Below are 422,651 nucleotides of genomic sequence, written 5' to 3'. Positions count from 1 at the left end.
TCAGCCTTTTTTCTTGGGAAAGAAAAGTGGCCAGCCCAGGTTCCTGATGTCAGTTTGTCGGGTTCCCTTGGGACTGTCAGGGCAGCACAGGTTTGAGGTGGGGGCACCTTGGGTCTGGGACACATCCTCGATTTTTGGATTTTTGGAGGTGTCCGGCCACACAAGGGCCACAGGCCCCTGGAGACAAAGATCAGCCTTTTTCCTGGGGAAGAAAAGTGGCCAGCCCAGGTTCCTGATGTCAGTTTGTAGGGTTCCCTTGGGACTGTCAGGGCAGCACAGGTTTGACGTGGGGGCAGCTTGGGTCTGTACTCATACTCGATCGTTTGGATTTTTGGAGGTGTCCGGTCACTCAGGGCCACAGGCCCCTGGACACAATCACCGTCCTTTTCCCTGGGAAAGAAAAGTGGCCAGCCCAGGTTCCTGATGTCAGTTTGTAGGGTTCCCTTGGGACTGTCAGGGCAGCACAGGTTTGAGGTGGGGGCAGCTTGGGTCTGGGACACATCCTCGATCGTTTGGATTTTTGGAGGTGTCCGGCCACTCAGGGCCACAGGCCCCTGGAGACAAAGATCGGTCCTTTTTCCCTGGGAAAGAAAAGTGGCCAGCCCAGGTTCCTGATGTCAGTTTGTAGGGTTCCCTTGGGACTGTCAGGGCAGCACAGGTTTGAGGTGGGGGCAGCTTGGGTCTGGGACACATCCTCGATCGTTTGGATTTTTGGAGGTGTCCGGCCACTCAGGGCCACAGGCCCCTGGAGACAAAGATCAGCCTTTTTCCCTGGGAAAGAAAAGTGGCCAGCCCAGGTTCCTGATGTCAGTTTGTAGGGTTCCCTTGGGACTGTCAGGGCAGCACAGGTTTGAGGTGGGGGCAGCTTGGGTCTGGGACACATCCTCGATCGTTTGGATTTTTGGAGGTGTCCGGCCACTCAGGGCCACAGGCCCCTGGAGACAAAGATCAGCCTTTTTCCCTGGGAAAGAAAAGTGGCCAGCCCAGGTTCCTGATGTCAGTTTGTAGGGTTCCCCTGGGACTGTCAGGGCAGCACAGGTTTGAGGTGGGGGCAGCTTGGGTCTGGGACACATCCTCGATCGTTTGGATTTTTGGAGGTGTCCGGCTACTCAGGGCCACAGGCCCCTGGAGACAAAGGTCAGCCTTTTTCCCTGGGAAAGAAAAGTGGCCAGCCCAGGTTCCTGATGTCAGTTTGTAGGGTTCCCTTGGGACTGTCAGGGCAGCACAGGTTTGAGGTGGGGGCAGCTTGGGTCTGGGACACATCCTCGATCGTTTGGATTTTTGGAGGTGTCCGGCCACTCAGGGCCACAGGCCCCTGGAGACAAACACGGTCCTTTTCCCTGGGAAAGAAAAGTGGCCAGCCCAGGTTCCTGATGTCAGTTTGTAGGGTTCCCTTGGGACTGTCAGGGCAGCACAGGTTTGAGGTGGGGGCAGCTTGGGTCTGGGACACATCCTCGATCGTTTGGATTTTTGGAGGTGTCCGGCCACTCAGGGCCACAGGCCCCTGGAGACAAAGATCAGCCTTTTTCCCTGGGAAAGAAAAGTGGCCAGCCCAGGTTCCTGATGTCAGTTTGTAGGGTTCCCTTGGGACTGTCAGGGCAGCACAGGTTTGAGGTGGGGGCAGCTTGGGTCTGGGACACATCCTCGATCGTTTGGATTTTTGGAGGTGTCCGGCCACTCAGGGCCACAGGCCCCTGGAGACAAAGATCAGCCTTTTCCCTGGGAAAGAAAAGTGGCCAGCCCAGGTTCCTGATGTCAGTTTGTAGGGTTCCCTTGGGACTGTCAGGGCAGCACAGGTTTGAGGTGGGGGCAGCTTGGGTCTGGGACACATCCTCGATCCTTTGGATTTTTGGAGGTGTCCGGCCACTCAGGGCCACAGGCCCCTGGAGACATACAACGGTCCTTTTTCCCTGGGAAAGAAAAGTGGCCAGCCCAGGTTCCTGATGTCAGTTTGTAGGGTTCCCTTGGGACTGTCAGGGCAGCACAGGTTTGAGGTGGGGGCAGCTTGGGTCTGGGACACATCCTCGATCGTTTGGATTTTTGGAGGTGTCCGGCCACTCAGGGCCACAGGCCCCTGGAGAAAAAATCAGCCTTTTTCCCTGGGAAAGAAAAGTGGCCAGCCCAGGTTCCTGATGTCAGTTTGTAGGGTTCCCTTGGGACTGTCAGGGCAGCACAGGTTTGAGGTGGGGGCAGCTTGGGTCTGGGACACATCCTCGATCGTTTGGATTTTTGGAGGTGTCCGGCCACTCAGGGCCACAGGCCCCTGGAGACAAAGATCAGTCCTTTTTCCTTGGGAAAGAAAAGTGGCCAGCCCAGGTTCCTGATGTCAGTTTGTAGGGTTCCCTTGGGACTGTCAGGGCAGCACAGGTTTGAGGTGGGGGCAGCTTGGGTCTGGGGCACATCCTCGATCGTTTGGATTTTTGGAGGTGTCCGGCCACTCAGGGCCACAGGCCACTGGAGACAAAGATCAGCCTTTTCCCTGGGAAAGAAAAGTGGCCAGCCCAGGTTCCTGATGTCAGTTTGTAGGGTTCCCTTGGGACTGTCAGGGCAGCACAGGTTTGAGGTGGGGGCAGCTTGGGTCTGGGACACATCCTCGATCGTTTGGATTTTTGGAGGTGTCCGGCCACTCAGGGCCACAGGCCCTGGAGACAAAGATCAGCCTTTTTCCCTGGGAAAGAAAAGTGGCCAGCCCAGGTTCCTGATGTCAGTTTGTAGGGTTCCCTTGGGACTGTCAGGGCAGCACAGGTTTGAGGTGGGGGCAGCTTGGGTCTGGGACACATCCTCGATCGTTTGGATTTTTGGAGGTGTCCGGCCAGTCAAGGGCCACAGGCCTCTGGAGACAAAGGTCAGCCTTTTTCCTGGGAAAGAAAAGTGGCCAGCCCAGGTTCCTGATGTCAGTTTGTAGGGTTCCCTTGGGACTGTCAGGGCAGCACAGGTTTGAGGTGGGGGCAGCTTGGGTCTGGGACACATCCTCGATCGTTTGGATTTTTGGAGGTGTCCGGCCACTCAGGGCCACAGGCCCCTGGAGACAAGATCAGCCTTTTTCCCTGGGAAAGAAAAGTGGTCAGCCCAGGTTCCTGATGTCAGTTTGTAGGGTTCCCTTGGGACTGTCAGGGCAGCACAGGTTTGAGGTGGGGGCAGCTTGGGTCTGGGACACATCCTCGATCGTTTGGATTTTTGGAGGTGTCCTGGCACTCAGGGCCACAGGCCCCTGGAGACAAACATCAGCCTTTTTCCCTGGGAAAGAAAAGTGGCCAGCCCAGTTTCCTGATGTCAGTTTGTAGGGTTCCCTTGGGACTGTCAGGGCAGCACAGGTTTGAGGTGGGGGCAGCTTGGGTCTGGGACACATCCTCGATCGTTTGGATTTTTGGAGGTGTCCGGCCACTCAGGGCCACAGGCCCCTGGAGACAAGATCAGCCTTTTTCCTTGGGAAAGAAAAGTGGCCAGCCCAGTTTCCTGATGTCAGTTTGTAGGGTTCCCTTGGGACTGTCAGGGCAGCACAGGTTTGAGGTGGGGGCAGCTTGGGTCTGGGACACATCCTCGATCGTTTGGATTTTCGGAGGTGTCCGGCCACTCAGGGCCACAGGCCCCTGGAGACAAAGGCCACCTTTTTCCCTGGGAAAGAAAAGTGGCCAGCCCAGGTTCCTGATGTCAGTTTGTAGGGTTCCCTTGGGACTGTCAGGGCAGCACAGGTTTGAGGTGGGGGCAGCTTGGGTCTGGGAGACATCCTCGATCGTTTGGATTTTTGGAGGTGCCCGGCCACTCAGGGCCACAGGCCCCTGGAGACAAAGATCAGCCTTTTTCCTGGGAAAGAAAAGTGGCCAGCCCAGGTTCCTGATGTCAGTTTGTAGGGTTCCCTTGGGACTGTCAGGGCAGCACAGGTTTGAGGTGGGGGCAGCTTGGGTCTGTGACACATCCTCGATCGTTTGGATTTTTGGAGGTGTCCGGCCACTCAGGGCCACAGGCCCCTGGAGACAAAGATCAGTCCTTTTTCCCTGGGAAAGAAAAGTGGCCAGCCCAGGTTCCTGATGTCAGTTTGTAGGGTTCCCTTGGGACTGTCAGGGCAGCACAGGTTTGAGGTGGGGGCAGCTTGGGTCTGGGACACATCCTCGATCGTTTGGATTTTTGGAGGTGTCCGGCCACTCAGGGCCACAGGCCCCTGGACACAAAGACCGGTCCTTTTCCCTGGGAAAGAAAAGTGGCCAGCCCAGGTTCCTGATGTCAGTTTGTAGGGTTCCCTTGGGACTGTCAGGGCAGCACAGGTTTGAGGTGGGGGCAGCTTGGGTCTGGGACACATCCTCGATCGTTTGGATTTTTGGAGGTGTCCGGCCACTCAGGGCCACAGGCCTCTGGAGACAAAGTCAGCCTTTTTCCCTGGGAAAGAAAAGTGGCCAGCCCAGGTTCCTGATGTCAGTTTGTAGGGTTCCCTTGGGACTGTCAGGGCAGCACAGGTTTGAGGTGGGGGCAGCTTGGGTCTGGGACACATCCTCGATCGTTTGGATTTTTGGAGGTGTCCGGCCACTCAGGGCCACAGGCCCCTGGAGAAAAGATCAGCCTTTTTCCCTGGGAAAGAAAGTGGCCAGCCCAGGTTCCTGATGTCAGTTTGTAGGGTTCCCTTGGGACTGTCAGGGCAGCACAGGTTTGAGGTGGGGGCAGCTTGGGTCTGGGACACATCCTCGATCGTTTGGATTTTTGGAGGTGTCCGGCCACTCAGGGCCACAGCCCCTGGAGACAAAGATCAGTCCTTTTTCCTTGGGAAGGAAAAGTGGCCAGCCCAGGTTCCTGATGTCAGTTTGTAGGGTTCCCTTGGGACTGTCAGGGCAGCACAGGTTTGAGGTGGGGGCAGCTTGGGTCTGGGACACATCCTCGATCGTTTGGATTTTTGGAGGTGTCCGGCCACTCAGGGCCACAGGCCCCTGGAGACAAAGATCCCTTTTTCCTGGGAAAGAAAAGTGGCCAGCCCAGGTTCCTGATGTCAGTTTGTAGGGTTCCCTTGGGACTGTCAGGGCAGCACAGGTTTGAGGTGGGGGCAGCTTGGGTCTGGGACACATCCTCGATCGTTTGGATTTTTGGAGGTGTCCGGCCACTCAGGGCCACAGGCCCCTGGAGACAAAGATCAGCCTTTTTCCCTGGGAAAGAAAAGTGGCCAGCCCAGGTTCCTGATGTCAGTTTGTAGGGTTCCCTTGGGACTGTCAGGGCAGCACAGGTTTGAGGTGGGGGCAGCTTGGGTCTGGGACACATCCTCGATCGTTTGGATTTTTGGAGGTGTCCGGCCACTCAGGGCCACAGGCCCCTGGAGACAAAGATCAGCCTTTTTCCCTGGGAAAGAAAAGTGGCCAGCCCAGGTTCCTGATGTCAGTTTGTAGGGTTCCCTTGGGACTGTCAGGGCAGCACAGGTTTGAGGTGGGGGCAGCTTGGGTCTGGGACACATCCTCGATTGTTTGGATTTTTGGAGGTGTCCGGCCACTCAGGGCCACAGGCCCCTGGAGACAAAGTCAGCCTTTTTCCGTGGTAAAGAAAAGTGGCCAGCCCAGGTTCCTGATGTCAGTTTGTAGGGTTCCCTTGGGACTGTCAGGGCAGCACAGGTTTGAGGTGGGGGCAGCTTGGGTCTGGGACACATCCTCGATCGTTTGGATTTTTGGAGGTGTCCGGCCACTCAGGGCCACAGGCCCCTGGAGACAAAGATCAGTCCTTTTTCCTTGGGAAGGAAAAGTGGCCAGCCCAGGTTCCTGATGTCAGTTTGTAGGGTTCCCTTGGGACTGTCAGGGCAGCACAGTTTTGAGGTGGGGGCAGCTTGGGTCTGCGACACATCCTCGATCGTTTGGATTTTTGGAGGTGTCCGGCCAGCCAAGGGCTACAGGCCCCTGGATACAAAGATCAGCCTTTTTTCCTGGGAAAGAAAAGTGGCCAGCCCAGGTTCCTGATGTCAGTTTGTAGGGTTCCCTTGGGACTGTCAGGGCAGCACAGGTTTGAGGTGGGGGCAGCTTGGGTCTGGGACACATCCTCGATTGTTTGGATTTTTGGAGGTGTCCTGCCACTCAGGGCCACAGGCCCCTGGATACAAAGATCAGCCTTTTTCCCTGGGAAAGAAAAGTGGCCAGCCCAGGTTCCTGATGTCAGTTTGTAGGGTTCCCTTGGGACTGTCAGGGCAGCACAGGTTTGAGGTGGGGGCAGCTTGGGTCTGGGACACATCCTCGATCGTTTGGATTTTTGGAGGTGTCCGGCCACTCAGGGCCACAGGCCCCTGGAGACATACAACGGTCCTTTTTCCCTGGGAAGGAAAAGTGGCCAGCCCAGGTTCCTGATGTCAGTTTGTAGGGTTCCCTTGGGACTGTCAGGGCAGCACAGGTTTGAGGTGGGGGCAGCTTGGGTCTGGGACACATCCTCGATCGTTTGGATTTTTGGAGGTGTCCGGCCACTCAGGGCCACAGGCCCCGGGAGACATACAACGGTCCTTTTTCCTTGGGAAGGAAAAGTGGCCAGCCCAGGTTCCTGATGTCAGTTTGTAGGGTTCCCTTGGGACTGTCAGGGCAGCACAGGTTTGAGGTGGGGGCAGCTTGGGTCTGGGACACATCCTCGATCGTTTGGATTTTTGGAGGTGTCCGGCCAGTCAAGGGCTACAGGCCCCTGGATACAAAGATCAGCCTTTTTCCCTGGGAAAGAAAAGTGGCCAGCCCAGGTTCCTGATGTCAGTTTGTAGGGTTCCCTTGGGACTGTCAGGGCAGCACAGGTTGAGGTGGGGGCAGCTTGGGTCTGGGAGACATCCTCGATCGTTTGGATTTTTGGAGGTGTCCGGCCACTCAGGGCCACAGGCCCCTGGAGACAAATGTCAACCTTTTTCCCTGGGAAAGAAAAGTGGCCAGCCCAGGTTCCTGATGTCAGTTTGTAGGGTTCCCTTGGGACTGTTAGGGCAGCACAGGTTTGAGGTGGGGGGCAGCTTGGGTCTGGGAGACATCCTCGATTGTTTGGATTTTTGGAGGTGTCCGGCCACTCAAGGGCCACAGGCCCCTGGAGACAAAGATCAGCATTTGCCTTGGGAAAGAAAAGTGGCCAGCCCAGGTTCCTGATGTCAGTTTGTAGGGTTCCCTTGGGACTGTCAGGGCAGCACAGGTTTGAGGTGGGGGCAGCTTGGGTCTGGGACACATCCTCGATCGTTTGGATTTTTGGAGGTGTCCGGCACTCAGGGCCACAGGCCCCTGGAGACAAAGATCAGGCCTTTTTCCCTGGGAAAGAAAAGTGGCCAGCCCAGGTTCCTGATGTCAGTTTGTTGGGTTCCCTTGGGACTGTCAGGGCAGCACAGGTGTGAGGTGGGGGCAGCTTGGGTCTGGGACACATCCTCGATCGTTTGGATTTTTGGAGGTGTCCGGCCACTCAGGGCCACAGGCCCCTAGACACAAACACCGGTCCTTTTCCCTGGGAAAGAAAAGTGGCCAGCCCAGGTTCCTGATGTCAGTTTGTAGGGTTCCCTTGGGACTGTCAGGGCAGCACAGGTTTGAGGTGGGGGCAGCTTGGGTCTGCAACACATCCTCGATCGTTTGGATTTTTGGAGGTGTCCGGCCACTCAGGGCCACAGGCCCCTAGACACAAACACCAGTCCTTTTCCCTGGGAAAGAAAAGTGGCCAGCCCAGGTTCCTGATGTCAGTTTGTAGGGTTCCCTTGGGACTGTCAGGGCAGCACAGGTTTGAGGTGGGGGCAGCTTGGGTCTGGGAGACATCCTCGATTGTTTGGATTTTTGGAGGTGTCCGGCCACTTAGGGCCACAGGCCCCTGGAGACATACAACGGTCCTTTTTCCTTGGGAAGGAAAAGTGGCCAGCCCAGGTTCCTGATGTCAGTTTGTAGGGTTCCCTTGGGACTGTCAGGGCAGCACAGGTTTGAGGTGGGGGCAGCTTGGGTCTGGGACACATCCTCGATCGTTTGGATTTTTGGAGGTGTCCGGCCACTCAGGGCCACAGGCCCCTGGAGACAAATGTCAGCCTTTTTCCCTGGGAAAGAAAAGTGGCCAGCCCAGGTTCCTGATGCCAGTTTGTAGTGTTTCCTTGGGACTGTTAGGGCAGCACAGGTTTGAGGTGGGGGCAGCTTGGGTCTGGGACACATCCTCGATCGTTTGGATTTTTTGAGGTGTCCGGCCACTCAGGGCCACAGGCCCCTAGAGACAAAGATCAGCCTTTTTCCCTGGGAAAGAAAAGTGGCCAGCCCAGGTTCCTGATGTCAGTTTGTAGGGTTCCCTTGGGACTGTCAGGGCAGCACAGGTTTGAGGTGGGGGCAGCTTGGGTCTGGGAGACATCCTCGATCGTTTGGATTTTTGGAGGTGTCCGGCCACTCAAGGGCCACAGGCCCCTAGACACAAACACCGGTCTTTTTCCCTGGGAAAGAAAAGTGGCCAGCCCAGGTTCCTGATGTCAGTTTGTAGGGTTCCCTTGGGACTGTCAGGGCAGCACAGGTTTGAGCTGGGGGCAGCTTGGGTCTGGGACACATCCTCGATTGTTTGGATTTTTGGAGGTGTCCGGCCACTCAAGGGCTACAGGCCCCTGGATACAAAGATCAGCCTTTTTCCCTGGGAAAGAAAAGTGGCCAGCCCAGGTTCCTGATGTCAGTTTGTAGGGTTCCCTTGGGACTGTCAGGGCAGCACAGGTTTGAGGTGGGGGCAGCTTGGGTCTGGGAGACATCCTCGATCGTTTGGATTTTTGGAGGTGTCCGGCCACTCAGGGCCACAGGCCCCTAGACACAAACACCGGTCCTTTTCCCTGGGAAAGAAAAGTGGCCAGCCCAGGTTCCTGATGTCAGTTTGTAGGGTTCCCTTGGGACTGTCAGGGCAGCACAGGTTTGAGGTGGGGGCAGCTTGGGTCTGGGAGACATCCTCGATCGTTTGGATTTTTGGAGGTGTCCGGCCACTCAGGGGCCACAGGCCCCTGGAGAAAAAGATCAGCCTTTTTCCCTGGGAAAGAAAAGTGGCCAGCCCAGGTTCCTGATGTCAGTTTGTAGGGTTCCCTTGGGACTGTCAGGGCAGCACAGGTTTGAGGTGGGGGCAGCTTGGGTCTGGGACACATCCTCGATCGTTTGGATTTTTGGAGGTGTCCGGCCACTCAGGGCCACAGGCCCCTGGAGACAAAGATCAGTCCTTTTTCCTTGGGAAAGAAAAGTGGCCAGCCCAAGTTCCTGATGTCAGTTTGTAGGGTTCCCTTGGGACTGTCAGGGCAGCGCAGGTTTGAGGTGGGGGCAGCTTGGGTCTGGGACACATCCTCGATCGTTTGGATTTTTGGAGGTGTCCGGCCACTCAGGGCCACAGGCCCCTGGACACAAACACCGGTCCTTTTCCCTGGGAAAGAAAAGTGGCCAGCCCAGGTTCCTGATGTCAGTTTGTAGGCTTCCCTTGGGACTGTCAGGGCAGCACAGGTTTGAGGTGGGGGCAGCTTGGGTCTGGGACACATCCTCGATCGTTTGGATTTTTGGAGGTGTCCGGCCACTCAGGGCCACAGGCCCCTGGAGACAAAGATCAGCCTTTTTCCCTGGGAAAGAAAAGTGGCCAGCCCAGGTTCCTGATGTCAGTTTGTAGGGTTCCCTTGGGACTGTCAGGGCAGCACAGGTTTGAGGTGGGGGCAGCTTGGGTCTGGGACACATCCTCGATCGTTTGGATTTTTGGAGGTGTCCGGCCAGTCAAGGCCACAGGCCCCTGGATACAAAGATCAGCCTTTTTCCCTGGGAAAGAAAAGTGGCCAGCCCAGGTTCCTGATGTCAGTTTGTAGGGTTCCCTTGGGACTGTCAGGGCAGCCCAGGTTTGAGGTGGGGGCAGCTTGGGTCTGGGACACATCCTCGATCATTTGGATTTTTGGAGGTGTCCGGCCACTCAGAGGCCACAGGCCCCTGGAGACAAATGTCAGCCTTTTTCCCTGGGAAAGAAAAGTGGCCAGTCCAGGTTCCTGATGTCAGTTTGTAGGGTTCCCTTGGGACTGTCAGGGCAGCACAGATTTGAGGTGGGGGCAGCTTGGGTCTGGGACACATCCTCGATCATTTGGAATTTTGGAGGTGTCCGGCCACTCAGGGCCACAGGCCCCGGGAGACAAAGATCAGCCTTTTTCCCTGGGAGAGAAAAGTGGCCAGCCCAGGTTCCTGATGTCAGTTTGTAGGGTTCCCTTGGGACTGTCAGGGCAGCACAGGTTTGAGGTGGGGGCAGCTTGGGTCTGCGACACATCCTCGATCGTTTGGATTTTTGGAGGTGTCCGGCCACTCAAGGGCTACAGGCCCCTGGATACAAAGATCAGCCTTTTTCCCTGGGAAAGAAAAGTGGCCAGCCCAGGTTCCTGATGTCAGTTTGTAGGGTTCCCTTGGGACTGTCAGGGCAGCACAGGTTTGAGGTGGGGGCAGCTTGGGTCTGGGACACATCCTCGATCGTTTGGATTTTTGGAGGTGTCCTGCCACTCAAGGGCCACAGTCCCCTGGATACAAAGATCAACGTTTTTCCCTGGGAAAGAAAAGTGGCCAGCCCAGGTTCCTGATGTCAGTTTGTAGGGTTCCCTTGGGACTGTCAGGGCAGCACAGGTTTGAGGTGGGGGCAGCTTGGGTCTGGGACACATCCTCGATCGTTTGGATTTTTGGAGGTGTCCGGCCACTCAGGGCCACAGGCCCCGGGAGACATACAACGGTCCTTTTTCCCTGGGAAGGAAAAGTGGCCAGCCCAGGTTCCTGATGTCAGTTTGTAGGGTTCCCTTGGGACTGTCAGGGCAGCACAGGTTTGAGGTGGGGGCAGCTTGGGTCTGGGAGACATCCTCGATCGTTTGGATTTTTGGAGGTGTCCGGCCAGTCAAGGGCTACAGGCCCCTGGATACAAAGATCAGCCTTTTTCCCTGGGAAAGAAAAGTGGCCAGCCCAGGTTCCTGATGTCAGTTTGTAGGGTTCCCTTGGGACTGTCAGGGCAGCACAGGTTTGAGGTGGGGGCAGCTTGGGTCTGGGAGACATCCTCGATCGTTTGGATTTTTGGAGGTGTCCGGCCACTCAAGGGCCACAGGCCCCTGGAGACAAAGATCAGCCTTTTTCCCTGGGAAAGAAAAGTGGCCAGCCCAGGTTCCTGATGTCAGTTTGTAGGGTTCCCTTGGGACTGTCAGGGCAGCACAGGTTTGAGGTGGGGGCAGCTTGGGTCTGGGACACATCCTCGATCGTTTGGATTTTTGGAGGTGTCCGGCCACTCAGGGCCACAGGCCCCTGGAGACAAATGTCAGCCTTTTTCCCTGGGAAAGAAAAGTGGCCAGCCCAGGTTCCTGATGTCTGTTTGTTGGGTTCCCTTGGGACTGTCAGGGCAGCACAGGTTTGAGGTGGGGGCAGCTTGGGTCTGGGACACATCCTCGAACGTTTGGATTTTTTGAGGTGTCCGGCCACTCAGGGCCTCAGGCCCCTAGACACAAAATCAGCCTTTTTCCCTGGGAAAGAAAAGTGGCCAGCCCAGGTTCCTGATGTCAGTTTGTAGGGTTCCCTTGGGACTGTCAGGGCAGCACAGGTTTGAGGTGGGGGCAGCTTGGGTCTGCAACACATCCTCGATCGTTTGGATTTTTGGAGGTGTCCGGACACTCAAGGCCACAGGCCCCTAGACACAAACACCAGTCCTTTTCCCTGGGAAAGAAAAGTGGCCAGCCCAGGTTCCTGATGTCAGTTTGTAGGGTTCCCTTGGGACTGTCAGGGCAGCACAGGTTTGAGGTGGGGGCAGCTTGGGTCTGGGAGACATCCTCGATTGTTTGGATTTTTGGAGGTGTCCGGCCACTCAGGGCCACAGGCCCCTGGAGACATACAACGGTCCTTTTTCCTTGGGAAGGAAAAGTGGCCAGCCCAGGTTCCTGATGTCAGTTTGTAGGGTTCCCTTGGGACTGTCAGGGCAGCACAGGTTTGAGGTGGGGGCAGCTTGGGTCTGGGACACATCCTCGATCGTTTGGATTTTTGGAGGTGTCCGGCCACTCAGGGCCACAGGCCCCTAGACACAAACACCAGTCCTTTTCCCTGGGAAAGAAAAGTGGCCAGCCCAGGTTGCTGATGTCAGTTTGTAGGGTTCCCTTGGGACTGTCAGGGCAGCACAGGTTTGAGGTGGGGGCAGCTTGGGTCTGGGACACATCCTCGATCGTTTGGATTTTTGGAGGTGTCCGGCCAGTCAAGGGCTACAGGCCCCTGGATACAAAGATCAGCCTTTTTCCCTGGGAAAGAAAAGTGGCCAGCCCAGGTTCCTGATGTCAGTTTGTAGGGTTCCCTTGGGACTGTCAGGGCAGCACAGGTTTGAGGTGGGGGCAGCTTGGGTCTGGGAGACATCCTCGATCGTTTGGATTTTTGGAGGTGTCCGGCCACTTCAGGGCTACAGGCCCCTGGATACAAAGATCAGCCTTTTTCCCTGGGAAAGAAAAGTGGCCAGCCCAGGTTCCTGATGTCAGTTTGTAGGGTTCCCTTGGGACTGTCAGGGCAGCACAGGTTTGAGGTGGGGGCAGCTTGGGTCTGGGACACATCCTCGATCGTTTGGATTTTTGGAGGTGTCCGGCCACTCAGGGCCACAGGCCCCTGGAGACAAATGTCAGGATTTTTCCCTGGGAAAGAAAAGTGGCCAGCCCAGGTTCCTGATGTCTGTTTGTAGGGTTCCCTTGGGACTGTCAGGGCAGCACAGGTTTGAGGTGGGGGCAGCTTGGGTCTGGGACACATCCTCGATCGTTTGGATTTTTGGAGGTGTCCGGCCACTCAGGGCCACAGGCCCCTGGATAAAAAATCAGCCTTTTTCCTTGGGAAAGAAAAGTGGCCAGCCCAGGTTCCTGATGTCAGTTTGTAGGGTTCCCTTGGGACTGTCAGGGCAGCACAGGTTTGAGGTGGGGGCAGCTTGGGTCTGGGACACATCCTCGATCCTTTGGATTTTTGGAGGTGTCCGGCCACTCAGGGCCACAGGCCCCTAGACACAAACACCGGTCCTTTTCCCTGGGAAACAAAAGTGGCCAGCCCAGGTTCCTGATGTCAGTTTGTAGGGTTCCCTTGGAACTGTCAGGGCAGCACAGGTTTGAGGTGGGGGCAGCTTGGGTCTGGGAGACATCCTCGATCGTTTGGATTTTTGGAGGTGTCCTGACACTCAAGGGCCACAGTCCCCTGGATACAAAGATCAACGTTTTTCCCTGGGAAAGAAAAGTGGCCAGCCCAGGTTCCTGATGTCAGTTTGTAGGGTTCCCTTGGGACTGTCAGGGCAGCACAGGTTTGAGGTGGGGGCAGCTTGGGTCTGGGAGACATCCTCGATCGTTTGGATTTTTGGAGGTGTCCGGCCACTCAGGGCCACAGGCCCCTGGAGACAAATGTCAGCCTTTTTCCCTGGGAAAGAAAAGTGGCCAGCCCAGGTTCCTGATGTCAGTTTGTAGGGTTCCCTTGGGACTGTCAGGGCAGCACAGGTTTGAGGTGGGGGCAGCTTGGGTCTGGGACACATCCTCGATCGTTTGGATTTTTGGAGGTGTCCGGCCACTCAGGGCCACAGGCCCCTAGACACAACCACCGTTCCTTTTCCCTGGGAAAGAAAAGTGGCCAGCCCAGGTTCCTGATGTCAGTTTGTAGGGTTCCCTTGGGACTGTCAGGGCAGCACAGGTTTGAGGTGGGGGCAGCTTGGGTCTGGGACACATCCTCGATCCTTTGGATTTTTGGAGGTGTCCGGCCAGTCAAGGGCTACAGGCCCCTGGAGACAAAGATCAGCCTTTTTCCCTGGGAAAGAAAAGTGGCCAGCCCAGGTTCCTGATGTCAGTTTGTAGGGTTCCCTTGGGACTGTCAGGGCAGCACAGGTTTGAGGTGGGGGCAGCTTGGGTCTGGGACACATCCTCGATCGTTTGGATTTTTGGAGGTGTCCGGCCACTCAGGGCCACAGGCCCCTAGACACAAACACCGGTCCTTTTCCCTGGGAAAGAAAAGTGGCCAGCCTAGGTTCCTGATGTCAGTTTGTAGGGTTCCCTTGGGACTGTCAGGGCAGCACAGGTTTGAGGTGGGGGCAGCTTGGGTCTGGGAGACATCCTCGATCGTTTGGATTTTTGGAGGTGTCCGGCCACTCAGGGGCCACAGGCCCCTGGAGACAAAGATCAGCCTTTTTCCCTGGGAAAGAAAAGTGGCCAGCCCAGGTTCCTGATGTCAGTTTGTAGGGTACCCTTGGGACTGTCAGGGCAGCACAGGTTTGAGGTGGGGGCAGCTTGGGTCTGGGACACATCCTCGATCGTTTGGATTTTTGGAGGTGTCCGGCCACTCAGGGCCACAGGCCCCTGGAGACATACAACGGTCCTTTTTCCTTGGGAAAGAAAAGTGGCCAGCCCAGGTTCCTGATGTCAGTTTGTAGGGTTCCCTTGGGACTGTCAGGGCAGCACAGGTTTGAGGTGGGGGCAGCTTGGGTCTGGGACACATCCTCGATCGTTTGGATTTTTGGAGGTGTCCGGCCACTCAGGGCCACAGGCCCCTGGAGACAAACACCGGTCCTTTTTCCCTGGGAAAGAAAAGTGGCCAGCCCAGGTTCCTGATGTCAGTTTGTAGGCTTCCCTTGGGACTGTCAGGGCAGCACAGGTTTGAGGTGGGGGCAGCTTGGGTCTGGGACACATCCTCGATCGTTTGGATTTTTGGAGGTGTCCGGCCACTCAGGGCCACAGGCCTCTGGAGACAAAGGTCAGCCTTTTTCCCTGGGAAAGAAAAGTGGCCAGCCCAGGTTCCTGATGTCAGTTTGTAGGGTTCCCTTGGGACTGTCAGGGCAGCACAGGTTTGAGGTGGGGGCAGCTTGGGTCTGGGACACATCCTCGATCGTTTGGATTTTTGGAGGTGTCCGGCCAGTCAGGGCCACAGGCCCCTGAGACAAAGATCAGCCTTTTTCCCTGGGAAAGAAAAGTGGCCAGCCCAGGTTCCTGATGTCAGTTTGTAGGGTTCCCTTGGGACTGTCAGGGCAGCACAGGTTTGAGGTGGGGGCAGCTTGGGTCTGGGACACATCCTCGATCGTTTGGATTTTTGGAGGTGTCCTGCCACTCAGGGCCACAGGCCCCTGGAGACAAAGATCAACCTTTTTCCCTGGGAAAGAAAAGTGGCCAGCCCAGGTTCCTGATGTCAGTTTGTAGGGTTCCCTTGGGACTGTCAGGGCAGCACAGGTTTGAGGTGGGGGCAGCTTGGGTCTGGGACACATCCTCGATCGTTTGGATTTTTGGAGGTGTCCGGCCACTCAGGGCCACAGGCCCCTGGAGACATACAACGGTCCTTTTTCCCTGGGAAGGAAAAGTGGCCAGCCCAGGTTCCTGATGTCAGTTTGTAGGGTTCCCTTGGGACTGTCAGGGCAGCACAGGTTTGAGGTGGGGGCAGCTTGGGTCTGGGACACATCCTCGATCGTTTGGATTTTTGGAGGTGTCCGGCCACTCAGGGCCACAGGCCCCTGGAGACATACAACGGTCCTTTTTCCTTGGGAAGGAAAAGTGGCCAGCCCAGGTTCCTGATGTCAGTTTGTAGGGTTCCCTTGGGACTGTCAGGGCAGCACAGGTTTGAGGTGGGGGCAGCTTGGGTCTGGGAGACATCCTCGATCGTTTGGATTTTTGGAGGTGTCCGGCCACTCAGGGCCCTAGGCCCCTGGATACAAAGATCAGCCTTTTTCCCTGGGAAAGAAAAGTGGCCAGCCCAGGTTCCTGATGTCAGTTTGTAGGGTTCCCTTGGGACTGTCAGGGCAGCACAGGTTTGAGGTGGGGGCAGCTTGGGTCTGGGAGACATCCTCGATCGTTTGGATTTTTGGAGGTGTCCGGCCACTCAAGGGCTACAGGCCCCTGGAGACAAAGATCAGCCTTTTTCCCTGGGAAAGAAAAGTGGCCAGCCCAGGTTCCTGATGTCAGTTTGTAGGGTTCCCTTGGGACTGTCAGGGCAGCACAGGTTTGAGGTGGGGGCAGCTTGGGTCTGGGACACATCCTCGATCGTTTGGATTTTTGGAGGTGTCCGGCCACTCAGGGCCACAGGCCCCTGGAGACAAATGTCAGCCTTTTTCCCTGGGAAAGAAAAGTGGCCAGCCCAGGTTCCTGATGTCAGTTTGTAGGGTTCCCTTGGGACTGTCAGGGCAGCACAGGTTTGAGGTGGGGGCAGCTTGGGTCTGGGACACATCCTCGAACGTTTGGATTTTTGGAGGTGTCCGGCCACTCAGGGCCATAGGCCCCTGGAGACAAAATCAGCCTTTTTCCCTGGGAAAGAAAAGTGGCCAGCCCAGGTTCCTGATGTCAGTTTGTAGGGTTCCCTTGGGACTGTCAGGGCAGCACAGGTTTGAGGTGGGGGCAGCTTGGGTCTGCAACACATCCTCGATCGTTTGGATTTTTGGAGGTGTCCGGACACTCAGGGCCACAGGCCCCTAGAGACAAAGATCAGCCTTTTTCCCTGGGAAAGAAAAGTGGCCAGCCCAGGTTCCTGATGTCAGTTTGTAGGGTTCCCTTGGGACTGTCAGGGCAGCACAGGTTTGAGGTGGGGGCAGCTTGGGTCTGGGAGACATCCTCGATCGTTTGGATTTTTGGAGGTGTCCGGCCACTCAGGGCCACAGGCCCCTGGAGACATACAACGGTCCTTTTTCCTTGGGAAGGAAAAGTGGCCAGCCCAGGTTCCTGATGTCAGTTTGTAGGGTTCCCTTGGGACTGTCAGGGCAGCACAGGTTTGAGGTGGGGGCAGCTTGGGTCTGGGACACATCCTCGATCGTTTGGATTTTTGGAGGTGTCCGGCCACTCAGGGCCACAGGCCCCTGGAGACAAAGATCAGCCTTTTTCCTTGGGAAGGAAAAGTGGCCAGCCCAGGTTCCTGATGTCAGTTTGTAGGGTTCCCTTGGGACTGTCAGGGCAGCACAGGTTTGAGGTGGGGGCAGCTTGGGTCTGGGACACATCCTCGATCGTTTGGATTTTTGGAGGTGTCCGGCCACTCAGGGCTCTTGGCCTCTGTAGAAGACGATCAGCCTTTTTCCCTGGGAAAGAAAAGTGGCCAGCCCAGGTTCCTGATGTCAGTTTGTAGGGTTCCCTTGGGACTGTCAGGGCAGCACAGGTTTGAGGTGGGGGCAGCTTGGGTCTGGGAGACATCCTCGATCGTTTGGATTTTTGGAGGTGTCCGGCCACTCAGGGCTACAGGCCCCTGGATACAAAGATCAGCCTTTTTCCCTGGGAAAGAAAAGTGGCCAGCCCAGGTTCCTGATGTCAGTTTGTAGGGTTCCCTTGGGACTGTCAGGGCAGCACAGGTTTGAGGTGGGGGCAGCTTGGGTCTGGGACACATCCTCGATCGTTTGGATTTTTGGAGGTGTCCGGCCACTCAGGGCCACAGGCCCCTGGAGACAAATGTCAGGATTTTTCCCTGGGAAAGAAAAGTGGCCAGCCCAGGTTCCTGATGTCTGTTTGTAGGGTTCCCTTGGGACTGTCAGGGCAGCACAGGTTTGAGGTGGGGGCAGCTTGGGTCTGGGACACATCCTCGATCGTTTGGATTTTTGGAGGTGTCCGGCCACTCAGGGCCACAGGCCCCTAGACACAAACACCGGTCCTTTTCCCTGGGAAAGAAAAGTGGCCAGCCCAGGTTCCTGATGTCAGTTTGTAGGGTTCCCTTGGGACTGTCAGGGCAGCACAGGTTTGAGGTGGGGGCAGCTTGGGTCTGGGACACATCCTCGATCGTTTGGATTTTTGGAGGTGTCCGGCCACTCAGGGCCACAGGCCCCTGGAGACATACAACGGTCCTTTTCCCTGGGAAAGAAAAGTGGCCAGCCCAGGTTCCTGATGTCAGTTTGTAGGGTTCCCTTGGGACTGTCAGGGCAGCACAGGTTTGAGGTGGGGGCAGCTTGGGTCTGGGACACATCCTCGATCGTTTGGATTTTTGGAGGTGTCCGGCCAGTCAAGGGCCACAGGCCCCTGGATACAAAGATCAGCCTTTTTCCCTGGGAAAGAAAAGTGGCCAGCCCAGGTTCCTGATGTCAGTTTGTAGGGTTCCCTTGGGACTGTCAGGGCAGCACAGGTTTGAGGTGGGGGCAGCTTGGGTCTGGGAGACATCCTCGATCGTTTGGATTTTTGGAGGTGTCCGGCCACTCAGGGCCACAGGCCCCTGGAGACAAATGTCAGCCTTTTTCCCTGGGAAAGAAAAGTGGCCAGCCCAGGTTCCTGATGTCAGTTTGTAGGGTTCCCTTGGGACTGTCAGGGCAGCACAGGTTTGAGGTGGGGGCAGCTTGGGTCTGGGACACATCCTCGATCGTTTGGATTTTTGGAGGTGTCCGGCCACTCAGGGCCACAGGCCCCTGGAGAAAAAATCAGCCTTTTTCCCTGGGAAAGAAAAGTGGCCAGCCCAGGTTCCTGATGTCAGTTTGTAGGGTTCCCTTGGGACTGTCAGGGCAGCACAGGTTTGAGGTGGGGGCAGCTTGGGTCTGGGACACATCCTCGATCGTTTGGATTTTTGGAGGTGTCCGGCCACTCAGGGCCACAGGCCCCTGGAGACAAATGTCAGCCTTTTTCCCTGGGAAAGAAAAGTGGCCAGCCCAGGTTCCTGATGTCAGTTTGTAGGGTTCCCTTGGGACTGTCAGGGCAGCACAGGTTTGAGGTGGGGGCAGCTTGGGTCTGGGACACATCCTCGATCGTTTGGATTTTTGGAGGTGTCCGGCCACTCAGGGCCACAGGCCCCTGGAGACAAAGATCAGCCTTTTTCCCTGGGAAAGAAAAGTGGCCAGCCCAGGTTCCTGATGTCAGTTTGTAGGGTTCCCTTGGGACTGTCAGGGCAGCACAGGTTTGAGGTGGGGGCAGCTTGGGTCTGGGACACATCCTCGATCGTTTGGATTTTTGGAGGTGTCCGGCCACTCAGGGCCACAGGCCCCTAGACACAAACACCGGTCCTTTTTCCCTGGGAAAGAAAAGTGGCCAGCCCAGGTTCCTGATGTCAGTTTGTAGGGTTCCCTTGGGACTGTCAGGGCAGCACAGGTTTGAGGTGGGGGCAGCTTGGGTCTGGGACACATCCTCGATTGTTTGGATTTTTGGAGGTTTCAGGCCACTCAGGGCCACAGGCCCCGGGAGACATACAACGGTCCTTTTTCCTTGGGAAGGAAAAGTGGCCAGCCCAGGTTCCTGATGTCAGTTTGTAGGGTTCCCTTGGGACTGTCAGGGCAGCACAGGTTTGAGGTGGGGGCAGCTTGGGTCTGGGAGACATCCTCGATCGTTTGGATTTTTGGAGGTGTCCGGCCAGTCAAGGGCTACAGGCCCCTGGATACAAAGATCAGCCTTTTTCCCTGGGAAAGAAAAGTGGCCAGCCCAGGTTCCTGATGTCAGTTTGTAGGGTTCCCTTGGGACTGTCAGGGCAGCACAGGTTTGAGGTGGGGGCAGCTTGGGTCTGGGACACATCCTCGATCGTTTGGATTTTTGGAGGTGTCTGGCCACTCAGGGCCATAGGCCCCTGGAGACAAAGAACAGCCTTTTTCCCTGGGAAAGAAAAGTGGCCAGCCCAGGTTCCTGATGTCAGTTTGTAGGGTTCCCTTGGGACTGTCAGGGCAGCACAGGTTTGAGGTGGGGGCAGCTTGGGTCTGCGACACATCCTCGATCGTTTGGATTTTTGGAGGTGTCTATCCAGTGATCTCTGTGTTAGACCTTTTCCCTATTACCTCCTCAGCTGCTGGGTTACAAAGCAACAAGGCAGCATCTATTACACTGCTGAACTCAGATATCACTTTCTCTGTCATCTCCATTCATAATTACATATAGTTACATATGACATGCAGATTTATTTTCAGCTCTACTTGGCTTGCCTTTAATCCAACTTTGCAGCTCCCCTCTGGACTCTGTAAATACAGCAGCAGGATGAAGCCACCTTTTGTCCCTTTGGGACAGGAAGACATGCCAAACATCAATGTGGATGTGTTCCTGAAGACCAAACTGCTTTCTGTAAGTCTGCTCACAGACTGCATAATCCATCTGTTTTCTGTAAAATGTAGTTATTTTCAGCAAAGTCCACAAAGTGCAGTAGCTGCTGTTTATGTTGCTATTTCTGATGAGGCTCAATATTGTCTATTTTTTATTTTATCTCAATGCTGCCTTTAATTGCTTCTTTCCAGCAGATTTATGTATTATCCCTCCCGGCTGTTCACACACAGACTTCCCCTTACTTGGCAATCTTCCAGTCATTCCTTACTACAGAGGTACTAAAACAGCAGAGCAGTTGATGAGATTTAAAATAAAACTACATTATGTTGTACTACATGGCCTACAGATGACTGACCAATTAGGCAACAGAGCATCTGAGACTCATCGGAAGTTTTCTTCCTTCTCTTGATTTTTCATTTTATACTTTTGGGCAGGTACAAAAAAAAGGTGGTAGAAGCTTAACAAATGTATCTTGAAATGCTATCTAATGCCTTTATTTATCACTACTCCAGGGAAGAGTATGTTGGAATTAATGATTCTCTCAAATAACAAACGAAAATTGTTCTCACAGGAATCAGCTTCATAACCCTGACACTTGAGACACGTGGGGAAACAGAGACATTTCCTGGAGATCTACTGGGGTCATTAACACAGCCAGGCTGACTCAGCAGTACATCGACATGTGCCCAACTGCAAAGATACAAGGAAGCTTAATGGTTTTAATGTGGTGCTCAACATAAATACACACCTATATCCTAAATAAGTACATTCCTAATTTAAGGCTCCAGTGTCTTGCTGTTCAATGCACCCAGACCCCACTGCTCTGTCATTGCCAGTAGTTGCTGGTGTCCAGTTACACATGGAAACCAGCAATGTGGGGCTGTGTCCCACAGAAGAGCTGCTGTGATTGTGCTCTTCACCCTACCTCACCTGGGCACAGGTGAAGCCCTCAGGCTTCTGGCAGGCTGCCACTGTAAACCCAGCACAGCTGGCTTGAGTGGAGAGTAAGGCCTTTCAAACACTGATTAGTAAAGCAGGTGATTGAAAAAAAAGGTGTTTGTTTAGCTTATGGAGATTGTGGAAAAGAAAACAGCTCCAGAAATCCAAAGCTGGAAGTGCTACAGCAGTCGGGTACATGGGATTCCTCTGAACAAGCTTCCCTTCCTCCACCTTTAGCTGCAAGGATGAAAGTCTTTCTCAGACAAGTGCTCGACAAGCAGCTGAAATCCAGCTCAACAGAAAGCCATTCAAAAGGGTCAAGAGCAAGGATTCATGCAGTAAACTAAATACCTGGAGATGGAAAAATCTTTCTCCGTTTTTCCTCCCATGTGTTTTGGAATTACTATGCTAGGAAATTATTAAATCACACAAGTTTCAGTATTGGATGTTTTGCTTGGATGGCATGGAAAATTGCTGAGGGATATAGCTAAGGAAAATAACCCTCCAAAGTCAGTGACAAAAGATCAGCTAGATGAGCAGGACTACAACTTATATGGACTTCTGAAAATAGTACTGGTATGGGAGGATATTCTTCAAATTAACCCAAGTGAGCATTAAGAAGAGATATGTGTGTAAGAAGCAGAGAAATCTTTGTTCAATATTTTCTGCTGTCATTCAGCACAGAGGTTCCCAGTGATATTTTGGTTTAACTGGGAAGACTGACACCTAATAAGAGGGACAAATCAGAGCTGCTAAAGCACTTCTGTATCTAGAAGGCCATTTTGAATTTTTGAGACAAAGGCTACATTTGCAGTGCCAAAAATGCCATTTCAGGGCATGCCAGAGTTGTTCTGTCTTAAGAAGGTAGGTGCCTTCATAAGAGGCCCCTCACAAGCTTGTTTTCTCACCTGCACTTTGCTTAATGTTGCAATTCAGTTTTAGGTCATTGGAGAAAAATTAATCCATCACTGAATAATTGCAACTATGTCATTTAGGAAAAAACACCTTATCTCCATATGGTGATACAGTATGTACTGATGAATATTTTCTACCTGTCTTAGTCACACCTGCATAGGGAGCATGAGGAGAAGAGGTGGCAGTGGCAGTTTGGCTGCAGCAAAGTGGACTCTGCATTGTCACTGACTGTGCCTGCCTTGCATTCTGAGCACGTACAGGGAGGATCCCAAAGGCACCCACAAACCCTGCTAGCTCCTATCCATGCTGTGTGACTGTGTGGAGCTTTGGGAACAAAATTAAATGCCAGAAATGTCAGCAGCCTATAACAACAATATACAATGAAGCAGATAAAATGACTCACAGGTCTTCTCTGCAGTGCTGTTAGCAGCTTATATATTTTCAGGGCAGAAAATAATCGGTAATTGTCTGAGTCTCCATCAAAATCCTGCCTTTTAAGAGTTCTTAGCTTTCCCTAAAAGTCAAATTTTAAGTAGTAAGTCTTTGGGCATTCAGTCCTGGTCACCCTACTTGCATTATTCTAGGAGAAAAAATACTGAGAAAGAAACTGATGTCTTTCCTCACAAAGCTTTCTCCATAAGCAGGTGAACACAATTGGGTTTCAACCTTTGCTTTATTACATTACCTATTTATATCAAACTGCTGGATTTTTTGGCTGCCTCTCTGCCCAGTCTTCACTCAAAGAGGGAAGGAACATCGTGTCATCATCATCTAAGAGGATCAGTGGGCTGACATGTAAACAGGTTGGCCAATCCAGGCACAAGGACATGGTGAAAATAGAGCCATAAAGTTAAGACTTTGAAGACTGAGGTTGGGAGCACTGGTATGCAGTAACCCAGCACTGGATCCATGTAACTTACCCTGGATGTTATTGGGAGCCAAGAGCAGACTGCATCACCACCCTTTGCAGTTGCTTCACACAAGGCAATCCCTGCAGGAATTTTTCTTCAAAGGCACTCACTCAAGAAACATTACATGCAAACAAACAGCACAGAAATTCTAAGAGAAATTTGGGGCTCAAATTGTAGGGCAAGCAGGTCAGGTTTTACTACCTACATAATTAAAACTCAATTAGAACTGGCAAAATCAATACACCAGTGAGGGCATACTGAAGAAAAACTCTTCCCTAAGCTGTCTTCCCCATAGGTAGAGACTGGGTGAATTTAAAGGATGAAAGAGCAAGGAAGAAATTGGGAAAGACATTGGAAATGTTCAGTGATAACTGATTTAATACCTTGTCTAAATGTAGGGAGAGATTAAAAGTCAGGAATAAAGAAACCAGACTTTACCAGTTTGCAAAATACATAATGTCAGTAAGAAATTTTGTGAAGTAAAATCAAAGGAAGACAAACTGTAATTCTTCCCAAGTGCCCTAACATGTTAGATCTGAAATGATGAACTCTTTTGGGCAGTGGCTCCCGCTCTAGGGCTGTCAGCACCTGACATACCCATTCCTACCTCTCATCTTTCTACACTGGAGGGCTAATGCCCACATAGATAGTGGCACATGTGCATGGCCTTGGTGGCACACTCCATACTCTTGCTGCCCTCACTGGCCCTGGCAGGCTGTGAGACACCCCAGGACTGGCCAAAGGTTTGTTCAAGCGACAGAAATTCAGCAGCTCTTCAGTGCTGGCCGGGGGTAGAGCTCAGCGCTGGCCAGTGACCGCTGTCATTAACAGAGAGCAGATTTACAGTTAATGTGGAGGAAAAAGGAGTCATCTTGGATGGAGATGCCAAGGAGGCCCACTGTTTTCCACAAAATATCCATAACTAGAGCTGGAAGCCCATTTTCTAGAAGGTTCTGCCTCACCAACAGCAAAGTCACAGTTCATCTAAACTTTTTATAGTGGAGGCAGGGCTGCACAGTCACTACTTAGTAAACCGTGCCTGGCATTCAGGGATCTTCCTGATTTGGCAGCCTGTTTATTCTAGGGCACCTCCCTGCTTGCTTTCAACAAAACCCTACCAATCCTTCAATTCTAGCCCCAGTGGGGTTTTGCTTCATATTTTCCCAGTTTGGAAATTTGCAATAAATTTATTTGGAAGCAAACAAACCAACCAACCTACCAAAATGAAACAAAAATTGTAGAACTCCCTCTTAAAGCCAAACCTCTTTTCAGAAGCAAGGAGAGCAGCAGGCAGAATTATGGGGTCCTTCATTCCAACAGCCCCTGCTTTGCCTGCTGTTATGTACTTGGATGAGCATCCTTTACCTCCCCTTCCTCATTCATTCCCCAGGAGGGCAAGGACTGCACTGTAAGCCAGGAAGTCCTTGAGAGAACACAAAGGGTTGAAATGCCTGACCAGCCATAAACAAACAGCTATGTGAGAAATATCCTTAAGACTCTGAAACTGATTCACATGCCAGAAAGCAAGCAAACTATTAATATTCCTAGCAGAGATCCAGAATCTACTGCACTGCTCCATTCTCTGTCACCTCCTACTGTGCTCTTTGCGCTATTTTGATTTCTCTATATGCAACAATTGAGTGCAGAGATGGAAGCACTCTCAATTCCCATTTGTTGAAGAACTTTCAGCAAAAAGGCAGCAAACCAAAGTTATCTGAATTAAAAAATATGTCAGCCTAACTCTCCTTTTTTTCAGAGTTTTTGTAATAAATAGCACTTTTGAATCTCTGTGTTACAGTATCAAACAAAATTAAACTCTACTGCAAAAAAAAAAAAATCAGAAGCCAAGTTCTTCCCTTCACATACAAGTAAGATCCTAGCTGAAGGTCAAGACATTCACAAGTTTTCTACCATCACACAAATACCACAAGAAAGTTTTCAAAAAGGTTTGTATATTTTTTTGCCTTACTCCTGTTTCACCTGTCCCATGTTCATGCATACATCCAGTTATTGATATTCCTGATAATACCAAATACTATGGCAAGGTTACTTTTTAAGCAACATCTGGAATTATTTTATCATCACAAATAAATTCTTTTGCAAAAATAAATGCTGGTTTACATTCCTCTCTCAGGATCTAACAGAATCTACTCAAGAATAACATAGAAATGTCATACCTTCTTTTATTCCCAGAAAACAAAACCCAGCAGCTGCAAAATTATGTCCACAGTGGTACAAACTCAACAGAGTAGGTCTTGTGTTTTAACAGATATTATGGGGGAAGAGTATCAATGAAGCTGTGATTAAAAAAATGTGGGAAATAAATGCAACAACTCTTCATTAACAATAAGCACCTTTTATTGAACTGTCTTACCACTCAACACTCATTCCAGTCAATCTCTTCAAGTGCTGAACTATAGTCCAGTTTAGCGTTTAAATAAAAGATAATGCAATTTGACTTGTACAAAAAGTGTTATACCTGGGTGGCACAGACTTAAAGTTCTATTTTAAAAAGCCATAGACACAAATAATCACTACCTGTGATTTGAAAATTAAGTCCTATGTATTTCAAAGTAAAAATTAACACATAACTTCCATCTGATGTTATGCTTGTAAAAATGCCTACAAAATATTTGTTCAGAAGGCAGACTGGTTGGAAAGTATTTTCTATTTCACCATTTAACAAATGACATCACAAAAACTACTAGGCAGCAAAATATTTCAGGTGAATTTCACACATTAGAAGAACCCCTGACATCATCATGTCCCAATGATATCAGTAGGGCCCATACAGCTCAGCACAGAAAAAAAAAAAATCTGTGTAGTACAGTCTAAAATTCAGCTACATGTCATTTGTTTCAAGATTTAATTCAATGCTCAGGAAATTTAAAAATCAAATACACCTAGGAGTCTAGTCATCAGATACTGGTTATTCCGCTTCTTTCTCCTTGCTGCTTTTAGAATTTTGTCTGTGTTCTGAAGGGCATATGCTGCTTCCCAGTGTTTAAGATCTCTCCAAAATTGATTAGCAAACTTTTTGAGAAACTGGCAAATTGCCTTCTATAAAGAATACTTAAATTTTTTTTTGCCATTTTCTTCTGACCTTATTAAATTTCTACCCAAGCCAATAAAGTTAACCAGAGATATTTTACTGCAAGAACACCAGCTTATATGCCAACATGAATATGCAGGCAAAATAATTTATCAAAAATTAGCATACGAGTGCAAATTAAACTCCTTCTGAAAGTCCTGGACTCTACAGAGTTTAAGTTTTTCAACAGTATCCAAGAAGAAATAAAACTCCATCTCAGGAAACAGTAAGAAGAGCTACTGAACTAAATCCTTCACTATACATGCAAAATGGCATTTCCTGGAAAAGCAAAAATCATGGGGCTATTTTCCTTTAAATTTCCTTTTCCTGTAGGATGAAAAATTATTCCAAGAGATAAAAACCATCATCACTATTATAAAATAGTGGTGTCTCCTCATGTCAGTTAGACTTAAGTTTGTTATCAGCAAAAATCAATATGAAAGCTGACACAAGCAATTCAGTTTGTAGCAGAAATTCTTTTATATCCATGCACCATCTTTTTCCCCCTGCAAAGGAAACCCAGTGTGGGAAATGATCCTTTAAAACAAGGTCATTAAAACCAAACAAAATAATAACTAGAGTTAAGAAAACCTAAGCAAAGGCAGACATACATTACTGAGGCAGTGAATGGGATTGTTACACAACATGAGGAGTTAGACCTCTGTATAGATTCCACATGGCTGAGATCCACATGGCTGGGTTTCTGCTCTGCTTTTTCTCAAAATACAAATAGGGATTTATTTTTTATTCCCTAAGCAGAAATAGGGATTTCTTTTTTATTTCCCTTCCCTGCCTGTGTTTTTAAAGGCATCCAAGATATCCAGGATGCATTGAATATTTCATAAGGCAAATACAACTAAACATTTGCTCAAAAACTCGAGTTAATTCTGTGAAGTAATTCAGACTACAAATGGAATAGCTTACATCAGAAAGGCAGCACAGTTCACCCTTAAATCAAATATTTTTGCTTGGATTCAAGCTCCAGATTTCTTACTACACATAACACAACCAGATCCTGCAGTGACATTTTTCCTCCATTTGCCTTAACTTAGTCAAGAAACTCTCAGTGTCCATCCTTGCTATCACAGCAAACACCGAGTTGTGACACAGTTGCTTACAAGTGAAGGCAGATTTCACCCTAAAAGGAGTGTTATTTAAACCAATAAGAAACTAAACCAGCTATAATCAAAATTTTGATCTTCCTTCACTGTGGTACTTAACATATGAACACTAACAACTATATAATTCACTAAATAAATGTATCAACTGTCTTGAGACATCAAATTATATAATTAATAAATATTCTAACAGAGTAAGATAATTAATCATGGTATAAACCCAATTAGTAAAATGATATATTAATATTAATAGGCTATTTATAATTCTTTATGTGCATAAATGATACAAACTGAAAAATTAAAAAGCAATTAAAGGTATTCAATTGCTCTTGAAGTTTTATGTCCCTCCAAAAGAATTGTTTTGTGGGGGGGGAGACTGAAATCAATGCCATCAGTAACAATGGGAACAGAGTCTCACCTTAAATCTAATTCACAACTCAACCCTGTCTGTACGCCAGAAATAGTATTTTTTTCCATAATACTATGTCCAATAAGTGTAGTGTTTTTAGTGATTTATTTTTCTACAAGTGAACTTTCTGGAGACACAGTAAAACAAGAAAGGCTCAGTTTCTCTTATCTCCTTGACAATTGGATGCACCTTGTGGCAAGTGAGCTCAAGGTAACACATCCCTTGAAAAAGGAATGGGTGGGGTATGAATGTGGTATCTGTGAAGGGGACAAGCTAGACAGCCCCGAACACCAAAGTCTTTCTTTAATTCATAAGGCAATGTGGCACTAGTTCAAAAGAAGTAACAATCTCTTCCTAGCCACACACTGTCACCTGTGATGTTCCAATATTGACACAGGTCCCTTGGCCTCTCCAAACAGGAGTACCTTGCTTGTTTTCAAGACAGACAGCAAGTTCTCGCTGTCATGTCTTCAGGCTGAAGCAGAATTGTGATTTTGTTCTACAGTGACCCCTACAAAAGAACAAAAAGTGAAAGCCCAAATTCTATCTGGAAGACTCAAAAATGGTTTTGGGCTTTTCTTCATTTGCAGGAATTATTCACACCTGCTAAGCCAACACAGATCCATGTGAACCATTGTGGAGTTCTTTAACAGTCACATTGCTTAGTAAAGCACAGCATCTGCTCAATCCATTATCACATCTGAAATAAATGCTAAAGAAAAATCTTCTACAATCTGTTTGTGCACTACCAAATCAACTCACCATTTCTCAAATGGAAGCTGTTTTTTCAAATAACCACCTAAATGAATAAGCTGAGAAAGAGCAGACAATTAAAAACAGATGATGACCATTTCTGCAAAAGAATCTTTAAGAGCACATACATTTAAGTCCTGATTTTGTTACCCAAACCTTTTGGGTCACTGTCAATGAACATTTCTTGCACACCATAAGATACCCTTAGAGATCTTTACTGACAAGACTGTGAAGGCAAAAGTATTTAGTTACCCAAACATAAAAACCACAATTTGTGGATGCACCATTTGGGCAAAGTCATCTTAGGAAAGGGAACACACACAGGATATTACCATTACTGCATGACACCCTTGATATTTTACAACTTCCACAGAACAGTTCATTCCTTAAGCCCCAGAAATGCCACAGAACAGTCACTTAAAAATATTTTTACAGCTGGAAATCAGCATTTTTTCTGAATTTAACATATCTGTAGGTAAACAGAATTAGCAACATTTCCTCTGAACAAAGCAGCACATTCTGTTCTCCCTGCCCCCTCCCCAAAACAGAGGCAAAAATGCCGTTCCTTTTCTCATCACAGCTCCCAGGCCAAGGACGCTGCCGCTCTGGGGAGTGCCAACTCCTCCAGGCATGTGACGCGGTTACACAACTGAGTGGGGCATCCTGACCCAATGCTGAGAGATTTTACTCCACATGCATTTTTCTCATGTAGACTAAGAGGAAATGTAAAGTATTGTGCTGACTTAAGGCTACGTAATTTTAATGACAACAAAACCAGTAACACAGCAGAAAAAAGGGAAACGGATATCGCCCAAGATTTTTTGTAAGAGATCGGTTGAGATGAGGCATTCAGGATGAACCAACACTGAACAAAAGAAATTCTAAAAATCCTTTAAAGCTGTCGGACTTTCCTATCAGTGTTTTTAATGTTGACATCCAGTGTCTCTACTTTCTTTGTGAGCCGATCCAACATATCATCCTGCTCTTCTATTTCAGTCTGCAGGCCAAGAGCAAGGCTTTTCAGGCGACTTAGCCCAGAAGACATCTCATCTGTCAGGGCAGAGAGGGACCATAAGGAATCAAAGTGCTACAACACAGGCTATCTAAATGGACACTGTCAGGATTCCTTCTTCTCCAAAATCCTGGGTTAGAAAACATTAGATACAATTCCTCAAGTGTGAGAATTCCTCTGGAATAGAGGAAGCATTGGTATGTTCACAGTTGTACTGTTACTACCAGAAATGGTCACTTCCTCCTTTTTTACATTTTACATTTGGTGTTAAGCAAATGCTTAACACCAAACTGGATCTTTACCAAATTACATACCCTCTAATGTAGTTTTTACCTTTTTTTTTTAAGGTATGTCATAGAAAATTTGGTACATATTTTCTCTGCTCAGCATACACAGCTCACTACCTCAATTGTTTTTCTTTAAATTTCAAGCAGAGATAATACCAGTGCACTGAAGATTTAAACAGTTATTTATCATAGATTAAAAACTCCCATTTCTAGATTTTCCAATTGACCAAAAGGTGACAATTTCATTGCATGATTGATTGATATAAATGCTTCTTGAAGTTAATAAGTTTTCCACAGCTTGTGAACAGAAAAAACGGGCTTCCACTAGCTCTAATGACTCACCATTTCTTTTTGATTTATTCCTTTCTGATTTTTTTCCCAACCTCTTATTTCTAGGCCAGCTACACAGTGACACATGTAAGCAAACAGGCACTTTGTCTATATGCTACAGAACAAAGAAAGGCAAACTCACCTGAATGGTTTTGAGAAGTAATAAAAGAAATGCAGTAAATCCACAAGTTAAATATTTGGTGCCTTTCAATTCTTAGCAATTTTTAGCAAAACATGTATTTCAAAAGCTGTGCATTGCTTTAAATTATTTGGGTCTAAACTAATGTACCATACAGATAGTTTTGAAATGCAAATACAAGCAAATTATTTTTAAAGTTATCATCAAATTTTACACGTTAACTAAACAAAATAGTGTTGGCTATATATCACTTAATTATTTTATCTGGCTTAGGAATCAGAAATTCCCAATTGTATCACATCAATCAGCTTCAGTTTCCTCACTCACCTAAGTTGGTATCAATTTTCTGGTGGTAAGCTCGCAGTTGTTGGTTCTTTGGATAGGCATCCTTTTGTACTGAAGAAACTAAATCTGCTTTGTTGAAGTCAATGTCTGTTAAAAGTATAGAGTACAGAATATTATATAATGAAAAAGCATGTGAGAAGAGGTTTTGAAGTTTTAGAAAGGCTGTTAAAAATTAGTTTGCACACAGCTGCCAGGTAATCTCATAACCAGAGTACAAGGACTAGTCCAAGACCATTGTCTACAGCCAGCTCTCAAGATGAACACTTAAGCTACAATTATTCTCTCTTGGGCTGCCACTTGCAGTTCTGGCAGGGAGCTGGGAGAGAAAAGCAAACCGAGTGAGTCCCCAGCGCGCATCCAGGCGGGACCAAGGGCTGGGACGGTGACCGGCAGCCGCAGGCAGCGGCCGCAGCCGCTCTGCCCTCTGCTGGACAGAGCTCGGCACTGCATGCAGCGGGATGGGCCCCGAGCCCCCAAAAGCCTTCGTTGCGTTACTCACACAACAACATCACCGGTATCCTGCTGCTGTCCCACTCCTACCGTGCTAAATAACCCCGGCTCACTTTATAAAGAAATAGTTATTTAGTATGGAAAAGCCCTCATAGAAGTTAACAGATTGAGAGTCAGAGGAATGAGGCCAAACTCCATGCACCACCTTCTGAGAATCAAGAAATGACTTCAGTATGAAGAGTTAGAATCCATGTCTGAAATAACAAGGACAATGTATCTGAAAACTATGACAAACAATGGTTAAAAGGAGAACCTCTGAACGTGTAACATTTTGGCAAACTTAGGGAAACCATGTCTGCACACTGTGTGCACTCCCTGCAAAATATAAGCACTGGGCGCTTTTAGTCTCTAGCAGGTATAACATCTACACTATGGCTATAAAGACATTAATGGGAACAATTCCCTAGAATTCAAAGCACGAAGGCCGGGATACAATCTCCAGATGTTAGGCAGCAAGGTAAGTCAGCAGCTGGGCAGGCTGAAGGGTCTCTGCCTTCATCACTGCAAGTTTGCCCCACACAGATGACAGGCATTCAGCGTAAATGAAAGTTAACAAACCTGAATCATCTAGCTTCCTTAAATTTGGATGGCTTTCCTGGTATTTTGACTCTTGTTCTTTACTAGACATCATTGCTTCTTTTAACCTAGTAAAAAAAAATAAAAAGAAAACCTCAGCAACAACCTCAGCTGAGGTTGTTGACCTCAGCATTAAAGAAAAAAAGGTAACTAGACCACCTCAGGAGTTTACAGGAGTTTCAAAGAACCAACAGATGTTTTCTTTTCTGGTGACACTTCAGAGATGCTATGGGAGACAAGTCCCAAATAAAAAGTTCATGTTACTTACCTGCTGTTACCATAATATTCAGGGGCTCCATTCTGCTCTGGTTTGCTCTCTGGTGGTTTGGCTTTGAAGTAGTTTACCAAGCCCCCCCAAACACTCTTGATGCTGTTTATGTGCCTTTGACTCGTTTTCAAGTCCTGGTCCATTTTATCCACCATCTGCTCCGTGCGCCTCAGAGCCTCTCCCTGACGGACGAGCTCCTAAGGGGCATTGACAGAAAAACAGATCATACAGCCAGGATGAACTGAGACATCAAACAATTAACACTGAAGGAGCCACTCTGAAGAAAAATAACAGCATTTCTTCATCTGTGCAGATTATTTCTGAGGGCAAACAGCTTTTTCCCTTGCTCCCCCTTCCTCCAGGGCATTTCAATCAACAGTTGCACATCAGCCACTGCATTAACCAGCTGTAAAATCCTCATCCCTGTGACATGCCGGGCTCCTGGCACCTACCACAATCAACATCCAATTTTCTGTACTAGTCTTTTGTCAAGCTGACATTTTCATCTATGGCTGGCCACCAGATGGGTGATGTGGTGGAAATGCACAGGTCTACGGCAGAGGAATGAGCAAGCAGGGCAATTTCTAGTTATGAATGGCACTTTCATTGGGAAGGGATTCTATTTTCACCTTACTGGGATGTTTCTGATAATTTAGAAATAGAATAACCAAAGGAAACAAACAGAATAAACAAACAGAATTTCCTCAGACTTCAGGAATATTTTAGTTAATTTTAGCAGTGCAGGATTTAGAAATTTTTATATATTGAAGTACGTTATTTTCTAATTCAGCAGCACAAGCACTATTCCAAAGTAATCCAAAGATTAATGCTGGCAGGAAAGTTGCCTGCAGCTACCACCAGTGCAAAACAAAGAACTTGTGTTCGCATTCTTGCTAAAGTCTGGGAAATTTCAGTTGAATATTCTTTTTATTCCCCTCTCAATAAAGCACAAACACACAGACTTCAAGTTTTACCACAGGTCCTGTGTCAAGCCTGAATTCTTGATTCCTCACTTGTGATTTCCTGGACAAACAAATCACGAGTCTGAAAGTTCACGGAAGTCCCACCAAAAACTCTCTGAGCATAAGGACTGGCTGCAGCTTGGGGATGCTCTGGGGTTAATTCAGACAACCACATCACCCAAGGAACACCCCATTACAGCAGGTGACACAATGGACAAGACCTGAGCCCGAGCACAAAGTGCTGAAACAGAGCCTGAGGAATGAAGGAAATGATTAATCAGGGTGAACCGAAGCACATCACAAACAACTAACAGGGAAGGCCCTTCGTCTAGCCAAGGGGACTGCTAAAAACCTTATAGTCAGCTAAAAATTAATAAGAACTGCTGAAAGCAGCTGAAAACACGGCCCAGTCCCAGCCTCAATACTATTCAGACACACAAGCTGTAACTGGGATTTTCCCTCAAAACCCAAACGCCACCACCCCGAAAATACAGGGACGGGCTGGCTGAAAAACCCCGAGTAAAGAGGGACTTTTCAGGAAACTCTCCGGGGGACAAGAACCCTTCTCCCCTCCCGGAGCTGAGCGAGGCGGGAGCGTCGGGCCCTGCGGCCGCTCCTCCCCAGCTGCCCCGGGGCGAAGGCTCCGCTCCGGCCCCGACCCACCTCGGAGGCGGCCACGCCGATGCGCTCGGACTCGTAGAGAAGCGACAGGGAGCGGGTGGTGCTGTCGGCGGTGGCGGCGGAGCGGCGCAGCACCTCCTGCTGCAGGTACCGCTGCCGGTCCGCGCCGTCCGCCCCGCCGGGGCCCGCCGGCGCCACATCCTCCTCCTCGTCCTCCGCGAACGGGTTGTAGCTCCTCGGGAGCGCCGACATGGCACCGCCGACCGCGAGAATGTCCGCGGGGAGTCCTCGCCCCTCACTGAACCCCCCGAACCCCCTCCTCGGGCCGCGGCCGCTCCGCTGCTTCCGCCCACGGCACCGAGCGCCGGGCGGAAGCGCTGGGCGCAGCCACCGACCGGCTTCCCCCCCGCGGGCGGGGTGAGCGCGCCGCAGCGCCACTGGTAGACAGGGGGCTGCTGGGCGGAACCACTGCGGCGGGGGGAGCGGAAAATATGCGGAGGAATGGCTGCGCAGGGAGGGGCACGGGCAGGGAGGGCGGTACACCGGGCGGAAGTGAAGCCGCGCTGGGCGCTGCCATCTTTGTGGCGTGATTGGTGCTCCGTGCTCCCGCAGGAGGCGCCGATCTCGCGGGCGGGGGCGGGCCGGGCCGGCCGGCGCCGTTCCCGCACAACATGGCGGCCGCGGCGGTGGCGGCGGCAGCGGCGGCTGCGGCCACGGCGGCCACGGCGGCGGCGGCCGGGACGGCGGCCGGCGCGGCCGGGACCGCCGCGGCTCCCTCCGCGGGCCTTGCGGGGCGCGGGAGCAGCGCGGGCACCACGCGCGGCTTCTACTTCAACACGGTGCTGTCGCTGGCGCGGTCGCTGGCGGTGCAGAACCCGGCGCCTCTGGAGAAGGTGAGGGGCGTTTGCGGCGAGCGGCCGTCAGGCGTGGGGCGGTGCGTGTGTGCAGGCTGCGGGGTTGTCACGCGTGGAAGCCGCGTATGGCGGGGGGGCCGTGCGGCGGGAGGAGCGGCCGCTGTGTGCACAGGACTCGCGAGCAGCCCGCTCGGCGCCGTCCGTGGCCCCTTGTGTCCGTGCCGTGTGAGGGGTGTCCGCCCGCCCCCTTGGCACTACCACGCGTGGGAGGCGGGCTGGGGGCAGCGAGCGCGCCCCCGGGCCGGGAGATGCCCCGGGGGGCGCGGGGCTGTCAGTGGGCCCTGAGGGGCTTCTGTCAGCCCAGCTTTGTCCGTCCCTGCGTTCGGGGCAGCTGGGCCTCAGGGATGCTCGTGTGGGCCAGCTTGACCCAAAAATTCAGATCAGCAGCGCACCCTCGGGGCAAGGAACTGGATCTTGCTGCGTGTCCCCCAAATCTGTAGAATACAGTCTTGTGGGAATAATTAGTCTCGACCTAATTAGGGCTGGTTGCTTTCCTCCACGAATCTGGTTAAATCCAGGCGACACAGTCAGTGCCGGGTGAGATGAAGCTGTGCTGAAGGGAGAACCGCGGGGATCCGTGTGTGGGCAGTGCCCCCGAGGGGCTGCCCCGCTCCCCGGGCAGGTGCTGGTGCTGCTGCCCGCAGCAGGGATGGACAGCCTGGTGTGCTGGGACTGGGCACCAAGTGACAGCACGTCCAAATTACTTCAGGCGGTAATCGTGACTAAATAGCTGAAAAAAGCACCGCTCTGTGCTGATGAAAACTATAGTGCTTGTTCCGGGCCAGCTGTTGCAGCCTTCTTTTCTTACGTCTTGTTCTGGAAATGTTCCGCTGGTGTGGCAGCCAACGGTGAATAATTTTTCTGTGCCCTGCTGTTGGTTCACAATTATCTAGGGGTTTTATTTTTTTTTTTTCCAATTTGGCAGAATACAGCAGTTCAATGATAGTAGCAGCTCATATCTAGCCAGAGTTGCTCGCTCATGTTGTTGTAAATGTAACCTGATGTGGAACACGTGTATCAGCAGTCATCTTCCAAAGTTCATATTTCCTCTGCTGTATTTTATAATGAGCAAGAGGATTATCTGTGGTGTACTACAGGTCTTGAAATTAGGAGGTCTTGCAGTTGAAGGACCAGAACCTTGAATTCCACTGAGCATCCAGTCAATTTTTCTAATTCTCTAGGAAGGTTGTTTCTTGCTTTAGAAATTTCAAGGTGGGATGTTCAGAGAGGTATCTAAATAGGAAGTGACTTCACATTCAAACACAAGTGAGTCGAACATAGTTATTTATTAAGAAGGCCCTTTCTAGACAGTATTTATTAACATCAAGGAAATTTATAAAAAGACAACATGCTTGCTGCATTTTCCCGTTCGTTAACAATTCTGTAGAAGAACAAAGTATTTGCGAGGTTTGATGTAGTCTTTAAATGTGTGTTTGTTAAGTATGGAGTAAAGTAATAGGTGAATAGTGGGAAAATATTAATTCTGTAAACTTAATCTGTTATGTTGAAAGGATTTGAGCAGGAGTCGTACACAGGTTGGCAACAGTTAATTGTTCAGTGCTGTATATGTTGGAGGCATTGGTGCAGCTGTAATCAAAGCTCCATCCACCTGTTTTTTGTTTACAGGAATTGAGTAAATACAATAAAAGTGTCTGCTGCACATTTCCTGCACACCTAAAAGAGAAGTAGTGGAACGAAGGCTTTATCATACTTCAGCACTTTGATCAAGTGTTGAAGAATACCTTTAAATTGACTTATGTTGTAGTAAAAATGTTTGACATCTACTTGAGATTTTTCTGCCTTTTTCTGGTTTCTGTCATTCCTCACTCTTTCCTCGCCCTTGCATGTTCTCAGTGAGATGGATGACTGAAGGAGGATAATGTTGCCAAATGTGTTCCAGAAGGTGGAGAGACCACTGTGCACTTCAAACAAGCTTCAATTTGGTTTCCAATCTTGTTCCACTGTTCTTTCCCTCTGCTGTTTCTCAGGTACAAAAGCTGCTCTGTATGTGTCCAGTGGATTTCCATGGGATTTTCCAGTTGGATGAACGTCGCAGGGATGCTGTTATTGCTTTAGGAATCTTCCTAATTGAATCTGACCTTCAGGTATTTTTTTTCCCACTTAGGCTACCTATTTACCTTCAAAGATCTTGGACTAATTTAAGTTTAGTTGTTCAATGAATGAAAAGTTGGTATTTGCTTTTCATAAAAGTAGATAAAAAGATCAGAGATAAGGGATGGATGCTGTCAGGGGAGCAAGGAAATACTGATAAGTGTGATGGGCAGTAGCCATGGCCAAACTACTGCTGTGTTTTCTGGTCATCATGGCTTAAGCAGAGAAAAGAAAGAATATTCAGCAGGATTTACTCTAACCAGGTGTGTCATTGCATGTTCTTCCCCACATGGTCCTGACTGACAGGGATGCTCTGATGCACTCCTGAAGGCCAGGTTTGCAATAGGCCCTTTCATGCCAGGATAAACAGACAGACAGGGCACACAGGCTGCATTGTACACAAGCATCCCTTCTGTGTCTGCCAGCAGGGCCAGCACAAGCTGGTTCTCTTCCCTTTGACTGCTGGGCCTGGTATTGTTCTGCGTTGAGGAGGGGAAGCATGGAGTCCCAGGTCCAGTGCTGTTAGGCCTCACTTTAAATTCTTTCATATTACTAAGGTTTGCATCAGGCCTCAATTGCCTCCTATTTAGTACCCATGTGCTGTGGTACAGCTTGCATGGATATTATTGACCTAGTTATTTTTTCTTTTTGTGTTTGTTTGGGGATTTTTTTATAAGGCAGCTGTACTGTGCTTTGATTTGCAGGTGAGGGAGCTGAAGTGTTACTTAGATGTGTTAAGTGGCTTGTGTAAGGCCCTGGGATGCATCACATGTACTGAATTGGCACTGGCACTCTGAATTTCTAGCTGTCTTAAATTTATTTTGGGAGCTTGCTGTCAATTAATAAAGTGTTTGGGGTTAGGTACTGTTCTGGAGCTTTCTTCTCCAGCTTTTAGAGAGAACGAACTGTTGCCTGGAGTGAAAGGCTTGGATTCAAGGTGCTGAATTGGGTTACTTTCATTTGCTTGTTTTGAAATCAGTTTTGCAATAGTTAAGAAGCCTGTGGCGTATTCATGAGAAGCAAGTTCTGTGTGTACTAATGTCATTTTACAGTATCTCTAAAGTATCTTGAGATTATATGGTTCAGCTTTTTTCCTCTGTTTTAAATAGAATATTTTCTTCTTCAGCACAAGGATAATGTGGTTCCTTACCTTCTGCGACTCCTGAAGGGCCTTCCCAAGGTCCAGTGGATAGAAGAAAGCAATGCACGGAAAGGCAGAGGTGGTGTTTGGATTTTTTGATCTTTGTCATGGAATGCCAGCCAGGAGATAGAAATAGCAAAGGTTGTTCAGGACGTGGTTCAAGGGGAGGGGAGAAGTCCTGCTATGTTCTTACTTAGCTTCTGGCTTGACAGCCTTTAATATTGATTTTCTTTAGAAGCCAGAGAAAGTTGAATAGATCTCTGTTTTTCTGCTTTGCTGCTTTTGATGAATTGCACTTTCCAAATAGTTCTATGTTCAATATATTTTGTTACTAAACTGCAGAAGATTGTGTAGTCGCTAGAATAGGAGAGTGGAACATGAGATTTGTTGCTCTACTTTTAGCTTTGATGCTTAGTTGCTGTTTAAATCACTTCATTTTTTGCTCCCTTAGTGTAAGAATACTTTTATACAGTATTATATAATTGGGGTTTATTTCTGATAAGTTGAAAGCCTGGGAAGGTTTTTAATTCTGATCTTTCTTTAAACATTTATGCTGAAATTATGATGGTTAGAATGCTTCTGAATTTTGTATGTAATAATACTTTGTCTACAGTCTGCCTCAGAACTTTATGACATGGGAGTCACTTGTGTCTTCTTGCTTTGTTATAGTTTGCTCTTTCTTTGTTGGTTCTCTCTATCAAGGCTTAAGTGGCTGATTTTCTCTCCATTACTTTGCAGGTTTGCTTCCAGTGGCAGAAAACTTCAGCTTCTGCTTAGTGACGTTGTTATCTGACGTGGCTTACAGGGATGCATCTTTCCGAGAGCAGGTGGAGTTCAAGTTTGTGCTGTTGTATTACCCAGTTCTCCAAGGCTGCAGTCCTGGCAAATGTCTGGAGAAGAGCACAGCTGCTCCCTGTCAGCAAGGGGCTGATTGCTTTAGCGTGTGCACTGATGCATTAATTTGCTTGTGTTAATAGTCAAGTACCTAGAGGATATTCATAGGTCTGCAGTTACTTTTGGGTGTCAGTTGCTGAGCCCAGAGTTTTAAAATTCCAGTTTTGATACTGAGGTTGGGAGTGCTGCAGTTTCATTGTGTAGTACTTGCAGCTCACTGCAGACTTTACAGGAGAAGCTCTGTAACCTGAGTGCAATGTAATCTTTTAGTCCCACAACATTAAGAAATCTTCACAGAGGTGCTTGCATTAATGTTTACAATTTTCAGTAGTTATAATGATCTGGTGTAAGATAATGATATCTCTTTACCAAAAGATATTTTTGTATGTCTGTCTTGATGACTTTAGATTTTGGATGCAGTCCTACAAGTAATGCAGTTCCTGTTGGGAATGTGCCAGACACCACAAATGCATGATAAAGGTAGTGATAAAATTGTGACTGTACTTGTAACTCCTGTCCTCTGAACTTCTCTTGTGTTTGTTTGGTGGTTATCAGGATCAATCCTGAAAAGTGAGTTTTGTCTTTCAGCTTCCCTTAGCACTTCTCTGTTCTGTTTGTTGTTGACTGGAAAATACGGAAGCAGAATTGTAGTAATTTTTGATGCTTTCATAGTTTTTTCCTCTGCTTGTACAGATCAGTTGTTGTAAAGCAGTTTAGGCTGAAACAGTTTAGTGAAGTGGTAGCAAAACCATGAGGAGGAAGTTCTAAGTTACTATTAATTGTTATTACATCTGTTTTTCGTTTCCAGAATATTTATGCAAGTATGCAGTGCCCTGCCTGATAGGAATTTCTCGAGCCTTTGGTCGCTACAGCAATTCAGAGGAGGCTCTCCTTTCAAAGCTTTTTCCTAAAATTCCCCCACATTCCCTGAGAGTTCCAGAAGAGCTTGAAGGAATTCGCCGTCGATCCTTTAATGACTTCAGATCAATTCTACCAAGTTCTCTGCTCACTGTTTGCCAGGAGGGAACACTGAAGAGAAAGGCTAGCAGTGTATCCAGCATCACCCAGGTTTGTATGACTTGCTCTGTGTTAGAGTCAGCGCTGAGATGATTTCTTGGTCTCAGTGGAGTTAAGACTTAAGCCTGGATATGCAGAGAGTCTCTTAACACTTTGTTTGAGCAGATACAAATGTCTTTATTGTGGTTCCACAGCTGAGTTTCAAAATAGTTTTGTAGTTTCTGAATTACAGAACAAGCAGTGGCAGTTAAAGTAGCAACTGTACTAGTAAGTCTTTACATGGAGCATTTGGCAAATCCCATTCCTTGTGTTGTTATCATTAAAAGGCATTGTAATGTATAGCTGTAAAATTGGGAAGCTGCACTTCATGGCTGAAGCTTTCACGAGAGGATACAGGAACTCTTCCTGGTTTCACGAGGGGCTGTAGATGTTCATTGTCTTGGGGGAAGACTGGATTCAGATGGTGGTTTGAAACTACAGATTGTTACTGGCATAGTTTCATACAGTAGAGGACTCATCATTCTGATCTCTTCGCTTTAGTCAAATGCACTGAACTGGCATTTTTTAACTTCCTATTTTTGCCTGGAATCGAGCTGTTAGACCCAGCAATATGTAGTTCCTGTTAGTTTTGCTTGAAGCTGTGTTTCATTTTAAAGTGTACAGTCTATTCCCTGACAGGTTTTTAAATGTTTTATAAATATTTTCTAAAATACAGCTTTTGTGCAATGTTTCAGGTTAGTCCTGAACGTGGACTTCCAGCTCCCAGCTCTCCTGGAGGATCTGCTGCAGTTCATTACTTTGAAGGTAGATAATCTTAAGTCTGTGATTTGGGGTTTTGTTGATATTTATAGAAAATTTAAACCAAAAAAACTTATGACCCCTTCCTCTGCCTTTTAGAATTCTTACAGGAATTCAGTGGCACATGCTGGCCAGGATTTTTTAAAAAATTGTGGTTTAAAGACGGTAGGAAGTAATTATTAACAGCAGTAATTTCAAGGCTCAGTTATTTTTCACTTGTTTCTTGATTCCCTTCCTGCTAGGCAGTGCCTAGTGCTGAAGAGCTTAATTCAACTAGGCCAGAAAGATTTCAGGAGATTAGGCTGAGTAACTCTGAGGAACAAGAGTTAATATTGTCCTTCAGTAGACAGCTACATTGTTGATCTAGGGTCTGGAATTTTGAAGCTTGTGGCACATTGTATAAATCCAAAACAGCTGCTCTATTTGGATGTGTGTGATGTGGGTCATTGTGGAAGACCGGTAATTTGCTGAAGCAAGAAATACTAAATGAGACACTGAAGTGGAGTGTTCACTAATGTGCATTAGTTACTGTATCATAAAAGGTCAAAACCTGAGAAAGTTTCATGAATTAACATGCAAGCTCTTAACTGCTGAGCTGTGGTAGAGCTCCATCTGTGAGTTCTAAGTCAAAGGAGGGCTTAAAAATAATCTCCCCTTCATGAATCATGTGGAGGACTAGCTCTGCATCTGAGCTGTTTTGGTGTCTCTGGTTTTGTCTGGCCCTTTCAGGTTTTTAACAGTTTGGGCTTTCTCTCTTTCTGGGCCATTCTCCTCTCTCAAGCCCTGGCTTAAATTAATTTTTTCCACATTGCTTTTATTTTTTCTTCATGTTGCTATTTCTAGAGGCATCTCTTCCTCAGTCATATAATGGGATTACAGGGTAATTCTTAAATTGCCAAGTAGGAACAGAGCTGTTTATCTTCTGTCTACTGTGTTGAATCAATGTATTCTTCAATGTTGTGGTCTTCATGGTTTGAGTTAAAAAAAATAAATAAAACCCAATGGTTGTAGGTTAGAGAGATACTATTGTAGTAGAACAGAAATAATCTTAAATCTGTAGATGGACAACTTTGTAAAATCTTTTGGATTATTTTAATTGTCTCTCTGGTAGAGTTTTGATTATTCCAGTCAGGATTTTATTTTCAGTACTAACTTCTACCAAATATTTCAGCTCCAGTCAGTCCTTGTATTACTTCTGTTGATATAGTTTGTGATGGTCTTGCCTTCTGAAGAAGATGAGTAGTGACCTTGGTTTTATTCTGGCCAAGGCTAACAGCTTAAAAAAAAAGAACTGAGGACATTTTTTTTTGGTGTAAATAAATAGTCTTACTTGAAAGCCTGTTAATCACAAGAATATTACTCTAGCACAGCCAGCTGAGTACTTCAGAAAGGCATGAGATGCAATTTCTCAAGAGGAAACAGAGCCAAGAGCAGTTTGCTGAGCAAGTTGTTCGCTTAATAGAGTACTTGAATCTGAAAAACAATTTGATTCTCTTTGCTTTCAAAATGCTCTGGTGAATTGGTGCCTGTTCTAAAATGAACACCGTGCCATGTGTTCATTTCATCTAATACAGAGGAAAACCTTGCAGGACAGTTTTGACTTAACCTTTTCTTTGCATCTCTGTGCTTCTGATTTAAGGGGCATTTACAAATGTTTTCAGGTAGATGCACATCAGTAGTGTGGAAAGGTTTGTCAGAAGTATCTCTGACATGGACACAAGTTACTGTAATGAATTCTCTGTTGTGATCGTAAACTCCTAATGACAATTGTATCATAGTTTTCTATCTTAATTTACTAATAGATGAGCTGAAATGCACCTCTGGAAAGTTAAAGACTGTGTTAGAAAGAACTCTTTTGCAGTGGCTAAATGCTTCCATTAAAGACAGTTAATATCCTTTCTCTCCTCAAACTTGTATTTCCATTATTTTTCTCTGATCAGGTTCATATCTTCCTGATGGGAGTGCACTGGATCCTGATTATTACTTCTCCACAATCAGTTCCAGCTTTTCAGTTTCTCCTCTCTTCAATGGTATTAACAACAAAGAGTTTAACATCCCACTGGAAATGCTCCGACAGCTGTTGAACATGGTACATGATGGCAATCAAGATTGCAGTGACACTGTGTTCTAGATATTTGCTAGAAATAGATGCAGTTTAAACTTAGAACTTCCAGAATTGCAAGTAAAATGACAGCCTTTGTCTCTCAAGCTTTGTGTAATTTTATTTTTATGGCATTTAATGTCATGCTTCAGTAGCATTCTGGAAAGCTCTCATAATAACCATGCAGAATTTGGAAAATTAAGTACATTTATGACAACTGCTTCCTGCTTGAGTCTGGCAGACCACTTGTTCTGGTGTAACCTGAATACTGCTAGTTGCTGAAATGAAGATTGGGTTTTGCTGTGAGAGTGAGACTTCCTGAAGGATTTGCTGGGAATTCACACAAGTGACAGAAGCTGCAGGCCCTTTTTGCTTCTGGCATCAGCTATTCTGGAACAGCAGAGAGGCTCAGATGTTCTTGTTACAGCCTTAATTTCATCTGAGGCTTCATAGTGAAGTGACTTGTGTTTTCTGTGCATAAGCAAAATTTTATTAGATGATACTCCGCTCCTATCTCGAGTCATTAACAAGAAACATCCTGTTTTAGTTTGGTTTTTTTCTCTCCATAGGTAAAGCAGATAGTTGAGGATTCTCTTCTGAAGAACTTAGATGCAGTTATAGCTGAAGTTGCAGAGGTATGGTTTTACCTTCCTTCTTTATTGACTTTAATGCTTCATTTTTTGCCTTATTACTTGCAAAATCAGTATTTTACTTATGTAAGGTATGCCTTCTCTTTGCAAAATGATACTAATTTCCTTTTTGAACAGTTCTTTCAGTAGTTTAAATCTAGCCTTGGACTGTGTAAAAATGGTGAAGAGGGGTGATATTTTTCACTAACATAGGAGGAAATAGTTATTTTCCTACTAGCTCTGTTGTCCTAATAAATTACAGCATTGGTTGCCCAAAACTGGTTCACTGTAGACTAAGGACTTCCTTGCATATTGTAGTGACATTGTCTTTTTTCACATATATGAAATGCATTGGTTGTTTTCAGTTTGTGGCTTGGAAACCACTGCTGCTCTTTCAGGTGCCTTTTCGATGAGTTTCAGTGTTGCAGCTCATGGACTCTCAGAGGTGGCAGATTTGATTCTTTAGGTCTGTGAGTCCTCGTTTCAGAACAAGAATTTGTTTCTTCTTCTCCCCTCCCCTGGGTGCAGTTCTGTCACAGCCTTCACCACATTTTATGGAGTTTGCCTCATTTCCTCAGGGCATAAAGCTGTGGTGAAAGGGGTGTGTGCTGAAATGTGTGCAGAAATGACTCTGCTTTGCTCTCAGCCTCCTGTCGAGCACTGCCATGTTCGAAATGGAGGCCTGAGTGGAGAAAACTTCAGCCTCTCTTTCTGCCATCTCAGTAAAGTCAGAGCTTTGAGTCTCCCCCTTTTTTTTCTTTTTTGTTTTTACTCCCATTGTTAGAGAAACAGATGTGCTCCTCAAATCAAACAGTGTCTGGATTTTGTTTAATGCATTGAATGGCTGTACTTTTATTAAAAGTAGAGGGGGGAAAAGCTGTGAGGTTACTTCTTGTACCTGTTTTATATGCTTGTTTACTTTGTGGAGGTGGAGTGAGATTACTTCTTTGTATAATGGAAAGTACTTCCTTTTGAATCTGGCAGATTGCTTCTTGTGTCTTTCAGACGGGTTCTAGTACAGATCTCTATTACAAAACCTTCAGTGACCCTCTTTACCTTGCTCAGTTTAAAATGCTGAGAGACACACTATACTATATGAAAGGTATAGTATTTATTTATTTTTATTTATCCTTCATTATGTTTAGGATCACAAGCATCATCTGCTTTCTATTAAGTGTTTGAACATTGGGGTTGCATTTCCTAGGAACTCTACTTATGCTATTAAATTCGTATTTTGAAATATTTCCATATTAAAAAGGCACCATGAAAGTAGAAAAACATATTTTGGCCCCCATTAAAAGGATTAATAGATGACATTTGAATTGTCTGTTCACTGGTGGACTTTGTTATAATATTTATTTTTTAGACAGGAGATAAAATTGATTAAATAATATAATGTAGCAATGACTTTTATATATGCTGTTTTTCTGATACACTGACTTCCCTCCTTCCGGTATAATGTTGTTTCCTTTTCTTTCTTTAGATCTTCCCAACTCATTTGTGAAGGAAATCCATGATTTTGTGCTGGAGCAATTCAACAGCAGCCAGTCAGAACTTCAGAAAATCCTCCACGATGTGGATCGACTGCACAACGAACTGAGCCCTTTAAAACTGCGTTGTCAGGCCAATGCTGCCTGTGTGGATCTCATGGTGTGGGCTGTGAAAGATGAACAAAGTAAAAAAAATGCTCTTTGATCTCTGCAGTGTCTGTTTGTTCTGTTCTAAGTTGTAGAAATCCTTATGGAGTAGATGGTGCTCAGAGAAATATTAAATTTCAGTGGAATACTTTTTACTTTTAGAATACAAGGGTAAAACTTCCATCAAAAGATTGTCAGATTAGTTGGCTGGTTAGTTAGACATCTCTTTATAGAAATGGAAACAGAAACTTCCTATTACTTATCTCCAGGGGATGCTATAAACGCTGAATTGCATGCAGCTATTTATTTTCTAGTTTCTGTTTTATTTATTGCTCTTTATGTCTTAAGTATTTCTCAGTTCTTTTATAGAAAATGTTTTTTCTTCATTGCTAGCAGACTGGGAAGCTCTTTCTTATTTTTCCTCTATTTTGTTTCTTGTTGTATAAATCTTACATCTGCTGAATATGTGGAGGATTTTTTTCCTTTGGACATTGCAATATTTAATTTCTGTTTAATATGAAGTATGCTCAAAATCAGCTTTAAGTACTGTCATTCTTTTAGTAACAATGTTTGACAGAGCTGTTTGGTGCAGGTGCTAAGTTTCTAAAACTGTTTTTGCAGAAGCAGCACTAAATCTTATACTACAAGATTGAAACTTATAAATTCTCTTCATTATTTTAGAAATTCCAGTAAGCATTGGGTTGTGTTTGGCCTAATAACAAATTGGAAATATTTTTTTCTGTTTGATTTTTTAAGGTGCAGAAAACCTGTGCATCAAGTTATCAGAGAAGCTGCAGTCCAAAACCTCAAGCAAAATCATAATTGCTCACTTGCCACTGCTAATTTGCTGTTTGCAGGTCAGTCTTTACAGTATTTGTCATTAATTACTGCAATTACTCACTGTATCAGTGAATGAGAATTTGCGGAATTTTACAAGTTACTAGAACGTTTTATCTGCACTTTTTATTACTTTCCATCACTGTGTTCTATATTTGGATTTCAGAGGTCTGGTGTGAAAACTAGGAACTGCTTTTAGAATTTTCTTAGCTTAGCTACTTCTTGAAGAATAATATTCATGAGGGGTTTTTAACCAGAATTTAATTTCTGAACTATTTAGCTTCTTAGTCCATTACACAAATAATTAAAATATTGGGACTAGTAGACCACTGAGGTTTTAGACTAAGCCTTGGTTATTCTATTTTTGTCTTCTTGTTGGGCACTTATCCAGTCTTACAAATGTGGTGTTTTCCACCACATAAGTTGTAAGTTATCAGGTTCATCTAAATGTTGGAACTTGTACATTAACTTTATTTTTGGAGAGTGCAGTTCATTTCATGTAGCTCCTGTGAAAACACTCGGGAAGAGTGGTATGTGACACACTCTAGAATAACCTAAAAGAGTTAGAGGCTTAAAATGTCTAAATCTTATGCTAAAAATTGAGTCTCTCAAACTGTGTAAGATTTGCTTTGTTTTCTGTTTGTTTGTATTAAGCTGAAGTTGCAAGCTTGCAGCTGACATAAAAATAGTACTGTTTTATTCTAAAGCTATGTTTTGTTGGTTTTGTCTTGGTTTTTTTTTGTTTTTTTTTCTTTCCCTTTTTAGGGTCTGGGTCGTTTGTGTGAGAGGTTCCCTGTTGTGGTTCATTCTGTCAATCCATCATTGAGAGACTTTCTTGTGATACCTTCCCCAGTGCTTGTGAAACTTTACAAATATCACAGCCAGTACCACACAGGTAAAGGAAAAAAGCCTATGCTCTAGAATGATTGTTTTCCAACTTTTGTGGCTTTTTCATACTTTTTGGTATTTTGTGGTGATGCAGCTATAGGTGGAAATGGAGATGGGATTGTGTAATTTTTTTTGGAGATGGGGAGGAGGGAAACAAATGAAATTCTGGTAGAAGTGTATCTAAGGGTGAGGATCAGAACTGCTGTGTCTCTTCTGACACTGAGCACTTCTGTCTTGAGTGAGACTCTGCAGCCAGAGCCAGTGCATAATTATCCTCATAGTGAGGGAAAAGAATCACATACCCAGTTGGAACCTCCCTTGTTTCGAGTTGAGGCTGTTGTGTCTAATTCTCCTACAAAGGCTGCTTGTCTGCCCTGTAGCCTACTTTGCAGCTTGGGAGGCAGCCACTGGCTCTGTCCAAAGCTGCTTCTTCTCCAGAGTGAACGAGGTCACGTTCCTCACACTCCCTGTGCACATCCTCTGCTCCAGCCACGTGACTCTCTTGGCGTTTGGCAGGTTTTTGTTGTTGTTTTTAGATTTTAATATTGAGTTATAATTTCCAGAAGAAAAATGTTCCATTTGAATCGCTTGCTGATGCAAAAGCAGTATTCTAATGCTAGAGTAAAGCAGTAAAGTAGTAAGTGGCTAAATTTAGGAATAATAATTAGGGAATAGTCAAATGCAATAATGGCTTGTACAGCTCATGAAGTGGTGTTGATTTCTGTACTCCTGTGTTCTTAGTAGGTGGGAATGACATTAAGATTAGTGTCACCAACGAGCATTCAGAGTCCACTCTGAATGTAATGTCTGGCAAGAAAGGTCAGCCATCCATGTATGAGCAGCTGCGTGACATTGCCATAGACAACATCTGCAGGTAAGAGGAGGCTGGTACCGTGCTGGACATGTGCTATTTCCCTGGCACTATGCTGAACATGTGCTGTTTCCCTGGCAGAAGAGTACTGTGCCCATTTAGAAGGTTCTGCTCTGTGCTGCCATTAAGTTTTTGTGCCTTGTTTGGTCATGACTTCGTTTTCTTTCAGGCATCTCTTGGTTCTGTTTATGTCCTAACTGTAAAGTAATAATTCAGTCTTACTGTTTTGCTTTCCATGTCTGCTAGTCACCATTTTCAGTGGGTGTTTTTGTAGATATTCAGTAGGGGTTTTTTTGTTTTTAGCTTAGGTTGTCACATTGACTGAGCCTCATGTAATGGAAGGCTTGTCACACACTTGTGTGGGCAGTGATTATTCTTCCCTTTTAGATAGCTGCAGAGAGCTAGAGGGAAGACATAGTTGGTGACTAGAGACAAGGAATTAGAGTTTCAAAGGAGTGGATTCTGAATTTACCTTATTGCATATTCACATCATTATTGTTTCTGGAGAAAGCAGAAGTAGAAACTCAGCTCATTATTTAAAATGTATCTTCAGTGTTCCTTGGCAGTCAGTTCTTACTCTTCAGTATAAACCTGCTTCCCTTATATATAGATGGCATGAATTTACAGTAGTTAAAAGTGATATGTTTTTTTGATGCATTATGTTTTTTCTGTCCATTGTTACTCCAGGTGCTTGAAAGCTGGCTTAACTATAGATTCGGTGATTGTTGAGGCCTTTCTTGCCAGCTTATCCAACCGTTTGTACATCTCTCAGGAGAATGATAAGTAAGTTGTCAGTCAGTCATAAAACCATTTTTTCCTTCACTCAGTGAATCTGAGACTTATTCTAAGATATAAGTACTGGCAGCATTATTTTAGAATTAAATGTCTCTGAGATTAATGGGCTTGTCCATGGGATCAAGATCTTCCCATGCCAAGTCTTTGCAGAGCTGAGCCTGTTTTCATATTGAGAGATATGGATTCAGTTTTAGGTGATTGAATCAGCAAATCTTTAGTGAATATTAGTCAATTTTCAGTCCTCAGCTGAGTGATGCTTTCTCTTCAAGCTTCAGCTGTCCTTTTTGCCTAGACACATTTGTCACTTGTGGCATTTTGCTCTGCATTTAAGAGCCTCACTAACCAAGAAGTCTCATGGGGGAGGTTCTGTAGTAGCTGGTCTGTCTTAGTATTTTGCCCATCATTTTTGACTCTTTTCACTATTGTGTTAGAACAGTTTGTTCATGGGTTAGTGTGGACTACTTCAATAATAAGTTCGGGAGAGGTTATTTTTTATTTTGAAAATCAGCTTGTGCAAGTATATCCTCTGTTGTTGGGGATGCATAGTATTAAAGCTGCTGGTGATGTTTAAATTTAGTATAGGAACTGTTACTTAACTTAAATGTAACTGAGGTCTTCATAACTTGTTGAACAGTTCCATTTATCACGTTGGGATTTTTGTTTGTTTTCCTAACAGAGAAGCTCATTTGATTCCTGACCACACAATTCGTGCTCTAGGGCACATTGCAGTGGCACTGAGGGACACCCCAAAAATAATGGAACCCATCCTGCAGATCTTACAGCAGAAGTTTTGCCAGCCACCTTCTCATCTTGACGTACTCATCATTGATCAGCTTGGCTGTTTGGTCATCACTGGAAATGTAAGGAAAGAATTGGGCAAGAGAATTCCAGTTCCTTTCCTTTAGTTAAATGGAAATGTATTTTAGAAAGTGCATTTGCAGAAGGCTTTTAAGGCTTCTCTTTTCTGCACTACAGGTAGATGCTTGTACAGTCTTTGTGATATCAGACAACAAAAGCTGTGATAATGTGTAAAGTGCTGTCCCTGTAAAGAAGATGAATCCCCATAGAAAATAAGTCTTTTTTTAAAAAAGACTATAAAGCCCACCAAACTCAATATTTTCAAAAGTTACTAAGCTTTTAAACATGGCCTATCTCAAATAAGTAGAGAGTAGTTTCTTTTTGTATCAGCAATTTTGTATCAGCAACTTTCAAAGTCTTGTAGGTACATACATTTAAAAGTATAGAAGATTTTTTTCTTCAGTCATACAAAGATTAACTGACTTTTTCCAAATGTTATTTGTGCATCTGAACAAGCAATTAATTGCCAGAACTCAGAAGACTGAAAAAATTGTTTCCATCAGGAAGGCAGAATTAAAGAAAATAAATTTGCTAAAATTTGATTAATTTAAAACATTTACAAAAGCACTTGTACTGTTTGCTTCATGGAAGCTGAAACCATTGCTCAGGCTGTGGCTGCACACCTATCTGAAGAACTTGGTAATACTTAGAGTATTTTACAGGGCTGATCTTTAGAGAGATTGTATTCAGTAAGCTTTACTTAGGGATTTGGTTTTGGTTTTTTGCAGCAATACATTTACGGTGAGGTGTGGAATCTATTTCAGCAAATCAGTGTTAAAGCAAGCTCAGTTGTTTACTCTGCCACAAAAGACTATAAGGACCATGGATACAGGTAACACTTAAGTGTGTCCCTTAAATGTGTGAAAACTATATCAAATACCCTTTGTGCTGCTTTGGGGTTTTTCACTTTTTCCCACTATCAAGTTTTATTACAAAGTTGTAAATTATACTGTTCTTTGATGTTAAAAAGAAATACGTTAATTTAGAAATAATAGCCCTTCAAAATGCAGAGATTCCTGAAAGTGCTTTTCACTACAGGTGGCATTGATAACTTTAACCTCTGTAAGGAGTCAGTGTTTGTGAAAGATAATTGACATTGATGACTTATGTTATCTGTAATTACAGTAATTAATTACTAAATTACAGTAAATAATTACTGAATCTCTTAGCCCAGAAAAGCTGAGAGTGTGGTTTGTTTTGTTTTTAACGTGCTTGTTAGGAATTAAATGCAAACCATTAACAATTTAATTCTTTGTATGTAAGTTATGCATTGTTGTCCCCACTAAAAGTAAAGATTATCACTGACTTTGTTGGTAGTTGGGGTAGGCTGGGTACCTTTCAATGCAGAATGGGAGTAGCTGAGAGGACTGTTCTGTCAGTATGTTTTAACAATGCAATCTCAACTTCAACAACTGATATGAGTTGTGATTCTTCTGCTCAAGAGCTTTCCCAAAACAGAAACTGCCCTTGGCTGTTTTATTGTCTGCTACAGGAAAGTACTTAAAGTACTTTCCTTGTGGCCATGACAGCATCCTAAATGGAACATCCTCCAAAGGCACAACTTAAAAATAGTTTTTCACTTAAATACCAATTGCATTTCAATTGTCAGTAAAGTGATGTGCTGCTCATAAAAACAGCAAGAAAAAAACTGGGTGGAAATACGTCAGTAGCCTTATTACAAGAGTTACTGTCAGTATTATGAAGAAAACACTGACAATATAAAACCTGAGGAATTACTTGTTCATAACTTGTTCTTTCTCCTCAGGCACTGCTCCTTAGCAGTCATTAATGCCCTGGCCAACATCGCTGCCAACATCCAGGTGGAACACCTTGTGGATGAGCTGCTGATGAACTTGCTGGAGCTGTTTGTTCAGCTTGGGCTGGAAGGAAAGAGAGCTAGTGAGAGAGCAAGTGAAAAAGGACCAGCTCTGAAGGTCAGATATGCACTGGTTTTTAATTGTGTGCAGCTGTGCTTTATGTGGGTGGCACTGCTGAACACACAGGGAAAACCCTTGCTGTGCTAAGCCTGAGAGTGCATTCTGGTGGTGGAGTGTGAGTGCAGGTGTGGGATGCCTGACTGATCATGTGGAGGGTCCCAGATAAAACAGGGAATAGCTGCAGTTTCAGCTGAGACTGCCTGGAGTGTCAGAGGCAGAGCTGCAAAGGGAAGCATGGGATGCTCTGGAATCAGTATGGGAGACAAACTGCTGCACTGACTGAAAGCTTTGCAATTCTGCAAATGGAGAAACGACAGAATTCAGATGGATTAAGCTAGGAGGCAGTGTTTCTTTAGTGTGAAGATCCTGAGAGCAGTTCTCACTAGAACATTCTACTCAATGCAGAGTACAAGTTATGAAAGGTATTCTGAAGACTTCATTTTCAAGAAGAGATAAAGAGGGTAAAACACTGCACATGCTGTGCTCCCCAGACAAAAGCAAGCTTTTCTTCGTTAGTTTGCCTATGTCTCTTCTTCTCAACATGCTAAAATTTGCTTGATAACCATTAAAGTGATCGGTGATTTTTTTAGTTCTATTTTCAACCATTCAAAAGTGATTTCTGTGAGAAGAAGAAAAAAATCTTCATTTTCTTTTGCTATTGCTGATAGTTGACACAGATGTTCTCTGAGTATGCCCAGGAATGGAAGTCATTCCATCTTCTTCACTCTCAGTGCCATGTATTATCATAAAGAGGCTGATATTTCATTTTTTTTGACAAAAAGTGCTATTAGAAAAATGGGTTTTCTACAGAAACTGTATATTTCTGCTGGGTTCTGGCTATTGCAGTTAATTTGTATCTCTATGACTCTGAAGCAGTGAGTCACATGCAGTGGATTGTCCTGAATTTAACAAAAAAAACATGGTGACTTTCTCCAGTTGTCCCTACCCCTTAGAACATCTTCTGTGCTATTATTTTATTCCCTTCAAAAATATTTTAAAACCCATCTTTTGTTTGCTTTATACTGACTCTCCAGGAAAGATAACTGAAATTTGGTTTTGTTGGGTTGTACCATTATTGTTTCATCTGAAGACTATTTGGCTTTGTTTCTCTATTGCTCTCTTCTTTCCTTCTTTGTTTTTCTTTTTAAAATTGCTTCCTTTTGGTTTATTCCACTTCATGCAAAGCTATACCATGTTAGCATATCATCCCTGACTCATCTGTATAGGACCAGCAGTCTCTCTCTTGTAAGGAGGGAACTGGAGCATTCCCTCTTTCCCAAATCTAGTGTGGAGGGATATGGGAGGTTGGGAAGGACTTCAGAGAGTTGTCTCAGTGTGGTATCTATGCCACCACTGTTTGCCTGATCAGAAAAGGTGAGAAATGATGTGCTGTGCTCAGTAAATGTTTTCAATTCTTTAATACTTTACTTGGCCAAGAGCAAACACACTAGTATAGCTGCAATTTAAAAAGTCCTAAGAAGTCAAAGGAAATGTGTGTTTTCCTTATTCTTATATTTCAGTGGAAAAGGCTGCTCCTCCTGCTTAAATAAATTCTTTAAAAACCTGTCTTTTTACAGGCTTGTTATTTTTGGCTTCATTTTGATAGTAAAATGAAACTTCTGGTAAACATTTGATACTTGTTTGTGGCCACCCATTTAATGGGATCATTTTTCTAGCAGTTATTAAATATCTACAGACTGTGTGCTGACAGGGGAAAAAATCCCTTCAATAGTCCAAGAGGAAAACCTGAAAAGCTTTGTTAAAAAGATTCCAGGGTGTGTTCAGTACTGTGGATTTCATGGGTGCTCTCCTGACCACCTTGTGCACATCTCTTTGCAAGATACAGAGTTGTAATTGCAATGTTTGATGCTTGAAATATGTCTTTTAGCAAATTCTTTAGAAATGCTTTTGTGGATGTTTTGAACATTGCCTTTTTCTTCTCAGGCCTCCAGTAGTGCAGGGAACCTGGGTGTGCTTATTCCTGTCATTGCTGTGGTGAGTATCCAATGGATCAGTTGTTGCAAACAATAATTTTTCTCACATTTATCAAATACTGATGCTATTTCAAGCAAAATGATTTGATTACCTGGTAGTGCAGAGTTTACTATACAGGAGAAATGTAGTGCTACTGTAAAATAATACATCTAGCTCTAAGGGGGGGAAACATTCATTTAATAATGACAAATCTCTTGAAAATAAAGAATCTTTTGTGATTTAGGGTTAGATTGTATCAAGCCATGAATTCAGGAGATCCTTAAGCTTAATAATACTGCAGGGAATATTACTTTGGTATTTGGCATGCAGTGTAATAAACAGCACATAGCTATGGCCTGAGGAGAAGTGAAAAACAAGAATTAGTAGAAAGAGTGAGAAATACATATTAGTTTGGCAGCACAGTGAATTCTGCTTCTTAAAAGGAAAAAAAAAAATTGATAAAGAAGGGGGTAAGTGTCCCTTGTCTTCTGGAATGAGAATTGACTGTCAGGCTGAAAGCATTTTAGGAAATGTGCAAGGACACTGATGTCCATGCCAGACTAATTTATTCTGAAGCATATCTGTGTTCACTCTTGGATGTAATCTTTGTCCAGGGAAAAACCATTTCTTTTAACAAAGTACAAGTGCTAATTCAGGAAAAGATTGTAGATCTAGATTTCCAAAGGAAAATTTGATACGTCCAAGGCTTGTTATCAGGTCAGTAGGACTATTTGCCTAACTGCTGTAGCTTTAACAAAAAAAAAGTCACATCTAAAAGATCCATTGACAAACTTCCTGAAGGACAAAAGGCATCATGCTGCTTGTTTCCCTCCTGAAGCTGAATTATTCTGTGGAACTTTTCCTGCACAGCTGCTGGGACAAAAGGGAAAAATGTATCCCATGCTTGCAGGAGGGATGCCTGCTTGTAACTTGTTCATACTGCACATCCATTAACAGGCAGGAAAAAAGCATTCATTTCATACTCTTCTCCCACAAAGCTCTTCACTCAAGTTAGTCAAAGAGATGAGTCTAAAATTAGCACTAGTTAAAGATCAGAGGACTGTTCTTTTCTTCCTGTATCTCTTCCACTGGTTTCATACATCAGCCCTCCCCAAATTCAGCAGTGATCACAAGGGCCAGTTCCTAACTTTAAAGGAATGTATTTATAAATGTCTCGGATCACTGTTATTCAATAGTTGCTCAGGTTTTGCATGAGCCAGCTAGTCCTGCATTGAGATGTTCTAGTGGGTGGCATTTTTCAGCTGTCAGTGATGCTGATTTGAGTGAAAGCATCATTCCTTGTATATTGAGAGAAGATTAGTGCTTATTAGAGACTTAATGTGTAAGTTACGGAAGTACTTTCCTGTTTGAAATTTTTATTGATGATAATTTGTTCTGAATAGCTGGGGATAACTGCATTTTTCTTAACCAATGTGACCTTTAAATGCAGTCAAATAGTGCCAGAATCTGAAGCAAGAGTTAATGGTTACATTATGGTTGTTGAAGCAAATATTTGACTTTCTTGCACAATGTATGAAGATCATGAGTTTTGAGCAGTAGCTGATTTGTTTTTCTGCTTGACCTCTTTGCCTTGAGTAATTGTCTTTACTTAAGTCCCCAAAAACCCGTATTGCAGATGCTCCAGCTCATTCAATCATTGATAGACTAATTAAACCTAGGGCATGAATATTTAAGCTTTTGCATATGCTTTTCTTTTTTGTATATGCTTTCCTTTTTGCATACAGATAAAACAATAAAATGTGTATATGAATGTTAATTTCTGTTGTGCATTTCCAGTACTGAAAATTGTCTATCATGTGATGGACTTAAAGGACAGGAATAGGGGAAAACATCTGAGTTTCCTATTCAGTGTCAGCTTTTCATCATTCATCATCAGCTAATACCAGTATTTCACTGGCTGACAGGTTGAAAAGCTTTGTGTATGGAGCATATAACTGGAGTGAATGCAAAATTACAAATTTGTGCATACAAATCAGTATGTGAAAGCAAAATTAAATCAACAAGTTAAACTAAATATTGGAAAAACACCTTTTTAAGAAAATTTGTAATTCTTAAAATAACAGTTTAAAGGTTACTTGTGTGTTTTTTGCTAACATAAGACAAACTTATAATGTATACAGATAGATTGATACAGTATTTGATAAAATACTCTCACTGGATTATGAGGCACATTTTTTTAAAGGGTATGATGTAAAGTAAGGTATGCAGAGGTATGTTCATTGTCTTTAATAATTTGAATGTATGGTGTAGCTCTGTTCCTTGTACCAGGTAGAACAGTGATATTCTACAGAGTGTGGGTAAGTCTTCTCATTTGCAAATGTGACACATTTGAACAGAATTAGTGTTGTTACCAGAACGATTCAGAAAGTTTGCAATGACTTGAAAGGTTTTGTCCATTAAATCAAGCATGGAGACTGCACTGGAATATTAGAGTGATTGCTATAAATGGCTTTTTTTCTAGAGAGGATTAGGTGATACTGAGGGAGTGAAAATAGCATTTTGCTGACTGCTCTCCCTCTAAAGGGTATTCTGAGGATATTTATATCATTTACCAGGCGGGCCTAATTCTGACACCTCTTGTACCAATGAAGATCAGAGGAAGTATTGAAGCAATACCAGTTAGATCAGGGAAAAGTAGTGGGTCCTTTAGTATTTCATTCCTCCAGGACATTTCTGTCTCCTCATACTTGGTACACTGGTCCATGAGGCTCATTGTGTGCTTCAGTCTGAATGTTAATACACATTCAGTGTATTCACTGAACATTAAATGATACAAACAAAAGAAAGAATGGAGACATTTGATCTGTTTCAAATTAGATTGTGTAAAATGCCCAGGAGAGACTTAGGTGTCTGTGGTTGGTCAGGTATTCAGGATTTACGTAGTCCTATTTATAAACAGACATCCTAGCACAAATTTAGAGCTAGATTTCAAGACTCCAGATAGTCTAAACACTTTATTGATTACATTTTATACACTGTTGCAAAATACCAAGTGTAAGGTACTTTGTGATTTTTTATTTTGCTAGTAATACACTTGTTTCAGTATATGGCACTAATTGCAGACAAATTATCTGCTGCTGTGAGTCCATTCATAAGAAACTACCTGTAGATAATATGTTTTCTTTTTATACCTGTGACTTTTTTATTGGCTAATACGACAATAAATTTTCATTTATGATACTGGTCTTTTAACATAGCATTATACAACCCTTGTGTAACAGAGTGTTGGAGGGTCTTCTCTGCTTTTAAGATGTGGCTGGGTTGGCAACTCTGCCCATGAAGAGAAGGCAGGTGGTGCGGTGCTCGTAGATCAGGAACAGAAACGGGCGGTCCACGACAAAGCGGATCTGAGTGGAGAGAGGCATGAACCCCACAGTGGTTATTGCTGCAGCCTCTGTGCCCTCCTCATTCACTGTGATTGTGCCTTGGTGATCAAACTGTTCAGACAAACAAAACAGGAAAACAAATGAGAGAAATTGAGGCTCTCCTAAGTACACAAATGATGTGCTCACAGCCTTCCCTGCTCCATGTCCCACACCCTTGCTGGTCACCCTACACAGCACCAAAAACTGCTGGGGCTTGTTCTGTGGAGAAGCCTGTTCTTGACTGACCACAACACTCTTTGTGCCTTTGCATCTGATTAAACATGTGCTTCATTATGTGAATAAAGACAAACCCACAACCCTCCCTCCTATGTCCTTCAGAAAAGATGAAGAAAAAATATTGTTTTAGCTTACAGTGTAATATTATTACTGAGCTGCCATGTTATTGGGTGATAGAGTTTAATCAGAGAGGAGGTGAAATGAGGAGTAAATACCCTGTTAATGGTGACCTTCTCATCTGATATACCAGAGTAGTCGCCTTTTCCATTGAACAGTTCTTCTATTCCCATGGATCTCAGATAATCAATCAAGTTATAAGCCTTCTCCAGCTTAAATTTAGGCAGAACCACTTCTCTTGTTCTAGTAAAAATAAACACGAAAAGGAAAAACCATTGAGCATATATTTATGTGCATGACTCCTTTGCTCTACAGACCTGTTGTGGTTTGGATTTTTTTGCTGTTTTCAGCAAGCAGGACACAGATATACGGGACTGTACTTTTGCTTTCAAAACTTGAGCATCATGACTTTCAAAACTGTGTTTAACAAATTAATTTCCCTGCAAAAACTGTTTGTCAATTTGATATTTCCTTTATAATGATTTGCATTATTTATGTGTATAAGATATGTGACTTTGCTTGTTAGTTCAGTGCACACTTGTTACAAGTGTCAAGCTGTCAGATTTTCTGAAGTACTAAACTGGAGATTTGTCACTTACTATGTACAACAGAAATAGGTTGAATTCCTGGATAGCGCATCAAATAATCTCCTTTTATCAAGTCTGAAGACAGATACACCTAAGCTGTCATCTTTCTCAAAGGAGGCTTTATTATTTTTCCTCTCCCATGATTGTGATGTCCTTTGATTATGGAATGTGTTCCTTTACACACGGCTCTGTTGAAATGCTCAGTGCTGAACAGAACATAGGCTGATGTGACCAAGATTATTGGTTAGAATAATGTTATTTTCACAGTCCTGTTTTTCCTTCTCATTGTAAACTTTATCAGTAAGAACATTTTCTTTAAATCTATATCATTAACTACTCAATAGGAAGACTTTTGAAACTTCATTACAATTTTCTACCTCAATCATTCCTTGATTTCTTGATGGTATTTAAATTCTGAGAGATCACTGGTCCTGATTTTTAATTCAATAAATCCATTTTTTGGAGGTTTTGTTTAGTATTTTTTATCAAATTATTTTGTCCTCTGCATGCTTTACTTACCCTCATCAGTCCAATCAAGAAAATACATTAAGACTTTAGCAAGATGTGCTTTTCAGCAGATACCTGTTTGTCATGCTCTTCTGCCACTTTTCTACCACTTGAGGTGTGATCTGCTTTTCGAGGGCTTTCATGCCAGCCAGTTTGTGTGGGAGCACCACGAGCATGCTGATGTTGCCCACGAAGGGCAGCTGGATGATGCTGCAGTCCAACTCAGGGTCAGCAGCAGCCAGGAAGGTGCCCTTGGTCTGCATCATCGGCACCTTCACCGTCTGCTTCTCGTTCAGCCGGAAACTTCGCTTCGTGGTCATTTCCACTGGAAACTTATTCTCCCAAGTTCCTGTTCATACAAGGCAGAAGACAGATAAAACCCCTAGGTGGCTGTTTAATGAAATGTTCCCAGAATTGATTTACACCAAGCTTTAAGTCAGGTGGATTGGGATTTACTGTAGGAGATTGTTGATTTCAGTGAAGCCTGAATTAGAAGACAAGTTTTAAAGTGACTTCAGAATTCCTGGCTTTCTAACTTAACATTTGTCTGATTTGAGTGTTCTGAATTACAAAAGCAGGTGAATACAAACCAGAAATAAGAATCTGGTTGGTGTGTATTATTTTTCCTTGTGAGGAACCTCGAAATTTAAACAGATGCAAAGAATTTTTTAGGGTTTGCCTCTAGCAGAACAGCTGACCCAGCTGAGTTTTCTGAGAGATGTGATGCTTGAATCCAGTTCTGAAGGCACCCTTTTGAAGAACATTAGTGGTGTATAAAGCTAAGCAAGGGTTGTATTAGTTTTGCCTAAGGTTTTAAAAGATGCTATGCTGAAGGCATTATGTTGCCTTAGTCCATTCAGAATGGTTCATTTTCTGTCTTAACCAGAAGAATTGGGGTGTTGACTGCTTAATTCTATGGTCCAGTTTGATGGGATAACAGGCTCCTGTAGATGTGGTGAAATCTGACAAGTGTATGCCCAAATAATGCAGTCCAACACATTTTGCAGCCCAGAATGCTTTGCCATCAGGGTTTGAAGCCTTTTATGTGGACATAGTCTGGATACCAGAAATACTGGCTGTTTGAAAGAAGGTTTTTTAAATGCAGTGTTCTATTGGTCTTTTTATGGCTCTGGAATAAACATCATTTCTTAAGGGGCAGACAAAGCTGGAAGATTATAGTGGAACTAGGGTTACCAGTATTTCCTGTAAAAAAAAAACTCAGGAATTTAGATCATCATTGGCAAGCAAGTATGTGAGCAATGTGACTGTGACTGTGTGGAGAACCTACAATATAACCTTAATTGGTTCCTTAGTCTGACTTTGCCAGATTTACTGTGAATAAGAAAAGAAAAGCCTTAAGTCCATCTTTCATTCTAATAGTTCCTGCACATGTCAGGCTGATGGGGACCAGTTTGAGAAGTGATCAGACTGTGGTTATTAGTGTGAAAGGTATGGGGTATAAAATGGATTATGCTATTCCCAAACAAATAGTCTCATTTCCAAGGAAAACCCAGTGTCTGGCTGTTTTCCAGGGAGCAGAATTCAGAAGTGAAGGACTCCAGCTGGCCAGTGACACAGGGCTGCTGTGGGCCAGGGGAGCTTCAGCAGCTCTGCCATCCACTGAGGGCTGGGAGACATAATCAGCTCTTCCTAGTGAAAGAGAGGAGCTGGGCAACATTTTTCTTGGATTCAGTTTTGCAAATGTGTTTGTCTTGGGGTAGAATACTGATCCCCAGCAGGAGCTGTGTGGCCAGCTGAAACCAGCTGGTACTTTATGACTTTTGTGACTTCCTGTTTTGAATCTTCCTCCAAGATATTTTTTGGATCTGTCTGTGGTGGCAGATGTTGGTGGCAATGTTGGCATCTATGGTGGCAGTGACTCCATTGAGTGACTCCTCTTTTGCATTTGTGACTGGCATCTCAGAAAAAAATCAGGACATTTTGGACCTGTCAACATTTGTCAGTTACCAAAACTACCATGGCTAAAATAACCAGGTTCTACTTGATAGGAAGCTCATAAATGATTACTCAGAGCTGTGCAGATTGGGGGGTAGGCTGGACATCTGTACAGGATAAAATGTGCTTCTTACCAACATAAATAGTTTCCAATCATTTCCTCATGGTCTTTAATATAAAAGGAGGTTGAAACCTCACAGTGTTTGTCAAGTATTCTACTATTCAGTCTCACTTGTACTGAGCATCTCTATATCTGAAAATGCTTATAGGTTTCTTAGTTTTGAGGGCTTTACAGAGCTTTTCTGCAGTGGTACAAACAGTGCAGATGGAAAGATGTGGACAAAATTACAAAATTTGGCATGTTAGAAGGAGTAGTGGGGAAACTAAGAAACCTAGGAGTAGAACTTGCTTTTACAAAGTTCACTTCCACTCAAAGTAAAATTCCCAGGAGACTGTCACTGTAAGACAAAAGAATGAGAGCAGTAGAGAATTGATCTTTGTTTTGAGGGTTGGAAATCACAGCCTTCAGCAGATGGCACCAAGGTAATTTGGACTGAGAGGACTTCATGGGCAGGAGAAAAACCCTGAAGTCTTTTTGATCTTGATGACTCAAGAGTTCCAATACCACAGCTGTCTATTTTTGTGGTGTTTTTGTTATTTTGAGATGGCACAAGTATTTAATAATTTCAGAGTGAAACAAAAGGGTATTTAAAATTTCACCAAATTATGAAAAAAAAGTATCTGTTTCACTTTGTATAGTCCTTTTCTTAGGATGGTTTAACAGGCAGTAAAACCCCGTATTTAGTATGATTTGATCATCAGGGATGTAGTGAAGGATACAAGTGAATGCCTGTTGGATGGTACATGAGAATAGGAGATTATCTGGATTTTATGCTAATTATTGATTCGGATTCTTTTTGGGGTAAGTGGCATTATTCAAGGAAGTGATTCCTTGCAAGTGAGTGGGAAAAGGTACATTTATAGGAATGTTGCTTCTATAACCTGCTGAGATAGCAGATCCTTTGTTTCCTAGAAGCAGGGGCATAACTGGGGAAAAATAAACTCCTTTATGAATTATGGAAGGGAGTGTGTTGTACTTGAAAACACTATTACCCTTTTGGGCTAATCTGTCTTTCATTACCAATGTTTTAAGTCACCTTAATCTGATTTTCATCTTAAACAGTAACAGATTTCCTTTTATCCTCAGTTCTTCTTTCATTTGCACCTCCCACCTCTTGCTCATTTAATATAATTTTAAAAGTTTGTTGAAAAACTAACAAACTTTCAACCTGAGGCAGATAATTTATCTTGAAAATCTCACCACAGGCTCTTAGTTTAAATGTAAAGACATTGAAAATTAGGGTTTATGATAAGAATATATTGTAGAGTCTTTACTTCAAGCCTCTTTAACTGTTCAGCCTTTACTAATACATGAAGCAGGCCATATCACCAGACCATTCATGCTGAATTAACTGAAATAGTCCGTGTAGTGAATGTGTTTGGTTTTAGTTGTAGAAGAGCAGTGTTTTGGTTATTCTCTTAGGTCCCCTGTATGCACTTGTTGACAAGGATTATGCTCTGATCGTATTAAATGATTGCTTCCTTCAAGCTAAAATTCTTTGCAGTCATTTATATGAGTTCTGAATACTTCAGAGATGTTTAGTGCTTTAACTGAATCAACCTGTAGCATTTCAGTGACACCATGACTGAATGTGACTAATGGCTTGCATACGCATCTATACCTCCCCATCTGATACTTCTACAAAGCTTATGCTTTCTGGGGCTATTCTGCATTCATATGTTGTTTTTCTGTCTCACAGTGAGTCATTAAGCTTTTGGAAGTAGTAAGCATTTGCTCTACATATACAATACCTTCAGAGCATCGTTGTGCTACAGAAACAGGCAAAAAATGGGCTAATAATACAGATTCCTAATGAGGGAATCAGTAGGTTTTTTGTAGTATACATTAGACTTAAGTTCTGTCTGAGATTTCTAATGGCATATGACAGTGCACTGCAAACTGAGAAAATCCATCACTAAGATTGAAATAATAGACTCTTACCTTTAAAGTAAAGACAATTAAGAATCATCATCAGTGTTGTAGGGTTTATATTGACAAGAGCTTCCTTTATTAATCCCTTGGTCAGCTTCAAGATGCGTTCGTTGGTTTTGGATATGAAGCTGGGATCTGAGAAATCAGCTTGCTGGGCATCAGCAAAGTAGTATGTTTTCATGTTGGTTTTGAAATCATTGAGAACAGAAAAGTCTTTATGGATGTAGAGGTCATTGACAGACCTCAGTGTGTAGCCAAAGTTGCGCCTGAAGAGCCGATGGGTGAGTTTGCGGAAGAGGTTGTGAACAGTCATGAGCTCATATTTGCTGCTGGCATTAATGAAGTCTTGAAAGCCAAGAACAGATAACACTTCCTGCTGGGTTTGATCCTTCAGACCCAGGGAAATCATAGCCATAGCAGTGGAAATACCAACAGGAGCCATGATAATATTGTCTGAGGAGCTGGCCTTGTCTGCCACGCTGCGGTAAAGGTTGAAGCCAAAGTTTGCATTGAGGATATTGAGGCGCTGGATTCTGGTTTTGCCTTGGAATAGTTCAAGAATATTTCCTTGTTGAACTTCAGAAACCATGTGTGGGGCAGCATCAATAACATCACTGTAGTCATCTTCACTCAGTAACTTGTCGAGGTCTAGGTAGTCCTCTTCCTCCTCCTCTTCAGGAATCAAGTCATTAGTGATGGTGTTTTCTCTGTGGAACTCTAGTGGTAGGTTTGGCACGTAAGTCCCGTTTTCGTGTGACTGTGTACCTTTAAGGCTTTCAAAATGCTCAGTGACGTCCTTGACTCCACAAAATGTGGAGGTTATGATGAGAGCAAGGGCAAGCAATTGAAATAGGAACTTCATTCTGACAGGTGAAAGCCTGGAAGACAGCATAACACAGTTGAGAGAGTCAAGGGTAATTGAATTTTAGTTATCTATTCACTAATTTTAGGTTCATGCTGATTTCTGTCGCAGCAGCAGATCTATAGTTACCCTGTTTGACAGCACTGTATTTTAGTGGAACAGATGTCAATTAGATGGGTAAGTCTGTTTTACTGGTAATTGGTTTTGCTTACACAATGCCTCCAGCCTGCCAAAGAATTGGTTGACCTCCTCCCATACAAATAGTCATTACTGGCATATTTCAACAGTTAGAAACTCATTACCCAGAATACATAGGACTCTTTATTTTAAACTGTTACACTTAAACTGTGCACTAACTGTATGAGTAATGTGTGCTGAAAATACAGTGTAAAGTTTGAAGATTTGAGCTTGGTAGGAAGAACAAGGACTCCTGATCCAATCCCCTGCAGAAACATACCAGAAGGCTGAGATGTAGTGAAAATTTTGAAAAACAAACATCCTGTAGCTACAACAAAAATTGAAGTTTTGTGGGAGTATTTTGGAAAAGCAAGGCAGCAATTTGGTGAATAAAGGCAATCTAGGCATGTAGAAAGGATTGTATTTGCACTGAGTACCATTAGTGGGACTGCAGTGCAGGGAGGGTTGGGCATAAATGTCTGTCCTGGCCTGTTCATGGCCTTACTCGGGCGTGTTACTCAATGTCTGTGCACCCTTTCTGCAGCTCTCTGTCCTCATCTGCCACTTTTGTAATGGATTGGCTTGATTCTGCTTTTGGCTTAGTTATGTTTTGTTTCACTTTTGTGCAGCACTGCAGAACTCGAAGTGTTCTCTATTTTCTTTGAGATGTGAAGTCTCTGTGGGCTCCCTTCAGAACTTTGTTTCTCTAGGCTTACTGTGATCCCAGTTCTAGATTTGTAAAGCTCACCTCTTTTGTTTGAGAATACATTTAAGTGGAACCTGCATTTTCTGAGGGAAACTTAATCAGTCTCTTCATCTACTGAATATTGGACTGTTGCATTTTAAATTTATTTTTAACATCAAGAATTTTCTTCAGTATATATTTGAAGAGAATCCATCAGACTTATTCAGCTGTAAAACCCTCCACCAAGAAGTAGGTCTGAGAGACTTCACCATAATATTGGGTGCAGTAATTAAAGTGATCTTAAAAATATATGAAAAAGTGCAGTTGCCTCTTGCGAGACTCAGAGATCAAAATGTAGGTGTTCAATAGACCTGTCAGCTGAAACTGAATGGGTGTCTGAATGCCAGGCCTGGGGTTTTGCTCAGACTTAACTATAAAGTTATTTCACAAATTTATAAAGTTAATCTCAATTGATACACTTTCTTGAGTAAAAAGACAGTTATTTACAATATAATACAGGACAAAATCCTGAATACAGTTAAACCAAAAATCTTTCTAAGGTGTTGATTAAAATGCTTTTTAAATTAGGAAAGAGAGTTGTTGTGTAAAGTATAAAGGTTCACATACCTGTACCTGTTCACTGACCTGTATATCAGTGAATAAAACCTTGAAGGAAAATACTTTCAAACATGTTGTAACAGGATTGAAATAACTGAGCTGACAGATTAGTTGTAGAAACTCTCCCCCAGACTCATTTGCTTTAAATCCTAAAACCATTTAAGGTGATCCTCCCATATATAATAATACACTGTTTTGCAGAAAGTATCCAAATAAGATGCTTGTGAATTTGTTTTACACTGTGACTGAGCATCTTGAGTCAGTCTTTTTCTTATTGTTTCTCCATAAATTCATTTGTTTTTCCCCGCCCCCAGAAGTCAGGCCCTTAGGGCTGAGATACTCTGTCCAGTAACCATTGATAAACATTTTCTGCTCTTGGCACAGCAGAATTTGCTGTCTGTATTCCCGACTTTACATTCTTGCCTTCACCAAACTTCAGTTATTGCTCAGCTGCATTTACACAGGCAAAACATCCCCCTTCTCTGCAATATATATGTCTTTGGTGAGATCTACCCAAAATAACAGAAGAGGTAAATGAAGCTTACCTTTGAGCCACGGTACGGGAAGGATGTGTTGAAAAGCTCAAGTAAAGGGAACAGCAGGGTTTAAATCTGAACTTTGACGCTGATTTTTTGTGTGTCTCCCAAAGTAAACATTCTCTAAACCAAACACTGCTAAACTTACTTCGTCAGCCAAAATCCCTCCCTTGCCTAGTGATCTCTGCTGAATTCTCTGTTGTTTGTTGAACTACTTTTATAGCTTTGCAGGTAGTTGTTCCCTTTTGAGGAAGGTCCTTGAGCAAAAATCATTGTGTATGTAAAGTTTCAAAGTCAAGCACACACATAAACTTGACTGTTAATGACAGGAAAAGCCATGCAGCTACTGTTATGTGCTGAAATGGGGGACAGGGAGAGCATCTTAGTGCAAATGTGTTTGAGGCCTCTGTGGTTGTGGTGGGCTTCTTCAACTGGTGTTGTATTGGTGCAAAGATTTCCATTGCACAAACAGCTTTTTACCATAGTGCTGTTCACCAGCTTAAACTCAGACTGATTTTGTTATAGAGAGATTTTTTCATGCTTTTCCTTTTTAAATGACTAATCTCCCTCATGATTTACAAATGCATCCAAAGTTGGCTTTATGTAAGGTTTCGCTGTAGTACGGCTGGCTCTCATATCTTAAGAGAATTATTGTGGTTAGAGAAAACTTCTTCAAGCTAGATTAGAATGTAGCATTTTGTTAATAAAGTTTACAGTAGTAATATACAGTCATATTGAATAAAGCCTGCGGTTTAATGGACAATTTCTTTTAATTTTTATACACTGCCTGTGCTTTAACTCTTTTTACGATAACACACTATGATCTTTGTTATACAAATTTGTCTAAAATTGTATATCATGTTGGCTGAGAGGATATACTGCTTCTCTGATGGCAGCAGCTGTTTGTGCAGAAAGTATCACAGAATTCTAATAAATGTGTTGAAAATAATGCTTTTTTACTTGCTTGTTTAGATAGCAAATTCTTCAGAATTGATGTCATTCTGTGCGTGGGTGCAAACAATGAAAGATCCCCAATTGGTGCCTCAATGTATTTCCACAAAGCTGATAAACAATAGCAACCAGAAGAGGTTTTGTCTAATATTTATTTAGTTTGGAGTTCCTTTACACTGAAGCAAAGCTGCATGGCATTGTCTTCAGCACAGTTTAAAGGACCATGTGGTCTCTTCCTCCCTGCAGTGGATAGTATACTAATATTATGTATTCTCCTCAGAGGTTACTGTATCAGCATGGTGTTATTCCTGTGTAAAACAAAGGAAGTTCTTTCTTTAGGCATCTCAAAGTTAGCATTTCAGCTCTCCACAAAGAACTTAATTCTTACAATATACCAATAGAAGTATAATGCTACTTTTCATAGGTGACAAAGACATTACCTTTATAAATCATAGTAAAGAAGGTACATGAATTGATTCCTTAGTGCAGAATTAATTTATTCTAACTCCCACCATTTTCTAATGTTGAATTTTATTTCTTTGGTAGCTCACTAGACGCTTGCCACCCATCAAGGAGGCCAAGCCCAGGCTGCAGAAGCTGTTCCGTGATTTCTGGCTGTATTCGGTGCTGATGGGATTTGCTGTGGAAGGATCAGGTACTCTGCATTCTAAGGGGACAACATTGCTGCTCACATTTAAACTTTTGATGAATCTAAATACAACTCTGTGCAAACCATTCCCAGTAGCTGGAAGAAAAATTATAGCCATAAAGACACTTCATTGCAAACAGCTTACGTGACAGTTCTCTGGTGGAATTTCTTTAAATCTTTGTAGTTCTGCTATCAGATTCAGCATGGTACAACTTGTGTTTAGTTTTACTCCTAATAGCCTTAGTTATGAGTTTTGATAGCCAGATTCCTGAAATGGAAGATAAGACACATGGGGTACAATGGTAATTAAGTAGGAACTTCACCTAAGTATACTTGTTAAGTTTGGAACATGAGTTCTGTGCTTAAGAGCATGAAAAATCTACCCTAGAAGTAGTGCAAGGCTTGGTAATGCAAGTGAAACTTGATTTTTGTGAAACTTGATTTTTTTTTTTAATCCCTCAGTCCACTTTCCTCTTTCTACTTCTGTTCCAGGCCTTTGGCCAGAAGAATGGTACGAAGGTGTGTGTGAAATTGCCACCAAGTCTCCATTACTCACATTTCCCAGCAAAGAGCCACTCCGATCTGTTCTGCAGTACAATTCTGCCATGAAGAATGACACCGTGACTTCTGTAGGAATTGATTTCTTCTATTACCTCCTTCCATAGTGTCTACCAGTATTAAATGTCATGGTACCTGTGATATGTTGAAATAGCACACCCCTTCAACCTGCCTCCTATTATTGAAAAGCAGCTATTTTGCACTATTTTTCTGACATCAGGGTGCATAAATGATTTGGGGTCAGTTTTATGGAGTGCTAATGCAAATGTTTGGGGGGGTTGCTACACCGCCTGATTAGGTGTAGAAACCAAATCTTTGTGCAGATGGAAGCTTCTTAGTGCTTTTTCATCCATTTTGAACCTGACAAAACTTACACTGATTAAAAAAAGAAAATCAACAAAGTTTGAATGGAAACAAGACATTCAGGCTTTCAAAAAATGTTAAGTTTGCTCTGGCTTGATACTGGTAATCTTCTCTCTCCCAAGAATTTGTAGGATAGATTTTACAGGACAGATTTTGCCCAAGGGCTCTTTTTGGCGTATGCAGTCTCTTTGGCTCCCAAATAATACAGAAATCTGCATTGTGCCTAGATGCATAGTTCTGTGACACCAAAGACTGGCACAAGCACATAAAGTTTCAGAAGCTGGACAGTGCTGATGTTGGTTGCACTTGCATGCATTTAGTGTAGGAATTATATTTCTTCATTGGTATAACTGCATGGGAATTACCAATTATTTCTGCCAGAAGCTTGATTCCAGATTTAGTTCTATTCTGTATTTGAAGCATTGTGACTTGCTGAGTCAGGCCAGGTTGGTCTAAGTCTGTAGGCAGAAACATCCTGACATATTGTTTGTGAAGGTTAACATGTTAACACATAGGTAAAAGAATGTTTGAGGAAACAAACTAATACAGGACTCCCACTTCAGATAACTTAATGTATTCATCTCTAGGCTGAATTAAATGAATTACGGAGCACCATAATCAATCTCTTGGATCCTCCTCCAGAAGTGTCAGCGTTGATCAATAAGTTGGATTTTGCCATGTCTACCTATCTTCTTTCTGTTTACCGCCTAGAGTATATGAGGTTTGTGTTTATCTATATTTAGTTTTTTCACTTAAAAAAAAAAAGAACAGAAAAAAAACTAAAACAAAACAATCAGTAAGTTCCTGAAACAAATAAAATCTGAAATAAACAAAACCTGAAACAAATAAACAAAACCCCAAACATGCCAACTTAAAAAACTCTCCTTCCCTAGAGTGCTGCGTTCAACTGACCAAGATCGCTTCCAAGTCATGTTTTGCTATTTTGAAGATAAAGCAATTCAGAAAGACAAATCTGGTAAGATTTACCTGTCTAGGCTTCCTCTCAACTTAAGGTATGAGGAAATTATCTCCAGGCCTGCAAAGCAGAAACAAATCAAGCAGCTATATAACAAAATGAGTCATGTTCACCAGATTGCTGCTGCTTTATTCTTGCCAGTAACACTGGTTTTGTTTTGAAACAAGTTCAATATTGGCTGAGTAAACATAAACAACTTCTAGCTGTTAAGCTTGGTTTATAAAACAAATGTAATTTTGACAATGAAACCTGTCACTTCTCTCCATTTCTCAGGCATGATGCAGTGTGTGATAGCTGTTGCTGATAAGGTGTTTGAAGCTTTCCTGTCAATGATGGCTGATAAAGTAGGTTGCCTGGAAATGAAAATTCTGAATTTGTATAAATGTTCTCATTTCAGTTTGTGAAAGTGAGTTTGTCTGTTCCTTTAGGAGCTTCATACTTCTCTTTGGCATGTTTTTTAGCCTAAGACTAAGGAGAATGAAGAAGAGCTGGAGAGACATGCTCAATTCTTGCTGGTGAATTTCAACCACATTCACAAGAGGATCAGAAGAGTTGCAGACAAATACTTATCTGGACTGGTAGACAAGTGAGTATAGATTTCATGTTTCTCTTTTCACAATGACTGTTTTAGTGGTTGCTTAGGCACTTAGTGACATTGGTCAAGTGGATTTCTTGGCTGCTACTCCTGCTGAAACGTCTCCTTGAAAAATTACACTCAATGGTATTTTTAGCCTGAGCTCAGAAACCCCTGGTTAAAATGTGTGTCTGCTTAGTATTCCCATGGGTGGAGCAAAGCAACGTGCCCATGATAGATATGCAGTCTCAACTCCTGTGCAATAGCTCTCCTCAGCTTTTGGCTCTGAATAAAGCCACGCTGTTGTGAGCCATGGCAGGCTTTGTGACTTCTGCGGAGTGTGAGCTTACCTAGGGATGTATAAAGCTGGCTCTTTGAGCAGCTCCCTTGATAAAATAGAGGGCTTCCTCAGCTCTCCATGGTTATTGTATTTCTGAATTCTGTCTTGCTCTAGATTTCCTCACTTACTGTGGAGTGGAACTGTGCTGAAGACTATGCTAGATATTCTGCAGACATTGTCTCTGTCTCTTAGTGCAGTAAGTGCTTTTCTTTCCTAGAACTTTTTTTTTTTTGCTTTGTTCTGCATTTATTTTATACTTAATTGAGTTTGTAATTTGGTTTTCCTTTTACTAAGACTGGTAAAATCTTAATTTTAAATTCTGTGAAGCAAGAATTATCTTTGCAAGCCTATTTCATAAGTAGTAAAACTAGTGCTAAAAAGTTATTGTCTCGTGTGGTTTGCAATTGTTGAAATGTCTCATTTGAAATAAAATTTCGGTGGTGTTTTTCTGGTTTGTAGTTTGTTTGGTCTTCCATGAATTATGGTTTTCAGATTGTATTCTCTCCAGTCTGTGTATGTGTATCCATATTTCTTGAATCTGTTGCATACTAGAATTTTTGAAGATGGAAATGCTTTATAGAATTTTATTTTAATACTAAGTGTTGAGGAAAGTGCTTTGGATTTTTGAAATTATTTATTCTAAAAACCAAACTGGAATACAAACAGTTTCTTTTAGAGATGTTCAAATTGAGAGCAAATGTCTGCAAAAAAGGTTTGGTAAACAGGCTTCTTGTTTGCTATCTGCAGTGTTAATGTCAGGTGATGATGAATTTTGTCTTACTGAGAGTTGGTAATTGTTGCTGTTTAGGACATTCACAAGGACCAACCATACTATGACATTCCTGATGCTCCCTACAGGATAACAGTCCCTGACACGCATGAAGCCAGAGAGGTGGGTGGCCCTCCTTGATTTATCAAAGAATGAAATAATGCCTTGTTTCATAGCTTGGAGATAAATTAGTGAGCTACTCTGAATGGTCATTTTTTTTAAAGTACTTCCCTAGGTAAGATTTTTCTAATACAATATGATACAGTATTTATGTTTTTCTGAATTTAACTATTTAACTTGACTTAAAGTGTGACAGTTCTTTTCTATTCAAGGGCACATTCAACTGTTACAAAAAATTTTAACTGTGTCATGTTGCTACAACTGTCTTGCTCCCTATGTTACTTATTACACCCTTAAGACCAGTTCCTCTTGTTAATGTCCTGTATTTTACTGATTGCTTTTTATTCTAGAGTATAGTCAAGGACTTTGCTGCACGCTGTGGGATGATTCTGCAAGAGGCAATGAAATGGGCTCCCTCTGTTACGAAATCTCATCTACAGGTAATGGTCCTGCTTCTGTGAAAATTTGATTTTTGCACATCTTGGACACTGCAAATCTACCTGAGGTTTGTATTTCCTTCCCTAAAAAAAGAGCCTCAAGAGATTCTATCCTTGTGTGAAACGACAACTAATTACTTTCCCTTCTTCCATGTAGTCCAAAACACTTCATCTCATAAGGGTTTTTTTGTCAGAAGTGATTCTTTTAAGAGAAGATGACAGCCTTCAAGCATTTATCTTGATAACTTTATTCATTTTGAATACAGAAGGAGTCTTACTCTTTGTGTATTTAGGAGGACATTCAGAAAATCTTATTGCCAGGGGAACAATTCCCAGAAGGGATGAGTAGAGACAGTCTTTTGTCACAATTGTGTGTAATTAAATTTCCCATAGAGTGCAGTGATGCAGCACTTGCTTATGAGCTGTCTTGTTTTGAAGATAATGAAGTATTTTGGAGTTTGGTTTGGTTTTTTTTTCAGGAGTACTTAAACAAACACCAGAACTGGGTATCAGGGTTGTCCCAGCACACTGGACTGGCCATGGCTACGGAAAGTGTTTTGCACTTTGCAGGCTACAACAGGCAGAACACCACTCTGGGCGTGAGTATTGTTTGTTCCTTTGTGCACCTGCAGAGAGACCTTGACAAATTAGAGGGCTGAGGAGAGACCTTGTTGCTGCCTACAACTTCCTCACAAGGGGCAGCAGAGGGGCAGGCACTGAGCTCTCTGGTGACCAGTGACAGGAGGCAATGTCATGAAGCTGTGTCAGGGGAGGTTTAAGGCTGGATATTAGGGAAAGATCTTTCATTCAGAGGGTGGGTGGACATGGGCACAGGTTTCCCAGGGAAGTGGTCACAGCACCAAGCCTGATAGAGTTCAAGAGGTGTTTGGATAATGCTCCCAATAGTGTGGTGTGATTGTTGGGTTTGTCCTGTGCAGGGCCAGGAGTTGGACTCAGTGATCCCTGTCGGTCCCTTCCTACTCAGGATATTCTATGATCCTGTATCCATGGAGGAAATACACATACTCCTTATTTGATTTTGATCAGTCCTGATGCTGTTGTATGTAACAGTCCTGATACCACTACGATTATAAGCATAAGGAAATTTAAAACATAAGTGAAGGAATAAAAAGATAAAGACACAAATGGTTTGATATGAACAGTATAAACACCTTGTTATGGTCTGGCCATAGGCAACCCAGCTAACCGAAAGACCAACTTGTGTGAAGAAGGACTACTCCAACTTCATGGCTTCTCTTAACTTGCGCAATCGTTATGCAGGAGAAGTAAGTACAGGATTTCTTATGAATGTGGGGTGTCCAGAAGCTCTGGCATCACTTCTCAGGGGATGATGTCCTTCCAGCCTATACTGGTGGATGGGTCTATGTTACATGAAACATAGTTTATAAATCCCTTCAGGATAAAGGGTATAATTTTCCTAGTTTATTAAACAGATCATTTTAGTGTTAGTCTTGCAGATAAAGCTAAAGATTTGGTAAAGTAGTAACAAAAGACACCTCTGATTGTGGAGCTCCGTAATCAGCATGTGACCAATAATTAACTGGATTCCTAAAAGTACCCCCTAAATTTTACAGGTTTCTGGAATGATTCAGTTCTCAAATGCCACAGGACGAACATCTGACCTGAATAAACTTATGGTCAAAGACCTGAATGCTGCTCTTGAATCAAGCAATACTGAATCCTACACCCAGGCCATGTTTAAGATGACTGCACTGCTAATAAGCAGCAAAGGTAATGAAAACCAAATGGAGTTCTGCTTTGTGATGGTGAATGCCAAGAATAATAACCTACAAAACCTATCCATATACCAACCCAGTATGCATCAACTTGCAGCAAAACTGTGTTTTGAATTTTTTCAATTAAGCTTAAATTGGGGGAAAGCCTCCTTAAACCAAAAGCTATTTTATTAGGAATTGATTATTACCTATGTTGCACACAAATTTCATGCTGATGTGGAAAGCAGTTGTTCTGTTGGAGAAATCTGAGTGAATGTTTGTTTTCAGACTGTGATCCCCAGCTCCTTCATCATCTGTGTTGGGGACCCCTGCGAATGTTCAATGAACATGGCATGGAAACAGCAATTGCTTGCTGGGAGTGGCTGCTTGCTGCCAAGAATGGAATAGAAGTGCCGGTAGGAAGCAATTTAACTACTCATTCTCTGCCCCTGCCAGGGGCAAGAGAGAAGATTTTGGGAGATTCACAGATATTGTGAATCTGTGTCAAGGATGTTTAAATACACTGTTAATCACTTGAGCCTGCCAGGAAGTCTCTGTTCTTGTATTGTTGGAAGTCTGAGCACCCCCAGGAGGTGGACTGTGGGAAGCAGACCTTTCTCAACAGCATGAATGTTACAGCAAAAGAAACCTGTTAGAATCCCAGGCATAGAATTTATTTTGCTGATGAGATGCCTGAGCTGTTCATTAATTGATTCTGTACTATCACAAACTATAGAATGCTGTTTTGAAACAAAGAGAAATCAGTGTCCCTGCTCATTAATCAGCCTCTGGTATCTAGTATTGCACCATTACATAAAAACATAGGCTTGCAAATGTCCTAATCCTGTAACAAGCTAAACCAGTTGTATTTTGTGAGATGGGGATCAATGTAATAGTAATAAAGCAACTCAGCATGGTTCATGCAGCTGAGAAAGCTGCCTCTGGTAATTGCTTTGCTTAGGGAGCACCAAGTGTTTCACTTGCTGAGATAATCATCCATCTGAATTTACTTAGCTGAGTTTATTTGCAGGTTTCAGTGGTTAACTTCTTAAGCATCAGTTTCATTCTTTTCCATTGGGCATTTGGGGAAATGTCTTTGTATCTGGTTGAGGAGAACAGAGAAGCACCCTTGGTTGCTCAGCCCCCTTACTACACAGGTTGCTGCTCCTGAGAGCAGGATCAGCAAAACTGAATTATGTGCCATCTCTATGTTGTGCTTGATCAGCCAGAGTGCGTTCAGTGTGCTCAGGGGCCAAACCGTGTCCTGCAGGTCACAGGAACCTGGCGTGTGCTTGTCCCTGCTGGGCTCGTGTGGGAGGCAGCAACCTTTAGTGGAGAAGGAGGATGGATGGTGTGGGCTGAACCAAGAGTTCAGTCTCCTCCACAGAATACAGTGCCTGGCTGCTGCTGCCTTAATTCTTACTGTTACTAGCTGAGATTCTGGGGGAGTCTCTCTTCCTTTTGTAATGTAGTATGTGAAAGAAGCATTTTCTTTCAGGTGGGATGTATAGACTTGTCTCTGCCTCTCCGTCAGCACTGCAGTGAATTTTAATTGATGTAGCAGGTTCTTGTGTGTGCTGTGGGGAAAGGTTATGTTTTCCATACAAGAAGATGCTCTTGAAACAGGAGGCACTGTCACCTTCCTTTTTGCAGTTCATGCGGGAAATGGCAGGAGCCTGGCAAATGACAGTGGAGCAGAAAGTTGGGCTGTTTTCTGCAGAGCAGAAAGAAGCAGATCCATTAGCAGCCTCAGAGGAGAGCCAGCCAAGGCCCTGTCCACCAGAGGTGACCCCACATTATATCTGGATAGAGGTGTGTATTTTCTCTGAATGTCCCACCTGTGGCAGTCTGTATTTCCTGTTGCTGTGATTTGGGAAAGGACTGGAGTCATGTGCTCACAGCCAGGAGAGACATTCTGTTTAGATGAGCATAATCATTGAGGGGGAGAAAGGTGTTTGAAACAGAGAAGTGTAGGGGTGGGGCTTGAAATTCAGAAAGATCGAAGGAGGCATGGTATGTCTGTCTCTTTTTCTCAGTTTTTGGTGCAGAGGTTTGAAATAGCCAAATACTGCAGTTCTGACCAAATCGAGATCTTCTCCAGCCTGCTCCAGCGGTCCCTGTCCCTGAACATTGGGGGGGCAAAAGGCAGCTTGAACCGGCATGTGGCAGCCATTGGGCCCCGATTTAAGTGAGTGTTTTTGGGTTTTTCCTTCTGGAATCACATAAATAAGAAATAAGGTTATAGGGAGATGGAAGAAAACAACTAAACACTACATGTTTAACTTGGCTTCAAATGCTGAGAATCGCTTTAAGAGCCCGCAGTGATGCAGTCTAAGCTCTGTTTTCAAAGCAGAAGTTGATCACTTCAGCTTGAAAGCAATTTTTTGGTGTTTCAGGAAATTTCATGGGATGATTTCATATAGTGAATAGCCCACATCATGGATCTAATAATGAATCTAGTCTTTGATTCATCAGTTATTTTCACCTTTTGTGACTTGAAGGCTTTCACTTTCTGTCGTTCAGCAGTCACAGCTTTAAAACAGACTGGTGATAATGTGAACAGGTTGCTAAGAGTTCTGAAACAGACACTTCTCAGGCTACACTTACAGCTGTAGTTGTGGTTTGCATGGTGGTGTATTGGTCACCATATTGGGAATGCCAACATTTCCATTCTCGATTTTGCTTATTAGGTTGCTGACCCTGGGTTTGTCTTTGCTGCATGCTGATGTGGTTCCAAATGCAACTATCCGAAATGTTTTGAGAGAAAAGATTTATTCAACTGCCTTTGATTATTTCAGGTACTCTTTAATTTGAAACAACTCACTGAAAATGTGTTTGTGTTTTTCCTGCACCTTCAGTGATACTTCAAAGCAGCAGCTGTTTTTATCTTCTAATGATTTTTCTTCCTTTCCTTTTTTACCCACTTTAAAAGAAACTTGTCTTGTGCTTAAGTATGTTTCATAAATTATCTCAAAGAGGCTTAGATATTAGTTTCAGATTTTATGTGTGATTTAAAAAGCAGGAATGTTTCTGTTCTTTCCCCTTTTTTTCTTATTTTGAAGTTTATTCAATGCTCAAAATTGTATCTAGATTTATAAGGTTTAAAGAACTGCTGTTATAGTATGTGTAGCTGAAATACAGTTTCATTGTTTTCAAAATACAGACACACTGAATCTGATTACTTCAACATTTGACACAGGCACTAAAGAAAATTTAATTGATAGGAATTTCTATATGTGAGGAGGTCACTCAGTCCTAATATTAACTTTCAGATGAATCCAGGATGCTGACAGACTGCTGCCTTAATTTTCAGTTATAATTGGAAGTTTGTGCTCTTCAGTCAGACATAATAAAGCCATGAGGATAAAATGTAGTGATGTAGTGGTCTCATCCTTGTAGATTTCAGTCAGATTAAAAAGTATGACTTGATTAGGCTGGTGAGGGTTTTTGACTGCTGGGAGTCTTTCCCCCCACCCCCCTTAATGCATTCAGCATCACATTATTTGTGTGATTTCTTCAAGTTGTCCTTCAAAGTTCCCTACACAAGGGGAAAAGAGGCTCCGTGAGGATATCAGCATATTGATCAAGTTTTGGACAGCAATGTTCTCAGACAAGAAGTACCTGACTGCCAGCCAACTTGTGCCACCTGGTGAGTTCCTTTAAGTGCTGTTTTAAAAGTGCCTGGTTTCTTTGGATTCTACATCAGATCTGTTCTGTGTTCTTAGATAATCAAGACACCAGGAGCAACCTGGATATCAATGTTGGATCTCGGCAACAGGCTACACAAGGATGGATAAATACTTATCCTTTGTCCAGTGGCATGTCAACCATATCTAAAAAATCAGGTATTTTTTTGATTGTAACCAGCTCATTACAGCCAATTTTACAGCATAGTTTATGTTCAGATATTTAAAGTCAATGTTTACCTTAAACATCAGGCTCATATTCTGGCAGTGTATTTAATTACCAGCGCCAAACTTTGAAAAACAAAGGCAGAAAAAGTCTCACTGGTAACAAGCAGGACAGTACTGAAATCACCTGAGTTTTTTGATAGAATGTTCAATTCTGCTGTGCAGAAGAAATAAGACTGGAAGAGGTCAAGTTGTATTGAAATCCTGTAAGGAAATTTTTTGCTTAACGGAACCATGCCCCTAGTGCTTTTTGAGGACAGCAGAGTGGCATTAGATCATGGACTGTGTTTTTGTACAATTTTAAAGCTACATGCTCTTTCTTTTTAGTAGACTCTTATGTTCCTAAAGTGAATGCACTGCTGGCTACAATAATACCTCTCTAGCCTCCATATATTCAAAGAACATCTGCACAATGAGTGGCTGTAGTGCTGACTTCCTGCCGCCACTCTGATCTACGTTACAGGTGTCCTGTGGTTATTCAGTTCTGTGTTCATGTTTCCAGCTGTGGACAGCTTGAAAGTACAGTTTCACCTACTGAACAAAAGCCACTGAAATCTTTCTAATCCTTTCTCCAGGAATGTCCAAGAAGACAAACAGGGGGACACAGCTGCACAAATACTACATGAAGCGCAGGACATTACTGCTCTCATTGCTGGTGAGTCATCAGAAGGATGGACAAACTGCATGAATTTCTAAGACCCTCTTATTGTTGCAGGATATAGAAATTAAAGTATGAGATTGGTAGTGTTTTGCTTCTTCCAGAAACCCCTTTATGTTTCCTGTTTGCTTCAGGCTACTGAGATTGAACGCTTGATCACATGGTACAATCCACTGTCTTCCCCTGAGCTAGAGTTGGATCAAACTGGAGAGAGCAGTGTAGCAAACTGGAGGTCTAAATACATCAGTCTTAGTGAGAAGCAGTGGAAGGATAATGTGAATCTGGCTTGGAGCATTTCTCCTTATCTTGCTGTGCAGCTGCCTACCAGGTGAGATATTTCAAAAGAAACAACTGATGCAATTACTGCTGCCTTAGAAGTTGAGTATTTACAGTAAGTGCTGATAGCACTTGCTGCTGGTTGCAGCCTCTTGCATACTGTCACAACTGTTTGAGACCTTTGAAAGGAACTAGATTACTTAATAGACTCATTTGGCTCAGTCACTAATGAAGTCCACCTGCCTTTCCTACCATCTGCTCTTTGCCAGCGCTTAGACAGTGTTTGATTCAGAAGAAATCAGGTTTGTTCTTTAATAGCATTCAGCCCATTAGCAAGTATAGCATTTAAGCAGTGCTAAAAGTATCTTGGAATGCAGTGTTTTTGCTAGATATTGGCTTGCACTTTACTATTACAGGAGAATTAGCATAGTTGGCTCCAGAAGGGAAAGGAAATTCTTTCCCCCTTACGACAGTAATAATTTTTGCCAAGTAAGAGTTCTGTACAGTGCTTGCTGTAGAATCCCAGACAGAGTATTTCAGCCAAGAATCCACTAGTGGAAGCAGGCTGAAATACAACTGGTTTATACAAAAGCACTGGATGAGGACCAGTTGTTTCAGAATCCCCTTTCCACAGCATATTGGAGTATGTTATTTCATAGTTGGACTATTTGTTTATTGAGCATATAGTTTTCTGTCTTCTGCTATTCTCAGCTTCACATAAATAGAAGAAGCCATCAACATTTTCTAATAATGTTATGTGTTCCTGTTTATACTTAGGTTTAAGAACACTGAAGCTATTGGAACAGAAGTGACCCGTCTGGTCCGGTTGGACCCAGGAGCTGTTAGTGATGTTCCTGAGGCAATAAAGGTACTTGTGGATACTTTTACTGTTACAGGGCCCTAGGAGGCCCATTTCACTCAGATATATTGGAAAATACAGTCTTAACTTAGCACAGTGTATGTTCTAGTGCTACCCATATCTCTGGTAGGAGAGAATGACAGGACAGGTGTGGAAATAGGATGCTGGGAGGAGAATCACAGCAGTAGGAGGAGGTAGCCAGTTAGCTAATGGTACACTTTGCTTCTGGTTTTTCTCACTGTACACAAAATCGCTCAAAACTCATCACTTGCAGTACAACCACCATTTCTGTACCTTTGGTGAGAAGATCAGTGGACCAAGCCATAATGAGTGCTGCTGCTGAAGTTATTTCAAGCATAACCTTTTCTGTGTATCCAGAGGCCAAGTCTGGAAGTGAGGAAGGCTCAGCATACTGATCTGCAGTAGAGCACTTCAGTCCTGTGAGGGACAGTCTTGTCAGAGCTTTGTTCTGTACATCACCTGTAAAATAGATGGCAGGAAAATGGAACCTTTTTTGACCCTTTAAAAATGACTCATCCTTTCTTCTTTCTCCTGGATTGTGCTTTTAGTAACTTGATTTGGTGTTCGGGGAGGTGAGGTGATTCCAACAGCTAGGTTTCCATGGAAAAAATGCATTAGATAAAACAGCATTGTGTTGTAAAAAAAGAATGTTCCATATTTCACTTGCCCTACTGGAGGGAGCTAGATGACAGCATTACTGTCTGATGTGCAGTACCCACACACCAGTGAGTGCTACAAACCCCTAATGTATCTGACCTGCTTTTTCAGTACCTGGTTACCTGGCACACGATTGATGCTGATGCACCTGAGCTCAGCCACGTTCTGTGCTGGGCACCCACAGATCCACCAACTGGCCTGTCCTACTTCTCCAGCATGTATCCACCTCATCCTCTGACAGCCCAGTACGGAGTTAAAGTCCTGCGATCTTTCCCTCCGGTAAGAAGGGTTCCAAGAAAGCCTCAACACTCCAGGGGAAGTTATGGCCCTGGTCACTGTGGCCACAAGTTTCATTTGAATGCCATGGAGAGGCATGTGCTAAATGAGCATAGCACACTGCAGAATGTGCACAGAGTGGGATAGAAACTTGAAGTTGATTGTGCCATGTAATCCTGGCTCATGTATTTGCAGCTTCATTGTAAATGACACTAAGCTGAATTCTTCAGACTGCCCTTCTCAAATCATCTCTTTTGCCTCTTCTTTCAATGACAAAGTTGTTTCTTCTAAGGCAGCAGAAAGCTAGTTTTTAGCACTTGTCAGACTTCTATTAGGACTGTGAAGTACATGATTATTAATTATATGTTTGAAGGGAATGACTAAACAGAATAGTATTTAGATTTGAGAGAGTTTCTTACATAGTTTGAATTGAAGAAGCAGTGAGATTTTGTTTATCATGTAACTGAAAGGAGCTTTTCTCTGTATGTGACTCATCTTCCCTTCTGACTACTAGAACAAAACAGTAAAACCCTGCCATCCCTTCTCTTTCAGGATGCCATTTTATTCTACATTCCACAGATTGTTCAGGCACTGCGTTATGACAAGGTGAGATTATGAATCAGCTGCATGTGAAGAAAACAGATTTTTAATACAGCTTTTAGATTTAAAGCAGTAAATAAACCAAAAATTAAGCATAATCTAATGCTGCTTATTATTATCCTGTATTTAATACATAGAAGAAAAATTACTGTCTCTAGAGGCTGGCTGGTTTTGGATACACCTCTTTTATGAGTACATAAACTTGAGAAAGGCTATTTAGCTTATCTGTCAGGAAAGAGATTTTGTTATGGGAAACCCCAGGTGAGGACTCTGTTTGAATAGAGCTTTTGGAGGTCTGCATGAAACAACCAGTAATGAAGTTAAATCATTACCCTTAATCATTTTTCTGTAGAGTTAACCAGAGAAGACATCCAGGGGTGTCTTGTGCTCTATCACATGCATGAAATCAGATCTCAGCCTTATCTTGCAGAAGCCAAAGTAAAGCTTGACAACCAAGTTCAGAGTTCATTAATGTGAGATCATTTTACCTGCCAGTGAGGCAGTGAACTCTGGTCAGCGCTTTATTTTCTGGTGAACATATTCCCATCCCACAGTGTAGGTGTCTGAGTTATTCTCTGAGATCTCTGTAATGCAGAGCACAAACATCAGACATCTGTCTGTTAATATCAGTCAAACACCTCTAGGATCACCTATAGACTACAAAAGTAGTTGCAGGTAGAGGAAAGGGAATGTGGCTGCTGGAAGGAGTATGATTTTCTTGGACACTTCAAATTCGTGTCTTCTTACTTTCCAGATTTTCAGTGGAACTGTGCCAGCACATGCAGTTCTTGCCACCAAACTGTACAGTCCCTGTGACACTGTGTAGATTTCTGGTATTACAGAAGCACGTAGTGATGCCAGGCAAGAGCAGTGTCCATGTTACACTGTGCTTTGTACACAGAGTAGATGATCCTCTGAGCTCAAAGAGATTTGAAATCCAAAAAGAACAGATGGAAAATGGCCTAGAGGTGGGGAAAGGCTGATTAGAGTAACAGAATAGGTCAGTAACAAAGCTGAAAACAGTTTAAGATCAGTTTGCTACCTTTTAAAATACACTGTCATTCATGTCTTTTTAGCAAAGTGAGAGGGTGCAGAGGTCTTCTTTCCATCCATTTAACACTTTCTGGGTTAGAAGGATAGCTGTTAGAAGCAGTAATATTGAATCTGAGAGTTGTAGAACTTTGATCCTTACTGGTCTGCATATGGTTGCAGATGGGTTACGTTAGGGAATACATCCTGTGGGCAGCTTCCAAATCTCAGCTCTTGGCTCACCAATTCATCTGGAACATGAAAACTAATATCTACCTGGATGAAGAAGGACATCAAAAAGATCGTGAGTACTTTAAAACCTGACTTGACTCCTTTCCTTTTCCCAGTCCAGACTAAATCTTCTTCCTGCTTGTCAGGAAGAATCCTTTTAGCTGGGAAAATCTTTTTTATTTATAGAAGTAGAGCCCATTCTGCATCAGTGCCTGATAGAGTCTATCAAGAGAGACAAGGGTGCTGGTTCCTTCAGTACCTTTTTCTGAATATTATCCAAAGATGCTTATTTCCATCACCCATATCATTGTACTTTCTGAATAAGCTTCTGACACAGATGCTTCCTTTTTTCACATGCAGCTGACATTGGGGAACTTCTGGAGCAGTTAGTGGAGGAGATAACTGGCTCATTGTCTGGCCCAGCCAAGGAGTTCTACCAACGGGAGTTTGATTTCTTTAATAAAATCACCAATGTTTCAGCCATTATCAAGTAAGAATTGTACTTCAGAAATTGTGCTCTGTTTGTGTGAATTTGAAATAAATTTGAGGCTAGTGTGTAGAGTACTATATAATATGCAGATAATTAAAAGGTAATTCATCTTTCTAGGCCATTCCCTAAAGGAGATGAAAGAAAAAAAGCTTGTTTGAGTGCTCTGTCTGAGGTGAAAGTGCAGCCTGGTAAGATGGGATTTAGTCGTATAAAATTCTGGGCTTTTGCATTCAACATGATTATTTATTTTCTGCAAGCAAATCTTGAAATCTCTATGAGTGGCAGCTTATAGAGATTTCAATTTTGGTGCTGGTGGCTGTTCTTGTGTGGTTGTTCCTGTCTTGAAAAAAATTCAAATATTTTTGCCCATCCAATAATTTCCATATAGTGCATCAAAACTTAACCAAAAGCAAATTAGATAATGCATATAGTGGATCAAAGTAGAAGTGTGTGTCTGAAGAGGAAGGATAAATAAATTTTTTGCTTTCTACCACCTTCTTTTTTAAAAAGTTGTGGTGTTTTTGATAAGTTTTTTTATCTCAAGAATGAAGCATGTCCAGTTCCTTTAATTCTCCCCTTTCTCCCATCAGGCATTCCCTTGAAATGTCATTATCTGAGGGTCCTCTCAAATCTTGAACATACATTTTCCCAGCCTGAATCTTCTCTTTAAAATGGAGTTTGATGAAAGCTTTTCCTGACCTCTAGCAGGTCTCCGACCTTGGACCACGTGTTGGTGGCTGAGGGCACTGTCCACTGGGGCTGCTGCCGCAGCTAATTTGGGACTGTTGTAGGAGATGTCCTCTCTGTACCTTTCTGTGGTACAGGTTCAGCAGTATTAGCTCAAAACTGTATTTTATTCATTTCTGGGAATCTCTCACTAATGCAAAGGATACCACATCCTTCATGGCTCACAGACTGTAATCTCCAGTTTCTTTCTAACATTAATTCAAAACTATGTACTGAAGTTGTAGACACTGACATCAGTTACTGTCCAGCTTGCATTGTCTCACTAGCCAGTGGATTTGTTCTCAGCTGTCTGCTGTTTTGCAGGCTGTTACTTGCCCAGCAATCCTGAAGCAATCGTTCTGGATATTGATTACAAATCAGGAACTCCTATGCAGAGGTACCGTGCTCTTGTTATATGTGTGTATATATATATATATATATATATATATATATATGCTTGTTAAGTTAATTAATGACATTCAAGTATTTTTCTATAAATTTTTGTTTGGCTAATTGCACTCATCATCATCTTTGTTTCTACTGTAATTTAGTGCAGCAAAAGCACCCTATCTGGCCAAATTCAAAGTGAAACGATGCGGAGTCAGTGAGCTTGAAAAAGAAGGTGAGTAACTGTAACGTAATCATTGGTACTACTAATTAATAGTCAGCAATTCCTTAAAAAGCTGCCTGCTTTTAGTGACCTGTACCACTGCAGGAAAATTATTTCCATGTTGAGCTTTATCTGCCATGGTTCAGCTGAGAAATTAAACTGGATCAAAGGAAGAGAGAAGAAAATGCTGAAACTTAAATCTTTTTTAAAGTCCCAAGAAGCAAGCCACACAGGGCTCTTGAAGAAACGATAACAGTTCCTTTAGACTAAAATAAAAATCACTGGCCTTTTCTGGGTTTTTAGACAGTAGTAAAATCCAGGTTTTGGCAGTTTTCTCTCACAAGACCTTTTGTGGGAGTCTCCAGCTGACTAGTTCAACGCAATGCGAGCATTTATCAGGTAAATCACAAACACTGGTTCGAGATGTTCTAATTCCAGTAGACAAAGGGATAATTAGTAAGGTCCAGTAGACCTTATGACAATTACCAGGCAGAAATATCTGTAGTGCACCTGCAGTGGGATGCTGTGGGTTTGAGGGCAGAGGGCTTGTCATGACAGAAAGTTGCTAATTAAAGTCCGTGTCTGGGTTTTGCTTGGTTCTCTTGTTGCAGGTCTGCGTTGTCGCTCTGACTCCATCGATGAAAGTGAAGAACAGGATAAGGACAGTCAGAAAGTCTGCTGGCAGGCAGCAATCTTTAAAGTGGGCGATGACTGCAGACAGGTACGCAGCTGTCGGGCTTTGCACTTAGAGGAGACAGATTTGTAGGTGATAATGCATAAGAAGGAAATAATTTTAGTATAGAAATACTTTTCATTGGAACTTTGGTAATCTCCACTGGTTGTGGACTGAGAGAGAGAACTGTGTTGTACCCCTAGAGAAATTCTGGTTTGGAAATAAAGGCCATTCTGTCAAGACAGGTTTACCAAGCCTTAAAATTTTTTTTTTACAGAGTTTATTTTTCAGTTGAGCTATTGGTAATATAGCTTTAGTTCCTAAGGTGGGATCTTGTACATTCAACTTTGTTTGATTAAAAGGGAATGCTGGTTATTATCCCTGGAGTTAAAAAGCCATTTTATCAAAGGGTGATAGGCAATTCATTCTTAGGTCAGCAGTTAAATCATCAGTGTTGCTTGCTGTCCACTCACACAGCATTTATCAGTTCCCTTTTGGATTTCCCCCATAGTGCATGCACAAGTACACATCTGCACACCTGCTTAAGTTAATGTGCACTTCAGAGTTCTTCAGAGCATGTTTATAATGAAGTTTATGACCTGTAACCCCTGTAATGTTTGTGCAATTTTTTTCTTGTCTGACAGGACATGTTAGCTTTACAAATCATCGATCTCTTCAAGAACATATTTCAGCTGGTAGGCCTGGATCTTTTTGTGTTTCCATATAGAGTGGTGGCCACAGCTCCTGGGGTAAGTGGGCAATTAACTGTAGTACTGTAGAAAATTCAAAAATACTTTCTTCCAGCACACATAAAAATTCCATTTTACAAGGAAGTACTGCCCACATCATTTATGCCAAATATTTGGAGTACCAGCAATAGAAAGAGTCTTTCCTCCCCTGCTTCCTGCTTTTCTAAAGCTTTTGGCTCTGAAATTTTGCTGCTTGCAAATGTTTGTTGTTTGATTTCTGGGACTATGCTGTGCAAAGCAGTGGAAAGTCACAGAGTTGGTCTTAGTTGCATGGAAATTCTAAAGGAGGGGATAAACATTTTTTTAAATTAATAAACTAGAAATTCTGTTTTGGTGATCTATAGGCTTCCCCACATTTCCCAGAGAATCTGTATGACTGCCAAGAGCCATGAACAAAATATATTTGGTAGCATGCTCTACAAACCCCTTCCTTTTCTTCGCCTCCAGTGTGGTGTTATTGAGTGCATTCCTGACTGCACGTCCCGTGACCAGCTGGGCAGGCAGACAGACTTTGGGATGTATGATTATTTTACAAGGCAATATGGAGATGAGTCTACCCTTGCATTCCAGAAGGTAAAATACCAGTGGGCAAGCATAGCAGAATAACAACTGAGAAGCATTCTACCTATAAGAAATAATGACAAATAATTGTATAATGACTACTATAATGCTGTATCTAGTTCCTGATGCTGATAATCCATTTTTAGCTATTAGTGAGTTAGCTAAAGAAGTAATTGCAGCTATAGATGTATGGAGAATGTTATTGGACATTGCTTCAAACTAATCATGAATGGAAAAAAAGAAAAAAAGCTTTGTTTGTCTGTCTCATCTCCTGATGGAGAGTTACTAAATTCTCTAAGTTGTTCTGATTTGTTTTAACTTGTTGTTTGTACAGGCCCGCTATAATTTCATCCGCAGTATGGCTGCCTATAGTCTGCTCCTGTTCCTGCTCCAGATTAAAGACAGGCACAATGGCAACATCATGCTGGACAAACAGGGACACATCATTCATATTGGTCAGTCATATGCACCTCTGAATGTCACTTATTACCTTTATTTTCTGCTCTTAAGTATTGCTGATAACAGACAATAAGCCATTTCCCCTTTGAGGTCCATCTGTATACTGGTTTCACTGTTTGTAAACATACATGGAAGGTTTTCATGCCTTCCTGCCAAGTGTTGTGTGTTTGTGTTGGCTGCTTCTGTGTAAATTTAGCTCTGCAAAGTTTAGTCAGGTTCAGGAAAGTATACACACACATATGTATAGATGACACATGTTTAAGTACTCATGCGTGGATACATGTGTGTATGTGCTTAATTATAGAAATGTGTATTTGGATTCCTTTCATCACTGCAAGGGTATGAATTAAACTTGACAAGTAAATTTATATAGTTGTATAAGGCTGTAACCTCTGCTTTAGCTTTGCTTTTCTGGAACTGCACAAGTATTTCAGCAGTTTATTTGATATCACCATTCTTATATCTATTCTCATGTTATGATGATGATGCTTTTGTTGATATTCTTACACTTCACCAAAGCTTTCTTCCAACTGGAATTAAAATGTTTACATTAATACATGCAATTCACATCTCTTGCTTCTATCAGCTTTAATAGCACACAATTAACCAACAAAGCTTATGAGGCACTTTATCTTTTGTGCACAGATTTTGGATTCATGTTTGAAAGCTCACCTGGTGGAAACCTGGGCTGGGAGCCTGACATTAAACTGACTGATGAGATGGTGATGATAATGGGAGGGAAAATGGAGGCAACGCCATTCAAATGGTTTATGGAGATGTGTGTCAGAGGCTATCTGGCAGTCAGGTAAGGTGTTCTTAGCTGCTCAAAGTGGAAGTTCTTGCATGCCTAAAGCCAGATGAGAAGATAAATAACAAATGTTGATTTGTAGGGAGTCTGAGGCTGTTGACTATCCTGATAGTCTTGCAAACTTTGAAACAATGTAAAAATCCTGCTATTTACAGCTTATCTTTGTGATATTTTTTCTGTCCTTATGTTATATTTTGAAATTTTATATTTTCAATTTATGAATGTGATGTTTCACACATTTCCTCACACAATTTAGTGCACTGTTAATACAATAAGAAACTACTGTCTTGGATCATTTTGGTTCTTTGAGGGGACACAGTCTGGACAAAGTTCTTGTGGCAAAGCAAATATGTCACTCAAGTAGCAGAGTAATAGCCTGGTAGATAATAAATGTTCTGAGCAAGAGGACAGGAAGGAGAAGGAAAGCTGGGCTGATGTAGCAAAGAATTACTCAGAGTAATTAAGCTTAAAAGATAGTATGTTCCTGTGTGCTGTTGCTGGTTTCAGCCTTTTGTACTGTTTTGGTGCACTGCTTCACCTTTCTGATGCCAAAGAAATGTTATTTGCTAAAGCATTACTTTGCATAATCCTTCTTGAGACTTCATCCTGTGGCATTCTGAGTATCTGACAGTCCAGCATAAAGGAGTGACATTTAATTAAAGTGACAGGTTGCAAGCAATGGTCTAGCTTCACCAGCAAATGTAAGAGGATTATCTGTGTTGATTTAATTACAGAAAAAGGTGGGAGCCAGCTCATTGAACTCCTTAGCTTGTCTGCTTTACCTGCTAAGGCTGCAGGAGTTTGAATGCTCTGACATTTTTGTCCTCTTTTTCTCTAGGCCTTACATGGATGCTGTGGTCTCACTGGTTACACTGATGTTGGATACAGGGCTGCCCTGTTTCCGAGGGCAGACAATCAAGCTGTTGAAGTAAGTCAGCAATATGTGTGAACTGGAAAATGTTTTTTATTAAAATGTTACGGCATTTGTACCAAGTGGTTTCACAAGAAGTAGGTACTTGAAGCAAGTGAAATCACACCTGGCTGAGCTTGTGCAAAGACACATTTGTACCACATTCTAAGGAAATTTCACTGATTTTCTCTTATTTGATTGTGATTTTCTGCATATAGACACAGGTTCAGCCCCAACATGACTGAAAGGGAGGCTGCAACTTTCATCATCAAGATCATCCAGAACTGTTTCCTCAGCAACAGGTTTGGCTTTTATGCATGTTTTCTCACTATGGTTAAAGGAAGGCCATCAGGCTTTGAGCAGAGCTGAAAAGTAGAGTTTTATCAGTCAGATACCAAAAATTTTTGAGTCACTGATAGTGCAGGATAGCAGCTTTGTTTTTGAATGTGCTGCATCTCCTCAGCTTTGTGCTGGGAAGGAAGACTTAAGTCCAGGATGGTCAAACAGCAAGGCTGGTTAGGCTAAAGAATAAATGTAATAGTTAAACATCTTAAGTGCGTATTTTATTATGCTAGATAATACAGACTTTGTGGGATATATTGGAGAGTCTAATAGAAACTCTTGTGTAGTTCCATATGGGGTCAGCTTGAGACCAGTGCCACTCACTGGCTCAGATACAGCCCTGCTGGAATGGATGTTCCAGTGCTTGCTAGTGCACCTGCTCAGAATCTTAGATTAATATTGGGGGGTGAAGGCAGTGACACTGGTGTGTGAATGGCCAGAACCAGCTTAGTTCTGACAAGCTTGAGCTTTTCTACCTGTGGCATGGTTGATCTGTGACCTGAATAAGCTCTACACATGCATAATTGAGTTATCTGTAACAAGCTGAGATTTGTTTGCTCAGTCACTCATCAGAGATGCTGCTGTTAATGCTGTTATTTCCCCTGCACTTTTATTTTCGTTATTAGCATTCTCCTTAATTAAGATTACTTTTATTTCCACATAATCCTGTCTCCATGCAGCCCTGATGATCTTGCTTCATTCATTATGCATTTCCTTCTCCTAAAACAAACTGCAAATGCTATGTGATGTGCTTGTGGCTTATCCAAACACAGGATCCAAGCTGCTGATGCTGTTGCCACACTGGGAAGTGTGGAAATACTTTTTAAAACTAGTTTAAACAAGAGCAGGATGTTTTGTGCTGTCCATAACAGTAACTGGGCCTTCACAATGTCTTCAAAGAATGGAAGGCTAGTTTTGATTAGCAGCTGATTTCCTTCACCCATGTTTTGTCTCTGTGGGATCCTGATGAATGTTTATTGACAATGGGCGCAGTGTTTTTTTAAACTTTTCCTTACCTCTGGTTTGCTTTTCTTCTCTAGGAGTAGAACATATGACATGATCCAGTACTACCAGAATGACATCCCCTACTAGACACTAGAGATCCACTGCCGAAGTGAAACGTGCAACCCCGTGCCCTCACTCCAAACTTGTGACACCTCGCTATCTTCCACCCTCTGTGTATGTGTGTGTACATGTTGGGTGCATGTTTCCTGACCATTGCAACAATCAGTTCTGATTCATTCCTCTCTCTATACCAGGTTATACATATTACTGTTTTTCCCTGGATTTTTGGAGTCGGGTTGCAATCACAGTAAAAATTGTATTACAGTTGTGAATGTGTGAAGGTAGTAAAGCTTGAGGAGTTCGATAATTTTTCATGCAATACAAGGATTTTATAATATCTTTAAAAAGTAAATGAAACCCTTTCATGCACAATCGCACAAAATGCCATGGAAGGGAAGGGTATGGATTTCTCTTTGGAAACAGAAATGTTAACTTGTTCCAATTTTACTGTAGAAAAAGCTTGATAATCATCCAAGGTGGTGATGTCTGTGTAGCTGTGTTCATATTTTGCACTGTACATGGTCCCTGCTACATGGTCAGTATTTCATATGTACATGAAGAATGTATTTTTTCCTTTTGTGTGTTTTAAAAAGAGACTCTACTGCAGATATATTTAATCTATAAAATGTAATAAAAGACTTTAGACTTTGTGTCTGTTGCAAATGTTTTGCCTTGTGCTGTTTTTAGTATATATACATCACTCTGCACACTTGTGTACTGTTCATTATATTACGCCCTTTTTTTCTAATAGAGAAATCTAATTTCTTCTTCAGCTGCTTGTCCCATCTCAAGTGACATTTTTTATTCATAAAGTAAATGTTTAATGCAAGAGCTGGAATGTAGGACCAAGGTAAAGCTCCCCAGTGTTGCTAAGGGCCTGTATCCTGGGCTGGGACATAGGTCTTTTGGGGTTTTTTTCCCTATGTACATGCTTGTCCTTCTACGTGGGCTCTTCAACACAGGGCGGTTCCCTCTTTAGGGGATTTTTTCCTCTCTTTAGGGGGACTTTTCCCTTTTGGGTGCTTTTCCCGAGTGTCCGGGTCGTGCCCTCAGGGAAGGAAGGGGGTGCCAGGCCCGGGCAGGGCCCCGGGGCGCCCCCTGGCGGCCCCCGCCGCTGCGGCGAGCGCGAGCACCGGCGCGAGGCGGGGGCCCGGCCTCAGCCCTGAGGGACACCCAGCCCTGAGGGGCGAGGGCGACACGGGGTATGGCCCCGAGGGCTGAGGGGGACACAGCCCCCAGGGGTGAAGGATGGAGGCGTCGTGAGGGACAAGGAGCCCTGAGGGCTGAAGGCGACGCGACACACGGTCCCGAAGCACAAAGGGTGAGCGGGCCTCGGGTCAGCGCTCCGAGGGCGGCTCAGCGCTGAGGGGCGGGGGTATCGTGAAGGGGGTCCAGCCCTGGGACGGGGCCCTGAGGTGGGGCTCCGTGGTGTGAGGAGTGCCCAGCTCCATTGCCGTGAGGGTCACGCTTCTGGGACCGCAGAGAAGCATGGTTAGAGGCTGTAGCTGCCCAGGCCGAGGGGTTCCTGAGAAGCTGGGCTGTTGTGGCAGGTCAGGGTGGTCTTTATCTGAGGGGATGGTAGGTCGATGATATGGCTGTGCCCACGCCTTCCCCTTGGGAGTGTGCATTTCTGAGCTCCTCCAAGTCAGCTTTGAGTCTCCCGGCATGTCCCTGGGGCAGCAGGAGCTGCTATGGGGGACCGCCTCAGCCCGAAGCCATGGTGACTGAGGAGGTCCCTGCATAGAAGGGAGCGTCACTGACCTCACAGCTCAGGGAGCCTCAGAGGGGGCAGCCAGGGCAGCGTGTTTTGGCTCTGCCTTCCCGGGTGGGTCTTGTGCGTGGTGCAGTGGAGGGCCTGTCCCTTTCCCATTCTGGGCTACATTTGAAATTTACACCTGCTTTTGCCATAGGTGTTAAAGTGGGTCTTGTCTCTTGCCTCTTGCCTGTGCAGTGGGTGGCTCACAGCAAAGTGGGCTCTGAGCCCCTTCTCTCATTATGGGGAGGTGCCACTGGCTTTCTGAAAAGGTTTGGAGGCTCATCAGGGAGAAGTAGCATGCAAGAACTGCTTTAATTATTGATCTAATTCAGATTTATTATATAACCAACTGGGACATGGAGTAATTTTGGTGCTCTGTGCCTGCGGCTACTTGAACCTATTTAGGCTCCATAGGAAAGGAGCTGATTGACACTACAAATGTGGTAAACTTCCTCACACCTTTCCTCTAACGAGGAGCAGGTGGAGTGAGGAGATGTGAAGGCTTCTTCTCAGGGGAGGTGGTGAGGAGTTCCAATATTTTGTTAATTCAAGTCAGTGCTTATGTGCACGTACTTTTCTGCACCTCAAAATAAATGTACCATGTTAAAAATATCTAGGGCTAGAAGTGAGTAATTAGCTGGCGAATAATAATATTAGAAATAATAAATGGAGCTCTGGTAATCAGAAAGTGACTCCTAGTTGCAAATCTCAAACCACACAGCAATTTGTGTGTATTCTAGCATAGAATGCCCAGAATTTGCTGGAATACAATTAAGACCATCCAGGGTTTTGTATCAGGAAGTGAATAAATTTCAGTGTTCTTCACAGTGCTTGCTTCAGTCAGGCTGTCTGGAGAGCTGATGTGGTCTTAGTTTCTTCTCTCAAGTTTGTTCAGAGAAATGAAAGCAGCTGAAGTCAATTGAGTGTAGTTACTGTAAGAACAAGCTTGTTTACCATATGGTCCTAAAAACTCAAATGGCTGCATTTGAGATATCAAGGATGCATCACTTTGTACTGCTATGAATCTTGCAGAATGTTGTGTGTGTGTGTTAAACCTCCACATTAGCAGAAATTATAGGCTCCTGTGATTTCTGTTCTCACTGCAGTGTCAGGTGCACACCTGACATCCGCAGATTTTGTTTTCTCAAGTTGACTGTGCTGTCTTCCCTTCCCCTCCCCTCAGGGTTCCTTCCTGCAGCACAGACATGGGAGAAAACTCCCCTGTAATTGAGTGTCCACTGAGATACAGAGGGGATTCAGATGTTTACATTTAATCATGCAAGGCAGTACCCTGAAGATTCCTCCTAAATGGGTTGTTGCATCTTCCTCCAGGGGAGACTGAGGAGGTGAAAATACTGAGATGCCCCACAATACTGCAGGTCCTTCCGAGATACTGAATCAGTGCAGTTGGAGACACCACAGATTTACCTCACCTTCATCCTCCCACCAGGGAAGGATATGTCCTTGACACATGGAGGCTGGCAGGACTTTCAGAAGTTACTCAGGTAATTAAAACAGATAGAATCAAGACCTACATGAAGGTATTGTGAAGGATTTTGTCTCTGAATTTTATGCCAGAATATGTCCTAATACCTGTGCAGCCTTGGGAGAAAAAACACATCAAAAAAAAAAAAAGGGGAAAAAACTGCTCATTAAAAAAATATTTAAAATCTAGGGAAAGATGCTCCTGTGGTTTCTTCACTCTCAGAAATTCCCAGTCATGGTGAGAGACAGACTTCCTGGGCAATACCCACTGCAGTTCTTTCTGCATTGGCCATGCATATAAAGAGCCTTTAAGAAAGGAACAAAATTTATAGTGATTCATTTGCATCTGATGGACCCGGGGTTCAGAGCTACTGGTAACTTGATCAGCACTATTCAAATGCTAATCTCATTATGTGTGTTAGAGACTGAAGCTCAGCAATCCACCTCCTAGCATAACGTGCCTGTGTGATGTTCTGGCTGGTACACAGGGTCACGGTACCCCCTGCAGGCGCCCAGCACATGCTGCATAACATCAGGGCTGATGTGGGCAGGGAATGGGGAGTCAACATAAGAAGAGGAGCTCTTTTTGAAAAAATGCTGGAGAGGGGGAAAGGGATTGTGGGCAACAGAATGGTTTGGATGAGACTTTTTTTTTTTTTTTTCCTTTGTGTCATAAATATGTCTATCCTTTTCCTTTGGTTCCATATGAATGAATGCTATCCAAAAAAAAAAAAAAAAAAAAAGGCAGCAAACAAAGAATTTGTCCTGAATGTACATACAGCTTCAAGCATGACTGATTCTTTGACTTCTTGAAAAATATTTTGCCTGTGCTGTTTGGTGTTAAGACCTGGCAGTTTTGTTAGTTCCATGCAGCAAGGACTAAAATCTGCTGAAATCACAGTGTTCACAAGGGATCCTTTCTAGATAAAGGCTCTCTGATAGAACTTTGTTATTGACATGGGCAAAGGATGCACTGAATCTCTGCCTCACACTGTTACCTACAGTTTGTGGGTTTGTTTGTTTGAGTTTTTTGGTGCCTCATCTGTTTCCATAAGGATTCTGCATTTGGAAGGCCACAGGGGTTATACTCCCAAAGAGTAAGGTGACATGGTGTAATTATTAGATAAGCTACTTAGATGGCAGGAGCAGATGAGCTCTGGTAACATGCAGCCCAGGCACCAGCTGGTTTAGTAACTACCACAGCCTCCCCAGAAGAAGTGGGTTTCTGCTGGGCCCTTGCCACTGCAGCAGCCCTGTGTCTAAAGCTTTTTAGTTATAGGTGATGGCTTTGTGTTTATTTCTGGTACAGTATCAGTAGCCTAATAGCAGTGACAGTGTTGCTGTGAGTCATGTTACTCTAACACAGACCTCTCCAGGGTCAGCAGAGCCACGGGGAGCCTCAGTGCTTACTGTGGCAGTGAGAAACGTTCCAGGTGGCTCTGCTGCCTGGCAGGGGAGAGTAGAACAGGAGGATGGCACAGTGCCACAGATAAGTAATCACAGTAATCACACAGGCAAACAATGAAGGCTGGCAGTTCCCTGAAGGGAGAGGTTACCTACCTGACTGTATTCAGGTATCTCTTCCCAAGGAAAGCATGGCAGCCAAAAGGGGAAGGGAATTGGAAGTTATCATAATAAGTGCCCACACAAAGACTGCTACATACCCTGATGCTCCACATACACCTTTTGGAATTAAAAACCCTTCACAGGCAGGTAACAGGCAGAGCTAGGACTGTGTCTTGGTCTGTTCTTAAGCAAGTAGTCCCAGCTTTGCAGTGACATGCCTGACAAAATAAATTGTGCTCTGCTGTTAGAGAGGAGAAAATGTCTGAATTGTAGCAAATCTAGGAGACAATTCTAGCTGTATGTATTGATTAGGAGTGAACACGTGGACTGGTAACTTCTATCCAGATGTAAGAAGGGAAGAGTCATGGAATTCCATTCTTTTAGAGGTATAGGAGCAATATCTCACAGAAGAATCTGACTCTGGATAACAAAAATAAGAGGTAATGTCATATATTGCTCTCATGTAGTTCTCTTCCCCAGTGCAAGTTACATTTTGACTGCCACATCTCAAAAATTTTAAGATGCTTGCTGTTAGCACACAGGTGAAGGCTGTACGTGTGCATCCTGGCATGCACACCTGCAAACCATTCCCTTGCTGAGAACTTCACAGGACCCTGAAGCACAAACCAAACAGCTTTGCAGTACCTGACCTCACTGCACAGAGGATCCTGTACATACTGCAAAGTTATTTCTTGAGCAGGACAATGCCTTGCCTGTGTGGTAGCTGATTGGACATGAGTGAATGATCTAATAAAGATACTTATGGGTGTTGTGCTTAAAAGAACTTTATTGAAAGAACTGTATTAACCTAGGTAAGTAGAAAATCGCATTATGTTCTGGCATTGGGAGTCAGAAATTTCAGTCTTGGTGCCATGCTTGGCTGCCTGTACCAGCTTGAGCAGAAAGGGGTAATCCTGACCCTTCAGGATTTTTGGAGTTGTGAGGATAATGGAGTAACTAATGAATTTTGTCTGGTACTATTGGTTGTAAGGTAATTGAACCTTCTAGAATACCTGATATCTTACCACCTAGACAGAAACTGTTTCTGTGCAGTTTTCAGAGGCCTGCTGACTCCCAAAGGGATTCCTGGCTCCCCAGATCTTGGACTAGTCAGATTTCCTGTTTTCCTTCAGAGACAGGAGTTACCCATCACTTAGATGAGGTGGGCTGGGTGGAAGTGAAGAGTAAGCTGCCTTCCATGCCTGCAAAGGAAGAATCCCAGCAGTACCAGTTGCAAGGGGCATATGCTACTTTTTCTGCCTTAGATCCCAGATGAGAAGAACTGGGCAAGAGCTTTGTGAGGTGTAGGAGTTGACCTGAAAATCAATTATCTCTGCAGCTCTGGTGGGTGGCAATGCTTTGCAAACCTTTAGAGCTCAGGCAGTCAGACCCAGATGCTGAAGTCAGGGCCCGGCTCTAGCGAGGGCCTCTGAAAGACACGTGAAGCTGAATGGCGCTGACTGCTGTCCGTCCTTAGCCGAGATCCCCCTCATGGTCCCGGCCTCGTTCCCTGCAGGCTCGCAGGTCTGCGGGCTGGGCGGCAGAGGGCACTCCAAAACAAGCCACCTGGGGCACAGGCCAGAGCAACCGAGCAGGCACAAATCTGCCGTTCCTGTAAAGCTGGCAAGTCTGGCAGGGAAAACCTTGCCGTGACCTTTACTTGTGACATATCTGTCACGGCACGCACTGGGTGCTAGAGCTAGCGAGTACCTGAATATCAGATATGAAATTGCTCAAGAGCCTCGCTGTTTGTATTCCAGCATGCTCTGCTGGGGAGGTTTTTGACCTTCCAAGGGACAAAAAGGAAATGTGTTCTGCTGGCTCTGCATTGTTGTGTCAGGTGAAGCCTTTAAATATATGGGTGTCCTCTGGTATAGCAAGTGTGCAGAAATCCATACTGCATTTACCAAAAACCCAGAGGTTTATTGTGGTAGTTCTCCTTGTTGTTATCACACTGTATTGGATGAGCAGCAGCTGTAATCAGCTCCAGAGGCTGCTACATTTCTGTGTTGCTGTGCATGCACGTTTTTGGAAAGCTTCTTTGGAGTGAAAGTTACTCTATATGCAGGCTCTGATGTAAGTTATCTGTTATTTTTAGGTTTGTGTACTTACTAAAAATTAAAACCTGCCACACATAACAGCAGCTGAGAATTATCTCTTACCTTTGAGAAACTTGCCTTGGGCTTCACCTTCATGGTAGACCTAGTGGGTAAATGGCACAATGAAGTCTTCAAGCTTCACAGAATAAGTGGAACACAGGTGACAGGATGGGGGAAGAAAACAGATCCAAGAAAAGAAAACACTTTGGTGCAGCTATAAAGAGTTCATTGGTTTTGGATAATTCCTGTGGTGATTTTGAGTTTCAGGCAAGTAGTAGTTAAAACTCTTCCCTATGCTGTGTGTGACCAAGGTGGAATGGGGTGTGTAGAATCCTCTGCCATGAAGATAGCCCTGATCTGTGCTGTTAACAGGCTTAAATTCAGTGTCTCAGGATAGATCTCAAAAGAAACCAGGGTTTTGAAAAGTGCTTTCTCCCTCTCACCCCACATGTAAACTGGGATTTGAATGACAATGTTTTTAACATCAAGCCTGGCCTTCAGACTGCAGCTCTAGACAATAAAGAAAGAAGCAAATCCAGCTGTAGCTATGGTTGTGTCACAGATCAGAGCTCAGAGGGACACATAAATATACAGTAATTTCAAGCTCATTAGCTTGCAGACAGAAATACTAGATCAGAGGGAAGGATTAAGCTCTAGGTAAGAAGACAAACATGCCAAGGAAGCACTTTAGCTGGATCCATGATGAAACCTCAGATAGATCTCAGGAACCTGAAAACCCACTTCATTTCCAGGACAGTGCTGGAATTGGCATTTTTTTCTTGCCTCTCTGCTGACACTGTGATCCTTCTTCCAATTTGAACAGAGTTTTCTTTCCTTTGAGATGCAGCTCTTATCAGCTTGTGGGACAAGTGAGTCAGTGCAGTGCCTGAGGCTATGGGAACTCAGGGGCTGATGGTGTCTCTGTTCCCACTCATCAGCTGAGCCTGGAAAACCAATCATGTTTGTGTTCCTGCTTTGTCTTAGCTGAAAGGTAAATCTCCTAAGCTTAAATTTCACTGAATTAAAATGAGACTAGGTTTAAGAGCAGGTACATCAGTTCCTAGCTTCACCAAGGAGAAGGAACTCATGTTGTCAGAACTCTCACACAGAATATATGGTGGGTCAAATCCTTTTAGAAATGTTTGAAGGGAGACCTAAGGCACTTGATTTCTTGTAAAAGATGTTCTGTGACGTTGGGAGCTGCTTCAGCTGCACTGTTCTTGAGCTTGCCCCCAGTACGACATAAATTTGGAACCCAAAAAATTAGCTGCCCTTTCTTGAGACCTGGGGATGTGTGCCTGTGCAAGAGAGTTCTCAAAGTACAAACTGAAATTGGAGCCCTTTTTCCTCTTGTATCTATTACTATGATTTTTGAGCATTATTACAATGTAGGTAAAAGGGACATTTCAAGAGCTGCAACTTCTATACTGAAAATGACTTTTGAATATAAAACATATTCACAACTGAGTTTGCTGCTGACTGCTGTCCCTCAAAGTTATATGGCTTGCCCTTTCCCCAGCAGATTGTCTTCTAGTTGTGTAGAAGTGATGCAAAGTTTGCCCTTCACTTTATTTGGGAGCCTTTGCAAAAAGCTCTCCTCGAGGTGCGAATGGCTTTTACTGAAATGGTGGAGCTGTTCTGCCTTTGAAGAAGGTGGTGCACTTTGGAAGACATTTACCGGACCTGCAATTGCACTACTCTCTGTGGGGATGTTTGTGAAGTGGAGGTGGGTACCGTGTGTGTGTCCATACAAGCTGTCACCACTAGATGACACCATGACTCTGGCAACAAGGTCCAGATGAACCCTACCGCCAAGGCCATTTTTTCCTGTTTTGGAGTGTTTGTAACAAACCCAGATCACGGGCTGGATTTGCGAACCTTTCTGTGAACTGGAGTCAACTTTTCCCTGCAAGCTGAGGTTTGAGCAGAATGAGCTCAGTTCCAGATGACAGAGTGGAATTTATGATTTCGGGTGGAAACCATCTGACCATTTGACTTGCAAGCAGGCTGATCTTGGCCATGGTTATGCTTGGTGGACCTGTGTGTATTTGAAACAAAATCCCAGAGCAAGGTTTGGACAAAACCAGATGGGGTTTGCCCAGCCCTGTGCAGAACTGCTCGAAGAAGGTTTCACATGACTTCACTGCTTACCCCAAGTGGAGCTAGGCATGAACTGCAGAACAGTATCCAGACCTGGTCAGCAGTAGCCCCACTTCTCTTTTAACCCATTTTCTCTGTGGCTGGTAGGTAACTAAAGAGCTGCCAAGGAGCTGGCCAGCACACATTGCCATGCTGCTGCCATACCTGGCTTAACAGTCACCACAGTGGTAATGGTGGCTCAGCCACTATTTGGGCAGCCTTCTTTCCAGGAGCATGTGGCTTTCTGATCATCTGACTCTTACCCACTAGCAGACGGGACCTGTTTCTCCCTGGGTCATCTTTCTGGGCTCTCACCCTAAATTGCACAGGGTCTAGCAGGTCATGGAGCTGCAGCTGGTCATGGAGCTGTGGCTCTTGCTTGCTGCCTCATTCTCTATTTTGGCAGAGGAAATGCTTTTTTTTTTATTCCACAGCCTGAAAAAACTTCATTCTGCTGTAATTACTTTCTATGTGCACCCACTCAGGTTATCCTTCTGATGCTCTTTTTTATCCTTTTCCATGAGACTCAGAGTATGTTCACATGAAGCATGTTAATAAACCAACCTTCTTGTCTTATACTCTTGCAAAGAGCATTTCTGTATACTGAAATTTGGCAACTATCATGTAATTATGTGGTTCCAAGGATAGATTGAGGGAATTGATAATCTAAGAGATGTTTGTACAATGCTTTGTCTCCTTCTTTGAAATTCATGTCTTTCCACTACCACTTCAGGAGAATCCTCACATGCAAACTTGTTAAATACCATATAGGAAGGAGTCAGCAAGACTCAGGGCATTTACCTAATGAGCACATTGTGTGCAAGCTACCCCTAAATCCCAGTTGTCATTGTGTCTCTCACTAGTCCTGGCCTAGAGGTGTCCCAGCAGTTTGAGAGATGGGTGGTCTTGTTATAACTGTGGCTCCCAATAGTGCTTGCCAATTTGGATTCTGTTTTAGTAAACTTGTGGTGCATAGACGTTTCCTTATTCGCTTCATAAAATTATTTTCTCACAGAATGCTCACATAGCTAGCTCAAACAAACTAGATGTGTTAATAAGGTTGTCTTATGCTAATTTATTATGTGTGTAGAAAACATTTTCAAAATACCATTTGTTAAAGCTTCATTATTATTGTAAGGTTAAGCATCACAGAAAATTCTACTCCAAATGTTTTGGTTTACTGTTTGTTTTTTATAGACAGAATAGTGGAGTGTTTACCTTGAATCATCCCAAACCTTTGCTGTGATTGGGATATATTTTTTATGGTTATCGGTTTTTATGGAAGGCGGGAATTAATATTTTTGGTGCTTGATGATACTGTCTTTTGATATATTCAGTGATACAGTCAGAGAATTCTAAAGGTTTTGCCAAGCCTTAGCATTTCATCTGAAGGACTCTCAGGCCCCTAGCATTGCTTGTGTTTGTTGGGCCTGCTGGGATGCCAGTAGGGAAGGATTTTCATTCTCTCTTCTACAGCTGGGAAAACAGAGGCCTAAAAAGACTTAAGTCAATGATGCAGACTCCTACATGCCCAGCTGTAGCCCAAGAGCTGCTGTTCCCCATCTTGAAGGGTTTCAAAGCTGAAGAGCATAAGCAAGGTACTGAAGCTTTTCCTAAACTTTAATCAAAAGGTTGTGTGGTCATTCAGTGGGGCCCCAACCAGAGTAGTCAGTAGGTAATGGCCATGTCAGTTGGACAAACTTTCCTGCTTCTTTATGGGATGAGAGTGTAACCACAGAGAATGAAGAAGTAGGCACAGCTTGAAGTACTGCCTGTAGAAAAGGAGCTCCAGCAAAAGCTGTCACTCTCCCATTTGGTTTTTCTTTCTGTCTCTCATTCTTTCATCTCCCTGTCTGGCCATTTGTGCTGCCTGCCTGTTTGTTTGTTGGCTGAGTGCTTGCTGAATTATTTACCAACCTGACTGAATTAAGCAGCAGCAAAAGCAGGCGAGTGAATCCCACCTGAGACTCTTTCAGCAAGAAGGGAGGGTTGAGAAGTGGGGTGTGCATATATGGGTGTTGATACATAGTGCTTAATTAAATGTACCAGGAAAAACCTTGTGGGAGGAGAAGCTCCTCTATTGCCCTGAGACAGGGCTGAAGGGAGCTGAGCACATGGCTGAGACACCAGCTCAGGTGGCAGTGTTCCCCATCTCCGAGCTGGGTGGGTGTCCTGCCTCTGGGAGTTGCCTTCAGCCCTTGCCAGTGTCATTTCATTGTGCTGGGATGTGGCAGGGCTGTCAAGCATTCATTCCCCTTCACTGCATCAGTTGCGTTGTTTGTGATGGTTGTTGTGCTGTGTGGGGTTAATTGGGTTAATGAACGCATTGTGCATTATTAGACGCTGAACTGACAATTATGCTAATTATTGTGTCTTCCAAAGTGCCATGTTACTGAGGATGTTTAAAAGGACAGAGATTCTTATACTATACACCCTAAATCAGACCTGAGTACCTGGACTCACTTTACCAAATGGAGGTGTTCCGTGTGTTTGATGTCAGGAAATGCGTCCTGGTTGGCATATCCCTTGTAGCAAGATTGTGCAAGCTTAACACACAATCCTTAGCTCATGGAATTCCTTGCCTGACTACATGTCTCAGCTATTTAGTCTTACAGATGGGGAAAATGGGATATAGATCCTTCTGTGACATACCAGATCTGGGTACTGTCTCACTAAAGCATACATGCTCCGGTGTGGTTGCTTGCTCCAAGCCAGTGCTCCTTACCCCATAGTGAACACAGCCTTTTGACTCTGAAACGTGCTCTCATGACAGTTCATCAGACCACAGCAGTTGGTTCAGATGCCAGAGATCTTTCCATAACTCTGTTCTTCCTATCAAATTCTGTTTGTGCTGAAAAGCAGCAGTCTTCCTAGTTTGCAGAGGTGAAGAAGCAGATTGCGATTTGTAGATATGCTGGTTTGGGCTGCTCTCTAGGTTGCATCGCTTTGTCATGCAACTGTTACTGTCATGCCTCTGTACTAAGGCCATCCTGACTATTCCTACCGTGCAGTTGTCCCAGTAAAAACAACTCAAGGATGTGTTTGTGCCCTAAAACTAGCTATGGAACATTATTGCTGGATACTGAGCAATTGCAAATTATAAAGCAGTATTGAGCTTGAATAGAGTTATCTTCCCTGCTTCCATGGGCTCACATGTAATGTTCACCAGAATTACTGCTGGCTTCAGTGGGAGCAGATCTAAGGCTGAGAATGGGGTAATGCCCCAGTGTGTTCCAAGTCATCTTTAACACTGATCCGAAAGGTGTCTATTTAAAGCAGTACAGTACCAGTATGTGGGCTGCACAACCTTTCCAAAGTCTGGTTAGTATCTGGTGGCTCACCTGTGCAGGACACCATGGTTGCAATGCCTCTGGTTACTCCTTAGGTATAGCCATACTTATTTAGAGTAATTATGAACTGGAAATTAATGTAGACTGAAGAATTTATGACATCTGAGGCTTAAACAAGAGCTTTTAAATCTATAGACTTCTCTCTTTCAAGAAAGCGTTCATCTCTCCCAGTTTAGCAGGAAAAGTCATCTGTCCATGAAGTGCCTTGTGAAGCTGGGAGTACTTCTGTGCATGTACAGTACAGAGCACCTTTGACTAAAGCCAGCTGATTGAAAACTGGTCCCCATCAGCTCTTTTTTCCTCATATGGAAGTACATGCTTGGGTATGTTAGGAGAGATTTAGCCCCTCCAAGCAGCCTGCTTGCATTTACATCTCCTGGACTTCTGACTTCGTAAAGTACCACTTCCCTTCCAGAATGTGGCATTTCAGCAGAGGCAACCAATGCAGACTAGTCCTTATTGTCTATAGCACTAGTTTACCACATGAGGTAGAATAATATCTCCAGAAGCTGGATAAAAGAGGGAGCTGAAAATGGCAATGAGAAGAGCACGGCACGATCAAAAGCACATGCCTCATGAATTTATCATGAACTAATTCTGTGGGACCTGCTACATAAATCAACTGATAACTCACCATGTAAAAGATCATATACAACAATTCAGCACTTCCCTCCTATTTCTGCTATAACCCTCTTTCTGAAATTCACTGTACGATTGGTGTGAGTGTGCTCACACATTCTGCTCTGTTGCAGAGATGTGTGTGTGGCACATCAAGGTAATGGATTTTTCTTGAATACCCTAGCAAGTACTGTCATGTTTTGCATCAACGAAAAGTGATTTCATGTGGCATAAAGCAAGGAGTTTAAAAGAGCTGATGACCCTTTTTGGCCTAGTTCCAGATGGGAGTCGTGTCTGGGTTACTGCCCAGCCTTTTCCAGTAAGTTAATTCCCACTCTTCAAATTGTAATGGCTGCATTGAGTTGTGCTCCTCTTCATAATGATTACTTATAGAAAAGAAAAAGTGCTTTTTCACTGAACTCCAGCATTCCTCCTCATGCCTTGCCAGAATTTTGTGCAGGTGCCTACACTTTATACTTGCTGTGAAAACTGAGGCATCATATCCAAAACTGCTGCTGGCATGAGCATACATGTTGCGTTCTAAGACTGCAGCAACATTTGAATCCACCAATTCTATACTATTTACATGTCTACAATTGATTTAATGTATTTCTTTAATAAGCAAGCTTAACTGTCTTGATTCATCAGCAGACATCATCTAGCTAGATTTCAGCATAGCACTTTGTAAGGTATTGCATAGGAATATTGTACTCAGAAAAAGCAGGAATTAGCACATGGCTTGTGCACTAGAAAAGAGGCTAATGACAGGAGGCTGCACAGGAAGGAAAGTCCTAAGAGTGGAATTATTCCAGTAAAAGGTTGATGTATTTGCAAATGTTAGTTCTACTACTGAAGTACAGATTCACCAGACAATATTAGGATTCTACAGAAGCATCTGTACATACAAGCGTATCAGAGGAGCTGGGGGCCCCTTTTCCTTTGCCTTTATACCCACTGAACAGCACTTGCCTGCTCTAGTCTCTGCAAGAGGAAATGACCCTTTCTGGTGCTGCCATCCCCTGCTGTGTTTCAGAGAGATTTACTGCTCTCTGCTCACTGACTGTACTCAGGAGCTGGTATGAAAGCAAATACCTACGGGATGCGTATGTCAGCAAAACTTGTTCTTCCTGATTACTCTGGTTAGGCCAAGGATGGCCCTTCTGTTAAAGGAAGGTTTGTAAGTCTGGATCTGCTTATTCAGATGAGGTCAGAATTGTCCCCTAAGTGTACTCCTGTCCACATGTCTGAGCATGGAAGGAGAAGGGGATAGCCCTACCCAGCATGTCAAAGGAGGGACAAAGTTCCTGACTGATGCCAATGTGGAATGGAAAGCTTCTTTCTGTGACATGTGTGATTGCTGTATGAGAGCATCAGTCAGCCTGCCTCAGACTCAAAATAATTGGTGCAGCTGCCACTGCTGTACAATGGTGAAGTGAGCAATTTCCCTGTTTGGCAGACTTGGCAGGGAGGTGATAGAAGAGACGCACCTGGGGAAGCAGGTACTTGGGCTGAATGACTGATGGAGTCCTAGATAATACAAGAGGGAGAGATTTAGAGACTACAAGGAAGAAAATACTATGTGGGACTGGAAGAGAGGAAGGAATGTATCCAGAATAAAATGAAAACAAGGGGTGGAATATTGTTGGAGGATAGAGAAAGGGACTTACCTTGGCAGCAATCTGGAGAGCATGGGTTTTTTTCTCTTTGTCTGTCTCAACCTCTACCCCTTCTCATCCTTCCCACACAGATATCTTAACCATCTTTCACCGTGGCAAGTCTGTCCAGCACACATTCTGTACTGCTCAGCTCATGGTGACTGGTCAATCTGTGCTGGCTGTTTTTGTTGAGATGCTCTTCTCCCTTTTCCTATTTTCCTGTGTGGGGATTTGAAACCAAGAATGAACCTTTCACATCTGTCTCAGTGACATGTCTCCCCATGTTAATGGGGAGAAGTGAAGGCAGCCATCCATGCTGAGCATTTTGGAGCATTTCCTGTCCCACTTACAGATGTTTGCTAAAGAGGTGTTTTGGTTTAACTGTAGCTTATTGGATTATGTGATTATGGCATTTGAATTCTTTATTAGATCTTTTCTGTCTTGGTCCCTGGGGTTGAGTGGGACTTGTTTTCTGGCCTTTGATGTGTTTGAAAAAGTCAGGCTATTTGTATCACTGCTTCTTTGCTTTGATTCTTTGACTCCTTCTCTGGGGAGCGTTCTGATGTGCAGAGCTCAGCTTTGTGTGTCTGCTGCATGGGATGTCTTTGTGGTTTATTTTTGTACTGGGCACAAATCACCCCTCCTGCTTCCTTCTTTGCACATCATCATGAAAGCAGGTTATTGCTGACCAGTTCATTTGGAAAACTTGTGCTTGCTGACAGCTGTACAGAAAATTCAGTATTTTAATGAGAGACATACTACCTTTGCTTGGAGGGATGGATGGCATTGCAGCAATTGTCCATTTTCCCCTCAGGCCCTTTCTCCTGGAAAAAGAAATCTTATCGTTATAATTCATTTATCAAAAGAATATTCTTCACATTCTGCTGTATTTGCTTTCTTGATGATTTTAGCTGAGGTGCTAAAGAGGACTCCTCTGAACCCCATAGTGGGAAGTGAGTAGTTTCTACTCTGGTTCTTTGCCACAAAGCAGCACCCTGTGAGCAGAATTTCAGAGAAGAGAAATTTGCTTAGCTGGCAAGAAAAGGTCAGGCCCAGCTGGGTAAACCCTGCCAAGAAGGGTCAGTGTGGTGAACCAACTTAGGCTTCATTTGTCACCTGTCAGTGCTGAGCACAAGACACTTAATAGCATGGCAATGGAAAGGACAAAGGGGATTTCTGAGGGGAAAAGTGAGGTAAGCCATAATTAACTTGAATACTGAAGGAAAAACTCCATCTTGGAGCTGCTGAGTTTCTCTTGTGAGCTTAAATGTTTTCACACACACTTCTAACACACAGCACAGCCCCTCCTGTATGCTCTAACACCTGTCCATGGCCGTGTTCTCCACAGTGTGTCATGTCAGGAAATGGGACCAAATGAAAGGAAGACTGAGTCTTTGTGACTGGTCTTCTGCCCATTGCCTGGGCACAGGCACCGAGTGCAGTACTAAGATGTGCAGTACAATGCAGAGTTCAGGCTCAGGCTGATTAATGTCCCCATGCAGCATGGGTAAAAACAGAGCTTATTGACCCCAAGGAGAACAGTTTCGTTAATTGTCCCTCCAGCAACAAGAAACAAGGGGTTTCCCCACACTCTTTCTTTCCCTGTATGATGAGCTATTGCCTGTACCTGTAGTACCTGGTTTATCTATCACCTCTCCTGCATTAAATGTTACTACCATATTCTTGCTTTTCCCAACAGAAAACAGGCATGTTTTCTTTGTTCCTGAGTAGTTTTCAGACAGTGTTATGTCCCTGTAGATGTACCCTCATGTACCCCACAGCACCGGCTGCTTCAATGTTGAAGCATAAGCTGATTGGAAACAAGCTATTTGGTGGCCTCTCTTTCTCGGCAGGCATAGCTTGGAAATATCTTTGCAAGGCCTGCCAGTGCGCAGGCAGTGATTTGGTTCCCACATCCTGCTCATCCTATGTGAGAACTGCTCTTGTTTGGCATGGCAACAACTGGCAGAGCAGGCTTGGAACACTGAGCCTGTGTTCTCCTTCACCCCCAGAGCTGGAGTGTAAGTGGACCTGAACTATTTTTAAAGGAAACCATTCAAGTGTCATTAACAACAAAGTCATAATGGTAGCCTCAGACACAGCTGGAAAACATCTGCAAACACTTGGAACAGGTAACAGTTTGATGAGGGCAAAGTTGTATCAGACTGCACACGGCTTGTGAGGATTAAAAGCCTTGGCTAGTGGGGTCAGCATGACCTCTGGTTTGGCTTGGAAGCTCCTTTTTTCAGGAAATATTGGTAAAACATGGCAGCTCCTTGCTTCTGGAGAGTGTCAGGATGTAGGATATCAAACAAAAAGATAATTTACCTGACAAATGTAGTTCTACTCCATGTAAATTTCTTGAATATGCTCATTTTTCAAAAGTTGAATTTCTGTACCATTTTGAAGGGTAGGGAATGAGTATTTTGTTTTGTTGTAGGTTGTCTTTTAAACAGCTGCCTGCATTTGGTAAACTGCAGTTACTGTGGTTAAACGACTAATGTTTTACATTCCCTAACACTGAAAATAGTTGTGGTGCAGATTTTGCTGGGATTAGTTTTGTTGTTCTGTTTCTGTAAAAATCTTAGGCAAATGGCTTTTTGCTTATGTAGACAATCATGGAAAGCATGAAGCTTCGTTATTCACAGAAATTATGACAAGAGCACAGCAATGACAAAAAGAGCCAAATAAATATTCCTGATGTTTCTTTAGCTGCATTTGCTTGGAGCAGTGTGTGTATGGCCAGGATGCCATGATTTTTGTGTTTCTGCTATTTTGCCTTGAGGTCTGTATAGTGATAAACTCTAAGTGAGGACCACATTGTGTTGTGAATATTGCAAAACTCCAGGGTTGTATTTTGTATCCTCTCCACCTGCCACCTTTGTCTCATCAATTTCTGTTTTTAAATACTTTTATTCGAGATGCCAGGTGAACAAGATTTGGAAATTTGTCTGATTGTTGTGGGGCCAGTAAACAGAACTGCAGTTGTCCCATACGTGATGCTACTATTTTTGATGTAAGGAACACCACAGATAACCCTTGTTTTTGTCTTCTGCTTTTCTCACCTGAAGTAGGCACACTCTGAGCATGGAGCACCTCCTAAATATATAAAAAAACCCCAAACTCAGCCATTCCAGTAAAAGATAATACCTCACCAACTGATGTTACTCCCTACACTGCTCACTGGAAGAACTCCAGGCTAAGCTGAGTGTCTGTTTAAGCAGTTTCAGTTATTGACCACAGCAAAATTGTTTGCTTTGGAGAAAATTAGGGAGTGCTCACAAGAAGTGTTCCTTTTGCAGACTGGTGGAAACACAGGCCCAGTAAAGACAGAAGAGATGGGAGGAGTAAGTAGCAGGGGTGGGAGGTAAGTGCTGCTTCTGGGTGATGATGGCCGTTGTGTGCTGCGCTGTACCACTGCAGTGTTAGCAGAAAACTGTCTGCATGTAGACACATCTTGTGTTATTGCTAATAAAAGAAAGTTTCAGCAGATCTTAGATTACTTCTTTACCTTCATAAAGAAGCATGGTTGGGTAGATACCACTTTTATAGAACTTTTAAGGTACCTGCCCAGGGTTGTGGGAAATCAGTGACTGTGACAGTCCTAGAAACAAAGCATAGGAGTCCTGGCTCTTTAGCTGTCTTCACTAACCATTAGATGATACTTCCTCCAGATGTTTCAATAAGGGGTGCTATAAAAAGTTCTTTGCATTGCTGTTGCAATTCCTTATTTCCAAAGGGCTGCCTGCCTTTATGTTTTTAATATCATTGCTTTGAAGCACCATAGCTAGAAGTGACAGTGCCAGAAATAATAATAACAATAATAATCTGCATAGCACAACGGGCATTTTACCAGCATGTAGGAAGACAAAGGTCTCTGTGTGTTTTATATTAGCACAGTGAAAAAGTCTTATTGAGTCTATCTGGAATGCATAGGTGGGAACCTTAACCCCTCATATGCTGAGAAGAAAATTATATGCAGACCTGAGAGCTGAAGAAAATTAATAAAAGGGCACGAGCTTCATTCCTTTGGCAGTGGGAGGTCTTTCTGGACCATATGCCTTGACAGCTTTGTTCAACTTTATGTATTTAATATCTATGTGACACCAGTGTAGTTAATTTACAAGTATTTTTTTCCATTTTCTTCAGTTGTATACAATTGTTCTTTAATATAGACCAGAAAAGACAGAAAAAAGGCAAAAACCCCAATCTTTTTTTTTTCCTCTGCCAATTCAGTTCTTATTTCTACCATGGCCCATGTTCAAAACCCAAACAATAAAACATACAGCTGTGACATGGGGGAATTGTCCAAAAAGGATGATGTCTGAAGGTTTATGATTAGGTTTTATATTCCCTCTGTCTACAGAGCAGCACTTCCTGAATGTTTCTGTGGTGGGAAAAGCATCCCAGCCATTTCCCCTTGTGGATGATGGTGTAATTAGAGCTGTAAAGAAAGAACCCATGACACTAAAAGGCTATAAGTGCTGCAGATTTAGGACAACAGGTTTCTATGGAAACTGAAGTGAAAATAGGACCTTAAATGGGTGAATAACAATAATACAGAGTTCTCAGTTTGGATCAATCTGTAAGTTGCAGGAAAATACAGCCTGCCTTTCTGGCAGTTATTTGCATAATCTTTTCCATGGTGCTTTCAATGAAACATTGCCCCTCCAACTCTTAATTTCTGTAGAGAAACATTCTTTCCTTAAAAAAGAAAGATGAGGATTTCCCAATTGATGGTATGCACCCATTTATAGATGTTATCGAAATAATTTGAGCTTAATATAGGCAAATAAGCAACATAAGTGATGGAATCTATTCTCATCACTGGTATTACTCATTTGAGTCCTTGGTAGTAGCTGAAATTTTTCCTGCACCAGATGGAATATGAAGTCTTCTTATATTCTTGATGTGGAAAGATGAGGCAATGCCAATGGTACCTTTGCACATGATGTATCTGTCAAGTTGCCGATTCTTGATAACCAGTTGTCTGTGAAATTCTGCTGGAGTGTTTTTCAGTCTAAGACTGGGTTTCATGTTTGCAGTGGGAGATCCTTTCCCTCAGCTCTTCAGTTTCTGAGGAAATTTGGAACAGTCTCTTACTGGCAGGAAGTCTTTCCAGGATTTTTGGTAGAATATACTGTCTTGCATTTGCTGTGCCATGCTTTAAGCAACATCTGAAAATGTCACAGCTAGAAATGGCCCAGGAAAGAACAAAAAGGGACTTGGCATTCTTTGCAGTGTTATTTTTTTCTTGTTGAGCATTTAACCGTAGTGGAAGAAATGAAACTTCAGTGAGGGAAAGATTGAACTGCTAGTGACAGAAATACCCATATGATCCTGTTTGTTTCTGTAGAAACAGCCATGCAAACTTTGTATAATAAATATACAAACTTGGGAATATTTGGGTTGTAGATTATAGCTTTCTCTGCAATGAATCTGTATAGGCTAAATATATAGAAATATATATGTAGCATTATTACTAAAATGAGAGGCAGCCAAACTGGGGCACATCTGTGCAGTAACTGACCTAAGAGCTTATCATCCCCATGGCACTCTGAGTGGTTCGTGGTGCTCTACAGCCTGAAACACGAATTAATTTTGCAAGCTGTGGATAAAAGTCACATAAGCTGCAGTTTAACTCTTTGCAAACTGTCCCAGAAGAAAAGTCAGCCTCATAATGGCTGGGTCTCTTTTCCTGCCCTTATTGATACCAAAACACTATTCCAAATGGGAACCACTTCAAGCAGTATATTGCCAGTCATTGACCCTGAGTCAAGATCCTGGTTTGTGGGAGTGTCATCTACAGCAATACCAATGATTTCTGGTTTGAAACTTGTGTTCTACCGTTTGAGTTTTAATTAAGTAATACAGGCTTCCCTGTCTCTCCAGCTTTATGTTGCCATAAATGAGCGAGAATCTGTTTCTCTGTGCATGTGTCCAGAATGTCTCACTGCATGTCAAGCCAGACAGATCCATGATTCTGGCTGCTCTGCTTGTGCAGGCTCACGGCATCATCCAGATGCTGACACACTGGCTCCAGACAGGCTCCCCACAGAATAAATCGTGTTAAATTCTTGATCTGATTGGCAGCCCTGGGAATTCAACTCAAGTCCCTGGGGAGAGGCAAAAGAGCATTTCTTTTCTCTGTGGCTATTGTAATGAAAATGAATAAATCCTTCTCCCTCCCCCCATCCTCAGGTTGTCACTAGCCTGGATTAATTTTGTGTATGTTTTTCATATTCCTTCCCTAGCTGCTTCTTAAGGAGGGGATGGCCTAATTTTCTGCTCAAGTTTAAAGCAAAACTGAGCAGCCTGGTAGGTGTTAAACTAGGAAGGGAAGATAAGTGACCTGACTGCAGCCGTTGCAGCCTGCTGGCTCTGTGGCTGTCTGGTGCCCCAGTAAAGACAGAGGCTCATCAGGGCCCATGGGGGCAAGGCTGGTCGTACTCTCCACTTCCTTTAGCAAATCCATCTCATCGTCATTCTCTTCTTAAGATATTACTTGGTGATTTGCCCATGGATTTACCCATCCTTTTAGGCAAATATAAGTTATCTGCAGCTGGGCTGGGGCCCGGTGTGTCCCCCGTGTCTGCCCCCGTTTTCCGTGTGATACCAAGCAGGGGGTGTTGGCTCCGGCACAGCCCGGTGAAGGCAGCGAGCCCCGCGCCGCATCGCGGGTTAGGTCAGGCACAAATGAATTGGAGGGGAGCGGCAGCTGGGACCCCGCGCAGGGGCTGGGCTGCAGCTCTCGGCAATTCCCGAGTGCCTTGGGGATGCTGTGCTGTAGACCGGGAGCCAGCCCGCAGTGTCAGAGCAGAGACCGCGGGGAGCTGCCCGAACACGCCGATCTCAGGAAACCCATCCAGCCTTTGTTTCAGCAGAGCATTTAAGCATAGTTAAGCTTCACGTTTACTGCAGTGCTTGCAGGGGGAAAATGGAAAAAAAATATAACTTTGTGCTGTATTTTTATTCGCTGAAACTTTCTGTTCTGTCTCTTCCCTTTTGAAGGCAAAACATTTTAAAAAATTTCTTTTTGGGGGAAAGAAATTTTATCGCTTTGAAAATTCTTCGTTTAAATATTTGATTTATTATTAGTGAAATAAAGTTTTTAATGGCAATTAAAAACTTCCCCAAATTTTTCTTTATAAAAGGAACCAGTATTTCTCGGTTTTATTTATATGTTTAAAATTACTTACGTGTTAGTGTCTTGCTGAATCAGAACTTAAGAAGATAAATCTTAGCTGCAATACTCATTTGAACTTATGTAGGACTTTAAAGTATAACAGTTATATGCTCTCTCTTTTATCTCATAATTATAGGTCTTTTAAAAGTGTATGTAATTATTATATAGAGCAGTGTTTTTACCTTTAAATGTCATGCATTTGCATAAAAATTTACATATATTAATGCTAATCAGGGACATAGGAAGAGAAACAGAATTTTGCTAAACTTCTTGCTTTGAATTAGGACACCAGTGTCAGAGGTTGGGCTGAAAAATACAGATGTTGATACCAGCCGTGTTCCTTAAATCCTTGCACAATGGTAAAATTATGTAATGTCTCTGTTGGTCGTCATTCTGTCAGGCAGTTTGGGAGTGCTGACACCTGGGTTGCTGTTGCTGCGCAGTACTGTTAACACCTTGTTGAGCTGAATGAGAAATTTGCACTTCTTTTTAAGACAATTGATTTAATGATTTATAATCTGCGGTCTGGAGGCTCCCAGAGGTTCTTCTGAAAGCGCCAAAAGGAAAGTGAGCCTGTTGACAGTGTGTTTAGATTTGCTATAAAAAGCCTAGGACAGCCAATGGGAAATTTTTTGCATTTGCAACCTGGAAAAGGTTGATAACTGTTGATTTAGAGTGTCAGCAGTCTCAGCAGCCAGAGCTGGTCCTGGTTAAGATCTGGACATTTCCTCTCCAGCCTTCACATGGGGTTCTGGGTCTGTTCTCAGGCATTCTGTGTTCACAAAAGCATTATAAAAGTAAAAATGTTCAGGGAGAAGTGATTATTCCTAGAAACATGAGGCAGTTTACATGAAAAAAAGATTATTTAAGTTGGAGAGGGGGGCAATAATGGAGAATTATTTCAATTGCAGAGAATTTTTTAAAAATTCCAGAAGCATGTGAAATGAGGACTAGCATGATGATGGTAAGGAACCCTCCTCTCTGCATTTTACCATAGAAGAGGAAGGAGGTTGTGGATTATAAATGTTAATTATAAACCTATGTTTGATAGGTAACATTTTTAAAACAGCTAGAGAAAATATTCTACAGTCACATGTTGCAGAACATCTTGACAAAATTTAGCACTTGGCAAGGAATTCGCCAGGATCCAAAGAAGTAAAGGGAAATTTCTAAGGCAGGATAAACAAGGTGGGCATCAAATTCCCTGTGTAAGTCAATTGAATGTTGAAGCTGCATTTGTGATCTTGATACCTGCTCATTGTCTTTAAATGCTGAGAACATCAAGAGCTGGATAAAAAAGGATGAAATGAAATATAATTATAAAGCTACAAGAACCATGTATGTCAAGGCATAAACCTCTGACTTGTGCCTGCTAGGAAGGAGCTTCCCTCTGCATAGACTGGTCTGTAATTTGCCCATTGTGAAGCTCCACACATCTACATCTTTGCAAGGGATCATTTAGCAAAAAGGAAAACAAAGAAAGAAACAAAAATCCAGTTTATGAGGCACTGAAATCCCGGAGTGAATGAAATACTGATCTGCTGAACAGAATTTCACTCGTTCAGAAGCGTGGCAAAGGCATCGCTGTGCATGCAGGTGGAGCTGTGCTGTGCTGTCTGTGGCACTCCCACCTGGCATTCCGACTTGGATTTGGAATGGGAAGGAAAGCTGAGAGTACTTGAAGGGGAAATTATTTTTCTGAACGTGTTAGAATATTGATGTTAATTTTTCATGTTTTGTGATAAATACTTGAGTATCTGGAAGTTTTTCTTCTCCAATAGTTAGTGAAACAGATCTGCACTGATGCACAGCAGCCTTTCCCAGTACCTAAATATTTTAGAGAAGGATTTCTTTCAAAGCACAAGCCTCTTGCATACAAGCTAAATAAACATATTCTCATTTAGGAAGCAATTTATGATGAGTAAGGGCTGAAAAGGCAACCATTACAATGGAGGCACTGCAGCCAAGTAGTAACAGCATTTAGGTACAGCATTGGTATCTGTGGATAAATGACAAGAGCGTTGTTCGGTCCATTTGTGTGACATGAGAATGGCAAAAACACAGCTGACTGTAGGAGAGGAAACAGTGCTGTTTTCTTTGAGATCTGCCTTTGTGCTATTTTAAGATGGTGTCAGTTTTGAATAGTGATAGTGGCAAGCTTGCTGTGGCTTATAAACCTTTAACTCAGCAGAGGTCCAGAATGAAAAAGGAGCCCACCTACCTGCATAAAAGTCATCCCTCTGCATCTTGCCTGCAGTTTGAATGCTAGAAAAGCAGGGCTTTTTTTAGCCAAATTAATATGTAATGACTGAGCTATATCCAGTTGTGAGACATCTGAGGCAATTTTAGCGTCAGTCTTTGGGATTATGATTTACACCATGTATTCCTTTTTACTGTGGCACAGAATAGCTTTAAAGTATGCTCTGGTTGAACACGTGTTGCTGCCAACCAGTATCTTTGTACTGGTATGGGCACAATCAGAAGCCATAGGCATCTAAAGTAGAACTTAGTGTCTTTATTAGAATGCACTTTTTTTCTTTATGGCTTTGATTTACAATTTTTTCTCTCTTGAGTCACAGTGAAAAGACTAGAATTTTCAATAATTTGTTTTTTAGAAAAAGGCAAGAAAGTGTTATGTTTCAAAATCTATAGTCATTTTGAAAAAGAAGTTTTGGTACAGATGAAGGTATGTACCTTCAAGGAACATTTCAGAAAGTAAATAACATTACTAGAGAGGGGCACAAAAGGTAGATGAACGCATTTCACAATTTCCATTCGTGTGCATGATTCCGCAGCCGTGGGTACCAGTGTGTTCCAGGACAGCTCTGATTGTCCAGCTAGAGAGAAGTGAGTGTATCATCATGCCCATACCTCAGATGAGACAGGCAGAATCAGGCCCAATGAACGCTGAGAGGCAGAACAAAGCCAGTGGTATTGCAAGGACAGGATCTTGCTCTTGATGCTTCTGTTGATACATACAGCTGGTTTGTGCAATATACTGCAGAGGATCTGTACATGTTATATTGCTATAGAGCACAGTGCATGCCTTGGCTTAATTGTTGTTACTGCTCAGTGTTAAATCATTATACTCATTTGCTAGATGCAGAGCAGTTGTTACAGATTACATTGATGGCATCTGAACAGATTACTAGGACCTGCAGTTTGCTGCAGGGCAGCAACCCATGTGAGAGAGAATAAGTGTCAAATTCTGCTCCCCAGTATACCATTGTAAACATCAATAATCCAATTGATTTTATCAAAGTAACTCTGGATTTAAACTGGTGTAATTAAGGCCATCTGACCTCATTGTTTTGTTATGTTTGTTAATACACACAGTACTTTACAGTAGAAGTCTTTGTAGTGGGCAGGACAGGAGTCTATAAAAGAGATTCCAATACATTGCTAAGATTTTTGAAGGAGTCCAAATAACTAACACGAGCCTTTCCTTCACTTTACTTATCCCATGTTTAAGTGTCTGAACATCTCAGCCATAGCGTGTAAAGTGAAAATGATGTTATAATGCAGTTTTATCCAACAACTGAAAGATAATGCCCCCATTTCTGACTGAGCTGTAAACGTGATGCAGGATTGCAGAGACAGAATGATGCACAAGATATATAACACTGATTATGCAAGATGAATAGGCTGTAGTGAATACAAATAACATTAGTGGTTACTCATGGATTCTGTAGTTGATCTTACTACCACCAAAACCTATAACAAATCTTCCCCCAGCTCTAGGGGAGGAGATCTGTTTTCTGGGAGAGCACAGCCAGCTTGTGTGTGCTGCAGAGAGAATAGTGCATCGTAATGCAGATTACATTGGTTTGCTGCAGCGTCAGGGAATCTCCCGGTGGTGTGTGCTCTGTAATAGAAATGTCACTCAGCCTGCCTGCTTTAATAAATAAGTGAGGTTATTTTAATACTACTCTTGTTAAATTTGCAGCTGCTAAAGCAGCTCTGAGTGGCAGGGGTATGCCAACTTCACCTGCAGCCAGTCTGAATAGCTGCAGGATTTTCATGCTTGTTCATTCAAGGAGGAATGGCAATTTTCTTCTCACACCTTCCACCTGACTTTGCAGTTCTCTTGCATAGCAAATGTTGCAGGGAGGCTCATGGTAAGGGTGTGGAACAGATGGATGTCTCCTTGCAAGGGGAAGCAACCTTTGCCCCGTTGTCCTCCAGCTCTGCTAAATGCTTTGCCTCCCTGAGTGGAAGGAGCCAGGAATGAGTGCCACTGCCTCACTGGCAGTGTGGGTGGCTCTGTGGGAAGCTGGGGACCACAGAGGAACAAGTAAAGACCCTGTTAAACCTGTGTCCAGGGTCTTGTGACCTGTGCAGAAGCACTTTTACACATGGGTTTTGTGCCTCTGGCTGCATCCTGCTTTGGGACTGTTTGCACTGTGGTAGGCCAGGTTGGCCAACAGCTATTGAGTATTGATTCCCTAATGAATGTGCCAGAATTTAATTGGATGGCTACTGGGCCCTGTATCTGACCCCTTCAGGAGACAGTCTTTCTTTGAGCCTTGTGATCTTTTGGTCTTTAAATTTCAGGATTGTATAAGTTGCTGTTTCTTCCTGGGAACTTGGTCCTCCCATAGGTCATTTCTTCCTGGGAACTTGGTCCTCCCATAGGTCACCAGCTATCAAAACAACAGTCACAGACCTGATAATTGATGCTTAATGTTCCCTGGTGCTTCATACAGGAGAGGACTTGCCTCCTTTTCCATTTGCTAGAGGCACTCAATGTCAAAACACTGGACTGGTTGGAGAAAACAGTGCACAGTATGATCTTACCCTTGTGTGGTGTCTTGGCAAAACCCTGAGCTAGAACACAAATGTGCCTTTCCCAGGCACATTTCATCTGTTGTATTGCCTTAACTCCTCAACTGTATGCCTTGTTCCCTGCCTGTCTGGTGAAATGTTAAGATTTCAGAGCCAAAGACAGTAACAGGATAGTGTGACATCTAATCAGGTAGGTAAGGCTTTATTCTTTGGAGTTTTTAGGTCAGGTGCAAATGGGATCAGTGTTTGGTGCCCTCTCTGGTTTGTTTTAAAATACCATATCCTGTGAGTCCATATCTCTTGCAGTGCCAAATGTTGCAGCAAGCAGTTCTCTAGCGTGTCTGCAGGTGTTGTCATACAAATGATGAACAGGTCTCACAGAGGAGCACTGCAGAAAGGATGCCTTAATTCTTGAGATGTAGAGAAATGTGGTAACTGCTTAGAATGCAAAATGTTCTTATTTCGTTGCTTGTCTCCTTCTGTTCCACCCACCTGTTGTGCCTGTCATTAACTAAGAATACAATCACTTCAGAGCAGTGTTTTTTTAGAAAGTAGACATAAATGTTCATAGAATTTCTGGCATAACAGACAGCATATTACTACTTTTATTGACAATACTAGCTAAAAGAAGCAACAGAAGTTTTTATTCTCTCATCTCTGCCTTATCTATGAATCTGGGCTGTGCTCTGCTTAAAAATTATGAGCAGATAGTTTATAGGGTCTGTCCTCTCTGGCCTGAGTCCACTCTCACAGTGAGAGTGATGGAGTCTTGTGGTACCTTAGACTGAAGGATCTGTTATTAATGCAGTTAAAGCACCAGTCAGAGTCAGAGATGACCATGTGGCTGAGTTTGCCTCACAGACTTGGTCTGAAAACTAATTGTGTTTACACTCTGGTTCTGGAAGACAGCAATGTGGAGCCCAATGCTATTGATTTTAACTGAATAGAAGGAGCCCCCCCAAGGAAATGTTAAGGCTTTAACATCATAGAGAGGAAAGTTGTTGTGCAATGGCAGTGATGAGGGTACCAAGGTTTACTTAGCTTGCAGGTCTGAGGAGTTTCTGTTACCAGCTCCTCCTTTCATGAAAAGAGAATCCCATTCATCTTTCTCATTCTCAGTTCTACACTCTGTAGGAATTTAACCCACAGCATTCACAGTAAGTAGGGTTTTGGAAGCAGACTCGTTTGCTTCCTTGACTGACCTATTGTTTTACCCTGACTAGCAGCTGTGTACTAGGACTGCTAACCTTCAGTGCATTAGTTTCTCTCCCGATTTTCTGCTCTCAAGAGCTAGGCTCTGTAATAGGCCAGGGAGGTTAGAATATCTGTGTGAGCATTAAATGGATTTATGCAGCTTTGACACAGACAGAATCACTGCTGCTCAGCTCTGTCATTGTTACTATGATAACTTCATTATTAGATTTCCGGTTGCTACTGTGTTGTTGTTGTAGGCACTGTATAAACATACAAAAAACCAATGATGGCCTCTGCCCTGAAGCTCTTGCAGTCTTGCGTACATGAGACAGCAGAATGTTGCAATGAATGAATATTGTTGAAGAATTAAAAGTATAAAGCAAGAGTTGGGTTTTAGCCTCAGGTCCTCATAGCTCTCAGGTGCTGTTCTTGTGATTATGTTCAGGGTTACCTTCTCCAGGATGCAGTGCGGCAGAGCTGCTTGTGTATCATTTATACAAGTGTATATATGTTGGTTTGTGTTTAAACAATGTAAAACATAGTTTTAGTGCAGAGCTTGAATAAGAAGCCCAAGACAGCTGGTGGGGCACTGCCCTGTGCCAGATAGACCTTGAATGGCTGCTGACAAAAGCCATTGATGGACAGTTGATGGTTTTCATTGCCCTGGCCCAGTTTCATTACATAATCTAGTGTGAATTATCACAATATCATCCCCATGATATTGCTGGCTTTCCCTGGTTACTCTGACCAACATAGTTTAGTTCATAGAGATGCTGGGAAAAGGACACTCTTGCAGATGCTTCCAAGAGTTATAGACATACAGAAGTATTCACACTGAACTGGTCAACTGCTACTCTGAAAACTGATTTTGGTTCTGGGAGGTTACTAATTAAGCAGGAACTCCAGAAACATGGTGTACAGATTAGTCACACTGGGCAGATAATAAACTCAACAAAAACCACTCGAAGTCAGTAGTTGTGGCAAGTTGTTGGCAAATATTCCAGATAAGTAAGGTATTCCAGGAAGTATTGCAAGTATTCTGGTGTGTATTGTGTTTGCATAAATCATCAGATAAGGCTATGTTACACTGTTAAAACGATGATTGGAAATACCTGTTTCTGGTTATTTGTTGGTTTTTTTTGTTTGTTTTTTTGGTGTTTTTTGGGAGGGTTTTTTTTGGGTTTTTTGTGGGGTTTTTTTGGGGGGGTTTTTTTTGGGGTTTTTTTTGTTTTTTGTTTTTGTTTTTTTTTTGTTTTGGTTTTGGGGTTTTTTTTTTGTTTTGTTTTTTTGGGGTTTTTTTTTGTTGATTTTGGCTTGAAGGGCTTGAAATTGTAATGATTTAACTAAGTGTGGCTAGGCAATATGACTTTTAGTTGGTACGGCTGCAGGGCTAAGAAGTGATAGCACAACGGCAGGTACAGTTATAATGGTTATTAATAGGATGTATTCCAAGCCAGGCAGGAGGAGGTGAGGATCCTGCCTGAGCTCAAGAAGAGCCAGGAAGAATTGCCCTGCAGGGAGGCAGGATTTTGCCATCAGCTGCTTCCAATGAGCAGCTGCTCAGCTTCTGCTTCTGGGCTCTGACTTCCTGCAGCTGATAGGTGGTGCTTTGCTTCTGTGTGAAACTGCAGCCCCTGTGAGGTCCTTCCACGCATTTCGCATGCAGCTGTCTGACTAAAAAGAGGGGAGGGATGGCATAGCAGTGTTGCAAAGGGGGAAAAAGGAAGGGGAACGTGGCTCTGCATATCACTGTGCTTTAGGCAGTGCTGCAAGAGTTGACTGTCCCATGTTCCCTAAAGGAATAGGGAAATCTGCATAGAATGCCTTTGAGACAAGGTCTGCTTGGCTGAGGAGGCTTGGTATCTTGGTATAACAAAGAAGTTGCAGCTCTCCAGCACAGACTGAGCCCCAGGCAAAGCTCCAGACAGGAGCTGTCCTGTTCCTGTTTGACGTGGTGTGACTTGCTTTTGGAGATATGGGGAACCACAAGCTTCTTGGGCACTTGCTTCCTTCATGATACCTGATGTGTTCTGCATGACACCAATGAACAGGGTTAATAATTTCCATGTAAATCAGTACCTCAAGGCATTAAAATCTGGTAAGAAGTGTTAGTACCAGTACCAAGCTCTGATGCTTGTGTTAGTACCAGTGCTGGAGTCTCACATGTCATGGTTTTATAGACTGGCTTCTCTTATTTTCATGACTTCTTAAAAAATCAGTTTTTCTTCCCTTTCTTGGTTTGTTTCATTGCTGATGAGAGCATGGTCTCTTGAAATGCATCATCCTACACTGCATCCAGTGGTTTTGGCTGTTCTTGATTTCAACAGACTTTGCAGAAGACATTCTTTGTATTGCTGAAGTTTGCAGGATCTGACTTGTCTTCATCCATATGTAACTGGTAACTCTTTGATAAATAAAGTTCTACCCAAGTAAGCATGTAGAATCCCATCATGTTTGGAGTATGTGTTCCTGCTCCCTGGTTTTGAGATATCAGCAAGAAACAGGGGTTTATTGGTACTTTATTTAACAGACAAAGGAAACAAGCCATAGCACCCATCTCTGATTTAACTTAGCCATAAAAGTCAGTGTTTGTAGGTTTTGCATTTGTTGTGTGGAGTTGGAAACAATTACAAAAGTAGTTTTCTCCAACATTAGAGATCTTTTCTGACACACCAGCCTTTTTGTCTTTACAGACTTTTTTTGTGGTCTTGCTGCTTTCATGTTATTTTCATAAGCCCTCTTTGCTGACCCTAAACTTTTTTATATATTCAGTTCTTGAAGTACTAGTTATTATTTCCCATTCTGTTTTGGCTTCTCTGCTGTTGTCTTCTTATTGATGGTCTCACAGATTTCTATCCGCTGGCTTTTTATGAGCCTTCTCTCTTTTTGAAGCTCCTTCAGAAATGATGCATTATATATTGTGAGATTTTATGTAATGAGGAATCTTTGCCTGCCCAGAGGTTTCTATCTCCATGGGACAAATTTGTGGCTGGGGTTTGCAGGAATGTAATGGATAAGGAGATAGTCAAGAATCCTGGATGTTTGTGCTGCAGTTGCAGGCTTTGGTGGGGAAGACATGAAAGGTGAGTACCGTGGCAAAGGAGTGTGTGTGTGAAAACAGGCATTAAGCCTTTTCTTGTCTTGAGTTGCATGTAATAATATTTTTAGTTGAAATCAGTGCAGTAGCAAGTGAATTTATACACGGCATGGGAAAGATGGCAGAACTGGCACCATAATTTTGATAGTAATGGGCTCAAAAAAACCAGCACTGAGCCAAACAACCCCTAATGGCTGTGTCAGGTGAGCCATTGGTGCAGGAGCGACCATGCTTCTCAGAAAAGCTAATTGGTCCAGGCAGGATGCCATCCTAACACAGCTGTATTGCTTCTAGCTCCTCACTAGTGCTGAGCAAGCTTAGCTGGAATTATCTGCCTGGCTCATTGTGGCAGAGATTCATCCTCCTCGCTTCCCACTGCTTTGGTTATTTCTCCTTTCAGGAAGAGATGAAATGAGTGTGGCTTTGGGCCAGCACAGGTTGCTGGGACATCCATACTGCTCTGCATTGCTGACCACCCCTCTTTGTGAGCCTGGTGACAATGATGGTCCTTAGCAGAACCTTGGGACTGCAGCACGTCTTTGGGAACACTGCTGCTAATACTGAGCATGTACCTCATCAGTTTGCTAGGAAGCTGAGACTTGGGCTCTGAAAACTTGGGTGGGGTTTAAGAAACACCCTAGCAACTAAATGGTTAACCAATAAGGCAAAGCATAGAAATAGGATGGAGGAGTGTAATTATCATGGGATAAGCAAATGATTAGAGTGTTATGATGCTCTAAGTATAGCCCTAAAGTCAGGTGCTTAATTATTAATATTATTATTCATGGATGGGTCTTTATGATGTGGGAAATGAATATTTCTGGCACTGGAAGGAGATGTAAGACACCAGTTTAATATGCCAAGCAGAGCTTATGAAAGAGTGGAGTGCTTCATATAAATTAAATCTGCCCGTTAGCCACGTGTTTTCCACTGGGGAGGGATTCTTCATCTCCTTGCCTCCTAAAGCTGCTCATAAAACATGAATTTTTTTAAAAAAATATCCTTTTAATATTTTTGTAAGTAAATCAAAATGTTCAAAATGGAGCAGAAATGTGAGAGAAGACCTGAGTGGCAGCTTTGGGCTCAGGGGAGGCAGGGCTGAGAGCCTGGTCTTGGTGATGACTCCAGGACTGTTTTTCAGGTAGCACTGGCTGTATTCTCCTTTCACTTAGGTACCTTTGACCTCACAAATCTATGGCACATGTGTGGTTAGGAGCAAATGTTGGAACAGACACTAAACAACACTGACACAGCTTTTGTGCTGACATAAGCATCAGCTGCAGCATCCCCAAGGCCAGGTACACTAATATTTTGTTTTGGGACTGTTGTCTAATTGGATGTTTTGGTGTCTTTATGTTTCATTCCTGTGCTGAACTCCTTCATAGCACAGGCTTGTTTGTCTGAAACTCAGCTGTTCATGACGGTGATTTGGCTGCTAGCTCTGCGGACCACTTTGGAGGCCACCGTGTAAAGGTCTGGATTGGTATAGATTGTTATTTGTACAATAGAATAGACTGGATTCAAATGGGCATCTCAAACACATCCAGAAAAAACAGCAAATGAGATTACTGTAGTCAAATAAAGGGAAAATGTTGCTTAGCTTGGCCTGCAGTTACTGAGGGCCAGTGTCAACCTTTGCAAACCCTAGGTTCAGGCATTAGCTGTTATTAGAGCAAGGAGATGTGTCAGTAGGCAAATAGTACAGAATTTAGCGGAGAGAGAAAAAGTGGTATATAAAGTGTTGTAGGGAATGGAGGCTGCGTGCATGCTGAGCATGCTGCCACCATTCTAAATGGCTACTTCCCTGTCGGCATCTGGCTTTTTGGCAGTGTGGCTGTTGAAACTGTATTCATCTTTCACTCCAGTTCTAAAATGATGGACTCTTGCAAAGTGCCCCTGTGTGTGGTAGAGCACAAAAAGAGTGGGAAAGATACTGTCTTCTTCTTTCCTCCTCTCTCTTTTTTTTTTTTTTTTTTTTTTTAATTTTCTTTTTTTTTCTTTATTACAATCCTGCCTTTTTGATCTTGAGGACTGCAATGGATTGCTATGGCAACTGGCCAACCAGGCCTGCATACTAAAGGAAAACACCTCCATGAGGGCTCACAGGGGAAGGAGATAAAAGTATAAATGATGCAAACACACAGAAGAAACTCCAAACAACAGCAGTAGTACCATGTGGATGTGTTATACTGTGGGAATAAAGCACAGTATTGCTGGGCAGCCTCAGAGCCAGAGCATTTTGTCATGCACCAGCAGGATAAAAAACTCTCATTCTTCTGCTCCCCCATCTCTGCAGCCCTCAGCAGAAGCAGATATCCAGCAGACACGTGTGTCTGTAAATACGGGTGGACTGCTAATTTGCAGGGACATGGGGAGATGGCTATGTGAAATTGGGGATGCAAATGTTCAATTATTGCAGCTTGACAGTGATAAATGGAGAAGGGAAGAGGGGCTGCATGGCTGCATTCATCCTCTGGGTGCTTGTGTTCTGGTTGGTCTGAGCTGCATCCCTGTGCTGGTGGCTGGGGAGTGCTGGGCAGAAGAGGGGAGCATAACAGAAGAAAAATACCTGTCTGGCATGGGGCAGGGCCAGCTGGCAATAGGATAAGTCTTTTCTGTTCAGTAAAACAGAGTAGAGATGTTGATTCCTAAATACCTGGCAGAGGAGGCAAGGAGGTGGGGAGGATGTATAAATTTTCCCCAGCATACTTGGCTTTATCTCTACCTTCATCTCTCCTATACTGGATATCCCTCCAGTCTCCCAGCCACAAGCCCATATGGCATTTCCCCCTCCTCACAACTGGACAGAGCAGGCCTTTTTGCCAGAGAAGGAGGAGGGGAGTGTATGGGGGGAGATTGGTGCTGCTGTTAGGGCCAGATGGCCCTGAAGGCTTACTCTACACTGTCCTCTGCCACAGACCCTTTCAGCTCCTTTATCTCTGCTTTTCTGCTCCCAGCAAATGGGCAATATCTGGTTTATCGAGGACCACTTGAACCTGCCATTAAAAACTCATGGGTACTTTTGTCTCACTGGTCTGTGGGATGAACTGGGTGAGCCCAGATGTGCCATGTACAGAGGAGTCTCATAGGGGTGTGTATCTAGCTGTAGTCCCAGGCTGAGGCCTCTTGGAGCTTGGCACAGAGAGTAGGACAGCCAGTGCCCTCTGAAGAACACCAGGACCCTTTCCCAATTTGCCTGTCTTTACTATCTGTGCTTTGTCTTACTATCTGTGCAGGATTGCATTGGTGCACAAGCAATGAGAATTTTACCCTTCACCCAGAAGAGACACCAGTGTGTTAAACCAACACATTCTTATAGGCAGGGCAAAGTGCTCAATCACCAGGCAGCATCTTAAAATCAGGTGCAGAGACACAAACGTGATAAAGGAGCAAGTTTCCATGGAGTGGAACAGGTGGATGCTGGAGAAGGAGGCAGACCTGCTCTGCAATGAAACACAGCTATCTGTATAAATTAATGAACCCTGCTGGTCCTCCCACCATCATGTAACCAGGGACTCTTTCACATGGGTATGAGAACACTTTGAATATTTGCAGAAGTGCATCAGAGGAGTGGCACGTAGGGTCTAAAGCAGGTGATGGGGTCAGCCTCCTGTCTGTTTCAGAGGTGGTATTGGTAACACTGTCATAGCAGGAAACATGTCAAACACACAGATTAGTAACAACTACATAAAATTTATAACTAGAGTTTCTAACAGTTTCTAACGTGTATTGAGGAGGGCAGACCTGTAACAAGTGTTCTGAATTAACCTTACTGCTGCATACAAGCCCCTTTCAGTGTGATAGCTATGTAAAACACTAGATTAGTCTCTGAACCTCTGCAGAGGCTGGGGAATGTTGATCCCAAGGCTTGAGTCTGAGGAACTCTGCAGGAGTGAGTCTTTGATTGCCAACATCATGTTCCCATGAAATTCTGCATCCTTCCAGAAGTGGGCTTCAACTCTGTGGCCTTTCTACAAAATATTTTCAGTTGACTTTTCTTTGCTAGTTTCAATGTGTTATTCCATTAGTGAGGCTGTACCAGGCTCCCTGTGGTTGGTATTTAAACATGCTGGAAATTCTTATGCTTTCATTTTTGACCAAAGACCCTAGGCTGGCTGGCACAAAGGGATAAGGTTTGCTGACTTTGGTGTAGGAGGCCCTGAGTTCAGCTTCTCATCCCTTTCTCAGCACTTTTCTCTTTTTAAAGAAAACAATAAAAAGAAGAGAGATGTGATCAGAAAGCACTTAACAAGTACAAAAATACTGGGAATGGGATGCTTGCTGCAAAAAATGGGATGAACTTAGAACAGGCTGAGCCTTGAAATGGGCCAAGTTAAATAAACAGCAAGTCCTGATAACTTGGCCCTTTTTTTCCAAGGTTCATACACCCACATATGGGATCTCAAAAGGGTGAGCCAATGTAACCCTAATTGTATCTTATTTATCTTGGCTGTTTAAACAGCTCACCATGCTGTAACTTGGCCCCTTCCACAGTGATTGCATCTTTATACAGTTGACCTTTTCTTCCCCCTCCAGTTTTCTGTATGTGCTACAAGTTTTCATGTCAGATATAATTATCTGAACCCCCGTAGGCTGTGGGGATAAGGTTTCAGCCATTTTTGGCAATGGGGTTCTTTCCCAGGGCTGCAGATGGGTTAGGTGAACCAGATGTACTCAGATAAGTTTGTTGCAATTTCTTTCTGGTTTTTGAGTTGCGCTTCAAAGGATGGCCTCTGCGCTTAGGGGTTAGTTGCCTTATAGATTGTAACTTATATTTTTGCCTTTGTGATGAGGGTACTTTTCATTTCAATTGAAACCTAGCTTAAACTATCATGTTCTTGTAGATTCCTTTCTAGAACTTGGGAGGTGATAGTTGCATGTGTTTGCTGGTATGTACTTGAACTGAGGATGAAAAAGAAAACCTGAAAATATTTTGGAAATCAGATGCAGCTCTGCTGCTGCTGCACTGTATTACCTGCCACAAGCTCTGTGTAAGGGTCTGCCCTGTAACGGGACCTAGTTTACTTGAGAGATAAAGATCCTGCCTGGGTGTCAGAACTGTGTGTACCAGCTGTGTGTGCACAGCCAGGCTTCTGCCTTTCCCTGGGCCCCCACTGCCACCCAGCCACTCCTGCAGCTGCATCTTAGTCTGATTCTTACAGATTACTTGTGGGCTGGAAAGTAGGCATATTTGTGAGCTGGTTAATTAATTCTGTTTAACATTATTATTTATACTGAGAGACTACAAAGAGCTGTCAGAGGTCATGCTGCCCCATTCACTAGGTTCTAGAAAAGCACATGGGCAGCACTTTGATTTGGTTTCTATCTCACTAGACCAGTGTAGGGAAGAAGGGCATATTGTGACCCTGATTTTGCAGAGGGAGAATGGGGGAGATGGAAAGTAAGCAATTTGGCCAAGGCTGTGCAGTGACTCTGGCTGAGCCAGGAAGTATTACCAGCTTTTGCCTACCCCTGTGCAGGCCATCCTTGGCTCTCATTGAAGCTTTCACTTTTAAAATTTTTCTTAGAGTTTCCATGCTGAGTTACAACCTCTTTTCTCCACCCATGTCCCCACCTTTCCTGTCTCTCTCTCACCCTATCTCCTTAGAGTCACAAAACTGATATTTGCTAGGAACAGCATCATTTTGGAAAGAGTACAAAATACATTTCAAGTGATAGCTCTGTTCAACTGCACCATTTATAAGGGGTGGAAGGGAAGTGGAAAGAGCTCACTGGCCTCTTTTTGTCAGTGAGTTGGTGGGGTTGTTTCTCCTCTCTGTAGATGCCACACAGGAGCACCTCCTGACTTCTGTTAGAGCCTTGTTCCCTGACAGGGCCACAGGCCATGTGCTGAACTCAGCTGAGCCCCAGCTGCTCTGACTAAAGGCCGTCAGAGCCCCATAGTGCTCATACCCCTCAGGAATTGGCTGCAATTTTTTTTTAATTTCATGTTTTTGTCTGTTTGGGAGGTGACCAGTGGCACTTAATGTGGGTCAAGCCTGGCAAACTGATCTCCATGGCAACCCTTAATGAATGCCATTGGCTCAGTGGTTCCATCCCTGCATCTCATTAAATTTCAATGACTTTCATGGGGCTCGGACATGTAATTAATATCAAACACATGGTATTCAGCAGGATAAGGTTTAACAGCAGGCAGCTTGTGCAGGAGCAGGAGAGTGATGTGGGGGGAGAGCGTTTGGGTTCTGTCCCCAAACATGACAGGAACAGACAGCCCGTGAAAAAGAACTGAAAGGCAGAGCCTGGCAGTTGCTGCTCCTGGCCTGGCAGAGGCACTGATGGGCTCTTTAGCCTGTCTGCTGTGGTGGAACTGGGAGGCAGCTCTGTGATCAGAGCTCATGCCAGCTCTCACGTTCGAGAGTGGCTCTCAGTTGCTTTGTGACCAGTGGCCATGTTGCTGAAGGCAACGTAGAACCACTATAGAAAATGGGGTCATATGTGCTGCCTAAAGGAAACTCCTCAAAGGCCAGGGAGATCAGAGGAATCAGCACAAGGCAAGAAGACAACTGCAGTTGCATTTTCTCTTCACTGTGTACTGGTACAACCTCTGTGGCACATCACAAACTCTCCCTATCCCCAGCACAGCAGCATTACTGAATAGCTTCCAAAGCCATCACAAGGAGTCACCACGGACTGAGAAGAATCTTGTGCTTATCGTTAGGGTTGGGTCAATCATATGACACTCTTAAAAAACAAATGAGAAATTTGAAATGGAGATGCAGCAGTAGGAGCAGCAACCACAGTGTTTGCACAGAGACCACCTGAGCTTTGCCCCATCCAACTGCACAGGAGGGCCAGGGGAGGCTTGTTCTCAAGTGGAAGGGACAGATGGTGAAATACAGGGGGGAGTGGTAAAGAGTGTTTTGTTGTTTGCCAAAATGAATTTGAATTTCTTCAGGTTTGCCTGCCTCTAGTGTAGATCTCAGTCATTTCAGTTGTATTAAAATCTTCCAGCATCTTATCTCACATGGGTTAATGTTACCAGACATGAAATGAAACAAAAAGGTGGGGGGAATGGAGGAAATAACTTCTGCTAATTACTAATATGCAAAGGGAGTAACAAGATGAAGAAATAATGTGCTATCAGATACAATCCTGGGGTTTTAAAAACAAATTATTTCATCTTCAACTGCATTGCTGCTATTCCCCAAGGAATAATATACAATTCCCACAAGGATATGAGGGTATAATTCAGTGGCAGCTCTGGTGAAGTTATATTCAGTTTAATGAACATCAGTGGGAAGCTAAGATTGAATTATTGCCCAAGTGCTCTGTCAGATTGCCTTGTGTTGTTATGCAAGATATAAAGAAAATTATTATTGACAATACTAAGGAGATTAATTTTGTCTGAGTGAAGGAGGCAAATAAGGTGTATTGAATCTGTGACGTAGTGGGAGAAGGTTAATCATGACTGTAATGTGGGATGGGGAGATCGATCATGCGTGGATCACAGAGATGGATATTTAATGTGTATGTAACATGGCAGTGGAAGTTTTACCGGCCAGGATGCATGGAAGGGACAGAGTTGGATGCAGTAACTTACGGTGTGACAAATAAATAACAATGTGGGAAGGATGGTATTCAAAGATCCTTGTGCTCAATGGGAGGCGCAGCAGGGGGGTAAGAGTGCATGGGATTTCTGGCAGTGTTTGTGTAAATTCAAGGCATCTTCCTGTGTGTCCCAAGCCAGGAGAGCCTTTGCCAGACTGCAAATGGCAGTCGGCGATTTAGGCGGGCGCCGCTCGCCCTCTCTGGCCGTGGGGTGGCAGCATCTTGATGTGCAAAACGAGCATCTGCAGCGCCCTCGCTCCTGGAGGCTCAAAGGTACCCGCGGAGAGCTGGGAGTTCGGACTCACCGCCCATCGCAGCAAGAAACACAGTGCCCACGTTCCCGGTTACAGCGCGGTTCTGGCCTCAAGTTGTGCCAGGGGAGCTTTCGATTGCATATCAGGAAAAATTTCTTTGCTGAAAGGGTTGTCAAACACTGGAACAGGCTTCCCAGGGCAGTGGTGGAATCACCATCCCCAGATATCTCTTAAATCTTAAAAGATTTGAAGATTTGGACTAGGGGACATGGTTTAGTGGTGGACTTGGCAGTGCTCTGCTAATGGTTGGACTTAAAGATCTTTTCCAACCTAAATGATTCTGTGCATCTGTGGTGCTGCAAGCGAAATGTAGCAGAAATGAAAACTAAACCGGATGCTCCAGTCATACACTCTGGGGGGTTTGCTCACAGCTTGCTGGGAATACAGCTTGGGGACAGACCCATCCCTTGGTATTTTCATGGACAATCTGGTCTTGAATCAGAAAAGAGAGATATATGAACAATGCTAAGTAGTTATGTGCAAAACTATGCAGAATTGAAAAAAACAGTTTTTGCTAAAACAAGATTTAAGTATCTTTGAGATCTCAATATCTGTCAAATTTAGTTGACATTGGCCAACGACTTATAAATGTCGGGTATGATATCGTAATAAATATTAATAAATCACACAATTATTAATTGGGAGACATGGACAAAAATGTACTTAAACATACAGCAAGATTGTGTAAGATTTGTTTTCTCAGGAAACCAGCTGATAAATAATGGATAGTTTGGAAAGAAGTGACTGAACATTCTCAAACTTCCAAGAAATATTTGCTTAAAGCTAGACATTAGAAATATTTAAAAAAAAAATCAAATATCTTTCTTATCTTGCCCTTCCTCCACAGGAAATTCATGATTTATTCTTCAGGATTCCAGGTCACACAATTCTAATAAAGATTTCATTATACTCACTCAGAAGGCAGCAGTCATTGATTTCAAGAATTATTTGATTCATGAAACTTTCCATATTGAAAAATGTAACTTCTAATTTTGACTACCATTAGGGTAAAGAGTTGTTTGCATCTGGAGCACTGGACAAGGCCCCTCTTCAGTATGGATTAGTGTTGGCACCTATTAAAAGGAAATGAATATATTGAAATGTAGTGCAAACTATTATAAGCAGAGCAGCTGGCAGTCTTGTTTCAGCAAATTCCATTAGCCTGCAAAATGGAAGGAGATCCATCCAAAAATCTCTTTCACATTTTTTCTTGTTATCCACAAAAAAAACTTCAAAAGCAGATTAAATACAGTTTCCTTGGACCTGTCCACCACCTTTCACTTTCATATTTTCTTAGAAAAAAATCCTACAACAAAATATGGAGATGATTGTTTAATTTGCTCAACCTGTCACTCACTGTGTTTGATGAGCATGCCCACAGTGCAGCAGTTGCAGTCAGCATGTTTCCATTACAGACAGGACAAGTGCCCAGGCCACACCATCTACAGCTTCTCCGGTGCTGGCATTCTGAGCAACATGGGACATTTGACTGGTTTCCATCTGCTGAGGTGACAGGACTGATAGGCAGAGAAATACATAAATAAACAAAACCAAATTCTTTAATGGCCAAAACAAAAGATATTCTCATAAATCATAGAATACTTTGAGTTAGAGGAAACCACTGAAGGTGATTTGTCCAGTTTTCTCCTCAAATTCCTCGTCAGATATATTTGAATTGTGATATCCTAGGCCTCTCTGTCACATTTCTAAACAGTTTTTTCCCTCAACATTTACCAAAATCCCATGGGTAGCTTTCTTCTTTTCTCCTAAATGCAGTTCTGCTTAGAGAGTCTCACATTCTTGACATTTCTCTTTATTGCATATAATAAGATATAGTCTTCAAATGCAAAATATGAATCTACATTCAGAATCATCATCACAGGTCAGGTCTGTGTTAAGATGGAGCCGAAGTTCACATTGTATGTCAGTAATTTAAAACACTGTAATATATATCATCCCAGAAGTGTGCTCTAACATACCAAGGAATTCAGAATTGAGATGAAACTTTAAAGGAACACAGATAAAGAAAGAAACAGAAAACCATCCCAAAATACCTAACTCTACCTTGTAGAGATACAGATTTGTTCCTATCACAGAGATCTGATCCAAGCTTCCAGCAGACAATTGGTGTAGAGCCCTGAGTTGAGTGTCTCTATTGCCTTGGGCATGGCACTTTCCTTGTTTGCCATTCAGGGGCTCAAACGCTTGGCAACGGAGGGAAGTTGTGGTCATTGAAACAACTCAGGAGGTCTGGTTCCCACTTTCTGCTTGCAGCTCTCTGCCAGGGACTCCAGCTGAGCTGCTGGTAGTGTGGAATGAAAAGCTGTAAGCTCAGGGTTTCCCAAGGCTCTTGCTCAGTAACTGTTTTGGCATATGAAGCCTTGTCACAGAAATACAGTTCCAGCCTTGTGTCTGGAAAGATGGTAAGGTCCTTTTGCTACATGTGGATCTCTCTCTCTCTCTCTCATATTATCCAGTCAGCGTGTTTGGAGGCTCCATGTATTAAATAGATTTATGTGTTTAATAATTACTAGTTTCAAAGACTTACAGTGCCCTGATGCTGTTTCTGTGACTCTGCCTCCCCAGGAGGTTAAGAAAGTGAAAATCCTTCATCTAGGAAAAGGAAAAAAAATTAGAAACTTTAAATCTTCCATCATTTGGAAAATAGGTTGAGAAAATAGGTGAAGAAAATAAAAACACATTCTCTGGATGTTGTGGATTAGGTGAAAGCATGCAGATTTCTTGAGGTTGCACATTACACATGTGTTTAGGGAAGATGTAAAGATCTGGATATGTTTATCTCCTTCCCCTTTACTTTAAAAAAAACTTTAGACAAGTCAGGGGGCATAACCAGAGGAAGCTTCAGAGCTGCTCTGCCACTGTGCGGTGACAATTTGATAGAAAGAAGCAGCCTTCATTTATCAAGAAAAAAGGACTGGGATTTACCAATAAGAAGATACAGCTACTTCTAATACAGCCTCACTTTTTTGTTATCTTCACAGCTGACTCTTGCTCTGTGCTCATATAATTTCCAAAGCTGGCTCATGCGAGAGCAAGTCCCACTGTGTGAACTGGCCATTTTAATCTTCTTTTCATGTAGACTGAATTATAGTCACTATAAAAGCTAAAAGGAACACAAAGGGGAACTTAAGAACTGAAATGCTTGTGTGCGAAATTTATTAACGTATTCCTATCTGGGTTTGGTGCAAAACCAATGCAGTTTTATTAGATAACAATACTAGAGGCATGAGGAACTTGGAATGCAACTTACAGAAATTAGATTTGAATGACTCATTTTCAAATGAGAGATTTGGAAAGGAAAAGAGAACCATTCTGGATTACATATTTATTATAGTGAAAGTATTAATGAATTTCATGTTAATCCTGATTACCTACAAAAATTGGAGCTTCACAACAGAACTTGAGGAGAAGTAACATGAAACTGGAAAGTGTGTGATGCTTCTGGGGAAAATGTATATTGTGAAAGCTGAGAATCATACAGCAAGGAATTATGTTTCCAGAGTTTTCTTAGGTCCTAGGCATTTCCAGGGTCCCAGAAGGATGAACAGATGTGTAGAGAACACCTAAGTTCCTGCCATAGAACAAGCGCTAAAATCACAGGTGTAATGGGGTTGTGTGGAAAACCTGAGTAAAGTAGAAGGGCAAATCCCCCTTCTGATAAAGGGAGGTCTTCATTGTACAGAACATATCAAAGTGCTCTTTAATTTGAAACCAACACTAGTGAGTGTAGAGGACAAGAAGTGCCTGGTGAAATAGTAGAGCTCTGAGAGGTAAGCAAGCTTCCTGACATCTGATTGTTGAACTCTGGATATCTACATACCCCAGCTCTACAGCCTCCATCGAATCACCAGAAGTCTCTGTCTTCTTCTGAGCCCTGACCTGAACAGTTCCAGTGGCCTTCGTAGGAGGGCCCGAACTATCTGACCTGGTTTGAACACTGAAGATTTACTACCAAGCTTGTACTGACTTAAGGAGCCCATGGAAAAGAAGTTTATCTTCAAATTTGGCAGCACAGAGAGGTAGATAATATTTGAATGAAGTTGCCAAAATGCCCTCAGGGCCTTAGCAAATTGCAGCTTTTGCAGCACTAAGCTGCATTTTTTACTTGTGATCTAATTTTAAAAATCCTTGTGGAAAAATCCTAGTGGCCTTTGTATGTATGAAAAATTTGTATGTGGCCTTGCAACCTTAGGTTGCTAATTCAGATCTGATCAGCATGGTAAGGCAGGCTCCCAAATTTTGGTTAATGAAAAACTGTCTAAAGGACAGGATAACAAACAGCCTCCAAAGCAGGCCCTTTATGTGGAGGGCTGTTCCTAAACTTGGAGTAAACTGTACTCTCAAAGTTTGCTTTCCTACTGCAGTAGTAGCCACCGTGTCTTTCCCTCAGACAACCAACTCAAAGCAAGCTGACAGTACTGTACTGCTAGTACCTGACCTAGTCTGTGTAATTCCTGAGTGACAAGCCTAATTCCTCAGTGACAAGCCTTCCCACTCCACCAGCCTCTTGTGTGTAACTGCAGGGCTGTGCAGGACTGCAGAGTCCCCTTCTCCCCTCCATCATCTTATGCAAGTGTCAATGCCCTGTTCACATATGAGCTGAACCCCTTCTTGCATGTGTTACATTTTAGCAACTTTAGGGAGTAAAACATCACACTGCAGAGGGATGGTCTGGTCTGAAATGGCCATTTGCTAAGCTATGTATGCAATTCCAAGAACAAAAACAGGAAAGGGACATATGGGGAAGAGAGGGATTTCTGTTATTGGGAGGGATGGTATGCATACATGAGGCAGTGAAGATGGATGTGTGCACTAACATGCTTGAAGGTCTTCATTGTTTCTGTTTGAGTATTTTTATTTATTATGCTGGAGCTAAGCAGTTGCTTTCTCCTGCTGCTGTTAGCTCTATTTTTTGTGCATGCTCATGACAGTAAACATGCTTGTCCATGTAGATAGTACATAGGTATGTTTATGTGTGTACAGCTTTTAGGGGACAAATGAGGACAAAGGACTTCTCAGTATTCTACATAGTGCTTGCTGCAGTTGTCTTGTATTGAGGTTTTTTTTTTTTCCTCTAAAAAATTTTTTTCTCTAAAAAAAAAAAAAAAAGTTTGATTATTTTTTTCCACTGTGATTAGTGCTTATTGGCCAAAGATGTCTCAGCCCTCTGTAATCTGTCCTGTTCATAGCAGATGTGTTTGGGAGAGTGGAGTGGCAGATGCACCATTGCCTTACCATCATTGCAGCCAGAGTGCTGCAGTCTGTGTCCCTGCCCTGGCTCCCAAATAAGTAGTGGACAGATTGATTTTGATTTCCAAAAGCACTCTGTTCCTTAAAATGCTGGGGCAGAGGAGAGGAGATGCTTACTGGCATAGCATTACTTAGGAAAAGCAGATTTTTGAGTCATCTCCTCTGTTTGTATTTTGACTTCAGTCTGGAGGTGCTGTATCTGTTTCAGGCTATTGGTTCCTTGGTAAGCCAAGAGTGGCTTGGATTAGCCCTTGCAGTGACCATCTCCCAGTCGAGTGCTATTGTCCTGTACCTTCAGAACAGAAGCAGGAGTCATGCTTCCTCAGATATGGCTGGAAGATGACCAGGATTATCTGTCTCTCTGGCTCAGCTGTGTGTGATGTGTACAGGACCCAATCTCAATAAGATCCAGATCAAAATTTGGCTCTGTTGAAATCAGTGGGAGTGCTTTATTTGAGTTCATTTCTTAAACTCTCTGCCAAATGCTGAAGATTTATAGTAGTCTTTCAGAATATTCTTAATGCATTTGCAACACACTTCTAATAGGACTACTGTTCTATTATTGACTATGGTCAGTACAATTATTCTACTTTTAAGATAACAAAATGTTATGATTTAATACTTTTAAATTTTGAATACCTTTTAATTGATTAAATTAAAATGGGAGAGTCACAATATTGGCATTATGTCTAATGCTAGGTATGCTTAAAAGCATGTGGCTGCATTTAAACATTTCTACAGATGAAACAGAACTTAATTCTTTCAAATAGGGATGTGTAAGGAATATAACAAACAATAACATCCCCTTGTAAGAATGGAGCTCTGTAGTATGTTTTGCAGCAGGCTGTGCTCATTGAGAACCAAGACAGTTGCTGTTTATGCAGAAAGTTCAGTCATGGAAAGGCACATTGAATAGCAAAGGAGAGGAACAGTGATAAACTCTTGTGCCTCTTAGGTGATGCTGAATGAGTTTCTGCATCCTCTGCTGCTGATCTGAGCGCCTGGGATCTGTGGCACTTGCCATTTACAGCACCATCTTGTGTGGTGACCTGGGTGACTCCATGCTGGAAAAGAGAACTCAGAGGATTTTAAAGGTCTTCCTTGGCTTCCCTTACCTTTCTTTGATAGCTTTGCCTAGAAAAATGTAGGTATACCTGAGGAGGATTAGCTGCTGTGTATCTGTCTCCTCTAAAGGGAGAATTGCATGCCAGCTGTTAACTGAATTCTTCTGTCAGGCAGTTGTGACAGTGTTAAAAGTAGGTCATTTGAATGCATTGCTGATAACAGTAATGGATTCACATATCAGTCGCTGCTCCATACACATGTAACCCCTGGCCAATGTCACCTCTACAGTGGTTCACTCCCAGGCACTGGAATGTGCCATTTTGCTAATGCACATATGCAGAGTTTGCATTTCAAACTAAGGAAGGCTGAGCGCTTAGAAAATGCCAACAATAACTGTTCTCCGAAAAAAGTGTCTTGGATCTGGGCTCTACATGGCTGGGTTATATGAAGTGGCAGCAGGATGAAAATTTGCTTTAAAAGTTTCAAGCTGCTGAGAGGATGTTTTATTAAAATCAAACAAACAAACAAAAATCCACTCCACAAACAAAATAACCCTGTAGCTCTTTCTGGAGTGCACCAGAGGATGCACGTTCAGTAAAGTCTGTGAGCTGCTCAGTCTCTCCAGCGCCCTTTCTGCTTCCCCGCTGCTGCAGCGTGCGCTGCTGAACCGGGCTGTGCGGCTCACACAGAGCCAGCCCCACGCTCCGTGCGCGCACTGCCTCGGCTGCTCCGTGCCCAGCGGCTGCAGGCTCTGGAATCAACAGCTCTGCATCGCTTTGCATGAAGAGTTGCTTCTTCCTACTTTCAGGATAGCTTGAAACTAAATTCTGAAAATCGAAATCTTACATACTGTATGTACTTAATTCTGCTGTCCCCCAAACAGCTTAAAGCTATGGCAACAACCAAAAGCAGCCAGGAGCCGTGGGTTACATTTGCATGTCTTGCTGTAGCTGTTGTTAAGCCCCTGGAAACAGCAGTAAAGCCTCTGCTGTCCCCAGACCAGCTCCTCAACAAGCAGTACCGAGTTAGGGAGCAGGTGCAGTCAGGCTTGCAGATCAGAAAGGCAGTGGCAGGGTCTGGGCTAGAGAATGAGCATCACCGTTTGAACAGAACAAGACTTGTGAGCAGATAGGAACGGAGACATTTCTTGCCACTGTAACCAGCCTCTGGTGAAGCAGTTTTAGTTCCCATGGAGAAGGCAACTGTCTTGTGAAGCAAAATCCATAATCTCTACCTGATGTCATCTAAGACAGCCACAAGAATTTTGTACTTGCTATCCAAAATGACATTAACTATGGAGACATTGGGGAAACAGTTTGCTTTTAAACTGGAAGATGCAAAACAAAGCAAAAGCAAGTCTAATCTCAGAACCCACTTGTTCACATAAAAGACCAGGGCTGGGGTACATGTACTTTGAAATGCAGTTTAGGAAAATGAAAAACCTACCAAAATATAGAGACACAAAACAGTGAGTTAACTATTCAATAATTGACTGTACCAAGAAAGGAAGAGAGGCTTACTCAGACTGTAGAGTATCTCTTTCAGTAGCAGTACTGGACAGTACAAAATCTTGATAGGTAAAAATAGCTTGGTTAAGATCACACACAGCCTTTGCCTTCTTCCCTAGATCTGCTACGATCAAGAATCATATGTGTCTTTTTGCTACTTAAAAATACTGTATTGTTGGATTTGTTTTTCCTGTCTAAAGATTCAGGAATTGCTGATGAGACCAAAACCTGCAGCTTTAGAGAGAATGTATCTGAAGAGTCAGCAGTGATACTCTACCGCAGGCTGTTTCTGTGCATGCCTGTGGTAGGAGGTTCACTTTTCCAGCACAGCATAATGCAGCAAGTTGATGGAAAGCTGAGTGTGATGCAGGCTTGGCTAATTGGAGCACTCCTGGGAGGATGTGAATTGCAGTTTCCATAATGAGTAGACAGAAAAGATAGTTTACATCCCCTAATGTAACAGCATCAGGAGAAGATTAATAGCAAAACCAGAGCAGTGGTGTCTATCAAACACTTCATTATTAAAGGAACTGGGTTTCATTAATGGTATTGTGCTGGTGATGGGTGCTGTGGGTCAGTGGGCAAAATCCCTTCCCTGTGTCTCCCCTAACTTTCTTATCACCAAAGCCTAAGATTATATTGGACACAGGAACACAGGGATTTTTCTGTTTGGCGATGCAATTAAATTGTGTTACACCTTCCAAACGACACTGGAAATGGAGTCATCTGAATGCACAATTGTCCATGGATCTTTTAATTCTGCTGCTGCTTTATAAAAGGTCATATCAGGAATGTTAATGAAGAGTCATTAATTTGAGGTTGAGGAGGTGGACTGGATTTATGTAATTTTTATTTCATGTTTTGAGCACACTATATACTGGCACACTATATACTTCTCCGTGACATTAAACTGTACCTCAGCCTAGAAACTTGGGCAGCACAAATTTGGAAAGCAGTCACCTGTGCTGGCAATTATTGACCTGGAATGGGATGGCAGGGAGTGTTACAAATCAGCATGTACACACCAGACTTGATTGGGAGGGGGAGACTTTTGCTCTGAGAGGTACTGTAGGGTTAGAAACCAAAAGAGGTCACTTTGCTGTCATTTCAGATATTTATTAGAATACAAGTTATGGTGTTGTTTACAACCGGAGAGGGAAAAGACCTTTAAGTCTCACTGCTCTAGGTGAAATATATGCCTTTTTGCTGCTGGTTTTGAGGAAAATCACAATCAGCAACTTTTTATGATCTGTGCTGGCAAAAAGGCTGTGCGTTTTTCAGATGCCCTGTTTGGGGGAGGTGCATTTTTCAGACAAATACTGTTTGGGTTAACACTAGATAAATCTCTAACCCCAGAGCATGTTTGCTAAAACCTTATCCCAGACTGGTGAAGTGAATGTTTTACTGCAACGTCAGATCAGTTTTGTATGTTAATCTGAATCTCCTTCCCTTTCGTATGTTAATCCTTCCCCTTTGCTGAACATATTTGTGTGTCTGTTAGCACAGGCCCCTCAGCTCTCACAAGACATGTTGCTGATTGCCCAGACTCAAGACCCTCAGTGGTGCCAGAAGAAAGTCTACCAGTTCCAGTGTTCGGTATGGTGATAGCTCCAATAAATTTGGAGGCCCCAGTTTGCTCTCTCCTATCCTGGTGTAGAGGCTTGGCATGCTCCAGCCTTGGCTTGGAATGATGCAGAAGGCGAATCTGAAGTGCACTTGTTATTTCTGAACAAATCCCTGTAGTCAATATCCTGTGTTTACCCAGAGAATGCAATGGCAGTTCGATGTTCCGACTGGTAACTGAGAGGGGAAACTTTTAAAGTCAAAATTACAAAAAGCCCTGAGTCTGCCATAAACAAATAAAAGTGCAGTCATCTGAAGAACTTTTCTCTGCAGTTACCATGATTTCACACCTGTGGAGCAAAGAAATTGAGAGTCTGGGGGTCCTCTGGGCATGCAGACCTCCTTTCTAGTAGCATGTGTGCATTCAAAGGTGGTCACTTAACCACTTGCTTGGCCTGCTCTTCTGAGCTCATTTGCTTCTTACTGTGATTGCCCAGGTCATCTTGGAGTGCTTGTAAACAGAGCATGTTTCTTCTCTCTCTCTCTCTCTCTTTTTTTTTTTTTTTTTTTTTTTTTAATGGAGTTAACCACAGCTCAATATTTGTATCATTCAAGCTCAATTAAAAGCTCACACAAAAAGTTCATGAATAGTCTGCTTCTAATGGAGAGGCATACTTTCATAACAGCGGCTTTTCAAAGCTACTTTTAACAACAAGACAGAAGGATTTACGATGTAAATGTTTTAGTCATTAGAAAATTGGAATTGTTTCTTTGGAGAAAACAAACAAGCTCTGGGCTCTTCCTAAGAGCAGTACGAACTCAGCGGCTGGCAGCGAGTTAGCCCCCCTGCAGTATGAATTAATGATAAAACTGCTTTCGTTCAGAAGGGAATTTTATTGGGCAGGATGCCGGGTACCAACACAATGAGGTCTCCAGGCACCCCTCCCTCTAGGGGTCTTCAATTACACTTCGTAATGAGCACTGTTTCATTAGTGAGGAAAGCAAAAGTCTGCACTAATTAAAATTAAATTAGGACACACTCAAGTTGTGTCACACAGTGTGCTGAGATATTAATAAAAGGGAAGCTGCCTTGAACAAGCATGGACCAAAGGGTCAAGTGATAACAATTAAAATATTGGATATGATGTCAATGCTGAATTTTAGCACTCCAGTTTTGGCTTTGTGTATGGAAAGATGATGTCTGGATTGGTTTCTGTAAGTTGGAAGATGCATTGCATCTACATCTGTCAACATAATGTCTGACAGAACATTTTCCTAAAGCTTGCATACTTGCCAGAGTATTTCACAAGAACGCATGCATATGCACATGTGCCTGCAATCTGGTGTTCATGCATGCTGTTGAGCTGACGTGTGAAAATAAGATGTACATTCCACGTGAAAAGCTGCATAGACTCCTGCTGACATGCAAAAGGTGTCTGCTTGAGCACTCGTGTAGCAAAGCAGAGCATCTGCACTGTTACATATGTATACCATGAGATGAGCATACATTTTCTATGTATCTATCTCACATGAAGGTGGTTTCTTCTAAGTGGAATAACTGAGCTCCAATCCCAGTCCTTGGCTCCCTTCCTGGGAGCACTAATAGTTCATTTACCTTTATGTGTGATGCTCTTGACAGGGATCCTCAGAGATTTTGTAGATGAGCTTCCCTTAGGTTTAGAGCATTGCTGAGCTTTCTTGCTTGTACACTTTTTAAAATCTGCAGTTTTTACTCCTTTTGCTGTGCTCTGCCTTGGCGCCTTGTGCTGCTGCTCCTTGTCCCCAGTGTGTGGTGTGCTGAAGGAGTGCAGCACAGGCACCCACATGGATCTTGCTCAGAGCCAGCGCAGGTCTGGCAGAGTACAGCCACCCCAGATCCAGATCTCCAGCTGCATCCGTCTAAGCCTGTAGCTAATTGTTCAGACTAGTTGTTGTAAGCATTTTAGAGGAAAACTTACTGCCCAATTTAACTGTGTTCAATTAAGTTGGTTCCAAAGGCATTTGCCAAAATATTAAAATATATTTGACCTTCAGAATTGATTAAATTGGCATGATGGTTCAGCAAGGCAAATTACAGTGAACATCTGTACATTTTGTGTTTAAAAGTACACACGTGGAGCTTGCTGAGCTGGTGAATGGATATGGATTATTCAGCACATACAGATTCTAATCTAGAAAATAATTGTTCTTCTTAGTGAATATATTCTTGTACATGAGTAAAATTGTGGCCAAGGCACCTCACACAGTGTGAATCTGTTTGCCTTGTCGTAATTATTGATGCTTGCAATGGTACAGTAATAGATTTGCATGAGACTTCTTGGGTTGAAAAGTGAAACAGAAATAGCATCCTGGTGTTTCCTAAGGTAATACCTGTCCTTGGAGATTGAGGCACCTGACCACCAGCCCACCCAAATGTCCATGTCTGTATAGCTATATATCAATGGAGTAGGCCTCATCACTGGAACATCTGTCTTTTTGTGCTTTAAGTGCTCTTTCCTAAGTGCCAAGAGAGTTGGTTCCTTTAAACTTGCTGCTTGCTTATATACTTGCTGGGTGTTTCGCTTTCTGAGTGTTTCCCATTGTGGCAACTACAAAGAAAGCTCTCCATCCTGTGAGACTGTCCCTGTGCATTCAAGGTAAAACTTGCAAACTATTCAAGGCCCAGCTCTGAAAGCTGACTACTTACATTTCCTTAATATGAATTTACAAGAGAGATCATGAAGCCTGTAAATATGTGTTGCAATAAAAACACCCCTAATGTGTTACTGAATGCTCTGCCATAACCACTCCACATGGGCTGTTAAGTCACTGAGAGGGCAGCAACCTGTGTTGTAATAATTTCTTAATGTCTGCCTTAATAAGGGCCCTGACTTCTCTAGGTCATTTATTTACAATTCTATAGATGCTCTACCTTTTTAGTACAGTCAAAACTTGCACTGGTGTATGTTATTGAGGTTTTGTTTCTTTTCTTGTTGTATTTGATTATAATGACATGCATTTATACTGCATTTCCCACCCAGGAGACGGAGTTACAGCTCAGATAAAAATGTGTGTGACTTCACCAACCAACACAAAAGTGAAGCAGAGCATCTGATGAATACTGCCCACATAACAGTACTAAGAGTTTTAAGAGATGTTTTAATCCTATGCCCTGCACAGAAGATCTCAGCAAACAGTCAGGGACTGTTGAAATTGAATGTTAGGTCCACTAAGCAGAGGCTTGGTCATCTAGGGAAAGATGGAAAGAGGAAAAGAAATCAAATCACCAAAAAGCATCCCTTAGCACTTCCAGCTTTTCTAGATGCCTTCTACCCTATGAGACATCATTCTGATTAGCTTTGAGGCAGGATAGTCAGTGGCTAATGGATTTGCTCAGTGCTTCAAATTATTATATAGCTCTTCTTAAAATCTGTATATGCTCAGACTCAAGTACCAGCTCCAGTGCTACTCTGCTGAGTCCTGGGATGCAGACAACATCCTGGGGGGAGAGTGCTCTCTTCCAGAATACGTTTCCAGTCAGTGCTATTCCTTGTCTTTTCAATCTGCACTCGGGAAAGGTACAAGCAGGCTCACTGGGGATGAGTGAGCAGGCACTACACCAACATGCACACACTGCACTATTATGCTACCATGTAGGCATTTTCTTGCTAGTTCCTCTTGCTTTTCTCTTAAGTTGCTGGAGATTGCAAAGGAACACACTTCTGTGTTTGCTTATATTGAATCACTGGATGATATAGATCTTTGTTACCTAGCCTGCCTGGTCCCATTCAGGAGCAGAAACGTTTCTTTTTGTTGTACAGAGGTACTTGCTTTTGCCTGCTGCAGTCCTTTCTTAGTGGAGAATGGAGAGCGAGTGAGTGTGGGTGTGCATGTGTGTGAGCAAGCTTTACAATTCCCCTCATAGACACCCCTTTGGCAACCTCTTTTATGAAATTTTTATTAGTATGTTCAGCAATGTGCATGTCCTCAGGAATAACAAACAGCACAGAGAGAATATATAGCCGCTCAGATGGTCCAGGGGCTTCAGAAGGGAGGTGAACAATGCTACTTTAAATATTGCAGGATGGTTTACAACCCTGAGGGAGGAGGTGTGGGGGAGGAGGGGGGAAGAGCAGATGGGCACAGTGTCCATTTAAGGTGGTCTGGCACAGTTGGTCAGCAACAATGTGATTTATATTTGGAGGCTTATTCCAGCCCCTGTTTTTGAGTTTGCATATGTGTCTGCCTCTGAAAACATTACCATGGATTTCAGGGGGTTTGGCAGCTAAGCCGTGCCAGTCAGTATGTTTAAAAGACTGACAGAACGTTTCAGTGACCATTTTCTTCAGACCAGATGGGTGTCTGACATGGCTGATGTGCCTTGTGTTAGGGGGCTTACACGGCAGATACTGCTGCCTGCCTCAGCTGCAGTAAGCCAGTCTCAAGTCACAAGAAGATGTCATGAGGATCTGCTGAGCTCAAAATCTCTGTCAGAACCCAAAAAACATTCAGAAACATTACTGGCCATTATCCCAGACACCAGACTGGCTCCAGGCTGTGCAACATGGGGAATGAAAAAACTGTGTTATTTGGGGCTTTTGGCTCCAGGAACTTTGAAACTGCACGAGATCCTTGAATTGATGGAAAGTCCTGGTGTTAGAGTAATCCTTACCATACCCATAGTCATATGCCTCATACTGCAGGGCTCTTAGTATGTGCAGTTTTCCCTCTGGGCAGTGGGAGCTGAGGGTGCTCTTTCATCAGGATTTGAGCTGGGAAGGTTATGTGGATTCTGGCAGACTTGGCTATAAAAGAAATCACCGGACTGTGCTGCTTTTATATTCCCATAATATTTGTGTGCTTCTTGCTCCTTTTTGAGTGCAGGAGCTCTGAGTCTTGTGAGCACTGAGTTGTTTCCTTGGGAGAAAAGGCACCTGGTATCTACAGCAGTGTAGCTATCTGTCTACAATTAGGGCCTAGTTCATCTGCTAAATTTCTTTGAATAGGATTGTTTTTATGTTTGCCAGTTCTCCTCCCCAAGTGACCCATTAAATCATGTTAATCCCTCCACTCCAGTCTGTTCTTCTACTGAAATCCATGTCTTCCTGTAATTTGTTTCTCATAATCAGCCCATACACCTGTGAGGAGGAAAACATTGAGGCTGGTGGTCAGCAAATGGAGTTTATAGACTAGCAACAGGGAGGTGTTCATGCCTTCATTTTCACTCATGATGTGATCCCCTGAGAGACATATGGCTTTTACCCCAGTTTCCCCATCTGAACATTTGTTTATTGCATTGCAAGGTTTAATGCAGTAAGGCCATCAAGACAGCTGATATAGAAAGGCTAAGGAAGAGCATTTATACTCACATGAACTTTGATAGTGCCAACAAAATTAGCCTCACTCCCTTGGTTTGCTACCAACAGTAGTATCAGACTCCATCATAAACTAAAGCTGTCTGTGTAAGAATTCTGGTTTATCTGTTTGCACTGGAATTATTCTGTTAATCATCATGCCAGCATGGTGCAATATCCTCTAAGAGCATTACAGGTGAAATGTTTTTTTCTCTTCAGGGTCTTCAGGCTTGTGTTTTGTGTATGGAGAGACAGGCAATGATCTTTTAGTGGCATATGGAAGGAACAGGATTTGTATTTCCTTGAGTGAAAGATGATAACACGTTATCATGTATTTAGCTCGTCATGATGCCACAGGAACAATATGAAAGAAACAGGGCATCATGCTGAACAGGGCCTGAAGTCTTTGGGGCAGGAACCATCACTCTTTAAATGTCTCCAGCATGGTAAGTGATGTGTCCCTAAGATTATTAAGCATTCCAGCAGAAAAATGTAATTATTGTCACCAAGGCCTGTGTGATGAGATTTGCAGAGAAAAATCTGATTTTTTTTAGGGTTATACATGCAAAATATCCAACAGTTGGCTGTCTGCTGCTGGGAAACCCATTTTGGTCCTTATGCATTGACTTGCTTCAGTTTTTCAGGGTCCTGAGGCCCATGATAATAAGGGCTTTACAAAAACCCTACTAATTTTTCTGATGTGTGGAGCACACAGACACAATTAATCCAATGGAGCTTAGGGATACAGCCAGGCATGTACAGTATCCATCCACTAGAGTAGTCAAAATGGGTGTGACCTAACAGGAGGCTGGAAAACCGCCTGACACACTTGGCAAGTGATGTAATTCTCCATTCTCAGGAGGAAATTCTTTATTGAACCCCTCTAGCAATGAACTTTTGGCCTGAAGCTGGAGTTAGGATTGCACAAGCTCAATAAATGTGTAATTATAAATACCAGAGACACATCAAGCCTCACACCACCCCCCTACAAGCAGGACCTGTTTTAGAAGTTGGGAAGGAGCAAAAATCCAGCCAGTAAACCCATAGCAGGAGCCAGCTGCTCTGATGGAGAGCAGCCTCTGCTCAGGGTGTGGGCCCTGCAGGAGATGGCTCCTGCCCAAGAAAGTGTCATCGGTCATCTTGGGCATTGTGGCAGCCAATCAAGCCAGCAAATCCATCAAACATTCAGCCTCCTCCTCAGGTCTTGCTGCTTTGAATTGGCTGCTTGACAAGTGTGTGGTAATTCTGCTTTTACCTGAAGTCATTGCCTAATTTAGAGTTTGTTTGCAGCTTTGCCATTTCAGAGCCAGAGATGGATGGGAAGCCCACGGCTATTGGGCTTCCTCTGATGTGGGAGATGGTATCATGCAGAAGGGGAGAATCTCAGCTTTCATAAAACTTCAGTCTCCAATCATGGTTTTTTTCTTCGTCTCTTCTTAATTTAGGATGACTGCAATGTAATGCAGAGATAGAGGATCCACTTTGATGGTAGAAATATACCTGCAGCAGCTTGAAGCTCAGCGCTGGTAGACCCTACCTTGCTCCTCTCACTCCAAAGGAAGGATGCAGAGCTCATGGTCCAATGGCACTTCCACACCTGTAAAACAGTGCTTTGAGTGGCAGTGGAAAGCAATGGCAAGGTCACTTAAAAGGTGATTTCAGGGCAAACTGTGCTTATGGTATTCCAGGCTAACTGTGTATGTGCCCACCAGGTCAAGCATGAACACCCCAATTTTCAGTCTTATGACATCTGTGCTGAATGGGGTGAATGGATGAAAATTGTTTGTCTTAATTTCAACTATGACAGTGTGGAGTGGTACAGGAAGAGTCATTGCTCTTCTTCCAAAGTTGGAGTTGTTGGTTTTGTGGGGTTACCCCAAACCATGTTAACTGTAGCTCTGCCTGCATATAAGGTTTTTTTTTTTAACCTCTCCTGGTTTGCATGATAGCTTGCTAAGCTTTTTATGTATAGGGTGGATCCAGCACTGAAATAAGCAAATGAAAAGGCTGCTGAAGGAAGGGTTAGGAGGGGAACCCAGAGATGGCATATTCAGTTCTTTCTGAAGGCCAGGAAGACCTGTCCAGCCTGCTCACTGCAATTATTGGATACTAGAAGTACTCAGCACCATTCTGAAAAGTCTGATTTACATCTAACTGCAAATATAAGAATTGACTGTCATTAAACAAAATCAGGCAGGAGCAAAATATTGTTAATCTTAGACTGGAGAGTGGAAAAACCAATCTTTGTCCTAAAGCATTCAGAGTAGTTATCCCTAAACTGTGATGTACTGTGCAGCAAGGCTGTGTTTGGAAAGCATTATGATAAAGTGTGTTGGGGGGTGTATGAGTGTGTTTGTACACACTCATTTTAGGTTTAGGGTTAGCAAATGGAAATTTTTCATTTCTACCTGAATATGAATTTATCCTCCTGCTTTAACTCACCTACCACCTGTTTAAAAACTACACAAGTCATGAGGGTTATGAAGCACTGCTAGCAATGACTGTTAACCAGGGCACCTGAGTGATGATCTAGGTGTGAACAGCTTTGTCATGCTTCTGTGAGTTTTCTCACTGTTCTTTAAAGCTCCAAAGGGCATTAGAGGAGGTGTAGAATAGTCAGAATGTTCCTCTGCAGGACACAGCAGATCATAGCATGGCTACAATAGTTCTTGCTCTCACAACAGCATGGTTCCCTCTCAGAGGTTTATCTACTTAGTGTTCCTCAGGTGTATCTATTAAACAAGAGTGACCAAATGCCTTGTCACTGCACTTGTGCAGTTTGCTGAGTTTGTTAATCCTATACAGCAAAGGCAATTCAAACATTCTTGTGACCATTTCAACCACATTGTTTTATAACACTTGTAACATTATTTTCCTTCAGATTCTGCAAGGTCATTCCCTTTTGCTCATCTTTTCTCTTTTTCTCTTTTTTTTTTTTTTTTTGTCCCCTCTTTCAAGACTGCTGGTTTTATAACCTGCTGGTTCCTTTTGTTTTGCCTATGGATTTCAAATTGGTTTCACACTTTCTGCAATTGTGAATCCTGAAATTAGGCTAAGATTTTTATATGTGCTAAATTAATTGCATTAGCTCACCAAAACTTTGTTTTAGCTGTAATCATAGTACAGTATTATAATATAAAGGTAGGCTATAATTTATTATGGTGTATTATTGCAGTTAGTAAACAACACTGTCTGGTCTAATTACTTTATCAATACAACTGTTTCAAGGATCTACACACGTTTGTACTAGAAAACTAGATTTCAAGTTTTTATAATTCATCCATTATATATTTCCTGAAGGTGGAATATAACACCGTATGTACCAGTATTGGGGAAATCCCTGTTCCCTTTGTATTATCCACTGGATTGAGGCTTATCATGCTTGGAGAAAGATCTAACCTCCTAGAACTACAGCTGTGGAGGCTTATCTTTATGGGTAGGAACCCATGCCAATCCCCACAACTGAAGGCAGATATCTACTCTCTCCAGCTTCTAATGAATGTTTCTTGGTTTTCATTCTTGATTCACTATCCAATTGACTAATTTTATGCTTTCAGAGGAAGGGAGTGATAGAGAAAGCAAGCAAGAAATGCTTAAGAGAAATTTGTTTCTTTGTCAGCAAAGAGATGAGAGAAAAAAATTCCTGGATATGAAGTCTCGGTCCCAAGCTGCTAGCTGCTCCCTGACAGTCAGTGTTTATTATTTATTTTCCAGAGGTAGGGAGGTATGATGGACTAGAATCAGTCATACTTCCATTTCCCTAATCTATGGGAGTGTTCTATCCTGCCTTCTCTCTCCAGAACCCAAGGAATCCTAAACGGGATGTCTGGAGGGGAATTTGGAGACTTCTTTACAAATATTGTCCCCTAGGGTCTATGAAGGGGCTCTTCTCTTTCTTGCCTGTTCCTGTTTCAGTTCAGGATGACACATTGTCTATATCAACATCAATCTTCACCTCTTCATAAGGGGCTTCAAACCCACTGTTCTTTCCTTAATCCCTGTTGGCATGATAGTATCAGATACAGGTTTGGGTATTTGCCTATGGATGCAGATATATATTTATTTATTCCTGATGAAATGCTTGCAAAGAACCAGATGTGAATGTGAGAAGAGATGGTGAGTCACAAAGGACAGGAGTGAACAATGAGATGGAAGGTGCTGATGTTGGAGCTGTGGATGCCCTGGTCCAAAGGCAGAGTGCTGCATCCACTGAAGAGCTCCTGCTGGAAGGTCCTGTTGGTCCAGGGAGGTGCTGTGGCCGAGTGGCTGCTAAAGGGAGCTACTATCCATTTGTGCAGAGGCACCAGAGCTGAGGGTTGGGATCCACTGGATCCATGAGTTAGCATGAGTTAGTGGTCTGTCCTGCAAATCTGCTAAGATAGTTGTAGTAATAATAATGATGATGGTGGTACCTGGCAGAGTTCAAAGTTTGAGAATTTCAGGGAGATGTGCTATGAATCTCTTATTCTTGCTATATATTGTGTCTGTGTTGACATGAAGGTGTGGATATGTCTAGAGAGCAAATCCAGGCATAAACAATAGAGCCATACTTTTCCCCACTCCAAAGTGGAACACAACAAGAATGGAAACAAAATGAAGGAGTTTTCTAGCCTGCAAGTGGACTGTGATTGACTTCAACTCTTTGAGTGCAGGAGTAGTGGTGGGCCGGTATGAGTAGCGTGAGCTGAAACCAGCTCTTCCCAGGCTCATTCACAGGAATCTTCTCATGACTCTCCTTTCAGCCACCCTCCCTTCCCACAGGTTCCGTGTGTTTCGCAGTCAGAACCTGTCACGTCAGTGGGAATTGGCAATCCTAGAAATGCTCTGCAATAAAGGGAACAGCTGGCAGGGGGCGCAGGAGAGCCGCTGGTAGCACACCCATCCTCAGCCGGGAGGAACTTCGCTGCCGTGCTAGAACAGTCCTTCAATTTATAGAATGTACAACCAAATGCATTTTAAACAGATATTAATGTGTTTTACGGCTTCCTGGGTGATTGACCGTATCTCCTAGAATTTCACCTAGTGAGTTGCACTTACCTTTAATTATTTGAGGCTATGTTCTTGTGTAGTGCTGCTCTCTCTGTAGGAAGCCACACAGTGTAATGGGTTAACTCAGTTATTCACTCCCTAGACTAATTCAACTGCCTCGGGGATGAAATACAAAAGTTAGTTAACCAATAAGACTTCACAGGAGAGTTTGAGAGGGACACAAAATGCTGAGATTTTGTATCAGTTGTCCTAGTGAAATCTGAAATAATTCTGTCAGCTGTCAATGGAATTGTTTGGTTTATACCCATGCACAAAATCTATCCTTTAAAATGTCTCCAGCAGAAACTACATCAAAATATTAGCAATAATTTGGCCAGAAAATGGAAACTAAGTAAATTTCTTCTGGGAATGCAGGTCACAGATGTATTTAAACCAGCTGCATACTGGCTTAAATGCATCACATATCACATATACATGTCTGTGTTGTACTCACAGGATAGAGGGTAGTATGCATGTAAGCTGTATTACTACACTGGAAAGCATTATGGAACACAAAACCAGAAGGACAAAGCCTTCCTATCTCTTCCCAACATCATGTGAGACTGGCATGTACTCACCCAATAGGCATTTGCCTTTGCTGGTCAGGCTGGTTTTACCACAAAAGGTTATGGTACCAGCAATTTGATTATGGTGCAAGTGAAGGATTTCTTAAGGGTTTATGTTTCCTGTGGTAAAATTCTATGATTCCAATTGAGGAATCACTCTGCTATTACTAGAATCATCTACAGAAAATACATTGAAATATTAAAAATTTGGCAACACTTGTTTTTTCATATTCTGTAGGAGAAGTTCATCAATTTGTTGCCTAGGGGCTTGCTGAAGAGCAGTGCTCAGTGTCTCCATTTCTCTGGAAGTTAATTCTTCATTCTGCCCAGTGCCTTTTCTCTTTCAAACAATAGTAGCTGAGACAGCACCATCCACCTTATTCTTCTCTTGCCTTCAGTGTGCTAATATCTACCCCTTGCTTCAATAATTACCATGTTGATAGCACTTTGTAGATTTGTCTTCATGTGAATATTTATTCTGTTGCAAAGCACTCTGCATAGCAATAAAGGATTCATTGCTTTCATGAAGCTGTAAGGTACCTCTTCAGCAATGTGCTAAAAGGACAATGCTGATCTGAAAACAAAGCTGCCTCATTCAAACATTGAAGCTGGACAAATACAGACCAATGTATGCAAAAGCAAATGTAAAACCCATTGGATAAATCTGCTCTCAATAAAACTTTAATCTGGTGAAGTGAAGGCTGAGAGAAATTCTATAAATACACAGAACAGGAGAAAAAGGAGAGGTAAATGCCAGGGAGGACAACTGCTTAGACTAAAGGCAATATTGGCACATGACCAGATGGACATCATCAAGCCAGTAGTAAATTTAGCTGGTAATTAGAAGGTTCCTAACCTCAGAAGGGAGAGATTCGGGGGCAGAATTTGCTGTTGGGGCTTTTTCCCCTATTTCTTGCTGTGAGGCACAAGTCAGTAAGCTGGCATGAGGGGTTGTATTATCTGATGTACTGGCCGTGTTTGCACATGTCCCTCCTCCTGTACCTCTACAGCTCTCAATGAGCAAGAAGGGGCAAGGGAGAGAAAACAGCCTGGAAGTACACATCAGCATCTATGTAGTGGGAATTAATCTGGAATATTATCATCCTTCCCATCCTTGGGCTGTGGGAGAAGAAATAGCCAAGAGCTCTCTTTTTTTGTCACTATGACACAATCAATCAGTCTCAGAACAGGGATTCCTGTTGTAAAGGCCTGAAGATCTGAGGTAGCAGGAAAATTCACCCTGGAGAGTCTGTCCCTCTACAAAGGATTGTGGAGAGGTCCTTCCTCATGCTGAAGAAGATAGGCTTGGGCCAGAAAGTCAGATTGAAACAGCTCCAGGTCCTCTGAACATGAGATCTGTAGTATGAGCCTATCTCCAGTGACATCTCATTGAATCTGAATCATTTCTCCAGCTGCTAATGTATAACAGGCAGATGTGTATTCTCACACCTACTGCTCACCTGTGATTCTGTTTTTCTCTTTAGTAATTGTGCAAGTCACCTGATAATTCAGCTAAAAGCCCTTACGAGACATTACATAATGTCCTCAGAGAAACACTGTCTGCTGTAACATTGGAGAGATTATTATGTAAGATTTTCTCTTTTTTTCTCAGTTGTTTGGTTTGGGGTGAGGAGTCAGGCTGGATTTCCACTTGGCTGAATCTAAAAGATTTCAGGTTTACACTGGGTTGTTCCCCTGTTTTATTCATCTCTGGAGACTGTACTGGAGCTGGCCTTAGCATCACAAGTGAAATGAGTTTGGCAGGGCTCTCTGGATCCAGGGAGCACACCTGGCTGTGAACTGAGGTGCAATTCAGCTCAAGTGGTAACACTTACTCAAGAAAGCCCCCAGCTCTAATGTGATGATTTAATTAGCATCACTGGACCAGATCCATGGGATAAAACCTTCCCCCAATACTCCCTCTGGACTGCAGAGCTTTCTATTTGCACAAGCATTGCTGAAGGGATCATGCATTGCTTGCAAATGTGGGCAGGAGAGCTGTGGGCAGGCCTCTGTTGAGGAGGATGAGTACAAAGAGTTAGATCCTAGCTCCCACTGAAACCTCTTCCCTGTGTGGCTGTTGAAGGCTTAAGCAGAAGGACTGGCTCATTCACTCCCTCCTTTTTGCTCAAGTCCCTGTGGCCCTGCCTGCTCTAATGAACGCCTGTGGGTGACATTGAGCTCCCATGAAGGTCTGAAGGAAGGTTAGAAGTCAACACCCAGCACAGTGTGATTCACCCAGGTGTCCCTCAGCATCCTGCTTCTATCAGCATCTTGGAAAGTCTCCATCCTCAGCTGTAGGGTGGAGGGGAGCAAGCAGACCTCTGCTGGCAGTTTCCCCCAGCTGAAGGATAACCAGCCATTCCCAGCACCACCTCACTGAGCGAGCGCTGCAGAAGCTGATCTCCAGCCGTGCTGTGCATTCCTGCACCAGCCTCCCATCCTGCCTGTGTCCTGCCTGGCATCCAGCACAGTTCATCATCTGCCCAAGCAGAGAGCCCAGGAGCTCCTCAGGGCTGTGGTTTAGGCAGCACTTTGTAAAAGGAGTGGGTGGGAGAGCAGGATGAGAGCCTTGAGGTGATATCATGGGCAGAGGACCTGTGCAGGGGCTCTGTTCCCTGAGCACCCCCTGCCCCAGAAGCAGAAGGGGAAACTGCACCAAAGCTCAGGTCAATTGATCTTATCAAGAACTGTTTTCCTTCCTGTCCAGAAGTTCTGAATGGAAATACATTTTCTGAAATACTGCTTTTGGCTGCATATTTCAAAGCAGCATGAAAAATTTCATTTCAGCTAAAAGCATTCTCTTTGAATTGAGGTTTTGAGAGAACTTTTTCTTCTTGAAAACTGAGATTAAAGAAAGTCATCAGCTGCAGAATTTCAGTTAGGAAATCTATCCAAAAGTGCAAAATACTAGTTTTTTTAAAACTGCCCTATTGAGGGAGAGAAAAAACCCCAAAGATTTGTAACAGCTATGTTTTTCAAAGGGAATTTTTTTTCCATTCAGAAAAATATCAAACAGCTCCATCAAAATTGTGTTTCCTTCTGCTTGTTCACATCTCCTTTTTTTTTTATTTTATTTTTCCCCCTTACTTGGGACATCAACAACTGAGAATCCAGAAAGCTTTTTTCCCCCAATGGTTTGCAAACCTTCTTGATGAACAAGCTTCAGGTTTGTCATGAAACCTGAATCCAAGGAAGGTTTCCAGGCTTCAGCTTTCAGTCTGATCTTGCACATGGCTCTGGCTCAGAGGTTTGCTTTAGTATTGCAGCAGGGATGGGAAATCCACTTGTGCAGAGGAAAAAAAGATGGAAAGTGTATGGGCTGCAATGTGGAAAATCCAGCTGCAGGGCAGCCTCTCTGTCCCTGCTCCTCAAGCCCAGGCTGGTGCTATGCTGCAGTTCTCACCAGCTTTGGCAGCTGAACTGGATTGCTGTGGACCACCTTAAATGTTTTCCATGCCAGCTGAGCACAGAAAGCTGCTCAAATGGGTCTCTGCTGTGTAGTGCGCACTCTCTCTTAGCAATGCCCTCATGGTGACTCAGTCCCATTCCCCGCTTCTTTTAACCCACAGCAGGTCAAGAGTTTAACAAAGTGACTGGGGCTGGGAGCCAAGTCCCCAGAGTTGCAATCTGCAGCCAGCATGCCAGCATCTGGAAAGCGTTTGTGACCAATAAAAAATGAATGTGCAGACTCCGCCAAAGCAGCAATCATTTGGCATCTCAAGCCCAGATCTTTACAAGATGATTCTTCTGAGGCTTGGAAAGGCTTGCCTTAGTGTTTTCTAATAAAAACAGTTCTGGGCTGGGCCAATAGTCGGGTGAATAGTGCTATGCGTCGCCACATGGGAGACAGCCAGCCGGGAATGGGAAGGCATTGCTGGAGTCAAACCTCGGAGGCTGGGGCTGGCTGCCTCATGGCGGTGATGCTGGCACTCGGGCTGGGGCCAGGGCACTGCCAGTGCTCCAGCAGCTGCACTGAGAGCACACCCTGACCCTGGGCTGTTTAACCTGCTGCGGGCACACAGACAAGTGGTGGGTACAGAGAACCCTACTGTTAGGGCACAAAGCTCCTGGTCAGTTTGACAAAAGCTGCCTTAGACCAACCCCGTGGATAAAGCCATTTCCAGTATTCAGCAGTCACTTTTCCAGCTGGTGTAGATTAAACATGCCAGGCTGTCTCCACAGGGTACATTTGCCACGTTTTTGTCAGTTCCTGACTGCAGAGATTAGCAGCTGTCAGGAGCTGCTCCCAGGCCTTCTCAAATACAGGTAACAGCACAGGTCTATGGCCAACCTTGAAGAGGCTGAAGAGAAGAGGTTTAGTGTATATAGGGTCTTGGTACTTTGGAGTGGTACAAGCCTGATAGGGGGCATTCAAAATGGGAAAAAACAGCATAATGTGAATGCTGCCATCAATAGCCCTTGCCAGCAGCCAGCTCATACTGCTGTTGTTGACTGCATCCAAGAGACCTTCTCATTGCTTCCAAGCTCTGTCCCTCAGGATGTGTTGAACTTGGCACGCTGCTCCTCCTTGCAATCCTCAGTGGGATGGGTTTGTCCATATGCATGTTCCTTCCCTCAGCTGGATTCCTTCCTTTCTGTTGCCTTCTCCCTCCTCTCTGGAGTGACCATGACTGGCAGTCCCTCCCATACAAGCCTCTAGGGCTGTTTGGACTCCAACCACCACATGCCCTGAATTCCACTGTGAGGAAAAACCAAAAATGAGTGGAAGTTTAGTAATTATCTTGCAAGTTGCCAGAATACTTTTGCTGGAGCTAGATGGATTTGTCCCTCTGGTGTCATCCTTTCTACCATAGTATCATTACAGTGCTATGGCTAAAGCAGTGCAGCTGGCGTGCAAGAAACCCCCACCTAAGCCCCTCTCTTAATTCTGAAGATAGTGAAAATAAAGACACATTTGGTTGTTCCTGTGATTCTGAGCATGATTTGCAGAGGCACTGCCACCACAGAAGAGGAAGCTGGCATCTAAACTGCAGGATTCAAGCACAGATACATTCCAGATGCTCCATCATCTTGAATTTGATCTAGTCTTTGAGGGCATCAAATCTGATGATCCTGAGGAAGCTAGGAGGTTGAGGAATCGTGTAAGTGAAGGAATTTTCTTTTATTCATTTACACTTCAAACTGCAGATATTTCAAGTGGGTCCTCTGGAACTACCAGGGCTGTGCATAATAGTGCCATTTTACGAAGTTTGGGTTTGACTCAGCACTGTTTGATCTCACCTCAGTCCTGCTTACAGTAGAAAAATGACCCAGTTAGCCAGTGTCAGATGCTGTATGTGCTTTTCCATATATTCACAAAGGATAGGTTAGGGTGGCTGACCCAGGGTAGGTAACAACAGAAAAACTTGAAGATATGTCACTGATCTGGGTCAACCTAAAGTTTTGCTACAATCCCCCCTTGTTTTGCCAGTCTTGGTAGGATTAACAAAACAAAACCTACCCTCCGCCCACACAACACCTTTTGCTTTGAATTTGTGTCACACATGCAAAATTCCTCCAAAGAATCTACTTTATTTCCCTTGGTTTAGAAACTTTAAATTGGTCAAAGTTGGCTTTAAAAGCTGAGTGACTCTTGGCCAAAATCATCCTGATTCAAATTTCAGAACAAAGAGAAATCCAGAGACATATTTAGTTTTGCTTTGGGACATTTCTTGGAATCCTGAAGTTATTGTCACTCCTGTAGTCAGTTTAAAATTAGTGCTTGTGAGATGGCTGATTCATATTAGCCATTTTCTTTAGAAGTGCCAGTTCTTTTTCCTTTTGTTACTTTTAATGATTTTTTTGGTTGTTGTTGGTTTTTCTTTGTTTGTTTGTTTTTGTTTTTTTTTTTTTTTGTGACAGATGCCCTATTAGCCTTAGTAAGAGATTATTTAGAGTGTGCAAAATACTATGTAGCACTTTTTGTGCATCCCTGAATGCTGCTCCTGTTCCCTCTAGATGGAGATGGCCTGGTCTCTTTGCTCCTGTCATCCACGCAGCAGTTTCTTCATAGGATTAAAAATGTCCTCCTTCCTACAGACGCTTAGATATGCTGGACAGGGGTTGTGTTAACCCCAGCAGTGCTGCCACATCGATGGGGCCTGTTGAGCCTCTCAAAAGCTACTTTGTTACTGCCCTGGGACAGCACCCCTGGGAAGTAATGGGGTGCTAGGCAGGCAGATCCATAACAAAAGGGTAAGGAGTTACAGGGCCGTGGCATGTCCTAGGCAGTGCAGCTAGCACTGGCTTGGATGTTGCATCTGTGGGATGGCAGCTGGAAGGCTGGAGCAGATGACAGTCCAGCCAGCAGTGGGATGCAGGATAGCTGTATGGGAATGCTGAAGATGCGTCTCAGGAGGTGGGTACTGGGCATGCTGGTGAGCAACAAGCAGGTACTGTGTGCACCATCACAAGGTGACAATGACATGTGAATGAGGTGACTCTTCTTGGGATCCTGGAGCTAGAAATATTTCACCATTTCGATTTCTGTTGGCTTATGATCATTAACCCTTTTGCACACAGCTGTCCAAGTGATCACAAAATACTTCCTTAAACATATTCCAGTAAAGGCTGCTGCATTATATCTAAGCATTCTCCATGGTTGTTGCACTGTTTTTCTCTGTCCTGTCTCTCTGACAGTGAAGGGTTAAATCCCCCCTTTTTTCCGTGCCTGCTGATGAACTCTATATATGCAGCTAGGACCTGCTTTCACGCATATGTCCCTTTCCATAATCCAATCTTCTCCACTGGAGGCTCTTCTGCAGGCAGCTCTGCTGCCATGGGATAAGAGGCAGTAGGTTGATTTACATAATCACATATGCAAATAAGCTAAATCATGGCCCTTTCATTCAGCTTTGGTTTTAAGGGGACTCTTTCCATGGGTTGAGAGCAAAGAGGTTTGAAATGATGGTTTTCTTCTCTGGAGCTCTTGTGATACAGAGCACTCCCTCAGAACAGTTCTGCTGTTGCCAGTCCTATACAGCTCAATGGGTGTAAGTGATTAATAGTGCAAGCCCACCTGATAGCCCATCCCATGCAAATGCACCCCTACCCTCCAGGCCTACATCATCTGTTCCCTCTACTGGAAGTGTGGACTGCATCCTTATGCAGGAAATGAAAGAAACTCCATCTCCAAGGAACAAAGGGAATTCATCTTTTCATCTGGTGGAACACTTAAAAGATGTTAAGAGCAGCAACAGCCTCACACCTGTGGCATACCAGATGAGACACGTGAGGAGGTCATTTCAATGTGTGCCCTTAGAAAGGCTACAGAGAATAAATCAGAGCACGGCATTGTCTGTCAGCACTTGGAGTAAGGACTCCAAACATTCATGCTTCTACTTGATTCAGTTTTCCTGGGTCCTGGCATGCTGGCCAGCCTGGTGTGGGCTTCTGGAGAGCTCCAGGAAGTGGTGTGAGCCATCCATGACAAACTCACTGATCAGTTCAGTGATCCTATTTCCAGCAGTGTCCCTTGTAGGGGTCCAAAGAGAATGAGGCAAATGAGGTACCTGGTAGGGGAGCACCTGTTCTGGACTTGTGAGGCTCAGACAGGTACCAGCAACATCACAGATTTGAGCCTGGCTGATGGAGTGCTCTAAAGATCTAACAGTCGAGAGATGAAATGTTTAATCAAATTTCTTTAATCTTTAAAAAAAAACACCTAAAATTAGAGAGCTATTAATCTCTCTTGCAACAGTAAGAGTAGAGGTAAATTGAATGTGTTAATTAAACATTGAATAAAAAATGATGACGTTTTGTCAATTTTAAGTGCTTTGCCTTTGGAATTCTACTGACTTTAAGAGAATGTGTATCTTGCTGTGCTGTTCTGCCTGAGTGATCAACTCCTACTTGGACATACATGGAACTTTCCAATTTGTTTTTAAGCTTTAGATGAGAGAAAATATGGTCAGGTGCTCTAGCCAAATGCCACAGATTAAGGGAAAAGATCAAACCCAAGAGATACAGTAGCTGGGTGCTGTTGATTCTTGTCCATTTCAAATTCTGATGGTAGGAAGCTTAACAGTGGACATTCAGAGGTAGGTATGGTTGTGTCTTTGGCTTTAGGCAATCTCCTCAGTGAGGGAAAATTATTTTTTATTTAAGTCTGTGAAGCAGCTTCATGATCCTGGAGTTCAGAGCTGCAGACTCCAGGCTGTTCTAGGGATGCAGTGAGCCATGTCATACCCTGCTACCCAGAAGCTGGCAAAGCTCTGTAAACAGCTACTGGCACATCCACTATGCCAAGGGCAGGCAGAGGGAATGACAAAGATGCCAAATGGATTGCTTTGGTGGTGTTAGGAGGTTCCCTTTGACATCTAGTTAAGTCACCTCTGCAGTCTCTTTACCCCTGGAGCAACACAAAGTTGCCATAGATAGGATCGGAGTTGGCTCATTAGAGGTGTGTAAGCTGTCCCTGCCCTGCTCTGCCTGCTGTGCACACTCTGTTGTACCCAGCAGGCCTCTCAGTTCTCCTAAACCAGTGTCTACTGCCAAGTACCAATAGCATCACCTACACTAGCAGGACATCTCAGAAGAGCAAAGATAATTGTGGTTCTTCTAAGAATTAGCTAGCACTGAAGAGAAATACAGCTTCTCTGCATTTTTGAGAACTGTTGACACAGATAATGTCCATCTCTTGCAATTATAATGCTCACAGAGTAGTTGTGCAGAAGCTGAACACAGTGTTTCTGCTAGGAAACAGTGCTACTGTTAGAACCTGATCTGAGTTCATCCTCTGATGCCCAAGAGCTTGGTCCTTACTGCTGAGATGAGTTGTATTTGCAGAGCATTTTGCAGCACCAGTGCATACTGGGTAGAACTAATTAAGTCAGGCAGTGCTTTGCTCGAATTGGTGTATCACAGACAAGAAACTATTACAGTTTCTTCTTGACTCAGTGTGGATAAACTCAGGTGGTAGCTGGCACCTGAGGCAGGAAGAGTAGGGGATTAAGGGAGGACCCAGTGGCTTTTTTTCTTGAAAGGTGAGCTTTTGAAAGTTAAACTGAGTTTGCATGTCAGACAGAAACTGGGTGTGCCTGACACTGTGGTCTCATGGAGAGTCTGGGTCTGGAAGGCAGGGGCTGCAGCAGCTTTTGAAAGTGCTCATCCATGTAATTTGATTCTGTTTTGCTTCTACAGCCAGTAAAGAAGTATGTCTTTGCCATTTCTTGATCCTGATACTGACAATAGACCTGACCTGGACTGCAGGTGTTACCCAGCATCCAGTTTGTTAGTTCTGACTGAATCTCCTTTGGGTGGATGGGAGGAACACTGACCAGTTCTGCTTTTACATGCACAAGTATTTGCCATAGCAGAGAACCTTGCAAGTGTGTGTGTATTTATAGGGAGGCAGATGTAAACCACATTTGTCCCGTGTTTCTGGCAAAGAGAGAGCGTGAAATATTTGTGACCCGAGTCATTGGCTTTCCTGCCATTTGTATAAAAATTTCCAGATGTGATTGTTGATGCCTCACCTGGGACCAATTAAAGAAAGAAGGGATATCCAGAACCAACTGTGTTCATGTGGATACTTGACTTGTTTGTGTGTGCGTATGCGCATCTCTGTTGCATTGTGTGTATTTTAAAGTAAAGCAGAATTTCAGTTCAAAGAACTTGTGTTCTCTCCTAGGACCTTCCTTCTGTCTGTTATCCTTTCCTCTTCAGATTTTCTCTGTCCCACAAACCAGCATCAATTTGTATTTCTTAGGTACTTTCTCTCCTCATCCTCACAGAACCCTTTCTGTTCTACCTCCCACTAACTGCTTGTGGCTCACTCTGGTCACTGTGCTCTTCCATTCAGGCACAGCAAGTTCCCTGGAGGAGATTCCTGAATTCTATAAACGTCCAAGAAGCCAGTGTGAAATCTCCAGTTACACAACAGCAACTAACCAAAACAGGCTCCAGCACAGCATTTGGACCACTCACCTCCAAGTGAGCTTTATTCTCTGGTCTGTCTCTCCTGCCCTCACTTTTCTCACCTATTACTTCAGTCTGTCAGTCTGCTGGGTCCATATTAATAGACTGTGCCTGGAGATTAAACTCCTGGCTCTCCTCCCTTCCAGGCTGTGTCCACAAAAACTGCCTCCCGATCACCTGTTTGGTCTTCATTTTCTTCACTCTATTAATGACTGGAAACTTCTATGTATCTTATTTATTTTCTATTGAATTTCTCCGTATGTTTTTGTCCCACCCGGGAGTCCTGACTGAATGTATTTACCAGGCTGCCTCTCTGCCTTAGTCATACTCTGCTGGAAAGCAAGTCTGAAGCCATCCAATGTTCTTCCCTTCTTTTATTGTTGTTTTTGCAAGGAGAGTTCAAACAAACAAATACACCCTACCTACCTACCCCCAATATCTGGTGCTTTAGGAGCCTTAAACTCATGGCCTGAATGAGTACGTGGAAAGAAAGACAGGATGGTAGTCCAGCTAACTTGCAAAAACTAGGCACAGACCCAAAGGAACAGACTTTTTCTAATTTGAAGTATCCAAGCACAAAGTTTGTACTTCTATGCTTACCAGTCATCTCCTTTAGCCATGATCAAAAATCCATTTCTGTACTTCCCTCCATACCTGTTGGTGTCACCCACTTTGCTAGGTGGGCACAAGGCCTTCCCTGTGCAAGCATTTATTCTAAAAGGGAAAGAATGCAGAGTCCTGTCTGCAGCAGGATTCTTTGGACAAAAGGTCTGGAACGAGTTCTATGTAACTTCAAACCCAGTGTGGCAAGTATCAGGTCCAAAGTGAACTTTCTTCTGTCTCAATTTTTAGCACTAACCAAGTGGATTTGGATATGTTTATGTTTCTTTTCAACACAGAGGATAATTAACATACAATTGCCAATGCTAGTGTATGTCATTTGTTCATTAACAAATATTTCCAGGATAGTTATGTTTTAGCTCTAGACTTTCAGCTAGGATTTTATTCCTCCAGCAACAGATTTTCATAGCTAGACTGAAATTGATAGTCTTAGTAGATGACATATTAAAACAGGACTACAGCTCAAGAGTAGATTTATGTTTTCTGTGTTTGTTGGGAAGAGAGATACGCACATTCTATAGTCTTTCTAAAACAGTTATTTTTGTTTCCATGGACTATAGCAAAGGGAAATTATTTGGTGTATTGCTGTGCCCTGAAAAAGCCTCTAACAGTTAAAACTGTTCTGCTTCATTTTTTAAAATAGAAAAGGGACAAACACGTTCAGAAAACAAGGACATGACTATCACTTGCTCCGTGAAGCTTTCAGATGTCTGTATGTATTTGAAGTGGCGCTGTTTTGTTGCGAAGGTCTGGCTGGCATGGGTGTAAACCTCTCAGACTTTGCCCATTGGTGTACGCTGGCACCACCAGCCCTTGACAACCTTCTGCACTGTGGAAAGGTGCATTTTAATTCCATTGTGATACTTTGTCAGGTGCTGCAGCTGCCTAGTTTTGAGCCTTTCACTCTCCTTTTGTGGTGCAAGCAAGTAAGAAAATTAATGCAGTGATAGAATATTCCCCTATCTGCTCTTTCTCCTGCAGACATTCTGGCTATCCAGGGCTTTATGCCACACTACACCACGGAGTGAGCTACACAAAGCTAGTTCAGAGAGGAAGGATAAAGATAAACTGAAGCAGTAAGTTTAGCAATGCATCAGCCAGGTTAGCTCAGCTTCCTGCAGGTGCCAAAATTTCCCTGAGTTGGCTCTTTGATACTTGGCCTCTTTGTCTTTAACCCTAGGAAGACCAGAGTGGTGGTTTTCACCCTTCCATGTGCTATGAGACTCTCAAAGGAGAGGGTGGGACAACAGTGCCCAAAGGGCAAATGTGGAAGGAATGAGGCTGGGTTGCTGGGAGCCAGGGGGATGGGACACTGATGGCTCTGGGAGAATGCTGTGATGGCCTCAGGGCAGTGAAGGAAGACTGGGGCTAGAGAGAAGCTGTGTAAAACTGATCAAATGGAAGATAGAAGTGCATGAAGAAGATTCATGACTATATTAGAGCAGGGGAGTGGAGTGCTAATATACTGGTGGCATGATCAGGTATCTGGCAGCGTTTCTTTGCTGTGAGGCCAAGCTGAATATTCTGCTGCATAAATGATTCCTCGCTTTGTGGGGGAATTTCTGCCAAGTCCCTTCCTCTTCTGGCTCCCAGGTCTGGGTGTCTTGCTCAAGTCTTGGGGCTTCCAACCAGTTTCCTGGCCACTGCAGACAAAGGTGGTGCCAATACTTCTAAAAACAGCCTCTACTCTCTCCTCCTCCTCTTCGCTTTGGTGAATTCCTGCCTCCTCCCTTTCAAGCAATGCTTATTCAGCTTTCTGTGCTAGACTCTCACCCACTCTGCAGCATTCTGAGTCCTGACCTGAGGAGTGGAGTAGATAATGCAGGAGGGACAATTTTAGGAAATATTCAGCCTTCCCTGCTATTATGAGACAGGTCTGGCTGCTTTGAGCTGCTTTCTACCTTCAGCAGTTACTTGATTGTCCCAGCAATGCTTAAATGCATTATTATAAAGCTTTGTGTTTTGTTTTGTTTTTTTTTTTCCTCCTATCTGAAGGAACACTTGTATTGTTGAGGATCTGGCCCAGTTCTTGTATACTTTAATCAACACTCAACAGCGCTTTAAACTATGAGGGCTGGGGGGGCAAAGCCTCCTCCAGGTCCACGAGGGTAGTTATGGAGGCTCTAAGGAAAAGGGAACCTCAGTTGTGGCTGCAATCAGGGAATGCTTGTGCCCCACTACAGCAGGGTCGGGGCTGCCTTTCCCCACACGTGAGCAGATCCACTCCACCAGTGCAGCGAAGGTCCAGGCTGGTGGTGCGAGGGCGCTCACCTCACCCTCCCGGGGGCCGCTGGGGCTGTGGGGTGGTGCCTGCCCGACCGGAGGGGGTGATGGCCGGCAGGGATGGGGCCGTGGGCTGGCCTGAGCTCTTCAAGCAAGGAAGCGCCCTGTGCGTCGGGGGGAGATCTGTGGGTGAGGAGCAGAGGAAGGGGCTGCCTAAGGCAAGTGTCCGTCCGTGTTGTCTTGTGTGTCAGACTTGATTAGATTTGGCTGGGGCAAGGCCTCCACGCTGCGAGGGGTGGGGTCTGGCCGGAGGGGCAGAGCCAGATCCTCCTTTTATGTGCTGCTGAAAAGTGTTCTTTGTTGTGGGGTTGGCTGTCTTTGTCCCTTTCTGGAAGCAGTGCCCCTTTCTCCGGGCTTCAGCCCCGGAGAGAGGTGAGCAGCCCAGTCCTTTTGTGTCAAATCTGAGCTATGCCTTGTGCCAGTGCTTGGGTGTTGCACTGCCCCCCCTCCCCCAGGGATCGAGAGAAGCATTTTTCCTGCTCGTTTGGAGTTGTTTATTTGAACTGCATTCGGCAAGGATCCAGCAAGGTGTTAAGCTACTTTAAATCGGGACTTCCCCCCCACGTCCCTCCCCTGTTTCTTCAGCCCTTTGTGAAAGGTTTAGAAGAACAACTGGAAACAGAAACTCAAATAAAATCTGCTCTTCCAGGCCTTTCTGCAGACATGTCCCCCACAGACTGAATGATCTGCACTCAGCAATTTCCCATAGGGAAATTAAGGCTTTATTATTATAGTATTAATTTTGAGGAACATAACAGACTGGGAGTAAGCAGCCCTTAGTTGACTTTATGAACCCCTGATGTCAGGGTCTGATAATTGTCCACCCCCTACAAACTGCATACTCAAATCTTCCTGTATTGGAGAGCTGCAAGATGTATACCCCACAAACCAGAGAGCTCAGTGGGTGTGAAGGCAAAAGGTGGGTGTTCCAGAGAGCAATTTTCAGACCATGGATCCCAGGTCTGTATCTCTGCCATGGGACAGACCTGGACTGAACGTGCAGCTGTGTCCCAGGACAGTGCACTGGCAGTGCTGCATCGCTTCCCCGTCCTGAAGGCTTCACTTGTCCAGCTGTCTGTTTGCCACCTTCTTGCCCATTGCATCTGCAACATATTGATCCCTATGCGATGCTCTTCAAAGGATTCTCATGCATCATTTTAGCTTGTCCAAGGCCAGGTGACAGGACAATGAAACAATTTTCAGATTACAGCTGGGTTTATATTTACTGTGTTCATTTACTGTTTTGATTAAAATAAGAGTACATTAGCTAGAGTGTTGGCTATATTTCTCTTAATATGACCCATCCCTGTGTTGCCTTTGGCAATATGAGAATGATGACTGATCTACAGATGCCTCCTCTGCAGACTAATGCTGTCATTGCCCTAGGCATGCATAAAGGTTTGGCACTGCAGGGGTTAAATAGCTCGAGAAGGGTGGAGGATTCTTCAGCCAAACCCAAACTGATTGCACCTGGTTTGCTCAACCTGTGTGTAAATGACACCGTGGTCTTCCCACCCCCACCCCAGCAAATGCCACAGGGGCTGCCAAGGTCTACGTGCAGGTAGGGCTGTGCGAGCAGGTGTGGGGCCTGCAGCGCTGGGAGGCTCCTGGCCCTGCCGCAGGAGCAGCCCGGCCGTGCCAGTCACACGCACGCGGCAGCCTTGGAAACTGCAATCAACCTCAGCCACTTGAAATTTGTAGCCTCCTGTTAAACATACATGTCAGCTACTGACAGACCTTAGCACGGTGTGTCCTCTAGAGTGGGGAAAGTGCAGATTGTGGTAAGCATTTGTCTGGCGACTTGCTCAGTCCATGGGAGCTCTGACTGCTCTGCCTTTGTGCTCTGAGTGTGGCTCTGAGTTCCCAAGGCTGGGCAAGGCCCACTCCTGTCTTTGCTCAGCTGTGCCTCTGGGACAGTGCTGGCCGAATGTACAGAGAATTGAAAGCAAGGTGATTGCTCACACACGTGAACATTGCTTAGCTGTCCTCAGGGAAGTAATGAAGGGTTTAGGTCCCTATACTTGGGATTTGGAATTTAGTCTTTGGGAATTTAAAGGAATTTAGAGTCTTAGGGAATTGCTAATGAGGAAATTAATTTCTTATAGGTAACTAGTCTGGAAGTGTGTTCAGGGAAATTATGCTGCTTTAAGTGTGAGTGCCCTGTGCAGCAGTGAAAATGATTACTATCGTGCAGTAGAGGGGCTGAAATTATTCACATTTATTCTCTCTTCCCCCACCCTGACTCCAGGTGGAGCCAGTCCTTCCTTTTCCAGTTCATGCTTATAAAGACAATTGTCACTGGGTCATCCTGCTCTGCAGAGCCCATACTTTTTTACGTGTCAACCAAGATATCATTTATTTCTTACTCTGGTCCACTGTTTAGACCAAGCATATATCTCTGTGTGTAAACAAGACTGTTCCGCTGAATGTAAAGTTCTGCTCACCTCTAGTGGAGGGAGTTTGGCCCAGAGCTCCCAAAGGCTGACCTGCATATGGGCTTTCTTTGGCATTGTATAAAGACTCTGAGGTGAGTGGTAAGGGCTGGGGAGATTCCATGTTGTGGCCCAGCTGGCGTGTGCAGCCACAAATAATAATTAATTGGTTCTTTAAGAAGTCTTGCAAACTCTTTTTTTTTTTGTCTGTCTTAAGCTCCTTTTAATTAACTTCAGTCATGTCCCAACACATCATCTTGGCTGAATCATAGACCTCACTGTGCCAGTTTTTTGCATTCCTGAAATACACAGGCCGCCAGTGTTGCGAATGCAGCTTGGAGGCAGCGGCTCAGAGGAAGTCGGGCAGCTCTCCTGGAACTCTGAAATTTTCAGGAACTGTTGTGACATCGAGAGACAAAGCAGACCAGCCTCTGCTTCAAACTCCTGTGCTGCCCAATTCCCAACAGTGCTGCTGGCTTGCACTTTACCCGCTGACTCAAGGAGCAGGCACCTGTGTACAAGCAGCTTTGTTCCTTCAGAAAGCCCCTTATTCGGGTTACAGTGCTTGGGGCATAGAGCCTTTTTTCCCCATTCAAGAGCTTGTTTCTTTGTCACACTTCTTATTGCAAAGGGTCAGCTTTCAAGATTGTAGGGCATGTTAACAAGATACTCAGGCATACTTAGTCACCAAACAAAGTCTGTGTGGCAGCAGGACAAACTTTTGTGTCTCTTCACTGGAAAGCTTCGGGCCTGGTCCAAGGACCACTTCCTTCTTTCGAGAAATTTGGGGTTCAGGAATGTCTATTGTGTTATAACCTGTCTGTGCTCTCACCAGTGCTGGTAGAAATAATGCCATGTTTCCACTGACTCAAAGCTGTACCAGTAGCTTTTGTCCCTTGATCTGTTTGAAGCTGGGGGCTTCTGCATTTGATAACTCAGACTCAATCTTAGCACTCTGTTTAACAGTATGTTTAATTAACTGAAAATAAGGGAGGTCTTATTGTGGTCTCTTGGTACATGTTTAACGAGTGTCGTTTTGATCATGGAGTTGTCCAACTAGGGCAAAAAAAAAAGAGTGTTAACATTCAGTGGTTAACAGCAACTTTTAAAGAAAGGGGGTGCAGCATTGCAGTGGTGAGGATCTTTATCCATTTGAATAACGTATACTACTGTATTCTTCATTCCAAAGCATTTCTTGAACCAAGTTTGGAAGCAGTCTCCAAATAAAATTATCATATTTTAAAAAAGGGGAATTTATTCAGGATACTTCTGTGATCTGTGCTGAGGAATAAAGAATTACAATTTACCTTCTGCCCTAATGAGATAGGAGACAAGGCATTATGATAGCAGCTTCAGGTGGTGTGCCCCAGGCTGCAGGTGAGGAGCCATGAGTTGCCAGAAAACTTTTCCAGCAATTCTTCTATTTCCATAGGAGCTCCAGGAATGACTGCTCAAAGATTGTTGCTGTGTTGCACGCTGGACTGTTTTGGTGGCAAATTTTTTAAAGGTGTAAGGGAATACACATATGATAGCTGAGAAAAAGCAAAGAGGAAAAAGTGCCTCAGTCTTCTGGGAAAAGCATAGGAAAGCCACAAAAGATAATTTCCAGCAAGCATCAGGTTGGAGCATGGGAGCAACATCTGGATTGCTGAGGGCTGTACAGAAGCACTAAAGACACAGGCACATTGCAAATGGGTAAAAAGAAGGAGCAGCATTCAATAATGAGCAAGAAAGTAAAACAAAACTGAAAATGCTGAAGAATGCCTCATCAGTTCGGTGGAACTCAAGCTAATTTCCTCTGCATCTGGTGCATGATGTGTCACTGTGTGTACAAACTCTGACCCGGCTGCACCAGCTTTAAGGTGATGTAGAAGTTGCTTCTGTTGAAAAGAAAACTTGTTAGAAGTCAAATAGCAAAACACACTGACAGCAAAAAAGAGAGAGAGAACTCAGTGAGCTGTTAGGGGGGTCACTCAATTTTGTTGCCAGTTCAGGAATTGAGTCTGCTGAGACACAAAGGATTTGGGTCTTTTCAGTTGCAGCCTTAAGGAAAGACCAGGTATGCTACAGTGGGTAAGTTCAGGAATATATTTCCTCTGACGTACTTTCAAACTAACAACTTGTTTTTGTGACGTTAGTCACTGCTTCCCAGGGAGAACATTGCCATGGATCTGGATGCTACCAGAACTGAGGGAATGTTCCCTCCAGGCACACAGAAAATTGCAACCCTAGAATGGGTTGGACCCCAAAAGAGATGCATTTTAGAAAGCTGCCATACCAAAAGCACATGACTTTAACAAGAGGGTTATAAAAAACTCCTGTCATGGATGTTACAATAGTATTTTTCCTGAAATTCTTCCTCTCGTGAATAGTAAACACTGGTTTCTAAAGCACTTACTGGGCACCTGTCCCACAAGAAGTGCTGGAACAGCAAAATGGAAGTGTTGTCAGAGAGAGAGGGCTGGACTTGGCCTTGAGCCACTGACAGCCTGTTTAATTCACTCGGTGAGGTGCAGGAGGAGAAAAGGAAAACTGAGTCACTGGTTGTTAGAAATTATGAAAACAACTACAAGGACCTGCTCACAAAGATCCATTGATAGGTAATGTGCCTTTTCTCTGTGAAGGGGCAAGGGTACAGATCATCACCAAGTGTCATTTGTTTGGATTTTTTTGGGTTTTTTTTAAATATATTCACATATTTTCAGCTATGATTTTCTTCGAACTAAAACCACTTAACCCTAGGAAAACTATGAATCAAGTGTTGTTTATCCTGAGGATCTGGTATTGGGTATCAACATGTGTTGATAACCAAAAATATGTTCATTTTTGGAAGTGAAGGAGTTAAAAACTCTCTTTCATACTAGGTGAAGAAGTGAAGAACCCATGCCACTCACTGATCCAGGAAGATAAAAAGATCCTTGTACTAAAGTTTGGGATTGCATAATGCAAGAAGTAACCAGTGGTAGGGGGAAAAAAGAAAGCAGATCGCTCTCAGAACAGTGTGTGCTGACCAGCCAGCAGCTGCCTTTGGAGAGCTGACTGGGCAGCTACAGGCTTGCTGACTTCTTCCAGCATGGCTCTTCCATAGAATAGTTACTGGCTCTGCTTCCTTGGGTTCCCCATGGCCTCCACAGGGATCCCCTATGTGTACATGATGTGACTCACAGTACAGAAAAGGCTGCAAAGCTCTGCTTCCCTGTGTTTTTCTGTCTGCTTCCACCTGGGACGGGTTCTCAGATATTCTGCATGGTTGTGTACCAGGCAGTTTCAGCCTATGTTTTCATTTCCAAGAGACTTCAAAAGAGGAAGATACTCCCATTAATGTTTTGCATGATAACAAGTTAGGCAAGCATCACTTTTGGATGCAGTTGATGGAAGACTGGTTACTGCCACTGCCAAGTGGGAGTCTAAGTTGAGACTATTAAATGATGTCTGTTGTATTAAATGCTTTGTTATATTTCCGGCTTGGAAAATTATGCATGTGTCAGACAGAGCTTTCTGTTCTGGCATTAAAGCAATCTTGGCACCTGGTGGAAACTGTTTACTTTAAAAGCTTAATTTTAAATATAGTTTTGGAACACACTTGGAAATGTCTGCAAATCAACAGTACCAGACAGGAGACTAAAGCACCGCTTCCTTAATTCTTGTGTCCTTTGAAATACCTTAATCTGCTTTGCTTTGTGTGAGCTGCTTCTGGTTTGTGCGTGATTTATTCACACATTGTTTCTTCCTGAATTGGACAGTAGTAGGTGAAAGACAGGTAGGAGCCAACAGCACAAAAGAACATAATGCACAGCACCATTTAAAGTCTTTTTAGTATTATTTAACCCTTTTTTGTGATATATGACTGATGCAAGGAGAACATGTTCCACCTTGCCGAGCAGTCAACAGAGACAGCCTGTGTTAGGATCCTGAAGGGCACTCTCCAGTCTGCTGCAAAGCCAGTGGACATGCCAACATGCAGTGCCATTAATTTCCAGCTAGCAGAAAAGCTCCTTAGAGTGCCAAGCATGACGCCAGAATACAACACACTTCATTCATCAAAGCCATAAGTAAAAAATTCTGTGTTTTTGGTTTTAGAAGTAACTTTTGTACATTTATGACTTTTTCCACATTAAATATCATTTATGGTTTGGAAATTGTTCAGGCAAGAGGCATGTGGTTTCTGCTCCTGAATATCAGCAGCAGTTTTGCTAGGTTCAGTCTCTCTATTTTTTGTTGGCATTTTTTTGGCTTTTCGTTTATCTTTTGGGTGGACCTTTTTGGAGCAAACTGCCTCAAGGAGAACCCATATCCTTCTTTCTAAATGAAGACTAAGTGATCTGTGTAAGCTGAAGATTACTTTGGTATAGAGAATTTGGGTTCAGAGCCATACTTTTTCAAAGTATCTGGTGAAGAAATTCTTTTTCTGGGATGTTCCCTCATCAGAGCAGTTGCTGGAACAAATTGAGAAGAAGGAATTTTACACCTGCACTTTGAGACATAAGTTGATAGGTTTTTCCACAGGCAATGTGAGAAGTTATGGAGTAGCTGTTAAATTTTCAGTTAATTCTATTTGCGCTGAATGAATGGTAAAGGGCTAACTCAAGATCTTGGTTTGTGATCTAAGAAATTTGTAAATTACAAATTGTACAGAGCTTTCAAGACCCTCCTTTTTCAAGCCTTTCTATGCATAACTGCCACATTTCAAGGTAGAGTGGATGAAATTACATAAATATGTTCTCTGTGTGCATCAAAGCAGAGGTGACTGCATGGATTGGATGTGCTTGTGTTCCTGCAACAATTTGGATTCTAGTGCTAATTCTTTCTTTAGCTGGCCAGGAAGGACAGAATTTAGAAACAAATGCTGGTTTTTGCCTTTCTGTAGTCAAAGCTCTGTCCAAAAGAACAACGTGTAAATGCTCTGTGGGGGTCCAGTTCTGCTCCTTGCTGAGTCCAGTTACTCCACTGAGTCATGGCAAACAAATGCTGTGGGGTGTCTGGATGCAGTGACACATACTACAGTGCACAAACTCCCAGAGCTGCTGCAAGCTATAAATCGATGCCTTTGTGATTCTGGGGTTTATAAGGATCTAAAAATTGCCCTGCTGGGCCACACCACTGGGCTGCTTCCATCCAGCCACAGGTTTTGTCTCTAGAAGGGGTGGCAGAAGATGCTATTTAGAGGCAGCTTTCAAACCTGGCCCCTGTCTGGGCTACACTCACACTTCTCAGGTGCTGACTCGTGTCTGTCAAGAGAAGCTCCTGTTGTCCTCTTCACAGAATCTCTGCTCTGGAGCTTTGTGTTCCAATTGCCCCTGAGGATTAGAGACCACCTTTGTGCCATCACATGGGATAGCAGTCAGAGGGAGTCCCTGCTGTCTTTCCTGAGGTGTACTACCAAGAAAAAGGGCCCTGAATAGAGGTCTTATTTTATTTCCCTGCTCCCGCCTGAACGAGGAATGAATAAAGACAGACCCTATGATACATTAGGGGAGTTTTCTTCATTCTTTGGCCCTTTGCATCGTGGCCCAGTGACTTCTAGTACCGAGTGCCTCTGTGTCTATTCTGGTGCAGTGATCTCTGAGGCTGAAGTTTGTGAAAACTCCCTCTAGCCCATGTAAAGTTGTCTGAAGTATACAGCAAATGATGCCTAGAACCTCTGGAATAGAAGCCTGCTTGGAGGGAAAGAATGTTGCAGCTATATTTAAAAAAATTGCTTCCTCTTTAGCGTTTGCCTGTATTCTTCCATTACCTGACCATGGGTATCCATCTGTCTGGTTTGGGCAAAGAGCAGCGCTAAATTTCAAGGAGAGAAAACAAATTTTTTAACAAATTCTTCGGTTTGTTTTCCTCACTTGCCTGAACTTTTTGCATGCGCCTACTTTGTATGCCAGCTGCTTCTGCAAGTCTAATATGCCTCTGTTTCTAAACCTAGCTTCTCCTTCCTGGTGCCCTGGGCTAGGGGCTTGGAGCATTTCTCTCTGGCCTCCCATAGCAGAACAGCCTGTAACAGCGGGGTTTCATTCCTGTCCTCCCAGGTCAGGACCACAAGCCTACGCATGGTGGTGCAAGCTCTCCTAGCTCAGTCTCCAGCTTGATTTGTGATGGTTTCCCAATAATGGGAAGAGATTATGAAATCAAAGAAAGGTGCACAGATGGAGAAAGATATCTCAAGGCTGCCAGGGCAGCTGTTTGAGATCTCTGAATCAGATGGAGACAGAACTCCACCACCCTCAGCTTCCCCACCCTCAACCAGGACATCTCTCTTGTGCAAAGCAAAACCAGCCCCACCCCAGCCATGCCATTTTAGCTAATGGCCTAGTTAATAAATGGCAAATTCCAAGGGTAATCCTGTCAAAGCTTTCCTGACATCCTCAATTGATAATATTAACCACAAAGTGCTCCCCTGTTCATCTGATTAATACCAGAAGAATTCTACATGATTAGATTATTACTGAAGAGAAATGTAGGAAAGATAAATATTCCAGGGGAAAAATGAGGCTTTAGACAAGGGGGGAGTCCAGAGCATCCATAGTTTGTAAAGCTTTTCACCTTGTGGGGAGAGAGAGGTTTGTGATTATCTTCTGCTCCCCAACAATCTTTGCAAAGGATGCATGTCCCAGCCCTGCTTTGCCTGTAGCTCATTCGTATCATGTTGAGGTGAGCAGTGTAAGCCAGGCAAGTGCCTACATCTTTGAAGGGCTGCAGACTTTAAATGTAAAGACATAATGGCAGAGACCCACATAACTGTTCCCTTGAAAAGTCTGGCAAGGTCAAATTAGTGCAATTTTGGGCTCTTGGCACAGAACTGAGAGTGGAGGGAGGAGCAGAAGGGTTTTTTTTCCATCTTGTTCCACCATAGTCCTTCCCCAGAAAAGCTGGCAGAGTAGTTTGGAGGCTGGGTAAGAAATACAGTATTTTGGGAAAGATGCTGGGCTGCTGCCCTCTTACCCTTTCCCACTCTGTCCAGAACTCTGGTTCATAGTTATCTTCTGTTGAGATGTGAGTTAGTCATACTTCTACATGCCTGCAGATTCAGACAGGCATCACAAGATTCCTTACACATGGGCTTTTAAGTATTTATCATCCTATAGGCTTCTAGAAATGGTGGGGGGAGGGAGCGTCTTTTTAAGTGGATGTCAAAATTGTGATACAGAAAATGAGTAGAGTAATTCTTCATCCCTCTTTTCTGATGCTGCCTTTGATAGCTCGGCTGCCTGCATCCTTGCTTCTTTGTTACTGGGAAGTACAACAAGGTTTGATCATAGATATGATCAGAACAGGAGCAGATACTTGGACATACCTGAGTGGTTGTTTGCTGTGTGTTTCCCTGACAGCTCTCTAAAACTGGAATCTGCTTTGCTGATCAGAGCAGGCATTAATGGGAAAAAGACATGGGGAGGAGATAAAAGACAAAAAGGTTTTTGGAGTTGGATATGATTAGCTGATGTGTATAAATAGTTGATGGAGGGAATAAAGAGGACAGAGACAAACTCTTAGTGATTTCTGCTATAAGGGTGTTTGAACATAGGACCTGGTTGCCGGAGAGGCTGTGGAGTCTCCATCCTCAGAGATAATCCAAAGTCCAACTGGACTGTTCTCAACACGCTGTAGTTGAGTCTGTCATGAGCAAGGGGGATGGACTAGATGGTCTCCAGAACTGCTTCCAGTCTCAGCAATTCTGTGGTCCTGTAAGCACACTTGCAAAATACATGTCAGAGGGTAGTTGGGATAAGCTGACTTGGGAAGTGAAGCTAGCTTTGGAAGTTCTCACCGATCCCTGGAAATACCATAGTTGAAAGCAGCTTTCCATATTTTGGGGTTTTTTTCCAGGCCATGTGAAACATAGCCTGCAGACTAATTGATACTCTCATCGGGGGAGAGGGGTGAACTGTAGTACTGCAGCAAAGTCTCTGGAGAGAAGAAATTTTTAAGCCGCCTCAGTTATTTCAGACAATTTTGCATGTAGCTACACTTCAGCCCCTGCCCTAAAATATGGGGCTGTGCCATTCTCTCTCACATAACAAGCTTGGCATTTGCCTGAAGATATGAGAAGAGCATCTAGGAGGTTTAGAAGGGGAGAACTGAGAGAGCCCGAGGCTCTTAAACAAGAAGAACGAAGGAGAAATGTGATAACATCATGAAGTAAAGGGCTGGAGAGACAATACAGATAATACAAGGAGAATGGGTATCATTTGTTCTCCATGTCCAGGGCATATAGGACAAAATGTTGAGATTTTTAACTACAGCAAGGCTTTTGGAAAAGAAAACCGTTACAGCAGTAAAAAATAATAAGGAATAAAGTGTAAAGATGACTGTGGGGGTCTATGAAGGAAATATTTAAAACACAGTATAAAAATTTCAGTCAAGGATGGCAGACTGAGCTGACCTGCCTTGGGGCAAGCAGATGGATAGACCAGAAAGTCTCTCTGTCCTCAGCTTCTGTGACTCTCTAAACAGTGGGAGTTCATATGTAGCAGAGAGCTTGCCTGCAGGAAGAGGTTAGTTGTAATGTCCCCCACTCTAGTTTCTAAGTCTTAAAATGCAAGAGAAATTCATTTACCTTGTGGTTTTATGACCCTTTGACTGTCTTAGAAGGTAAGATGCACCATCTTCTGTGGCTTTTCACATCTGATGATGTCACCAAGTTCAGAGTTAGTCCTGGGTCCAGCCCTGCCCTTTGGAGGGAAGCTCAGTACCAGTATTGGCCTTTTTGTTGTTATTCTATTCATGGTTGTTCTTCTCCCTTGTCAATAGCCTGTCTAAAAGACCCGTGCCCTGCAATCATATAACTTCCTGCCAACATCAACATGTGTAAAAATGTCATTGCATTCTACAGTGACTCCTAACATGGAGCAATTCCTTAGGAGAGGGGGTGTGGTGGAAAGGCAGGCAATCTCCCTGGAGTGAGAGAGGCAACCGCTGCTTGTTAACTGATCTTGTGGAAGGAGGGGAAATAAGCTGATAAAAATAATAAAAAGTCATAATGCAGAATAATTTGGGCATCAATTCCTGTATAGGAAACCTTTCTAATCCACTGAAAGACTTTAAATCCTGATCCAACACATCCATAGGGAATTCCCCACCAAATATGTCTTATTCCCTTCCTACTTGCACCCTCCCACACCCTGTCCCAGACACAGATAACATTTTTAGGCATGCTCTGAGTAAGCAAGAGGGAACAGATCCCACTGGTAAAGCAGGCAGCTGGGGAGATGAAGTTTCTTGCTTTAAAACATCTTCTCCAGAACCTTTCTGGCTTCAAAATCAGCTTTGGGAATTCACTAGCAGCTGAAGAGGGATTTTTAGGCTTTCACTGAGTTCTAAGTTGTGAAACCACAATCCCTGAGGAAAAGAAGTTTGCAAGTCTCCCTCAGCCTCCAGGTCGTAGCACCTTTTCAGCCCATCTCATTTGCTCCTTCAGAAGAAGGCACTGGCCTCAGCAGTCTCCTTTCTGCAGCCTGTGCTTTAGAGGCGCCTTCTCAAGTGTGGGTGAGCCTCACACTGCCCTGGAGAGCCAAACCCTGTAACGTGCTGAGAGAGCAGACTCTCTGCTCCTGGCATTTCTTTATATTCCAGCCCACAGCCATTCCCTTTCTGAGAAACCTAACCACTCTGTGTCCTTTGTTCCCTCCCTCTCAGCTCCCTGGACACATCTACTGCCATGAGATGTCTCAGCCAAGGATTTGGAGCCAAGATATGGAGGAAATGCTTTAACCAGATGTGTGCCCATGCCTGTGACACTGTACTTTCAGATGCTGGTATTTAAAAAGATTGCCATCTCCCCTGCCTCCCAGCAGCAAGGTGAGCAATGGGTGGGACAGCAGCCTATCCAGAAAAACACCTCTTTTTCAAATGGAAGCAGAGGAGGTTATAATTCCACTGCAAAAATTTGCTCCAGGCTGAAAACTTGGCAAACAAAAGCTTAGCTTAGGAGTGATTTAAAAGGAAACAACAAAAAAGCATTAAATAAATCTGGGCAGTCATTTTGGGTGGAGATGAGGGTCCAGAGCTTAAAGATCATTCTTTAGTGGGGGAGGTGAAGGAACAGCTCAAGACAGAGTTGCATTTGGCTCTCAGCCCTACTATAACTAAGCCTTTCAAAGCCAGGAGAATAAACTTAATACAAGTCCAGTCTCTAACCCTTTTGTCAGAGGAAAGCGAGGCCCCCTGTACTCTTTAAGACAGGGTGGAAGCAGATATGATGGCATTAGCTGAATTCTTCCTATTGCCACTTTCTAAATATGGATTTCCCTGTACTTGAAATTGTAAAAGCACGTGAAGTCATTAAGACTCAGTTTGCTCAAGAGGCAAAGAGGGGCGACCCTTACCTTCAGCATTATGACTTCTCTGTGCCATACCACGCCTGCTGGTCAGCATCCATGCCCTGCTTTTGCCTTCAGCATTGCACAAAGCCACTCCACAACAAGCTGGAGACCTGAACAAGAGGATGATTGCCCCTCACAGCTCTTATATGGGGCTTGTTCACAGTCCTAGGCTGACAAAGCTAAGGGAGAGGAAGAGGTGGCTAGCTGCATAGCAGCAGAGACCAGGATACCTCTAGAGGGAAGGCTTTTTCAGACCATTATTTAATGTCTGAAAGGAGGGGAAAGAAGCTGATAAAAACATGCACGGCAAACATGGTTGGCAGCACATTGGGCACAGGCCTTGAGAGACAAAGACAAGGCCCAGCCAGTTCCCCTGCCTTTTGTCACCTCCAGACCCCTGGGCCCCTGCAGCCTGTATGCCCATGTGTAATTGCATTGCAGACTCCCTTTGTAGTGCTGTGACTGGGAGATTTTCCTGATGGTCTGGAGCCTCCATACATCATGTTAGGGAGAAAAGTGTAATTGTGGCATTCTAGACAAACTCCTCAATCTACAGAAAAGGACTTCACAGTGGAGTGGGTTAAACACTGGAACAGGTAGTTCAGCAAGTGTATGAAAGCTCTATCTTTGCACATTTTCAGAACCCAATTGGATAAGGACTAGAGCTACCTGACATAGCTTTGCTAACTCTCCTTTTTGCTATGCACACTTCTAAAACAGCCATCCCCTTGGCTGCCTGATGAAGTGCTTTGGCTGTAACAGTTACCAAAGAACAACAGGCTAAATGAACGATCAAAGGCTCCCTCCCACTGCATGGTTTCACTCCCATGTTTGATTCCATCAGCTTAAAGTGACACAGGCAGTCATGGTTTAGATGGGATGCTACTTAATTTTGCTCAGAAGAGGCCTTCTTTGAAGGGCAGCACAACTTAAACATCTCTGGTTTTGTAACAGGCTTTATAGTTTGCTTGCAAATATTTTTGTATGTGCTCACAGATCATCCCTTCAAGCATCTCAAGGCTGTCTGAAGAACTTAGTGCTTCCCAGTCTTGTTTTGCTTCATATAAAAGAAATGCACTTTAATTCTGTCCTTTCTCCAGGCTTAATGAGACAGGGAGAACCAGCCACTACAGAAAGTTTTAGAAATAAGTCTTTTTGTTCAGAAGGCTTGGAGAAACTTTGTGCTTTGCTTTGTACTTGCAATATTAAGAGATCTCTTACCTTTACTGCTATACTGTATGATTTGAGGTCAGGTTGTCAAAGCATCACCTTTCTGAATATCTCAGAAGAGTAAACTCACTGAGATGTCAAGGAGGGCTGTTCAAGATGCTGATGCTTTCATGTATTGCCTTTTCTAGGGAAGACTGAAGCCATAGAGCATGGAATCCAACCCTTCTTCTAGCTACCCAAGGGCAGGAAAAACACCTACAGCTGCTATGGAGCACTGGAACTTCCAGATGTATATGTTTTCAGGGCACAAGCCACCTCAGGAAAGCTGCTTTTCAAAAGGTATGTAATCTCTTGTTTAGATTAGAAAAACTGAAAAGGGAAAAAAAGAAAAACATTTAGCTTTGGCATCAAAACAAAGCAAGTCTTTCTTTTCCCTAAGCTTCTTTAATTGTGCTTCATGCAAAAGAAAATGACACTGTAAAAATGAATGGGGATGAAGGTAAAGACAAGGTACTGGCATTGGAGATAAGGTTAAATCAGAGCCCAGCAGAAAGAATATGGCAGTGGAAGAAGTATAACAAGTTCATTTTATGTGCCACTGTGTCATGCTTCCCTTTGTTGCTCAAGAATGTTGCTTCACTGGTTCCTAGGGGTGTGAAAGGGCCATGCTGCTGGGATGATGTGACCCACAGACTGCAGGAGCTACTACTGGGCTACCTTTTTATGTGGAAATTGTTGTTTTACTTGTATTACCGTTTTGCTGTGGCCCAGGAACCAGTCTGGGCTTTGTAGTCAGAGGTCTTGTGTAGTATGCCAGCTGGTGGAACAGTACTGTACAGGGCAAAAGTGCAGTGAGAGCAGGTGGGCACTCCAGCTGATCAAGGGAAGTCAGTTTGCCTCTGTAGAAAGCATTCATAGTGGTCAGAAGGTTTGAAGGAACCTGTCTTGTAAGGAGCTCAGAAGTATAAGCTAAATGGTCTTTAAAATAATGTAGATCCCTCTGACCTTTGCTTTCAAATTGAGGAAGCAGGACAAGATGCTCACAGACTGTATTGTGTGTACACATATACAGCAAAGGACAGGAGGAACCTCACACCCCTTGTCAGGAGGGGGAGTTTGTGACAAGCCCTGGCAGATACACACCTTCCCACTGGGAGCGAAGCTGTGCAGCCCAGCTAGGGCATAGCTTACACCAAGGGCTGGCATCTCTCCCTCCTGCCAGTGTTTGTACACATCCTAAACTGCTACTGCATGGTCTGGTGTGAGTCCTGAGACTGGAAGAGGCAGCTGGTAGGTCTGCAGTGCACTGTTGGAGAGCTTCAAGCCTGCTTGCTTTCCTTCCCCTCCTCCAGTTCCCACTGCACCCCCAGTCCTGCAACAAAGACTCCCACTGAAAAGCGAAGTAGCTATAGTGAAAGATTCCCGAGTTGCTGCCCACATCAGCTGTGCTGTTCCTGCAGGCTGTGGCTTGTGTGATGGCAGCAAGGATTCAATTCCATGATTTTTGAATCCTTCCTCTTATGGCACTAAGTCCTTTGTGTGGACCCTCTTTAACCATTTAGGTTTTTAGGCCATGAACTGATCAATGTAAATTTATTAAAGAAATGGAGCTGGAACTCTGCTTCCCTTCTATTTTTCTGTGTTTCCTCTACCTAGAGGTACCAGTACCCAGCTGGTTGTTAGCTCAACCCTACACAGAAAAAAATAAATTAAAAAAGAAAAAGTGCTCACCCTCCTCCATCATTTGTTCTGCCCTTCATGATCACAAAGCCTGTTCTGAAGCACCTCTGTGTGAGCTCCAGGTAAGTCCACTGTAACTTCCCCTTCTACCCCTTCCAGCATAAAAGACACTTTATAAGCCTTTGCTCTACAGGACCACACTTCACATGTGAAGGAGTCAGAAAAGGCAAGGTAAGACTCCTGTAACAGCTGTAACTCAGATGTTTTTTCACACGTATTAATTTTAGTTAATATAGATGGTGTTAACATTAATGCCTTAACCCTTGAGGAAGCTAGCTAATTTCCAGGTCGATATGGCCAGGGAGCTGGCTAATTTCCAGTGTTTTGGGGAGAGAGCCAAGAAGTGCAATGCCAGGGTGTTTCTGGCTGCTGGTGTTCCTGAGTGGACCACATCCGGGTCTGCACTTCATCCTGGGTTTCCAGCACTGCCTGCCACCCCACCACCCTCTGTGTGCGCCACAGGCTTGAGTGTCTTTAACAGCAGGGCTGCCATTACCAAGCTGCAGCTGCGTGTTCTGATACTGTCACCCAAAATGCCCAGAAGGGAACAAACTGGCAGCTTATTAACTGAGCTGTAGAAGGCTGGCAGCTTACAAACAACAGCCACCGTGGTCTAGGAGTTCATGTGAGTAAGATGTAGCAAAACAGTGACACCATCACCCATACATGCTGTTACTGAAACATGGGTCTAACCAGGAAAAGGCTGTGGCAAGCAGGCAGGAGAGGAAAAGGGAGGGGGGATTTCAAACTCTGCAGCCCAGAGAAAGAAAACCTTGCGTTCGTGTTTACGTCAGTAGCCTGTCTGTGTGCTGACCCCAGGCTCACCTGAGCCTTGGCAAAGCTCCCCTTTGTTCTGTGTTGGCGTTCAGAATCCAGAGGTATCCACCACTTCGTGACCCATTCCACCCAGACAGCCTGCCCATGATTGCTTCATAAAGCAAGACCAGGAATCAAAAACAGGGCATGTTTCCTGAGCAGAGATGGAAAACAGCTGTGCTGGAAAAAAGGAGGGGTTTTCTGGCTGAGCAGTGGAAAATACAGATCAAGGCCTGGTTGTGCAATCTCTGGCTGGCCTTTGGCTGCTATTGTGGCAAGGGGACCAGCTGGACTTGGCAGGAGGCTGCTGCCCAGTGGTGGGGGTAGCAAGAGCCTCTGGTGACAAGGCTAGAAACCCAGAGCTTAGTTCTGCATGTTTTACAGATTCTTGGGGGGCTGAGAACTGACATCTGGTGATGCTGCTCTCACCACTGTCCTGCAGTCAGATCTGTCTGGCCAGTCCCAGATGGTGCTTGAATGGCCAGGCCTGTTACTGCAAAGGCACAGAGCTCTGTAGGGCTGCAGAACAGCAGCATCATCTACCCAGGTGTGAAGCTCAGTTCTGCCTAGTGCTCATAAAGTGCTCCCTGTGCAGTCAGAGCCAGGGGATGTGGTTATGTTGTCTGGCCAGGTTCCTGTTTCTGAATCCCCAGGGCCTGACTGGGGACTGTGAAGGGAGACTGACCAAAAGATCTTAGAGCTAGAATCTGCTGTGCCACTGCTGTCCTCTGAAATTAAGGAAAAGCTATGTCTTGATTTTACTAGTCTAAAATGCTGCTTGCTTCAAGCATGGCTTCGGGAAGAGTTCTTGATTTTTATCAAGTTCAAAATCTCTAATGAAAAGTAAAGGAACCAGCTGAGTCTGGATCCAGAGACAAGGGGTGCAGGATTCTGTCTGGTTTTTTTGGTTTTTTTTTTTTTTTTTAATCTAATTATTGTGTACAAGAAGGAGAGAATGGGCAAGAACAGAGAGGGAGAATTAGGTCTTTGCTTCAGAGCCAAATTATCCAAAAAATTATCCTCTTCTGCTGAGAAAGCCCTGCAACAACATCTCTCCTCACTAAAAAGAAAGGGGCAAAATGATGAGAAGGCAGAAGCAAGGGAAGTAGGCAGGACCATGAATCACCTCTGGGCTGATACATGCCAGCTACATTGGTCTGTCTTCTTAGCACCTGGAACAGCAGAAGACAGTATGATGGATGTTCTTTGCTGTGTTGGAGCTATGGATGATGCACTGTAACCGCAGGGAGATCGTGCTTTCTTACAACTGGCTCAACTACTGAGCTGAAACATATGGATCCAAACCTTGCTCTGCAGCAGCTTCCAACAGTGTTCATCACTAAGACAGCACAACTGCAGGGCAGAAAAGCAAACCCAAAACTGATCACTGCTACAGAGCCATGAAGGAAAGGAAGGAAGGAAGGAAGATGTGATATGGTGACCTGTAGCAGGGAGGAAACTGCAGAATTTAGGCAAGAGCAGTGCCCAGAGGAGATGCAGAGGGAAGCAATTTTGTTCCAAATAGCAAATTTTGGAGTATTTATGGTTCTGAGTTGGGAGCTGAATGTGATAAACACATCCTATGGAAGGGGTGAGAGACTTAAAGCTCTGCTGAGAGCAGCCAACCTCTCCTGTGGGAGATCCAGTTTGATTCTTCAGGTGCAGCTTATGGGGGCTGCAGGAGCTGCCTCCCACAGCACAAGAAAAGAAGACGACAAAGAACAATGTACTTTGCTATGGCAGTGCACCTGCTTTAACTATTACTGGTTTAAGCCAGGTCACACTAAACTTGGTACACAGCAGGCTGTGCACAAGTGCACACAAAATCAATTTGCTAAAACCTGGACAACTTTGTAAGACATCCAGACAAACAAAACTCAGACACAATATTAATAGTTAGTAACTGCTTCAGCAGTCTTAGGCCTTTTGAAAATGTAGTATTATTGCAGATGAAATCTTTAGTGGTTCAGTTTATCTTCAATAAGAAACAGGATGAAGGCACATTTTAGAAATAATTTGCAAAGTGAGATGTTAGTCTTTCAGCCTTCACTAACCTGAAATTATTCTTTACTGAAAAAATTTCCTTCCTTTTTAACTTCTTAATGCGGTACCAGTCATGATGATTCATTTGAAACAAACATTCTCCATCTTTATCTACTCAGCAGAGTCCAAATGGGACCTCAACAGCGGCTGAAACAACATCTCATAAAAAAAAAATTTGTTCCCATGGAAAAGTTCCAATTTTGATGAAATATTTCCTGCAAGAAAGCAAAAACCAAACCTATCGTTCAAAGGTTTGACCCAAATTCTGCTCTTCAAGAGGGAAAAGGGTAGTGGAGAGGAAGCGAGCGAGTGTGGGTTTGGGAGAAAAGAAATCCTACCAATAAATGGGGATAATGAAAGCAGAGGGAAGAAAGTACAAATTCCCAGGCATTCCAGACATATCTGGTATCCTTTACATCCTGCACTCTGCACTTCAGTTGTACATATTTCAGTGTTCCACTGCAAAGGCAGCTGCATTTCAGTTGGGAGTTACTGTATGAAGAGTTTTGTATAGTTGTTACAAGATCTTATGAGATGAAAAGAGCTGACCACGGCAAAGAAAGTAAAATAGAACATGCAATCTTTTAACTATGCTAGAAACCACTTATGCCACAGAGAAATGGGTGCCAGGAAGCAAAAACTTCCAGAAGAAATTAGAAATAAAAGGGAAAAACCAGAAAAAATTACTGGTAGCTGGGAAAAGACTGCAGGCTCATTACCACATCCGAGATGTTGAAAAACAGCCTCTGGTTTTCTGTAGCTCTTCATCTGTTTTTCTGTTCATTTTTGTCCTTCTCTTTAACCTTGCTGGGTAAAACACATCTCCAAGGACAAATAAAAATTATTTTCTTGCCAGTGCTGCTGACTTTGCAACCTGTCAGAAAACGGACTAAACTTGAAGCTCCTTCAGTCAGTCACTTTAAAATATGGTCAGCATTGTGTTTAAAGAAAAAAATGAACTATATGAATTCAACACTAGGGTTACTGTACTGCATATTACAGCATTCTACTGGGCTCTGGGAGAAACAGCACAACTGAGCTGATGAATAGTGTTACAAAGGAAGTGCTACAAAATATTAGGCTTGGCTCTTGCAGTGTAGTGAAGATGCTTTATTTGTTTCAATTAAACAGGTATTTTATTAAAGAATTATTAGATCAAAAAAAAAAATTGGCCTGGGAACCCAAAAAAATACTATTTAGAACCCAGGTTCAGAAAATGTGAATTAATTTTGCTAGGGTCACATTTAACCTTGCCAAGGAAAAATTACTGAATTGTAACATTGGAGGGGTTGTAATCTGCAGTGGGTGCTTCTGTCATCAATTACATTAATCTTCCATGGAAGCATTTACCCCTTTTACCTGCACCATAGGTGGGTGGAAAACTATGATTTCTTTAGGAAACTTTCCTGCCTCAGCTTCCTTGCTGCTCCTCATAGTTACACTTAGAGCCCAAATAGTCTGGAGGGATTTATGGATTGGCAGGTCCACCTACCATCTATTATCTCTGGCAAACGCTGCTTTCAGACTGCGGTTAGGACAAAACAGGGGTAACTTTTCAAAATCAGCCTCATCTTGCTCAGGGTCACAACAAAAAAAGTGAAATTATCATTGGTCCATTATCCATTGCCTGCACTGTTTCTCTGTGCCTGCCTGGCCCACACAATTAATCCTTTCTTATATTCTAACAAGTGTCAGATTTTGGCTTATGAGCCAAGTGTAGAGGTGCATAAAATGCAAGGTTGAGTGCCTTTTTTAGGCTGTGTATGTGTGGGGGGGTCTCTTTGTGAAGTAACTGGTTCAGATCCGTGGGCAAGAATAAATGAAGAGAAAACATGGAGAGAGTCAGTTATAGGAACAAGGTGAACTCTAGAGCAAGAGACGTAATTTTTCAATCAAGCTTTTAATGAAAAGATCATAAAATAACAGTTCTCATCACTGTACATTAAGACTGCAAATTTCTGAATGCTGAGATCATATTATAATTTCTGTATCTTTTTATATGACACTTGAGTTGAAGCCACAACTATTGTGGCTCTGACCTGAATTCAAGCTCTTGAAGGAAATGAACAGAACATTGCAGCAGGAATGCTGGCCTTTCCCTTGACCTTCCCTCCTTTCCCCCTCCCCAGGAAACATCCAGGGCTTCCAGACTGACTGATAGTTAAGGCTTAAAATTAAAAAAAACCCAAACAACAAAAAACAAAAACCAAAAGGGGTGATGCAACATCCCTTTTTCAGTTGTATCGAAAATATTAAAATAAAATGGGGAAAAATATCCAGCCAGCCAGAACAAGATCCTCTCCTCATAGAAAAGTTATCCCCAGCCAGTCAAAAGTCCCGTGGAAGGTCAGAGGAACAGCTGTACTCAGAGTGCTTCAATTGGTAACTTGTGACAGAGGAAGTTTAAACCAGCCCCACTCCTCAGGGAAAGCAGCACTATGAAGTGGGTCCCTAACTGCCAACAATGCCACATCAAGTGTGGTGGTTCAGACCTGCCCCACCACATGCCACAGGGGCTGCTCTGTTCCAAAAACACGGATCTCCTGATCCCTGTGTTCAACACTGGCCTTCAAAATGCTCAGGAAAATTAGGGAAGTAAGGAAAGAACATGGTGGCAATAGGAGACAATGGAACAAAAATACATTTCTCTCTCTAAACTTATGTTTCAGGATCTTTGAGCTGTTAGTTAAAACAAGGAAAGCAGAATAAACAGCAGTTTTGATGTGGCAGAAAGATGAACAAGGGCTGAAACAAAGGAGTCTTCCTGACTTGGAGGACCAGCTAGGAACCTTACAGCAGAGCTGGAAATGCCTCACAAGGGTTCACAAATCTTTTCCTTTTGCAAGGAAAGCAACAAATTTAGTGAGTCTAACAGGAAGTAATCAAAGGTGAAATTTCTTACCCTATCCTGAAAAAATGCAAAATACGAGGAATGGAAAGGGGCTGAGAAACAGCTTTTCCTTTTGCCTGCTTGTCTCCTGCACCAAAATCAGGATCATAAAGTACCATGGGACTTAAAACACTGCAAAAGGCTACTTTCAGCTACTGAAAGCAACCCCTAAATTTTCTTTTTCAAGAATATGGCCAGTTCTGGAGTGCAAGAATAAGCTTATAAAAATAAAGGATTTTACAGTAAATGGAGACTTTACTGATGTTGAGCAAATAATTACTTAAATAAAAACTAAGAAAAAATGCCCAAAGTCTCTTTAATTATTCCAGAATCACAGCTCTGAGTTAATTTAGATTTTAAATTCTTGTTTAAACAAATGTTTATCCAATCGTGCCATGTCAATGATGAGCGTTTCTGGTGTCTGGGGACAGCTCAATGTTTGCTACCTAGAGCCTCTTAAACCCAGTTAAAATGTAGGGCAGTTTTGTCTCTTCGTTTTTTTTTTATTTGCTTTTTCCTTAACTCCAGTACTGCTGATTTGAAAGGTTTCAGAATTTGGCAAATATCAAGAAATCAGCAAACATCCTTTCTTCATGCTAATTTGTAAGGCTGCAGTAGGTGCTGACTCCGCCAATACTGGAACAAGAGGCTTTGTAAAGCACAGCTTCTCCCAGGGGCTCAAGCCCCCTGTGCTGTGGCGAACCTGACGCTTCAGTATTGTTTGCAAGGCCCACCATGAGATGGCACAGAGGCTGTGGGCTTTGGCACGGAGCTTCCTCTGCCTGTCCCAGGCCTCGACTCCTCACTTCTGAGATCCTTATTGCTACCACAGTAAACAGTGAGGGATGAGAGACACTTTAAAAAGGAGCTACATCCTGTCCTTCAGGCAGGACAACAGACTTGTCTCAGTCACAAGCTGCAATCAGAAGCACACAGCTATTCCTCGAGTGACTTTTACCTTCTCTGGATTTTGCCAGCAGTCACCTCTGATTTAATTTTGTTTCACTAAGTGTACTGGATGTTTCTCTGGTCAAGACCCATATTCCTGCTTTTCAGAACTGAAGCAACATGGTAAAATACTGCTAACCCAGACTTTGAATCTGCACTGCTTGAAAACAATGCTTTCCACACACAAGAGAGAGAGGAAAACAAAAACAAAAACCAAAACAGGAATCTTAAAAGAGTGACACTGTAAATTGAAACATTTAAATACAGCAAAACATAAATTCCTCTTCTATGCAAAGCTACAAAAGTCCAGTCTTTGTATTGTCTTCACAGGTTATGGTTTATGGCTATGCTGAGTCTCTGAGATTCCTTTTTTCTTTTTTTTTTTTTCTTTTTTTTTTAATATATTTTTTTCATTTTTTGAAATCCTGTAGAGAAGACCCTGCGGACACATCTTTGTGTTTGCAACTTTCTGAATTACATTGCAAAACTGTGCATACAGAATCTGAGAAATAAATACATTCATTACTGCACATACATATTGATACAAAAACAACACTGTCAAATAGTGTTTGCACCATCTTTGTTAGATATTAAGACCAGGCAAAATTAATATTTCATTTTCCATCAGCCCCCCCTCAAATGTTTGAGGTGGCTTTGGTGTAGAAGGTAAAAGCTACAAAGGGTCAAGACTAATGATGGGGAGCTTTCTTAAACCTTTTTATTTTTGGCTTCAGTTTTAGCAAACCATCCTCATTGGTCATCTTTAAACTGTTCTACCATGCAGATCGGCTTAGGTTTCCACCTAGGCAGCCTTAGGAGTTTTGGTTGGGCTCTGTGCAGGACTGTAAGGTCTGGAGTGAATCAATCCAGCGGTTCCATTACGGGGGCCCAGAAGACCCGGAGAGCCCAGCCCGGCTCCCAGCCCAGCCCAGGCCGGCCCCGGCCCGGCTCGCACAGGACGAGGCCGCTCGGTGCCCCCGAGGGCAGGGCCGGCAGCGGGCCGTGCTCTGCCGCCACAGCGGCCGCAAAGCCTCACAGAAGCTGCGTGTCAATAGCTCTTTGGTGTCTTCTGTGATCTTTGTGGCTCCTGCTAACAGCCCCAAGTGCACAGAGCTGGGCCTTTGGGGATTTTTTGCCAGGAATTTGGTTTTGGAAGTTTTGCAGTAAAGCACTGGAAAACAGCCCGGCTCCCCGTGGCTAAAGTTAAGGAGATGTGCTGGGTACAGCAGCTCCCAACATCTTCTAACATCCTTTCTTATCTCTAGAGCTTCTTGCATCTCCCTTTACCCTCTTGGTTCCCTCAGACTCCTCTGAGGAAGAGGGAGGCTGGAATGCCTCTACAATAGTGCCTGGGTCTCACTCCCAGCAACATCTCTCATGGATTGAAGAAAAAAAAAATTCTACATGCCATATTTCTAATTGCCCACCCTCTCCCCACCCGCCCGGAGCAGTGCTGGAATGCAGGCTGGGACACAGATTCCCCCTCCCAAGCTGGGGAACACTGTGTAGCCTTCAGAGACAAACCAATGGAAAAAGCAAAGATTAATTTTGACTGGCCCCTAGATCTGTTGAGGTCTGAAACTGTAAAAGTTTATGTAAACAATGAGATAAATATATTAGTACTTTTCTGAGCCAAGTGAGGTTCCATACTCATTCAAATGTGCTTTGGTTTAAAAAATAGTTTTGTGAATTTGGGTATGAGCTTCTTATTCTTTTATACAACTTTTGCTATCTTCTTTTTTCCTGTTATTCCGAAAACATTCTGGAACTAAGTGACTAAAGCATATACTTAAGCTGCCTGGCCTCTTTTTTATCTTTTTTTTTTTTTTTTTTTTTTTTTTTTTTGTTTCCTTTTAAATTGTATTTTTTCCTCTTGAGGCTCTTTGTGTATTTAAAAAAAATCAAAATAAAATTTAAAAAAAAACCAAAAACGCAGCTCCCTCCCCCCCCCCCAACTCTTAAAATCTTAAATATGAAACTAGTGTTTTGCTTTCTCATTAAAATACAGAAAAATGTTGATACAATACTATGTCGTACAAATGCAGTTGAGTGTTTAGGCCCCAAGCAGGCCTGAAACAGTCCCTGAAGTTTTGAGTATTATTAGTAATTCATTATTACTGTCACAATTTGGAAAACGTTGTTTATACTCAGTCTATGGAACACAACTTTACACAGCTATCTGCAAAAAGAACATAATTTCCTTTTGTACAATACTCTTGCTGTACACAGACTTTATGTCGTACTGTTTAAGTGCTGGGGAGGGGATTAAAAAAAAAAAAAAAAAAAAAAAAAAAAGATGCTCCAAAAAGCAGTTTTAAAAAATAGCACTGGGTCCTGAAAGTTCAACGTAATTATCAAGGCTTAATAAAAAAATGAAGACGGGGCCTGGGGCAGGGGGAGAAGCTACATCACCACACAGACGTAAAAATGGAATTAAGAGAGGGGGAGCAGGGGTTTGCCTGCTGAGGAGCTCCGTGCCGGTGCTGCCTCGGGCTGTTCCCGGGCTCGGCTCCCTCGGTCCCAGCGAGAGCCGCTGTCCCAGGGTGACTTCTGGCAGCTCCAGCCTGCCGTCCCCAGCGCCACTGCAGGGGCAGAGCCGCATCCAAACCCCGCGGCACGGACAGGGCCCGTGCCGGCCCTACCGCTGCTTTGGAGATGGGCCCTCGGCCGGGCGGCTCCAAGGGGAGCCAGAGCGGGGTCAGCTCCGCCGTGGGTGGCTGGAGGGGAGGTAAAGGCGGGTGAAAGTGCCGAGGAACTCATCTTGCACAGCTGTCCCTGGGCTCTGCTCAGATTCCCTCTGAGAGCAAGGTAGATGGCACGGCCTTCCCTGTCCTTCCCAAAGACTATCTATTCTGGGGACATTCTCGGGGGGGAGGGGGGGGGGGGGTGCTGACAAAGAATCTAATTCAATATATAATAAAAAATGTGGAAGTGCTAAAGACGCTAAAAGCCCACTTAACCCCCGAAAAGAAAACAGCGCGTCTCAGCACAATTCGACAAAACCAAAAGTCCATGCACCCCTCCCGCGCTCCAGGGCTCGCAGGCGTCCGGGAGCAAGCGGACAATGGCACTGGGAGAAGCACACGGGAGCGGCTGGAGAGGGGCGAGTGTTCCCTGTAATGTGACACCAGGCCAAGGCTCAGCGCCTTCGGGTTGTCTATTGCTTGGAGCCTGGATTCCAGTTTCCTCAGTTCAGTCAATTGACCCAAAAACTTCTCATGGACTAGTCTACCTTAAAAAAAAAACCCAAAAACCGAAACAAAACAAAACAAACAAACAAAAAAAACCAAACAAGCAAAAAAAAAAAAAAAAAAAAAAAAAAAACCCCAATAGAAAATGAAGCTTATATTTGTTTTAGTCAAACATGCTCACTTTTTTCTTCTTTTTTTTCTTTTTTGGTCAAAACTTTAAAAAAATTGTTTGTTTTGTTTTGTTTTTTTTTTTTTTAAAAAAAAAAAGACAAAACGTGAGGTTTGGTAAAACTTACGCATAGAAACTATACTGGTTTGAGTGAAAAAAAAAAAAACACCAAAAACCAACAAATGAAAAAATGCAAGTGTAAACCTTAGTCATTTCAGAAGGGATGATTCTACTGGCTGTGAATTTTTACCACCACAGTCACGGGAGGCTTGAAATAAGCCATAGCTTTCCACAAGGTCACGCCAACAAAGTCAAGGGGGCCAAGAATCGGTGGGCAAAGTTCTCTGTCTTCTCTCCTAAACCAATAGCAGCTGTTGGCTGTGATGTCTTAGGCAGATGTTGCAAGAACATTTTGTTTCTTTTTCTTTTCATTTTTTCTTTTTTTTTTTTTTTTTTGTGTGCGTGTGTTAAATTGTCTAAAAGGGAGGATATGAAACACTTTGGTTTGCTTTCTCCTCCTCTCCCCCACCTTATTGCACTCTGGATTCTAGTAAATTATAGGCTGCTATGCCCTCACCCTCTGTCCTGCCAGGTGTTTACAGACTGACCCAGATGTGCTGGGGGAGTGGAAGATGAGGGGGACATTTTCCCCTCCCCATAGTATCCAGACTCAATAAACAAAGCTGGAAAGGGCCCAAAAAGCTCAGAGAAGTTTTCTGCTTTTATCTAAAAGTGACTACAGACAGCCAAGAGACTGCAAATTGAGCCAGTCCAAGCAGCCAGCACAGCCTCTAGCTCAGTGTATTTTTTGCTTTGTCTTTGGCCAAGCTTTGCTTTAACATTTCTCTAGTTGACTTTTGATGGAAGGACGGGGTGGTAAAAATCCCTTAACTTTAATTTAGCTTCTACTTTTATACATTTAATTACTTACAATTTAAAAAAAATGCCTAATCTTTCACTAACCATCTTATTGTTCTCATGAATTCAAGAGGTAGCAAAGGTAACAAGTCTGTCCACACAGACTTGCTCTTTAGTGAGGGAGGAAAGCTAAAAACATACACACACACAAAAAATAAAATTAAAAAATAATAAAAAAGTACCTATGGAACTTGTAGCAAGTCCAGCCTACATCAAACCCCCTCCCCACCCACCCACCCTAGAATTAACCTCAGACCTTCCAGTTCAAACATTCACATAAACGTTACAATGGTTCTTCCTTTAATAAAACAAGTACCTCTAAGCAAAGAATATTCATACGAAACTACTAGAAAAGTAAAGACGACCCCCTGCTCACTGAAAGAAATTCCCAGGGCATCCAGTCCCTGTTCAGTCATGGGTAAGGCAAAAGAGGTTTGCGTGTTTTATGGGAGAAGGTGGCACGTGGTTATGTGTGCCAAGGACAAAGATCAAAACCAAAATGGGGAGGGATGGTAAGGGAGGCTTTGCCATTTGTTTAAGTGAAGTACTGGGACTGGTGCAGCCCTGAGAGCTGCTCCCCACGCCATCGCCAGCCCAGGGGGACAGGGTTGGGCTCCACCACTGCTGTGGCTTTCCCACAGTCTCTGGAGGGGCTGCCAACCCTGTGAGGTGGTCCACAGACACAGCTTCTGCACTTGAGAATGCTGTTATTTCACAGCTACTTAGGCCACTGAAAAGGTGTGGGGTTTTTTTTATTTTTTGGTGTTTTTTTTTTTTTTTAATGGCAAGAAATACCCCTACTGAGTTTGGTTTTAAAGGAGGTGAGTACAGTGACAGGAACACAGAAAGAGGCAGGGAGGGGGAGCCAGCAGAGGCTGAAAGTTCCCCAAGGTCCCCCTACCTGCTCCAAATAAGCAATATGGCAATGAAGTCGATGTGTGCAAAAAAGAAGAGGCATTTCTTGCCGGGCCATCAAAATTTGAAGGGAGACTGGGACTAAATGCATCAGCTTGGCTGTGGACCTTTCTTTTTTTAAAAAAAGGAAAAAAAACTTTTTTTTTTTAATGTTAAAGCTACATTTGTTTAGGCCTCTCATGACTGAACAGAGTATGGGGAGTTGCCCCCTTTTTTTTTTTTTTTTTCTTTTTTTTTAAGCAGCAAGTCTACAGAAAGGTAAATCACTGCGGATGGGCTTGAAGCTCATTCTGGAGTCTTTGGCTTATGTGGGAGAGGTATGCATTCGCAGGTGGCTGATCAGATTGCGCTGCTGGGTGAATTTCCCACCACACAGTTGACATTCATAAGGTTTTTCTCCTGAGTGGACACGCATATGCTCTGTTAGTCGGTACTGCCGGGTAAAGCGCATCCCACATTCCTCGCAAGCAAAGGGCTTGAGCCCCAAGTGGCTGCGCATGTGCCGTGTCATGGTGCCACGCTGTGTGAACATCTTGCCGCAGATGTTGCAAGGGAAGGGCCGCGTCAGCCAGTGAGTCTTCTCGTGCTGCCGCAGCGTGGCTGGATCCTTGTAGCTCTTCTCACACACTGAGCACTTGAAGGGCCGGGACTCCGCAGCATAGGACTGATTGGGGTTGGACAAATCCTCAGCTTCATCTTTGCTGCCATATGTGCCTTCCTCCTTGATGTAAAGGTCTTCCTCGGTGTGCGTTTCCACATGGGCATTGAGCTGCTCAGAGCTCGGGAAGCCTTTGCCACACGGGATACAGACATACAGGTTGTCACCATAGGCCACTGGCTCAAACCCCTCCTGCCGATAGACATAGTTGGCACTGGTATGGCCGCCACTCTCACTCTCACTCTGGCCACTGTCATCACTGTTCTCCTTACCATTTTCTACCTCCTCCTTACATGGGTAGGGCAGGTCTGCCCCGTAGGCCCCAGCCAGACTCCTCTCCACAGACTTGGACAAGGGCCCCAGCAGGATACCATTGGGCAGCCCTTCACCCTCGTCCCTGTCTTTGCCCCCTTCCTTTCGGTCAAAGGCGTTGTCTTTCTTGATCCACTCCTTCTTGCGGGACGAGTGCCGGAGGCCCTTGCGCTGGCTGCTCTCTGTCAGTGAGTGGTGGCACTCCTCGCTCAGATCCATCTCCATGGGGTCGCTGCTGTCTGCCATGCTGTGAGGGGCTCCGACGCCAGACTCGTCGAACGATGAGGCACTGTTGGCTGCAGGGGCTGAGGCAGATTGGGGAGAGCCGTGCTGGCTTTCGCTGTGCTGCGTGTCATCGTGGGAGGCTGCGACAGGGAGCGAGGGGCTTTTTTTGGACAGGTCAAGGCCTAGCTCCTGGTCACCGGTGCTCCCATTCGCACTGCTGCTCCCACCACCGTTCTTGCTGGTTCCCCTGCTTAAGGAGTGACAGTTCTCTTGGTTAGAGCTGCTGATGAAGACCTCGTCATCAGAGAGCTTTCCCTTAGACAGCTCCTTTGAGTGCGAGCCCTTCAACCCCTCATTTGACCCTGAATAGCGAGCTTGGATGACTGAAGCAGTGGAAAGTCTCTGACTCCTGGCAGATCTCCCAACACCAAGGCCACCAGCCTTGCCAGCAAAGGACTTGCTGTTCCGCTTCAGTTTCTTTCTGCAGAGAGCTGCCAGGTCGTGCAGTTGGAGGTAGCTTGCTGCGGTGAGGAGAGCATTAAAGTTCTGTTCACCAGGCTGGTCAGTCGTTAAGAGCTTGCCAGTATAAATAAAGTCCAAGATCTGCCGGAACACGGTGGGGTTCACCATGTCCGTGTCTAAGTTTATCAGGTTGTCATGCAGGACAAGGGATTTGAAATACATGCTGCTGGCTGCCAGGATGTTCTTATGGGCACGAAACAGGGCATTTTCTACCACAATGATCACATCACAGAGGAAACCTTTGGCTCGTTGCTGGTTCAGCTGCAGTAGCAGTTGTTTGGCATGATTTGGCAGTTCCATCTCCACCTTCTCTTCCTCTCACCTTCACTTTACCACCTGAAAAACAGAAGGATGAGAGGTGTAAAGCTTGCTGTTTCCACTAGAACAGCTTACATTTAATAGACTGGTTTAACACAGTGCAGGCTATGTAAGGCTTGACACTGACTAGGGAGATCTGAGTACATTGAGCCCTGCAAGCTGTGATCCTGCTGGGAATACAGAGAGAAATATTTCTCATGCTAAAACTTGATTCAGGTCTCTAAAAAATCAGATTTGTAATTATCTTTTTACAAAAGCAATTGCTGTTGGCTGGAATCATTATTCAAAAGATACCAGCATGAAAACAATAGTAAGGTACAGGGGAAAGCTCTTCTCTCCTGACACAGACTTGAAGGGAGGATAAGAAGCTAGAAAAAGAGGAAGAAAAGAGAAGCATCTACTTCACTGTCATTTGCATATCTGAGCATGTAAAATAATTAGCATAAGCTGCAGCTTTCCTGCTTTAATGTGTAGTTTGTTTCTTGGCTGTTACATGTTGAAGTCTTATAACACCCAGCTGCTCTGGAGTTGAGAAAATGACATGTAGCAACTAAATCCATTGAAGATGGAATTACCCACACTGAGGTGTGAATGGGAAGCCTCCTTAAGAGTATGAAAAGCTGCTTTAAAAACCACTCCCCTGGCTATGTCCATATCCCAATCCATTAACACGCAGGGTTAGAATCAACCCTCAACTAGCTGAAATTCAGGATGCTGAGCTAGCTAAATGTCACCAAATGTCTTCATAAATCTGAAACATTTTTCTTAATTTTGTTCTGTCTTAAATTTTGAAAGAATTTTGTTTAAAAGAGTAAAGTCAAGTAACATATCTCAAGTCACAGTTTCTCTATCCTGAAATACTGTAAAGAGAGGAAAATTGTGGTTACCTGTATATAGTTAATGCATTTCACAAACAGTAGTCATGATGTATTTTAGTTTAGATGTTTATATTGGCCTTCCCAGTAGTATAGACTGTAGAAAACACTCAGTTTGAGATATGTCAGAAGTAACTGCAGTTGCACGTTTGGTAGATATTACAATCCATAAAGCCCAGAATTCAATCTGGGACTGCATTTGGGAATCCAAGATCAATTTTATTTTTTCTTCCTTGTTTTCTTGGTTTTTTTTGTGTGCGTGTGTTTGCTTGTTTGAAAGTGCCAACTACTACTTGCATTTATCCGTTGAAGTTGATTTAAAATAGTTTCTGAGGTTCAAAAGGAGGAATTAAATACCAAATTAACAATAACCACTATTTAGCTCTCTACTTCCTTTCTTCCTTTCCCAGTTCATCATGTTATTAAAACGTTTCTCTTACTGAAGGAGAAGCAAGCCATAAATACAGAGAAATTAAGAGCTTAAGTTCTCCCTTAAAATAATTATCAGTTAATTTTTTAATTGTTTGTGAGTTCTGCTACCACACTCTGTCCCCTCAGAGTTTAAATGATGAAGCATTAGACTGCATTATGTTCCCTCTGTGCCAAGTATAGGTACACAACAAAAAGAAATAAGGAGTGATGCAGTTAGTATAAAAAATTGCTTTCCTCTAACCTGATTCTTACTATGTGATGATAAATAGAAAGATTGCATTTGGCAGAAAGGTGGTAAATTTATATAATCCATTTCTGCACAACAGAGAAGTTCTGCTTTATGAAAAAAAAAACTACCAAAAAGTAAACAAATGAAATATTTCCTCCAGCATTGTTGCTTGACTACCCTGGTACTTCTCCCAACAGATCTGCCAAGCAGGTGCCTCCCTTCTTCCACAGGACACAGCTCTTCACTTGTTTGGCTGGTCAGCCTGCTGCTTGCTTATGCTTTTGGTGGAATTGCTTGGTGGCTCTTAAGTGCAGCAGCACCTAACTTAGCATCCACAGAGATCCCTCTGGCTCATCACCCTGACCCACAGCTAAAAAGGTTGCTCTGCTTTCCTGTTTGAGTTTGTTTCAGCAATGGATGGCAACCCAAGAAGACGGATTCACCGTGGTGCCTTTGTGCACATGGATGTTGTTCCCAGAGCTTGATGGCTTTAGAAAGGGTGGCAGCCAAGAGGAGGAAGTACAGGCTTGCCATGGTGCTAGTTCCTCCTGTAGTGTTTCTGTAATAGAAACTCACTCTGCAGAATCAGAAAATATGACAGGACAGGGGCTACCTCCATTGAGCAGTGCTCAGAACTTAAAAACCAACTTCTGATATAATTAGTAACATCAGAGTTGCAGGATGGAGGATGCAGCATGTCTGGTTCTAGTGCATTGCTTCCAGAATTGCTGATTAAGGGGAAGAAGCAGCAGCACAGAGGCACAAAATACCCACTTTTATCTAGCTAGGCCAGTAAGAGCCCTTAGTTCTGGGTCACTGAGATACATCTATAGGGGAGGACAAAAACGTGGCTTGCAACTTAACAGAATCTTGCTATATAAATGCATCCTGCTCAAGATAGCAAGAAACAGCCTAGTACTACAATTTCACTACAGACATCATGGTGCTTTTCCATGCATGTAACACACAAAATCCCTGGCTATGATTTTTAAGTGTTCCATAAATGACAAATATGGGAAAGGAAGGGAAACAGTACAGCAAATATTTTCTGCCTAAACGAAGTAGTAGTAATAATAATATGATGCTACTGAAGTTAAAGCGGGCTTATTTCCCATTGATGTAGCACTTAAAGCAGAGGTCTAGAAATCACTATGTTTGAGTTGTCTAAGCCTCAAGGCTTACAACAGCTATTAATGCAGAATATTTTTAGCATTTTACTTTTTTTTTTTTTTTTTTTTTTTTACTTTTTTTTCTTTCTGCCTTAAATGATAATGAAACCAGCCTGCAGAGAAAGCCCTGGAAACAGAGTTAGAATTCTAATTCTGCTACTGACCTTCATGAAAAAGATAATGTTATTATTACTGAGTATGTTCTGCAGCATAAAGACTAGCATAGTACAAGTTGTTTGAATACCTCTATTTATTTCACATGTCAGATTTTACAGAACTGTTCATGTTCAGTAGGACATCTGTAAAAGGTAGGCTAATACCTTCAGTGGATTTCAAAAGCAGTGGTCAGGTGTAAGCAGTATAACCCTGCCTATCAAATTTGAATTTGTTAGCTGAAATCTAACATGGATTTAACAACCCCAAATAAATGAATGTAATGAATCAAGGCAGCAAAACCTTCAACCAAGCTTAGAGCATTGTGTTTAAAATGTTGTCAGAATTGCCCACCAAGGGCTTTTACCAGGACAGGAGTATGGCTTAGAGAACACTCCTTTGGCTGATGCCCCTTTTCTGACAAAAGCCTTATAGCAACCTGCCTTGTGTATCTTGTGCAGTCCTCAACAAAAAATAAATCTAGTCCAGATATTTCATAGAGGCTACTTAAAAACCCTTCTTTGACCATGATGCATTTCAGAGGTGGAGGAGGAAAGGTGTGTTGGAAAAGTTGTTAGCAAAAGAGAAGCAGGCATTATTCCTTAACTCATAGCATTCCTAGAATCTCACTTCTAGCTGAAAGCATGGGACCAAGGACAACTGTGAGTTTAAAAGTTACCTGCCCAAAAAAATGGCAGGTGCAGCCTTAGAAAGCCCTTGCTATCCATTAGTTTGCAGAGAGAGTCTCTTAACAAACCATAACATTTGAAGAACAACACCACAACCCCCCAAAGTCCTAAAAAAATCACAGTGGGTTTATACTTCTTGTATTTCAGTATCATTTTTAATAACCCTTCCTTTTCTGTTTTCTGAAAAAAAAAAAAAGAACCCAGAAAAAAAATATATTCCCAGTTCAGAGGAGCCCTGGTTCAGAAAAGGCTCAAGTGCATGTCTAGCAAAAAACCCAACTCCCCAGACCTCAAGAATACATAAATGTCTCACTGGGGCCACAGTCTTTAAACATTGAATGTGGTGTGCAAAATTTCACCCCTTTGCATTTAAAAGAGGATTACAAAGGCTCTGGACAAATAGCAGCAGTGATGGTCTTTTCCCAGATTCAGCTTGGTTTCCTCACATTGAAGACACACTTTTTTCAGAGCAGTGAACCTGCTCAAATACTCCCATGCTAGAAGGGAATGAAATGAGGCTTAGGCTCTCCACTACCTCCACCGTATCCATGACACTGAGACACAGCACATGCAAAGACATGAGAAGTACAGGGCACAAATCACAGAATACAGTAATGCTGCAAGCAGATGCCACACATCAAACAAAGCTTTGCAAGCTAAGAGCTGACAGCATCTTAATACGCAATATTGCCCCAGGAGCTGGGTAACTGCGAGCTGCTGTGCCCAGCCTGGGGCACACTGTGACCCCGTGGGCAGCAAGGCTGTGCACAACACACAGGCTGCTCCTGGAGCTGTGCTGCTCTCACTACACAGCAGGAAAAACTTCATTTGCTCTCAATTTGCACAGATTCTGGACACCACAGAAAATGAAATTCCTAAACAGAGAAGAGAAATCCCTTCACCCCTTCCAACAGTATAAAATCTACATATTCAATATAGGTTTGATTCTCTTTAATATCACTAAATCTCTGCCTAAAAGTAATTGCTGAATGAATGCTAAATGTATTATCTTAGCAACCTCTGGCAGGAGATGCTATTTGATTTCATCTCTGAGTTATAGATTGCAGCACATGAATATTGTTTACCTTTTAAGAAGCAACACCAGTGAAGCAAAGAATCAATCATAAACAGATCTAAGGAATCACTCATTTCACGTAGAGGATTTGTGGCTGGATGAGAAGGCTAGACACCAAGCACCTGAACAGTGAGTTAACAGTACTGCAGATAAAAACCAACAAACAGATTAGATGTGATGTATCAAATTAGATGCTGTTAAAACGTCAGCCTACTGTGCAATGTTATAATAGACCCAGGAAAAGACAGTGGCCTGCTTACTTATTTCTCCACCTCCCAAGCAGTTGAGCTGCACTGAGCAGACACTGCAGCAGTGAGCATGGAGAAGAACAAGACAAAATGAAATCCACTCTTTCCTACATTGATCTCTCCCACAAATTTATGACATTAAAAATGCTGTGTCCAGCTGCTGCTGGAACTGAGTGAAACTGAAACAGATGACTTCTGCATCCTTCAGTTTCAGATGAACCAACTTTTTTTGGAGCACTTAACGACCCCACTGGGAAGACAACTTTCCTGTTCCCCACTGGCTCATCTAATCATCCTTTCCCCACATCCCAACAGAATCAGGACCCTCAGAGGTGTCAGTGTAGTGGGTGGTTAACAGCCACTAACCTGCCCCAAGGAGTTGCACTTGGCAGGTCATTAGCCCATGACTTTTAAAGGTATTCACATTCTAGAACGCAGAAGCATGGGGGAAGTGCTGGAACTGTTAGTCCAAATGGTTCCCTATCTCCAGCCCCTGCGTGCAGTCAGATAGCAGAATTCAGAAGCTGAGGCACAAACATGCATTTTCATCACTAGCAGTGGAGCAGCAAAAGCTCTGTGAAGAAGGCTCAAGCAGAAAACAGGATGCAGCACCCTTGTTTTTCTCACACAAATATTTAGCACTTTACAATAGCCAAGACCAACATGTGAAGCTACTCAGGCAGAGGTCTGCAGAGATGGGGGAGGGAGAGAAAACATGCAGGACAGATCAGGATGTACAGCTGATTTTGCAGGTGTGGGCATGGAAAAGAGAAGGAAAATGGAGGATGGAGGGACATTTTGCAGAGGAGACCACATCAGCAAACTGAAAGTGGCCCTTGTTTAATTTGTTACATTCCAATTAGTGCCAGGCAGAACTGCCCTCCCAGCTCCCTGAGGCAGGTCTTGCAGGACTCCTGCAGAAACGGCACAGCTTTGCTTAAAGACATGAGCACCTGTCTGGTACCTCTGTGCGGCAACATTTAGATATTTGGGACGTGGGCAATACCTGCTCAACTGCTACCAGCTCCTGGCCCAAAAAGGAGAGGAGGAAAAAAAAAAAAAGAGTAAGATGATTTCCCAGTCCCTTCTCTCATATTCTAGAACAACAAGGACAGCCTGACATGGCTAGGCCCTTCTCTACGGCATGGCAAACTTCCCAGGGAAGGGGAATCTTCATGGGTGAAAAGGGTAGGGGCTCTGTGCATGAAAGCACTAAAATCAGGAGAGCAAAGTTGACTTCCAGTCAGTGCAAGGCTGCAGCAAAGCAGGAACACCTTGCTATACAAGCTGAAACTGTGAGCAGTAGAATGCAGATTTAACCACTTGGTTGCCGCTTACCATGCCAGGTACATTGGGCTAAAGGCACCTCCATCCAGTGCTGCCCGACGTGCCAGGTACATCCCATGATGTTCCATTGAAATCACAACAGGCCATCAATAGAACGTGGCTGCACGGATGCAGAATGGAGAACCAGCAGGGACGCTGTTAAATGCAATTAAAATACTGCAATCAAAATTGAAACGTACATTTTAAAACAGCCACCTGCCTTAAATATGTAACTGCTAGAACAACCTCCCCTCCACCCATATCCCCACAGCTGTTGAACTGTGACGGAAGCAGAACAGAAGTACTCTGCAAGTTTCTTACTGATGCTCTCTGGCCACTTACGTTCATGACTCCCAATAGCACTGAGCTTCAAGGGGATCAGTTCACATGTATCCAAAACCAGCAGATCCCAGGATGTCTGCACCAGCTTCCTTCTGCCCAGAAATTCAGGCAGTGAAATATCATCACCATGTAGAAATGCCTCTATGACAAGAACAGCCCGGTGCCAGAGCTTTATGGTCTCCTTCCTGACACAGTACAGGCAGCAGAAGAAACACTTCAAACCTGATCCGCTCTGTTGTCCCCACTTCCCTGTCCCACTTCCCAAGCCTTTGAAAATATCTTCTAGAGATGTTATGGCATTGGACCAGGCTGGATAGTTTGGTGCAAGGTGGGAGAAGATGACACTGTATACCCTCACCCTCTCCTATTTATAATGATGCTTCACTGATAATTTAATCTCCATTCTTGGAGACTGGAGATCAAGTTGATTCATGGTGAACTGCAGCTTGTATGAGTGTCGCAAAACTGAAGATCTATAATTCCACCCTCCCCTGCCCAAAGGAAAAAGCAATATCATTTCCATGTCAGGGAAAGGCACATATCACAGCTACCCTAGGTTTGACAAGCTGGTTGTATCCTCTGTAGTGCATATCCTTCCCATGTAGTTCCTCTAACCAGCTCCAGCGGGATTATCATGGAGCAGTCTCAGGGCAGATGCTAAGAACAGGTTCCTTTCTACAAGTGGTGATGCTGCCCCAGTGAAAACAAACAAACAAAGCCCAAACCCACCAAAAACCAGTACAGAAATAAGCCTACAGCCTGGCAGGAATTTAACATGGGTTTTTAGACCCTCATGGTGAAGTGAAACATGTGCACAGCTCTTATCACATTGATGGCTGCATGTCTCCAGCTGTGTTTCTGGAGACAGAAATCATACATTTAAAAAGCAAGAATACTATTGATTATCAGCCTTAAAAGATAAAAGGCCAAATGAAAAAGACCTGTAATACTTAATGTTGAAAGAGAGAGAGCATAAAGGAGGACACAGGCCTGAGAAATGAAATGGGTTGTCATGAAAAGGACAGAGTATAAGAAGATAGTTCATTCTTCCTGAACATCTGCTGGGCTTAGGCCCGGGACAGTGTTCCCATCATTCCCACCTGCATACAACTCTGGAACCAAACTCCTTTCACAATGAAATAATACATCTTTTGTATTCAGATGACCCTGTTTTGACTGCAGTAGGCTGAAGATTTTTAAATCTTGTCAATGCAATGAAGAAGTGAAATGTAAGCAACTGTTTGCCTACTGACCTGGGCTGTGCTCAGCCAAGAGCATTTGCTGAAGTAGTCTGAACAGACCACTGCCAGCATGGACAGGCCAACCCACAGTTAACTACCACACTTAAAGCATCATGGGCCAGAGCCCCAGGAACTTGGAGCTCCCCCCTCTCCAGAAGATCACACTCTGCACAGCATTAGAGCAACCTGAACTCTGGCTGCATCTCCCAGCATCACAACTCTGCAAAACCCTCAGCAATACCAGCATTTCTCAGTTTAACACAGGCTGAATGCTGCATAAGGGTATTTCTTGAACAGCAGCTCAAACATGAGGTTTTTCCCACCCAGATTACATCAAATTTGCTTCTTGCTGCTGTGAAGCAAGAGCTCTTCTCCACAGTTGTATTTCCCCTCTAGGGCAGAGTTTAGCAGAGAACTGCTTCAACCAAAGGTGTTTCCTACTGTTAGAACATCTCACTGCAGTCAGAAATGAAGCTTCCTGCCAACTCCTAAACAGAGTGCTTGTATATTATACATTTGTTGCCACTGCTGACACATAGGAGACTAAGACTACCCAAACCTCTACTGGGAGGAGAAGGGGAGCAGCATGGACCTTGCAGATCTTGTCAACCAGAGTCTGGCATTAAAAATTCCTGCTTATCTGCAGAGCACAGTTAATCTCAGGAGCAGAGCAGTGGCATAAAACAAAGCTTCAGAAGCTTGTGACCACTTCGTGACCAGCAGTAGACTCTGGGCTCTTCTCATCCTACAACTGAGCAAATTCAGTTTTAGTTGTACCTGTGTTGCAAGTAGTAAAGGCAGCTCCAATGTCCAATGCATTTAATTCATTTATTTACTCCCTGTTGCATGAAAATAACAACAACTTATTGAACGAAGTAGCTCAAAGGCCCCTTTGGTAAGCAAAATTTCTGTTTCCCAGCCACCTCTCAGCCTGTAAAGAATTCTCTCTTTACAATGCAAGAATTTAGGACATGGCTAAAGGATCGTTGCTACCTCCCAGTTAATCCTAGAGAGTGTCAGTCTTGGGTCCTGTCCTTCAGTAAGGTAGGCCACTTGGCAGGGGGTGCATGGGGTGGCAACCTCATGCTGAGCATCTCTCTGAGGGCAGGAGCACACCTGGCACAGTGGAGAAGGAGGAATATCATGACCCTCTTCAAACCAAGACTGTCCTACAGGACACACCCAGCTGCAGCACTGCTTTAGGGCTCTGAGTCACCACAGGTACAAGCTGATAGCAGGTTGTGAAATGCAGTAATACTGGGGCAAATGCATGACCCTTTCAACTGTCCCTGCAAATGAGGAGGGATCTCCAGGACAGGGATGAGGCAGGCAGCTGGAACTAGTGACTGTGACTCAGACTCCTTGGTTACATGGTTTGTTAGAGCAAACAAAGCCTCAGAGTACTAGGAAAAATGGGAACAGGTTTGATAAAAATCCTTCCAATCTGCCTGTTTATTTTCATTTCTTGTGTGGACTCAGCAAACGTTTCTGCAGAGTGAAGTAGTTTGCACAGGAGCATCTGCATACATGATACTGCTAATATCATGAGCTTGCAATAGTTAACAGCAAGTTTCCATGCTGAGAGGTCTAGTAACTGTCTTAAACCAAAATGTCATCTCTCTCACCAGAAGCCAGAGCAGTGGTGAGCACAATGTGCACAAAACAAGCATTGCTGTCTTGTTTTTTCCAATAAGAAAAAAAATCTCATTCCCTTTACCCATATCTATAGATCCAGCAACAGTTCTTAATATGAATGATACCTTAAATATAGCACTTTTAGCACTTATCCACATTTTTTTCTTTGTTTTTCCCCCAAAACTGATCATACACAGCTCTGTACTTAGCAAAGAAGTCCTTGGTTTTAAGTTTCACTTTAGTGAAGTTTTTCAAGCAAATCACTCTAAAAATTGGTCCCAGCAGTATTAAGACTGTACTGCCTACCAAACATCCCTCCAAGTCAGATGCTTAACCCATCACCCTGAATCCTTTGTCTTTGATTTTTTGCAGCCACCAAGAAGTCTCAGCACATCTGAGCCTGGCAAATGAGAGGAGGCCAGAAAGCCACTATTGGTTGTAAAAGTAGAAGGCCTAACAGACTCAAAGTTCTGCAAACTGCCTGGATTGCATACAAATCTCTCCAAGCTGAAGATGACCTAATGGGAAAGCAGAGTTTATTCACTTTCAGAATTCTTTTGCTGCTTTTCCTCAACCCCTACTTCTTATTTTGACTGTTCTGTTCTTCTGCCTTCTTCACTTGAGACTTCCAGCATTATTTAAACTCAGCTCACAGACTGCAGGGAGGTCACTCTACGTATGTTTCCAAAATCCACCTCTTCCCAGCAAGGCTCCCATCATGCTGGCTTTGTCCTGCAGCCCTGCACAGCAGTGCTCCAGGGCTGCAGATACCTCGGGCACACTTGGCCAGCCCTCCCTGACAGACAGCTTCTCAGCCTGGGGGATTACAGCCCCAGGCACGTTATGAAAGGCAGTCCAGCAAGGTCATGGGGTGTTGAAAACTTTGCTAGAGTCCAAAGCACAGGATCTTCCTCCTTTCCTTCCCTACACGCTATTCTTGTCAAGGTCAAGGATTTCCTGGCAGTCCTCAAAGTACACAAATTATAGGCTTTTGTTATGAATTAAGACTTAAGACTTCGCTTAATTTTAAGAAAGTAGAAGGGGTGGAGCAGGGCAGGGGGAAAGGTACTTTTGCCTAAGATTTGGTTTTGAAAGGGGGATTGACAGCCTAGGTATGTGCTTTACCCTCTAATCTGAAAGCTCCTAAGGACAGGACCCTTAAAAGTATTTTATGCTGAACCATATACAGAGCAAGAGAACCGGCAGCTCCCTGCATCCGTTCCAGTCTGCTCAGCTTCTCCTAAATCAACACTGCCAGAAGGCAAGACAGCACTATAACAAATTAGCACTGCTCACAATTTGTTGAAGTTGCTGTTGCATTGTTTGTTTATTTAAAACACGCGCAAGCACACACACACACAAACCTCCCAAGCCTGCTCTCTGCTGCCATCCCCCAAACTCCAGATTTGTAGTCTCAGAGAGACGAGCAAAGGCTGTGGATTAAACCCATGCAGAGCAACAGCCACTGTGCTGGGATTCTGCTTGGGTTTTGCTCTTTCACTACAAGCAAAACCAAAGAATGCCCACCTTATTCCAGCCTGGACCATGCTGTAGAAATCCATATTTCAGCACCTGACTAGGGAAGTGTTGTTAAGAAAAAGAAAGAGCCACAGGCTTGAAAGGACCCAGCGCTAATAAAACTCTTAGTACTAATGCTATTTATGAACATCCAAGGGATAATCTGCACCCCTTATCAGCCCACAAGATTATAAGATCTTTAAAATAGGAAACATGTCTTACTTCATAAAGCACTGTATAAATTTACAAAGCACAATATTAGTGGTAATAAATAATTGTCAAAGTTGAGCAGAGAGGTGGTTGTAAAACCTGAAGCACCATCACTGTTCCCATTTCATTCTGAGCTCTGTGTAGTAGCACTGTACATTCTTAGGCAAGAATGTACAGTGCTACTTGTATAGCACAGTGCATGCTTGTGCTGACTTGGTCTCTTATGCACCAATCTGGTTTTATTTTAAGGGATGATTTGTGAAATGTGCTATGCTTTTACTCACAGTGGAGAAAGCAATGTTTGATCATGAGGTGATCACAATGAGGGTGATTTTAAAGAGCTCTAGCAGATTCTTATCCTTCCACCAAACAGTTTAGTTTGCCAGCCTGTGTCAGTGTGCCAGCATGATTCCTCTACACAGCATTTCTATCTGTAGGCAATTAGCACACACAGAGCACTCTACTATCAGAGCAATTGCTCACCAGTTCCATCATGTAGCCTATAGAGACAGCTTCCCTTTTATTTCTCTTGGTTTATATGACAATAAGCTCTGGGCTGCTGCAGGCATACTTCTAGAGGACAGTAAAGTCAGCATCATCCACTCAAATGCTTACATGCTTCCATTCAGGTTTTTTTTTTTTTTTTCATTTTAGAGAAGTTTTTTTTCTGTCTTATGAATGCTCTAAATGTTTTCATTTCTGGCTGCTGACCGATAACTGCATCATCCAAAGCATCCCTGCTCATTTGGGTCCAGCATGGCTTTGGTTTCTGGACAGGTGAATGCCACAGATACCACAGCTATCTCTACCAGTTTAACAACAATTAAGGAAATTAAGAGATTTTTTTATTCAAATTGAGACCTTTGCATTGACTTCTGCTGGTGCCAAAATATCATAATTTTATTCTTCAGATAACCCATGATTTATCCAATGTTTAAATACTCGAGTTTAAGTATTTCAAAAGCTACTCGCTTTATATTTGTCACCTAAGGAAATTACTAAGCAATTTGTGCATTTTTTTCCCTGCCAGGAAAAAAAAAAGCCTCAAAGAGCAGAGCCAAATGCATCATCCTCCTTCTTTCAGCATAATTAAAACCATCTCATTGGTAATTATTGTGCTCAAGGTGGGTGTGGGGGAGTGAAAATCTGTAACAGATTCTATTTTTAGAAGATAACCTTGAGAAAAACAGGAGGTACCAGAGAAACAGGCATGAGGGGTGAAGTTATGACAGTACTGAAACTAGCAGGAGACACAGGTGTACCAGGTGTCTGTGCCAGAGAGCTCTGAGAACACAAATGTGGCCACACCTCCTGCAAGATTTAGGCTTGGCTGGCAGGTTTCAGAGGCACTCAGAATTCACAGAGACAATTCACATATTTAAATGTTTGAGCAAGAGTTTAAAAAAACACAAAACCAAAACCAAACCCACACTAAAAGCTTATTTTAAAACTTTGCTGGATCACTTCCCATGGAGTTCTCTCCTCTCGGCAAGGAAAGCGGTTAAAGGAAAGAGAAAACCAACGAAAAAGCCAAGCAGAACCAAACCCTAAAAACAGCCAGAGAGGCTGGAACTTCCCTTACACAGATGGAACAACACAGCAGTTTTACACCTACATAAATAGGATCTGAATCTGGCCCAAGGAGTAATATACGTACAAACTTCTGCTCACAGCCACGACAAACATCAATACCACACCTTAGAGTGGAAGGAAAAAGTAAAATTCTTCCATCCTTGCCACTTCCAGCAGAGCCCAGTGATATAACAGCATCAAGAGATGCCCAGAGGATGCAGAAAGTACTCTTAGTGAGGATACATTTGGATTAAAGCCTCTCTTGGCAGTGTGCATTCCCGAACACCTGTATCTAGAATCCAGCTGTTTTCAGCCCCTGGCTGCACATTATTCAGCCACATGCAGTTCTGTCACAGAGAAGGGCTGAATAAATTGTGGCATTGTTACACCACAGTGCAGGTGCTCGGAAACACACACATCCTGAGGCTCGTGCCTCCCCAGCCATAGGGATGTTCTGATGCCAGCCAACTTTCCCTGACCCACCAAGTCAGTCCACCTTGGCTTAATCTATTCCCTTCTCCAGGCATTTTCTTGGCAGGCACTTCACTCAAAGAACATGTTTTAACAGCAGGAAAACCACCTCAAAATCCCAAACCAAACAAGTCAACACCTCTGAAGAACCTGAATAAACCACATCGTTCTTATCAAAAGGTATCCTCCATCACAGAAGCTAACATGGCTTTCACACACCTACCTTCTCTGGAACCTCATGTAAGAAGCCTGACAGTAATGCCAAATCCCCAGGCCCTTCCAGGAGCAGTCACTGCACACCCAGACCTACTCCAGACAATCAAAATCTTGTAACAGGGTATGCAATGTGAAAGTTTAATCTTGTGTAGGCAAGAAATGGCAGGGACTTGCCTACTGAAAAATTAGGAGGTATATAGTAATTAATCAATTTGATTTAAGAGAGCCAGCTGCCTGTGTGAATGCTGGCCCTGGCAGAGACAATCCCAACCCTACGCATTTGCTTACATATAGGCAAGGTGCTTTGGCACAGCTACTGAATCCTTTGAAAAAGTTGTTTTTGACATGTTGGAAAAGGTCTTGGATTTGTCAGCTGCTGTCTCAGCAGGAGGCAACTGAGACAACACACCCAAGAACTGCAGCAGACACCACTTAAAAATTTGTCTTCATTATGTTCTAATTTTTACACAACTTTCTAGCATTAGCAATAGCCAGATGAAATTTTTCATGTTTCTAAAAACAGAGGAGAGGTCAGGAAAACACCATTACACATAATTTGTTCTTTCTCTAGTGATAGTCAGAGTCCAGAGTCCTGGCCCAGGGTTTCCACTTATATTTTTCCTATGATTCTTAAGCCAACAAACCAAATAGAGTTAGTTGTCAGGTTTAGTGGGTTTCAAAACAAAATGTGTATTAGAAGGGGGATTTTTTTTATTATCATATTATTTAAAGGATTTAGTGAGGAATCTGAAAATCTGTGGAAGAGTTTGTTGGAGGGGGATTAGAAAGAGAAGAGCCTTATAAAAACAACCCAATCACAGGTTTTGTTCCTCTTCTCCACATAAAATCAGAGAATCACTTAGGCTGGAGAAGACCCCTAAAATCAAGTCCCCCTCTAAACTGTGTCCCCATGTGCCCCATCTACACATCCTTTCGATAATCTCCAGGGATAGCAATTCCACCATTTCCTTGAGCAGCCTGTTCCAATGCTTGATAACCCTTTCCTTGAAGTTTTCCCTCATATCCAACCTAAATCTCTCTGGCGCAACTTGAGGCCATTTGCTCTTGCCCTATTGCTTTTACTTGGGAGAAGAGACCAACCCCCACCTGCCTACAACATCCTTTCAACCTTGTTGAACCTCTCCCAAGTGGCCTCGGTCTGTGGATCCAGCCTGTCCAGATCCCTCTGCAGAGCCTTCCTGCCCTCCACCAGATCAACACTCCCACCCAGCCTAGTGTAACCTGTGAGCTCACTGAAAATGCCCTCAATTCTCTTGCCCAGATTTCTGATAAGGACATGCACACTAAAGCCTGCCTTCCATTAGGGAAACAAATCCAAAAGACCTGGAAAACACTGCACTGAGACACGTGGTGGGGAGGTTCTGGGAAGCAAAGCAGCAGCTGAAGTTATATGGAAATAACAACAACATTCACAGAAGTTCCCCTTGGATACATGTCAGCATGTGGGAATGAAGGATTAAGATTGAGTATTTGCATTTCCCAGTCAGATGCCAAGATAGCAAAGCTGGCAGGCTGAGGTGTTGTGGCATTCCTTGAAGGGAGTCTCCAGTCATGAACACTGTGTGTACAGAGCTCTTCTGCTTGCAAGTGTCTCTCTCTCTCTCTAACAGTGAGTATTTTGAATTTTTTAAAATGTGCTCTAGGTTAATGCTTATAAAAGTAAAGTATTAACAGCTCCAGCATAGCACAGGCAGCTGGGCAAGCTCTGCTGACAGACCCTTGCCAACACAACCCCAAATTAATCCTGTGCTGTGCTCCCAACCCACACACAGCAAGCAGGTAGTACCATGGTGCCAACTGCTTCGGTCAGCACGTAAGAGCAAAGTGCCACATTATTAACTCTTCTAAAGGCCACAGCAGAGCATTTTGATCCCTGCATACAACAGACACCTGAATAATTAAAGTGCAGGGCTGAATCCTCTGGCAGACATGGCTTTTAAAATAAGATGCAGCACTTCTGCATCATGGCCCTCTACAACAGATCTCAGTATTTTTATGCTGCTTTTTTAAAGGCCAGCATTAACATTGCCAATGATACATTACTTACCAGGTGGAAAACAATTCCAAACCAAACCACAGAAAAATAGAGCCATCATTACAGATGATGAGGCATCATGATCTGTTTTAGGGCATCCAAGTCAGAGCCACCACCTAAAAGGTCAGGTCTTGCCTTCTTTCTGCATCAAGCCTGGTCTGGCTCGGCCTTACAAACCCCATGGTCTTCAGGGCAGCACAATAGAGCAGGCATCAAAGGCCAAGGATCAGGAACAGTCTTGAACAAAGCTGGCTGTAAAGCCAAATCCTACGTGGCAGAGATCACAGAAGTAACTGAGGATTGTGCTTCAACCCCCAAAACATCCTCTGGTATCCAGGAAGGCTGCTGGCAATAGGTGAAAGATGGTTGTGAGACAGAGAACAATGAAGAAAAGGTTCTTGGAATTGTTGTTGACACTGTGTGGTGCATGCACAGTGAGAAAGCAGAGCAGAGCAGCACTGGGACCAGGAAGAGCTTCAAGGGAATATTCCTGTGGGCCTTTGGGCCTGAAATTCTCCAACACCCCAGCTTCCATGGTCAAAAGTGAAATCAATACCTAGCTACACAAGATGCTTCCACTTTGTAATGACCTTCATTTCTAGGTAATTAATTGTTGTTGACTTCCTCCTTTGGAACTTTGTAACAGCGCAGCAAGGATGAAAGTCTGGACATTCTCCCCAAAGTCCCCCAAATGCATCAGAAACTGAAATCTACTGCAGGGCTGCAGTATGTTGTCTCAGCAGATTCAGTCGGTAACAAGGTCTTCTGAAACAAAGTGTAATCAGCGTTTCTGCCTGGACTTGCCAAAAGACCTTAATGCAAATAGAACTGCAGGAAAATTAGGGTGGACTCTAGTGGCTGCCTCCCCCTCAGGGTTTCGGTTTTTCTGTTGTTTTTTTTTTTTTTTTTTCCTTCAATCCTGATGAAATTCATTACAGTTGCATTTAAACTGAGGTTGTGATTTAAATTTTCCAAAGCAGGCAGGACAGGTTTGAAAGCCTGATATATCAGACTGTGTGTGCTTCCTGAGAACCAAAGTAGTTGCAGAACCTTCCCCAAGGGGTGCCTAGTTGGTCCCCTCACCCCCTTTGACATGTTTGCTGTCACACAAGCCAGTGGATTCCTGGCAAGTTGAGCAGGCTTGCTCCTTACAGCCAAGCAGCTTCACATTCAAACATGCCACTACATTCCTTGAAGGTATTTACAGTTTACTTTTTAGTGCTACTTTAAGTTCAAAGGGGCTAGTAAAGCCCCATTAAGCCATTTACATCAAACTGGTTAGTTAATTATCCTGTTGCAGGCTTTAAATTAGCAATTTATAACCCCTTCCCTGGAGATGCCAGTATTTGGAAACAACTCAGCCAGGACATTTTGCAGGGTGCAGTTAAGGAACAAAAAACAACACTAAACCAAAGCATACTCCCCCCAAAAAAAAAAATCCCAAAACAACCCAGAATAAGTATCTTCAGTTTTTGATTGCACAGATATTAACTTTGGGAGAATCCAGTAGGAACAGAGGTGACGGAGAGCCCACTTTTACCAGCTAGCAGGGACAGTGAGGCTGTGTCTACCTTAGGCGAAATGTGATTTGCAGAGGCCCAAAGCCAGCCTGAGAGGCACCACAGCTAGAGGGGGATGAGTCTTTCCTTACAACAAGATATTCTGCTTCTCAGAAGCATAATCAAAGGTATTTTTACATTCATATGTACAAAAATGTGTCTGCCCACAAGGAAGGAAAACTATTTGAGGGTTTGGATCTAGTCAAACTGAACACCAGCATACAGCTGCAGTCCTCTTTCAGGTTAGGATTAAAAAGATATATATTTATACCCCCTTGTCATAAGGGTCAATGACCCCATGGGCCAAGTGAGGCTGGAGCTGAGGGGTCTCCATTCCCAGGATCTCCTCCCCTGCCAACAACCTTTAGTTTCTGAGAACGAGAGTCTGTCATCCACTCAGGGACTGGTTATTCCAGACCACCACACTCAGAGTGCAAAGCTGTTACAGAAGAGAATTACCACCTTCCCCCCAAAATACCTGACTGCCCAAACTAACCAGGCCTAGAGCAGAACCCTCCTCCTTATTTCCACCAGCCATTACTTCAGTTCTGCAAACAATTGATATACTGGATGTTTACTTGAAAATCTTATTTTAAATAAAGATGGGAGGGAAAGACTGCCCAGTTGCTACTATTTCCACACAACAATCTATCAAATGTAGGAGAAACCTTGGCCCCAAACCTGGGAGCTGTCCCAAACCAACAAGCACTTAACACCTCACCAAGAACAGGAATCCATGGAAAGAAGGGCCATGTGGAACAGACTAAGGCAAACTAGGAGATTTCACATTAACATAAAAAAAAGGCACATCAAATTTGAGAGAAGAATTCCATTCCACTTGAAATATGACAGATGGAATCAAGTCATGTGACACACCCTGCAATTTCTTTTTCCTTCATATTAATAATCCCCTTTTCAAAAGCAAAAAAAATTATCCTCTGCCAAACAAGTGTCTGATAAACTTCAAAAAGAGATAAAAATCTAAGCATTTTAATTCTTTATGCTATGCAACCATGAGATTTAGTTTGTATTTACTTGCTGCTTCTTATGGAGAGTAACTGTTTCACAGTAATTTTTGGGATGGGGGCAGATGGGAAGAAGAGAGGGAAATACAGATTTCAAACCAAAGTGACAAAATATTTTTGCACAAAATTTGTAAGATGGTATGAGTTTTATGTGATTTACTGTTCTAAACTGCATGACAGAGGCCTTATAATAAAAATACTGGTAAACACAACACAAAATCTAAATTATCTAAAGGACTGAAAAACCCAACCCCACACATAGATGACATTCTCCAAATTCTCTGCCCTTTCTTGGGAGCAGTTACACCCAAACCATCACTCAGACCAGAGGCTGTTCTCTCCTGCAAACACCAGCCTGGCCTTTGAAACAGCCCGGTGCTAACAGGCTACAGGGCTGTCTAATATTAGCAAATTATAAAATAATGTGCAAGTGGGGAGAAAGAAGAAAGCAAAGCCCTCCTGAGGATAAAATGAGAGTCTTCCCTGCTCCTCCAAAACCTTCTATTTCCAAGGCATGCAGTACCCAGCCTGTGCCTAGAACAGGTGTGTCTCCTTAAATACCTCACATGTCACACTTGTGTCTCATGGACACAGTCCTGCGGGATTATATTAGTACCAGTGCATACCAGCTGGAGCTACCCCCGCCGGTGTCCTGTGACTCCTCGCACGGGGGGAGCTGCTCTCGCCGCAGGCATGGCCCCTTTGCCACATGATCCCGGAGACAGACAGACATACAGCGACCCTGCCACTGCTGCTTCCGAGCACTTGTGCTCCAGGGGCCGACCCAGCGCAGGGACAAGCAAGAGACCTCCTCCAGAGCAGGAAGGGGGCACTGCCGGGAGACAGTGAGCGCAGGCTCCGAGTATCCTTTTCTTTCCCTCCCCTGCGCTTTTTACCAACAAATTCTCAACCAATTTATGCCAAATAGACACGCTGAAGACTTCCTTTAAATAAAAAAAGATGCGCGGCTAACAGAGGAAAGTCCACTCAGCCATTCCCAAGCAGAAAATGCTGACAGGGCACAATGCAGGTATGGCTAAAGCAGGATGAAGGAAGAACAAAGGAGAGCGAGCCTCATACATCTTCAAGTCAGTGCAGAAAGACACCCCTTGGCAATTTCAACCTAATTCATCACTAACCTTGGAGCATGCTAGCTGCTGGCCTAAGCAGCTGAAAGAGATAGTAAGAAAATTTTTATGGCAGCAAACACATTAATGGCGTTTTTTGTGTCATGAGTGGCACAGATAATACAAAGGGAAGAGCTACTTGGTTTTACCTATAGCTTTGCATCACAATTCAAAGGAATTCTTCAGCATGAAGAACTGCCCCAATGCCATCCATCATGAAAGGGATTTTGTAGTACTGACAGGGAGCCAGAGCACCAACAGATGCGAGAAGCTGCTGAGCAGCACACATGGGCTAAGAGGTGAAGCCCTGTAGGGCCCTTCTCAGTCCTCTTTAGCAGCATTAAGTGCTTTCATTTTCCAGAGAACAATTCTTGCAAGAGCTTTTAGGAGAGAGAGTATGTAAGTAAAAATGAATGGACCAATCTTGGTGAAAAGCCTAATTTAGAAGGAATCTATCACATCCATTAATTATTACACTGTTTGATTCCAGTTTCCAGTACACATCAGGTTTATCTGCTCATCCCTACAGTAACTGGCTCCAGGCATTACAATCAGCTGTTGGGGATGAAGGCATTGCCAAGCTAAACGTTCTTCTCAAGTACTTTTTCAGTCCACCTCTGCTTTATAACCCCTCAAGGAACTGGGTGAAACAGAGGGTTCAATGAACTCAGCTCATCAGTCCAGTGCAAGTTGGAAGCAAAGCGAAATTCTCACATACTTCACATCCCATTCATCTCACTGGCCATTTCTGTTCAAATAAATCTAGAATAAGGATGTTCTATGATGTTTCATTCTCAAACACACAAGCAGGACCTCAAAGCCCCCCAAATCCATCTACCCCTACAAACACCTTCTTGTTACTGGCATGTCTCAGTTTCAAGAGGCCTCAAGTTCATAGCCATAAAATTCAGCATTAACTGCCAGGTGAACTCTTACTACTTAGCCAATTATTTATTATGCTGAGTCCTCCACTACCAGGCAAACATCAGTTGCAAATGCCACCCCATGTTCTCAGACACAGGGACTTGAAATGCTGAACAGTCTTTCATAACCAAAATTTAGCATCTTTATGTTTTCTTTATTCTTTGCCAGCCACAGTGTTAGGGCTTCCTGGCCAGTTAGCAGCCAGCCTGGTAAGAGCTCTGAACTTCACACATTTGTCAGGAAATCTTAGAACACAGACTGTCCTGTACTTCTCAAGCAACTTGAAACCAAGTTGACAGAGCAGGTCTGGGTCCTCAAACAGACAAATGGAGGTCCAGCTGGATTTCATAACTGTGCCACATAGAAAATGTGCACTTCCAGGAACCTTGAGACTTGGTGACACACCTAATGCAGAAAGGATTACTTAAGAAGTCATATTTAAAAATCCCCACATTTAGTACAGGAGTGCAATCATTCATTTCATTTTTCCACAAGCAAAAATTTTTCAGACTTTGGGAAAACCAGGCCTTCTTAAGAGCTACCCCTCTGCATACCCAGGGCTGTGTGTTCCCATAGGGAAAGTCTGAATTTCTAGGTGAGACCAAAACAAAACAACTCCTTAAAGTGGGAGTAGCTGAGTACAGAGCTGTCCACGTGCCTCTGTACAGGCCTCCATCCAAATTATCAACTCCTACTCCTGTCAGTACTTGCTAGCCTTTAATCCAACTGAGGTTCTTCACCAACCTCCAGCTATTTCATGACGTGCCTGTCTTGGGGCATAAAATCCTAGAGAGTGTCCCCATAAATCAAGCACATTTGTTATATAATTGAAAAAGTTTTAAAGGAGAAAACAGAAAAAATCTTGCTGCTATTAAGAAGAAAATTAATGATCTAGAGCACAGTAGTGATTAGCCAGATAGCTACTCTTTTTTATTGAGCAACCAGACTCATAATTAAGGTATTTTTTCTTAAAATAATATATAAATAAACTACTGGAAAGTTTTACACAACTTTAACTGCTGGAATTTCAGAGTTCAAATAAATTACAAGCTATTTCACTGTTGGACTCTCTGTCTCTAAGGCCATAATTAATGTTCAAATTTGCAGTGAAAAAACACGTGACCAGGAATAAAATAGGAAAAACCTCTTTAGGGCTCTCTTGCAGTTTGTATCAACAATACAGAATAGAGGAAAATAGGAGGCCAGGTGCACTTATGTTCAGAGATATCTTCAGCCTTACATATTTTGAGAAGTATTTAAAACATAAGAAATTCAAAATTCAGTTGCCCCCATTTGCAGGGAGGGTAATGGAAATGAGAGAGAGGAAGGGGAGGGGAAAAAAAAAAAAAAAAAGAGATCAACTGTTGCATTAGAGACTTCATATATGAACACACAGAGTTTCCTTTATCTGTGTATCAAACCATTGCAAATACAGGAAAAGCCAGGGCAATGCCAGCAGCTAAATGTGCTTTTACTTATTTATTTATTCAGAGAGCATTCAGTGGTAGAGGAGACTGGATTTAAATAAAAGTAATTGAAAGCTACCAACTTTCCTCTTGTTTTACATTTACACTCTAGGTCATGAAGGATGATCAGTGGCTGGTAACTACTAAACCATATTGATTTGCCACAAAATATAATCTGCTCTCAATTTGGTCTTATTTTCTGCTTACCAGAGCTGCACTATCTCCAACTAAAACATTTATTTCATTTCCTAGTTATTTATCCAGCTAACATTTCTCTTCTTTTTATAATTTTAATAAACAGACAATGATTTTCATTAGACATTTTCTCATTTGAATAATAATGCCTGAAAATTCAAAAAGTCATGATCCATTGAGAATTTTTTACTTCATTCTTGTATCTACCATATTAAGCACTTAAGTCCAAACATGTTTAATATTTAAAACAAACTCTTTCCTAAAGAAAAGTAAGCTGTAGCTGATGATTTAAAACTGAATTCACATTGCCTTGTCCTTCAAAATCTAGAGCTACCAGATGTTGGCCTCCAATTAGATCTAGTTCTTATCCACCAGCTTAGAAAAGGAGAACAAGCATCCTGAATTTCTTAAGGTTTCCTTCTTTTCTCAACTGAAATATTTTACTGATTAAATTAAAAAAAAATCTGCAAAAAACAGCCTGAAGGTTGCTTTGCAAAGGCAGCTTCATCAGTCAGAATAAACGCTTGCTCCTCATGTACAGGGACAGACTTCCTGCAATTGAGCATTCTGTCTTTCCTTAAACCTTTGGCAGAACACAAACAGTGCCTAAAGACAGATCTAAGCTCATTTAGATCTATGAAAATTCCTTAAGGCAGCCATTGTAATTTAAAGTTCCTCTTCCTAGTTACTAAAAAGATTGTTCAATTCAGAAGCTTTTAGTTGTTACATCTACAGTGCATTTGACTTTTGTGCAATATCCCACAAACTGCCATCAAAGACCACTAAAACCAACAAAAGCAAGAGGTGATGCATCCATTTCCTACCATACACATTCTGCTTCACTTTTCTTGGCCTATGTACTGAGAGGCTGTGATTGCTTCTGTCCACATTTTGTTTAGTAATTTATATTAGAGAAAAATCTTATTTCCAAGAAAAATCTTAATACACATGCCAAAATAATAAGATAAAAGCTTAATTTGCTATCAGGAAGATGGCAGAGAAACAGAAGACAGATCTTCACCTGATCAAACACAATGTTATGTGCAAAGTGCAGAAGAAACAGGTTTTCATGGAACCATCTCATGCTACTTTCAGATTCGTTTTTGCCTTCATAATCCATTATATTAGTCAAACCACGTCTACACCAAGTTATTTACTTATTCTTTCCCAAGATAGCACTTCCATTTATAAAATTCACACTTTAATTGTTTGCACAGATCTGTCAAGCTTAGGAAACCTGAAATGAAATCTTTCCTTTTGCCAACGTTATGGTGGAGGATACTGTTCAAGCTCACCCATGGCCACATGTTCATCATCCAGTAATCTGGCTGAGGTGATAAAGGAGGAGAAGTAGTGCATTATTGGACACGGTGCCCTGGTCCTACATCATGCTGGACCACTGTCATGTGTGCAGCTTGGACACTGAGACAATCTCCCAGGATAATTCACCAGTATTGCTGCTTTCAAGTTGTGGCTAGAGAGCAGATGCACAGAATGCGTCATTCCCTTCTTACGTATTTTTGACAAAAAGTCTGGATGCACTGAAGGAGTAAAACCAAAAAACCTTTGCTCCTTGCTATAAACAGTGATTTTGCTGGTGTGGAGGGAGAAGCAACCAGGGGGAATAAAACTGCACATCCCTTCTTTAGAAGAAAGGGGACTTGTAACTTGGAAATAGTCTAGTAAGAATACTATTTCCCTTCCCTAATGAAGTTCCATGTCCAGTATTAAAGGAAAGTAGTCTTTCAGTAGCATTTCAGCCACCTCAAAGGGCTATTTAAAAAATAACGTAAGGTTGTGATGTGTAAACAAGCTTTTCCACCAATTACTTAATAGCATCCAGAGGCTTCAAGTAAGAAACAGGACGCTTCATACCAAGCAATTTATAGTAGCAATACATAAGAGTGAGGCAGAGGACTTGAAGGGAAGGAAAGTGCTGGTGGCAAGGAGAGAGGGGAGGTAAAAACCACAAGTAAGATTACTAAGCATATCCAAAATCTAAAAACTGGAATAAAAGCCAATGCCCTGCATCAAAGCCCTCTGGAAACAAACATTTTTAAAAAAGTAATTTCTTCCTTGTTCACCCCATCAGATCAGATCCAGAGATCCAGCACCCCACTCTGGAGAGCCTTTGCTACCCCTCTGGCAGCCTTGTGCCCTGGAGTACTCCTGTGTGGCAGGTGATGACAGCTGACAGGTACAAACTTATTTGCCCCAGGACTGCCTGGAATGTGAACTCACAAGGGCTCTGTGAGCTGGAAGAGAAATCTCCCAAGAGAAGAAAGGAACTCTTGCTATTTTGCCTAGAAAAGCCTCCTCCAGAGAGAGGAGCCGTACTGGAAGGTGGCGAGTGACGCCTGCGCTGCAGCCGCTCTCCTCCTGGGGCAGGGGAATGCCACGCTGCAGCACTCAGCTCGCTGCTCCCAGGTTCTCGTGGAAGCATTCCAAGCTACTCAGCTTCTGACAGCTCTCCAACTGCTCTTCCACGTGGTATTGCTTTACATTACATTGCTTTCCCTGCCAGGAGGCACTGCTGTATTACAGTACAATCGTCTAGCAAAATGTAAAACTGATTCTTTCACCTCCCAAATATCAAATTACTGTTGCTGCTGCAGTCACGGCTACAAGCCCTCCTCTGTGTTACACTTTCCTGTTTTGGTGCATATACAAGGGATTTTAGTATCTTCTCTTCAAACTCCTTCCCAACTTTCTGCTTCCTCCCAGTCCTTTCTGTGGAGGGCAGCCATCCTCAGCTTCCAACCCAAGGTGTCACTGCCAGGCGAGTTAAAAATGCCCAAGGCATTAGGTGCATTTTCAGTGACTGTAGCACCGAGAGGAGAAAGTGCAAAAAGTAACTGGAAACATTATAGTTACTTATGCTTCATTAAAAAGCTCAGCTTCCTGTTAACTCAATTTTAAAAAAGATGCCAACTACAGAGGCATTTTATAACACATTTTTAGGCATTTGACTCCTAATCTCTTCATTTCAGTGTGCTTTACATTACCTGTGGGCTGCAAGGCAAAACTAGTTCCCTGCACTGCAGGGTAGTGGTTTCCTTCTAGTTTTGACCTATAAAAATAGCCAAGTTAGAAGAGCAAAGGTCTGTCTCTCTCTATTCTTCAGCAATATCCAGAATAGGGCCAAAAAAAAAAAAAAAAAAAAAAAAAAAGAAAGTGAGGGACAGCAGAGAGAGAGAAAAAGCAATGACATAGAATACAGGCAGTCTTTTCCCTTCTTACACCCTGCGCAATTGTTAAAGATCTCCTAGTCCAGAGGTTGCATCCAGGCCATCACTTTTAATAAGAACTTATCTGTCCTTCATCGATTTTTCAATCTGTTTAGACTTCTGCTATCCATAACACCCTGTGGCAATGAGTTTCACGTGGTAGCTGCTGCTTGACAGAGTGCCTTCTCTCTGCCTGCTTTGAATCAATTTTGCAAACACAGGAACTGTGAAGAATCACTCCCTACTCCCCTTCCCATTCATGACAATACAACGCATCTGTATTTCTGTAAAAAGTCATCTCTTCTCTATGGCAAAGAGAAATCACAGGGACTGACTTTTCTCTGGACCTTCCGTAGCCCTCCACTACTTTTGAAGGTGGTGATAAGAACTGCACAGTGCCTAAGACTGTGCAGCACAATGATTGTTTCTGTTTGGTTTACCAGCTTGGGTAAACATCCAGAGTTTGTTGTTTCTTCACGGAGTACAGCATTTCCTCCCAGCTGCCCATTTGTCTCTCTGCAAAAACTTTCTGGGGACTCACTTCAGAGTGCTCTTAAGTAGCCTGCTGAGGTAACAGGTGACATTTTTCTTATCCCAACAACTGCTGCCAAAGTTCTCTCACTTTTTACCCAATTCAAGTCAGTCAAAATCTCAGTTTTCAAATCCCTGCCATTTTTCAAAGTCTTCACAAAAGCACAGCAGTTTGCAGTCACTCAAAGCTCATGGCTACTTTCTTTCACATCTACACCCAGCAAGAAGGTCCACAAAGCAGAGAAGCAGAAAGGACATGGTTCTCTTCAGCAAGCAGAGGGGAAAATCTATACTGACAAACCAAGGAAACTTTCTCAGTCTTGTCCCAGCCAATATCCCAGTCTTAAGACATTTCCCAGGAGGCACCACGTAACAGTGACTGTCCTGAAGGCTCAGTCAGACTTGGCAGTGCAATGCACAAATCACTACCCAGCCTCATGAGCCCCTGCTAATCCCAAAAGATGTGCTTCACCAAACAGAGCTGCTCCATATAATTACTTGGCTTATCTCCCCTCTCTTAGCAGAGCTACCACGGTTCCTAAAGGCCCTAAAATTAATGACAGATATGCTTGCAGATTAAAACCCCTCTACCTGTGTAGTGCTGTGTGCATCACTTGTTCACACAGCATTGCCATTCACAGTCCTCAGCTGCAGTTTCTCTGTGCTTCTTATAAGCAGCTCAAGTGCTGCTGAATTAGCAAACGCTGGGAGGAAACATCAGAGCAGTTTGTTTGACCACAGTTTCAGAATTCCTGGCAGGCAGTTGTAACACATCAGGAGAAAAATAACAAAAACCAAAGTTATAAACTGAAATACTGAATCTCGGCATACCCAACCAGAAAACCAAGCAGGTAATTTGAGCAAACAGACTCTTATGAACACGCAGTTAACAAAAGTAGCTCAAGACACATTAACAAAATAACAGCAGAGACACATTTTACTTCCATAGTTACAAACCTCTGAATTTGAATGAGGTAACTGCAGAAATAACAACCTTTGTACATTGAGAAAAAAATCTACAACTACCCACAAGCATAAGCCAGTGTGCAAAAGCTGGAGGCTTTTGGATATCCTTTTGGATATCTCATTGACTGAATATTTTGCACACAGTGCCTGCAGAAATATACTGGGTGTGTTACGATATGTGAAGAAGAATCCCTTTCCTTCAGTTTCCTAAGGAAACAATGTGGGATAGAACCTCCTTTTACTCAATAGGATGAGAAATTGCACCAAATCCCTTGTTGGAGTTCTGACATAAAGGCAATTCAGAAAATCAGCCAGAGACCTGCCCACACCCATCACCATGACTTTCCAAGACTGGAATGAGAAAAGTTGTGTTTAAGTTTTGCACTCAGCTTCAAATGTCAGTCAACTCTATTTTCTCCTTGGAAATATATGCACAATACACACACACCTTGATATACACATGTACAGCTCCCTTCTGATATGTCTTCTGAAATCCCTACTCTGACACTTCCCATGGTGCTGAATCTGAGAGATGGTTCCCCATTTAATTAACCCCCTGTATTATAAAATGCTGCCATCCCATGAGGGATCAGAAACAGCCAGAAGCTTGAACACAGAGAACACAACAGCCTGCTCACATTAAGCAGAAAAGTTATCACTGTAAAGCAAGTTTGCAAAGAGTGCCTTAAACACTATGACAAGAAAGTGGCAGTCTGTTCAGAGCTACACCAAGCAGGGAAAAAGTTTGAGTCACTTGAGTCACAGAGCTAGTTCTTTGCTGTTCTCCAGAAAGGAGTGCACAAACAGGTGAGGAAGCAGATCATATCTCCTGCCTTACACCTGGACACCTGTCAAGGCTTTGAGCTACAAAAAGTCAGCATGTACTGTTTGTTCACATCTTCTTTCTTTAGTAACCAACTGAGAAGCTGCATTCTTCTTAGCATGAAAGTATCCAGCTCCAGTTGAACTTGTTTCATAGAATATCTGACTGAGAAGAATGAGGATGCCCTCCTTGAGATAAATGTTCTGGCCTCTTGTGGGCATAACTCTCCCAGCAGGAATTGACAACTGATAATGTTATCACAGAAAATGCATTTAAGCTCAGTTCTGTTAGTAAGATCCTCTCCTAATTGAAACTAAAAGATATCTGTTCACCTGGTATCTTCCACATTTATCCTGCCATTGCTCCAGAAGCAGAGCTACTAGTAGTGAGGAAAAGTCACCCATAGTAAGGGAATGGACTCTGCTTCTAAGCCTCGGAAAAGGGACAATGGATGAATTGACTCTGCAATTTGAGAAGGGTACTTCTTATCATCTATGACATTTGCATGAAACAGCTTCTCCAGCTCTTGGTTTAATGAATAGAGGAATCAAATCTTTCAATACACATTGTAAATAACCACAAAGACTTGCCATCTGAAACAGCTATACATGCCTCTCTTTCTGTATCCACCATTTACAAATAAAGATTTCTCAAGTGATCAGCTTGGAGAGCTGAAGTGGGCAGAGCTCAGTGTGTAGCCAAATTGAATCATCAAGGAAAAATTTGGACAACACAACGTTAAAAGTCTTGGAGACAGTTTGCAGTGGCTTCACTGTGTTCAGTTTTTCCTTAAACAAATGTTTTTTCTAGCAAGCTGGTAATTTTCCTATTGTATCAAATTCCTTGATATCTTCTTGGGAGAAAATTTAGAAAATTTGATCCATGAACATTTGCATGGCTTATTTTAGCTGTGAAAAAAAATCAAGTGAAGAGATGAAGAAACTTGCCTGCAGTGAAAATGGTAATTGCAGAGCTGAAGGGAGTGAGGATGGGGGTCCTTCCTATCTCCTTGTCATTGTGCAGCTACAGGAAAGCACAGGCAAGAGGCCCTCAGCTGAAGGACAATGGTGGAGTGATCTGGCTTCAACCGCCTGAGCTCAGGCTGTTCCTCCAGGTCAGTAGCAGAATCATCACATCCATCCCTTCTCAGGGAGCCCAGAGCTGCCCAGCAGGCCCTGGAGAGAGCTACACCCCAGGATCTATCCACGGGCTTAGGCAGAAAGTAGTATCCAAGATACCTATCATGGTAACATCTAAATGCAAGTATCAGAGCACTTTACAGACAAAAAGGGCTTTCCCCCAGGCTGTTTAAAATTTGCATGTTCCTGTGTAGCACTGAAGACAGCAGCAATAGTGATTCATTAAGATAATGATTTAAGTAGGAGGCTTAAGAAAGTCGGGGTGGATTAACATCCAGAGGGCTACAATTGGAGCTTCTCCACTCCAGGCTGCCACCTTCCCTTTTAAGGGAATGGAGGAATTCCAAAAGTCAAGAGAACTATGAATTAACAACAGCTATATCACAACTACAATGTACTGAAGCACAAGAGCACCACCTCTGCTCCAGCCCATCCTCCTTGGCAAGGACAAGCACAAAATTTTATGCTGCAGGAAAGTTTTCATTGCATTTTAAATTATTGGCAATTATAAATTACTGGATTTCCCTTACCTTGATTAGTTTGTTCTCCTCGAAAGAAAGGGATTGAGTGAATTTCTTTTAAAACAATTTTCTATCCACCTTAAAAACAATACACATTTTCTTCCAATCGTCTTTCCCCACTATTGAATAATCAGATGGGTTTGATAAATTGATTGCTCCCACATAATGATGTAAATATACACATTGGGAAAAAGCACACAAGTCCTTTCCACACCCCAACATTTAATCAAATTGTGATCAGTTACAGGTTGAGACACGCATTCTGTCCGTAACACCAGGCTAATGCTCAGACAGTAACAGACAGCTCAGACTTCATCCCTGCTAAGACAGAGGCCTGTGTACCACGATTTTCATATTTACTTTCAGTTGCCTTTTAGAGAGATGTACAGACAACCAGTTAGGCTATTCTCCTGCTCACTTGGAATGGCTGCAATAGGGCATCCCGGTGTGTATTGCCCACTCACCGCTAGCTGTGCTTGGTCTGAACGTCTTCTAGGCACTCTATCCCATGCTGATTCAGAACAGAATAGCTTCCTGGAATGCAATTATAGAAACAGTGAGGGTTTATCTTAAAAAGGGATTATTCCAGAACAGCTATTCCTTACTAACTATTCCAAATTGCCTCTTCATTAGGATGATGAAGTTAACTGAGAATAGCTCCTCCATTCAATTTGTAACTTACCTTGGTCTCAACCAATGACCCTGTTTACAGGAGCCCTTGGTACAGCATCACACACCCGTAACAGCAGCTTCACCAAGAGAAACAGACTCACAGTTGCAATGAATGAATGAATTTAGGGCATGGGTTGGAGTCGATCATTAAAGTCTCTTCCAACCTAGTCATTTTGTGAATCCTGTGAAAGTAGAGCTGCTGCATGGGTACATCTCAGCTGAGTTTGTTTTAAGTTGGGCAGATAACAGGATCAGGAAATATGTTTTAAAAAATAGTTGTTTCAATCACAGATCTCATCAGTACTGCCTGTGACATTTTGTACTTTACAAGTCTTAGGATCTGCTTTGTTCAAACTTGGTTTATTCCTTAGACACATGGAGACCTTAACAGCAGGGAAATTTTGAGTTCTGGAACTTCTTTGTTTAGTAAGTTCTTAGCTTGCAAGATTTCTCATCCAAAAGGGCTGAGAAAGTACCTGGCACATCTTCGATGCTTATTGAATACATTAAATAAATCAAACGTTTTATGATAAAATTCCACTCCCCCACACCAAACAGATGTAAGTTCAAGTCAAGGAGTCTTGAAAAATTGCACTGAAATTGATTTTGCTCCAGTTTTCCCCAAAGGAAAAAATTTGAGTGTGGGTTGAGACAAAAATATGGAAAATTTAAGCTATCATGAAAAACTGAAAAGAGAAATGGAGAAAAGACAGAAGCCAAAACTAAACTTCATATTCAGCATGCATAATTTATATTCTCTCCAGTGTTCTACATGAGAGGTATTCCTGGACTCACATGTTAAGTGGGAGTCTTTTCTTGGGCTTACCATACTTCTAGAGAAAAATGCAAGATACCTTAATGCTGGTGTCTCCTGCCTACTCAGGGGAAATCACAAACCACAGAGATCCTGAGAGGATAGAAAAGATAGGACCCAACACAGCTGAGGATGTCAGTACCAAAAGGATCCTGTGGCAAAAAATTGGCGATCCAGTCTGCCATAACTTGATCACAGTATCAATCTTTCAGCCTTCTTTTGCATACAGGCAATCTTAGTCCATGTACATGTGGTACACGTGTGCAAAAGCAGAACAGTACCTAATATTTTATAAGCAGCTTTTGTGGATTCTTTTCCCCATAGGAGAGAAAGTTAAGAGAGACATGATAGAAAGGGGTAAGGGCAAATATAAATATATGCAAATCAAACCGGGGGAAAAAAAAAAAGCCAAAAGAAAATGAAACCACTTCCAATCTCTCCCTGCAATAAATTCCACACTCTCATGGTCTCTGGCACCACTTCACAGTAACCCCAAAAGATATTCACCTGCTCCCACAGCACTAAGAAACAAACAGTGAAGTATGAACAAAGAAGCTTCCACCTAGGATGACCAATGTAATCCCCTGAGAGCACATTGTGAGGGGAAAACCTTATCATGAAAGCAGAAGAAAAACAAACACACACATGACACACACAGCTCCACTGCTGTGCACCATTAGCATCCTCCCCACTTTCTATACACATCCAGTATCAGGAGATTTATATTGAGGCCAAAAGCTCATGCTGGCAGGAGAGGAAAGTAGTTTGGAGAAGAGAGGGGAAGGGGGAAAAAAGCCTACAGTTTCTTGGCTTGTGATCAGCAGGCTGGATGCATTCTGTGGAACTAGGCCAAAGCATTGGTTATTATATTCAAGAGAACATCTGAATCCCAGCTCAAGGGAGCCGAGTCTGCGGCTCTCATTTATGCTGTATATCAATTGAATATCAAACCACATTTTCCGCCTTCTGAATAATAAAGCTTAATAGTTTGGGACTCCCATATGGTCTATTGTTAAAATATTTCCAAACACTGGCTGCTGTTTTATTTCTGAAAGAAAGATTTCTCTTTCCTCTTTAAGCTTTACTTGTTTAAAAGATGCTTGTAGCAAAAGCTAAATATATTAATCTTTTAAATATTTCCAGAGTTTGAACTAGGGCTAAAAAAATGAGGGGATAAGGAAAAGAAAATGCATTTTGAAACTAGCTTTTTTCTTTTTAATGCCACATGCAAATGTTTGTTCCAGGCAGAAGCAGCTGGTGCCACCAGGCTCTGCTGTTCAGAACAGGGGGTGCAGAAGCTTTCAGAAGCCATGAGTTGCTCTAACAAAGGAGGGACCACACAGACTCAAGCCACTCACAAAAGGACCCAGGCCGATTATTTGACTATTACTTACAAGGAAGCTCGGCCAGTAACGTAGGCAATAAATACTGGAGAAACCTGTTCTGTGCATAACCCAGGTTTGTCTTTTCACAAGTCCTGCTCTCTAATTAGCTACTCATTCCTCGAGGGCACTGCTGATGGATGGAGTGTATCAATTTGATTTATTTTTAAAAGTCAAGAAACTTGCTAAATAATAAGCACTCTGTAGTGTTAGGAACAGTCACTAGTGCTCCTTCCTAGTCCCACCAGAGAAGAGTATTCCTGTGCTTTCTACTTTGCAGAAAAGACTCAGTGGCAGAGAGTCTGTAACTCACAAGGGCTGCAGTGCCCGATGAGAACTCAGAAGTGCCCAGCTTTTGATCCTGCATTCAACCCCTGTTCCATTTGCACAGAAGGACTCAACTGCTCTGCAAGCAGAAGTGAAACCCTGCAGCACTGCCTGGCCGTGCACAGCTGTGACCCCCCCAGCTCTACTTCACCCAGGCCCTGACCTCTCCAAGGAGTTCCTCCTGTGCTCTGGGACAGGAGCTCTCGGAGTGGCACCTTCCCACACATCTGCTGGACACTCAGCCAAGCACAGGGTGCTGAGCCAGGCACGACCAGCAGTGTAATAGCACAGAAATAGAGCTGTTCTACAGCCCAGGGAGCCAAGTAGAAACTTCTGCTCTCTCCTCCTTATCTTTTGTTCTAGCCCTCATTGCTGTTTCTCATTCCTGTCTCCTACTTCCCTCCTTCTGCTGGTGTGTTCCCCTCCTCTCCAAGGCCTATCTGCCCCTCCATCGCCTGCTCTGCTCCAGTGTACAGGGCTTCAGAGTCAGCTGTCCCAACCCTGAAACTGGTTGCTCCTACTCACCAGCTGCCTCCTCCCCAGAAAGGAAGAAATTCCAGTATTTCAACATTTGCTCTCATCCCAATTCGGGCAGAAAAACTGAAATTAGAGACTATGTAGAATGGAAGTTCACAAGTTTAAAAAGAAACAAAAAAAAAAAAAAAAAAGAAACCTATTTGTGAACACCAGTGCATTCTGTGTCATTTGAAATGGAATATTTTACATTACTGAAACCACAGTTAGTTCATTTTGGTTTGGTGACCTGACCTGAGAAATTTTGTTCTGAGTCAGTACAATGTTAAGCTGCTTTTCTTCCCATAGTGTTGCACTGCCCAGTCACTGCAGCTTGGCAGCCTGGTCCCCACTTCTGGATGAGACTCCCGTGCTGGAAGGCAGTTCCCAAAGCACACACTGAGGTCTCCTGTGGCACAGCATGGCCCCTGGGAGACCTGTGCTGCCATGGGAAGGCCAGGGCCCTTAGAGTCCAGCAGAATAGGTACCTCAGTCAACAGCTCTCTGAGCAGTCAAGGATGACCTGGAATCCAGTGCAATGTTTTGAACCAATCCCAAGTGAAGCCTTTTAGATCAGTTAGAGAAAAGCAAAACAAAGAGGTATTCCCATTCAGGCAGCACAGGCAGGTCAATGTAACACTTCTGGTAAAAGCTAGTTAATTAATTTTGCGGGAGATCAGAAATCTAGCATTGTGCTTTTCTAGGAGAAAAACAATGTTTCCATTTTAAAGACACTACGCTGTTCCCTGAAAAAGTCACTCCAAAGAATATTCAGATCAGTCTCCCACTGACCACAGCAGCATTCCTACAAACTGGCTTAAAAGTAATACCATGAACAAATCTCACTCCTGCAGAAACTTCCTCAAGCAGGGAACTTAAATTATAGCAATATCAGCACCCTTCTGCCTCCTGCACAGCTCCTGGCATGAGCTAAGGACTGTAGGATTTAGTTCATCAGCCGAGCTTAACGACTAGTTTAGAGTCTGACAAGTATTGAACCAGGGGTTTCCAACAGATGTCTGACCAGTCAATACCTTGCTGCTTCAAGCCAAGGCACAGGCACAGCTTTTATGAGCAGTTGGTATAAACAACTGCTGGTGGAGCTGCTGAAGGCTCTGAGTTCTGCCCCAAACGTTAGGGTGCCACCAACTCATGCTCAGCAAATAGTTCTTAAAACAAGTGGAGAGGACTCAGAAGGAAGATTAGTATGCATTCACAAAAAGCTATTTTAGTAGTTTTCCTGTAGACTCTATAATGTTCTTCCCCTAGGTCTGTATATTTGAGAGAAGGCAGAGTGTGTGTCTATATGGATGGATTTGATTTGCTCTTGAAAAAAAAAAGAAAAGGAGAGACACTTAGCCTGTACTTTCAGTGCTGGAAACTGCAATAAACCTCTCTTTTTAAACCCCATAACCTTGTGACTGTTTTATAGTTATAAGGAATCATAATCAGAGAAAGATTTAGCCTAACAGTGATCTGCCCTCAAAGACATTAATCTGTCACATCTAATAGAAGGGGAATAAGGAGATGAACCTTTCCTCTAAGTAATTCAAACAGATGGTGTAGGGCTATGGTGGGAACTTACTGTAAGTTGCCCCTGTAAGAAGGGTAAATTTGGCAATGCTGCACACCCAAAGATGCTATTTACAAGTCAGTGTGAGAAATAACTCTGCACGATTTCCTTGTGTTTTAAAACCTGAATTCTCTACGACCGTATCTCACCGCTTTTGTGGTTGACACATTCGACCAGCTTTCCACCTACCTTTTTCACCCCCTTTTTGCCAGCAAGATTCTCTTGTTTGCAATTTTTAACTCTTCTCTAAGTAATTTTTTACTTTTGATGGATCAGCAGAAGATAATTAAGTGCATCATGCCAACATATTAAAGCACAGTTTTCTTCCAGTATTTCAAATAAAATGGTCTTTGTCTGGGCTTATAGTAAATGCTTTCTTACCCTACAAAGCACACCAAAGTTTTCAGTTTAGTTTCTCTTTCCTTCCTTCTTCATACCCTCTATAGAAAATAAAAGGTTTATTTTCTCTCCTTCTCTCTTCCCCCACCCCTGACCACAACCCCCAGTTTCTCTTTTCTAGTTTTATCATACAACCTCTCTTCCCTGCTTCTCCAGATTCACAGTAAGAAGCATTACTTGATCACCTTGCTCTGGGTTCCTGCCTCTCCTCTAGAGGAGCAACAACTGGCTCCTGGGACACTTTGCTCTGTTTCCTCTCTTGGAAGACAGCCAAGGCTTACTCAATTCTCTCTTCCTCAGGTCTGCCACTCAGCCCACTAACCTATCCCTATTTTCCACCCACACTGAACAAGACATAAGGTTTCCAAACTTGTCTGGAGAGTTTAGTCCCAAATTCAGCTCCTACAGGAGACCAGACATGAAACCAATTCCAGTGCTTAAGAATTCCCATGATATCTCAAAGCAGGTGAAGACCATTATTGTCAGATTCCTAGCATGCAACAAGGCTGACAGGGAGCACTGAAAGATACGGGGTAGCAAGAGACAAAATTCACTTGTAGTGGCAGTCCAGGGGTGTATACTGAATTCAGAGGAGCAGTAAACTGAGACACTGGTTTTCCAGACTGGTCAGGGGAGGATTGGTCTTAGAGGACCTGAGGGTAATCCCCAGATTACCCTTCCCCACACTCATAGGGAGCAAATGTCACTTTGCATGGTGAAGCATGCCAGCACAGGAGCATGCTCTATGTTTCATGTTGACGAGTATTAGTGTGGAACCCAACTTCCTTCCCCTCCCTAATGTTTATATAATTAAGGATCAGAACAAGCATTTTGTTTCAGTCTACAACAGTGACAGACAACAGCACTACAGAATAACAGCAAAGGGAGAGAATGAAGTAAAAAAATGCAGGTGGTAGACACTGCTTTGGCCACTGCATGAAATGAAGGCTTGAGTGCACATTTTTGCCTGATTGCATAGCTGTTTCTGCTGCCCATCTAATCTGCTTAGAAAACTGGTTTTGAAGGATATGGTTCAGACATACCACTCGCATGGGGAGGGGGGAATGATGAGGGGAGAAAAAAAAAAGTGCTGCAGCTGCAAAAGATAAAATAGAGACAACTAATTTTCTCAGAGCTTGCAACACAACCTCTCCCCCTCCTCCACATGCAGTCACTGCACTGGCAGGATAAGCTGGAGATTCTCCAGCGTAAGCAAAGAAGGCACAATAAGGTGTGCAGGCCCTTCTCCACCCCACTCCCCGCAGGCCTTGGGGGTACCACAGAGAGCGGAGGCTGACGGCCCCGCTCCAGGGAGGGGGACATTCCTCCACCCGCTCCTTTCCATTGCATGCCCATTTTTCTGAGGGGACGTGAGAAACACACAGTGCTGGATGTTATGCCGAGACAATAATGAGCGTAAGAAAGCTGCAGACTCCTGCCGTACCAATTGGTGGCTGGGTTCTGAACTCTCATTGTGTGATCCGATTTCTCCTGTCATTCAAGCCATTTTGCAAACTCCAAGCATACGTTCATGTAAGCCATGTGTTCTGAAATCTAAACAGCTGAAGGGCACAGGGAGAGAGGGGCAGGGAGAGAGGAGAGCCACTGGATTTCTGGTGACAGTGTCTAAAATACACATTTGCACAAGGAAGTCTCACTTTAGATCGTCACTTAGCAAAACAACTACAGCTGCTGACAGGCAGGAGGTACAGTTTCAAGTGACCATCAGACACAAAATAGGCCAAATAAATTACTGCAGTCTAAAGGGAGTGGGTGTGTGTGCTCTCACAAATGTAACAGAGATAACAAATGGATTACCACTGGGTGACCCAATGTCAAGATTAGCAGCCCCAGTTCTCATTTCAGTTACACCGTAGCAATGACATTACCCAAGATCTAGTAGAAGCGAAACTGAAATCAGAGTCCAACCCAGGATGTCAGGGAGGCAGCTGCTTTAGTTGTTTAATGCCTAGAATTTCAACCCGGTTTGCTTTGTTTCAAGAGCCTCTGGCAGAAGGGGCAGCAGCCTTTGCCAGCTGCCACGTGATCTGCAAGGATGTTTTCTAAATGGATTTTTTTTTTTTTGACATGGGGTTGGGGGAGAGGAAGTAGGGGTTGTTAGTGATAGAGGTAGACAGCAGGAGAAGTATTTTGGCATGTTTCGTCCCCTTCCTCAAAGGTATTTTGTCCTTTTATTTCCATTCTGTGCCCATACATAGAGTTACCCTCTCCTCTGCACTCTCCTACATATAAACCCATGTTTTCTTTGAAAGAATCAACAAGGCCAGTTCTGGTCTTTGTGGGGTCTTTGAGAAGACATTGTGTGAGTGGTTACTCCACCACTGAAGTAAAATACAAGGGGTTTTTACACATATAAAAATAATTTTAAGCTTTCCAAATATTAATTACTTATGGAAATTAAGCATCTGCTAACAATAAATTCCCCAAACAAATAAGAATATAGTTTCAGTCTTACTGAAATGCTTTCCCATGCTAATTGCTAAGAATGCCATTATCTTGTCTTTTACAATGGCAGTTTCATTAGTTCTCTAATTATCCCAATATTTCAGTCCTTTTTCTTTCACAACAGAATGAAAAAGGTCCGATTCCCATCTCCAACGCAACTTTCAGAGTCCTGCAAAGCCAAGTGAGAAACTGGCAATTACGAGGAGCCACGGAAAGCCCTCAGGGCAGAGACTGACTACGTGGGTTGCAGAGTCCACCTGCACACCTTTTCTTACCACATCGCCCACAGACCCCTCCGAGTCTTCACAAGTATCTACTACAGACTACACCCCACTGTGGCAACTGGGTGGTGGAAGTGCAAAGAGGAGCTGAAATGCTGATAACCCACGCGAATGCTTAGAATAGCAGATGCCAGGGGAAGAGAAGGGGGCCACCAGCTGAATTTGCATCACACAAGGAAATAAGTTAGTTGGGCAAAAGCCCCATATGTCTGCTTGGGAATGCAGAGCTAAAAGGGCTTTCACTGCTTGGAGAACTGCAGATCTCCTCCAGCTTCTCATCTCACTCTCTGCAGCTTGGTGCAGAAGCATACAGAAAAGATTTCAAAACCTCACAATACTTCTTACTATACAAGAAAAGCGACTAGTTATTTGCATGAATATGTTTTCTGCATTTAAGAATCAAAAAGCACTTAGCTACAGTACTTGCCCTCTATCCACTTAAGGGATGAAAGGCCCAGCCTAGTTTGCTCGAGGTCAAATAGCAAGTTCAGCAGCAAGAGATGACAAGGGCTCAGGTACATCCAAATCCTATTCAACTGTTGCACCCCTTAGACTGAAGAGATGTTAAACACCCTCATGGCGTCAAGAATGACTAATGCCCTCCCAGGTCAGCTTGTGATACAGAACTGGGAAATCACACATCTCCTTCCTCTTGCCTCCCACTCCAGTATTGTTGCAAAGCCCACGTGATAAGATTTTCCTAATCAGCAATTAAATAGTTAATGCTTCCATTAGAGCAGATGGAACAGGAGTTGCTGCAGGGAAGGTATGCAGAGGGAAGGAGGAGAAAAGGCACAGCAAGGAGGAAAAAACAGAGAAACAATCCTAAAGGAAAAGCAGTTTTCCCACTAAAAGGAGTGATTAGTTGACTACACAACATAACCCTTAAGACTTTGTCTAGACTAGGATAAAATGCTATATTGTTGAAGGTGTTTGAGAGGTATAGCGTAGGTAAGGCCTTTGAGGATGTGGTAGCCAAGGAAGAGACTAATTAGGACACGTTCACTAACATGTCTTAATGTTCCATGTTTAAATCCTTGCCCAAGAACTCAAGACTATGCAAAGCAAAGGTCTCATGCTGTTCTAATGATTGTAAAAGCAAAGCTATGACACAGTGCAAAAAAATCAGAATGGTGAGGAATTACTGAAGTCTCACATCCCCCATTTTTCTTATGCTCATTGAATGCCTAAGAACATTTGCATCTTAAAATATTCACCAGTATTTTACCAGACAACCTACTATGACATTTTTCCTCTAAAAATCTAATCAAAGGCCTAAATGCCAATAGTAAAAGAGACCACAAGCTAACAGCCTACATTCCTATGAAATTTACTCTTTTGCTCCAGTATTTGCACAGGCAGATTTTGGAAGGAGGGCATGAGAGAAAAAAAGACAGGACTATGAAGAGTGTACCCAAGACTTCAGCAAAACCATCATTTTGATAATCCATTACCAGATTTGTAATTAAAATCAAATCCCACCTCACTAGGACATCCAGATGCATCTACAGAGACCTTGTTCTGAGAGTTGTTACACTAAATCACAAATGCTGCAGCTTCTTCTTAACCCTTCCCTTGCAGCAGTATGCGAGGAATCACCTATCAGTCTAAAAAACTGATCACTTTTCTCCCAGCTTATTGCAGGCTCTAGGTGTGCCCCTAACCAAATAGGCTTACCACTTAAAAGCTTAATTACACCTGTGGCTTAAACCTTATCCCAGACAGCACTCGGGAGCATTTGGATTTGTGTGTTTCAGGTGTGAGACTGGGGCCTGCAATCACAAACAGAGCTAGGCAAGTCAGAGTAGGAGCCCCTGGTAAAAGCAGGCAGTACACTGGTGAGCAGGGGATAAAGAAGAAAGAGGTGCTTTTTTCCATTTTGATCACATTTAACTGTATTTACATTTCCACAGTTGGGCTTGAGTAATGTCCACCTCCTTGTTTGTGACTGAGGGCAGGTATTAGAGTCTCAGATTTCTTTTCCACAACAAAAAGATCAAAGTTTGAGCCACTTGTGCAACTTAGGTGTTTACAGTGAACTGGTCTAATCGCATGGCAAGCCCTTCCTCCCGTTATCAGTCTCACACTGAGCCAAGCTCCTTCATTCCATAAGCACCAGGGAGGACTGAGAGGAGAGGGCCCATGACTGGTGTGGATTATAACCCACCATCCCTTCTATCTACTCTAACATGGGAACTAAACTACAGAGTGCAAGGGAAAGGTTTAACATATTCAAGTAAATATTCACTGGGGATGTGGTCTGCAGGGCTGACAAAGCATTTCCAGGTTGTTTTTTAAAAGAAGCTTTCTAAAAAGCAAGCAAGTACTGTATGAAGAACCAGAATGAAAGAGAAGGCTCCCTTCACTGCTCTTCTCAGTATTGCCTAGGTAGTACAGGCTCATGGTGCATCTTATTGTCAAAGAAAATCTGTGCTGCCTTGTCCAAATTACTGGCAAAAGAAAGATAAAGAAGTACAGCACAGTAGAGGTCCATGCAGACAAGCTTCCACATTCCTAATCTCGTTTTGTCTTATGCAAAGGACACACAAACTTTCTTGGTCTTCATTTTGTAAGCTATGAAATGGAGCTAAATTTTAGGGTTTTGTGAAATGGTTTTTAATTAATAATTGCAAAGCACACATCTTCAGATGAAAGGTATCATATAAATATTAATGAGCTCAGACTACTGGCAGTATGCGTGTCTCTTAGGAATCGTAAGCACCATGGATGGATCAAAGAGGACATGTAGCTATAAGAGACAGAGTGGTGGGAGTAGTCTCTGTCTTTAACTGTATTTTAAAGTAGATCCTCAAGACTGTTGTGGATATGCCCTATCAAGTTACAGCAGCTTTCAATTAAAATGACATTTTATCCTTAGGCAAAATTCCACCGTGCACCTTTTAATATTAGCAGGGCACATTTTCACTCATGTAGATATTTCTTCTACATATATGCATTACTAGATCTTTGTAAATAGGGGTTAAACCAACTGGGAAATAGGGATTTTACCTTCATTTTCATCAAAATAAATATCCCTTACCTAGTTACATTGCTGAAAAACTTCCAGCTCCTCTGCAGTGCCGTGACAAGAAGCAGGATGAGGATGTGGCAGTTGTTTGCTTCGTAGTGCTCTTAGCTCAGTCTGGCAGCACTTCAGACATGGAGCTGTCCTTTGAATTAATGTGGCAGAAAATGCCGCATGTTGAAGGTGCTTCTTGTGTTCCCCTGAGCAGGGGCAGCACAAAACGTGGCTACGGACACAGCGGGGAGAGGAGCGAGCCCCTCCGGGGGCTGTGCGCGGGCATGTTGGTGCAGCGAGGGAGCAGCAGCGGAGCGGCCTGCGGAGCGGAGCGGAGCGGAGCGGCTGCCCTGCCGGGCAGGCACGCCGGGGAGGAGGCTCGCAGCCGCCTCAGGAATGCGCGATGGCCGCAGGCCGCAGCAGTGTTTTCCAAAGAGGTGCTTAGGTTTGTTTCTCTTAGGGTCCAGCAAGCCTGTGCTTTTTTGTTATTGGGGGTGGTGGTGGGGAATGAGGGAGAGTTGCCTTGTTGGGGTTTTTAAAAATACATTAGAAGGCAACAGGGAGCAAAGATATTTCTTTGCCTGAGGAAAATTCAGTTTTATCAGCTGCCTTCCTACCTTTCTCGGGATGTAAGACACCATGGACAGCTTTCTGCCTACTTCTCTGCGGCCAGGCTTCCTAAATGCTTTGTGAGGCTGACACGTGGCCAGCCAGGGGGTCTACAGCAACTTGCCTCCAGTCTGGGGCTGCATTTCATTTCCTCAGCAGAGTCAGACCAGTGGCCCTCTGTCCTGCTCACCTCAGGCACATTTCCAAAAGCTCTGCTCTCTGCTCGTGCTGCTAAGGCAGTGCTGTAGCTGCCTCTGGTTTTGTCTACACTGGAGCAACTGGGACTGATTGCTTAGTGCTGGTATTAAGAGCAAAAAATGGATGGTGTAGGCACACTCAGTACTTGTAATTGTGTCCCTGAGCTGCTCAGAGGGAGCACAGCAAAGAGATGGCATTAAGAGGCCTTACCACTTCTTTGGTAAAAGATACTGAAATTTGGAAGATGCTCAGAATAAATAACAACTTGATAGTTCAGAAAAAAAAAAAATTACTCAGAAATTAATTTCCTCCTGTGTTGCCAACAGAAGATGGGGTGTTCACAACCCAGTGAGTGGTGTCCAAAACAACAGTCTAATAATAACTTGGATCTAATTGCTGTGCTCAGTGCTAAAAGATATGATAGAAAATGTAACTGTGTTTTGATACCAAATAACATAAATCTGGACATCAGGCCAACAATTTTTAGACAAGGAACCATGAACCCTAACCAGAAAGATTGGGAGGTTAATTTTTTCCCCAGCCACACCATGGAAATTTGTACCTCTGTATGAATAATATTTTCATAGCAAACCCAGGCATCAGTCCTAGCAAATACCTCTGTAAACTCTAGCCCAAAAGAATCACTTTGGAAAAGGTCATACCACCTCCTGTTCCCAGAATTAAATTAATTAGCAGTTGTCTCTCTATATGGTCAGGGATCCTCCCACAAAGAAGGTACACAACCAGATTGTTAAAAGATGTACATATGCTCTCTTAAGCAAACAAGCTTCTCTGTAGTATCACTAAGATTCCCTCTGGTCATCCCTGTAGAACTCCCAATTGGAAGGGAAGCAGGCTGGGAGATCAGTGTAACCAGTGCTTTGCTAGGTACAAGGAGCACAGTGCACACCAATAGGAGTGCTGATATTTTAGTGATCTCTCTCCATGTGGATGATCAGCCTTCATGTAAAATGAAATATCTGAACTATGCGAATGTTTTCTCATTGAAGTTGAAAGATTTGCCATGCATTTTCCCCTATGACACACCTTTTTCTTATTCCTTCCTATTCCATCCAGTAAATATTATGGAAATATTTCACTTCTCCTCCATGTGACCACCTACATGCATCGATAGAAAGCAAATCCAGGTAAGACCTGCTATCAGTTATATCTGGGTGCAACTGAAGTTTGATCAGCAATGAAGGTCAACACACTGTTCTGTATTTTCTGTCCACAAAAATGTTACACAGTGCACTTACTGAAATAGGTTTAAAAATAGCCTAGCCCACACGGTTCTTGGGCACAGAAATTTTGTCAAAGGTTGCCTGCCACAGAACTCAATTGCTGATTTACAGCAGTAGTTTAGGAACAGAAACTCAGACCCAAGAGTTTAATTACCAACATTCCCATTCTAATCTAACACAGCACAAAACACGTAGGATGCTAAAGCCCCCCCTTCTGTCAGCCAGCCATGGCTGCTTGCTGTGAGCACAGCCTCGAACCTGCTAAGCAAGAAAGGATTACACCAAGGAAAACAGGCTCCAATTCCCCAGAGAGAGCACTCCTTTGCAGGCCCATAAAAAAAGGGTTCAGAGACTATTTGTGTCAACTCCCTAAACCACAGACCACAACTAGCCCTCCCTCTGAAGCACTTGCATGCTGCTCCTTGCAAAGCTGGAGCAAGATATGTTGGCATCCAGATCACCGCCTTTGGGGGCCCACCCATCCCTCTTGGTCCCCTTCCATCCCTTATCGCAGACTTGCAGACCCTCTCCCTGGGCAGCAGCAGCAACTGGGGTGTATTTGCCTCCAGGTTTGGCACTCTTCTGTTTCACCATCTCCCTGTTCTTCTGACCCAGGGTGCAGCCTGCCCACCCCACTGAGTCCTCTGATACCAAGAGGAACATAATGTGTAGAGAATCACAAGTAAGAAATGTGAAACTGGCAACACTGGCATTTGAAACAAAAGGGGAATTAGGATGCACTTGGCATTTCAGCTTTAAAGTTTAAGATAAACAAGGCAAAACTGAACTGTAGAAAAGGAATGGCTTATGGGCAGCTCAGACTTGTCCTAGACTTTCAAGCCAGTCATTTCCCATAAATACTCATAATTTCAAACATAAGAAAGGGAGAGAGGAGACAAAACAAACTGAGTCAACTGCTTACTGCCTTTCTGATTCAGACTCCTCAGCAGATATAGGACAGAAATTATTCTAGGAAAAAGTTTCTTTTTATGTATCTGGGACAGCCCCCAAAATTTTTACCAGAGGGGAAGAAGAGGACAAGAACTAAACTGCAAACCTGTCTGCACCCTAGCAGGAATTCACCCATTTTTCACCTCCCACAGGTATCATTAGCATGCTACTGAGAGCAGAAAAAAAGCAGCTAAGATCAAACACAAGCTAGTAACAAAGCTCTTCCTCTTGTCATCCAGCGATGGGCCAGAATTTCTGGCTGCAGCTTGTCTTTCCCTGAAAGGCTGGGCTAGTTCAGAGTCCCTTTTAAAAGAAGTGCCACACTATCGAACGTGCTACAGCTGCGACACAGAAAGTGCAGAAGGCAGGAAGTCTGACGTTCACACCAACCTCAGCCCCTTCACTCACACCTCTTTTCAAATAGCTTTAGCACATGGAGCCCACATTTTCACGTTCTCAGAACTAGCTTTATCTATCACACTGCAAGTTTAAGAGAAATGTTTGAAATAAGTCTCTTTTTCCACACTCAAAGATTCACTCAGCTGGGAGCAACTTTCAAATTGTTTCTGTAAACTGTCCTCCTCTCTGATTTTTGCAGTAAGTTATCACACTCCCTTTTAAAATAGTATATATAATTTTTAAAAAATAAAGTACAGATTGAAACACCATACCAACTGTTGTCACAGTCCAAAAATGTCTGGATTTTCAAACTTAAGTCCACCACTGTGTAAAAAGGCCACACACATGTAAGTGTCAATCAGGCTCAGTGGCAAAACAGAGGGACCCAGGCTAAGCCTGCAGAATGGCACAAACTTTCCTGGACAGAAAAAGAGTGCCAGTTCTCACCCATCTGGAATAATCTCTGCACTTTTCAATGCAGACTTTTGGAATTTGACCTCAAGAAGCCAGGTGCTTGATTTCTGCATCTCCTGCTTTACTGTGTTTTGTGACAGAACAGGAGGAGAGAGAAATAGGAAAAGTGTATTATTTTCAAGGCTACACCTTAATTACATGTAATATTACCACAGTGACTGTTTTTTCAGGTAACTCAAGTGGCCTCTTCTGTGCCCAAAAATTCTGTAGCTGATCCTGTGCATTTTTAACAGAAACACTATCTCCATTCCCCTCCTCTCAGCACCAGGATTAAAATAAAGTAACATTCAAAGTATTTGTGGGAAATGACAAACAAGTGGGTAGTAAAGCCTGGAGGTTGCTTGGCAGCAGAAATTAGCTATGGCAAGTAACTCAGTGAGGGCAACAAAACCCAGAGTTGTCCAGCATTTGGACACTCAGCAAAAGACTGATGGGTGAGGGGAAAGGGCCAACCCCACATGATACTGCCAGGTCTCAAGTACTATTTTGAATCAGGTAAACTAATATCTCCTGTACCTGTTCCAAACCACAGAGTAATACATGGTCTCTGTCTACAAAGTCTGCTGGCTGCCCCCTTTGAAAGTAGCATCTATCTTGGTGAAGATCTTGTATTTTCTCTTGGTCTCTGGAAAAGGATCCCAAACAAGTGGCAGGGACGCAGGGGTTTGGAAGCCTTTGCATGTTTATCTTTACTGATAAGGCTGCAATCCTTGCTGCAAGCACATCAGCCTGTGTCTGCAGCAAAACCTTATTCCAGTGGATGCCTGCCTTGGAACAGGCTTCCTTGGGACTGGGCAATGCCTTTAACCCCTTAATGCCCCATCTAAAGAAGCCTTAGATTTCTTTTTCTTGCCTGAAGATGCATCATGTTTTCATACAACTTAAAAAACAAGCAGGTAAATCAGACCTGCTTTGAGACAGCAGCAGTGCAGATTATATAGATTGTATACCTCCACAGATACTATCAGAGCAATTTACCTTCAGAGAGTTTCATCTCCCCAAAACTCCTCTGGTTCTGTACAGATCAAAAGAATTGTCCATTCAAAATAAAGGGATGCAGCTATCCGAACTGTGGGTGGAACACATAAAAATTCATTAAGAGGACTTCTTGAAATTATTTTGTCTAATTGATTGGAGACCTTCAGCCAGAGTTGTTTGGATTCTTAGAACTGGAGAATCAACTATGATTTCCAGCCATCTGATTTTTTTCTAACAGGTTAACTAACCTTGTTCGTGCAGCTTTGTTAATGAAATCTCAGATCACTCACAAACACGCATGCCAAGGGCAAATATCCAGAAAGTCACTAGGGATCTCCCACAACTCACATGCCAAGAGCTTGGACAGCCTGAAAATGACAAACAAGTGTCTTTTCTCTGACAGCAGGTTTCATTTATGTGCTCCCACTTGCTCTTTCCCCATCTTCATCCTACACCACTGAGTCAACCTTGACCAGACAGGTTTCAGTTAAACATGTGCTTTGCCAAAGGTGTTTTTAAATTATGTTTTTAAAAGTTTATTTATAGTACACACGCACAGTGCATGATGCTTTCAGGACTTCTGGAGACTTCAGTGTGTCAGGCAGAACTTCACCAGGTAGAAGGAACTTGAATTCATCAGCTGGGCCATGGAAAACCACCTCCTCCTCCTCACTGTGTCTATCCATGTACCCCAACTCAAAGATGGAGTGCGATAAAATAATTTTTACTCTGTTATCTCCTACCCATTATTCATGACATCTATGATCAACATACTAGAAATTCCAATTGAAAAAAATGTAGAGAAATCCAAGTGATCCCCCTCCAGCTGATCTCTTACCAAAACCAGCAGCTTGTGAGACAATGCAACTATTCTATGAACAATTTCCCATCAGGGCAAGGGTTGGAAAACAAACTTTGTAAGAAAGTGAAATGGGTGAAACTTGCAGTGAGGGTTACATGGTCCAGCATTCCTTGCATGTGGCAAACAGTAAGTTTCATTTAGGGGTTTGTCCTAAATGGTTGTATTTGACCCATGTGACCAGTTTCTCTTTTCATAAAAAAAATGTAACATGACCACAAGATCATTTCCAAGAAGAAAAGCAAATATTTTCAAGAGCAAGCCTCTCAGCTAAGTTCTGGCCCTAAAAGACAGCTGTTCCCATGGTTTGGCTTCCAAATTATATGCAGCACAAGTCGGGATTTATTTACAAACCTTTGCTATGCACAAGAGATCCACCATCCTGCTCCCTGCTCTGTACCTGGCCTGGGCAGGGAATGTCCACTGGACAGGCCCTTCAGATCAAAGGGTGTGTTCATGACTGGTTTTGGGACAAGTTTAACTTTCCCTGCTCCAAAATGGTACAACTTGCTGAAATATTGTTTCCTCCGCTGTACAGTAAATACAACCAGAGCAAGTTACTCAGAGTAGTGGCTCAGAAACCACAATTTTAGGAGGTGGCACAGAGGCGTTCTGAGAGGAGAAGAAAAGGATGTGGTAGACAATTTGTTAATGCCCAGAAACTCTCTGTCTCGGAACAAGTGAGCCACATGCCAGAATGCCTCGGGACAGGGCTGAGCCCATTGCTCTTGCCACAACAGCAGCTTTTCCTAAATAAAGATGTCTTTACACGCAGGACTTGGGAAACTCAATTCAGATTAACTAAAGTTGTGAATTTAAAGGGAATTAGCTAAACCACATTGTATCTCTGTATAGACACCCTCATTCCATGTTAAAAGGAACTTTAATTTCATTTATCTCATTCTACTAAATTAAGAGCATTTTAATTCTAAGAATGTCCATGCAGGGATTAGTGGGTTGCACCAATGATGAAGTTACATGCTATGCTGGAGCTGAATGTAGCATAGGAAGTCTCCCCACTTCCATGCTAAAAAATGTTCATTTCCCACCACTTAAAAACAAGCTAACTAAAATGATAAATTTTCTTTTTCTAATCACCCATGCCTACAAATCTAAAGCTGCATTTAGGAAAAACTTGCATCTGGCTCTGCATCTATCTTGTGTTTCAATCTATCAGACCATATGCATTGTTTAAAAATTAAAGTATCAGAAGAAAAAAGAATATTGATATAATTAAAAATGGGAAAAGACAACAGCATATAAGAAATATTCACGGCATGAATTTAAAAAAAGCCAGACACCAGACTCAAGCCACATCAGCTGCAGTCTGCCAATGGACCTGGATCTAGACCATTCCATGAGCTACTGATTTGACTACCCAACAGAGAAGATAATTCTCAAGTTTTAGAATTGAGATTGTTATGTTGTTTGTTAGCAGCTAGGTATGTTTCCAGCTTACTAAGTAGTATGGACCTCTTATAGCTTCATCTATAAAATACTACAACCCAGATAGTGGCTTGGACAGAACATTTCTTCATCAAAAGGCTCTGCGAAAATCACTTCACAGAGGAGAAATGACAGGTAATGGTCAATCCCTAGCTGCTGTTTGGGAACAGACTCAACCTCTCTGCTTCAGTTTACCTGGGACCGCTGGGAGAGCTTGCAGCAAATCAAAACCATATATATAGAAGTACAAGTAGCACAAGGGAGACTGACCAACTGCTTGAAGTGAGAGCTGTCTGGTAACTGTGGTTACTAAATAGGCTGAACCTGAAAGATCTTCCCTATGGAATACATGCTACTTTCCATGCCACCCCTTTTCGAGCTGGAGAGGAAGCAAAATAAGGATAAAGAATTTTTATTATAGATCTTGGCTAAACAGCACTCTGGCTCCAATGCAATCTTCCACAAGAAAGAAAAACAACTTCTCAAGCAAGTTCAGATTGTTGAACAGGAGACAGATGAAAGCATTGCCTCAGAATGCAAGGAAATCCCAGGCTGGTTGGTTGGGAAAGAATTAGCAATACATAATTTTAAAAAGCACTCTCGCCTTCCTCATCCCTGAGGTGAGCACAAGTCCTGCATATTACTCACTTCTACATCAGCACCAGACAATGAAGCCATCACCTGAGGTCTTTCTCCTTTCTCCCCAGGCCTCTCTTCCTCATGCTTGCAGTTGCTGGAGGCTGTTTCACACCAGTTCCTGCAAAGGTCCCTGCATGGCAGGACACGCTGTTTGCATGTGCAGCTTGTGATGAAAGATTTGGCCACTGGAGAACACCAGGAGGGAGGAAGCCAGATAGCAGTGCTTATCGTGACTCGTGATAGAGGCTCAGTGGTCCCCTATGGTGGCCTTGATTGAGCACCAATGGAGCCAACCATCCTGCGCTTGTGTTTAGAAGACAGGAGCAGGGCAGAGCTCAGGTCACACTTTACTGAACAGAGTAAATCCTGTCACTTGGTAATACTGCCAGGAACACAGTCTCTTGGCATCCTCTGCAGACAATGATATCAGCAACACACTCTGGGAGCTCAGACCCCTTGCTACAAAAGTTGGGGACTGAGGACCACACCAGCACAGTGCAGTGGTGCAGCTGAGCTCTGCTGTTCCTTGGCACCCAACTCCAGAGGCAGGGAGTGGCTTGAGTGCAAGTCTGTCATATATGAAGAGAATACCCAGCTACACGCTCATGTAAAGGCTAGAAACTCCCTCACCTCAGGGCATAAACCAACCACCAACTTCCTCTATGCACAAGTTATACCATATTTGTTTGTTTTAGGAGTTCTTATACCTTTCCCTCAAGCATCTGGTGTTTGCCTGTCTTAGAGAAAGGATGCCAGGCTAGACAGACAGATCATGGCTTCTTTCTGGTATGGCAATTACTGCATTCCAGCTTGGAAGGGGGAGAACACACTGGGGAAAGCAAGGAATGTTAGATGGCAAGTTCCAATAACACATGGCCCCATTAAACAGCCTTCCCTCCCTGTCTGGCCCTGCACAGTCATGCCAGCACACCAGGAGCACACAGCAGCACAGCTTGGCCCTTTGCACTCTCAAAGAGTCCTGTGTTCCAACGCAGAATTTGGGAACAAAGCTGAGCAGGGCTCAGCCCTCATCCTGGAAGTCCTCACATGTGCAAGAAGCAGGATGTTCCCATGCAAATAAATATGTTACAAAACAAAGGGACAGAGCAGACTTGTGGTCTGCAGCACAAGTTGATACAAAATATAATATTTAAAAACAACAGATCTCACTAGACACCATGGTCCCTTAACATCGCGTTGGATCAGTTATTGTCCTATAGGATCTGTGTCTCTAGACCCGCCCCCAAAAAAAAAAAAAAAACAACCAGGAAACAAAACTCATCAAAGGTTACCTACAAAGCCAATTTGTACAAACTTCGAGTAAGTCAACCCACTTCCAGCAGAATATTAAATAACTGTATTGGTCTATGTACTAAGGGCTTGAGAGAGCATTTATACTTGAAATGGGCATTTGGCAAAGCCGCTTTCTTCCTGCTCTGAAGCCAGAAGGCTCCCAAGCTCCCCAAGATAACTGTAATTTGGGAAATTCAGATCTGCCTTTCTACCTAAAAATTCTTCTCTGTTGACTTTGGCTCTGTACCAGTTTAGCCATCAATTCCAGGTCTCCTGATCTGTGTGTCAGCAGAAATTGCCAGTAGATATCTGTCCAGATTAGCTGCCTGGACACCATCTCACTTGTGGCCTGCTCATGGATACCCTTCTTGAAAGCAGCTGCAGCTGCTGCATTTATCCACGGGAGACTCATTTCCTCAGTGCCCATCTGCTAAAGGGGATGCAGAGCCACACAGACGACACACAAATAACTGACAGGGAAGACCTTACCACACGAAACAATAAAGACCAGGAAACCCAAAGCCTGCAACTGCCTCACGAATTTGTGCTGGTTTTTAAAAGCAGAAGAAGAATGTGGATAAGCAAACAGAGATACGGTTGAACAACTTATCTTAGTTTAGACAAGCGCTATCTAAATAATGCTATTTTATCTTATTACTGTAACAAATACGAGAATTGATTTAATAACCTAATGTTGGTTTTGGACAGTAGAGGTCTGCATCAATGGACCAAGGCACTAATTGTATTATCTTATCAAATCAGTGTATAATAATAGAAGTTCTCTATGCATTGATGCAACTAGGTTTAACTCTGCATGAGAAAATAATCCGTGAAAGACAGCAATGAAACAGTATTTAGCAGAAACTCCTTGTGCATAGTTGTTATTTTCTTTCCCTTTCAAAATATTATCTTCAAGGTATCACATGATGAGAAATTTCCTCTATAATCTTTATTGCTTGTTATTTAACCTTCCTGTATGTTTCTGAGAGGTAGTCAATATAATTTTCTAAAATACTTAAGTAAAAGGGAAAGAACTACTGGCGCATATGCAGATCAATTCATTGTAAGCTGACAATAAAGCTTTTTTCATCAAGGTACAAGCAAAATGACTTTGCTGACATTAACTGGCAAGTATTTTGCATTCATATGGTATCTTTCATCTACAGACTTCAAAGCATCTGACAAGAGGCAGGCAGACCTTGTTTCGTCATCCATCCAAGAAAGGAGCTGCAGCACAGAGTGGCAAGGCTTCCCCAGCAGGTAAAATCATTAGCAGAAATCTAAATTAAGTGATTCCCAGTTCTTAAAAATGAACTACTCTGCCCCAAGACAAATTACACGTGCCCCAGAGAGCAGAGCCACCATTCACCCACACCCCTCAGCACTGCTCAGGATTCTTTAAGAATGTAAATTTAATTCATGAGAAACTAAACAAACACAGAACACAGGAATACTCTTCTACACACAGGGAAATTATGGGGATCTGGAGCCAATACAGATCTGAAGTTCTGTAGTGCTCCAAGGAGGAGCACTCCTTGAGTGAACCTGCAGAAGCACAGGTTTTCATTCATAGGAGAGGAAGGGAAGTCCTGATACATACTCTAACAAGTGTTTAAATAAACCTATATGGATGAAGATCTCTCCAGAGAAAAATTAGGACTGTAAGAAAGGTTATGGAAGTAAGTTTTAAAATGCCATCTTAGAGAGACTAAACCTTCTTTCAGCTCTTCACCTTTTTCATAGAGCTGAAGAATGCTGACTGCCTAGAGCACTCAAATGGCCAACAGAAACTCTTTTTAACATAAATAGGGAAGAAGAATGCCTGCAGAGTGCTATTTTAAAAGAAGCATATGGATTCCTCTAAGTTTGAAAACAGCAAACAAAAAATTATGCCGAGGCAATCTCTGGAGCAAGCAGTCTTTCAGCATTGGTCAAAGAGACTGCAATAGAAATATTTTAAAACCTACTTTCTAGTTATGAGATCTCTCATGACCTGTGGAGGCGGACAATATTAGAGGCCACTAAATCCTGAAGTTTATTTTTCTAAAAGTTTTCACTTCAAATAAAGCTTTGTTTTAAGATGTATGGGGCCAACTGTTAGAGCATTGAGGTCCTGGTTATTAGCCAGCTAGAGCTCATGAATTATGTTTAGTGAGAAGTTTATTGGCTCAGTAAACACCATTCCAGTTCCCCTCACTCCTGAATCGTGGAAGCCAAACCAAGAGATATTCAATGCCATATTACCACTAGCACCAGAGCAACCATTATCTGATTACAGACATTTTATTTTTCTGTAAGGAATTTGCTATTGCATCATTTGATACATGGAAGCCTTTAAATTTACCAAGGCAACACACAAAGAGTAAGTAACTGTTTGGTCCTGTTTATCATCTTCTGGAGAATATTTGTTTCCATCTCACAGCTTTCCAAATCCAGGCATTACAGAAATGCTGTCCCTCAAATGCTTTGTAAGATAGAAGTTTGGCAAGGCATTTTTAACACTAGCAAGGTACCCATGAAGATCTGAAGTGGAGCCAGAGCAGCCTGAGGTGGTGTTGGCGCTACCTGGCCTCACCCCATGTGGGCTGGTACCAGGAACCTGCAGACCAAAATGCAAGGTAGGCATCTCTAGAACAAGCAGGACTGATGAGTAGCTGTGCAAATCCAGAAGCAACTGCTACTTGTGTGGCTGGCTTTGTCCTAGGTTGTAACTGGTTACCTCTCACTGCCATGAGCTAAAGCCCCAAGAACAGAGAGTAAGCAATGATCAGTCAGTGTGCAGTGACTTGTTTATGTGCTTGTTGTTCCAGTTCTCTGGAATAGCTAAGATAGCCAGAAGACTGTACAGGGACTGTGTCAGTCCTCGAGGCAAGGAAAGTTAATTTAGTTGAAGAGTAAGGATGAAAAAAAGAGTGCTATAATAACAGTAGCCTATTCTGGCAGCAAAGTAAACTGTAACTGAAGGAGTTTAGGTTCTCCTCCCAATTCTCTACATCTGTCACACCATCTCGGCCAAATAATGCATCTGTTTGTGTCTCTGCTTCCTCTCTCCCCTTTAGCTGTACTATCTACTATTATCTTCTATTACTATCTACTATTATCTACCATCTACTACCATCTACTATTTAGACTGGAACAATCTTCAGGGAAGAGATTGTGCTGGTACAGCCCAGTGACAGCCTTAGGGTTCTGCAGTCCCTAAGCCAAACATAGTCCAATTTACATAACACCAACTATGAAATCATGTATTCTCATGTAAATGCTTCTTCTGATGTCCTGAATCTGGCCATATGACAATGAAGAAACTTGGCAGTACATATCCTTAACATCCAACCTATCCCACAAGGATGTGTCATCACACAGAAGCACCGCTGGGGAACAGGCAGAGTTAAAATCTTTCCACCCCAGTAGTGGTGAAAGACAAGATACCCTTCTCTTTAAATTTAACCCTCTCCCTTCCAAAGAATGCCTGGAATTTGTACTATTTCCCAGCAGAGAGTAGAAGGCAAAGACTTGGCATGGGGCAAGACAGATAAGAGCAGTTGCCTTCTCTAGGTTTTGTTAACTCTGCATAATTGCTTAGTGCATGTGATGGTTAGAGAGAGACATATCTGCCAGAGACAGACTACAAATCACTAGGATGATTCCAAGCAAACAACATCTAGTTTACAATGTGGTTGTGGTATATAAAACACCTCTGTAAAACTACAGTATAATTCAACCGCTGCAGTTTCATTTACAAAGCAAGGATACAGTTTTCCCTCTCAAAGACTGGCATTTAGGATCACTCTGACATTGAATAAAGTCTTGGTGGTCCTCTCGGGCACAGGGTGAAGGTTGATTGTTGTTGGAAGTTTCTCTAAGCAAGCCACATTTAAATACCATGTTTTGCAAAAGGGCCCATATTGCCTTGCCTGTGAATTCAGGTTCCTTTACCAGTTTAGAATCTGGGTCAAAGCAATTTGCTTACATTTGGAGTCCTTTTCCAAAATTAATGGTGCATGGTATTTGGAGTTGCAGATACAAGACAACCGGATACTCTGCTATTATCTGCTCTGCATCATGCATCTACCATCTACAGTTTTCCTGCTAATCTTTGTTCACATGGACAGCCCACTCCCGCAGCAGTTGCACACTCAGCATCCTAATGATATTATTCTTGGCCATCCTGTTAAACTCACAGTGTAAGGTAGATGCACAGGAGTGAGCCCTGCTGGATTCTCAGCAGTTTTTAGATGGCTCCAGATTACAGCTGGCCATGGGTGGAAGTTTTCATAAGCAGTAATGAAGTTCAGAGCTTTTCTATTCAAATAGGACATTGACTACTGCTGTCTCTATCCCTTTCACTTCTGTGGTGATAATTAGGTTACCCAATGTACTGGGCTCACATCAGACCACTTGGAAGATCCAGTTAGTGCTACATTCAGCTGCCAAACTGTTTAGCTAAATTTCACACAGGGATCACACACAACAACGGTGACAGTTGATGTTTGTTTCATTTTGCCATTCAAGGAGGTACTTTTGGATTACTAATTTCTTTTATGACTTGGGTGCTGGCTGGTTCAGAGATTATTTTGTTGTATCCTGACAGGCAGTTGTTAGCTGGACCCTAAGCCCTCAGCACACAGAGAGAGATTTAAAATATCTCTGATCTGGAAATCTGGGCAGCATATCTGCTCAGGAGTCCCACCCAGAGTAAGGATCCTGCCCATGTTTATTTCAGTGTTCTTGAAAGAGGAAGGACAGAAAGAAAGGGAATAAGAAAGAATCCCAAAACCACAACACAAATTTGCCACTTAAACTTACTGATAGACCTGCAAAATACAAACAGTAACAGAGAATTATGGTATTCACACTTTCTCATAGTACTATTCCAGGTATAATATATAATGTTTCCTTAATACAAACCACTTTGGAGTAACAATCAATGAAATACATTAAAATACAATAAAAATACTGGGGTTAGGATAAAAATGTGGTTCCGACCTATAGGCTTGTAAAGAAAAAGTCAGCAGAGTCTTACTCCTCTTGTAGGTAAATTCTGAAGTTTCATCCCCTTGTTCACAAGCCAGGCAGAATAAAAATATCCACCTACACTAAACCAAAGGGAGCCACTCGTAACCCAGACACAACCACAACAGACATTCTCGACAGTCCTTGGCTTAATAGAACACTGCTTTGTGGTTATACCCACCACTAGGATTTCATCTTGCAAGTTCTAGCACGTTTAATTTATCCCAGGTCATACATCAAACATAATATTAAAATTTAAGATGGCATTTGAGATTCAGACTTTCTTTTTCAGTTTGAGTAGAGAGAACACAGTTGGGACTGTGGGTGCACAAGCATATTAATACATAAACACAAACCTGCAGCCATCACTCAAGAAAAACAATTGGTCTTTAAGAGGGGAAAAAAAGTTGTAAAAAGAATCAATTCCATTAAATAGCTCTATAAATCAATTCCACCAAAAATCAATGGGAAACTACATCCACCATGTGCCAAGTAACTCCCACACATCAGGTGCAACTGTCCGTGACAGCAGCCACGCAGCAGCTCTGCCTGCCAGGAATTCAGGCAGCCAAGGGTTGAAGCAAGAACCCCAGCATTGCCCATGCTGCCCTCCTGAGTGCCCCAGCACTGCCCACACTGCTGTTCTGAGAGCCCTGGCACTGCCCAGGCTGCCCTCCCACTCCTGCCATGGTGCCTTAGCCCTGCTTGCTCAGGGGGAGCTGCAGCTGAGGTCTCCGGGAAAGCAGCTGCTCCCTGCCAAAGCCTGCACATCTGTTCATGGAGCCCATGCTGGGACCAGCCCTGCACTCACAGAGCCACGTAGCCCCCACCTCCACACACCATGGTGGCAGTCCCACCTAAAAATCAGTGGAGGAAAGCTCACGTTTCTTGTTAGAGCTAGGCATCTTACATGCCCGAGTCTGAATTGAAGCCTGACTTCAGGATTTTCCAGCAGATTTTGTGCCAGATCAAGCATCCCTACAGGGGAGTTGACTTAGGCACAGATATGGGGAAGGTGGGAGAGGAACATTAAGGATGTGGGGCCCACAAGCCAGCAGCATGCAGTAAGTCACATACTGCTTAGACAAATTACTTGTTTAAGCACGAGTTCAGGAGTTCCACACTGTGTCAGTCTTGCTAGTTCAGTGACTCCCACAGTGGCTGTGCCAGGCCACTGCCCTCTCACTTTCAAAGTGCAGCTCAGTTGCATTTTCACATTTATAGGTGGTGGGTGCCCCTTCAATGACTGGGGAAACCCTTGGGGCTTTCATTTTGTGCTGGCAGCTCTCAAATTACTTTAGAAACAAAACCCCTGGGGCTTTTGTTCTGTGTGGCAGAGCAGAGAGGGCATGGAAGATTCTGGCTTTGTTAAAACCTGTAGAAAAATTCATGTCCCGTGTCTTCCCCTTCATGTGCTTCACATGTGCTGTCATGTCTCTGGGCCATTAGAGACACACTATTCAAGAAATTCAGACCTAGCATTTTTGCAATAGAAAAACTTGATGAGTTGGCCTCTGCTATTCAGCACTAAGTACCAAAACCCATTTTTTCCTGTTGTAACTGAATGTCAAGTGTACCTTGACAGCTACTGCACACTCATGTCTGGTATTATATACATGTATATATTTTAAACAGAGAAAGAATGCACATATGTGTATAAGAAATAATGAACAATTTAATGAGAGGGCTCAGGACTGTCCCTGGCAGGGAATGAAACTATCTACTGCATCTCTCCAAGGCTCTGTGATCCAGCTGCAGGAGGGATATGATCTCCAAATTGCATTTTTGATCCTGGGCCTGATCTTAGCAATCAGCACCCTCAGCTTACTAATTTCAGTGGGATTTGAGAGCATTTGATATCAAACCTTCCATCAGTCACAAGTTTCCCCTAGATGTAAGGACATTCAGTTCTAGAAAGCAAGACTTTGACATAGGCTGGAGGTTTGATGTCAAGAGTAAGTGGGAATTGTACAATCAGGAGCTTCAATCTAACCACTGGTATTTGGCAAGACAAAGCAGCAATACATTAAAGTCTGTCTCTTTTGAATTATTCCTTAAAACTCTGTCATATGATTCTTCTGCTCCAGAAGAATTAATCAAATATTAAAATGTCTAATACTAAGGGAAGCTGAAGGCCATTGTCAATAGAACAGCCAGATTTTCCTGCAATTAACAGTGGAAATTCCTCATTTTCCCTGTTCCTAAATGCATCTGCGTTGATACTTCATTTACTAGGATTACAGTTTCATACAAGTCAGGAAAAAATATTTGTGGCAAGTAGCCTTGAAGTATTATAATAAGGAAGAGCATTTGCAGAGAGTTTTGAAAGGCAGGTCCTGTTCTAACAGGATGCTACAGCAACACTTGCCTGGATGTAACTTGCAACTATTTTGGTGGCTCTCTGAAGTTCTGCAGTAGCTTACAGTGAAGAAATTGTATTTATGAAGGACAGCCCAAAGCACAATGTAAAATTTGTGTGGAAGGAGACAGAGAAAACAGATAGGAATAAACACAGTCCAGGGAACAAGGAGATTACAGTGATGCAGCAAATATGTAGGAATGGTTGGGAAAAACAAGTATATGCACAACTGGGGAAGAAGAAAAGAATCCCACAGGTTAGATAACCAAAGCATAAATTTCAATAAGCAGGCACAATGGACTAGGAGGTAATGCCAGCATAGGAATCTGAAGTGTCAACTTATATTTAAAGACTATCATAGTTAAAATCATAAGCCAAATTGCATAATAGGCAAATGAGATTAATTGAAAGATTAAGCTATGAAAATTGACTCAGAGAGAGGATTGTAAGGATCTTTTATTTTTAAATCCTGCTCCTGAACTCTTTTTTACTCAAAGAAAAAAAAAAATCTTAAATCCCATTTCCTGCCAGTATAGGGCTAAAATGTTAACACCGTATTTCATAACAGTTAACGTGAAATAGGATTACAGTGCTGACTTGTTCTTGAAGAGCAAATACACTCTACAAACTAGATTGGGAAGGAGGTAGATTTCTTTATGACAAATCTGCTGACAAGAAGCAGGACAGAGAAAACATATTTTTCTCTATGACTTCTAGGGATGAACAGAATTTAAAAGTCTGTTGTCCTCAGCAGCATTGATGTACTCTTCCACTTGGGACTTTTTTTGGTTCAGTTATTCACTATAGAGACTGACTTACTCTGAATGACCATGCTTTTTTTTCCTACTCAGATGAAGTGCTTACACTCTTTTCAATGAAAGCAAAAGAAATGCCTTGTTAACCTTAAGTTTAAAATAAGCCAGAAAGATCTTATGAAGAAGATCCAATGACCCATCAGAAAGAATAACTTCTTAAAACCAGCCAGGCAACTGCCTCCTAAGAAAAATAAAGATTCAAACCCCTACCCAAGCAGACTTGCCAGCCAGAGCCTTCTCTGACACTGCAGTCTATCTGGGACTTCCCTGTGTCAGAGCCTTTTACACGGAGAGCACTTAGGCAGCGAGTGTGTCACACATCCAGCGAGGCTCGTAATGTCTTGCCTGTTTTCTCTTAAGTCTCTGAACTGTGACCTCAAAGCAAATGAATCTGAGAAGAAAATACATTAATCAGGCATTCACTCAGGCTCTGGGTTTTTAAAGCAGGGATCTGAATCAGCTATATTGCCTCCCACTTCTTTCCTGATACAATTAGTCAGCATCTGCCTGGGCAGCCAACCTGCTGCCTCTCAGAGGGGGGACAAGCAGCTGCAACTCCCTTGCCCACTGCTACTTCCAAGCAGGCTGCAGAACCACGAAGAACAGCTTCTGAATTCCAGCTGGTGAAGGTTAGCATCCCTTCCCTGCACTCAGGAGAATGAGAGGAGCTGAGAACAGCTTACCACTTACAGCCTCTTTGATTCCCTGCTCCAGCCCAAGTACAGGTTCAGACGTGTCCCAGCCACACCTCTCCCACCTTGGGCCAAGGCCATGCCAGCTCCACACACCTGTTGGAGGCTTCCCCACATTTTAAGGGAATCCCCAGAAGGGGATTTGCAGGTGCTCCACTCCCTTCAAAGAGCACAGGCAACAAATCATCCTGGGAAATTGGACCCATAGCATTCAATGTGGCCCTCTGACCTTTTCCAAAATGTTCTCAGCCCACCAGGCTGGCAGGATTGAACTTTATAGCTAAGTGTTTTGAAAGAAGCATGTGCTTTTAAAATCCAGTTGAATTTTTGCTAGGGGAACTTTACAAAGGCATCATTAGTGTATCCACAGGAGTTTTGCAATTTCAGGTTACAGGTGATTACAGCAAATAAACAGGCATGCAAGTCAGGGTCGGAAGTGGGCTTCTACTTAGAGCCTCCCTCACCAGGCACTTGGAAAATAAATAAACCCCCCAGGCAGTTCTGTTTTACCCAACAGCTTTAAGGTTCCAGCCCCACTCCTAGGGCTGGATTGTGCAAGCTCTTACTCCAGCAGTCACACCGAGTTCAAGCAAAGTGCCTGAGTAAGCATTTGCAGAATCTGACCCCCCCAGCCAGTTATCTATACAGCACCTATTTGGGCCTTGCACTGCAAGCTCTTTAGCTGGGGACATTGTCTGGAAGTATATTGTCAACTGCAATGGGCTTTATCTCCATTTATAGCATTAAATCTAATTTTCACAAGTGCAGCGTTAGCCTTACAATGACATCTATTAAAGACATTTTCCCCTAAAGACTATGATCTGACCAACAACCAGTTTGCACTGTTCCTATTTTTATTTTATTACAAAACGACCGTGTTCATATTATCTTTCCACTTCTCTAATTTCAAGCATTTTCTTAAAATACAGTACAACAGGCACTGAATTACAGAAATCCCACACCCTGGCATTACATGGACTTCACCTGAGATGCTGCCATCCTTCCTTCCCAGAAGATTTACAAAACAGGGAAGTTAAAATTAAAGCAACAAACTTGACTGGTTAGTCTCCAGTAATGTGTAAGTTTAGCAGAGGCTTGTTTTCTCTGTGCCATCAGAAGCATTCTTGATGGGCACCCAGCCCCCTTCCCCCTGCCCTGACACAGAGGAGGCAAGGGACAGCAGCCTGGCACAGCATGGAGCAGTTCTTTTCCCACTTATGGGAAAAAAAACTGCAACTTCCCCCTGAAATGTTGCATCCTGCATGCCTCAAAGGACAGCTGCTACCTTCTCACTTAGAAAAATGTGACCCCAGCCAGTCAATCTACGGCACTAATGCTGTCAGGTACCCTCCCACTCACCACTTTCGATGGTCAAAGCCATTGAAATGCAGTGACTTCCCCTCCACCTCAAAAGGGCATGTGCTTTGCTTTTGATCCAGGAAGTTTTAAGGAGGGTGCTTTGGGTTTTTCAGTTTTTGGTGAGGGTACAACCAAAGCTGTTTTAGATAAACACAGAGGTAACAGGAGTCCACGTGTAACCACAGAGGAAGCGAGCACAAATAGGCAAATGTTCTGAATAATGGCAGCACAGATGCACATGGAAACTTGCTTGAACTCACCTGGACTCCTTTCCCCCTTTCTTGTCCAACCAGTTGAAGGACAGGGAACATCCCAGGCCTATGGCATATGGCATTAGATGCTCTGGGCATTAGGTAGAAAACTGATAAGTCTATTGAAATTGAACAGTTGGTATCATAGCACAAGTCCCACTTCATATGAACTCTCAAAATTTGGAAAGGAGAAGAAGGTTTTATTTATTACAAGTGAAACAGAGAAACTGAGGTGCATAATCAGTGCCTCTAATGGAAGTGGAAGCTGGTTTGCTGGGCTATGGCGGTGGCTTCTGTTCCGTTAAGGAAGAACTCTTCTGCAGCTTTCAGAAAGCCATATAAACATCTCAGAAAAGGTTACATGAATATGCCAGAGACACAACTGCAAGTCACAGATTACTAATTATGAAAGCATTGTGAGATCTTTGAGTTGAAAGGATGTCTTTTCTGGATAGGTAGATATTTTAATTCCATACTCCAATGATCAGTGTTTCATCAGGACACTTAACATATATTTTCCTTCCATGACTGTCCTCTATGGTTAGTTACACCTCCATGCATGATTTCAAGTACTACAGCTCTATCAAAAGTACTAGGTTTCTCTGCATTTGGTTCCACTTACAAAACTCTGAATTATTAGTACAGCATTCAGCTTGAAATCGTCTTGCACAACTAACAGGGTACAATATTAGAAAGTAGCAGTTACTATTGTTATTTTCTGTTCATTAAATGCTAATGGAAATTCAGCCCATCTTCAAAATACCATAGCTTTACACAGGCAGAGGTGAAGAGGTACAGACACATGAAATTATTTTTCCAGATTCAAACAACCTATCCATGGCAGACAAATTCTCATACTCAGCTCTGTTTTAGCCACCAAAATAAAGGTCAGGATGAAGTTGATGGTCCTCTCTCCGGACTGAGGTCACTTTTTCCCTCACTCAGGAGCTGAGGAATATCAATACAACAATTAAACCCATCACCTTACAAGCAGCAACCAGAAACTGGGAGACCCAGCCTGACTGGAATAAACCAGCTGACTACAGCTGCTAAAAAGAGGTCCACACTTGGGCAAATACTCAAGACATTCCTTCTCCAAGGCACCACCCATAATAACAGGCCAAGAGTCTCAAACACCTCTGCATTTGGATGGATATGCAGAACCGCATACATTAAACTGCTTTTCTTGGAGTTCATTTAAGAATACTGCCAGCTTGTAAACAGCAGAGTCAGTTTTGCTGCCAACACAATTTCTACCTAGAGCAAACGGAAGTGCTTTTCCAAGAATTTCCAAGACTGTTGCATCACACCGTGCGCTGGCATTGCACCATGCAACCCGGGGAGGGAAGACACAAAAATACAAGCTGCTGCTTGGTGCATCCTGAAGGGGATTATGTAGAGGCATTTACTTATTTTCAGGAAGAGACAGACAGTGCAGAACAGACCTTCCAAAAACTCCCAGAGCTCACTGCAGGGGAATGTAGTCTCATTAATACTTCCAGTACTGTAGCAAAAAGAGAGTAGTTTTTATAGCTGGCATGTTTCAATTTTCATTACAATTTTGAAAGCCTTGTTAGATAAGGTACAGTGGAGACTAAGAAATGTAGCATTCCTGAAGGACTAGAGAGACTTCTCTAGCCTCCCTCCCCCGTCATGGGTTTTGCATAATCCTAAAGCATTAGTCCTTTACCATTTTGAAGCTTTATTAGAATTATGTGTATGATGACAGCATTTACAGAGTGTTGCTAAGGTCAGGGTCCCATTATGCAAACTTTTAAATATGATGAGCATTTATAAGATAAATACACAAAACAAACCAAGGACATGGTATTCTCCATGCTTTAAAGACGAAGAAAACTGAACTTGCTTAACTTCCTTCATGACCATAGCATGGAAAGTTTAAATCAGAGATGGAAGCAGAGTTCCTTGGACCACAAGGTCACCCAAAAGAATTAAATGTGGGCAAATATTCAACCACTGCATCAATTAATAAAAGCAAATGCTTATAACCAAGCTTTCTGGGTAAAACTTTTCAAGTCATAATTTACATTACTTTTAAAAAACACTCAGCCAAACATGACTCTGCTGACATCTGAAGAATTTCTATGGTTCTAGCTATGTACACTTCATAGCTATGCATACAAATTTATAATTTTTAGTGGATTCCTTCCCATCTACAACTTTGGTAGATATTTTCCCTGCCTAGAAGGACATCCATGTTTTTCTTTGAAGACTGGGCATAATCATGTCATTAATATCACATTATCAAAGAACATTTGAGCTGCCTAGAAAAGAACAAAGAGCTTTTTTCAAGGACTTCAGGAGTTTGATGCAAAAAGTTCCACATGAGGACTCTTCTGGATACTTTATAAGGGTAAACAAAAACTAGGAATAACAAAGCACCTCACCCTTCCAGGGATAGGGGAAACAACATTAAATAAAAATAGCACAAGTTTAAGTCTCACTATACACTGTCATAATTTCAAACCTTCTTTCAAACAGGTCTTGTTTTAAAAAAGCATTATTCAATTGTATGTCTTTCCTAGTGAAGTTTTGAGGACAATTTGTCCCTCCACAGAAAAAGCCATTACTTTACTGCTCTATCCACTCTGGGCAGTTAACTAACCCTTCGTACCAGGAGCCTCTTGCAAAGGGACAGAGAGGCTGGTTTTTTCAGTTTAGTTCAATAACCTCTTCTTTCAGACTGCAGAAAGCAATTGAGATTTGAGGAGGGGCAGAAGAACAGGAAAGCTGACTTACCTCCAAATGAAAACTAGGTGTTAGAAACTAGTATCTGCTAGTTCCAAACTCCGAAAAGAGCAACAAAAATAGAAAATAATCAGTTCACTTTTGCTCAAATAACACTTCCTTTGCTTTGCATTTAAATTGGAGCTGAATAAAAATCACAGAATAAGTCACACAAGAAGGGACCTCAGGAGGTCATCAGAAAGTATTTTGATCAGAAAGTATTTTTATAAGAAAATATTTTACAAATATTTTTATTTAATACTTCAAAATCTTCAAGTTTAACATTTCATTTAATTTACTGCTATATAAGAAGTTTCTTGAGTCACTTCTCAGAAACAATAACATAGTAAATTAATTTTGTTTCTGATTTGCATTGAATCATAGCCTGAATGTGTGAACCCTGTCCTTCTGCTTAACACGAAATTTACTTTAAAGTTATTTTAGTTGCACGTCAACATGTTTTAATAGGTACAGACCAGCAAGATCCAGTCTTTCTGCTGGAGAGTAGCTACCACATAGACAAACAAGCAAGCTTTAAAATAAGGTTTCTTGTTGGCTGATTTCAATTCTCAGTTAAAACTGGCAATGCAAATTACTCTATTCTGTTTTTTATTGAACAAGAGAAAAGATTTCCAAACTGTCAAACTGGCCAGTGGCATCTTGACAGCACATGGAAATGCAGTAAGTGCATGGCAGTGTCTACTGTCCCTACATGGCAGTGTCTTTATGTGACTCCTAGAAAACTGAATCCCCTCACTGAATGGCTCTTTATACAACAGGAAATGAGCACACATTTAGGGGAAGGAATCTGCTGTACACCCCTGTCATCTTAAACAGGTCCAGGAATGAATGGGACTAGCCCAGCATGAAGAGCAGTCAGGTTGTTTACCGCGAGGCCTCTCCCCAGTCACTCCATCGTGTATCTCTTTTTGCACTCATGGCAAAAGACTGATTTGAAGACAATTTTATCTTGCAGTGTTTGGTTCAGTGGGGGAAGGGTGTGGATAGGGCAAACTGATATATTATGGAAAGCCATCCCCTCTTCTTTTACCCAGGGGACTGAAGGACAGCAAATGCCTCAGGCCAGCGTACTGACATGAAATGTTTCCTACCTCCCATCCAGAACCTAGGTGAGGACAACACTGACACGTTTTTCCATCTAGTATCTAAAGCTGGAACAACAAGAGGGGGTTGTTCCTAACTCCTGCACAGATCTCTCAGAACACCTAGCAACAGAAGCAAGAAGTTTGCCCTGTTTTCAGGGACGCTTTTACTGGGAGGGCTCCTTGGTGACTGTTTTGAACAGGAAACCAATCCCTGCACTTCTTTAAACTCTTTTTACTGCCAGTTGAAGACTCAGACCCTTCTCCCAGCTTAGCTGTCAGTGCATGTCTTCTGGCAGTTTCTGCAGGAGAACTCAGTTTGTCTTTTCTCCATTAGAGAGAGTAAGTGAAGGAGCTTCCTACAATTGGTCCATTTCCAAATGCCCGCTTAAGGTTTTCAGTTTAAAAGATCACTCTTTAGCCCCTTCAAATCCGCAGGGTGCACATCCGAAAATGTGATATAATACATATGTAATCCTGGATAAACTACATTCCCCACCCCCTTCCATTAAGTAAAATCAGTAACTAGAATCCCTGTTTAGGATTTGTGATTACAAGGATCACCGTCCACCCTACCCTGGTCAAACAATACGGGCTCTAGGAAAGCATGAGAGCCATCATTTCAATAACGCAAAACCCTGTTGCTTCCACTCCAGAACAGCTGACTTGAAGTGCATGCTAGGCTGTGCTTATTAACAAAATGAGAAATCTGATACATAGAAAGAAAACACTATGTGAGGATTAATCCTGGATTGCAGTTTGTGGCCAGCACTGGGCCATCATCCAAACACAGATGAAAAAGAACAGAATTTCTCCCACCTGTCACTTACAGCAGGTACAGCTACTGCTGTGTTGTAGCCTCATCCTTTACATCTATTGTAACAACTCATTTTGTATCAGCTTAAAATTCAAGATTGACCTTACTGTTTCATTTCTTCCTTGTTTTGTGGGAGCCAGCACTGGAGGGTGAATTTTCTTTCCAGGAATTACAAACAAGCGTGAGTAACTTACAAGTTTGGACAGCTAGCACAATACACGTATGCTTCAAGGAAAGAAACCCAGCTTAAAACTAGCATCCAGTGGGAACCTGAAGATGCTAACTGAACAAGAAAATACAACTCCCAGGAATATCTTTTTAACATTGTCCTGCTGCTTTTGAGAGAAGTAAGCACACTGTCACTGCTGATTGTAAGGAACAAACCAATGCAGTTTCTTTGCCAATGGGCTACTGCACAGCAGAGTGAAATCCCTCTTGCAATGCATTGTCCTTGCTCCCGATAGTACAGCAAGACAAAAACCAATATAAGAAGGCCTAATGGCTCAGTCACTGGTGTTCAATACACACCAAACCAAAGAAGTCACCTTTAGTTTTTTAAAATATATTCTCCCGCTTATGGTTGGGTTGACACTCTGTTGTTACAATGCCACAGCTGAGCCCTGTTAATTTTTCTCCAAGCCCAGCAGGGAAGGCATTTCTGCTGATGCTGAAATGGGCCCTTCCCATTGAGCTTCGCCTGTCACAATACAGCCAATATAATGGCTATGGCACAAATGTGATTCTGCTTTCTTCCACTCCAACACCACATTTGCTGCAGTACTGAAATGTCACTTTGTGGCAATATTCTTCCCTGGCTGTTGGCAGAAGCCGCAGTGTTGTTCATGCACTTTATCAGTCAGATTTGGTTAGGGTATGGGAAACTTGGTTTTCTGTAGAGAAAACGTGGCAACCTCTTCCTACTAATACCTCTGGCTGTCAAGCTGTGATATGTTCATCAGACTGCATGACAGGGTTAAATGCTGCAGTCAGCACAAACAGTTCTGATAGGAAGGCAAATGCACCTCGGTTTTCAAACATCATCCCATTTCCCTACATCTATCATCAAAGAAGGCAGCAGGAGCTCAAAGAATAGCCACATACTATTTTCTGCAAGGTCAGAGGAATGCATAACATACACTTTATGTTTGGCAGCTCTTAATTACTATGGGCTGTAAAGATGCTAGAAAACGACAGCGCTCATTGCAAGATCTGCTGTTCACAACTTCAAATTTCATGCTGTGACCACCAATTTTGGGCTGTGGTGGCTGTTTTAGAGAGTTTAAATCCATTACACAGCCAAACTGCTTAGCATTATGTTGTTTTCCAGTTATTTTAAACAACTAATCAACATAAATTGAACATGTACCCTTCTGGAACAAGGCCTCTCACCTTCTCTTTCTCTCCTCTCTCCCCCCACCCCTTGTCACACATCGGCTTCTGCCAAACAATTCAGCACTGACACTACAGCGCATCACGTGATACCAAGTGCTTCAAGCATCTTGCAATACTTATTACTATCTACACATCCATAAGTCATTCCACCCAGAAACGTATGTGAATAGTAACGTGAGCTATTTCCTTATGCATTAAAGATTTAGAGCTCTCCCAGATCCTTGGAAGAAGCTTGTCCCCACAAATACTGAAAAACCATCCCTTTTATGTGTGTGTCTCATCTGCATTTCACGTAGATTAGGAAGCATGACATAAGGAAAACCTGCCATATCCTCATACTCTCCCATTACTCCTGCTTATGCTCCTGCGGCCACACAAGTCTGTCATTATTAAGCAATGGATTTTAGATGTCAAATAACAAGGCACTTACACAGGGTATCCTTAACCCATGTTAGAATGGAAAGTAACAAATGTAAGAGGTTGCTTATTCTTAATGCTGATCTCCTCCAGAGCTAAAATGATATGTCAGTAGCAGGTGTCAAATTTGAAGACCCCCCTCCCCTCCTCTCCTTTTTTTTTTTTTCCTTAAATAAATATAATAAAGGGCACACAGATTTGACCTAATGGGTCAACCATCAAAAGTTAAACTGATTTAAATAATTAGACCTAGAATGTCAGGCACCACTGCAAATAATTGCTCCTAATGCTTTTAGGATTAGATTGCTAATGAAAAGGCGCAAAAAGGAGGCCATTTGCAGTTGTGGAAATAAGTCAATTTTCTTTCCATATGTCATTTTCCTCATGTAGATTTGCTGTGAAATCTTAAGGAGTCATTTACAGCTTTCTCTCCAGAGCCGCTATAGTATATACAATAGTTCTGAGTAATACAAAATAGCAATAAGTCATCTTGAAATATTAGTTGTTTATACACTGTATTTATCAAGCATAGCAAACATCTGTTCATAGTTCTGACATTTTCCAATGAAAGTGACTATTGCATATTGTTTCCCCTTAATTTCTGGAAAAACATGGGAGCTATTCAAATAAAAACAGCATTCCGCAACAAATTTAAACCAGTTTTGGTCAAAGGACAGTTCATTAGCAGAATGTAATTCTGATGCTCTTAACTGGTTTCTGGCTGCTCTCTCAGATTTATTCTAACAACTAAGTAATACCCTGAGTGATTTCAGTAACCGTCTGCTAAAACACTGGGTTCCATATATAATTCATTAATTCTGTGTAAAGGTGTGTATACCTCCTCCCCACTCACAGATTCTAATGCCAAGTTACCCGTCTCTGGAAGCGCTCAGGCCACCCGAGTTCTCAAAGGTTGCGGATTTCGCAGCAGAAAGATTCGAGTGCCCAGGCCCCGTGTGTACATACGCGTTCCCCGGGCGGCGGCGGGGCCGGGCGCGGTGTCCGGCGGCCGCGGAGCCCCCGGGAGGAGCGCGGCTGGCGGCCCCGATAACGGGGGGCGCGCCGAGAGCCGCCCGCCGCCGCCGTGCCCACTTCCACCTGGGACCCGGCCAAGCAGAAGTCAATAATTGACTTCCCCGTCGGCTCTCGCCCCGTACCAAGGGGGCCGGGCACGGGCTGGGCACCGCGGGGCTCCCCGGGCCGCGCACCGCGCAGGGGGCCGGCACGCAGCCTCCCCCGCCCCCACTCCCCCCGCCGGCTTTGCTTTGCTTTTAAATGCAACCAGAAAAACACAAAAAGCCCGGCTCCCCACGCCGCCGAGCTGGCACCGGCACCGGCGCGCCGGGAGATGCAGAGCCCGGTCCGGCTCCGCGGCGCCGTGCTCCCGGGAGCGGGCAGCCGCGGGCAGTAACCAGCCCTCTCGGTTCCCTCAATTGCGATGTCGAGCGCCTCGGCAATAATATTGCCAGCCTGGACGTACAATTTTTTTTTTTTTTTTTTTTTTTTTTAACCGGGTGGACAGCGCTACGCTGGCTAGCGCGGCCGGGGAACGTGCATTTCCTGCGGGGCACAAAGCCGGCGGGCAGGGTCCGGGGAGCCCCTGGCCGCGGGAGGGTGCGCGATCCTGCTCCGTCCATTGCGTCCGAGATGGGGCCGTAACAAAAGCCAGAGACCCGCAGCGACGGGCAGAGCGAGCCGAGCCGGCGGGTCCTTCCCTCCGCGATCCCGAGCAGCTGAGGGGGGCGGCGGGGAAGGGGGGAGCCAGGGCAAAAGTTCACCGCGGTCCCGGTAGGGCAGGGGGTGCTCGGTGGGGCTGGGGCCGGCGCTGGGGTTGGGGGATGCCGGCCTGGCTCGTCGCCTCGCAGCCCGGCGGATGGACCGCGGGGGGCGGGAAGGAGGCGATGCAAGTCCCGGGAGCCCCTTTCCTGCCCTCTCCTCCACAATGCGGCCAGATCACCGACAAAAACACGCCCCCCGGCACCCCGGGGCTCCGCTCCCTCCTTTCGGGGAAAAAATAAAATCAAATAAAATACAATACGGCTCACTTGAAGGGACGAGTGGGGATGGGAAGCAGGCGGCTGCTCCGGGGCTGCCTGCGCGCCCCGCCGGTCAGCCCCACGCCGGCCGGCCCCGGCGGGCAGCAGCTGCGGCCCCCCGCCCCGACCCCACTGCCGCCGAGGAAGGGGCAGCGCACACCCGTGCGCACACACACAAATGGCACGGGAGGAGGGGAAAGTTTCCAGCCGCTTCAACCAAATAACCAACATTTGCAAGCTCCACACAGGCACGGTGGCCAGCACACCGATGCACGCCCCGGCCCCCGAAGAAACGGGGCAGCGCGCCCGGAGAGCGAGGGGAGGGGGCCCGGGGCACGGAGAGAGGGGGGCAAGAGCAGAGAAACCATCTCGGTTTTTTTCAATAGAAGTACCGCCGGTGCCGGGCACGGCTGATGCAGGGCAGGGAACAAGGGGACACCCCCGCCACCCCGGCGACTCTCCCGAGCGGACCCGTGCAGATGGGCAAATCACCGGGGCTGCAAATAAAGAGCGGGGGAGAGGGGCTGGGCTGCACCGCGGAGCCCGGCAGCGCCCGGCCGCCCCGCGGGACCCGCGCCCCCGCCCGCGCCCCGCGCCGCGTTACCTTCTTATTGCATCTGGAGCAGCAGCTTTTCTTCCCCTTCCCCTCTCCTCCTCTCCCTCTCCTGTCCTCTCGGTTTATACCAGCCTGTTCCTCATCTCACAGCCTTCCTCCCAGCGCCATCTTGCAAGCTTGTGACGTTGGGAGCCGCTCACCCCTGACCCACATTTGAATAGAAGCCAAAATGAAAAAAAGAAGAGGAGAGAGCGAGGGAGAGAGGAGAGAAAGAGGGGAAAGAAGAAGAAGAAAGAGCGGAACAAGGAGAGGCAGGGAAAGCAGCAGCTAAGCAAGTGCTGTGCCAGTGTGGAACAGCATCGGCTCTGCTCCCTTGCCAGCTAGTTTAGTAATAAGCAATTTCCTGCTTTTGCAATAAATGTTGCGGCGGCGGGGCTGGGAAAGGGACGGGGATCTGAGTAATTCCCACCGAGGGACCAGGGCTTCCCCCACCCCGAGCCGCCCCCCCTTCCCTGCCACCCACACCCCGAAACCCAACCCGGAGCCTGACCACTGCCTCTCGGCAACCCAAATACTGCTGCTCCCTCACAGGTTTTGAGCAATGAAAAATGCATTTATTAAGAGTATTTCTCAAATCACTGATGAGCTCTTAAGTGTGTGTTAAGAGAAATTATATAGATTATAGCTTGTACATGTGTTGGAATCTGAAATGAGTTTTACCCACAAATTTAGGAAACATCACGCATAGCACTATTTGCATATTAGTATTTGTCGCTCATATCTGTGTGTTAAGGACTGTCACTGCATTTCGCATCATTCAGGGCACAGATACAGACATGGCCTTTGCACCCACAGAAGCTGAAGTTTTGGTTTGTGCATTTCATTTTTAGTTATTTACCTATGGAAGTATATTGGAGGGAAAAGTTATTTGTGTTGTGCATCCCTGGTCCTGCAACATTTCCATGCACACTTAACTTAAAGCACATCAGTGACCACACTGAGTAAGAAGAGCTACTCAAATGCTTACACTAAGAGTGTACCCAGCCTGCAAAATCAACCTATTACTTTGTAAAATGTTCACTTAATGTTTTACATTTTAATCTTACTGACTATTGCCACAAAGTACAAATGAGCAGAAATCTGAATTACTCCTCTCTCCTTTCCATAGCTAAATAATCTGTAATAACAGGAGAAATGCACATAAATGTTTTTATTGTAATCATGCACAGGAGTACTTCCACTATCCCATGTAGGAATCACTGTATCAGCTCCAAGTATGAGATGATATTTCCTTTTCTTCTGTGTCCTCACAGCCACCCATAACCAAAATTCTCTGTAGCCTGAGCAAGGCGATTCATTAGTGAAGCTAAGCCTACATTTAACACATGTCTAATAATTCCCTAATAGCCACAATGCCAGTGAGTCTCTCAGCCACTTCCTGTGCAGATCCCTGCAGTCTGCGTGCCCTTCAGCTGGATACCAGCTGCAGCCTAAGCTCTCCATCCCTGATAATAAAGATATTTTCTAGTTGCTCATCCAGAGTTCAAAGTTTTTGCAGGACATGGTTTCTTCAGCTTTACCAAAGTGGCTTGAGGAGCAAATAAAGATAAGGCAAATCACAACAGCCATATCAGAAGGGTCTGGACTGGTGGTTTGTTCACAGTACACCCAATAAAGAGCAGAACACTAACAGTGGTGAGAACAGCAAACCTGACTGTCAGCACAAGACCCAGTGAAATAGATAAGGATCAATTCAAGACTCTTCCCCCACCAGGAAAGTTAATTTAAGATCGGTGGTGCTGCTCTGAGCTGTATTTTAAAGCTAAGTGGCCTTGCAAATACCCAGGGAGGTGTTTCATGCCATTTGTTTCATGCTGTGCCAGAGGAATTGGTAGGCAAATACACAGAAGTCTTTGCACTATCTAAACAGGGGCTAAATGCATCAGATATTTTTTCATGTAAGTTTAGAAAGACCCACTTTTGTGAATCTTTGTGTGGCATTTCAAGACCTCAACAATGCCACCATCTGCCCTCATCTTCCTTCCTCCTGCTGAAGTTTTCCACCCCAGCACAATCTGTGTGCCCCTGCCAGTTCACAAACCAACATCTTTGTTCAAACCCGCTTTCATCAGACATTTGAACAAAGGTGCCAGGTTTTTCACAGGAATGGCTTGAGGCACAAACATTTCAGCCTGTCTGCCAACTTTGCTAGGCAGGTGTTAACTTCTGAGAGTGAAGGGGAGAAAGAAGGTTGGGAAGATGGAGAGAAACATCCTAAAATGCAACCAGAACGTTAAAAACAAACAAACAAACAAACAAACAAACAAACAAAAACCTTATTGTATTTGAATCTTCTCTAGGTTTGGGAATGATCAGTTTGCAGCATCCCTCAGGAAATGGAGAGATGGACACATTTTCAGTAGAGAGGAGACAAAAAAAAAAAAGATAGAAATTAGGTGTCTGGCACCTGGAAATGATATGGTATGATACACCACTGCATTCAACTTCATATATAGGTGATAATTATAAGGTTGGAAAAGAACTAATGAGAAAGTTAGACCTGGCACTGTCACTAGAACCAGGAACATCTGTGGAGAATCTGATGAGCCAAGTTGAAGTATGGCCACACCTACCTGAAAAACATCTACAGGCACGCAAGGCAGATACCGTGATACCTGTAATGTCTCCAAGCAACCACAGCCAGGGAATTTGCCATCCAAACAGAGGGTACACCCTCAAGTTCTGAGAAATCACACCCACTGTGGGCACATCTGGCACTGGTAAAACGTGCCCCTGTGTGTGAAAAGCAAACGGGTTGCTCAGGTGCAGAGAGCAGCATGCTCAGATGAAGGGCTGGATTAGAAGGGTGATGGTGGCACTCTGCTTGCAGACACTGTGGCACAATGGGCATGTTCTGGAGGATGATTTGGGCTTGTGAATACTTTGGAGAAAGAGGCTCTTCTATTTCCAGCTGGACACTTGTCATTAACTTTGTTTTCGAGCTTTGATTGACTGTGAGTTTTTTAGCACTTTACTGAAAAGAGCATGGAGAGGGTGGCAGCAGTGAATTGTGCTGGGTGCTCTGCAGACACAGTTGAAAGCTTCAACTTCCTCCTTGGCGTGTTGATGAGTACATTGAATGCAACACTTCCAAGGTAGCTATGATAAACAGATTTTTGCCCCAACAATATACAAAGAATTTAGAACAGAATCCAAAGAACAAGCAGATTTCACACCATTCTTGTATCTTCGTCCTCAGTATCTATTCGCAATAACTCTGTAATGCTGTTTTTCAAGCAGACAAGCTTAATTACTTATATCCTCCACCAATAAGTTATTGTTTGCAAAATACTTAGATTGAAGTCAGTGACTGAAACCCAGAGGAACTTCAGGGCTTTGGTTTCATTTCAGTTTTCAACAAACTGATGGGTTCAGAAGCAGCTCCAGCCCTTTGTAGCAGTGCTAACAGCAAGTTTATACTCATCCTAGAACAGGAAGAGGACATGGATAGAATTATTGCAGTGGCAAGCGAGTGCTGTGGGTGAGGAGTGAAGTAATCTGAGCAAAGAAAATGCCATTGCAGAAAGTAAACAGAATAACGACCAAAGGGTGGCCGTGTGCCCTTACGGCTCGTCAGTGCCACCTGCCTTCAGTCCCAGCGCTGGTGGATGGCCAGTGCCATCTAGCAGGCAAACTGTTGTTTACAGTAGCGAACGGATGGGTAAAGCTGGGCAGAAAAACTCACAGGAAAAGCAAAAAAAAACTGCAGTTCGAGGAACTAAGCAAAATATACATGGCAGAGAATGCCAGTTTAGGGCTTAGGTCTGAAAGCAAGGTCAAAGCAAGGGGTAAGCAGCCTACTCCTCAAGAATGGATAATGTTTTACCTCTAAAAATATATTGAGACAAAGTTTCCTAGCAGAGGTTTGCACTCATTTTCTCTACAGTGGGGTAGTCCTGACAGCTCCACGAAAAATGCTGAGGGCCAGTATGTCGGTCTGGAACTGAAAGAGGCATCGTGTAAGGCATTGCAATGACCCAGGAGACTGTGCTTGAATAGTACCAGAACGGCTGGGGATAGCTCATGAAAAGAAAAAGTTATTTCACTGTCCCCTCCATAGAAGAATTCCTCTACAATCAGACATATGTGTCTGGAAGGTCTTGTCCGACAGACTCACAAGTGCCCATGGAGGAGATTCCAATTTTATGCTAAGATGGGTTTGGAAAATCTTTTCTCTCTTACCTGCAAGTGTGCTGTGCTTGAGTGTACATCCTCAGTGAAGCTCCTTCACCATTCACTGGATTAGTTGGGTTCCCCACTTCTGGTGTTTGACTGCCATCAGTGGGTGATGCACAAAGCATTATATTATGACCTTTGTGTAATTATATCTTCATTTATCCTATCTGTTCCTGGTTTTACTAATGCAGAACTTGATAGAACACAAATTTGAGAAGCAATTTTTCCACAGCTGAAAAAAGAAAGAAAATATTTTTGGAAATACCTTTGTAATGAAGGAAAATCAGAAACAGTAAATGTAACCTGAATCCTTAGTATCAAAAATTGCCACAAAGGCCCCCACTTCAGAGCTACTTTTATGCTGTGGCTGGTCACAGGTTTCCTCAGCTCTGCACTGTTTTGCCTTGTGAGAGTTCTGCTCAAAATCATGAGCTTAGAACCCAATAACAAAAACAAACAAACAAAAATTACAACAGGAGGTAGCAGTTTGAAAATCTAGGCTGCTGGTTTAGTGCATGTACAAGGTACTATTTTGTCCATTTCTGCGTCTGTTCATTCTGATAGAAGTTTTCATTTCCTTGGAAGAGAAGAAACTTGCACTATTTTTGTTGCTAGAAGCTGAAGCTTTCTGGCATAGGCAGGGCTGAGGCAAGGGGTTTTGCAACTCTAATCTGATAAAAACACTCCTTCCATTATAACAAGATCTTTGATTTCTGTTGGCCTGTGAATTTCATTGCAAATATGTTCACTCTGAACCTATCTCCAAAACATCTGTATTAAACTGTGTCTACCCTGCTTGTTAATGTAGTCTGTGCAACAGCATCACTACACTGAGCTGTGGGAGAGTAATAAGAGTAAGGGAAACAAGTGATGAACAAACTCACCACCTGTGAGTGTTAGAGTAAAGAGAGATTTGCTGAAAATAAGTCTCAAATAGATGTCAAAGGAGATTAAAACAAAAAAAGAAACATTTCTTCAGCCATGTATAAATAGGGAACAAGAAAATAACTGGTGCTACTTTGAAGAGTGGACAAGGAAAAGATTAAAAATACTTCTGTACCCAAGATCTAAATTAAATTTTGCCATAGCTTTTAAGAGAAACAGTGGATTTGAAGAAGGGAGTAAAACCAACATGATTAATTGGAATGAGGAGAAGAAAATTGAAGTTATCACAATAAAAGTGAAAGTAAATCTAAAATATCTTAACATTTCCAAGTGAGGGAGACCAGTAATTTTTATCCCAGAACTCCAAAGGAACTAGTACCAGATTGACAGCAACCATTTGAAATAAATTTTTGAGTTGGAGGTTGTTCTTCCATGATTTGAAAATAGTAGATATAATACTTTAATTTTTAAAAGGATTAGCAAGATTTCTAAGAAGCCACTGAGTTTATTGGTTTTGAGACCACCTCAGACTTTCAGGACAGTTTTAAAGAAAAATATATTTAACATGTTTAATATATATATCTATTTAAAAGATGGCAAGAGAAGATAAACAGGATAAAATGCAACCAGGATGCTGATTTTGCCGAGTGTCCTGGACAATTTATCTTTGCAGAGATAACTGATTGTCTAAGCAAGGGGAAATGCAGTAGATCTAATCTATATGGATTTTAGTCAAGCATTTGATATGATGCCACATGGGAAGTTCTTCATTAAGATGGAGAAGATGGGGATTAGTACAAGAGCAGTAAAATGTGTAAGAATTTGTACTGAAGGAGAGATGCCAATAGATTGCTATTGGGATAGAGATTTCTAGTAATTCAAGATTGAACTTCTTTAATATCCACTCTAATGATCTATTGTCATTTAAGATAGAGAATGGCAAATAAATGTTCTGATGAAAGAGTCAAGAGGCACCATCATTAACAGCATCAGAGTATTGTGGTGAGCTGGAGGATGGTGAAAGTCATGGAAACAGGATGCAATTCCATACAAAAACAAACATACATTTGGGATATGCTTCACAATTAACAATTGAAAATTAATCACCTTCTTCAAGCTAATCTAATCCAGGGCTTCTTCTGCAGGCACTGAAAAGAGGAAGATTCCCTGAGAGTGGAGGGCTATTCCTGCCTCTTTTGGGTTCTTGATTTAGGATAAGAGGGATTGTTGTGTGGATATGACAGTCTCTCTCTTAACTATACAGAACTTTATGCAGAAGGATAAAGAAAAGTAGATTTACTTTAAGGAAGAAAACTGATTGCAGTATTAAAAAAAAAAACTCTGTATTAGTTTTAATTAATGACATTGCACAGGGCACTGCTGGACCATCATGACTGCTGCAGGATCTTCTCACACGTGTTAACACAGGTATAAGTCTGAGGTGCCAGGATGTCTTCCAGTTTTATCTTTCTAATGTTACAGATAGGAAAGTGTTAACCATCAAGAACATGTGGATGTTTTTGACCAGCTTTTTCTTGGTCATGTATTTGTGGAGGTTTGTTTTTTTGGTTTTTTTTTTTTTTCTGGTGGGTTTTTTGTTTTAGGTTTTTTGTTCTTGTTGGTTTTGGGGATTTTTTTGGTTGACTTTTTTTTTTTTTGGTCTGGTTTGGTTTGGTTTTGTTTGTTTGGTTTTTTTTGGTTTTTTTTGTTTATATGTAAGTACACATGTGTGTGTGTGTACACACATCCATCCATAAATAAATATTTAAGTGAAGTTTTCCTTCTATTCTTTATGGGGAAGCACAGAAACACAGAGGTATATTTTGTGTTTTCTGTAATAAACCATAGGGCCAGCCAGTATTTGTTGATATGCTTCATTTCTGAGTATTTCTGGTGATGACTTTCAGGTCATCGAAATCTCTTCTTGTCCTCACGTTAGGTAAAAATAATAGAAAAACACCACCAAATTCAGCTGTACATAAAATTTTTTGCTTTCTTCATGTGTATGTACTTAGAGAGGCAGTGTGTATCGTATGCATAAGTAATTAATGTTGCAGGCTGGAAGAATGAATTATTGTCAGATGGAGGTAAAGCATGCAATATGGTCAAGTAAGCAGTTCCAATAATAGCTGTGCTTATAGAAGCAAAATGTAATAGAGGGCAAACTCTACAGGTTGCCAGAGTGGTGTCAGTGTGGAGCTGTGTTGCCAGTTGGTGACCAGGGGACTGCAGAAGGATTGTTTTTAGCTGAATGCTTTAAAGCTTATGTGTTACCACACGTAATGAGATTGCTTCTCAAGCAGTGGCACTTAAGAAAAGGGCAGACATAATTTTTGCTTGATTTAGTTGGTGGAGGTCTAACTAAAAAGCACCTTTTCCTCCCTCCTAGCTTGGCATTTTCTCAGTGAATGAGAACATGTTCTAGATGAACATGAGCCATGTCCTGTTGTTGCTAGGACAGCTGGATCTGGGTTACATGTGCCTCTCCACCTGGGAATTTAGCTGGAAAAAATGGAACTGTAGTAGAGCAACTGGGCAGTGCAAACTCCCCAAAAACTGACACTGTCCAGGGTAAAGTACAAACCCAGGGAGCACTCTGATTTTGGACAGGTCACAGCAGTGTTTTTAATTAGTGTGGCAGAGAAGATAATCACAAGAACTACAAAAAGACTCTTTTCCATCCAAAGTGAACACCAGAATACTGGGTATGTTGTAGCCTAGCTGAAGGCTGCCCTTTAAATCCCAACAGCCATGCAAATACCACTCTTCGTACTGTATGAGAGAAAGAAACTGCAGAGCCCTTGAATACATGCACACAGACATTGGTGTGCATTAGCTGCGTGGCAGGGGCCTCAGAATCAGTGCCACACACTCAGGCACACACAGAACATGCAGGCACACACTGACAGGGCAGAGTCCCCAGAGGCTTTGCTCCCTCCCCTGCCCACCTCTTCATAAACAGGCAGAGTTCAATTCCAGACTGCCCAGCATACAAAGCAGATAAAGACTGGCATGGAAGAGCCCATGGGCAGATTGGCAGCCTCAGTAGTTACTGATATCAAAGGTCACTGAATGCTAAAAAATAAATATGTTACAGTGCCAGCAGGGCACTGGTGACCCAAGATAAAAGGTTCTCTACCACCAGAAATAAATTTTCATGCTCGTTACCTATATGAACTGTATTTACTGTGATTTTTCAAGTGTTCATGAAAATATACAGTGGGGAAACATGTTTTGCTTGATACTGGCAAGGGGATCTGCTTCAGAGGCCAGACCCTCTCACTCTAGCATACACTATGCTGTTTTCATGGGTACACCTGAGCTGCAAAGCAAAGAAATTCACTATTTATGATACTACTAACTCAGAGTTCTGATACTTCTCATTCTTTTTACTCTTCAAAAGTGTGGTTGGATTTTTCTGTCCTAAAAGCACTTTTTGAGTCTGACCTCACTGGTGCGGGGGTAAGTTGTCTGAAATTACTGCACTGAAGCCACTGGAATGATATGGGTGAAAGGGAGAGAGACTCCAGCCCACTGCCTGACATTGTTAAACAAGGTTATAAACACCATTGGTCAGTTCATATTCATCTTCTGTGATTAGTGCCAGCGGCAATGGAAAGCCTGGCTAGTCATTTCCTACCGTGTAATGCAAGGTGACTATAGTTCAGGGGACAAAGAACACGAGATTGGGGTTTTTTCAGGGACAGTCAGAGGGCTGGTTATGAATGTTTGGGGCGCTTTAGTTTCATTGTTGTCTGCATCAGCACCCAGGGCTGAGTGGTGCTTTCTTGCAGACCTCCAGTACCAGTTCAGAGGTTTTGCATGGGAATGGAGAGCTCTCTGCTCACCAGCTCTGTGCTGCTCCCTCTTTTTAGTATTTGCCTTCTTTTTTTTTTTTTTTCTTTCTGTTTCTCTAGGAGGCACAAATCTCCAGCAGTATTCTTGTTTTAGCTTAAGGACAATGCAAGTAAAAAAGCAACATACTAGAATCCCAGTTAAAGGTGGAATTCCTGGTGCTCTTCTTTTGCCCTTGGGCCAGTGCATCATTTACAGCAGCTTTTAGCCTGCTCTAACCAGTGATTGGTGACAGGATGGTGCAGGGACAGGCAACTGCAGATATCATTGACTGGGAATACAAAAGACACCACAGTGGCTACCTAGTACCACCAATATGGTGCTCATAGGCTAAGAGTGTCCCTAGCAGGACTCTGGGCTGAATCAGAAAAAGATATTTTCAACTTTTGCTTAAATTCTTGTGACAAATTCAATGTTCTAAACCCTAATGCTGATCCCACTCCTTGGTATAACATTTGCCAAGTAACAGTCTACTTATCCAAAATGTGCACTGAAGATCAACCTTGACATAGAGAGTAAAACAATAGACATCATCAACACTATTTTCTGAAAAATATCTTTACCTTGTCAGTAAAAATGTACTATTTTTCAGTGGCTTTTCAAACACTGGAAAAGGATGCAGAGCAAGAAATATTGCACTCATAATTCAAATAAAGAAATAATTCAAATAAAGAAACAAAGGAGTAAATGTTTGTTCCAAGTGCTCAGACAAACAAGGGCTGAAGGAAGATTCTGGAGTGATGAAGGACCAGAATTGTGTGGTTGTGAAACCAGTGAACAACAGCAACCTTGCCCTTTGCATCCTGCACAACGTAAACGCTGCACTGGCTCTCCCAGAGGCTCCTGAAGGAAATCACTGCACCTTCGTGCATAGCAAGTACTCACTCACTCCTAGGGGCTGAATTAGGGGAGAGCTGGATACACAGGAGAAAAGGGACTGGAACAGCTGGACCCTTCTGCAAGCTCTTTCCCTTCTCTTGGAACCTTTAACTGCACATCTGAAAAGGCTTGGGCTTTACTTTGAGATTTGGGAACGTGCACAGAGGCTGAGAAACAACCTGACGCGCCTTGGGCTGCAGGATTCCACATCGGAAACTGGTTAGAGCACAAGCATTTCTGCATCCCACTCCTCTGCTTAGATGAGCAACCCACGCCTCTATAAATCATCCAGGAGGCACTCAAGTTACTCCAGCTTTGTGTGCGTGCAGTAAATCACAGAGCCGTGCCGAGGGGGGACCCATCTGCCTGCTGGCTGCCAGGGCATTGAGCAGCGCTGATGCTGCTGGTGGTGACTCAGCTGCCACCATGCCCTTGCCGGTTTTGAACAGGGCTTGAGTCTTCTGGTACAAAACAGAGTTGCTTTTTCCTTGTCTATTCTTAAACATGCATTCCAGCTATCTTTCCATCTGTTATGAAACACTCAGGATAAGATCAGTGAGGAACCTGTAGCAAGATGACTCTGACAATTTCTGGATGCTGCAGATCTTTTGGCACTTATCTCTTCAATTACTGTCTTGAATATGCAATAGAAACTACATTTTCCCACTCCTCTGTAGTTACTACACTCCCCTTGGTGGGTGTTCCCAGCCCCTGAAACTCCTGTCTCCTCCATTATCAAACATTCTGATGTGCTGCTGACTGCTCTGTTCTTTATCCTCTCAGTCCTTTTTGACCCCTTGGTTCTCTATGGGGCAGCCAAGGGGGTGGCTTCAGTGAGGAGTAAGCCCCTGTTTCCGATAGTTTGCTGCTTGAGCAAATCAAGTGAAATGTCTCACAACTTGCATTGGAACTGAGAATATTGTTTTATTCTCTGTAACCACAAATGCTTTGAGGCTTGCCTAACTGAGATGCTACAGCTCCTTTTCTGCAGAGATTTTAGCAATGGAAATCACCAGAGGCAATCTTGACTTAAGGCAGGCATGTTTTCTCTCCTCTTTGGAAATTACTTTGTCCAAAAGGGCACAGATTTTTTGGCTTTCAGGAAGTGAAGGCATGAGCAGTGAGAGAGATCTCAGTGACAGAGTGAGGAATTTGCTTGTTTTGTTACTGTGATTGCATGACTGGATTTTTGTTAGTTGTAATGTCTGTGCTCTGCATAGAACAAAGTATGAGTAGTGTGGGACAAAAATGCTTCCAGGGGCACTGGCAAGCCATTTTAATGGTCATCTTATTACTACAATAAACATAGTTAATCTGTTATTTCATTTCATCTTTTATTTTTCTTCTAAAAAGCAAGAATTAAATAAAATCTTAGAGCAGGAAAAAAATCTTTTTTAAGACGAGCCAATACACTGTTAAAAATGTGTGTACTTATATTGATGTTGCTGCTCTTTCTGCTTTAAGCATTTTGTTATTATTATTATTTTATTATTAAATATTTATTAAGTAATAATTATTAAACATTTTGTTCTTAATTACGAATTAAAGGATTTGTATGCATATGTCTATATTGGAGATCCCCAAGTGATTCTGAGATGAGGGTGAACTGAGGTTTTTTCAGTCAGCTGAATTGAAATTACTTACCACTTGAACAGCATCTGCAACAGCGTAAGGCACGGAAGCAATTTTTCTTTTGTAAGAAGATGAAAAAGAAATAAAGAAGGAGTCAAAGAGTAAGCAGGCTGAATGGGCCATTAGCACCAAACTCTAAAGATGTAGAAGTCAAATAGGATAGAAAAGCCCCATAAATTTTTACAACTCCTCAGAGAAAAAATCTGTGATTATTAAAACATGAAACCTTGCTTTTCTAAAATGCTTAAAAGATTAATATAGAAATGTCATACTGTGGCTGCTGGAGGGATTATCCTTAATGGGAATGTTAGAAGTTATTTTAATGTAAAGCAAACATAGCCACCAAAGAAAGATCAAAAGTGGAACAAATTCAAGGCACTTAGTTTCAGGAAAATGAAGTTTGTCAAGAAACTATTTCTACTCTGTTAATTAGAATGAGTAAATTCTCCATAAATACTGTATATATATGACATAGAAAGTGATGACCTCATCTAATTAGTCATTACCTAATCCAATCACTAGCAAAAGAGCAAGTCTTAGGTCTCTTTTATGAAAAATTTTGTTCCCTTTTTGGCTTGAGAAAAGTATATTTTTGCTAGTGCACATTTTTGTGAGGTCATGTGCATATACCCAAATAGCTTTGATGATAATCCACCATCCATGGGCAGGGGAAGGTCGGTCACATGGCACAGTGAGCTCCCAGAGTTTGTGGTCTTTTCCATGCAAGAGCAAATTCAGTGACTTTTTATTTTCTTTTCAATCTAGCATTGTTACTTTTTTTATTAACATAAACTGACCACAGAGCACTACACTGCTTTGGTCTCTATCTAAGCCTTTGAAGTCCAAATAAAAACTACAGTGTTGCTAATTTAGAGCAAAAAAAAAAAAAAAAAAAAAAAATGTCGTGTTTTCTTTGCTGTTCAGGACAGCACTTAATTTGCGTCTGTCCTAGTTTGGGCAGTGCTTCCATCAAACACCTGATTCTGTTAGACCCAGTGAGCAGCGCCAGACTATCAATTCCAGGAGCAGTAATTGCTTTACAGATTTTGCCACCATCGACTTGTTTTTTCCGCCAACACGAGGCACAAAACCACACTACAGCACACAGCAGTGCTCACACATTGCTGTCCTTGTTCCCCTGTAAAAGGGTTGGACTTGCAGAACACAGTTTCTTTTAACAGTTATTTCTAAAAAGATCCATCATGCCAGTACTCAGCCCCAGCCTGCTGGCTTTGCTAAAAAACTTTCCCAGAAAGTAAGAAAGTGCTAAATCGTTCCGTGCAGTGTGAAAATTCACTTGTTCAAACGTTTAGTATCATATATGACAGCAAGGTTTTACAGGGTGATAAGATTTATTTTTTTAAGTATTTGCCAATAATTATAGGGAAGTTTTTTTTTTCAAACCTGCCGTCTCTTTCCCTCTTCTCATCCTGGACATAGAAATAAATAGTACAGAAGTTAATGTTATTTTTACTTGCTTGCAGCCCTGCAAGCAGCCAGCCCTCAGTTTGTTGTTCACACAAGGTACCACCACCATGTGCTGGTGACCAGTTACCAGTCAATAGAAATTTTACTTCAAGCTGGAGTCCATTTTTAAGAGCTCTGTAAGCACCAGAGAGCCCTGACAGGAAGGTGCTGCAGTGCCTGAGGTGTGCTGAGGACTCAGTGCATGGGAGGAAGGTCTTAGTTGAAATACAAGAATTTATTTAATTGTCAGAATTTACCAAACTCCTAGCAGTTTTTGGTGGAAGATTCTAAAATGTGTCCCAGAATATCAGTTGTAGACTTTTTGAAACAGGGGCCAGAATTTACAGAACCAAATATTTCATTTATAACATAAGACATATTTACATTAGTTATGCACCAGAATTGTACCTAGCAACTCCTCTTAGAATTATTTTCACTTTCTTGCAATTCTTTTTAAAATATGAGAGTGTAGTTCTTATCTAGAAGCTTTTCTCCAGATAGTCTCAGGAAACGTGCTGTTAAGCTAAAATGAAAATGCCATAACTTCCTGATGTACACTCATTTTAAGCTACAAAATCCATTAGTATTTTCCTCACCAATCTGGTGCCACAATGACAATAGCAATCCATCTATTTTTTTTGTTATGAGCCATAGGCTACAAAGCACATTGTAAAGCTAAAGTGGCTGTGACAAAACACTCAAGCTGTATTGAGCAAGTGTGCACCATCCTAAAACACAGGGCTGTAATTCTTGCTTCCCTGGTGTCCCTTTAATTTGCAACCATGTAGAATAGCAGAAGAAAAACAATTAGCATGTTCTACTCCCTCATTAAAATATGATTACTTGATGATGGTATCAAATGCAGGATAAGAGCCATTGCACAGAAGCTCAGGATTTGCAGCCTTGCCTTGCAGAGCTTGTGCTCATTCTTACACATCAGTGCTCAACGTCAAATGCACAGCTACAGTAGCAGGTTGGACAGAAAACTTCATTTACAGAGTTGTGGGATCCTACCTGTGAACATCTTCCTTCCTCAATTGCAGTGCTCACTACTCATTGACTTCCTGCCTCCTCTCACCCTCACACAGTGTTTCCAAAAGCACTCATTTTCATGACTGACTTGCTAGTCGGGCACTGGGCTCACAGAGCTGAATGAAGAAATTTTCTAGTTCCAAGTGCCAAATGTAGAGTGACAATGCAGGGATCCTGTGCTGCCCCACTAAAGAGCTGCAGGCCTGATGGAGAGGGTGGGCATGGAGGGGAGAGGACAGGGCTGCAGTTTGTTCAGAAAATTATAATTCTGTTCAAGTCAGTTCTAGCAGGCGAGCTCTACAAGTGGCAGCCATGGAGCCTGTGTTCCACTCATCTTACATGCTTAATCCTTGTCCAACCTGCTGACACTGCCAGAAAGACAAGATGCCATCTGTCCATGTATTTTTTTTTTATGTGAACATGAACTTGGTGGGTTTCATGTCATTTCATACAGCGACTCCAAATGTGTGGAATGGGAACTTCCAGTCACTTCCAAACTGAACATTTCAACGTTTAGTGTGTGCAAACACCCTGTGTGTATGATGGTACCTGTGTTTTGTATCTGACACCCATTTCTGCATTCTACCTCAACGCCCATGGCACTGAATCTTCTTGAAACTGGAGCATGACACACTGAGGGGTGAGGGGTGTGTTGTATTTCTTGATGTCACTGGCAAATGAGCTATCACCCTAACAATGTTGGTATTCTTTTTTTTTTTTTTTTTTTTTTTTTTTTTTTTTTTTTTCTGGTGTCTTCTGATTTTCTGAGCTCTTCTGATTTTCTGGGTGCGCAGATGCCACTTAATATCAAAAAGGAGGCTAGACTGTATCCATTTATTATCCAGAAACTCAGGAACTTGGATACAGAAGCAAAAAAAATATGTTGAACAAGATGGGATTCCTGCTAGACCAGAGCTGAGCTCAGCAGCAAGGAGACTCTGAAAGCTATTTTTCATATATTAATAGCAGTACAGGACAATGGCAGAGTTCTTAAAATGTGCTTTTGAAAACTTCTTGAAAATGTAACCCAAGGAGAAGTGGTGGTATGGCACAGGTGATGCAGTGCTGAACAAAGAGTGAATCCCTTGCTGCACAGACTCCTGAGCAGAACACCAGGTTTCATAAGGATGGTCAGACACAGCATCTTCAGCTTCACAGCAGTTTCCAGACTCTCAGTGGCCCTGGTTCAGCTCTCATGGCACCACTGATGCTGGCATGCAGCACAGGTTGGCAGGTCTCACCAAAGCCAGTGGAGATCAGCTGGTGGGGAGTGGTGCAACCATTTGGGAAATCCAGCACAACATATTCTAGGAAGTGTCTTAAGCTTGGAGCTGTCTAAAGCCATTGAGATTTTGCAGCACTTTCTATGTAGAGCACTACAGTTTCTAGTGTGGAAAAAATAAGGGACTGACTCTTCCCTGCATGTAAGTGACTTGTGTTTCTGTTTACAACTTCACACAGAGAGTGATCAGAGTTACCAAATCAGCCGGCTGATACCTTACAGCCAAAGCAAGGGTATGAAAAGAATAATAAAGAACTGGGCCCTGAAGTTTCCAGTTTAGTTTGTGCAGATTTCAGCCACACATATCCTCTGTGTATGGCAGCTTTGCACTTGGAAAAATTACTTCTCCATAAAAGAGTTTCATTCTGGAAGTATAGGCAAGTAAGTGGCAGTGTGTTGGTGTGAGGGAGAGGGATGCAGCAGGACACCACTGGGGGATTGATCTGACAGTGGCAACAAAATGGGAGTCACTTGGACAGTGCTCTATCAATCCATGAGATAGATATTCATTAGGAACCAGAGTAGAGCTGAAGGAATATTTTAAAGAAATTAAATTAGATTAAATTTCCCAGCAATTGTGTACATCCTAAATGCCACCTGCTGGAACTGGACTTCATAGATTTGCCATTGCTGCTTTAGAAACACACATGGCTGTGCTCTGGCTGCTTGAGATGTAAAAATTGGCACAGGGGTGTACTGTAATTGTGGGAAGAGGATTTATTCCACCAGCAGGATTTGTGCACAACACACAGTTAGTGTCTGGTGATCAGAGTATTCACTAGCAGAGTGCATGCAGCGAGAATGAAATGCATCTTACAGCCATCCCTTTATATTAAAGCTGTAACACACTGTGTTTGGATGCAAGCCCAGGCACGGTTCTGTGTAAGATCTTGTTTACCCTTTCATCGTGAGCGTTCCTGCAAACTGCTGCTTTCTCACTTTCGACTCGTTTTCAGTTTTACATGGGGATGGTGAGGCAGGTTTCTGAAAACACAGTGGCAAATCAGTGACCTCACAGTGTGCTGTAAATGCCAGGAACCCCGTGGAGAATACAAACACAATTAACCATGTAAAGTGAGATATAAGAGAGGAATCTGCATGTAGATATACAGCAAGGGAGTTGGCAAGCTGTAAAATAGGGACTTGGGAAAAGTCATGAAAAAGGAGAAATTCCTCATTTTCTTGCTCACATCTTTTCATCAACAAGCAGAGTGGCGTGGTAAGGATGCAGAATAGCATGGAGGGCTGAAAAATGATGGCAGGAGATTCCAGGCTGCTCCCAGGCCCCAGTGCAGAATGTCTTGCCAGGGCAGTAGTGCAACGATGCAACAGGGCAGCTCAGCACAGCAAAGCCTAGTTCAGTGTTAGCACAGCACAGCCCAGCACAGCCCAGCACAGTGTTAGCACAGCAGTGGCACAGCATGGCACATCACAGCACAACCCAGCACAGCTATAGAACAGCTCAGCACAGCCCAGCCCAGCACAGCACAGCTGTAACACAGCACAGCACAGCTCAGCCCAGCTCAGCTCAGCTCAGCACAGCTCAGCACAGCTCAGCACAGCTCAGCACAGCTCAGCTCAGCACAGCACAGCTGTAACACAGCTCAGCCCAGCTCAGCCCAGCTCAGCCCAGCACAGTACAGCACAGCCCAGCACAGCACAGCTCAGCTCAGCCCAGCTCAGCCCAGCACAGCTCAGCACAGCCCAGCACAGCTCAGCTCAGCACAGCACAGCTGTAACACAGCACAGCTCAGCACAGCACAGCACAACCCAGCACAGCACAGCACAGCTCAGCACAGCTCAGCCCAGCACAGCACAGCACAGCTCAGCCCAGCACAGCACAGCACAGCACAGCACAGCTATAGCACAGCACAGCTCAGCACAGCTGTAACACAGCACAGCTGTAACACAGCACAGCACAGCACAGCTCAGCTCAGCACAGCACAGCTCAGCACAGCACAGCTGTAACACAGCACAGCTGTAACACAGCACAGCACAGCACAGCACAGCTCAGCACAGCTCAGCCCAGCACAGCACAGCACAGCTCAGCTATAGCACAGCACAGCACAGCACAGCTCAGCACAGCTGTAACACAGCACAGCTCAGCACAGCTCAGCACAGCACAGCCCAGCCCAGCACAGCTGTAACACAGCACAGCACAGCTGTAACACAGCTCAGCCCAGCACAGTTCAGCACAGCTCAGCACAGCTCAGCACAGCCCAGCTCAGCCCAGCACAGCTCAGCACAGCTGTAACACAGCTCAGCCCAGCTCAGCTCAGCACAGTTCAGCACAGCTCAGCACAGCTCAGCACAGCACAGCAGTCTCCTGACATCTTGTGGCTTGGCCGCAGAGCACAGCCGTCCCTTCCCCCACATCCCCAGGCACGGGTGTCAGCTGGAGCTGACCTTGGCATTAACTGCAGCCACTGGAGAGCCTTATATATCCCTGCAGTCCTCTCACAAATACAGGGCCACTGCTTTTCCCTCCTGGGCTAGAATGAAGGAGTTCGGGTTAAACTGTTTTCCCCAGCACTTGTGCATGATGCTTACTCAGATTTACACCAAAGAGGCACCTAAATTGGCATCTAACACAGATGAAGTCTACTTAAACTGGATCCCAGATTCTACATCTGCATCTACAACTGGTGGAACAAAACCCAGATCCAAACATCCCAATTTTGGTGAAATCTCTTCAGCTCCACCAGCTCACTGATGCAATCAGGGTCTGTTGATCGGAATTGTTCATTTCTTTTGGTTGCAGTGACCCAGCTTCAATGCCAGTCATGCATGGTCTCTAGAGGGAAGGATAGGAATTTTAAGTATTTAATAAGGTGCATTTATTTTTAGAGATTGATTACATTTTTTAAAAAGCATGGATATCCAAAATGTTAAATTTATACACATACAGAAACCCACACAATGCAGTCCTAGCCTCCATTGTCTAAAAATATAGCTGGCTCTGGAAATATTTATGGTAAAGTCTTTTGTCTCCTCTAAGGAACTGAGACTGACTCTGGTATTTGCCAAAGTTACTCAGTTTCAGAACTGGCAAAGTGATAAATATGCTGAATTGTGTAAGCAGAGAAATCAAGTAATTTTCCTGGTGTTGGTCCCAATGAATCTCCTCTGGGTTACTCATTACACCAAGCTCTTACTCTGGGCTTAATTTGCAGTGGGAGGGCAGAGGACAGCCAGAGCTGGGGCTGGAGCTTTTGAACACCATGGCTGGGACTGGTGAAAGCTCAGGCTGGAATTATAGAGCTGTTGAGTGATGAGGAAGGAGGAAATTAACTTCTCAGCTTTTTTTTTGCAACTATATTTCACACATTTTATTCTACAGATTGGCAAAATATGGTGCTGAGGAAAAGACACGTTGACCATTGGTTTTCTGGCAGCCCTGTGTGGAGGAGCTGCTTCCCCACCCTGCTCCCTTCCCTCGCCTAGGAAGCAGGTTCAAAGAGGGAAGGAAATGACATGGAAAAGGGAGAGAGGGCTCACACTGATGGGGAGCCCTGGGGGGAAACCTGTGGCCAGCATTAGGACTTGAGAAAGATTATCAGCACTTTCCAAGATGCTTAGCAGGAAATACATGGAGAAAGTAATATGGTCATTTTGTAAGTAATATGGTCAGTTTTCCATTCTCCTCCCATTCTTTTACAGTTTGGAAGTTAACCTCTGAGGACACCCTCATGCAGAGATGGCAGCAGAAGGAGACAGAGCAGTGTGGCTGGGAAGCACTGTGAGAAGCTGAAATCTCCTTTTCCCTCATGTCTGTGGGATTCCCAGCACATCTGCATTGTAGGGAGGTAGGCACACCTGTTTGGGTACCACTGCAGCTTCCTCTTCACCATTTGGATGCACACAATTCCCACAATTCAAGCTGTTATGGGAAAGCTAAGGAGTTAAAAAAGCTTCAGCTGGCTGGTTTGAGTTTGAAAAAGTGTGGAATTAAGAAAGTGGCACTAACACAAGAGGTTTCTCCCACTACTCTCTATTTTTCAATATACTTAAAGCTTGTACTTTAAGAAAGATCCAAAAGAGTAAACTTTCACACACTTCACACAATGCCTTTGAATGTGTCACAGTCTTGGCTGAAAACAGAAACTGAGCTAATGGGCAGATGCTATGCTCTGTGATGAAACTTGCATCAAGGTTTTATAAGATAAATTGCCCCTGACTTCATGTTACCCACACGACAATTATGGTTACTGCAGCAGTGACAGCAGGACAGACAGACCATGTCCAGTTCAGCTCTATCAGTCCCTTTGTAAAAGGCTGCAAGTAGACAATTGGCTATTTGTGGCTTGTGGCTCCTTTCTCAAGAGAAGTTATAAACTGAAAGTTATACCAAGTGTTATACAAGAGGGACACAATGCACAAAAATTGAAGGAATTAAAATTATTTCTAAAAATACCTACTTAAAAATGTAATTATATAAAAATGTGTGTGTATTCACACACCCACATGCAAAGTCACACATATGTGAAAGCATGTTTCATTGAAATTTCAAAAGAAATTGCATTTTTGAAAATATATATTCAATGTTCCGTTGCTGCAAACCAAAGTCATCTGTTTATTTGACAGCTAAAGAGGATGAAGGCAGCTGCAATTTGAGCTTCTCTGCACTGGCCAGCTGTAGCTTAAAGCCAGCAAACTGGAAGGGGGAGGTGAATTATCCCTAGTTTGTCTTAGAAGTGGTCACTGTACAGGATAGCTTTGGAATTCCAAGGGTTATGATTCTTCTAGAAACTGTTGGGCTAATATTGTTTTATATTTTCTTAAAGCCAAATGGTGTCTGTAAACTCAGCATCAGGCAACCTCCAGCACCACACACTGGCTCAGGGCCACCAGTACAGAAACAAATGCATCACTTGCTTTTTCCATACTTGCCATTTGTTTCTCTCAGTTGTCTTTGAATCACTGTCAAGATGCTGTATGTAGTATTCACTTACAAACACCAGGAGTATGGGATCATTACCAGAAACTAGAAACATCAAGCAGATCAGGTCCAGCTCCTCAGGATGCCCTACTCTTGATGTGTATATGGGAGAGAGAAGTGTTACCTTGCTTCAGCAGCTGCCCGTGCAGAGCTGGCACAATGGCGTGGACAAGGGGCTTATTTGAATGGGCAGCAAGAAGAAAGAGAAGGAAAGGGAGGATGTGATTTATATCCATTTCATTATTTTCAGTGACAAAATGCTGCAAATAAGCTGGTTACAGCTGGATTTCTTGTGTGAGCCCAAAGCCCAGTGTGTGTGTGGCTCCCAGATCACCCCATGTGAGACCTGGGGGTGGGCACCCTCACATCAGCACACTTTTACAGCAACATGCAGCCTGTTTGTCACCACTCTGAATTGGCTGTAGTGGATTCTTTATTCATCCTTTTTCTGCACATAGGTTTTGTGATTTCCAAATCACAATGTAAAATCTCTTAACAAGCCATGTGGAAAAGCAATGTTGAATATATAAGCATGCAGGGTGTCTGGAAGCATTACCATATTTTTCTCTGAAGAATTTGTTTAGTTACATAAAATAAATAGACAGGAACCCTTGGGCTTTCATTTGGTGGTTCTCCCTCTGTTCTGCTTGGCTTCTCAGCTTTCAATAGATCCCAAGGTCAGGCTGTTATTTGTTGCTAGGCCAAAGTGGCAACCTCCCACCCTAACAATGCTGCTATCTTCATATCATCTGAGCTATGGGGGCCACATTGTGATGCTTTGGCAGTGTTGCTAGGGAGGTTGCTAGGTTAGACTGATGTCACTATGTGGGTTATAAATTGCCTTTACCCTGCTGGCCTTAACTTGGCCCCTAACACAATGATCTAGTAGATGGCATCAAAGTGTTCAGAAGAGACATTGGAGCAACATCTTCGGATCCTGAACTTGGCAGCAAACATATGTTGGAGCCATTCAGTAATCTAGAGAAGAAACTAAACAGTTGTATGAAATGCATTCCTTCATGTCCAGAAATTAACAACATTCATGCAAAATACCCAGTTTCTACCCACATGCATGTGCTAAACCCAAGGCTTTACCTTAATGCAGGCTGTGTGCCATCTACATGCCCCACTGTTAAGAAGAGGAAAGAAGTTTTATGATGACAAAAGTGACACCTGAGGAAACCAGGTAGGGGAACTGAGAATTTCCCAGTTTTGTGTACTGTGTGTCATAATTGCAACTCTACTAAAATGTGCCACCAATGCCTTTAATACCACAAAAATGCCATTTCACATCATCAGGTTCCTAGTTTGTGACCTCAAGGGATGTTTTAATCTTGCTTGTTACAAAAAATAACAATAGCTGAAGAATCATTTAAATTGATTTTTCAACATATTACCATATTAAATTTTAAAATTCCATGTTCTGCAGAATATAGGGGTGTGTGTGTGCACACGTGTGTGTTCATGTGTGCATTTCATTTGTTTTGAAAAGGAATAAATAAAATTAGATAAACATGCATGGCCTTCAGAGCTGTTCCAGTTTAATAAGTAAATACATAATTAGACAGGCTTTTCTTTATGCATGATGTCTTGATATGTGGGGCTTTAACTGCACACCTCTCATCAGCCTTAATGAAATTTATGTGGCTAAATCCCCATGCATTGTATTGAATATACATCAAATATACACCTTGGTATATTTGTAATTAATGTTTAAAGACTGCAGACCAGAACACAGCTCCAACAGTGCCATGTGAATCCATAGGGTGTATACATATTTATAAATGTTTTTAAAATGCATATTATATTTCACCCACAGAGCATAACATCTCTGCTGGCTGGAAACATGTATTAAAGGAGGTAACAAAAATCCAGAGGAAATGTCTTTGAAAAATAGTTAATACACATGGGCTACAGCTGCCTTTTAAAGATTAATTTCTTGGCCATTTTCAATGTGGTTTTTATTATCAAAAGCCAATGGACCATATTACTGAAATCTTGCTTTGTAAATTCCTTTTGCACTTCTTGAGCCTGTTCTGTTCCACAGAATTTGGTCCTTTCCTTGGCAGACTGACACAGTTGTTCACTCAGAGCTGGGCCTGGGGTGTCCCAGCTTAGTGCATGTCCTGCTTGGTGTCACTGGAGGAAGCAGCACTCCTTGTGTGTGTCCTGAGCAGTTAAGGGGAGAAAAAAGATGGAGATCTGAGTCTTTGTTTAAAATGTGGTTTGCAAGGCTGCAAACATAACTTTGCAGAGTCATACACATGGGTGTAGATATTTGCATGCATTAAATATGTGGAAGAGTTTAGAGAGCTGGAATCATACTTTTAAAAATGTGGTTTTATTGAAGCTGCACTAGTTCTAACTGGATTATTATAATTTCTTTCCGTTGTTGATTCCCTATAGCATTTGAAAATTAACTAAAGACTGTATCAAAAACACTCACTGCTTATTATTTTCTTTTTCCTTTTCCTGGCCATCCCCTTTTTTCTCTCAAGACTTCCAGAGTTTAGCTTAGTGCCATGTAGTCCTCCTTTTCAATATGGAACTGGACAGAATGTAAAAGCACGCACCTCTGGGTAAGCAGCAGATCCTGCCCTGTCTCTGTTTCAGCCTCTATGCAGCAACGTTTCTTACACACAAAGAATTCAGGCTCTCTACACTTCCTCAGATCCAAAATCAGACCTTTTCAGGTTCCTCTTAGACCCATAAAAAACAAGGGTGGGAGTGGAGAGGGAGAATGAGGCCAGTAACTGTTAAATCCTGCCACGTAGTAGCCCAGGGAAGAGAAAAGAAATTGCAGGCTCAGAGCTGTATTAAGCACAATAAATTGCCCTTACCCCTTAGCAAGCCATGAGAGGATGGACAGTCTGCTGGGGTGGATCCCAGACATGGGCGAGTGCCTTTCCCAGCGCAGAGGCTTGTCCTCTGTGACCTTGGGCAAACCATTTAACCTCTCTCCATATCACTGTTCTGTTTCTGAAATGAAAATAAACTGCAGTAATGCACCAGGAAAGCTAAATGTGGTGGTGATTACGAGGGGCTCAGATGAGGATGAAGGTGAGATAAATACTTTAGACAGATTAAAAAAAAAAAAATCCTTCCTCTACTCCAGTGAAACCTTCAAACATTAAACTCAGCTTCTTGGTAAGACAGACAGGATGTATCCCTCAATAAAAAGGATGGCTTGCATTTTAGCATTGCAGTGTAATGTTTTTTTCCAGGGCACTTTTGTTCTTATTCCTCTGGTGGCACTCAGAGTGACATTTCCATATGTGCAGCACTGGTGTGCAGGGCACTCCAAGGTGACTTATTTCAGTAAAGGATTCCCTTCCTGACTGGACCCATTTGTTTAGGGCTTTGTCTGGTCATACAGTGTCTGCATTAACACTGAGGTATTCTTTTCTTGGAAAGTGTTAAAATCTAATATGTAAATGTTGGGGGGTTTTTTTATGTGCTCCTGGGGCTTTTTCATCTCTGCCAGAATTAAGTGCAAAGGGAATTTTTACGGCCAACTTGTAAATTCCTGACAAGAGGAGTTTATAATAGAAGTGTTGACATAACCTTACCTACAGTGACAACTGAAGCAGGTTTGTTAGGGAAGCAGCAAATAATTTCCTTGCAGGAAGGCAGGAGTTGGGCATAGAAGGTGAGGCAGCTAAATTTTTTTCTCTGTGAATCCCCGGAGGCTATTGTGTGAGACAGCATGTGAAATGAAGCTGAAGCAAATCGCATAGCAGGCAGAAGAAACACTCTGGAATTTGCTCATTTTCATGAAGAAGGTGCAGTTATCCTCTTATAATTTTTTTACAAGCTGTGTTTCTCCCCTCAGAGGTAATCATGAAGGTCTTACAGCAAGTCAGTGCTTGCTTTTAGCCTTACAGCTCTCTCTTACTTCTTTCTTTCTCCCTGAACACCTAAGGCAGTCAGGAATGAACTCTGGTGCCTCAACTCCATGCCTTCAACAGGAGCAGGAACCAGCCCTTTGTTTGCAATCCATCTGTCTCTTAAAACAATAATTTTTTAAAGCCACTAAATCTTATTTCCTTGACTCACCTACAAGAATTCAAAATCTGAGAATTTCACCACCCAGCAATAGATGGACAAGCCTATGTGCAGCCAGGCTGAGCCACAATAAACATTGCTGTCACTTAAACGAGAACCAAACCTACTGATAGAAAGAGGTGATTTTAACTTAAACCGGAAGCCAAAAGAGCATATCTAGAGTAGACTCTTAGGGCCTTTATTTCCCCAAAATCAGCAGAGTTTTTTTAAATACCTGTCACTTCTGTCCTGGACAGGGGGAAGAGAAGTTTTTTAACTCTTCTTGCAGGTATAAAATCAGGCTGTATTCAGAAGCTTCTCCTCCACTTTCTTACACCCCTCTGCTGGCTACAACTCTCCCTGATTCTCTGGGTTTAACCTCTAAATGGTATCCTATTTCCCAAAAGGTTTAACAAAACCTTTCTTACACCTTTGCTGTGATGTTTATGTGTGGAGGCAGTGCCCATTGGCAAGTGGCAGCAAGATTTACTGTGAGCTGGCACACTGCAGAGCCTGGGTGCTGGGAAGAAGGGACAATGCCTGACTTCCTCCCTGCTCAGCCTCTGCCCTACCCTGGCATGTTTGGCAAAATCCTGAAGTAACTTTCCTGGAAAGGTGAAAGGTCAAGGGACAGAGTATTCAACATAGACTAAATAAAATAAGCAGCTGAAAGCAGAGAAAAGGACAGCTCTGAAATGGGAAATCCAGAACTAAACCCCCTCAGTATTTCCTAATTATCCTGGGACAGTTGTGACCCACAGAGTGTGCACTCAAAGCACAGGAGCTGCTGCTGAGGGCACTGGGGACTGAGCAGCACTGCTGAATGCATTCTGGGAGTGCTGATGGATTTTTAAAGCTCCTTTTCACTGCAGTGTGGTTGGAAGGGCAACGTGAGCTGGTCTGGCAGGATGGCAGTGACAGGGGAAGATTAACCAGTAAGCGACCAGTTTACACAAAATGTACAGAAAAGCAAAGACTGCAGATTCTGCATTTCCTTCTCCCTTCCCATTAAAACAATATTTTTTTGCCCCTATTCTTTTGTTTTAATACCTGTTGAAATACAACCCCTAGCTCTTAGACACTGCCAGAAAACCTGGCGGAAATACTGCACTCGGAGCCATAGCCATGAGCTGGAGGATATGGAAAACGATCACTTTTTCCCCTGGCAAACCAAACACTCATCGGGGACGCAAGGCGCCAGCGAATGTCTCTGCTTTTTTCCCAGAACGTTCAGGATTTTCTGTCAGGATTTCCGCTCTGGATGCCCCTGTGTGTGTGAAAGGCGAGCTGGCTGGCCCTTGAACCACGCTGGAGCAGGATCCCGAAGCGGCTCTGTCCCGGGAGAGCCTCTCCGGGCTCTTGTTCAGGAGTGCCCTCTGCCGGGTTCCGCAGCGCCCGGCCCGGGGCCGCAGGGCGAGCTCGGAGCGCGGCCCGGGTGCCCGTGTGCGCCGTGCCCTGGGCAAAGCCACGATGGAGATGGGTTTGGCTGTGTGTGTGCTCTTATCCGCCGCACTTCAAACCGGAGTAACGCCGCCCCGCCCGCATTCAAGGCTGAGCGCGGCGTCTGGGTGATATTTACACACGTTTAGCCCCAGGTCCCTCGCTCTCACAAAAGGATATGGCGTGTAGAGTAGATTTATACCAGAAATGAAATGAACAAGGGGCAGAGGCTGTTGGAGATAAGTAGGTATTAGGACTGTGTTTTCCATCTCATGTTCCTAAATGAGGGTAGTGACACAAAGCATTGTCAGCAACAAATTGGCAACATCCAGCACTGCTGTGTTTTGTTCTGTGCTTATGGGACTATTGGGACTGATCTCTCCAAATAGTCTTTTAAATTTTGAAAGGATCGGCCTCTATAGACAGCTGCTGTGTATCTGTATCAGAATACAGAGTTGACATTGCCACTGTTACCCAGAAGTATTTTTCTTTTTCTATTTTCCTTCTTTTTTTACATTTCACTAAAACTGTCTTCCATACCAAGCTGATGTGACAGCAGTGTGTGAAAGAAAAGCTTAGGTGGCAGTTCTGGGTTGGTCAGGGGGCAATGAGGCATCCCCTTGGCTTTCCAGATGAGATAAAGACTCAAAAATCATTCACTGAGGAAAATGTAGATGTTTTAGCCTAACTCAGAGCAGGATGGGCAACCACACATCCTCTTCCAGATCTTTGTTATGAGGCATAAGAACTTTTTCTGGCAAAGGCTTTCATCTTCTGTCCAGACACTCACTTTCATGAAACATGTGGGAACTTAATAGCTTTGAAAAATTTTCCTAGAAATTGGCCATCCAATTGAAACATTACTGGGACAAGGAACAGGCAGAAAAAATGACTGTACAGTCCTCATTTTTCGTGGAAGCCAAATACTGAGGGGTTGTTGCAGGTTTGATTTAAATAAGGACAGGAACTCTGCAGTCTTGTGCCTGTGAGTGTGTCATATGCTTTGGCATGTTGTACCTATTGGTGAAAGGGAGGAGGGAGTCTGAAATGTTCCTGGCATTTCCTGATAATTCTGTGTTAAATTCTTTCATGAGAGTTTTCATAAGCTTCAGTTTATGGTAAGGCCAGCACAGGCTGGGTCTTCGTCTTCAGACTTTTTTCCTTTCCCACAAATCAAACCTGTCTCCAATTCTTCTTCCCACCTCTGCACATGTGTTCACTCTTTCTGTGCCCCCAAAAGCCATTGGGAAGGAAGTGATGGGAATATTGACCTGGAGAACAGAGTGGCAATGGAGGCCTGGGAAGGCATGCAGGTGATGTCATGGGTATGTGAAGAGATGGAATTAGGAAAAAGATGGGAAGGAGGAGGGAGAATGAAGGAATGCTAAAGAAATTAATGAAAACCATTATTTGTGGAACTAGCATTTGACTGGAAGGATCAGGCACCAAAGTCTGTAGAGAAGGTAACTCCAAGAGCTGAGCAGTTCTGTCAGAGGCTGTGCTCTTTGGTTATACAGAGGAAAAAAAAGAAGGCTGAGTTCTGCCCAGATTTGATCCCTGATCCCCTTTTGTTTCTTGGTAAGCTATTTCAGCCTCTCCACATCTCTTCATTGTGTAAAATGAAGACAGTGCAGCTACACAGATAGGAATGAGAGCAGAGTCTTTTCCAGAGTGATGACAAATCATGGAACCATAAGGCTGGCAGAGACCCCAAGAGATTGTCTAGTCTGGCAGTCATCAAGTGTTTTAATCAAACAACTGCCCTGGAATTTTTTTCCTGTTCCATTGCACAGTGCCAGCAATGGTTTGAATCTAAAAGTAACCAAAAATTGTATTTTATTCTCTAAATTGACGAAAGGCCCACGTTGAGCAAAAGTTTTCAAAAAAGCAATTAAAGCCAGATCTGCTTATACTTTAAAATAGGCACAAGTCCAGTTGTTCTGATTAGTTTTATCCTGACATCACTTATTTTCATAGATGCTTATAGATGTTTTCTTTGCTAGTTAGTCCAGCTTTGTTGAAGTGTAGTGGAACCAGTGCACAAACTGGAAGTATCTCACTCAGTGTAGCTTTCAGGCTATAGGAACTCTGCTGCACTGGGGTTCCTTGGAGATCTCCCAGCAACACTGCCAACTCCATCCTCATTCCAAACATTGCCCCCCTTATTAATCACCTAAAATATCCTGGTGTTAGTATCATTTTTTTTTATCCATTTATTTGGAAGGTCATAGAAGTTCCTCCATCTGACCAAACCTGAAGTGCAAATATCAATAGCAATTATCACTCTGTACTTGAAACCATGCTGTTACTGGGAGGAACAGTCAGAACAAAGCCATGGTAAGTCAGGGATATAATTACACAAGAAAATACCAATCAAAAATCACACCTTTTCATAATTAACTCCTGTGTGCCTGAGGAGAGGACTGCATCCATCTCCCTCCCTTTGCTCAGTCTGTTGAAATGTGCAGTAACACACCAGCACAGCTGCTCTGCAGGCAGCAGAGCACTAACCCAGCTCAGTAATGAGGATGCTATGTGGTCATCTTCTTCACATTATGTGATTCATATCCTGTACATCCAGGAAGCACTGAGCACTTTATTAGAGCTGATGAATGTACTTCAACCACTCAAAAACAGTATATTCACAAGTGCACGTGGTACTGTGGTTTCACTCTGCTGGAGACAACTGAGCAAGGTAAAGGAGTAAATAGACACTATCATTGTAAATAAGCAGTTTCTGCAATCTTAGATGCTGGTAAAAGTTCTGTCTTTAAAGCAAGAAATCACCAGAGCTTTCTTTTGAATAGAATAAGACTGTATCTTCCTTTGGGAAAATAAAAAGTTCTGTGAGCTTGTCAAGTAAGCAAGTAGTTCACCAAGTTACCAAGTAGTTGGTAATGTTCAAGGTTCTAATCTGTATTTTAATCCCACTGAAACTTTAACTTGGCAGTCTGGGAATGACCAAGAGAAGACTGAAAAAAGAGTCACTTTCTGAGTTACAGAGCATAAAACAAAACCTGAACTGTTAGTTCAATTTAGTCCTGAGGTGCCTCTGTCTTTCACAGCTGGAAGGACCATACTTCTTTTGAAACATGACTCGTAAGGATGTTCAATTTGTGACACAAAGGGAGAGTATTGCAGTTTAGATCACAAATGTTGTAAGATACTCCTCCTTTGGAAACATAGGACAAGAGTCCTTGTGTTTTCAGCTTTATGGGATTAGGCCTTATTGACCAGTAGGATAATGCAGTGATTTAAGTTTGCTGTAGCAAAAGGGAACAGCAAGTCTTAAATGACAGAAAATTCCTGTAATTCATAAAATGTAATTTTATCACAGAGTAATAGAAATTGAGAGAAGTTACCGAAACTGTGGCACACATATATATGTATATTGTCTATCTGAACATTTGTCCCATCAGCACAGCAGAATACACATCCCCTATGGAAGCCACTCATTCCTTCACCTGGCCTTATCCCTGTGTAGACTGTAAGATCCAAAACCTTGAATAAGGAAATGAGTTGTGAATTGTCTCCCATTTCTGTGGTGTACATGAAAACTAGGGGTGATTTTTCCTCTTCACAAACCAGCTGCCAGGAGGGGGGGCTGGCTGGACAGAGAAATCTTGAGTTAGTGGAAAGCTGAGTGATCCTTATGTCCTACATGCCAGAATTCTAACCTCATTCAGTTACACAGAAAAATCACTTTCTGACTACACTTTTATGATTAGTTTGCTTTTCTCCTTGAAATGTACACTTGATCCCCCACACCACCTTCTAATTGTATATCACAGAGAAGAAAGCAATAATGTTTTGTCCATACAAACCAGCAACCAATTCCTTCTTGAAAGCTTAAATTAAGGATTGAGTATCCTAAGTGCTTCTTAAATCCACTGCCCTAGCTCAAAAAAAATATTTATACCAAGATTCATGGATATAATTTATCTCAAACAAAAAAAGTATTAAAAACCTAAACATGTCAAATGTGCTTGTAAGCCAAGCCTCCCTTTGTGTGCTCCCAGAGGGTTTCCCCCCCCACACTCATGCACATTCACCCCCCTGCTGCAAGAGATCCATTTTATAGATTCAAGGACAGCTCTCTCCACAAGAAGAAGGGACGTTGCCAAGATACCAGATGCGGTCCCATTCAAGACCACTCATAGGAGCAATTCAAGATGAAATCAAATTAGATGTGTTGGTTATACATAGCACAGCCTGCTTGGGATACTAAATGACAGAGTTTGCCAATAATTAAGTGAAATCTCAGAGATGATGAGTCCCCAGAGCTCTCTAGGTTATGTCGTTCTAATTCTAAGTGTCATCATTATAGCAGGAGAGCAAAATACTCTGCATAGGCTACAGAGCTGGAATGTTACTGTGGGTATTAGCTTTTCATAGCCAGTGCTATGGGGCAGTACTGAGCTTCATTACATGTCTTCTGCTGTTACACTTCCTTAACCTTTCCCTGATATAAAGCTCCTGAAACCTGACTCCCACTTAATAATTGATAGTTAGCACTTACTATCCATAGCAATATTCATATTCAAAGCACTTTACAAACAGCTCATTAATCTCTCTGAACCCCCTCCCTCTTGAGGTGTCCACTACAATTACCCTAATTTTGCAGAAAGGGAAACTGAGGCAGAAAGGTTGTGCCTTATCCTGGGGCTGAAGGACAGTGTGACAGCCAGCCCTTGTGCTCAGGATCCTCCCTGTGAGAGAGCTGGCTGAACTTCTAATGGTAGGATGCAGGTTGTTCTCAAATTTGATGTGGGAACAGAGGTACAAGGAGGGTTTCTCCAGCCCTGGAGAACCTCCACAGGGAACTGTTGAGCATTCCCATTGCCTGCAGGCAGTGAGGAGCCACAGTAACCTGCTGCTGGGTGCTGTATCCTTCAAGAAATCCTCTTCAGATCTGCCTGGGTGCATCCTGCCCTGGGAGGAGGCTGGAAGACTATGGACAGGTGGAAAAAGTGCTACCTCTGAGTATATTGTGGCAAGGAAGCTTGAGCTCCCTTGGCAGGTCTCACTGGAGACCACGGGGACGGACGTGCTGAGCAATGCTTGTATCCTGCCCAGCCCCATCCTCACAGCCTGCCCAGGAGCCACAGTGGGCACACTTTGTATAAGGACTCAGAGCATGAGGCCAGGATCAGACCCAAGTGTTTCCAAAACATGCTCCCAAGAAAACCATCCTCCCCAGCCCTCTCACAGCAGTACTGAGCCCTGATAAAATCACTTTTCCAGGAGTTTTAGTGTTTTAATGGTGCCCATTTCATTGTTAGCCCCTGCTCTGCTACCAGAAAACTGAACATCACAACTGTGTTCAGAAGAGGAATGATTATTTCCAGCTTTGCAAGCATTCACTTCTGATGACTTGGAGTTGAAATCATGTGGCACTGAATTTGTGATTCAGGAAGGTCACTGGCTGAACAGAAACCTTCCTGAAGAATAGAATGTGATTTAAAAAGAAATAACCTAAATATTAAAAATAAAAAGTTAATGGAGGGCAGATATGAAAAAGTCAGTCTGAAGCTAAGACTCTCAAGAAGGGCTTGCTTCAAATTTAACACTTGGTATGTACAAAGGAAGGGAAAAGTCTTGGGGACTGTGGCATCAGTGTTGCTATAGCCACGAGCAGCACACAGGAAGACAAAATCTGTTAGCCCCTGGCTCTAGTAACAAAGGTGGCAGGGGTGGCACAGGGATTCCCAGTGCTGTGGTGCCTCCCCTGGCCCCATTCAGCCCCAGCTGCAGACACTTCCCTGCTGTCTCTGCTGGCCCTGCTGGCCCTGCTGCCCTGGCCACCCACCCGCTGGCACCTCACCGTTCCTCCAGGGGCTGTGCAGAGCTCAGCCTGCCCTCGGCTCTGCGCCCTGCTCTGGACAGAGGGACAGGGCCCTGGGTTCATCCACAATGGAAAACAGCATCCCCAAGATGATTAGGAGGAAGTTATAAAATTTACAGAAGGCTCTGATAGCGATCTTTGATAAATATGTTCATATTGCTAAAAGATTCAAACCTAAGAGGTTTTTAATTAAAGACTGCGGCACTCAGAGCTAACTTACCAAGGAGGGCAATAAAATTATTGACTAAGTCTCTAGCAAAGGCAACTGAAGCAAGGAGTTTAAATGATTTCCAGAGACTGTTGTCCAAGTGAAGGTTATAGTGAGGGAGCCAGCAGTGCAATTAAACCAAGTGAGGTCAAGCATGTTGGTCCTTAAGGCCTCTGCCTGCTCCTCAGATTTCTTTTGTTCTTATAATTCAATTATAAAGGCCCCCACACAAGAACCCACAAGAACCATTTAACTGTCTCATAAACCAGTTTGTAAACTTTTTTATTTTTCTGTAAATTGTCTCCTAAAAGTGGCTTTCAGTACTTTAGGCAGCATGGAGTGTACCCATGTTTCACAGTGCCTTTTGTTCTCATTTGAGCATCACATGCCCCTGGTTGTTCATCCAGGCCAGGGCTCTCCCAAAGCATCCCATGCAAAGCATCCATCACTGGAGATGGTCATAGATAAAAATGATATGATGAGGAACTGGAACAACTGTGATCGTTCTGTCTCTCATTCCCTCTTGCTCCATCCTCTTCCCCCCACCAGCTTTTCTTTATCCTGTTTTTGTGTGAGTCAGAAAGAGGGCAACTTGTGTGTGTGCCTAATTTCCTGCCCACAAGGTCATGTATCCCAGCCCTTAACATCATGAATGAGGAAAGTTTCTGCCCAGCAGATGCCTATTAGATCCACTAAATACCTTTAAGGGATAGGGACTTTTTTCTTTTTACACTTTTTTTTTCAATTATTTTTTGATAGAAATATAATTGTAGAATATGGTTGGGTGGAAGTTAGGGAGCATCCAAATGCAAGACTTTTGCAGACTGCAATTCTGCTGTTGACAGTGTCCACTGACCAGAAGAGAAACTCACATAACTTGGAGATCTCATGGGACTGTGTCTCATGATGCAACTTCTCCTATTTAAAGAGGCAAAACCCAGTTACTTACTCCTTTCAAGGAAGAGAGCATTTGAAGTATGAAACCATTCCTGATTCACCTATAGGAAGATTATAGAAATCCTGAAGTGATTACAAATTCTTCTAAGCAATTTAAGCAAAAAACTTTTGTTCAAATCACGGCTTTAGAGAGTCAAGGATTTTGGCTTTCTGTCTGCATCAAGAGGAGCTTTCATGCCCAGGGTAGCTGTCTTTAAATGAGCCACAAGTGAGATCCTAAACCTCATACCTACAAGTGTTCCCTTGTAAACATTCATACCCACAAGTGGCAGCATTCTTTCTGTCCTGTGAAATTCCGAGTGGCAGATCTCTGCTTGGAGATGAATTGAATGCTAGACGTGACTGTTGTAGTAGGGAGAGAAATATTTATTCCTCATTTCTATTTAATTACAGCTAAGACAGTTTGGTTGAGACACTGGAAGTAGGACTGACAGCTCTGCTTTCTCAGGAAGGTCCTGCAGAGATGGTGTGGTCTGTTCCTGTGGCAGCAGCTCTCTGGCCACAGAGAGTAGGCACAGACTTTCCCAGGCATTTTCCTGGGGAGATCAGAGAAAAGAACGAGAAACAATTCTTATCTCCACTTGCTGCACCTGCTCTTGTGCACATGTGGAATGTGTCATGGAGATTTGTTTACCAAAGGGTGATTTCTTAATTGGCCACTGGATGGTGCTTGGATTGATTGACCAATTAGGTTAAAGCTGTATTGGACTGGCTGTAAGGGTTACTGAGTTTCTTAAGTATAGAATAATATAGTATAGGATGATATAATAATAAAGCAATTGATCAGCCTTCTGCAATCACGGAGTCAATGCTAATTATTATCCAGCTGGGAGCCTGCAGCAACATGTTCCCTCACTGCATATCAGCAGGAGCTGGGGAGCTCAATGGTCTGAAATCTGTCAGCCTTCACTCTGTGGGTCCTCACAGATTGGCCAGCCTCTGTTCCCAAAACTGTACAAAAGTGGAGTTTACTGGGGTGCTTGCTTATCTCCTGGAGAGAGGAACACTGACCCTGTTAACAACAATACTCAAATGACCACTGGTGATAGAAATGAACTTGGAACCCACTCTGTGACTGGTCCCTCTTACAAGGTTAACATCTTCTTTCTGTGTTCATTAAAATCTTATGCTTCCTTCCCCAAAGGAGAGAAATGTCAATACATGAGAGAGGAAGATAAGTTAATGCTACATTCAGGTTGCAGAGCTAGAGATTTTGGAACTGCTGAGGTAAGATGCCTGTGTTGGTGCTAGCTCAGCCACATTGCACACAGACTGCACAGCAGCCTTGTTTCACTGGTCATGTGCATAGATTAGTGCAATTACCTTCATCCAAATATATCCCAAAGTAATGCTTCTTGCTAAGCTGTCACACTGTAGGTGGGGTCCATGTTTGTACCATGGTGGCATCTGGATGTGCTCAGGGAGCTCAATGCCCAGGACTGCAGCTGCCTTCAGTCACGGGACATAGATTTACTGAGTAGGAGTCTGGAATAGCTGCAAGCTCAGTGGCACTTCCTGGATGGCAAAGGAGATTTTAGCTGAGAAAGTGCTTTTATTATTGTAAAAAATTAATGCAAAATGTCAAATATTTCACATCCAAGCCGATACTGGCAAAATGCCAGAAATATTTGGGTTTCGCTTGGGGTGGGAATATAGTTGATCATCTGTAATTCAAAAGCTTTTATTTCAAAGGAAAAAGACAGTGTGTTGCAATAGACTTTGTAGTGATAAATATCAACTGTGCCACTTCTCTCCCAAAAGGGATTTCCCACAGTTCTATAGTAATATACAGTTCAAAAGGCCACACTGAGATTTATAGAGCTATACATTCAAAAACTGGCATCCGAGGTGCTTTGCTCAGCTAAAGTAGATTTGACTTGCAGCTTTCACAGTTCTGCACAACTCAGAAAGCAGCCACAGGTGCAGGGTGCCAGCAGGCCTGAGTGATTGGTGAATGTGTGGTGGCTGGGTCACTCAACTCTCTACAGGCACTTAATCTAGAGTGTCCTCAGTTGTGTGACCAGATACTCTGGAAGCTTTCAAATGTACTTGGCCAGCATACCTGGTCATATTGGAGTTAATGGACAGAAATTAATTTAAATCAAGAGAGTTAGAGCAACTGATAGCAGCAGTGAGTTTAGCCCTCTCCATGTATATATTATAATTATAAAATGACCTATTTTTCTTCTTTTCTATTCTATTCCTGTTTATTCAATCATCTATTCCATTCTCTTTAAAGCCCCACCCACATTCTAATCCACTTGCATAGCAATAGTTTTTGCTTGTGAATGTCCACTGGATGCCCCGAAACACTTTCTATGAAGACATAGGAAAATTAGAGAAAATTACAAAGAAAAAACACTTTATAAATTTGCCTGATTTCTCAACTTCATATAATGAATATACTTTGACCCATTAGTGTTCTGCATAATTTCCATTGTTTAAAGGTTTACAGATAAATGGAGTATCTGTCTACACCATTTGCAGACTTCCCATCTAATTTTAACTGTGTGCTCTGAAGGACCTTGAGGTGTGGGAATTTGGGAGCCATGTGGAAATGTTAGATTTGTTAAATGGATGGGCAATAACTTTCAATAGCAAATATGTGAATTCAAGCATCTGTAAACAAAAGCACCTAGACTTTCAGTCTGTAGATTTTCAGACATTGGAACAACATGCAGAAGAGCAATAGGAGTTTTGTTATTTAAGAACTTCACAAGAATTTCATACATAAAAAACAAGATATAAACCAGGACTGCATAACATCTGACTGAGAGTTTGTGTTGCCTGCCAAGAACTTTCTTTGACCCATCATGATGCTCTAGCAAACAGCTCTCTCTGGACTGCCTTCTTACCAACATCAACAGCTGGGATGGCACCGAGCCTGCTCAGCACTGGCACACATGGAAATCTGGTAACTCTCAGCCATTTAATTAGCTGAAAATCAAGAATGATTTTTCCTCTTGCTTAGTAGCTGCATGGCATGAAGAGTTGCCATCCATCCCAGACCAAATGTGTCTGCAAAAGGCACATATGGAAATAGGGGGTGGCTGCTCTGCTCAATTTAGCACTTGTGAGACTCGAGCCAGATTGCTGGATCTCATCTGGACTCTGCAGTCTGAAAAGAGCAAAAGTGGGGAGGCAGAGAGAGAGAGCTAAAGCACTAAGAGATTGAGAAAACATGACCTGCAAGGAAAGGCTGAGAGAACTTTCTTCATTAAATTTAGGAAAGTAATGAAGGAAGCTGCAAGACTCCAAACATGTAAATGGTGCTTCTATTTTATATTTGTATTTTAAAATCATCACTCCTTAGGTACACTAACACAGGATAAGAGATAGTGGGCTAATTTATAGCAAAGGGTACTATGTTAAATAGTGAGGCTTCATTTCTGAGTGTGGATATTTGGTGAGGATAAACACAATCTCCTGTTTCATATATATATCTTTATCTCCTGAAACTGGTAAGGTCTTGGTTTCTACCATTATTAATTAAGCCTTTCATGAAAACTCCAAAGAAATGAGACAATTTGTGTTCAAAATTGTGCTTAGAAAAAGACATTTTAGAGGCATGTCACCCTCAAACCCACAGTAAGTAATTCTTTATCTGCATTTGGCAGAAAAATCAGATTATCCGATTATTTTATGAGAGTGTCAGTGTTGTGCCATTTCACCTCTCACATATCTATTGGCTGATCTATTCTGATTATGCCCTATCAGAATCACAATAATACCTTGTTTACAACACACATGGCACCACTTGAAAGATACACATTGATATTGGGAATAATGTGTAAAATGGTTATTGTCATAAAATTGAGCTTATTCCCACTCCTCAGCAGCAAACATTGTAAAAAGTACTTTCAAAAAGTCTATCAAACAGCTGAACATTTCAAGTTGGAAATTGAAATAAAAATTAAATTTCTTACAAAATTTGCTTTACAAAAGAAGTCTGGCATTTTTATTCAGTCTTTATTAAAAGCCATCCAGATAAATACCAAGAACCTAGCATTGCAGGATAAATCATATTGGGCACAGATGAGAAATGTGCAGAGATTAAAACCAATTTGCCACTGTTCCAGGCACAGAGGATAAATCCTGGTCTGACTGAACTTGCAAATAACAGGCCCCTGGATTTCAGTGAGATAATAATTTGATCCATGCGATTGCTTCTGTCTCTTTCTTTGATATTTCTGTAATTGCCTCTTCTTCTTTTAATCCAAAACAACTGAGATAGAAAGGAAAAGCCACATATGTTTTTGTAAGAAAAGGGCAATACATAGCATTAAAAAAATGTTTCATCAAAGGTGCAACCTTTTAAAATGCAAAACAGAGACCAGAGAGGTGACAAATTCAAGTTCTTAGTGTTTTTATTTAAGATCTTTCAAGTATTCATTTGCCAGGGATACTTGTTTAATTTTTTAATGTATTCAGTTAGTCATATTTGGTTCTCTTTTATGTCCACTTCTCATGAATCACTTGACAGATGGACTTCTACAAGCACATCCCTTTGGGGAAAGTAAATTTTAAGTGATAATAGGAGCATAAGACATGCCATCCTGGATCAGAGCAAAGGTCTATCTAGTCCATACCCCAGATCCATCAGTAGCCAAGAGCAGTATATTAGATTTTAACAGTAATAACTTTGATCTTTCAGTGAGTATTAAGCTGGTGACTAAGCAGAAAATCAAAAGAGATCCCAAGAGCAGAACACTCCCAAACTCAGGAGAAAGAGCAGGTGAGGCCATTTCTGGCTGTGTCTCACAGGGAGCAGGCCCAGGCTGGCCGGGCACAGCGCAGGGCAAACGTCTGGTGCCCCAGTGGCACCCACTTGTTTTGTTCTCCTGCCCAGCCAGGTACAGGCTTGGGGAACTGGGCAGTTGTTCTGCAAAATGGAAATGTATAATTAAACTCCAGCAACAGGAATGAAACATGGAGGAAAAAGAAATGGCTGGAGGGGGAACAAGGCAGGGTAGACACCAGGAGGCCAGGGCAGGGACAGGTTGATGCTGGCATGGGGAGTAGTTTTACCAAAAGGGACGGTTTGGGTTTAGGAACTTGGACTTGCCCATAGCACCAATATTGGCAATGCCTAAAACCTGTTCTCTCATTTCCAGAGTTAGAGCTCCACTTGTTCCAGTGAGATTGTAGTTAAAAGTTCTCAACATTTAGCTCATCTTTAATTGCTGCTGTCTCAATTAAACTGCATCTGTGAAAACAACAGCCCCCCAGAGCCCCAACAGGAACTTAAACACACTGTGAATAAATTAAATAATTGCGTAAATTATAAAGTTTATATCTACTGGTTATTGCATTAAAAACTATATATAGAGCACATACTTCTTATAAACTTTCTACTTTAGGAGATCTTATAAAAAAGGTGTTTAGCCTGCCAAAAATCTGTAAGGATCACTAATAATTTGTTGATCAGCATAAGGTTCATTACATGCACTTCATTATCTGATTAATTCAGAGGCAGGTTTGTAATCAGTGATGAAATGTTTAAGATTCTACAGCTCTGGCCTCCACAACCTCCTGCAACTCATTAGAAAGGGTAATCAGACAGAATTTTCCACCATGCTGTTTATTGTAGCCCTAATGGAAGACAATCACTTTAAAATTACACACTTAGCAGGTAATTTCTAAAAGCCATAAGCCATGGAATCTCTGTTCTCCCTAGGCTCTTTGTCTTTCTTTAATAGGGTAAGGTAAGCAATGGAGAATTCTGTTAGAATTTGGAGACCTATTTTGCAATATAGAATACAATTTATTTTTGACTTTATCATGTTTTTTGTCACCTGGGAGCCCTTTCAGAGATCATGTTTGATGAGCTTGATTTAAAACTTAGATGGTTTCCTACTTTGTGATTTGATTATTTGAAGCATTAAGAACTTTCTTCATGTCTTCTTATTTTAAGATGAATAGCATTAATAAAAAACCAACAACTTCTTGATCTTGGGGTTTCACAGATCAGTTATAGACACTGTTGTGCTGGAGCTTTCTGAAGTCACTGGTATGATCTGAAGGAAAATGATGACAATATTTAGTGATGAAGAGCTAGAAATTAACGTGACTTAAAATGTAAAGTATTCTTAAATTTTTAATAATTAAATCTCTGGGAACTATGAGAAGAAACAGCAGAAGTTGTCAGTCATCACTTGCTCTGGCAATACTTCTGCCACTCCTGTTTTTCTGAGGGGGAATTGGGGAATGCAGAAGGAACAGTCAACACCTGAGAAACACTGCTGTTCCACCTGTTATGGAAAAGGTCCTTTAGGTAAAGCAAGTGTGAAGAATCAGGGACTGGGAGCCAGATGCAAGGTAGCAGAACAATTCCTCTGACTCATTCCATGCTTTCTCAATCATGTGGACAAAAGTGCTTTGTCTGTCCTATGTGTTACTCCCTTATTTTAACACGTGAAAGGATGGGCTCCCTGGGACTGGAGAGGCACCAGTGGAGACAGGGGCTGGAGGCATTTGTCCCCTTGCACATAGCCAGAATTGAACCTATTACAGAATGGAGAATGCCATTTTGACTGGGGACATGCTTTTGGTCATGGGGGGGAAATAAGTCACATAAGGATTTATTTTCTTTAGTAATTTATTGTAATATCCAATCTAAACTTTCCCTGCCAAACCATGTTCAGCACATCTCTACCTATTAGGCAATAAGGAGTAAAGGCAAATCCACTGAACACCATAAAGAAGACAAGTATCTAATACAAATTCACTCTTTTGCCAACCAGCATGCTCCAAATTTGCCAGCTTGAAGGGCTGGATCCTACTCTGTGGCTCTGTCTTCTTGTCACAGTCTATGAATAAGCAGTGAGTTGCTAATGCCAGCTCTAAGTACTCCTTCTGCATGGATGTGACAGCTTAACAGTTGTGCTTGGGTCACAGGAACAAAATGTGCTGTGCAGGAAAGGTCAGGGGTAAAAATCATAGGAAAGTGTATCTCCTTCAGTGGATGACACTCCTGCTTCTTGGTTAGAACAACATTAGGGGATTTGAAATACTGGAACTATAAAACTAGACTTGGGTTAATGTTACGGTTTTCCACAGGGTTTGCTCTGTCAAACTGAGCTAAGAACAGAGAAGGGCACCCATCAGTGCATCCAGCCTGCGTCAGCTTTGCTGTACAAGAGCATTTCTTGCAGTGGGGCAAGCAGGAGTGTGCGGGCTCCAGTCCCGGGGTCACCTCGGGAGCACCCTGTGCATTGTCGTGTGCGCGTCTGGCAGAGCCGCTCAGCCCTGGTCATTTTGCAGACCGGCGATCTCAATGGGCTGGACACATTGGCAGCAGGGGAAAGTATTGTAAGGACTGGAAACTCTCTAGAATTTAAATGCTGTAAGAAGAGCTGCAGTGTATCACATTGATGAACAGCAAGTGTTTTGCTTTAAGAGTTCCTTTATAAAATCCCCTGAAGGCGACACTGGGGCCATGGAGGAGAGAAGGGACATTGGGGCACGGCCGGACTCGAGGGACGCGGGGGGCTCGTTCCCCGGGCTCTGCTGCCACCTAATGGTGTCCCCACAGCCCCGAGTGAGCCTCGGAAACCGCTCCCTGCCTGGGCTCCGGAACAGCGGCTCCCTTTTCCCCTTTTTCGTTGATAAACAGGGGCTTACGGCTATCTCTGAGACAGCCGGCAGTAAGGAACAGAGGGAAGGTTTATGCCAGCTGTAAGGTGAAGTTCCCTGTATTCTGTACCTCGCTGTAAAACCACCTAAGGTTCACAAAATGAAAATATTTAAAAACACCATCTAAATTACTGATAGAGCTTTAGGCAGGCCAGAAGCCAGACCAGTTCCTGGGCAGTGTGAATGTGCAGGATATCACTGGCACTCAAGTGTCCCCCCTCTGGGAGGGACAGACTGACTTCTCCACAGGTATCAGTAGAACCCACACTGGACCTTGTCACTTTTCATCTGCAATATCCCCTTCTCATCAAAGAGATTCATTCATGAGTTAACTGTGAAACTAAACACAGTGCAAGGGCAAGATAACTCACATAAGGTTTTACAAGTTTATCCTTCACTAAATAGTGGGTTTAAAAGCAAATGCTGAAAAACTACAAGAAATATGTTGCTTTAAGTAAGCCTGTATCCCAAGAAAGCCATCTCCAACATCCATGTTTGCAAAAACCAAACATGAAAAACATTTGTATCTCAAACCAAATATTGAGATAGATACAAAAATCAACAATGCTTCAACAACCAGTAAATCTTCCACTGGTCTGAACAAATAAGCATAATAAATAATGTTATTTAAATACTTGAATGTTCACTTATTTTAAAATACTCCATATATCATTTAGCTGTGAGCCACCCTTTATACCATTCCTTTGGAAGATCCTTAGGCATTGTTACCAGCTGATATGCAAAATATTCACTGATGATGCATGGATGGAGTAACAAATCCCATTGGTGCTGAGTTTTGCTCCTGCTGCTCTTGGTTAATGTGTCATATCACATCTTGAGGTCACACTTCCACTTTTACTCTCTCTGAGGGTTGGGTTGCAAGCTTTGGAACACAAACCAGTGGACCTCTGCCTCACGGCATGTACCTTTCATTAGGGTACACAGCATGTAAATAATTGCTGCTTAGCATCCAAGTGACCTCTGTTGAAACAAGATGATGCTCCTAAGTGTTAAATATTTTGGACCTGTTTAGAAATTTCTCCCTACCAGGATGGTGTGTTGCCTCTAACAGTAATTTCCTTTTTATATTACTCACTGAAGTAGAATTTGGTAGGTATGACTTTTCAAAACCCAAGTCTTCAATCACTGCTTGAGTCTCCGACCTGACTGTCTGGCTATAGAAACCACATTTAATATCTACACAGGCAGCACAAGTGGAGGCTCCCAGCCAACAGCAACACTTCTTCCAAATTGACTAAAGTGAAATTTCTTGGATAAGGTACTGACACATGATTAAGGGGAAGCTCTGTATCTCCAGGTCTATCAGCCAACACAATGACACAGATTTCTTTGTCAAGACCATCCCTTTTTCCTCCATTGCTCATGCTTCTGCTGCAAAATCTCACTTCCTGATCTGCATTCTGCAAGAACTCCCTTGGCTATGGAGGCTCAATGCTCACCATGTCATCCTTTGAACCTTCTGTCACACCAGAGAGGACCTGCTCTCCTCTGCCATCTGTCACCTCTCCCTCAAATCAACCATCCTCATCCAAGTCTCAAAAGCTGTAAGCCACTTCTCCAGTAGTTAGAGGAAGTTCTACTTCAGAGTGCTCCTTAGGTCCATCAAAAGGGTCAGAGCCATGTTGAGCTAAGAATACTCCAAATATTGCAGCCTATTGCCTTGGAGACTCTAGGGTTAAGGAACACTTGTCTGTTTCTGATTCCTGTGTCTCAGTGGCCTCCTGTGAAAGAAGCCAAGACCTAATTGCCTTGAAAGTGATCTCGTGTCACTACCTGTCTCTTTCTTCCAGTTGCTGGGCAGTAGAAGCAGTTCAGTGTCCTTGTGCTGCTTTGCCTCCTGCCTCATTTCCAGAGAGCTTCCCGCCCTCCAAGGCAGCTCTTATTTTGAAGAATACTCCATAGTCCCTCCAGGTCCTTTAGGTCTCTCTGGGGGTGATTGTCCCCAACCACCACAACTGCTCAGGGTTTTTTTCAGAGAGAAATGGTCTTTTTCACTGTGATATTCTGAATTTCTAGCATCATGGGACCCTGTCTCTGATTCAGGCTGATAGAAGCTAATGAAACATGAATAGAAAGGAGCATAAAGTTCATGGTATTATTCTTGTAATACTTTGTGCATTCCCCACTCCATCTCTAGACCAGTTTCCAGCATCAAAGGAGAGTTAATGCATTTAGGTTTTGATTAAGAAATATTGCATTCAAGGGGAAAGGCATCTGTATAGGACAGAATCCTTTTAATAAAGTTCATGACACACAAAATGCAGGAGGAAGACAATGTGTTTATAATTCTACAATAGATATTTACTAGACAGAACAAATGTCAGATGACAATCATCATACATAATTAATTGCTTTAAAATGCTTGCCATTAGAGATCTAAGAGACTGAAAAGACAAGAAAATCTACAAAAAAACTTTAAATTGTTGGCCAGGAATAAAGGATGGAGGATTGTCAATGGAATAATAAATTATGTCTTCTTTTTTTTTTTTTCTTTTTTTTACCCATTTTATATTTAACAATTCCAATGGAAAGGCATATAATTATTTAAGGCATTAATTATATTTTAATCTTATCTTTTTACCTTTTTCCTTGTTCCTAGAGATTAATTTTGCCCTTGTGGACTACAGGTCCCTTTGATGAATTTTCAAGGTATTGGAACCCATTTGAGATCTGAATTCTGTCTATATTCTGGAAATCATAATATCCAAGGAATCCTAAATATCTGAAGTGTCCAGCTGGACCAGAACCGAGGCCCACCTATGCCACCCCTCTCTCACTGTCCATGGCAGGGGAGGATGGTTTATTTAGGGACCACCGTGCAAGCCTTGTGAGGTGCAAGTGTCACCTCACACTTCCAGGTATCCATAATTATGACCAGACATCAACTGGACATGTTAGATGACTATTCCACACCTATTCTCTTTTTTAATCCATGTATAGACCTGTAACCCAGTTTGACTAGTTCCTTTTAGAACCTGCTGACTGTTGCCTTTACCACAGCCTGTGGTAGGGAGTTCCAAACATCAATTACCTGCTGTGGAAAAAGGCCCTGTCTTTGGGCAGTTTGTAATGACTGATCAGTCTCTGTGTGTGTGCCTTCATTCCAGTCTGACAAATAACAGCCTCATATTCATCTCAGCCCCTGCTTTTATGATTTCATAAGCTTTTCACATATTTTCTCAGACTCCTCCCCTGCAGGTGGAAGAGCCTCAGTCACTTTAATCTCTCTTAGTACATCACTGTTGCACTCTCTTGATCACCACCTCTGTCCTTCTCTTTACCTTCCCTGGTTCTGCTCTGCTGTTCTTGTGGTGTAGTGACATCTCCCACCCGTAGGCACAATGTGGGGGTACCAAGGTTTCTTACTGCAATCAAATTATTCTTATGCTTTCCTCTTCCCTTCAGTTTTCATGAGGGTTTTTGTTTTCTTTCAGATGGCCATTTCATAGCAGTAAAGTAGCCAGGAGAATTTTTTCTGAAGTTTTCAACAGTTGGGCTCTTGTGGCTCACTTGTTCACAAAGTCTGTTTGCACAATTTCTTTTTTAGAAGTGGAACAGTTATGCTGCTTTAAAAAGTGGAAATGTGATAGAAAGTTCTATTTGGCAGAGGGCAGGAATAAGTATAGTGTCCAATCTTTTGAAGATGTTACAGGATAAACAGTAAAACCTGCATTCTGGACACTCTTAAGTGTCAAGTAAAATAATGGATACAACCTAGAAACCACACCAAAGGCAAGTTTAAAAATGCAGAACCATCTTCCAAACTATGTAACAAATGGCCTGGATTTTGCTGCTGACAGAAGAGTATGAGGTATAATTGATGATATTCTGTCTGAAAAGAAATTCCTGCTGCTCCTCCAGGACTGTACAACAGCGTGTCCTGACTTAGTAAGTGGCGCCCAGGTGAGATCCAGCACTGCAGTCCTTGGTCATGCACAAGATGCACAGGAATGTTGGCACCATCAGATCTGCTCTGGATCCAGCCTAGCCCAGGCACTGAAAGGATCCAGGGTACTGGCAGCAGGTGTGTGAGATGTGCCCAGTTCTGTGTAAACTTCTCAAACACTGCTGTAATAAAGGATTTCAACATTAAGTGTCAGTTTGTGAGGACAGCTACACTCAACACCAATTAAGAGCTGGCTGGGCTGTTGTGAGTGTGGGTGGTATTTTGGTCTTGTTAAAGGAAATGCGGATTATCTTATAATTACCCCAGCTACTTCTGACACTCTCTTACAAGCTGTAAATTCATGGATTAAAATTACAGATAGTAATTTCAGAATTCCCTGTGGTGCTTCTAATACTCTCTGGTGTTTAATGGCTCTGTGTCTCAATGCAGGTATAGAAGAGGGACAGAATAATTCTATTTTGGGGGAAAAGTTCTTTAGAGAACATGCGAAGACATATGGTAGTCTTGGAAAACTATGCAGTCAAATAAAGATGAGCTGAAGATATAAATAGAGTTTTGGCAAATAAAGAAATCAAGATAGTATCTGGACCAGCTTGTTTTTCATATTTGTAGACATCTGGATAATCAGTTGTAAGAATTCTCCTTCCAAGTTACCATGGTATCAGATTTAGATATTTCTACGTTTCACAATCATAGAATCTGATCTAGTTCTTTATCAGATGTCAGCATTTTTAAGTCTTCATCACCAGCATCCCACTTGAGCAGCACATCAAGAATCCTCAGAGAGCCTCTGCAGCTTCTGGTTTCTCACAGCCTGTGCCTGCCTGGCACGTGTGTAACTTCACCCAGTCAGCACAGGCTCTCTTTGCATCTCTCCACTACTTCCCCACGAGGGTCTGCCTCTTTCACTTTCCTCTGAGTCCATTTTCCTGGAGTAAAATGAATGCAAAAATCTTTACATAGCTAATAGAATAAAGTTATCGTGAACATCAAATATATTTAATAACTATTTACAAACTATTTCATAATATGCATATGAAGTAGGTGAGGATTAAGATGCTTCCTATGGGTGCAGTATAGCTTATTTCATTAACAAATATTGATTGAGTTTTGTAGCAATAAGCACTATATTAATGTAAATATTGATTAGCAAATAGCTTATTCAAGGACTAATTTTAAGATTATAATCCTGTGCTTAATAATTAAAAACTTCTGTTGCATTTTTACAAGTTTTTGAAAGCCGGTTGTAATAACCACAACATTTCCTTTTTCAGGTTGTATGAGTTTGTAATGTTTATTTTTGACCTTAGAACTTTGTTGGTGACTTGTTCTGCAGAACAAGTGTTAGATCAAGTCAGGACATGAACCTACACAAGGGTGGGGGAAAGGGGAATTGAGGCCATACATCCAGCAGTCCTGGAGTAATTCCTGAGTACATTGGGTCAATGGAGAAGGTTTTAGGAAGCAAGTCAGGTACCTGAACACGGATGTTTGGTGGCATTTTAGATGTGATGTAGTAACTTATGTCTCATGTCCATGTAGTAACTTAAATCTGCCAGCCCTGTGTCTCGGATACCTGAGGACACCTGCACTGCTGCTGGATGCTGTGGATCAGAGCTGGGGAGCAGCTACAGCAGGAGCTCCGCTAACGGGCTAAACAGCACATGGCAAACGCCAGCCTTGCCTCGTACTGACAGGGCATCTTCTCCTCTTCCACAGCGCTTTTCTCGCAGAGATCGCGGCAGGGCGCTGGAAGCAGGGGTGCGGCTGGACTGGGCTGCTCACGGAGAGCTAAGGCCAGGGGGGTTTCATCTGAGACCAGCGGAGCTGAGGATGGATCTGTGGTCAGATGCCTCTTCGAAAATCGCCCTTCCCTCTCCCTCCAGAGTGTTAGAAGAAACTAAGAAGTAAAGCTTCTGAAGGGCTCCGAAGAGTACGTGGACTTGTTTGAGAAAGCCTGTGACTACAGGTGGTTGTCTCTTCCCCGCCGAGGAAGACGGTACCGAATTTGGGGGATGCACAGTAAATAGAAAAAGGCATCGCAACACTTTTAAATCAGTGACTGGCGACTGAAAAGGCACCACCGAGACCTCGGGCCGAGCCGAGCCGAGCCGGGCCGGGCCGAGCCGAGCCGAGCCGGGCCGAGCCGAGCCGGGCCGAGCCGAGCCGAGCCGAGCCGAGCCGGGCCGAGCCGAGCCGAGCCGGGCCGAGCCGAGCCGAGCCGAGCCGAGCCGGGCCGGGCCGAGCCGGGCCGAGCCGAGCCGAGCCGGGCCGAGCCGGGCCGAGCCGGGCCGAGCCGAGCCGGGCCGAGCCGGGCCGGGCCGAGCCGGGCCGAGCCGAGCCGAGCCGAGCCGAGCCGGGCCGGGCCGAGCCGGGCCGAGCCGAGCCGGGCCGGGCCGAGCCGGGCCGGGCCGAGCCGAGCCGGGCGCACGCCCCGCCCCAGGAAGCGCAGGGTTTAGCGGCCGGCCCGCGCCGCGATGCATTGTGGGGCGCAGCAGCAGAGCCAAGATGGCGGCCAGCAGGAGGCTGATGAAGGTAACAGCGCCGGGCAGGGCCGCCGGGCGGGCGGCCCAGGCTCCCGCCGCCGCCCCTCCGCCCCGGCCCCCTCCGGCAGCGCGGGGCCGCCTCCCCCGCCGCGCCCCGGCGGAGCGGCCTCCCCCGCGCCCCGCCGCGGCGCCCCGCGCCCGGGCGGCCGGAGCGGGAGCAGCCGGCACTTGGGCCGCGGCCGTGAGGGGCCGCGCCGCCCCCCCGCCGCCGCCGCCCCGCGCTCCGGCAGCGCCCCGCGGACCCGGCTGCCGCCCGGGGCTGGGCGGGGACGCCGGGCGGGCGCCGCGGGCCGCCCCGACCCCCTCGCTCGGGGGGCTCCAGGGTGACTAAGCAAAGAGGAAGGGACGGGGGGGGGAAGGAAACGCCGCCGCCCGGGGCCGGGGCATCCCCGGGGCGGCGGGAGGGCTCGGCGGCCCTGCCGGGGCAGGGCTCGGCGGGGAAGCGCCCTCTCCTCCCTCCCTCTCTGCGGGGGGAGGTTCGCCGCTCCCCCGCGCTCGCCCCGGTGAGGAACCGTCCCCAGGCGCCCGGGATGAAATAATTTCGTGGTTTCGGAGAGTAACCTCTTCCTTGTATGAGTAAGAGGTTTATTGCACAGAAACATGGACCTGGGTTCAGAAGTTTCTTCATTCGCTGCGGACGTGGTAATGTTTTTGTCTTCACTCTTACTTGTTCTGAACCCAGAACAGTGGATGATACTTGGAAATGGAAACTGGGCCCCAGCTGGGCTTAAACCAAGAGCACGTATAGTTTATGGTTAAATACCACTCGGGATTATGTTTCTCGTTATTTTCTTTGAGGAGGAAGCTACTTCTTAGGAGGAAAATAGTAAGCATTACCCCCAAAGCACACAAATTTATTTTATGTGCTGTATATAATTGCAAATTAACATTATAAACTGTAAGCAGCAAGGTTTGCCTAGGATACACTACATAGTGGCATAAAATTTATTCATCTGGAAAATGCTGTGGCAGAACCCAGATTTGCATGCAAAGTGCCTGTGAGGAAATCAATGGACTTTACAGACCAGTTCTGGGAAATGGAGGGGAAAGACCCTGTAACTGTTGAGCACTGTTTCAGCTTATTTAAAAACCTGCCCCTGTGGGGTGCAGAATAACCCTGCACTGGGATTTAACAGATACTTGGGTGATTCTGTTAAACTTAATCCTTTAATACCAGTTTTACAGCTGGCTTCAAGGACGTGGACCCCCAGTAGGGCTGGGATTTCACCAGGACATGTTCATGGCCCGTCCTGAAGTTGTGTTTCCTTGATGGTGCAGATATATGAATAACCATTATAACTTGGGTATTTTGGAGGAAACCAATAGCTCAGCAGTGCTCCTATAAGACTCATTTTGTTGGTTTAGATATTCTATGGAGCAATTAAATAGTAGATAGATTGTGTGCAGTGTCATTCATATATATTAAAAATCAGTAGGCATAAACCTTTAATTGTCCTTAAGGATCCTGGTGAGATGGAATTCATTTTTTATTTTGTTTTTGATAGCTCTATATTTTCTCAGGGTTTTAGTATCATAATCACCATGTCTGTTGCTTTATACGCAAATAAGGTTTCACTTAGTTTCAGTTATAAAATTATTTACTGTTTTTATAAGGTAGTTTTTTTGCCTGTTCTGAAATAATACATTAATTGTTCAAAAGCACATCACTACTACTCTGGTAGGAATAATATATATTTTCTTTTTTTTCATTAATTTAAAATAGAAAATGAGAATCTGAAAGGCAATAAAAATTGTTCTTAATATTTTCGGTGCCTCTTGCTTTTTAGCCCCCTCCTCATTTTTACTATACTTCTGAAACATTAGTTAGCACCTCAGTCTTTCACTAAAATACACTAAAAAGGAGTTTTGATAACGTGACCGTATGTTCTAGAAAATTGGTGTGGCAGTTGTTTCTCGAAACTTACCTCTTATATTTTCACTTTTGTTTTTGTTGCCTAATGTCTGTGGCTTGTTCACGTTTGTGTGGGTTTTATGCAGTCCGAGAGCTGTGGGCTGCTGTGTCCCACAGCTTGCAGAGGCTGTTAAATCAGCAGCTCCCTTCCTGCTCTGGGGATGGAGGCAGCCCAAAAGGCTCTGGGTTTGCCATTCATCTGGCAGGAACAAAGTAGAGCTCTCGTAGGGATGATGTCATCGGGATTGCTGCAGCATGATGTGAAGGTCCAGGCTCACGTGTGTATCAACCTAATAGCACTGTTAAAGTCCCAGATTCACAGGTCCATTTTGATTTAAAGTCTTTCATTGTTGAAGTTTTGCAATTGGGAAGAGTCTTTGGGGTGTCTTTGACAGGGTGTTGGAAGGATGAGTAATTATAACAAAAGGAAGTAGGGTTTTTCACTGTGTCAGTCAATTACCTTTAAAATAATTTAGGATAAGCATTAACTGTATCTTCTTTGAGCTAACTAATCAAGCTTGTCTTTGATAAATGAGACTAAACCATAAACCTTTTAAAGTTATATAAAATTAAGCAATTCCTGTTTCCTTAAGGTCTTGCCAACATTTTGAAGTACTGCATTTTTTCTGGACTCAAGTCATGCATCATAGTTATTTGTATTAATCACCATGGCTCAAAGAGACTGGATGCAGTACATCCAGAATAACTCACTGTCTGCCTGTAGAAAACTGGGAGTCGTGTCCACTGTGCAGGAGGGAATGGATGCCCTTTTCCAGTGGGGGAAGCCATTTGCATCTTCAGTTCACAAACCTCTGTGCAAAACAAGCATTACAAATTTTGCCAATATACTTGTGCCATTCGATTTTAAACATGAATTCAAGTCATAAAGACAACAAGATTGGCTTGTCATCTGAGAGTGTGTTTGAGCAGATCGCCTTCCCTAGGCCAAAGACCTTTTTTATGGCCCCTTTTTGTTGAGCTTTATCCCATCAAATAGTGCCACCTAACCAAAGTCTTCTCCCCTGATTCACAGCAGCTCTGTGGAGGTGTGCCCTTCCAGGAGTGCACTTAGCGTAGCAAAAGCGTGAAGTAAACAGGGCTAGTGACTCATATTCCAGTGACATCTGAGGTGGAGGTTTGATCTGTGAGCCACCATTACACCTCTTCAAAGAGCCCCAGTTGTTGAATCCTGACTCCTTGTGAAACGTGAAGGGTGGGAAAGAAGCAGTCTTTGTCAAGGATGTGATGTTGTAGACAGTCTCTCAGGGTTAAAACACACAAATATGGAGTGATTCTATTTAGGAGAGGATCTAAGGCTTCTCTTTGAAGGGGGTACTGGGCTTCATGGCCCTTTCTCACAGAAGGGAGATTGTCCCTTCCCGTGATGGGGAACACGGATCTCCTGGATACTTCAAGGAAAGGCTTTGCACAGTTGCCACCTACTAACGTTAAAGAAGCTGTTCCTCGTGCTGGATCTGTGGCTGAGTGCTGTGTGGGGAGGTGCAGAGGGAAGGCTGCTCTGGTGCTGGACACTCAGAGTGCTTGCAGGGGTAGTAGCATCTGGTGCTGAGCTGCACCTCCCACAGGGTGTCTGGGTGCTCCTGGAGAAGGCTCTGCTGCCCCAGGTGTGGAGCTGGGCCCTTCCATGGTGACTGCCTCAGATGGAGCTCAGCTGTCTGAAAGATCCATGCTTTGGTTTCCTGGTTTTTCGATGTTCAAAAGTATCTTTAGCAACAGAAAATGAAAACTAATTTAAAGAGTAAATAACACTTCACATAGGAAGTGAGATGTGTTGACAATTATTTTAATTTTATTGTTTTTACTCTGCTTCCATAGTTGCATAGTCAAACATTTATGCAACTGTTGAACTCCTCCATGATAAAACACAAACATGGGGCCGCACCCAGGTAGGTGGCCTGCAATCTTCAGGATGCTGTGGTCCTGTAAACACTGTAGTGCTCCCAAGTAAACGGGTTTTAAACAACTCTGATACTTGAAAAATAATTCTGGATTGATCCAAACTTCAGTTCTTAGTAACAATGGAAATATGGTTTTGAGCAACGTATGATTGTCCTTAGGCAGAAGTGAGACTATGGAAGCATTTTCCCTTTTTGAAACTGAGAATTGACAAAAGAATTTTTAATTAAATGAAAATACTTTGCCAAAAAGTAGATTTGCTCAGTCAATAAGACGTGAGTATACAGGGTTGCAAAGGAAACTTACTGCTGATTCTTAGGAGAACTAAATTCTGTTTCTGTTTTTGGTTGGATTTGTGATGGATTTTTTTTGTGTGGTAGAATCAGATTTTAAGGTGTTTTATTAATACTTCTCTGTACTGTAAATCCAGAAAGTGAAACTGGCCAGTTTCTGTTCAGTGTTTTGGAGCCTGTTTGACTTACAGGGATTTTTTAGAGAATGTATTCATAAACAGATAAATATAAGTTGTAATAATGATTTAGGGTTATTTCAGGAGGCTTTTTGTTTTATTTGTGAATTTAATAGTATTCTGGGCTTTAATGCAGAACTTACTAAAGTCAGTATGAGCTCTTACACTTATTCCCATATTCTCGGATTGCACTCTTACACATATTTGCCTTCACTGCATTTTTCTATCTGGCTTGGGTTTTTAGAGAAGTCCCAAAACTTGAAAGATGCATGGACAAAACAGTATCAGGTTTTTTGAAGGATTTAGCTACATTTTAAGCTGGTGCCACTTTTCTTTCTACTTTAAAACACTTAATTTTTTATTTGAACAGCCCAAATGATTACACAGTATTGAAAATGACAATTTTAAACCTTTAGTGGTTATATATGAGAAGTAGTATGTACTTTTATGACTACCTTCAGCATTACATGCTTGAAGATCAGGTGCCACCTCTGAAACAGCGTTTTCTCCATTTCATGTGCTGTGAATAACACTTTGTCCGAACATTTCCAAATTACAAACATCATCTCTCTTGAGAGCCCCATGAACTAAGACATTTCAGTTTTTCAAGTGGATAAACCAATGCACCAAGGTCACATGCAAGGTTGATAAAGGAGTGGGGAATGAAGATTGATTCAAATTCTTACCGCAGTCATCTAACTGGAGCGTTTAGTTACGCTCCTCCTGTGCTCCTTTAATTATGTTACTTGACAAAATTAAGGGGTGGAGGACAAGAAAAGGAATTAATCTATTTACTGTCTGCCTAGACTCATAAGTATTACTTTGAAATAAATATCTGGACTGTATCTTTTTACCTCATAGAGTAATTTTTGTCCCGTTGGAGTTGCTCTAGCCCGTGTTAAAGGTATTGTTAGCTTTTAATCTGTGCTGCTTTAAAGTATTTAGTAGCTCATTCACTTTTTTAACAGTACTTTTACACTGCAGTGTCTGCCTCCCTAGCCATGAGGCAGTTAGATCCTTATTATGGGTTTTGGCAGTTGCCAGAAGGAAAAAACCAAAACAACCTCCCCTCACACCCTTAAATTGTGAATGACCACTCTCGAAAGCGCGGCTTGTGTAGTGTTACACTGCCTTTGTGAGGAGAGTAATGGGGAAAGAGCTGTTTGTAAAGAACTCCACCACGGAGTTGATTCCTTTGGAGTGACATACACGACGTCTGAAACACTCCTAGTGTAAGAAAAGTAATTTCTAGTACAAGTTTCAATCTGTCTAAGGCCGGAGTTGAGGTGGCTGGATTGTCCCTGACCTCTGCAGTGCTGGCTGCGTGAGAGGCACGGAGCTGCCGCCTTTATCCCTGGTGTCCCTCGCGCAGCTGTCAGCTCCTCCCGCAGAAGGGCACGGTACGGGCCTGACACGCTCCAGTCATTACCACGGCTTTGATTTTGGAAGCGGTTTCCTGCAAAGGCCTCATATGTCATTTCAAAGAGGAAGATGGTCTGAATAATTTTTGTCTAGTTCCTTAGTGGCTCTGTACTGTTTAATTCCCTCTCTCATATAGTGGGCTTGAGAAAAAGTGGGAAACGATTTGCCTATTTATTTTAACTTTTCGTTGGTGGGATACAAGGTTTTACAATTTTATAATTATCTCCGTATGGGATTCTTGGACTTCTAAATTCAACATCCAGTTTTTTAAGCTGAATCTAACTATAAAATGTAGGTATTTAATTTTCCAGCAATGTGAAGCTATGCTTTTCTAATTTGTTGTATTAGTTTAAAAACATACCTGAATTATAGAGTTATAATCCTTCCTTTTTTTGCATCTGGACAATTGTTCTCTGGGCCAGCAGCAGTACAATACTGTTGTCTGAACCTGGGACAAAAGCTCCTGCATGGAAGCTGCAGTCCCACTGGGCATAATGGGGAAGATTTCTGTCATATGCATAATGTTTTTGCTATAGTAACTAGAAAATAGTCTAAAATCATTTTTCTTGCCTTCTTTTAGAGTGAAGGCACTTGTTATGATGCACGTTTATTCATGCTTAAATAACTACTGCTTAATTAGCTTATTTTGTCCCCAGTGTTTGATGTGATACATCTAGTGTGGAATGGAATTTATTCCTTTTACATGCTGTGGAGCAGTGGTTTGCCAGGACTTCACAGTTCTGTATGTGATGGGAGTGAGCAGCAAAACTCAGTTCAAAGCAAGTTCCTGACCCTGTCAGGACAGAGTCAGCGCAGGATCTGCCCAGCTCTCCTGAGCTGCTGCTTTGTGCAGGAGCACTCAAAGTAAGGCACTGTGGGGATTTGCACTCTGAGTTATGGTAAAGTGCCACTTAGAGCTGCAGTCGTAAAGGTTATTTTCTTTTGAATATTTTGGTTTGCTCTCTATCCCTATAAATATGCTTCATGGGATTATTTGGGGGGGGGGGGGCTTATGTTTTCCTGCTCTAAGGAAATGGGATAATCCTCTTAGCTCTTTTAAAAAAACACCCAAACTGTCTGTGACATTGCATAAATCGAGCAGCAGTGGAATTTGGGGATTAATCCATGGGTCTAGACTAAAAGGTCAGGGTTAGTGTCATGAAGATAGTGTTAGGCATCAATTCAGTATCCAAGTGTCCAAGGTTAAACTGTGTTCAGAGTATGCTCTTGCTTTAGTAGGTGCAGTGGGAAGGAATATAAATGTTCATTTGCTGATATGTGGCTGTCGTGATTTTGTTTCATGTGCATTTGGAATTCTCATTTCCCTTTGGGTTTGAATTTTGTCATGATGCTGAATTTATGCAAGAGGTTACTGCAGGTATTAAATCTGCCAGTCAAGTGCAGAAAGGTTTGATCCAAGATGAACATAGAGCTATTTTAGAAAACAAACCACAGACACTACAGCACTTATAGCAGGAAAACTGATCTTTTTTGTTTTCAATTGTGTAGTGCCTTTGCTTGTAATTGGTGGGTTTATCATAATTATATCCAGCCTAATTTTGCAAGACACCTGCACCCAGTGCAGAGCTGAGCTCTGTCAGAGCAACCCCAGTGCTGCTGTATAAGCAACATTTTTTCCTAACCTATGCAGCCACCAGGCATGTGCTGCAGCTTTGAAAGCACTGGGAAACTTTTATGTTTTGCTGTGGATGATTTTTGAATTCATATTTCATTGAATTCTCTTTAAAAATAAAACGGCAGAGTTCAACCACAAAGGACTGTAATTGTTGTAGAGGAAATAAAAGTGGAACTTTGAGGTGTTTCTTTTTAGGGCTTATGAAATACTCCAGGAAACAGTCCCTACAGTAGGGCTTATATGTCGTTTTAAATATAAAAATGCTGAAATACTTATTTTAGTGATAACTGGTTCATTAACTGGGTAAGAAGAGTTTAACTGGTGCAGAAAGATAACCTTGCTCAAGACTGATACAGATTTAAAGAGAGGAATCCTAGTGTGTACTGTAAGCTTTGAGATACTAAATAGAGAGAAAACTGAATCTTTTCAAGTTACTGCTCTAAACAAGGTTTGATTGATATTTTTCTGGGTTTGGATCAATTTAAGCTGTTCTTGCAGGAATTTGCTCATTTTCAGTTGAAATAATTGGCCTGTTCATTGGTTTTATCCCTGTTTAAAACTATTATGAAATAGTTCTTCCAAATCACTGTTCTCCTTCACACAAATCCTAAGATGTATTTTATTTCTGCACCTCTCAGTATTGTCAGTAGTCTGTTACCAAAGGCACTGATAGACATTTCAGATAGAACAGCAGTTTTAAATGTAGTTTTTTAATATTTCTGCTTCATTATGTCTATAATGATGTTAATAACAAGACATTTTTGTGTTTTCCTCATATATCAGAAAATAAGGGTCAAGAGTCTCAGAGAATTTTACTTTTTACAGGTGCAAAATTTTATTTCTTATTTGTGTGGGTTGCCACACCACTAATTAAAGAAAACCACATTGACCTTTAAGCATTTTGAAAAAATAAATGTGAGCATCTTGCTTAATACAATTATTAACTTACACTTAACACTTTGCTTTGCTTTTCAGGAGCTTGAAGAAATCCGCAAATGTGGAATGAAAAACTTCCGTAATATCCAGGTTGATGAAGCTAATTTATTGACCTGGCAAGGGCTTATTGTTCCTGTGAGTATAGACTACTCCTTATGAGCTTTAAAATAAAATGAGGATCATTTGTATCTCATAAATCCACAGCTCAGTGGTGCTGCTGGTGACCATGAAAGAATTCGTTATTGTAGGCCTGGGCTGACGCATGGCTGGAGCTCCGTGGTGGCACTGGGCTGCTGGGAGAGGTGTTGGAAGGGGAAGCAGTGAAGTTTGGTTTTACATTAAGCCTAAAGTACAAAATCTACATGATCATAGGAAAAAGAAAGGAAATATTAAATACTTTTACTCCTTAGTATGTACTTTTTTTTCATTTACTAGGTTTATTACTAGGATAAAACTGAGTATTGGGAAAAATTTGATGCAAGGAAAAGGTTTGGATTTTCTGAAGTGAGCTCTTTAAAAGAAAGTAGTATCTTTATTTAGGCATTAGTGCCAAAATAAACTTATTTCACTTAATTTTTTTTAGAGCACTGCAGTCTTCTTAGGGAATGCTTGATTGAAGTAGATAACCATTTTATTAGTTAAATAGAGAGGGATTTGTTACTAAGGGGAAAGCAGGAAATGTGATGTGTTGGTTTCTTGGTTGAAAGTCACTTGGATTTTCACCTCTTGTATTTCCCACAGCTGTGGCCCATAGCAGTGGGGAATGGCTGCCTTGGTTCTAAGAGCTATTTTTAGTCTGCAGCAATCGGGGTTGGGCCATGGGGGTAGCAGTTGTGGTTTTCTGTGGGTGGTGCCAAAAAGCCTCCCCAACCAGTGTAAGTCTGTCTTTTTATTATATGAGTAAGACTTGGAGACATCTCTGTAGCAGTGCTACATTAGTCAGAGGCTGCTCTGGAGCTCACATGGCACAGGCTGAGGTAATGGCTGGGCGTTTACACTTTAAATGCTGTGGAATATATCAAGTTTGCTGTTTACTTACGTGCCTGCAAGTGACTCCTTGGAGTGGCTGACACTACTCCTGCAAACAAAGCAAGTGGCATCTGACACTGAAATTTGACAGAGCTGAGGAACAACTAGCTTTAATCAGTCACTTTGTGCTTCATGTGTAACAGTTTAGTGCTTTGATAATACTTTGAAGCAGTAGAAGGTTGGTAAATATGACTAATAAAACAAAATACTTGTTTGCTCCTGTTAAGATTAGGAATGTGTGGTGTACAGCAGCTATTTTTAACAGTTTCTGCTCGACAGAGGATGAGCGTGGTGTTTGTTTTGCAAAGCTTTGCAGCATCACAAGTGTTTAAATGTTGGTGCAGTGAATGGTGCTCCAGACCCACCTTTTGATTTGTAGTATGTCCTGTTACAGGGGAAATAGCCTCAAATTCACTGCTGGTATAGTCAAAGGAGAATTTTGTTATGAAATTACACTTCCTATAGTAATTTCAAATTTGTTCTTTGTGTTTAAAGAGTAGTGTAAGTTTTTATTCTGAGGTTATGCTATAGATGTTTTAGTGTTACAGTTGATGGCTCATAAATGCAATACATGAGCTCAATGAAAGTTAAACTTTTTTCTCTGTGTTTTTGCTTCACATGCTGTTCCCATTTTAGCAAATGTTCTTACTTAGGGTTTAAAGACACATACTTCAGTAGGACTAACCAGTTACTGACTATTAAACACTATAACTGGGCATTTTTTGGTCAGCTGCTTAATGAAGGTGTGAAAGATAATGCATATTATTTTTAATAGTGTTCATACAGAATTACTTGAAAGATAGGTGGCAGTAAAGGTGGGCAGTAAAGCTTTAAAAGCTCTTGTTTGTAACATATTTGGTTCTTCAGAACAAATGTTAGTTTTTAAGGGTGTTCACTCAATTAAGAAGCAAATTAAAGATACTTGGTCAACTTCTTTTCCTGTTCTAGATTGTAGAATGAAGTAGTTTGTGTCCTGTGGGTGGCCAAGGTACCCTATTTGTTTGATTTCAACATCAAAACAAGACAATGTAGCCTGGGCTCCTTGTTCATGTAAGAGGCACAGTGAAGAAAATGGAGGTTTTTAAGGCAGGTCACTTCTTGTGTCAGTTCACTGGACATCCTCACAAATTACAGCACGTGATAGGGGCAAGAACAATTGAGCTATGGGGGTAGAGGGCAGCGACTGCCTAAGTTGTCACCACCACCACCACTGCTGTAGTTGCCTCTCCCCCTAGGAGAAACTGTGCTGTATTTCTTACAAACACACAACCAAATTCTTCACATGGATAAGCCTAAAATTAAATGTTTTCTGTCAACATATATTTTAATAGAACACTCCCCACCCCCAAGTATTGATAAATTATGGACTGGAATTGATTGCAGGGAAGGGTCTGGTTGCTAATGAAGAATGTGTGCGATTATACTTTACACCAACTGGAAACTCTCATCCTTTGATTCTTGTTCTCAGAGTGTTTGGAAAAGCTTCATTCTATAGTTACTGTTTTCAGTGCAGAATAGTATTTTCATAGGCTTTAAATGTAGCAGTGGTTTATTTTTGTTCTGCCTCTCTTGTGCAGTATCTGAAGCATCAGTATCAATAGTCTAACAGGTTTTTCTAAGTGAAATTCTGGGCATTGTTTTTTCTCTTTCAGCCTGAAGAACTGCTTTGCTCACTTCACAGTTCTCTCATCCTGCTCCTTCAAAACTGATCTGATAAGAGTGGGTGCTAAAGCTGCATACAAATTCAGAATGTTCTCATCAGCAAACACAGTGAATATCTATCTTTAGTACCAATGAATGCTCAGCAGATTTTTGCGTAGTCAGCACAAAAACGTTCTCGAAACATTTAGTGAGATCTGACAAACCAAATTGCTTTGCTGTTCATGCCACCACGTTGTGAGACACACAAAATAACTGTTCAGAAACCCACTTCCCTTGTCAGGTTTGCTGTTTGTGTCTTGGAAAGGTTTTACTATGTTTTTTGAAACACAAAGCTGAGAATAAAATTACTTACTAGAGAGGTCCTTGGGTTGGATGTAAATGGAGCTGAATGCTTTTTTACCCATAGAAATGTAGGACAATGGCAACCTGCTTTATCCAGGGTGGATGCAAACGTGCAGGATGTATTGCCTCTCACATGGGTTTTGATGTCTCCTGACACATAAACCTGGCAGTAGTGTTGGTAGAAAATGCCTTTCAAAGAGGTCATTCAAGAGATCGATGAAATCCATGTCTGTACTATGCTGCTTTCACTTGTGTCCATTAGCATGTGCCACACTGTTGACATTCTGCCTTCTTGTTGCAGGACAATCCTCCATATGATAAAGGAGCCTTCAGAATTGAAATCAACTTCCCAGCAGAATATCCATTCAAACCTCCTAAGATTACATTTAAAACAAAGATCTATCACCCTAACATCGATGAAAAGGGGCAGGTTTGTCTGCCAGTAATTAGTGCTGAAAACTGGAAGCCAGCAACCAAAACTGACCAAGGTAGGACTCCATGTGGAGGAAGAACTGGGTATTGAGAAACTTTGCAGAGTGTTTGACTTTAAAACTAATAATGTTTCACTTGTCAGTTTCCCAGTGCTCTGAGGGTATATTCATTGTAAGGTTTATGTCATGTATCGCGTGTGTTGAGCACAGAGTACAACTTGTGGAATCTCATTTTGTTACTGGAATGGGAGGTACTGGCACTGAAGTGGCATTTCTGTCTCCAGGAAACCACAAAACTCTTCATGACTAATGAGTTTATTAAGGAAGTGTCCTCAGCATACTTGAAAATTTTGCTGGTAGTATGTGTGGGGTTTATTCTATGTTTCTTTTTAAACAGTGACTTTAGAATCCAGAGGTGTTCAGTAAATTCCTGGATGTTTGAAAGAAAGGGTCTAAAACCTCAAGGCTTTGCATATTTTATAATCTGCCATGTGATTTGAACATATGGCTTGAAATACCATGGGAGTCATAAACAAAATCTGAGAAAATATTACAGATTAACTTCTAGGTCTTAAAAGATCATTGCTGTCGGGCTTGCTGTGTAGAGTGTCTTTGATAAGAATGTAAATATTGTAAAGACAAAGGGTTTGTCAGGGTCTGTGGCAGACTTAAGTGTAATATAAGTATGGCTTTTTCCTGTTGTTGCTTGCATGAGTTGTTGGGGTGAGAACTTTGTGTTATCTGGCAGGTAATGATTGTTGAATATTAAGCTTTTATTATTATACATAGAGAAAGCAAACATCCTTGCAAAAAAACGCTTATTTTTTAAGAGTATTAATTCAAATGAGTAGCTGTTTAGGGCAGTGCTAGAGCTTCAGTGACAGTGAAGTATCTTGTTCCATAAAAGAAAATACTTCTCCCTTCCAGGCTGTTCTTAAAGGTTATTTTCACATGATCTGTGTTCCTGATAGGAAACAATGCTGTACTTAAGATATCTTTTTTCTGTTTATCCCTGCATGCTAAAAAAAGTACTTCTAGTTGTGTGATCTTGCCAAAGACAAAACAGAAAAATTGTAGTTGTTTTAGAAAGAGATGAAGCAGCTGAATGTTTGTGAACATGGAGGTGGCAGCAGAAAGAACCTTTGAAATAGGACAGCCGAGATCTTAGATTTGTTGTAGATTTATCCCTGATTATACAGGACAAAGACCCTCAGGAGAGATGAGATGGAAAGAACATGTGGAAGGTTTCTGTTCTGTTCCACACCTGAGCAGCTCTCTTGGTGCTATCAGCCTTTGCTAGTTAACTAAAGGACTTACATGTCTCTACCCAGCTTGAAAAACAAGCTGTCATTAGCTGGAACTACTGAAACACTTGTTTGCATGCAGAAAATAGTCAGTGTCTCCCTGAGAAGTAGGGAGACTTTTATCTGAGAGAGTGAATAAAAGCTGTGCTAAAATCAGAATTCTGAACCAATCCTGGCTATCAAAATACTGCAAATCTCACATGTTCTGCTGTGTTGTGGTTTTTTGTCTTAACTCTTTCTTCAAGTTGTTTTAGTGTCAACATCTGTTGCTACTACATGGTTGTATGAACCTGTGACAATATTACTAAAACCCTACTTAAATGTCTATTCTTTTTCCTTCAGATTTCTTCTTCACTGAAAAATCACTCCTAGCTTTTCTCAGTGCAATAATGTGACATCATTAGTACAGCATCAAAGTGATTGGTTTTGTTCATGCAGGTGTCAAAAAAGTGAAGCAATTAAGTTCATCATAAATCACTAACTTACCTTTTGCATACTAAATGTGCATCATACTGCTGCACTCTTTGTTAATTTATACTTAATATTAAAAACAACTGTTAATGGCAGGATAGTTTTCAAACTCTGTGGCTATTGAGGCAGTTCCTCTTCTGCCAGGCCTGTTTTTTCTGGCTTGTTACTTGTTACTAAGGTTATTGAAGACACATTTTCTCTGTAGTGTTTTTGCATGCTTTGCTTAGTGAGGAGGGATTGCCACTCAGTTTTTTTGCTGGTTTCTGCTGTTTTCATCAATGTGATGGCACTTGTTGTAAGGCCAGGACTGGTGAGTTACTGTGAAGGAAGCTGGTATCAATTCTACATTCCTTAGATAGTTTGTTGCAGTTTAAACTTGGATTTGTGGTAAGAAATGCTCCTGTTTAGCAGTTTAGAGACTAATGTCAGATTTGAGCATTGCTTTGAGTATTTGTTTTGAGGTTTGTTCATGGGTGGAAAAGACTGAGATCAATGCCCCAAAGTCACTCTGGTGTTCCAGCATCTGCTGGAGTGACCATGATTGTCTGAGCTTGCATTCCTGCCCAGAGAAAAATGTAGCAGTAAATGGCACTGTGGGGTGTGAGGTTCACTGTGTAAATGTCAGGTGCACTTCCATTTCCTGAAGAATGACTTTTCTTCAGAAAGTGACAGGGACATTTGTGACATGGCTGTGAGCTCCTTGCCACTCTCACCCCATTGTTTACCCAGTACATCTCCACTGGTGCCTGCCTTGGGAAGTTGAGAGTAAAGGGAAGACATGCCTGCTGTTCATAGGAGAAGTAAGAATCATAGGGAAATAAAGCTGGGAAAAAGGGTTTCCAGAAGAGAGTCTGTCACAGCTGCCTCCCTGTGACAGGTGTTGGGAAATGCTTCGTGGTGCAAATTCCATCTTTACCAAATCCCTTCAGTGAACCTTTCTTAGAACTTTGATTCGTTCTCAGCTGTAGGAGAGGATTTTAGATGGGATGCCAATTACATGGGAAATCATTTGTAGTGCACTTTGGTCTCTATTCATGTTGATTTTATTTACAAATACAATTTTCTGGTGTTCATTCAAGGTCATTGAGCTAAATCTTGGCATATCACTGCAGCTTACTCATGCCCTGCGCTTGAAAAGGCCTGAGATTTATGGGGATGTATTTAAATGCAGTTAAAGCTCTTTCCTTACAGGGGAATTTTGCTTACAGTTTGATTTTTAAAAATTAACCATCTAAGTGTCTGACAGTATTTATACTTCTTTTGACAGTAATCCAGTCCCTCATAGCACTGGTGAATGATCCACAGCCCGAGCACCCCCTCCGGGCTGACCTAGCTGAAGAATACTCTAAGGACCGTAAAAAATTCTGTAAGAACGCTGAAGAGTTTACAAAGAAATATGGTGAAAAGCGACCAGTGGACTAAAATCTGACACAAGTGCTGTCAGCAACCTATGATAGAAGATCGGAGCAGTGCATTTGAGACACCCCGTAAAGCAGGACTCTATGGAAAATTGACAAGTGCCACCTTTCGGTGTGAACTTGTGGCTGTTACTAACTTTCTACAGTTTTCTTAATCAAAAGTGGGCTAGGTAACCTGTAAAGAAAGGATTAAAATTTAAGATGTTCTAGTTCTGCTTTCTTTGTTTAAAAATCACTGCTTCAATATACTTTAAAGTATGCTGTTTTCTTTTTCTTGTCAGAATTTATCAAAAATATCTTAGACTTATATTCTGCCCTTAAATTGAAAAGGTTGTGGCTGTCATTTCTTATTTTTCCTTGCAGTTCCCACTATCTTGAGTTCATTCATTGAATTTTAACCCCCTCCTCAAAGTGATGTCTTAGGAAAAATATCCCAGTTCCGGCAGAAAATGATTGAGTGTTTGGCAGTTTCGTTTACTTTTCTTTCTAAATGTTGCACTGTGCTTTGTGGGACTTGTTGCAAGTTCCCCTGAACGTCAGTTTGTAACATAATAAACAAAATCCAACCCACAAAACCAATCAGAAATAATGTCTGGGTCTGATGTAAATCTGGCCAATGTCTATTAAATGGGGAAACCCAAGTTTTTGTGTGCATCATTGAATTAGAATATGGCTTATGTTCTGCTCTTGGAAAACTTCAGAAAAAAATCTGTAGCAAACAAGTAGTAGAATGTGATTGCAAACTTCCTTCACTTCTATCTTTAATACCTATGCAGAGTAGTGGGAAACATGCACAGAACAACATTGCAACCAATCCAGGAGAGTTCCAGAAATTGGGGACCAAGAGGTACCAAAGTGACAAACTGTCTTCTGAGTTTAAAATCATTATTTTGGAAGCGTTAATTTTGAATTCAGGAACTAAATCTGACAGCACTGCTGTCCTCTCTGAACGTTTTCCCTCAGAATGCGTCAGGAGCATCTGTGTTTGTGGGACGGCCCTTGAGCTGTTGCCAGCCCCAGCACCGCTGCGAGGCCAGGCCTGAGCAATAAGGTGTGACAGAGTGTGCTTGGCTGCTGCTGTGTTCAGCACACGGCGCAGGGGATTTAGTGGGTGTTCAGTGTCAGTGGAGCTTCATCAGCCTCATCGGGCAGAGCCGTCCTGCAGCTGCCCCAGGGCACTCCTGCGCGTGCTGAAGGAAAGGAAAGGGAGCCCTTTCTGTTCAGAGCTGAGCATCCTTTGCTGTGTCTCTGCTGCTTCTGCTGCCTTTCCTCCCCAGCCCAGAACGTGATCCTAGCTCCACAGTCAAACTGCCACACAGTCAACCTGCTGTCTCCCCTTCTGCAGCTGGGGTCTGCTACTGAGTGAATGGATTATTTCCAGAAATCCATCGGTATCTGGGAGCACATATCATTTCAATGTGCAGGAAGCAGAGTTGAAAAAACCCTGACACCTAGGTGGTTGCCTGTACTCTTAAATTCAGTTTTAATACAGCCTCTGCAACCTTTCAGTACTAGTGTGTCAAGCAGTAGATCTCTCTTGGTTTTGTCTTGTGTATTCGCTATTTCCTTATTCGTCCCTCTCCTCTGGCTTTCATTTCCAATTTAGTGTAAACAATGACAGCCCAGTACCTCACCTCTGTTGAAAGTAAATTTTTTTATGAGTTAGGGAGCTAAGAAATTTTATGTTTAAGTGTTCTTAGACAGATTCTTTGGCAGGTAAATAAAGTTAAACCACATTCACCTTATTTACGGAAACTTGCATTTCCTAAGTGTTTTCAGGCTTGTGAGAGCACTATTACCAAATTTTCACATCTTTGTGTCTTCATTTGCAGAAAGTTGGTACTGATTTTGTTTCATTTACGCTCACTCGGATTCATAATAAAATAATGCCAAATTATCTGTCAAACTGAAGTGTGTAACTTCTGCATCACCTGAGTCACTGTACCTTTGATCATGTCTGTTGGCATGGAAACTTACCATTCTCTAAATTTTATTTGGAACAAAACTGTAGCACTAGTTTGCTGCCCTCGTTGCTACTCAATAGTTACTCTGTGGTTGTAAAAGCCTCTCAGGTCAAAGACTGCGCCTGTCTGCCTGGCTGTGATCGGATGCCGCGGGAAGGGACGGAAGGGCTGCGCGATGGCAGAAACTCCGGCTGAGCCGCACCAGCCGCTCCCATCCAGCTGCAGAGGTCACACGAAGACAGATCTCGCTATCAGTTCTCTTGGTGTGTTCTTCATAGTCCAATTGCTAAACTGGGAGACGTGTAAACAAAGTGCTGGCGCGTGTCTGGGGCAGCCTCTGAACAAAGGGATCCGGCACCTGTGTGGCTGAAGGCTGAGGAGGAGAAATCAAAGTGTGAAGTCCTATGATAACTCAGGAAATCAAGCTCTTGTTCTCTCTGGTTCCCTAAGCCATGCTGAATTTTAAACGTGCAGTTGAACATCCACAATGAAAGCAGCGCACTGGTGAAACTACACCCAGGAGTACTGGTATAGGCTTTCTGCAAGTCCATTCTGCTACCCTAATAAAAATTGCTCTCAAAGGCTTTGTGGCATGGTTTTATTTTCACAGAGGTCTGGGAATTAACTGGGATTGTAGTAGTGTTTTAATTTCAACTTGGGTTGTCTTCAAAGCTTTCACAGAACTACTGAGAAATTTCCTTATCTCCCTATATGTTATGCAATTGAAAGGTTCCCTATTGAGTAGTCTTTTAGTAGTTCATTATTCATTTTTTTAATTAAACCTAAATTTGGGGTTTAATGCTCTTCATTTAAAAATAATGAATTTACAAAAACTGTTTTTCACAGTACGGTGCTTGGGTAAATGCTGCCCTCAGGTCTTCAGTGCTCAGCTGCAAGGAAATGCATGCAAAATTCCACAGGTGTGTAGCATCCTGATGGGTGCGAACAGAGCCAATCCAGCGCTTAGAACATGGAGCAGTTTAAATGTTTATGGTAAGGTTTAAAAGTATCCGTGAGGACGCGGTGACAGTTCCGTACCCGATGGAGCTCTGCGTTCCGGCAGCGGCTGCAGTGCGGCCCGGCGGGCACGGGGTGGCGCTGCCAGGTGCGAGCGCTCCGGGCGCGGGCCTGTCCCGGTGCCCCCCGGCAGCAGCGCCGGCAGCGGCTTCGGGGCCGGGGCATCCCCAGGGGTAACACCTGCCCTGCTCCCACCCGGCCCCGGCACACACCTAAGGCATTTTCTGTAATATAGGCAAGAATCGGGAAAAATACCTTCTACAGCATCCTTGATGTTTTTCCTACTTGCACAGGACAAAAACTTCCTCGTGTTACAGGAAAGGTCAGACAGTTCCCATTAATGACAGAAAGTGAGATCCTTCCAGCGGTGTGAGAGCAGATAGGTGAGTGGGTTTAGTGCACTCATGAGATGTAATTAAACCCAAAAGCCTCCTGAAGCGTTGCAGTAGAAAAGGTCTGAGTTTATTTTTAATTTAAAAGAATAATGATGATATTGATATATTTTATATTAAAAAATATGGTTAACAAAACCACTTATGTTAAATAGATCACTCTTGTGCAGAGAATGAGTATAAACAATTACAATATTTTTTTCTCCATGTGAAAGTCCTTACAGGAATGACAGGGCTGCAGTTAAGAACATATCAGCACTACTGGGGCTTATTGGAGTTTGAATGCTCTGGTGACAGGAATAGAAGGGACAAATACAGGGACCTTCTCCACTCGCAGCCATGCTCATGGCTGGCACAGCTCATGGTTGTCCTGAGGGGCAGTAGGTGGTGCAGGACCAGTTGCTGCTGCTCTCATACACAGCAGTTACTGAAATAGCAGATGGGTCAACAGTTGCTGCTCCTGCAAAGTCATCCAAAAAATAAGAAGCCTCTCCTAAGGGGCTACAGCTGATGTTACTTTCCTAGGTGGGGCTTAACACCAAGAGGCAACGTAAACAGGCAGACACAATTCCTGCCGGCTGAGGCGGATCCCGGGAGGTGGCTGCAAACCCCACTGGGCCACGTGTGACTCGACTGCTGTGACCAGAGGAAGGCTCTGAGGGTGACGTGTCCCTGCACCCCTCACTGCCGGTAAGCAGGTACAAGTGGAGGGGCAGGGACTGGCTGCTTTCAGAGAACCAAATGCTGAAGGTGTCCGGGTCTCCTGTGAGTGACCTACACTGAGTGCTGCTCCAAAGCAGCACCCACTTCCCGGCAGGGTTCTTGTTTTGCCATCAAGTCTGAAAGGAGAAATGATCAGACCCCTCAGAGTGCTGTGCTGCAGTGTCTCACAGCCAAGTCTGGCCCCGTGCTGCTCCTTTGCTGGCAGGAACTGAGCCCTGGGAGCATGTGCTGCACTTGGGCACTGTGGAGGGGATGTCACAGAAGGAGTTTGGCACATTTTCAGCAGAGGTTGTGGCCTTAAAACTGGCAGCTGGGGCTCTGGGGTGCTGCCTGGAGCTGCTCACAGAGTGGTGGTGTCCATTCCCAGGCTGTTCACAGCTCCTGTGAGCTGTACCAGGGCCTGTGACACTGATAACAGTGATCTGGCTTCTCTGGACATCAGCAACTGCCTGTCTTCAGAGGATGGATGGGTGGATGTCTGCTCATTTATTTAAAGATCTTTGAATGAGCACAGCTGAATGTTCCTGCTTTTGTAATGGCTCTGCAGCTCTGGCTTAATTAATGTCTGGAGTTCATGGAGGCGTTCCCAGGACTGTGAGAAATCATCTGGTCCTTCCCCACAGCCACCGACGGGTGGGACACTGGGGTAGCCTGGGTGCACCATCAGCTCGATTGTCACTGTGCTGCTCTGCGGTGCCTTGGCCGGGAGCTGCAGGACGGCGCTGTCGATGGCACTCCGGATGCTGCTGACAGACATGTTCCTGCCCATGGTGCTCAGGCCTATGTAAATGTCTGGCCACCTGCAGCCAGAGGAGGGAACACTGCTGTTAATGCTAAAGAGGCAGGTAGAGACTGTGTTACATCCAGTGGATTAGGAATCAAAATTTACCTAAAATTTAAGATAGAAAACTGGGAGGAGTTTTAAAAGACTTTTAACTATAAACAAAAGTAAAACCAGAACTTTTCCTGATTGAAAGCAGGATGCTATTTCAAGCAGCGGTTCTGCACAGACAGGAAGGCCCAGCACAGCCCCAGCACTGTGTGACAGCACGTGGGGTGTTGGGCATCTGTGAGCTCACAGGTGCATTTTATTGTCCCAAAAGGAAAGAGCAGTGCTAAACTGAGAAATGCCACACTATCAAAATAAATTAAGCCTGAATAATAACCCTCAGCTAAGTAGAAACAAAGGTGACTGAAATAAAATGGCAACCAACCAGCTAAAGAAGCCTTCTGCCAGAATATATGAAAGAGCCATAATAACTGGACAAAATGTTACTCCTAAAGGACACCACCTACACGCTGTTTCTTAGCTTCGCACAATTCTTTGTTCAGGTCTGGCTGCAAGTGTCAGTTCTAAGTCCAGGAGAGCTGAGCCACTTCATGTGAGGGCAGAATGAAAATGTTTTCAGAAGAAATCAAGGCTGGAGTCTTTACCTGAATGATCACAGAAGAGCACAGCTCAGCTCTTATTGAGAAGGGAGAAAGACCAGCCTGCTGCTGGTGTTCAGAATCACTGATACAAAGGGAAAAAAAAAATCCCAGAAGATAATGTTTCCAGTGGACTGAGGAAGTAATGACATCTGCCCCAAAGGACAAGTGACTGCAAGGGTCTCTAGTGAAAAGCCTTTAACCCATAAAACACTGTCTAAGCTTTTAAGAGAAGGATTTTATTGGGGGAAGGGCTGAGCTTTCAGGGTTTGGCCCCTGAGATGCAGGACACTGACAAGGCTGTTTGCTTACAGCTGTGGTACTACCAGCCCTCAGAGCCTATTGCTTCCCCTTAAAAAATACCTGCTTCTGATTAGTCTCATTCCTGCTGCTTAAAGCCCTTTACTAGGACAGGAAGATGATTTAGTTGTTGAAAGCTTTCCTTAGATAATACTTTTAAAATTCCAACACTGATGCAGCATTTCTCCTGGAATTCCAGATGCCAGGCTGATGCAGCTTTACTAGAAAAGCCGAAAAGCATACCCTGAAAAGAGCATTCCTTTTCAAATGGAAAGTGACTCATCTCTGTTCAAACAAAACTTCCTAAGCCCTTGTGCCCCTGGCACTTTTGTGCTCCTCCTGAACCTTTCTCTAAATCCACAGAGAAAAGAGAAAGGTAGTGTTCCATTTTTGAAAGATACTATCAGGAACGGATACAATCTTAATGTTTTACTACAAAAAAGGATGAGTAATACCTGTCTTACCTTATTCCATGCTTTGTAAACACATCCACTGTGTTAAAAGAATCTTCTTCTACTCCCAGGTAAAAGTCCATCAGGGATGGTGGAATCCAGTCACAGTTATGAAGGCCTGGCTCTATGGGGACACGTGTGTACTTAATCCCATATTCCTCTAACACCTCTGCAAATACATGCCTGACCTCTGCAAGTAAAACCAGAGACTGCAGTCAGGAGTTGGATAACCAGCTTCTTGTGTCCCCTGCAAGCTGTTAGCACAGAGGCTTCTTTCCTTTCTGTGTTTAAGAAAATAAAATTTCATTTGGTTTATCTTCTGCTGAAATCCATCTGTATGGGAGTTACCTTCTATGCTGGAAACATTTCTCCCTGAACTTCTGCTGTAGGTGCCTTGTCATTCTTCCTTTCAGCCTTTAGTCTCTCTTCCTTGAGCCTTTAGTCCAGCCCCCTTCTAAGTGAGTGACTCTGGTCTTAGAGTGCACCAGAGGTGACTGCACTGTCAGAAACAAATTCTTCAAGTCCTTGTACAGCCAGAGCAATGTTATCTGGAGGCAGTTAGTACTGGAGTGGGAAAACTTGGATTCTTTTCTCACTCCATTTTCCATCTGTGTACCACAATGACTTTATTTGCAAAACAAGGACAAAAGATCCTTGCTCATCTCTAAAGCTGAGACCTGCAGGAGGGGACTGGGGTGGGAACACAATGGACACAATGGAGTTCTTGTAGCATCTGAAAGAGCCACCAGCCGCAAGCTCCATCATTCCAATTTAAACTGGCCAGTCTGCTGCTGGCTTTGGTCTGCCTGCTTCAGTGTGGGTGAGAACATGGAATTAGGATGCTGAGGAGAATTATTGGTCCTTGGAGGAAGAGGTGTAACCTTGGCCATTTGTGTCATTAATGCCCTGGTGCTGCTATGGGAAGGTCCAAGGCTCCAAGCAGAGTTTGGGTCTGGGCAGAACTGTGGGGTCAGGTGGGAACATTCAAACTGCAACTGCCAGCAGTGTCTTGTGGTGGGGCTTATTGCCCATACAGGGAGCTGTGGCAGGGAGAGTCCCCTCTGAGCTGAGTCTCTTACCTGCTTGGTGCTGGGAAGAAGACTTCCTTCTTACCTGGGAGAACATGGACGTGCTGGTGCCCATCCATGTGAGGAGGTAGGTGACCTGTCAGCTCATGGAACAGCTCCACCTGGGCCTTTAGCTCCTGCTTCACCTGTGCAGCAGAAAAGGGTCAGAGCAAGACCTGGCAGAGGCTGAGAGCAGGGGAGTGATGGGGCTGCTGGGACCTCACTGGGCAGGAGTCAGGATCTAGCTCGGGGAAGCAGCAGGTGCTGTGGTTGTACAGGGATGTGCAGCACTGCTGGGCTACCCAGAGCCTCCCTTGGGCACGGGGCTCTTTGTGGTACTGCTTATGGGGATGGTGCTGATGGGGATGCTCTGCTTACACAGAATATTTGAACACCCATTTCTGTTTAAAATGGATGCAGTTTTGATCACCTGAACATGTTCATCCTTGCTCATGGGGCAAAACCAGCCATCTCCCTAGAGAACCAAAACTTCTCATAAGCTGATCAAAAGCCTGGTACTTACTTAGGACTTTTCTGTCATTTGCTCTTTACTGATCTCTAGGTTCTTTGTAAATACCTGTTCCAATGCCCCCTCTACCTCCTCAGATAAATAGTTAACAGTGTATACAGGCACTGAATCAGGGAGGAATGGGTTCTCAAAGGCTGCAGAGCCTTTGGCAGAGTGAGGCCCAGAACCTAAAAGCCAGCTCAGGCTGCACAGGCAGAGTTCATCTCTAAGCCTACTCACAGCTGGGATCTGGGAAAGGTCCTCAGCTGTTACATGCTGGGATAAATGCAGGCTGCTTTGTATCAGAAAGGCAAGTTGTACAGCTGAATGTGGCCTTCTCCTACCTCTGACATATTCAGGAGACCTTTTGATAGAGCTGTTCTGAATCCCATTTTTCCATGGAAGAATCCATCTTGGTTGAGCAGAGACGAGTTTGTCTTGAGCACCTCACATACAGGGGAGCCCTCAGAGAGGTTGGCATGCAGGCCTATTGGGATGTTATATCTGTAAGAGAGTGAAATGTCTGCCAAGCTTTGCACCTCCCTCACTGTGGTCAAAGAGGGGGAGATTAAAGTGTAAGAACCACACTGATCTTAGAGGTGTTGCAGTACTCACTGGAGTACATCTTTGTATCTCTGCTCTGCCAGAAAGGATGACAGAGTGACCCCAACCAGAGTAGGACATCTCCAGGTAATAACCCTGAGCATTCTACCCAGGGCCAGCCTGTGAGTGCCCCCAAACCCTGCCCCCATCCTGGCTCACAGCACACAGTGTCTTGGGCTAAATGCTGTAACTGCACTCCAGGAACTGCAGTCACTGATAACCAACTGAAAAATCCAGATCCTGCAGCTTTTTCTAAAGTGCTCCATTAACCCTTGCTAGGTATGCCCTTGAGTTGTTCACCCTGTTAAAGATGGTACATTTATGAGACATTTGAGTTTTACTTGAAGTCTCCTAAAGCTGCCCTTAAGTAGAATCCAGTAATTTAGATATAAACAGTGCCCAAGGAAGCTGTTATGGCAACAGCACAGGCTGCAGGTGGAAATACAAGGGGCTGCAGCTGGAATTGCCTGCAGTGACCAGGCTTCTGTCTACTGGAACAATCACTCAGTGAGTGGCAAGGATGAGCTGTACAGAGCAGCATCTCCCTAGCACAGCCAAAGAAGGATTAGTGCAAGGAGGCCCAAAGTGACGTGTAGAGCCTTGCTAAGGAGTCCCAGGGGTATGACTGATTACCCAGTTGCACATTTTAAGAATGCTGTAACATTCTTAAAAAAAAAAAAAAAAGGAACTACGGAGCTGGTGTGGCTGCAGAGCTCCCGTCAGGGCTTAGCAGAGTGCTGCTGTTTCCTTCTTGGTCTGTGCTGTGGATTCCCCTACAATGAGAACAGGACTTGTGCATGCTTGGATTTGTGCTGGCTCTCATTAGCATTTCTGGAAATCCTCAGAATCAGTAGCCAAAATGATGCTTTGAAACTTTTTCCAAGACAACCCGTGGCCTCTGGCTGACCCAGTGAGTGGATGACAGAACTGCAATGTTCCATCTGTGCTGCCCAATCTGAGTCATGGTGCAGAGTGAATTTCAAGGCAACAAGTCTGTGATGTTTTAAATCCTTCTTGGAACTTCTGCACGGAGCTGTTAAAAGTGGGTGTGGTGTGTGTCCCTGGTACAGCCCTTGTACCAAAAGGAGAAAACAAAAACCATCTCCATTGAGGCAAAGGGTGCAAAACCGAGATCTTCCCCTTGTCTGATATCTGAAGCTGACTGGTGAAGCACTGGATACAGGACTGTGGATGGATTAGACCGAGTCAGAGTCATTTAGCTCATTCAGATCCTAAGGCTTTGGCCCTTGAAGGACTGAAATCCTTTTTTCCTGGCTCTTCCCTTGTCTTGTGATCCAGGTAGATGGTGCAGTCAGTTGCTAGATACTACTTCTCAAAGACATAAATGTTAGGAGTCAAATAGTATGCACAGCTCTGTGAAACAAAATTAGTCCTTTGTGTGATTAAGGAGCTTGAATGTTTGTTTAATGGAGCAAAACAGCTTGTGGAGAAAAAGGTCCTCTCTGGCTTCTCTGATCTGGTGATTTCTGTGCAGCAGGGCCTGATTGTTTCACCGATGATAAATGTTCATCATAACGAGGGCCTGAGCACATGTGCACAACAACTCCTGGCTAGAACAAGTGAAAGGTGTGTCACTGGGGGTGACAGGCTGCAGGGCAGCACAGGAGGCAGCTACAGTGCAGAAGGGCTGCTGTGGCAGGAGGGCTTCCCCTCCATCCTGTGACCAGATGGGCATCCTGCACAAGCCCAAAGGCAGAGGGGAAGCCTGTGGTTTTGTTTTGGTTTTCTTTTAGAAATCCACCCCAAATTATTTATTGTGTCTCTGGGAAGCTCTTACTGCCTCAGATGGAGTATTATTTGTACCACAGCCAGTGCTGTTTGCAAGAAAAAAAGGATTCCTGTGTTACCATGAATCAGCAGATGGACTTTTTCTGTTGAGTACTCTCTTTCTCATGTGTTGTGGGAGGGCAAGAAATGAACAGCTGAGCCTCTCAGTGCTGTCTCCCAGGAGCATCAAATGAACTGCCTCCAATTGTGCAATGCCTCAAATGCTGTGAGAGAGGCTATTTCCAGGAGAAGGCAAGTCCCTCTGACAGGTGTGGGACACCAAGGAGCCAAGGGCTGCACTGAGGAACATGAGAGCAGCTCCTGGCCAGAGCCGAACCCAGCCCCAGAGCTGGGGAATGTGCAGAATGTGGAAGTGCAGAGAGAGCTGGCCTTGTCCTCGGGTAAGAGGAGACCCTGACTGTAACATTAGAGCGTGTTTCAGAGCTTTGCCTAACACCAACTGAATATCTTAATAGTTTTCTCGTGGAGTCAGTCCTGGTTTGACAGACTGCGCATGCTGAGACGTCTGGAGAGGAACTGCTTGTGTTTAATGGCTCTGGGATAGAGGCACTGAAAGCAAAACTCAAAATGCTGCACATGAGAAACTTGTTCAGAAATATTCATCTATAGGAGGTGCACAGAAGAAGGCATGCTGGGAAGGTTGTAAGGATATAGGGAGAAGGGCAGATCAGTAGGTACAGCAGAGTTCTACTGCAAGCTCACAGGGAAAAAAGTCAAGGTGCAGGAATATCCTGAAAGGGCCCACTTTTCAGAGCACATATGATTGTTTCTGCTACAGAAATATACTTTGCAGTTGCCCACATCTTTCAGAAGACTGTAAAATAGCTGCTAATTTGTTGGCTGAAATACTGAAGCAGAGACCAGCAGCTCAAGCAGCTTACATAGCATGTGATGCTGCCCTGGGACCAGAGCTCAGCTGTTGTGGGTTTGGCCTCATATTCCTCTGCCCAAGCCGTTTCCAGATGGGACAGGATGAGCCCTGCTGGTCACTGCTGGTCATTAACTGCTAATTGCTCACACAAAATGAAAAAAAAAAAAAAAAAAAAAAAAAAAGAATTGGCATTGGGCCTCAGGCAACAGTTTAGTTTCTGCACACAGCTACCATTACCGAAACAAAATTATGTGAAGAATCTACCTGCTGTCCCTAAATCCTTTTTGGTGACTCTTTTAAGCTGCAATGACCCTTCCAGTCTGTTTGAAGAGGCCCCTCTGTGTTTGCAATTCTGTCCCAGTGCCCCAGGGAATGCAGAGATGAAGCAGGATGCCACAGGACATTGGCTACAAGTATGTGCTCCTACAGCAGGAGCAATATTAGACTGAGATGCTTGGGAACTTGTGGAGAAGAGGTTCAGGCCACTGAGGTCAATGCACTAGTGAGCTGTTTGCACTGAAAGTTGCTGTTACCTTTGTGGCTCTCTTCTCAGCATTCCCTGTACAGGTAGGGGGGGAAAAAGGAGAGGCTTGTGCAGGAGGAAATATCCTTACAGCAGGTGCTAGAAGGAATTCTAGAAGAACCCTGGAAAGATTTCTGAGTCAGCAGGCCCAGTCCAGTTATCAAAGAGAAAGGAAATACAATCAGTTAAACTGCTTAAACTGCTTCCTTTTCAAGTACTTGCTTGTTTTGCCACACAAGTGCTCTGAATAAATGTCTCTGCTGAGGCAACGTGCAGCTGCGATCCCTGTGCCTTGGCCCTGGAGATGGGCACTGCACTGAGTCACTCTGTGGTTGGTGGATGAGTAACAGTGTCCTGGCTCCTGCCTGGCCATGCCACAGGACAGTTGCAATGGCTGTGGGAATTAGGAGATTTGCCAAGCACTGTTCCAATTGCCTTGCTGAAGGCTGGATGCTCTGGCATAAGCATGGCACTTTACCCTTTCCCTTAACAGGCAAACAGATTCCACCTTCAACAACCTATTTGTATCATCAACTGCTGATCATCAGGTTCAGCCCAAGTGTCAGCCAAGTCAGAGCCTCATGTAAATATTTGTATCTCAACCTCTTGCTCCAGTGAACATCCAAGTGTCTGAAGCCAGACAAAGCAAGACTTTGAGTAAAAATGTGCACTTCTTAGTTTCCTTATGTTGGCATTTGTATACTTCCTCACACACACTTTCACCATTCAGTAATATCTGTCTTTCATCAAATAGCATATTTTCTTGCTCTATTACTGCTAAAAACCTATTTTTTTCTGCCAGAAGTGCTCTAAAACCTCTGCAGTGTTGAGAGCTGGTGCTGTAACATAGCTTAGGGACCCAAGTTTCTGTTGTAATTACATCTTTGTATCAAGTGCAGCTCCTGTGTCTGTAGCCTTACATCAATAAAATGGGCTGTTGCCAGTAAAGTCAATATGATCTGGGATTCTAGTGTCAGGCTTCAGATTGGGTCCCACCCCTATCCAAACAGTTCAGCAGAGGAACTGTCTGCTGTGTGATTAACAGTCACATACAAGGGTTGATGAGAAAGCATGAGAGATTTCTAGATTAGTCAGATGTTAACTGGGAGGGTCAGAATTAAATCACAATTTACACACACATTTTGCAATTAGTGTTGACAGGAAAGAAAGTAAAAACATAGAGAGTGATTAAATGTGGCTTTCTTAGATTCCTCTGTTACATGTACCCAGACGTTGTGGGGGCTTCGGCTGATGTTCAGTATTACATTTTTAAAAACACCCAGGAAGACTGAGGTTGTATTCTAAAATATGTCACTCTTCATAAGCTATTTGGACACAAATGGAAAAAAGTCCTAAAGCTCAGTGACACCTGAGCTGTTTGATGTAAAGGGGAGGGGTGGGGGGGATATAGCAGCAAACTGTTAGGTGTCTCTATTTCTATCTCTGTATTTCTAAGGAAAAATTAAGGCATCTCTTCATTTCAGATTACAAAACAACCCTTCCAGTTTCTGGGAAAGGCTCTGGAATAATCATCAGGAAGTCTGGCTGACTTCAAGGCAGGGCCTGTTAAGTAGAAAATTGAGATTATATTATATGGATAAGCAGGAAATCACAGTCAGTCAAGGCCCCATAAAGAGGAAAGTTTTGAATTACTGAAAAAACCCTCAACCCACAATGGCAGTCTGTTCTCCCACCTGCTGCTCTGGTTATGTTCTGCTCTGGCAGATGCTATCAATAGGTTTGTCATTTGGTGATGGATCAGGCCTCTGTTGAAACTTCTCTGTTGCCAGAAATGAGTGTGCCCTTCTTTCAGCCCAGATGTGACAGTGGATGAAGAAAGCCCAAGGTGCTGAGCCTGAATGTTAAGGAAAGTGTATTTTTTTACTGCTGAGTTCTGCTGTTCTGCAGTTGGCTTGTGTTAGAGCTGATACAAAGATCTGTTGACTATCATCACATGTCTGCCAAGGCTTTTAATCAAGATTTGGGGCAACAGATGGTATACCCAGAAACTACAGAATTATTGTGAAAATGAAAGGAAGAAAGAAATTTCAGAGGAACTGTGTTCCATTCTGAAGGATGCAAAGTCCTAACATTGTAGGGCAGCATGAGGTGCTTAGGAAGGAAAAGTTGTGTACTTATTAATTAGCTCTGCCTGTGTCCAATTAACTTAAAACCAGGTGAGGAGTGACAGCCTAAGACTTGCAGTTACAAGCAATCATGTAATAGACAGTTTATCAAGAAGCCATAAGAGCAGTCCATCACTGACAATCCTGGCACCATGTGTGTGAAAGACCAAATTCCACAGCACTGGAATGTGCCCCAGGAAAGGACAAGCTACTTGCTTTAAGCCTCTTCTCTCAGCTGGGGATAGATCCACTCTTCCTGCTTACACCACTGGTCAAGGCTGAAGAGGGGAAGACAAACATGAGGAGAAAAAGACCAACAGGCAGACTTTCATCCCATAAAATAAAAAGCCTCAATATTTATGGTGGGATGGGAGATGTCACCAAGCAGGGGAAAGATGGGATAATATTGGCAAGGCAGTCAAGCAAGTGATACTTTCCCATTTCTGCACCACAGGATGAGGAGGACTCAATGACATTTCTAGCAAGCCTGACCTATTTGTCATCTGTGTAGAAAGAGTTTGCAGTCAGCCTTTGTAACAAGAACAAACATCTCAGGGATGACACGGGGTTTGTTTACACACACAGGTGCCAATTAGCAGCAGCTGAAGCTGGGCTTGCAGTACAATGAGGAAACCTCTTCTCCACACCTACTAATGCTCCTGCCATGGCTGGGTAGGGCTGAATACACCTGCAGAGAGTTACACAAATGAGGAATTGTAGAACCTGTGCTGTTGATTTTCAGAGCTGGCAGATATTCCCAAAATCACCCTGCCTGTATGCTCAGAAACAGATTTAAATCCATTTCATTCACATTGACAATTCAAAATTACATTTCCCCCATGCCCACCCCCCCCACCCCCACCAAAATCAAAGAATCTAATTGTAGCAGCAGGCTGCAGCCTCTGTGGTACTCTGCCCTCTAACCTGGCTTTTCACACCCGTATCAGCTGCCAGCACCAGTGTCATGACCTGGATTCAAAGATGCTTTTTAAACCCCTGATTACATGACCTACTTCCTGGTTATGGAAATGAGGCCAGGTGGATTCTATTTTAAAAGCCTGCTAAAGACCATGGCTAAAATAGCTGACAATATTACCAGACCATTGGGGCTTAAAGGGTTTCACAGTGCCTCTGCGTCTGAGAGATGTGCTGGTTTTATCTCTGTGTTTTATGTTTCATTTACTAATAGGATTTTAGGAACCTTACTGGTGTTGTGCCTCTCCCTTTCTCATTCCCAGGCAGTTCCTCCCTCAGTGTTTGTGGGGAATCTCTAGCCTTTTTACAGACCAGATTGCCACTAACACGGCACCCTGGCTTTCCTCCACCACCCTACTCCAAAGAAGCTACAAGCAATTTCCAAGTACTTCTAAAATCACAGCAAACTGAGGAGAGATGCTCAATGAGAACAAGGTCAGCAGGACTCTCATGAAACTCTTCCCCACAGCAGCTGCATTTGAAGCATAAGGTCTCAGTTTATTTAGTAGCAATACAGCTCCTTTCCTTTTCTGCTTTCCTAAATTGTTTCTCAACCCTGATGTTCTTTCTTTCAGGACATATTCTTGCATCCAAGCACCTGCCCACACCAGAGTTGAAGGATTAGCTGGGTTTTACCTCCTAAACACAAATAATGCTTCCTATTAAAGGATTTGCTGGACTAGACTATGAGACTGACACGTAGCATTTGATCCACTGCAGAGCTAACTGCGCCAGCAGCCTCTGAAGTTGGTGAAGAAGTGAAGGTGGTAGGTACAAGGTATTGTCCCTTTCTTTATGTATGCATTTTTACAGATATGTTTTAATGAGCCTAGAATTAATAGAACTATTGATGTGCTTTTTTTAAAGAGGTTTACAGGGTGGGGAAAAAGTCAAGCTTTCCACTGCCTAGTTTTATAAATAAGCCTTTGCAGAATCACACCTTTGCCTAATTCTGCAATGAGCCTGGCTGACCTTGTGTTCAACCTGGGTGAAATGGATCAATTAAATGAGCTTTAAAGACTTGTGCTTTTATGCTCTTATACTTTTAGGGGTAGCAGATTAGTCTGAGTATATAATGTGCACCTTCCTTCTGATTATGCATTTTTAGAAGTGGGGAAGGAGAAAGTCTGACAAACCCAAATTCTACTAGTCAAATAGTGGAAATGACTTCCTATCCTAAGGGGGGGAAAAGGAGCAGTGGCCAATACTAGAGAAAGACCATTAGTATTAGTTATATGTATTAGTTAGCAGACCACTAGTTTTACTATGAAGAGTCTTAGTAAATGTGTCTGAACACAGTTTTCTTAAACCAGCCTGAGCTACGATACAGTGCTTATTTTGGGGCTACAAAATACTAAATTTCCCAGGCTTGGTTTTTCGTGGAGGCTGTCCACAAAGGAGCTAAAGAAAGTAACTTACCTCCTTGCCAGCTTGGCTGCATCTGCTGCAGCACTTCCGTTGACTAGAAGGGACACGTTAGATACCGCACCAGCCAGGAAACAGTCCACGATGCCTTGGTTTCTCCGAGGGCAATAGCCGAAGTCATCTCCAGTTACTATTAGCTTTACCTGAAGCATCCTCAGATGTCATCCCTGGGAAAAAAAAAGTAAAAGGAGGTTAAATCGGAACACTCGGCAGCCTGTAGATCACAGGCAAACAGGAAAAGACAGGCTTACCGCGGGCAAACCCAGTCGTGACTCAGCCCCTGACTAACTCTTCCTGCTCCACCTCAGCCCGCCGCTGTCTCGCAGCTCGCACAGCGGTAGGATTTGCGCGTGGCCGGCGGGCTCACACCATCCCTGCCAGCTCCTTCCGGAGAGCACCAGCCGTGCCCCCCCCGTGGGGGCAAACCCTTGCGTGCACTTCGTACCTCTGGCGATGAGGAGCGAAAGCTCAGGGACTTGGTGGAATGATTTAATCGATCTAGGGTGCGTCAGAGGGTCAAATTCCATTCCCGGGCACACCCTCGCCCGCGGTGCCCAGTGAAGTGGCACGGGTGCGGATCACCTGAGGCAACCGTGCAGCCGTGACGTCTTTGCGGCCACCGATCCCCAGCTCCATCGGGCGCGGCCAGAAGGGGTGCGGGCCGTGCCCCTGGGCAGAACCGGGACGGAGCAGCCTCCGGCGGCCCGGCCCTGCCTTCCCGCTGCGGCCAGCCCCCCTCCCGCGCCCGGGGCGGTGCGTACCTCCGCTCCGGCCCGATCCGGGTCCCAGGGCCGCCGCCAGGTGTGGGCGGCCGCGGCCGCCGCTGCCCCTGGGTGGACGCTGGCCCCGGCCGCGGAGCTGTGCCCGCGCTGCCCGGCCGCGCATCCCCCTGCCCGCGCTCCGAGCGGCCCCAGGCGGGAGCTCCCGCGGCGAGGCGAGCACGGGGCGGCCCCGCCGCAGCGCCGGCGCCTCGGAGCGCGGCGAGCACCGGGGAGGCCCCGCCGGCGGCCCCTGGCGGCGGCGGCCCGCAGCGCCGCACGGCCCGGTGCGGCCCGCCCCGGGGGCACCCCCGCCGCTCTCTGTGGCGGTGTCTGCTCCAGATTCCAGAGGCGAGATCCGCCTGTGGCTGGGGGTGGGACGAGCAATTTAGTTCGTGCTTTGTGCTGGCTTCAGCGCAAAACTGATGATCCCAACGACGCCACGGATATATAATCCTGCAATCAGTGGCCGTCACAGCAGCCACTTGCTTGTTTCCCCCCCGCCCCTTGGTTTGCTGGCAGTGTACGCTCAGTCTGACTCCAGAGTCGCAGGGCAGCAAACCCTGGCCAGGAGGTCCCATGGCTCTTGGTGCTGGGCTAGAGAAGGGCAGGGAGAACAGATGAGAGTTTCACGAAGGGCAGCTTCTAACATGCTGTCATTCAGTGCTGGATGTAAGCCAATCCTCCATCAGGCTGCACGTAAAATCTTATTTGTCCTGGCATTGAACTGCTTTTTCTTACTGCAGAAAAGCTATTCTGGATCTTCCAGAATGAAAGCAAAAGTGCTAAGTACTCAGTACTTGAAATGGAGAGTGGAAGATACTGTTAGCCTGCATTTTTCACCTCTGGAAGAGGATGAAGTTCTATCAAAGCAGAACAACCCCCTTCTTGGTCTGTAGTGTTATCACGAAATATTCACCCACTTCTGATATTGCAGGAGAAACAACAAACTCATGTTTGAGGTAGGGAGAGTGGCAGCTCAGAAAGTGCCGTGGTCACATGCCCATGGATCCAGGGTAGCTGTCTTGGTGTTTGCTGTAACTTGTTCCAGGAAGCAGGGATCACACTGGGACTGGGACTCTTCCACGGATGATGGTGATTTCCACCTCTGAACCTGTGCCAGCATGGCGGTAAGTACAGAAATAGCTGACAAGCCAAGCACTGGCTTCTTGGAAGAGCAGCTGGAGTGAAATGGGTTTGAAAAGGCTTTAAGGGCCATTTCTGTGGGAATGGACTGACAATCCTGCTGCTTAATTCGTGTATAAAGAATGTATAAAGAAACCAAAGCCTACAGGTGTCTCCTTTTTCAGCAGAGTTCAGTTCCTAAAAGACAGCCAGTGTTGCCCATGCCCCAAAGTCAAGGACATGACTTGTAGGCACAGCCAGAGACTGACTGTCTTCAGCAAAGCAAGGACCGTCAGTTCGGAGACAGAAGCACACTTCAGCTGAGGAAATTGCGCCCTTTTCACACCTGAAGTTTGAAACATCTGTGTGGGGGCATGAACACCTGTGGGAGTAATGGTTTTCCAGGTTTGTCTCCTAACCAGGAATTTGGAATCACTGAGTTGAGGTAGGTTTCACCCCTGTTGATCTTTAGGCTCTCATCAATTGCAGTCCACTTAGCAAACTGCTACAAAACTTTGTTTCCATTAGCCTGAGGACACTTTGAGGGGCAACTAAGTTTTGGATGACAATTTGTAAGTTTATTTTGATACTTTGAAGGATAAAAATAAAATCAGAATGAGTGGTAGCAATATTGTTCATGGTAGAATTTGGTTCCTAGGCTGTGCTCTCCCTATAGGCCCCGAAATGGGCAGCACTGGGAGCATGGGAGACTTCTGCTGCATCAAGAGGGGACAGCTGTTGTCACTTTCTTACTATTTCTTGTTCTTTCCTGCACATGTAAATGAGCAATGACTACTGGAAATAATGGTGAGAGCTGGAAGAAAGCCTTCTGCCTCTTCAGTGACATTTTCTCTTAGGAAAAAAATTATATGAAATTAAATTCAAAACAGATCATGCTAAAATGCTATAGACAACTTGCTAAATCTTCATTCAGGCAATTCCTGTGAGCTTTTCTGTCATTTGATAGTTGTATGGCTCTGTTACAGAAAAGTTTTTGATGTTCTGTAAAGGTTTCCAGTGCCCTTGGCATTTCAGAGGAGATATTTGTGCACCTGCCACTTGCTTCCCCTTCTGGGAGATGAACGACACAGCCTGCCCACATTCCCCAAGAGGCTTCACTTACTGATGAGTGCTGTTACTGTAACAGCTGAAGTCAGCACAATTCTGAAGTAATGTCATGAATCATAAAATAAGCACCTCCTTTCTTTGCCAATGCAAACTCTGGGGTTTTCTGCCTCTTTCTAGAATTGCCAGTGCTCTCTGCCTCTGCACAGGTGAGAGGCACAACATAAGACTCTTAAACAAAGCTTGGCTTCTCAGCCTTCTTAGCCTTAGTATGCATTTAATGCTATTAACGGTAACATCCTTCTTAAATATTTCATGCACTTCCTGGAGGCTTTTCTTTTCTGATTTCATACCTGTTTATCCAGCTCTCCTTCCTGCCACTGGAAGCAAATGTTCCCCAGCAAGCAAACCTTGCCCCTGTGGCACATCCCCTTAGCAGCAGTGCTCTCTCTGCAGCCTGCGCTCACAGCTGGCTGCCAGGATTGCCCTTGCAGCTGAGCCTCACAGAGCCCAGGGGTGAAAGGCCCTTACAAATTCAGCCTGGAGCTGAAAGGCAAGGCAGACTTCCTCTGCACAGTCTTTCCTCTGCAGTGAAGACAGGCACATTGGCCAGGATTTCTGGTGGAGCTGCATAAACCAGGACATGGACTAAGGAGAGGCTGCATCTTCCAACTTAACTAAAACAAAACACAACCCTACATCAGCTTAGCTGCAAAAGCCAGCAGGAGCTTTCACCATCCTCAAGTGCTTCACTGCTTTTGAGCTTGAATTTATTTCCTGAACTTTGAGCTAATCAGTAGAAATGTTGGTTTCCTGTATTTCACAAAAGTGTTTTCCAACAATTACTGCTTCCAACAAGACGTCTGTTTACATGTTGACATAAAAAATGTGTTTTCTTTTTCTTGTTCCCTTGGCTGCAGTTAGTTAGTTCATTTGGGATTACAATGGTAGCACAGTAGGGCTTTGTTTGTCTTTTCCTTGAATGAAATTTTGTTGAAAGTGTAAACTGTAAAAGGCATTGAAATGAGACAAAATAAAATCCATTTTTTTAATGAACACTAACATTTTCTTCTCTGTCCCAGCCTCAGAGGTTTTGTAAATCTTTGAAGTTCAGTGGCTTCTGTAGAAATGCTTAAACTACAGGTTTTCATCCATAGAACAGCTTCCTCCATCCTGCACCAGAAAGGGCTGAAACCCCCAAACTCTGGGGGATTTCACTCTGCTAAGAGTGAAACACTTCCCTGGTTACCATGTGACACAGCCAGGCAGTACCTGTCACCTTCCTTCACCCATGTCTGAAATACCTGAATTTACACCAGCACAAAGTAATGCCTGGCAAGGTGTGTGGTCCTAGCAAGGTGGCTAAAAGGCAGAATTTGCCATTGTGACCTTCTTATTAACTTGACACTCGGCATTAGATTATGGAGGAGTGGTAAAAGCACCAAACTCAAATCCCTTCTGATGCATCTAGCAGGCCTCTGGTCCTTGGTGACACTGGGGCTCATGGATGGTGAGTTTTAACCCACTCTCCCTTTTTTCAGAGGGTTATTTTCTCTCTGCTGCATTTCCTTACGTGTCTAATGTGTGGTAAAAAAAGATTTGAATATGAACTAAGCTACAGCATCTGTGACTTCTAACTGGGGTTGAGATGATGTAAAGCCTGCACATTCCTTTTCCAGATACCTCTTTGCCTGATGTTGAGGTCTATTAAACTATACAAAGACACCTGGTCAAAATAGAGTTGAGATGGGGAATATTTCCCCTAGACAATTAAATGATGGGTCCAAAATAGGTACTGCTTAACTGTGCTAAACCTAGACTATCTGATTCCGTTAACTGTTTGATTGCATCAGGAATTCAGTTTGACATCTCTGAAAGTTATTATAAAAGATGCATAGGTGTTCTGTGGAATTGTTCAGAATTACATTAATATTTACCTACCACTGAAACAGATGTCTAGAGGTTTTTCAAATCCCATGAAGAACTAAGTTATTTTAAAAGCTGCCTGATGTAACATACATTGCATTTTTACATTCTTATTCTAAAATAGAAGCTAATCATCAAAACAACAATTCCAATCCATGCCTACAAGTTCTAAATAACTTCCTCAGCTTCAACTTACACTGTCTAAACAAAAGCAGAGTTAGGGCTGAACCTGATTATTGCAAGTGTTGATCAGGAGTCATTCAAACAAATTAAAGATACCAGAGGCAGATCCTTATGTTAAGGGGGGAAAAAAAGAATAATGCAAACATTGGTAACACCTCAGCAGTGTTACTACACAGGAAAGTTAATCTGGCAGATCACTTACAGTGATTGTTGTTGCCTCCCAGCATGACTGAAAACATGTGAAAAATCTCAGTTGATCAAATGGAAATGCAGACTAATTCCTTTGGGGTTCTGAGGGGAGATCCCCTGCTCTTGAAAGACAAGCATCAGGCAGGAGAGTGGCTGAGAGATGGTGACAGTGGCAGACACAGATCACCAGGACTCTGCAGAACTTCCCAGGAAATCCTCTCTACCCCAAAGACCAGAAATAGAAGACAGCAATTAAAAAACATCAAGTCTTCTCCCCAGATGAAAAAATCTTCAATTTAAATACAAAAATATGTATATGTTAATACTTTTCTTGTCAAATGTCTTCTGCTTATTTACTTACTCTGCTTATTCTTACATTATGTTTATATCTACTGAATAAATTCTGAGTAAATTATTTTGGTTATCTAATCCTTAAACAACTTAGGCTGAGTGATAAGAAACTGGAATTCTATAAAATTTTGGCAAGCCATTTTTTATCACTTGGATTTCTCCCAGGTTGACATATTTTATCATTATTACTCCTGTTCACTGTTTGTATGAGGCTAAGGGGTCACAGTTGGAAGAGCTCTGTTGTAAGGCATGCCAGTGGAGACAAATGTTTCATCTGAAGTGAGGTTTATAACCAGCTGTTCCTCAGTGTGGAGTGAAAGAAGGAGACAGAAAAAAAGCACACAATCTTTGCAGACCTGATTGCCTTCAGCTACTCTGTTGAGTTCAGTACAGTTCATCTTTACTAACATCAGAGAAGGGACCAGATGCAGAGAAAAGTCAGTGGAAGAGCTCATGTGGGCTTGTTTCTGTATCAGGTACTAATGGCTGCAGAACTGTCCCTGTCTGTTTTGCCTAAGGTTTGTGTTGTCTGAGAAAGAGCCCAGGTGTTGCTGCAGTGTTCTCCGTAAATCAAGGGCTGTCTATATCAAAAGATGCAGCAGTGTGTTTTGGGGTATAGATCATGCTCAGGAGTTGCCAGTTCTGCTACTTTAGTTGTCAATAACTGCTCCAGTCATGCAAAGCAAACAGAAAGTTTAAAGCATCTTAAACAAAGGCCAATATAAAAACGATATCATTTTTCTATAATCCGTTGCTTTGGGTATGCATACACCTTCTGAAATTTTCTTGTGCCACAGATTTTTCATTCCTGCATGTTAAAAGCATTTGGCACTGCTCAATCATTTTCTCAGGGAGGGCCAGGTTATACCTACAGCTGCACCTGGTGGAAATGGTAGGAGTTTCCAAAATGCTTGAAAATCAATTGTGGATAAGGTTGTTGGGGGAGGGTGTGTTTGAGTGGATGAAGGCTTTGTGGTTACATTTTACATCCTCCTCTTTTACAGCACTGTTGAATTATTTTGTTTCTGTGCATAAACAAGATTCATAAAGAGATTCCTATCAAAAAAAGCTGATGTTCCCATTGCCAAGGTGAAGCCCCACATCATTTCTGACGCAATTTTACCGGGAGCTTACAACAATCTACCAGAAACAATAGAGGGCCCTGTGGCAATGAGATGATTGTTAATTGCCGTGGGTGTTAGGCATTGATGCGCTCTTTGTTGGCAACCGTTCTAACCCAATTATGTTTCTAAAGTGGGACTGAAAAGCATTGTAGGGAGCACCATGTAAACGGCACTAAAGGCACTGAGACTGAGCGACCTCCCAGAAAGACAGACAGGTGCCAGCTAAAGCCCCATATGATTGATTTTCTACGGCTAAAATGGCAACCACAGACATCTGGTTCTGCCGCAGTTATAACAACAGAAGCAAAACTGGGGTGGTGAGTTTTGTTTCCCACAGAAAAGGGCCAGCATTCGCGTCCAGGGGCCTGCACCCCATCCAGGCGCCTGTGACCCCGAGTGGGCTGCCACCTCCCAAAATTCTGAACGGCTCAGGATGGCTCCCAGACCCAACCTGCCACCACCGAGGATCAGGGCTGCCCTGGCAGTGCCAAGCGTCTCCTGCAAACTGACATCAGGAAACTGTTGTTGTCTTAGTTAGAACAGCAAGGCTGCTTAGGATGACATGGCATTTGACTATCAGTGGGGGAGCTTTTGCTTCTCTGGGAGTAAAGCTTTATACCTCCAGCACTAGGAATTGAGTTTTAAGTCCTGAGAAAAGCACACTCTGTGTATGTGCATATAGACACACATATATGTGACCTGTGTTTAGTCCTTGGGCTTGTTTTAATGTTGGCCTGCATTTAAGCCAAGAGATTTTTCTCAAATGTAGGTATAGCTATGAAAAACAGGCCAAAGACAGCACAAAAAAACTAACCATTTGATTGAGTGGTATCACATGGGCAGGAAAAAGCCTTGCAGCTTCAAGACTGGTGGAAGAGAGAGTCAGCTGAGCATCTTATTATGTTTGTACTACCTAGCAACACTAATGTGCTTTCTAAATCATCTTGTAATATCAAGTGCAGTGTTTTAGTTCTTTGCTATTGCAAGGACAAAATGCCATTATTACAAAGATGTAAGTCACAAGATGGGAGCCCTTCTACCTGTTTCCTTGCCACTAAGATCAAAATCTGTTGCTCTTTTTAATTACTTTGAATTATTCACAGTTTTGCGTGGGACTCACACAAGGCTGTGATGTGGTACATGGGTCAAACCACTGAGCAGTTTCAGAGGTAAAAGAGTAGGAGTTCAAGTGTCCTTTGTCATTGGCTGCCTCTTATTGAGAGGTTTTTTTTGGGGGGGGTATTTCTTCAGTTTGCAAAACTATGCAATAAAGGACAGTATGTATGTTAATTTATGCAGATTTTTTTTCTACAGAATAGAGCTTAATAATTTCTTAGTTATAAGAACTTTTCAAGAGATTGAAGCACAGAAGGTGAATTATGGGATCCAAAAGCAAAGATGTTTTGTTATTGCTACAGCTTAATGCTACAGCAACCATTGCTAGTTCTTCTTTGTGTAGTGTTTATGCCCTATAATTAGAAGCTCTAATATAATCCAGAATTTACTGGAGCTGTAATGTATTATCATCCAAGTCACTTCGCAAACATGAATTCCCTTTGTTTTTCAACACTGTGTTACTTTTCTCTGTAAATTCCCCAAACGGCTAGATATTTACTCCATTCTAAGAGCCAGGAATGCAGGGAGGAGCAGACCTAAATGTGCCGCCTGCCAGCTCTGAGCTAGAAGTGGCCTGAATGGAACAGCAGGGGCTGATTGACCTGACAGCGCAACTGCGGCTCCCCGAGGCCGGATCGAAACACTGCCCGTACCCGGGCTGTGACCTCTGAGCCGGTTTGTCTCGGACACTGCTCTCGCTGTGAGGACATTTGTCCTTCCCTGGCTCTCATAATAACTGAACGGTCCTGCCCACAGCGCCTTTTCCGCCAAGGCCCTTTAACAATCCCTCAGCCTGATCTGGCTGTAATTTTTCACACAGCCCAGACCACGTCAGACGAGAGGGTACCAGCGACAGACCTGGCCTCTCCTCCTACGTTCTCAGCAAGGGCAAACAGCAGAGTCGTGTCAGCGCTGCCCCGGGGGTGCCCAGCAGCCGGAGCTGGCCCCGCTGCGGGCCCGGGGCCGGAGGCGCAGCACAGCCCGACCCGGCCCCGTGAGGGAGCAGCGCCCGCAGTTCTCCTTCGCGTCCTCACCTGAGGGGGGGCCGCCACGCCGCGCTCTCTGATTGGCCACTTCCCTCCTTGCCGGTTCTCTGTAGCCCAATGAGAGCGCGCGGCGGGGTGGGGGGCGGGTGGGGATTGGCTGAGCGCGGCGGTGGGCGGGGCGGTCGCTGGGCCCGCGCGGGGGAGCGGAAGCGCCGCGCTGAGGGCGGCAGTGGCGGCAGTGGCGGCCGGGCTGAGGGGCCTGAGGGGCCGGCCGGGTGCGGCGCGATGCGGGGCGGCCGCCGCCTCTTCCCGCTGCTGCTCCTGGCGCTGCTGCCCGGGCTATGCCACGGCAGGGAGCCGACGCCGGGCGCCGTGACTTGCGGCTCGGTGCTGAAACTGCTCAACACCCGCCACAGCGTACGGCTCCACTCGCATGAGGTCAAGTACGGCTCCGGTGAGCAGGGCCTGGCCGGGGAGCTGGAAAACAGCGGGGCACCGGCTGTGAGGGGCCAAGGAAGCGCGGGGGACAGGTGGTGCCTGACAGGGAAATGGCGGGGGTAGGCAGGCTGTAAGGGTTGTGGGGAAGGTGGAGGAAGTTGGTTTTTCCCGAGGTTCATATCCTTGGTGCAGAGGGAAGCGGCAGGCCAGGGATGGGGTTTAGGGGTGGGCTGGAGGCACGGCAGGGACAGGGGGATGCTGAGGCTGTGGGACAGGAAGATGTGTCAGCTGCTTTGTGGGCCCTGGAGTCGGGATGTGACAGGGGTGGCTTGCCCTCATCCCTGAGATAAGCCCTGCTCAGTGTCAAGGCCCTCAGCAATACTTCCCAGTGTCTGTTCTGGCATCGAGGGTGCTGGTCTGTTGGGGAACACGAAGACCTTGATAGTATTTTTAATAAAGGTGGGATGGTGTGAATAGTACCTGTCAGATTTTTTTTCTTGTGTTCGCCATGAACTTTGACAGTTCGCATCTGCTAACACATGCTGTGTTTCACTGCTTCCATCTGAAAGATGATTTGGTACCTGCATTCCTTTTGCAGTCAGTAAATGGACTGTGAAAATTAAGCATCTCGTAAACATGAAGGCATGACAACATTAAAGCAAACTTCTGTAGTTTTCTCATGTCTTTTTGAACTGGGGAGGTGGGATAAGTCTTGTGTCATTTAATTCTATTCAAACAGGAAGTGGGCAGCAGTCAGTGACAGGAGTTGAAGCTTCAGATGATGCCAACAGCTACTGGCGGATCCGTGGGAAGAGTGACAACAGTTGCCAGCGTGGGACACCAGTGAAATGTGGGCAAGCCATACGACTTACCCACGTTAACACTGGGAAAAACCTGCACACTCATCACTTCCCATCACCACTCTCCAATAACCAAGTGAGTTGGTTTAAATCTTAAGCTTTTGTACAAGTAGTGCATGCTATTGACAATAGTCTCTCCAGTTACTTGGGTTTTTGGAGAATCAGAATTGAGTACCAGCTACCAGATGCAGTATGTTTGTGCATATCCAGATTCAAGTTTTTCTGCATCTTAAAATGATGTATTTCAGTTCTTGACAGAGGTAATACAGTATGTGCCAGCATTGGTACTTCACAGTACTTTTAACAAATCTGCTTTTTTTTTATTTTTTTGCACTGCTGCTGCTGGGAAGGCTGTTCTGAAATGTTTGGTGTTTTCTAGATGCAGGAGGATTGAGTACCTCCCTCAACATTGTGAAGATTGCTCTAGAGCCAGGCAACTAGTCATGTGTTATAACATTAGGCATTCCTATGTCCATGTTCCTTGGTGATCCAGTCTGTTAGTCTCAGTTGTCTTTTTGCTATCACTATTGCATTACACTTCATATTTTTCTGTCCTCCTTCCACAGGAAAACTGAACTGCTCTTGCAATCATACTTAAATACAATTTTGTACATATCTAGAAGAGTGTAATTTCTAACTGTAATTCAGCCCCAGAACAAATACTTCTCCAAGATGGAAGATCTCTCATAAATAATGCAGTTGTTGGAAGATTTTAGTTGTTAGTCATGTCAGTCTTCCATCAGGCTTTGTAGATAGGTTGTTACATTCAAACTTGGAAGGTCTGACTCTTTGTGGAGAAATTTTTCTTTCACCATGAGTAAAGTGGCTGAAGCAATAAGGTTCAGCTCTGTGTAGGGTGTCTTGATAATCTGATCATTAAAAGTGGTGGAAAAATAACATTTCAAAAGAATTGTTTAAGGGAAAGATTTACTCTGAAACCTTCCCCTGGGTTTCATTTTTCAGTGTAGACACTTCATATCTTGTCATTAAGGTAAGAATGTTCAACTATCATTGTGAGGTTTTGTTTTGTTTGATGTTTTTTCAGCACTTTTTGCTCAGATTACAGGTTGGAGTTTGTTGGCACTTTGTGATCAAATTGTCTGGTAGAACCTTACTGCTTCTGGCTTTGGTAACTCTTGACAAAGCAAAACAACAACGCTTCTTTGCCCATCCTTGTCTTTGAACTCTTCTGAGTCTGTGGTTGATGTTTGTGTGTCCTGGAGGTGTTTGCTTACACTTTCACTTCAGGAAGCTTGTGTCTCTAACAGGAAGTAAGTGCCTTTGGGGATGATGGCGAAGGAGATGACCTGGATTTCTGGATTGTGCAGTGCAGTGGGACTTACTGGGAGCGGGAGGATGCCGTGCGCTTCAAGCACGTGGGGACTGAGGTGTTCCTGTCCGTCACGGGGGAGCAGTACGGCCACCCCATTAGAGGCCAGCGGGAAGTTCATGGCATGCCTGCTGCCAACCACCACAACTATTGGAAAGCCATGGAGGGAGTCTTCATCAAACCCAGTCTGGACCCTGCAAAACATGATGAGCTCTGAACTGACACAGGATCCAAAATGCTTTGTTTGACTCCAGTGTTTGGAGATGCTAGTTCTTGGTTTCTTCTAAGTCCTGCCTTGCCTAAGTGACTGATTTTCTGTGTTACTGAAGGGCATTAGTTCATTCTAGGAATGCAGCACTTCTGTGGGGAATGGCTTCTGCCAGATTCAGCCACTGACATTTATTTGGTGAAGTCCTTTCTGAATTTCCAAGCTTTATTGGTGAAACTAGTTCATACATCTGTTAGGTTTTGTTGTCATTTGTTTGCTTGTTACTTTTTCTTGAATTCAAAGAAAATGAAAAAATGAAAGTAATACTTTTCTCTAGTCCCAAGTAATAATAAAACTCTGTATTTTGTAATCTTTTTCCAGCTATAATTAAATATTTAGAAACTGATTTCTACATCCTAGTGAAGGAATGTTATTGATGAGGAGATGGATTGAGTGTAGAAATGGAAAAATGGCTATGAAATGTGGTGTTTTTTGAACGACTTGCAGTCAGCTATTCAGTCTTTGAGTTAAAAAAAAGTATCAATTTGAAAATTGCATCCAATGTCTTATGAAAGTTTCATTCTGTATTGTATTGGAAGACTTGAAAATATTGTGTATGTTGGAGTAAGAAGACAAAATTTTAATAGTTGTACTTTGTCCAAGAAATTCAGATGTTCTAGTAGTGCTGGTACAGCTGATTGTCCATTGGTAAAGCTGCTCTGCTCTATGAACAGGTGCAGAAAACTGCTGCTTGCTTAATTAATATTAGAATTTCACAGAATTTCTTGTGGTGTAAAGGAACGGTTAAATTTGGCTTATTTCTGTGTCACTCTACAAGATCAGTATGACAATCCAGGTGAATAAATAGCGAGGCATACACCTATGTGGGGGTTTTTATGTGTGAATCCAGAAGAGCAAAAAAAAATCTGAGACAATGGTTTGGTCATGGATTTCTGACAGAGTGGTACGCACTGGAGTGCTAGCAAGGAATCTTCACTGAACAAGTTAAGAATTTCTGTGTTCCTCTGTGAAAAGAAATTAATTCTTTGCATTTTTTACACAGTGTTACTGGAAATACTGATTAAAATTCAAAATACCATGTATTTGTGATTTTGTCTCAAACTGAAAAGCTCACTGAATGAGTGAGAAAAGTCAGAACATTCAGGTGTTCTTGTTTCCATGTGCAAAGTTTGCTGATTACGGTGCTCATTAGTCAATCAGTCGAAGAAGCAGGAAACTGATTTACTGCTCTTACAGCTCCAGTCAGGAGCTGCAGTGTTGGTGTTGTGTTGAGAGGGTGCAGTAGGCACTTGAGCTCAGCTTTACAAATCCAGTGGGCTGCTCTGTGCACCTCATGTTGGAGTGCTGCCCAGGCTGGCTCCAGGCTTTATTTAAGGATTTCCTGCTAGGGAAGATCTGTCCAAACCCTGTGGAACAAGGAACCTCTGTAACAGCATTTCTGGTGTACCTTGCTATTTTTCTTCAAAGGAAAAGGTAAGAATGTTTTTTTTAGTAATTTTAGTTGCATGTGTGTATTTGGGATTGCAAGGCAATGTAAGGATTGCGGGCATTTTGGAGATTAAGTAGACTGGCTTTTGCTGTTTCGTATTAGAAGTAAATTTTCCTGTGATTAATATTTCAGGTTCACTGATACTCCTGACTAATTGGTATTGAGGTTATAGCTATAAAAGGATAAGTATTTAAAAACAAACCAAACCTGCATAAACAAGCTTTTCCCTTTTTAAGGAGAGCTTTTCTTTTGAAGGTGGTCTATACATAAACACAAAAAATGTGATGGCATTTGACAGGAGGAAGAAATAGTCTTGGCAATGAGTTCTCCAAGTTCACTAAGAGCTAAAATGCTTTGTGCCTGTACCATATGGGCTTAGTGTTTGTGCACCTGTGGAATACCAAATTGGCTGAGAAGGGGTAGAGCTGTGGGGCTCATCTTGCTCTGTGTGCCAGGTATTATCCCCACCCAATGATTTTCTGTGCCTGGATTTTCTGTCCTTGGCAAAGGTGGTTTTCAGTCTTATTTATTATGCTTGAGTGGAATCTCACTGGGCCTTTGGCTTTCTGTTCTGGATTTGAACCAAATTGATTTGGTGAGGCTGCAAAAAAACTTTTAGTCTTTATTGCTTACTTTATTATGTTCTGTTCTGAAAAATATTTGTACCTTTTGTTCCTAAAGAACCAAATTGCCACACAAAAATATACCCATGAATGCCTTATTTAAAGACATGTTCAACAATATTCCTGTGAACTGTTTCCTCCATTTCTGATTCTGACCAAAGTGTAAAAGTCGCTTAGCCCTAATATTTCACTTGGGAATGTGTCACAATAGTTGGGGGCATTTTGTTTGGTAGGGATTTTTTCTCCCGATTTTTATCACTGTAAGTGGTGGCCTGAAGGACTCTCAAGGCTGGTTGAAGTACATCTTACTTTGGAAAGGTGTAATACAGTACTCCAAGAACTACTGGTACTCCTAGCATGCTGAATTCTGGCTACAAAAGTCATATTAATGTAGCAAGTGCAAAAACTATAGCTGTGAAAAATGACAGCTTGTGCTCCTGTGCAAGTACTGAGATTTCAGAGTGTGATTCAGGTATTTTTATTTACTTTGGCTGCTCATAATTCAACTTTTAGTCCTGCCTCTGTGGGTGAGGATTAGAGACTTGGAGAATCTGTTTCTGTATTGCTGTGTGGTGGTGTTTGCTTTCCATATGATTTTATCATCTGCCTAAAATTCTTGGGGCTCTAGGGTAAAACATGAAATGTAGATATAAAAGTTGGGAATGCTGTTTGTTTCTTTATGTTCCTTTATTTTCCTTTAAGACATTTTATGCCTTCTATCAAAATTCTCTGTATTTGACCTTGAAAGGTTAAATGAAACCTGTTGATTTTGACTTCTGATGCTAGCAGGAAAGAATTCTTTCAAATAACTGACAGTTGCTTACCTGTTTCTCGCTTTTTACTACAAGAACTCTCTGAAAAGGTGCACCAATGTTACTTTGTACTCTTCCTTTAAGAAACCAGAAAGGCTTTTGGGGAAAGAATTAGAAGGCTCTGTATTTATAATTGTTCTCAGTGGGAATAGTTGCTAGTCAGTCTTTGAAATCTGTCAAATAGTGCATTTTACACATATGTATATATCTAGTTCAATATGAAATGACAAAGAGTTCCTTAGATATGTTAATTTTGGAGGCAAGTGTGTGCCTGCAGATATTTTTATTCTATTTCTGGAAACTCTTTAAAGCTCTGTACAACTGCTCCGCATATGAACACTTGCCACACATTTTGACTTTTTAGTCAGGATGAATGAAACCTGGATTTAGTTCTTCCAGTGTGCTGGAAGGGATGTGTTGCTCACTGATTCTTCATCTGGAATGTTGAGGCTAAATATAAACCAGTGATTGTATTTAAATGGTATAACCATAATTTAATTTATTGTGTTTAGGAATACTAATTGGGTATATCTGTTCTTATTAGGTTAAATTAGCATATCTTTTTAAAGAGAAAAAAATACAGTCAAAGCAAGCCTGTAACAATGACCCTCGCTCAGCAGTATTTGTAAGCCTGATAGTTTTGCTGAATCTTCTCTGTCTTCTGCCTGCCTTCCCCAGCACTGAAGCAGTAGCTGACACTGTAGATGCACCACATTTCACACCTGGCCTAGACAGAGGCTGAACTGTAGCAGTGTCTTCTTCTAGCAGTAGCATCCTGCTGGTGTCTGGCTCCCTTGGCATCCTTGCTGCCTCTGCTAAATTCCCTGCTGGCAGCTGAGAACTGGCTGAGAGCCTATCAGATTTGTGTATGTAGGGTGTCTGATGCTAATGCCCCTCTTTATTAGTTTTGAGTTTGCATTTGTGCCCTTTTGGTTTTGCAATTTTCTCTTTAAAAACATCTCCTGTAATCCAGCCCTGGGCCACCAATCAATTATCTTTGATAATTAATTGCTTCATAACATGGCTGTTTCATCACCTGCCTTTCAGGAATTCATGTGTTTGGGGTTACAAGACAGCACTTGTAGTTGTGTCATTTAGCTTTTTAAGGAAGGAAGAAAAGAAGATAAACAGGAATATTTGAAGCTAAGGAAGTGCTTTCCTCTTCACTGTGCTTGGTTCTATCCTGTGGGGTAGGAAGCACAGGACATGGTTTTCTTCCTCAAGGAAGAATAAAACATTCAACCTTACCAACCTGGAGTTACGTGGGAGACACAAGGCAATTTGAACATTACCTTAGGGTTTAATATGCATGCAGGTCACAAACGGTAATAAACCTTAAGCATTTTGAAAAACCTTAGGAACCTAAAGGAATAAGTATTTCATACCTCTTCCTTCCAGGGATATTCTAAGCATCTTAGTGCTCCCATGTTTATAAATTCTTTGATAGGGTGTGGGTATTTACACATAATAATTTATTTTTATTTTCTGTGCAAAAGAGGGAAACCCAACATTAGCTCCTTCTCATCTGTTTCCTGAATCAAAATTACTGTAATTGCAGTAATGCGTGGAAATTGATTTGAGACATGGTCAGCCAATTCCTCTGGGGACAGTACTGGTTTATTTTGGGTGTGTATGAGCAAGGAGGGAATATAGTGAGCACCTTGAAAAGTAGCCTTCAGCAGCTGCGCTGTTCAATGCTTCTTTCTATTTAAATTGCATCAAATTTAACTGATTATGAAAACCTTTTTACTATATTTGGTATTGTGCTAATTATAAATTAGCATGAAGTTCACAGTGAAATCCTGTGATAGCTCTGACACTGATTCAAGCTGCTATTCCGTGAGGGATTCATCTGTCTCCTTTCCTTTGGGAAAATGGTGTCCTGCTTCAATAGGATAAGAAGTGCTAGAAGCTGTATGACATCTCAGGGGTCCCAAAGCCTTACAAAATACATTACAAATTAATCAAAATGTGTACAAGCTGTAAAGCTGTGTGATTGCTTCCAATGTGCTTTTTTTTAATTGTAAAAATAATGTGTGGATGCTGGCTTTGTGTGGAGGACTGTCGAGCTTCAGCTCGGATCTGTGGCTCTTTGCTTGATCTTCGTGATGGTTATGTATTTATCCACCTCGGCTTCATTTTCTGTGAGTACTCATTATTACTACAAGTGTGTGCTGTACTGAAAATCAAAGTAGGTGGGGTGAATCTAAGTGCAGCTCAAACCACAGCTGAACTTAAGACGCAGTAGGTGCCCGATGTTGTTATTTTTCTTCTGGTGATGCCCTCACAGCCCCATCTCTGCCTGCCCAGCTGCCGCAGCGTGGAAGGGTCGGCGCCTTCCCGCGGCTGCCTGGCTTGGCCGGTGCCCGCAGACAGCCCCTACACGAGAATTTCTCTTCTGTGCGCTTAAATGCTGGTGGCTACTCTGTCCTCCCTAGGGAACAGCCCTGTGGATGAGCTGTATAAAAACTTGCGTGGCGTGAATTCGAGCAGGGCCGTTCTGAGGAGAAAGGGGCGGGCGCGTCTCGTTCTCTCGGTGCTGGAGCCGGGAGCCGTGGCCGCTAGTCAGCGCTGCTCCTCCGCCTTCCGCGCCGCTCCCCAGCGCTGCCTGCTGCGAGCCGTGTGCCTTTGGCAGCCCGGCAGGGTTTCAGCAGCGCAGCTTTGATCGCCGCAGATTTATACTCTTCGGGGGGAAACAAATAACATCCGCTTCCCCCGCGTTACACTGCTAAGGCGATCAGCTGCTGCAAGACCGCCCGTGCGGTCGTGCCTCCTTAGGTGCGCTCTGCCAAGTCATGTACTGCTCGGTTATTAGAAGGGAAGTTTAATACATTAGCATAAGCTCTGAAGCGGTGCTTCAGGCGTTTCTGTTTACTATTTTTCTTTAGGATCGTTGAAGTGCGGCCAAGGATGAAGTCTGTTTGCTTACAGTGTACATTTAAGGCAATTATCTGTATTGTAAAATTAAATACCGGTTTCTGCTCGGTGGGGGAAGAAAATGCACAAAAGGATCGTTAAAAAGGGAGCTCTCCTTGTCCTGTCATGTATAAAAAAACGCATTGCATTTCGCAAGATCTCGATAGTAAAAGCTAAAACGAAACGATCTGTTCCTAACTAGAATAGGCTGCACGTCACTGGTAGTTACAGGGACACCTCTTCTCCCTAACGTAGCTCACCTGGCTCTCCTGGGCTCTTGCTGGACCGCTTCCCCTGGAGTAGATCCTGTGCCATCCGCCGAGGATTCCCTTTGGCATGAGGATGAAAGCCGAGCTGCCATCTCCTACCGACACGGTATCGGTTTGCGAGCCGCTGCGAGACTTCTGCCAGCCATCCTGCGGGGATGGAGCTCCCGCTGGCTTCGTGGGTCACCCACATCGCGCCCCATCAGCTGTCCTCAATGGGGACAGCAAGCGGCGGGTCCAGCTCCCCTTCCTACCAGCGCAGTTATTGCCGAGGGCTTTGTTCACGTGCCAAAAGAACGTGTTTTTTTGGTCTTTTTTGGTTTTGTTTTGTTTTGTTTTTTTTCCTTCATGTATGCCTGGCGGTGCAATTTGGGTTCCTCAGCATCCGCCGCCTGCCGATATTCTTTCATGTCTAGCGGAAAGATGCTTTCGCACAGGAACCTTCAGGGATTCCGGATACCAGTATTTGCGTGCCAGCCGCTGCTAATGGCGATCCTTGGGTGCTGGCAGGAGACCCTCATTCTCATAGCGAAATTGTTCTCACGGCTCACTCTACCCCCATCCCACCCCTCTTCTCTCTGCTGGGCACGATCGGCGTCTCTATTCAGCCTCGCCCGCCGCAGCGGGGCGTGGAGGGAGCGGGGAGGTCCCACGGTGTGCGCCGGCCCCGCCGGAGCCCCCGGCTGCGGGCAGAGCCCGGGCCCCGGCAGAGCCTGGGCGCGGCGCGTCTCCAATGGAAGAGCTCCGCGGCGGCTGGGCGCGGCAATGCTTGGCCCCAGGGCCGACGCCCAGGGACGGGGCTGAGCTGGGCAGAGCTGTGTCCGCTGGGTCGGCGGAGAGGGCGATTCTTCCGCTGCCTTCACCCGACTTCCTCTGGCCGGGCGGCAAGTTTAAAGCCCAGTAGCTCAAGAGCCCAAAAGGCTGCAAAACCGAATCGTTGTGCCTTCCTGTGCCGAGAATACACAGCGGCGACTCAGTCAGTACCTGCCCGGGAGAGGGAGCTGACAGGCTCACGGGGACCCTGACTGCTTATCCCACATCAAGGACGCCCGGAGGCCTTCGTGCTTAGGGGTGTTCCAATCGTACTTTTATACGGCTTGTGAGAGGGCTTCCGGCCCTGTCCGGCTGCTGACACTGCGAGAGAAACACGCCATAAGCATTCTCAGCAGTTCCCATCCTAGTACAAACCCATCTAGCTCAGTAACTGGCTTCGGCGGGCACACGGAATGTGATGCGGGAAAATAATCGCGTAGGCGCTTGTTTAATCACCTGTCTACCCCGCTTGTATCCTCCCGACTTGTTCAAAACGGGAAGGGTCATGACGTGTGCCAGCAACATCCTATGCTAGGCTAGCGTTGAGTGTGCTTGTGACCCCATTGCCAAAGAAAAAAAAAATATCAAGCTCTTATAGCATTAAAGCTGTGCGGGTAAAACAGACCTCGAGAAGTGCAGAATGCAAAGCTTCTCCTGAAATTGGACCCAAGGGAGTACCATCTGCTCTCTCTTGCAAATATTATACTTTTGAACACATTACCTCTGCCTTTGCTGGGTGCGGATGTGCAGATGATTACTGTCAAGCTGCAGGCAATTTTCTGTAAAGCTGCACAGCAAAACACGTTTATGTTGTGCTGCGTTTCCTCAGTAATACAAGCCCACGGTGAGATTGGCTCTCATACGAGCTTAGAGACTTCAGTCTCAAGGGCAAAATAGTTTCAAATGTTAAAATATTTGTCTGTCTCTATGCGCTGTTTTCCCTCATGATATGGGTGGCTGTTTATTGTGAGCAATTAACTGAAATCTTGCTTAAGAAATCCCAGCAACCTCGGGGCCCCTCGGTCTTGGCTCTGGGAGAAAAAGTGCTTCGTGACGCCCCTTAGGAAAACTGCCATTCCCAGGGCTAAAGCCGGGTGCCAGAGGACAGGAGGGATGCTTCTCGGCAGAGGGCGGGGAGGGGCGATCCGATCGACGGGAACAGATTCGGTCTTTAAGCGGTAAATTCGCAATTCGGAGGGCACAACTTCCCTACTCAGAAAGGTAGAGGTATTTGTGATTTTTTTGGAAGCGGCAGATGGAGTTGAAGAAACACCGCTCTCCGGGAGAGCCAGGAGTGGGTGGCAGAGAAAAGCCTGAGAACCCTCCCAAGACTGGAAATTTGGCATAGCAGCTTTTTTCGGCTTCCTCCCAGCGACACCCGAAAGTCGGGCCGGGGACCGAGTGAACCCCGCAACTCTTGTTCTGCTGGGACGGGGAGGTGGGGTCCCGAATGTGGGGAACATCAGAACAAAGTGAATATGCGTGTCAGTGACGGAGAACGAGGGTTTCCAAACCCGGCGGTGCAGAGCAGGGCAGGGGCGGGGGCTGCGTGGGGCAGGGCGCAGGCGTGGAGCGGACGTACAATGGGAGCTGGCCAGGGGAGGTGGTTCAGCATCCTCAGCACGAACCTGCCGCCGGAGCGGCTCCTGCTCTGCCCACAGCACGCTCCTGCTTGGGACCCCGCGGCGGAGCTCCGGCAGCGGAGGTTGCGGCGGCTGCGTGCCAGGGCACTGGCCTCACCGGGGAGGACGTGCTGCGCGAGGCGGCGCTGGGAAGGCTGCTGCTGAGTGGGATGCTACATTAAAAGATGCTTTGAAGGGAAGATAATAATAAATGCCGAATGTTAGTTTCCCTTCCAACCTGCTTTCTGCGCTCTTCTGCATAGGAAAGTTGCCCAGTCTAGATCGTTCTTGTCAGAAAAGCACCTTGACGCTAGATCATATTTTCTTATATCTGGTGCCTTAAGAAACCGAAGGAAAAGTGATTGTTGTTCAGTCGGAGACACTATGGTTTATACTGAAAGAATTCCTTAGTATTTAACCTACAATAAAATTCCATCCTTATAAAGCGTTAGCTGAAGTCCAGGGATCTTTTGGAATGAATAGGTAGAGCTATACTTAAGGTACTGAACTGGAACTGATGAGCAGTACTCAGTTTGTAGCTGCAGAACTGAGTGATCCCAAAAACGTGTCAGTGCTTCTTCGTCCCATCTGGAAGATAAAATTATAGGCTTTCTTTGCCTTGTCCGTGAGCAGTGCTCTGGGTCCCAGGGCAGGTGTCCAAGAAGGCAGCAGGAATACAGGGTGACATGCCCAGGGCTGCCCAGGTGAACCCCTGCCCTCCCCAGTATCCTTCTCCCGCAGAGCGGGGGAAGATCACCCGTTACCTGTCTGCCGTGGGCTGCTCGGAGCAGGTTAAAATGGCGACGGCCACCCTGTCCCTCGAAGGTAGGGACTTCTGCCCGTCCCTGTCCGGCTGTCCAGGGGCTGTGGAGTGACCAGGCACGGGTGGGAGCCTGGGCACAGCCGCTACCGCCCGGCTGAGGGAGGCTGGGTGTTCTGTTCTGCTGGAGCCAGCCCCTCTTTGGCCCGGGGTGCTGTGGCCTCTGCTCGAGCCTGCGGGGTGACACGGGTTCCCCACGCCTCGCAGCCCTTCTCCGCCCGCTGCTTTCGCCGCCGGGACTGACCGGCGGCAGGTGCGAGACTCTCACTCATTTCTTTGTGAAAAATGCGGCGAAACACACTGTGGGGGCTCACCCCCAAGCCCCCCGGAGGGCCCGGGAGGTGCTTTCCCGACGGCATGGTCGGAGCAGCAGTGGGCTCCCTCCAGGCTGGTCTCCGGGGCATTTATGTGCATCAGTGGATTTAAACTGAGTAGAGAAGAGCCTCTATAGAGAATATAGCCTCGTCTATGTCGAGAAGTGGTTTTAGCCGGTGTCCCCTTTGCCCCCGCTCTGAGCCTGTCCTCCCCGTCTCTGCTGGGACTGGCGGACGTGACTTTTCGCGTCAGCCTTTCACAGAGGGTAAGGCAGTGGCTTCAAGCACACCTTCCCGACGGATGGGGGGCCGCCCTCTGCCTCCCTATGTCACGGTGGGGAAAGATCCTCCGGCTTGAAGCCTTCCTTTTGATCAGAGCCTGCGAATAAAGCGGCGGGACCGACTGTCAGCGGGGTCCTCTCGTGAGCCGCGAGCCAGAGGCCCTCGGAACCCCCAAACGATCCGTTTGCGGGGGTCGGTTTCACCCGGCAGCAGCTGTGGGGCTCAGCCGGCTGCGGTGCACTGGCCTTTGTCGAGCACCGAAAATGAGCTCCCGGCACCGAAACCCTCTCTTCCTGCCGGTGGCAGCGCGCCTGCAGCTGCCCGTGCCGCTCGCCGGCCGCACGGGTGCTCGCCGCGCCGTCGGGGCAGCGGGCGCGGAGCGGAGCCCGGGCCGAGCCTCCCCCCGGCCCGGGGAGCCGCTCCGCCGCCGGAGGGGGAAGGCAAGGCTGGGGCTTTACCCCACCCGCTGTAGTGCCGAGACCCATTCATTCAGGTAGTCCAGGCTTTAAAGACCCCTTACCCCACTGTCTTCCATAATACAGGGTGCAAGTGGGAAACGGTTCGGCTTCGCTTCTCCCGATTTAAATATTATCCTGATTCTCCCGCCCCTAATTAAGTTATCCCCTACTTTTTTCTTATTTTTCTTATTTTTCTTATTTTTTCTTAATTTTTCTTAATTTTTCTTTTTTTTCTTTTTTTTCTTAATTTTTTTCTTTTTTCTTTTTTTCTTTTTTCTTTTTTCTTTTTCTTTCTTTTTTCTTTTTTCTTTTATTTTTCTTTTTTCTTTTATTTTTCTTTTTTCTTTCTTTTTTCTTTTTTCTTTTATTTTTTCTTTTTCTTTCTTTTTTCTTTCTTTTTTCTTTCTTCTCTTTTCTTCTCTTTTCTTCTCTTTTCTTCTCTTTTCTTCTCTTTTCTTCTCTTCTTTTTTCTTTTTTTTTTCTTTTTTTATTTTTTTTATTTCCCCCCACCTTTCCTCACCTTTTTTTTCCTTTTTGTGTGTGTGTGTGAAATTTCGAGGGATGGGAAAGAGATTGGTGGTTGTTCGTTTGATAAGTTTTCTTCCTGTAACTTCCTGTAAAAATTTACCTTTTGGTAAGGTTGTCTGTGCATGAACAGGGAAATGAGGGGGAAAAGGGATCTGATCAGAGAATTCAGAGAGACATTCAACCAAAACTACTCTTTCACTTGTACCAAACACTTCTATAAATGTCCTAAGTTAATCACTTGCTGTTTGGGGATAGGCAGCGAGAAATCCTTAGCTTTGCTCCTTTTTGGTGTCTGCAACAGCTTGCACATGAAGGTGACCTCCATACTTCTCTAGGGTTGGTGAGAGATCCCCTTTTCCTTTAGAATGGGAAGATTTTGATTTTCTCCTTCTCTCAGAACACAGCCTCCCTTTTGTTTGAATTTTTCAAAATAATTTAGAGATGTGTAAAAGGTGTAGCTGCTATGAAAAGAAACTAAGTAACAGATTCTTGTGCTGGAGGGCTGTGTAAACTCCGATGGCCATCACCCCAACCTTGTTCTGAAATATGATAGGAATTCACAGTGGTGGAACAAACCAGTTTGTTTCTAGCACTGTGTGATGGTGGCTTTTGTAGTCAGTGTAACTCCCCGTAGATTTTAATTGGGCAAACTGCTCACAAAGACATAGCAGCTCCTGACAAAGGTGTTACTTGTTAGTATATCAGTATTTGAGGAAGGCAGGGCTCTGCTATTTGTTGCAGTAGTAGCAGGGTGACTCTATAAAATATTTGACTTATTACATTCATGCAAAATGATACACAGCAGCTTATCCCTGTCATCTGATTACTCTGTGTCTCAAGATGTTTAAAAGGTTCAACTATCTCCCAGGTGAGTGAGTAAGCAGGAATTTTACAGAGTCAGTGTCTAATGCTGAGCCCAGGAACTGTACCTACTTTCATGCAGTGCCACAAAGACTATTTTGGTTTGCCCCAAGGAACTTCTATTCTCAATTATCCACCCACCTGCTGTTCTGCTAGTTCCTTATGGCAGAGATCCCTGCCCATGGAGCTTCTGGTGACAATACACTAAAGAGAAGAGCACTGTTTTAAAGTTCTGATGCTTTGAGACTTTTCTCCCCATCTGTTCACTTCTGAGCAGAAGGATGTGTCCTTTGCAAGAATGCAGGGCTGCTAGATCCAAGCTTTGCCTAGGCAAGCTTTCCATTTCCAGGAAGGGTTTAGCTGGAGTCTCAGAAGTTGTGTACAGATTTAGCCAGGCTTCAGCTGAAAAGCTGGATAGATAATGCCATTGTCAAACCTCCAGTGGAACAGTTTGGCCACCTGCTACTCCCTTTGGATGGAAACAGGATGTTTACTGGAGGGCTTTTCAGGAAGGGAATGTACTTTCAGGTACCCCATCTGAACAGGTTTCTCTGGAGGACTTAACAGTGTATACCTTTTTTCCTGATCAATTACAGCTAGAATTTAGATTTTTTTTTTATTATTCTTCATCCTCTTTCTTAGCACTTAGTTTGTTGTAATTGCTAGAACATGTCCTATCCAATCTGTGCTGAAATGAATTCTGAGGACTGTGGAGCAGTGGCAGGATATGGCCCTAAAGCCCAGCTGTTTATGCTTCCTGCAGGGAAGTGGCTGTCTATGGCAGCCCTTCTAGAGGCAATGTACACCCTCTGCTGCAGTGGAGAAAGCGCAGTGCAGATCAGCAGGCCTAGGGAAAAAATTATATTGTGCCTTGGTTTTCAGTAAATATGCTATGAGCTACCTAGTGGTATTAGGTCTAATCATAGGCCTCAAAGCTATGGCTGGATTTATGTTGATCACTTTAAAACAAATCTCACAGATATATTTAGTAGAAGAATGTGTAAAACCCCAACCCCCAAATGGTATTATGTAACCAATACAGTATTTAAGTGCCCCCTGTGTAAACTAAGTGAAAAGCCTGCTGTTTGCTTTCTTTGCCTCTGTTGTGTATTGGTCAACCGAAGCCGGGTGCTCTGTTTGCTGTTCTGATTACTATTTTAAAAGGAAAGATCCATAGGATCATGTTATCCAGAAACTGAAAAAGAGTTAAACCCCTCTCACTGGGCTTAAGAGAGGGGTCTAGGGCTGAGTGAGAGCCCTCTCGTGGGCTACCCAGAGGTGTCTATTGCCAGGGGAGCTTGTGCCATTTGAAAGCACACATCAAGGATACAGCCCTGCACAATGTACTTTGTCTCTTTATTTTGGCATGTGTGGTGCAGCCGTTGTCAGCGGCCTCTGCAATCTCAGCCACAGGGTTCAGCTGAGCTCAGCAAAGATGAAGATGTGTTAGTGTAGGGTCAAGGAGATGGTGGGAGCTAGTGGGACAACTGGGAATGTTGCTGCTGCTACATCTAGAGCTGCTATCTGGTGGAAACAAGAGGGGGATTTCCTCTTGCTTTGAACCAAGAGGACTTTGTAGGCTTTCCCCCTAATTTACTGTTATTGATCTGCCATCAGCTCCTTGCCCAGTTAAATCCTTTATTCAAGGTGCTGGATCTTAGGAGCACAGTGGTTTCCCATTATTGTTATAATCTTTTGCCAAAGAGAGATTCCCCCTTCTCAGTAATGCACCAAAGTGGAAGTAATCGCTCTTTTTTCTTCTTGCATTTGTCCTTTCCTGTTTCATTCACCGATTGAAAAATGGCTAAAGAGCAGCCCCCATTTCACCTCCCCTTTTCCCTGATTGACTCAGCAGCTCCTGGGACAGAGAGAGGAAAGGGGCCTCGAGGTCACAACCTTCACAATCTTCAAAGCCCCTGCCGCTTCCAGCAGCTGTCACAGCTCTCACTGACCATATCCCCAGAAGGTCAGCAAAAAAATAAACACTGGGGCCCGACAGGTCCCCTTCTCATGCAAACTGGCCATTTCCCTCCCCAGCTCCCATTCCATGCATAGATTACACATTGGAGACCCCCTTGGATTTGCACAGAGCTATGCAAGAGCAAAATGCCACAGAAAATAAAAGCAGAAGGGCTTCCTGGGCAGGCAGGGTGGGAAAAAGAAAAGCAGCTTCCTGAGCTCTCCATGCCCACCCACAGGCTGCTGCAGCCATTTTGTGTGCGCAAAGCCTGAAGGTGAAGCTGGGGAGGGGGCTGACTTTTCCCTGGGAGAAAGACTGCAGGGAAGGATTCAGCTTTTGTATCTGCTTGTGCATGTGAGGGATGGAAGACAGAGAGAACCCAAAAGAAATAGGAAATGAAGCATAGACTGTAAAAGCCTTTTCATTAGGATTAGATTGCATCCCTCTCCGACAGCCAGCCTGTTTTCTGCACTCACCTTCCTCTGCAAAAAGTCGTGATGAAGCAGAAATAGTGCCAGGGAGAAGCACAGGTTCAAAAGGCCAGAGCAGGAAGGTCCTTTGCTAAGGAAATACCCCTCCCCAGCCCTCTTTTATAGAAGTATCCATTTCACCATGACCACTAATAATCAAAGGGCTATTTCCTGGCCTTCCCAGATGCAAAGCACTGTTCTCATCTCCATTATTGCACACCCTTCCCCTCCCACCTCACACTCACTTCCCTACCCGTGCTCCCCCATGGCTGAACCCAGCACTAGGGCACGACTCGAGTTTTTCAGGCTCCACAGTGAAGGAAGACGCTCGTTTCCTATTCGCGTTTTCGGCCTCTCCCCACAAGACCAAACGGGCGAGCAGCACACCGGATCGCAGGGCAAAAACTCGTCGAGGGCATTTTTATCTGCGAGGGGCTGCCAGGGAGGCTGCTGACCTGCAAGAAACCCACCAGGAAGAAAAGGCAGGGACAGGGGACTCGGGGGTCACTTTTATTTATTTGGTGTTGGCCGGGTACAGCAGAGGGGCTGCCCCAGGCCCCGCGGCCGCGGGGAGCGCGGCCTGGGTCGGCGGCGGGCCCGGGGCAAGCGGTGCGCGGAGCCGCTCACCTTGTCCTGCCCCTGCGCGCACGCTCTCCGCCGCTGCGTGTTTAAACAAAGAAAGTTGCACAACCAAAGTCCGTCCGTCAGTGTCGTGTGTATCCCCTCCGCCCCGTTAAGGTGGCTCTCGGGTGCGGCGGGACGTCCCCGTCCCCGCGCGCTGTCACCGGCTCGTCCCCGGCTCTCGCCGCTCCCCGGCGCACTGACGCCCTTTCATTATTGCACTGCTCGCTGCGACCGTGACAGTAGTGCAACAGGGAAAGAGGGGCAGCCCGGCCGGTGGTCCCAGCGCTGGCACAGCAGCTGCGGCGGCTGCTGGGCTGGGGGCACAGAGGGAGAGCCCGGGTGGGGTGGGAAGATCCTGGCTTTGTCCCCGAGCTAGCCGCCTCCCATTGGAATGATGCTGAGGGGCAGCTCACGGGGAGGGGGGGAGTTAACCGAGGATAGCGGCAGCCGTACAACGGGAAGGCACTGGGCACGGCGCCGTAGTATGGCTTCGGACCCTGCTCCGTGCCCCGCAGCTCCGGGGAGACGCGCGGCAGCGGCCCCGCGGCAGCTCCGCCGCGCCCCGATCCGGCCCTCAGTCCCCTCCCACCACCCCTTTCCCTGGGCCCCTGAGGTCCCGAAAGGGACCGCGGGGACCACCTGAAATGGAAGGCAGGGCCACCCACTCGGCCATCCCGGCTGCTGTCAGCCCCCAGCTGATCCTCACAAAGCAGAGAGGAGATTTAACACCCCCATCCCTGCTTCGTTCCCACGTACCTCAGAGAGCAGCTCTCGGGAAGGGCCGGAGGCAGTGCCCGGCCCCGCTGCGCCGCCCGACCCTGGAATAGCCCCGGGTGCGGGGCACGGTCGCGGAGCCCGGCGGGCCGCACTCGTCGGGCAGAGGCATGAGCTTTGTTTCGCTGAGGTTATGGGGATTAGAGTCTCGGCCTCTTTGTGCTGTGCTCTGCTTTGCACCACACTGGTTTTTCGGCTGGGATCAGCTACAGAAACAGCAAGTATGGCTATGTATCTCCTCCCATCCTTTGGTGGGTGTTTACATTAGTATGTAATATAGACACCCTTCAAACGTCTCAGAACTCATACTATTTTAGAAAGGAACCATGATGGGTTTCTCTGGTTTCAATCACTGCTTGTGTTTTAAACATGAAGCCGTTTTGAATCCTGTGTGATAGATAGCATCAAAAATATGCCCATTACTCACAACCTGAGTCACCAGAATAGCACGATTATTTGTCACAAATAACATCTCTGTACAATTATTCGCCTATCTAGCAACACTCGGCATTTCACAACTTTTCCCTTAACTCGATGGGCATATGGGGTTATTTTTTCTGCTGTGGCTTTCTTCTCTCCATGAAGAATAACCCTCAAAAGAAAAGACCCTATAAGCAATATTGCACTACTACCCTGATCACAAAAGCAGAGGCAATATTGATAGGGTCTCATCCTTAAGGTTAGGAAGCTGGATAATGTGTCTTGCAGCAGGTGACTGGAGGGAGCTTCATTCCATGCCTGCAAATGGGGAAGGGGTAAAAAGTTAGAAAGCAGTCCACTGCCCTATGGATCACAGCACCATGTGCTCCTGGGAGAGTGAGGATGCAGGAATGGAGTAAATCTCTGACCCACAGAATCCGTGCATGGGCACTACCCCTTTCTCCCAGGACACATTTAACTCTGGTATGGATTTTATCCAGGTTTCTGTACCTCCATCCCCAGTTCTCACTTTCTTCTGTGTAAATTTCTCTCCTTTATTAATAGCCTCAGCCAATTAGCTGCCTAGCTGTCAGAGGCTGGGAAGTGCTATTATTTGATTAACTGATAGTTGTATTTTGAGCCTCTTAGTAACAGGCATCAAGCCCTCAGAGAACTTCCTTTCTAGGGCTGTCCTACTTGGAAAGCCCAGTGTTTTAAATATCCCTCCCTTCATTGGAAATCACGGGATTAAGTACACACCAAAAATTAGAAAGCAAAACAGGATCTCCAGGGCTGGCTCTCCAGCACTGACTTCACATTTATGCACACAGGTTAAACAGTGTTTGGAGACGCACGCGTGTTTTGCCCTAGCTTGTTTTGTTTGGCTTTTTCTTCTCTTCCCCCTCCCCAGCACCTTTTCTGTCCAAGGCTGGAAGGCACAATCTTCAGCTGGGGTTGGCTTAGTGTTGAACACACTAACAGCCACAGAAATTACTCCCAGGGAAGGGCTGAGACACCTCCAGCTCCAGGAATGCTTTGCCAACTAGACTCTTCCTCTGCACTCTGGCTCCCAATTAACCTGCCCCAGTGCATTTGTCACGTAGGAACACTTGAGAGCCCAGAGGAAGGGGAAGGAAATTTCATTCCCAGGCCATCCCAAACCAGGTCATGATTTTGACACATTAAGCTTCTCTTTCCTCAGTCTGCTTTCCAGTGGATTAAATTGAAGTGTAATGAAAGGACAATCCCCTAATTCATGGATTCCTGGCTAATTTATCCATGCCACATTGAGCTGGTCTTTGCCATTGGAGGTCCCTGGCTTTTGGCATGCTGGTGTGAGGCAGCCCTGCATCCTCTTTGATGCTGCCTCACTTGCCAAAGAAAAAGGAACTAGGCAAGCTCCATTCAGTGTTTGTTTTTTTCTAATGCTCAATAATCAAAATCTCCAATCTGTCCCAATCCCTCCTTTTCCCCATCCTTTGTGATGCTTGTGGAAGAAAACAGGGATCTTTTTTCCACATAATTTATTTATATTGAATATTTGCTCACACTAATTAAAAGGCCACATTCACAGAGATTGCTGAAAGCAGCTCAGAACTGAGTTTTATCAAACTTCTGTATTCTTGTTACCTTGGCAAAGCCTCAGGTTAAATCCTGCCATTGCTTCTCAACAATCCCTGCAACCTAGACATTCAGTTAGACTGAGAACATAAAAAAAGATGCAACTAGGCTCAGCCTTACCTTTCCATCTATTCCCGTCCAGTTTATTTTGTTTATTGTTTATCATGTCTTTTCCACTCTTCAGCCTCGATGTTATCTCAAACAAGACTTAGGACATAATACACACAATTTAACTTCTCCAGTGGCCCAAGAGACAAACCTACCAGCAAGCTTACAGTGGAAACACACAATCTGCATATGAAGTGATGTTGCTGATGCATGGATAGTGCAGGGGAAAGCACGATTTGACAACTTTCTCACAACTTAAATAGTTCAGTAGTTGCAGAACCTACAACTGGCAGGGGAGGGTAAGGGATGTAATTAGAAATGTCAGCCACAAGTTCCAAGCAAAGGCAATTAAGTTACTTTATGTTTCTGGACCTGTGCTGAGAGCCTAGATGCGTCTCAAAAATGTCCTTATCTCTAAGTGGTGTATTGGCACAGGCCTCCCTACACATTGCCTTTTTTTTTTTTTTTTTTTTAACAGAACAGGAAAAATAAAGACTGAATCAGCCTTCAATAGTATTCCAATAGTATTCCACCTAGTTTGCAAATGATACACAAAGCCTGGGTTGCACTATGTCCTATAGCAGGGAGACTCTCTGGAATGTATATGGGGGTTATTTTAAAATAAACGTTTAAACACGAGATTATGAAATGCATGCTATTTATACACTGCGAGGCTCAGCATCTCTAGATATGTTTAGAAACCTCTCTTGCCTTTAATCACAGTTATAGAAACTAAATGGAAATGTCACCCAGACTAGTATGGAAATAACACTTTATGTGTTGCTCAATAATGGAAGCTCTTTTTTTGGCAGTGTGTGTGGGGGAGTCTTACTGTAGTGGAGCCTTTGCTATGTGTTTAAGTCCCCTTTTTCTGATGTTAGGAGCCAAATAGACTGAAGTGTCCTTACGATGAAGCGTTGGGATAAATAAAGTAGTGAGCTGAGTCTCTGGAGCTGAGGCCTCTGCTCTTCATGAGATCAGAGCTTGCCTTCTCTGGTTTAGCTTAGGGAGGCAATTCTCCTTCCCTTTGTTGCTGTTTTGTTTGTTTATTTTTCTTGTGGTTAAAGATGCCACTGGGGCAAGCAGTTTTTTTAAATTTTCATCTCAGTTACAATCTCACAAAACATAGAAGGGCACAGTCCAGCCTTGTTTCCCTGGCCACAGCCAGTTCTCTAGCCTGAGGAAAGGAGACCATTTAAAAGACATCTTGCAATTAAATACATTATATAGTTTACAATATATTTTCTGCAGCGGAATTGACACTATCACCAAAGGTCAAAGCAAACACTTTAAACAGCTGTAGGCTGAAGTTGATTTAGAGTTTTCCATCCTATTTAATAATTTTATCATTGTTTTAAAACTGAGAAGTGTTGCCTTTTTAATTCTTTTTTTTTTTTTTTTTTTTTTTTTTTTAAGAGAGAGAAAATTCTTAGCATTCCAGTCCTGGCTCCTTAAGTCTATCTAGCAAGTTTGTACAAATCTGTCCAGAAAAAAAGGGGATTCTTGCTTCCATGCAAGAGTCAACTTGCCCAGGTGTGAGACTCCAGAGAGTAAGGGTTGATAATCCTCTCTGAAAACATCACCTTCCCAAGTGTGTTTCACCCACCAAGTTCAGGGATTCTGTCACCCACAGCCACTTACCAATACGTTCCCCTTCTCCTGAAATCAGGAGGGATTACACTCCAGAATGTCCTGCCATTTGATTCTTGTTCATAATATTTAGTTTGTGGGTTTCAATAACCCTTTTCTCAGCAGCAATATTTCCTCGGCTGGCAGAACCCAGATCTGCGTCAGTGAGCTCCATTAAAAGGAATGACAGAGCTCCTTAAACAGCCCAGACTTTGTAACCCCACAATACGGCTTTTCTGCATGGTGTTTACCAGCGCTCTGCTGTCTGACGGAAAAAAAAAAAAAAAAAAAAAAAAAAAGAGACTACTTATGGTACTAAATGCAGGAGGAAAATAGGGCTAAATATTATCACCCTGGAAGTGCCGATCCCACTGTTGGCCCTGCCTGTACAGGGCAAGTGAAAGGCCTTGTAGTTGCCTTGGCTGGGGAAGAGAACATGTGAGGCTGATCCTGAGCTCCCCCAAATAACTCTTTCCCCCACGGCAAGGGCCAGACTCCCCTCATCACAGCCAGCTGCCCCCAACCCGCCCGGGCCCGCAGGGGCAGGGGTGCGGTCTCTGCACGGGGCCCCGAGCCCGAGCCGGCACAGCCGAGGCCAGTGGCACGGCACGAGGGGAAGCGGCACCTCCTGCCCCCGCCCGGCCGCCTCCCTTCCCCAAACCACCCAAGAGCGGCCAGAGCAGGAGCGACCTTAACACAGATCTAGCACTCAATGCAATGACTCAAAAAGTCCCCCTGAAAAAAAAAAAAAAAAAAAAAAATCCCTCTGAAAACTTAAACCATCTGATTCCACTTTCCGCTCCAATTGGTTGTGTAGCCAGGGCGCAGGTCTGGCCTCCTCCACCACACTAATACCCTATGTGTGCTGCCTCCACAGAGGAGGGGTTCTTTTAACAAGTTTATGCAACAACAGGATGGAGGCTCTGCCGGAGCCCTTCCCCCCGCAGCCCGACCTGATTCCCCGCATTCCTCCCGCGCCCTCCCCCTCCGACCCAACTGGAGACAAACTCTGGCATCTCCACACACATGCAAATGGTTTCCCTTGCACAAATACAGACTCCTGAAGGGGCCTTTGCTTCCGAATCCCCCCTCTTTTTTTTTTTTTTTTTCTTTCCTCCAGTGCTTTTTTTTTTTTTTTTTCGCTGTTACATTCCTCAGCCAGACAGGGTTAAAAAAAAAAAAAGTGGGGAAGGGAGGGTTTGGAATGTGTAACCTCCATCCCAGGCCCAAATCTGCAGGGAACCCCGTCCTCTCCCCTCACACCCCTGGGGCTGCCTTCCACAGAGCTGGCGCTCAGCAAAGGGCGTTAGTGGGCTCCATTGCCCCAGCCAGAGCCAGGAGCCCTGAGAAGGTTGTCCCTCTCCCTTTCCAAAGGGGATATGGTCCTTGTCATCACACAGGCCTTTCCCTGTATCACACGCCTCAAATTCCCCCCACGCCCAGGGGAGGTTTTGAAGCGTAGTGACCATATTATTTTTAAAGACATAACTTCATATAGGAAAATAACTATGCATCTATTTCCCCTGTGATTTCTCCACCTCCAAACAAGGCAGGCTCACATGTCTGAGAGGCCATCTTACAGCCCAGCATCAGCCCCACCAAGGCTTTCACTAGCACTTATTTCTATTCGCTGATGGGCTCACATGAGCACACACACACACACAGAGAACAAAGCGTTGCCCTGCTCCAGGGTGGCTTCAAGCTCCTCACTGGTCCACCCTCCTTCCCATTCTTCCTGGCCAGGGACAGCAAAGGGCCCTCCATGCTCCCACTCTGGTCACTCTTACAGTCCTATGGATGGCAAGGGGGGAAGACATCCCCTAGCAAATCCCTCAGAGATTTCACTCTTTCCTACCTCTTCATTAATCAAGAATTAGAAGGAAGAAGACAGGAAAGTGCCAAAGCTAAATAGGCCTCCCCGTTCCTTAACACACATAAAAATGGCAACCGTGCTACAATGCAGAGATGGATGAAAAGAAAAGCTCTAGAGAAAAGGAGCCATGGCGGCTCGAGTTTCCTCCACTGAGGCCTGGGAATGCACCGCATGGGCCACCAGCACCATGCCTCCGGTTCAGGCATGGAGGCTCATCCTTCTCCTCTGGGCGCGAACAGGACACAGCCTTCAGCTCACCCCAGAAACAGAAGGGCTGAAAAGGTGTCTTTTGTCTGCTCCCTCGGTCATTGGAGAACTGGAGTGCGTTATTGAGGAGCCGGCTTCTCCTCAACTGTCTAAAATGGAACACGCTCCCCGCCTTAGGACGTGGTCCTCCATTTTCTGCCTCCCCATGGCTCGCTCACCAGCACATCCTGGCCTGGCTTGGGATGTGCTGTGCAATCTGAAAGCACTCGTTTACCTAGATTTGATTTCCAATATGACGGCTCTCCCCACCCCCACCCTTTGCTCCCAAGGTAACAGCTCAAGGCTTCAGGAAAAAAAAGAGAGAGAGAGGAAGGTCCCATCCCCCAGCCCTCCAAACCCCTTTCTTAGCAGCTGCAAGCGAAAATACCACATCTGCCTCCAACTACACCGCGAGTGACAGTCACCAACATATTGTTATTTAAAGATCAATTCTGAATGCAGTGTTCCTGTTCCTAGGCCTACATCATCCTCGCATCTCTCAGCCTCGCTCCATGTTGCTGTTGGGAAGTGCAGGGACAGATTGTCTTTCAAATCCTATTGATTATTATTTAGGTATCTTGTACTATTTTTTTTTTTAATGAAAATGAAGGTATCAATATTCCTTTAATCTTAACAGTAATTTCTCTAAAAGTGAAATATGATGGAACTTGAAAAATACATCAATAGGAAGCAAAAATTAAATTGTCTGTAAATACATGGGTATATATTAAAGTCACTGAATTCTATACACAACAGTAACAGCCTTAGGTTCATAAATCCCTAATTTTTAGAGCAGAGGAAGAAAATATTCAAAGCTGGTAAGGATATTTTTAATAGTGGTGATTGCTCTGAAGGAGGACAAGAGGGCTTTAAAATGTGAATAGGCCAGCTTTTTATTTTACAACTTGGACACACAAACCCAAGCTAGTGGCAGAAAGGGCAATCCATTTTGTACACTGAAGCAGTCAAAACGGGGAACAAAACCCAAGGAATTTCCATACAGAGCTCTCAACCCAAACACAAAATAAACAAACAAACACAAGGGTAGGGATTTTTAAAATTAATTTCTACATGATCTTGACATTTTAATGCTCGTTTAAGCCTTTGTGGTGGAGGGAAGAAATCAGAGTAGGGGGCTGGTTCCCTACTAAAATGCATTAAATAACTACAGAATGCCATAATGTCAGGGGCTGGGTGTGCAACAGTAACTGATCATAAAGGATGTATTAGGACTGGAACCAAATGCTTTGACAATATTATTGCACTGCTTTATTTGTGCAGACAGTAGTGCAACATTGTCAGAGCCAGCGATACCAGCAGCCACTGTCACGTTCTGCACAGCTGTCCCTGCATCCTTTTGTAAGGGACTGTTACATTACAGTGTTAACCACAATAACGTTTTTATGTTTAGCCCCAATAAAACTCTGCATGACAAAGTTTATTTGCAATAGTAATTAGACAAGGTAAAAAAAAAAAAAAAGAAAACAACAAAAAGTTAGTTTCAAAAATGACAGAAAGAGAGGAAAAAAAGGGATAGGGATAGAAAAAGACCACTGTTACTATGGCTTGTTAAACAAACCATTCAAGTCTTCTGCTACATGCCCAGTATATCTAGGCACGGTACGTTATAAAGGTTTTATACAATAAAATGTTTTTCTACTGTAATGGAGAATAAAATAAGAAGGGACATAATTCAGTATCCCCAAATGTATGTGCTTCCATAAAACCCAGATTGGTCAGTCAATGAATCTGAACTAGACAATTTAAATAAATCACAGAAAGTGCCAACCTTTTCCTGTGCCTTCAGAAGTTTTCTTAATTGTGCTGTGATTTTATCATGGTTGACCAATACTGATGAAAAAGCCTGGGGGTGTGGTGTATATATAGAATGGTATAAATACACAGTGCTTTGACTTGCCATGGAAAATGTTACAGAAAAGATGAGACTTGGGTACAAAAATATCTAGTGCCTGTGCTTCAATCTCACACATATCTGTGTGTGTGACCACTCTAAAATTACAGCATACACACCAGAGATTCCTAGAAACATACAACAGCATTAAATCCCTGTCGAGATTGATAGGGACCACCTTAAACATGTAGGAGAAAGTTTCTCTAAGGGGAAAAACTATAAGGAAATCATTAAAATTTTCAGTGTAGATATTATATGGAAGAGTGTGGAAATTAGTAACTAATTACTCACAAGCTATTGGTAAACAAAGCAAGTAATGGGATGCCTTGAAAGCTCTCAGAAATGTTTGGAGCTTATGTCTGAAATAGGATGTTTAAATTATTCCAGCCCATTTCTATAGACAGACACATAAAAATGTATAACCCAGAATCTCTCTCCTTATTTAAAACCACTCCCACATGTATAAAACCTTATTTCACACACGTGCATAAATACACTGGAGGAGGCATCTATTTTAGGGTTGTTTGCCCACTCTGAAGAGGGTGGGCTGCTAAAGGGGGTCATGTTTCTGCCAGCCAATGCCCTTTTAATATTGCACTGCTCATCATAATTGCCAGTAGTACAACAGAAAAAGGGCTCTGGACAACAGCATACTTCAGAGACTTTCCAAAATAAATGAAAAATCAGTTAGAAACTTCTCCAAGTGATGGCTTCTGTGCATGTTTTAGTCTAAAACAGATTTGTTACATTCAAAAAAAGGAGTTTCTTCAACGACCACATTGAATCAATATCATTCTTTAAAATTAGATTTTAATATTTCACAACTGCTTCTTCAATTAACTTCAGCAAGAATTTAGGTAAGCTTGCTTTAGGAACTTTTTTTTTTCCCTTATCAATAGTAAATGTACTGCATTAGAGCATGTGAAAGCAAATACCAGAACTGGGATTGTCCTGGTTTCATTTTAGCACCTCAGTATTTTACAAAAGTAGGTATAATGAACTAAAATACACAATGGAGGATAAATTAATATCCTTTCTCTTGCTTTCATCTGAATCAGCTGTTAAAATAATTGCTACTTATTGCATACATGCTTCTAGTACCTAAAATTATTCACTTCTACTTGCTAAGGAAGTCTTGCTATTTTAGAGGCATCTAAACAAGCTTTCAAAACAACTGCCATCCAGCAGTGAGAAACCTTTAAAAATCACCTACTTGCATCATGAAAACATTATTATTGTAATTTTTCCTTTTTCAGAAAGAATATATGGGTAGTAAGGAGAAAACATCAGTTAATCATTACAAATCAGACATTCCAAATAATTTTAGCAATAAGTAACATTTAAAAGTCAACTTAGTCTTTAGGCTCAAACTGTTTACCCTTTGTTTCTCTAGACAATTTCAAACTCAAAGCTGGAAAATGTAACTATTTGTTAAATAAGAATCACTTGAGAAATTATAAAATTATTTTATTTCAAACAATGCAAAGAAATTCTATGTAAAGAAATTCAAACTTGAAAACAACTTTCCATGAACTCTATAGATAAGTAAGAATCATACCAGATGCTAAAATAAATTAAACTAATTTGGTTCTGGGAGAGTTTGGGCTGAGTGAGAAAATTCACTACATGAATTCTAGTTGTCACTCTATCATAGTAGTATTAACACAAAGCCAATTGATTTGGAAACATCCCAACCCAATTAGAATCTTAAATTGTATCATTCCTGTTTTCTCCCTTTATTTTAATTTTTCCTCCTTTTTTTTTTTTTTAACAATAATTTACTCCTAATCCAGAAACCTAGACTGGTTTGGAGATGTTTTTTAAAAAAAAGAAAAAAGAAAGAGAAGGAAAGAAAAAGAAAAGAAAAAAAAAACCTAAAAGAATTTGCGTTAAACCTTAGGAAGTTTTTTTTAATTCCAGAGCCCCAAGTCTGTGTTTGAGGGTACAAGCTTTCCTTACACAACTCAAGGACCACACACTGGAGGGAAACGGAGTGGAATTGGGGCAAAGTGCAAGAATGCCAAAGAAACACTTTGGGTTGCGCACCCTGGTTTATTGCAAAAACTCTGGACTATTTAAGCAAAGCATTACTTTTACGAGATTTAAATATTAAGCCAATATAAATACTGGCTGGAGATAGCATGTGACTTATTGCCTCGCTCTTTGGGGGTTTTAGCAAAAAAAAACCCAAAAAACAAAACAAAACAACAAAAAGAGGGAGCTTCTAAAACAGGATCTTTTAACAAAACAATTCTACGTGGTATCTAGACAGATAGGAGCTTTGCTAGGTTTAAAAACGTGAATAGTATTTTGCAGGAGGAGCGCTGTGGCACAATGAGAGCGGGCAGCGGCCGCGAACCCTCCCGTGGAACAGCCCTCGCGCGAGCTGGGGGTGGGGAGGGAGCGCTCGGCTCCGGCGACAGGAATTTCATTCGTGGGATCCCACTCAGTTTCTCAGGAGTGTTTGCATAGGTGAAATGTTTGAGAGGAGGAAAAGGGGGGAAAAAAAGCTCGCTACTATCTAGAGATTCCAGCCCAGCCCGCCGGCACTCGTGTCTCTCCCGGCGCTGCTCGGCGCACGGGCGATGCGCTCCGTGCCGTCTCCGCTCCCGCTCCGCTCCCGGCGGGCACGGGCACCCATTCCCCACTCCTGCCGCTCCCAAGTTTTATCCCCAGCCCCGCTGCCGCCCTCAGCGGCTCCGGCCGCCCGCTGTTTTCAACGCCTCGTATCGATCGCACGCCAGAACGCAAACCGACCAGCCAAACTTCACTCGGGGAATCGCCACATTTACAGTGCGGGAGGAAAGGGCTCCCGCACTGCCCGCTCCGCGGGGAAACCTCTCCGGGAAGCGCACGGCCCCGCCGGGGAGCTTCCGCACGGGAGGTGGGCGAGGGGCGCCGCCGTCAAGCGGCTCCCCCTCCCCCGCCCGGCCCCGCGCTCCCCGCCGGGTCCCCCCGCCCCGCGCCCTCGCTGCCCCGGGCGGGGGGCGCCGCTCGGGCCCCGTCCCGCCGCCGCTCGCCCCGCGGGCCATTGTCAGCGCCGCGCCCCCCGGCACCCAGCGCCCCCCCGGGCCCGCGCTCCCGCCATTTCCGCCCGGGCGGGCGGATGCGGCCGCGGGCGGCGGCAGGGCCGGCGGGCCCCGGGCCCCCGCGGTACCTGGCGGCGGGAGGGACGACGGACGGGTCCCCGCGCCGCGGGGGGGAAAGTTGCCAAAAGAGGCGCAAAAGAGGCGGCGGGAGCGGCGCGGCTCCGCAGCCCCCCGCACGCCTCCCGCCGCCGCCGCCCCGGGCGCGCCTCGGCGCGGCTCCCTGATCGATCCGAACGTGGGCAAATCCTCCGGTACCAACCTCATGGCCTCCCCGCTCCAGCCTCCATCTTTGACTAGTTGACATTCAGCTCCTGCCTGACCAACTCCTCATTAGCATACCTCCCCCCCCATTGGCCCGGCCCTGCGCTAGTCTTTGCCACCGCCTCCGCCATTGGCTCCCGGGGAGGATGTTTAAAAATATTACCCCGCCGCCCATTGGCGCCCCTGTGGCCACGTCACGGATCGCTCTTTATTTTAACAATGAATGCACAAACACATTCTTCCATTCACAAATTTTTTTTTTTTTTTCAGTAGTTTGCCCGCCTTTTCTCCAACTACATTTTCATTGATTTTTTGTTTCAACTGTGGGGGTCCCGGTTGTAAACAGATAAATCAAAGGTGAACAGAGGGGGGACCTGAGCAAATATTATTTTCTCTCTCTTTTCTCTTTTGTTCGGCAGTGCTGGTGTTGGGGGAACAAAACTGATCCCCAGCCGTCCCGGATCGGAGAGGTGTGGTCGGGGGGGGGGGGGGGGGGTGGGGTGGGGGTAGGGGCTGCTCTGCCCAAGAGGTTGCAACTATTTTGTGTCTATTTCGGTTTCAAAGCTGGACCTCTTTCCCGCAATTAGAAAAGCAACCTCTGCCCGGGCAAAAGAAACCGCTAAATTAGTCAAATTTAGAATAGTAATTGTTGCTGTGGGTGGGGAGCGTTCGCGGGGGGGGCTCGGTGGGTGCGTGCCCACGGAGAGGCTGCTCCGCTCCCTCCCGGAGCGGCGGCAGCGCCCTGGCCGCGCTCCCCTCCCGCTCCTCCCGCAGCCGCGGGCTGAGCCAAGCAGGGGATTTAATTGTGACCGACTGAAACACACCAGGTCACTTCAGTGCACTTTCATGACAAGAGCTTTTCCTTTTGTACGCGCGGTTGAGCTGAAATCAGGAGATATCAAAGTTTAAGGGCTAGGGAGGGAAGATCTCTAGCATTTCTCTTGCCCTGCAGATTGTGAAAAACAGGAATCGTTGAAACATTAATCAAAAAAGACTGAGAGAGTCATTGACTCTGAGAGTCCTTCTCACAGAGAAAGGTCTCGGTGAGTCTCTTTTTTGGAAAGGTTTCTGCCATATTGCTAACTAACAAACTCACAAATGTGCAGTTGCTTCCCCTTCCAAATACATAGTTCCTCAGTTCTTCAACAATTGATTTCAACAGATGTTTGCAAAGTGGAAATGTTTCCATACATCAGTGAGAACAATTTATCAGCAAACAGAGTGAGAAAGTACTAAACTTTCATACACTTTCGTGGGTATGAAGGCTTTTTCAAATTTCAACTGTATTTACTGACATTTTATTAAGCTGCCTGTCTTTAAAAACAAAAGAGTGTATTTTTTCTGAATGGTTGTATTATTTTAATTTAAAAATATCCTTTCCTTTCATTTGTTCTCTACCTTCATACCAAATCCAGCCCAAAAATATAACTTGTGTCCGTGTGAACTAAAATTTTACATTATACAAGAAGAAAGATATTAGCTATTTTTAAAAATAAACTAAACTTCCTTTGTATCTATTCTTGGGCTTGGGAGTTGGTTCTGATTTGGATATTTTCTCCATATATGTATGCATATATATGTGTAGCCCCCCACACACAAACATTGAACCCAAGTTGTAAATGCTGGATCTGGGTACTAATGGGTGGGGACTTGGAGCAGTGGATCTCTGGCAGTGTTTTTGGAGATGGGAGAGAAGGGCAGTGGGCTGTGAAATCACACATTCCTGTCCAATGGAGCTGAAATAATGGTATTGTTCTCTGGAAAAGAGGTTGCTTTTCTCTTCTCCATTCTTCCCCTGATCTGCAGGGACCTGATTGTGCAGTTAATCAGCAAAAAAGCGTTTGATGTAAGGCAGGGCGTGAATTCAAAAGGGCCAGGGGGGATTCAAGAGGGATTCTTCTGTCTGTTAGAAAATGTTTTTCTGATTTCAAAATGGTAGGCATTTGAAAAGCTGCACTGGTCTCTCTTCAGAGATCCGAGTTTGTAGTAGGTACCAGCACTAATTATATCGCTTCCTTTGTGGGTTTGACACTTTACTGCTTGGGAAAAAAAAAAAAAAAAAAAAAAAAAGAGAGAGAGAAAAAAAAAAGTAGATATCTTACAGCAAAAAGAAAGATGTCCTTCCTGGAGCAAAGGTGAGCCTCTATATCCCTGCAGTTAATTCCTTCAGCTCGCTATCAGTCGCCAGAGAGTCTCCTTATGCCTTGCCACACGTTTAGCATTGCACGATTCAGAGTAAAATAAAGCCCGTGGGGAGCAGGTAAGAACTAAGTTGGTTTTGTAGCTCTTTTTGGTGACCTGTGTCCTGAGCATGGCATCCACCTCCCCGAATCTTTAAACACTGAGCCTTTCCTGTCCCACACACTTCTCTGTAAATCTTTCCTTGCCAGACCTGTCTTGAATGCCAAGAATATTTGAAGCCTGTTTCTTATTTCAGTGTGGTCATTTCCCAAACTTTAACAAAATGCATTCTGCGGATTTCTGGTGCTATCTTTCATATGCACAGCGTCTATACATATGTAAATATGTAAATTCATTGCTATCCCTTTACTTAATATATTATTATAGCTACACAGGAAATGACACATCCTAGAGAAAGGCAACTGCCTTGGATGTTTACGTGAAAAATGTGTAACTTTACAGCAAACTCCAAACGGATTTGTCAGTTTAACTTTGAACAAACTGCAAAAAAATTAATGAAAGGTCCCCATCGCCCACCCAGCCCCAGATCTGTCTCTGTACACCGCAGCCCCTTCCACGGGTTTCTTCCTGCTCTGTGAAAGGAGGATTGCTCTGTTGTAATGCTGGATTAATTGATTTAATTTTTGTGTTTCAGGGCTGGGGGACACTGGGGAATTCTTTGGATTTTATTTTGGTGGTGTTTTGCTGCAAATGTGCAGTTGTGCTCTCCCCTCCCTTTGGAAAGGAAGGCTGAGGAAAGCCATTTGTTCTGCTGCTAGTTTGCTTTCAAGAAGGGCTCCTTGCAACTGTCCAATGCTGGAGAAGCATGGCGTTTTTATAATTTTTAAACATCAAGGAGGGGAGGGAGAAAAGATGATTTTTTTTTTCTCCAGATCTTGGGGTGTTTGTGCAGTGTAACTCAATCTGATGTCACTGGGGGTGGAGTCTCTGCTGCGTTTGCTTAAACTGGAGCTGCCTCAGTAAAAGGCCTTGTGGCTGAAAGTTCTTAAATCTGTGGCAGACAGGCATGACTATTCCTTAATGAGACCCCCGCTGCAATAACGCATTTTGTATTTTAATCAGCTTCTTAATGCTATTAATTACGATTTCTTTCATAACACTCTCCCCATCTGCAAGGTTAATGCAGTCCCACCCGAGCTGCACAGTAACACGCTCCACCGTTACCGTCTGTGTGAAAACACATGTATAAACTCATATAAACCCCTCTTAATTAGGTCTTGAACATGCATTTGCTTTGTGGGTGTGGGTGACAGGCAGAAACAAAGAGAAGAGAGGAGGACAAGGAAAATTTCACAGAAGTTTCCACAGATATTTACAGAAGTAGTTATAAATTAACTTTAAACTTCATCCTTGTGGAAGATTGCTACATATAGGAAGGATAGATTTGGGGTTTGTGTTTTGTCTTTTATTCCCAGTTCTCTAGCTGCAAACATTTGCTTCTGTGGATGAAACTATAAGGTTGGATTGAAAACTAATTGATAAAACTCCATGGGAGACAGGAACAAATAGATTCATAAAGTGTTCACAGGGCAGCATTGACTGTTCATGTTTAAACTTAAACAGATTGGACTTTTGGTTTGCTTCAAAAAATGAGTACCACTCTTTCAGAGGGGCTGGAAATCAAAGACCCTCTGAGATCAGTTAAAACAGTAATTCTCATTTAGCACAGCTACCTTGACTTTTCTGTTTTAACACACTAACATGAAAAATTAAGTGGTCCCCTTATTTAAACACTCATTTGAATGATCCTAAATCTTTCCCTGAAATATGGGAGATTTCACTATTCCCATATTTCTACCCAAGTAGTTTACAAAAAAAAAAAAAGTTTTTTCTTTGAATGGGCTTTCATTCAGACACATGAGAATAAAACAGTTTAAAGGTATTATATGTATGCATATCCCTCTCCAGATACATGTGTCTACATATCAGTGAAATTCAAATTGTTTCTATATTTTCCCGCAGATTCTTATAGTTTTTCAACAAATGCAACTTGTTAAAGGCTTTTTTAAGTGGAAAAAAAACCCCAATAAACAAAACCCAAACAAAAACAAAAGCACTATTCACAACAAAAAGGCATCCCCCAAAACATTTTAGTAATTTAAAAGCTGTCAGAAACGATTTCTAAAAGTTTAAAATGCACCTAAACTCAATCCCACCAACCACATCTTTATTTAGACCAAACAATCGTTTTAATGTGATAAAAATGCAATATTTTCTTCAGGATATTTTCCTATCTGCAGGATTGAAAGCAAGAAAGGCAGAGAAATCTCGTACCTTTTACTAAAAATAAATAATCTTAATAATTTCCTAGCTAGCAGATGGCCAAAAATACCTTACATGTTTCCATAAACATATCCAATCGATAGCTTCAAAAGTGATTGAATGTAACCGAAATGCAGCCAGCCCAAAGAGCTCAGCTCTCTCCTGATCAAACCTCTACAAAGCAGGCTCTTGTGCTCGACTTGACAGTGTCCGAGAGGGAGGGGAGCGGCAATGAGAAAACCAGTCACTAAATGCGAGTTATGAATGAGGGATTGGATGGGAGGGGAAAAGAAAAAAAAAAAAAAAAAAAGGGGGGGGGGACGCAGCTAATGCAAAAATCAGTTTAATTCCATCGGTTTTACATTGATGTGCTTTGGCCCCCGGATCCCACCGCGGCTGCGGACCCGCAGTTAAACCCATCTCTAGCCCAAACCCCGGCACACATCCCCGCTACAGGAAAGAGGGGCATTGTGCTCCTCGGCTCACATTTTCTTCTCCCCCCTCTTTACTCGTCCTCCATCTCTCCCCCCTCCCTCTTTTGTAAATCAGAATGAGGAGGTTTTATAGTGAGTCTAATTCTCACTCCCTCCATTTCCTTCCTTTCTGCATTTTTTATCCCCCTTCCACCCCGCCCCTCCTCTGCCTGCAGCCCTGGTATTGATTAACCACTTCGCTGCTACCCCTGGGCGCTGCCTCTCTCCGGCCGCTCGGAGCCGGGCCGGGCCGGGCCGGGGCAGCCGCGCTCGGCAGCGCCGGGGCCGCGGGCAGGAGGCGGCCGGGGCTGCCCCGGGGCCGCTGCCCCAGCGCCCGGAGCCGGCCCCGCGCTCCCGCCGCTCCTGACCAGCCCTTTGAAGTCAGTGGCACTTAATGGTATTTAATGAGGCTGCCGCAGCGCCGGCAGTGCCCGGACGGCTCCGGGAGCGGGGAAAAGTGGTCAAAGCATCCGCCAGTGAGCCAAACGCGGGGGAGTTCAGCACAGGGGTGCAGCCCCCGGGACTGCGGAGCCGTGGGAGGAGGAGTGTGAAGGAGCGAGGGGGAAAAACCCCGAGCACCGAAATAGTTAATGGCCTCTGGATGCATTGATTAGTATTGATGGTTTTGGTAGTTTTAATGGATTTGTTGTTTGTGGGAGGTGGGGAGCTTTTCCCTTGCTTTGAATTCTAACCCCCTGGCTGGGAGCTTGCTCCTAATTGCATGCACAGCATTCCTTCGGAGTGGGTGGTATCACCTTTTACTGCTGCTCCCTTCCACAGGGAAGGCCTGTAAAAAATCCCTTTCATGTGCCCGAAAATCAATACCCAGGGCTCTGGATGGCTGCTGTAAAAACAAAACAAAATCCTATCCCTCCCTCACACAAAAAATAATTATACATACATACATATATATATATATATATGCACATATATCTGTACAGGGAGAGAGAAGGGAAAAAGAGCCCCAGAAGAGCCACCCCTCCCTGCAGACAAATGCAGGGGGCAGTTGGTTCCTTTTGCCAAACCAGGGCAGAGGCAGTGTCAGGCTGGTGTGGAAAGAGCCCCTATTTTTACAGCTGTTGGGGACACTTTCAGAGGGGGCTGCAGTTGGGAGCTGGAGGTTTCAGTGTGGTTCTAGTCAATAAAAATGGATGTGGCTTGAAAATGCCTGCTCCAATGGCAGGGAGGATGGAGGGTCAGAAGCAGTGCTTAAAAGGTTAAAAAGGACTGTGTGAGTGGGAAGTTGTAGGGTTATGGGTGGAGTTATCTACACTTTGTGAAAAAGCACAACAGAGTAAACAAATTCATCTTTCAGTTAATGTCAGGATGGAGGCAAGAGTGAAAGTGTGTTGTGCCTCACTGTGACCAGCACTGGGCTTTTTGAAATAAAAAAAATTGAGATATTTTATTAGGAAACTATTAAGCCGAGTTTATTTTTCATTCTGTCCCCAAATTGTGCAAAAATGATATCAGTCTGAGTTACAAGTGGACTTCACGTTCACTTCTCTGTCTGCTGGATCTTAATTTCTTTAGCACTGAGGGGAGAGGGAACGATTGTTAAGCATTTAAAAATCCATGCAAAATAAATCAATGTGTTTCTGCCATCTACATTTCAATTCAATAACATCGTTTTCATAGAGCTATTTCATTAGGATGGAATAACTCACCTGTAAGTAATTACAGCTGACTTGCTTTCTAGCAGAGACCAATACAAGTCCAGAAAGGGGATAAAGATTAGCTCAAAGAAATACTGCAGAGGTTTGGCTTGGGTATAAAAGCCAATAGTTATGTTCTCTCCTTAGAAAGCAAGTAATTTTGAGTCATCATTTAAAAGAAAATTCATAGCTGTGCCTTGAAGCTTCATTTTAATCTAGAATTTAAAATCAAAACCTAACTTGAAAGTGTTTCATCAGTAAAAGGTCTGCATCAAACAGAAAAAGCTCCAAATGAACAAACAACCCGAAGTTTCTATAATAATTGTTTGAGAAATCCACCTTTCTCAGATTTCACAGAGGCTCAAGCAGTCAAATAGTTTGTTTGGTATTTGTTGTTGTAATTCTTCTTGTTGAAATTTTGTGTTGGCACTGAGTAACATTTGTTTGAAATTAGTTTATCAGTGTAACACTAACTTATTCTTAAGTTTAGTGGTTCAAAAGTGCACTGCTTTGAATGAGATAATTTAAGTGGAGCTGTACATGGAAAAAAACCCCATGAGGAGTATTTAAAATTATTTTAAAATCTAATATTCAATATCAGATTTAAAAAGCATGTTTCAATATACAGTTTAGTGCAAAAATAGTGCAAAAATTTAGGTCAAAATTGTTATTTAAATTCTAGTTCAAATGCTTACTAATTTTATTTAATGATTTTATTACAGCAAACTGCACAAACATTTTGTATTCATTCATAATAATGTGCAATACTTATTTTTATCTCGTCCAGAAAATGCAGTAGGAAATTTTCCAGGACAATATCTTTTTAGGAAAACCCATGTTTCTTAGTAACAAACAAGATTTTAAATAGAAAGAGCCTTTTTCAGTATTAGATAATTTCAGGAAGTTCATCCTTTCAACATTCTACAAGCTTTTGTACGTACATTTTAAAACAAAATATTTGCAAAATAAAATGCTTTTCTAAAATCCCTAGGACATGTTCATCTCCAAAATTCTGTGTGTTTGTATTTTAAGCTCTTTTTGGAACAAAATTAAAAAGGTCATTTTGCTTTACCAAACAGTTAAAATGTGCTTTCATACAGGCAGGGAGAGGAGGGAGCTGGGCTGTGACGGATTTGAGGCATTGTTTTAGGAGAGCACTACAGCTACAAAACCTACACTGCCAGTGTTTCAGGAGTCTACTTTTTGTTTTAGTATTAAGAAGAACACTCAGATTATTTTATTTTATTTATTTTTAAAATTAAGACAGTCCACAAAATTTAATCAGAAGCAGAACATAGGATTCAGTTCTTTCCTTCTTTCCAAACCTGTTTCTTAGTTGCTTTTTTGCCCCAAATAGTTTAAAAAACCCTCAACACCAACCTAAAATAAAATAAAGCAAACGACTTGCAGTTCAGAGAGCATGAAAAAAAAAAAAAAAAAAAGGATGGTTATTTCCTTTACTCACTGAATTCACCTTAACAAACTATTTTGGAATTTCATTTGTTTGAAAGCTGAGCATATTTATCTCCCAGGCATTTTAGGGCACTAATCTGTTTGACATTCAAGAAAAGTAACTGAAGAAAAACCTACCTCTTTCCCACCCCCAAGCAGAATTGCCAATTAATATGATTCTGTTAGTCCTGACCAAATGGGAGGAATCAGTGAGGTACTATGGGAGATTTATCTAAGGGTCATATCTCACTTCTGAGTTAAGAATTTAATATGAAAACAAATAATTATAAAGGTTTTCTCTTTCCTTTGGTAGCTGTAAAATTGGTGCTAAACATGAAGATACTTCTGTGCTTGTTGAGGTGTCAGAGCAGTTCCTGGGCAGAGTTAGCAGAGCTTTCTGTTTCTCTGCTAAATTTTGAAATCAGCCTCCCCTTTTGTAACTCTAAAACCCCACCAGCAAGCATTTGTGCAGATTCACTTGGTATATTTAAAAGGAGCTAATCTATATAAATTGAATGATGAAATTATGGTTTGCTTATCAAACAGTTTAGTTTAAAGGACTCATGAAGTTTCAGCTTAAATTTGGGTGTTTTAGGGGGGTGAACATGTGGCTGTGATCTTAGCTGGACTATCTCATAAACTGTCCTTTCAAAATGAAGTAGAAAACTGCAGATAGAAATGTTCACAGCTTTGCTTGGCTTGCTACTGAATTGCCCTCTGGAGCTACATTGCAAACTCATTTCCATTGCTTTTAGCTGTTAACCAATATAACTTTGTTTTAAACTTGCAGACTTAGTGAACACTCCCAAAGTTAAATTTAATCTTTGTATTCCTCACTAGCACCAGTGAAACCCAATTTTAAACAATGTTTATTAAAAACTTTGTTTCAAGATTAATTTCCCCTTCCCTTACAACTTGTATGATTTGCTCTTCTCACAAATCCAAAACAATAATTATTGGCATTTTGCTAAATTATTTTTTCTCAAGTTGTGTGCCAGTTATTCAAGTACATCAAGGATTAATGGTTCAATTATATTTAAGATATCACTTAGAAGTTCACACCCTGTTTCCAGGCACCTCTGGTTAACCAAAGACAGCACCTACCTTTCATTATAATTTAGTATTCCTCATCACTTGTAATGAAAGATACTGAATTAGTTAAGCAAGACTTTATTGATACAACAGGAAAAATGAAAATAATTGAATTAACAAGCCCTGAGAAATGATCTTTGTAATTATAGAATTTCTTTGTTTCATATCTCACACACATTGTGCATTTAACCACAGGAAAGCTGAGGGTGCTTTAGGTGTAAAAGACCCTTTAGAAATATTTCAGTCAACACTGCTAGCTCTTGAGCTTGTTTATGTTTGCCTTTCATGTCAATGGGGGAAAAATAGCAATGAAATTTTGGTGTTTATACACCTAGGAGCTGGGAAGTCCTGGTTAAATATACCAATCTGGAGCTGGGAACATTTATGTGAGAATGAGAGCTTCTTTGTGCTAATTGAAATCTGTACCTGGAAAATAACAACCCACAAGAAGAACTAATTTTTCAATCAGATCTCAAAGTGGTCAAGAGCCTGTGACCAAACCCAGGACAAAATCAGATATGTATGGTGCTCTATAAACACTCTCTTACAGAATAGGAGTTTTTTTCTATCGTGGAGGTGGAATTCAGATTGTAGAAGTAATCTGTTAAGATCAAACAGATAACAGTGTCTTTTCAAAACATTTAAAAATATTCCTTATCCACCCTGTTATCTTTGTGACTAAATTATTTTAGCAAATGCTGCAGGGAATATGACATTAGCTAACAGAGTGCAAAGGGTCCCTGTTTGTCTCATTCCTCTGAATATTCCTTGTAGTGGGCTGAGTCCACATATAAAACATTCAAATGCTTTTCCCCAAATGACATCAAAGACTGTTTAAATCAATATTTGGATGATCAGGGAGCAAATGTTTGAATTTGGGAAGGAAGGGGCAAATGTAGCCTGCGCGTGGTTGCTGTAGCACATCACACACGATTTGAGGTGGGCAAAGGTTGTCACATGGCAGAGCTGCTGTCGGAAGGGGAGGAAGGGACAGCAGCTACTCAAGTGGTGAGAGGAGATCTGAAGGATTTCATGACTGGGCAATTCCACCAGGCAGATTAAAAGTGGGAGGAATTAGCACTACCTTCAAGAGAGCTCTGATTTTTGTGTGGACAAAATTAACAGGGAACTGGAGATTCTCAGAACAGAATCAGTTTAGCAATTCTTCCAAGTACTTGATTTAATATCACCAAAGAAGAGGTGCCTTTGTGGCAGAAACCAGAGATAGCACTTTTTTTTTTTATCTAAGCTTAAAAGGAAACTACTTTGGTGCTGTGAACACCACCAAAATCCTTTTAAAAGTCCAGAATTTAAGAGAAAATTTTCTCAGCTAAGACCTGACAGTGGAAACTTCAGTCATCATTATGTTCCAGCTCAGACAGTTTTTCTCTTTGCCATGTAAACTTTTAAGCGAATAAAGGTGTAGAACTGTGATTTAAACCAATACAAAATAAAAGAAGCCAAAAACAAAACAGAAAAACCCCCACGCAGTAAGAACACCTTGATAACATTTTAAACAAACTATTAAGGTTTGTTCCAAATACGCACATAAATTTTGTTCTAACAGGGGAAGACTCAAATAGAGTATCAAGTTTGTTTACTACTTTTACCTGTCTCTTGGCAGACCTACCTTGGCTTCAGCACAACCTTCAGAATTCCCTGGCACCCTAAAATTGCTGTTCATTAGTGTCTGGAAAAAACTAACCCGCTTTTCTCTGCTGCTCATATAGAGGATGTGCACTCTCTACTTCACTGTTTCTCACTCAAATCAAACTTTTTATTAAAAGGTATCATCAAAAGAAATCCCTAAAAAGTTTAGGGTCATTATCTGACAGGATATTTGTTTTTATTAAGGGTATGTTAAACTATCCTGATCCAAATAACAATCAAGATAACATCTCTTTAAGCTACATTAATTCAGACTCTTAAAGTCCAACATGTATGTGGCAAAGTGTGCGAATTAATAGCTAAAGGATGTTATGCACTTAAACCACACTTTGAAACAACAGACCATTCCAAAGAGATTGTACACTCTCTTCTCATTTAACTGAAATTAATCAAAATTAAACAAATTCTCAAAATGTCAGAAGCGATTGCAAAAAAACAATGTGCATTGCAAACCCCACCACCTAAACAGCCATTATGGTTAAAGGAAATCTGTGATCTGCAACTAATTAGGAGCAAAATGGTTGTAAAATATTTAATTTGTGAGTAGCATTTTAAATTCAGTAACAGCTATAACAAAATGGGTAAGTAAATGACATTAATCACTCCTGATACTAAATTATCCCTATTTTGCTGCTAGGACAGGAATCAGACTGAGCAATGTTTTCTATTAGTTAAACACATCCATAACCCAATGAAAGCCTAGGAGGCCCTTTAGCTTGCAGGGATTCCAGCATCCTTGTTGTTCCTTTATTTTGGGTGCTTTTCGAGGTCATATAACTGTTTTAAAGAGTCACCTCTTGATTTTTCAGCAGAGGTAGTAAGCATTATTTTCCTGATAAGAGCTATTTCAGACAGGTAGAGCAATATTTCCTGCAGTGGAGACTAAACACCGAGCTCATCAGAAATGACTTTAACAACTAAAGGAGAATACTGCTCTCCAGACTGCAATATCTTTTTCTTCTCTTTTTGGTTTTGTTTCAAAGAAGAATATTTGGAGGTTATATTAAATAATGCAACAAAATCTAAGTGATTATTTCCACAGTGAAGCTGTTGTTTCCCTCAAAATATGGTATCTTCTTTGGCATTAATATATTAATGGCAAGTGCAGCAAGTGGGTGCAAGTGCTCCGCTTCTCCATCCCAAAACACTCCTGTATGGTGTCTCCTGCATGATCTAAAAGACCGAGACATATAGTCTCACTCTCACCTGTTTTCCAGCTTTTTACACACTCTGCCTGTCCATTCCTATTTCTTATTTCATGAAAAGTAAAATTGTATTTTTAAAAAAGAAAATAGACCCATTTTTAAAGCTCATTTTAATTCACGAACATCCCAGATTAGATTCAGCTTCTCAAGATGAATTATTTCCTGCTTTTCTTTCTTGTAAATATCTTCCACCACCAACCACCTTCTGCAGATAAAACTTTACCAATTAGTCATTTACAGACATAAACTCACAAGGCAAAAAACAGCCTTTGCAGCTCTAGGCCTCTTTGATGATGATGATGTTTACAAATGCTTTCACTGCTGGGCTAGTAATGTGCACTTTGCCATTAGCTCTCTGAAACTGTTCGACACACAAAATGTGCCTTTCAGCAAGGCAGATGGTAAGAAAGATTGTTCCTTTCATTATATGCAGGACACTTGTAAAATAAATAATGGCTGGGGTGAACGTACTGATTTCTTCAGACTGAAAAAAGCTGTCTTGTTGTTCACAATGATTTCACTGGCTGAACAGGTCACTTGCATAAATATCTGTCCTGGTGAGATTTCCACTGTTCCCACATTGCCACCGTGCCTCCCAGCAGAGGATGGCGTGGGGGCTTCTGGTGCCAGGTGCTTTACATGCCCGTTGTAAGGCAACCCTTGTACATGAGATGTGACCAAAATCCTTCTTTTCTCTACCATGGTTTGCTCAGTTCCTATGAAAATTTGCAGTTCCCTCCTTTAGATGTCAAGTGCATGAGGACATGCTAGTTCCTAACAGCACTGTCATATGCAACAGAACAAAAGTTCTGCATTTGATGGGGATACAGGAGCTGAAAAGGGTTAAGTCAGACAACAGAGATATGAATAATCTGTGCTGCCTGAACAGAAGCAGAAGTGGGTTCCTGAACTGCGTGTCTTGCAGGAAGGGTAAGTGAGAGAAATGTCACAGCCCAAGCAGCTTGCACTCATTTGGGAGAGGAATAGCTGTTTCAATAAAGTAGAGAGTGGGCAAAGTTTATCCTGTACAAGCACCACAGGCGTTAGAGCCCTTTTGCTGCTGCAGGCAGCCTTGGCTGAACAGCTGAGTGTCCATTTGGAGTCAGGCAGAAGCAAACATGATATCAGCTCAGCTGCTCTGTGCCAGAGCATTCTCTCTGTGCTCTGGTTTTCCCTTGAGTGTTGGGACCAGCCATTCCCACTCCTGTGACTTCTCTAAAGCTCAGGCAAGGAGTTGATCCCAACATAACCAGTTTTTGCTTTGCAGGTGACCACAACAACACATTGAGAGCAGGTAGCATACTTAGCTTCCCCTCTGAGTACCAGACATCAACAGAAATCTGAGGGTTAGAAAGATGAATCAGCTGCTCTCTCCATTCCCTTTCTCACCATGCTCTGCTGTGAGTTTTGTTTGAATATCAACCAAAATACTTTAATAGCTAACTTTGCTATTCAAGAAAGAGAATGTAGCTAGAATGAATGAAATTGAGTCTTTGACTCTGTGATGTAAAACCCTCTCTGTTAGACTTCTAATCACTAAACTAAAAGGAAAGATGGAGATACAGTAATTAATTGTAAGAAAGGAACTAAAACTAGGAGAGGTAAGAGAAGAGAACAAATGATCTGAATGGAGGGATGGAAGCATTCTCCAGACCAACCTAAACACTTTCACACAATGACATGGAAAATAAAGACTTCAGATGTCTCCAGATAGGGAAGGAGCATGTTTCTAAAATCATTCTGCTAAGAAAGGGAAAGAACTTGGGTATTTCTAGGAGAGAAGATCCATTTGCCTTTTCCCATGCTGTACACCTATCACTGGCACTTTGGACCTGGCTCAGCTGGGTAAAAAGGTTCTGAGGGGAATGTTTCCACATCTGTCCTTCTGCCCCTCCATCCATCTCCCTGTGGAGGAACATCCCTATTGTGACATGACTACAGCTTGGTCGTGCATGATCATTGTGTTTAGATGTAAAAAGAGAAAATGCTCTGAGTAATACTGGGTTCCTGTGAGTCTGTCACTGGGACATTTGCTTCCTTCTTGGAGGATAAAACCACAGACACTTCTTACCCTCATCTGTCCTGTACTTACTTGTTCCTGGGAAAAGCAAACATCTTGGTCTATACTCGTCATATCCATGCCAGCTGGTTAGCTGTGTGAGGGACATACAGCTCTCTGGAGAGAAGATGGGAAAAGGAGCTGAAGTTTTGATCATGAATCTTATGAACTGTATCTTGGTCAACAGAAAAATAAATGAGAGGATCCTCAGAATGCAGATCTGTTTAAACACATGTTCTTAGCACTTGACACTGAGATTGCCAATGATCACAGTACCCTGATGCTTTCCTAATCTGGCGTGTCCATAGTCCAGGCTTCTCGGATTTCAGTTATATCCTTTTGTCTCATGTTTGCAGCTAATGCAGGACAGGAGTCCCGTGGCTGAATTCCCAGAGAAATATGTCTTTAGAATTTGACTGAGACACTGTCTCCTGTGGGGAAAGTAACTGTGGGATTCTGAGTTCAGCCCACGGCTGGACAAAAATGTGGTCCAGCCTACTGACAGGTTTTCACTTGCCTTTTCTTTTTTGACATTGTTTCCCAAAACCTCATAGGAGTTAAACAATAAAACATTTCATTTTTATGAAGAGTCTGATACTGTTTCCACTGATGCACATCTGTGCAGCGGGACTCTGGATCAGCTGAGTTTTCTGAGTACTACTCATAGGAATGATGGATATTTGCTACTCCTTGGGAGGATCTGAACTCCTGCATGATTTCTGTGATATCCTAGCATCAGAGGAACTTAGGCCACAGTACACTGAAAGAGTAATCTACTTAGGTTTATCCCAAATAAAAAGGTTGTTTTATTTTAACGTACTTATAGAAACTGAGGATGGGGAAATATCTGTCAGTCCCTGTAGTCATATTTCAGCTATTACTGGGACACCCTCTGCACTGAGAGATGGAGTTTGCTTTTCAGAAATCTCTCAGCAACAGATGGGCATTATGAATGGAAAGTGAGGACTGCAGAAGCCAAGTTTCATTTCCCATACTCTGCATGGACTGTCAGTAATGCCAAATCTGGGAATTTATAAGATTTAGCAGTACTGTACAATGTAGAGGAGTTTCTATTTTTCTGCCTGTGTACCAGCTCAATGCTTTTCTGTCCAGGTTTGTTTTATACACTGTGTTTAGAAACGGTTCATTTGTCATGTTTTAAGAAGACACAGAGTATCACTGTTTCCAACTCTTTGAACATGGAATGCTGATTAATTTCTAATTTGGACACTTAATTAAGATTAAGAGCTTGGAACAGTTTCCATCTGAAAGCAGCGAGACTTTAGCTGCTGATTTTGAATGCAGGTAGAATTACTCTGTCAGGCTGTGTCAGTGCAGCACAAAAAGTACAGCAGAGTGCTAAAGAAACAGATTTTCCGCTAAAGTCCAGAACAGAGGTCTGGAGAGCTTCCAGCTCCTACCCAGCCAACAGTATCTCCTGCTAAAATCATTGATGTGGATCAGTGTGAGGATTGGAACTGCGCTTTCGGACAAAACAGTTGTCGTTGAGGAGGCTGCCTGTGTGCCTCAAAGGAGAGCGTCTACTCAAACACTGTCCTCAGTGCTTGCTACAAGATGATTCTTTTTTTTTTTCTGGCAAGACAGGAGACTAAGACATTGGAAGCCTGTTCCAGGTAGTCAAAGAAGGGCAGCCCAGGATGAAAAAGAAGTGATTGAGAGATTTAGATCGTGTCTTGCCAACACAAAGATGGCACTCACTGGCTACAGATACATGCCACATTTCAGAGCAGTGTCTTGCTGTTCCCTGTGCTCTCCAGCAGAGAAAAGACACCTTACTCTCCTCCTGCAGAGGTCCACTCTTGCTCTCTGTCACCGTTACCCCTTCAGGCCAGAAGTTATTTCATTTGAGGACAGAGAGACAGCTCCCTGTGCATCGCTTGTACAGCTCAGAATTCAGTGTGGGGAGGGAGCAGCAGTGGGGCAGGCAGGGCTGTGCTTGGGGAGGGGATGAACTGAAGTGGCCCCTTGGCCCTGCCCCTGCAGAGAGCTGCACTGACAGGCAGGAGCGTCCTGTGGCAGAGACCATTCATTCACACAGGCCAGCCCTGGAGCAAGTATGTGAAGATCAAAAAAATTGATTGGTCTGGGATCCCTTTTATTCCCTTTTCTCTTCCCAGTAAGCTGTGTTGTGCCTTATCTTGCCTATGCTTTAGGATCACCTGGTGTTAGTGAGCTATTGATTACAGCAGGCAAAGAAAGCCTCTTAGCACTTACCCAACTGCACGGAGCCTCCCATTTTAGGAACTCCTTCCCAGAAAGCCCCACTGCACTGGGGGTTAGGTTTTAATTTGGCAGGTCCAGGCTACTTCTCTTTATTCTGATATTCAGGCTACTTCTCTTTATTCTCTTTATTCTGCAGGTTCCTCTCTGCTTGCTGGTGAGTGAGTGCCTTTAGCCTATGTTACCTCTCTGTGTTTCTTTTTTTCCCTTTGTTAGACACAACGTTTATCACTTCATGAGCTGTTGTTCTCAAAATATGTGGACTCTGCAATAAGAGACACAGACACAATGTTGCTCAGAGTAAGCTCAAAGATTTGAGCTCACTCAAATCTTGCAATTGTAGATCCCAAGGTATTTTATGAAGGTGATTGTTTTTACAGCAGAGAAGCGAAGTTGCCTGCCCTCAGACACACATCTCATGTGGGACAGAACACAGATTATGGAGTGCAGATCTCAACTGTACTTGCTCTGTTTGCTTCCTTGGCCTTGTTGTGTTGTGCTTATGCTATGGGAGCACATGAACAGGGTCCTTGGAGTGAGGCAGGATTGCAAACACCCCCACACCTACAGGTGGAACTTGAGTACATTCTCTTTCAGAGTAGTGATTGGCACAAAGTTCAGATATACTTTTAAGGAAAGCCCTGTGTGTTTGTTTGTGCCAAGGAGTTTTGTTGTTGTCTCTGCTTTCTTCAAGTGTTCATTCTCTCAACTCTGAACATCACCATAGACCTTACTGCTGTAATTGCTCTGCTTCTTCCTTGTGTTGCTCTAAATTTAGTTTTCAGATGACGGTGTGTATTGGATAAATGAGGATTTGTTGTACATGCCCAGGGTCTTGTTTTAAAATATCAGATGGAATAATGGTACCCAGCTGAAAAGTAACAGGACTTTATTGCGATTATTTGATCATTTTCCTTTGAAAGAAAGGTTTTCCAAGCCCATCAGCACTTGTGAGCTGCAAGAAAAAAATGATCAAGTGACAATATGCTCAGGAAAACAGCTGCTCTTATTATAGCCATGAGTCAAAATCTGTTTTACTGTAAAATTTCATTGGCATCAACTGGAATTTTGCCTGAGTAAGGTGCTCGAGATTTTTCTTCAAGTAACTTTACAGTTACTCAACATGGAGAATTGGGAATCACGTGACATTCCTGACACAATATTATGTTTCCATTCTTGCTGCATGAACATACTTATCTGAAGAGTAAGTAGATTTTGCACTTTACAAAGTGCATGCTCATGCTGAAGGCAGACAAAGACCTTGGAGCTGTTGTGCTATTGGAACTTCATCTATTTATTCAACTGTCCACCATGGCAGGAATTTTTCTCTTAAATATGGAATTCCCCACTTTTTTTCCTTAAACAAGAGAACCAGAGGGTGAAAGGGTTGAAGATTAAAATGTAAACAGCAAAATTTATTATAATTACAAGAGTGTTTCAAATTATTTCCTTAAACTGCAACATAATTTACCTCTAGTCAAGGTCTCTATTGGTGGTGAAAGAGGAAACTGCTTGACCTTGGGGTGACCTCTGGCCCCCGGGGGTCAGCGCCCGAGGAATGTGCAGATGTCACGGTTCATAAGCAAGGACAGAAACTCTCAGGTTTCCCAGGCAGAGAGGCGCCAGTTCGGGGATGGGGCCAACATGTGCACCTCCCTTTGAACCAACCACTCGTACCTGCAACCCCATGGAAAGCAAGCACGCCCTGGGCTGGAGATGGGAAAGGTCCAGGGCTGCCCTGGATGGAGGCTTGTGCCAGCAGTGGGCAGAAGCAGCAGAACATAACGGAGGGAAAGATGAAATTTCAATAAAGAGGATCAGCATCTACACCACTTTTTAGTTGTACTCAAGGAATGCTGCAGGCAAATGTGACCTGCAGTGCAGATCCATGTGCAGATCCTGGCTAGGAGCATTTAGAGGAGCTTTGACTGCAACCAACAGATGCAGCTCGTTGCTGTTGTAAAAACAAGTGTCCTAAACTCTTAAAAATGCAAAGAAAGGAGAGAGGAATATAAGGATTTACTGCCCATGTACTACGTTAACAAAACCTGCATGGGCTGAATTGGTGCAGTGCAATTGCTGCTGGGACTTCTGCAAAGCCTGCAGAGATCCTCTCAGTAACCCTGTCTGGAGTCAGTCAAGTGCTACTGGGTACCTCCTCTCTGGCCCAGAGAAAGCCATTTGTGCTGCCAGCCCATGTTCTCTGAGCAACAATACAAAAAAACAAAAAAGAAAAGAAAAACTTTCACAGCTAAAAAAACCCCAAACCAACAAAACAAAAACCCCAAATCAAAACCAATTATTCTTAATAAATCAAATGAACAAGAAAAGTAGGTTTAAGCTAAAACAAATTGTGTGGTAAATATTAAGGTCAGGGAGAGAAAATTATACCAGCAATAATATTCAAAGAAGAAATGGGATGAGGGAAAGAAACAAACACAAGTTGTATTTTAATATTTAATTCATACCTTATATATCAAAATATAATTTATATTCAAGGAAATTGTGAACCCAAGAGTTCCTTTCAACTATTTGCAGCCTACAAACCACAAGTTGTGCTAAGCATGATCAAAGTACTTCACAATTAGTTAGGGTTTAAATCACTATAATTGTCAGCCTAGGTTGTAATCAGAGAAACATTGTTTTGAAGCAGCAGCAAACTTGCCCTGGTTGTAATCTAGGGAAAATTCAAGAAAAACCTTGGGATCTGGTTGGTTAACTGGAGCCCAGTGCTTGAGGACAGAGCTCTGTTAAACATGTGGGACATCAGAGAGGCTGTCCTGGGATCGTGAGAAGCCACCCTGCAGACGCTGCTGTGCAAAGGACTGCTGCTGCTCCGCTCAGCTGCCTGGGGAGGAGTGGGCAGGACATCAGAGAGTCTTTGTAAAAACCAGTTCGTGAGGTGCTGGAAGAATCACGTGCTCCAGGTGATCCTGGGAGGTGCTTGGTACATTCGTTGTGGGGATGGTAGGAAGAGGCAGCCAGTGGAATGAGCGGTGCAGAATTCTTGGATGGAGGAGGCTGCAGGAGTGCCAAGAATGACTGCAATGCGAGTGCAAGCCTGCTCGAGCATTGCTCTTTTAATAAAGCTGGCAGTTGTGTTATCTGGAAGCTGTGATGGGTTTCCTAACTGATTCCTTGGAAGTTTCAGGTTGGAGAACTCTTCCAGGGGCTCTGCCAACACAACTGAATAGAGGATGAGCTCAAATGCTTTTGTAATTAGGAAGAGAGTATTTCTTGAAATTAAAAAAGATCTTCTAGGAGTACAGAAAATAAAGGCTGTCTTTGAAGAAATCATGCTTTCTACACCTTAAAAGGGTAACGATAGCTTTAATCTGGACTCTGCTATGGAGAAACTGGAGGAAATTTCCCCACTGGAAGCCTCAAAAAGAGAATTTGCTCAGCAGTACAAATGAATAAAACAACAAGGCTTTGTGCTTGAGGATCTCAAAGCGTTTTCTGCTCTGCACCAGGAAATGTAATACCTCCTGGGAGCTGTGCTAAATTGGAAACAGGGACTTTCTCAAAGCTCACTCAACTCCACTCTGGCTCAGCACAGCCATGCTTCCACCAGCGTTGGTGGAAAAGACAAGTGATGTTTTGACAACTTGAGTCTTCAGTCGTGACTTTTCTACAGGGATGCAGGAGATTAGCAGGCAGCATAGATTTAGTGAAGAAGCAGTTAAGAGAAAAGAATTAAATTTGCCACCTTACGTGCAGCCAAACCAGGGACTTTCTTTGGGCTCAGAATGACAGAAAATCACCACCTTCTTTACAGTGACTCTCATGGCTTGCAGGAAAAGGGGGGTAGCATTGGGGTGGCAGCGAGGGAATGGGCTGGTTGAGGAGGCTCTGTTGGCAGTTTCCCCTGCTCTGTTTCAGAAAGAAATGCAGAACTGAGCAAAGTTCAACCCCCAATTTAGTTTGTATGAATCATCTCCTCTGCTTCTGTTATCTTCCAGTCACCAAAGAGGTATTAGGGAAGAGATGACTAAAAAGGAGCAATGGGCAGGTGAAAGTGAGGGCCATAATGGAAAAGATGAGGTTTGTAAGAAGCAACCAGTCCATCAGGTCTTTGTCTGGGGAAGGGAAACCATTTCCAAGAACCCATTTGGCTTCAGGTGGTGCTGGACAGAGAGCCCTGGACATGACTGCTGGGAAGGAGGGGGTTGTAACAAAGAGGAGCTCATGGAGAAAAGTGTACTGTGCTCCCCCAGCAGAGTGTAAATGGATTGTAGCTCTCTTTTTGGTCTACTTTCACTAAATAACTTATTGAATTATTTATTTCAAGAAGTCACAATTAGAGTGAGTAAAGGACAGTAACTCAGGTGTTATTGGGCACTGCCAGACTGGGCATGGCCACATGGTTGTGGTCCCACTGAACTCCACAGAGCACCCAGCAGATGCTTTGCTGGCTTTGCACACCTGGCATGGCACCAAGGAAAAGGCACAGACAGGTGATGCCTGATCTGGTATAAAATGTCTCAACATGAGCACTGCCTTAGCAAACTGTTATAAATTAAGAATTCATAAATTGGATTTATATCCAAGCAGTGATTTTTATCAGATTATGGCTTTTCTGAATCAATTATTAAAACCTCCCGAGTAGTTTCCCTCTTTATTACTGACTTATCTAAGAACAGAGTAGCCCTTTTGGCTTTGCTCTCTGTGTCCAGAGTGTAGGACATCATCGCAGTTCTCTGTTACAGAGATGGTAAAAGGGTGTACCAGCTAAGGTGGGATATTATGGCTCATTACCATGAGCTTCTGTTTATTTTAGTGTGAAGAGCGTTTATGCTCTTGCCCAATTTTGACTCTACACATTAACCAGTGCATTTGTGGACAATCCCAGTAAGGTGTCAGCGATGCATGTGTTTGTCTTCAGCCTCTGACCATGCACCTTTTTGACACATGCTGTGTCTAATGCATCCCTGCAAACTTGTCCTTACATGACTCAGCCCACACTGTTCGATAAAAGACAGTCCATACAACTGATGGGTGGACTAGAAAGAAGGAAGAAGTGAAAGAAGAAGTGAACCAAGACTGATTCTGTGAGGTTTTGTTTTTTTTAATTTTTTTTTTTCCTTTTTTTCATGAATGGTTGAGCATCAGATGGAAAGAAGGACAGTCTTTGAAAATAGGTGATGGAAGGATTCTCCCATTGACTGGCTTGACTCAACCAGCAAAATCCACATGGATGCATGGAAAGCAGAGGACACAGAGAGAGAAAAGTGATAGTAAAGCTGCACCCAGACCTCTAGCAGCAGCAAAAGCCAGATGTGGAAACTGTTCCCTGGGCAGACAGGACCCAGAGTTGTTTCTTTAGCTTTTCTTTGGCTCTTCTAAGATTTTCTTGCTGTTGGGAGGAACTGGGTGAAAAGGGCAGTGAGAGGGGGGTCTTTGTACCATTCTTCCACTTGAGTGTAGAGAACAGAGAGCACAAGGTGCGGTGAGAAGCTTTTTAAAGTGGTTGTAGATGTGTGAGGTCTGATTCTGTTTTCAAAAACGTATCTGTTAGATGTAAGTGCATGGGAGGTCATTAGAGCTCTGCTGCCTTTCAGGGGGTGAGGCAGGAGGGAGCTGGGCTGCAGAGTGGCAGGCAGGAGCATCGCTGCCGGGAGCGAGAGCCACCCTGCGATCAGCAGCCTCCGGCAGGGGGACCGGGGGAAAAAGGTTGGATTTCCCTCTCCTGAGCTGAAGGCATTGCTGGTCACAGCCAGGCGCTTATGTTTAAAATCACACCAGCCTGTGATTGTGCCAGAAGTTACTCTGGAAATGAGTATGGCTAGCTGGCAGGGTTTGAAACAGAGCAGTGCCTATCTTTGGTGGTCACTCAACATCTTGTTATTTACAGGATCTAAAAATAAACTGTGTTTTCCCAGAGCAGAGAATCCAGCTTGTAGGAAAAGGCAGGTATTTCCAAATTGCTTTCCATATGGTAGGTACCTCTGGTTCATCTAACAGCCCTTCCTACTCCTCTAATCCTTGCTTACTTTCCATGGATGGGGACTGAGGGCAGCCATGGAGCTTTTTATTCAATAAGGAAAAAAAATAGTTCTTGCATGCAAAGTTATTTCTGAGGGAGAGACAGATGTTACAGAATGCGTGATAATTTTCTGAGTTTATGGGAATAGATATCCTCTCAGAAAAAAAAGAAATGGTCTGATATTCATCCTGCACAGACACAGGATTTTTCCAATAATGGTGCTACTCACTGATATTAAGATTCTTGTTGCAACTGAACTAATCCACAATAAGTCTGTGATGGGTCACAAGTGAAGACATAAAGGCACAGATATGAAAGAAGAGACGTGATAGGGTCTCAATTTAAGGTTGGCCATGGGCTGCATGTGACATTCTTGTAAGTAAACTGACAGTGTCCAGGTTTATAATAGCTAAACTCCTCAGTTTCCTTTATGTAAACATTTCACTCTAATGGAACATTATACCCAGGACCATGCCTCAGCAGACATACATGTATATGAATTGCATAAAGATAGAGCAATAGATAAATAGATATCTGGATTTAATAAACACTTTCTAACACTAATAGGCTGGTGAAATCTTACAGAGAGGGAGAGAGAGACTGAAGGAAAATACAAAATACTGCTGAGAGTTTACAGACTGGCACAACTGGAAGCACTCAGCATCAAAAGAATGAGGAGAGGGAAAGGCCAAGATGGATCAGGCATATTCTGTGCTTATTAGTTTTTTCTCATCTTGTAGCAAGGGATGGTGAACAAGCCAGTGGGGTGGGTGCCTATTCCTTCTTCAGAGGGGAAATCATCCTCATCCAAATGAAAGAGTTTCATTTATGAACTACGGAAGATTCAGACACATTTTCCCAAAGCCAGAGGATCTCTAGGAGTTTGTAGTCCTTGAAAGTCAGATAAGTGCCCTTCAAAATTTTACTTTGACTTCTCTTGGAAGCAAAAATGTTTTTTCCAGTAGGGACTGATTTCTTCAGATTGGTCATTTTCCTGTATACACTTCTTGACATTTTCCCTGTTTCTTTCACCAAAAAGAGAAGAGGGAAAAAAGTGACAAAAATTCCTCCGTTCCCTATTCCCTCCCAGACAAATCTCTCTTCCAATTCTTGGTCTGGGAACCAAAATCCTGTAAGAAAGGCAGTTCTCTACTGAACTTGTTGAAATTTGACAGGATAAGGTCCTGATGGCCAGCATGGAAACAGGAGGATTCTGCATCCAACAGCCTGTGTGGGAGGGCTCAAATAATCCCCATCAGTTATTTCCCATGGCTTCAGAATTCAAGGTAACTAGGTGCAAGGAAGGAAGAACTTTATGACAGCAAATGAGCAACAAATCAAACAGAAAAAGAGGGAAAAATAATTTCTAAGTTCCAGCTTGCCCACTTGGGTCTGTCTTTTAAACGAGCATTGTCTGTAACCTAAGTAAGGTCAGTGCAACTATTGCCCCAGTCCAGATACTCTCTTCCCCTCATTTTCACAGTGCTTGGGTTTATTTTACTTCCCTCTGCTTGGCTCTGAGCCATTTTGTTGGCTAGCATTCACCTTGGCTGCATACACCAGGGAAGGGCTCTCACTGCTCTCTCCATGGTGTGCCCAGTGAAGCCCACTCTTCCCAAATGGCTCAAGCCATTGATTTCTCCTGCCACCTGTGTTTTGGGGAGCCAGCGGCTCCAGAAGCAAGCCCCCTTTTTAGCTGGCTTTAATTACTGTTCTGAGTTAGACCAAAGAATATGTTTGTCTCCTTTGCAAAGAGGAAGCAGTAAAACAAGGGGCCTGCCCAGCACAGGGAGGGGAGAGCGGGGCCAGCAGAGCCCCCACACGTGCGCGGGCACCGCGTACTCTCCCACCAGGGATCTGGCAATCTTGCATGCATGAATTGCCTTGCAACGGCCACTCGGCTGTCATCCTGTCAGGCCCATTTACAAATCACATAACAGGTTTAATTTTGAAATCTCTCTCTTCTCCCCCCTCCCCTCCTTATTTTTGTTGAAATGGATTTATAATGAAAGTATTTGAAAAGGAATAATTATCTATATGAGCAATAGCAGCCCAATGCCTGCAGTGGCAGGGTGGGCTATGATCAGAGGAAATGAGCTCTAAGTCTGAAATCTGCTTTTATACATGTGTACATACTTAAAAAGAGCCAGGTATTTGCAAATACCTATAAAATATTTGATGGATATGCATATGACATGATTTTTAAATTCTGTGAATATAGATCAGACATGCAAAGTCTGATTCCAGCTTTTGACTTTGTTGTGCTAAATGCCTCATCTTAAAATAAGTCTCCAACTATACCACTGTGCACATTTTATATCTGAAGTGATATTCCTCACTAAATTGTTTACCAAAACCTTAGAGGTGCTTTCCAAAACATTCCAGCCCAATTTATATTTTTAAAAGGCCAGCCAGCTCATGCTCTCAAAGTGCGGGAGAGCCCGTTTTATGCAGTAGTGGACATGAAGCTGAAGCTTTTTCTATAGTCTCTGTCCATTTCTCTCAGTGAATTGAATCCAGTCAAAGGTCAAACTGGCCAGAGGCACTTTTATTGTCATGGTAACCATGACTTAATCAAACAATCCTGAGATTCCAGGTTTGTGGGAACAGGCAAAGATCTGAAGAGACTGGAATGAATCAATCAAAGGGGGCAGGAAAGAAAATCCTAAGATATATGACTTATCCTTCCAAATCTATTACTCTGTCCTTAAACACACAAGAATTATGCCTTGGACAAAGCCTCTTTTCAGACCAAATACCTCTGATTTTTGTTTTCTTGTCCTTTGCATCAAATTTCCTAACATACCTCTGTCCTACAGCAATCAACCTCAGCCCACATTTAACCAACAAGAGGAAAAGAGGGGGAAAAATAATTCAGGAAAAATAAAGATTATTTTGTAAAAAATCTACTTAAAAAAATAAAAAAAAAAAAAAAGAAAAAGAGGAAGAGGAAAACCAAGGCAAAATGTGATCAACCACCTTTGATTTGAAAACTTATTTAGGCTTCTTAGTAGTGATCTAACATAACTCTACAGGCAGATAATCAATTTTTAAGGTTTTTCTCCTTTCTGGGCAGCTGCTGTGTCTTCTTGGCATGCCAAAGCTGTGTCTCATGCACTGGAGCATCCAGGGGTGCTCAGTTCAGGCAGCCTCTGCTCTTTGCTGAAGGCCTGGCAACTCCAGGGCTGTCTAGAGGCATCTGGAGAGTGCTGGGGGCTGGTTAACCTGAGACTTGGCTGGGGCTAAGGCTGCTCTAAGTTTCTTTGTGCGTCTTTGTTTTTATTCAAGAAGCAATTTGCATGTGTCTTAACTCCTGTATGTGCTTGTGAGTCCTGGCTGCATTTCTTGGTTGGAGGAAGAGGCAGACATGTGGCCTCTGCTCCACCACCTTACTAATGGGGGAATGTCTTGTGGGTTTTTGGAACCTGACTGCAGTCTATGCCCACATGTCATTAAGCCCCTCTTTATAACTCCTACTTTGGTTTCTAATAGTTTCTAATATAGTTAATGTCTTGCTTTGGCTTCCTCTGTCCCGAGAAGTCATAAGCAGTAGAATCATGGGGATATGAGAGGAGTAGGAGACACTTTGCTGAAGTGTTGGTGGCAGTGTGTTTAACTTGTTATACCTGGTTAAGTGGAAATATCACATGTTCTTTCCCAGTGCTGGAGAAGAATTAGCTATTACCTGAAATATATTTGCTCTTGGAGGCTTTCCTGAAATTGGGTGTGTGGGGTTGGTTGTGCAGTGTGTGTGCTTAGTTACACACTTCCCTAAACACAGTCATGGGAACATAGGGAGGCTGTTGGCTGCTGTGCCATACTGGAGAACTGGTTTTGTAATGTCACACAGAGGTGTTCGCCTCCCCAGCCTGCCCTCACATGCAAGGCAGGACTACCCTGTCTGAGGAGATTGCTGCTGAAATTCTCTGTATCCATGTTATTTAAGGAATGCAGGTCGTGGCTTGCAAACCCCAGACCTTAGAACTGTAATGACAGAGCATGAAACAAACTCCTTGATTGTTGTTTTTAATGTAGAGGTGTCCTTACCAGAAAATATCCTCTTAATGGGCTCAGCAAACAGACTCTAATGGGTGAATTGTCCAGCAAACAAGCTCCTTCCTTGTTGCTCCTCACCCCTTGTTGGGGTGTCACCTACAGAGGTAGATGTTGGTAGGTAAAATATGCAGAAAAAAATTGCATAATAGAGCTTAGTAAATGGACAGAATTCTATGGATACTGGCAGGACAGAAGATAAATTACTGAAGCCTGAGCATCAGACAGGGAAATGAGTAGTTGAGGAGGTCTGGAAAAAAGGAGCACTGACCTGTGTCCAGTGAGGATGTGGTTTTCAAGTGTAAGAAGAAAAAGGCCCCCTTTTAGCTTGGCTGTAAGGAGGCCACTGCTACTTCTGATAGTGGCTGTGGAAAGGAGACATTTCAAGCCACATGGGAGGAATGGAAAAGCAATTCAGTGTAGAAAAACAGCAAAGTTTAGAAAACAACAGGAAGGAAGAGGCAGAAGGCTGATTATGTCAAGAGAGCCTTTTCTGAGGTCTGCACATATCGGAGCAAAGAAAGGAAACAGAAAATAATAGCGGAGATGAAATGAGAAAGAATACAGGGAGATCAAAAATGGGAATTAGAAGACTGGATGAGCAAGTACACAAGCAAAGAGAGAGTGACACATCTGATGTGGCCTTACTTAATGGCAGAACAAGAAGCAAGTTTAAAAGGAAGAAAGGCTGTGCAGGGCCTGGTCTGAGAATGAACAGAGTCTGTGGTTAGAGATACTGGGATCAACAAAATTGAGGAGAGTTCTGATGGTTTTTGATAGGGAAAGGCTTTTCTTTATTTCTTGTCCAGTGTCAGTGTCTTTCAGACCAGGGCAAAGAGCAGCACAGATGGAGATGAATTGCTGCCTGCTGCAGCACTGCTGAACACCCTTTCTATCAGGACTAGGAGGAGCAGCAGCCACTCAGCACCACTGGGAAAGAAACCTCAAATCTTCTCTTCTCTTAATCTGTTGATCTCCTCAGGACAAGACGGTGAAATTGGTGAGATGAGGGATCATAGGCAGGTTATATAGGGAGACAGCACTGCACATGACCAGTGCTGAAATGAAATGCCAGTCTGGTAGGTAAAAGTCCTCATAAAACTCCTTCCCCTCTGCAAAAATACCCTCCAAGTTAGCTTTAACACTTAAGTACCATGGTTCCTGAATGCTACCTTTAAAGGTTAAAACATTTAAACTGTAGGAACAGCCAGGGGCAAAAAGAGGCCCGTTTCAATTTGATATGTTGAGGTCCTGCAAAAAGCCAGACTGGGGGGTCCCTGAGCTCTTTGTCCTTTCCTTTCCTCCTGAACCTGAGATGGCCCCGAGGCCAGGCTGGGCTGTGTTTCACTATCCTTCTTCCTTTCTCTCCCTATGTTGTAGTAAATTAGCCATTTCCAAAGGGCTCAAGCAGGGGAGGAAGTTCTCCATCCCTGACTTGCCTGCTGCACAGGGCAGCTTTGCAGGAAGGAACTGAAAGTAGATCAGGAAAGACTGGTGCATGAAGAGAAGAGCTGCACTTCTCCCAAGGGTTCAAAGCTTGATTGAGACAAACAACATCCCTGTGCCACTGTGAGCACTGCCAGGATGGGTGGAACTGGTCCCAGTCACCATCACTTCTCAGGGGGAGCTCATCTGCCTTTCATGGTAGGTCACAGGACACCTGTCTTCCCTGGAGGGATCAGGATCTGTCCCAGCATTCTGTGATCAGCAAACAGGGTTTTTTCCCCTCATTTCCTGACCTTTACTTTGTAGCTGTGTTTTGAGGCAGGCCTGGCTCTTGCTGTTTTGCACCCAGGGCAGGTCAGGGCAGGGCAGCCTGTCGGTGTCACTGCAGCACCCACAGCAGGACGGTCCCGCTGCACCGCGGCTGTTTGGCTTGCAGAGAGAGGAGAACACCCTGAGGACTTTACCCCACCCTGTAATCCAAAGAGTACTCCTCAGTTTGCTCTAACCTAAGCCTTCCCGCAGGCTGCTGCCTTTTACAGCGTTATCTGCTGTGATAGCCATGGTATTAATAGCAGGAACCTTCCTTGCAAGGAGCCGACTGCAGCTACAGCACAGCTCCCACTGTGCTCCTGCACTGCTATCTCTGTGCCAGGAAACACTTCCAGCTTTGCTCCACTGGTTACAATTAATCCATTTATCCCCCCTCAGCATAAACAGTCCTATCTGGAGGTGGTGCCTGCTGTTAGCTCCCACCTTTAAAATGGTGCAGGAACTTCCTTGTGCTCAGGATGTGAACGAAGGTCTCCAGCACTTTCTAGGCAAGAGCAGGGCTTGAAAGTGACTACTGGGGAATAGAAGTGTAAAATCTTCTTTCTGGGAGCCCTACCACAGAGAGGTCTTTTTCTGTTGTGTTTCCCTCTTTTAAAGACATCCCTTTAAAAACCTCAATGAAAATAGGGAGGGATTTGCAAGCAATCATTTAATGGATTAGAAAAGCCCAACTACTTGATAAAGTTCTTTTACCTTTCGTAAAGCATGTTGGTACTGGAAGGCTGCCATGTGCTCTCCAGGGTTGTCCTTACAGTGAGATGTTTTAGAATAGCTGCTGTTCAGAAGAGAAGGATAGATGTATCTTACCAGGAAAGCTTTCTGAGGGTCTCTTCCAAGGTTTGCTTTTCTCACAGGAGCAGAGAAAGGTCCAGGAGTCACTTCTCTGTTACCCTGACAGAGCTCACTCCTACTGTTGTAGCTGTGCACAGCTGCATGGGCAGGCACCAGTCCTGGTGAGTCTCTCAGAACTTTGAGTAATGCTGACTGTTGAGTGCTTAAAAATAGACATTCTGGAATACAGTTTTTTGGGAGAAATGTTATTTGCACCAAGAAAAGCCTGTAAATTGTGTGTATACCATAAGAAATGTAGTGTTCAAGTCCTTGGCAGAGACTTTCTCTATCAGATATTTGTGATCTCCATCCTGCCCTCAGTGCAGCCAGGGACTGCAGCTTTACCAGGGAACTCTGAATTCCACAAGTTTCTGCTTCTGCTAATCTCCAATCTGACACTTCCTAATACCATCATTCAGAACAGGATTATACTGAGATACTCTAATTTCTGTGTTAGCCTTCATTTGATCTAGAAAATAGTTCTAAATCATCACAAGTTGATGATTTAGCTAAGCTATCTCTCCAAAAAGATCCCATGAAAGTATATTATAGACTTTTCATCAAATGTGTTAAGGCATAGAAGCAACAAGTGAAGATGATTGGAAAACTTAGGTGTGGAGGCAATTTTCCAAATGATGGATGTGCAAAATCTTTTGTTATGGATCTTGAACCCCCCAGAGGAAGGACTAGGTAGATGGCCAAAATATCTTCCTAGCTGATGTAAAGAGAAAGCTCTAAAAATTTGGTATGTGAAGGTTGGAGTGGGAGGAACCTGACTCAGTTATGTCAGAGGAAGATGTCTGATATCTAAATAGAAATTAATTCTTCCTAAAAAGACAAAACAAAAAAAACACCAAAAAAGTAAGATCTATTAATTTTTTAGAGAAGAAATTTAATTCTGCTTCCTTGTATTTTTATTTTAAAAACCCCAACAACCCACATACACAAAAAGCCCCCAAACAACAAAAAAACCCCAAAGCCCAACATAACAAAAAAAAAAACCCTACAACCCTTCTAAGCACATGAAAATAGAATTGCACTTCTATATGAAATGTGCAGTCTTATTCTGACCTGACTTTACGGCAGTGTGTGAATATAAAGTTCAGCAGAAGTTGATGAATTTACACCCCTTAGTGTCCACTTGCAGAGTGTGCAAGTCTTGAACCAGAGCTCCAGCAGTGTGAGCCATGCAGGCAGGAAGCTGCACCAAGCTGCTTTTGAGGAAATCACACTTTTTGGATAAATATCAGTCAGCTGCAAACATTTTTCTCTCCAGGATGTGTGTGCTTTTCTAATGTTTAGAATAAAAATGTGGTGCTAGGAATTGGGAATATAGTTTTCATGTATTTGATTACTCCGGCATTAAAGCAGCATGATAATATTAGTGGTAGCCTTTAACATGAACTTTGTTCTGTAACTTCCAGGCTTCAAAAACTAATGAGGAGCAAAACTGGGGGAAAAAATGTCTTCCGACAGGCTGGTCTTCAGCACCTTTTTAATGGATAACAGATTTGCCATCATCACACATCACTTGGAATATATTATGACAAGACACACAAGCTAATATAATGCACTGTCTACACAAGGCTACCATGTATTAGTGAATTTCTCTTTAACTTGATAGAGGATGGTTCAGTTCTGGTTACAGAAGCTTTCAAATCATTTTCCTGGAAATGCCTAAACCCAGTGCAGGTACTCAATGTAACCAAACAACATCAGATGCTTTATACAGAAGTTGCAAAATGGTTTCTTTGCTTCTGTGAAATTGGGAAGGAAAAGCATGAGAAGAGTTTCTAACTTTCAGCACGTAGTAACAAGATTTCAGGGAAGCCCAGGACACAGACAGGCAATCAGAAAGGTCAGATTTTCACTGTACTGAGTTCTGTTCCAAGAGGGAACAGGGAGCTGACTGCACCTGAGCCAGGCTCATTTTCATCTCCAGTATTCAGATGTGAGTCTGGAGAGGTGTTTTCAAATCCTTCAACTGTCTGAATGCTGGGTGCTTGCTGCTGTCACAGGTTTGGCTACAGGGGTAGTGCATGGAAAATGTAAAAGCATCAAAAACTCCTTCCCAGGGAAAGCACTGTGATGAAAGAGATGTAAACTTAAAAGCAAATATCTTCTCTTATTAAAAGACCAGTACATGCAAACCGTTTTTAATATATTAAAAAATTTTTGATCAACAGAGCAAGTTTGGCAGATGTGAGGGCACATTTAATGCAGCAGGCACAGCCATCTCCACCAGCTACAGTCAAGACTCCCTCTGTTTTTTCCCTGGCTGTAAATGGCAGATCTAGAAGTCTATCTCTTGTCCTGATTTTGCCTTTTCAGTCAAGAAAGTATAGGGCAGACTTTAAACATTTTAAAAAGTGTTCTTCAAACTTCCCCAGGTAGGTCAATGGATAGTTGGAACTGGAATGACTCAGGAGTATTGAGTCATCTGCTGGCATTTTCCCCCTCCTCTCCACTTCTACAAGCAATGATTTGTTTTCTTCCTTCCTCTTGATTAGCTCTATAATATACTCAGATTATAAAGTGAACTCAATTTTGTGTCTCTTGTATTATCTGTAGTGTCTCATTAGCCTCAGTACCATCATAACCCTTCTCTGAATCATCATTTGTATATGGATGTTTGACATATCAGCTGATTGTCCCTTTTTCTCTTTCCTTCCCCATCTTTTCTGAAAGCCAATGAAGACATTTCTGTTGATACTTGAATATCACAATTTCTCCCACTATCACTAATAGCATGATGGCATTATGAAGAACCTTTCTGCAGTGCATTTTTGTGTGACATAATGCAAACAAGATTGAATTCAAGGAAAACTCATTAAATGTTACCCTCTTAAATTTCATTTAAGAATGAGTAGGAAGTTTGGACATAGCAAATGTTGTTTTCCAGGGTCTAAGCACTGAATGAAGTATTTTCAGGACAGTTTCAGTCAGGGCAGATTTAACTGGAGAAGGCACTGTAATGTTTATATGCATATGACCACAGAAAATGCTTGAGTGCACAGAAAATAGGTGTCTACGTGCCACTGAAACCCTTGTGTCATAGAATTATAGTCCTGGTTTTCCCCTTTTCATAGGGTGAGAGGGTGAGGTGAGAATAATTTCCCTAGGACTTATAAACATTTCTCTATTTCTCTTTCCCTATAAAGATATAGGGTAAAAGGGGGTTTAAGGTCTCCTGCTTCTATATAATATAGAAATCAAAGTAACGCTCCCTGTGAGCATTCTGCTCTGTGTGATGTAGTGTGAGATTCTTGCATGCATATTGCTTTTTTTTAATGTTTTCTTGGCACCCATAGTCACAACCTGTTTTTCTCTTCTTCTGGAGACCTTTGTCCAGGGAGCTGCTACTTTTTAAAAATCAAATCATTAAAGCCATTGTTACCTTTTTTTTTTTTTTTTTAAACTTGGGATAACAAATTGTGGCAGGTTTTTAGTACTTGGTATCCACAGGAACTAGCACTGCTTTGCAAACATCCTCAGATTTTCAAGATCTTGTTCCACCAAATACAACCTGCATTTTTCTAATATTTTCCTTTGTTCAGCTTCCCTGTTGTCTCATTCCATCTGGTCTCACTTGAGTCTTGTTTTAACAATGATAAATTCTTTTGTTTTCCTATTCTATCTTATCTTCACAGCCACATTTATTTTTCCTATGTAAAGTTAGGCAAAATGTCTTGGTGCTACAGTGCTGATGTAGGGGTGCCCAGAAAGCCAGAAAATGCTCCCTGAGAAACACAGCTTATGGATACCAGTCAGGCTGGGAGCACACACAGCACTTTGCTGGCTTGGGGCTTTTCCTTGATGCAGTCTTGCAATGCATTTGAGCAATTATTTTGATGAAGCAATGGGACCCTGAGTTGTCAGGCTTTGCTCATTCTGTGATCTCCTGAAAAGGCATAGAATTAGGAACCATCTTAGGAGATTATAGCTCTTTGCCCTACAGGATAGGGACCACTGAGTTCAACTGGTATCCTTGATGGATTTGACTTCTGCAGGATTTTGTTCTTGCTGACAAAAAAAAAAAAAAAATCCCTAGTATTTCACGTTAATTTGGGGCCTAACTTGAGAGAAGTAGTGCTTGGTGATGTCACCCTGCCGGGGGGTATTGCAGAAAGACCTGCTGCTGCTGCAGACCTGCTGCAAAGGTGCTGTGGTGGCTCTGCCTAGGCAGGAGAGCAGTGGCTGCAGTGTCAATGCTTGGGGAAGCAATGGGCACTTCTACAGAAAAGTTTATTGCCCAGCACCTGCCAGGCTCCGTTGTCCTCTCTGTATGTCCTGGGAAAAGGAAAAACATTGGCAAGCAGGGCAGTGAAAGGTAGCAACGAGCTCATCTTCCCTTGCAAGGGTGTAAAAGCAGGTGCAGACTTGAGGCTGTGCTTTTGCAAATGCAACAATTTTGTCTGTACATCCCCTGGCAAGTTGTTCACTGGGAACACCCCTATTCTTACTTTTTTAATTTAATTAACATGTAGGTGTTACTTTGCACAGAAATCAGAAGTCTCCCTTTCCACCACTTGCTTTATTTTAGCTTTTGGAATGGGTGAAGATTTGTTTTCCTTTCTGGAGTAGCCACGCTGTTATGATGGAGAAGCTGTAGGGTCCAATTACCCTCCCCTTGATGTTGTTTGTAAAGCAATTAGAACTGGCAGCGTGTGATTAAAACCAAGAAGTTATCACTCCTTTCTTGTGGCAGGAGGGGTGACTGTTTGCAGATGAATATGCACCAAATCTACAACAGGAGTAATTTCCTCCCCCAGTGTGTAACCCCCTCTCCTCTGTTACTGACTGCAGGTATGCAGCTGTATAAGTCTTTGTGCATGAATTAACACTCGTAGCTAATAGCAGTAAACTCACAAATGGACTATTACTTTTTACAGCCTTTTAGCAGAGTCAGCCTAGTGGAGCAAAACTGTTAACAAATTAAGATAGGTTTGACAGGACTTCAGGCAGGAATCATAACCCAGGAGTCACTTGTTGGGACACAAATGTAAAGCTGTCTGTAGAACGAAGCTGTATCTCATCTGTTGTGTGGTGGCAAGTGCTAAACCACAGAATAAAAATTAAGACCAAGAGTTAACCTTGGAGAGGTTTTCAGAGCAAGGAACTGACTTCCTGTAATGGTTGTAAAGAGCTTGTCATATCTGTAGTACTACAGGGTATAAAATAACAACAGTCACAGTAAAAATAAGTTGTATTTGTCTACTCATGACACTGTACATATTTTAGCTATTGTATGATGATGAGGAAATCTGATCTTCTGAGGGGAGTGTCTTTAAACCACAGACAGAATATATTTGACAGTGCAGCTGTAGGGTTTTGTGGTTTGTTACTTGAGCGTAAACCAAACTGGAGTAAGAATGGTTGTAGGAACTATCAAGTATGTTTAAAATAAGTCATCTTTTCCAGCAGACACCCTGCTATAGCCAAACAAGGTGTGGGATTTCTGGTATGTGGCTTTAGCTCCATTGTTTTGTTTGTTCTTTTTTTTTGAATTGAGGAGGTGGAGGTGGCTGCACAGAGGCTGTGTTTGCAGAACATCTGGATGAGCACTGGCTCCTCTGGTGCATGGGAGTTAACAGATAGTAGTTGCCCACCTCAGAGCTTTCTGCTTCTCCTCATCTGTGGCTTTCAACCCTGTCATTGTGCTTTTTATTTGAACTTTCATAGAGTATCTAATATCTTTTACCTCATCAAACCTCATCTCAAGGACAATCTTTTAGTCAACTTCAACTTTTCCCTTATTTTGCAACTGGCTGATGGGGCTTTTGCATCTGGCATTGTTTCATTTTCTGCCTCACCGTTTCACTACTCAACACTGCATTTTGTAAGGTAGATATGCAACATATGTCTTGAAGCCCCAGCATAAGCTGTACCCTACAGGGGACTTTTCTCTGTGCATTTGTATTTTTGGGGCTTGTTGACTCTGTGCAGCATCTTATTGTGCACCTGCGTGTGCTCCTATTGAGGAGTTCAGGAGAGTTCAGTTTGTCACCAGCTCTCCAATGGCTATGCTTATTAGTAACTTAAAGCTCAAACTTAGAGACATTCAGGCTGATTTTACTCCTCTTTCTCTATCTTGGACCTTCACTCCCCACTAAGCTTGCTAAAACTTCATTCAGCATAACTGAAGACTCATTCTTCTCCTAATTCCTTGTGATATTCTGCTAAGAACATCCAGTGTTACGGTTCCAGCATAATTATATTTTCCCATAGGTGTAAAACATGTCTGCATCAATAGCTTATTAAAAGAGTGTAATAAAATTTATGACCCCACAATTCTGCTATTAATATAACAATTCCAAGCCAAGAAAGCTCCTTGATCCTTCTTATGCATCTGCTGTAACATGGTACAAGAGCAGAACACTGTAAGCCAGTTTAATCCCTTCTTTTCACCCCCTAGCAATATACATTGGCCCAAGAGAGTAACATGAATTGGAAGTTTAATTTATTAATATGCAATAGTGATAATGTCAAAAGAACAATATATAAAGCCCACACAGAACAGGATTACACGGTACACAGGGGAAAGCCTAGAGCTAATATTTAATATAGCAAAACACAGCCAAAAATAACTTCTTGTCCAAGGAGCAAAAGAGGGAGAGCTCTGCAGGTGCTGGAGCAGAGGAGCTGTGCAAGCAGCCTCTGCCTTCAAGTGCACAGCTGGACCCAGCCATCCATCCTCTGGCTGAGCTTCCTCTCTGCTGGGAGCCACAGAGATCGTGGTGCTTTCCATGAGTGCCAACTGTTGGGCAGTGACTGAAGTTCCCAGCTATCACTTTGTCTACTTTAAAGTCTCTCACTGCTCCAGTTTAACAGTGCATACCAGAATCAGAGCAGCAGACACAAGCAACACAGGTGAGGTGGGGAGCAAGCCACAATGAAAGGGGAGCCTCAGAGCTCAGGGCACTTCTACAAGTGAAGCATGAGACCAACTGTTCACTTCAGCTAAATTGTTCATTTAAGCCTGGATGAGCAAAATTTCACCAGTAGACAAAGTACCCTGCAGCTTTAACAGAGGTACAGCCACATTAACACGTCACTGGCTTTGCCAGAAATGAGCAATTTGCCCAAGAGTCTCAAATCAGTAACAATTGTGTGAGTGGAAAGCTATTCAGCCTCTTAGGGACTGGCAGGTTTCACACACTTCCTAGAGTTTGCTTTCCTGCTCCTTCCCTAAAATGAACAAGGATTACTGAGGGTTCAGTGTACAGCCAGGAGAGCAGAACTCACACTTGGAGGACAAGTTGAGAGAGGGGTGAGATGGGGGCTCCCTGGCTTCCCTGCAGGTTTCCCACGCTGCCACACATTTCTTAAGTGGTGAGATGAGGTCCAAGCTGACTATCTATCCTGCCTGCTGCTTGGCACTGTCACCTCTCTGTACACACACACCAAAGAAACTGCAATAGCAAATAAGTACCTGGTCAAAATATGGGACCTGCTTGTCTCTGCTGATTGAAGAGTGTAGGTCTGGTAGCCAGGGCTCTCTTAGCTGTTGTGTCTGTAGATTCATCCCCTGTCTGATTCCTCTTCCAGCCTTCCCCAGCTCTAATCTGCTTTCTGTCCTTCCCTCTGCTGGAGTTGATTGCTCTCTTCATGGTGCAGTCTGATTTAGAAGAGCCAGGTCAGCTCAGCAAAGCTCTGCTGCTTGAAACTAACTCATCTCCTCTTGAATGCCACACAAGATGCTCAGCTCTTATACAGCTATAATCTCTAAAATTCAAGAGGAGGCTGTGGAGATGAGAAACGAGGGCAAACGAGGAAACCTACCTCTCAGCTGAAACACCAGCAGCTGGGAAAGACTGTGTGCCCACAGCCTGGCTTGGCTGCATGCTGTAGATGAGAGTCCACAAGCACAGCAGGAGAAGAAAAGCCTTGGGGTTGCCCTGCCAGCCCCTTCCTGAGGAGGGATAGATAGAGGAGGATGTTTGTATCAGCGGTTCTTGTAGGAGTTTGTTGTCTCTAAAGTTTTCTCACTGGTGTTTTTCAAGTGCCAGAGCTTGGGCAGGTTAACACAGGTCACAACTACCCTGTGTGGAGGTGTCACATCATGCTGCCTGGTTTTTATACATGGGGCTTCTGTGATTTATTTGCTGCTTCTCTCAGAAGCTTTATTTCTCTCTAGATGGCTAAATTAATGTATTTTTAGTAGTTCAAAACGGGTGACTAACAGCAGGCTGGGGCCCTGGCTGAGCGGAGGAGGAGCACTTTCCCCCTTCTGCCAGGAGAGAGGGGTCAGGAAGAGCCATGTGTCTGTCTGGCCTCTGCAGACTTTCAGGGCCTTTGTGATATTCTCCTGCTTTCCTCCTGTGGTTGCCATTGCTCTGCAATTTCCTGTACTGTCATGATTTTTTTTTTTTTGAGCTTTATTTTGATACTCATTAAATCTGTGACTATGTTTTACTTTGCTCAAAGCTTTGTGTGGTGTGTGCCAGGGTTTTATCAGCAAGAGTTAGTGCATTGGACTGACACCCAAGGGAAAACCAAGGCTCCAAAGAGGAGGTTTGCCCAGGGGTTTACATATAATATGTGGAGCAAGTGCCAAGGAAGCTGTGGGCAAGGACAGGACCAAGTCACTTGGAAGGGCAGCTGTGAATGTTGTGTTCACAGTAATACAGTCCAGAGCAGGGCGAGGGGTCAGGCAGCAGAGTTATGCCCAACATCAGGCTTGTGTAATGGGTGAAGCTGTTGCTGGACAGAAAGTAGAGTGGTTGTACCTGCTCCACTGACCACAGGGATATGAGACTAGCGACAGGTAAGTGAGTCTCACTGGCAAAGTGAGGTTTACATCAGTGAATCCCCAGCTGGTTTCCTTCCTCCATCATTAGGTAAGGAAAAAAAGTTGGTTTGCACAGTTTCTGTGGTTTTAAATATCTCATTATGTTGCATCAGTCAGATGTGGGGATATGATAGATGGGGTGAAAAAGAAATGTGTGAGACAGAAAATGAAGAAAAGTGCCATCCCATTAGTATAAATGATTCTGCCCTGGGCTGAAGAGGGCAGGAGAGAATGACAGACAAGGGCTCAACCAGAGTTGAAAGGCGAATCTGAACTAGAGGAAAAAGGAAGGAGTGAATCTTCAGTAAAGGAAAAAAAATATTAAGATCTGACCTAGATACAAGGATCATTCCTATCCTGCCCCCCATTTGCTAGGTCAGGGGAGGTAATGAGAACAAGACATCCCTAGGACTGCTACAGAATTCTTCCAAGGTTTTGAGCCCACATAAGGAGGCTCATAGGAAACACAAGGTAGCTGTGCTGCACCACGTGTGAGCTGGAGTCTGCCTGGGTACTGGGTCAGGTTCAGGGGATCTAAACCTGTTCACTGTGTGTCCCCATTCCTCAGCTCCTCCAACATCAGGTAAAAGCCGACAGGCAGAGCATGGTGCGTGTGGAACCACGGGTGACTGTTCTGTCAGCCTGCAAGTGAGAGGCTTTTACTCAATGCTGCCTTAACAGCAGCACCTCAGCTCCCACCGTGCTCAGGATCTGACCTCCTCAGCTCTTTTCATGTGCTTTTCCCCTGCCCTGGGAAGGGTCAGGCTCTTGCTGTTGCCCATTTCAAAATAAGGGTGTGTAGCTCAGCTGAACAATGTACCCTAATGACAAACTGCCAGTAGGTGATGAGTTTAAAAATATCAAGAGATATGACAAGAAACAGCAGAAGAATAGAACTAGGAGTAATAAAATTAGGTTGATAAAGGAAGAGTCACCTGAAAAGTCTCCTGGGAGGTCTGCTCTGCTGAGGCATGGCCTCTTGGATAAACGTGAGCCTTCCTACAAAACCATTTATAAATTATGTGAACGGTTTGCTTTTAAAAGCCTCATAGCAGAGACTGCCATCCATATCAAGTCACCTGTTAACTCTTGATATTTCCAGCCTCTTTTCTTTGCCTGTTGCCAGTACCCTGATTACAAGGCTTTCTTACACTGATGAGTTATCTAGTCTTATCTGGCCCAGCAAGGCTTGCCCTGTATGGAGCTTATCCATAAGAAATTTTAAAAAAATTTATTGCTCAAAATTCAAACCATTTTACTTGGCCTTTGCTATTATGTTTGTATCCTGGTTTTGGAGGAAAATTTTAAATGTGCTCAAAGTGACAGCTAAATTCCAGCTTAATTTTTAAAAGTGACTTGGATACATCATTCATGGTGAATTCAAACCATTTGAATTTGGGTTCATTTAAATTCTGGACAAGGCTGGGATCACACATACCTCCAGGCCTGGATCTCTGATTGTAACTGAATCCAGGCCTGTGTGCTTAAACTCTCTGGTGTGAACTGTGAAGGAAAAACATGCACATGGACACTGTTGATAAAACCTTTGGGTGCTTGAGGGAGATCTGTTTCAGTAATGGTAGGGTTTTTTCATGGAAAAACGTTTTACATTTGTTTTTCACTGGTCTTTAGAGACTGACCGTGAACACAAACCCCCTGACATACAACAGGAAAAGAAACCTTTTATCTGCTGGGTTTTTTAAAACATGACACACAACGTTCTTTACCATTCCGGAATTAGAGAAAGCATTAATTCGATCAATTTAAGTGATGAATGCCCACAAAATGAAACTTTTTTTTTTCTGGAATGATGACCTTGGGCAGATTAGAGCAGCTAGGTAAGAAATCCAGCAAGTATTTATCAAAGGCTTCTAAGACAGTGCAAACTCTAGTGAGTTCAAAAGCAAGAGACTTTCAGTCTTCATACAACTGACAGGGTCATAACGTTTCAAGAATGTCAGGAATCCATGTGGCTGTTCCATTAAACACCCCTGATTAGTGAACGTGCTGATAAACTTAGAGAGTCAGAGGTCAACATTTCGGAGCCCAAGGTACCCCAGGTATCTGAAAAAGTCTCCAGAATTCCCGTGCCTCTTGCCCAGTTAACCCCTTCCATCACGGCAGCCATGGAGGCTTAAAAATGGGAAGAGAGTGTCTCACACACAGCATTTTCCAGACAACTCTGCAGAGATGTTGAGTTACTCTGAAAACTATGGAAAAATTACCTCAGGCACCTCCCATGGAAGTGTTCACGACAGCTGGCTGCTCTTTGATTTCAGCTCGAGCTCAGAGTACATAAATGCATAAAACCTGTTGTTGCACTGGCTCATGTGGCTCTCTCCCCTCAACTTCAGGTGATACCACAATGGCAGCAGGCTGTGCATGAAAATACCCTCAGAGCTATCACTTCGCAAACACGAGAGTGGTTTCAAAATACTCAGGAGCAGTCACACCACCCTGTCACTGCACTGAGCTCTCCGCTCTGCTCACGTTTTGTTGCAAGAGCTACAGCTCTTACTCCTGCCAAGTGCCTGTGGCAGGCAATTGGGAAATCTGTGACAATATGGGCTGTGTGCCTGAGCGTCGCTTTTGCAGGGCATTGGTTTAACTGCAGCACAATCAGGAGAGTCCCAGGAAGGCTGAATTATCCCAGCAGTTCCCCTGGGTGTTAGCCCATTTTCCAGGCAATTGCCCTAACTGGCAAGGCCCCTCCATGGATGTTGTTTCTGCCTCAGTCTTCCAGCAGAGATGCAGAGTTTAACTGGTCCTGCAATATATGGCTTTTCCTTCCACATGCTGATTATGAGCTGCTGGAGGCACTAAGCATTCGTGTCTGCTGAGGGCCACAGCGTGACCCCATCAGTTTCTTTGAAAATCAATAGGAAAAATGTTGGAGAATGCAAAGGAAGCAGGAACAGTCAAAGTAAAGACAAGTGATGTCCTGTAATGGCTGTAATGATTCTGAAACACGCAAGGTCACAGATAATCAGGAATCTAATTCTCCTTTGAAAGAATCTGTCAAGTTACTTCCCTACCTCAAAAACAACTGCTGATTGATGTTATTTATGGGCTAACAAACTCATTGAAGGCAGTCTGAATGGAGGTTGTACAGCCTTTACTATCCAGGTGGAGTTAGGTAGCCTCAGCTGTAGAAAAAAAACAGGTGAAGAGGTTTTCATTGTTGCAGTAAAACACATGGATAGGATGTGTTTTAAAAAGTGCCAACGCTGCTGCAAGCCAGAGCCACAATGCAACAGTTCTGTTAATCAAACTCTCAACAGTTTAGGCTTGAGAAATCTCCCCATTTAGCTGCTTCACTGCAGTTGTTAAGAATTGTTGTGAAGTGGGGAAAAAAGACCCAGGAAGGATGGAGGTGCCTTGGGACTGGGCAGAAGTGTGCAGAGAGGTCACGGCTGGGCAGGCAGTTGCATGAGCCTTACAGAAGGAACCAATCTTTGGGGCTCTTTCTCAGTGTACATTGCTCAGTGTAGATTGCAGGTAACACCTCAGGAAGAGGATGTTGAGCTCTGCAGGCTGTACCTGAGAGGATTTTGAAGCCAGTTTGCAGCAACATGCACCCCAACGTGCTGGCTAGAGCTGCAAAGCAGGACAATCTGTATCTAAAACTAAATGTCAAACTCCTTCTTCTCTACCAGTTCTACCCAGCTGCTTTTTGGTTTTATTTCAAATTGTAAAGAGCAAGGGCAGAGCTGTTTCCTACAGGAGTGAAGAAAAAGGTTTATAACAAGCAACTGGGTCGGCTGACAAGAGGGGTTCTTTTCCCTGGACTGTGTGTGTGCTTGGAGCTGGTGGTGAGGGAGCTATGGCATGGATCCAGATCAACCTCCAAACAGTACAGATGCAAGGCAAATTTGGACTTCAGCACAAGTGTGGGTGTCAGCTCAAAATGTATAATGCAAAATCAACTCACAGCTCAAAGGCCAGGGCCACAAGCAGGGAAGCAGCAACCCCACAACTCACAAATCTTGGGATTAGGCTGAATGGCAAAGTCAGCCAGCAGAAGGAAGAGACCATATGAACCTCTCATGTAGGTATAAGTTAAATGCATTGTAATTGTGAACTGCATTCTGAGAGGTTTCTTGTAATGAGGGGTCTTAGAGTTTGTTGGGTTGTTTTTTTTTGTTTTTTTTTTAAGCTGGTCCTTAATTTTTTTCACAGCTACTTCAACCTCAGCAAGCTCCTAGACCTGAGGGGAGATGGGTGGTCCTTCCAAAGAAGGAGCAGTGCAGCTACACTTGTTTTGATAATTTTAACTTCAAATATGTGAGGAGGTATAGAAAGACCATAAGAAAATGTGGTTGCAACAAGAAGGAGAGAACATATGAAAATATGTGATGAGTGAGATGTGAAACTCAGGCAAAGATGAGATTTTGGCTGGCTCCAGCTGGGTTCAGCTGGCCCTTTGCACTGAGGATTCAATGCAATTCAAAGAAGAAATTCCAAATTCCAAACACAATAAAACTGTTGTTCAAAATGCAGTTATTTCTTCAAAGTGACAGGCAAGAATTTACCTCAATTCTAATTTACACAACTTGGATGTTTAGAAAACAGAGACATGAATAGTGAGATAGACAGTAAACACTGTGATGTCTAAACCTCCCTGTATGGTTATGAATTACAAATTATGTATTTGCTCACATCCAGGTATTATTTTTGGCAGTGAGATTGCTCATGGCATGTTATTTCATTATCTAGATTTTTCTATCACTCGAACAAGAACTTTGAAACTGCAAATATGGTCAATATCCAGTGGCCAGAGCACATGAAAGTCTGTTCTGCCAGAGCAGTGCTGGGGTTCTGACAGGACAACTGTCAACAGTCAAGATGCAATGGTGTGTTGTGTGTCACGTGTGTGCCTGTCCCAGCAATATCCTGTTTCATCAGCATTCACCCTTTTCTGTCCTTCCTATTATTCAAAGGTGTTTTAAAGAAAGAAGTTCTTATAAGGGTACAAGCATAACTTTTACTCCAGCATGAAACATTTCAAGTGCTGGTGTTGCTCTGTATGTAGTAGACTCTGTCTCCTTCCCAGCACTGAAGTATCTGGAGCCCAGATTTGTAGTCAAGATTTCAGGCACATTTTTGTGGCCTCATAGTTCTTATTTAGTTTTTTCAAAAGAAAAAGAAAAAAGCTATTTTAATAATCTGACCTGCATTTTAATAATTTCTAATGTCTCTGGTATCCATCCAGATGTGGTTTTGCCTGCCTGACCCTCCTGTCAATACTTATTAATTTCATGACAATCTTTTCAAGTGTGTTTGGAAACAAACAGGGAAAAGTTATTCTAAGGTCAAGAATGAGCCCAGGGAGGTGAAACAGGAATGATCGTGCTGACTACAATAGAGAGCATGATATTTCTGCAGCTTTTTCTATCTTGCTCTTAAAGTGAGCTCTACGCATAGATCAGCAAAGCATCCCTGAAGAGGGAAGTTGCTATCTGAGTCCTGGAGATGAGAGGAGGAACCAAGGCATGTTACTGAAGCAAAACAGTGAGTCAGTGGCAGAACAAGGAGGACCAGGGCTTTAATCCTTCACAAGGTCTTCTGATGGACAAGTGAAACATGGATGTCTCAGTCAGGGTGAGGGCTTTGACTGCTTAAATAACTGTGCACTGGAATAACCTGGAGGAAAACTGGTGTTGAAAAACTTGGAAGTAAAAAGGCAGCAGGATTGGTGAGGCTGAAGTGTCCACAGTGTGCAAAGTGCTTAACCAGAAGGGTAGTTTCTTGCTTTGATACACTTACTAAGCTGATGTAAACCAAAATGCTAATTATTTGAATCTAGAAACTTTCTTCATTTTCTTTGAGAAAACCAGAGGAGAGGCAGCTTATTTTGGGGTTTCACTGTTCTGCCCTGTTGGTACAGCTGGAGAGACTTCAGATCTTCAAAGGAAAAGTGGAGGAGCAACAGTCAGAGCTAGATGAAGTAAAGGATGGGGTGTCAGTAGTCCTGGATGAAGCCTGCCCCAGCTCTGTGAACAGCTGCAGTGTTGGCAAACATGGACTCTTCTCCCTGCAGTTTCTCCTGTGGATATGGGGGTGCTTGCCATGGGGCTGGGGGGGTCTTTTTGGAGCCTTTTCAGTATGGTGAGAAGCACTTCTGAGGACAGGGCGGGCAAGCCTGGGCTGGCAGTAGCACAGAGCCTCTGCGAGGAGGCGGCGGAGTGAGCGAGGCTCCGCGGGGCTCCCCGGGCTGGCGCAGCGGGCGGGAGCGCATCCCCGGGGAAAGCACTAAAGCTCGGAGCGAAGCGAGAGTACCGGGGGCTGAGCCGCTGCACCGGGGAGCGGCGTGAGGGATGGGCGCGGTGGGATGGGTGGCAGAGGTGGCAGCGGTGGCAGCGGTGGGATGGGTGGCAGCTGTGGGATGGGTGGCAGAGCTGGCAGCGGTGGGATGGATGGCAGCGGTGGGATGGGTGGCAGCGGTGGGATGGGTGGCAGAGCTGGCAGCGGTGGGATGGATGGCAGAGCTGGCAGCGGTGGCAGCGGTGGGATGGGTGGCAGCTGTGGGATGGGTGGCAGAGCTGGCAGCGGTGGGATGGATGGCAGCGGTGGGATGGGTGGCAGAGGTGGCAGAGCTGGCAGCGGTGGGATGGGTGGCAGCGGTGGGATGGGCGGCAGAGGTGGGATGGGTGGCAGAGGTGGCAGAGCTGGCAGCGGTGGGATGGATGGCAGAGCTGGCAGCGGTGGGATGGGCGGCAGCGGTGGGATCGGTGGCAGCCGTGGCCGTGCGGGTCCCGCCCGTCCCCGCCGAGCGCGGCCCCGCCCTGGGGTCCGCGGGCGGCTCCTGCGGCGGCAGCGCCCCCCAGCGGCCGGCCCGGCCCATTCCCGGTGCCGGTCCCGCTCTGTCCCGGTCCCTTCCGCGCTGCTGGGACCGGTGCAGCTCCATGCCGGAGGGCTGGGAATGGGGTGAGGCTTTCCGGACAATTTTCAAAGCGCTCCAAGCGACTCTGTGACCTGGTGGCCCCACAGGGCTCGTGGGTGTCCGGCAGCGGGATCCCTTCAGGCCGGGGGAGCCTCTGTGTGGCTCCAGGGACCAGCCACGCACATCTGTAGCAGCCCAGGGGCACACGGGGACCCAGAGTGTCCGGAGTCCCTCGGCCACGTGGGGGAGAGTCCCGACTGTGCTTTCCCGGCTGAACGCAAGTTGAAATTTCATGTTTCGTTGAGCATTCAAAGAGAAAAGGAAGGTTGGATTTTGTAGAGGGCTTTTACCAGAGGAAATTAAAAAATATGTATCTGACATATCTGAAGACTTGGTTTTAACTCGCATCCTGATTGTTCCAGATGTTCCCCAGATGTCAAAGGGAACCAGGCATTGAAAGAGCAGAACACATTTGTTTTAATATGTTCTAACTTTAATATTGCCAAAGAATTAAAAGGCCTGGGTTTGTTTTGATTTTTCCTTTCACTAACAACTTCAATGTCTATTAATTGTCTACTAATCAAATTGAAGGTGAATTAGTTCCTTTTTATTTCAGCCAGCATGAGGTTGATATACATCCTGATCTTGGCTGCTTCCCAATCGCTTCGGGTTTGTATGGTACTGAGCAGCTCTGGGAAAAGTGCTATAAACATTGGCAACAATCGATGCACAACCACGGGGGTAAAAATAGAGAGCTGAGCTCTTCCACAAAGTGCTTATAAGAATCCATCAACCTGGGGCTTCCCTCTTTAGCTCTTCCCTTGACAGATTTCAGGATGTGTGGAAGAGCTGAAAGAGGCAGGAAAGGCTGGAAACAGCTTCAGTCCATTGACCAAATCTCCTTAACAGGACCCAGCATCCCCGGGAAGCAAGAGACGGGGCAAAAAAACCCTCCACGACTTGGGGAAAGGAGCTGCAGCTTTCGGGGCAAAATCTCCTGGGACAAGCCCTTGCCTTCTCCCTGGGGAAAAGAGGGATGAGGGAAGGGTGTGCTTCTGCCTGGCCTGAGCCTTCTCTTCCCACTGTTTTTTTCTCTTCTTTGTATTTCTGCCTAAGCGAGACATCAACGTTCATCTAAAATTTAATGTTCAAAAAAAACCACTTTTTCAAGAATCGATCAATATCTCATCAGGGTGCAAGGGAACCAGGTGCTCTTAAGACTCCTAAGGTGAATTTATCAGCATTGAAGGAGATGCCGTCAGTGTCGGACACTGTAGTGTTTCGGGTCTACAGGAACTGGAACCTGAGTGACAGACTGGGCACAGGGACAGCGGTCCGTGCCGCTCGAACACAGCAGATACAACTTGTGTGCGCGTTCCCTTAGAGGGGTTTGGCGATACATGTTCTGTGCACCTGCGGGCATGAAGGAAGGGGGCATCTGTGCACCACACGGCACGGCACCAGCGGTTCCCGGGGCACAGCTTTGCACACGGGCTGCGGCAGGAAGGGGTGGCGCTGCATTGTGCCGGTGTCCTTGTGCCGAGCACTGCGAGTGCCCCGAGCACTGCGAGTGCCCCGAGCACTGCGAGTGACCCGAGCAGCGGCCGTGCCCAGCCCCGGGGCCCACCGCCCTGCGCCGCCAGGGGGCGCTGGAGCGGGCGGGCGCCAGCCCCGGGAGGTGAGTGCGTGTATACATATATATAATACATATATATATAAATCTATGTGTGTGTGTGTGTGTGAGTGTTTATACGTGTGTGTATGTGTCTCTGCATGTACATCTATGTATGTGTGTATATGTCCGTGCATACCTGTATCTGTCTCTATGTGTGTCTATATGTGTGGGTGAGTTTATGTGTGTAAATGTGTGTGTGTCCACGTGTGTGCGTACGTATATGTCTGTGTGTGTGTGTCGGTGTGTCCACACGTGTATGTGTGTGTATGTCTGTGTGTGTGTGTCGGTGTGTCCACACGTGTATGTGTGTGTATGTCTGTGTGTGTCCGTGTGTCCGCACATGTACATGTATGCGTACATCTGTGTGTCTGTGTGTCCGCACATGGGCCTGTGTGTGTATGTCTGTGTGTCTGTGTATGTCTCTGTGTGTGTATGTCTGTGTGTATGTCTGTCTGTGTATGTCTGTGTGTGTATGTCTGTGTGTGTATGTCTGTGTGTCTGTGTATGTCTCTGTGTGTGTATGTCTCTGTGTGTATGTCTGTGTGTGTATGTCTGTGTGTATGTCTGTGTGTATGTCTGTCTGTGTATGTCTGTGTGTGTATGTCTGTGTGTATGTCTGTGTGTCTGTGTATGTCTCTGTGTGTGTATGTCTCTGTGTGTATGTCTGTGTGTGTATGTCTGTGTGTATGTCTGTGTGTATGTCTGTGTGTGTATGTCTGTGTGTGTATGTCTGTGTGTGTATGTCTGTGTGTCTGTGTATGTCTCTGTGTGTGTATGTCTGTGTGTGTATGTCTCTGTGTATGTCTGTGTGTATGTCTCTGTGTATGTTTGTGTGTGTATGTCTGTGTGTATGTCTGTGTGTGTATGTCTGTGTGTATGTCTGTGTGTGTGTATGTCTATGTGTATGTCTGTGTGTATGTCTGTGTGTGTATGTATGTCTGTGTGTATGTCTGTGTGTGTATGTATGTCTGTGTGTGTGTATGTCTATGTGTATGTCTGTGTGTATGTCTGTGTGTGTATGTATGTCTGTGTGTGTGTATGTCTGTGTGTATGTCTGTGTGTATGTCTGTGTGTGTATGTCTGTGTGTGTATGTCTCTGTGTATGTCTGTGTGTGTATGTCTCTGTGTGTGTATGTCTCTGTGTATGTCTGTGTGTATGTCTCTGTGTATGTTTGTGTGTGTATGTCTGTGTGTGTATGTCTGTGTGTATGTCTATGTGTGTGTATGTCTATGTGTATGTCTGTGTGTATGTCTGTGTGTGTATGTATGTCTGTGTGTATGTCTGTGTGTATGTCTGTGTGTATGTCTGTGTGTGTATGTCTCTGTGTGTGTATGTCTGTGTATGTATGTCTGTGTGTGTATGTCTGTGTGTGTATGTCTGTGTATGTCTGTGTGTATGTCTATGTGTATGTCTGTGTGTATGTCTGTGTGTATGTCTGTGTGTGTATGTATGTCTGTGTGTATCTGTGTGTATGTCTGTGTATGTATGTCTGTGTGTGTGTATGTCTGTGTGTATGTCTGTGTGTGTATGTCTGTGTGTATATGTATGTTTCTGTGTGTGTATGTCTGTGTGTGTATGTCTCTGTGCATGTCTGTCTGTGTGTGTATGTATGTCTCTGTGTGTGTATGTCTGTGTGTATGTCTGTGTATGTATGTCTGTGTGTGTGTATGTCTGTGTGTATGTCTGTGTGTATGTCTGTGTGTGTATGTCTGTGTGTATATGTATGTTTCTGTGTGTGTATGTCTGTGTGTGTATGTCTCTGTGCATGTCTGTCTGTGTGTGTATGTATGTCTC

The 422,651-nt window shown here is 43.6% G+C and overlaps 7 protein-coding genes and 5 long non-coding RNA genes across 24 annotated transcripts; 6 read left to right on the top strand and 6 right to left on the bottom strand.

The window, feature by feature from the left end:
• Positions 1 to 24,944: 24,944 nt before the first annotated feature.
• Positions 24,945 to 33,390, bottom strand: SNAP29 (synaptosome associated protein 29). Its single transcript, XM_053959524.1, has 5 exons — positions 33,072 to 33,390; positions 31,447 to 31,643; positions 31,161 to 31,246; positions 30,075 to 30,179; positions 24,945 to 29,029 (listed from the first exon to the last, which is right to left on the bottom strand). Exons 1-5 carry the CDS (start codon positions 33,279 to 33,281, stop codon positions 28,872 to 28,874), a joined length of 756 nt encoding a protein of 251 aa, XP_053815499.1. The 5' UTR covers positions 33,282 to 33,390; the 3' UTR covers positions 24,945 to 28,871.
• Positions 33,391 to 33,700: 310 nt separating this feature from the next.
• On the top strand, positions 33,701 to 88,200 carry PI4KA (phosphatidylinositol 4-kinase alpha). 2 transcript variants are annotated; one of them, XM_053959071.1, is made up of 55 exons: positions 33,701 to 33,922; positions 35,932 to 36,048; positions 37,182 to 37,275; positions 37,935 to 38,023; positions 38,498 to 38,570; positions 38,899 to 39,158; positions 39,842 to 39,911; positions 41,846 to 41,994; positions 42,576 to 42,641; positions 43,641 to 43,737; positions 44,119 to 44,310; positions 45,029 to 45,129; positions 45,875 to 46,004; positions 46,739 to 46,871; positions 47,556 to 47,651; positions 48,340 to 48,523; positions 49,250 to 49,353; positions 50,287 to 50,455; positions 52,403 to 52,453; positions 65,651 to 65,759; positions 66,246 to 66,382; positions 67,262 to 67,395; positions 67,568 to 67,650; positions 67,924 to 67,994; positions 68,112 to 68,236; positions 68,679 to 68,760; positions 69,373 to 69,456; positions 69,804 to 69,893; positions 70,370 to 70,489; positions 71,084 to 71,176; positions 71,486 to 71,642; positions 71,915 to 72,042; positions 73,280 to 73,438; positions 73,663 to 73,814; positions 74,317 to 74,424; positions 75,148 to 75,275; positions 75,352 to 75,471; positions 76,113 to 76,192; positions 76,330 to 76,523; positions 77,249 to 77,339; positions 78,120 to 78,287; positions 78,837 to 78,890; positions 80,097 to 80,217; positions 80,505 to 80,634; positions 80,752 to 80,822; positions 81,685 to 81,757; positions 81,912 to 81,982; positions 82,582 to 82,691; positions 83,288 to 83,392; positions 83,840 to 83,965; positions 84,288 to 84,408; positions 85,058 to 85,217; positions 86,059 to 86,148; positions 86,349 to 86,432; positions 87,513 to 88,200. In XM_053959071.1, exons 1-55 carry the CDS (start codon positions 33,701 to 33,703, stop codon positions 87,562 to 87,564), a joined length of 6,378 nt encoding a protein of 2,125 aa, XP_053815046.1. In that variant the 3' UTR covers positions 87,565 to 88,200. The 2 variants fall into 2 exon arrangements, with proteins under 2 accessions (XP_053815046.1, XP_053815047.1); XM_053959072.1 differs by having other exon boundaries at positions 33,825 to 33,922; positions 46,742 to 46,871.
• SERPIND1 (serpin family D member 1) lies at positions 55,389 to 64,245 on the bottom strand. Its single transcript, XM_053959073.1, has 5 exons — positions 64,163 to 64,245; positions 61,285 to 62,153; positions 57,342 to 57,615; positions 56,271 to 56,415; positions 55,389 to 55,890 (listed from the first exon to the last, which is right to left on the bottom strand). The coding sequence occupies exons 2-5, from the start codon at positions 62,135 to 62,137 to the stop codon at positions 55,699 to 55,701; spliced, it is 1,464 nt and encodes a 487-aa protein (XP_053815048.1). The 5' UTR covers positions 62,138 to 62,153; positions 64,163 to 64,245; the 3' UTR covers positions 55,389 to 55,698.
• A 157-nt stretch (positions 88,201 to 88,357) lies between the features above and the next one.
• Positions 88,358 to 180,775, top strand: LOC128797034 (uncharacterized). Of its 3 annotated transcripts, XR_008433987.1 has the most exons (8): positions 88,358 to 88,858; positions 90,626 to 90,798; positions 156,490 to 156,620; positions 171,566 to 171,727; positions 173,610 to 173,760; positions 175,078 to 175,223; positions 175,295 to 175,332; positions 180,690 to 180,765. It is a non-coding gene; the product is annotated as an uncharacterized LOC128797034 (long non-coding RNA). The 3 variants fall into 3 exon arrangements; XR_008433986.1 differs by lacking the exon at positions 156,490 to 156,620; XR_008433988.1 differs by lacking the exons at positions 156,490 to 156,620; positions 175,295 to 175,332 and having other exon boundaries at positions 180,690 to 180,775.
• A 5,640-nt stretch (positions 180,776 to 186,415) lies between these two features.
• Positions 186,416 to 229,577, bottom strand: HIC2 (HIC ZBTB transcriptional repressor 2). Of its 4 annotated transcripts, XM_053959227.1 has the most exons (4): positions 229,514 to 229,556; positions 218,511 to 218,580; positions 195,295 to 195,438; positions 186,416 to 189,104 (listed from the first exon to the last, which is right to left on the bottom strand). In XM_053959227.1, exon 4 carries the CDS (start codon positions 189,066 to 189,068, stop codon positions 187,356 to 187,358), a length of 1,713 nt encoding a protein of 570 aa, XP_053815202.1. In that variant the 5' UTR covers positions 189,069 to 189,104; positions 195,295 to 195,438; positions 218,511 to 218,580; positions 229,514 to 229,556; the 3' UTR covers positions 186,416 to 187,355. The 4 variants fall into 4 exon arrangements, with proteins under 4 accessions (XP_053815202.1, XP_053815203.1, XP_053815205.1 ...); XM_053959228.1 differs by lacking the exon at positions 218,511 to 218,580 and having other exon boundaries at positions 229,514 to 229,577; XM_053959230.1 differs by lacking the exons at positions 195,295 to 195,438; positions 218,511 to 218,580; positions 229,514 to 229,556 and adding an exon at positions 200,028 to 200,046.
• On the top strand, positions 202,287 to 223,134 carry LOC128797035 (uncharacterized). The gene is made up of 4 exons (XR_008433989.1): positions 202,287 to 202,451; positions 203,992 to 204,117; positions 212,932 to 213,036; positions 220,777 to 223,134. It is a non-coding gene; the product is annotated as an uncharacterized LOC128797035 (long non-coding RNA).
• A 273-nt stretch (positions 229,578 to 229,850) lies between the features above and the next one.
• On the top strand, positions 229,851 to 281,497 carry LOC128797032 (uncharacterized). 3 transcript variants are annotated; one of them, XR_008433984.1, is made up of 7 exons: positions 229,851 to 229,929; positions 231,377 to 231,447; positions 239,749 to 239,842; positions 277,069 to 277,214; positions 279,453 to 279,533; positions 280,167 to 280,207; positions 280,846 to 281,497. It is a non-coding gene; the product is annotated as an uncharacterized LOC128797032 (long non-coding RNA). The 3 variants fall into 3 exon arrangements; XR_008433985.1 differs by lacking the exons at positions 229,851 to 229,929; positions 231,377 to 231,447; positions 239,749 to 239,842; positions 277,069 to 277,214 and adding an exon at positions 279,208 to 279,347 and having other exon boundaries at positions 280,846 to 280,926; positions 281,349 to 281,497; XR_008433983.1 differs by lacking the exons at positions 229,851 to 229,929; positions 231,377 to 231,447; positions 239,749 to 239,842; positions 277,069 to 277,214 and adding an exon at positions 279,208 to 279,347.
• On the bottom strand, positions 276,026 to 279,075 carry LOC128797036 (uncharacterized). The gene is made up of 2 exons (XR_008433990.1): positions 278,904 to 279,075; positions 276,026 to 276,202 (listed from the first exon to the last, which is right to left on the bottom strand). It is a non-coding gene; the product is annotated as an uncharacterized LOC128797036 (long non-coding RNA).
• A 23,345-nt stretch (positions 281,498 to 304,842) lies between the features above and the next one.
• Positions 304,843 to 322,444, top strand: UBE2L3 (ubiquitin conjugating enzyme E2 L3). Of its 2 annotated transcripts, none has more exons than XM_053959205.1 (4): positions 304,843 to 304,939; positions 313,282 to 313,377; positions 316,577 to 316,763; positions 319,749 to 322,444. In XM_053959205.1, the coding sequence occupies exons 1-4, from the start codon at positions 304,913 to 304,915 to the stop codon at positions 319,901 to 319,903; spliced, it is 465 nt and encodes a 154-aa protein (XP_053815180.1). In that variant the 5' UTR covers positions 304,843 to 304,912; the 3' UTR covers positions 319,904 to 322,444. The 2 variants fall into 2 exon arrangements, with proteins under 2 accessions (XP_053815180.1, XP_053815179.1); XM_053959204.1 differs by lacking the exon at positions 304,843 to 304,939 and adding an exon at positions 305,536 to 305,592.
• An 876-nt stretch (positions 322,445 to 323,320) lies between these two features.
• On the bottom strand, positions 323,321 to 344,906 carry YDJC (YdjC chitooligosaccharide deacetylase homolog). 4 transcript variants are annotated; one of them, XM_053959202.1, is made up of 6 exons: positions 344,778 to 344,906; positions 336,077 to 336,249; positions 328,095 to 328,254; positions 327,289 to 327,388; positions 326,188 to 326,365; positions 323,321 to 324,795 (listed from the first exon to the last, which is right to left on the bottom strand). In XM_053959202.1, the coding sequence occupies exons 2-6, from the start codon at positions 336,232 to 336,234 to the stop codon at positions 324,486 to 324,488; spliced, it is 906 nt and encodes a 301-aa protein (XP_053815177.1). In that variant the 5' UTR covers positions 336,235 to 336,249; positions 344,778 to 344,906; the 3' UTR covers positions 323,321 to 324,485. The 4 variants fall into 4 exon arrangements, with proteins under 4 accessions (XP_053815177.1, XP_053815176.1, XP_053815178.1 ...); XM_053959201.1 differs by lacking the exon at positions 344,778 to 344,906 and adding an exon at positions 336,844 to 336,980; XM_053959203.1 differs by lacking the exon at positions 344,778 to 344,906 and adding an exon at positions 336,528 to 336,618.
• A 205-nt stretch (positions 344,907 to 345,111) lies between these two features.
• Positions 345,112 to 348,840, top strand: SDF2L1 (stromal cell derived factor 2 like 1). The gene is made up of 3 exons (XM_053959760.1): positions 345,112 to 345,359; positions 346,083 to 346,279; positions 347,472 to 348,840. The coding sequence occupies exons 1-3, from the start codon at positions 345,191 to 345,193 to the stop codon at positions 347,748 to 347,750; spliced, it is 645 nt and encodes a 214-aa protein (XP_053815735.1). The 5' UTR covers positions 345,112 to 345,190; the 3' UTR covers positions 347,751 to 348,840.
• Positions 348,841 to 362,498: 13,658 nt separating this feature from the next.
• On the bottom strand, positions 362,499 to 367,421 carry LOC128797216 (uncharacterized). Its single transcript, XR_008434052.1, has 3 exons — positions 367,184 to 367,421; positions 363,377 to 364,132; positions 362,499 to 362,934 (listed from the first exon to the last, which is right to left on the bottom strand). It is a non-coding gene; the product is annotated as an uncharacterized LOC128797216 (long non-coding RNA).
• Between the last annotated feature and the right edge of the window lie 55,230 nt (positions 367,422 to 422,651).

The sequence above is a fragment of the Vidua chalybeata genome, chromosome 18 (assembly GCF_026979565.1).
Source record: "Vidua chalybeata isolate OUT-0048 chromosome 18, bVidCha1 merged haplotype, whole genome shotgun sequence".
NCBI classification, from domain to species: Eukaryota; Metazoa; Chordata; class Aves; order Passeriformes; family Viduidae; genus Vidua; species Vidua chalybeata.
The sequence above is the reverse complement of the archived record's forward strand: the minus strand, read 5'-3'. Positions and strand labels throughout refer to the sequence as shown.

Coding starts and splice junctions, on each gene's coding strand:
- SNAP29 (XM_053959524.1), bottom strand. CDS start 33,281: ATGTCGGCGCTCCCGAGGAGCTACAACCCGTTCGCGGAGGACGAGGAG. Junction 31,644..33,071: donor TCGGCGTGGCCGCCTCCGAG/GTGGGTCGGGGC, acceptor AATGCCCCTTAG/GAGCTCGTCCGTCAGGGAGA. Junction 31,247..31,446: donor GAATATTATGGTAACAGCAG/GTAAGTAACATG, acceptor TTTTTTTACTAG/GTTAAAAGAAGCAATGATGT.
- PI4KA (XM_053959071.1), top strand. CDS start 33,701: ATGGCGGCCGCGGCGGTGGCGGCGGCAGCGGCGGCTGCGGCCACGGCG. Junction 33,923..35,931: donor ACCCGGCGCCTCTGGAGAAG/GTGAGGGGCGTT, acceptor GCTGTTTCTCAG/GTACAAAAGCTGCTCTGTAT. Junction 83,966..84,287: donor CTACCCTTGCATTCCAGAAG/GTAAAATACCAG, acceptor TTGTTTGTACAG/GCCCGCTATAATTTCATCCG.
- SERPIND1 (XM_053959073.1), bottom strand. CDS start 62,137: ATGAAGTTCCTATTTCAATTGCTTGCCCTTGCTCTCATCATAACCTCC. Junction 57,616..61,284: donor TAATTGTCTTTACTTTAAAG/GTAAGAGTCTAT, acceptor TTGTATGAACAG/GAACTTGGGAGAATAAGTTT. Junction 56,416..57,341: donor CAGAAGAGCATGACAAACAG/GTATCTGCTGAA, acceptor TATTTTTACTAG/AACAAGAGAAGTGGTTCTGC.
- HIC2 (XM_053959228.1), bottom strand. CDS start 189,068: ATGGAACTGCCAAATCATGCCAAACAACTGCTACTGCAGCTGAACCAG.
- UBE2L3 (XM_053959204.1), top strand. CDS start 305,551: ATGGACCTGGGTTCAGAAGTTTCTTCATTCGCTGCGGACGTG. Junction 305,593..313,281: donor CTTCATTCGCTGCGGACGTG/GTAATGTTTTTG, acceptor TTTGCTTTTCAG/GAGCTTGAAGAAATCCGCAA. Junction 316,764..319,748: donor AGCAACCAAAACTGACCAAG/GTAGGACTCCAT, acceptor TTCTTTTGACAG/TAATCCAGTCCCTCATAGCA.
- YDJC (XM_053959202.1), bottom strand. CDS start 336,234: ATGCTTCAGGTAAAGCTAATAGTAACTGGAGATGACTTCGGCTATTGC. Junction 328,255..336,076: donor GCAGCCAAGCTGGCAAGGAG/GTAAGTTACTTT, acceptor ACTCTCTTACAG/ATATAACATCCCAATAGGCC. Junction 326,366..327,288: donor GCACGTCCATGTTCTCCCAG/GTAAGAAGGAAG, acceptor TTTTACTTGCAG/AGGTCAGGCATGTATTTGCA.
- SDF2L1 (XM_053959760.1), top strand. CDS start 345,191: ATGCGGGGCGGCCGCCGCCTCTTCCCGCTGCTGCTCCTGGCGCTGCTG. Junction 345,360..346,082: donor TGAGGTCAAGTACGGCTCCG/GTGAGCAGGGCC, acceptor CTATTCAAACAG/GAAGTGGGCAGCAGTCAGTG. Junction 346,280..347,471: donor CACCACTCTCCAATAACCAA/GTGAGTTGGTTT, acceptor TGTCTCTAACAG/GAAGTAAGTGCCTTTGGGGA.